The following is a 487,587-nucleotide window of genomic DNA, read 5'->3' as shown; positions in this document are numbered from 1 at the left end:
TCAACATGCTAGGCTCACAATGCATCCCAGGATCTTAAGAAAAGCAAAGGAATAAATAGCCAAAGATCTAATGGTTATTTTCTAGTACCCTTGTGATGGAGGTATAATAAAGACTTGACAATGCTGGAGAGGTTACAGAGGAGATGTACGAAGGTTTTGCTACAGCTGACAATTATAGCTATAAAGGAGGAAGTGGACATGCTGTGCTTTTCCTCTTTGAAATAAGGAGCCTGAGGCAATATTTAAATGACTAATATAAATTCTGTGAATACAATGGTACAATCGTTAAATGACTGGAGCAGCAGACAGAAATTTGGATCTGGAGACATGAGGTGAACCCCACCATGGCAGTATGGGAATTTCAATACCAAATGAAATTAAATACAAGTAATTAAAATAAAATCTGGAACCTAAGAAAGTAGCTTCAGAAAGAGGAGCTGTAAACCCACAAAATTGTGAAATATCTTCAGGTTCCTTTGTGTCCTTTAAGGTCTTCAGGCAGACTGGCCTGCTTATGACTGCACACCCACTGATGTGTCGAGTTTTAATTGTTGCCTCATTTCAGGGATAATTAGAATGCACTATAAATGCCAGCATTACCAACAAAGTGACTTGATTTCTTGAATTTAAGAATGTCAAAGTGGTATTTAAATTAACGTTGTTGGATCAATGATCCAGAGCCCTCGCTACTTGGCTAGTAATTTACTATACAAATGTACCCATCTGTACATTTGGGAGAGAAAATAAATCAACTTTTCAGGTCAATGACCTTCCATCAAAACTAGATGGAAAAAGATTGGTGAGGGCAAAAGAAAACAGAGGAGAATTGATAATGGAGAATAAGGAAATGGCAGAGAAATTAAATAATGAAAATTAGATGCTTGAAATGTGAAATAAAATCAGAAAATGCTGTAAACATTCAGCATCATCCATGGAAAGACAGGCAGAGTTAACATTTGTTGAAGAAGGAACTGTAGATTCTGGAAAAACGAAGGTAGATAAAAATGCTGGAGAAACTCAGCGGGCGAGACAGCATTTATCGAGCGAAGGAAACGTTTCGACCCAAAATGTTGCCTCTTTCCTTTGCTCCATAGATGCTGCTTCACCCGCTGAGTTTCTCCAGAATTTTTGTCTACCAGAGTTTACATTTGTCAGAACTGACTAAATTAAACAAATACTTTGCTTTCATAGAAGACACACAAAACCTCCCATATATACTGTAATAGAGAACCAATGCACCAGTGGTACCAAAGAAATAAAATAAACATTAGATTTAGTAAAAAAAACTAGAGATGCCGATAAACCTTAAAACTGATAAATGCTGAGGACTTAATGTCTATATCCCAGTTTTCAAAGAAGTGGCTATAGAGAAAAAATGCTCTGCTATTAATGTTCTAGATGGCGTACCTGACTGAATGCCAAAGACCTATGTGGCTGGAGTAATCAAGAATATCTTCAACCTCTCGCTTCTGCCATTTGAGATTCCTACCTGCTTCAAAAGGGCATCTTTCATACTAATGCCAAAGAAAAACAAGGTGCCCTGCCTCAATGACTGCCGTCTGGTAGCACATTTCCACTGTAAAGGGCCTGTCCCACTTACGTGTCCTTGGCACGCAAATTACGCGACCTCATGGTCGCGTTGAGGCGCACGACCATCTTATGGCCGCGTGGGGCCAGTCCCACTGAGAATCGCGGAGGGGTATGTAGTTGTGCTCGACGTCGCGAGGGGCTCCGAAATTGTTGTAGTGAACAAAATCTTTGCGCGCCAACAGCCTGTTGCGGAACTGACAGCCAAAGTGGGACAGGCCCAAGACCCTGGCGCAACACAACGTCTCACCTCCAGCAGCAACAGAAGCAGGCAAACGATCGCCAAACTCGGGCTGGGGCTCACGGCCGTTGGGGTCTGGATCCGCCTCCACTTCTACTCCCAGAGCGGTGCCAAGAAAATTGAAGTAGACAAAAAATGCTGGAGTAACTCAGCAGGACCGGCAGCATCTCTGGAGAGAAGCAATGGGTGATGTTTCGGGTCATGACCCTTCTTTTCAGACTGACGAAGAGTCTCGACACGAAATATATTGCTTCTCTCCTGAGATGCTGCCGGTCCCACTGATGTACTCCAGCTTTGTGTCCATCTTCAAATAACGTCACGGGCTCCAGACGGCTGTGCGTACGCATGAAATCGCGAGCGACCTTCGCGGCTCAACACGACCACGAGGTCTCGTAATTTGCCTGCCAAGGACATGTAAGTGGGACAGGCGTTTAAGTGCTTCATTATGGCACAATTCTACTCCTGCCTCTGAAATGACCTGGATCTGCATGAATTTGCCCATCATCACATCAGGCCAACAGCTGATTCAATCTCACTGGCTCTCTGCTCTGCCCTGGACATCTGGATAACAGGAACACATATGTCAGCCTGTTCATCGACTACAGCTCGGAATTGAACACCATCATTCCTTTCAAATTCATTACCAAGCTCCAGGACCTGTACTTCTCATTGCAAATGGATCCTTGACTTCCTCATATGCAGATCAGTAACATATTTTCTTCAGTGACCACACATGCAGCTCAATGCTGCGTGCTTCGCCTCCTGCTTTACTCACTTTACATCCATGACTACGCAGCTAAGCACATCTCCAATGCCATAATTTATAAATTTGTTGACGACACCACAGTTGTTGGCCAACTCAGGAGTGGTGATGAGTCAACGTACAGGATAAAACATCACGTTGATGTGCAGCAACAATAACTTCTCACTAATCGTCAACAAAATCAAAGAGCTAATCATTGACTTCAGAAAGGGGATGTCAAGAGACCATGGGCCAAATTCCAGGGCATTAACATATCGGATGACCTGTTCTAGACCCACTCCTTGATGTAATTGTGAAGGCGGCATGCAAGCACCTCTGCTTCCTTAGAATTTGAAAGAGAATACTGTCACAGAATACTTTAATTAATTCCTACAGATGCACTATAGAAATTAGCCAGACTTGGGGGGCGGGGGGGGGGGGTAGAAGGGGGAGAAGGAGGAGAACTGGTGCAGAGTGCACTATTGCACTGGTTACACTGGTATGACAATTCCAGCACATTAAAATTGAGTGCTGCCTCAAAGTGAGATTTGTCATCGAAGATCCCCAACACATGGGCTGTGCCCTCTTCTCACAGCTATTGTCAAGCAGGAGGTACAGAAGTCTGAAGTCCCACACCACCAAGTTCAGAAACAGCTATTATCCTAAAACTATTCTTGAAATGACTTGCACAACCTAAATCCTGCTATTTATTTGTTTGTCTACGTGATTGTGATGTTGCTGCAAATTATTCATTATTCATATCTTCAACCCTTCACTTGACCTGGAGATTGGAGAGTTGCAAAGCCTGAAGATTGGACAGTCTGAAGAAGGGTTCCGACTTAAAATATCACATATCCATGTTCTCCAGAAATGCTACTTGACCCACTGATATACTTAAGCATTTTGTGGGGGGGTTTGCAAAGCATTAGCAGTCCCCTGTTTCCACATATTTAGTGGCAGATATAAGCCTATTATGCTTATTTGGCTGTGTTATGTTAGTTCATAGAAATAGGCCTGTCCCACCGGCGATTTTTCAGGCGACTGCCGGCAACTGTCAGTGGAACACACACACACACATTGGTTCCTTCACCAGCCTGTTATGCAGGAGGGAGCACTGTCTAAGTGAAATTCACACAGTGCAAAGCCAATGTCATGCAGACACACACCGCAATGAACAGGAAGGTTGGCGCTGTAATTAAGACGGTGAAAGCACAGTGTATGGGAAGGGTCACGTAAGTCCTTTAAAAGATGGGGGGAGAGGGGGAAGAATGGTGGGGGAGAGAGAAGGCGGGAGCTTCAACCAGGGGGGAGAAGGTGGGGGAGAGCGGGGGGGAGAGAGGGGGGGGAGAGACTGGGGGGGGGAGAGAAGGGGGGGAGAAGGGGGGGGAGAGAGACTGCAGACCTAAGACTTTTGGGGAGATGGGGGGGAGAGAGAAGCAATTAACAATACGTGGCCGGTTATGAATGGTTCTGAAAAAAACCAGGGGTGGAAATCCCAGGGTTGTATTATCCCAGGGGGGAACGGGTCCCTCCATGTTTTCAGAGGTGAGGGACAAAACCCCCCCCCCCCCCACCCCCCATGTTTTGTGAAACATGTATTTTGCAATCAGTTCCCATCCGCTGCAGAGTTGCGGCCGCATGCATGATCAGCTAGCTCAGACTCTGAAAAGAATTAAACCACTATGCTGCCCACTTACATTTTCCTTCCTTATAATCTTCGTAGACTCCACTTGTTGAATGGCCTCATTCAGTGTTACAACCATAATATGATTTTACGAGTGTGCAGGAAGGAACTGCAGATGCTGGTATATACCAAAGATAGACTGAAAGTGCTGCAGTAACTCAGATGGTCTGGCAGCTTCTCTGGAGTTCAAGGATGGGTGACGTTTCGGGTCGAGGCCCTTGATCGAACAGGAGGAAACCTACATGGTCAGAGGGAGAATGGGAAAACTCTACACAGATGGCACCCAAAGGCAGGATTGAACCCGGGTCTCTGGCGCTGTGAGGCAGCAGCTCCAGTGGTTGAAGTCTGAAGAAGGGTCCCGACCAGAAAAGTCACCCATGATTTTTCTCCATATGATTCCATGGCACTAACTTTCCAGAAACTGAATGGTATGCATATAATACTGTAGCAATTCACACTTTATAAAAGCTGTTTGCGATTGTTAGTAATCACATTTCAATTTAACAGGTAATTTTTTTCAGCGATCCACAAGACAACAACACACCTGTTCACAACTAAACCAGAGGACAATCAGGTAATGAGTGCTACTGAAAACTATACCAATAATGATGGTTTCTTCATTGGTTTGTTAGCTTTCTTTTATATGTGCCATTTGGAATACTTGCCATTAAGTTTTAACTCTTGAAATAAAATAGCCACTTGGAGTCAATCACGATCAATTCAGTTTGCTATATTTCAGAAGGAAATCCACCTTAGGAAAAAGCTTCAATGCTTTTATCAAAAAGCACCTGCATCTCGACTAGTGGGAGCTGAAGACTCGATAGAAAATTAAGGGGCTGTCCCACTTACACGATTTTTTCGGAGACTGCCGGCACCTGTCACTAATTACCGTCCACAGGGCCCACGGCTGATGAAGCCTCACATGTGTGAGTGTGAGCATTCGTGCGTGGCCGCCAAGAAATTGTGTCCCCCAGTCCCCCCCCCCCCCCCCCCCCCCCCCATGGTTTTGATAGCGATTTCCATGCCTGCTGAAAACTACTGCTTACGTTTTTTTTCACCAATGAATTTCACTGGTCAGCAAAGGCTACAACCTACGAGAACCTTCGACCACCTGGCGCCCGCCTACGGCTCGAGAATTCTCGCTACTCTCCATGGCGGCTTTATTCTGGTCGCCGCTAATTTTTGAACACGTTGAAAAAAAATTTCAACATGTTGAAAAATTTGCGGTGCCCATAATGAGGCCGCGACTTGTTCCCAGAATGAGGCCGCGACTAGTTCCCAGTTCCTCAAGACCATGAAGGCAACTCCCCGGCAATCACCTGCGAACATGTGGCGACCAAGTGGCGACCGCATAGTCTCCTGCCTAAAAAGTCAACTAACTGGGACTAATAAGGCTTTGAGATATGCCCAACAAGCCAGGCCTGTTGGAATGAACGGGAATACCCAGTGGTATGAAGATTGATTTCTCTAATTTCCCTCCCCCATCCTTCCCTCCCCCAAGTCATACCAGCTTCAAAGTATTGTTGAGTCTCATTGTCCGTACTCGTTCTCACCTAACAAAGGCCTGTTTCCTTTATCATCGTTACTTTTTGGCATATCTTTCATTCATTTGTTCTATATATCTGCATCACCGTTTCCCTTTCCCCTGATTCAGTCTGAAGAAGGGCCTCGACCCAAAACGTCACCCATTCCTTCTCTCCAGAGATGCTGCCTGGAGTTACTCCAGCATTGTGTCTACCCATTCTTTTATCACAGAGATCAATACCTACCAGTAAAGTTTTTAATGAAGCACAAGCGACTGCAGATGCTGCAATCTATAGGGGGAACTCAACGGGAGAGGCAGCATCAAGGCCAGAATCATGCTGTCTGACTCGCTATATTCCTCCAGTAGCTCTTGTTTTGATTTTTCAGTAAAATATGTAACGGGAAAATATTGATATTGAAAAGTGATTAGAAACCTGAAACCCACTACAATCTGCCCACCACCACAATAGATCAACGGATGCGATCATGCTGGTTCTCTACTCTACACTGACAATACGTACACATACGTCAGGCCGTTGTAAGCTGCCCAAGCGAAATAAGAGGCCTGGGGAGCCGTTGGTGCGAGGAGGAGTTACCTGGAGCTGTGAGTATAAAAACAGCGCGGGGCTTGCTTCTACAGAGGCCCGGGGAGCCGTTAGTGCGAGGAGGAGTTACCTGGAGCTGTGAGTATAAAAACAGCGCGGGGCTTGCTTCTACAGAGGCCCGGGGAGCCGTTGGTGCGAGGAGGAGTTACCTGGAGCTGTGAGTATAAAAACAGCGCGGGGCTTGCTTCTACAGAGGTCCGGGGAGCCGTAACAATCTCAGGATTACTGTCTGTGCCACGCGACAGTGAGAGTAGGAATGGAGTGAGGTGGAGGATAAATGAGTGGATGAGAGACTGGTGCAGTGGATATGGATTCAAGTTTCTGGATCATTGGGACCTCTTTTGGGGAAGGTGCGACCTGTACAGAAAGGACGGATTGCACTTGAACTCGAGGGGGACCAATATCCTGGCGGGGAGATTTGCAAAGGCTACTGGGGAGACTTTAAACTAGTATGGTTGGGGGGAGGGACTCAAATTGGGAAAGCTAGCAGTCAGTGTGTGAGGCAGGAGGCAGAGAATGGTAGCACTCTGATCCAAAATGTAGGGGAGAGAGAAGAAAAATACAATAAACAGAGAATAAGAGAGGGTGGGTTTCTTAAATGTGTATATTTTAATGCTAGGAGCATTGTAAGAAAGGTGGATGAACTTAGAGCCTGGATTGACACCTGGAAGTATGATGTTGTGGCGATCAGTGAAACATGGTTGCAGGAGGGCTGTGATTGGAAACTAAATATTCCAGGATTTCGTTGCTTCAGGTGTGATAGAATTGGAGGGGCAAGAGGTGGAGGTGTTGCATTGCTTATCAGGGAAGATATTACAACAGTGCTTTGGCAGGATAGATTAGAGGGCTCGTCTAGGGAGGCTATTTGGGTGGAACTGAGAAATGGGAAAGGGGTAGCAACACTTATAGGGGTGTATTATAGACCGCCAAATGGGGAGCGAGAATTGGAAGAGCAAATATGTAAGGAGATTGCAGATATTAGTAGTAAGCACAAGGTAGTGATTGTGGGAGATTTCAATTTTCCACACATAGACTGGGAAACACATTCTGTAAATGGGCTGGATGGGTTGGAGTTTGTAAAATGTGTGCAGGATAGTTTTTTGCAGCAATACATAGAAGTACCTACTAGAGAAGGGGCGGTGCTGGACCTCCTGTTAGGAAATGAGACAGGTCAGGTGGCAGAGGTATGCGTTGGGGAACAGTTCGGGACCAGTGATCACAATACCATTAGTTTCAATATAATTATGGAGAGGGTCAGAACTGGACCTAGGGTTGAGATTTTTGATTGGGGAAAGGCTAACTTTGAGGAGATGCGAAAGGATTTAAAAGGAGTAAATTGGGACCGTTAGTTTTATGGGAAAGATGTGGAAGAGAAATGGAAGACATTTAAAGGTGACATTTTAAGAGTACAGAATCTTTATGTTCCTGTTCGGTTGAAAGGAAATAGTAAAAATTGGAAAGAGCCATGATTTTCAAGGGAAATTGGACACTTGGTTCGGAAAAAGAGAGATATCTACAATAATTATAGGCAGCATGGAGTAAATTAGGTGCTTGAGGAGTATAAAGAATGTAAAAATAATCTTAAGAAAGAAATTAGAAAAGCAAAAAGAAGATATGAGGTTGCTTTGGCAAGTAAGGTGAAAGTAAATCCAAAGGGTTTCTACAGCTATATTAATACCAAAAGGATAACGAGGGATAAAATTGGTCCATTAGAGAGTCAGAGTGGACGGCTATCTGCAGAGCCAAAAGAGATGGGGGAGATTTTGAACAATTTCTTTTCTTCGGTATTCACCAAGGAGAAGGATATTGAATTATGTGAGGTAAGGGAAACAAGTAGAGTAGCTATGGAAACTATGAGATTCAAAGAAGAGGAAGTACTGACACTTTTGAGAAATATAAAAGTGGATAAGTCTCCAGGTCCGGACAGGATATTCCCTAGGACATTGAGGGAAGTTAGTGTAGAAATAGCAGGGGCTATGACAGAAATATTTCAAATGTCATTAAAAACGGGAATAGTACCGGAGGATTGGCGTACTGCGCATGTTGTTCCATTGTTTAAAAAGGGGTCTAAGAGTAAACCTAGCAATTATAGACCTGTTAGTTTGACGTCAGTGGTGGGCAAATTAATGGAAAGGATACTTAGAGATAATATATATAAGCATCTGGATAAACAGGGTCTGAATAGGAACAGTCAACATGGATTTGTGCCTGGAAGGTCATGTTTGACTAATCTTCTTGAATTTTTTGAAGAGGTTACTCGGGAAATTGATGAGGGTAAATTAGTGGATGTTGTATATATGGACTTCAGTAAGGCCTTTGACAAGGTTCCCCACGGATGGTTGGTTAAGAAGGTTCAATGGTTGGGTATTAATGGTGGAGTAGCAAGATGGATTCAACAGTGGCTGAATGGGAGATGCCAGAGAGTAATGGTGGATGGTGTTTGTCAGGTTGGAGGCCAGTGACTAGTGGGGTGCCTCGGGGATCTGTGTTGGGTCCACTGTTGTTTGTCATGTACATCAATGATCTGGATGATGGTGTGGTAAATTGGATTAGTAAGTATGCAGATGATACTAAGATAGGTGGGGTTGTGGATAATGAAGTAGATTTTCAAAGTCTACTGAGAGATTTATGCCAGTTGGAAGAGTGGGCTGAAAGATGGCAGATGGAGTTTAATGCTGATAAGTGTGAGGTGCTACACCTTGGCAGGACAAATCAAAATAGGACGTACATGGTAAATGGTAGGGAATTGAAGAATGCAGGTGAATAGAGGGATCTGGGAATAACTGTGCACAGTTCCCTGAAAGTGGAATCTCATGTAGATAGGGTGGTAAAGAAAGCTTTTGGTGTGCTGGCCTTTATAAATCAGAGCATTGAGTATAGAAGTTGGGATGTAATGTTAAAATTGTACAAGGCATTGGTGAGGCCAACTCTGGAGTATGGTGTACAATTTTGGTCACCTAATTATAGGAAGGATATCAACAAAATAGAGAGAGTACAGAGGAGATTTACTAGAATGTTGCCTGGGTTTCAGCAACTAAGTTACAGAGAAAGGTTGAACAAGTTAGGGCTTTATCCTTTGGAGCGCGGAAGGTTAAGGGGGGACTTGATAGAGGTCTTTAAAATGATGAGAGGGATAGACAGAGTTGACGTGGATAAGCTTTTCCCACTGAGAGCAGGGAAGATTCAAACAAGGGGACATGACTTGAGAATTAAGGGACAGAAGTTTAGGGGTAACATGAGGGGGAACTTCTTTACACAGAGAGTGGTGGCTGTGTGGAATGAGCTTCCAGTGAAGGTGGTGGAGGCAGGTTCGTTTTTATCATTTAAAAATAAATTGGATAGTTATATGGACGGGAAAGGAATGGAGGGTTATGGTCTGAGCGCAGCTATATGGGACTAGCGGAGAATACGTGTTCGGCACGGACTAGAAGGGTCGAGATGGCCTGTTTCCGTGCTGTAATTGTTATATGGTTATATAGTTATATGAGGTGCTGTTCCTCCATTTGCATCTGGCCTCACTCTGACAATGGAGGAGGCTGAGGACAGAAAGATCAGTGTGACAATAGACAACAGGTGCAGGAGTAGGCCATTTGGCCCTTTGAGCCAGCACCGCCATTCAATGTGATCATGGCTGATCATCCACAATTAGTACCCCAGTCCTGCCCTCTCCCCATATCCCTTGACTCCGCTATCTTTAAGAGCTCTATTGAACTCTCTCTTGAAAGCATCCAAGAACTGACCTCCACCACCCTCTGAGGCAGAGAATTCCATAGAATCACAACTCTCTGTGTGAAAAAGTATTTCCTCATCTCTGTTCTAAATGTCTTACCCCTTATTCTTAAACTGAGGCCCCTGGTTCTGGACTCTCCCAACATCAGGAACATGTTTCCTGCCTCTAGCGTGTCCAAACCCTTAATAATCTTACATGTTTCAATAAGTCATAGAAACATAGACATAGAAACATAGAAATTAGGTACAGGAGTAGGCCATTCGGCCCTTCGAGTCTGCACCGCCATTCAATATGATCATGGCTGATCATCCAACTCAGTATCCTGTATCTGCCTTCTCTCCATACCCCCTGATCCCCTTAGCCACAAGGGCCACATCTAACTCCCTCTTAAATATAGCCAATGAACTGGCTTCAACTACCCTCTGTGGCAGAGAGTTCCAGAGATTCACCACTCTCTCTCACCTTTCTAAATTCCAGAGTATACAACAGTCCCACCATCCCGGGAATTAACTTTGTGAACCTACGCTGCACTCCCTCAATAGCAAGAATGCCCTTCCTCAAATATGGAGACCAAAAGTGCACACAATACTCCAGGTGTGGTCTCACTAGGGCCCTGTACAACTGCAGAAGGACCACCTTGCTCCTATACTCAACTCCTCTTGTTATGGCCAACATGCCATTGGCATTTTTCACTGCCTGCTGTACCTGCGCGCTTACTTTCAGTGACTGATGAACAAGGTCCCCCAGATCCCATTGTACTTCCCTGTTTCCCAACTTGACACCATTTGGATAATAATCTGCCTTCCTGTTTCTGCCACCAAAGTGGATAACCTCACATTTATCCACATTAAACTGCATCTGCCCACTCACCCAATCTGTCTAAGTCACCCTGCATCCTCAGAGCATAGAAACATAGAAACATAGCAATTAGGTGCAGGAGAAGGCCATTCGGCCCTTCGAGCCTGCACCGCCATTCAATATGATCATGGCTGATCATCCAACTCAGTATCCCGTACCTGCCTTCTCTCCATACCCCCTGATCCCCTTAGCCACAAGGGCCACATCTAACTCCCTCTTAAATATAGCCAATGAACTGGCCTCAATGAACCCATCCTCCTCACAGTTCACAAAGCCACCCAGCTTTGTGTCATCTGCAAATTTGCTAATGTTATTTTTAATCCCTTCATCTAAATAATTAATATATGTGTCTTTTTACAATACTGCACACAAAAATGTGACAAATGGGGTCAAATTTCAATTCCTTCAAAATAGTTGACATAGGTGGGCCGGCTTAAATCGAGCGATGGAGATGATCTCCTCTCTGCCCCCAACGTCCAAGAGGAAAGTCGCGACGCCGGGACGCAATATCCGGAATGGACCCTCATAGATTCGCTGGAGTGGGGACCCGATACAAATCCCTGTGGATAAACACAAATAGGCAGTTCTTAAGGGCCGGCGGCACATGCACTGGGGCAGTCCCATGCCACGAGGTAGGAACAGGGGCCTGGCCACCCACTCTCTCCCGGAGACTCGCCAAAACCACCGGGGTAGACTCCCCGGGCACCCGCAAAGTCAAGCCATATACCAACTCGGCGGACGATGTATCCAAGTCCACTTTAGGGTCTGTGCAGATGCCTAACAGCACCCAAGGCAACTGGTCGACCCAGTCCAGAGCCGTGAGCCGTGCCTTTAGTGCCGATTTAAGGTGGCGATGGAATCGTTCCACTAACCCGTTGGCCTGTGGGTGATAGGCGGTGGTGTGGTGCAACTGCGCCCCGTATAATTTCGCCAACAAAGCCCACAATGAGGATGTAAACTGAGCCCCCCGGTCGGTGGAAATGTCTGCCGGAACCCCGATCCTAGCAATCCAATGGGCCGCAAGACCCCGGGAACAAGACACGGTGGAGGTGTCCGACAGCGGAATAGCCTCAGGCCACCTCGTAAACCGATCCACGACCATGAGGAGATGGATGTGTTGGAAACAGCCTGAGGGAACCACAAAGTCTTGCACTGGGGCCCGTACGTGACGCTGAACTTTGGATATCTGGCAGGGGATGCAGACTCTATCCCAAGCCGCAACCTGCTTCCAGAGGCACTGCCAGACGCACCAGCGCGGAAGTCGCCCGGATTGATGGGTGGACCAGGCCATGGATGGCATCAAAAATCCGGCTACGCCAATCTGCGGGAACAATGGGGCGTGGGGGCCCAGTGGAAACATCGCACAGTACCAACGCTCCGAACGGAACGTCAGCCAACCGCAACCCTGGAGCGGCCGTCCTGTAGCCATCCATCCCGTCATCCGAACGCTGTGCTGCAGCAAACTCTATGTAATCCACACCATGGTCCATGGCCACCGCAGCCAGGAGGGCCGGGCGGGACAGTGTTGAACTTCCCGGCCACGTGCTGTACGTCCGTCGTGAACTCTGACACGAATGCCAGATGTCGCTGCTGTCGAGCAGACCAGGGGTCTGACACCTTGGCCAAGGCGGACCTCAAGGGCTTGTGGTCAGTAAAGCCCTCCAGGAAGTATCTAAAGTGACAGATGGCCAGGTACAGGGCGAGGAGCTCCCGGTCGAACGCGCAGGAGTTGACTCAGCTGATGGCTGAAACAGGCTAGCAGTTGCTAACGGTTGCCAGAGGCTGTCAATGAGCTGCTCCAACACCCCACACACGGCCGTATTGGAGGTGTCTACCATGAGAGCACTCGAGGCTGTTGCCCGCGGGTGTACCAGCATGGTAGCTTTGGCCAGTGCCTCTTTCGTGCTGTTGAACGCGGCCTCAGCCTCGGTGGACCACACGAGGTCCCATGGCTTACCAGTGAGGCACTGAAATGGGGCACATGACCCTCGCCGCCACCGGCACGAAACGATGATAAAAGTTAACCATGCCGACGAACTCCTGCAACCCTTTTACAGTGAGCGACTGGGGGAACTGCCGGATGGCCTCCACCTTAGAGGGAAATGGGGTGGTGCCCTGCGAGGTAACATGGTGCCCCAGGAATGAAATTGTGCGGAGGCCAAACTGGCATTTGGCGGGGTTTACGTCGAGTCCATGGTCCTGGAGCCGCTGGAACAGTGCCCGCAGGTGCGTGAGGTGTTCCCGTTGGGAGTGACTCGCAACCAGGATGTCATCTAAGTAGATGAAAACAAAGTCCAATCCCCTACCCACCATGTCCATCAGTCTCTGGAATGCCTGCGCGGCGTTTTATAAGTCGAACGGCATACGGACCCACTCGAACAGACCAATGGTGGCGGTCTTTGGGACATTGGCTGGGTGAACAGGGGTCTGATGATAACCGCGGACCAGGTCCACCTTCGAAAAAAAGGTAGCGCCTTCCAAATGAGCAGAGAAGTACTGGATGTGTGGGACAGGGTAGTGGTCCACGGTCGTAACGGCGTTCAAGCGCCTATATTCCCCGCATGGTCCCCACCACCCACACGTTTTAGGGACCAGCTGTAATGGGGATGCCCACAGGCTATCCGAGCGCCGTACGATCCCCATGTCGTCCATCAGTTTGAACTCTTCCATGGCGATGCGTAGCTTGTTGGATGGGAGCCGGCGCGCCCGAGCATGTAATGGCAGTCCCATGGTGGGGATATGGTGCACTACCACGTGCTTGAGGGTTGCTGTGCGGAAACGGGGGGGTGAGTAGCTCTGGGAACTCCACGAGCAGGGAGGCATACGAGCCCTCGACCGCACCACCGTGTTCAGCTACAGGGTTCCGTGGGTCGCAGGGCTGGGGCCCTGCCGGGGGAACGAGGCACCCGCTTCGTACGTCCACCATGAGCAAAAAGGCACGAAGGAAGTCGGCGCCCAAGACCAGTTGCGCCACATCCGCAACGGTAAAGGTCCAGTCGTATGTGCTGGAGTCGAAGTTGAGGGATAGGGTCCGCATGACATAGGTGCGGACAGTACTGCAGTTGACGGCAGTCAGGACAGGGCTTCACTTACCAGCACCAGTCGGGGGAAAGATGCTGATGTTGGCTCCTGAGTCGACCAGGAAACGAAGTCCAGAATGGCAGTCTCGCACATAGAGGCCGTTGTTTTGGCCGATCGCGATAGCTCCTACTGACAATCAGCCAAGGCGTTTCCCGCAAACGTGCAGGGGGGGCGGCACCGGTGGGCCTCAGCACCCCAGCGTAGGTGGTAATAACACCACTGGCATTTACCCCGGTCTCCAGCGTGCGGCTGTGGCGCGGCGATGGCAGCGGAGGGCTGGGCATCTCTACGAGGCTGCTGACATACGGGCGTGGACACTCGGTTGATGGACACGCCGTCCTGCTGTTTCGCGAGCCACAATTCATCGGCCCTCTCGGCAAGCTGCATAGGGTCTGTGAAGTCTGACCCGGCGAGCAGCAGGCGGATGTCGTTGGGCATTTGCTCTAGAAACGCCTGCTCAAAAAGCAGGCAGGGTCGATAACCGTCCATCAACGCGAGGTGGACGGTTTCCGATCGCCTAGGCCGTCCATGTGGAGCAGGCGAAGGAACGGAGCAGTAGGGCCTTGAGGCCCTCTTATTTGCCGATGGCTGGCGGGTCTTGTAGGGAGGGCAGCATCCGCGTGGCTGTCTCTTGGCTGAGCGCCCCGACTGCGTCGAAATATCGGGTGGTGTCAGCAACGATATTTCAAAGATGGAACTGGGCCTCTATGTGGGCGAACCACACTTGAGAAAACGGTCAGTTTCAGGCCCACAGCGTTTTGCTGGGGAAGCTGGAAGCGTCGGGGAGGGCGGCGGCGGATTGCATGTCCAGACCCCAACCGAGTACCGATCGGACTAACGGGTTGCCGAACCACCTTCTTTTGGCGGCTGTCACCCTAGACAACGTACCCAACGTACCTCGGTGTGCCAACAAAGTTCTTTATTTTTTTTTAAATGCTATGTCGCTCTTCAAAGATGCTAATGCATTTCGTTGTCTCTTACCCTGACAATGACAATTAAAATTGTCGAATCTATCTGACAGTTCTTTATTTTTTAAATGAAAATAAAATGATTACCCGAGTCGATATTGACAGTTTAAATAAACGATACTCACTGAAACTGCGTGGAGCTCGAATGAATGGTTTTACAGAAAGCCTACAAAAACGCCCCCCCCCCGGTTCACGTAACTGCGCCAGCCAATATTGAGGGTTTGACATTACCAGGGCCACCACTAGGTGCCGCTACACCTTCATCTAAATCTATATTACTAAAACTCTGTTCTTGACCGGTTTTGGCTTTCTGTGCTGCGGTTTCCCAGAGTACGCCGCCACCTACGGCCATCATTTTTGGCCACCTCGCTCAGAGCCCCCCTTCGCCGCGTGTGTGCCGAGGATTTTACCTGTCGATGAAAATTGACAGAGATATTAATGTTTTTACAACGTTCCCCATTCTCTCTGCTGCCCCCGCTGGAGGGAGAGGGAGGGAATATAAAACCAAGAAGTGGTGTGCCTCAATCAGTCTCTGCAAGTGGTGTGCCTCAATCAGAGCCTCAATGACACTGACAAATGTCTACAGCACTGTGAGTACCCTTAATTTGGTTTGAAAATGAAAATATGGTTAGTAAAAAATCACTGCCTGCAAATGGTTGTTTGGGTTGAAGTAAAAACGCACTCTCTCCCCCCCCCCTTCTCCTCTCTCTCCCTCCCCTCCCCTCTCCGCCTCTCTCCCCCCCTCTCCTCCTCTCTCCCCTCCCTCCCCCCCTCCCCCCCCCCCTCCTCCCCCCCCTCTCCTCTCTCTCCCCCCCTCTCCTCTCCCCCCCCCCCCTCTCCTCCCTCCCCCTCCCCCTCCCTCTCCTCTCTCCTCCCCCTCCCCCTCCCTCCCTCTCCTCCCCCCCCCCTCCCTCTCCTCTCCCTCCTCTCCCTCTCCTCTCTCTCTCTCCTCCCCTCCCTCTCCCCCCTCCCTCCCTTTCCCCCCCCCTCTCCTCGCCCCCCCCCTCTCCTCTACCCCCCTCTCCTCCCCCCTCTCTCATCTACCTCCCCCCCCTCTCCTCCTCCCCCCCCCTCCTCTCCTCCTCCCCCCCTCCTCCTCCTCCCCCCTCCTCTCCCCCCTCCTCTCCTCCCCCCCCTCTTCCCCCCCCTCTCCTCCCCCTCCTCCCCTCCCCCACCATCCCTCCCCTAAACCCCCCTCCCCTCCACACACCCCTCCAACACAACCCACCTCCCCCCCCACCTCTCTCCTAACCTCACCCAACCCCCCCCCAGAACCCCCCCGAAAATCCCCCCCCACCCCCCCTCCCCAAAACACGAAACACCCCTGCCCCTCCCCCCTCCCCCCCTCCCCGCCCCCCCTCTCCCCCCCTCCTCTCCCCCGCCCCTCATCTCACCCCCTCTCTCCCCCCCTCTCTCCCTCCCCCCCCTCTCCTCCCCCTCTCTCACCCCCCCCTTTCCCCCTCTCTCCTTCTCCTCCCCCCTCTCTCCTCCCCCCCCCCCTCTCTCCTCCCCCCCCCCTCTCTCCTCCCCCCCTCTCTCGTCCCCCCCTCTCTCCATCCCCCCTCTCTCCTCCCCCCTCTCTCCTCTCTCCTCCCCCCACCTCTCTCTCTCCCCCCCTATTAGCGGGGGGGAGGGGTAGTTAGTGTGTGTCGCTGCATGCTGCCACCCCCCCCCCCCCCCCCCCCCCCCCCCCACAACCGCACGTTGGGGGAACAGACCCAACGGGTCTGCACTTGGTCTAGTAATTTATATATATACGTGCCTTTTTACAATCGTGCAACACAAAATTGGGACAAATGGATCAAATTTCAAATTCCTTCAAAAAAGTTGACAAGCACTTTATTGGGTTCATGACTAACATAGTATCAACAACAAATATAAGAAAAGATTGCATATTGATGGCAAGTTCCTGAAAATGGCATCAGAATACACAAAAACATTTTGTGTAACGGTTGCCGCGTGGTGTCCACCAGTGACCTGGTTGGCACAGTAAGTACACATGCTTCTTATTCCTTTCTATGTTTATGAATACCACATGGAACAATAAAATTGTAAACACCATTTCCACTTCATTTACCCGATCATCCGAGTGGACACTGCAACGCGTGTTACACATCATATACACAAATGTATGTTGCGGTAGAAAACCAAGTATGTCCCATAGAAAACCAAGCATTTTCACCGATTACCTTATGGATCTGAGCGACATCGATGGCCATTAATTCATCAGATCGTTTGATTTGGGCTGAATTTTTTGTAAGTAAAATGTCTCCGTAACGGTCGTTGCAGAGCTTCCCAAAGTTGACACGAAGGAATGAAGTTAGTGACGTGACCAATTTATGTCAAAAGATTTTTTTTTTTTTTAATTTAAAAAAGTCGGAAAATATATCGTAAATGGACATTGCGTTTTTGACACCACAATGTTTTTGATATATTAAATTGCAAAACAAGAAAAGATAATTAACTCACGCAAAGATTGCAACTACCATAGGATACCTCGTGGGTGTTTGAAATGAATTAGAGGTTTGGAGCCTCCGTGTTTTAACTTACGGAAGCACCGACCCCAATAACGGACGTTGTGACAATGGACACAAAGCACAACGACAATTACAGGATCTTTACTGTACTGTTTTCCTTTATGTTACTGTATTTTTCTCCTAGTATAGATGAAGATATTACCCTAGACCATTATCAAAACATATATGTATGAGGGGCCATGTGAAGTTTATTTATGAATTAAATATTCATGAAAGTACCTGTTCAACTCGTCTGCCATTTCCTTGTTCCCCATAATAAATTCGTCCTTTTCAGTCTTCAAGGGTCAAATTGTGGTCTGAACTAATTTTTTTCCTCTTCACATACCCAAAGAAGCTTTTGCTATCCTCCTTTATATTCTTGGCTAGCTTACCTTTGTACCTCATCTTTTCTCCCTGTATTGCATTTTTAATTATCTTCTGTTGCTGTTTGAAAGTTACCCAATCCTTTGGCTTCCCACTCATCTTTGCTATGTTATACTTGTTCTCTTTTATTTTTTATACTGTCCCTGACTTCCCTTGTCAGCCACGGTCGCCCCTTACTCCCCTTGGAATCTTTCTTCCTCTTTGGAATGAACTGATCTCTGCACCTTCTGTCTTATTCCCAGAAATACCTGCCATTGTTGTTCCACTGTCATCCCTGCTCGGATACCTTTCCAGTCAACTTTGGCCAGCTTCTCCCTCATGGCTCCATTGTCCCCTTTGTTCAACTGTAATACTGACACCTCCGATTTACCCTTCTCCCTCTCAAATTGTAGATTAAAACATCATATTATGATCTCTACCTCCTAATGGCTCCACTACCTCGAGTTCCCTTATCAAATGGGAATAGGAGGGGGCATTAAAGTGTTTAGTAACCGGGAGATCAGGTAGGTCCAGGCGGACTGAGCAAAGGTGTTCAATGAAACGATCTATTGGACATACCTGACCTCCTGGTTGCTTCTCATATGCGGACCTAAGACTTTTGCCTCCATCACAGTGAGGAGATGCTGGGTGGACTCACTGTGGTGGATGTTAATATGTGTTTATTGTTGTTTTATTGTTGTTTTATTGTATGGTATTATATGTATGACTGCAATTTCGTTCAGACTTCGGTCTGAATGACAATAAAAGGCTATCTATCTATCTATATTTTGCTTGGGCAGGTTACAACCCAGAGGTAGGAACATTGGCTTCTCTCACTTCAAGTAACCCCTGCATTCCCTCTCCCTTCATCCCCCTCCCACCCAAGTCACACCAGCTTTCATTCTCACCTAGCCACAGCTAACAATGGCCTGTTTCCTTTATCACTGTTACTTTTTTGCATATCTATCATTCATTTGCTCTATATCGCTCTGCATCTTCGTTTATATCTCTCGTTTTCCTTTCCCATGACTCTGTCTGAAGAAGGGTCTCGACTCAAAACGCCACCCATACCTTCTCTCCAGAGATGCTGACTGTCTCGCTGAGTTACTCTGGTTTTTTGTGTCTGTCTTCATCAACAGGTTGTTGGCTTTATATTTCATACCTCTTCTCTTCTTATCTAATACCCTTACGCCGGCTGGGTGGCTGGATCTGGATCTGGATGTAGTATGCTGAAAAACTCTAAGTAGAGCATCACTCAGGCTATGATGGTGGTGGATGTGTTAGTCGAGATGGAGAGCTTTTGGAGTGCATCTTTGTATGTGTTGATCTTTTGGAGATCTCTGATGCTGGATGGTAGGGTATTCCAATCCCTTGCTGTCTTGAAGAAAAACGAGTTAGAAAGTGCTAATGAAGTGCCGTGCGGAATGAAATTATTTCCAGGTTGGTAGCTTATGGTTGACATGCCTATGGGTGCTTGGGTTAATTGGATGTGGTCCTCCATCTTTAAATCAATAGTGGTATTCTTGATATTGTGGAATGTTGTCAGTCTGATGAACGTGCGACGAGTAGTAGGTGGATGAAGTTTAAAGTCCTTTATCATGCTGGAGACTGAGCTCTGCCACGTAGATGTTAGATATGAACCTTGCTGCTCTGTTTACACTGCCTGGATCTTATTGGTGTTCCCTTGAGTGAAAGGGATCCCACATGAAGCAGCAATATTCAACATGTGGACATACAAGGCTTATATGCTTGGATCTTAACTTCTTTGGGTGCATTTTGCAGATTGGAGATCAGATGATGAGGGGGAGGTGAGGGGGGGAGGTGAGGGAAGTGAGGAGGGAAGTGAGGAGGGAAGTGTGGGGGGGGGGGGGTGGGGGTGTGGGTGGGGGTGAGGGGAGGGGGGGTGAGGGGAGGGGGGGAGAGGGAGGGGAGAGGGGGGGGAGGGAGAGGGGAGGTGAGGGGAGGGAGGGGAGAGGGAGAGAGAGGGAGGTGGGAGAGGGAGAAGGAGGTAGGAGGGGAGAGAGGGGAGGGAGAGGGAGAGGGAGGGAGGGGGTAGGGGGGGGGGGGGGGTAGGGGGGGGGGTGAGGAGATGTGGGTGGCGCTCGCTCTCTAACGACCGCTTGTGCCGCGTTGTATTTATAGGCGTTGCGATGCAAATGAGGCGCCGAGCGACCAATGGGCCGGCAGCTGGCGAGGGGGGCGGGCACTGGCGGAGCTCGGTCGCCTGACAACAGGCCGGAAGGAATGCATGTGTACGGAAGCCAGTGCGGGCCAGGCGACGCATTGAGCTGGGGCTCGAGCATCCGAGTGGAGACCGGCGGCTTCAGATGAACGTTACAGCGAGTCGGGCGGCCCCGAGGTCAGTTGTGTTCCGGATCGAGGGGAGGGGAGGGGTAGACTGAAGCGGGCGTTCCTCTGCCTTGTTTTCCAGTCACTCGAGCTGCTGTTAGCAGTTAGTTTCAGGAAGGAGTTAAACTCCCGACTTGCCGCAACAGATCAGCTGTGAGCTGGGCTGCTGCTCTGTGAAGGTATGCACCGCCGGGCTTTTTGTCTGTCAGCTCCAATGCATCTTGAAGATATTCAAGAGATTGACGGGCATTGCTTTTTGATTTGTGTGCAAGAATGTACTATGCTATGTCTGCGCTAATTTGTGCTGTCTTAAAACTTGCAGTTTTATAGTTTACATATCAGCGATTAAATCCTCTTTCTATATTTATAATTTCCTGGTGATAATCAAAGGAGACGGGATGTCCGAAGATAATTATAACCCTTTTCACGTACAAATATTTGTCCAGAACACGAATGATCTGCGAATGTGAAGGCGGTTCGTATCAGTGTTGGTTTAATCTGTCAACTTGTTTGCCAGTCAGTGCATCAATAAAAAGGAAAAGGAGGGACTGGACGTCTTGTTTTATCAAAAAACTAATTTGACAATTGCAACTACGCGAATTCTTGTGTATGTATATGGCGGTTTTTCATTATAATTGGCAACGAGATTGTGTCCCCATGGTGACCATAGGAAAGTCCTTCAAAGGTTTATAAAAAGTATTGGCATCCTCTAGTTAACCCATTGTGTTCTGGATTTCAGTGTATTGGGCCTACTTTCCCAGGCATACTTTTCCAGGATCAAGTACCACCAGTGAAATTGTGTTTGAAAGGTATTAGTTTTTTTTCAACTAAACTAAACTCTGTATATTTCCCCCCGGTGATTAAGGTAATTTATATCTGGATGCTGGAGTTTAGAAACTAGTTTTCTTTCAGTAAGTTTTCCAACCCTTTTAAGATATTTGCTCTGGTTTTTAAATACCCTATTGAAGTTCTGTGCAAACTACAATAGCAATATTTTCTCCAGGTAGCATCTGATTTCTGGTAGCTATTGAAAAAAGTGCTGGAGTAACACAGCAGTTGAGGCAGCATCTCTGGAGAATATGGGTAGGTGATGTTTTGCAAATAACACACAATGGCAAAGAAACAACAACATTGTAGAAAATAGATTGTTGAATGGTTATGCCAATATAATCATAAAATTACTAAAGGAATTCTTTGTATTGATGATGTAATATGTCATCAAAACAGAACTTTTAAGGAAAATAAAATAATCATGTACCCCTTTTATGCACATTATTTCAAATTCAAGCTTTTTTAGTTGAAGCAGCTAACGCAAGTTAAATTGATTGACGGCATTATTCAATTAGGCCTTTATTCTTTCTGATCTTCAAGATCTTCTTATTTCATTGACCTACTAATCCTGTTAGGAAATGTTCAATGAAAATGTCATTGTTTTCTCTTTCTTCTATTGCACCCACCATCCCCTTCCCCCAACTCCAAATTCTTCCCATCTAGTTTTCATGGTGCTACAAGGGGCAATTCTAGATGGTAGTCTGGGCAAAAGGCGATTCCTGCTTCTGCACTCTTTCACAAACAGTGAGTATTTATGTTAATTATTATGCACAATACAAAATATTTGTAAACTGGAAAGAAGAATTGTGGAATGTGTAAGGGTCTTTCTTCTCTTATAGTGAGGGCTACACACATTTGCCCAATATCAACAGTAATCTGTCATCAAACCAGGTTTGAGAAAAGGAAAAGACTCCTGTAATTTTCTTCTACAATAAATCAGAATGCTAGATATTGAAGATCTAGAGCTTAATCCCCAAAATATGACTTTTTTAAAAAGTGGAAATAAATAGCCACCACCATTAAGTAGTCGCAAAACTATGTCTTTAAAACACAACAGTTTCACAGCTGAATTTTCAGATGTCTTTATTCGGCTGCTCAACATGACTCCATATCAATACATGCACCTTATGTTTTATAAGCGGGTTAAGTTCCTGAAAATAGCGCGTAATTCAGTATAGTTGTTTCTCATCTGGTCATTGAAGCACTTCTACAAACGACTCGGTTGAATAAATAAAGAGCAAGAGTTAAACAGCAGTTGTGACATAGTCATTGAATGAGGATATACTGTAATAAAGCTACACTGTATGGTCAATGTTGCAAAGTCTCTCTACCGCTGGAGATTGTTGCTAAAATTGGAGAAAGCCGAGCAACAGATTAGTCTAAATTTCAAACGTTTTGCATACAAACTTGTGTGTAAACCAATTGCCCTTCATTTCTCTTCATGTCTTATACCAGAAGTACAATTGACTTCATAACAGCTGGGGCAGAGTACAGAATGTACTGACCTTTGGCCTCAGTTCAAACATGCACAATGTATATTGGTTCAATTTATACAATGTAATTTTGAACTCTCCAATTTTAGGTAAACACTCACACTCCCCATCCCCACTTTTTTCCACTTTCTTTCCTGTGCCCCACCTAGTTGTACAGCCATTTCTCCCACTGTCCTGGCACTCCCCTTTTCCCTTACCCCACCACCACCAACCCCTTCAACCTCTATCATTTTGTCTGGTTTCACATTTCATTCCACTTCTTATCTTCCACCCTTTTGTCTCCTTTCAGACTCTAGTTTTTTTTTTACACCCATCTTCCAATCTAAAACCCCACCCACCTGTATTCATCTATTTCTTGGCGAGTTTGTTCTGCCCCCAAAGATAGACACAAAATACCTGAGTAACTCAGCAGGTCAGGCAACATCTCTGGAGAACATGGATAGGTGACATTTCAGGTCAGAACCCTTCTTCATACTGCCCCTACCTCTTTCTTGCTTTTTTACTTTCTCCTCACTCCCCTGCTCCTCCCAATTACACAGTCAGAAGAAGGCTCCCAAACCAAAATGTCACCAATCCAATTCTTACATAACTGCCGCCTTACCCGTTAAGTTACTTCAGCACTCTGCATTTATTATACACGTTTACATCAATTGGATAAATCACTGAGAGCAGGAAAGATAATGGATTTAATGTTCATGGGACCCAACAGCATTCAGGACAGAGGCAAAGAAGAGAGTGAATAAATGGGAATACAAATGACATTAACACATTATCATTTATCCCGGTAAGCAGGAGCATTGGAAAATGTGTGGAGCCGCACGAGATGGGCAAGGTCCTCATTGAGTAGAAACAAGGAACTACAGATGCTGGTTTACTGAAGAACACGCAAAGTGCTGGAGTCACTCAGCAGGTCAGGTAGCAGCTCTGGAGAACATGAATAGGTCACATTTTGGGTCTGTCTGAAGAAGGGTCTTGACCCAAAAAGTCACCTATCCATGTTCTCCGAAGATGCTGCCTGACCCGCTGAGTTATTTCAGCAGATTAATTCTTCAATTAGTATTTCTCCTTTGTTTTTACCGTGGCGTAAAACATGCTTTAAAAGGGCCAGTGCCTTTTGATACCAGTGCCTAAGAAGAGTAGGGTGACTGGTGGCGCAAGCATCCCTGATGAATTGCTCTGAGTGGATGGTTAAAATGCATATCAATTCCTATCTCAACAAGTACCTGAGCCCACTACAAATTGCCTACCGCCAAACGGGTCAACGGAGGATGTGATCTTGCGGGCTTTCTTCTTTGCACCGGATCACTTGGTCAATAAAAACACATACATCAGGCTGTTGTTCATACACTACAGCTCGGTCTTCAAAACCATCATCACCTCCATCCCCACCATCAACAGAACACAATCAATACGAATTGGCAGCAACAATTCCTGCTCGATAGCCATCAGCACAGGAGCACCTCAAGACTGTAAGGTCCGCCCCCTGCTCTACTCATTCTATACCCATGACTGTGTAGCGGACACAGTTCCAACTCCATCTTCAAAGTCGCCAATGACGCTACCGTTGTTGGATGAATTACAGATGATGACGAGTAGGAATATAGGGGGGAGATCGGTCGATTGACTGAATTATGCCAGAACAACAACTGTGCTCGCAATGTCAGTAAAACCAAGGAACTAATTTTTGACTTTGGAAGAGGAAGCCCAAGGATCCACAAACGTGTCTTCATCGACCGGATGGTAATGGAAAGAGTCAAAACCTACAAATATCTGGGCAGTATCAATATCTCTACTTTTTTAGAAGATGGGGGATAGTTGGCATGTCAACGAATACCCTCTTGAACTTCTGCAAGTGCATATTCAAGAGCATTTTGACTGGTGGCATCACAGTCTGGTTCGGCAACTCTAACACCAAGGAACGAAGAAGATTGCAAGAAGCGGTGAATTTTGCCCAGTAATGACCTCCCCACCATCGAAGGTGTCTACAGGAGTCACTGCCTCAAAGGCAGCCAACATTATCAGGGACCCACACCACCCTGGCCATGCTTTCATTTCACTCCTGCCATCAGGAAGAAGGTATAGAAACATAGTAAAATATGAGTAGGCCATTCGGCCCTTCAAGCAAGCACCGCCATTCATAGAAACATAGAAATTAGGTGCAGGAGTAGGCCATTCGGCCCTTCGAGCCTGCACCGCCATTCAATATGATCATGGCTGATCATCCAACTCAGTATCCCGTACCTGCCATCTCTCCATACCCCCTGATCCCCTTAGCCACAAGGGCCACATCTAACTCCCTCTTAAATATAGCCAATGAACTGGCCTCAACTACCCTCTGTGGCAGAGAGTTCCAGAGATTCACCACTCTCTGTGTGAAAAAAGTTCTTCTCATCTCGGTTTTAAAGGATTTCCCCTTTATCCTTAAGATAATGATTCAATATGATCATAACTGATCATCTAAAATCAGTACCCCTTAACTGCTTTTTCCCCATATCCCTTGATTCCTTTAGCCCTAAGAGCTAAATCTAACTCTCTCTTGAAAACATTCAGTGAATTTGCCTCCACTGCCTTCTGTGGCAGATAATTCTGCCTGAAAATTCTAACATCCTGGTTCAGGAGCAGCTTCCCAACAACCACCAGTCTATTAAACACCACAACCTCCAACTAAGTCTGAACTCTATAGATTTGGGGACATTATTTTTGTCTTTGCACTATTATTGTTTGTGTGTACATTTTTATTGTTTATTATGGTGTTTACAGAATGCTATGTTAAGATACGTGTTGTGCTGCTGCAAGTAAGAATTCCATTGTTCTGTTTCGGGACATATGACAATAAAACACTTTTAACTTGACTCTTGAAGGCTAAGGAACTTAGGACAGTTAATGGAGATGTCTTGAGGACAGTTTGTATTATGGTCAAGGGGGTACATGACTTCAATGGGGATATGAAGATGGATAAATATCCTGGGCCTGATCATATATATCCGAGGACACTGTGGGTAGCTAGAGAAGAAATGATGCAAGCCCCATCTAAGATATATGAATCACTAGACTAAGTGGGACCCATTGGGTCCCAGCTTCACACGGGAGTGCTGGTCCCTCAACGCAATATTCCACCTCTCCACCAATTCCAATATTGCTGGTCAGTGGGGTGGGTGGGGGGGGGGGCTTTCTGGAGCGCTAGTATGGGTGTTGTGGACTGAAGGGACTGGTTTCCAGACCACATAAAGGGCACTCGCAGTTCAGTAGACACTCAGTGTGGTGTAGATTCCCAGCTCGGACTGAGAGTCGTGGCCTCTCCCTCACCACCTTGCAGTAACTGAGCCACGTCCAGACATCTGGGTTTTATAGTCCCTCCTCCCCCCCCCAGAAGGGGAGTGGCCTTCATTGCGGTGATTGACAGGAGAGAGAACCTCAAGATTTTTTAAACACTAATAACTCTTTTATTTTTCATAAATGGGAAAAATCCCCAGGGCCTGATCATCGGAGGAGGACTCTGAGTAAGATCGACAAAAAATCACAGCCATATATGGTAGCAATTTTTTTCTAAAATCAAACAACAGCGCAAACAAGGAAGTGGTCAAGATGAGACTTTTAATTATATTGATTGTTAGCCACTGGTGAAGTTTTGCATGACTGGAGAAATGGCTAATGTTCTGCCTCTTTAAGAAGGGCTGCATAGAGAAGCCTGGGAACTATAGACTAATGTGCTTAACATCTATGGTCAACATATAGAGGACGTAGGTTTAAGATGAGAGGGACAGGATTTACATAAACATAGAAAATAGGTGCCGAAGTAGGCCATTCGGATTTATTTCATTCCTTCCATTTACATGCCCAGCTCACTTCTTAAATACCTCTGCTATGTGAGATTCATAACTTAGCACTTACTCTCCAACATAGAGCATCATCCACCAGCAATTCCTTAGGCAAACTGAAAAATCATTCGAGGGTGGAGAATCAGTATTATCCATCGCAAGAGTCAAGATTATTCATGTATTGAATTATTAATCATTATAGAAACATAGAAACATTAGAAATTAGGTGCAGGAGTAGGTCATTCGGTCCTTCGAGCCTGCACCGCCATTCAATATGATCATGGCTGATCATCCAACTCAGTATCCCGTACCTGCCTTCTCTCCATACCCTCTGAACCCCTTGTCCACAGGGCCACATCTAACTCCCTCTTAAATATAGCCAATGAACTGGCCTCGACTACCCTCTGTGGCAGAGAGTTCCAGAGATCCACCACTCTCTGTGTGAAAAAAAGTTCTCCTCATCTCGGTTTTAAAGGATTTCCCCCTTATCCTTAAGCTGTGACCCCTTTTCCTGGACTTCCCCAACATCGGGAACAATCTTCCTGCATCTAGCCTGTCCAACCCCTTAAGAATTTTGTAAGTTTCTATAAGATCCCCCCTCAATCTTCTAAATTCTAAAGAGTACATGCCGAGTCTATCCAGTCTTTCTTCATATGAAAGTCCTGACATCCCAGGAATCAGTCTGGTGAACTTTCTCTCTGTATTCCCTCTATGGCAAGAATGTCTTTCCTCAGATTAGGAAACCAAAACTGTACACAATACTCCAGGTGTGGTCTCACCAAGACCCTGTACAATTGCAGTAGAACCTCCCTGCTCCTATACTCAAATCCTTTTGCTATGAATGCTAACATACCATTCGCTTTCTTCACTGCCTGCTGCACATGCATGCCTACTTTAAATGACTGGTGTACCATGACACCCAGGTCTCGTTTCATCTCCCCTTTTCCTAATCGGCCACCATTTAGATAATAGTCTACTTTCCTGTTGCCACTAAAGTGGATAACCTCACATTTATCCACATTATACTGCATCTGCCATGCATTTGCTCACTCACCCAACCTATCCAAGTCACATTGCAGCCTCCTAGCATCCTCACAGCTAACACTGCCCCCCAGCTTTGTGTCATCCGCAAACTTGGAGATGTTGCATTCAATTCCCTCGTCCAAATCATTAATATATATTGTAAATAGCTGGGGTCCCAGCACCGAGCCTTGCGGTACCCCAGTAGTCACTGCCTGCCATTCTGAAAAGGACCCGTTTACTCCTACTCTTTGCTTCCTGTCTGCCAGCCAGTTCTCTATCCACATCAATACTGAACCCCCAATACCGTGTGCTTTAAGTTTGCATACTAATTTCTTATGTGGGACCTTGTTGAAAGCCTTCTGAAAATCCAGATATAACACATCCACTGGTTCTCCCTTATCCACCCTACTAGTTACATCCTCGAAAAATTCTATAAGATTTGTCAGACATGATTTACCTTTCATAAATCCATGCTGACTGTCCAATGATTTCACCACTTTCCAAATGTGCTGTTATCCCATCTTTAAATACTGACTCTAGCAGTTTCTCCACTACCGATGTTAGACTAACTGGTCTGTAATTCCCCGTTTTCTCTCTCCCTCCCTTTTTAAAAAGTGGGGTTACATTATCTACCCTCCAATCCTCAGGAACTACTCCAGAATCTAAAGAGTTTTGAAAAATTATCACTAATGCATCCACTATTTCTGGGATGCAGCCTATCTGGCTCTGGGGATTTATCGGCCTTTAATCCATTCAATTTACCTAACACCACTTCCCGGCTAACCTGGATTTCACTCAGTTCCACCATCTCATTTGACCCCCGGTCCCCTGCTATTTCCGGCAGATTATTTATATCTTCCTTAGTGAAGACGGAACCAAAGTAGTTATTCAATTGATCTTCCATGTCCTTGTTCCCCATGATCAATTCACCTGTTTCTGACTGCAAGGGACCTACATTTGTTTTAACTGATCTTTTTCTCTTCATATATCTATAAAAGCTTTTGCAGTCAGTTTTGATGTTCCCTGCCAGTTTTCTTTCATAATCTATTTTCCCTTTCCTAATTAAGCCCTTTGTCCTCCTCTGCTGGACTCTGAATTTCTCCCAGTCCTCTGGTAGGCTGCTTTTTCTGGCTAATTTGTATGTTTCGTCTTTTGTTTTGATGCTATCCCTGATTTCCCTTGTTATCCACGGATGCATTACCTTCCCTGATTTATTCTTTTGCCAAACTGGGATGAACAATTGTTGTAGTTCATCCATGCAGTCTTTAAATGCCTTCCATTGCCTATCCACCGTCAACCCTTTAAGAATCAATTGCTAGTCTATCTTGGCCAAATCCCGTCTCATACCCTCAATGTTACCTTTCTTTAAGTTCAGAACCCTTGTTTCTAAATTAATTATGTCACTCTCCATCCTAATGAAGAACTCAACCATATTATGGTCACTCTTGCCCAAGGGGCCACGCACAACAAGACTGCTAACTAACCCTTCCTCATTACTCAATACTCAGTCTAGAATATCCTGCTCTCTCGTTGGTTCCTCTACATGTTGGTTTAGAAAACTATCCCGCATACATCCCAAGAAATCCTCTTCCTCAGCACCCCTGCTAATTTGATTCACCCAATATATATGTAGATTGAACTCGCCCATTATAACTGTTTTACCATTGTTGCATGCATTTCTAATTTCCTGTTTGATGCCATCTCCAACTCCACTACTACTGTTAAGTGGCCTGTACACAACTCCCACAAGCGTTTTCTGCCCCTTAGTGTTTCGCAGCTCTACCCGAGGGATATGAACCTGAGGGATAATTTTTTCATCAAGGGTGGTGGGTATATGGGACCACTTGCCAGTGGAGGCAGTTGAGCCAGGAACTATAACAGCATCTAAAAGACATTTGGATGGTATATTGAGGGCAAATGTTTATAAGGAAGTGCCAAATAGGACTAACTTAGATGGGACATTGAGGTCAGCATGAATGAGTTGGGCCAATGTGCCTGTTTCCATACTTTATGACGCTATAACCCAAATTGGCAGCAACATTGATCAAGTAACATTGAGGTGAATGAGACATTTGAAAATCCAGATCAATTTGTCCCTGACTAATTCTGGGTTTTTGAATGCATATGCATTTTGCTCCTGGGCTGTCAGACTGATTTCATTTTATACCGAGCCATAGATTCATGCAGCACAGGAACAACCTAATTTAGCTTCCCACATCCATGCTGATTGCTGTGTCTCCTTGTAATAACTCATGGGGCCTGAATCGCTCTTATTCATTTCTGATCCAGGTACCTGTCCAATTGCCTTCCATCAGTTTTGGTTCAAATTGTGTTTTAATAATATGGTTACTCAAACAAAATCAGAACTCGCAGAAACAATTCTACCTTGAATCTGGGAACATATCTGAGAAGATAATTCTATAACCAATAGCTGTAATTTGAGGGGTCAGCGGGTCGTCTGTTTGGTCAGCAGGGGCAAGTTGGGCTAAAGGGCCTTTTTCCGTGCTGTATGACTGACAAATACAGCCCTGGGATGGAAAATTGAAATTTAGGCCTATAAAACCTGGAAAATTAATCCTAAATTGCAGAAATGTGATGTATAATACAATTTTTACAATGCAAATATTTTTATTTGGGTTTCTGAGACAGTCAGACATCTTTTGAAATTTAATCTATACATAACTAAACCTCTGATCTTGTGCTCTTCCGGTTTATGCGTTTCTTCTATTTGCGCAAAACGGTACACGATAGCGCTACGATTTTTCGTCAGCTCACTCCTCTTTCTCATGTGCAGCGGATGCACCAAGTTTCGTTCCGATCGGTAGTATGTTGTGAAAGTTTGCAAGGTTTAAAAATCTTAAAAACCGCCCATGCGCAGATCGATCTCTCCTGCCAGTCTGCGCCACGCGGATTGGTCGCTTCTCCTGTCACTCCCCGGGACTTCCGCCCCTTCCTGTGCCATCGCGTCTTTACTGGAGCTGAGGATGGCTGATGGAAGTCTCCAACCTGGAGAGGTGAGGGAGGGTAGGAGGAGATGGAAAAGAAGAGGGAGGAGGTGAGAAGGGAGAGTGGGGGAGGAGAGGGAATAGAGGTAGAGAAGGGGTGAGCAGAGGAGAGGGGTGTGGGGGAGGTAGGAAGTGGGGAATAAAGGGAGAGGTGGGCAGTGGTGAGGTGAGAAGGAACAGGGGAGGTGAGAAGTGGGGGAGGTGGGGGATAGAGAGACAGGAGGGGGGTATGGAGGGGAGAGGATTATGGAGGGGGTGACTGAGGGTGGGGGAAAGGAGAGGGGGAGAGAGAGATGAGGGAGGGGAAAAGAAGGGAGAGAGTGCTAGGGATGAGGTCAAATGAGCTGCGCCTGTGCAGTTGGGGGCTTTGGGTGAGTGGTGGAATATTGCATTAGGGGACCAAGCCTGTGTGACAGGAACCCAATGGGTCCCACAGTCTAGTTCAAATTAAAATTAGCAAAGTTATAAATGTAAATTGTGCAAGAAGTCCTCTTGCTTGTTAAATTTGCCTGTTGTACTCCTGGCAAATGACATCTTACCTTTGGGCTTAAAATCTTTTGCTTGTCGGCTTTCCTATGGTTCTTCCATTTCCTCTTAATTGGGTGCTGCAGGGGGTTTTGAACTTCACCACCGTCCTTTTTATTTCTGGCATTAGTACGCTTAACCCTTTTAGAAGCTTCCCTTGTTAGGCTTGAATTGCCTCCGATACAGACACTTCGATCAATACCTCGTCGTTCTTCTAAAAGGGAATTCTGCCACCAAAATCACTAAGTGGCAGAGGTGTGATTTTTTTTTTTTTTTTTTTTGGGGGGGGGGGGGGGGGGGGGGGGGGGGATGATCGCAGAATAAATTACTATTGAATGTGAAAAATATAGGTTTCAAGACTCACTTTTTATATGCACATCTCCAGAATAGAATTTCAATCTTGAATGACACAGAGTGCAACAATCTGAAAGGAGTGCAGAGAAGATTCATGAGGATTTTGCCAGAACATGAGAGAACAGGTTGGGCAGGCTAGAACTTTAATCCTTGGTGCAGAGGAGGCTGATGATTTTTGCCTGTCATGATTTTTAATTCTTGGTTCATTCATCCAGCCAGCTGGTGACATGACTGCTTTACATTTCAGGTTTGTAGGTCACTAATTATTTTTTTAACAAGGAAGCCATCAACCTATTTAGGATGGAGAAAGTGCAAATGCTGGTTTATGAAAGAAGACATTTAGGACAGGCTGCTGCAAGAATTTCCATGATGTACAAGTTTCTATAGCAAGCACAACAGGTCATAAAGAAAACTAATTGTTTAAATGATGGGGACCATATTTTTCCATTGTCAAATTTAAGACACTAGATAATAGGTGCAGGAGTAGGCCATTCGGTCCTGAGCCAGCACCTCCATTCAATGTGATCAGTATTCAGTATTAATGGACATCTGATCCAAGACAATTAAGAACTTTTCAACTTCTTCATTTGCATATCTCAGTGCCAAGCACAGGATGGCCTAATTCTGCACCTATCCTTTAAGATCTTATGAAGTACCAGGTGATTCAGATGTAATTCTGGGATTAGCTGCTGATCACATTTGCACCATCACTAACATTACCATTGTCAACATTATTAGAACCCACATGTAGTTCTGTTCAACCGATGAGTTCCTCATGCATGTCTTTGTTAACTCCTATACCAGAATATTACTTGATGCATCACCTCTTTCCATTCACGTGTCACTCTGGTGAGCTCCGTAAGCTCCTAGAGAAACATCAGGATTTTGTTGACAATAAAATCTCTTACTTGTTTTCAAATCCATGTTGACAGAGAAAAAAACTTGTTTCCAAATACATATATTGTCGTGTGTGTCAAGTTCTGACCTTCCCCAGCTGTATCTTCCCCAAGGTATCTGACTTCTTAAGTATTCCCAATTTTAATCTTTCTGTTGGCAGCTGTGTTTTGAGCAGCACTCTTTGTTCATATATACCACTTTTGAATAAACATAGAATATTTAACACTTGAACATGCCATTTATCCACAGCATGTCTGGGAGCATCTCTGGCAAACATGGACAGGTGCTTTTGAGTTAGGAGCTTCTTCAAACTGATTATAGTAGGGGGTGGGGGGAGGGGGGGGGGGGGGGGGGGGGAGCTAGAAAAGGGGTAGGGACGGCACAAAGCCTGCCAAGTCATAGGTGGAGGCAGGTGAAGGGTATTTGATTGGCTAATGGGTGGACAAAGGCTGGGGATGGAAAAAGAGACAAGACTGTAAGACAAGGAAAGAAAGGAAGTAAAGGAAGACACAAAATAACGGAGCAACTCGGCGGGTCAGGCAGTATCTCTGGAGAGAATGAATGGGTGACGTTTTGGGTCGAGACCCTTCTTCAGACTGTTGTCAGGAGAGGGGGCGGGACAAAGATAGAATGTTGTCAGAGACAGTAAGACTGGTGGGAGAACTGGGAAGGGGGAGGGGATGGAGAGAAAAAGCAAAGACTATCTGAAGTTAGAGAAGTCAATGTTCATACCGCTGGGGTGTGAACTACCCAAGCAAAATATGAGATGCGGTTCCTCCAATTTGCACTGGGCCTCACTCTGACAATGGAGGAGGCCCAGGATAGAAAGGTCAGATTGGGAATGGGATCACCAAACCTGCACTTGTTCTCACAGATGTGAAAAGAAGTGAAATGTAAAGCTAGAGGGAGAGATATAGGTGGAAGAGGATGGGTGTGGGTGGAAGGAAGAGCAGGTTAGTGGGGGAAAATGGGTGTGCAGCCGGATGGGGCACTGGGATGACAGTTAAGTAAGAGCTGTTACCTAAAATTGGAGAATTTGTTGGAATGTGTTGTAAGCTACCCAAGCGGAATATGACCTGCTGTTCTTTCAGTTAGCATGTGGCCTCACTCTGGGAATAGAGGAGGCCGAGGGCAGAAAGGTTTGTACGGGACATAGTTGGCAACTGGAAGATCTAGCTAGCCTTGGCAGACCGAGTCATAAAGTGATACAATGTGGAAACGGGCCCTTCGGCCCAACTTGCCCACACCGGCCAACATGTCCCAGCTACATTAGTCCCAACTGCCTGCGTTTATAGTCATGGAGTGGAAATATTTGATGAAACAATAGCCAGGTGTATGCTTGATCTTGCCAAAGTAAAGGAGGCACCACTGGGTGCACTGATTGCAACAGGGGTGCATGCGAACAGATGTCTCACCTGGTAAGGCTGCTGGGTTCTCTGGATGGTTGTGAGAGGGAAGGTGTAATGACAGGTGTTGTATGTTGTGCGGTTGCAGGGGAAAGTAGCTGAGGATTGCTGGGACACGCTAGAGGCAGGAAACGTGTTCCCGATGTTGGGGGAGTCCAGAACCAGGGGCCACGCACAGTTTAAGAATAAGGGGTAAGCGATTTAGGATGGAGATGAGGAAACACTTTTTCACACAGAGAGTTGTGAATCTGTGGAATTGTCTGCCTCAGAGGGGGGTGGAGGCCGGTTCTCTGGATATTTTCAAGAGAGAGCTAGATAGGGCTCTTAAAGATAGCAGAGTCAGGGGATATGGGGAGAAGGCAGGAATGGGGTACTGATTGTGAATGATCAGCCATAATCACATTGAATGGTGGTGCTGGCTTGAAGGGCCAAATGGCCTACTCCAGCACCGATTGTCTTTTGATTGAGTGTTTTGGGTGGGAAGAGATGAGTGAACCAAGGAGTTGCGGAGGGAGTGCAACTCCAAGCAAAGTGTTGAAGGATGGGGATGAGAACCTGTGACTGGTGGTAGGATTACTTTGTCCAACCATCGGCCAATGAAACCCCCCCCCCACCCCCCCCTCACCTGTACCACCTACCACTTGCAAGACTTGGTTCCACACCAACATCTTTCCAGCCTTCCCCTTACTACAACCAGTCTGAAGAAAGATGCTGACCAAAACATCGCCTACCCATGTCGTCCGAAATGCTACCTGATCGATGAGTTACTCCTGTACATCATGTTCTGCGCAAAATTCCAGCATCAAGTTCCTTGTGTCTCCTTCACTCACTATATCTGTGCTGACAATTATGGCGTTTTAATCTGCACATCTGCCTGCACATCCCTAAATTTCCTGCCTTGTTATAATATCTGTTTCCATGATTTCCCCTGGCAGTGCATTCCAGGTGTGATTGATTCTGTGTTTTCAAGAAAAAAATGCCCATGAGGGTATGGCAGTGGATACTGACGGCATGGATTTTAAAATGGCATTTGATGAAGTCCCTTGTTTTATGCTAATGTGATGGCAGAGATAGATACAATAGTATAGGAAGGAACTGCAGATGCTGGTTTAAACCGAAGAAAGACACAAAATGCCGGAGTAACTTAGCGGACCAGTCAGCATCTCTGGAGAGAAGAAATGGGTGACATTTCGGGTCAGGATAGTCTGAAGAAAGGTCTTGACTCGAAACGTTGCCTATTCCTTCTCCATAGATATGATAGTGGCATTTAAGTGGCTTTTAGATAGGCACGTGAATAGATTTAAATCACATGCAGGCAGTGGTGATTAGTTTAACTTGGAATCATGTTCAGCCTGTACATTGTGGACCAAAGGGCCTGTTCCTATGCTTTTCAGTTGTATTTCATTCGGTACTCACAGCAGCAAATTACAAAATTTCACATAAATTAATTTATATTGGGTTTAAGGCTGGGATGAGCTCTGGCTCTAGTACAGTTCCTCTGTGCATAAGTTGCAAGCTTCTCTCCTCTATGAATTTGCCTTTGTCAACAGGAATTCAGTGTAAACTCATATCATGCTGTCATTCTCATAATAGGAAACCTCGTGAGGATCATCAGACTGGCATGTTAGAATTGCTATACATGGAAGAGAATACTTGAATGTTTGAGACTTTGCTAAATGTTTAACATGTTCCCAGCTGTTGTTCAATGGAGCTTTCATTGATCTCAATGTTTGATTTTTGCACTTGACTCTATTCCGAGTGCAGGGCAGTTCTTTAATTTGCAACTCCAAGGGGGAGGCTTTACATTGTAAAGTTGAAATATTGAAAATTACCACTTTAACTGAACTGACAGCATGCACTGCAAACTCTGAGATTTAGTGATGCATTTTAATTATTCCCTTAAAGGGGTGGGGGGAGGTTGGAGGTTGGTGGAGAGCAATGTTAAGTTGGGGCAAATAAAAATTAAGAAATTCAGGGGAGCTGAATATTTTGATAAATATTTTTGCTCCTTTGTTCCATTATTAGAGTTGTTCACTTGACCCATAACAATACAATGTCATTGAGTCCATGGTACCTGTGTGTTTTTTTGCTAAGCCACCCCAAAAAAGGTGAATTTAAAAAAAAATGCTCCAGCTGATTTAAATTGCTGACCTGCTGTCAATGTCTAATTTAAATATCTCTTCATAATTGTGGTTTCCTATTTCTGCTATTTTCATTCCCTTTGGGTTTATTATAAATTCTATTATGGGGTGTCACAAGTGTAGGAATAGTCATTGAGCTTGTTCTGTCTATTAATGAGGTTCTGCATATTAATCTTGTATACCTATCTGTGCTCCATTCTCCCTTTTGAAAAACATGATTAAAAAAAAACCCACAGTTATAGGAATGTTACAAAATTTTGAGATTTTAAAAATCAAGCGTGTAATTTATCCCATCAGATAAAGCATAAAAATAACTTTAATTTGATACCTAACTCACTTTCATATCTTCAGTATTAAAAAAGGTTATGGTCATTTTCATACTCGGAAATTAGCATCTTGTTCCCTATTGCTTTTCCATTGACTTAACACAAAAGCTGCAATCGTGGACAATCAAAAGCCCATAACTTTCTGAAAAATTAAGAGAACTGAATGAAATTTTCAGTTATTCTAGATTGAAGCATTCTGAAACAAATATGAAACATCTTACTTGTATGACCTGAAATGAAAGCATATAATTAGTGAGTTACCTAATTATAGCTAATTACTAAATTGACCGTTGTGACGGAAATAGTAATAAACACAGAGACTGCCTTGAAAATTCAAAAATGTGATATTCTCAAGATCAGAGCTTTAATATTATTGTATTATATGCTGTAAGTCTGTAACAGACAGGTAAAGAAATTACAATTTTTAGCAAAAGACCAAGTCTTTATGGGTCAGTTGCTAGCTGGAACATTGGCATATCATAATCAGTAGCATCATCATACTCCTCAGATTATAACCAATAAGCAACTCTGTACACCTTGTTTTTCCTCAACTTTTCAATTTTGGCATTGTAAACTACAAGTTTACAACTACAACAAACCACACATGACATGCCTTTCTGCCTGCTACTTTCCCATTAAGAATGTCCTGTAGGTCATCACATTTGGAGTAATCCAAATTCGGATAATCTCTGCGAATGCTGTCTAAATCAGTCTCTTTTGCTGGGCATTTGGATTGACAATTTTACATTTCTTCTTCGGAGATGTCTGTTTAAAGCGTAAAGACAAAAAAACACTGAACAGCATTAACAGAAACAAGTTATTATTTGCAGTTTTAGAAAAAAAGGTAGAAATAATAAAGTTAAACGTTAAAACAAATAGTAAATACCCAACAAAAAAATCATATTCATCAGTTTCATCAAATCAATTAATTTCACCTAATCAATTAATCTAAATTCAATTACTAGATCTAAACATCTATCTATTTCTTAAGAAAAGGCTAAAATCTTTCAATAGCCTAAGTATCCAAATAACAAATAACAAAGTGATCCCATTCACACAAGAATTCACAATATAACATGATTTTTAAATCTCACTGTCATGAATTTATGTGCCAAATAGAAGGAATTTAATGTTTAATTCCCATAAATTTATCCAGAAACATCCACTCTCAAGATAATAAAAATCATTATTTTTTGCACAATACATCCGACTAAAACGGTGCTGTGGATATTTAGTATGAAAATATTGATCATGGATAGACAATAATACAAAATATAGATCATTTAGATGTTCTTGTGACATGATTGTGCAAAAAAATAATGAATTTGATTATCTTGAGAGTGGCTGCTTCTGGAATGTGATCGATTGGAATGTTGCCATTGCCATAAATTTTAAGGCCATATCGGCAGGCAAGACATGGCGATTCGTAAATTGCCTAAATAACATTTTTCGCATCATAAGATTAAAATGAAGCCACATCAAAAAGCAAGATAATATGTTAAATAAACGACATACCTTTTGTTTTGTCCAGATATTGTGATCCGTGATGTTGAAGGCGTTAGAAGTCGTGTTTAACTTTAATCTAATGACACAATTGTCCAGCATTTTTTTTTTTTTTTTTTAAACCTGGGAACAGAAGCCCGAAATAATTTTCTTCATCAGCTAGCAGCCCGAGGAAATCCCTCTACAACAACCAATACAAACCTGCATTTTAAGCCCCCCCCCCCCCCCCACCATCTATGTGCTTTCTCAATTCCCCAGAGTATCTTAAACGTCATTAAAATTATCTTTTAAAAGTAGCTAACCCGATTTGGTTGTTTTAGTTTGCACATTTTTCTTGGAGTTTGTGTAATCCTGGGTCATAATTTAACCCTTAGAGACCAGGTATTGTTCTGGTAAGCATTTCATCCAAGGCGAATATTTATCACCCAAACGACTGGTACTCGGGACTGAATGTACAGCTACAAATGATTACTATGCTCTGGTGCACTTCCAGATACAAATACCCTGTACCAACATTCATTACCATTTTAATTATATTCTGCATCTTTTCATGATACTTGTCTGTTCATGGATCACAAAGTCTATCTGATCCTTGCCACCACAATTGTTTCACACTGACATTTCTCTGGCTCGCCAATTGGAACATTTCAGAATCGCTTTCTGTCCATGGAGTGAAAACAATGATAAAAGTAACATGGAGTGAAAACAATAATAAAAGTAACCATTTTTTAAATTATTTTTTTATGAACATCATGAAGAAGGTAACCTATTCCTTCGCTCCAAAGATGCTGCCTCACCCGCTGAGTTTCTCCAGCATTTTTGTCTATCATGATAGTGCTGATGACTTGTATCCCTGAAGATGTCCTGTACCTTTATGAACAGGACATAAGAATGTAAGAAATACATTTGGCCCTTCAAGCTGGTTATTGTTCATTGAAGTGGAGGCACGGGGGAAGTCAAGTGTCTGTGTTGCTTACTTGACTGGTGCATCCCCGTCACTTCCGCCAGCAGATGATCAGTAAAGCTTGAGTTGGTCTAACTAACATTTTTGTGAGTTGTCTTTTTTTTATTAAGAAGTGAACCTTATCATAACTTCATTTATCAAGGTTATGGCTGCTCTACCACTTCACTTGCATAATGGTTTTGAATAAACTCAGTGACAGAACCTCTGAGGGTCTCTGGTTTAAAGAATTCTAGAGATGCGCCACACTCTCAGTGTAGAAATTATTTCTCATCTTACTTCAAAATAACCTAATCCTGTGGTAAGTTCTGTTTTCCTCAACCAGGGGAAGTGTGCTTCCCACATCTGCCCAATGAGCACTGTCAGAATTGTGTAAGTTTCAATGAGACTTTCTCTCATTCTGGAGAATACAGGCCTAATCTACTCGACCTCTGCTCATACTCGCAAATCCACCATCCGTGGAGGACACAAAGTGCTGAAGTAACTCGGCAGGTCAGGCAGCATCCCTGGAGAACATTGTAAGGTGACATTTCGGGTCTAGAACTTTCTCCAGTCTGAAATGTTCTCCAGTGATGCTGCCTGACCTGTTGAGTCACTACAGCACTTTGTGTCATTTTGTGTATTAACCAACATTTGCAGGTCTTTGTTTCCACCATCTCTGGAACTAGTCTCTATTCTCTATATCCTCTTTGAGGCCAGGCAGCACAATTGGATACAATAGACCATGCCTGGTCTCTCCTGGGCCCTTTATAAATGCAGCAATTTGAAGTTACTTCTGGTTGATGGCCCTTTTTATTGGAACGGCAAGAGAAAAAAAATGCATTTTTAATCTGTAGTAAAGGTGGATGAGGGAAGAGTTCTCTGATATGGTTAAATCAGGGTGACCAAGGAATAAGCTGTAAACACACTTATCAGGACAACCAGTGAATGAGAAGAGTTAGAAAGTGAGAACAAAGGCAAAAGCAAGTAGAAGTTGCTAAATGCAGAGCATGCTCAGCAGTTCAGGCTTGGGCGTGTCCTCCATGCTCACAGGGTGAAAAATAAACAAGATGAATTCCAGATGGACAATTGATACAGATGAATATCAGATTATCTATATTAAGTCCAGAAAGTTGCAACATACCCATTTGGAAGATGGTGTGCTGCTCCTTAATCTTGTGTTGGCAGGACCTATAAGAGGGATGTGTAGGAAAGAACTGCAGATTCTGGTTTAAATCGAAGGTTGACACAAAATGTTGGAGTAACTCAGCGGGACAGGGAGCATCTCTGGAGAGAAGGAATGGGTGAGGCTTCAGAAGAAGGGTCTCGACACGAAACGTCACCCATTCCTTATCTCCAGAGATGCTGCCTGTCCAGACAAGCTTTTTTTAATTCAGCGAGTAGACGGTGCCTAAAATGCACTGCAGGGCAGATGATACATTTGCAATATATAAGATCAGGCCAGAAATAGATGTATTCAGATCATGTGCAGGCAGATGGGATTAAATAGATTGGCATCATAGGAGTGGGAATGTGGTGCCAGACTGTTCCTGTTCTGTACCGTTTACATATCAAAAATATAATGTATTGTGTTCTGCATATTAAGCATCACTTGAAAGCACTAAGGGAATGGTGCAAAGGTGAGCCGTTGGCCTTATTCCTGCACTGTACTGTCTACTTATCAAAAATATCACGTACTATGTTCTCCATATTAAGCATCACTTGAAAGCATTAAGGCCTTATTTCTGCATTGTACTGTTCTACATATCCAAAATATCATGGCCTGTAGACAGAAGGAACTGCAAATGCAGTTTACAAAGAAAGAGACTAAGTGCTGAAGTAGCGCAGTGGCTTGGTCAGCATCTCAAGTGCACTTGAATAGGTGATGATTTAAGTCGAGACCCTTTGCCAGTCATTGTAATCGTGGGGAGAAAGCGGGAAAGAGGTGGAGGCGGGGCAAAGCCCAGCAAGTGACAGATGGACATACATGAGGGAGTTTTGATTGGTGGACAAAGGCTAGAGATTTGAAGAAGACAGAAGGCTGAGATAAGGAGAGAAGACGTGAAAAAGTGAAGCTAGAGGAAGGGATAGGTGGGGGGGGGGGGGGGGGGGGGGGGGGAGGAAAGGCTGCTGTTAGCTCTTTACCTAAAATTGGGGAATTCAATGTTCATACCATTGGGTTTGTAAGCTGCCCAAGCAGAATGTGAGATATGCCTAGTTTGGCAACTCAAAGGCCCAGGAATGAAGGAGGCTACAGAGAGTGCTCCATCATAGCTACAGACCTCCCTGCCATTGAAGGGATCTATAGGAGGAGATGCCTCAAAAAAGCAGCCAATATCAACATACGCCCACACAGACCATGCACTCATTTTGCAACTACCACTGGAAAGAAGGTACAGGCGCCTGAAAACTATGACCACCGGGTTTGAGAACAGCAACCATCTTGAACAGTACATAACATTAATCTCAGCAGCTTTGATCTTCTATGGTCTGTGTCCATGGTTGCCTCGTATTATTATGTTTTTGATTATTTATTATCTTTGTGTTATTGCATTGAGGGGGACTGCAAAGCTGCAGCAAGTAAGGATTCTGATTCGCTGAACACTTGCTCTCTGTCTGACAAGGCCTGCCAGCTCTCTGGTTGGTAACCATTTTAATTCCCCCTCCCTTTCTCAAACTGACCTTTCTGTCTTTTGCCCCTTCCGCTGCCAAAGTGAGGCCGCATGGAAATTGGAGAAACAGTACTTTGTGTTTCACTTTTACAACTTTAAGTAATACTCCTCCCTTTGCCCCCCCACTCCCACACGCCTTCTCTTTCCACCCATATTCCTCTCTCTGGCTTTACATTTCACTCCTCATCTGACACCATTTCGTCTCCTTTTCATCTCTCGCCTTGTTCCTTACTCCATCCATCTGCCAATCAAAGCCACTTCTCGCCTGTATCCACTCGTTTGGCAGGCTTTGTCACCCCCCCCCCCCCCCTCTCTCTTCTAGCTTACTCTTCCCCTTCCCTCTCCCCTTCCACCCAAAGTCCATTCCTAACCGGAGACATTGCCTAACCACTCCCTCCACAGATGCTGTCTGACCTGCTGAGTTACTCCAGTACTTTGTTTTGAACTAGTAAGATTTTCATTGTTCAATTGTTGGTGCATATGAAACCAAGCACTTGACTCTTGACAAGATTGCCAAACAGAACAAGAACTGGTGTTTAACTTTAGATAACTGGTGTTTAACTTTAGGTAATAATACCATAATTTTCTATTTATATACAATCAGATTTCTTGTTATATATGATTTGCAAGATACCAGTAAAGTTCAATTACATTTTCTTTTTGGGCACATAACATCCTTCAGTACATAGCCACTGGTTTGGTATCTCCAGACATTGCTGTATAACCTAGATCAGCTAGCTTTTCATATCAATGTACTTGAGGAAAACCCTGTGTTTTTCATTAAAAAAAAATGTTGTCTATCTGTAGTGGGCACATAATTTTGAAGTAATTTGATTGATGCCATAGCAGCCATGTTGTTCACACATTGAATATTTCCTTCAATGTGAAATTGTAATCTATCATGATGGTTTTCTTCTCTCTCTTCCTCTGGTTGATCGGGTCATTGTACAGTGGAACATCTTTTAGTATTGCTTTGTTATCTATCCTCCTGCCTTTCCTGCAGTTACTTGTTTCTATCGCCAAAAAGTTAATCTGTAAGTCAAATCGGCAGTATAGAAACTAACTCAATGCTAGCATTTATTTCAAGAGGGCTTGTATGCAAAAACAGGGATGTATTGCTGAGGCTCTGAGGTGCAGGTAAGGCCGCATTTGGAATATTGTGAGCAATTTTGATTCTGGAAAGAGTCCAGAGGAGGTTTACAAGAATGATCCCAGGAATGAGTAGGTTAACCTATGATGAGTGTTTGTCGGCACTGGGCCTGTACTCGTTAGAGGTTAGAAGAATGAGGGGGGACCTCATTGAAACATACAAAATAGTGAAAAACCTGGGTGTAGTGGGTGTAGAGAGGATATTTCCACTGGTGGAAGAGTCCAGGACTAGAGGTCATTGCCTCAGAATTCTTTGCCACAGAAGGCTGTAGAGGCCATCAGTAGATATTTTTAAGGCAGAGATAGATTTTTGATAGATTTTTGATTAGTACAGGTGTCAGAGGTTATAGGGAGAAGGCAGGAGAATGGGGTTAGGAGGGAGAGAAGGATCGGCCGTGATTGAATGACTGAGTAGACTTGATGGGCCGAATGACCTAATTTTACTCCTATCACTTATGGCCTAATGGTACCATGGTCTGTTTCATTCCTCAATTTCTAGCCCACTTGCCATTTCTTTTTTCCAAAAATAAAATGTTATATAACCCAACCATAATTGTATATTCTAAACATACTTGAGGTAAAAGACTGTTGAGGGGTGGCACAGTGGTGCAGCGGTAGAGTTCCAGCACCAGAGACCTGGGTTTGATCCTGACTAAGGCTGTTGTCTGCACAAAGTTTATGTGTTCTCCCTGTGACTGCATGGGTTTTGTTCGGGTGCTCCGGTTTCCTCCCACACTACAATGATGTACAAGTTTGTAGGTTAATTGGCTTTCGGTTTGTTATAAAATTGTCCCTCGTGTGTAGGATAGTGTTAGTGTATGGGGTGATCGCTGGTCGGCATGGACACGGTGGGCCGGAGGGTCTGTTTCCACGTTGTATCTCTAAAATCTAAAGACTGCTAATGTTGGAAATCTGAATTGAAATGTAAAATTTTGGAAATACTCAGCAGGTCAGGAACCATGCGTAGAGAGAGAAACATTGGTCAGTGACCTGAAACATTAACTGTTTTCTCGCTCTCCATAGAAACTGCTAGGTATTTCCAGCATGTAATAAAAATGAACTGCAGATGCTGGTTTATACCAAAGATAAGGGTCCCAACCCAAAACGTTACCTATCCATTTTATTCAGAAATGCTACCTGAGCCACTCGATTACTCCAGCATTTTGTGTCTATCATGGATGTTTTGTTATTATGCAAAATAATATACTGGGAAAAAGCTTAAGGTATTTTGTGTGAAGGAAATTATGATTAAGATGATTATACTTAGGAATGCATCTTTTGTGAATAGTGTGTACTAATTATAGACAATAGGTGCAGGAGTAGGCCATTCGGCCCTTCGAGCCAGCACCGCCATTCAATGTGATCATGGCTGATCATCCACAATCAGTACCCCGTTCCTGCCCTCTCCCCATATCTCCTGACTCTGCTATCTTTAAGAGCCCTATCAGGCGCTCTCTTGAAAGTATCCAGAGAACCGGCCTCCACCGCCCTCTGAGGCAGAGAATTCCACAGACTCACAACTTGCTGTGTGAAAAAGTGTTTCCTCATCTCTGTTCTAAATGCCTTGCCCTTCATTCTTAAACTGTGGCCTCTGGTTCTGGACTCCCCCATCATTGGGAACATGTTTCCTGCTTCTAGCATGTCCAAACCCTTAATAATCTTATGTTTCAATAAGATGCCCTCTCATCCTCCTAAATTCGAGAGTATACAAGCCCAGCCACTCCATTCTCTCAGCATAGGAGTCTCGCCATCCCGGGAATTGACCTTGTGAACCTACACTGCACTCCCTCAATAGCAAGAATGTCCTTCCTCAAATTAGGGGACCAAAACTGCACACAATACTCCACGTGTGGTCTCACTAGGGCCCTATACAACTGCAGAAGGACCTCTTTGCTCCTATACTCAACTCCTCTTGTTATGAAGGCCAACATGCTATTCGCTTTATTTCTTATACTTCGCGCATTCATATACAACACTTTGACTTCGGTATTCACCTCCCCTCTCACAACACTCACAATTGGCCCTGACCTTACTCTCTTATCCCTTCTCGAACTTTCCTTCCCATTAATTCAGGAGTCTTTTGTAACGTTTCCTGTACTCACTTCCCCTTTAACTCCATCTTTATACTCCCAATTTGTCAATCCCTCCCTCCCACTATTTAGTTTAAACTCACATGTGTAGCCCTAGCAAACCTGCCTGCCAGAACGTAGGTCCCCTCCAGTTAAGGCGTAAGTGGTGTAATTGTGCAAGATTGTCTGATTCCATCAAAAATGCGAATCTGTACTAGATGTTGGAAACGATTGTGGTTCCAGCATTAATTGAAATGGTAGAAATACCTTTCCTACGTTTAAAAAGAAAGAAGCTGTGTCACTTTTTTGCTGAGAAAATATATGAAGATGACTTGAATTTCTTTATACTATAGAATATATTTGTAAGTCTGACAAATATATGGCTATTATTTCTGGAACATTTGAACTTCTTTCAAGGGTTAATGTTTTTAAAAAGTGTATGCTGTACTATTATTTCCCCAAGTACATTAGATGATGTGTTTAGGAAAATTATTCTACTCTTGAACCCAGTTTAATTGCATTTGCAGCGCATGATGTGACATTTTAATAATCTAGGCTTTCGATTCATGTCGCAAATGACCTGAATACTAATGGAAAACTGTGAAGAAATTGATCTCTCTCATTTAGAAAGAAAATGTTGTACTAACCAACAGGTTTTGATAAATACTGTATCAGTGAATTTTCTGACATGCAGAATTTAATTTTTCTGGTTGCTATATTTACTGGCCTTATGATTGTCATTCCTAAATAGTTTTTCCACTCCCATTGTCTAGATTTGCTTGAATGTGCATTTAACAACTCTCAGATTATGGTCTTCCAAGTCAATTCAGAGCTCTCTGATCTGATTACCGAATTGGTTAAACATTACAATCCCACCCATTTGGTATGAATTGAATGTGATAAAAATTTCCCTTTGGCCTCAAACTTTATTCATTGATTTGTGCTTTTTTGTTTTCCCCAAGACCTATTTCAATGCAGTCATTTACAATCCAGTTTGTCTGCTATCTCATTCCAGATGACTTTTTAATGGTTACACATTAAATCTTTGGCAGTTTCTATTGCGATGGGTTTGTGATGCATCCTTTACTGACATTTACCAGCACCAGCATGTGTTTTAAATTCAATGTAATATAATAATATATAGAATACAGCTAGCCAGATCTTTTGGCAGAAAAATAAGAATATGTTGTCCACGTTAATCAATAGAACCTAAAACTACATGAAATGGTCAAATTTGCTTTCAGGAGGCATTGATCAAAAGTGGAAAAGATAAGATATGGGAGATATGAAATAAAAATCGTTAAAAAATCAGCATGAATTTTAGGACAAACATTGTTGTCTACATTAATAATCTCAAGAACATATGTGACTTTAAAATGTGTGATTTCTGATAATGATGCTCCACTGAATTGTCGGCTTTATTTGTGCATGGGGGGTAGGGGTTGAAGCGTAAAATTATGTTTCTCTTGCCAGTCTGATTTAATTGGTCTTTTTTGTCTTTAGGGTTAGCAGTCGAGATTTGTTATGGAGCAGAATTAAGATTGCTGCGTTCTGCAATTAGAGACTCGTTTCAAATAATTAATTGGCATTTGAGTTTACAATCTACTTAAACCCATGATTTTAAACTGTGGCTAGTGTTAAATCTTTTGTCACACAGCATAGTTTTTTTCTAAATTTGCTGTGAAACCACAAAAGATAACCAAAACAATAAAGATTATTATAATAACAATTGATAGCATAAATTCAACTGTAAAAATTCTGTGTTCCATCTTTTATATTGTTAGTATTCATGACCACAACAAACCTACATACTATATTGGAAACTCAACTGAAATAAATAAGCAAAAGAAAAATATTGTGAATATTGGAAATCTGAAGAAAATTGCTGGAAATAATCACAGCAGGTCAATTGCTGGAAATTGTCAGCAGGTCAGGCAGCATCTATTGATACAGAAGTAGAGATAGCATTTCAGGGCAATGATCATTCGTGAAAATTGTGAAAGTTAGCAATGAAAGAATTTTTAAAATCCAGAGGAAGTGCAGAAAGAAGAATAAAGAAGATGTTTATTGAATTGAGAGATTAAAGTCGTCAAGTTAACTTTATTTGTCACATACACATGCAAGATATGTAGTGAAATATAAGTGGCAATGCCTGTGGATTGTGCAAAAAACAATAGAACAGAATCAGTATTTACTTATTAGAAATAAAACAGCAATTTTAAACATGACAGCGGAGGCGTTTGCCTGACTGTAGCAGCTGGAACAGTCCGTTACTAGGGTGGTAGGGGCCTCCATCATGTTGCTGGCTCTGGATCTGCACCTTCTGATGTAAAGGTCCTGCAGGGGGGTGAGTGTAGTTCCCATAGTGCGTTCAGCAGAACGCACTACTCTCTGCAGAGCCTTCCTGTTTTGGGCAAAGCTGTTCCCAAACCAGATTGTGATGTTGCCGGACAAGATGCTTTCTACAGCCCCAGAGTAGAAGCACTGAAGGATCCTCGGAGAGACTCTGAATTTCCTCAGCTGCCTGAGACGGTAAAGGCGCTACCTTGCCTTACTCACCAGTGCGGCAGCGTGTGTTGTCCATGTCAGATTCTCTGTGGTGTGGACTCCCAGGTATTTAAAGCAGCTCATCCTATCCACAGTAGCCCCATTTATCTCCAGTGGCGTATACATCCTCGGATGTTGTGCCCTTCTAAAGTCCACGATCAGCTCCTTAGTTTTTATGACATTAAAGAGGAGGCTGTTGTCCTGACACCAGAGTGCCAGATCAGCTACCTCCTCCCGGTAGGCCTTCTCATTGTTATCGGAGATCAGGCCCACCACCACAGCGTCATCAGCAAACCTGATTATGGAGTTGGAGCTGAACCTGGCCACACAGTCATGTGTGTACAGGGAGTACAGTAGGGGTCTGAGGACGCAACCCTGGGGGGGGTCCTTTGTTCAGGGTGAGGGTGTTCGGTGTATGTCTTCCCATCTTGACAAATGAGTTGTGGGAAGAAGGTGCAAGGCAAAATTGCATTGACATGTGCACCCCAAATATTTTGTGATTTGATTCCTCCTATCTTCCATCCCTACTATCATTGAGCTTGCCTTTTCCTTTGCCAGCCTTTTGCCACAATGCTTGCTTAAAATATGTGACCTTTCTATTTTTTTCACTTTATTTTACTCTCTGGGAGCTGTTCTGATCTTTTTTGAGTATTTAAACGTAGAAACATAGAAAATAAGTGAAGGAGTAGACCATTCGGACCTTTGAGCCAGCACCACCATTCAATATGATCATGGCTGATCATCTAAAATCATTACCCTGTCCTGCTTTTACCCCATATCCCTTGATTCCTTTAGCCCCAAGAGCTAAATCTAACTCTCAATTGAAAACATCCAATGAATTAGCCTCCACTGCCTTCTGTGGCAGAGAATTTCACAGATTCACAACTCTCTGGTTGAAAAGGTTTTTCCTCATCTGCTAGTGATTCGAAGATGCTAGGACAATGTTGCTCCCATATGGAGATATTTCTGTTGTTATCAGTACGTAATCATTAGGATATTAAAATAAAATCAGCTGATTGGTGAAAAATTGAGACATTGCAAGCTAATCACAGAAAATGCTGGCAGTCTTCAGTTGGTCTTGTTGAGCAGTGCAAGTGAATAATCTTTTACAGAAACTATTACCGAAAAATTGAGCAGTGATGATAATAGTCTTTGTACTCATTTCTCTCTCATTCAAGTTACTAAGATCAGTGGATATGAACATTCCATGATTAGGAAAAAAAAGGCCTGTTTTGGAATTCCAGAAGTGGAGCTACGTTGTATTTGTTTTTAAGCACATTCCTTACTACTTGTGGTCCATTGCCATGCTTCCCGTTATTTCATTTCAAAACATTTCGCTCTTAAAATATCACCTTTTCAATCTTGGTTGTAGGAAGCAGAAAAGTGATCTATCGTACACTTTTGATCAAACGTTGGTTGTTGGCATGATGATTTATGATGGTGCCTCTTTCAAATTAAGTTACAAGTTGCATAGAGAAAAGATTGTCCAACTTTGAACAGCACATTCCTATCATACATTACGCCAGGTATAGGCTAAGTTTCCATTCAGCTTTCTTGCTTCCATTTCTTCCAGGCAATGGTGATCTGGATTTTCATCATTCCTGATTGTGATTACTTTGCTGGCTAACAAAATCGTTTGTTGTATGATTTATTTTCTGAATTGTTTCCTGATGATATTTACAGTAACTGGCAACACAGAGTCTTTTGTAATTTAGTTATTTCTTGAAGCTGTACTCTGCCACTTGCCCCAACCTTTTTCTTCTGCTTTTAAATCATACCATGACTTTTACCGCATCCACCAGCACTTTCTCATATTTCAATTCAATGTCATTTTTTTTGGGGGGGGAGGGGAAATATGATACACTTAACAATAAAATACTATGGAATTTCATTTTTATGGTGATCACACTGTTAGTATGTATTTTTGTGGGTTTGTAAGACTTGGATAATGTACTGAAGAAATTGTATAATGGTCATTTTCAATGGAAATCAAGACCATAGGTATTTATCAAACAACATTCTTTAAGCAAATACAAGACAATTTGGTGTTTGCAGCCTTTTTTTCCCGATAGTTTTAATTTGCACAAGACCAGTTACAGGGAGAGGTTCTGTTACAGGGACTTTTTTAACAGGGGAATTTTTTCCTTTGGAGCACAGGTGTACAAGGTCATGAGGAGCACAGATAAAGTGAATGCTCATGGGTGAGAGGGGAGAGATTTGGCATTGAGGGCAACTTCGTCGCTCGGAGGGTAGGCTGTATCTAGAATTAGCTGCCAGGCAAAGCTAAAGAAGATTTTTAAAGGACATTTGGACAGATATATGGAAAGGAATGGTTTTGACTACCCCATGTGCCAACTTGGCCGGCATGAACAAGGTGGACCAAAAGACCTGTTTCCATGTTGTATGTGTCTTTGAATCTATGACTCAAAGATTGTTAGAAAATAACTTGGGAAGATGCAGAAAGATTGCAAGGGTTAGGTTAAATCAGTGGTGTAAAGAGATGCCATATGGATGACATTGTGAGATTACCCACTTCATTAGCAAGAGATGAAAGCACTTAAATGATATGAGATTAACATATTGTATCCAGAGAAATCTGTGATTCATTGCATAAATAACAGTGTTAGAATACAGATGTGGCTAGTAATTAGTAAACAAATGGGATGTTGCCAACAGAATACAGTAGTGAAGTCTTGTTGCTATTGTACAATAAGCTTCCCTTCATTGTACTGTGTAGTTTTAGTTTCCTTTTTTAAGATAGGATGTACTTACCTTGAAAGCAGTTCGAAGGAGGCTTATATGAACCGCTTGTTTTATGAGGATAAGCGAAGTGAATTTGCCCCAAATTCACTGGATCTTAGCATAATGAGTGATACAGTGTGGAAACAGGCCCTTCGGCCCAACCTGCCCATGCCGGCCAACATGTCCCAGCTATACTAGTCCCACCTGCCTGCCTTTGGTCCATATCCCTCCAAACCTGTCCTATCTATGTACATGTCTATCTGTTTCTTAAATGGTGGGATAGTCCTTGCCTCAACTACCTCCTCGGGCAGCTTGTTCCACACACCTTTGTTACCCCTCAGATTCCTATTAAATCTTTTCCTCTTCACAAACCTATGTCCTCAGATCCTCGATTCACCTACCCCTGGCAAGAGACTCTATGCATCTACCTGATCTATTCCTCTCATGATTTTATACATCTCAATAAGGTCATCCTCCTGCACTGCAAGGAATAGAGTCCCAGCCCACTCAACCTCTTCCTATAGCTCAGACTGTCTAGCGCTGTCAACATTCCCGTAAATCTTCTCTGTAGCTGTTCCAGCTTGTCAACATCTTCCCTATAACATGGTGCCCAGAACTGAACACAATATTCTAAATGCAGCCTCACCAATTGCACCATACAATTGCAACATGACATCCCAACTTCTATACTTAATACTCTGCCTGATGAAGGCTAATGTGCCAAACGCCTTTTTGACCACTCTATATACCTGCGACTCCACCTTCAAGAAACCATGCACCTGCACTCCTAGATCCCTCTGCTCCACAACACTCCACAGATACCTACCATTCACTGAGTCAGTCCTGCCCATGTAAGACTTCCCAAAATGCAACACCTCCATCACCCCACCTGGCCAATCAGCCAATTTTTCACACCAATCTTCACTATCTGCAAAACCACCCACTTTTGTATCATCTGCAAATTTACTAATCTTGCCGTGTATGTTCTCATCTAATCATTGATGTAATGACAAACAGTAACAGGCACAGTATCGAACCCTGTAGCACACCACTAGTCACAGGGCTCCAGTCCGAGAAGCAACCTTCCACCATCACCCTCTGCTTCCTTCCATGAAGCCAATTTGCTATCCATTCAGCTATCTTTCCTTGGATCCCATGCGATCTAATTTTCCAGAGCAATCTACCATGCGGATCCTTGTCAACATGATCCTCCCTCATCCTGATACAATCATCCAAGATTGTTGTCAGCAGCATGGTGCGCTGACAACAACCTGGCCCTTAACTCCAAGAAGACTAAGGAGCTCATTGTAGACTTCAGGAAGTCCAGAGGCGGCACGCATACCCCCATCCACATTAACGGGACGGAGGTGGAACGTGTTTCTAGCTTCAGGTTCCTGGGAGTCAACATCTCCGATGACCTCTCTTGGACCCACAATACCTCTACTCTGATCAAGAAGGCTCATCAGCGTCTCTTCTTCCTGAGGAGACTGAAGAAGGTCCATCTGTCTCCTCAGATCCTGGTGAACTTCTACCGCTGCACCATCGAGAGCATCCTTACCAACTGCATCACAGTATGGTATGGCAACTGCTCTGTCTCCGACCGGAATGCATTGCAGAGGGTGGTGAAAATTGCCTAACGCATCACCAGTTCCACGCTCCCCTCCATTGAGTCTGTCCAAAGCAAGCGCTGTCTGCGGAGGGCGCTCAGCATCGCCAAGGACTGCTCTCACCCCAACCATGGACTGTTTACCCTCCTACCATCCGGGAGGTGCTACAGGTCTCTCTGTTGCCGAACCAGCAGGTCGAGGAACAGCTTCTTTCCGGCGGCTGTCACTCTACTCAACAACGTACCTCGGTGACTGCCAATCCCCCCCCCCCCCCCCACTTATTATTTATTTTAATTCAAATCGTTTGCTATGTCGCTCTTCAAGGGAGATGCTAAATGAATTTTGTTGTCTCTGTACTGTACACTGACAATGACAATTAAATTGAATCTGAATCTGAATCTGAAGATAGATATCTCGGATTATTTTCTGAGAATCGTGAATTGGTAATTCTCTATTCCAGAGTGTTTGGATGCTGAATCATTAAGTGTATCTCAAGTAGACAGGGTGGTAAAGAAGGCTTATGGAATGCTTGCCTTCATCGCTAGGAGCATTGAATATAAGAGGTAGGAAATCTTGATGCAGCATTGTAGGACTTTGGTTAGTCTGCATGTGGAGTACTGTGTGCAGATCTGGTTGCTCCATTACAGGAAAGATGAGGAAGATTTGGAGAGGGTGCAGTGCAGGTTTACCAGAATGCTGCAGGGGAAGGAACTGCAAATGCTGGTTTAAAGATAGACAGAAAATGCTGGAGTAACTCAGCAGGACAAGCAGCATCTCTGGATAGAGGGAATGGGTGACGTTTCGGGTCATGACCTTCAGCCCAGCAATAAGATATACCATGAAGTTGCAAGTCTAACTCCTCCTAAAATAGCCACAAAATGCTGGAGTAAGTCAGCGGATCAGGCTGCATCTCTGGAGAAAGGGAGTAGGTAAAATTTTGGGTCGGAACCATTCTTTTGACGGAGCTAACTCTTATTTCTTGCAGAAATTAAGTGTATTCCAATGTTTGCTACTCTGGTGAGATCAAGTGCAGACTAGGTGACAGGTTTAGAGACCACCTGCACTCAGTCTGCAATGGCTCTCCTGGGCTTTTGTTTGCATCTCATTTCAATTCCCCTTTCCATTCTCACACCGACCGGCCTGTCTGCCTTTGGTCTTTTTCACTGCCAAGGTGAGGCCAAACTCAAACTAGAAGGACATATCTCATATTGCAACCGAGTCGTCTACAACCAAATCATAAGAACATATGAATTTTCTAATTTTTGGTAACTCTTACTTCGTGTGCTTCCCTTGTGTCTCCTTCCATTTCTTTATTTTGTTCCCAACCCCCTTACACCACTTTCAGTTCCCCATCACCTATTTTAGTGCCCCTCACCCTTCCTGGATTAATTTACCTACTACCCCACGTCTTCCACAATTTCCCCTCCTGCAGGTGTGTCTTTCTATCCTTCATCTCTCCCTCATTTGTCATCTTCCTTGCTTATCAGATTCCAGCATTTGTACCTTTTGTGTCCCTACTTATCACCTGTCAGCAGCTTTAAAACCCCCTCCTATTTATTGTTGTTTGATGATGAATTAAGGGATGGCAATGCACAAGGTATGTGTAGTGGGGAACAATAAATTAGATTTGTCAGTGCTTAGTTAAACCCATCTGTCAGGGCTTTGAAAAGGTAATGATATGACAATAGCACTATTTTCATGCAGAATGAACGAGAGCCTTTTTAAAACTGGCCTAACCATATTAAATAATTGGATTTAAGAATACAATTTTGGGGAAAAACTGGTAAAGCATGCAGACATAAAAAAAACTGGAAAGGAATACAAAAGTTTAGAAACTTAATTGGAGCTATAAATAGTACTTAACTGACTGCATTCTAATGCAAACCTTATTCTCTACAAAATTGAAATATTTACTTGAATAATCTGCAAACATTTCAAATTGCCATATTTGGTTAAGCAATCTTGTTTGTGGGAGGTGAGCAAAGGCAAACTAAAAATGCTACTTAATTCAAACGGTTTCCCAATACAGTGCGTTCCTAAGCGAAGTGCAGTTCCCCTTTTTCCCCCCAGTTGTTTCCAGTCCACCTTTGCAAATGTTTAAAATTGCATTTGATGTATTATCCTCCCCTTTTCAACCAGACTGGTATTCAGCTTTCTGTTCAGTCAGAATAACCTACCGTCATCGTGCTAGGCAACAAGGAGGAGTTCTTCTAAGTTAATTGCCAATCGTAACAGGCAGGAATCTTCCAATCAGCAGTGCGCTATGCTGAAAAGACCGAGCTGACGGAATGAGCTTGTTTAGTCAGCTGATAGGAAATGAAGTGAAGGCTGGAGCCGGCAAGAACAAGGCTGTGAATGTGAGCATTTTTTCATTGTGCCTCGGCAAGGGTACAATCAAAAGGGTCACAAAAGCAGATCATACAACTCAAGGTCTGTTACAAACTACCATATTTCTAAGTAATAATATAAAGCTTTGAGTTTTTTTCTGGCAGGCGCTGTGTCGTTCTAATAGCACTGGAGTAGAAAATTCTGTAGAAAAGTTAACTGGGTAATTGCTGTTGGGTTAAGATAACCAGAAAATGTTCTTTGTCGGTGTAGCCCAGGGTACTTTGCCCTGTACTTGATGAGAAGAATTTTAATGTTGACTTTAAAGTAGTTACTGATACATTGTACTGCTGCTTTATTTACAATATCTTGCTTTTATATGGTTTGCGTGCTAATCTTGGCTCAATTGTTATCTTTATCCAAAATTAGAGCTCTTTTATTGTGTTGTGCATGGGGTTGAAATTGCTGCTTTTATTATTAAATGGGACTTGGTAATATTTTAAGAATTCTACTTAGCACTTGTCACTGTGGCTGATCTAGGTTTGAACGCAAATCACATATTAAAAATAAAGCATTTGTTCAGGACCAAGTAACCTATTCAGCAGAGACCCGTGATACTGGGTAGATTGACCCTTGTCACAAACTGTCTGTGTGCCTGTGTTAAAAGCTTTTTGTGCTCTCATTTTGATTAATCATGGTGACCAACAGAAACAATGATGCATTAGCTTTTCCTTCAAAGATTAGAGGAAATGCTTTGTAATTGCACAATTGTTCATGAATCTTGAGAGGAAATTCTGCAAGAATATGTTTCGGAATGGCAGTGTGTATGTTTTAGTGACCTATTATAGTACTAATGTTTTACCCAAATTTACAATCCCTGCCTCTTTATTAACAGTTTACTGTGAATATTTCTGGGGGGGGAAATCCATACTTGTGTTTTTTTTTTAAACCAATTATTTTGATGCATTTTTCATTATTGATCATATAAATTAAACCAGATTAATACAATAGCCAGAAGAAGGATCCCAACCTGAAACGTCATCTATCCATGTTTTCCTGGACATGCTGCCTGACCCGCTCAGTTACTCCAGCACTTTGTCTATTTTGTAAACCAGCATCTGCAGTTCCTTGTATCCACACTTAACACAATAGTAGATGTATTTGATTGTATTTTTAAAAATGCTTACCTGTGTGATCCATGAAGGATGATTTCATCACAGTATATAGTGATGGGTAAGATTTTTTTTTCTTCTTTGTTAAATTGTTCACTGCTTTTAAGCAGTTATTAAGTTGCTGTTGTGACATTCTTGTCACAAAGGTATTCTAGTATTTAGATGGACCAACAGTGAACAAACAGCAATAAATGTAGAAGTGGGGAGAGCATGAATATGGTATTAGATAGAGGATTGATTGATGAATCGGGCTTTAGAGGCCAAATGCCTTACTCCTGCTCCTGTGTTTTGAATGAAAATGTCTGACCTGGAAGCCATGGGGTTCTTATCTGCTTTCCTTTGTGGTCGCTACAGCTTGCAGGTTTGGGCGATGTTGTCAAAGAGGGCTTGGCAAACAATTGCTGTATATCTTTAGCAGGCGGGTATTGTGTATCAGTGTGATAATGGTGAATGTTTAAAGTGCCTATGAAACTGGCTATTTTTTTATGGCATGTGTTGAACTGCTTGAGTGGTTTGGAGGTGCTTAGTGAGGCTCTGGAGACTCTCCTTCAGTACCCCAGACTTGTACTGAGACAGCAGTAAGGTTTGTGGGAGTCCAGAGAAGAGTCAGTTCCTGCAAAATCTATTGCTGTTGAACTGTTATCACCATGATTTTTTTGTGGAAGGTCATTGGCCTGAAACAGTAACTCTGTTTTTCTTTCCGCAGATGCTGCCTCATCTGTTAAGCACGCAGCATTTTGTGTTTAATTTGTGGTAGGTCCTATCATGTTTCAGGCCTGCGAGGAAGCTTGATTATGTCATTGAACAGGAAGAGTTAATTAGACGTTCTTGATGTAGACTGCTATTTTCTAGCACTTATGCGATGCAATTTTACTTGTTCTTACAACCCAAGCCTGAATGTCTCTCAATCTCACCACGGTATTGGCAGGATTGCCTTTATCAAAGGAGATGGAAATTGAACAAAAGCAGTTAAATCATCAGAGAACATCCCCACCTTAAGCTGTGATGAGGAAGCTGGTTTGATTCACTGTTCTCCGAACTCATGTTGTGTTGTCTGGAGCTGAGATATTGGTCTCCAACAATCGCCACATTCTGGTTGTTGTGTGAAAGATTTTTGTACCAGCAGCAAATACTTCTGCTCCAGCCAAACTACAATGAGGGCATTCACTCAACAAAGTTGAATAATATCACCATGTACCCCATTATCAAATAGCTGGGCATGTTTAATGGAGTCAGTAACTGGTTACCATTCTACTCTCAACTGTTCCCATGGTGACAACTGATGTTGAAAGTGCTAACAAACAACACTTATTCACCAATAACCCTTGCACTGTTCATTTTAGGTTATGTTAGGACTCCTCCACTGTCAGAGTGAAGCCATATGCAAATTGAAGGAATAGCATCTCATATTCGCCTTGGGTTCCTGTGGGCTTAGCCAAAGCACCAAAGAATGATGTGTGGGCGTACCCAATGCATCAAAGAATCATCTTCATTTGGGATTGGAATATTATTTTCACAAGAGTTTTCTATAAATTTGCTTTGCAAAGTTGCCATTTTTAGCTTGGCTACAGCCAGTGAGTGGAGAACAGTCATAATATCCTATGTGTATACTATTTGATTTGTACATGCTTCTACCAGTGAAAGGTGCCTTTTAACCACCCTTCTTTCTTTTTTTCCCCTGAATTAGCACCAGCATTTATACAAGGTAATATTCCAGCATAACCTCATACAAACAGATTGAATCATAAAAGACCTGCTTTAACAAAGGTTTAATTGTCAGGTTTTTTGTGTCAACTGCTGGTCAGTTTCCGAAGCACGTAACTGCTAGACCACAATGAATTGACTACAAAACATCCAAAGGCACATGCCTTTTGAAATCTGCTTTTAGATGGTGGAACCTAGTTAGGAAAGTCACTAAGTTATGAAAGCTAAATAAACATTCCTTGCAAGTTTTAATGTTTTTGGTCAATAATGTCATTTGTATACTTTTATATATTCCAGCTTCTTGTGGGTTCTCCTGGAAAAATAAGCAAAGTTTCTAATCTATTTCACTTTTCATTCTGATGTATTTCAGTCTGGAAATGATCATCGTGCTTCCTCAGCATGAGAGCTGTTCACGGACAGGTTGAAATTGTGTCCTTTAGTGCCCTACTGTGACTATTTCAAAAATAATGTTTCATTTCAGTAACTTGAGTTTCTAGCTGTCATTTTAAAAAAATCCATGTGAATATTCTGAAGTTATTTGTAACAGTGCAAAATTATGACAGTAAGTCCAGAAAATTGTCAGGTAAATTTTAATTACTATTTAAGCAATTAAGGTACCACAAAACCAGCAGTTTTAGAACTGATAATATAATATAAATTAATGATCCTTTTTTGGCTAACATGTATGACCACCTGCTGTCTGCCGCAGCACAAATCATCAACTGGTTCCTTCTCCAGTGCTCCTCCCAGTGACAGAAACAGCTGCTCCTTAAATCACACCATGGACTCTGTCTATCTAGGGGCGCACAGTGTTCACTCTATAACACAATACTAATTAGTGTGCTTCCAACAAAATCAGTCTCCGTAAGGACTGGTGTCAAACAAGGCTGTCATTGCCTCAACAATTTTTCTCAATCCCTCTCGCCACCATGTTGCAGCTTGTATCTAACATACTTCCAATGAGAGTGGAGTTAATCTTCAGAACTAAATGTACAACACTTAACACCGCAACAACCATACTGCAGAAACTCAATCGGCAAGCTGCATTATGAGCCGTGCTTGACTTCATCCACACTCCAAGGCAGAGTTCCAAAACATCACCATTCTCCGACAATTAGGATTTGTGGTGAGGTCCTGGAAAACTTGGATCACCAGCAAATCTCAAAAGACACATTTCAGTGAAAGCAAACATTGAAATTCACCACCTTCTTCATGTGCGGCCTTTGATTTTATATGAGGAGAAGGTGATTGTTGAAAATGAAGAGTGCTGACCTAGCACAGAAATTATCCTGCCCATGCTATTTGAGGCCTGGACTACATAAAGCAGGTGTGTCTAGGCCCAGGAGCAATATTTCCAACACTACCTCTGTAAAATTCCCCAGATTTACTTGAAAGATGAGCACACCACTGTCTGTCCCCTCACAGAGCTATTTCCCCAGCATCAAGCCTCTATTTATTCTGTCAGCTTTGTCGAGAAGGCCACATCGTTTGTTTGCCTGATATCAGACTATATTCTGAGCACTCTTATGGAAATAAGTTACCAAGTGACTGAAGAGAAGAAGAAGTCCAAACCTCCTTGAATTGCACAACCTCACTGGTTTCTGGCCCATGACCATAAAAATGGACAAGAGGCGTTCAAGATAGTATTGAGGCTCTCAATAATGCTCAATACCATCTAAAACTATGCTCAATACCATCTAAAACTATGTGCCCAGCTAACAACCATCAAATCAACTATGGAAGCCTCAGCAGCCATCTCAGAACCCTCAAAACTGAACGAGAAGCAAATTGTTAATGATCCTGAGGTACTGTGTGAGTATAGGAATTCAACTTGTGTTTGTGAAGATATGTGAAGAGGGAAAGATTAGTGAAAACTAATGTAGGTCCCTTGCAATCAGAAAGGTGAATTTATAATGGGGAAACCAGGAAATGGCAGACCACTTAAACAAGTGCTTTGATTCTGTCTTCACTAAGGAAGACACAAACAATCTCCCAGAAATACCAGGGGACCGAGCATCTACTGGGAGGGAGGAACTGAAGGAAATCCGTGTTTGTCAGGAAATGGTGTTGGGTAAACTGTTGGGACTGAAGGTAGATAAATCCCCAGGGCCTGATGGTCTGCATCCCCGAGTACTCAAGGAGGTAGCCCTAGAAATTGTGGATGCATTGGTGATCATTTTCCAATGTTCTATAGATTCAGGATCAGTTCCTGTGGACTGGAGGGTAGCTAATGTAACTCCACTTTTTAAGAAAGGAGGGAGAGAGAAAACAGGGAATTATAGACCAGTTAGCCTGACATCAGCAGTGGGGAAAATGCTCGAGTCAATTAGAAAAGGTGTAATAGCAGCGCATTTGGAAAGCAGTAATGCGATCGGTCAAAGTCAGCATGGATTTATGAAGGGGAAATCATGTTTTACTAATCTTCTGGAATTTTTTGAGGATGTAACAAGTAGAATGGATAAGGGAGAATCAGTGGATGTGGTGTATCTGGACTTTCAAAAAGCCTTTGACAAGGTCCCACACAAGAGATTAGTGTGCAAAATTGGAGCACATGGTATTGAAATGTATAGAGAGCTGGTTGGCAGACAGGCAGCAAAGGCTTGGAATTAACGGGTCCTTTTCAGAATGGCAGGCAATGACTAGTGGGGTGCCGCAAGGCTCGGTGCTGGGACCCCAGTTATTTACAATATATATTAACAATTTAGACAAGGGAATTAAATGTAACATCTCCAAGTTTGCGAATGACACAAAGCTGGGTGGCAGGGTGAGCTGCGAGGAGGATGCTCTAAGGCTGCAGGGTGACTTGGATAGGTTGGGTGAGTGGGCAGATGCTGTATAATGTGGATAATTGTGAGGTTATCCACTTTGGTGGCAAGAACAAGAAGGCAGATTGTTATCGGAATGGTGTCCGATTAGGAAAAGGAAAGGTGTAACGAGACTTGGGTGTCCTTGTACACCAGTCACTGAAAGTAAGCATGCAGGTACAGCAGGCAGTGAAGAAAGCAAATGGCATTATGCCCTTCATTGCGAGAGGATTTGAGTATAGAGCAAGGAGGTCCTACTGTTGTACAGGGCCCTGGTGAGACCGTACCTGGAGTATTGTGTGCAGTTTTGGTCTCCTAATTTGAGGAAGGACACTTGCTATTGAGGGAGTGCAGCGGAGGTTCACCAGGTTAATTCCCGGGATGGCGGGACGGACATATGATGAAAGAATGGATCCATTGGGCTTATGTTCACTGGAATTTAGAAGGATGAGAGGGGATCGTTTAGAAACATAAAATTCTTAAGGAATTGGACAGGCTAGATGCAGGAAAAGTGTTCCCGATGTTGGAGTCTAGAACCAGCAGTCACAATGTAAGAATAAGGGATAGGCCACCTAAGGGATAGGGTGATTTTATGCACCTCTATAAGATGAATGAATGTTTTTTGGCCAAGTATTCACACACAGGGAATTTGCCTTGGTGCTCCGCCCGCAAATGACAACATGATATACAGTGACAGTAAGATCACCCTTCATCCTCCTGCGCTTCAAGGAATAGGGTCCCAGTCTACTCAACCTCTCCCTATGGCTCAGCCCTTCTCGTCCTGGCAGCATCTTCGTAATTTCTTTCTGTACCCTTTCCAGCTTGAGAACATCTTTCCCATAACGTGGTGCCTAGATCTGAACACAATACTCTAAATGCGACCTCTTCTTTACAATTTCACTGGAAACATTATAATCAAAATGAAGAAAACTTGGCTCAATGATGGATTATTATTATCTGCTGCTGAAATTCAAATAAACCTCTTATGATGTAAAATTAAACACCAATCTAATAATGCCCAGCGGAGACAGGAGACTGCAGATGCTGGCATCTGGAGCAACAAACAATCTACTGGAGGAATTCAGTGGGTTGAGCACCATCTGCTTCTTGGAATTGTCAATTTTTTGGGATGAAACCCTGCATCAGGATTATAACCATCGTCCTGAATACTGGAGCCCCCCCCCCAAGGCTGTGTGCTTAGTCCACTACTATTCACACTACTTACCCACGACTGTGCCGTCAAACACAACACCAAGCAAATAATCAAATACGCAGATGACACTGATGGGCCTCATCAGAGACACCAACGAGACTGCCTACAAAGAGGAAGTGGCGCAGCTTGTGAACTGGTGTGATGACAACAATCTGTCCCTAAATATCGCCAAGACCAAACGCTGATCATAGACTTCAGGAGAACGCAGGCTGTCCACTCCCCCCCCCCCCCCCCCCCCCCCCCCCCGCACATCAACGACTCCAGCGTGGAGAGAGTGAGCAACATCAAATTCCTAGGGGTACACCTTGCTGATGACCTTTCCTGGTGTCTCAACACCACGCACCTGGCCGGGAGGGCTCAACAGAGGCTGTACTTCCTCAGGAGGCTGAATTGAGGGAGGCTTCCCCCACCCATCCTCTCTATGTTCAACAGAGGTTCCATAGAGGGCGTCATGACATGCTGCATCACCGTCTGGTACGGGAACTGCACAGCGTCAGGCAGGAAGACCCTGCAGCAATTAGTCAAGACAGCGGAAAACTTTATCGGGGAGCCTCTCCGATCCATTCTGGACATTTTCAACAAAACATGTCTCTGAAAAGCCTCCAACATTATAAAGGACTCCTCCTGCCCCTCCCATGGGCTCTTTGCCCCTCTGCTGTCCGGCACGAGGTACTGGAGCATCAAGGCCAGCAATACCATGATGTGCAACAGTTTCTTCCCCCTGGCTGTTTCAATGACAAACACCCTGATGCCCCCCAACACACACATACACCCAACTAAAACACACATGCACTGCACTGGCACCTTGCATCAATATCAACCACTATGCACCTTGCACCTCAGCCCCGTGAGGAACAACATTTCATTCAAATGTATACTTACATGTTCGAATGACAAATTTATGATTATTATTTTTGGAAGAGCAGGTCCATGACTAAGGCAGAGATAGATTCTTGATTAGTACAGGTGTCGGGGGTTATGGGGAGGAGGCAGGAGAATGCGGGGTTAGGAGGGAGAGATAGATCAGCATGATTGAATGGCGGAGTAGACTTGATGGGCCGAGTGGGCTAATTCTGCTCATCGCTTATGAGCTTATGACTAACAAGTACACAGCTGCTCAGAAGATTAGATCCCTTCACACTTTGCATATCCCTTCACAAGTATATGACCCTGACTAGAATGTGTATGACTGTTCCCTTATAACTGAGTTCTTCTTCTTCGTCTTGCGTATGGCATGCACAGCCTAAAGTTGTAGGACAACTTGTTCTATTTGATCTTATTTGATTGTGCACGCCAGGTTGATTACATTCGTTGAAACGGGGCGGACCACGTGAAGCTTGCAATCTCCCACCCCTTATCACGGAGTCTGACTTCTGGAACTCCACGTAGAAACATAATGGAAGGACCACACAAGCTGCAATGGCTCAAGAGCCAGGCCTTCACCAACTTCAAATGATGGGATTTCCACTATCACGTGCACTGATTTTCCCAATGCCCCCCTTGCCCCCCAAGAAATTGTACTTCCAGAATCTGTTGTACTTCCAGATTACTGTTTCAAATTATGCTTATTTTCTCCCAAAACGCTTGTATCCTTTCTTTCATTTATCTTTTCCTGTTAAAACAGTCATGAACCCAGTATCACCAGAACAAATTTATGAAACCTTATTGCCCATTTTTTTTTCCGGCTTTCTTTCTTAAAATGTTTGCTGATGAATATGAATTATTCTAGAAGAATGACTGCAGTTTTGTCCAGAAAATAGGGAGGAAAACTGGATCTTCTGTTGAAAATGTTGTTGACAATGTTAATAACTCTTCGTATGTTGTGTGAACAACAGTTCTTTTGTAATTTTGTAATTATTCTCTCGTGTCCATTTCCAAATCGATTATGTAAAAAATAATATTTATTGAAATTCTTTGGGAGAAGAATACATTTGTGTACTATTTTCTAAATGGGGAGATGATTCAGAAATCAGAGGGGACTTGGGCATGATTCCCAAAAGATTAATTTGCAGGTTGAGCCGGTAGTAAGGAAGGCAAATGCAATGTTATTTCAAGAACGCTGGAATTAAGAAACACTGGTGTAATGCTGGGGCTTTATAAGATGCTGGTTTGGCCACGTATTCAATATTGTCATGTCATAAGTGATGGAAGTAGAATTGGGCCATTCAGCCCATCAAGTAAACTCTGCCGTTCAATCATGGCTGATTTATCTCTCCCCCTCCTAACCCCATCCTGCCTAACCCCATTCTCCCCCCCCCCCCCCCCCCCCCCCATAACCTCTGACGCCTGTGAGCTGTTTTGTGCCCCTTCTCTGAGGAAGGATGTGCTGGTGTTGGAGAGGATTCAGAGGATGTTTATGTTAATGATCATGGTGTTATTGGGTTAATGTGAAGATCATTTGATGGTTCTGGGCCTGTACTTGCTGGTGTTTAGGAGGATGGGGGAGGGGGGGGGGGGGGGGGGGGATCTCATTTAAACCCACCAAATAATGAAAGGTGTAGATGGAGTGGATAAAGAGAGGATGTTGCCACTCGTGGGGGAGTCTAGGACCAGAGGGCACAGCCTCAAAATAAAAGGGCCTGTTCCTTTAGAATGGAATTCAAGAAGAATTTATTTAGCCAGAGGGTGGTAAATTTATGGCATTCATTGAGACAGTCGGCTGTGGAGACATTGGGTATTTCTGAAATTGAGTTTGATAGGTTCTTGATTAATCAGGGTGTCACAGTTTAAAGGAAGGATGCAAGACAATGGGGTTGAGAGGGTAAAATAGATTGGCAATGATCAAATGGTGGAGCGACTCGTTTGGGCCAAATGGCCTAATTCTACAAAGCAATGAGTTGACAAGAGTATTATAAAATTGATGGAACTACAATAAAAAAAATCTGATTTGCCAGTTAACTTGGAGAAACCTATGTGCAGTTAACATGGTCTAATTAGAAATTAGTTTGCATTAGCCCTTAAAACTTGCACTACAGTAGTTCTGTCTCATAAATATGAATCATCACTTCTGTGTTCTTTAGCGACTCCAGACCCGGCATTATGTCTCGCGGTCAGTTATCCTCTGAAATGACCAATCTGTCCTCGGAAATGGCCAACAAAATCCGTATCCCATGAAAAAAAAATTCTATCAGCAGAAAGTGCTGTGTAACTCTCCAAACGGAGAGTGAAACAGTCATGTTTTAGATCGATTAATTTCTGGTTAGACTATTGGTTATTGATCTATAGGTTTTAAAGCTGTTTCTTTCCCTGCATCCTCCCTGATATGCTGAGTATCCCTGCATATTCTGTTAAACTCTTATCTATTCTTTAGGTCCAGATGTTTTTACAATGTGAGGATGGGTAGAACAACAATAAAACATTGTGGGCTCCAACTTTCTGAGGTCATCGATGCTGGGTCTAATTTTGTGCTTAACCTTTTCATTCCTCTAGTTTCTCTCTGTCTGAAGAAGGGGTTTGGCCAGAAATATCCGTTTATTGAGTTACTCCAGCATTTTATGTCTATCTTCAGTGTAAACCATGACCTGAAGTTCCTTCCTACGCATATCCAATATTCATACGGATAAAGTCCAATATCCACAGTGGGTAGAAGTGAATCGGAGTATCCAAACTTATGGAATGACTATTCGGAAGCTTGATAACAGAGGAAGAAGCTCCTCCCGAGTCTGGTGGTGCATGCTTCTGTACCTTCTGTTAGACGGTGTGGGGAAGGTTGGGAGGAGGGGAGAAAATAAGGAATGACTGGGGTGGGACGAGTCTTTGATTATGTTGGTTGCTTTTCCGAGGCAGTGTAAAGTGCAGATAGAGTCAATGGTGCTAAGACTGGTGTGATGGACTGGGCTACATTGACAACTCTCTGCAATTTCTTGGGCAGTCCCTACCATATAGTTTCTATGGTGCTTCTGTAGAAGTTTATGCAAGCTTTTGGAGATATGTTGAATTTCCTTGGTCTCTCCAGAAATAGATCTGGTGATGTGCCTTATTGGCTGTCACATCAAAGTAGTTGGTCCACTGTCCATCTTTTTAAAGCAGTTGTACAATACATTCACCTAGTTCCTTAAGCCCAATTTCAAGCTTTTTTGCTATCTCTTTTCAATTACAATTAGACTAGAATAAACTAGTTTGTATTCTAGAATTAACTAGAATAAATACATCTAGAATGTGATATTCCATTCATCCTACATTAAATTCCAGTGAATTGCTCAAATTCTGAAAAGAACATGAGTGCATAACTCTCATCTGAGGCAGGGTTCATAACATATATTTGGCCACAGATGAAAATGTTGCTGCTCACATTGTAGTTTAGACACATTGGCCCCAATAGTTTGGGCCTATTGGGGCCAACGCGTCTTTGAGCAGCAACGGTTACACCCTTACTAATTTTCTTGGGCAGTGCCTTTGGGAGTTAAAAATGCAAGATCCCAAATTCCACAGTTATTGGTATATTTACTCTTGCTCCTCATCTGAAAAAGCTGTAATATTAAGAATGCTGCAAAATTGAATGTCTTAATCCTATATGGGTTGATGCCATTTGCAAAGAGAAATGTTTATATTCTTGCCTTGTTCATGTGCTAAAACCAGCAACACCAGTATTTGATTAGGAATGGCTTTCTTTGTCAACAGGTTCTGGTAATATCAGGAAGACAATTTTCTTTCAAAATCTCTGATCTGGTGAACTATTGCGTAAGCTTGGAAGTTGTACAGATTATTGGAATTTGTCTAACATTTGGTAACTTGAAAATGATAAACAAATGATTTCCAATGCCAGGTTAGTTCAATGACTTTTTTTGTAAACCTCCCTAAAAGTAATGTTTATGATTTGAAATAATGCAACCCATTCTTTTGTTACCGTGCATTCAGAAAATATTCAGACCCCTTCACTTTTTCCACGTTTTGTTACGTTACAGCCTTATTCTAAAATGGATTAAATCCATTTTTTTATTCATCAATCTACACACAATACCCCATAATAAAAAAAGTGAAAACGGGTGTTCAGAAATGTTTGCAATGTAATTAAAAGGAAATGACTGAAATATCACATTGCATAAGTATTCAGACCCTTTACTCAGTACTTTGTGGCACCTTTGGCAGCCATTACAGCATCAAGTCTTCTTGGGTATGACGCTACAAGCTTGGAGCACCTGTATTTGGGTAATTTCTCCTCTTCTTCTTTGCAGATCCTCTCAAGCTCTGTCAGGTTGGATGGGGAGCGTCGATGCGCAGCTATTTTCAGGTCCCCCCAGAGACGTCTGATTGGGTTCAAGTCCGGGCTCTGGCTGGGCCACTCGAGGACATTCGCAGACGTGTCATGAAGCCACTCCTGCGTTGTCTTGGCTGTGTGCTTAGGGTTGTCCTGTTGGAAGGTGAACCTCCGCCCCAGTCTGAGGTCCAGAACGCTCTGGAGCAGGTATTCATCAAGGATCTTTCCGTATTTTACTCCGTTCATGTTTCCCTCGATCCTGACTAGTCTCCAAGGTCTTGCCGTTGAAAAACATCCCCACAGCATGATGCTGCCACCACCATGCTTCACCGTAGGTATGGTATTGGCCAGGTGATGAGTGGTGCCTGGTTTCCTCCCTTCAGGCCAAAGAGTTCAATCTTGGTTTCCCTAGACCAGAGAATCTTGTTTCTCATGCCTTTTGGCAAACTCCAAGCGGGCATTTTACTGAGGAGTGACTTCCGTCTGGCCACTCTACCATAAGGGCCTGATTGGTGGAGTGCTACGGATATAGTTGTCCTTCTGGAAGGTTCTCCCGTCTCCACAGAGGAACTCTGGAGCTCTGTCAGAATGACCATCAGGTTCTTGGTCGCCTCCCTGACCAAGGCCCTTCTCCCCCGATTGCTCAGATTGATTGGGCGGCCAGCTCTATGAAGAGTCCTGGTGGTTCCAAATTTCTTCCATTTAAGAATGACGGAGGCCACTATGCTCTTCAGAACCTGCAATGCTGCAGAAAGTGTTTTACACCCTTCCCCAGATCTGTGTCTCAACACAATCCTGTCTCGGAGGTCTACGGCCAATTCCTTCCTCTTCATGGCTTGGTTTTTGCTCTGACATGCACTGTCAACTGTGGGACCTTAGATAGGTGTGTGCCTTTCCAAATCATGCCTTTCCAAATCATGACCAATCAATTTAATTTACCACTGGTGGACACCAATCAAGTTGTAGAAACATCTCAAGGATAATCAATGGAAACAGGATGAACCCAAGCTCATTTTTGAGTGTCATAGCAAAAGGTCTGAATACTTATGTAAATGTGATATTTCAGTTATTTATTTTTAATTACCTGGCAAAAATTTTCTAAACGCCTGTTTTCGCTTCTTCATTCTGGGGTATTGTGTGTAGATTGATGATAAAAAAATGAATTTAATCAATTTTAGATTAAGGCTGTAACGTAACAAAATGTGGAAAAAGTGAAGGGGTCTGAATACTTTCTGAATGAACTGAATACTTCCAGTTTTGATCCACATTGATCAATATTGTTTTATACTCTTTGACATGCTTTCCTTCCTTATTCACTCTCCTGTTCTGGTTAGTTTTTATATTTTTCTTCCTTTTCCATAGCAAAATACTTTACGGCATTTGTCGATGCTTTGGTTTATTAAAATGTTTTGTTGTGAGTAATACATATGATTGAATCCTACAGATTTTTAATTGACTTTGAAAAGAGATTGTAAAGAAGCCTGAAATATAAGATACAGGAACTAGGTAAAGGCCTTGGGGCAGGTGCAAGTTAAACTTGCTGAATGGTTTCTGGAATTAATGATTTGCATAGAAAGGAAGGCTGAAGAGATTTGAATTGTTCATGTTGGAGTTAAGTTGTCGTAAAGAAGCACAAAATAATAAGAAAGCTGTTGACCCGAAACGTCGCCTATTTCCTTCGCTCTGTAGATGCTGCCTCACCCGCTGAGTTTCTCCAGCATTTTTTTCTACCTTCGATTTTCCAGCATCTGCAGTTTCTTCTTAAACAGAAAGCTATTAGGGGTTGATTGATGTTCCCATTGGTGGAGCAATGGAGAACCTGGGGGGAGCGGGGCTCGATTTAAGGTAATTAGGAAAAGTGCTGCAAGGCAAAAACTTTCTAAGAAGTGAATGATTAATGTCTCAGTATATTGGATGACAGATTAGATTGTGATTTTCAAAAGTGGCTGAAAAATAATATTGCATGACTACAAGAAAGTGTGAAGTGGACCTTGCTGCATTGTTCTGACTTGATGCTCCTCTTCTGTGCTGTTGCCATTTCATGATTTGCGAGTACAGCTGAAAATCGAGTTAGAATGTTAGAATTAAGAGCTTTGCTAGTAGATGTGGTAGTGCAGTATTGGTAATCAAGCTCGAACTAAAAATACACAGAATTTGAGAAATTCTACTGCGTTAGTCTAAGAATTAGAATTCGGCTGACGAAATTCCAAAAAGAACTTAAAAGGCAAATGTAATATTTTGATCTCAAGAAAAACCCTGATGGTCTTTTGGCAAGGAAACTTATTATTACCATTATGGCCTACCATAATTACCTCTTAACTGTTCTCCAAAGTAGCCTAGAATGGCATTCAATTGTATAAAGATAGAGCCAGTGGTTGAAGACAAACTCTAATCATCAAGGACATTGAGTATGCGCGATGGGTGTGTTTGAATACGATATCCTCTGAATGTCGTCTTTCCTAGAATAAGCGATTAGAGTTATTCCTGAATTGCTGTCCGTGTAATCATCTTAAAGCAGAAAGCTTTCAAAACTTTGTCTTGCATCGTAGTATCTCCAAGTGGAGGTCTGTATAGCCTATATCCTCCTTTGGAGTAATTGGGATTTCCGTACATGAAAAAAAATCCTAAGCATTATTTACTATATACTGTATACATGGATTACATCCTGATGAAATATATTATCTGAAGAACGTCCCGAAACGTTGCCTTTTTCCTTCACTCCACAGATGCTGCCTCACCAGTATCTCCAGCATTTTTGTCTATCTTTGATTTTCCAGCATCTGCAGTTCCTTCTTAAACAAAAATATATTATCATCATTACTTTTGTATATGGTGTCTTCCTTCTCGGTACTGGAAGGAGGAAAAGAAAAAATAATTTAGTCAGTTTTCTTTAAAATTAATTTTCTCGGCACAAGGAAATAATATATTGAGCACTCGGCACCTTTACGTGAAGCTCTCCAGTACATTGAGGTTTTCTGGAAAACAGATCGGATGCAGATTCAAAACTAAACGTATTTCTGAAAATACTGGGGGACATTTTAACCAAATGGCTAAAGAAGGAATTGGTGCGGGCAAATTTAGAAAATGGACCTTTGCACATGTTGTTAATTTTTGAAGTCAGAACTGCCTTGGAGCAATGTTTAACAAGTGCTTATTTCACTTCCTACTTCAACTTTAAATTGCCTCAAGAATTTATTGTGATGGAGGTGCAGAAGAGGGGGTCAAAAATAGATCCTAGGAGCAGAATTAGGCCATTCGGTCCATCAAGTCTACTCCGCCATTCAATCATTGCTGATCTATCTCTCCCTCCAAACCCCACTCTCCTGCCTCCTCCCCAGAACCCTTGACACCCGTGCTAATCAAGAAACTATCCATCTTTGCCATAAAAATGTCCATTGACGGCCTCCACAGTCTTCTGTTGCCAATAAATGCACAAATTCACCACCCTCTGACTAAAGAATTAGTCACCGCCCTCTGACTAGATAATTGTGAAAATGAGACCGGAGGCAAAGTGAAATCTCAAAATTCTGGACAATGTTCATTTTCTCTTGATTTAATTTTATTACAAAAAAACAGGAGAGCCGAGATGTGTACATTATTTTCCTTCAAATGTTAAGTTGTGCCCACTTCTGGTTAAGTATTCTTCTTTAGCTCTATCTGTAAGGCAACCATGTGGATCAGCCTTGTGACTCATGGAAAGTTTCCAACATATTCAAACCACTCATCTTTTTTCTGGTCAAAAAATAACTTCAATTCCACCCCCTGGCACCAGGCATAAGCTTGACTAACTAACTAAGTCAGTTCTTTCAGTACATCTCCAAATGTTCTTTAAATGTGATCAAGGCTTCAGCTTCCAACACCATTTCATAAACCTGCCACCACTTGGATGAAAATATTGTTGCTGCTTCTCTGTACAATTCTTCCAATTCTAATATAGTTATTTACTAATTGCGCTGATTGAAATGTTATCATAATATTAAGGATATCTTGCTGAATTAACTTAAAGGTGAGTCTAAGCTGTATATATTGAGTAATTTCAGATGAACTAATGGAGGAGGATGTCAACTATTTATTCTGTGACATTTCTCATTTTTGGGATATTAAATAATCTACTTCATATATTAAAAAAAAACGTAGAGATATTCAGCAGGTCAGGCAGTGTCAGTGGAAAGAAAGTTAACATTTCAGATCTGTGGGTAAAGGGGGGAAAAATATGTTTTCAAGTTGTAGGGGTAAGGGTAGACAGGTATTGCATCTTCTGCACCTCCCTGAGCGCCCCCCCCAATCCAAGAACACAAACCATTTTGCCATCTTTCCAGACACATTTAAACTTGTGATTCATGGTTGCGCATTTTGTGTTCACAATGGGAACTACATAGATCACACATTGGGTGAACACTTTGCAGAGCATCTGTGTCCTGTTCACAGGAGTGACCCTGAACTTTTTGTTGCTTGCCACTTTTATTCTCCATTGCAATGTTCGCTTTTATAACAAGTTAGACGTAAGTTTGAGGAACAGTACCTCATCTTGCATCTCGGCATAATGGAGCTTTTGTGGATTATGTTGAATTGCCCAACTTCCAGTAAGTGGCGTTCTCTAACGGATGTCAAATTTGGTCACTTCTGTAAATCATCAGTGTGTGATATTGCCTCTTTTTTCCATTAGTACCATCCTGACTACTAGGCACGTCCTGCAGCTCTGCTGTTTACAACACTTTATACTTGTGTCCGTAATATCATCACCTAACTGCTCCTAATTCTGACTGGATGACATTTAAAACGTATCCCCATGTTATCCCTCACTTCGATCAGTCACAGATATTCTTTTGTCCTATTCATCACTACTCTCCCATTTCCCTCCCCCCGAACCACCAGCTTAAAACAAATTTTGTTTGTTTTCTATTTCCTAGATCTGTCAAAGGGTCTTTTGACCTGAAACATTAATGCTGTTTTTCAATCCATAGATGCTACCTAACTTGCTGGATTTTTTTTTTGTTCTGTTTTCATCTTTGATAATGCTTGTACTTTGGCAAGTACAAAAGTTATCTTTCCAGCGCCGCAGCAGTAGAGTTGCTGCCTTTCACCGACAGGGACCCGGGTTTAATCCTGATGTCTGTTCAGAGTTTGTATGCTCTCCCTGTGATCACATAGGTTTTCTCTGAGTGCTCCGGTTTCCACCCATATTCCAAAGATGTGTAGGCTAATTGGCTTCTGTAAATTGCCCCCAGTGTTTAGGATGCAAAACCAGGATAACATGCGTGTTGGTCATCATGGACTCGGTGGACTGAAGGGTCTGTTTCCATGCTGTATCTCTAAACTAAACTAAATGACGCAGAGATTTGTGTAAGATCATTGCTTAATCTCATATTTGAGGTCAACCCAGAAATGTTAGCATTTTGCTTTCTCTACTATAACCCTACTTCTCACCAGTTTTACTGGTTTGTATTTTTCAAAACTAGTGTCAATGTCTTAAAAATTAAAGAGTGAAAATTTAAAACTGTTTCTAAGATGCATTTTTAAATTATTTGCAAACCTATCTTAGTTTCATGTAGGTAGACAAAAATGCTGGAGGAACTCAGCAGGTGAGGCAGTATCTATGGAGAGAAGGAATAGGCGACGTTTTGGGTCGAGACCCTTCAGACTGATGTCAGGGGGGCGGGAAAAGAAAGGAAGAGGCAGAGACAGTAGGCTTGTGGGAGAGTTGGGAAGGGGGAGGGGAAGGAGGGAGAAAGCAAGGACTATCTGATATTAGAGAAGTCCATGTTCATACCGCTAGGGTGTAAACTACCTAAGCAAAATATGAGGTGTTGTTCCTCCAATTTGTGCTGGGCCTCACTCTGGCAATGGAGAAAGCACAAGACAAAGTTCAGATTTGGAATGGGAGGGGGAGTTGAATGCAAGTTTGATGTAAATGATGCATTATAATGTTAAATGGGTTACAAATAGTTTAATTAGATTTGCACTTAGAGTTAGTTTGGATCTTGGATGATAAAATCGAATCTCGTGTTCCAAGTAATCTGGCAGACAATTATGTTGCTTGGAGTATGCTTGATTAAGACTCAACTCCTATCTGATTAGTAAACATGCAAAATTGTCCAATTGTAAATTTATGACTGATATTCCTTTTCAACATTATCAATGCTTTCTGAAAAGTTAATTTGGAATATGTAATTGTTCTATTAATTAGGAACATGTTTTGAGCAAAATGTTGGGGATGACATTAAAACAGCTTTCACTGTTGCCTGCAGAGTCATTGGAAAAACAGCAGTTTCATTAAAAGGATAGGAGTCCCACTGAGTGACAATTTCTGACTTCTGATGTCACAGTGACTACAACCTGGCGATGGACTGACTGCATTAGCAAATAATGGATGAGCAGGCTGTGTTTTTGTCCTTCAATCAAGCTGCCTGAGCTCATTACAGTATGCTTACACCTTTGAGAACTGTGCCTTTAAAACAGCACATTTCTACCAACTGGCCGCCCATAATATCCATGGTCAAGGATCAAAAATGTTGTAAAATATCATCTGTTCTTGGGACACAACATAAAGCTGAGCTGTCCTAAAGAGAGTGGTAATGGAAACCAAGTCTGATAATCCAGCAACAAGATTACTTTGAAAAGGTAAAGAATGGACTTTTAGTTTCAGCAAAGTAGCTTAGAATTTATTATGCCATCAAAGTTCAATTTGAAGCTTTTTTTGTATTGTTTAGTAGTCCATTTAACTTTGAAACTGCACTTAATTTGTATTGGCTTCTAATCATTGATTAACGTTGTGGTACTGAATCATTCAGATCAAAAATACCAAAATGCTAATCTAGGTTAGGTCATCTTGCTTGAAATGAGGTGAATGGGGCTAGGTAAAATCTGATTGCTTGCAAAATCATCTTGGGTAGGGGGGAAATTCTTAGAAGTAATAAAGAAAGACTCATTCTAAACTCTTCCTCTGTGTATGTGATTCAATTTGGCATTAAGTTGATAATTTTTATTGACAGCCAGGAATGGACAATAGATGTTCCATTGACAGATTTAACTACCTTTGTGCATCAAAAAAAACATCAAGAGGCTTGTGCAACTGTTTTGTGCTCTTTTTAGGGATTAGTGATAGTCAGCACGATTTTGTACATGGGAGATCATGTCTCAGATCATGTCTCTTGAATCTACATCTGTTTTGAAGATGTAATCAAAAAGGTTCTTGGGGGCAGAGCCGTAGACATACAGTATATATGGATTTGACAAAGTTCTGCATGTTAGGCTGCTCTGAAAGGTTAGATTGCGAGGGATTAAGGCGAGATTCCAACTGGAAAGAAAATTGGTTTAAATTAAAGGAAGCTTCTTCTTGCGTATGGCGTGCACAGCCTAAAGTTGTAGGACAACTTGTTCTATTTGATCTTATTTGATTGTGCACACCAGGTTGATTGCATTCGTCAAAACAGGGCGGACCACGTGAAGGTTGCAATCTCACACCCCAAAAGGAAGCTGAGTGTGATGGTAGAGTTGCTTTTCGGAATGGATGCCTGTGACTAATGGTGTGGTTCGGGGTTCGGTACTGGGCCCATCGCTGTTTGTCATCTGTATCAATGATTAGATGAGAACGTACAAGACATGATTAATAAGTTTGCAGATGACATTGAAGTGGGTGGTATTGTAGATAGCGAGGATGGTTGTCAAAAATTTCAGCAGGATAGCAGGAAAATGATTAGTCCAAGTCAGCATGGATTTATGAAAGGAAAATCATGCTCGACTAATCTTCTGGAATTTTTTGAGGATATGACAAGTAAAATGGATGAAGGGAAGCCAGTGGATGTTGTGTATCTAGACTTTCAGAAAGCCTTTGATAAGGTCCCGCACGGGAGACTGGTGACTAAAATTAGAGTACATGGTATTGGGGGAAGGACATCCTTGTGATTGAGGCAGTGCCGTGTAGGTTCACGAGATTGATCCCTGGGATAGCGGGACTGTCATATGAGGAAAGATTGAAAAGACTCGGCTTGTATTCACTGGAGTTTAGAAGGATGAGGGGGAATCTTATAGAAACATATAAAATTATAAAAGGACTGGACAAGCTAGATGCAGGAAAAATTTTCCCAATGTTGGGCGAGTCCAGAACCAGGGGCCACAGTCTTAGAATAAAGAAGAGGCCATTTAAGACTGAGGTGAGAAAAAACGTTTTCACCCAGAGAGTTGTGAATTTGTGGAATTCCCTGTCACAGAGGACAGTGGAGGCCAAATCACTGGATGGATTTAAGGGAGAGTTGGATAGAGCTCTGGGGCTAGTGGAATCAAGGGATATGGAGAGAAGACAGGCACGGGTTATTGATTGGGGACGATCAGCCATGATCACAATGAATGGCGGTGCTGGCTCGAAGGGCCGAATGGGTACCTCCTGCACCTATTTTCTATGTTTCTATCTTGATTGGTTGGGCAGGTGGTCTGAAAAATGGTTGGCGGAGTTTATTGCAGAGAAGTGTAAGGAATTGCATTTTGGGAAGTTAAACCGGGGCGGGACCTACACAGTGAATGGAAGGGCTCTGGTGAGTAGAAACATAGAAACATAGAAATTAGGTGCAGGAGTAGGCCATTCGGCCCTTTGAGCCAGCACCGCCATTCAATATGATCATGGTAGATCATCTAAAATCAGTACTGCGTTCCTGATTTGTCCCTATATCCTTTTATTCCGTTAGCGAGTGGTGTAGAGCAGGGGGCTCTAGGAGTCCAGGTACATTGTTCCTTGAAAGGGCGTCACAGCTTGGTGGGGTAGGGGAGAAGGCTTTCGGCACATTAGTCTTCATTAGAGTATTGAGAAAATGTCAGAGGATTATGTGCTATATGCGACGGCTGATGGGGCGAAATGTGAGCACTAGGGGGACTACAGGGGGAGAGGGGGGGTAAGAGTGGGGTAACTGGATATTGAGGAGACCCTGGTGAGGGCCTCATCTATGATGGAAGAGGGGTTCCCCCCCCCCCCCGTTCCCAAAAGAATGAGGACTTGGATGTCTTGGTCTGGAACACCTCATCTTGGGGGCAGATGCGGTGGAGATGTAGGAATTCGGAATAAGGGATAGAGTCTTCACAGGAGGCAGGGTGGGCAGAAGTATAGTCTAATAAGCTGTGGGAGTCAGTAGGTTTATAATAGATGTCAGTAGGTAGTCTATCTCCTGTGATGGATAAGGTGAGATCAAGAAATGGTAGGAAGATATCAGAGATGGTCCAAGTTGTCATAGATGAGGCCTTCACTCGTGTCTCCTAGGTAATCCACAGCTCCACCCTTGCTCCTTCCCTAGTCGCAACAGAGAGTCCCCGTAGTCCTTGCCGTCGCATACTATACATAATCCTCTGAAATGTCCGCCACCTCCAATGGGATTCCACCACTAGCCACATTTTCCCATCTCCACCCTTTTCCGCCTCCCACCCCCCCTCCCCCCCCCTCCCCCCCCCCCCCCCTCCCCCCCCCCCTCCCCCTCCCGTCACACTAGCTTCTCGTTTTCACCCTAGAAACAGATAACAATGGCCTGTTTCCTTTATCATTGTTACTTTTTTGCATATCTTTTATTCATTGTTCTTTATTTCTCCATATCACTGTCTATATCTCTTGTTTCCCTTATCCCTAACCAGTCTGAAGAAGGGTCTCGACCCGAAACGTCATCCATTCCTTCTCTCCAGAGATGCTGCCTGTCCCGCTGAGTTACTCCAGCTTTTTGTGTCTATCTATGATCCAAGTGAATTTGAATGCAGGATAGAGATTAGTATGCATATCTTTCTATGCTATATTGATGACTGCATCGGAGCAACCTCCTGCAGAACCCATGCAAGATGAGTGGTGATCTGAGAGGTGTATAAGAACATGTGAGAAATATATAAGGTAAATGCATGGTGTCTTTTCCCCAGAGTTGGGGAAATAAAAAAACAGAGGGCATTGGTTTAAGGTGAGGGGGGGTGGAGATATCACGGGAACATGATGAGTAACTTTTTTTACTCAAAAGGTGATGGGTGTATGGAATGATCTGCCAGAGGAGGTAGTTGAGGCACGTACTATCACAGCGTTCAAAATTAAAATTGGAACTAGTACATGGATAGGATGGGTTTAGAGGGATATTGGTGAAATGCAGACCATTTGGATCGAATGTAGTTGGGGCATGTGGTTGGTGTGGACAAGTTGGGCCAAAGGGCCTGTTGTCATGCTGACTGACTGGTGAGGCCAGTGTGGCACCCACAAACTCTTCCCTACATGGGGTGGGAGCTATTTGATCAGTCAGGCAAGTTGGAAGTTAATATGGCGACGCACTACTGCTGCTATATTAGGCTTGACGTAGACTTGAAGTGGTCTGTGCCAAACTGAAGGCTTGTTCTCTATTTTGACCAGGCATCAGCTGGGGATCTCGGAAGTCATTGTGGACATTGCATTTGTTCAAAGAAACTTCGAGCACTTCCTTCATCTGGTTATCTCTTCCCATGTCAGAGTTTTGAGCGTCTAACATTTGGCATACAAACAACATTGCCTGACTAACAGAGCTGATGATATGTAATTGGGGTCTCGATGCTCATGATTTTGATGTTGAGGGTTGACTTATTCCAATGAATTTGGAGGAATTTTGCAGAGATTGCATTTGTGGAATCTTTCTACAGCCGGCCCATGAGCTGTCTCCTGCAGATCGTGCAAGATCTTAAAAGCATTTCGGAAGGGTCGGCCCTTTTGCTGCTTCCCAGGTTGTGATTTTAGTATCAATTTGAGGATTTGATCCTTACATGCCCTTTTCCTCGTGGACCAAAGGTTGTGCTGGTGCATTGAATATATTGGTGGGGTTCAGTACGGATGTCTTCCTTCCCTGAAAGGTGGCTCCTGGGATTTGAGACGTGGTCTATCTTTCCTTTGATCTTATGATTTTTACATTGAAGGGCAGTGTTGTACAGCAGGAGCAGAGAGCTGGAGGACATTTTGTCTTGAGAATGTTGAATACGAAAGTTATTCCTTCGCTCATTCTGTGAATGAATTGATATTGGCCTGAGTCGATGCTTGCTTGAAGCTTGCACAAATCCAAGCATTATGTGAATTCTGCCATTTGACAACTGAATTTAAGTGATTTTGGTTCTAGAACATAGCTGTCAGAAGTTTGATGGGTTCCTAATTTGCCTGGTATCCCGTTGATAGTTTATTATAGGTTAGGTGCAACACTGCCGCGAGAAAGCTTTGAGGTAAGTATTGGAACTTACTTCGCTCCAGCCTTCCCAAGGATTTGCTCTGTCTCTGGTTAGGAACGTAGTTTGCATGGCATCCTCTGGCATACAATCTATTAGCCCATTCACTTATATCCTTTAGGATATAGGCCAGAAAGGAATGTAATATAATAAAAATCCTCTCTACGAGGTGTCCCGTTAACAAGTCTCCTAGCTCCATGCTATCTATGCCCTATGTGATTTCATAGCCTCATTATGATGTCATCTAATATCTAAAACTATGCTTGACTGCAGGAGCCAATCTATTTTTAGTGTTGTGCAGATGTATAAACAAAATATTCTGAAGTGATGAAGCTGGAGTGTACTTGTACATTCAAAATTCTTGACTTTTTAAAATAAATTTGTGGAAGTAAAGGACACTGCCAGGTTGAGAAACTAAGATTGACTTGTAAATGCTTGAATATAATAGTGTGGAAAAGACATTTGAGGTAAAGTAATGAATTTGCGAGTTGTTATTTAAGTTATTTATTACAACAAGTAATTCTCTTGCAGTGATGTTTTATATATGCTGAGATGCATCTGAAGTTTTGTTTCACTATTTGCAATCAGAATTCCAGTTTGTACTAAATGTTCTGTAACCTACAGCATCATCTGTCCACTTCCTTCCATGAAGTCTGTTTGACAGCTGAGTTCCACCAGTTTCCTCCACTTTTTTTTCTTTTTTTTTTTTTTTTTTTGCTTGGAGCCGTTTACGCTTTTATATTCTGATCACTTTTGCTTCAACTTTATTTTCCACATTATTTCACAATCCTTATAAATATTTTAGTAAGTGTTTTAATCTTCAGTCATATTTTGTTTTCTCATAATCCTTAATGTTATTTTCCAATATAGAATTTTACAATTGTTGAACATTGTTCCAATTAACAAATGACAAGTCCTTCCTCGTGTATCTTGTTAATTATTTCAGTTCTAAGTGCCATCAATTGATTGCTCTTTAATCTCTAATTCCCTGGAATAATTTCTCCATCTTGAATATTTTTGATGATAATGATGAAGTGCCATGAACCTTTAAGTATAATCTTGCAATGCAGATTTTTTAACCCTTCCAGTTGCTGTAACATTCTTCCTCTAATGGAAATACCCAGAATTGTCTGCAGTATTCCTGCTGTGGGTTTTTTAAGCCATTCCTTCTCTTTTACTCGCTTTAAGATTCATTGGCCTTGCACGTACATCGTTTAGTTTTAAAATGAGACCGGGAAACCTCCGTAATTACTCCATTTAGTCAAATAACAGTAGTGACAATTTTAGAAATGATAATCTCGAATAATCTTGATTTGTTTTCTTAGTAATGAAATAAGACAATTGGGGTATTGCAATTGATGGGTAAGTGAAAACTCAAAAAGATGTTTGAAATGTTGCCAAAATCTATTCAACATAATTTAAAACCCTAAAAACAGTACACAGAAGCAAAAAAATCCACCTACAAAATAAAATCTGCCTACACATGGTCTGTGTTACTCCATTCTCTGTTTTCATAAGATTGTTTAAATGTGTCTTAGACATTCCTATCATATCTGCTTCCACTACCTCCCTTGTTAACAAGATATGCATGCATGTGGGTTCCTTTGCCCTCTGATGCATCAGACAAACAATCCAACCTCCCCTTTTGGCTGCAGAGACAAACGACATTCCAGGTTGTGATCCTTCTTCCGACTAACTCTAATCAGAGAAGAAAGCTGAAGGAGAGGAGGGGGTGGGATAAAGCTTGAAGTGATAGGTGGATACAGTGGAAGGGGAATGGTGAAGGGGAAAAGATTGTTGTAGGTGAGTTGCGTAAAATTAAATTAATTGTTCTACCATTGGGTTGTAAACTACCCAAGTGCAATATGAGGTGCTGCCCCTCCAGTTTGTACGTGACTTCACTTTGGCAATAGCCAGGACAGAAATTTCAATATAGGAAATGGTTGCCGGGAGATCCAGCAGGCCAGTTGCAACATTTGTCCCAATATCTCCCTTGCATCCATCCAGGTTCACCAGCAGTCCTTCCGAGAGAGGTAAAGGGTCCCTACCACCTCATCTGACCTTATCTAATGAATTTGGTTCTCTTGATGTGCCTGCCTTTATGTCAGCAAGACAAAATGTAGACGAGGTGATCATTTTGCCGCAAACCTGCACTCGATCTGACAAGACCTACCGAATCTTCAAAGTGATGACCAAGAGATGTGCGATAAAAAATGTTTACAATATGATCTGGAAGGGTAGTGAAAGCATTTATGGATGTAACTGTCCAATGGGAAATCCTTCTCTTGGTCTATCATGAGTTCTGTTTTGATGTGTAAGCATTTGGCAACTATTCTTACACAGTCCCCATTACTTTTAGAAATAAAATACAAAATTCTAGCAGAATGTGTTGAAATTATCTCTAATATTTAATCCACATGTCATACTTTTCTCTGTCTCTGCCATTTCTCTCTGGTGACCCAATTGAGTCAGATGTTGCTGTTTCAATTTTTGTTCCAGTGCTGGTGAGAAATGCCTGCATTCAACCGTTGAAACTGTACGTTCCAAACTTATGAACTGTCAAACAGGGAGGTCTGAGACTCCAATGAGTTCAGTAGACCAAATTGGAGCTGGCTCAAGATCTGTGACTCAACCGTGGAATAGGACAAAGGATTAGTTGGGAGATAAAATGAAAGCATCTTTTTGTGAAGTATCATCAGTTTGTTTCTTTATAATGTTTCTAATTATTAATGATTTTTCAAATTTCAATTATTTAATCGTTTTAAGTTTTCAAATGTTTCTGAATTCAAACACATTAAAAACAATTTAAATTGTGGAATTTAAAAAGCCAGTGAGATGGACCCTTTTCACATGCAGGTTTTGGAAGTGGACTAATATGATTTGATCTGTTGTCTTTCGTACTGCAACACTTAGATTTTTCATGTGCAAATGCAAAGTCTTCTGAAGATGCTTTATCCACAAAATGTCATCTGAAAAACAACTTGCATTTACGTAGCACCTACTTTGAGCAAAGCATCCTGAGCCACAATCAGACACAATTTGGCAATCAGCAAAGCGTATATTTGGGTAGGTGATCAATTATGTTGTGATAGATTCTGGTTTCACGCTCAGTTATGATGGAGGAAATATATTTGAAAAGAGTAAACACCTGACCACATGTTTTGGCTTTCGGCTGATTACGAACCACCGATTTCAGATGCAGTTTCACCATAAATGTCTATACAACTACGTCATGGCTTTTTTGGCAGTTATGACTGCGCAGTAGTGTGTTGCTACTCGCTACAGCCACCAGTCAGAGTTGAGAAGGTCGTTACCCAGTTAAAGCAAGGATTAAGACTGTTTCCCCGAAGCCTGGAGAGGAGCTTGGGGTTTGAAGGGAAAGATCCAGTTTTTGCAGAACGTGTGAGAAACACTTTCAGAGATGTGACAAACAAGTTGGATCTCAGCAAGGGAAATGAGCAGCTAGGGGCTAGATTTAAAATGCAAAAGCACTGTTACGGTTATCTCTAGATTACTACTTGAACCATATGTAAATTATTATAGGGTCAAAAGATCCGAAAGAATGTGCAGGGGAAATGTGCCTCTAGTCGTATTGGGACTTCACTAGAATCAGGCTGAAATCAGTGACTCGGTAAATGGAATAACCAGGGCCGTAGATAAAGCTTTGAACTAAATTATGGGGGATGGTGAGAGGGGACAGGTTCTGATAAGAGGAAATTTGGGAAGTTGGAGAGTAAAGACGAGGCAAATAAAATGTAGTCAAATGTATATCGACAACTGTCTGAAAGGAAAAGCATGACAACATAAAACAATACTTCCAGCTAGAATTGGAGCAGGGAAAAAGATATGACAAAATTGAAATAAGTCAACGAGTCGCACAAATAGACTGTGCAATGATCTGCGATAGTGCAGGTCTGCAATGATACTGAACTATCCCAATATTTCTTAATTCCATTACTTTCCAGAAATCCTTTGATCATTGATTTTATTGAAGCCTTCTCATCCCTCCAGGAAAAATAATTTCAAAAACATACATCATAATGAGAATCTCTGGAATTCTCTACCACAGAAGGTAGTTGAGGCCAGTTCATTGGCTGTATTTAAGAGGGTTAGATGTGACCCTTGTGGCTAAGGGGATCATGGGGTATGGAGAGAAGGCAGGTATGGGATACTGAGTTGGATGATCAGCCATGATCATATTGAATGGCGGTGCAGGCTCGATGGGCCGAATGGTCTACTCCCACACCTATTTTCTATGTTTCTATGAATAATAGTAGCATTAGGCCATTCGGCCCATCAAGTCTACTCTGCCATTCAATCATGGCTGATCTATCTCCCTCCTAACTCCATTCTCCTGCCTTCTCCCCATAACCTCTGACACCTGTACTAATCAAGAATCTGTCTATCTCTGCCTTAAAAATATCCACTGACGGTCTCCACAGCCTTCCGTGGCAAAGAATTCCACAGATTCTCCAGCCTCTTGACTAAAGAAATTTCTCCTCATCTCCTTCCTAAAAGAACATCCTTTAATTCTGAGGCTATGACCTCTAGTCCTAGACTCTCCCACGAGTGGAACATTCTCTCCACATCCACTCTATTATTCGAACATAATTGCATGAAGAACATTCTTATCAGTCCTGACTTGTCCCTTATTCTGAAACTTTGACTCCTTGTCCTACTTTCTTATTCAAGGGTAATATCCTTCCTGTGTCTGTTCAAGAATGTCCTGTATGAATTTTGTCAATTTCAGGGAGATTGCCTCTCGTTCTTGGGAACTGCTCAAAATACAGACTTTGAGCACTTTGGCAAACCTGACATTCTAGGAATCAGTTGTTGCAACCCCATTATGCAAAATATATATATGTTTTAAACTGTATATGGATATTCCAGATGCAATCCCACCAATTCATAGTAATTGCTGTACGATTTCAGAATAATGGCAAACATAAAAACAAACACATTTATTCTGTCGCTTTACCTCCGTCCTCGACTCCATCCAAGGACCCAAGCAGTCTTTCCAGGCGAGGCAGAGGTTTACCTGCACCGCCTCCAACTTCATCTATTGCATCCGCTGTTCCAGGTGTCAACTGCTCTACATCGGTGAGACTAAGCGTAGGCTTGGCGATCGCTTCGCCGAACATCGCAGCTCAGTTCGCAATAACCAACCTGATCTCCAGGTGGCTCAACACTTGAACTCTCCCTCCCATTCCGAATCCGACCTTTCTGTCATGGGCCTCCTCCATGGCCAGAGTGAGTCACACCGCAAATTGGAAGAGCAGCACCTCATATTTCGCTTGGGTAGTTTACACCCCAGCAGTAAGAACATTGACTTCTCCAATTTCAGGTAGTCCTTGCTTCCTCCCTCCCTGCCCCCCCCCCCCCCCCCCCGCCCCAATTTTTCCACAGCCCATGATCTCTGCCTATCCCCTTTTTCTATTAGCTGCTTTAGTCTGGTAGGTTGGCCTCTATTGTGCTGAGTAACAATGCTGGGACATTTCTATTTCTCTCCTGCATGATAACTTATCGCCTCCACAATTTAGTCAACCACGGTGGTGTCGTCTAATATATCGATGGAATGAATGAATGAATCTCTTTATTGTCATTGCACATGGTACAACAAAATTTAAAAGTCAATCCCACGGTGCGATTCACAAGAGCAATTTTAAATATATAAGAAAAGGTAAATATATATACACATAAAAAAAAATTACAGATAAATAACAATAGCATCTGAGGTAGAACCATTCAGTTGAATGTGAGTGTTATTTCTTATTTTGCATTAAGTTCACGTATGGCTATGGGGTAGAAGCTGTCTCTGAGTCTGTTTGTGCGAGTTTTGAAAGACCTGTACCGTCTGCCAGAGGGCAGCGGGTGGAACAGGTTGTGTCCAGGGTGGGAAGGGTCCTTCAGGATGTTGGTTGCCTTGCCTAGGTAGCGAGAGCTGAAGATGTCCTTCAGGGAGGGCAGTGGGCAGCCAGTGATTTTTTTGTGCGGTGTTGATGACCCTTTGAAGGGCTCTCCTGTCCGCTGCAGAGCAGCTGGCATACCATGTGGTTATACAGTACGCCAGCACACTCTCGATGGAGCAGTGGTAGAAGGACACCAGCAGCTTCTCCTCCAGGTTGTTTTTCCTGAGGATCCTCAGAAAGTAGAGTCGCTGCTGGGCCTTCTTGACTGCTGTGGTGGTGTTTGTAGTCCAGGAGAGATCCTCTGTAATTTGTGTGCCCAGGAATCTGAAGTCTGAGACCCTTTCCACACAGTCCCCATTGATGAATAGGGGTTTGGGGGCTGCACTGTTCTTACGGAAGTCTATGATAATTTCCTTTGTTTTTGTGGTGTTTAGGATGAGGTTGTTGTCTGAACACCATGCTGCCAGTCTTTGGACTTCCTCCCTGTAGGCTGTCTCATCTCCTCCTGAGATACGTCCAACCACAGTCGTGTCGTCCGCAAACTTGACGATGGTGTTGGTGGAGTGGGCGGGGGCACAATCGTGGGTGTAGAGGGCGTAGAGGAGGGGGCTCAACACACAGCCCTGTGGGGAGCCGTTGCTGAGTGTGATGGGGGTGGAGAGGTGATGGCCCAGTCTGACGGTCTGGGGGCGGTTAGACAGAAAGTCCTTGATCCAGAGGCAGATGGGTTGGGAGAGTCCTAAATCCATGAGTTTGGTGACCAGTCTGCTGGGGATGATGGTATTGAAGGCGGAGCTAAAGTCGATGAAAAGCATCCTCGCATAGCTCCCCTGGTGTTCGAGGTGGGTCAGTGCAGTGTGAAGAGCAGTGGCGATGGCATCCTCAGTGGACCTATTTGCTCTGTAGGCAAACTGATGTGGATCGAAGGTGGGCGGGAGGCTGGCTTTGATGTGCTGCTGGACCAGCCTCTCGAAACACTTCATGTTGAGTTGGAGCCACGCATTCATTGGTGTAAAGAGAGTAGGGCTGGGGGATTAAGCACGCAGCCTTGAGATGTTTTTGCCAAACCGCTCTAATTGAGGTTGTCGATGAAGAATTTGAAGGTCCAGCTGCAAAGGGCGGTAGAGGCCCATTCCTTTGTGATGAGTTTGGATGGGATGATAATGTCGAACACCAAACCTTGGTGGATGTACAGCACCCTGACGTAGGTGTCCCTATTATCCAAATAGTCCAGAGTACAATGAAGTGCCAGTGAGATAGCATTTATTTTGATGATGGGCAAATCAAAGCTGATCTCGGTAATTTCTGAAACAGGAGTTGATTTGTGCCATAGCCAACTTCACAAAGCACATCATTACAGTGGATCTAAGTTCTACCGGATGGCAGTCATTGAGACAGGCATTCCTCTTGGAGATTGTTTTGATAAATATACTTTAGAAGCAAGTGGGAATCTTGGACAAAAGAAGCGAGAGGTTGAAGGTGTTGTTGAAATGAACTGCCATAAGTGGTAGAAGCTGGCTCAATTACACGTTTAAAAGTTATTTAGATCAGAAGCGCTCAGCAGGTGAGGCAGCATTTGTGGAAACAGAAAAGAAAGAGAAAAGAGGGCAGCATTTGTGGAAAGTTATAATATTTCAGGCTGAAGGTCCTTTGTCAGAATTACATAATTCTGTGACTTTCCTTTTTTTGTCTTCCATCACAGTGAGGAATGTGGAGGAGTCACTGTGGTGGATGTTTATGTCAAAATGTATTTTGTGTGCTCCGTTTCTTTTTATTTGTACGACTGACTTGGCAAATAAAATTCTTCGTATGTCGCAAAACATACTTGGCTAATAAAGTATTGTGATTGTATGATAACAAGTCCATAGTAGTGGAAGAGATGGTCCACAGAGCTTCATTGATGTGGTTGGATTAGGATTGTGCAGGTTGGTTCATGAATTGGTCAGGTTGGGCTGAAGGGCCTGTTTCCGTGCTGTATTACTGTCTTTGTAAGATTCATGAGCAAGGCCTTGGAGATTTTAAAGTTGATTTGTCAGGCTCGTCATTATTCTGTACCTCTTCTGGATCACTTTAGCAAGTGTATTGTGAGGGCCAAAATAAAGCAATGCAAATCTAAAATGTAGTCCTAAGAGCCAGCTTAAAAATAAATGCAGGAATTACATTTTAAAGTACATATGAAGTTCAAGGATTTTTAAATTTACCTTAATTGTGTTTGTTATTGTACACTTGGTAAACCAAAGTGTATTAAATGAAACCAGAATGTATCAAATTAAACTTGGCTACAGGAAGAGAATGTGCAAGAAATAAAATTCCAATAACACCAAAAGTAAAAACAGCTGTACTGGAAATTAGATTAAACAGAAAATAATGGAAAAACACCAAGTTTCACAGAATAAAATGATTTAACATATCGGGTACTGATCAAATCCCAAAGTATTTTGGTTGTATTTGAGACGTGAATAAGGGTGGAGGGAGGAGGCAGTTGTGTTTAGAGGTGAGGAGTGTAGTGGAGGAAACCGAACCTGATAAATGTAGCATTAAGTCTGTAGTTCTTTTGATTGTTATTCGAAGATATATTAATATAATAATGCAGCCAAGAAAAATGACTCCTTTAAATGTGTGTGAGAGTTGGACAAAAATTAAATTTTATCACTTTTGCATTTTCTCAGTTTTTCAACTTATTACATTGGGGACAGTAATAAGCATTCCAAAGTGAAATGTATTTTTAATGAATGTATAAGCCAGGTGAGCTCTCTGCACTGCTGCAGGCAACTGCTGCATTATAACATACTATACTTTGGATAATCTACCAGAACTCCTCTTTGTTTTGGTGAATAGTCAAGATGCTCATTATGATCAACTCGGAATTCTCTCTACCCAACTAAAACACATTCTTTTGTTGCAGATATTTGTAATGTTTATTCCATTAATAAAATGACGTGCTCTGTATTGTTAACAAACTGTAAAGTGATCAAATATTTATGATAAATGTACATAATATGAATAGCATTCAAAGCAAGATTTCAGTCATTATAAATTTACAATTTTTAAATTGCAGATCAGTCTTCCGGCACCCAAGTTCACAAGTTACAGTAGAATTAGCCCATTAGGCACATCGAGTCTACTCTGCCATTCAATCATGGCTGATCTCTGCCTCCCAATTTCATTTTCTTGCCTTCTCCCCATAACCCTTGACACCCTTTCTAATCAAGAATTTGTATGTATCTGCCTTCAAAATATCCACTGACTTAACCACCACAGACCTCTGTGGCAGTGAGTTCCACAGATTAACTACCCTCTGACTAAAGAGATTCCTCCTCGCCTCCTTTCTAAAAGAGCGCCCGTTAATTCTGAGGCTATGACCTCTGGTCCTAGACGCTCCCACCAGTGGAAACATCCTTTCCACATCCGCTCTATGCCTTTCATTATTCTCTAAGTTTCAGAGGTCCCCCTTAAACCTTCTAAACTCCAGCAAGTACAGGGCCAGTGTTGTCAAATGCTAACCCACTCATTCCTGGGTGATCAAAAGGGTGACTGACCATGTAGTATCAAATTATACTTGATCCTGTGCATTGCTGAGTACATATGCAAGTTATAAGCCACATGAGATCACCCCATCAAATTCTGATGGACTGGCACAACTGTCAGAACTGCTGCCTCGCAGTGCCAGAGTCCCAGGTTCAAACCTGACCTCTGGTGCTGTCTGTGTGATGTTTGCAGGATCTCTGTGACCAAGCAAGTTTCTTCCAGGTGCTCTGGTTTCCTCCCATAACCCAAAGACGTGTGGTTTGTAGGTTACGTGGCCTCTGTAAATTACCCCGAGATTGTAGGGAATTGATGGGAAAGTGGGAACTAATGCAAACAGTGTTCAGCGTTACCTCATTAGGCCGAAGGACCTGTTTCCAGGCTCTATCACTCAACTAAACCACATGCCGTGATGACACAAAGTAATGGAATAACTTCTCAGGTCAGGCAGCATCTCTGGAGAACATGGATAAGTGATGTTTCTGGCCGAGACCCTTCTTCAGATTGATTGTGGACGTGGGGAGCATGAAGAAACTGGAAAATTGGAGAGGTAATCAGTCTGAAGAAGGGTCTTGATCACAAAAACATCTATCCACGTTCTCTTGGAGTGTTGCCTGACCTGCTGAATTACCCCAGCACTGTGTACTTTGGAATATTATTGAACATTTGCAGTTCGTTGTTTCTGCCATGGTGAGATGCTTTACATCTCGTTTGAATGGCATGATGCTGTACAGGGGTGAAATCATGTTTTAATTAATTCACGTTGTGAAGTCGATCTTTTAGGAAAAATAATGATTCGAAATATTGGTGTAACGTTGTATTCTCAAGTTGATTGAAAATGTTCCAGTATTGTTTGAATTCGCCACAAATTATTGGTTTCCTGCAGAAACCCGTACCTTGTATTGTAATTTGAGGCTTTGAAATTGAGCATAGATGGTTTAATTGCAGTGTTTCAAAATGTCTGGGACACGTTATAATTATTTTAACTTCTTCTGAGATAAATACAGGTAATTCTGCTATATTACATATTTCCATAATGCTAATTCCATAAGCTGACTGATAAGTAAGAGAACTATTCGTGATGAACGGGCCGAATTGGTTATAACACAATTTTGATCAGGACCTAGATAGCAGTTTGAAAATGAACAAGCCTGTCCTGGGAAACAAACAGTGTCTGGAGGAAACATAACTTTCCACATAGCCTCTTAAGGATATAATCTGTCAGTTTCACCAAGGTGGACATTGAAATTGAGCAGGAGTGGCTTCTAATGACACTATGCAATCATGCCTATTAAGCAATGTAACATATATCCTTTGTTATTTTTAGCTTGCAGTAACAAAAATAAACTTATGGCTATTAAAAATACCTTTTTATTTTTGAAAATCCTGCAAGAAAAAATAACATGTTATCGTGAGTCTGAAACGCTCAACCCTTCAACCCCCTTTTCCACACCTTTTTTTTAATTTGAGTTTTCTTAGAAATGCAAATATTATATAGAGCTACCTAAAGTCTCACATTCTTTAATTCCATAAACCTTGCATACAAAACTGAAATAATAAAACTGAAATATAATTAATTTATTTCTTTAGTATTCCAGGGTCCTAAGACTTGAGTGGGGATCAAGTAACACGTAAATATCAAATTGCATGCTCCAGTGATGGTGGAAGTTACTCTGCAACCAGTTGGTATCTGCAGTAGTGAAGATGGATTTGCCAAAATAGCTGACACCAACAGGAAAACTATTTGGAATTTATTGTACCGAGAAAGTTGTGTGACACAGTTTATCCCCAAACAAGGCAATCATCAGAATAGTGGAAAGGTAAGTTTGATGTTCAGGTGGCGCAAAGAGAGAGCGCAATTTGTTTGAATTACCGCAATGTTTGCACCAAGTCTGCTAGATGGATAATGTTGGCTTGAAATTATTAAATGAGATACTAATAAAGCTGAAAATACCAAGATCAAGCAGCAGTAAAAAGTTTGTTGAAAGATCCTGACCCAAAGCATAGTGTCCATTCCCTCCACGGATACTGCCCGACCCGCTGAGCTCCTCTAGCGCTCGGGCAGCATCAGTAGAGAAAGGAATAATTAATGTTAGCTCGGTGAATTTTCATCAGAACTGATGAAAGGATTTTTTAGGTTCAGAGAAAGGGTAGATATCAGAAAGAACAAATGCAGGGTGGTTATCTTTCCATTTTTGGTGAAAGGTCATTAACCTGAAACATTAACACTTAGAATATTAACCTAATCGTTAACTCTGCAAGGATGCTAAATAGTTAAAACATTTCTGTTTTATTTCAGATATCCAACATCTGCACTGTTTTATTTTTTATTTACTTCTCTTCCACCTCTCTTCCACCCATTAATGTAGTGGATATCCCCCCCCCAAGATTTCTATATTACTCTTCCTCGTCCCACCACCCACACATCTCCTGTTTCAGTTCAGTTTATTGTCACGTATACTGGGGTACAGTGAGTGAAAAGCTTTTGTTACTTGCTACCTGTGCCTTTTTCTGAATCTTAAGGCGTTTTGACTCTCGCTTTTCCCATTTCTGAGGAACCATCATTGAACTGCAATGTTCACTTTATTTTAATCTCTATCATGTCATAGAATATAACACTGAAACAGGTCCCTTTGACCACCATATACATGCTGACCACCCAGTACCCATCTATACTAATCTCATTTCCCAGCACTTGGTCTGCAACTTTCTTTGCCTTTGCAAATCAAGTTCTCGTACTGATACCTTTTAAATGTTGTCAGAAAATCAACCTCCACCACCACCACCTCAGGCAGTGCATTCCAGATTACATGTTCCCTCTGGGAGATTTTTTTTAAATTTTTTTTATAGAATCCCCTCTAATCACCTTATTCATCACCTGAATTCAGTGCGCTCTGGATTTGGACATCTGTGATGTGCAAAAGTTTTGCATTATGCACCCTACATATGCTTCTCATAACTTTGTTACCCATTGCTGGGACCCTTCAGCCTCCTCTGCTACAAGGAAAACAAACCCAGCCGATCCAGTCTCTCCTCCATAACCAAAACTTTCTATCCCAAGCAATACCCTGGTAAATCTCATCTAATAGTGTAACAACCAGAAATGCACATAATATACCAAGTATGGTCTGACTAATGAAAGCTAACATCCTAGCCTTTATAACAAGAGGAGTCGAGTATAGGAGCAAAAAAGAGGTCCTTCTGCAGTTGTACCTGGAGTATTGTGTGCAGTTTTGATCCCCTAATTTGAGGAAGGACATTCTTGCTATTGAGGGAGTGGATGGCGGGACTGTCATATTCTGAGAGAATGAAGCGACTGGGCGTGTATACTCTGGAATTTAGAAGGATGAGAGGATATCTCATTGAAACATATAAGATTATTAAGGGTTTGGACACGCAAGACGCAGGAAACGTGTTCCCGATGTTGGGGGAGTCCAGAACCAGGGGCCACAGTTTAAGGATAAGGAGTAAGCCATTTAGAACGGAGACGAGGAAACACTTTTTCTGACAGAGAGTGGTGAGTCTGTGGAATTCTCTGCCTCAGAGGGTAGTGGAGGCGGGTTCTCTGGATGCTTTCAAGAGAGCAAGATAGGCCTCTTAAAAATAGCGGAGTCAGGGGATATGGGGAGAAGGCAGGAACAGGGTACTGATTGGGGATGATCAGCCATGATCACATTGAATGGTGGTGCTGGCTCGAAGGCCGAATTGCCTACTCCTGCACCTATTGTCTATTGTATGCCACCTTCGTCACTTGGAGTCGTCAAGTCATCGAATTATAAAGCACAGAAGCAGGCCCTTTGGTACAACTCGTCCATGCAGATCAAGTTATCTAATTGAACTTTAACTATGCTGCCATCTTTAAGGAACAATGGGTTTGTCGCCCAAATCAGCGGGGTTTACTTATGAATTACCCCTTTGGTCCCGAGTAGGTCTGGTACTTATGCAGGTTGCCTTCTTCCTCATAAAATAGTTAGAAAATGCCTTGGAATGTTTTTTGCACTTATCTGCCAGTGATATTTTATGGCCCTTCTTTGCCCTTCTAATTTACCCCACAGGCATCCTACACTGCTGAAGGGCTCCCTGTGTTCTGTATTTTATGCTTTCATATGCTTCTTTTTGCATTGTTTACGAAATGTTCCTTTGACTTGCCTTCCAAAACTTTCACCCTTGCATGAATACATTGGCCCTAAATTCTCTCAATGCCTCTTGCTGGATGCAGATTTATATGCATTAGAGGTTCCAAGTCAATGTCACCAGTTTCTGTTTTATGATATTGAAAATGACACCTTTTGCACAGATTTCAGTACCTTAATCTCTTGACCACCCTGTTCCCATTTAAACAGCTGTGCAATTGGGGACCATTAAATAATTCCATCTTAAAAACTCGAATGGATGAAAGGCTGCCTTGTATGCCATAAATTCTGTGGAGCATGAAAGTATCTAATTACAAGATGCTTTTTAGCTTTGAAACAAGTTTATTTTGGTAGGAATTAATCGGCTTATGAGAATGATTTATGTGAGATTGATTGAATTGTCAATTTGCATAATATATTGTTTTTTGTATTCTTTATATTTATATATTTGCAGAATATTTAGCTTTTGTTGTTATATTAAAATTGTGGCTTCTGGGCTGAGGTTCAAATTCTATATGTTGTTTTCCAGATAAACGACTTTCACTACTCCACAATCCTATTATGCCTTTATAGTCCACATACTATTATTTCCCACTGCTCACTTTGCCAGCTGGTGGACCACACACACAGCATTTTATGATCCAAGATAGATGCCCATTATTTCTTCTAACTATTGTAGCTTTCTATCTTACATAGCACTAAACCCGAGTTCTTGTTAAGTTCCCCCAAACTTAAAACCTTCCCATGGTGGGGTAGAAAGTGCCCGTTTGCGAGTTGTGTTACCTTGTCAACCATATGATGTGCTCAATGGACCAAACATCTATTACCTAAATATCAGTTTTGTACAATTCAAAAAAAAAAAAATTCTGTAACCTACTCTTGCCCAATAATCAACCCATTCATTTCTTACCCATGACTCTGGTTTTCCCCTAGCTTTGGTACTTGGAGTCATGGAGTCATTCAGCACTGAAACAGCCCTTTGGCCCAGCTGTGCATGCCGTCCAAGGTGCCCCATCTACACTCATCCTACCTGGCCGTGTTTGACCCATATCACTCTAAACCTTTCCTATCCATGTACCTGTCCAAATTTGTTTTAAATATTGTTATTATTTCTGCCTCAACTACCTCCTCTGGCAGCTCATTCTGTATGCCCACCACTCTGTGATAAAGTTGTCCCTCGGATTCCCATTAATCTTTCCCCTCTCACCTTAAACCTGTCCTGGTTCTTGTTTCCCCTACTTTTGGTAAAAGACTGGGCATCTACCCTATATATTCCCCTCATGATTTTACACACCTTTTTTTAGATCACCTCTCATCTTCCTATGCTCGAAGGAATGCAATCCTAGTCTGCCCAACCACTCCCTGCAGCACAGCCTCTTAAGTCCTGGTAACATCCTCGTAAATGTTCTCTGTGCTCTTTCCACCTAACATCTTTCTTATAGCAGGGTGACCAAAAACAGAGCACAATACTCCATCTGTGGCCTCACCAGCGCCTTGTACAGCTGTAACATGACTCCATATCCTGATTGATGAAGGCCAAGGTGTTGAAAGCCTTCTTGACCACCTTATCTACATGTGACGAAGCTTTCAAGGAATTCTGTACCTGCACTCCTAGATCCTTCAGCTCACGAATACTCCACAGAGCCCTGCCATTTACTATGAAGGTCCTGCCCTTTAGACTTTCCAAAATGCATTTTGGAAACCACCTTGCATTTATCAGCATTAAACTCCATTGCATATTCCTCTACCCACTTGCCCAACTGATCGAGATCCTGCTGTAACCTTTGTAACCACCTTCGCTATTTAAAATACCACCCACTTTAGTGTAATCTGCAAATGTACTAATCATGTCTTGTACGTTCTCATCCAAATCGTTGATATAAACAACAAACAACAATGAGACCAGGATTACTCCTTAAGATACATCACGGATCACAGGCGTCCAGTCTGAAAAACAACCTTCCATCATCACCCTCTGATTCCTTCCATCAAGCCAGTTTTCTATCCGAATGCTAGCGCTCCCGGAATCTCATCCGATCTAACCTTCCAGAGCAGCCTACCATGTGGAACCTTGTCAAATGCCTTGCTGAAATCCATATATACAATGTCTGCAGCTCTGCCCTCATCAACCATGTTGGTCACTTCTACAAAAAACTCAATCAGATTCATGAGACATGATCAATCAATCAATCAATCAACCTTTATTGTCATCTTGCAAGCAACAGTTGTACAGTGCAAAAATGAAAAGACGTTTCCCAGGGAATAGCGGAGCATCGCACATGAAATTTAAAACATTTCACACATAATAACACTAAAAACAATCCAGTCCCCGATGGAACAGTATAAATAGTTAAAAGCAGGTAAAACACAATGCTAAAATACAATAAACCAATCATAAAAATGTCCGGGGCAGCTGATTTGAGTGGCCAGTGCCAGTTACTAAAGTGGCCAGTGCCAGTTATTAAAGTGTCCGTGCCAGCTGCAGAATCAAGTGACTGAGTACAGAGTGACTGTTTAGCAGCCTCACAGCCTGTGGTAGGAAGCTGTTTAGCAGTCTTGTAGTCCGGGCTTCGATGCTTCGATCTCTTGCCTGATGGCAGGAGATCCAGGTGTATGTGGAGGGGGTGCAGTTTGTCCTTAGCAATTCTCTGAGCTTTTTTCAGACAGTGGCTGATTCCACAAACAAAACCATACTGGCTATCTCTAATCAGCCCTTGTCCATCTAAATGCATATCTAATTCCTCAGAATACTCTCTAGTAACATTGCAACCACAGATGTTAGTCACTGACTTATAGATCCCAGGCTTCTCTTTGTAGCCCTTATTGAGAGACAACATTTGCTACCCTCCAGTCTTCCAGCACCTCACCTGTATTTAATGATGACTCATTAATCTCAACCAGGGAACCTGCAATTTTCTCTACAGCTACCCACAGTGTCCTCGGATATATCTGGTCAGGCCTGGCAGATTTGTCTACACATAGGGCATTCAGCACCTCCCAATACTGACTGCCCTCATGGCACTTCCATTGACTGCCTTGGTCCTAGGTTCCTTGGTCTTTATGCACGGTTAAAATAGAGGCGAAATACTCATTGAAGGCCTTGCCCATCTCCTGTTGCTCTACACAGAGATAACCACTTTGATTCCTGAGGGATTCCATTCTCTCTCTGGCTATGCTTAATGTATATAAAATATCTTTGGATTATCCTTAATATTATCTGCCAGGACTATCACCTGCCCTGTTTTTGTCCTCCTGATTTCCTCCTTTAGCATGTTCAGTTGCCAAAACTCCAGTGATCCCAGCTGCCTACATCTGTCCCATGCCTCCTTTTTCTTGACCTGAGCTTCAATTTATCTTGTCATCATTCAAGCTTCCTAAACCCACCTGCCTGGTCTTCACACTAACAGAAAAATGCATGCCTTTAACTCCATCCATTACACTTTTTAAAAGCATCCCTCTTTCCTGACATTCCTCTGCCATCAACTTGCGATACTTTGTCTCGTACCATCAAAGTTGGCCATACCCCAATTTAGAACTTGTGAGCCCACTCTGTCTTTATCCATAACTATGTTAAAACCAATAGAACAGTGGATGCTGGTCTAAAAGCCTCATCCATTCACTTGCCACTCCCATTTTCTGAAGACTAGATCAAGCATTGCCCTCTCCACTGTTGGGCCCTTTACCTGTTGCCTGAGGAAACTTACCTGAACAAATTTGACAAATTCTGCCCCATATGAACCTTTTGCTGTAAGACAGTCCCAATCTATATCGGGAAAGTGAATCCCCTATTATGACAACCTTATTAGTCCTGTAGCTGCTTGCAATCTCCTGCCATATTTGCTCTTCTAATTTCCATTGACTATTTGGGGGGCAGTAGTGCACTTCTGACAAGGTGATCATCCTTTTTTAATTTTTCAGCTGCACCCATATGGTTTCACGGAACAAACCATCAATAATGTCATCTCGGACTACTGCAGTAACATTCTCCTTAATCAATAAAGCAACACCCCCTCCTCTGTAACCTGCACCCTATCTCCCCTGTCGCATCTGTGACCTGGAATATTAAGCTGTTAGTCTTGTTGCTCTCTTAACCAGGTTTTTGTAATGGATTCAATGTTCCAGTCGCACGTACCTATCCACTCCCAGAGTTAATCTGCCTTGCCTGTCGGGCCTCTAGCATTAAAATAAGTGCTATTCAAATCAACAGTCCTTCCTTGCTCCCTGCCATGCTCCTGCCTATTCTGGCCATTGAACTTTTTTTTTCCATCACTCTCCATACTGATTTCCAGCCTCGGTCCTGCATACAATCCTCCTCTCCTCCCCCATCATCACCACCACCACCAATATAATTTACACTTGTGGCAAAGTATTAAACTGTACACTTTTTGGAAATTAATTTTTTTGGCATTTCGTCTTTCCAAATTCTTTACCAAATGTTCGGTATGTTCAAAACTTAGTTTTTCTCCTGAAGTGAAATACCTTGTGATATTTTCAAAATTGAAAGTGTGATATGAGTGCAAGCTGTTGAACTGTATTTTTAGAACTTTTAGTAGAATAGGGGATAGTAGGAAACTTTATCTGAAAGTTATTGTAAACTAATTTACCTTAAAAGTTTCAAGGATGTCAGGTCATTGATTAAGATGTGGTGTATTTTATTTTGGTGGTGAGACTTTTATATTTTATTTAACTTCCTTTGCCTGTCTCTTGTCTCCAATGTAGACAACGACCCTTAAAAGGCACTTAATCATAGCCTTTGCCATGAAGCTCCACAAATAGAATTTTTTAGTCAGCTGGAAACAAATTCCATTTCTAATTTAAATCTAAATGTGGCATCGTTGATGAACTGGACACTGTCAAATTGTGTAAAATCCTGCCATTATCTTTTAATCCTGAACCCTTTTGTATTATCAGTTCCACATGAAGAAAATGAAAGCAGGCCAAGCATTCACAGAATTGGTGAGAGGCCAAAAACTAAACTTGTTTTCCACTTGCCTTGTTCTCAAATTACAAGTCGCTGGGTAGGGCTGCTCATAAAAGGAGAATATACTGTCAATATTCTGTTATTAGTTTTTGGAGATGCTTCTCTTTTTGTTGACTGAATAATTTTGTAATCAAGGGATTCTGTTTATTCTATTATTTCATTTATGTAGAAGACCATTACAAAATTCTGAACAATTTAATGCTTTAAAAATTACTAATACATACGAGGGCATTTTCCCCACTTTTGAGCAAGTGAGATTTCCTGTACTTTTTGGGTACAGATCAGAATGACTGTTTTTATGTTCTGTTTCCAATTAATAACTATTTTGGAAAAGGGACTCGACAGTAGCATGGCAGGGTCTAGCTGAGTTGCTGAATGACTAATGTCCAAACTGGTGCTCTTCCTAAATTCGGGTTGTATGATGCGAAGCATTTTTGACATTTTGTTGCTATTTTGGGCCTCTCTAATCTCTCATCTCTCTTTACATGTTATAATGCTCAAGTCAGAGTGTGGTTATTTTACTTTTCTGTAATTTTAAGTTATTTCTGTTTGTTCAACCATTTTTATTGTCTTGTAAATTGCTTCCAACATTAGCTAAATAAATGTCTTACATTTGGTAACATAAATTTCAGAACAAATTAAATGGATATTTATGATGCACCAATGTATTATTCCTTTAAAAAAAATCTTAATTCATCTAATAAGTTGATTAGTTGGGAAATGAGTGATCTAAGTTTTTCTGTATACTGGAATATTGGGGACTATTTTTGAAAGGTTTCTTACTTGAATGACTCCAAGCTTGAGAATGGACAACAGAGTAAAGTCGGGGCCAATTGCGAGTGGTGCGAGGGGGGAAGTGAATACGGAGGTCAAAGTGCTGTATATGAATGCGCAAAGTATAAAGAAGTGGACGAGCTTGAAGCTCAGTTAGAAATTGGCAAGTATGATGTTGTGGTAATTACTGAGACATGGCTGCAAGAGGGCCAGGGCTGGGAACTGAATATTCAAGGGTATACCTCCTATCGAAAAGACAGACAGGTGGGCAGAGGGGGTGGGGTTGCCCTGTTGGTGAGGAATGAAATTCAGTCCCTTGCAAGGGGTGACATTGAAACGGGAGATGTGGAGTCAGTATGGATAGAACTAAGGAATTGTAAGGGTAAAAAGACCCTAATGGGACTAATAGACAGGCCCCCAAACAGTAGCCTGAATATAGGGTGCAAGTTGATTCAGGAGTTAAAATTGGCATGTAGCAAAAGTAATGCTGTGGTTATTATGGGAGATTTCAACATGCAGTTAGACTGGGAAAATCAGGTTGGTACTGGATCCCAAGAAAGGGACTTTGTTGTGTGCCTTTGATGGATTTTTAGAATAGCTTGTATTGGAGTCTACCAGGGAGAAGGCAATTCTTGATTTAGTGTTATGTAATGAACCAGATTTGACCTCGAGGTTAATGAGCCATTAGGAGGCAGTGACCATAACATGGTCAGATTTAATCTACAATTGGAGAGGGAGAAGGGTCGATCGGAGGTGTCAGTGTTGCAGTTGAATAAAGGGAGCTATGGGGCCATGAGGGAGGAGCTGGCCAAAGTTGACTGGAAAGATACACTAGCAGGGATGACAGTGGAATAGAAATGGCAGGTATTTCTAGGAATAATACAGAAGGTGCAGGATCAGTTCATTCCTAGGAGGATGAAAGATTCCAAGGGGAGAAAGGGACGATCATGGCTGACCAGGGACGTCAGGGACAGTATAAAAATTAAAGCGAAGAAGTACAATGTAGCAAAGATGAACAGGAAACAAGAGGAAGATAACCAAAAAGACAATATGGGAGGTACGAAGAATATAAAGCAGGATAGTAAAAGCTTCTTTAGCTAAGTGAAGAGGAAAACATTAGTTAACACCCTTGAAGACCGAAAAACGTGAATTTGTTATGGGGAACAAGGAAATGGCAGATGAGTTGAACAGGTACTTTGGATCTGTCTTCACTGAGGAGGACACAAACAATCTTCCTGACATAGTAGTGGCCAGAGGACTTGGGGTGACGGAGGAACTGAAGGAAATCCACATTAGGCAGGAAATGGTGTTGGATAGATTGATGGGACTGAAGGCTAATAAATACCCATGACCTGATAGTCTGCATCCCAGGGTACTTAAGGAAGTGGCTCTAGAAATCATGGATGCATTGGTGATAATTTTCCAATGTTCTATAGATTCAGGGTCAGTTCCTGTGGATGGAGGGTAGCTAATGTTATCCCACTTTTTAAGAAAGACGGGAGAGAGAAAACGGAATTATAGACCAGTTAGCCTGACATCGGTGATGGGGGAGATGCTGGAGTCAATTATAAAAGATGAGATAGCCGAACATTTGGATAGCAGTAACAGGATCGGTCAGAGTCAGCATGGATTTACGAAGGGGAGATCATGCTTGACTAATCTTCTGGATTATTTTGAAGATATAACTAGGAAAATGGACAAGGGAGAGCCAGTGGATGGAGTGTACCTAGACTTTCAGAAAGCATTTGATAAGGTCCCACATAGGAAATTAGTGGGCAAAATTAGGGCACATGGTATTGGGGGTAGAGTGCTGACATGGATTGAGAAGTGGTTGGCAGACAGGAAACAAAGAGTAGGGATTAACGGGTCCCTTTCAGAATGGCAGGCAGTGACTAGTGGGGTACCGCAAGGCTCGTTGCTGGGACCGCAGCTGTTTACAATATACATCAATGATTTGGATGAAGGGATTCAAAGTAACATTAGCAAATTTGCAGATGACACAAAGCTGGGTGGCAGTGTGAACTGTGAGGAGGATGCTATGAGAATGGACAGGTTGGGTGAGTGGGCAGATGCATGGCAGATGATGTTTAATGCGGATAAATGTGAGGTTATCCACTTTGGTAGCATAAACAGGAAGGCAGATTACTATCTAAATGGCGTCCAGTTGGGAAAAGGGGAAGTACAACATCCCGGGATCTGGGGATCCTTGTACATCAGTCTATGAAAGTAAGCATGCAGGTACAGCAGGCAGTGAAGAAAGCAAATGGCATGCTGGCCTTTATAACAAGAGGAATGGAATATAGGAGCAAAGAGGTCCTTCTGTAGTTGTTCAGACCCCTAGTGAGACCATACCTGGAGTATTGTGTGCATGTTTTGGTCCCCTAATTTGAGGAAGTGCCGTGTAGGTTTACAAGGTTAATTCCCGGGATCGTGGGACTGTCATATGCTGAGAGAATGGAGCAGCTGGGCTTGTACAATCTGGAGTTTAGAAGGATGAGAGGAGATCTCATTGAAACATATAAGATTGTTAAGGGTTTGGACACGCTAGAGGCAGGAAACATGTTCCTGATGTTGGGGGAATCCAGAACCAGGGGCCACAGTTTAAGAATAAGGAGTAAGCCATTTAGAACGGGGACGAGGAAACACTTTTTCTCACAGAGAGTGGTGAGTCTGTGGAATTCTCTGCCTCAGTGGGCGGTGGAGGCCGGTTCTCTGGATGTTTTCAAGAGAGAGCTAGATAGGGCTCTTAAAAAAAATAGCGGCAGTCGGGGGATTATGGGGAGAAGGCTAAACAGGGAACTGATTGGGGATGATCCGCCATGATCACATTGAATGGCGGTGCTGGCTCGAAGGGCCGAATGGCCTACTCCTGCACCTATTGTCTATTGAATGTCAATATATCTTTCCCTCATTTGCTTATTTCCTGAGAACAGTCAACAAAATAGTCGTTCGGCATGAATTGGTTGTTACTGGCAGTTATCTCTTATTGTTAAAAGGATTTTGTCATTGCCACAAGGCTGAGATGGTGATAGAATCAGAATTAGGCCATTTGGCCCATTGCCTACTCTGCCATTCATTCATGGGTGATGTTTTGGGTCAAGATCATTCTTCAGACTTATCTATGGCTTATCTACCTCTCCCTCCTCAACCCATACTCCTGTCTTCTCCCCATAAACCCTGACACCCGTACTAATCAAGAATCTATTTATCTCTGCCTTAGAAAATATCCATTGACGGCCTCCACAGCCTTCTGTGGCAAAGAATTCCACAGATTCAGTTTCATCACAGATTCTCCACCTGCTGACGAAAGAAATTCCTCCATCTCTTTTCTAAAGGAACATCCTTTAATTCTGAGGCTATGACCTCTGGTCCTAGACTCTCCCACTGGTGGAAACATCCTCTCCACATCCACTCTATCCAAGCCTTTCACTATTCGGTAAGTTCCAATAAGGTCCCCCTTCATATTTCTAAATTCCAGCGAGTAGAGTCCCAGGGCCGTCAACCACTCGTATGTTAACCCACTCAGCCTTGGGATCATTTTTGTAAACCACCTCTGGACTCTCTCCTCTGGATCTGAGCACCTCTGAGATGGTGCCCAAAATTGGTTACAATACTCCAAATGCAGCCTGACCAGCGCCTTATAGAACCTCAGCATTATGTCCCTGTTTTTATATTATGTACTCCATGTACACTGATTCTTTGTTTTTAACCTCTTGCATTTTCTTCAACCTCTCCTGTTCTAACGTGCAGGATCAGAGAGCATAAACTACCTTAAATACATTTTTTTAGTTTCGTGTAAACAGGCCTTTGGCCCACTGAGTCCGCAACGACCAACGATCCCTGCACACTAACACTATCCTACACACACTAGGGACAATAGGTGCAAGAGTTGGCCATTCGGCCCTTTGCATTTATACCAAGCCAATTAACCTGTACATCTTTGGTGTGTGGGAGGAAACCGAAGATCTCGGAGAAAGCCCACACAAGTCATGGGGAGAACGTACAAACTCAATATTGACAGCACCAGTAGTCAGGATTGAACCCGGGTCTCTGGCACTGTAAGGCAGCAAGCAGCTCTACCGCGATGCCACCGTGCCACCCAGATTTAGAAATCTGGGAACTTTGTGTATCTTTGTTTGTGATAATGCTAACTATATTATGTGATAATTATGAGCACACCTGCTGATAAATGGCTATACATTTATTCTTCATCTTTTTCAGATGCTATGTCAGAGGGGGATCGAGAAAGGCATGATTGGTTCATCTTCATGAGGAATAACTCGCATCGTTGCAAAATACATACTTTTTTCTGCCCTTGGATTTCAAAATTTCTGTGGTGTAAGATACAACAGTCCATGAGGCACATGCATCTGGAGACTTCTCAGAAAGAGCAGTCTAACAACTTGTCTCGGCAGGCTACAAGCCAGGCAGATGGGAGTTTTCAAGATGCACCAATGAGTGACTATCGCTTGGAGTCAAGTGATGTCATCCCCGAAAGAGGAATTTTGGCAGGGTATAGCGAGAATGAGGTTAGAATTCAAAAAGTGTATCAACTTTCAATATTTTCTCACCTTTCTAATTCTTCAAGTAGTTTGGAACAGAGAAATGGCAAACGGGGTTTTAAAAGAAGTGTAACTGAACTTCATCCAGATCTTGAACTTGAACTCAATGAGGAAAGAATCCACGTGCACTGCAGGAATTCTGCCACGTTGACTGAAAGTCGAAATGCATCTCATTGTGGAACTGATAATGGTAATTTTTCTGAAAAAAGCATAGAAAAGACAAGTGACTATCCAGACCAACAAGGTGTTAGTTTCCAAAATGAAGAACCAATTGTGCATGGTTCCGCACAACACTTTTCCCACAGTGGTTTGCATGTTATTGAACATAAAGACTCCCAGGACAGCAATCTGGCAGAAGATGGTGAGACTGGCTCACATAGAAATAAAGTGGTGCCAACAACACCATCCTCTGAGAAAGACGTTCAACCTATTAACAGCGCTGGACTGCCATCATCTGAGAAAACGCCTTCTTCTTTAGGACACTCAAGTACAATCTCTGTCAGATGTACAGCAAAACGGAAGCTGCTATCACCAACAAATGCAATAGGGAAAGATATGTGCTCAGGGGATGAAATCCCTTCTGTTGCGAAGAAATGTAGGATTCAGTTAACTAATTCCATCCCAGTTTCATGCAGAAGTACTGATGCCAAAGCAGCACCTTTCTGGAATCACTTACTTCCATCTTCAAGGGATGCATTGAAGGTTTGTAATTACTGATATTTTTATTGAGCAAGGATAATACATTTTCTAAATGTGCTTTTTGTTCAAATGCACTCATTAATGCTCAGCAATTGCCTATAAGATATTATTAAATATTGGCCACAAAATAATATCCAAATGGTTCTTCAGCTCCCCTCTCATGCCCCCCTCCCCTAATCTTGCATCTGGTTAGGAATTATTCTATTTTGGCTATATTATGATTTGCAAGTGAGGACTTAACATTTGATTCTCTCTGGTTAATACCTTTACTTGATTTGGGTATCGGTTGTCTGGATTTGCAAAACATTAATTGACACTAATTGATAACTAATTTACACAGGGGATACACCACCAGTAAATTATAGTGCGTAGTGACGTAGAAGTATAAAAATGAAATCCACCTAGTTAGTCCTTGATAGAAAATTTAATTTGTCATTGCTGCACTCTTATTATAGGAAAACTGGAATTAATTCCAGATAATTGATGAAGGATATCTTATCTGATGAAAATAACTAAACAAGTATGACTGCAGCAAAGTTTATATTCCAAGTGTCTTTTTTTTTATGTACTCTGGCAAAATGAATAATGTTCTACTTGTAAATTTACATTTATGCTCCAGTCATTTGCCCAGATTTAATCTGTCAGCCTTCTTCTGTTGCTTTTGCGTTCTAGAAAGCATGCATTCCTACCCAGCTTAATACTGTCTGAAATTTTGCAAACATTACTTTCTGTTCCTCTCCAGGTTGTTCATATCAATTGTTAATAGTCACAAACCAAGGGCTGATTGCATTAGAGGATCTGCTAGATAAAAGTGATCATAGTGATATTGTTAATTAATCCTATCAAGATAATATTTAATGTTGTTCCTTGACAGCTTGCTCGGAATACCTGCTGTGAATGCATTCAATAAGATCTTGAACTATGTGTGCTAATTGGATTTTTTTCAAGTTGTATGAAGCTTGAATCCCTCATCCATGCTACACATAGTTATTCTGTAATCTTTTGTTATAAATTCCTTTTATTTCCAAGGGCATGCAGAACGAGGGGAAAAACAAAGGCTTTTGACCCAGTAATCTTCTAAAAAGAAAATCTGTGCATGTTCACCCTAAAACTTTAAAGAATGTGTGGAAATGCCTCTTAAAAGCTGACAAATTTCAGTATCCAAGCTTATTTATTTTATGGCTATTACCTAGGGGCTGATAATCTACTACCACAACATTTATTTTCCATCATTTGCTATATCTTATCTGTCCATCCTGGTTGGCTGTGTCAAGATCAACGTCACCACTGTCTTCATGTCAGCTGGCATGTTCATGTCCTCCCTCTTTTGGTCTGCATTCAGATAAAGTTATTTTAATTTTAGCTTGTTACTGTTAGTTTTGCATTTGACCTCATTTTCACTGTGCACCATTAAATTCACTGTTCCCTTAACATTCTGCTTGTTGTCCAAGTTGCCACTTTGCTTCATGGTCTTGACATTTTTCTCTTTGAATGCATAATTCCCCTTGTCTGCATTCCACCATTCCAAATCCCACATTTTTTTGGTTTAAAATCCTCATTGCTAGCCTAATTCAGTATTTTTAGTTCATCTGGAAGTCTGTCCATTGGCTGCTCATTTTAAATAATTGCAAAATAACTAGAGGGGAATGAAAAGCAATTCTTGCAGTGCTGTTAAAGACTCTATTTGAAACCTGATGACCAGAATCTGAAGTAAATTTCAAAATAAAACATAGAAGATCAGGGTTATTACAAAAAATTGAGCAGAGTATTAAATTATTCATCTCTTTGAAAGAGAAGACAGTGCAAGCCAAAACTGACAACCAGTGCCCTGCTTGATCAATATCTTTCCCTGTAAGGCACCTGTGAAGCAATGCATTGCCACTTTGCATTACAATTTTTGGTAATGAAGTAGCATGGTTGATTGTAGTGGTATTATCACCTTTAGCATATGCTAGGGTTTTGTCCCTTTGCTGCCTGCTTGTCCTCAGTTCTAATTTGAACCTATGATGCATGTTGTCCTTCGGTAGAAGTAACCTTAGGCATAAGGTGGATTTTTAAATGAATGATGAGGCTCGATTCTATTAAGTCGCCATTTTCCTCACCTCAAGTATCTTGGTGTTGTCATTCTGCTAATCCAGTCTTCAGTTGACTGATACAGAAAAGTCAAAGTCAAATTTATTCGTCACATGCACCAAACTAAGGTACAGTGAAATGAATTTGCCATGCAGCGATAGTTGAAAAAAAGAACACACAATACACAATAGAATTTAACACAAACATCCACCACAGCATTCTTCACTGTGGTGGAAGGCAACAAAGTTTAGTCAGTGGAACAAAGGCAGCAAGGTACTACACTGGAAGCCAGAGTTTTGGATATTTAGTTTGACATGAATTTAAGTCGTTTGGCGGCTCAGGATTTCAGACTCAAGTAATTAAATAAATGTATTTTATTTTAAAAGAGCCTGTTTCGTTAACAGCGATCTTGAAATTAGATTGTTGTAAAAATCCATCTAGTTTACTAGCACTAACTAATGAGCTCTGGCTAATATGGTTCCAGCAGGACTTCACATGTAGATTTTATTTGATAAATACCAAAAACAAATCGAGCATTATTTTTTGTATTACTGACGAACTCCTGATTAAGCTTGGCTTTTTTCAAACAAATTTCAAAGTATGAAACAATACTAAAAGCCCCCCCCCCCCCCCATTCAATCAACTGGAGAATTAATGGTGATATTTCAACCAAAGGATTGAGTGAAACAAATCTGTGACAACGTGGTCTCCCACATGTCCAACAGAGCATGTTTTTTATTGTTGGCCATTTAGGTTTTCTTGGTATTTCTATACTATTTGTAAAACATATATTTAATGTTCTGATGGCGGCATTATATTAAATAGGATATTTTCCAGAATAAAAGCTGGTCATCTAAGATTACAAATATTAACAGTAGCATTGTCAATGGAGCATCCATACTACCAATTCAATTTATTGGCAACAGCTTGGATCTGAATAAAAGTTTTAATTATATAACAATCTTTTGAGTGAAGGAATGAATATCCCTTATGCTGACTTCTTGATGACAATTAAAAAAAAAAAGTATTCCAGTACTATGGCTTCATGTTTACATCCTTGAAAATATTCTGAATGCATCATTGCTACTAGGGAGTTACTTTTTGATGTTTGGTAGACAAGTATAATCTGTGTTAAAACTTCTAAGTCACTTGCATGTGTGTCATTAATTTAATGTGTTAACTAAACCATTTATAATCAGCCAGTTCTATTTCTTATTAACTTTAATATCTAGCACACCATTCTTTGCAAAAATTCCACGTTGAAATTCCTGAGAGACCTAATTGCTGAAGTTTTAAACATAAGGAAAATAAAATGCATGATTCTAAGAGACAACTCCAAATCAATTGCAATCAATATGCCACTCTCCAGCACAAATTGAATTAAATTCCCATTTACCTTTAACATGAATTGATATGGCAAATGCCTTCACCAGCTACTTTAGCACACCTGTTGTGTATTTCTATTGCTGATGACCATGCTCTTTGACTGAAACGATTCCTTCATTATCCTTCTGTAACATTTGTTGGCAAACTGTCATCGAGGGCAAAAAGTGTTTAAGATGTAATAGTTGCATTTGCCTTTTCACTAGAACTCCTCTGATTGCCTCAGTGGTACCAGAAGATTAAAGAATGGATTGCGCTTAAAATCGTGAGTAGCCAACATTTCTGTCGTTTAAATTGTGCATAGTTATAAGAATGAAGATTGTTCTGTAAGTCAGAGCCTTCCTGTTTCTGTATCCAGTTCCATGAAAAGTAGGTTGACAAAATATCCTATTAACATTATTTAGTTACTAAACTTCACCGTTTTTACCCAGAAACTGAAGTGATCTTTGTGTCATGTTAGCATTAGGTGGTTGCTTTTGTTTGATTGTTTAATTTGAATTAATAAATTAATCATCTATAATTTAGTTCCCTGTTACTTGTCTCGTCATTTTGTTGATCAATTTGATTGGGGTTTTTTTGGAAGAGGAAACCAAGAGGATTGATGAGGGAAGAGCAGTGGATGTTATCTATGTGAATTTTAGCAAAGCCTTAAAAGTCCAACATGGTAGGCTATCTGGAAGATTAGATAACATATTCTCAAGTTTCAGATTTTTGAACAATGAGGGTTGTGGAGGTTTTTTTTTGTTTTGTTTTTTTTGTTTGGAGGCCTGTGACCAGTGGAGTGAGTGTCACAGTGGGCGGTGTTGGGCCCACTGCTGTTTGTTGTAACCTTAACGAGTTGGATGACCATGTTGCTAACGTTGTCATTAAATTTGCAAATGACACCAATATTGGCGGTATAGTAGACAGTGAGGTGTTATAAACTACTGTTGTAAACTACTATATAAGTTTACAACAGGATCCAGATCAGTTGGGAAGATGGACCAAGGAGCAGCAAATGGAATTTAATTCTGACAAGTGTGAGGTATTGCACTTTAGTCTGTCAAATCAGGGCAGGAGCCTTGGAGAGTGTTATAGAACAGAGGGTTCTGGAATGACAGGTGAATGGTTCCCTGAATGTGGTGCGTCAGATGGATAAGATGATCAAGAAGGCGTTTGGCACGCTTGCTTTCTTTGGGAAGGACACTGAGTATAGAAGTTGGAACATCATGATGCAGCTGTACAAGTTGTGGATAAAACCACACTTGGAGTATTGTTTGCAGTTCTGGTCACCCAGCTATAGGAAGGATGTCCCTAAGTTGGAGAGGATACAGAAAAAGATTTGCCATGATGTTACCTGGGCTTGAGTTGGAGGAAGAGGTTGGAGAGGCTGGAGCTTTCTTCTTTGGGGTGTAGGAGACTGAGGAGGTGACCCTTTTGAGGTGTACAAGTTCATGAGGAGAAATTATGAAGCAAATGCTCATAGTAATTTCCCCCAGAATAGATTATTTTATGGGGTGCAGGCTTAAAGGGGAGAGATTTAAGAGGTACCTCCAGGGCAATATTTTCACTCGGATTTCATATCTGGAATGAGCTGCCAGAGGAAGCTGTAAAATAAGATACAATTATGAATTTTAAAAGACTTTTGGACAGATATATGGATAGGAAGAGTTTAGATGGATATGGGTCATATGCTGGCATGTGGGACGGGCCTAGTACACCAATTTAGCTAGCATAGACAAGACAGGCTGAGGGACCATACTATGCTGTGGGACCAGATCTATGCTGTGCAGCTATGTGTTTTTGATATTTTCTTCAAAAGAATAACTTCTGAAGTGCATCATTCATTACTATTAATTACAAATCAGAACTTTCATTAACTATTTAGTTTATTATAATCTATGAATTAAAACAAAACATAATATATCAGTTTGATATGTAAATTAAATTATTGGTTTATGGTTTTGCTGATCACTGACAGAATTGGAACATGAGCAAGTCTTTTTAAATTCTCTTGCCTGTCACTCCATTTAAAAAAAAATGTAGTTGTCTTTTCCCCTCTGCCTTATTAACCTTTTGGTAAAGTTAAATCAATTAATATCATATTTAATATTAACATTGATCACCATTAATTGGTGCACAGAAGAAAGCTTCAAACTTCTGAAATAGTTCCATAATTACCCATGCCGGAAACATTTGTCTTTAATCTTCAAGTTTTTATTTGATCTGGGATCCTCGTAATAGGAAATGATAGTCTCTCTCTGTCCTTTAATTCTGTCCTTGCATCTGACTTCACAACTGTAATCTTGCTTCAAATGTGACAACAACAAAAAAACTCCCTGAGAGATGGCCAGAAAGTAATCAGCTGGGCATTTCATATGAATGACCAAAAGGAACATGCAAAGTAGGCGACAGGCATTTGCTTTTATCATTCAGTGCAACTTTTTTTGCTTGCAAACAGAAAGGTAATTTTTTTTTCTTCACTTATTGGCAGGTCACACAGTTAAATTCACAAGTAGCCTTCTGAATTTTCAATCTTCTGAAAGGGTTCCCCTTCAGCTTTGTTTCCAAAAGCATTTGGAAACCAATTTATCATATTCACAGTTTAAAGTCTGCTGGACCCAGCGAGACAACCCAGAGTGATTGTAACCAAAAACTTCAATAGTGAAGAAATGAAAATAAATGTTTTATCATGTTAATTCCATTTTACATTAATGAATATGAATTTAAGACATTGAACATATAAACATTTTAAACAAAACTATTATCTGACTGAAAGTAATCATAGAATGCCAACATATTCTTTTATATTTGCCCTTCAGGAGACGTCTACGGAGTGCATTTGCAGGAGAATCCAACAAGTTTTCATCAAGAAGCAGCACAAGTCCTTCTATTAGTCGTTCCTTGCTAGGAAATTTTGAGGTACAATGAGAGAAGATTACAAATTTAAAGGGATATATTCAGCAACCTATTTTGATTACCACTATTTTCCCTTCCTCCCTTGTGGTTTTTGAGACTTCATTCATCTCCTCCTCTTTACATTTTCTCTGGTTTCCATTTTCAGGGAACTGTAGGCCCTACATGCTCTCTCAACCTACATATTCACACTATCGTGAACTTCACATGGTCACAGACATTCCTTTGTTCCTTATTCAAGACTCTCTTTGTTCTCTGTATCTCAGCCCCACTCTCTCTCTTTGCCACTTAAAATATGTTGTTTTTACCCTTTTCTCATTTTGACACAAGATCACTGATCTGAACTGTTTCTCTATCCGCAGCTGCTGCCTGACTCACTGGGAGTTGGCAGCATTTTCTGTTTATATTTCTGATTTGCAGCATTTGTAATGTTTCGCTTTTTGAGAAATAAATGGGTGTTCTGGAAGCTAATATGGGAAGACTTTAAGTTAGGTGCAGGTAATCAGATAAACTGTTTTATTTCAGTACTAAAACTTGAGATGCATACTAGAATATTTAAGGGACAGTCATAGACATAGTCACACAGCATGGAAACAGGCCCTTTGGCCAAAATTGCCCACACCGGCCAACATGTCCCAGCTACACTAGTACCACCTGCCTGCATTTAGCCCTCCAAACCTGTCCTATCCATGTATATGTCTAACTGTTTCTTAAATGTTGCGATAGCCCCTGCCTCGTCTACCTCCTTGACAGTTTGTTTCATAGACCCACCACCCTTTGTGTGAAAAAGATATCTCTCGGATTCCTATTAAATCTTTCCAACTTCACCTTAAGACTATGTCCTTTGGCCCTCGATTCCCCTAATCTGGGCAAGAGACTGTGCATCTACCCGGTCTTGTCCTCTCATTATTTTATACACCTCTAAAAGATCACCCCTCATCCTCCTGTGCTCCAAGGAATAAAGTCCCACCCTCCAGTCCTCTCCCTATAGCTCAGACCCTCAAATCTTAGCAACATCCTTGTAAATCTTCTGTCTACCCTTTCCAGCTAGACAACATCTTTCCTATAACATGGTGCCCAGAACTGAACACAAGACTCTAAATGCAGCCTCACCAACGTCTTGTGTAACTGCAACATGACCTCCCAACTTCAATACTCTGACTGATAATGGCCAATGTGCCAAAAGCTATTTTGACTACCCTATCTATCTGCGACTCCACTTTCAAGGAACTAATTACCTGTACTCCTAGAGTTCATGGGGAGAACGTACAAACACCCCCATCCCCCCCGAGCCCCACCATTTACTGTGTAGATCCTGCCCATGTTAGACTTCCCAAAATGCTACACCTCACATTTCACTATTAAATCTCATCAACCATTCCTCAGCTCATCTAGCCAACTGATCAAGATCGTGCTACAATTTTTCACAACTATCTGCAACACCACCCACTTTTGTATCATCTGCAAACTTGCTGAACTTGCCATATACGTTCTCATCCAAATCATTGATATAGGTAATAAGCAGTAACGGGCTCAGCACTGAACCCTGAGGCACACCACTAGTCACAGGCCTCCAGTCTGAGAAGCAACCTTCCACCATCACCCACTGCCTCCTTCCATGAAGCCAATTTTCTATCCATTCAGCTATCTCTCCTTGGATCTGATGCGATCTAGCCTTCCAGAGCAGCCTGCCATGTGGAACTTTGTCGAATACTTTCCTGTATTTAATGACAAGGGTGGCGCAGTGGTAGAGTCGCTGCCTTACAGCGCTTGCAGTGCCAGAGACCCAGATTCGATCCCGACTATGGGGACTGTAATGTACAGAGTTTGTACGTTCTCCCCATGACCGCGTGGGTTTTCTCCAAGATCTTTGGTTTCCTCCCACACTCCAAAGACATACAGGTATATAGATTAGTTGGCTTGGTAAATGTGAAAAAAATTGCCCCTATTGTGTGTGGGATAGTGTTAAAATGCAGGGATCGCTGGTTGGCGCAAACTCGATGTGTCGAAGAGCCTGTTTCAGTGCTGTATCAATAAACTAAAACTAAACTAAACTCATAAATTTCAACCAGGGCTCCTGTAATAACCTCTCTAGTTTCCAACAACAGAAACAGAAGAGCCCGTAAGTCGAGCTGGTTTGCCTTTTTATTTCATTTCAGGAATCCTTGTTAAATGGCAGATTTGCACCATCAGGAAGAATTGAAGGTTTTACAGCTGAACTTGGGGCAAGTGGATCATATTGCCCACAGCATGTAACACTACCTGTGGATGTATCTTACTTCAATATTTCTGAACATAGTGCCCCATCACCATTCCTGGTAAGGAAATAGCTTGTGAACATTGTTTATCAAGATTACTGTTGAGTTGGCTTTGACTCGGTTGGTCTCCATTCCAATATTGTGTAATCCCATTCTAGAGACGAGCAAAAAGCTCTCGGCTGATATTCCAGTGCAAAACATTTATGTCAAAAGAGCGTTTGAATTTGTCAGCAGCAGTACAGAGTCTGTAGAACTTTGGAAAATGATCACCAATGCATCCACGATTTCTAGAGCTACCTCCTTGAGAATTCTGGGACCGCAGACCATCAGGCCCTGGGGATTTATCTCCCTTCAGTCCCATGAGTCTGCCCAACAAAATGTCCTAATGTGAATTTCCTTCTGTTGTTCGGTCACCCTAGGTCCTCTGTGTCCTTGTACATCTGGGAGATTGTTTGTGTCTTCCTTAATGAAGTTAGAACCAAAGTACCTGTTCAACCTGTCTGCCATTTCCTTGTTCCCCATAATAAATCCACCTGTTTCTGTCTTCAAGGGACCCACATTTGTCTTAACTATTTATTTCCTCTTCACATACCTAATGAAGTTTTTCCTATACTGCTTTATATTCTTGGCTACCTTACCTTTGTACTTCATCTTTTCTCCCTGTATTACCTTTTTAGTTACCTTTTGTTGATCTTTAAAAGTTTCCCAATCCTCTGGCTTCCTGCTCATCTTTGCTATGTTATTACATCTTCTCATTAATCTTTATTCTGTCCTAGACTTCCCTTGTCAGCCACGTTCGCCTTTTACTCCCCTAAGAATCTTTCTTCCTCTTTGGAATGAAATTATCCTGCATCTTCTGAATTATTCCCAGAAACACCTGCCATTGGTGTTCCACCATCATCCCTATCCACCTATCATAGAAACATATAGATAAATGTGAGGTTATCCACTTTGGTGGCAAAAACAAGGGGGCAGATTATTATCTCAATGGGGTTAGGTAAGCGGGAGGTGCAGCGAGTCCTGGGTCTCCTTGTACACCGGTCACTGAAAGTTGGCGTGCAGGTACAGCAGGCAGTGAAGAAAGCCTATGGAATGTTAAGATTTCAGTATAGGAGTAAAGAGGTTCTTCTGCAGTTGTATAGGGTTCTGGTGAGACTACATCTGGAGTATTGTGTACAGTTTTGGTCTCCTAATTTGAGGAAGGACATCCTTGTGATTGAGGCAGTGCAGCGTAGGTTCACGAGATTGATCCCTGGGATGGCGGGACTGTCATATGAGGAAAGATTGAAAAGACTAGGCTGTATTCACTGGAGTTTAGAAGGGTGAGGGGGATCATATAGAACCATATACAATTATAAAAAGGACTGGACAAGCTAAATGCAGGAAAAATGTTCCCAATGTTGGTAGATTCCAAAACCAGGGGGCACAGCCTTAGAATAAAGGGGAGGCCACTTAAGACTGAGGTGAGAAACTTTTCCACCCAGAGAGTTGTGAATTTGTGGAATTCCCTGCCACAGAGGGCAGTGGAGGCCAAATCACTGGATGGATTTAAGAGAGAGTTAGAGCTCTAGGGGCTAGTGGAATCGAGGGATATGGGGAGAAGGCAGGCACGGATTATTGATTTGGGACGATCAGCCATGATCACAATAATGGCGGTTTTGGCTCGAAGGGCCGAATGGCCTCCTCCTGCACATATTCTCTATGTTTCTATATAAAATTGTACAGGCTAGATGCGGGAAAAATGTCACAGTTTAAGAATAAGGAGTAGGCTATTTGGGACTGAGATGCGGAAAAACCTTTTCACCCAGAGAGTTGTGAATCTGTTGAATTTTCTGCCACAGTGCAGTGTAGTCCAATTCACTGGATGTTTTTCAAGAGAGTTAGATACAGCTCTGAGGGCTAACGGAATCTAGGGATATGGGGAGAAAGCAGAAATGGGGTACTGATCTGGGGTGATGGAGGAACTGAAGGAAATCCACATTAGGCAGGAAATGGTGTTGGATAGACTGATGGGAATGAAAGCTGATAAATCCCCAGTGCCGGATGGTCTGCATCCCAGGGTACTTAAGGAAGTGGCTCTAGAAATTGTGGACGCATTGATGATAATTTTCCAATGTTCTATAGACTCAGGATCAATTCCTGTGAATTGGAGGATAGCTAATGTTATCCCACTTTTTAAGAAAGGCGGGAAAGAGAAAACAGGCTTATAGACCAGTTAGCCTGATATCGGTGGTGGGGAAAATGCTGGAGTCAATCATAAAAGATGAAATAGCGGCACATTTGGATAGCAGTAACGGGATCGGTCCGAGTCAGCATGGATTTACGAAGGGTAAATCATGCTTGACTAATCTTCTGGAATTTTTTGAGGATGTAACTAGGAAAGTGGACAAGGGAGAGCCAGTGGATGTAGTGTACCTGGACTTTCAGAAAGCATTTGATGAGGTCCCACATAGGAGATTAGTGGGCAAAATTAGTGCACATGATATTGGGGGTAGTGTTGACATGGATAGAAAATTGGTTGGCAGACAGGAAACAGAGTAGGGATTAACGGGTCCCTTTCAGAATGGAAGGCAGTGTGACTAGCGCAAAACTCTGTGCTGGGACCGCAGCTATTTACAATATACATCAATGATTTAGATGAAGGGATTCAAAATAACATTAGTAAATTTGCAGATGAGACAAAGCTGGGTGACAGTGTGAACTGTGGGGAGGATGCTATGAGAATGCAGGGTGATTTGGCCATGTTGGGTGAGGGGGCAGTTGCATGGCAGATGCAGTTTAATGTTGATAAATGTGAGGTTATCCACTTTGGTAGCAAAAGCAGGAAGGCAGATTACTATCTAAATGGCGTCAAGTTGGAAAAGGGGAAATACAACGGGATCTGGGGATCCTTGTTCATCAGTCAATGAAAGTAAGCATGCAGGTACAGCAGGCAGTGAAGAAAGTGAATGGCAGTCTGAAGAAGGGTTTTGGCCCGAAACGTTGCCTATTTCCTTCGCTCCATAGATGCTGCTGCACCCGCTGAGTTTCTCCAGCATTTTTGTGTACCAAAGTGAATGGCATGTTGGCCTTTATAACAAGAGGAGTTGAGTATAGGAGCAAAGAAGTCCTTCAGCAGTTGTCTAGGGCCCTAGTGAGACCACACCTGGAGTATTGTGTGCAGTTTTGGTCCCCTAATTTGAGGAAGGACTTTCTTGCTATTGAGGGAGTGTAGTGTAGGTTTACAAGGTTAATTCCTGGGGTGGCGAGACTGTCATATGCTGAGAGAATGGAGCAGCTGGGCTTGTATACTCTGAAGTTTAGAAGTATGAGAGGTGTTCTTATTGAAACATATAAGATTATTAAGGGTTTGGATACGTCAGAGGCAGGAAACATGTTCCCGATGTTGGGGGAGTCCAGAACCAGGGGCCACTGTTCAAGAGTAAGGGGTAAGCCATTTAGAACGGAGATGAAATTCTCTGCCTCTGAAAGTGTCTCTGGATACTTTCAACAGAGCTAGATGGGGCTCTTAAAGATAGCAGAGTCGGGGAAGAAGGCAGGAATGGGGTACTGATTGGGGATGATCAGCCATGATTACATTGAATGGCAGCCTAGGGCCGAATGGCCTACTCCAGCACCTATTGAATGGCGGCGCTGGCTCTAAGGGCCAAATGGCCTACTCAATTTCTATTCCAATGTTTCGAAAGAACATGGAAAATTTGATAACGTATTTGACCAGTGCATAGATTACTGCCCGCGTAACTCGTTCTTGTCTAAAAATAGTGTTTGATTAACTGCTTGATTTGTTGTAACATTTTAAGATGAAAAATAAATTCGAAGGGAATTCTTTATTGGTGCAAAGGGAATGGTGTTTTCTATAATATTTTCACAATTGTTGTCCTATCCTTTAGGGTGTGATAAATCTGGAATCTTTGGGAAAGAAGGGTTACAATGTCCCCAAGGCAGGAACCATCCAAGTGGTAAGTTTGTCAGCACTTTATTTTTTTTAAAGGATATGGCACCAATTAAAATCACCTTTCAGTTTCTATGTCAGTTTCTTTCAGTTTTTTATCCTTGCAAATCATTAGAAAATTGAGTCACCGATACATTTGAGGGTTTTACAATTGTTTGCCAGGATGTAAGTAAGGATCTGATATTTCTAATTGCATTTACTTTCAAATAATTTCTGATGAGTTATGGATATTCAATTGTGAAATTTGTTTTTAAACTCCCAGTATTAAACTAGTTATTAACAGATACTGTTTAAACTCCTACACAAAAGTGTAGCAGCTTACACGGGACGGGAAGACGTCCCATATTTGTTTAAAAAATATCGCTGCTGCATTTTATGCTTTCAGGGAGAATCGATGAAACTGAGGCTATGTTTCAGTTTAACACAACATTTTGAACTTTGAGCTATCGCTTATTTGTATTTTTTGCTGCAGGTTCATAACCACGCTTTCACCTTATTTTTGAAATGCTTTATTTCATTTCATGTTTCTCCTTGCACTATTCCACCTAGTGCTCTTTTCTGCCACATCCAGCTGTTCTCTCTCTGTTAGTCCAGAGTTCTTTGTTTTCTCCATTATCTTACAATCTCTTGCAATTCTACGTTTTCTGTGTTATTGTCGGGTCAAAGTAATAACTTTAAATTGTAATTGCCTTTAAAATCGTGTTTCAAGCTTGGCCAGTCATTAGTGTCACCTGCTCTCTGCAATTGGATAGGAGTGCGGGTCTCTGCTGTGATAGTGTGCATGTTCTAGATAAACAAATCCAGTTTGATTTTCCATGTGAACATTGTCTGGAAAAAAACAAAATCCATGGTCCTCACCAAGAATGATCACTTCTTGTTCTTGTATTAAGTATTCAAAATAATTTTAAGCAAATGTTCAAGCTTCTATTTGACATTTTACAGTACTATCAATATTTTTGTTATAATTTAATTGGTTGACAACACATGAACTTACATTTTATCTTGGGTAATAATGTCCAGCATGTTAAAGTCTGCATGCAGTTGGACACATTGGCTGCAGTCGCGCTTCTGGTGACATTTTCAAGCCCCATTCCAAAATCTCCCGTACAAATATTTTAGTTGGTATTCCAGTGCAGTGCTAATGAGGGGGGAACAAGACACAAAATGCTGGACTAATTGTCCATGTTTTTCAGGAATACTGCCAGACTGCTGAGTTACTCTAGCACTTTGTGCCTTTTTTTGTAAACCAGCATCTGTGGTTCCTTGTTTCTACTTTGCTAATGGTATTCTGCAAAGTCTTGCAGCCCAACCAAGTCTGATTGGGCCTGACCATCTGTTGGGTTCTGGTTGAGTGTATGTTCTTTTGAAACATTCAAGTTTAGATCCATTTGTGCCTTGCTGGCCTAGAGCAGTACTCATCCAGGATAGTTTGCCTCAGCTGATGTGGCCAATTGTTCATCCCTCAACCAAAAAGGAGCAAAAATAATTATCTAAGTGTTGTATGTAGGTGTTGACTCTGCATACATTTTTGGCCCTGTTTCTTTCATTAGGAAAGAGATGACACTTAAGAACTGCTTCACTGAATGTAAAGTGCTGCAGGGTGTCATGACAGGAATTATTTAGCCTCAAGTGTATTTTTTTTCTCTCGCATGGAATAAAGTAGCTGTTAAATTTTGCCTTGTGTTAATCAAGCACTGGAAATAATCTTTTAGCAATTGAAGAATTGTTTATTATGTTGACTCAACTTCAACTCTGGATTAGGTTTTTGTTCTTAAAATGCTGCAAGTGAAATTGTTCCATTCTTTGCACTTATAGTTGGAGCATTGGGAAATAAACTTAAAGATCTTGCTTGCACGACAATTAAGTTGAACTCGCAACATGCTGCAGCTTAGGGGTTGCTGTTCAGTTCACTACTCCATTTAAATGAAAAATTCACATGTCAATAAAGTACTTCTGAAACTAGGTAGGAAGGCTGATAGCCATTTAAGCTTTGGAAAATTGTTGACTCCATGCATTTGAATTTCACATTTTTACTTTTGGAAAGGAGTCCACGATAGGAAGCATGGATTTAGAAGGTTCCCCTTAACAATACAGGGGAACTCAGACCTGGAATGAACCATTCAGTCCCTCAAATGTGTTCCTCCATTCAAAGACATCATAGTTGTCCTTCTTGCTTGTTCCCTGTTATCCTTGGCTGCCTTGTTGTTCAAAAATGTATCAGTCTCAGCTTTGACTACACTTAATATCTCAGCTTTCACAGCTCTTTGGTTAGAGAGTTCAATAGATTATTAAAACTTCTGCGAGAAATGAGCAACTACTTTCAAAGCCATTTGTACGAGAATTCCTGCAACGGGAAATGCCCTTTCAACATCTATCTATCAATTTCCCTGAGAATCTTATGTATCAATAGCATCTCTCATTATACTAAAGTCCAATCTCCTCCATCTTTTCTTCTGAGAATCTCTATTGTCCCAGGAAACAACCTTCTGAAACTTCTCCAAACTGCCAAAGTCTCCCGCCAAAAAACATATAAGCAAGTATGAACAAAATTAAGCGCTGGCACGTTTTGTTTTATTGGGCGGACAGTTTCTTGAAAATTGGCCAACAACTGTACATGTTGCTCCTTGGTTATGTTTTTTCGACGAACACTTGTGCTCGGTCTGATACAGGTGTCGGGGATAATGAGAAGGCAGGAGAATGGGGTTAGGAAGGAGAGAGAGAGATCAGCCATGATTGATTGGCGGAGTAGACTTGATGGGCTAAATGGCCTAATTCTGCTCCTATCACATCACTTTAAGGCCTGCTGGATCTATCAGCTGCTAATCATTTTAACACTCCTTCCCATTGCCATACTGGCCTGGCCTGTCCTGGGCCTCCTCCATTGCCAGAGTGAAACCATACACAAACTGATGGAACTGCACCTCGTATTCCACCTGGGTAGCTTACAACCCAATGGTTTGAACATTGAATTCTCCAATTACGTGTAACATATCACTCACTCTCTCTTTCCTGTCAACCCCACCCTGGTGTGCATCCATTTCTCTCACTTTCTCTCCCCTCTTTCCCCATATTTCCTACCTTCACAATCCCCTTACACCTGTATCCCTCCATCAGACTGTACATTTCACTCCTCACTTTATCTGACGCCCTTTTGTCTTGTTTTCATCTCTGGCCTTTGTCCACCCATCTGCCAATCAACCTTGTCGCCTGTATCTGACTAACCCGTCCCATTCTGGGTTTCTACAATTAGTCTGAAGAAGGGTCCCAATGGAAACATTGCCTATCCATTCGCTGCCCAGATGCTGGCTGCCTGGCTGCCTTGAGTCTGCTCAAGATGATAGCCTCTGCAGTTCATTGCGTCTCTACTTTGTTTTAATCAATGGCAAAATTGTCATAGCTGTATATGAATTACTGAGATGTTTATAATATTGGCGTCATTACACGACATCTACTATTTTTGTGTGAAATGGTTCTGGTTTGATTAATAAACTCAGAACAATGATACAGTCCCATCACTGGTAGAGTTCAAGACCGATGTGAATCGTTTGTCCATTGACTCTTTTAGCTTCAGAATCCTTACTGTCTGTGGCTAGCATCTACTCATCTCATTTAAGATTGTTTGTATCTTTATTTCTACCACTCAAAGAAGAACTGTTTCTCTGTTTCAACAACTGTACTTGTTGCTCCTTGGTTATGTTTTTTCGACGAACACTTGTGCTCTTGGGGAAGTCCAGGACAGGGGTCACAGCTTAAGGATAAGGGGGAAATCCTTTAAAACCGAGATGAGAAGAACTTTTTTCACACAGAGAGTGGTGAATCTCTGGAACTCTCTGCCACAGAGGGTAGTTGAGGCCAGTTCATTGGCTATATTTAAGAGGGAGTTAGATGTGGCCCTTGTGGCTAAAGGGATCAGGGGGTATGGAGAGAAGGCAGGTACGGGATACTGAGTTGGATGATCAGCCATGATCATATTGAATGGTGGTGCAGGCTCGAAGGGCCGAATGGCCCACTCCTGCACCTATTTTCTATGTTTCTATGTTTCCCTCCTGAATGGCCTGGTTCTGATTTTGAGACTGTTCCCCTTTTCAGGCCTTCCTACCACTGGGGGGAAAAAAAATATTTCAAGGAAAACAAGCCTCGTTTGAATCTCACCTCATCTAACCTCAAGCTCTGATTACATTTTAGCGGATGCAAAACGACAATCGGTGGTTTCGAAAAGGATTTATTCACAATCACAATTCTCCAATACTACGAGTCATACAACACAACTGACCACAACAGTGATCCTCGAACAACTGGCAGGCAGAGCCCAGAAATCGCGCGAAAACCCTCCCAGAGTCATGTGCGCGCGGCTTCCGACCGCAGGGTTCAATGCTGATGCGCACCAGTAGGTGCCGCTGCATGGCCCCCACCCCCCCAGAAAACTAGATACGGAAACGCACCAGGAGCCAAACAGCTCGGCCTGAATGCGTAGTCCTCAAACGCAGGATGGGCGTGACAACAGGGACCGGCAGAACAGAATCGGAGGGACGCGTGAAATGCGAACAAGGGGCGTGCGTGACAACGGGGACCAGTGAAACAGGGCCGGGAACCACAGGGGCACGAGACACCCGAACGGCTGGCGGACGGCGGACGACCTCTATGCCGTGGTGTGGCCACAACCACAGGGCTGTCCTCGTGCACGGGCTTGAGGGAGCCGATGGAGACCAACTCCTCCCGGCCACCCACGTCCAACGTGAACGTGGCGACTCCAGTCTACGGCCCCTCATAAACCCGCTGCAGCCGGAGAGCGTCCCTATGAAGGAAAACATACTCACAATTCTCTAATGACACCGGCACATGCACAGAGGCCGACCCATGAAGGTGGGGACAGGGACTAACGCGCGCACCCGCTCGCGAAGGTCGGCTAGCACCGCCGAAGCCGAAACCTCCTGACCACGGGTGGCAGGCAGGAAATCCCTCAGTACCCGTAAGGTACTAGCACAACCAAGGAGGCGTCGAGGTCCTTCTTCGGCGTAGTTCTGATGCCCAGAAGGACCCAGGGCAACTGGTCAACCCAATCAGGGCCGGTGAGCTAAGCCTTCAACGCCGACTTAAGGTGTCTATGGAACTGCTCGACTAACCCATTCGCCTCCGGGTGATAAGCGGTCGTCTGGTGTAGGAGGGCGCCATATTGCTGTGCTAAGCCGGACGACAGAGACGAGTTAAACTGAGCCCCACGGCCTGTGGTGATGTCGGTGACGACCCCGAAATGAGCTATCCAGTTGGACACGATAGCACGGAGGTATCCGACAACGGGATTACCTCCGGCCACCTAGGGAACCTGTCTACTATAGTAAGCAGGTGCGTGGCACCGCGCGAACATGGTAAGGGTCCGACAAGGTCTACATGAATATGTAGGAACCTGCCATCGGGCACCGCAAAATCCTGCACGGGCGGCCGTAAATGTTGCTCAACCTTGGAGGTCTGACACGGGATGCAAGCACGGCCCCATGTGGCCACCTGCTTCAGCAACCCATGCAAAAGAAACTTAGACGCTACCAGGGCGTCTGTATTTGCTCTGTAATTTCTCCTCAGTTTTAAGATGGAGGTCAATTCCTGAATCTAGAGCAGTTTGGAGGATTAAAGTTAAACCCTGAACATCCTAGTTTTAAAAGCATTAAACCTGTGGCTTTATTAATCTTTCATGCAACTAGAATTTTTAATACTTTTATTTGACTGGCCAGTTTTAGTCCCATTAATTTCCCAAGATGCTCATAGGCTATTGCAAAATTGCAAAAAAAATTGCACTATTGCAAACACTGGCTTATTGCACTAAACCAACTATTTTTAACTCTAGACACCCTTCTATGCATGTATGTTAAATGTGACAATATTTTAAAAAGTGTGATCAGCTTCATTAGGTTTAGTACCTCTTTCTAAAAAGGTTTTTGATCCATTTTCCCAGTGCATCATCAATTGCCTTGCCAAACTTTTTGTTGCAAAGTTGTGTTTAATATGCTGCTGCAGTTTGCCTCGTCTCTTTCATCACCCCACCATCTGCAAATGGTTGTGGGCTAACCAGCTTGTCAAATTTATTAATGTATATAATATTCAGGCACATTTGGCTATTAACTTTTCTTTAAATAATTAACATTTGTTACATTTCAAAAAAATTAAAGTAAAATTACAAATCGTAAATATATTTACTACAAAGTGAAGTAGGCAAAAAAATGTTTGCCTTTTTCTCCTAATTCATCACCCATTCCTTCTCTCCAGAGATGCTGCCTATCCCGCTGAGTTACTCCAGATTTTTGTGTCTATCTTTGGTTTAAACCAGCTTCTGCTATTCCTTCTGACACAGTTAGATTATAATAAACTGATGGAGTGGAGTGGATAAAAACAGAAAAAGGAATTAAGTAGGAAAAGTTGGCAGAGGAGATAGTTGAGGCTGGTACTATCCCATTGTTAGTACAATTAGACAGGTACATGGATAATTTTATACTGGACAATTTTTACATTTATCAAGCCAATTAACCTACAAACCTGTACGTCTTTGGAACGTGGGAGGAAACCGAAGATCTTGGATAAAACCCACACAGGTCATGGGGAGAACGTACAAACTCTGTACAGACAGCGCCCGCAGTCGGGATCGAACCTGGGTCTCCGGCAATGCATTTTGCTGTAAGGCAGCAACTCTACCGCTGTGCTACCATGACTGCCACTAATTGGTTACAAGAATAGATTTTTTTAACAGATTTTGTACCATTTGAGAATTAATAATTTCTGACTTCTGGTGAATGCTATTGTAATTTTTTTTAATCGTTCAATAATAGGTTATGTGAAGTGCTCTTAGTTGCTTCTCTTTCCATCCATTCTAGGCTGTGGGCGGCCGAGCATCAAAAATGTATCTAGAAATAGGTTTTCGTGACCCAAGTCACCAAACAACATGAAATTTTCCACAGATTTAGATGAAATATAATTGAGAAGGATGTCATAACTCGTCATTGCCAAAAGTTGCACATTAATTAATTAAGCTAATTAGAAAATGAGATCGGGAAATTAAGTGCCGTGTTGCATCTAGTGGCCAATGCCCGTATTACACCATGGGCAGCCTATTTCCATGTTGCAGTCCATTTAAACTATTATTATACCTATATATATACTCACTCTCACTCACTCTCACTCTCACTCTCACTCTCACTCTCCTGCTCCTGCACCAGACTAATTAATGGGTTAGGGCAGTTCTTGTGGGTTCTTCCCTTTACTGAACCCCACTGACTGCATGGAATTCAATTCATAAAATCTCAATCTCTTCTTAATGTCAATGAGACTTACACTGTAATTTACTGCCATAGATAGGACTTCAAGTTCAAGTGCAGGAGCAGAGGGTGCAGAATAGCTAGAGAAAGAAACATCTCATAGTACCTAGGCCTGCATGGACTTCGATTCATAAAGTGTTAACCTTTATTTAATGTCAATGACACACTGTAATTTACAACAATTGATAAGTTATTTCAAGTTTAAGGAGAGGCTACGGAAAAAAAATCTCATAGTCATTAAGTCTGCATGGACTGCAATTCATAAAATTTCAACTTAATGTTAATAAATTTTGTTAATTAATAATAATTAATAAATTAATTCATAATTGTTAATAAATAATGTTAATTAATCTTAATAAAATTTCACCTCCAGTTTAAATTCCATTTGGAATATTTAGGAGGACCAAGAAACCAAGAAGAATGTTAATGAGAATAACAATAGGTTACTACCATAGAAAAACTGGTTCAAGTTCACATATCACCAATTAATTTATACAGAAACGTCAACCATTTCTGACCATTTCTCACTGCAATGGAAGCCTGTAAAGTGCGATCAATAACCCTCCGTTTTTCTCCTGTGGTCGTGGCCTGGAAACGGCTGCTACAGACGGCACTATGTACAGCCTCCCCCCCACCCGCGGAGATGGTCCGCGTTCGCGAATCGGCCGCTTATTAATAGAGACCGCGGCTTCACTATACCGCAGGTACCAGGCTCCGCGGTCGGAGCACTTATTCCCGGTAATTTATCGCAGGCAACTCCGAGATAAGCTGTTGAAGACTTATTACTCTACAACAAGCTGGCATTAGTGACAATGTTTAATTGACTGTGTTATGATACATATAGTTTAGGCCCTCAACCTCATGAATGAGTGAATGAATGAATGTATTCACATTATAAAAGGGTGCAATTAAATTAATTAAAGTCCATACAGATAGATTTTCATAAATTCAGACTAGATCTTACCTTTCAGTTAGAGTTGATTCCTGGCTGTGTTCTTTGTGTTCCAGCACCTCAGCAGCGACTTTGCTATCAAGGCTTTCTTCCACTTAGCAGCACATTCTTCAGCCTTTTTAATGCTTTTCTCACTAAATTCAATTACCCTGCTGCAAGTTTCCACGACATGTATTCCACAGAACAACAAATCGGAATCTCCAGTAAAACAGGCATCTGTAGAGGCACCCTTAGCCATTTTGTGTGCTAGCCTGAAGCAAAGCGCATGATTGGCCAACTGGCAGACAACTCAATGTTACACGTGCTTTGATTGGACTAAAAATTATCTGAAAATTTTCTGTTTTTTCTCTAATTTAATAAAAAAATGTGCAAGTCTTGTTCATGACGAGTTTCAGGGGTGATTTATATGATTTTTTTTTACACAATATGTGAAAATTTCATGGAGTTTGGTGACTTGGGTCACAAAACTGTAGAATAAAGCTCCTCGGCCCACAGCGTATTCTAACACATACAAATGGTTTGTTTGAGTTGTTACATTTAAATTAATTCCATGACTATTGTGTGCTTACAGACCTTATTCAACCCAAACAAAACTGTGGTGAAAATGTTTCTTGTGACTTATGACTTTAGCGACATGCCACCAAACCACATTACGCTTCTGCGCCACAGGATTTTTCTTGTGCCAGTGGAAGAAAATGCAGGAACATGCGAAAATATGGAAAATTCAGACGTAAAAAGAAAAGTACTATGTTATCTGATTCATTTACGGTATGTATAATCTGAAAATAATGACATATGCTTATGTAATAAGGATTGCAAAAGACTATCAAAGTGCACCAGTTATAAAATGTCTAATGATTGATGGATATGGGAAGATTATGCAAATTTGCTGATGATGAAAAAAAGTTGGTGGTTTTGCAGATATATATATATTTTTTTTTTATTTATTTATATATTAATTTAAAAAAATTAAAAAATAATATTAGAGGGTGAAAGAACAAAATTTCATAGGAGTACATAGAATACAAAGAATACGGAGCACAAAAAATTACAGTAGACCGTTGGTACTTATGCTCCAGTTGAAGCTCCTATCTTTCATCCCACTGTAATTCTTGATAACCATCTTCACTATCTACGACACCACTTATGTTAATGTCATCTGCAAACCTACTAATCTTGCCTTGTACATTCTGAACCAAATTGTTTATATATAGATGACCAACAGCATTGGACACAGCACCGATCCTGGAGGCACAGCGCTAGTCACAGGGCTCTTGTCCAAAAACAACCTTCCACAATCGCCCTCTGCTTACTGTGAATCCAATTATGTATCCAGTTAGCTAGCTCTCCGGATTCGATGCAATTTAACCTCCCAGAGCAGCATACCATGCAGAACCTCATCAAAGGCCTTGCTGATTTCCATGTGGACTACGTGAATGGCCCTGCCTCATCAAACTTCCTGCTTCTTCAAAAAAACACAAAGATTTGTGAAACATAATTTCCAATCATAAAACTATACTGACTATCCCTAACCAACCCTGCTTTTCCAAATGGATGTATATCTTATCCCTCAGAAAACATCCTATTATTTGACATAGCTTTTTAGTGGTGCAGCGAGGCTGTTTCCTTCTCAATCTTTTTTTATTGGTATGTTTTGATAATTTAATTTCAACAGGGTCCTAAATTCAAATGCTTGACTGATTTAGCTAGACTCACCGTCAGAGCAAGTAGTTGGTTTTGAGCATCCCCATGGGAGGGAAGAAATATTATTGTCCGACTTTTAATAATTATTTTGAATAGAACGGTACAGCACAGGAATAGACCGTTCAGCCCACAATGTCCGTGTTGAATGTGATGCCATGTTAAACTAATCTCCTGCACGTGATCCATATCCCTCCACTTCTTGCATATCCATATGCCTATCCAAAATTATTCTAGGCCACAGCTCCTGGCAACGCATTACAGGCACCGACACGTCTCCTTTAAACGTTGTCCCTCTCACCTTAAAGCGATACCCTCCAGTCTTTAACATTTCCACCTCAGGAAAATAAATCTGACTCTCTACCATATCTATTGCCTATAATGTTCTTTTCTTCTAACAGAATATATAAATGTATTATATGTGAAGATTGGAGCCAACTATGATGGCTGCCTGATGAGAAATGATTCTGATATTCGTTGTCTTGGGTTAAATATTATAAATGTTCATTTGTATTATGTGCAGAAAATATCAATGGAATTTTGTCGTAGCAAATGGAGTGGAAGGGGAGGTAAATTTGATCATTTGGCTGATGTGATGAATCATATTCAATTACAAATTGATTGACTTGATACTAGAATAGACTGCATTTGAAATTTACTCTGACATGACTGCATTATTTAAAAAGAAATGATATTTGAAAAAAATATGCAGATATTCACCTAATTCTATATTTTATCTGAATGCGTAGGTTTCAAAGTTCAAAGTCTGGAAAAATCTACTTGCACAGTGATATTAGGCTGCTGTTTTCCCGAAAATCAAGTGAAGTGGATGCTGGAATTCCTTATGAGTTAAAGTCATTTACAGAAATGCCAAGAAATCCAAAATATTCACCACGAGTTTAGCACATTAATTTGAAGACTACCTGTATTGGAGTTCAGTGATTATTTATCTAGCGACTGGTTCTAACTATGGAGAAAACCTTTCAGTTCAGTGTTAAGATGCATGCTTTGTCATAAATATTAAGGATTTGTTTAAAGTGCAGTTTCCAATTGTGACATTCTGTACATTTTGATTTAAAAGAGCACAGGAAACTTGCTTTAATGTAGGCCTGAAATATTTAATATACATTTTTGCTCTAAGTACATGGAAATTTAATTCCTTAACCCAAGTATCAAAATTCCATTTTACTTTGAAACATTGATCTATTTATCTTAAATATCTTTGATTGCCTGTATTAATAATTATTGTAATTGTGGATTTCTTGATTTTTAAACTAATCAGGACCACAAAAGAGACATTTTCAGTTTGAGAATAAATAAATAGTAAATGGTTGATTTAACTCTTTAATTTATAGAGCTTATGCAAAAATCTTTGCAATATCTAATTTATAGAAATGTGAATATTGCTGCTGCTGCTGCTGCTGCTTCCAGATTTGTTCATGGGGGAAAACCTATTCCTTTCTCCAATAACTTAATTTTATTTTTAATAGATTTGAATATCTTGCCCAAAAATTCAGTTTGCTGCAAAAACTGATTTTAATGAGTTCTTGTCTTGCCCCACATTTTGAAAATTATACTAACAAGGTGAGAAAACATGGTTGAATTGCAAGTCTCAACCTTTTTTCTTTCTAGCACTGTAACTCTTTCATTTTCCAATTATGTCCAAGTCTCACATTTGGCATTGGCAAAAGATGTATGGTCTGGTTGGGAGAAGAGGTGGGAATTATCTTCCATTACGTCTGCAACTATTAATTTTCCACCAACAACTAGCAAATCCTTGAGACAATGGAGTGAATATTAATTTGCTGGACTTTTTTTAATTAATAACCCAATCAACTGAGAAAAATCTAGCCGCTGCTTTCCCCTTGATGCTTCAACCATAAATCCATACCCAAATATTGGTACACACAATTTGTGTACAAATGCACTGTGATATTTTGGTAACGGTTAATATGAATAAACTATTTTTGCCAAAGTGTTTGACAAGGGGGAATTCCTTGGACTAATAGATGTCTAGATGACCCTTCATTCTCGAGTAAATGAAACATTTTGTATGGGCAAACTGTAGATTAAAGAGTTAATTAAAATATTTCCTAATGTTAGTTTTATTTTGCATTATGCACTGTGTGGTATATTCGGAGGTACGCTTCAGAAAAATACATTTGTTTTGTTCTTAATATTATCATTGTTGTCCAAACTCCTAAACCTACTAATCATATTGTTGAAACAGTTGTAGAAACAAAAGCTAAGTGAAGTAGATTGTATTTTTGATGGAATAAACTGCTGTAAAAATATTGGTTTTGAATGTTCTTTTAAAATGCATGCCAAATAAAATGTTGCTATGAGTCTCTATCGATTCTATGACATTTTCCCCACAAGCTAATTGTAATGCTATTGTGCTAGACAGCAAGAGATTTGGTCTCCAGCCTGTTAAATGATGTCAACAACTGGGTTTCTATAGATTGTTAAAATCCAAGGATTCCAAATGGATATGTGTGTTAATTTGATGCTATTTGAAGGCAAGTTGTGATCTGGCTACAAATTGTATTGGGTGTGAAATGAAGGATACTAATTTGTTTTACTACATGCTCTAACACTTATTGCTGGTATCAAAAGCTCACAATGCTCCCCTCAATATTTTGGTTTAATTCAATGCAATGGACTGAAAAGCAGCCAATGTATTTAAACTAAAGGCATGCTTGGTGCCATTTGTTTAATAGATCAATGGAACCAAGACCCATTAAGGAGCTAATATTATTGTAGGATGATGGGAGAAAAATTGGTTAGAATTAGACATGCCTTCATATATTTATAATAATGTGATCGGACACATTATCCATTTAAAATAGTTAATGCTTAAAAATCCTCACATTCTCTGAATATTCATGGTGGATAAATCCTCTGGTTCAATTTTCTTCCATCCTTTTGCCTTTTCTGTAATACGGCCTCTTCATGTGACATCTGAAAAGCCTAGCAAAATTGCCAGTATTGCTTCCAATCCTTCCACAGAAAGGGCCTCCCTGCATCTCTATTTTAGACGTGCTTTACTTTCTGCAAAACATAGAGTTCTTGACCCAACTAAATTTCTAATTAGCAAATTAACAAGTTATTACAGATTTATTTTAATTAGTGCAGTTGGTGGATTTAGGTAGGTGAGGTGAGTTCCTCCTACAGCAAAGGTTAATGCGTTATGTTTGTCGAATTGAGGCATGTAAATACTGCATGAAGATTTACATTGCGAACTGTCTAACCGGCTAAGCCTCTATCCTTAACACACAAGGATCAAACTGCATTTCCCTGCCTGCAACCTAGACATCAAACTAGGAAAAATGCGATTTAGTTCAGAGCAGGATACAGCACATTCAGAAAATATTCAGTCCCCTTCATTTTTTCCACATTTTGTTGCGTCACAACTTTATTATAAAATAGATTACATTCATTTTTTTTATCATCAATCTCCACACAATGCCCCATAATAAAAAAGCAAAAACAGGTGTTTAGGAAGTTTTGCAAAGTAATGAAAAAGAAATAACTGAAATATCACATTTATGTAAGTATTCAGACCCTTTACTCAGTACTTTGTTGAGGTACCTTTGTCAATGATTACAGCCTCTTGTCTTCTTGTGTATGATGCTACAAGCTTGGCACACCTGTATTTGGGTAATTTCTCCCATTCTTCTCTGCAGATCCTCTCAAGCTCCGTCAGGTTGGATGGGGTGTGTCGATGGACACCTATTTTCAGGTCCCTCCAGAGATGTTCGATCGGGTTCAAGTCTGAGCAGTGGCTGGGCTACTCAAGGACATTCACAGACTTGTCACAAAGCCAATCCTACATTGTCTTGGCTGTGTGCTTAGGGTTGTCGTCCTGTTGGAAGGTGAATGTCTGCCCCAGTCTGAGGTCCAGAACGCTCTGGAGCAGGTTTTCATCAAGGATCTATCTGTACTTTGCTCTGTTCATCTTTCCCTCGATCCTGACTAGTCTCCCAGTTCCTGCCGCTGAATAATATCCCCACAACATGATGCTGCCACCACCATGCTTCACCGTAGGTATGGTATTGGCCAGGTGATGAGCGGTGCCTGGTTTCCTCCATTCAGGCCAAATAGTTCAATCTTGGTTTCCCTAGACCACAGAATCTTGTTTCTCATGCCTTTTGGCAAACTCCAAGCAGGCTGTCATGTGCATTTTACTGAGGAGTGGCTTCCGTCTGGCCATTCTACCATAAAGGCCTGATTGGTGGAGTGCTGCAGATATAGTTGTCCTTCTGGAAGGTTCTCCCATCTCCAAAGCTCTGTCAGAGTGACCATAGGGTTCTTGATCACGTCCCAGACCAAGGGCCTTCTCCCCCCGATTGCTCAGTTTGGCCGGGCGGCCAGCTCTATGAAGAGTCCTGGTGGTTCCAAAGTTCTCCCATTAAGAATGCCACCGTTCTCTTTGGGATCTGCAGAAATAGTTTTATACCTTTCCCCAGATCTGTGTCTCGACACAATCCTGTCTCTGAGGTCCAGGGACAATTCCTTTGTCTTCATTGCTTGGTTTCTGCTCTGACAAGCACCGTCCACTATGGGACCTTAATATAGACAGGTGTGTGCCTTTGCAAATCATGTCCAATCAATTTAATTTACCACTGGTGGACTCCAATCAAGTTGCAGAAACATCTCAAGGATAATCAATGGAAACGGTGAACCCACGCTCAATTTTGAGTGTCATAGCAAAGGGTCTGAATACTCATGTAAATGTGATATTTCAGTTATTTCTTTCTAATTACTTTGCCAAAAATTTTAAACACCTGTTTTCGCTTCTTCATTCTGGGGTATTGCGTGTAGATCGATGATAAAAAAAAGAATTTAATCGATATAAAAATAAGGCTGTAACGTAACAAAATGTGGAAAAAGTGACGGTCTGAATGCTTTCTGAATGCACTGTACATATGACACCACAGTGCACTAGTGGATATATAATATTTTGTCAAAAGTGACAATGCTTCTGATGAAGGGTCCCAACCTGCAATGCTACGTGTCCATTCCCTCAATGTTTTTCCAGTACTCGTTCTTTCTTTTCCATTGGTTTAAGTTGTGTTCAATAATTTTAGTTTCTAAATATTTCAGTTGTCCCATCTATGGATTTGAAGTAGTGTGCTAATTGGGATATGTTACTTCCTTCAGTTCAATCTGCTGTTGCAATTTAGGTTACTATTTTATCCTTTTAATTGGTGCAGTCTTGGCAAGAGTTACAACTTTTGATATTTCCATTGATATGAGAGAAGATATGTGGATATTAGTGCCACCACATCGTTCTATCAGTCTGAGCACACAGGGCACTGGATCCCACACAGGGCACTGGATCCCACCCAGGGCTCATTATTCAGTAGGCAAGCTAAAGTTATGTTCAAATACAAATCAGATGTCAGTTCATTTGAAAATGAAGTCAATGTTTTCAATTTTCCGTGCGATTGTCCTATCTGTGGTCCTGAGGTAGTATAACCCTGCAGAAACATCCATTACCGTGGTTTTACTGCTGTTTGTGCTCCATGCTGACTACTCACTGTGAAAGGGAGAACAATGATGTACGACCCCCCCAGATCCTCGATAGCACTGTGGTCTTGGTCTCTGAGGCTGATTTCAGAAGATCCTTTGTGAGGATGAACCTTCTGAAAGCACCTGGCCCAAATGGTATTCTCAGCTGCTTTCTTAAAAGCTAAGACCCATGTTTTCATGGACATTTTCAACCATGTCCAAAGTCCCCACCTGCTTTAAATGGACATGAATAATATGTGCCCAAGAAGAGCAAGGTTAAATGCCACAATGAGTATTGACCAGTGGCACTTGGGTCCATTGTGATGAAGTGCTTTAAGAGGTTTGTTATGATGCACATCAACTTATGCCTTCATAAGCATCTGCTTCAATCTGCACAAGAGATTGTCATGAAAGAAATCATGCCGGTGCCCCACTCTCCACTATACCACTTAAACAACATGGCCATGTATGTCGGGCGAGGAAATGTTTTGTGATTTGTTTGGAAACATCAAAAATGGATTATGGTGTAACCTGATGGAGTATTATCATGTTTGGTAAAGACTGTTGCAGAATAAAAGTCACACAGAACAGATTTACATAAACATCCATCACATCGCTGTGATGGAAGGCCTAATAAACTTATCTCTCCACTGCACTCTCCCCCCCCGATGTCAAAGTCAAAGCCCCCGGCTGGCGATGGCGATTGTCCCACGGCCATTAAAGCCACGCCGGGTGGTGGCTAGCGAAATCCACGCCGGGTGGTGCTGTTATTCCAAGCCGTTAGAGCCCCTGGCGCCCCCGCATCCAGGAGCTCTTCAAACCCCGCAACTCCGTGAGGACCATTCATCTCAAAGGCATAATATTTTACCGCTGTGTGGAAGGCCTAATAAAACTTATCTCCTCCACTGCACTCTCCCCCCCCGATGTCAAAGTCAAAGCCCCCGGCTGGCGATGGCGATTTAGTGCGAGGTCGACACACCGGGTCTTGCTGTTAGAGCCCCTGGCGTGCGCTCGAGAAGTCGCCGTTGCGAGAGCCCTGAAAAGCGGTCTCCCTCCATTCATCTCCACAAGGCGGTATAATCTACATACTTCTCTGATTGGCTTTCTTTATACTTTGGCAGACGGAAACCCGACGAGAAAGGTCGGGTTCCCAGGGAGAGATTTTAAAAAGTTTCCCCCCTCCTCCCCTCCACACACACACCCCAACAAAAAATAACAAAAACTACATTTGGATGGACAGACTATGCTTATCCCACTCCCTCAGCTTATCCCACTCCCTGCTTAATTATCTTATGTTGTGAAGACCCCTGCCTCTGGTCACTATTGAGTAGCTCAGCTTTCATTCTGTTTACATCCCACCAGAGGCCACTTGACAAAGCAGTTATTTCAAAACTACATTTCTCTGGCACGTATTCTGTGTTCAACATCTGCAGAGACTATTTGTCTCATTTTGTCATCCCACTGGGTCATTTATCTCGGGAGAGTCCAGTCATTATTAATTATTCAATATTTATACATTATCGCCCCTCTCATAACTCCTCCAAAGGTTGTTACATGTGTATTACAGTAGTCAAAGCATTATTGTGGATCAAATCCTGATGAATTGTTCAAATTTACAACCTTGTAAATGTCTCCTGCCAGGTTATCCCTTCACATTGAATCAGCCAGTTCCTTTCCTGAAGTAGTAAATGCAGTCTTGGCAATCCTCCAAGTTGCTGTCAGGAAGAATTCAAAGCTCCTTTCCAAAAATCTTCTCATGATTATTAAGGATTATGGGAGCCCTTTGGTCCCCCTCAATGTACATTAGTAGATTGGATCTATGACCAATATTTCCATATCACTTATCCTTTATTATTCACACACACACTTTGTTTCACTGGCCTCTTATCTCTAGTGAGATATCTGTATCTCTATTGATCGAAAAACTTTTTGCATTGGAGATTTGGTGATTTGACAATGGGATATAGATACAGATTGAGTGATTGAGTAGATGTCAAGATGTTTTCACTCCAAAGACAGTCCTGAATAAGAGGACACTGTTTCAAGATAACAGGCTGATCATTTAAAACTGACAGGCAGAATTGTTTTTCACAGTGACTGTCGATTCTCTGAAATTCTTTGCTCCAGAGAGCTGTGGTGATTAGATCATCAAAAGTATTCCAAGTGGAGGTAGATAATCATATGGAAGGTTGGGGAATTAAGGAATCTGGTACCAGGGAGGTCTGGGGTAGATCAGCAATGATCATGGACGGGTAAAGGGCTGCTATTTTCTTGCGTCCTTTTGTGCTCTTGTACAGTCCTTCCGCTTGGAGCACGTCTCAATCACCATGTCTTACCATTTTCTTCTTTCATACATGGGGCAATATTGCTTGGGATTTCAAATATCTTTCCAAATCATGTCTTTCAGGGGTTCTACATCTCCTCCCTCCCTCTGTAAATATCCTTTCAGGCAGTCTCATTGATAACTATAATTGATCAGTTAGGTATCCTTACAATTTAGTTTAGGTTAGATACAGCATTGAAACAGGCCCTTTGGCTCACCCTTCCACACCCGTTCACCCTTGTTCTACATTTTCTCATCCACTACCTACCCATTAGTGTCAATTTTACAGAGGTCAATAAACTTACAAATCTGCACGTCTTTGGGATGTGGGAGGAAACTGGAGCACACAAAGGAAACCCATGCATTCACAGAAAGAATGTGAAAAGTCCACACAGACAGCACCTGAGGCTAGGATCGAACCCGGGTTTCTGGCGCTGTGAGGCAGCAGCTGCACCACGGTGACAAGCTTCAAAATCACTGTCCACATGGGATTATGATGAATCAAAGTTATCACCCTTTCGCTCGCACTATCTATATCTCTATACTTATAAAACTCTGATCTTGGATGTGTATTTATTTGTGTGTTTGTGTGTAATCACATCTTCATGAAAAAACAACTCGGTAATGGTAAAATTTTTACATATTCGGTAGAGATCCCCTGGAGTCCAAAATCACCTTATCTGAAAATGTCATGCTTTATTTCTCGAGTTATTAATGAAAATGTTCAAAAATCTGACAAAACCTTAAATTTAAAAACGACTATCTTTCGCTGATGACGTCACAATGGGTCTGCTGCATGCTGTGTTCCACGCGCTGCAAGTGACGTCACCCCCCAACCCCTCTCCCCCTCCCTCCCCCATTTATTCACGCAGAAAGAACGAGCAGGTCGGCCCCTGGACTGGAGCTATCGGCTCAGTCTGGTCTCGGCTCGGTCCGGTCTCGGCTTAGGTCGGGCTCGGGTCTTTCAGGTCGCTCGGATCCATCTCAGGTCGCCCTCTCTCTCTGCCCCTCTCTCTATCTCTCTCTTTGCCCCCACTGGCCTCCGACAGGCCCCGTCTGAAGCCGTCCCCTTCCCCCAGAGGCAGGATGCTCCCCCCTTCCCCACCAGCCCCCGACAGCCACTACCTGAAGAACGCAACAAGAGACGCAACACATACACGCCTCCCCGCCCACCCCACACCACCCCTGCCACACACCCACCTGCCCCCACCCTCTTCTCTTCCTCCCCTACCTCCACAGTTCGGGGCTATAGGTGAGTGGTGGAATATTGCTTTGGGGGAACGGGTTGCGTTGGGGGAACAGGTGAGTGGTGGAATATTGTGTTGGTGAATGGGTTGCGTTGGGGGACCAGGCCTCCCGTATGACTGGGACCCAACGGGTCCCACTTAGTCTAGTAATTCTATGAAATGCTGTTGGGCAGCAGCTGTGTATACCCGAGATCTTCATTGGTAGGTTCATTGGTATCATTTAAAAATAAATTGGATAGGCATATGGATGAGAAGGGAATGGAGGGTTATGGTACGAGTGCAGGCAGGTGGGACTAAGGGGAAAAAAATTTGTTCGGCATGGACTTGTAGGGCCGAGATGGCCTGTTTCCGTGCTGTAATTGTTATATGGTTATATGGTTATCTTTGCTCAATACTACTTCAGCATGTGCCACAACTTGTTTTCTCCTTCACAACCAATCACACCTGCACTCCCATTGCAGCATCCCAGTGTCTCTATTTCCCCAATTAAAGCATCGTTCTCTGGTATGCAGAACAAAGAACTGTCAGTGCAAAGGCCAAATCTCCATCCACTTATTCAGCATTTCAAGCAATGGAGTTTGACAGTACAGTAAATTATTTAACAATGCTTGAGAATCCAAAATGGAATGTAACAGTTAAAACTATAGCTTACAGCTTTAATCAATCACATATTTTATTCTAACGTGCAAAAAAGGGAGAAGTCAATACAAAATACTAGCTCTCATAATCACTCACTGAATGTTGGACTTAAATGATGCTCAAACTGAAACTAAACCTTATCATTAATTTTGATTTAGAGTGGATGGAGCAAAGATAATAGACAATAGGTGCAGGAGTAGGCCATTCGGCCCTTCGAGCCAGCACCGCCATTCAATGTGATCATGGCTATAAATGATTGAAAACACCATTGTAATAGCCTTAACCGACTTTGTACCGGATACCGCAGATACTGCCTGACCTAGTGAGTGCCTAGTGAGTGAGTACTGTGTTTTGCTCAAGATTCTAGCCTCTGCAGTTCCTTGTGTCTCCATAAATGAATTTTAACTGCAGTGGAACACTTTATCTCTGATTCACTGCAGCTGGCAGAATTTCTTCAGATAAAAGAAAATATACCCATGTCTGAAAATTGAGACTTTAACCTTTAGTCTACAGTTCAAAATTCCTTCCGACTCAGTGTAGAAACTGAAAGAAATCAAACAATTCAGGTAAACCACACCTCTTCATACCATTTAAAAATACAAACCCATAACGTTAAAAGTTCAAAGGTTTGCCAACTTTAAGGAACATCGTACATTTTAATACAATCAAAACTAGAACAAAACAATGATCTCAAAGATAAATATACACATGCATAAATGAACAATTCTGATATTTTGCAGGATTACAAAGAACTGACAGCTCCCAGCCCCCAGCATAAGAGTGATTGACATTGCAGACACTTTCAAAACATAGACTCTCGTGCAAGGAATAAAAAACCTTCAGGTGTAATTTCACATAAACTGTATATCACTCTCCACTGAACCTGGCAACCTGACATGAAACATTTCTATCACTTATCCCACCTGTATGACACAAATGCAAGTGCGCACACACTAGCAGCTGTTCCTGACAGCCAAAAACCGTGCCCCATCAGGAGCTGTAATACTAATATAATAATATAGTTCCTGCCTTCTCTCTTTTTTTCCCGCATTTCTTGTCCCGCCAGTTTTTCTGGTCTTCGAAATCATTGCTCAGATAGCACCTAACTATGTTTTCCTATTGACCTTTGGTGATTATCATTCGACACTCTAGTCAACGATCCCTCATTGTGGAGCCCCAGTACTAGTCAGTACAGATCTGATTTACATTCCAACCTGTACATATACGGATCGCCCATTAGGCCATTTACATCAAATTTACTGATTGTGCCATTCAACCCGAGGGTTTCTCACAAAAACGGATGGATCAGCCAAGGTTAAGGATTAAGGAGTCTCTAATTAACTCCGCGTGGTGTTCAGATGTGGCAGTTCTGGCGACTTCCTGATCCCCGGAGCTGGAATATCGCGCAATGAAATGTCGACCATGTCATGGCCCTAGGCCTTGTTTAGAGGCTGGGACGGCAATCAGGTCAACGTAATACCAGAATACTATTGGTACATCTGTCCAACCAAAGGCCCAAAAACCCTCGACCATCAAAAATGCATTCCACTCATCATGCAGCCTCACTTTGCTAAATCTGAAGTGGGAGGAACTGATGGAGAAGGTCATGTCGTGTTGATTCAAGGAAGCAAATGATACCCTTCAAGACTGCTATGACAATAGGTGCAGGAGCAGGCCATTCAGCCCTTCGGGCCAGCACTGGCATTCATTGTGATCATGGCTGATCATCCACAATCAGTAGTTCCTGCCTTCTCCCCATATCCCCTGACTCCACTATCTTTAAGAGCTCTGTAGATTGGCTATTGCATGTTAGCCAATCAGAATGCTTAGTAATTATAACTCCGCCTAAATGTATGATTATAGTGTAAGTACTCGCCTGCTGTCTGCCAGTAGCTGCAGGAGACTGAATGTGTGATGTACTGCTTATATGATGATGAACTAGACAATAAAGATGCTTGTGCTTCAACCTGTGTGGGACTAAGGTATTCACATGGTGTCAGAAAATCGGGTCTAACCTTCGTCTGTTTAACGCGATTTTAATTTTGTTTATCAGTTTTTAATTGTGAGTGATTTTGACGACATGGCTAACTCCTGTCGAAAGTCAAGCCCGCTTGTGTTTGATTCTGATATAGTCGAGCGCTGGCGAATGTTTGAGCGAGATTATGCTCACTATAGCCGCATCGTTCATTGAAACAACCCCGACGATCTGGAAGCAATGATACGTGTGGATGCCTTTGAATTCGCCCCTGCACACCTCAACGCTGATGGTCTGGTATTGGTGCCAGCTGAGACTATCGACAATCCGACAGTTCTACTAAGGAAATTTAGAGAACTGTGCGACCTGCCCTCGAACCATATACTCGAGAGAAAACGATTTTTTGCCCGACAGCAACAGGCTGATGAGCCAGTTGAGCGATTTATCAGCGATCTACGACACATGAGTACACGGTGCTGCTTCGGTGAGTTGACTAATGAGCTCATGCGCGATAAAATTGTGGGAGGAATGAGCGACCGCAAGCTAAGAGTTGAACTGCTTCGGAACGCTGAACTGACTTTAGAGCAAGCCATTCATGCATGTCGAATGACAGAAACTGTGGCCCCACTGGCTGATTTTGACCCCACCAGTCCTCACCAGCAACATAACGTTAATATAGCTAGCTATTCTCCGCAGAAGTTTTTAAATGCATCCGCAAAGATCCAAATATGTCTGTCACGAGATGAACAAACTGCAATTATTTCCACTAGGGGGCGCCAGTTCTGCGTAGCCCATGGGAAAGTTTGTCACAAATGCAAGAAACTCAACTACTTTGCTACATGTTGTCGATCACGTGGGAACACTGATCTGCACCTGATTCAACAAGAGCCGTCTGATTTTGATTCCCAAGAACAAGACGATGTTTCCCACGGGAATGATTCCGATAACACAGACATCGACTCTACCGTACTTTCCCTAAACCTGCGTTCCCCGGGCAAGCTGATGGATCCTGCTGTGACCATGATAATAAACAAAAAGGCTTTGAATGCCAAAGTCGACACTGGTGCCAGAGTAAACCTAATTTCACTCAAAGAGTTCAATAAGATAAGAACCACTGAACTCATGAAAAAAGACTTCCACCCTACATGCTTATGGGGGGGAGATTCTTCGCCCGTTGGGTAAAACTGACTTAAAATGCACTGTCAATGAGCAGACTAACAACCTGGTTTTTTACATTGTCCAACCAAACTCAGAAACCCTGCTTGGCATCAACGCATGCCACGACCTAGGTCTGGCTTATTTCGGGTGTGCTGTCCACGAACTCTGTTTGACAGAGGAACCAACACAGCAGATGCTATCCAACCACAAGGGCTTGTTTGACAACAAACTTGGCAAACTGCCTACGATATACAAGATCACTGTGGATCATGCAGTCACCCCAATAGTTCGCGCACCTCACCGCGTCCCTCATCGCATGCGGGAGAGAATACACATCGAACTTAAGCGCATGATCTCCATCGGAGTCATTGCTGAGGTCAGCGAACCCTCTGACTGGGTTTCCACTATGGTCGTAACCAGCAAAAATGACAAAGGGTTACGGATCTGCATCAATCCTAAAGATTTAAATACAGCAATTAAACGACAGCACTATCCGATGAGAACCACTGAGGACATAGCGGAACAGATTGGCAATGGAACGATGTTCTCAGTCCTTGATGCCGAAAACACTTTCTGGCAAATACCACTGGACCGAGCATCGTCTGCTCTAACAACTTTTGCCACACTATTCGGCCGCTACAGGTTTTTAAGGATACCATTTGGTATCAACTCTGCCAGCGAAGTCTTTCAACGAGCAATGGATCAACTATTTTCAGAATATCCATGTGCCATCATTGTTGACGATATCTTAGTATACGGCCGTGACGTGGCCGAGCATGATGCCAACCTGAAGAAAATACTAAACCGTGCCAGAGAAATTAATCTGAAACTCAACTCTTTGAAATGCAAGTTCAGGGTTCCAGAAGTCACCTACGTCCGTCACATATTCATCAGCAATGGATTAAAACCTGATCCGTTAAAGACCACAGCCATCAATGAACTGCCGGTCCCAACCGACATTACCAGTTTGCAACGATTTCTCGGCATGGCCAACTATCTGGGCAAATTCATTCCAAACCTCAGTGAACTTTCTGCCCCTCTTCCACAACTGACCCACAAGGACCTGGTTCCCACAACACCAAAGAGCCTTTGAGACTTTAAAGCTCCAGCTAGCCAGCGCACCAACACTGGCATACTTCAATCTTAACTTGCCAGTAACCATCACCTGCGATGCATCGCAGTACGGACTAGGCGCAGCCTGCCTACAAACAGCCTTTGAATAAAATCGCAAACCATACATGGGTTTTGAATTACATTTTACTCAGATGCAAACCAAGGAATTGCATAATTGTTAGCTGTTAATTTGACATAATCAACCTCAGCAAATTGACAATATCCTATTGAAAGGGAGTGGGTATTTAAGCTGTCAGGACATTTTATTATTTGCCAAAATATACATCTCAATAGCATAATGATAGAAAACGTACTTTTCCACACACCATTCGTAAGTCTGGAGATTTTTTAAATGATAAATTTAGCTTCAGAAGCGTTTTCTTTTTGGATGTAAAAACCCACTTCAAAACCATGGGCGATTTTAAAATTTTACAGGCAGATTTATCACTTCTGAAACTTTTTAGATATGAAAGGAATCAAGAAAAAACACAAATAATGCCTTACAGTTGATGAAATGCAGTGAGCAAAGGCGATAATTCCCAATATTTTCAATCTCGATATCTGCACGGCCAATGTTCGCCAAGCACTTTAGCTGTTGTTGTCCCTTCAGCTCTTGCTTCTCTTTACCTTCATTTCTCTTCACTTTTGGAATTCTGAAGTAGGATAGATGGCTCTCACGGTTACCCCAACCAACAATTATTCACAGCGCAAAAATTCACTATTTTGGCAGTTTTAACAGCTAGGAATGTATGCGTTTCATGTATTAACGACATATACCGGAAGCTGCGATGTCCTCCAGATGGATTGAGCGGCTGCGTGCGTCAAGCCCTTTGACCCGGTGACCTTACGTGCAACCCCCCTATATACACACTCTCACACACACACTCTCACACACACACAGACTCACAACCAATACTAAAATGCCAAGTAACTTCAGAACATGGTAAACATAGTGTGTAAACCAAATGATTCAAACGTTTAAAGCCTCCTGTAGAGGCTGCTGCTGAAGCAAAAATGTGCTTTAAATAACGTCCAACAAACACACTCACCATAGACAGAGCAGTAAGCTCTCTTAAATTATACAACGACAACTTCACTGTGCTTTGTGGAGTCAGCGCCATCTTGCCACGAACTGGAAATGACGCACTCAGCGCCATCTTTCTGCTAACCGGACATGACGTCATCGGCGCCATCTTGCCATTAAGCGGAAGTCATGGAATAAGCGTCAATTTTACAATTAAACACAGTCCTGATCTAATAAAATGTTTAATCACGCTGTATCCATCCAAAAACAGTTGCAACCATTTTAAAAGCCAAGACAAACAATTTGGCAATCACTTTACAACCAATACATTTTCTGAAAACATTTTTTTTAAAACCAAGACAAACTATTTGGCAAACGTTTTACAACCACATCGAAGGGACTCACTGTCGAGTAGACGTGCGTTCAGTGTTATTCGCAGCTCAGAGAGCCGTGACACTCTTGCTTCCTCTATCTCGCAGAGACTGAGTGAGGCACGACACTTCTGGGCTTTATATTCCTTCCCCCCTGCCGCCAGCGGGGGCAGCAGAGAGAAGGGTGAATATTTTTTAAACATTAATAACTCTCTGATTTTTCATCTATGGGAAAAATCCTCTGGTCCAATCCGGCAGAGGAGGACTCTGAGCGAGGTGGCCAAAAATGACGGCCGTAAGTGGCGGCGTTCTTTCAGAAATCATGAAACAGAAAGTGGTCAAGATCTTAGTTTTAGTAATAGCAATTGCAATGTGTAAAAAGAGTTGAGATACTGTATTATAACTTTTGCTGCATGTCATTGTGGTATATGTCATGTCTTGATTGGTGAATATGTTTAATTTTGTGACTTTATTTGAAGCAGAAATAAAATATGTGAATGCTTCATTGAGCATAATTCCGAATGGTAACTACGCACTTCATCTGAGCACATTATCGCATGCGTCATGCAAGCCGTCTTAAATGACCACCTAAACTGTCATTTGGCAACCTAAAAAGCTGCCAAGGTTACCCGGCTGGCAAAAAGGAAAAAAAGTGAAGTGAGAGCCCTGTTAGCATATGCAATAGTCTTACATACGACCTTCCTGGGTCCAGATGAGCCCTTCACAGACAAATAACGCCATTTGGTTAACTGAACATCAATCAGACAAATCAAGACCAGTCAATTTACACCACTGGTAGACAAAAATGCTGGAGAAACACAGCAGGGGAGGCAGCATCTATGGAGCGAAGGAAATAGGCAAACAGTAATACACCACTGTTGTATTATAACGTCTAATTGTTTTGTAAATTAATCCAGTCAACCAATTTCATTCAACTCAAAAGGTTAACTCCACAAATGAAACATTTCCAATTGTGATTAACTAATGTTGAATCATAATCGTATCACATTTCACCTATAGCTGCGCATCAACAACCATACTTTTTAGCTTTAGTGGTTTAAATTAGTATGCAGGAGATGAATTATCCCATCCTGGAAACTCCAGTACAATCCATTCCCCTTTGGAAGTAGAAACAAGGAAGTGCAGATGTTGGTCGACACAAAGGGACAGCGGGTCAGGCAGCAGGTCTGGAGAAGACAACATGTGTGGGTCACCTGTCCATGTTCTCCAGAGATGCTGCATGACCCGCTGAGCTGCTCCAGCACTTTGTTGCCAACTTTTGTATGGTTCGGTAATCAGCAGGTGGAGAGTTTGAATTTGTAAAGACAAGGGGGAAGGGAAGCTGTTTGCTGACGGAACCCTAGTCACTGGTTCTACGTTGCTTTCCGGAATCAATAGTTTGTTGCACTTTTGTCCGGAGTTCCGTCCCTTGTGCCTTGTGCCCACAGCCAAAGATCCTAGAGCCCACAGCCGCTGCTCGCAGTCGCCGGCCGGGATGTTGCGCTCACTGATGCGGGGTCAGGCCTTGCTACAGGTAACCACGGCAACGCGGCCCGGGCAACGTTCCAGTGGTCGAGCGAACAGAGACCCCGGGCATGGAACCCGCGCGAGCCGCCTCACGTGGCTCCCCCCCTCCTGCAGCCCCATCCCCACCTACTGTCTCTCCCCGCACTCATACCCCACCTGCACGCCCTCCCCCATCCTCCTGCACCCACCCCTCCACCTTCTGCACCCACACTCTCCATCCCCTTCCACCCCTCCCCCCCCCCCAACACTAATGCCCCCTCCCCATTCCGCACCTACACCCATCCACCTTCCCCCTCCCGCCCCACCCTCCTTCCCAACCCCACATCCCCATGCCACCACCCCCCTTCACCCCATCCCCCCTGCTTCTCCACATTAGGAGCAAGAGTTGCCATTCGGCCCTTCGAGCCAGCACCGCCATTCAATTGCCTACTACTACTGCACCTATTGTCTACTGTCTAATGTGATCTTGGCTGATCATCCACAATCAGTAATCCGTTCCTGCCTTCTCCCCATATCCCCCTATCTTTGAGAGCCCAATCTAGCTCTCTTGAAAATATCCAGAGAACCGGCCTCCACCGCCTGAGGCAGAAAATTCCACAAACTCACAACTCTCTGTGTGAAAAAGTGTTTCCTCATCTTTGTTCTAATTAGCTTACCCCTTATTCTTAAACCCCTGGTTCTGGACGCACCCAACATCAGGATCATGTTTCCTGCCTCCGGCGTGTCCAAACCCTTAATAATCATATATGTTTCAATAAGATTTCCTCTCATCCTTCTAATCTCTAGAGTGTACAAGCCCAGCTGCTCCATTCTCTCAGCATATGACAGTCCCACCATCCCAGGAATTAACCTTGTAAACCTAAGCTGCACTCCCTCAATAGCAATAATGTCCTTCCTCAAATTAGGGGACCAAAACTGCACACAATACTCCAGTTGTGGTCTCACTAGGGCCCTATACAACTGCAGAAGGACCTCCTTGCTCCTATACTCAACTCCTCTTGTTATGAAGGCCAACATGCCATTCGTTTTCTTCACTGCCTGCTGTACCTGCATGCTTACTTTCATTGACTGATGAACAAGGATTCCCAGATCCCGTTGTACTTCCCCTTTCCCAATGTGACACCATTTAGATAATAATCAGCCTTCCTGTTTTTGCCACCAGTGGATAACCTCACATTTATCCACATTAAACTGCATCTGCCCACACACCCAACCTGTCCAAGTCACCCTGCATTCTCGTAGCATCCTCCTCACTGTTCACACTGCCACCCAGCTTTGTGTCATCTGCAAATTTGCTAATGTTACTTTGAATCCCTTCATCTAAATCCCCTTCCTTCTCCCCGTACCCCCTCCCTCCCACAACCACCCATCCCACTCCTGCACCCACATCTTCCTGCACCCCTCACCCTATCCTGCTATCCTTGCCATAAACTAAGACGGGTTAATACAGCTCAGCAAAGTGGGTGGATTCTTCTTCCACTTGGGGGATGAAGTTGTATCTTCAGTTTCATTCAATCACGGACCATTGATGAGCAAAAATCAGAGCAAGAATCATGTTTACTTATAGTGCGAATGTTATAATTTTACACGATGGTTTGCATTTTGTCTTGACTTTAAATGTTTTCAGTCTTGCAACTCTTATAATTGTTTTGATCGTCGATTGTCTTTGCTTTGTGTTTACAATAACAATAAACTTCGGTGCCATAAAATTTAGTGAAAATTGAAGACATGCAGAAAAATGGGGAAGTATAATGTGGAATAATGTTTGAAATCTTAGAAATAATAGTGTTGCAGGCTTGCATGCCATCACTTCCTCTAAGGCAAAACCAACAGGCAGCTCAAACAACAACAAGGCATCACTCCCGGATGAGCTCATGCGTTCCAAGCTTACTTCGAAAGGGAGAACACTGATGGCCTGATCAGGCCCCCATAGTATTACCCCGATTGTATTGTAATCTCAGTTACTGAGGCCACAATAAGAAGATCCTTAAAGAGGGTAAACCCTCAGAAAGCATGTGACCTGATGGTGTACCTGGCTGCGTTCTTAAAATCTGCCCAGGCCACCTCTGGCTTGAGTTTTTACAGACATCTTCAATCTTCCATTTCTAAGGTCCAAGATTCCCACTTGCTTTAAAGATGCCCAAGACCACCTCAATGATTACCGACCCGTGGCACTAATATCCATGGTGATTAAGTACTTTGAGAGGCTGTTTATGACTACTGTCATCCTTATGCAACTGAACCCTTGACAGACCACAATCAATACAAATTGGCAACAACTCTTCCTCCTCTAACCGTCAGCACAGGAACATCTCAGTGTGTGTTCAGTCTTTTTGTTCTACTTGCTTTATACCCAGGACGTAGCCAGACAGCTCCAATACCTTCTTTAAATTCGCCAATGATACCATAGTTGCTAAACTTATTACGGGTAATGATGAATATCGGAGGGTAATCAATCGACTGATTGAATGGTGCCAGAGCAACAGTGTTGCTCTCAGCATCAGAAGGTAAGAGGAAAGCCAAGGAACCTGCCTTTATTGGCGTTGAAGAGATTGGTTGCATTATGGCCTAGTTCAGCAACTTGAACACCCAGGACTAAAGGAGATACAATACAATACAATACAATACAATACAATACAATACAATACCGTTTATTTGTCATTTAAACCTCACATGAAGTTCAAGCGAAATTTGGTTTCTGCAGTCATACAAGAAAAGAACCAAGACACACACCAACACAATTTACACAAACATCCATCACAGTGAATCTCCTCCTCACTGTGATGGAAGGCAAAGTCTTGTCTCTCCCCTGCTCTCGATTCCTCTCCCGAAGTAAAAATCAAAGCCCCCGGCGGGTGCTAGCAAGTCCCACGGCCACTTAAAGCCGCGCCGAGCGATGTAAGGCCCTGCTCCATGTCCCGATGTCGGAGCCCCCGGCGGGCGCTAGCAAGTCCGCGGCCATTTAAAGCCGTGCCGGGCGATGTAAGGCCCCGCTCCAGGTAACTCTCAACCCCGCAATTCGAGCGGGAGAAGTCGCCGTTGCCAGTGCCCCGCAAAGCAGTCTCCCACCGTGGACCCGCGAGCTCCCGGTGTCACCATCCACCGGAGTCGGGTCGCAGCCGCGCGCCACCGCAGCTCTCCACACTCTGAAGCCGGCCAGCTCCACGATAGTAGGTCCGCAGCTCCGCAGGCTCCGTAACTTGAGCTGTCGTTCCGGTTGGAGGCTGCTCCAACGGCAATGGAGATCCAACAGGGAAAAGGTCGGGTCCCCGTACAGGGAAGAGATCTAAAAGTTTCCCCCACCCACCCCCCTGCCCCCGCACATACACAGTCAAAAACCCACCACAAACTATACACTCAACAGAACAATAAAATAAAAAAAGACAGACGGACTGCAGAGGCCGCTACGACGTCGGTCGCACCACCAACCCACTCTAAAGGAGCTAAAGGAAGCTCTGCCAAACAAATGTAGCCAGTATCATCAAAGATCCACACCGCCCTGGCCAAGCTTTCCTTCTATCATCGGGAAGAAGATGTAGAAGTCTGAAAACCATGACCATCAGGTTCAAGAATAACTTCTTCCCAGGTTTAATTCATTTATTTGTTATTTATTGTTTATTATCTATCTGTACTGTGCTAACACCCTGCTATGCTGCTGCAAGTAAGAATGGAATTGTTTCATTGTAAGTACATATGGCAATTAAACACTTTGACTTTGGATAAAGATACTGCCCCATGAGAGTGAAGTTTATAATATGAAAAACAAAAACTGCAGATGTTATAAATCTGTGGCAGAAAAAAGTGTTGATGGTTCAGGTCAAAGACCCTTTACTAGAATTCTGATTGTGTGGGGTCTAACCTGTGAACATTTATGTGAACATTGCAGTATTTTGCATATGTTGATGGATCATTGTAGCTTAAGGTTATGTATTTGTTGAAATTGGGTGCTAGTTTCAGCTTGGCATTACTTTGAAGAAGAACCAGTGAATTCTATTCCCTCACTCCCTCAAGTATTTCCTTCTCCCTGGACCAAAGCAGTCTTAGTTGCTAACTCAGCAGGCTTATGCAGTATCTAAATCATAAAGGGAAAGTTCTAGAAATATTCCGCATGTCAAGCAATGTCATTGAGGTGAGAAACAGAATGGACATTTTAGGTCAAGGGCTGCTCATCAGAATGGGATAAGTAAGAAATTAAGCATGTTTTAAGTTGCAGGAAGTGGGTGGAGAACATAGGGAAAGCTTGCTTTTGGTGCAGACCAAAATTACTTCAAAACCTGCCACTATTTGTCCTGAAGGCAGAGATTTGGCACCCTCACCAGCACAAAGGGATGGGGCTGCAAAAGCACACATAATCCTCTCCACCAGGTTGTGGAAGCAAGGGACTGCATCAAACTTAACAATCAACAATCTCTTGAGGATCTGAATGAGGATATGATAGATCAAGGTCATACTAAAATGGATGAAAAGGAGGTTGCCATTCACCCCCCCTCCTGCTTCATGTTCGAAGAAAGTCATGGCTGCTCAGTGGACAACTCAGTGTGTGCTATACCTGGGTCAAACCTGGATATGTACACTACCATCATCTGCATAATATGTAATAAGGCCAAGTGATGCAATAAGAGACAAACCACTTCAACAGAGTTTGCCCAAGCAGTCTTCTGACAACGAGGGATATGGCAGACAGCCATATCTTCAGCTACTCTTCATCTGATGTCAAAGCAAGACCACAAAGTCGGCACCAGCACCAGAAGTGGTAACATGGAAATGAAAGGGCGTTCCAGCCAAGCGTTGCGAGGGGAGGGATGAGCCCAGTCAACCTCGGCTCCAAGGAACCTGGAGTGTGGGAGTCTCCTCCGCACTTGAACATTTGGAATCTGGGAGCAATGTTGCATCTAACGCAGACTAGCTTGAGGAGACTGGAGATAGGACAGTGCCAAGCACAGCCTCCAGGAAGCTAAAAGCAGTCGGAATGGACAAAGTCGGAATGAGGATCAAGCAGATCTCCTTTAAATCTTGTAGCAGAATATACAGTGGCTTGCAAAAGTATTCATACCCCTTGAACTTTTCCACATTTTGTCACGTTACAACCACAAATGTAAATGTATTTTATTGGGATTTTATGTGATAGACCAACACAAAGTGGCGCAGAATTGTGAAGTGGAAGGAAAATGATACATGGTTTTCAAATTTTTTTACAAATAAAAAACTGAAATGTGTGGCGTTCAAAAGTATTCAGCCCCCTTTACTCTTGATACCCCTAAATAAAATCCAGTGCAACCAATTGCCTTCAGAAGTCACCTAATTAGTAAATAGAGTCCACTTGTGTGTAATCTAATCTCAGTATAAATACAGCTGTTCTGTGAAGGCCTCAGAGGTTTGTTAGAGAACATTAGTGAACAAACAGCATCATGAAGCCCAAGGAACACACCAGACAGGTCAGGGATAAAGTTGTGGAGAAGTTTAAAGCAGGGTTAGGTTATTAAAAAAAATCCCAAGCTTTGAACATCTCACGGAGCACTGTTCAATCCATCATCCGAAAATGGAAAGAGTATGGCACAACTGCAAACCTACCAAGACATGGCCGTCCACCTAAACTGACAGGCCGGGCAAGGAGAGCATTGATCAGAGAAGCAGCCAAGAGGCCCATGGTAACTCTGGAGGAGCTGCAGAGATCCACAGCTCAGGTGGGAGAATCTGTCCACAGGACAACTATTAGTCGTGCACTCCACAAATCGGGCCTTTATGGAAGAGTGGCAAGAAGAAAGCCATTGTTGAAAAAAAGCCATAAGAAGTCCCGTTTGCAGTTTGCCACAAGCCATGTGGGGGACGCAGCAAACATGTGGAGGAAGGTGCTCTGGTCAGATGAGACCAAAATTGAAGTTTTTGGCCTAAATGCAAAACGCTATGTGTGGCGGAAAACTAACACTGCACATCACCCTAAACACACCATCCCCACTGTGAAACATGGTGGTGGCAGCATCATGCTGTGGGGATGCTTTTCTTCAGCAGGGACAGGGAAGCTGGTCAGAGTTGATGGGAAGATGGATGGAGCCAAATACAAGGCAATCTTGGAAAAAAACCTGTTACAGTCTGCAAAAGACTTGAGACTGGGGCGGAGGTTCACCTTCCAGCAGGACAATGACCCTAAACATACAGCCAGAGCTACAATGGAATGGTTTAGATCAAAGCATATTCATGTGTTAGAATGGCCCAGTCAAAGTCCAGACCTAAATCCAATTGAGAATCTCTGGCAAGACTTGAAAATTGCTGTTCACGGACGCTCTCCATTCAATCTGACTGAGCTTGAGCTATTTTGCAAAGAAGAATGGGCAAAAATTTCAGTCTCTAGATGTGCAAAGCTGGTAGAGACATACCCTAAAAGACTTGCAGCTGTAATTGCAGCGAAAGGTGGTTCTACAAAGTATTGACTCAGGGGGGCTGAATACTTTTGCACGCCACACTTTTCAGTTTTTTATTTGTAAAAAAATTTGAAAACCATGTATCATTTTCCTTCCACTTCACAATTATGCACCACTTTGTGTTGGTCTATCACATAAAATCCCAATAAAATACATTTACGTTTGTGGTTGTAACGTGACAAAATGTGGAAAAGTTCAAGGGGTATGAATACTTTTGCAAGCCACTGTAGTTCTCTTGAAAGCAGGACCTGTATTTAAACTATGGACAAGTACAGTAGTTTATTCTCATCTGAGATATGCTTAGTAGAACCATTGCGACATGACTTTACAGCTTTACAGTTCATATTTGCAATACAATAGATATGAAACTTGCTTTTGTTAATGTCAGCTCTATGTCTGGAAATATCTTGAAGTTTAAGGTAGAGTCGAGTATTTAATTGTCGTATGTCCCAGATAGAGCAATGAACTTCTTACTTGCAGCAGCACAGTAGAACATATAAACATAATACTTTGTAAACAGAGAAACATAGAAAATAGGTGCAGGAGTAGGCCATTCGGCACTTCGAGCCAGCACCGCCATTCAATATGATCATGGCTGATCATCCATCTCAGTATCCTGTACCTGCCTTCTCTCCATACCCCCTGATCCCTTTGGCCACAAGGGCCACATCTAACTCCCTCTTAAATATAGCCAATTTAACTGGCCTCAACTACCTTCTGTGGCAGAGAATTCCAGAGGAGGAGGATGGAGAATTAAAATGGGCGAAACTTGATGCTCGGGATTGTCCTGCTGACTGCCCAGCAGGGCAGGCTGTCAGCAGTCCTGCATTTCACACAGTCTGTGGGTGCGACCCTGAGCTTCCTATTGCCCGTCTCTTTAAATCTCCTTCTCATTTCCACTATTACCCCTCCGTCTGTATCCGCCTGCTTTGTTAGAATGAGGCCCAACACTACTTTCTGTGGCAGAGAATTTTTTTTTTCTCATCTCGGTCCTAAAAGATTTCCCCCTTATCCTTAAACTGTGACCCGTTGTTCTGGACTTCCCCAACATCGGGAACAATCTTCCTGCATCTAACCTGTCCAACCCCTTAAGAATTGTGTAAGTTTCTCTAAGATCCCCCCTCAATCTTCTAAATTCTAACGAGTACAAGCCGAGTCTATCCAGTCTTTCTTCATATGAAAGTCCTGCCATCCCAGGAATCAGTCTGGCGAACCTGCTCTGTACTCCCTCTATTGCAAGAATGTCTTTCCTCAGATTAGGAGACCAAAACTGTACGCAATGTAAACAATATAATAAACGAGAGAAAATCAGTGTGTATGTATCTATATTACTAAAAGTCTGTTCTTGACCGGTTTTGGCGAACTGTGCTACGATTTCCGAGAGAACGCCGCCACCTACGGCGGTCATTTTTGGCCACCTCGCTCAGAGCCCCCCACCGCCGCATGTGTGCCCGAGGATTTTTCCAGTCGATGAAAAATGACAGAGATATTAATGATTTTACAAAATTCCCCATTCTCTCTGCTGGCCCCGCTGGTGGCAGGGGGGATTGACTATAAAACCAGGAAGTGGTGTGCCTCAATTAGTCTGCAAGCTGGAGGAGGCTCTCTCTGCCCTCACTCTCTAACCCCCACCTCCCCCCCTCTCTAGATGTGACTGCAAGTTGGGGGCTATGCGTCAGTAGATAGGGTGGTTATGGGGTAAAAGGAGCAAATTAATAATATAAATATAATATCAAGGGGGTTAATTAGCGTGAGTGCGGGGGGGGGGGGGGGATAGTTAGTGTGTGTGACGCTGCATGCCGCCTCCCCCCCCCCCCACAACCGCACGTTAGGGGAACAGACCCAACGGGTCTGCACATGGTTTAGTATATTTATAAATACAGACGCACACACAAAAACAAACGATAATATGTGAGTGGTAATAATACAAGTGGTGGCATCTCAGTAATAATTGTTAGTGATTGTAATGGTGGTGGGGAGTATTAAAGATATTTAAGAAATTATATTTTCAAAATAGCTAATTAAAATGTTCGATGGAAAAACACTTATTTCCTAAGAGTGAACTCTTTCCACTATATTAAACTATAGTAGGGCGGCATATTGACGTAGCAGTAGAGCTACTGACTTACAGCGCCAGAGACCCGGGTTCGATCATGGCTACAAGTGCTTGTCTGTATGGTGTTTCTAAGTTCTCCCCGTGACCTGCATGTTTTCTCCGAGATCTTCGGTTTCCTCCCACACTCCAAAGAGTTTGTAGTTTGTAGTTTAATTGGCTTGGTATAAATGTGAATGTAAAATTGTCTCTAGTTTGTGTAAGGTGGTGCTAATATGCAGGAATCACTGGTGGGTACGGACTCGGGCCGAAGGAACTATTTTTGTGCTGTATCTTCAAACTAATCTAATGCTGGAAAATTCATCAGTGGAGTGGACATTCATTGCTGTGGAAGGGCATCCACCAGAAATGTTAACACTTTCTGTTTCCCCTGTTCCCAACCCAAAACAGCATCCATCTATTTCCCGTCATGGATGCTGCCTGACCCACTGAGTTTCTTCAGCAGTTTGTTTTGTAGATAGTTTTTTTTACATCCACAGTATGTGCCACGTTTGAATTCACTTCCTTTAATCTAGCTCTCCACACATCATTGGGTCCTTTAATGATCTTAAGAAAAATAAAATCTAATTCCATTTCTCGGGTTGTTCCTGTTTAAAATGTTCACTTGTCCTTTTACAAATATGGCGGCTGACCTGACAGCTTTTCCTGGATCTGATTTTTGAGATCTGCATCTCATTTTATGTCTGAGATATTTGGTAAAGAAAGCTTGTCTAATCTCTCCTGCTGATAAACTGGGACAAGGGATTTTCTACTACACTGAAGCAGGTAAAGAAATATGAGGAAATAAAATCAAAGTCTAATTCATTGGCATTTTTGTTCATAAAACTTTTTCCATATTCTTTCCAAGAAACAGTTATGCAATACACACTAGTAATAGAGAACAACTTTGTGCTGCTTTGTAGAATGCTGGATATTGGGCCCTGCAATTTATCTCCCTGCAACTCCCTTTTGCCAAATTATTCCAGAATGTGACTTTATTTACCCCTCAATATAGGGGGAATGAACAGTAAATAATTTATTGTGAAATATGCGCTGGTAAATTTTACTGGAAACACCAGCTTTAATGTGTTCAAAATGAACCATGTCTGGAGCATGCTGATTGATTCAGAAGGCTGATTCGTTATTTGGCTGACTGCAAGAGTGGAGAGAGTCCCTCCCAAGTGTTTAATTGTCATATGTACCGAATCGAAACAATGAAATTCTTACTTGCAGCAGCACCACAGGTTTGTAAACACAATACTCAATGGATAACATAATAAACAAAAAATAAGTTTGATAAATAAAAAATCCAATGTAGTGCAAAACAAATCAAAGCCCAAATTTCCCTTTCCCTGTTAGATTCCTGGCATGGCCCAGACACCTCTTTTTGGGATTTAAAACACCATTGATTTATCTGGGAATCTCAGCCTGGTGATTTGAAGCCAGGTGGGAGGTTTCTTTGATTATTTTGCTTCATGAAATATTTTGGTTCTAACTTTATTTTTTAATATTTGAATTATTTACCTCAATTTTAAGGTGATTCAAATCTTAGGCACTTTTCAAAACAATGAAACTCGATGATAACTATGACAAGCCAAAGCAGCGGCTTCGGCTGCACAAAGCTGCCTGCCATCCTATTGCAGCTCGGGTCTCATTGCCTGATTGAAGGGTTGGTGTGTTAGTCCCTCTACATCCTATGAATGAGTGCTGCTCTGCATGGGGCAGGAACAGCAGTTCTGGCTGGTGAGACTGGCCTGACATCTTCCCATGTTCATGCACAAAATAATAAACCACTTGCGTTTTTCTTTTGAAACCTAGACAAAATGGATGAAAGTAATGTACGGAATCCAGCTCCACTTTAACGCTGCCTGGCAGAATTTATTTTTTAGAGAACCAAGTCCTTTGTGTCATTGAGATGTCTGCCTCTGGGACTCAGACTATTCAGTGGCTCTCTCCCCTTCTCGGTTCTCAGACACCATTGTCAATCACATTCACTAGCTGAACGGTGCCTTGTTGTTTGATCTGTGCTGGTGTGACATTGGGTCACCTCTAAAGCAGTACCGAGACAAAACCAGTAAGTTGCTGAGGTCTCATAATTACGAATAGCCAGTGCATCAAGTGCCAAATAAGAATCTAACCTCTGTTGCAAAAAGCTTTGCAGTTGTGTGTATTGTCTGTAAGCCATTAAAAACTAATACCTTAAGCAAGGCATTGTGTGGAAGGCCATAAAAATAACACTGCTCTGGATTTCTGTCTGCCGTCTGTTGGGATGATAGATTTTAATCTTCAGAAATATGTTTTTGCAATCAAGTGTTAACGACTTGAATGATTTTTTTTAGTCGCACTAATTTGAACAATTTATCAGGGACTGGAAGTACTTTTTTGTTACAGCCAAAAATCCTATGGCCAGGTTGCAGATGAGATTTACTGAGAAACTTGGGATTGGAAGTTTCATTTATGAGGAAGGAGTAGAGAAATTTGACAAAATTACTTAAAATTTGGATCCATTTTGATGAGATGTTTGGGGAATAATATTTCCAAGAGTTATTAATTAGATGGTATAATCTCAAGATTGCCAAATAAATTAAATTAGAGGAATTCTGTTGCGGAATGCACGTTTAGAATGTGTAACCTTGACGAAGGCACAAAGCATAACATGATTTAAAATGGAACAGATAAATATTTGAATGTTAACTTCAAAGAAAAGAGCAAGCAAAGTAACTGAACTCTTTCAGTTTGATTATATTGGGCTAATTTGTTTCTTTGTGTATGATGTTTCTTTTGCGTTAACAGTTACTGTGGATCACATTAAAAAAAAAAAGTTTAATATTTGTATGATATCACAAAGTGTGCTCGTATAAACAAATGCTTGGAGCATACAAAAATTGCTGATGCTGAAAATCTGAAATAAATCTTAAATGTCGGATAGGAAGATACGATGGGGAGAGAATCAATATTAACTTTTCAGAAGAAAATCCACTGGGCTTATGGGCTGGAGAAGGGAGATGGAGAAAGGGAAAGGCTGGATAGGCTGCGACTTGTTTCTTTGGAGCGTTGGAGGGTGATTGTGCTTATTGAGTTTATGCTGGGTGCTCCAGTTTCTTCTCCCATCCCAAAAACATACTATAAAAACATCACCCTATCATATGTGCAAAGAACCATGAGTTTGAAAAAGATTAAATAGCAGATCTGCTGGGAAATAAGGAGGGGGAGTATGGGACTGACATGGCTGCTATGCTAGGAGCAGGGCAGACCCAATGGGCTGAATGGCTGGTATTGTAAAGTCATCTTTGCTCATTGTAATTCTCCTAACCAAAAGAAGATTTGCTTCATGATCTGTCAATGTGTCTGTAACAAAATTAAGAAATACTCTTCAACAAATTGCTCATTTATGGCTTTGATTTATATTCTAGCATTCCAGAAGAGGAATACCCCAGGTGTGGATTGTAGCAGCACAACACCGATGGGCTTCAAGCTTACCCATGAACACAGTTGTACTCTTTGTTCCACAGCAAGAAGCTTGGATAGTAGAACGAATGGGTCGTTTTCACAAAATACTTGATCCAGTAAGTAAATGTCACTGTCTGAAGTAGACATGACGATGGTTCACTTTTGCTCTGTTACAATAGTTCTGATTTCTTTGTTTTGTATCTATTTCCATTTCATTTTTGCTAATTATTAACAGAACTTAGTGCCTTGGTGGTCAAAATGTTTTAAATGTGTGTAATAATGGAGAAAAAACTCAGTCATGGCAATTAGCCCAGGCAACTAGACTCGGCAGTCTGTAACAGACATTATCATTCATCAACTGTTCCAACATGCTGGTCAATATTACAGAGATTAAAGGCATTAAAATATGTCATTCTTCGATAGGCAGAGAGCACGGGAGACCCGAGAATGGTTTGCCAAAAAGATTATGTATTTCTAAATAGTTTTAAAATATTTATCAACATTTTGTTTTCTGATGAGGTTGCAGGAATATTTAGTAACGGAAGTTTTTCGTTCATGACTTCCTGAACATAATGAGCCCTTTTTAATAGCATTCATTTTATTGGTGATGAGCCTTTGCTGATTAATTTGCTGAGCTTGACACTTGTATTCAATGTTGACCCGTCTATCGCACGGACTGGACCACCCACCATTTACACTTCATGCTGCCTCAGAAAAGCAGCCAACATAATAAAGCTATCAATTAATAAATGTTAATGGAATAATCTGATTGGTGTTAGTTTTGGTTACTTTTTCAAGATCTCAGATTCAGATTCAGATCTGATTAGTTATAAGACTCCAGCCAAACTGCTTTTTCAAAATTTGGATTAGTCACTATTAAACCTGAAGTAAATTATTTTCTTCACAAAATATGAAACTCTTGAGCAAATTATTGGAAGTATTTTACTTCTGTTTTAAAGATCAGTTAGGTTTCTAACAGGGATATTCTTTTGGTATCTTTTTCATTATCTTTTATTATTGTCACATGTACGAGGTACAGTGAAAAGTATTAGTTTTGCATGCTGTCCATACAGATCAGATTTACTATACAGAGATACAATCAGTTCAAACTCGTATATGATAGATGGAGCAAAAGGGTGCAGAGATAGAGAGTGCAGAATATAGTTCTCAACATTAAAGCACATCAGTTCCTTAAACAAAGTCCAATGTCCTCATTGGGATAGGGGTGAATGAAACAGTACCCTAAACGTATGGAAGGACCGTTAAGTAGCCTGATAACATAGGGGATAAAGCTGCTCCTGAGTCTGGTGTTGTGGTCTTTCAAGCTTCAGTGCCGCCTACCAGACAGGAGTAGGGAAAAGAAAAATGAACAGGGTGGGACAAGTCTTAGGTTATGTTGGCTGCTCTTCTGAGGCAGCGTGAAGTGTAGATGGAGTCAATGGTGGGTAGTCCGGGCCATGTGATGGCCTGGGCGACATCCTACAAGTTTCTGCAATTTCTCGGGATCTTGGGCAGAGCTATTCCCAAACCAAGTTGTGATGCAATCCGACAATATTCTTTATATGATGCATCCAGTTGAAGTTTGTAAGAGTCACTGAAGACATGCCAAATTTCCTTTTGCACTTTGAGGTAGGAGATGCCGCCGGAGTGCCATCAATACTAACCCGGTACCGGAGACGGTCAATTAGGATGGTGTGGTCGACAGTATCAAATGTTGCGCTGATGTCAAGAAGGAGCAGGTTTGCACAGCCGCCGGAGTCAACGGTGAGGAGTAGGTCATTGTGTGTACCTTCAACAAGATAGACTCTGTTGAAGTAGAGGCAGCAGTGTGACTTTGCGGCTGTCACATCAACATGGTTGGTCCACAACAAATCATTGGTGATATATTAATGCTATGTTACTTGAGGTCCCAACGATTTCCACATCTGCACCGTTGGTGCTGACTGGAGCACGTACTCCACCATCCTTCCTGAAGTCAAAAACAAGCTCCGTCTTGCTGATATTAAGGGAGAGGTTATTGTCCTGACATCATGCCACTCAGTTCTCTATCTCCTTCCTGTACTCTGTCTCGACACTGTTCGTGATTTGGCCCACTGCAGATGGAGTTAGAGCTAAATTTGGCTGTACATTCGTGAGTGTAAAGGGAGTACAGTAGGGGACAGAGAACGCACCAGTATTGAGAACTATTCATGAGGAGGTGTTGCAACATACTCTCACTGATTGAGGTCTGTGGTTCAGAAAGTCGAGGATCCAGTGGCAGAGCGAGCTGGAGGTGGGGGAGTCGAGGGGGGTACTGATTCTTAGGTCTTGGGTCCCCGATTTGGAGATGAGTTTGCCAGCTGATCTGACACGGTCCCGAGATCCCTCTGAACCAGTTGCTTTCAACGGATTCACTCTCAGAAATGCCGATGAGTTAATCGTGAAGGAATCCATTGTTGCCAGCAATACTGCCCACCTTCACTTTGCAGCCTTTTATAGCATGCAAGCGTTGTCATAATATACCGGTAACTGAGACATTACCTCAAGACTCCAGCTTTGTCCCGAATTCCCTCATGACACACTTAATGGCTCTGCAAAGGTCGTAGATATTTTTAAAATAATGTCAAGATTCAAGTAAATTCATCATCTGGTATATATTCGACTATGTGTGGTGGAAAATAATGTTGTGATTCCTGTAGATTTTAATTTTACACAATGTTTGTGTAAAATAACTACAGAATTCTATAATTACATTTCTACTCTGATGGTGTGCATTGAACTGTTTAATTATTGATCAACAATTATTGATAGTGTGGCAACACTAATGTGCTGGCCCTATGCAAGTAGGCGATGATGGTCAGCTACAGAACAGAAATAAGAAAATGGAGCTGTGGAGAGCTCATTAAGGTACAGGAGGAGAGAACCATGGGTTAAATTGGGTTTAGCTCATCCAGATAGAGAAATTGTATCGTAAGTAAAAGATAATAGAATTGTAATTAGAAGTCAATAGACAATAGGTGCAGGAGTAGGCCATTTGGCCCTTTGAGCCAGCACCACCATTCAATGTGATCATGGCTGATCATCCCCAATCAGTACCATGTTCCTCCCTTCTCCCCATATCCCCTGACTCCGCTATTTTTAAGAGCCTTATCTAGCTCTCTGTTGAAAGTATCCAGAGAACCTGATGAGGCAGAGAACTCCACAGACTCACCACTCTCTATGAGAAAAAGTTTTTCCTCGACTCCGTTCTAAATGCCTTACTCCTTATTCTTAAACTGTGGCCCCTGGTTCTGGCCTCCCCCAACATCGGGAACATGTTTCCTGCCTCTAGCGGGTCCAAACCCTTAACAATCTTATATGTTTCAATGAGATCCCCTCTCATACTTCTAAACTCCTGAGTGTACAAGCCCAGCAGCTCATTTCTCTCAGCATATGACAGTCCCGCCATTCCGGGAATTAACCTTGTAAACCTACGCTGCACTCCCTCAATAACAAGAATGTCCTTTCTCAAATTAGGGGACCAAAACTGCACACAATACTCCAGGTGTGGTCTCACTAGGGTTCTGTACAACTGCAGAAGGACCTTTTTGCTCCTATATTCGATTCCTCTTGTTATAAAGGCCAACATGCCATTCGCTTTCTTCACTGCCTGCTGTGCCTGCATGCTTACATTCATAGTCTGATGTACAAGGACCCCCAGATCCCGTTATACTTCCCCTTTTCCCAACTTGACTCCATTTAAATAGTAGCTCTGTTGTACTGTTCAACTGTTGTAGTTTTGTCATTAATTCCCTGCAGATTTAATTTAATTAGTTGATCTTGTGCACTGAAATAAGTTATTACTATCACTGGGAGCTATATAACATGAAAAGAAACCTAAAGCATATATTGATCTTAAACTAATTTTTGTTCTCTTTACAAAGGGTTTGAATTTCTTGATTCCAATCGTAGATCGGATAAGATATGTACAGAGCTTAAAAGAGATCGTTATTGATATTCCAGAACAATCTGCTGTCTCATTAGGTGAGTGCTGTGCTAAATTATTGTTACACAATGTTTAGTTGCACAATTTTTAGAATTGTTGCACAATGTTTAGAACTTTCTTGTTTATAAATTTGTCATAGTGTTCTTTTTATAAATGTAAGTTAAAGACGGTAATGTTGAGTACTTGGAGTTTTCTATGCATAATTCAATATGAGTGTGTCCTTTTTCAAATAATGTAGCCATATTGGATGAGATTCCTGTGGTTGAATCTACAGTGCCCTCCATAATGTTTGGGACAAAGACCCATCATTTATTTATTTATTTGCCTCTGTACTCCACAGTTTGAGATTTGTAATTAAAAAAAAATCACATGTGGTTAAAGTGGCACCATCGAGTGTGGCAGCCTCGCCAGCAGCAGTCTGTCCTTTCACCCTTTTTGTTATTTTTAGTGAATGGTTTTAAAGGTTTACTAGTCCAAGTGCAGACCCGTTGTTCTGCTCCCCCAATGGTGTGATTCCCCCAACCCAATATTCCACCATGCACCCGTCTCCTCCAATGGAACTGAAGCCGTTCTCAAAAGTAAGATTCCAGCACTGCCCTGCCTCTTTAAAAAAAAATCCCTGCCTGCTGCAGCAGTGAAAATTTCAGTGTTCCTGTCTTGCAACATTGTTTCGAAGTGTGTTGGAAGCTGAGGAAGGAGCAGCCGTCAACGAATCAAAAGGCAGGAAGGGATCCGTACTGCAGGCGGACTGATTTGAGTTTTATATATATATAGATAGATAGATGTCTTTTTTTTATGTGGGGGATGGGGGAGGGATTAGGCTGAAACCATTTCCCAGTCACTTCCTGGTCGGAGATGCGTCTTTTCTCTGAGTTACATCTTGCCCCCCCCACTTGCGGCCTACCATCTGGATTGGCGCGGCCTTTCCTGCCGGAGACTGGACAGAGTTTCAGCAACGGCGCAGCGCTGAATTACCATCGCGGAGCAGGACGATGCCTTACCAGGGATCGCCGTGTTGGAGCTCCGGAGCATTGGGCCTGCTGATTAACACCTTGGAGCTGTGGTTGCGGAGCTTCTAGCCGCAGGCGGCGTTGACTTTAACATTGTGGAGGCTGGAACCCTTTGCCGGGGGTCGCCAGTGTTGAATCTCCGCCCAGCTCGGCCTGTGGACTTCGGAAGCCGCGGTCTCTGGTAAGAAGTGGCCAATTCGGAAACTACAAGCCGCTGAGTGTGTTCTTCCGTTCCGACACCAGAGTTCCAATCATCCCGGCAAGAGGGCCTGAACATCAGGCCGTCCGTAGCTGCGACTGCGTAGGGCTCGAAGGGTCCGACCACGGGTGAACAAAGAGGAAGATGACTGAACTTTATTGCCTTCCCTCACAGTGGGAAATGTTGAATCCGCTGGGTGGGGATGTTCATGATAAATTCTATTGTGTATTGTGTTCTTTTATTCGTATGGCTGTATGGTAACTCAAATCTCACTGTACCCATTGGTGCTTGTGATAATAAATGCAACTTATGTAACTTGAAAGTGCACATTGTTAGATTTTAATAAAGGTCATTTTTATACATTTTGGTTTCACCATGTACAAATTACACCTGTGTTTATACATAGTCCCCCCCATTTCAGGACACCATAATGTTTGGGACACATGGCTTCACATGTGTTCAAGTAGGAACTGCAGATGCTGGAAGATCGAAGGTACACAAAATTGCTGGAGAAACTCAGCGGGTGCAGCAGCATCTATGGAGCGAAGGAAATAGGCGACGTTTCGGGCCGAAACCCTTCTTCACAAGTGTTTGTAATTGCTCAGGTGTGTTCAAATGCCCCCTAAATGCAAGTATAAGAGCGCTCTCAACACCTAGTCGTTCCTCCAGTCTTTCCATCACCTTTGGAAACTTTTATTGTTATTTATCAACACGAGGACCAAAGTTGTGCCAATGAACGTCAAATAAGCAAGTATGAGACTGGGAAACAAGAATAAAACTGGTAGAGACATCAGCTAAACCTTAGGCTTACCAAAATCAACTATTTGGAACATCATTATGAAGAAAGAGAGCACTGGTGAGCTTTCTAATCGCAAAGAGACTGGCAGGCCAAGGAAGACCTCCACAGCTGATGGCAGAAGAATTCTCTCCATAATAAAGAAAAATCCCCAAACACCTGTCCGACAGAGCAGAAACAGTCTTCAGGTATAGATTTGTCAATGACCACTGTCCACAGAAGACTTGATGAACAGAAGTACAGAGGCTACAGTGCAAGATGCAAACCACTGGTTAGCCGCAAAAATAAGAAGGCCAGGTTACAGTTTGCCAAGAAGTACTTAAAAGAGCAACCACAGTTCTGGAAAAAGGTCTTGTGGACAGATGCGATGAAGATTAACTGGTGAATACCGAATTAAAAGTGTTGTATATATGTATATATATGCGCAAAGTATAAGAAGTAAAGTGGATGAGCTTGGGACTCAGTTAGAAATTGGTAGGTATGATGTTGTGGGAATTAGAGACATGGTTGCAAGAGGATCGGAGCTGGGAACTGAATATTCAGGGTTAAATGTCCTATCAAAAAGACAGATGGGTGGGCAGAGGGGGTGAATTAGCTCTGTTGGTAAGGAATTCAATTCAGTCCTTTGCGAGGGGTGACATAGAATCAGCAGATGTATTGGATAGAATTGAGAAATTGTGAAGGGCAAAAAGACCCCAATGGGAGTTATCTATAGGCCCCCAAACAGTAGCCTGAATATAGGGTGCGAGTTGCATCAGGAGTTAAAATTGGTATGAAACAAAGGTAATGGAAAATGTGGTTATGGAAAATTTCAATATGCAGGTTGACTGGGAAAATCAGGTTGATACTGGACTCCAAGAAAGGGAGATTGTGGAGTGCCTCCGAGATGGATTCTTCGAGCAGCTTGTGAGCAGCCAGGGAGAAGGCAATTCTGGATTTAGTTTTGTGTAATGAAGCGGATTTGATAAGGGAATTCAAGGTAAGGGAACCATTAGGAGGTTGTGACCATAATATGATAAGTTTTCATCCGCAATTTGAGAGGGAGAAGGTAAAATCAGAAGGGTCAGTGTTGCAGTTGAACAAAGGGGACTATGGAGCCATGAGGGAGGAGCTGGCCAAAGTTGATTGGAAAGGGACCTTAGCATGGATGACAGTGGAACAACAATGGCAGGAATTTCTGGGAATAATCCAAAATTCATTCCAAAGAGGAAGAAAGATTCTAAGGGAGTAAGAGGCGACCGTGGCTGACAAGGGAAGCCAAGGACAGTATAAAACTAAAAGAGGAGACGTGTAACATAGCAAAGATGAGCGGGAAGCCAGAGGATTGGAAAACATTAAAGAACTACAGAAGGTAACTAAAAAGGCAATACGGGGAGAAAAGTTGAAGTATGAGGGTAACCAAGCCAATAATATAAAGGAGGATAGGAAAAGCTTCTTTAGGTATGTGAAAAGGAAAAGATTAGTTAAGACAAATGTGGATCCCTTGAAGACAAACAAGTTAATTTATTATGGGGAACAAGGAAATGGCAGACGAATTGAACAGTTACCTTGGTTCTGTCTTCCTTAGTGAAGACAGAACCAATCTCTCAGATGTACTAGGGGAGAAAAGATCTAGGATGACGGAGGAACTGAAGAAAATTCACATTAGTCAGGAAATGGTGTTGGGTAGACTGATGGGACTGAAAGCTGATAAATCCCCAAGGCCTGATGGTCTGCATCCCAGAGTACTCAAGGAGGTAGCTCTCGAAATCGTGGACGCATTGGTGATAATTTTCCAATGATCTATAGATTCTGAACCAGTTCCTGTGGATTGGAAGATAGCTAATGTTATCCCACTTTTTAAGAAAGGAGGGAGATAGAAAGCTGGGAATTGTAGACCAGTTAGCGTGACATCAGTGGTGGGGAAGATGCTGGAGTCAATTACTAAAGATTTAATGGCGGCACATTTGGATAGCAGTAACATGATCGGTCCAAGTCAGCATTGATTTACAAAGGGGAAAACTTGCTTGACTAATCTTCTGGAATATTTTGAGTATGTAACAAGTAAAATGGACGAGGGAGAGCCAGTGGATGTGGTGTATCTGGTCCCACACAGGAGATTATTCAGCAAAATTAGAGCACATGGTATTGGGGGTAGGGTATTGATGGATAGGAAATTGGTTGGCAGACATTAAACAAAGAGTAGGAATTAACTTTCAGAAGGGCAGATAGTGACTAGTGGGGTGCCGTAAGGTTCGGTGCTGTTACTGCAGCTATTTACAATATATATTAATGATTTAGGTGAAGGAATTAAAAGTAACATTAGAAATTTGCAGATGACACAAAGCTGGGTGGCAGTGTGAACTGTGAAGAGGATGCTATGAGGATGCAGGGTGAGTGGTTGGGTGAGTGGGCAGATGCATGGCAGATGCAGTATATTGTGCATAAATGTGAGGTTATCCACTTTGGTGGCCTAAACAAGAAGGCAGATTATTATATGAATGGTGTCAGATTAGGAGAAGATGAAGTACAAAGAGACCTGGGGGTCCTTGTACTTGTACATCAGTCACTGAAAGGTAGGTACAGCAGGCAGTGAAGAAAGCTAATGGCATGCTGGCCTTCATAACGAGAGGATTTGAATGCAGGAGCAAAGAGGTCCTTCTGCAGATGTACAGAATCCTGGTGAAACCACACCTGTAGTATTGTGTGCAGTTTTGGTCTCCTAATTTGAGGAAGGACATTCTTGCTATTGAGGGAGTGGCAGCGTAGGTTCACCAGGTTTATTCCCGGGATGGCGGGACTGTCATATGATGAAAGAATGGAGCAGCTGAGCTTGTATTCACTGGAATTGAGGATGAGAGGGGATCTTATAGAAACATATAAGATTATTAAGGGATTGGACACGCTTGATGCAGATGTTGGGGGAGTCCAGAACCAGGGGCCACAGTTTAAGAATAGGGGTAGGCCATTTAGAACTGAGATGAGGAAAAACTTTTTGACCCAGAGAGTTGTGAATTTGTGGAATTCCCTGCCTCAGAAGGCAGTGGGGGCCGATTCACTGGGTGCATTCAAAAGAGAGAGCTCTTAGGGTTAGCGGAGTCAGGGGATATGGGGAGAAGGCAGGAACGGGGTACTGATTGGGGATGATCAGCCATGATCACATTGAATGGCGGTGCTGGCTCGAAGGGCCGAATGGCCTACTCCTGCACCTATTGTCTATGTATCTATGTAATCCATATCCCTCTATTATGACAAATCAACTTTCTTGTTGTTGGCAAAAACTTTCTGTAAATCCTCAGTTGTTGGCAAACTAAGGACAGGGTAACTTTGCACATTAAAGAAAACATAATGGGTCTTGTCAGCTGACCTGTCACTGGCTGGCTATTGTCTATGTACACACTGCCGCAACCCATAATTTCATCCTCAACTGTCCTTGCTAAATGCCTGATGGAATATGGTGGGCAGCTTGCGTGATAAATACAGTGCAGTACAGTTGTCAACTGCTGTTACTAAAGACCATGATCATTGCAGCACAGAAGGTTTAATTATGCTGAGGCAAAGACTCATTGGCTGGTAGATCAAGAGCAGGAGATCCTACACATCTCTGAAACGCATGACATTTTCCTTTGAACTGCTCTGTGAATTTCTTAAGGAATGATTGAAAAGAACAAGCTAATACAGATTTAGCAACACATACTGGTTTCTTCATTGGGAAAAATACCTTCATTATGCCCAAGTTTAAATTCAGGTTTATTGTCATATACATGAGATACAAAGAACTTCTGATGCTGGTGTACAAAACAAAGACACAAAGTGCTGGAGTAAGACCTATTGTGGTTATGAGGTGAGAGGGGGGGGGGACACAGTCACGTCTTACCACCTATCCACCTATCTTATCCACCTATCTCGTACTTGATAGGTGGATACAGGTATTTTTTTTAATATGTTGGACGGAGGTGACTTTTGTCATGTTCGAGAGTCCAGCAAGACACAGGTCCAATGAAAAATCTCACTTTCACCAGCATCACAGGCACATAGACAAACACAAAAAAAAACAAATTATACATAAATTACACAAAGCATATAAAAATAGTGAGAACTGCAACAAAACAAAACATTAGTGCAAAAAACAAGTTAATAGTATTGGAAGATGTGGGCAGTAGTGTTGTGTTGTCATGGTGGAGTTAGGGTTGGAAGATTTAAATGTTTCAATTTGTTCCCATAATGGAAAACTTTAAGTGCTCTATGGTAGAACTGGATGATCAGGCATGAGTAATTTTGTATGGTAGAATAAGATGCAAACACCCTTATGTTGAAATGAACTGTTAGCTTAATTTTAATTCAGTTTCATTGCATCCAAGGTCATAATGCAACTTTGCTCTTGCGGGTATGGTAGGCTGTTGGAGCTTTTATTTGCTTGTAACTAGATTTATTTCCATCTTGACATGCAAAAAGCAATAGCATTTCCCATTTGAGTTCAGAATTCACAGAAAACATTAGTTTGAAACAATTGACATTGATAATGCGGTAACTTTATTTTGTTGTTGCTTTGCTGGCATGATTGTTAAGAGTGAGAGAACAGAATGTTAATCTTAGATAGTTTCTAGCAACCATAGTCCTTGCATTTGCCCACGCTTTAGAACTGTGTGCACTGATTGTTCCTGGCTTTATCAATGCTTTGATACCATTTTCCAACATTATTGTTGATACTTGTACCATTAACCATGGAGAATTCAATGTTCATGCCGTTAGATAGTAAGCTATTTACAGATGCGCCAGAGAAAGCATTTTATCAGGATGCATCACAGCATGGTTTGGGAACAGCTCCATACAAGACCACAAGAAATTGCTGAGTTGTGCGTGAGGCCCAGACAAACACACAAATCTCACTTCATCTACATTTCATGCTGCCTCAGCACTGCCACCAGCATAATCAAAGACCGGTCTCACCCCGATCACTCCATTCACCCCTCTCCCATCAGGCAAGAGGTACAGAAGTTTGAAAATGCATACCTCCCGATTCAGAGACAGTTTCTTCCCAGTTGCTATCGGGCATCTGAACCATCCTCTCATCGAATGGAGTGCGGTCGTGATCTCCAATCAACCTCATTGGAGACCTTTGAACTATCTTTAATCGATCTTTATCTTGCACTAAATATTGTACTTTTTATTCTTTATCTGTACACTGTGAATGTAATCTTGTCTAGTCTTTTTGAAGATAGACACTAAATGCTGGAGTAACTCAGTGGGACAGACAGCCTCTCTGAATAGAATGAATGGGTGGTGGTTTGGGTCGAGACCCTTCTTCAGGCTAAGAGTCAAGGGAGATATAGAAGGGTAAGGTGTGAAAATGAGAGATCAAAGTGGATGAAGAACTAAGAAAACGTTGAATGAATCATTGTTAGCTGAGAGGAAGGTGACAACAAGGCATGCAATCAGTAAAATTTAATCAGGAGGACAGTGAAACTAGTCGGAGGACTAGGATGGGGAAGGGATGGAGAGAGGGAAACAAGTTGAAGTTAGAGAAGTCAATATTCTTTGACTGGATAGCACACAACGAAAAAACCTTATTGCTGCATCTGTACAAATGCCACCAATAAACTAAACTAGATAATTGTGTATATTTTTATTACTTTATCAAAGTATTCAGTTTTTATAATTTATCTTTAACAAATCCCTGCTAGCTAATTGTATAATATTTTTGCAAATGAGTCTTAATTATGACCTTGACAATAGTCTCATTTTTCCTTGCAGTGGTGTTAGACTAGTTGGCCTGTGCATGCTAAGTTTGTCTCTGCTCTTAGAATGGCCATGTATCATTTGCATTGTGGACTTATTTAGTTCTGAGTAGAATTGGAAAGGGATCAGATTGAGATTCGTAAATTTGTATTTCAGGAAGTAATCGGAACAAAGAAATAGAATGTTCCAAGCCAATTGATTTTAACTATTAAATGATTTTTCATGTTTATTTCATTAACAAACCTGTATCCTCACATATTAATTGTTCTGAAATAACCTGATTTATTTTTGTGTGACAAAGTTGATAGTAAATACTACTAATTTTATGGAGTAATATTTTATCAAACATTGGGTATGTTTAAATATAACAATCTTTCATTTAATGTTACAGATAATGTGACTTTAAATATAGATGGTGTACTATATTTAAGAATAATGGATCCATACAAGGTAATACAAATTATGCTTGTAATCTTTTTACTCATTTTCTTCTTAAATTAAATATCACAACTTCAAGTTTATGTGTATCTATGTAGCATTATAACGCTACCTGTTTTATGATGAGTTAGATATTTGAGCATGTCACAATTTATACGGTCTTTCCTCTGTCGCAAATTACTGTATGCCTCAGATTTTGAATTGATCACAAAACTGCTAATTTTGTAGTGTTATAAGACAGCACAAAGACCTCAAGATGTGATATTTGATGGTGAGGCATAAGCCCTACAATGTAAATTGAGGATAAAACATTCTGGGCAGACATTGGGAATCAAGAACCAGAGGACATAGGTTTAAGGTGAGGGGGGAAAGATTTAATAGGAACCTGAGGGGGCAACTTTTTACACAGAGGGTGGTGGGTATATGTAGTTGAGGCTGGTACGATCACAACATTTAAAATACATTTAGGCAGGTACATTGATGGGATAGATGTAGGATATGGGCCAAATGCAGGCAGGTGGGACTAGTCTATTTGCTGGTGTCTGGTCGGTGTGGGCAAGTTGGGCCGAAGGGCCTATTTCCACACTGTATGACTCTACAGTCCTGTTCTATGGTACTGTTACCATCTGAGTTACCATCTATCATGTAAAACCACTCTATGATCTCGGGTGACTCATAGATCTCTTGGTACTATTGAAGAAGAGCAAAGAAGCTATCCTTGTCCTATTCGGTTTCTAAATTTCAGCCAGTATTACAAAAATTAAAGGTTATCTAGTTGCCATCTCATTACCGCCTTGAGAGCTTGGTTGCCATATTTCCTGTATTAACTATACTTCAGATTTATTGGTGCCACTAATATTACTGGTTTGAGCTGCACTTGCCCTATTTCAAATTAGAGTATTAAGTGCGTTTGGAGTGAATCTCAAAGTACATGCGGTAAGATATGTCTGGGAGGATCGTAATTCAATAAGCAAGGAAATATATTGTTATGGTAGATAAAAATGCTGGAGAAACTTATTGGGTAAGGCAGCATCTATGGAGCGAAGGAAATAAGCAATGTTTCGGGTCGAAACCCTTCTTCAGACTTCAGACTATAATATATTGTTATACAAGTTTTGCTGCTGTCTCCTCAGAAAATGACCAGTTACTATGCAGTTGATCATGCAATCAAGTTAAAATCAAGTGCAATAGAGCAAAGGGGAGGATACAGAGTGCAGAATAGAGTTCTCAGCCTTGTAACACATCAGTTGGATAGATAATCCACAATGGGGTAGAGATGAATCGAACAGTAAACCCGGTTTATGGAAGGATTGTTCAGAAGCTTGAGAACAAAGGGGATGTTTCTCATCACTACACTACTCATTCGAATAACCATTCGCTTCCTCTGTTCCAAATGCATAACAACGGCTAATCCAATCTTTCTTCATTGCTACAATTTCCCAATCCCCAAATATATCCTCAATAATATCCGTTGCAACCTTTTTGGTGTAATCACACCATTCCTGTAATGTGGTGGCCCGAACTGCACACATTACTTAGCAGTCACCTTAGCATTGTATGAAGTTCAAGCATAACCTCCAAGGTCTTGCATTCTGTGACTTGGCCAACAGGCAAGCATCCAATGTGCATTTTTTCCACCTATAATCTTAACCATATAACCATATAACAATTACAGCACGGAAACAGGCCATCTCGACCCTTCTAGTCCGTGCCGAACACATAATCTCCCCTAGTCCCATATTGCGCTCAGACCATAACCCTCCATTTCCTCCCATCCATATAACTTCAATTTATTTTTAAATGATAAAAAGGAACCTGCCTCCACCACCTTCACTGGAAGCTCATTCAGCTACCACTCTCTGAGTAAAGAAGTTCCCCCTCATGTTACCCCTAAACTTCATTGTATCCGTGCATGTCTTGGTGAATTTTGCCAAATGCTTTTCCCGTCAACTCTGTCATAATTCTCAGGATCTATTCCTTCATGTACAAAATATCCTCCCACTTATTGTATCCGTGCTTCGGTGCTTTTGCCAAATGCATGACCCCACATTTCTGTAGATTAAATTTCATTTGCCTTTTTTCTGTCCGAGTGATCAGACCATCTATGTCTCCCAGCACTCTTAAGCTTTCATCTTCATTGTCAACCACATATTACTTTTCCTATTGCCTGTCATAAAATAGAGAGACAGAGTGCTGGAGTAACTCAGGCGGGACAGGCAGCATTCCTGGAGAACATGGATAGGTGACGTTTTGGGTCGGGACCCTTCTTCAGACCAATTGTAGGGGAGGGGGGAAGGAAGATATGGAAAAGGAGGGTCTGGACACTTTTTAATGATTAATTGGATGAATTATAGTGATTTGCAGTGATTAAAATAATATCTTATTTCTTATTCCTCTATTTCAGGCAAGTTACGGAGTTGAAGATCCCGAGTATGCTGTTACACAGTTGGCCCAAACGACCATGAGATCAGAACTTGGGAAGCTCTCGTTGGACAGTGTTTTTAGGGTGAATGGCATAGTTTAATTTCTCCTTTTTTATAGTGGTTTATCTGTTGCTGTTATTAACATATCTGCTGCAAAGAAAGTGGGTGCTGTCCTACCCTTTGGAGTATGGATGGGAAAATTCAGCTCCACTGGTCTTTTCAAGCGAAAACAATGAAGGAATAGTGACAAATGGCCATCAAAATGAAAGGCAGCTTTGAATGAAAGATGGTTGAAGATGTGCCTATGATATTGCAACTTCTAATTAGTGAGATTTGCAAGGATGGTGATGGTGGACATGGTTAGGATGATGCCTGTATTTCGTCATGTGGAACAAATGTGCTGCAATCAAAAAGATACAAGCGAATGATTAGTAATCTAGAAGCTTGGACCAAAGGCCCAGAGACATGCAACGCAGCAGATGATGAATTGTAATGCTTTTCATTAAAGAACTAGAATTAATAATAATGATTGAGAAACTACCAAATTGTTATTAAAATCCCAGATGGTTCACTTGTGCCCTTCAGTTTGAGGACATTGTCTGTCCTCAGCTGATCTGGTCTTTATGAGATTTTAAATCAACAGCAATATGGTGTGCTCTTTATTTCCTCGGAGTAACTAACTCATTTTAACAAAAAGATTGGACAAATTATTCATTACAATTAGCTAGCCCATAACCACAGCTTTAATGTGACTTGTTCAGTGAGGTACCTGGTATTTGTGCAGCAGAGAGGGAACATCCCCAGAGATTTTTGCTTCATGGCTCGAAGCATGTCTTTGCATTTCCCAGGACATTCTGCATGTTTAAGTAAAGCACCAGCCTTAATGACAAAATTCACAATTAAAAGGAGCAAGATTATGTCCAGTCTTAATTACCAAGTCTGACAAACAGCAGGAGTTCTTTGTCTATTTTTCCTGAAATCAAATTTCAAAATACAGAACGGCTTTCTCACATAGTTTGCAGAATTCATAAACAGCCACATTGAACCAGCTCATAACTTTGTCGTTATGATGATTTCATTTAAATTATAGAACCCAAATGACAATGAAAATTGATCTTTTTGAAAGACATTCTTAATGACTGATTAACCAATTTTAATAAATACTAATAACAATGGGAAAACGTCCCAACTGAGCCAAACATAAAAGCTCTCATCATCATAATAACATTTTATCTTGTAATTCTCAAATAAAACAAAGGTATTGTAAATACTGAAATTCCAACCATTTAAGTTGATGTGCAATCTGATGGTTCATTTGCATGTCGTATTGAAGACTAAATATCTCTTTCATTGTTTTGCAGGAAAGGGAGGTATTGAATATGAATATGGTTACTCAAATAAATCAAGCTGCAGATACCTGGGGAATCCGCTGCTTGAGATACGAGATCAAGGATATCCATGTTCCACCTAAAGTGAAGGAAGCCATGCAGATGCAAGTATGTATGAGCTTTGTGGTTTTCTATAAGAAGAAAATAAAACAGATCCATTAAATATTCTTTGGCTGGGAGTTTAATATTCATGGGGAAATATGATGCACAACCAATTTTAGAATAATTACTATGTTTTATTTACTTTAACTTTTCAACAAAGGATTTTAGGAAAGCAATTATTCTGCTTAAATATCATTCGTGTTTATTCCAAGATGTTTTTTCTTCATACTTTGCATTCCTCCCTCTCCATTTTCCATCATTAGTTCTCCCTGGGCCACATACTGACCCACAGTGGAGAAGGAAGCTGGTCACCTGCTTCAAAGCTCCCCAATGATGATCCACATACAGCCCTGCCACAAAGATGTTCATGAAAACAAGAGTTCTGTGTTTACCAAAGTGTTCCCTCCTTCTTGATGAAAGAACATTTGCAATCGTGTTCACACTCTTCCCTGCTTGCTTCACAGTTGATCATTAATGTACATGGCACTCCTGAGGCAACGTCTGTCTAAATTAGTAGGTATCAATGTTCCCGACTACAAATTGTAACAACATATGCGTCACTTATGTAGATTGAATAGATTTGGAACAGGTAATTTTGTGCTGTATTATTTTTGTATTAATATGTAAAGATATCTGTCTGACATCTAATTTGAGGTTGTACAGAGAATATGGATTGTCATTTGATTTAATTTTTTTAGGTTGAAGCTGAAAGGAAAAAACGTGCCACGGTGCTGGAATCTGAAGGGGCCAGAGAAGCTGAAATCAATATTGCTGAAGGGAAAAAACAGTCTCGAATTCTGGCTTCTGAGGCAACAAAAGCAGAAACGATCAACCAAGCAGCAGGTCAGCTCTTAACTGATGATGAGTTTTTATTCATCTTGCTACGTCTCCAACAACAGAGGATTTTTTGTAAATTGAAGATTGTGATTCGATTGCTTCTGAAGTATTTTGAAAAATAATTTTATACACTACTGGACTAAGTGGGACCCGTTGCGTCCCTGTCACACGGGAGGCCTGGTCCCCCAATGCAACCCGTTCCCCAATGTAATATTCCACCACTCACCCGTTCCCCCAATGCAACCCGTCCCCCCAACGCAATATTGCACCACTCATGCATAACCCCAACTGCACAGGCACGGCTCAATTCCCCTCATCCCCAGCACACCCTCCTCCTCCCTCTTCTTTCTCCTCTCCTCCTCCCCTCCCCCAATCCCTCCCTCACCTCTCCCACCCTCTCCTTTCCCCTACCCTCAATCACTCCCTCCAAAGCAGCATCTGCAGTTCCTTCATCCACAGGTCATTCATTGTTAGCTGTGGTTTAGATCCCATTGACGATTGGTCCAGTTTACATCGTGTGTGTGTGCGCGCGAGTTACTCAAACTCCATGCAAACTGCTCGGCCACCCTGTAACCCGATCCTCCCTCCCTCTGCCCACTCCGGCTCAGCCGCCGCTCAGCCCGTCCCCGTCCAGTCCGTTTGCCCGCTGCTGCCACTCGGCTCGTCTCCGCACGCCCGCTGCTGCCGCTTGGCACGTGCCCACCCGCCAACCTGTCTGCCTGCTCGCTGCTGCCACCGAGCCACATGGGAGTGGGGGGATGGAGTTGGTGTTTGTCACGGTGCGCACCACGAGTTTCGAAGAGCTGGTGGAGAAGATCTCCTCCGAGAGGGCCGTGAGGGTGAGTTACCGCAATTGTGGCGGCGGAGGAGACGGACCCGGGGGGGACGGGTAGATGGGACCGCCATTGCCGCAGAGGGCGGGCGGGGGAGAGGGGTGAGTAATGAGGGAGAGAGAGAGGGGACCAGGGCCTCCGCTGAATTTCTCCACCCCGAGGCCGTCGCCAGTGGCGAGGGAGATGTTAGGCAAGTTACTGTGAGGTGGGGAGAGAGTTCAGTAAAGAAGCACAGGCTCTATGGAAACCAACAGCTGGAATGAGCGCGCAGGGGATGGGAGGGGCACGCAGGCGAGCGGGGCTGCACCGGCTGTGAGGAGAAAGTTCAGCGGTAGCGGAATGGAGCTGTAGAGTCTTTGTTCTGCAGAACTTCTCGATCTTTCTGCGCCTTTAATCCACAGTGGCGGGGGGGCGGGGCAGGACGCAAGTGGGCCTGGATTGGTGGGCATGTGGGCATTGTGACGTCAGCAGCTGGTGAGCGGCGTTTATATTTTAAAAATTGAGTTTTGTGAACAATTTTATTCAAAAGCGGGAAGTAATTGACCAAGGATGATACAGAGGGAGAGAGACACACACACACACACACACACACACACACACACACACACACACACACACACACACACACACACACACACACACACACACACACACACACACACACACACACGATATAGACAATAGGTGCAGGAGTAGGCCATTTGGACCTTCGAGCCAGCACCGCCATTTTATGTGATCATGGCTGATCATCCCCAATCAGTACCCCGTTTCTGCCTTCTCCCCATATCCCCTGACTCCGCTATTTTTAAGAGGCCTATCTAGCTCTCTCTTGAAAGCATCCACAGAACCTGCCTCCACTGCCCTCTGAGGCAGCGAATTCCACAGACTCACCACTCTGTGAGAAAGTGTTTCCTCGTCTCCGTTCTAAATGGCTTACTTCTTATTCTTAAACTGTGGCCCCTGGTTCTGGACTCCCTCAACATCGGGAACATGTTTCCTGCCTCTAGCGGGTCCAAACCTCTAACAATCTTATATGTTTCAATGAGATGCCCTCTCATCCTTCTAAACTCCAGAGTGTACAAGCCCAGCTGCTCCATTCTCTCAGCATATGATAGTCCCGCCATCCCGGGAATTAACCTTATAAACCTACGCTGCACTCCCTCAATAACAAAAATGTCCGTCCTCAAATTAGGGGATTAAAACTGCACACAGTAATCTTGTTGTGGTCCCACTAGGGCTCTGTACAACTGCAGAAGTGATACATAATAGTTGTTCTTTTGCATTATTGTTACTGGGTTAGAAAAACACAACTTTTTTTCACTATTTCATAGTGGGATTAATAATGGGAGCAGGGTGGCTTTATTTTTATGGTGCTCCTGTCAAATAATTCTGTTTTTGTCATCCACTTACCAATGCCATCAACTGTTTGTTCCATCTGGCATCACATCTCTCCTAGTTAAAGAGGAAATAAGTTAACAAGTTAGGCATATTTGTTGGTAAAATTGGATTGATGCTTAAAATGGAGCTGCTCATGTAATTCTCCTATCTTGTGCGTAATATTTTATATTCCAATCTTTTGACTTTCACAGGTGAAGCCAATGCAATCATCGTTCAAGCCAAAGCAAAAGCACAATCTATTAATATGCTTTCTGAAGTCCTTAGTCAACAAGTAAGATGAAAGTGAATCAGAGAATAAAATTGTAAAGGATTCAGTCCTGGTTTTGTTGCAGTAGAGTGAAAATAGATTATTAATCAACTTTTTTTTGTCACCTTATGCAATTAACAGTGCGGAAGTCAAGCAGCATCATTGAGTGTGGCAGAGCAGTATGTATCTGCCTTTAGCAACCTGGCCAAGCAGAGCAATACAATTCTACTTCCAGCAAACACAGGTGATGTCACCAGCATGGTGTCACAGGTAAGAAGTCTATTGTCACTTTTAGGTTTTTATAAGGCGATCCATCTTCTAGTAGTTTTTTTAATTGTTCATTTCCTGGATATGGGCATCACTTTCAAGGCCATCATTTTTACCCTGAACAAGGTGGTGCGTGTAAACTTGTATTAGATTTTAATTTGACACCCTCTCATTGGAATAGACTGATGTATGCAATTGAAGTACAGATCATTTTTATCTGACCCCAAGAAAAAGATTAAAGAGCTGATTAACATTTCTTTGGTCAGCTTAAGAATGGTAATTGGCCAAAGAGGAAATATAAATGCTTGATTACAGTTGTGAGAATGACATTGAGATAATGGTTAAGTAATTGCCCTGCCTAGTAAAGCAAGAAATAACACCAAGAAGACTTGGATTGATACAAATACATCTATTGATGCTCCTGAACACATCATCAGTGACCTGGGGTCATTGGGTGTTTCGGGTCTTTCAACATCTGACACCCTCACCCAGGCGACCCAGCCATGGTTGATCAGACCACGACGTGTTCAGGTGGCATTCGCTCCTCCCCATTGACCTTCTCTCCTGATCCAGAGCCATCTCGAGGCCTTCTCCGCTGCCTCTGTGATGTTCTTGATGGCTCTGCTCCTCACCACTCCGTTGTTGCCCAGTGCACAAAGTGGTGGAAGCTGATTAAGGATACGTTTAAAAGAGGTGTAGACTTGGATAGGCTGGGTGAGTGGGCAAATGCATGGCAGATGCAGTATAATGTGGATAAATGTGAGGTTATCCACTTTGGTGGCAAAAACAGAAAAGTAGACTATTATCTGAATGGTGGCCGATCAGGAAAAGGGGAGATGCCTGGGTGTCATGGTACACCAGTCATTGAAAGTAGGCATGCAGGTGCAGCAGGCAGTGAAGAAAGCGAAAGGTAGGTTAGCATTCAAAGCAAAAGGATTTGAGTATAGGAGCAGGGAGGTTCTACTGCAGTTGTACAGGGTCTTGGTGAGACCTCACCTGGAGTATTGCGTACAGTTTTGGTCTCCTAATCTGAGGAAGGACATTCTTGCCATAGAGGGAGTACAGAGAAGGTTCACCAGACTGATTCCTGGGATGTCAGGACTTTCATATGAGGAAAGACTGGATAGACTCGGCTTGTACTCGCTAGAATTTAGAAGATTGAGGGGGGATCCTATAGGAACGTACAAAATTCTTAAGGGGTTGGACAGGCTAGATGCAGGAAGATTGTTCCTGATGTTGGGGAAGTCCAGAACAAGGGGTCACAGTTCAAGGATAATGGGGAAATCTTTTAGGACTGAGATGAAAAAACATGTTTTTACACAGAGAGTGGTGAATCTCTGGAATTCAGACCAGTTAGCCTAACATCGGTAGTGGGGAAACTGCTGGATAGCAGCACATTTGGAAAATTGATTGGACAAAGTCAGCATGGATTTAGAAAGGTAAATCATGTCTGACGAATCTTATAGAATTTTTCGAGGATGTAACTAATCGTGGAACCATGGTGTGTCTGGACTTCCATAAGGATTTCGAGCTAGGTGTGAATGGAATAAAAGAATCCACAATGTAGTTGAGTGGATGAATTAGGCCAGTTCATTGGCTATATTTAAGAGGGAGTTAAATATAGTTAAGTGGCTATAGGGATCAGGGGGTATGGAGAGAAAGCAGGTATAGGATACTGAGTGGAATGATCAGCCGTGAACATATTGAACAGCGGTGCAGGCTCGAAGGGCCGAATGGCCTACTCCTGCACCTATTTTCTATGTTTCTATTATACAGATAACTTTATTTCAGCTGTTTAACTGGAGGCAAACTGCTTAAGCAAATGACATAATGCAAAATCTGTTCCAGTGAGGAATAGAAAAACGGCTAATGGATAAACAGAGGACATGTAGCTTCAGGACATGTAGCCTCATGACGAAAATGGAGAGGAAATACTGAATTATATATATTGTTGAAAGGAAGGAAGAAATTAGTCAGATCACTGTTGAGTAAGAATGCAGGTTACCATGAACATTAAATAAAATATCAAGAGTTTTCATGAACACAGCTGAAAATGGAGAGGAATAATTCTTATATTGTGAACACAGCTGAGAAGATGGGATTGCTCAAATGAATGAAGGAGATGACTCTTCCTACTTGTAAGATGCCTCTTAAAGTCAACCTGTTCAGTTTACTTGAATGACTCAATGTCATATTTTGTTTGATAATCGTCCTGTAAGGTACTTTGTCTCGAGACTGCTTGAAGGGGTCTGGATAAGTTGAGGATCATATCCCAATAGCATTACTGTAATTTTCCAAACTCTTATGTAATAAATAGAAATTGTACCAAGAGAGTGAAAGATGGCAAATGTGAAAAGTTAATTAATGTGGAAATCTAAAGGCAATCAAAGGTGGCCCAGCGGTAGAATTGCTGCCTTACAGCGCTTACAGAACCAGAGACCCGGGTTCAATCCTAGCTACAGGTGCTTGTCTGTATTTGTACATTCTCCTTGTGTCCTGTGATCATGATCAGCCATGATCACAATGAATGGCGGTGCAGGCTCGAAGGGCCAAATGGTCTTCTCCTGTGCCTATTTTCTATGTTTCTATGTTTGTAGGTTAATTGGCTTGGTATAAATGTAAAAATTCTCCCCAGTGTAGGGTGGTGTTAGTGTGCGGGGATCGCTGTTCGATGCGGACTCGTGGCCAAAGGGCCTGTTTCCACGCTGTATCTCTAAACTAAATTCAGCATGAGTTGTGGCTCAAACTAAATGTTCAAAAACTCTTGAATACTACAAACTACATAGCCATTTTCAAAAATAAAAGTTTTGAGGAAACTTTAAATCAGAGGTAAACCAAAGAATCCAGGACTTAGCCTTGATCAGAAACAAGTAATGATAAAATTAATGACCCAGATCATGATGACAGCAGACCGGAACCATCAGCAAGTTCTGGTGTGTCCTGGATTTACACCCTATAGTGTACAAATACGTAAACACAGATTCGATGTAAGGGTATTAGAAATAGGTTAACAAATTATGCTCCCCTATTAGTTTGGGTTTCATTTACTCACAAGTTTCTTTAAGTACTGGTAATTGTTTGAGAACTCAATTGTTATTCTTCATTTGATAACCTGGCGCAGTCTCAACAGACTGCGGACAGGCATGGGAGGAGCAAATCGAACATGCTGAAGCGGGGATATACTGAAGATGCGGCAGATTGCGAGTGCGGATGGGGCCTCCACACTATGGAGCATCTCCTGAGCGGTGACATGCTGCAAGACACATGCACTGTAAAGGACTTTGCAGAGGCCAACGACGTGGCACTAACATTTGCTCACTACTGGCAAACAGTTGTGTGATGACACAAAATAATAATCATTTGTGAGCTCAGATGGGAATGTTAATAAACGCATCCAAACCAAATATAATCCGGCATGTACAATTTCCAGCTGGATACAATGAAAAATAGTCCAAAATGGGAACCCTGACCCACGAATAATTAAGAACTGGGAATATCAACCACAGGTCCAATTGTCCTTGATTTTCCGGTGTGATATTTGCTAAATCACTCCAGAGATCAAATCTGGTAAAATGTCTTGCTCTGTAGAATTTACTGTACTGCAATTATTTGGTGAAATTTCAGTATTAAGGATTTTGTCATCAACCATATTGGTGCCTGAAATTTCTGATTGTTATGCCTTGTACTTCTAGGTATTTTCTGGTTGATCTGTATTTCATATGTTCATATTGTATGATGTTGTTGCTTTGACTAGACTGCTATGTGTGTTTAATGTTCATCTTTCTCCATTGTGCATGTCAAAGGCCATGGGAATTTACAGTGCTCTCACTAAACCGGAAGCAATGAAGGAGAAGCTGACAATGGATGCTGCTTATCCCAACAAATCACAACTGGTCAGTGGGAATCAGATATTCCATTCAGAGACATAACAATCTGAAATGTCTACTGAATGACAACAGAAATGGAAATTTCTAGTGAATGACAACAGAAATTGAAATTTCAGAATTTCACAGATTCTGACCTGAGATGAACATTTTAACAACAATTGTCACAAACAATTTTATACTCATAGAAGAATTGATATTGTTTTCTGCCTGTATACTTATTCCTCCTGTTGAACTTCATCATGGATATAAGAAAAAAAATGGATGAATTGATTGCGATCAGTTTGTAAAATTTCCTGAGAAAGAAATTAAATGCTTAATTATTTCTTCTCCGCCCTCAAAACTAAATGTTTAGTGGTCTCAATATTTATTTTTTGCCATGCAACTATTCATATTGTTTACAACTGGGGATAAAGATGAACAGTTATTCTCTGTGGGAGATTGCAACCTTCACGTGGTCCGCCCTGTTTCGACAAATGCAATCATCCTGGCGTGCACATTCAAGTAAGATCAAATAGCACATTATCCGACAACTTTAGGCTGTGCACGCCATACGCAAGAAGAAGAAGTTATTCTCTGTGGGATGATCGCAATGTGAGATGGTACTCTTGTCAGCAGAAGGTTTTGCCTGTGAAAGAGGAAAAGGTTAGAAAATGAAGAGAGCAGGGAAACTACCATTTATAACAAATGTAACGATAATGAATAATCAATCAGATACAATTGTGAGAAAAGTATGCAGTTAAAATTCCAAGCAAATTTGACATGTAAATGAAAAGCAGACATTTTATAGCTCATTCTTGTGGATAACTTTTGAAACAGGAAGTTAATAATAGTTCAGGAACAATTGAAACGCGTGCTAATTCAAGCATTACTAATTCAAGCATTGCGTATTCGCATACCCAGAGGAAACAAAAAAACGTTGCTCAACCAGTGTCCATAAGTGTCCAAATATTATTTATGCTGCAAATTTGAAATAATTAGTCTATTCTAAATACTACAACTGCTTTGTTTCTATTTGGGGAAAGGCTATGGTGGCCTGGTGGTTGTTACTGGACCATTATCTTGGGTAGTGAATCTGGAGCTGCAGGTTTTGAATTCCATCGCAGCAATTGAGGAATTTAAAATGCAGTAATTAACTAAACGTGAGGGATAAAGCAGTGTCAGTAATGCTATCTACAAAACATAATCAAGTCCAATTGACTTTATTGGCATATGCACAAGTATGGCAAAACATAGGTGCAATGAAGATCTGGCTTGCGGCAGCATCACAGGCACATAGCCTCGGACAAGACACAAAAAAAGATATTATACATAAATTAATTAGAAGGCATTGAAAAGAAAATGGCTGTTTTTAAAAAAAAGATGTGTGCAAAATATACAGACAGTTTTTGCAAAGCCCCAAGGGAATCAATGGAAATGAGGATCGTGTAGGAAATTTCCAGAAATGGGAAAAATATTGAACATTTCCCATTCTGAATTTAAAGGTATCCTGGGGATCATGTGATGATCCCAGGCAAGCATCTGTCAATAGCCCTGCACCTCCAATATTAGTTTGTTTTCCCTCTATGTATGGCACCTTTTATTAAACTTGCATACGATTTGTTACAATTATGGCCTTCAGAGGAAATTGTATCATATTTGCAGGTGAAAGTAGTGAGAGTTGAGCAGATCTTATGTTTTATTTCAAACATATATTACGTTAATCATATGGATGGAATACAATACAATCCAGATTTCTTTAGAATATTTTAATGCAGGCACATTTCTAAACCAAACATATTACATTTTAACTTTCACATTATGTTATAAAGGACATCCATGTTTCACTATTTTCAATACGTCATATCATTCCATTTACATTAAATCATGGCATCAATTTTCCATTACATAAATGGCATGGGTTGCAGCATCTCTGTGTGCAATAGTGGCAGGGCCTGCAACAAAGGTTTTTCTCCACCAAGCCTTTGTAATGACTGCTCCAATCTTCAGTGTTGCCCTGGGCCAATAGCACTGCACTTGTTCGGTCTGCAACATTCAGTTGGGGACATGCGTGGGAAGGAACTGCAGCTACTGGTTTAAACCGAAGATAGACACAAAAAGCTGGAGTTACTCAGCGGGACAGGCAGCATTTCTGGAGAGAAGAACTGGGTGACGTTTCGGGTCGAGACCCTTCTTCAGACTGGTTAAGGATAAAGGAAATGAGAGATATAGACGATGATGTGGAAAGGTAAAGAACAATGAATTGAATTGAACAACATTGAATGCAACATCTCCAAGTTTGCGGATGACACGAAGCTGGGGGGAAGTGTTAGCTGTGAGGAGGATGCTGGGAGGCTGCAAGGTGACTTGGCTAAGCTGGGTGAGTGGGCAAATGCATGGCAGATGCAGTATAATGTGGATAAATGTGAGATTATCCACTTTGGTGGCAAAAACAGGAAAGTAGATTATTATCTAAATGGTGGCCGATTAGGAAAAGGAGAGATGCAACGAGACCTGGGTGTCATGGTGCACCAGTCATTGAAAGTAGGCATGCAGGTGCAGCAGGCAGTGAAGAAAACGAATGGTATGCTAGCATTCATAGCAAAAGGATTTGAGTATAGGTGCAGGGAGGTTCTACTGCAGTTGTACAGGGTCTTGATGAGACCACACCTGGAGTATTGTGTACAGTTTTGGTCTCCAAATCTGAGGAAATACATTCTTGCCATAGAGGGAGTACAGAGAAGGTTTACCAGACTGATTCCTGGGAAGTCAGGACTTTCATATGAAGAAAGACTGGATTGACTCGGCTTGTACTCGCTAGAATTTAGAAGATTGAGGGGGGATCTTATAGAAACTTACAAAATTCTTAAGTTCGACAGGCTAGATGCAGGAAGATTGTTCCCGATGTTGGGGAAATCCAGGACAAGGGGTCACAGTTTAAGGATAAAGGGGAAATCCTTTGGACCGAAATGAGAAAAACATTTTTTTCACACAGAGTGGTGAATCTCTGGAACTCTCTGCCACATAAGGTAGTCGAGGCCAGTTCATTGGCCATATTTAAGAGGGAGTTAAATGTGGCCCTTATGGCTAAAGGGATCAGGGGGTATGGAGAGAAGGCAGGTACAGGATACTGAGTTGGATGATCAACCATGATCATATTGAATGGTGGTGAAGGGCCGAATGGCCTACTCCTGCACCTATTTTCTATGTTTCTACCTGATCTTGGGCACAGATGTGGCGTAGACAGGAATTGTGAGTAGGGGATAGAGTCTTTGCAGGAATCAGGGTGGAGAGAAGTGTAGTCGAGATAGTAGTGGGAGTCAGTGGGTTTGTAATAGACGGTTAAGATCTTATGCACTGGAAGATCAACGAGTTATGAATGAACCAAAGTCCCATCTTTCACCGAGTTATCATCCAGTTACAGTTGATGATTGTCTCCGCATGTGGCACTGAAAACTCCCGATAGAGCGAAGTGTCCTGTGTTGTCCAACAATTGAGAAAAACCTCAACAGTCTAGTTGAGCTAAATAGCAAGTGCAGGGGGAACTTAGTAGGTCAGGCAGCAACTGTGGAAGGGATGGATGGGTGGGCAGTGTTTTAGGTCTGGACCTTTCAGACTGATTGTAGTGGGGGGAGAAAGCTAGAAAAGGTAGGTGTTGGATAAAGCGTGGCAAGTGATAGATAGAAGAAGGGTTCCTTTACTCCAGAGATGCTGCCTGACCCGCTGGAGTTACTCCAGCATTTTATGTCTATACAGTATATATTCAGTTTAACCAGCATTTGCCGTTTATTCGTACATAAGTGATAGATGGATACAGGTGAGAGTTAATTTAATTGGCAGCAAAGGTTCAAAATGAAAAGGAGACAAACGCGTGTTAGATAAAGAAAGTGGAGTAAAATGTAAAGCCAGAGGGAGGGATATAGGAGGAAGGGATACACGAGAGGCAGGACAGTGAGAGAAATGATGCGCATCAAGGTGGGAGAGAGGGAGATGGGCGGTGAGTGTTAATGTTCAGTTGGATTTTTGGCTTCCAAGTGAAATATGAGGTGCTGTTCCTCTAGTTTTTATGTGGGCTCACTCTCACAATGGAGGAGGACCAGGACAGAAAGGTCAGTATGGGAATGGGAAGTAAATGTCTAGCAACCGGGAGATCTAGCAGGCCTTGGCGGACTGAGCACGGGTGTTCAGTGAAAATGTCGCCTAGTCTCAGTCCTGGTCACTTGGTCTCGCCGATGTAAGCTATTTGAACATCTTCCTCAACTCAACTCAACTCAAGCAACCCAGACTTGACCAGACCTTGGGTGTTGTCTGTGAGAGATATTCCTTGAAAACTCTAACTTTCATCCATATTCCAAAGATTGTGAAGTTGGCCACTGTAAATTGCCCCCAGTGTGTAGATGTCTGGGAGAATTGATGGGAATGTGGGATTGGTCTACAATCAGTGTAAATCGGTGCCTGACTATGAGCGGGAATTTGTGGGACAGTCTAGAAGCAGAGGCCGTAGCCTCAGAATAAAAGGACGTAACTTTAGAAAGGAGATGAGGAGGAATTTCTTTAGTCAGAGGGTGGTGAATCTGGAATTCATTGCCACAGAAGGAAGTGGAGGCCAAGTCAATGGATAGTTTTATGGTGGAGATTGATGGATTCTTGATTAGTACAGGTGTCAGGGTTATAGGGAAAAGGCAGAAGGTTGGAGTTAAGAGGGAAAGAAATAGCCATGTTTGAATGGCGGAGTACACTTGATGGGCCGAATGGCCTAATTTTACTCCTATAACTTATGAACATTAAGTTATTTAATTTATTCTTGATTCCAGAAGGCTACAATGAAAGATCGAGTCATTTCTTTACCTTGATTTACCTGGCCTCTTAATAACAGTGCAGGAAGCCACAGGCAGATACAGCTCAGAGTAGAAACATAGAAAATGGGTACAGGAGTAGGCCATTCGAGCCTTCGAGCCTGCACTGCCATTCAATATGATTATGGCTGATCATCCAACTCAGTATCCCATCCCTGCCTTCTCTCCATATCCCCTGATCGCTTTAGCCACAAGGGCCACATCTAACTCCCTCTTAAATATAGCCAATGAACTGGCCTCAACAACCTTCTGTGGCAGAGAATTCCAGAGGAGGAGGATGGAGAATTAAAATGGGCGAAACTTGATGCTCGGGATAGTCCTGCTGACTGCCCAGCAGGTCAGGCTGTCAACAGTCCTGCATTTCACACAGTCTGTGGGTGCGACCCTGAGCTTCCTATTGCCCGTCTCTTTAAATCTCCTTCTCATTTCCACTATTACCCCTCCGTCTTTATCCGCCTGCTTTGTTAGAATGAGGCCCAATGCCTCATCTGGCTGGGCACATTGCAGTCATCTAGATTTAATATTGATCTACAAATTCAGGGAACTGACTTTCTCGGTCTCCATTGGAAGGGCCCAGACAATTAATTTCCCAATATACCTTCTTCATCAATACGCGATAGCTCTGTTTCTCTCTCCACTAACACAGCCTTACTTCATGGGCCTGTCTTGCGACCTTGCATTTCACATCTCTTACATTCCTTTGTCTATGTTCTCATTCACTCTCTCCCTCATTTCATTGCTTTTATGACCAAGGAACAATGCGCTCTCTCACTAGCCTCTCCTCAGTAAGCTGTTGCCTCAGGTGATCTCAACTTATCCCCAGAGCAATTCTGACATCACCCTTACCACGGATATTCCTACCCACCCTTCCTGCAACTTTATATTTGTTTTCTCACTTTACCAGTTTTGACGAAGGGTACTCCACCTGATGTGTTCAATGTTTCCCTTTTCATGGGTGCTGCGTGACGTTGAGTATTAGCAGTATATTTGAAACATTGCAAGTAAACAGGAGACCCAAAAAACCTCTGATTCTGTCATCTGGAGCAAGAAAACAAACTGCTTGAGGATAACAATGGGTCTTGATTTATCTGCGGCGATAAAGGGACGACAGTGTTTCGGGTCGAATCTACACTGAGAGTATAAAAACGAGACAGCCAGCATAAAGAGAATCGGCCAATAAAAGTTTCACTGATGACATGCCGATGGATTTTAATTCATTTCAAAAGAATCTGAAGCAAAGCCACATCCAAGAATGATTTATGAAACCCAAATTAAAGACTTTAACGGCCCTGTATACTCTGTTCAGTTTGACATACTCTGCTTGTAACTTCTGTAATCATCTCATTATCTCATCAGCTCAAATTGATCTCGTGAACATTCCTGTTGTAAACATTGCTGAAAGTTAATACACGGGAGGTTGGAGACACCACATCAGAATCTTATGTTGAAGCTTTTAAAATGATGTGATTTGACTTTATATCCACATAATCCCATATGGTGGGATGCCGGGAGGAGCCTAAGTGCTTCATTGCAGAGTCACACTAAGGTCACTTACTTCATCTTGTAGCAGGAGCCTGCAAGCAACAAAGAACAAAACAAATTTGTCCTGAGAAAATGAGTGAAAATAATGTTTTGGAAATAAAATGAGCTGTTCGACAAAGTGGTGCAGATTCCACAGCCTTGGAAATCCCAACATCAACAGTTCTTTTATGCCTATTTATGGTGGTATAGAGATGATGATTCAATGAATTCACTAATTCCACAGTGAACTGAACCCTATATATACCTGTTCTGGCCTACATACAACTCTGGTAATTACATACCGACACAATGCACTCTTAAGAAAGCCTGGTCCAAAATTGTACAATGAGCCATTCAGTTGTATCATACAGAGCTACTAAAGATGGGAAATAGAAATAGATGCTAGTCTTATCTTCCCCAACAATAACATGGGAATATATTCACTTGAAGGACAGCAATTGTTCAAGGCGGCTGTTCACCACCATCTTTTCAAGGCCCAAGCTTACAATATATCCATACATGCTTCTTAAATACCAGACATTGCCTGATGCAGTTCAAAGTGCTGCACAGGTTATACTACTCAAAAGCCAAACTGAACAAAATGTTCCCCAGTGTTTCCCCTCTTTTTAGATAAGGGTCAGTTCCAAGAAGCCACTTTAACCCACAGTTTTGTATTATGTATAAAATAGAAAGTTTTTGGATGGAAGTTTTCAGCGTCCTCTCCAATACACTGAAAATCCCATTAAAGCCAGACTCAAAACTGATACTACTGGGAATATCAGAGGCATGTAGTAAATTGACTGTTTTTCAGCAATGCGTTGTCGGCTATGGACTAATATCAGCCAAAACCTCATACTTAAATTCTGGAAAAATGCTGAAGTTTCTCCAGTGAAGATGTGGATTACAGAAATGATGGACACACTGCATTTATAGAGAATTAGGTTTATCTTGAATGATAAACAGAAGCAATTTTTAAAAATATGGTCACCTTTTATTGCTTTTCTCAAATAACACAATATTTGAACAAAAATTCGAAACTACTCATAGGGCTGGGCGAACGGGTGTATGGGTGGGTCTTCGGTTATAGAAACATAGAAACATAGAAATTAGGTGCAGGAGTAGGCCATTCGGCCCTTCGAGCCTGCACCGCTATTCAATATGATCATGTCTGATCATCCAACTCAGTATCCCGTACCTGCCTTCTCTCCATACCCTCTGATCCCCTTAGCCACAAGGGCCACATCTAACTCCCTCTTAAATATAGCCAATGAACTGGCCTCGACTACCCTCTGCGGCAGAGAGTTCCAGAGATTCACCACTCTCTGTGTGAAAAAAAGTTCTTCATCTCGGTTTTAAAGGATTTCCCCCTCATCCTTAAGCTGTGACCCCTTGTCCTGGACTTTCCCAACATCGGGAGCAATCTTCCTGCATCTAGCCTGTCCAACCCCTTAAGAATTTTGTAAGTTTCTATAAGATCCCCTCTCAATCTCCTAAATTCTAGAGAGTATAAACCAAGTCTATCCAGTCTTTCTTCATAAGACAGTCCTGACATCCCAGGAATCAGTTTGGTAAACCTTCTCTGCACTCCCTCTATGGCAATAATGTAATTCCTCAGATTTGGAGATCAAAACTGTACGCAATACTCCAGGTGTGGTCTCACCAAGACACTGTACAACTGCAGTAGAACCTCCCTGCTCCTATACTCAAATCCTTTTGCTATGAAAGCTAACATACCATTCGCTTTCTTCACTGCCTGCTGCACCTGCATGCCTACTTTCAATGACTGCTGTACCATGACACCCAGGTCTCGCTGCATCTCCCCTTTTCCTAGTCGGCCACCATTTAGATAATAGTCTGCTTTCCTGTTTTTGCCACCAAAATGTATAACCTCACATTTATCCACATTATACTGCATCTGCCAAACATTTGCCCACTCACCCAGCCTATCCAAATCACCTTGCAGTCTCCTAGCATCCTCCTCACAGCTAACACTGCCCCCCAGCTTAGTGTCATCCGCAAACTTGGAGATATTGCCTTCAATTCCCTCATCCAGATCATTAATATATATTGTAAATAGCTGGAGTCCCAGCACTGAGCCTTGCGGTACCCCACTAGTCACTGCCTGCCATTGTCAAAAGGACCCGTTTACTCCTACTCTTTGCTTCCTGTTTGCCAGCCAGTTCTCTATCCACATCAATACTGAACCCCCAATGTCGTGTACTTTATGTTTGTATACTAATCTCTTATGTGGGACCTTGTCGAAAGCCTTCTGGAAGTCCAGATACACCACATCCACTGGTTCTCCCCTATCCACGCTACTAGTTACATCCTCGAAAAATTCTATAAGATTCGTCAGACATGATTTACCTTTCGTAAATCCATGCTGACTTTGTCCAATGATTTCACCACTTTCCAAATGTGCTGCTATCCCATCTTTAATAACTGACACTAGCAGTTTCCCCACCACCGATGTTAGACTAACTGGTCTGTAATTCCCCGTTTTCTCTCTCCCTCCCTTCTTAAAAAGTGGGGTTATGTTTGCTACCTGCCAATCCTCAGGAACTACTCCAGAATCTAAAGAGTTTTGAAAGATTATTACTAATGCATCCACTATTTCTGGAGCTACTTCCTTAAGTACTCTGGGATGCAGCCTATCTGGCCCTGGGGATTTATCGGCCTTTAATCCATTCAATTTACCCAACACCACTTCCCGGCTAACCTGGATTTCACTCAATTCCTCCAACTCCTTTGACCCGCGGTCCCCTGCTATTTCCGGCAAATTATTTATGTCTTCCTTAGTGAAGACGGAACCAAAGTAGTTATTCAATTGGTCCGCCATATCCTTGTTCCCCATGATCAACTCACCTGTTTCTGACTGCAAGGGACCTACATTTGTTTTAACTAATCTCTTTCTTTTCACATATCTATAAAAACGTTTGCAGTCAGTTTTTATGTTCCCTGCCAGTTTTCTTTCATAATCTATTTTTCCTTTCCTAATTAAGCCCTTTGTCCTCCTCTGCTGGTCTCTGAATTTCCCCCAGTCCTCCAGTATGCTGCTTTTTCTGGCTAATTTGTACGCATCATCCTTCGCTTTGATACTATTCCTGATTTCCCTTGATATCCACGGATGTACTACCTTCCCTGATTTATTCTTTTGCCAAACTGGGATGAACAATTTTTGTAGTTCATCCATGCAGTCTTTAAATGTCTTCCATTGCATATCCACCGTCAACCTTTTTAGAATTAATTGCCAGTCAATCTTGGCCAATTCACGTCTCATACCCTCAAAGTTACCTTTTTTTAAGTTCAGAACCATTGTGTCTGAATTAACAATGTCACTCTCCATCCTAATGAAGAACTCAACCATATTATGGTCACTCTTGCCCAAGGGGGCACGTACAACAAGACTGCTCAATAACCCTTCCTCATTACTCAATACCTAGTCTAGAATAGCCTGCTCTCTCGTTGGTTCCTCTACATGTTGATTTAGATAACTATCCCGCATACATTCCAAGAATTCTTCTTCCTCAGCACCCCTGCCAATTTGATTCACCCAATCTATATGTAGATTGAAGTCACCCATTATAACTGTTTTGCCTTTGTCGCACGCATTTCTAATTTCCTGTTTGATACCATCTCCAACTTCACTACTACTGTTAGGTGGCCTGTACACAACACCCACCAGCGTTTTCTGCCCCTTAGTGTTTCGCAGCTCTACCCATACCGATTCCATAGCCTCCAAACTAACGTCCTTCCTTTCCATTGCGTTAATCTCCTCTCTAATCAGCAACGCTACCCCACCTCCTTTTCCTTTCTCTCTATCCCTCCTGAATATTGAATATCCCTGGATGTTCAGCTCCCTTGGACACCCTGGAGCCATGTCTCCGTGATCCCAACTATATCATAGTCATTAATAGCTATCTGCACATTCAACTCATCCACCTTATTACGAATGCTCCTTGCATTGAGACACAAAGCCTTCAGGCTTGTTTTTACAACACTCTTACCCCTTATACAATTATGTTGAAAAGTGGCCCTTTTTGATTTTTGCCCTGGTTTTGTCTTCCTGCCACTTTTACTTTTCACCTTGCTACCTATTGCTTCTACCCTCATTTTACACCCCTCGGTCTCTACGCTCACACATTTAAGAAACCCTTTCCCTTTAACTCCATCCTCTACTATCGCATTCAACACCCCACCCCCCTTATTCAGTTTAAAGCCACCCGTGTAGCAGTGGCAAACCTGCCTGCCAGAATGCTGGTCCCACGCCTGTTAAGATGCAATCCGTCCCTTTTGTACAGTTCCCCCTTACCCCAAAACAGATCCCAGTGATCTAAGAATCTAAATCCCTGCCCCGTGCACCAGTTCCTCAGCCACACGTTCAGGTCCCGTATCTCCCTGTTCCTGCTCTCACCAGCATGGGGAACTGGAAGCAAACCGGAGATATCTCCCCTCTTTCCTTTTTTGTTTTTTCTCTCTCTTCTCCTTCTTTCTCTCTCTTTTTAATTTAATGTCCTTTTTGGAAAGTGTTAACATTGAAGCTGTTCACAAAGCTGTAAAATTGTCAAGTTTTTGTACAAATGCTTCCAATAAAAACATTAAAACCAATAACTCTGGTAATTACATACCAACACATTGCACTCTTAAGAAAGCATAGTCCAAAATTGTTCAATGAGTCATTCAGTTGTATCATACAGGGCTAATAATGGGAAATAGAAATATATGCTGGTCTTATCTTCCCCAACAACAACATGGGAATATCTTCGCTTGAAGGACACCAATTGTTCAAGGCGGCTGTTCACCGCCAGCTTCTCAGGGCTCATTGGGGATCAATGATAAATGAAAAACAATACAGAATGTATGTGAGCAATAGAATCAAAGTCAGAGCAAATAAACAGGCCCTTTGGCCAAACCCACAGTGCCGACCAAGATGCCCCATCTAAGCAAGTCCCATTTACACAAATTTGGCCAAAATTCCCTCTAATCTTCCTATCCGTGTTCCTGTCCGAAGTATTTTAAAATGTTGTTATTGTACCTTCCTCAACCACTACTTCTGGCAGCTTATTCCATATCACCAGCACCCTCTGTGTAAAACAAAAGTCCTTCAGGTTCCTATTAAATCTAGTTCTTAACCATCTACCTTGGGTATAGACTCTGCACATCCACCCTGTCTATTCACCTCATACTTTTATACATCTCTATAAAATCATCCATCAGTCTCATCTGATCCAAGGAATAAAGCCCCAGCCGGCTCAATCTCTCTAGTCCTAGCCTCCCAAACCTATCCCTATAGCTCATATCATGGACGTTCTCCTAAATCTTCTCTCCACTCTTTCCAGCTTAATGGCATATTTCCTATAGCAGGGTGACCTAAACTGAACACAATACTCCAGGTATGGCTTTATCGAGATCTTGTACAGCTGTAACATAGCATCCCAACTTCCAAGTAGAAAAAAGGAATGTTCACGAAGGAACTGCAGATGCTGGAAAATCGAAGATAGACAAAAGTGCTGGTGAAACTCAGAAACATTGCCTATTTCCTTCGCTCCATAGATGCTGCCGCACCCGCTAAGTTTCTCCAGCACTTTTGTCTACCTTAGAAATAAGGAATTGTAGATGCTGGTTTACAAAGAAGGGCACAAAGTGCTGCAGTAACACAGTGGTTCAGGCAGCATCTCTGGAGAACATTGATAGGTGACGTTTTGGGTCAGGACCCTTCCCGAAGGATCCTGACCCGAAACTCCCCCTATCCACGTTCTCCAGTGATGCTGCCTGACCCATTGTTGCTCCAGCAGTTTGTATTCTTTTTTTATCCCAACTTCCTCATGCAACAGTTTTCAAGAGAAAATTGGATTTAGCTCTTTGGGCTAACGGAATCATGGGATATGGGGAAAAAGTAGGAACGGGGTACTGATTTTGCATGATCAGCCATGATCATATAGAATGACGATGCTGGCTCGAAGGGCCGAATGACCTACTCTTGCATCTTGTTTCTATGTTTCCATACTCAATTCCCTGACTGATGAAAACCAATGAGGCAAAAGTCTTTTTCACCACCTTCTCAACCTGAGGCCACTTTCAAGGAATTATGGACTGCTCTGCCACACTCCCCAGGGCCTAGCTTTCACCTTGGGGAGTGTTGTAGAATTAGGTCTTGTTCTGATTTGATTTCACAAAATGCAACACCTCATACGACCTCGCAACACCTACAGTAAGCTCCATTAACCATATAACAACTACAGCACGGAAACAGGCCATCTCGACCCTTCTAGTCCGTGCCGAACACGTATTCTCCCCTAGTCCCATACACCTGCGTTCAGACCATAACCCTCCATACCTTTCCCATCCATATAACTATCCAATTTATTTTTAAATGATAAAAACGAACCTGCCTCCACCACCTTCACTGGAAGCTCATTCCACACAGCCATCACTCTGAGTAAAGAAGTTCCTCCTCATGTTACCCCTAAACTTCTGTCCCTTAATTCTCAAGATGTCCCCTTGTTTGAATCTTCCCTACTCAGTGGGAAAAGCTTATCTCTCCACTGCACTCTCCCCCCCCCCCCCCCCCCATCATGTCAGAGACAATAGCCAAACATAGACAATAGGTGCAGGAGTAGGCCATTCGGCCCTTCGAGCCTGCACCGCCATTCAATATGATCATGGCTGATCATCCAACTCAGTATCCTGTACCTGCCTTTTCTCCATACCCTCTGATCCCCTTAGCCACAAGGGCCACATCTAACTCCCTCTTAAATATAGCCAATGAACTGGCCTCAACTACCCTCTGTGGCAGAGAGTTCCAGAGATTCACCACTCTCTGTGTGAAAAAAGTTCTTCTCATCTCGGTTTTAAAGGATTTCCCCCTTATCCTTAAGCTGTGACCCCTGGTCCTGGACTTCCCTAACATCGGGAACAATCTTTGGTTTCTATGTTTCTATGTATCTTTGCTGTTGCCTGTACAGCCCGTGTGTCAGGTGGCGCCGCGACGGGAGGGAGGGAGGCTGTTGGGCGGCCGGCGGGAAGCAGCGGCGCTGTTGGAGGCGGGCGGTGGCGGTGTGTGTGTGTGTGGGCGGGTGCCGGTGGGAGGAGGTGGAGCCCGTGGTGGGGGGAGCAGGTTGCCGGGGGAGGAGGAGGTTGCCGTGGGGGGGTGGGGCCCGGCCGCGGGTGGGTGACCATCTTTGACCTTGGTGACGGTTTGCGGGAAGATCCGAATGGCGCCATCTGATTGAAGCGGCCGCCTCGCTGCTTTGCGGAGGGAGAGGGATAGAGACACAGAGAGCCTGTGGGAGCCGCCATCGCCACCATGCCCCGCCTGGCCACGGTGCTGTCCCTCTGCTGGACCTGCCTGCTCTTCAGCGCCGGCCTCGGCCTCTTCCTCAGCGGCTTCCTGCTGGTGCGGCTGGAGCTCCGCAGCCCCAGCTCCTGCCTCCACTCCCCCTCCTCCACTCGGCATTTTAATCCGTGCTGGATGCCGAGGCGCTTTTCCAGAGCTGTCGTGGTCGTCATCGACGCCCTGAGGTTTGACTTTGCCAAGTATGATCCTGGAAACACCAATCCCAAACCGTACGAGAATAAACTCGAGGTGATCCATCAAAACGTCGTTTCTAAACCTCAGCACGCCAGACTGTTCCGTTTCAGAGCCGATCCGCCCACAACCACCATGCAGAGGATTAAAGGGATGACCACCGGTACCTTGCCTACCTTCATAGATGTGGGCAGCAACTTTGCATCAACAGCAATTGAGGAAGATAATTTGATCCAACAATTTGTGCTAAACAGTAAGTTAAAAATGAAAGTGGTTTAATATAGGGTCATGGAAAGTTGGCCACAAATTCTCTGCCACAGAGGGTAGTTGAGGCCAGTTCATTGGCTATATTTTAGGGGTAGTTAGATGTGGCTTTTGTGGTTAATGGGATCAGGGGGTATGGAGAGAAGGCAGGTACAGGATACTGAGTTGGATGATCAGCCATGATCATATTGAATGGCGGTGCAGGCTCGAAGGGTCTACTCCTGCACCTATTTTCTATGTTTTACAACATTGGCCATTAAACCCATCAGTTACAAAGAAAATAGACACAAAATGCTGGATAAACTCAGGTCGGACAGGGCAGCATCTCTGGAGAAAAGGAATATGTGGCGTTTTGGGTCGGACCTATCTTCTGTCTGCAGAAGGGTCTTGACCTGAAACGTCACCTATTCCTTTTCTCCAGAGATGCTGCCGGACCTGCTGAGTTACTCTCAGAATTTTATGACTATCTTCAGTCAACATCTGCAGTTCCTCTCTACATTCTTTGTCAGTTACAAAGCACGAGTCAACAGTTCCCTTCGTAACATTTCACTGAGGGAGTTTTGGATTTGTTTCATACTCGTCCTTGGATCCTACAGGCATGCTCCTTTTTTTTAAACCACTCTGCCACACGCATCCTTGTGGAAAACCTTGCTAAAATCTATGTAGTCCATATCGAACACCTTGGTCGGACCAACCTTTGTTGTTATCTTTAAATTTTAATCTAGTTGCCTCGAGGTTGCTTAAAGAATACAAGCTGATTGTTCATGATTACAATATGAACCCGGATTGTATTGTATATGCATATTTGGAGATTATTTGAAAATGATAGACACAGAGTGCTGGAGAAGCTCAGTGGGTCAGGCAGCATCTCTGAAAGTAGGAGGGGGGGAGGGGGCGAAGAGCTGAAGGTGAGAAAAGACCGGGACCAATTAGAGCCAGCCACAAAGGACCTCAGGCAGGTGGTGCCCTGCTGGGCCCTTGTTGGCGAGGGTAGGTGTGAACTTGAGGGGTACAATTTGAAAAGCTGAGGAATTAAGTGGGGAGGGGAGTGTGCATTGAAGTTACTTAAATTCAGAGAGCTCCATGTTCATATTGCTGGTTTGTAAGCCACCAAGGTGAAATATGAGGTGCTGTTTCCAATTTGCTAGTGGCTTCTAAGGTGAAATATGTATCAGTGTTTACATATTCACATATTCTGTTGTGCTGCCGCAAGTAAGAATTTAATTGTCCCATCTGGGACATATGACAATAAGACACTCTTGATTCCAGGGGAGAAGGAGGAGGAGGAGGAGGAGGAGGGGGGTGGGGGGGGGTGGGGTGGGACAAAGCGATGGCCAACAGAAAGAGGTTGCAGCTGGTGAGAGGGGAGGGAGCCCCACGGTGACAGAGCATGTCAGAGCAGCGGCCTGAGCATCGTCAGGTCTGTCCATTGTAACCAAAATCCATTATAAAGGGTCCATTAAATGAGGGTTTACTGTATTTATAGGACAAAGAAGTAGATGGGTTGGGTAGTAAGATTTCAGATGACATCAAGATTACTTGAGTTGAAAGCTGTCAAGGTACATAGTTATATAGGGTGATTTCACGAAAGGTCACTGGAGCGTAGATCTGCACCCACATGACCGAAAATCTCAACTGGAGTACATGATATACATCCGGTACATGTTAGTGAATGGGAAAACACGCACTTTCCCACCCGTTAACAACATCGAAAACGGCCAGTTTTTGAGCTGCAATTTACTGTGCCAGTCGGGGTGACCGTGAGGCACGGCTACCTACATTTACAGTCCAAAAAAAAGATAGAAACTAAGGTAAATTAAAGAGGGAGCTGAAGGTGCCAATCCAGCAGAAGTGAACAGCGGACATTTGCCGTGGAGATTTAAAGGTCCAAAATATCGGGAATTATCGCGTTTGCTCGCTGAGTTTCATCAAAAGTAAGTCAATAATGCCTTACTTTTGATGAAATTCAGCGAGCAAACGCGATAATTCCCTATATTTTGGATCTTTAAATCTCCACGGCAAATGTCTGCTAAGCAGTTCCGCTTTTTTTCCACGTTCAGTTCCGTCTTGTAATTACCTTAGTTTCTATCTTTTTTTTTGCCTGAAAATTTAGGTCGCTGTGCTTCACGGTCACCCCGACTAGCACAGAAAATTTCAGCTCAAATATCGGCCGTTTTCCATGTTTTTAACGGGTGTGAAAGTGCGTGTTTCCCCATTCACTAACATGTACGGGAAGTGACATATGTCCTCCAGTTAAATTTTTCGGTAACGTGAGGGGGGATCTACGCTCATTTGACCTTTGGTGAAATCACCCTATATGGATTGGCTACAGAAATGGGTGGAGAAATGGTACATGGGGTTTAATGTGGGTTACTGTAAGGCGTTACTGTTTGAGAAATCAAATTTAAGGAGAGAGTATACTATTAGTAGCAGGTCCGTAAACAGCCTTGATGTGTTGAGGGATCATGGGGTCCAAGACCATAACTCCCTGAAAATGAAAACACAAATGGGTAGAATGGTAAATGTTGTATACCTGCCTTCATTGAGGACATTGGGTTTAAAACTCAGGAAGTCACAAAACTCTGGTTTGGCTGCATTTGGAGTATCGTGCGCAGGACTGATAGCCCCATTATAGGAAGTCTGAGGAGACTTTGAAGAAGGTGCAGAACAGGTTAGATGGTATTAGTTGCAAGGAAAGGTTGGCTAGAATTGGATTGTTTTCTCTGGAGCATTATCTTGGGTGTGTGGTGACCTGACAGATGTTTTTAAATTATGGAAGGTAGAGATAAGATGGTATGGTACTTTTTTTGTTACATATACCGAGGCATAATGAAATTCTTTTTTTTTTACAGTTCTGTTCAATTATCACTATACATAAGTACTTAGATACATCTTGAATAAGCATTGCAGATACAGTCCAAGTGTATAGCAGATGTACACTGAGACAGTATACAGAGCCACCAGTTTGGCGGCATTTTCAAATCCCTGTTGTTGTAAATGCAGGGATCCTGATCTGACCATGAAGGCCGGTTGACCTGACGGCATTGTGGGGTTGGCCTGGCCAAGTGTAGCGTTGGTGCCCTCCTCTGTCGCTCTAGCCCACGTCCAGTCCATGTGCTCGGCCTCTTGGATCGGTGCCCAGTCCAGCCGAGGCCTCCAGTGGCCACTGCTGCCCGCAGCTGGTCTATTCACCGGCCTTCCTTCCGACTCCTTCCACTCTGGGCGGGCCAGCAGGGCCTCCAGGTGGGTTCCACAGCACAGGCGAGGCCTCGGACTCCAACGGAGGAGCCGGGCCTACTGGGCGGGTCCTCTTTCCTATGTCCGCGGCAGGCAAGTCCCCATCTGCAGCAGGAGAACTAAACCTGCCGGGCGTGTCCTAGGTCTGCGGGTCGTGGCCCCCCGGGATACAGATGGACAGTCAGAACCTTTCTCCCATGTTGGAAATGTCAAAAACTAGAATGCACGGCTCGAAGACGAGAGGGATAAAGTTTACAATAGAAATGCATGCCAGGTTTTTTAAACAGTGAGGTTATGTACCTGGAATGCGCTGCCAGAGGTGGTGCTGGAAGTAGATATGATCGTGTACATGATTTAAATGTATTTTTGATGGGCTCATAAATATGTATCACGCGTAGGCAGGATGGATTAGTTTAATTTAGCATCATGTTCGGCTCGATCATTGTGGGCCAAAAGGCCTACTCCTGAGCTGCATTATCCTGTCTTCTACATTAGCTTTGTTTCTTTGTTATTGGATGCTGCTGACCTGCTGAGCGTTGCCATCGTTTTCTGTTTTTGTTTCTTATTTTCAGCATCTGTAGTTTCTTATTTTTAAAGTACAGCAAGAAAAAGTGCATTTAAGTTAATTAAATTAAACAACTTCCACGTGTACTTTGCTTCCTTTAGAGAAGAAAGTGGTATTCATGGGAGATGACACGTGGGAAGCGCTGTTTCCAAATAAGTTTGCCCGATCATTCCCCTTTTCTTCTTTTAACGTGAGAGACCTTCATACAGTGGATGATGGTATCCTTCAACATATCTTCACAACAGGTAAGAAATTAATAAGTATCTCAAAAATCTATACTTTATTAAATCCATGCAGATAAGGCATAGAATCCGCTTTGTGTTATCTTTACAGGGACTTGTATTTTAACCTTTAATTGTGAAATAAAACAATACTGCTTTCTGTTTAATCATGATTCCTCAATGGAGAAAGTTATTGCACATTTTGTTGTCAGTTTAATTTTGTGCAGATTATACGAAGATTTGACATTGATGTTAAACAACAATTCAGTTGTCAGTCAATCAATTCCAAAACAAATTTTGGTCAATCTTTCCTAATGTTTCAGCAAGGAGGTGTTAGGTGAAGGTGCTAACATTGGGATTATCAATGTCCTCAAACATTGATTTTGACCGAATGACACTGCTTGGTGTTCGAGGATGAGCTAACTCTATCAAGTATAAATTTATGGAGCTAATAATTATACATTGATTGATCATGTATTTTGGCTGTCAGTGTTATGTTAATTATTAGAATGAAAAATATTGCACTTTATGATACTTAAGTTCTTAATCATCAGTGAGGTATTTTTGTTGTCAAACACAGTGGTCAGTTTATGTATTACCATATATTACAAGGTCCCATGGCAGCAATTTGATATTGATCCTATTCTTTGTGATATTCACTTAATGATAAATATTGGCTGGATCACTGGCTATAAATTTCCCACTCTTTGAAATTGTCAATCTTTTATGTCTACCTGAGAGAACAGTTTAAAATCTCAGCTGAAAGATAACACTGAAAGATGCACAGCATCCTTCTTTGTTGGATTAGGTATTATCGATCATGTGCTTGAGTTTCCAGTGAGACTTGAGCCCAACGCCATAAACTTGAGGTAGCATAACATTAAATATGCCTTGACTGATACAAATACATTGATAGATGCTCCTGAACACATCATCAGCGATGTAACCTGGGGTCATTGGGTGTTTCGGGTCTTTCAACATCAGACACCCTCACCCAGGCGACCCAGCCGTGGTTGATCAGACCACGACTTGTGTTCAGGTGGCATTCGCTCCTCCCCATGGACCTCCTCTCCTGATCCAGAGCCATCTCGAGGCCTTCTCCACTGCCTCTGTGGTGTTCTTGATGGCCTTTCTCCTCGCCACTTCGTTTATGCCCAGTGCACTCAAGGCTTTGTAGAGCGATTGCCCTGCAAAACCTCTGCAGCCAACCTCGATGGGCATACACCTTGCCTTCCAGCCCTGCTTACGGCAGTCTATGACCAGCTCTTCATACTTGGCCATCTTCCTCTCGTGGGCCTCCTCCAGACGGTCCGCCCACGACACTGTTAGTTCCAACAAGACATTGTTTTTGGTCGCCTCTGAGACCAGGAGGATATCTGGCCTCAGGGTGGTCATGGCAATGTGCTGTGGGAACTTCAGCTGTTTCACCAGGTCTAAGGAAAGCTGCCAGTCCTGCGCAGTTGCCAGGATTCCTGACAGATTCCTGGCTGCTGTGGTTCTTGGCAGCTGCACTCCGGCCTTCACGAAGGTGATCATCTGGGTGGTGGGGTGTTCTCGTCTACAGCTGCTGATTCCCAAGCTGATGGCTTCTGCAATGGGTTTAAGAACCTTGTTGTGACGCCATGTGTACCGGCCCTGCCCAAGAGCCTTTGGGCAACAGCTCAGGATGTGTTCCAACGCCCCCTTGCCCGAGCATTGCGGGCAATCTGGAGATTCTGCTGAATGGATGATTCCGATGAATAGAATGAGGAATATCTATTTTTTGTGTAGTGTTATACATATTTTGTGCAATAAAGATAGATGAAAAACCTTTTAATTTTTCCATGACGTGTTCTTCTCTTATGATTCTGTGTGAAAGCTAGTGAGCCAATGGCTGTCTTTCAAAGTTTCCTTTTATAAACATATATGAGAAAAACATCAAGTAGACAATAGGTGCAGGAGGAGGCCATTCGGCCCTTCGAGCCAGCACCGCCATTCAATGTGATCATGGCTGATCATCCCCAATCAGTACCCCGTTCCTGCCTTCTCCCCATATCCCCTGACTCTGCTATTTTTAAGAGCCCTAACTAGCTCTCTCTTGAAAGCATCCAGAGAACCTGCCTCCACCGCCGTATGAGGCAGGGAATTCCACAGACTCACCACTCTCTGTGAGAAAAAGTGTTTCCTCGAATCTGTTCTAAATGGCTTACTCCTTATTCTTAAACTGTGGCACCTGGTTCTGGACTCCCCCAACATCGGGAACATGTTTCCTGCCTCTAGCATGTCCAAGCCCTTAACAATCTTATATGTTTCAATGAGATACCCTCTCATCCTTCTAAACTCCAGCATGTACAAGCCCAGCTGCTTCATTCTCTTAGCATATGACAGTCCCGCTATCCCGGGAATTAACCTTGTAAACCTACGCTGCACTCCCTCAATAGCAAGAATGTCCTTCCTCAAATTAGGGGACCAAAACTGCATACAATAATCCAGGTGTGGTCTCACTAGGGCTCTGTACAACTGCAGAAGGACCTCTTTGCTCCTATATTCGATTCCTCTTGTTATGAAGGCCAACATGCCATTCGCTTTCTTCACTGCCTGCTGTACCTGCATGCTTACTTTCATAGACTGATGTACAAGGAACCCCAGATCCCGTTGTACTTTCCCTTTTCCCATCTTAACATTGATTCTTGTTAAATAATATATGATTTTGAGACTTATTTTGGTATTCTGCTTTGGGAATTCCAAGAATCCAGCTTGGATGGGAAATGCATTTTAAATAACTGGCATGGCGTGGGTAACACAAGCGAGACAGTAATTAATGTGTGTTGTTAGAGAGACAGGCAACCATAAATTAAGATGCAGGTTGCATGTCAGTCACCTCTGCTGATACATTTCCCATTTCCCCGAAGGGGATAAAAACCAGTTGGGCTTTTTTTGTAGTCACAGCTCTCAAATCCCTGGAATGAAATACTTCTGTTTCCCTCTTTCTGGTGGCATTTGAACTTTCCATATTTAGATATCAGTTCAATTATAGCAATAGATGCTCACACAAGCCCTGGATTGGTTAGGGGGTGGAGCACCTAAAATTAACTCTGAGTGAAGAACCATGTAAATTTGGTGCCTGTAATTTATTCATGTGATGATAGATTTTTCAGAAGGATTGTCCTGGTTCTTAATGTTCCTTTGAATTTTGTAGTGGTTTTCCTCAATTATGAATGTCATTTTGGCATTATGGTGACAATATTATTCATTCGCAGGTATTGTTAATAAAAATAGAAAATGTTGGGGATCACCCTACAGGTCAGGTATCATTTAGAAATGAGAAAGACTTAACACTTAAAGTTGAGGACTTCAATCTAAAATGTTAACTTTGTTTATGTTGCCTGACATGCTGACTGTTGCTAACATTTCTGTTTTTATTAAAGAGACTTGCATGGAAATTACCATCCATCAAACACAGAACAGTACCATACAGGATCAGGTTCTTTGGCTCACAAGAACTGTGCTGACATGATGCCAAACTAAATTAATCCCATCTGCACATGAACCATATTCCTCCATTCCCCGCATATTCATGTGCATGTCTAGAGTTAGATAGAGCTCTAGGGGCCAGTGGAGTCAGAGTTAGATAGAGCTCTAGGGGCCAGTGGAGTCAAGGGATATGGGGAGAAGGCAGGCACGGGTTATTGATAGGGGACGATCAGCCATGATCACAATGAATGGTGGTGCTGGCTCGAAGGGCCGAATGGCCTCCTCCAGCACCTATTTTCTATGTCGAAATGCCCCTCAAACGTCATCATCACATGTTTCCATCACACCCCATGACAAGGCATTCCAGGCACCTTACCATTCTGTATAAACTTGCCTCAAACATATCCTTTAACCTTTCCCCCTCCCACCATACATCTACGCCATCTAGTCATTAAGATTTCTAGCTTGTGAGAAAGACTTTCACTACCTACCTTATGCAAGGATCTTCCCTCGGCCTAAGAAGCTCCAGAGAAAACAATCAATATTTGTCAAACCTCTCCTTACAGCTAATACAATTGTGGTGTTTACAAACATTTCTGCTAATCGAAATGTACTAAAGTCTTTTTATCCAGCTTTGCCTTGTGAACTGTAGATTAATTGTTCTTTTGTGTTTGACAGTTCGTAATGTTATGATTTCTACTAATTACGAGTTTGTTCTCTGCTTACAGTGGAAGCTGGTGAATGGGACGTGCTCATTGCACATTTTCTAGGCGTTGACCACTGTGGGCATAGATATGGGCCTCGCCACTCAATGATGGCAGAAAAGCTCAATCAGATGAACCAGATGCTGAGGTATGTTTGAAGTGAGGACTGTAATTAAAGCTGTTTGAAAGCTAATACAGTGGGTTATCTTGAAATGTATATCGGTATCAATGTCAGGTTTGTGCTGTATTGGCTAGTTGCAGGTGTCCATTTGTAAACCTAGTACTATATACCTTCTTTTTAGATTACGTTGCAGAAATGAGCAAATCATTTACTAGATCAATCTAGGCTAAAGCCTGGCAAAACCTTTCTCTTTATCATTAATTCCTCGTATGTTGCAAAACATATTTGGCGAATAAAGTGTGATTCTGATTCTGATAGTTATACAGTGTGGAAACAGGCCCTTCGGCCCCTTGCCCACACTGACCAACATATCCCATCTACACTAATGTAGGAAGGAACTACAGATGCTGGTTTAAATTGAAGATAGACACAAAAAGCTGGAGTAACTCAGCGGGACAGGCAGCATCTCTGGAAAGAAGGAATGGGTGACGTTTCGGGTCGAGGCCCTTCTTCAGACTGGTTAGAGATAAGGAAAACGAGAGATATAGACGATGAGAGATGTAGTGAAATAAAGAACAATTAATGAAAGAAATGCAAAAAAGTAACAATGATAACAGAAACAGGCCATTGTTAGTTGGGTGAAAACGAGAAAACAGTCTCATTTTCACCCAACTAACAGCTAACAATGGCCTGTTTCCATTATCGTTACTTTTTGCTTATACTTCATTCATTATTCTGGGTACATTTGAACAAGAGGAGTTGAGTATAGGAGCAAAGAGGTCCTTCTGCAGTTGTACAGGACCCTAGCGAGACCAAACATGGAGTATTGTGTGCAGTTTTGGTCTCCCAATTTGAGGAAGGACATTCTTGTTATTGAGGGAGTGCAGCGTAGATTCACCAGGTTAATTCCCGGGATGGCGGGACTGTCATATGCTGGTATAATGGAGCGGCTGAGCTTGTATATAACCTTATAACAATTACAGCACGGAAACAGGCCATCTCGGCCCTTCTAGTCCGTGCCGAACACGTATTCTCCCCTAAAGAGGTATACTCTGGAATTTAGAATGATGAGAGGGGATCTTAATGAAACATATAAGATTATTAAAGGTTTGGACACGCTAGAGGCAGGAAACATGTTCCCGATGTTGGGGGAGTCCAGAACCAGGGGCCACAGTTTTAGAATAAGGGGTAAGCCATTTTGGACGGAGATGAGGAAAAACTTTTTCACACAGAGAGTTCTGAGTCTGGAATTCTCTGCCTCAGAGGGCGGTGGATGCTGGTTCTCTGATGCTTTCAAGAGAGAGCTTGATGGGGCACTTAAAGATAGCAGAGTCAAGAGATATGGGGAGAAGGCAGGAAAGGGGTACTGATTGTGGACGATCAGCCATGATCACATTGAATGGCTCGAGGGGCTGAATGGCCTAATCCTGCACATATTGTCGTCTATTGATTAAATATCTTTTGATTGTCCATGGAAATTCAGTTGCATCCAGTTGCAAGATTTTTCTAGGAATTTACTGAATTCATTGTTTTGCTTTAAAGCCCTTACCGTGACCTAGGGCGGTTACGGTGGCACAGCGGTAGAGTTGCTGCCTTACAGCACATGCAGTGCCGGAGACCCGGGTTTGATCCCGACTACGGGTGCTGTCTGCGTGGAGTTTATACGTTCTCCCCGTGACCTAAAAAGTTGATTTGCAAGTCGAATCGGTAGTAAAGAAAGCAAACTCAATGCTAACGTTTATTTCAAGAGGGCTTGTATACAAAAACAGGGATGTAATGCTGAGGCTCTATAAGGCTCTGGTCAGGCCACATTTGGAGTATTGTGAGCAATTTTGGGCACCATACCTGAGGAAGCATGTGCTGTCTCTGGAGAGGGTTCAGAGGAGGTTTACAAGAATGATCCCAGGAATGAGTGGGTTAACATATGATGAGCATTTGGTATCACTGGGCCTGTACTCGCTGGAGTGTAGAAGAATGAGTGGGGACCTCATTGAAACTGACAGAATAGTGATAGGCTTGGATAAAGTGGATGTGGAGAGGATGTTTCCACTAGTGGGAGAGTCTAGGACTAAAGGTTAGAATTAACGGATGTTCCTTTAGGAAGTAGATGAGGAGGAATTTATATCGTCAGATGGTGGTGAATCTGGATTTTTTTGCCACAGAAGGCTGTGGAGGCCAAGTCAGTGGATATATTTAAGGCAGAGATAGATAGATTTTTGATTAGTATGGGTGTCAGGTTATGGGGAGAAGGCAGGAGAATGGGGTTAGGGGGGAGAAATAGATCAGCCATGAATGAATGGTGGTGTATTGATGGGCCAAATAGCCTAATTCTTCTCCTATCCCTTATGACAATTGTACGGGATAGTAATGAAGGAGAAAACACACAATTTAATCTTAAACATTTTAAAGCACAAATCAAAGATTGCAACATGTCCATAAGATAATAATTAAAGCTGAAATGCCATGATTTTTAATAAATGTCAGCTTGATTTTTTAAATATTTAATAGTCTATGCAGCTAAAATTAGATTTTTTTTCTCACTCCTCACTCCTCATAACAAGGGCCCCCCCCCCCCCCCCCACTCATAACAAGGGCAGAGTCCCCCTTGTGCTCACCTTCCAACCTACCAGCCATCACATACAACACAGATAGTTCTCCAACATTTTCGCCACCTCCAACTGATCCCACCACTGGTCACATCTTCCCATCTCTTCCTCTTTCAGCTTTCTGCAGAGATCGCTCCCTCCGTAACTCCTTGGTCAATTCGTCCCTTCCTACCCAAACCACTCCCTCCTCTGGTACTTTCCCTTGCTACGACAGGAAATGCTACACTTGTCGCTTTACCTCTCCCCTTGACTCCATCTAAGGACCCAAGCAGTCTTTCCAGGTGAGGCAGAGGCTTACCTGCACCTCCTTCAACCTCATCTATTGCATCCGCTGCTCTAGGTGTCAGCTGCTCTACACCAGTGAGACCAGGCGCAGGCTTGGCGATCGCTTCGCCCAGCACCTCCGCTCTGTGTGCATTAACCAACCTGATCTCCCGGTGGCTCAGCACTTCAACCCCCTCCCACTCCGAATCCGACCTTTCTTTCCTGGGCCTCCTCCATGGGCTGAGTGGGTCCCATGGCAAATTGGAGGAGCAGCACCTCATATTTCTTGGGTAGTTTACACCCCAGCGGTATGAACAGGTAGTCCTTGCTTTTTCCATCCTTCCCCTCCCCTTCCCAGCTCTCTCACAGCCTACTGTCTCCGCCTCTTCCTTTCTTCTTCCCGCCCCACTTCCACATCAGTCTGAAGAAGGGTCTCGACCCGAAACGTCACCTATTCCTTCGCTCCATAGATGCTGCCTCACCTGCTGAGTTTCTCCAGCATTTTTGTCTACCTTTGGATTTCTTGTTAGATCACTTACCTAAAGATTTTGCTGCAGAAGACTACAAAACAGCATTCCTTGCAGGAAGCAAAGTGTATGGCCTACAACATCTTGTTCGTGTTTAGCTGGACATATGCACTGTGACGATTGGTGTCCCTTTCTCACTGTAGTTGCAAGCTCTAAACCTAATTAATTGCAACATTGAGAGAAATAGTCCTAGGTTTCCGCATTGCCTTCTTTTCACATATGGGCTGAAGTTGTGCAATGCAAGGAGAAACTGAGTCACTTTCCTACATTGTGGGGAAGGTCACTTTCCTACATTGTGGGGAAGGGATAAGAAATTTGTGTTAGGTAAGGGCTCTTAATTGCTCAAACTGTTCAAAATTGTAAAAATAAAGCAGCAGAATAACTTTTCCTGGTTTAAATAAAATCTTTATCTGATAGGTCATTAATTGCAACACTTCAAAATGATACCTTGTTGGTGGTAATGGGAGATCATGGAATGACAGAAACAGGAGATCATGGGGGTGACAGCGAAGGAGAAGTTGATGCAGCTTTGTTTATTTATAGTCCGCTTCCCATGTTTGAGATCAAAACTGAAGTAAGTCCTGATTTGCGGAATGTAATTTTTATCATGTTATTGTGCTACCAGAGATAGTCATAGAGATGAACGCATGGAAACATGCCCTTTGACCCATTTGTCCATGCTGGCCAAGATGCCTCATCTAAGCCAGTCCTATTTGCCTGCATTTGACCCATATCCCTTGCAGCCTTTCCTATCCATGTACCTGTCCAAATGTATTTTAAATGTTGCACTGAACCTGCCTCAACTACGTCCCCTGGCAGCTCTTACTGTATATTCACCACCCTCTGTAAAGATAAAGGTTGCCCTCAGGTAACTATTAAATCGTTCACCTCTGACTACAAGCCTATATCTTCGAGTTCTTGATTTCCCTACATTGGTAAAAGACTTGGCATTTACCCTATCTATACCCCTCATGATTTTAGACATTGTTATAAGATCACCCCTCAGCCTCCTGTGTGCCAACGAATCAAGTTCTAGCCTGCCCAACCTCTCCCTATAACTCACATCTTCATGCTGTAACAACATTCTCATGAATCTTCTCTGCACCCTTTCCAGCTTGATGCCATATTTCCTACAGAAGGGTGACTGAAGCTGAACACAATACTCCAAGTGTGGCCTCACCAATGACTTGTGCAATTATAACATGGCGTCCCAACTTCCATACTCATTTTCTTAACTGATGAAGGCCAATGTACCAAAAGCCGCCTTCACCACCCTATCTACTTGCAATGTCACTGTAGTTGCAGTGACCAATCTAATGAGTATTCAGTGCACTCCTTTAATAGCAAGTTTGACCTTCTTTGGGTGAGGAGATCAGAACCACATTGTTGCCTATTAAAACCTTAAATAATTGTAGTAAGAGATCTTTACTCTTGTACTCAAAACAATGTAAAGTTTCCTTCTTCAGTATTTAACTCCTATGTTTTCTATCATAGTGCTCGAATTACCCCCTAATTTTCTTTGCCACTCAAACATCCTTCCACTATATTTCTCTTTCTTCTGCATTTATTGCTGTCAACCTCTCTGGAAGTCTCTGCCGCTGCAACCTCTTTTCCTGTCATTTTAGTTAAATCGCCCTAACAAGCATTTCCTGTCAAAATTCGAAAACCCCGAGAAATGTAAAATGGTCCACAGTATGTAAATGTTCAATATTTTATGTGCACTATGCAAAAGATCTTTATTAAAAAAAAGCCGAACTACATATTCTCCATTTGTTTTAACCTTTCTAGTTATCGCTAATTATGTGACTTGATAACATCTTAATTATTTATCCTGTATGTCCTGTATCCTGTGCACATTACAGGGAGATATTTTCCACATTTTATTAATTGCTGTATGTTCAAAGAAATTAACCACTGTCTTTTTTTTTTGTGTTAAACCATGATGCCACACTTGGAGTCAGCCAAATGACTTGTTTGTAGTCCGATGTTAGTCAAACATGTAAATTGACAGAAATATTTTCACGTTGACGTTTTGATGAACACAAATTGCTAATAAACTTTTTTTCTTTTAAATTAGATGACATATGTAGAACATAGAATAATACAGCACAGAAATAGGCCCCTCTGCCCATAATATCTGTGATATGCAAAAAAGTAGCAATGATAAAGGCATTGTTAGTTGTTTGTTGGGTGAGAGTCGTTACTTTTTTGCATATCTTTAATTCATTGTTCTTTATCTCTGCATCATCGTCTATATCTCTCGTTTCCTTATCCCTAACAATCTGGTCTCAACCCGAAACGTCACACATTCCTTCTCCAGAAATGTTGCCTGTCCCACTGAGTTACTCCTGCTTTTTATGTCTATCTTCAGTTTAAACCAGCATCTGCAGTTCCTTCCTACACGTGTCGGTGCACGTGATCCATGTCCCTCCATTTCCTGCTATCTAAAGACCACTATTGTATCCACACATTGCGGGCACCCTCATCCCTCCGTAAACAAAATCACAATTTAACCCGCACATCTCTTTAAACTTTGCCTCTTCTCATCTTAAAACTCTCCCTTATAACTTCTAATGTTTGACCTTTTCACGCTGGGAAGAATACTTCTATCAGATCTCCCCTTAACCTCCGGCGCTTAGTGAAAACAATCAAAGTCTGTCCAAAGTCTGAAAGAAGGGTTTCAGCCCGAATCGTTGCCTATATCCTTTGCTCCATAGATGCTGCTGCACCCGCTGAGTTTCTCTAGCATTTTTGTGTACCAAAGTCTGTCCAACCTCTCCGTGTAGCTAATATTCCTAAAGCTAATACTCCCATCCAGACAACATTTTGATAAACATCTTTTGTACCCTCTCCAAAGCCTCCACATGCTTCCTGTAAAGAGGGGCAATACTCTAAATGCGGCCTAACCAGAGTCTTATCCAGCTGCATCATGATTTCCTGACTCTTATAATCAATGCCCCAACCATTTGAAGGCAAGTATACCAAATGCCATCATTACTATTCTATCAAATTATGTTGTCAGTTTCAGGGAGCTATGGACTTCGATCCCATGTCCTCTCTATACATCATTGCTGTTAAGGGGTTTCCATTAACTTTCTACTTTCCCCTTGCATTTGACCTCCCAAAGGCAATCACCTCAGACTTGCTCTCATTAAAATCCGTCTGCCATTTCTCCACCCTATTCTCCAGCTGATCTATATCCCGCTCTATACTTTGTTAGCCGTTTTCAGTGTTCAGAACTCCAGCAATTTTGGTGTCATCTGTAAACTTACTAATTAACCCATCTACATTTATGTCCAAGGTGTCAACTTCTCTACATTGGCGAGGCCAAGTGCAGGCTCGGCGATCGTTTCGCTGAACACCTCCGCTCAGTCCGTCTTAACCTACCTGATCTCCCGGTGGCTCATTAACTCCCCTCATCCATTCCCAATCTGACCTTTTTGGCCTGGGCCTCCTCCATTGTCAGAGTGAGGCCCAGTGCAAATTGGAGGAACAGCACCTCGTATTTCGCTTGGGTAGTTTACACCCCAGCGGTATGAACATTGACTTCTCAACCTTCAGATAGCCCTTGCTTTCTCCATCCCCTTCCTAGTTCTTCCACTAGTCTTAATGTCTCCGCCTACATTCTATCTTTGTCCCTCCCCCTCCCCATACATCAGTCTGAAGAAGGGTCTCGACCCCGAAATGTCGCCCATTCCTTCTCTCCAGAGATGCTGCCTCACCCTCTGATTTACTCCAGCATTTTGTGTCTACATTTATGCCCGTCATTTATATATATCATAAGCAACAGAGGTCCCAGCGCAGATCCCTGTGGAACATCACTGGTCACAGACCACCAGAATAACATCCTTCCACCACAACCTTCTTATTTGAGTAAGTCAGTTCTGAATCCATATGACCATCACCATGAATCCTGTGCAGTGAAGGTCCTGACCCGAAATGTCAGTCCGAAGAACGATCCTGATCTTAAACGTCACCTGTCCATGTTCTATAGTCTAAAGGGTCCGAACCCAAAAAACATGACCTATTCATGCTCTCCCAGTCTGAAGTAGGGTCCTGCCCCAAACGTCACCTGCCCATGCACTCCACAGTCTAAAGAAAGGTCATAATCTGAAATATCACTAACCTATATCCATACACCCCCAATCCATCATGAAGGAGGATCCGTACCCGAAACGTCACCTATACATGTTCTGCAGAAATGCTGCCCGACCCGCTGAATTACTCCGGCACTTTGTGTCTTTTTACGAATCCTGTGCATCTTAATCTTCTGAATCTGGATACAATGAGGGATTTTATAAAATGCCATAACATTCTATGTAGCTAACATCCACTGCCCATCCATCTTAGTCGCCCCTCAAAAAACTCAATCAGAAATAAGACATGTCCTACTGCCTACAAACCCTGTCGACTGTATGTTATTAGCCGATTCTCTTAAAAATGGGAATAAATCCTATCCAGAAGAATCCTCTCCCAATAGTTTCCCTGCCATTGACATGAAGCTTACTGGCCTCTAATTCTCTGGATTATCTCTATAAAAGAACCAATGTGAGTTACTCTACAACCCTCCGGATCTCGCTTGTGTCTAGAGAAGATGCAAAGATCTTTATCAATGCCCCTTCAATCTCCTCTCTTGCCTCTCTTAGTAACCTGGGATATATCCTGGGGGTCTATCCATTTTACTGTTCTTCAAGAGCCCCAACACCACCTTGTTCTATATCTTAAACTGCCCTTGCATATCCATCTACACTGATATCACCTCCATTGCCTTCTGTTTTGTGAATACAAATGCAAAGTACTCATTTATACCTCGCCTACATCCTCTGACTCCCCTGACATTTGATTTAATTTCCAAAATGACTTTTCTTACGTGTGTTATGATCTAATTTTAGCTTCTGTCAGTCTCTATCTTCATTCTCCTCATGAATGGAAGGAAAGAACTTGAACAAGAAAGTTTGTATGTTTTGAGGAAAAGATCTGATAGTAATGTTATGGAATGATGTATATCTTTCCACATACAAAGACAGGTTATTTTTGTTTGAAAAAATTTGTGGTCATCCCATTATTTATTTATTTTAAACTTTCACTCACCCGTATTTTCTGAATTTAGGATCCAGAGGTCGTGTCTCAGATAGATCTTGTACCAACCCTGGCTCTTCTACTTGGAATTCCTATTCCATACAGTAATATTGGCATGGTGATAGCAGACATGTTTACCTCTTTACCAAAGCTGGGTGATGATCAGTATCTTGAACATGCAAAAGCACTTCGCATTAATGCCATTCAGGTACAAGACTAAAAGTTTTGTTGTGTTTTGATTTCTGTCACATTGTCGCTTCCACCTTAAGTTGCACACATTATAATTCTAAACCCTATTTTATTTATAACAAGAAGCACGTATGTTATTAAATAACTCATGGCAAACTATGGTTGCTAAAGTGCAAAGAAACTTGAATATTAACAATGCTGTGTCACTACTTTTAGTAATGTTGTGTAATATGTTTATTTTAAAGGTGAATCGATTTTTGGAATCTTATTTTCAAGTAGCTAAGGATCTTCCCTTGGAAAAGCTAAGTTACCTGAAGCAATTGTTTTCCACTGCAATGGCAGAATACAATGACCTGATTACAGACCAACATGTTTTTGAAAAATTTGTTCCAAACCAAAACCACCTTGCCAGGATGCAAAATCTGATCATCACAATGCGGCGTTACTTGAGGGAGACCAAGGAAATGTGTCAAGAATCATGGGCCCGATTCAACCCTGTGCATATGCTGTGTGGTATTATACTTCTAACAGCAGCCTGCGTACATTGTTTTCTGGTATCTGAAAATGTGTCAACTTTTGAATCCTTACACAGAGTTCTACTTTTCTATCCAATTATCTGGGGCCTGGCTGCAGCGTTAATAGTCAGTATCTGGATGCTGATATCTGGCATTATGGTAAAGTCTCTGACATTATGTTGTTGGGTGGCTGTTGGTTCACATTTGGGCTTCCATTGGCATTTTTGGAGATCTAAATACATTAAGAATCAAGTTGCAAACAAATTATCCCAAACCTCTATTGCTGCTATTCAAGAGAAGTGGCAAAGTTGGTGGAAGATCTTAATTCCTTTGGGACTTACCTTATTACGGTGTGGAGCCATGTTTTCCAATAGTTTTGTAGTAAATGAAGGGCAAGTAGTATCTTTCCTTTTGAAGTCTATTGTGACTTTCACAGTCCTAGAACTAAAATGGAATGGAAAACTTAATCATGGTTTAAATGTGATAGACATGCATAGGAACCCTAGTTTTGTAACATATAAAAGAGAATCTCTTTACATAATTGGATTACTGGTTACCTTTCTGCTGTGTGTGCTTTGCTCCAATAACTTTTATAACTGTCGTGAAGAACTTGCAAATTGTGAACCCTCTTCCTTCCTCAGGCCTTTGTCAAGTTTAAGTAATAGGCAAGAAAGGAACGTCCATTACATTTTGTCAGTGTTGTCACTTGGATTCTTGGTCTACCTCATACGAAAATGGTTCCTTCATTACGGAAACCTCAACAGCTCTCATTTGATTGTGTTATTTGTACGTTTGGGTTTCCCTTTTATCGCTTTTTGCTCATGCTGCTATTGGGCTGTAAATGCTGCCCCTGAAGAAACTTCTGTTAAACTTCATGATATGAAAGAGAAGATTGTGGTCGTTCTCCCAGGCATTGTCTTTGGCCTTGTAACAACCGGCTTCTTTATCGTGCTGTGGAATCCAATTACTGTCTTTGTGAAGGAAAATAGACAGTCTGATGAAACTCTTATCCCTTCCTGTAAAAGCTCTGCTGAAATGAAAGCTGATTCTCTACACGTCATCCCACTGATATACCGTAAAATACAACAATCAATGAAAATACATTTTAATGGTGATCGGGATGAATCTCGGACGGTGGCTGCTTATGGACTGGGGACTGTATACTCTGCTGCACTCCTTATTGTTATTGTTCTTTTAGCATTTTTACTTATTCTGCTTCATAATGAGAGAATGTCACTGGCTTTCCTGCTACTGTTCTTGGAGGGATTTTCTCTCCTGGAAATACATGGTATGGCAAGGAATCTTTCATTACAGACTGATAACACAGGTATGTACTTTGTCCAAGAGATTTCATTTATTGTGTAGTAGCAATTTGCTGCTTTTTAAATAACAATTGATTGGTCCTTTATAATTTTGCTTTCAAACATTTTGTGGATTGAACAGTAGCTGATCAAAAGTGAGCAAACTATGTATTTTACATCTATTGTATTCAAGTATGTCAAACATCAAAGATTCAATCGGGCTCAAGAAGGTCATAGTCCTAATGTGCAATATAAAGATTGTCAATATGATTTATTTTGAGGAGGATCACTAACCCTTGAAGATGCGTCGAAGAGATTAATTAAGAAAACAGCAAGGACAGGAGACCTAATATGATCTTAATATCAAAGGTGTTTATTTGGTTGGGAAAATGCTTTCAGCAATTTGTAGATTGGTCTAAAAGCTTACCTTCAAGAATCAAATGGGTGAGAAAATTATTATTTTGTGCAAATGCATGGTATTGGAAGCACTAGTTTAAGAACTGATTTTAAAAAGGGGCCTTTGACATGAAATCGTAACTCGGTTTCTCCACAGATGCAGACTGAACTGTTGAGTATTTATAGGAGTTTATATTTCTTCAGATAACTTCTATCGACAGAATTTTGCTGTTGTATTCAACTTTTGGTTACGGTATAGTCAACAATGATAGTTTTCATTGTTGATTGGACCTTAGTTTTTCTCTGATAGGCCATTGAAGTATAGGTATATTTGTGCTTGGATAAGAATATTTAAGACCATAAAACAATGAAAACAGGTTAAAGCCATTTGGACCTCGAGCCTGTTATGCCATTCAAGAAGATCCGACTATCCTCAAATCCACTTTCCTGCCCTCTCCCCATAACACTTGCATCTGTTGCTGATTAATACTTATCTATCTTGGTTTTGAATATATTCAAGAATTCCACTTCTACAGCTCTCCAGACAAAGTCATGCCAAAGGTTACACAAAAAAGCTGGAGAAACTCAGCGGGTGCAGCAGCATCTATGCAGCGAAGGAAATAGGCAACGTATCGGGCCAAAACCCTTCTTCAGACCCGTTTTCGGCCCGAAACGTTGCCTATTTTCTTCGCTCCATAGATGCTGCTGCACCCGCTGAGTTTCTCCAGCTTTTTCGTGTAACCTTCGATTCTCCAGCATCTGCAGTTCCTTCTTAAACAAAGTCATGCCAAACACTGTCAACCATTTGAGAGAATAAATTCTTCCTCTTCTTGGCCTTAAATGGGCACCTGCTTATTCTGAAACAATGCCCTTTGTTTTTTTTTTCATTTTGTGAAGAGAAACATCATCCCAGCATTTACCCTATCAAGCCCCCCTGAGAACTTTTATGTTTCAATAAGATCACATCTCGTTCTGAACGTCAGTGAGTACAGACCCTACCTTTCCTTATAAGGCAATGCTTTTGCACCAGTCATCATCCAAGTGAATCTTTACTGGAACTGTCACTTTCATTGAAATAATTAACAATAAATGCAAGTTTTGTTGTTGCTCTGTTGGTAGGATACAACTCTGACTGCACTATTTCTTTGGTTCCTCATAAGTAGCTGTCTTTCAATTATGGAGTAGTCTCCTAAATCTTTAACTAATGATAGGAAATGCTGGAAGTGAATTGTATAATTATGTTAGAGAATGGTAAAGCACGGAAACTAGCCCTTTGGCCCAGCATCAAGTGAATCTTTACTGGAACTGCCTCGATTTCATTGAAATAATTAACTCTAAATCAAGTACTCTTTTGCACTTATTCAACACATTTCACTTTAATTTCATTGAAATGATTTCATCAAAATAATTAACTCTAAATCAAGTACTATTTTGCACTCATTCGACACATTTCACTTTAATCTCATCATATCGTAGTCAATTTTTTCCAGATGCTATGACTCATCTATACAGCAGGGGCAATGTTCAGAGGCCAATTAATCTATCAAGCAAAATATTTTGGGGATTTGGGGAGAAATTACAGCACCCAGTGGAAACGCACACAGTCACAGGTAGAATGTGCAGACTGAACACAGTCAGTCAATGACGAAGGTCAGGATTGAACCTATGTTGGTGGAACATTGAGGCTGCATCCCTGTGGTACTCCATTGATGTTTGAACAAGGAACATAAAACAAGATGTAGATATCCTGTTTCTTGAATGTTCTCAGCCTGAATAATTTTGGCAATCTCTTAACGTGTCTTTTGGTGTAGATGATTGTTAAATGCGTAATTACTACAATAACTGTGACCATGTGGCTATTTGGAACAACTATAATTAAATATCATTTATATATTGTGCTTAATGAATCAAATCGGTCTGGTCATTTGTGGGTAAACATTGAAAAGCAAAGTGACCATTCAGGGTGCCAGATTCTTCATAAAATAGTAACTAATTAACGTTTTGGAAGAAATATGTTGCTTTTATCAATTGTGTTAGATTTTACTTAAAATTCCATGCCTTAGGGTCCAAATGCCCTCAAAACAACAAAAGGTAATAAATGAAAATTGGGGGAAAGTTCCATGTAAAAGTTAGGTATTTCCTGAGATTGGGAGTTATTAAATAAACCTGTCTTAAGTGCTGAGAGCGATGGACTGGTGAATTTTTTTACTATAGAATTATCTTGAATTGTTTCTGCCATAGATCCTAACAATAGATGTGACAATATGTATAATGATGTGATAATGGAAAGGTTTCGTGCATGATACTATTAAATATAGTGAAAATTCACCTTTTATTTGTATACTTCAGACTTCTGTAAAAGTTTTAAAGTGGATAATTAATTTTTTTTTGGCAGGTGTTAGTGGTGATTACAAATTAACTGTTGACTGATTTTCAGAGAAAACGTCACATTTTACACTGATTTTTTTTCCTATTTGAAGGCTATTTTACAGTCCCATGGTATGCCGTTACAGCCTGGGTCTTTGCAGCGACACAGTTCTTTTATGCCACTGGGCATCAGCCAACATTCCCAACTATCCAGTGGAATGCAGCCTTTGTTGGGTTCTCTGAAGGGCATAGCACCAATATACTGCCAGCAATATTGGTTGGAATGAATACCTTTGCTTCTCATATTCCCGGCAGTTACTCAATCGTGAGTTTGAGTCTTGCAGGTAGGGAGGGTTAGGCTGGGATCATTCTTATCTTAGTGCGGGAGACAAGTATAGGAGAGGGGTACTGACTGTGTGGGCAGAACTTTGGAAGTGATTTCATTCTCAGGTTCTCCCTGTCCCCCCAATGGAGGAATCCGCTCCCCGATGGGCCGTGTTCGCCTACAGCCCGAGCTGCGCCACCCCAAGAACAAGACGTACCTTGCACACCATCACAGCTTCTGCCCCTACGGGGAGCGTGTTCCTCTGGAGTTGGAGCGGGGCTGGGCTGGAGTTATTGATCTGGGATCTCCGTGCTTGCAGTGGGCCTGGGGGTGCGTTCCTCCCGTCAGGGGGCGCAGCTCGGGCTGTGGGCGAACTTTGTCGCAGAGTTCTGCTTCTAATCTTCTCCCACCCCCCTGTACAGGAGCTGAGAAGGAACTGTGCCCCAGTACATGTTTAGAATCACAAAGTCAGTTACAGCAGGGGAAAGCCCTACAGCCCACTCATTCAGCTCCTGACCAAGATGGTCACCTACCTTCCATTGTCTGCATTTGGCCCATATCCCTCTAAGTTGTTCAGACCCATGAACTTGTCCAAATGTCTTAAATGTTTAAATGTACCCCCCACTGCTACTTCCTCTGACAGCTTGTTTGATATCCCCACCACATTCTGTGTTCACTTTGCCCCTCTGGTCCCCTTTAAATCTTTTTCCCTTCTACCTCAAACCTATGCCTTCTAGATTTAGACTTCCCTACCATGGGGAAAAAAGACTGTGATCATCTGCATTATATATGGCCTTCACAGTTTTATGAACCTCTCGAAGATAACTCTTCAGGCTCCTACATTTCTCAGAAACAAAGTCCCAATCTATCTACTCTCTCCTTGCAACTCGAGTGCTCCAGTCTATTTTGCCTGGGAAAGGTAAAGAAAAATCATATACCTATTATCTAAACGATGGATTTCAGTTTGAGATGCAGTATGTCCTGGTGTATGATTCACAGAAGGTTTATGTGCAGGTACAACAAGTAATTAAGAAATAAAAGGTTATCGTTAATCAGGGGACTTGAATACAGAACTAATGAATTATGCTTGAATATATAGGATACTGGTGAGGCCATATATGGGGTTAAGTGTACAGTTTAGTCTCTTTTTCAAGAAGAATCCTAATGTGTTAGAAGCAGCTCAGACTAGGCGCACTGTATAGGCTAATGTAGAAACAAGAAATTGCAGATGCTGGTTAATTTACAAAAGGACACCAATGCTGGAGTAACGCAGCAGGTCATGTAGCATCTCCAGAGACCATGGATAGGTGACGTTACGGGTCAGGAAGAAGGGGCCAAATGCAAAGTGTTACTAATTGAAGTTCTCTGGAGATGCTGCCAGACCAGCTGAGTTGCTTCATCACTTTGTGTCAAGAGTGTTATATAGTCACATGTCCCAGACAGAACAATGAGATTCTTACATGCAGCAGCACAACAGAATATGTAAACATAGTACTCTGTAAACGAATATAATACCTGTAATTAATTGATCGGAAAAGTGAGACAGGGTCGGCGAGTTAATTGATTTATATATTGACAGATCTTGACTGTGTAGATGTGGAGATTATGTTCCTTCTTGTGGAGAATCTAGAACAATGGGTCACCATTTGAGACAGATGAGACCATTATTTACTCTATCTCTCTCTCTCTCTCTCTCTCTCTCTCTCTCTCCAAGGGCTTGTCTTTAGGAATTTCTCAAAAGATGGTGGTAACAATGTCTTTGAATGTTTTTAAGGCAGCGATAGATTTTTATTTGATAAACAACGAGGTGAAAAGTGTCATCCACTGATGAACCATAATCTTATTAAATGGCAGGTTAGACTTAAGGGGGCAGGTGGCTTACTACTAATTCATATGTATTGTTTAGAAAAAAAATAAGATCTTCTGTAATCATTATACAAGTAAATGAGGCTATATGCTTATAATAGTTCATCTTCAGTGATGAGAGAAATTAGATGACAGTAATTATTACATTCACATTCTGAAACGAGTCCTTATTTGAAGTGATGATGCGACTGAGGCAAAATTAATCTGTCTATTTTGCAAATAAACTAACTTAATTTTTATGTGCCAGTATGTGTGGAAAAGATGTGGCCTCATAGTGAACCTTAGCGTAATGATATTGTTTATCTACTAATTCAAAATGTAACAATTCACCAGCAATCTTTTTTAGTCCAAAATCCAATCTTTTTATCCATGCTGCTGCTGCCCATCTTGCTGTAAGCATAGCATTTTTGCTAACAAGCTTGTATCATATGCCTTAGGAACTTAAATGTAAAATTCGACAATGCTGCCTTCTACCAAGTTTGTTACCTCTCAAAATCTGTCATGTTGGCCAAATGTGATTTGCCCACAATAGGTCTGTGCAGCATTTATTTTAATCATCTAAGTTTGTCAAAATGGCTATTATTTAGTCATTTAACTGAATGGCCTGTAATTGCCAAATTAGTTATTTTCCTCATTGATTTTTTTATTTGCTTATTTGAACAGGTAAAACATTTGTATGTGGTAATGCAGCACCGATCTCCAATTAGCCTTGTCTCCTTTTGGTGAGGGATTGGAAAAAATGACAACAGTAACTTGTTTTCTTCCTCTTTGTTAATCCCTTCTGGACTGTGAGCCTTAAAGTATTGCGTGAAGAAACAGTTTTTTCACACAGTTAGATAATCTGCAAATGCTTCAGTCTACAATTGTATGAATAACAAGAGCACCATACATCATCTGGCATCTACGCAAAGATATTCAACTCTGTTAACATCTGTGGGAATGGAAGATGAATTTGGTTGTGGGTGGAAGGAATGGGTCACTGGTTGATGCCATAAGAAGTGTCCAGTAGTACACTGATTGTTGAATTTGACTAATCACAGTTCCTCGGATTAAATAGATTATGGAGCATTTTTATGAGAAAGAAAACTAGTACTAAATGTTTATTAATAAGAAATTATCAACCTTGCAATAAAATGCATTGAAACTATTAACTGACTTTTCAGTTATATTCTTGAGGTAGTTGGATGTCCTTTGTTGCTGTTTTGGCCATTTGTCCGTGAAGTGAAAAACACAAAAAACAAGAGCACCAGAAAGGAGCCTGGAGATGAGGGGCTGATGATGGAGATGAGGTTGCAAGAAAATCCTGAGATGTTTTCCACAGCCTTGCTACAACTGGGAATGCGATACTTATTCGTCTATGGCGTGCAGGTATTTTATATTTTATATTCTGCCCAAAAGTCACTTTATTGTAATTCTGCAACGCTGCTTTGTGGAAAAACTAAATTAGCCATCATGTCATTGCATTGGATAAAACTTCATATTGTATCAGACTGCAGACATGACACACTCTAAATAGTGAATAATGTAGCAATAGAGTGTAGTTAAAGTAGTTAACCATTCCTGGATTGGTTTAGAGCTAGAAAATACTTGACTTGATCATTTCACAAAATTAATGCCTAGCCCCATGTAATAATTGCAGCATCTTGGATGTACTCTTAAGTGTGGTCTCACTATTGACTTGTACAGCTGCATCATGATGCGCCAAGTTTTTTACTTATACCCTTCCCAATTAAGGCAATTGTGCCAAACGTCGCTTTCACTACACTGTCCATCTGACTCGCCACTGTTAAGGGACCACACACATGTGGTCCCAGATCTCTGTTCTGCACTACTCTTCATGGCTCTACTATGGGTCTCTGTGGGTAATCCCTTCCCTGGTTTGACATACCAACGTGCAAAACACCACACTTTTCAGAGTTAAATTCCATTTGTCATTTCTTGGCCCACCTTCTCAACTGTTCTAGAACTTGTTTTAAACTTAAATATCCTTCTTCACTCTTGACTATACCATTAATGTTGGTATCATTTGTGAATTTACTGACATCCAAATGGTTTATTGTCATCCAAATGGCTAATGTATAGAACAAACAGCAGTGGCATAGCACTGGTCACAGGGCTCCAATCAGTAAAGCAAACCTCCACCAGTACCCTTTGATTCCAACCTCCAGGCCAAATTAGTAACACCTTTTTTGCAAGCAATGTAACCTTCTGGACATACCTACCATGTGGAACCTTGTCAGAGGCTTTGCTGAAGTCCATATAGGCAACACCCATTATCCTGCCTGCATCAATCCTCTTGGTGACCTCCTCAAAAAAATAAATAAAATCCTTGCCATTCCAAGAGATCTTAAATGGTCTCCAATAGTTTCCCTACAATTTACGTAAGATTCACTGACCTATTCCTACTGTACCTTTTGAACATGGGAACAACATTTGCTATCTTCCAGTCTTTTGATACCTCACCTGGGGCTAATGATGGTACAAAGTTATCCATCAGAGCTCCCAGCAAACTTATCCTTTGCTTCCAATAACTACCTGGGATGTATTTCATCGGGGCCCTGGCATTGCCTGCCTTAATGTGAATCAATATATTTTACTCCTCCACTTTCTTGACACACATGTGTTATAAACTATCAGTGCACACTTCCATAACTCTCCATCCTTCTCCCTGGTGAATTTTGATGTAAAATATTCATTCGGGACAACACCTGGCTTCTGCTCAAAAAGACTTCCCATTTGGTTCCTATGGGCCCGTAGTCTTTCCCTAGCCAGCATTTTGCTTCTAATGTATGTATAACTGATTTTGGAATTATCTTTAATTCTCTTTGCCATTTCATTACCCCTATTTACCCTCTTAACTGCTTTTTAAAGATTTATCAATAGACAATAGGTGCAGGAGTAGGCCATTTGGACCGAGCCTACACCACCATTCAATGTGATCATGGCTGATCATCCACAATCAGAACCCCCCGTTCCTGCCTTCTCCCCATATCCCTTGACTCCGCTATCTTTAAGAGCTCCATCTAACTCTCTCTTGAAAGCCTCCAGAGAATTGGCCTCCACCGCGCTCTGAGGTAGCAAATTCCACAGACTCGCATCTCTGTGTGAAAAAGTATTTCCTCAACTCCGTTCTAAATTGCTTACCCCTTATTCTTAAACTGTGGCCCCTGGTTCTGGACTCCCCCAAAATCGGGAACAATGTTTCCTGCCTCTAGCGTGTCCAAACCCTTAATAATCTTATATGTTTCAATAAGATTCCCTCTCATCCTTCTAAATTCCAGCGTATACAAACCCAGCCGCTCCACCTATCAACGTATGACAGTCTCTATAATAATTCTTTAAAATTTGCTGAACTAATGTAAATTCATGTAAAAAAAAAAAACTAAACCAGCTTTTGTTTTGAAGTTGAACCTAATTACAATTAAATGTTTTGTATTGTCAATTATTTTCTCAATTTAATAAAGTTATCTTCTACTCCACAGCTTCTGGCTTCTGTGTGTGCAGCTGCCATATTAAGAAGACATTTAATGGTCTGGAAGATATTTGCGCCAAAGTATGTAGTGCTTCATTAGTTAGTAACTAACTAGCAGATGGGAAGCATTTATTTAAAGGAAGCATTGATTTTATCGTGTTTGGATTTACTGATTTATTGGGAACTTGACACAATGATGTCCTTTATAATGTGGTGCAAAGCAGTAAAGAAATTTAAATAGAGTAAAATAGCAAGAATACGCCATCCAATTATTGAGAAGTTGTGATGATTCGGCATTTGGCTCATCGAGTGACGATTTCAGTGCTCCCTTTAATTCATCCATTTACTCTGCCCTCTAACCATGCGGGGAACCAGTTTTCCATTGTCCCTTTAACCTCACCAGAGTCTTGTTTCTTATGGTCCTTTTAATCTCACCGGGACAGCATGTCCCATGCTCCCATTAACATCAGATTTATTGAAAATTTTATACTAAAAAAATTAAAGACTGATGGATTATTAATCAGAATACCAACCGATAGTCTGCAAAATTTACCGGCCTGGCACCACCATAGTTCCTGGCATGCTAGATTAAATGGAATTTTGTTGTGCCTCCATTGGTAGAAGTTTCACATTACAGTAAACTAATGACAATTTTGAATTGTTGAATGAAAAGTGAATGAACACATGCTTAGTATTTTATGCAAGTATGGACAAAAAAAATCACAGCTTGATCAACTCGTTTTGTCATCTATTTTAGAGTAAATTGTGAAATCACATTTCAGATCACGTAAATTTCGGAATTTGGGTCAACTGAGTTTGTGACTGGTCTTGAGAATTTGCTGAACGTGGCCTTTTAGCATATATACACTAGGCATTGCTCGCAAGGTCACGTTTATTACTCATCTCTAATTGCTATTGAGAATTTAATGAGTCAACTTCAGAACTATTGCTGACTGAATGTTAAATGGATTCCTAAGAAGCATTCGGCAGATATTTCTAGAGAGTTTTAATCAAGCTATGATGAAAACTGGGAATATATTTCCAAATTATGTTTTGTATGAATTGGTGGAGAATTTGCAGTGGTGTTCTTGTATCCTGGAAATAATTGTTGCATGGATAGCATCCAGAATGTCCCTGGATTCTGGAGTATTGACTGCAAGGAGAGGTTGAACAAACTCTGTTTTTGTTTTCTGTAACGCTGAGGGGAGATGTATGTAATATTATGAGAGGCATTGATAGGGTGCACAGTCAGAACCTTTTTCCCAGATGGAAATGTCAGACATTTGACATAGCTTTAAGGTAAGAGGACCAAAGTTTAAAGCAGATGTGCTTGGCAAGTTAATTTTACATGAAGAATGGTGGGTGCCTGAAAGGCGCTGCCAGAGTGGTGGTGGAGATACGCATCTTAGATTAATTTATGAGGCTTTTAAATGGGTACATGGATATGGATCATGTGTTTTTCTTGGCATGGGCACTGTGGGCCAACTGTACCACAATGTCGGTACTGCACTGTTCTATGTTCTAAGTGTGTGCAAGCAATCCTCGACATTTATTAACAAAACCCAAATTTAAGTCCTGGTATGGACTGGCATAGATGATTGATTCTGAGAGGGATTGCAAACGAAACTCTACTATAATCACAAATGAGCCAATACGAATAAAGATGATCAGTGAGCCGGTTGAAGACATTTGAACCCAGAGGAACTAATGTAACAGTAACAATGTTTTGGTATTGAGATGTTGATCTCCATCTTGTTAAATGGTGATGCTCAATGGAGTAAGAAACATTGTTAACTTTCTACTTTAATTGTTGGTTCGAAGCATTTCTCCCATTTCCTGTTGAAATCTCTTGTTTCTAGTATTTGCAGTGTTTTTTTGCCTTTCAACAAAAAAATTCTCACTTGTGCCTTTTAGGAATGCCATATTGTTCCTCAATTTAATATTTATCGTTTTCTCTTTGCTTCCTAGGTTTCTTTTTGAGGCTTTGGGGTTTATTGTGATGAACATCTACCTTGTTATCACTTTTTGTTTTGTGATGCGTGTGGATGTTGGTGTCAATACATGGTTTAAAGGACTCCAGAAGCAGTCAAGGTAGTTGCTGACACCATTACAAATGAACTCCAGTGAAGATTGCTATAGATATTTACAATGGGACAGATTGCCAATCACATTGAATACCAAAGGAAAACCAACCTTAACTTAATTTAATTATCTCTAGATATAGGTTGCCATTGTAAAAGAAGCACAAATGACCACCTTGCCTTCTATAGCCATCAAACAAATGCTGAAGTTCCTTTGTACGCACAAGTGAAGAAGAATTTTGAGCCACTGAATAAAAGGTAGCTGTCTGCTGTTTCTTGAGGTTGACTATTACTCGAAAGAAGTTATTTGTAAATAAGTGCCATTTTTAACTTTTGTCTACATGGCATGTAGATGTGACAGCATAACTTAAATCACATTTGTTTTAGTGAAAGACTTCAAGCATAAAGATAAACTGCCTCCGGTTTAATGTTTTGTAATATGACAAATTCCTGTTGTCATGCAAATTTAATTACAAAACCAAACCAGTTGTATTATAATTTTTCATGTGAATACTAAATTTAAATCTTTAATGAAGGTTCTTAATGTTGACATTTTGCAGAGATTATTCCATTATAATGCTGTCAGATGTAAAATAAGTGCAAATATTGTGCAAATCCTTAAAAGATATGTTACATAGTAATTTCATTAATTCAGATAAAGTGTTTAAAATGCCAATGCGAATACATCTTTGTATTTGCCTTTGTATGAGCAGAGTATTTGTCCAAGAAAGCAAAACTCATTTACATTAAGTGTGTTCATAATGTCATAAGGAATAGTAGTAGAATTAGGCCTTTCGGCCCATCAAGTCTACTCTGCCATTCAATCACGGCTGATCTTTCACTCCCTCCTAACTTCATTCTTCTGCCTTTTCCCCATAACTAACACCTGTACTAATCAAGAATCTATCTGTCTCTGCTTTAAATATATCCACTGACTCGGCCTCCACAGCCTTCTGTGGCAAATATTTCCACAGATTCACCACCCTCTGACTAAAGTGTTGGATTTTTCATCACTCCAATTTAAAAAATAAATAAATATCCACTCCAGATTCTTCATGTTTCAGCAGCATAAACATTCCCAATTCTGAGGAAAGGTCACAGACCTGAAACCTTGTTTGGTTTTCTTTCTATTGATGCTGCTTGATTAGCCGAGTTCTTAAAGAATGTTTTTATTTTCAGATTCCAGCAGTTTTGTTTTCAGTCCTTTGAGTTTGAATTATTTTGGTACGTTTTTAAATGCAGCATAAATTAATACATTTTTAATTACAATGGCTTATGTGGGAAGGGCTGCTTTGTATTATTGATATATTGCAGAAGTGGTGATCAAATGTTTTTTTTCTTCCAATAGTCAATTAAACTGTGTGACTGTAGATAAGTGATTAGCTGTTTTAATGCTGTTGCAATGGTTGTTTGTCTTGTAAATTCAATGTTGATTACTTGTTTATGAAATGTCATACTTTGTTAATTAAATTAAAAAATAATGAAAATTAAAATACATTTTCTGCTTGTATGTATTTATTTATGGTGAACTAATTGCTTTGATTCATTCTTCTTGCATTACCTCTCTGCATCACATACACTTTATTTTGCTATTGAACTGAGGTCGGCAAGCTTGGTGAGAGCTTTCCCTGTATTGTTCTATCTCTTTCTATACAGGGATGTGTTAACTCCATGCAAGCACCTATATCTCTTATCCGTTCCCAAATGCATACTGTACCACATTAAACTAAATTGTTTCCTGTTGTTACTATTTGTAAAGATTTTTTAACATTTCATCCCACAAATGAATTAATTTATCACCTTTATATTAAAACAATTATGTTCCTAATTTGGTTTGGAAATAGTGATTTTATGCATTATTTTCAGTTACATTATTAACTTTTTCACATAAATTCATCCCACCATGATGCTACCCATATCTTCCTTTGCCTACAGTTAATTTGTTGTGCCATTTTCTGATCAGTTTATTTTCTGTTTCATTCCATCATAATTTAAAATATTCAATCGGCTATAATATTTGTCCTACTGAAAGCAATTATTGAGCATTTGTATAGAAAGACTGCAAATACATTGGCAAGTTGAAGTAAAATGCTGACGCTGCATAAAGGTTTGCATGCTCGTGAGAAACAAAAGGAAAAATAAATAATGCAGGGTCTCTGCAAACACAACTGGCTTCCATGTCAAGATAATTTTTATTTCTGCAAAAAAATTGAAAATGAAATTAGAACAAGAAATTGGGGGTCTAGATCAACGGGAATGATTGTTTTTGATTAGCAGAGAGGTCAGAAGCAACGAGCAATATTTTTGAAGCAATTAGAGGATGAGAGATCTTTTCATTGAGACGGTAGGGATTGGGAACTCACTGCCCAAAAAGTAGAAACAATTACATTTAAAAAGTAAATGAATGTGTACTTGAACCACACAATGGTAGACTAGTGATTAAATTACTGGACCTGTAATTCTTCCCTGTGGCTATCAAACTGTACAACTCCCCCTTCTGTCGTGGGGTAGATTGAGACTGACTCCCCTTCCCAATCTTTGCACATCCCCCAATCCTTTCCACTCGTCACTTTAATTTCATCTTTCATATATTTTGTATATGTATGACTGTTGGGAGATCAATTTCTTTTCTGGGATAAATAAAGTTCTATGGTATTGTATCGGGTAATCCTTGTGGCTGGATGAGTATTTCAGATTTATAACTAATTAACTGGAAATACTGTGTCGGAAGGAACTGTAGATGCTAGTTTAAACCAAATCCCAACGCAAAAAATGCTGGAGTAGCTCAGCGGGACAGGCAGTATCTCTGGAGAAGAGGAATGGGAGACGTTTCGGGTTGAGACCCTTCTGGTTACGTACTGATCAAGTAGCACTGATAGAAGGAAATGAATGAATCTATCTGGTCAATGATCTTTTATCAGACTTTTAAGTCATTTAAAAAGGGGATTAAGCAACTAGATCTCAACGTGGTCAAAAAGGCAAACTTTAATCACTACTCTACTCACTCCAACCTGCGCGAGATAACCACTGATGAGGTGTTTGCACAGTAATCAACCAGAAACAGAACCTGGGACCCCTCGCTGGGGATCGCCAGAGAAGAGCTCTGACCGCCGGCCTGCGGCCTATAACATCCTGAAGTCGCGGTCTGCAGAGCTTCTAGCCGTGGGCATGGCGTGGACTTACCATCTGGAGCCTGGGATCCCTCGCCGGAGAAAAGCTCCGACCTGCGGCCTATAACATCCTGAAGCCTAGGTCTCCGGTAGGAAAGTGCCGAGTCATGACTCCCAAGCCGTGGAGTGTGTTTGTCTGTCCCGACGTCGGTGTTTGGATCATCCCGACGAGAGGGCCTGTACGTCGGACCGTCCGTAGCAGCGACTGCGGAAGGGTATGGCCCCGACCACAGGTGGACAAAGGAGGACTGGCTGAAATTTGTTGCCTTCCACCACAGTGAAGAATGCTGTGGTGGATGTTTGTCAGAAAGATTTGGTATCCATTTAGCATAATATGCAAACATACCAAGAACCCTTCGTAGAGAGTTTAATGTAACTGGAACAGATATCTCTGAGTGTCCGGAGTCTTTTTGGATCAGGCTTGATTATATCATTTCCAACCCAATAACCAAGAATATTAATCGATGACTCTGATGTTATTTACAGCCTCATTTAATGTTAGATTTTTAGAATCTACAACATCTAAAAACCGTTGTACATTTTCATCATGTTCAGCTTGTTTTTTTTCCTGCAATAGTTATATTATCAAGATAAGGGAAAGTATCTTTAAGGTTTTCCTGTTCAACAAGATTGTCCATGTCTGAAAAACAGCCACGCCATGAGTAACACCAAAAGGAACTCTGCAGTAGTGGTATAATTTCCCATTTGCTTCAAATGCATTGTATTTCTTCTCTGATTATTTCCAAGGAATTTGGTAGTAAGCACCTTTTAGGTCAAAAGTAGAGAATATCTTATACTTAGCTAATGTATTGATAATCTCTTCTATACGAGTTAATGGATATGCATCAAGCTCCGTGAACTGGTTTATACTTTGAGAGTAATCAATGCAGAGTCTCTTTCTATCTCTCCAAGGGGTCCTTAACCACAACAACTTGTGCCCTCTAAGGGGAAGAGCTGGGTTTTATAATACCTTCTTGTAAAAGATTAGTTACTTCTGTGTTGATAAAGTCATCGTTACTAAAATGTCTTGATTTTGTAGCAATTGGCTTGCACTTGGAGGATAAATTAGTGAATAATGAAGGACATTCAACAGATCAGCAGAAAAAACCACACAATACTGGTGGCTTTGACAATACAAGATCAGGCATAGTTCCTTCATACATTATTTGAAGTGATCTGTGCTGTTTCTGAAAATCCTGACCTAGAATTATATCGCTACACAAATTTTTCAAAATACCAATACATACAGATTTATAGCTAGTTTTTTCAGAATAAAGTCCACAATACAAGATCCAATAATTTGAGAGTTGTCAGAGCCATTGAGATTTCTCTATTTGAAGGAATTATAGTTAGATTTAGTCGAGACACAACTTGTTCACTTATAAAACTTTCTGAACTACCAGAATCAAGTAGTGCATTAAGTGTAAGGCCATTGATGGATACCGTTGTAGCTGCATGAGACAAGCTCTGAGGAAATCCAGCTGTAATTGCACATAAAGAAGGCGTACACATGGCAGCAGTCACACTTTTAGTTGTTGCTTTGGACTTGCATATTCTAGAATATTGTCCCTTCTTGCCACAACTATTACAAGTTGACTCTCGAGCAGCGTATCTCTCTCTTATGAATATTAGCAAAAGTAACACTTCCTTTTTGAATAATTATATACTGCAGCAAGGGCACATTTATCAGTAGAAATTGTTTCAGCTTGCTCCATATTAGTACTTGGGAGATTCTTTTGTAGTAGTTGCAGCAGAATACACATTAGATGAGCCATAAGCATCTGAATTTTTCTGAGCTAAGTCTAAAGAGTAAGCTTGATTGTAAGCTGACTAAATCCAAGGTTTTGTGTTCTAATAGTCTCTGTTGTATTAAAGGCGATACCAAACCATTGATAAAAGAGTCTCGAATAACTTCCTGTCGATATTGATCAGCCGTAACTGCTTTGAAGGCAGTCTTTATGAAGTCTTTGAAGTTCTTGTAAAAATTCATCAAATGACACCAGGTTTTTGTTTCCGAGTAGCAAGGAGGTGTTGAGTGAATATCACGTTGGGTGTCTTAACGAATAGTTCGCTTAGTACATCAATTGCAGAATCATAAGTTGTACATTCCTCTATGTAATCATATACATCAGGAGACGGAGCTTATTAATGTCCTAAATCTGCCTGGTGCTTCATTGCCTACCGTTAGATTTTAAAAAGATCTCAGATTGGTGAACAATTTTGCTAAGAACCTCGGGAAATAATAAATTATTGCTAGTATGGGTGTTGTGGGCAGAAGGGACTGGTTTCCAGGGCTAGTATGGACATTATGGGCCGAATGGATTCTTGGGCTGGCAGCTCAGTCACTCAGGCCTGTTGTGCTGGCAGCTCACTCACTCAGGCTGGTGGGCTGGCAGTTGATTCACGGCTATTCCCTGAAATTCCATTTCAAGCAGGGTGCAAGGCCACCAAATTCAAGTGCAGTTTCTTACCACATCAAGCAGGGTGCAAAGCCACCAAATTCAAGTGTAGTTTCATACCATTTCAAGCAGGGTGCAAGGCCACTAAAGACAGCGAGTCATGACCTCTCCCTCTTCCATCTTGCAGAGATGGAGCCACGCCCACACTTCTGGGTTTTATAGTCCTTCCCCCTCCCACCAGAAGGGACATGGTCTTCATGGCATGTTTGACAGGAGAGAGAATCTCAACATTTTTTAAACACTAATAACTCTTTAATTTTTCATCATTGGGAAAAATATTAGGCACCTGATGAGCGGAGGGGGACTCTGAGTAACATGGCCAAAATCACAGCCGTACGTGGTAGCGACTTTTCTAAAATCAATATAAAGCGCAAACAGGAAGTAGTCAAGATTAGACATTTAATTATATAGAAGGCAAGGCAACTTTATAGAAGGCAAGGCAACTTTAGCATTTCCAAACCACAGCTTTAGCATTTCCAAACCACAGCTTTAGTATTTGGAATGGAATAGAATAGAATGCCTTTTATTGTCATTCAAACAACTTGGTTTGAACGAAATTTCATTTTCTAGTTTCTTACATTACAAAAAAACCCAAGACCCACACTTAACACAGTTTACATAAACATCCATCACAGTGAGTCTCCAACACCTCCTCACTGTGATGGAAGGCAAAGTCTTATCTCTTCCCTTTGTTCTTCTCCCGCGATCCAGCAGTCCAACTGCAGCGTCGAGGCGAACTGGGGCTCCGATGTTAAGCCCCCGGCAGACGATGGTAAGTCCTGTGGCCGTTTAAGCCGCGCCGGGCAATGTTGGGCCCCGCTCCGAGTCCTTTCAACCCCGCGATTCCAGCGGGAGAAGTTGCCGTTGCGGAGCTCGGAAAAGTGGTCTCCCGATGTTACTGTCCACCGGGCTTGCGGCCGGAGCCTCCGAAGCTACAAAGTTGGGTCTCAGCCGTGCGCCACCACAGCTCTACCTGCTCTGAAGATTGTCAGTTCCGCAGGCTCCGTAACTGGAGCCCTCAGGTTAGTCCCCGGCCAGAGGCCATCGCCGGCTCCTCAATGTTAGGCCCAACGAAATCGGAGACCCTACAGGGAGAAAGTCGGGTCCACGTACAGGGATGAGATTAAACGGTTTCCCCCACAGTCCCTCCCCCCACCCCCCACATATACACAGCTAAAAAAATTAATAAAAACTAGCTCAAGACATACATTTAACAAGACAAAAATTTAAAAAAGAGACAACTGTAGTTGAGTCGCTGCCGTTAGGTGCTGCCAAACCACAGTTTTAGCATTTCCAAACCAAAGGCAACACAGCTTTAGCATTTCCAAACCAAAGGCCACACAGCTTTAGCATTTCCAAACTATATTTTCAAACCACATAAAGGGCACTGGCAGGTCAGTAAAAGCACTCACAGTTTAGTAGACATGTGTTCAGTGTTATTCACAGCTCAGACTGAGAGACATGACCTTCTCGCTCCCCCATCTTGCAGAGACTGACTGAGGCACTCAACACTTCCGTGTTTTATAGTCCCTCTGGAAGAGGCGTGACCTTCAGGAGAGAGAATCTTGACATTTTTAAACACCAATAACTCTTTATTTTTCATCGATAGGAAAAACCTCTTGTCCTGCACAGTGGAGGGGGACTCTGGGTAAGATGGCCAAAAATCACAGCCGTAAGTGGCAGCGTTTTTTCTAAAATCAATAAACAGAACAACAGGAAGTGGTCAAAATCAGACTTTTAGTAATATAGATAGATAGATTTTGTGTTCTTTTTAAATGTATTGCTGCTGGCAAATTCATTTCACTGCACCTTTGGGTGTATGTGACGAATAAAATTGACTTTGACTTTAAAATGTTAGTAGACATTGCTAAAACGTTACTTTTGATGGAAATCATCAACCTGTAAATTTTACTCGGGTTTTCCTCGGGCCACAGATATGCCTGACATGCTGAGCTTTCTTATTTCAGATTTTCTCTCTATATCTCCTTCGGACAGGTTAGTTGTAAATAAATCTCAGAACCCTCCCTCAGACATTCCCTCACGAAACCCATTTGCCTCCTCCACCCCTCTTTGCAACGTATACATTGATTCCAATATAGATATTTCACTTACAACATAAACAGGCAATTGGCCCATTGAGTCTGCCCTGTCCATTTAACCCATAACCTCCTATCCTCTCATATGCTGATCTATACCCTGATTATCGTACCATCTATCTACGGTAGGACAAATAACCTACCAACCAGCATGTATTTAAACTGTGGCAGGAAAACAGAACATTTGAAGTAAATCTATATATGAAATAGACAAGAGGGACACTGGAGATGCTGGAACCCGGAGCAAAACACAAAGGGTTGAGGAACTCGTGGGGTCAGTCAGGCCACCCATTCCTTCCCCCCAGAGATGCCACTGTCCCGCTGAGTTACTCTAGCATTTTGTGTGTATCTGGGGAGGGAAAAGGATACGCGATCTTTCTTCAGACCCGACACATCTCTGTCCGTTCCCTCCCCAGATGCTGCCGGCCTGACCCGGTGAAGTTGCAACATTTCCATGGCTCACGGTGATAGCTGAGGAAGGGCCCGCTGCAATTTTTATTTAACCAAGAAGCCTAAGATTTAAACGGAATAATTCTCCACTCTGAGTCCGAGAAAGATTTTCGAGTTGCTCCGGCGCTTGGTTCCATGTCCCAGTGTCTCTAGTCTCAGCCAAAGATCCTAGAGGAGCTCCTCTATAATCTTTGGTCTCAGATGCAAAGGCGCCTTTGACAGGTTGAGAGGCGGGACGTCCTGCTGCCCCTGTCCCGCCTTCATGCTTCCGTTTCTGCTGTAGTTTTGGCGGCGAGAGACCAGTATCTTTGGCGAGAGGTGCATTAGGGACGATGGAGAGCGTCGGCAGTAAAGGCTGTTTGGAAATGTGGACAGAGGAAAACGCCAAGTTGGTGGCAGAGCTGAAGGTAGGCGCAGTCTGTCTGTCTGTCTGTCTGTCTGTCTGTGTGTGGGAGTCAGGATTCGCACTTGTTCCATCGTTTAGCTGTCGTCCTGGCATGCCCTGACCCAGTCTGACTCATTCTAAGTTTTAACTGTTAATTTGGAAGGAAAGTAAATGAAACTTTCCAATTTGCTGTTGATGTGAAGTATGGAAGAAGGGAACATGTGTAAATTAGTGAACGACATGCAGCGGTAGTAAACTCGGGCTTCTCTCAAGAATTGCCACTGTCCTTTCACCCACTTGAGCAATGTCAACACCCAATGTCCCATGTCGATTCTAGATTCATGGGCTGAGGCTGTTCTCCCTCCCACTCGGCGCAGCTTTCTCTGCTACAACATGGCTTCTTCAAATGAGCCAACTGAATGTAACCCAGGCCTCGGTGGTGAGGTGTTGGAACAGAAGATGCCACCGATATTGATTCATTTAACCCACTGGTGATTTGCAACATTTTGAGGAGACTGCATTGGTGGTATCTCTCCAGTGTTTTGGCGTGTCTGTTTTACGTGGTTAATTATAGAAGCAAGAAGCTGCTGCTTGGTAAAACATGAATTTTGTGCCAGATTTAAGATCTTGATCTTCCTAAGTATACCACTGCAGTGGATGGCACAGTGGTTCAGCTAGTAATGCCACTTAACGTCTGATACCCAGGTTCTATCTGGACACACTGATCCGTTCTGTATTCGTGCCTACTATGTTCTGTTGTGCTGAAGCAAAGCAAAAATGTCATTGTCCTATCAGGGACACATGACAGTAAACTCTCTTGACTTGATTCTATCTGACTTCGGATACTGTCTGGGAGGAATTTGCCCTCTCTGCAACCACATATAGTTTGTCTCTGGGTGCACTGGTTTCCTCCAATTCTTGCTATTGAGGGAGTGCAGCGTAGGTTTACATGGTTAATTCCCGGGATGGCGGGACTGTCAGACTGTCATATGCTGAGAGAATGGAGCGGCTGGGCTTGTATACTCTGGAGTTTAGAAGGATGAGAGGATATCTTATTGAAACATTAAAGGTTTGGACACGCTAGGGGTAGGAAACATGTTCCCGATGTTGGGGGAGTCCAGAACTAGGGGCCACAATTTAAGAATAAGGGGTAGGCCATTTAGAACGGAGATGAGGAAACACTTTTTCACACAGAGAAAGCCCTGTCCCATGGTACGAGTTCATTCCAAGAGTTCTCCCGAGTTTGCCCTGATTCGACTGGCAGCGACTCAAATTAGATCCCCCCGATAGAAGGGAGGTCAGAGCCGATGATGGACTGGGCAGTGTTTACTACTTTTTGTAGTCTTTTCCTCTCCAGGGCGCTCAAGTTGCCGAACCAAGCCACGATGCAACAGGTCAGCATGCTCTCTACTGTGCTCCTGTAGAAGTTAAAGACAGTCCTCCTTGACAAACCGACTCTCCGTAATCTTCTCAGGAAGTAGAGGTGCTGATGTGCTTTCTTGATAATTGCATCAGTGTTCTCGGACCAGGAAAGATCTTCAGAGATGTGGACTCCCAGAAATTTGAAGCTCTTGACCCTTTCAACCATCGACCCGTTGATATAAACGGGACTGTGGGTCCCCCATCCTATTCCTTCCAAAGTCCACAATCAGTTCCTTGGTTTTGCTGGTGTTGAGGGCCAGGTTATTGTGCTGGCACCATGTGGACAGTTGCTCGATCTCTCTTCTATACTCTGACTCATCCCCATCAGTGATACGTCCCACAATAGTGGTGTCGTCAGCGAACTTGATGATGGAGTTCGCATTATGACTGGCTACGCAGTCGTGAGTATAGAATGAGTACAGCAGGAGGCTGAGCACGCAGCTTTGAGGTGCTCCCATGCTGATTGTAATCGAGGCTGACACATTTCCACCAATACAAACAGACTGTGGTCTATGAGTTGTGAGTCTGTGGAATTCTCTGCCTCAGAGGGTGGTGGAGGCTGGTTCTCGGATACTTTCAAGGGAGAGCTAGATAGGGCTCTTAAAGATAGCGGAGTCAGGAGATATGGGGAGAAGGCAGGAACGGGGTACTGATCAGCCATGATCACATTGGATCGCATCAAATATATAACATAATATGGAATGTTATAGTGGAAAAATACAAATTAAAAAGAGGGGTTCACGCATTGAAGTGGTTCGCATATGACTCAAAGTTTAAGCCAGGGGTGTATGATTCAAAATTCAAAGAATGGGCACAAAAAGGCATAACGGCAATGTATACAGTTTCTGAAAATGGCGAGTTTATGAACTTCCAAGATTTAAAGTCAAAGTATGGTCTCGAAAACAAAGATTTTTTTAGATACTTGCAATTAAGAGACTACTTTATAAAATAGATAAGGCCAGAACTAGATGAAACTTCAAATAATGTGATCAAGGTGATTGTGGATGCATACAAACAGAAGGGGTCTCGGGTCATCTCTGCTTTCTACCAAGCTCTGGTGGGAAGCGGGGGAGAATCAACGCTCTACATAAAAACAAAATGGGAAGCAGAATTAAAGATTCAAATAACAGAAGAAGAATGGTATCAAATGTGTGAAACACAATGTTCATCCACAAGCTCACTAATATGGAGAAAATTTGCTGGAAGAATCTAACTCGCTTTTTTATAACACGCAAAATAAAAAGCAGACAACTTGCTGTCCAACAACACTGTTGGAGGCTGTGCGGGAGTACGGAGGCAGACCACTCGCATATTTTCTGGAACTGTAAAGATAAGCCCATATTGGGAAAATGTTAACGCAGTTGTTAAAAATATCTTGGGTTATAAAATCCCAAATACCTGCCCTGTGATGTATCTGGGGCGTATTAAAGATATTGTAAAGATAGAAGATACATATTTGATTAAAGTTTTGCTTGCAGCAAGTAAGAAGGCCATTACCAGGCAGTGGCTTAATGAAAAAAGTCCTAAACAGGAACAGTGGTTAGAAATTGTGCGAGACATCTTTAATATGGAGAAACTGACATATTCCTTGAGAGTCAAGGAGAATTCATTTGAGAAGATCTGGGAAAAATGGACTGTTTATTTGAGCCATGACACCAACTAGACAAATGCTGAGCTAGATATGGGAAGATTGTGTTATATTGAAATAGATGGTATGTTTGTGTGAATATTGAAATACCTCCAGATAACAAATCAATGTAATGTTTTTTTTTTTAATTTGGTAAGTGAACCACACGATCTTATTCCATTTAAAAATGTATTTACTTTTTTTTCCCCCTATCTATTTACTTTTTTATTTTGATTGTTGTTTTTCATTTATTTATGGTGATGGTGTTGCACTGTTTTGTATATATCTCTGTGAAAAATTAATAAAAATGTAAGTGAAAAAAAAGAATGGCGGTGCTGCCTACTCCTACACCTATTGTCTATTGTCCACATCCCAAAGGCATGCAAGTTGGTAAGTTAATTGGTCACTGAATTGTCCTGAACATGTAGGTGAGTGGTAGAATCTGTGGAAGTAGATGAGAATATGGGGAGGCTAAAAATGGGATTAAAATTGAATTAAAGAAAATGGGTGGTTGATAGTCAATGCAGTCTTGATGGACTATAGAGCCTGTTTCTGTACTGTATGTCTTATGATTGTGTATTTTATTATCAATGTATGCCTTTGCTGAGAGGTTACTCCCAAGATACCAAAAATGGACCCCATTTTCCAGGGTCTCATCATGGCCTTTACTGTAAGAGGACTGTTTGTTACTGTGGGCTTCGTCTTCTGGATGGTGAGTGTCAGGTTTATCCCGCAGAGGTGTCCCATTGCATGGTGTCAGAATGGTGGCCATGTGAGGTGAGGGAATGTCCGTTCGTGGGTCACCATGTGTGGATCGATGTGTCGGTGGAGTGGGCCGCTGGAGGCCCTTCATCAGCCTAGCTGGGGCGCATGAATAGTGATTGGTGCTCTTCCTTGCATTTTCTTGGAGATGTCATTTGATAAAGATTATGTTCACAATGCCTCAAAATGAACAGATTCAACATTGATATTTGGTGAGCGGTTCTCCCTACTGAAAGGAGGGTGCTGAGGCGGGTCCTTGGCAATGATTTTCATAGCGTAGAGAGACTCCTCTGTAGTTACTGCAGTTGGATTTGTTTCATTACGTAAATGTTGATTACAGAATCTCTGAGGTGCCCTGTTATTGCAGCAGCATAAATATTTCTTTACCGCTTCTCATGCACAGAGAGATACAGTACTTTGGTGCCACCTAACTCGATGAAAGGGATGACTTTGACTTTTTTTATAGGTTGAAGATTATTTAAAAGATTTATCAGAATTTAGAGCAGGAGTAGTTGAAGATTCTTCCATGAACGGTGAGGTGAAGGGAGAGAGGATGCCAAATAGATGAGATGAAAGATCAAAGTAACCGTGAGGAAGCAATTAAACTGGGTTGTTTGGAAGACTAATAAATGGCTAACTTTCCCTCGCACAGCCAACTACGAAATTCAAGTAACTAGGAAATTGATGTTGAAAATGTACACCTTTTCAGTTGTAGCATAATGCTTTGTAAGAATGCATCAACCTTGCCAGTCATACATGGAAATGGTATATTAAAATGATCAGTATTATAAAATATCCGAAAGGCCTTCAAACTTGAGCATTTTGGCAATTGACAAGTCTGTTCCAAAATTTTGCACATTAATACAAATATTAATATAGATGCAATGTCAGAATAGTGTTTTGCCAAGGGCTGCTTCAAAAATTCTAGGAAAATAATCAGTTAAAATATTTTGTGAGTGACCAATTGTTGTGTACTCACCAGGCAAATCCATTCCAGAACACCATAAGTGCATAAGAAAGATGTGGGGAAATAGGCCATTCGGACCTTCGTGTCTGCTCCACCACTCAAAATAATCACAGTTGATCATTTTCCTCAAGCTGCTTTCCTGCATTAAGCATTATGTCCATATTCCTTGATTTATTCCCCCCCCCCCCATGTATTTAAAAATGTATTGATCTGTCTTGAACACCTCAACCATTTGAACCTCCATCACCCAATTGGGCTGGGAATTCCAAAGGTTAACTGTACTTTGGGTGAAGACATTTCTCCTTGTCTCTGTTCTCAGCAGTCCAAGTCAAGTCAAGTCAAGTCAAGTCAAGTCAAGTTTATCAAGTCAAGTCAGTCCACCCAACTTCGTAAAATTTTGAGAGCGTTGCCCCATTTTAGAGAATCTCTCCTCATGCAAATAACCCTCCTCCATCTCTTCGTTCACAGGTTTTAGCTTTTTTACTTTCCAGTGCACATTGCTTTATGTACAATATCTAATATATATTATCTCATCCAGAATATTTCTACCAATACTGCAAAGTGGACAGACATCTTGCGCCAGAACTTTGTTTATTTCATCAAACTGCTGGAGAAGATTCAAGGTACTGATGCTCGTATTTGGTTTAATTATATTGGTATCATAATTCGGATCAGGCCATTCAACTTGTCTGTGTTGTCACCTCGTTCACCACAAGTGCAGATTATATACACATGCACTGAATTTATTTGTTTATTGTGTGTACAGAATACACTGTTGTGCTGCTGCAAGTAAGAATTTAATTGTTCTGTTTTAGGACATATGTCAATGAAACATTCTTCACTTCGTACACACTAGGGGCAACTTACAGAACCCAATTAACCTACAAAGCCACACATATTTGGAATGAGGTACAAAACCAGAGCAGCTGGAGTAAACGCATATGGTCACAGGCAGAATGTACAAATTCCCCTAGTCCTGGGCCTCTGTATCTCCCTTTGCAACTGGATCTTCCTCAGCAGCAGACCTCAATCTGTGCAAATTGTAAAACAAGATCATCTCCTCTTTGACCATTAACACAGGAGCACCACAAGGCTGTGTGCTCAGCCCCCTGCTCTACTTGCTTTACACCCATGGCTGTGTGACTAAGCATTTTACCTGTTGGCCCCCTACAGAATATGCAGCATGGTAATTTCTCAAGATCTTGGCTGTCTTTCACGTAAATGTGCAGCCAAATACAGGAACATTTTAAGTTCAAATCCAACTCGCTATTTTCCAACATTTAAAATTCACCTTGTCAGAAAGTATTGTACTGTAGTGGAGCTACAGAGATTAAAAATCCTTGATTAGGTAAATAGTGAGGATAAGTGTAACAGTGCAGGAGGTAATAGTATTAGAAAAGTCAAACAGACGGCAGATGTAATTTAGTACCAAAGAGAAATACCATTGATCAAATGGCATTATTCTTAAGGGTGTGTAAGATCAGAGAGACCTGATTGTGCATAAATCTTCAAGAGTGGTAGAACATATTGGAAGAGTGGTTTGTAAAACACATGACATGACAAGTCTGAAGAACCGAACCGAAGCGTCACCTATTCCTTCGTTCCATAGATGCTGCTTCGCGATAAAAGTTTCTAGAGCATTTTTATCTGACATCCTGGAGTCGAGTGTCACAGAATTTTTTTTAGGCAATACACTTTGCAGCCTGCTTTATTGTTAGCATTGTTCATTCGCTGGGAAACCTTGCCTTGCAATAGAGTGCATTCTAATCCTTGCTGTCTTTCTGCAGGATTGCCCCCAACTATCCCCAGTATTCCCCTGGAATTGACAGTTCTGTACAATGCCATTGTCTTAAACATCAGTTTATCTGATGTTGTTTGTAACGATGACTCATTATTGCTGAAGGGTTTTACCCGAGGTAAGTTACAAACCTCCAGGACTTCTTGTGTGTCCGTTAAACTGCCATTTTTATAGTTTGCTGCCTCCCTAACCTGTAAAGTGAGCTGGTTGCAGAATATTTCTTCATTTTTACTTCAGGTTACCTTATTTCTAGATGAGATGGAAGGTTTTCTTTGATGTATTCTGATGGAGATTATTTGAATAGCAGATGCACACTGTTGAAATAAATAAGTCTAATGGCACTTAACCCTCACAAAATACTAATACTTCAATATTCAAATAAATTCTTTAGTGCCATACAAATTCCCACCTTTTCTTTGCATCTAAAGCCACATTTTATGCATTTTGTGCGAAGCCTTTACTTCCTAAATAAGCTTAGGAAGTTTGGAATGTCCCCAACAACCCTCACCAACTTCTACAGGTGCATTTTATTGGGATGCCTGACAACTTGATTTGGGAACAGCTCCATCCAAGATCGCAAGAAAATGCAGTGAATTATGGACGCAGCCCAGACCATCGCACAAACCAACCTCCCTTCCATTGACTCCTTTTACACCTCAAGTTGCCTCAGCAAAGGCCAGCAGCATAATCAAGGACGAATCTCACCCAGGCCGCTCCCTTTTCTCCCATCTCGCATATGGGGCAAAAGGTATAGAAGTGTGAAAACGCATACCTCCAGGTTCAGGAACTTGCAGATTTCCTCCCAACAGTTGTCAGGCAACTGAACCATCCTACCGCAACGTGAGGGTGGTCCTGAACAACTATCGGACAGACTATCCTTGATCGGTCTTTACTGGCTTTACCTTGCACTAAATGTTATTCCCTTATCATGTGTCTGCACACTGTGATTGGCTCAATTGTAATCATGTATTGTCTTTCCGCTGGTTGGTCAGTAAGCAACAAAAGCTTTTCACTGTACCTCGGTACACGTGACATTGAACTGTATTGAACTGAACTTGTGGCTGAGAAGAATGCATTCACAACCTCGGGATATTCAAAAAAGGTTCATGTGCATGCAGGTGGTCGGGAAATCGTAAGTTCATAAGTGACAGGAGCAGAAGTAGGTCATTCAGCCCATCAAAACTACTCCGCCATTCAATCATGGCTGATCTATCTCTCCCTCTCAACCCCATTCTCCTGCCTTCTCCCCATAACCTCTGACACCTGCACTAATCAAGAATCTATCTATCTCTGCTGTAAAAAATATCCATTGACTGCCGCCACAACCTTCTGTGGCTTCTGCTACTGCACTATAGTGAAGTGTGGCAGTCATTTTACAAATAGAACCTGCATAAAATATGAAATTTATGTACAAGAGAACATAAAATGTACCTTTTGGGTCTTTTTCATGTCATAAAAAAACAAAAGCTGTTAAGACTAGTCCTTTTATTTCATCCAAGCTGCTTCTTTTCATTAGAGCAGCTTGTGTTCACCCAAGTAAACGAAGGATGTCTCTTGGTGAGCATGCATTCTTTACAGTGACTTAACAAAATTCACTGTTATTCTTTATAATTGCTGCTCATGTTAAATTTTTTTTTAATTTTATGATAACCAATGTTAATAAAAACCAATTGTCTGCCTGGCCGTAGTGCGTTTTGGCCTTTGAGCTTTACATTTAAGACCTGTAAAATTACTGTTTTCATGTATCTTTACTTTTTTTTTTTGAAACAGGATTAGAAGCGTATGGTAAACATTTTGATGAACGAGGCATCTTGAAATTATGGGAAATGACATTTCGGAGCATCAGTGACCCAACTTTTATTCAGACAGTTGATCAGCTGATATACCTGCAATGCCTGCTATGGCTGTCGAGAAATCAGCTGGAGGATGTTGAGGTTGTGCTGCATATGTTAAGAGAGAGAGTAAGTATGGCAAGGCAGAGAGAGATTTATTACTTTGTCATTGCATAATTCATTGCCTATTATGGTGGTTCAGGTTTCTTTGTTCATTCTAGTGTCATAGAGTCGTACAGTGTGGAAACAGGCTCTTCAGCCCAACTTACCTACACCGGCCAACATATCCCATCTGGACTAGTGCCACCTGCCTGCGTTTGGCCCGTATCTTTGTAAACCTGTCATATCCATGTAGCTGTCTAAATGTTTCTTAAATGTTGCAAGAATACTTGCCTCAACTACTTTCTCTGGCAGCAGGTGCATACACCTACCACCCTTTGTGTGGAAAAACATACCCCTCAGATTGGTATTGAATCTTTTCCTCTTCACCTTAAATTTATGTCCTCTGGTTTTCAATTCCCCTATTCTGGGCAAGAGATTCTGACTACCTGATCTATTCCTCTCATGATTTTCTATACCTCTCTAAGATCACCCATCATATCCCCGTGCTCCAAGGAATAGTCCTAGCTTGCTCAACCTCTCGCTTTAGCTCAGACCCTCTAGTCCTGGAAACATCCTTGTAACTTTTCTCTGCACCCTTTCCTGCTTGGCAACATCTTTCCAATAACATGATGCCCAAAACTGAACACTATACTCTAAATGCAGCCTCATCATCATCATCTCATACAACTGCAATGTAACCTCCCAACTTCTATACTCATTATATCAAGGAAGATAATTGGATCCATGGCATAAAATAATATACTGGACACATCGGTCAGGCAGCATTATTGAAGACACCAAGTTAAAATTTCAGATGGAGAACCCGACATCAAAACAAGGAAAGTGAGTTACTCAGTGTGCATGTTTGCTTACCTTTCTAGCTTTAACAAAGAATCCTTGACCTGAAATTTAATTTTGTCTCTCCACGATAGTCTAACCTTCTGAGTGTTTCCAGCTTTTTATTTTTATCACACACACAATTATTTTTCCCTTTTCACAGTTGCTTCCTTACCCGCTCAGTATTTTCAGTTTAGTTCAGTTTAGGGATACAGCATTGAAACAGACCCTTCGTCCCACCGAGTCCACATCGACCAGTGATCCCCGCACACTAACGCTTTCCTACACACAAGGGACAATTGTTTATACTTATACCAAGCCAATAAACCTACAAATCTGCGTCTATGGAGTGTGCGAGGCAACCGAAGATCTCGGAGAAAACCCACGCAGGTCTCGGGGAGAACGTACAAACTCTGTACAGTACAGCACCCGTAGTCAGGATCGTACCCAGGTCTCTGGCGCTGTAAGGCAGCAACTCTACCGCTCCGCCACTGTGCCTTCTTATTTCAAATTTCTCAAATCCACACTATTTTGTTTTCAATTAGATGTGAGATGTGTAATATGTTTTTATTTAAAAAATTGAAAAAGAGCCAGCTAATCAAGGAAATACCATACTGAATTGTGGGTTTGCTTGAAAGGTGAATGTTGATTGGAGCAGACGGTGTTTTCCTCAGACCCAAACTGTGAGACATGTCTGAAGAAGGGTCTCGACCCGAAACGTCACCCATTCCTTCTCTCCAGAGGTGCTACCTGACCCGCTGAGTTACTCCAGCATTTTGTGTCTACCACCAGACATTTCATTAATCTGTCTACATATCTGTTCCTCGATCTTCCACTGTTTTTTTGCGAAAGGGGGAGGGGGGAGGCAGTAGTACACTTCCATGAGAGTGATTGCATCTTTCTTAGGTCATCCTGGGGTAACTTGGATCACAGGCCTTTGGGTAGGAAAGACATTGTGGGTCTTTGGGAAGGGTTATTTTTGTGTAAGTCTGGTTTTCCATGAAGGACCTAAATTTCATGGTGTATTTATAACCGCAGACGAGAACTAAAGAACATATTGCCAAACTGGCAGGGAACATAAAAACTGACTGCAAAAGCTTTTATAGATATGTGAAGAGAAAAAGATTAGTTAAAACAAATGTGGGTCCCTTGCAGTCAGAAACGGGTGAATTGATCATGGGAAACAAGGACATGGCAGACCAATTGAATAACTACTTTGGTTCTGTTTTCACTAAGGAAGACATAAATAATTTGCCGGAAATAGCAGGGGACCGGGGGTCAAATGAGATAGAGAGGCTGAGTGAAATCCAGGTTAGTCGGGAAGTAGTGTTAGGTAAATTGAATGGATTAAAGGCCGATAAATCCACTGGGCCAGATAGGCTGCATCCCAGAGTGCTTAAGGAAGTAGCCCCAGTAATAGTGGATGCATTAGTGATAATTTTTCAAAACTCTTTAGATTCTGGAGTAGTTCCTGAGGATTGGAGGGTAACTAATGTAACCCCACTTTTTTGAAAGGGAGGGAGAGAGAAAATGGGGAATTACAAACCAGTTAGTCTAACATCGGTAGTGGGGAAAATGCTAGAGTCAGTTATTAAAGATGGGATAACAGCACATTTGGAAAGTGGTAAAATCATTGGACAAAGTCAGCATGGATTTATGAAAGGTAAATCATATCTGACGAATCTTATAGAATTTTTCGTGGATGTAACTAGTACAGTGGATAAGGGAGAACCAGTGGATGTGTTATATCTGGACTTTCAGAAGGCTTTCAACAAGGTCCCACATAAGAGATTAGTATGCAAACTTAAAGCACACGGTATTGGGGTTCAGTATTGATGTGGATAGAGAACTGGCTGGCAGAGAAGAAGCAAAGAGTAGGAATAAACGGGTCCTTTTCAGAATGGCAGGCAGTGACTAGTGGGGTACCGCAAGGCTCAGTGCTGGAACCCCAGCTATTTACAATATATATTAATGATTTGGATGAGGGAATTGAATGCAACATCTCCAAGTTTGCGGATGACATGAAGCTGGGGGGCAGTGTTAGCTGTGAGGAGGATGCTAGGAGGCTGCAAGGTGACTTGGATAGGTTGGTTGAGTGGGCACCAGACTGATTCCTGGGATGGCAAGGCTTTCATATGAAGAAAGACTGGATAGACTCGGCTTATACTCACTAGAATTTAGAAGATTGAGGGGGGATCCTATAGAAACATACAAAATTCTTAAGGGGTTGGACAGGCTAGATGCAGGAAGATTGTTCTAGATGTTGGGGAAGTCTAGAACAAGGGGCCACAGTTTAAGGATAAGGGGATAGTCTTTTAAGACCAAGATGAGATTTTTTTTTTTCACACAGAGGGTGGTGAATCTGTGCAATTCTCTGCCACAGAATGTAGTCGAGGCCAGTTCATTGGCTATATTTAAGAGGGAGTTAGATGTGGCCCTTGTGGCTAAAGGGATCAGGGGAGAGAAGGCAGGTACAGGATACTGAGTTGGATGATCAGCCATGATCATATTGAATGGTGGTGCAGGCTCGAAGGACCGAATGGCCTACTCCTGCACCTCTTTTCTATGTTTCTATATGTTAGGTTTGCCTATCCCCTTGATTCAGGTAGGTACATTATGGAATCGATAGCTGTTTATGGGGAGAGAAGCTGATGAAATATTTAAGTCAATGAAATGCAAAGATTTGGGAGTAGTCTTTAAGTGCCTAATGTCTGAGCACATGATGCTGTTCCCCATAATAAGGGGGTTAATTTTCAATAGAAAATAAAGATTTTACACTGAATTGTGATTTCTAAATGGTGGTTCTATTGGTTAATATTTGAAATAGATGTTTTTGCTCATTCTGTCAATAGATGCAGGAGTAGGCCATTCGGCCCTTCGAGCCAGCACCGCCATTCAATGTGATCATGGCTGATCATCCCCAATCAGTACCCCGTTACTGCCTTCTCCCCATATCCCCTGACTCCGCTATTTTTAAGAGCCCTATCTAGCTCTCTCTTGAAAGCATTGTCCTTCAATGGTTGGCTGAAAATTGACACATGCCACACTGAAGGATGAACTTGATTCAAATATCATGCAGATTTCAAACAATTATTTCTCTTTGATTCAGCCAAATTCATCATTCTATTACTGGAGCTGACTTTGCTCAGTTAATCACATGGCAGAATATTTTACAAAGCTGTTACATAGGTATGTCTGAAAACTGTGATTCAGGATCTTCCCATCTTCTTCCCAACAACCATCAGGCTATTGAACACCACGAACTCCAACTAAACTTCAAATTATGAACTGTCTTGGTTGTACTAGGGACTCCAGACTTTGTTTTGCACAATATTGGTTGATTTTGTTCACTGAATTTTATTTTGTTTGATTATGTTATCTATTGAGTACTGTGTTTACAAATCTGCTGCACTGTTACATTGTTCTGTTTCAGTACATATGACAATCTTGATTCCTAAATAAAATATATATGAAACCTGATGAAACATACTTATCCAAATATTTTTCAAACAAAACTAGTCCATGAACTGTAGATTTAATGATAGTATAGTTTCTGAAATAGTTCCGTAATACCATAGAGATTTCTTTTTAACGAATGCTATTTCTTTTCTTTGTGTTTGTGTTTTCAGAGCTCCTCGGTCTCTGGTGTGAATATACAGCATGATGATTTGTGGCAGTGCATTAAAACCGGTAACCTATTGAAAGATAGCAGTGGAAGTCATCTTCTGTTGGTGCAGAGTCTCAGCACTCTAGGAAAGTTGATGTACACCTGTGCTACATTTTTGCGAGGTACAAGACTATCCAAAGGATCCAATTTGAAAACCTGGTTAATCGATTGTGTCTGTGAAAATCTGTTGCTTCATGTAGTGTTTAACCATTTGATGAGTGGTGCTGTTTCGGACATTACATTTTATATAACGTTTATTACCGAGATGAGAAAAACATTTTTCACACAGAGTGGTGAATCTCTGGAATTCTCTGCCACAGAAGGTAGTTGAGGCCAGTTCATTGGCTATATTTAAGAGGGAGTTAGATGTAGCCCTTGTGGCTAAAGGTATCAGGGGGTATGGAGAGAAGGCAGGTACAGGATATTGAGTTGGATGATCAGCCATGATCATATTGAATGGCAGTGCAGGCTCGAAGGGCCGAATGGCCTACTCGTGCACCTATTCTCCATGTTTCTATGTTACAGTACAGAATCAGCAATCAATAGAGCGGCAATGTGCTGCAGTAACTCGGGTCAGGCAGTAATTCTGGAGAACATGGCTAAGTGATACTTTGGGTCGAGACCCTTCTTCGGACTGCCATTGAGAGACGGTCTCACAGACTGGTATTCTCCAGTCTGAAGAAGGGCCTTGACTCGAAACACTGCCAATTCATGTCGTCCAGAGATGCTGGGTTCCTGCTGAGTTACTCCAGCACTTTGTGTCCGTTTGTCTATGATGATTGGCCCTAATTTGGAGATTGTTTCACCTGATAATTTTGAGGTAATAATACTGTGGACTAAGAACCTGTTCATGTTCTTTAACATAAGCATTTAGAATGTTTTTATCTTGAAAAGTACTATGTTTTATAATATAAATGAATTTTTAGAACTGTTTTCCATAAAATTCCACATGATTTTGTTTATCTGTATTTTACTATGAGTACTACTAATGAGATATTAATTCAGTCAGAACTTCTGTTCAGTGAAGTCTGGCCAGTGTCATTCTTTCAAATGAATAGTTAATACAAATGTGTTCAGCAAGCTGCTTAATACATTTTTTACTTTTGCGATTTGCCTTTGAGAATTTCCCCATAAAGTAACTTGCGGTACCTCTTAATTCAAACTGTTGACATTACAGTGAGCTCCTGTGGAAAAATAACACCTAGACTAATGCAATAGAAATACTGCATTACATGAACATGTAGTCAACAATCTGGGCACAAGGTGGCAGTGGTCACAAAAGATTGGACCCATTCTGCTGAAATGTAGAAACAGGGAGCTACAGAAGCTGGATTACAAAAGAGGAAACAAAATGCTGGAGTAACTCAGTCAGGCAGCATCTCTGGAGACATGGATGGGTGACCTTTTGGTTCAGGACCCTTCTGCAGACTGATTGTAGAGGAGGGTCGGGAGGAATGGGGGCTGTTTCTGTTCCAATTCAAATTCAATTCTATCAATTTCTGCTATTTGATTGCCAAATTATCCAGATCAGGGAATGCCGAAGGAAATCCATTCTGGAATACTATCTGGTCTTGAAGATAAATTGACTTTTTTGTTATAATTCATTAATGAGATATGGGAATTACTGACAAGGCCAGCATTTATTAACCATCCATAATTTATCATTAGAACAGATGATGAATAACCTTCAAGGATAACTACAATGCATGATGAGAAAGCATTCCCATGGTGCTTTTAGGTGGCGAGAACACGATTTTGACCCAGGAATGACAAAGTGTTGCAAAGTTAATGTGTTGTATATCTTGGTATAGAGTGATAGATGCGTGCGAGGGTTTTAAACAGGAAAGACAATAATCAAAGTAATATCAGCAGGCCAGGCAGCATCAGTGAAGAGAGAAATAAACCATTATCCTGAGATTAACTCTTTCATCAGAACCAGTATTATTTCCCCAGAGGGTGGAAAGGGTTTGGAACCCACGCCCTGAAAGGGTGGTTGAGACACAAACTCTTGTTAAATTTTAAAAGTACTATTCAAGGGCTGTGAACCAAGTGCTAGGAGGTGGAATTCAGTGTGGTAAATGCATTAAAATGCCTTGGGCTTGAAGACCAAAGGATCACCTGTGTCCTAAAGTTTCAGTAATGAGGATGTAAGATTTCCCAAGGAAGTTTTGGGAGCAGCCGTATATTGTTTTCTTTGCCCTCCTGGGATTCTCTTGGATCATAAGGCATAAGAGCAGAATTAGGCTATTCAAGGCCCATCGAGTCTTTCTCTGACCGAGCTTGGTACAGAGTGCCTGATTTGGGACGTGGTATGTGGATTATGTAGCCAGCCCTTCAGAGCTCAGTGAGCCTGGTCAGGGTCTCGATGCTTGGGACATTGACAGAGCAGGATGTTGATGGTGAGTTTGTGGTCTAATCTTTGAGAGATGGCCCTCAAGACAGGGAAAGTCATTCATTTTTGTCAGGATCTCGTGTTTATTGCAGAAAATGGAGCAGAATTGAGCAACGGGTAGATGGTTGGTTTGTTTTATGGATATTTGGTGCCAGGTTTGTTAATTCTCTCTATGCTTCGATGAATGAATTTCATTACTTCTTGCACCACAGAAAGACATATCAGGACCAAGCTAGCTCCAGGGATCAGTCGTGTTAGTCCCATTATTCCTCCTCAACCTTATTTTCATGCCGATAAATTAATCTTTAAAAAAAAAACTAAAAACAAGGTAATTTGCAATAGTCACATTAGCTACTAGTCTAGTAGCATGTCATTGGGATGTGAGGAAACTGGAGCACTCAGAGGAAACTCATGCAGAGAATGTGCTAACTCGTGTTAACGGCACCTGAGATTAAGATCAAATCCCGGTCCCTACAACTGTGAAGCAACAGCACAAAGCACTGCCTCAGATATTGGGCACCAGAGAGAGTTCCTGTCTCACAGCCTCAGTGGCCCAGGTTCCATCCTGATCTTGGTGCTATCCCTGTGGTCTTTGTACATTCTTCCCAAGTTTGTCAAAGCGTATTGGCTTCCTCCCATGTCCCAAAAGTCTGCTGTTTGGTGGGTTAAATGATCTTATAAATAATGCCTAATGTAGGTGGGCAGTAGGAGAATCAAGGTGGAAGTGAATAATTTACAGGAAAATATGTGTGGAAATATGTTTGACGGAATTGCACCTGGGCAATATGGCCTGCTACCTCTTAAGGAAATATTATTAATGAAGACTTGGAACTTGGCTCAGAGTGTGTACATGTGCAAATACATTTTGCATTGGAAAGTGGGATGGTTTCAAAAGTCCATTAGTGAGAGTTCAAGATATGCAGGTTCCTGTTAGAGTGAAGGGCAATGCAGTTTGGAGTGACAAACCCTGGATGATGAGAGTATTTGAGCTCTGATCAAGAAAAAGGAGGCCTGTATCAGCTGGGATCAAATGTATCTTTGGAGAAGTCGAGGTATTGATGAGCATATTTAAGGGGGTAGTCAAGAGAACACAAAGGTACATGAGTTAGCTCTGGCAGAGAAGATTAAGGAGAATCCAAAGAGATTTTGTAAGGGGAAAAGAGTAATTAGAGAGGGAATAGGACCTCTCAGAAATAATAAAAGAGGTTGGGCAATGTTCTCAATGAATATTTCTCTGCTGTTTTTATTGTGGCAAAAGATTTGAAGACTAGGGAACTTGGGAAAGTTAATGGTGATATCACGAGGACAGTCTATCACAGTTGAGGAGCTGCTGGGCATCCTAAGGCACATGAAGATCGATAGATCTCCCAGGCCTAATCAGATATATCCAAGGACACTGTGAGAAGCTAGTGAAGAAATTACAGGAATCCCGACTGAGATATAGGGTCATAGAATCATATAGCACGGAAATAGGCCCTTTGGCCCAAATTGCCCACACTGACCAACTTGCCTACACTTGTCCCACCAGCCTGCGTTTAGCCCATTCCCTGTAAACCTTTTCCTGTACATGTACCTGTCCAAGTATACAGCAAGACGAAGTAGCTGTTTATTGTCTTCAGGAGCATGCCCCAATCTGCCCCAATGGTGTGGAAGTGGAAATGGTTGAGAGCTACAAGTTCCCTGGCGTTAAAATTACCGATAGTCTTTTTTGGCCAAGCACCTTGAAGTGACAGCCAAGAAGGCACACCATTGCCGCTACTTCCTGAGGAAAGTGAGAAAATTCGGCATGTCTCAAGAAACTCTTACAAACATCTACAAATGCACCATCGAAAGCATGCTGTCGGGTTGCATAACAGTTTGGTTTGGGACAGGTCTGCCCAAGACTGCAAGAAATGCAACGTTGTAGATATAGCCCAGTCCATCACACAGACCAGCTTCCCATCATTGATTCCATCTATACCTCACGCTGCCTCAGAAAAGCAGGCAACAAAATCATTGATACGTTCCATTCCTGTCGTTCCTTACTTTCCCTGCTCCCGTCAGGCAGAAGGTACAGGAGCTTGAAAGTACACACCACCAAACTCAGGTACAGGTTCTTCACCTCTGTTTTCAGGCTTCTGAAGGGTCATTCCATAAGTGAGGATACTGTCCAATTCACCTCTCCCCTATTGCAGACATTGCACATTGTCTATGGAACTGATGCACTGCAATGCTGGGAACCATATTCTACACTCTGTATCTTCCCCTTTGATCCATCTATTTTTGACGATTATATTTATGTGTGGTACATCTGATCTGTTTGTTTACATGCAAAACAAAACTTTTTGCTGTACCTCAGTAAACGTGACAATAACAAACCTAAATCTAAACAAATTCTCTTAATTAATAATATCCTTGGCCTGAGAAAATGTGATACTGATATTTGCAAAAGTGGTTAAGTGACTTCAATCAATGTAGATAAGTCAATTGAAGTCAATTTGAAGCATTCATATTTACTGTTGATATGAATCTTGAGTGAGCTAGTTTTATGAATTGCTTGATGTTTGTAAGGTAAATAAGTAAAGATTGTCTTTCGTGTCTTTAATAGGGTTTCATAAAGTAGAACAAGGTCATTATCTGGAAGCCATTGATATCCTGCAGCCGGCAGCTGAGGGACTTTGCTCCAAGAGAATTCTGGCAGAGATCTATACACTGATTGGCTACAGTTCAGTACAAATGGTAGACAAAATCAAAATTAAGTAGCATTGTATTTAACCAGAATTTTTTTTAAATTGTGAATGAAAGAAAACTTTGATAATTTAAATGAAAACTGCAAATTAATTTTGATAAATGACAATTGTTTACATTTAAACATTGTTTAAACATTGGTATAAATGTTGTTTATATATGAAAGTTCCATTTTGGTGCATTCGCAAAATTAAGCAAAATCGTTCAAATTATAGATCAAAGGATATATCATAGTACAAGGAGCAGTAAAGCACAAGAACAGGCCCTTCAGCCTATAATGTGTGTGCTGAACATGCTGCCAAGTTATAATTTATCTACCTGCACATAACCCATATCCCTCCATTACCTGAGATCAATATGCCTATCCAAAAGTCTTTTAAATGGCACCAACCTTTCATCTTCTACCACCAGTGGGAAACATTGATTCCGCTGTGTGGGGATGTTCATATTGAATTCTATTGTGTATTGTGTTCTTTTTATTCGTGGCTGTATGGTAACTCAATTCTCACTGTACCAATTGGTGCATGTGACAATAAATGTAACTTGAACTTGAACCCCTGGCAACACGTTCCAGGCCCACACCATCCTCTGTAAGAAAAAAACTTGTCTGGCACATTTCCTTTAAATTTTGCCCCCTCACCTTAAAGTGATGCCCTCTAATATTTGATTTTTCCATCCTGGTAAAAAATATTCTGACTGTCTACCCAATCTATGCTTATCATAATTTTCTATACAGTAAACTCTCGTTAGAACAGACCATGGGTGGGGGGGTACTGTCTGCTATTACCAATTGTCCACAATAACCGATTAAGGGATCACCTAGTAATAGAGTATCATTGTTTAGCCTCTCAGTCTGGAACTGGGCCTGGAATTCCAGGTGAGTTGACTGCCCCGGCCTGCGAGTGGCTGAGGGAGAGGCAAGGAACGGAGGAATCAATGGTCACGGTTCGCGGGCTTCCGGGGTGGAGGTAAGAGTCTGTGGTGGCGATGGTGGTAGGGACGGCCTAGAAGCTGCTGAGGAGGGTGTGTGGGCCGGTGGTGGTGGCATGATGTCTGGCCTCGAAGCAGCTAGGGAGGTGGTGCAGGCCAGCATAGGCAGTCGGGCCTGGCAGTAATGGTCAGTTGTCCGGCCTGGAAGTGGCCAGGGAAACGTTGTGGGCTGGGGACGGCGTCAGCCTCCTGGCCTGGAAGTGGGTGTTGAAGGCGGTGCAGGCTGGGGTTGGTGCCTTCAGCTGTTATAACCAATATCCCTTATAAAGAAGTCTGTAATAACGAGAGTTTACTGTATTTCTATCAGGTCTCCCCGCAAACTCTAGCATTCCAGAGAAATCAATTAGTCAAACAAAAGGTCTCTCTGAACTAATGCCCTAATCCAGGCATCAATCTGGTAAACCTCCTCAGCACCCTTTCTAAAGCATTGACATCCGTCTGTAATGGGCCGAACAGAACTGTACGTAATATTTCAAATGTGGCCTAACCAAAATCCTATAACAGTTTATAAATATAGTTTGCTAGTGGATCAAAAAGATTATTTTGCTAAATAAATGTGGATTTCAAAATGGCCTGAGGTATTCTTTGCTTTGCTTTGCTTTGGTGGTGGCTTGCTATTGGTCATGTCAGTCTGCCATGTTTGAATGCTAATTATGGCTACACAGGATATGAAATTAGAGTTGTGGACCAGTTAATTTGCATGATGCATATTTGGATTCGACTTTTAGTAATTTCTTCACTCCTGGCATCGCTGTTATGAAATTAGATTGAATCTCTATTCTTTATTTTTAGATTCCAGCTGTCTTATCTTTTTCAAAAGTGTCAGTAGCATTTATAATTTACTTAGAAAGATTGTATTGAACATAATATCAGCCAGAGTATTTGTACAGTAAAATGTAAATTAAACTTGTTTGGGATGTGGTCGGCATTATTTTAAATATAATGATAGGATTTTCTAAGAATATTACATTTATGCCAAAGATGTGTGTGTGTGTGTTTTTGAATTTGTTTCAGGGCAGACCACAAACTGGATTGCAGTATTTTCGGTGGGCACTCCAGGCAGACATCCAGTGTTTCCCTGCATTGTATCATGCTGCAATGGTCTATCGGCAGCTGGAGATCGTGGAAGCTGAACTAGAGGCCTTAAACCATCTCTCTGTGGTGAGTCCTAATTTTGTTCATTTACATTCTTTGCCCATCTTTCAGTTTTAATATGTAATTGCAGCTGAAATCAATAAAATGTGTGCATTCTGCTGGACATGATTTGTTGCAGATGTTGATGACTTTTGGAGGATCTTTGCAAGATTATGGGCTAAATTTGATTTGTCTGTGAAGAGAGAGTGATGTTGATGGAAACTATTTGAATCAATATTTCCAAAGAGCACTGAAATATTTATCAGCATATCAGAGATGTATAAATCCGCATGGGCCCCAGCTATGCCTGCCTCTTTGTAGGGTAGGTTGAACAATCCCTGTTCCAGATGTACACTGGCCCTATTCCCGAATATCTCCGTTACATTGACGACTGCATGGGTGCTACCTCCTGCACCCATGCAGAACTCATGGACTTCATCAACTTCACCACCAATTTCCATCCTGCACTCAAATTTACTTGGACCATCTCCGACACCTCCCTCCCCTTTCTTAACCTCACAGTCTCCATCACAAGAAAAAGACTCACGACTGACATCTATTACAAACCCAGTGACTCCCACAACTATCTGGACTACACTTCTTCCCACATCGCTTCCTGCAAAGACTCTATCCCCTGCTCCCAATTCCTCCATCTACGCCGTAACTGCGCCCAAGATGAGGTGTTCCATATTAGGACATCCGAGATGTCCTCATTCTTTAGGGAATGGAGGTTCCCTTCTCCCATGATAGATGAGGCCCCCACTCATGTCTCCTCGTTACCCAGCAGCTCTGCCCTTGTTTCCCCCTCCCCCTAGTCGCAGTAAGAGACAGAGTCCCCCTAGTCGCAGTAAGAGACAGAGTCCCCCTAGTCCTTACCTTTCACCCCTTCAGCCATTGCATATAACGCATAATCCTCTGAAATTTCTGCCACTTCCAATGGAATCCCACCACCAGGCACATTTTCCCATCTCCACCTCTTTCCGCCTTCCGCAGAGACCGTTCCCTCCGCAACTCTCTGGTTACAAACAGCTAAAAATGGCCTGTTTCTTTTATCATCATTACTTTTTTGCATATCTTCCATTCGTTGTTCTTTATCTCTTTACATCATCATCTATATCTCTTGTTTCCCTTATCCCTAACTAGTCTGAAGAAGTGTCTCGACCAATTCCTACATGTACATTGAAGGAGACATATGGGTGGATTGTAAATTGCATTACATTTAACCATATGACACACACGCGCACACACACACACACACACACACACACACACACACACACACACACACACACACACACACACACACACACACACACACACACACACACACACACACACGTGTGTGGCCACCGCATAGTCTCCTGCAGTCTGCTAAAAAGGCCCTTAGTGGGACAGGAACATTACGCTTTACCTCTCCAAGGCACTTTGCCTCAACAAGGCCGCTCCACTACGCCTGCACTTAATTTTATCTAATCAAGCCAACTATCCACTCTAATTAGGATGTCTCTGCCAATCCACTCCCTTGCTAGTCTGGCTTCTGCTCCTCTGCGACCTTCAAGGAAATTGCCCTGGGCTGTCTCTTGGCGCTCTTTTTCAAACTTGCTAATCTTGCCCTGTATGTTCTCATCCAAATCGTTGATGTAGATGACAAACAGTAACAAGCTCAGCACCAAACCCTGAGGCACACCACTAGTCACAGGCCTCCAGTTTGAGAAGCAACATTCCACCATCACCCTCCTCTTTCTTCCATGGAGCCAATTTGCTATCCATTCAGTTATCTGTCCTTGGATCCCATGCGATCTAACCTTCCAGAGCAGCCTACCATGCGGAACCTTGTCGAATGCTTTACTGAAATCCATGTACACAACATCTACAGCTCTGCCCTCATTGACCTTTTTGGTCACGTCTGCAAAAAAACTCAATCAGATTTCTGAGACACAGCCTCCCACGTACAAAACTATGCTGACTATCCCTAATCAGCTCTTGCCCAGCCAAATACCTGTATAACCTATTCCTCAGAATACTCTAGTAACTTTCCAACTACAGATGTTAAGCTCACTGGCCTATAGTTCCCAGCATTTCCCCTGTAGCCAAAGAGGCACAACATTTGCCACCTTCCAGTCTTCCGGCACCTCCTGTATTTAAGGACCACTGATAAATTTCAACCAGGGCTCCCACAATATCCGATCTAGTTTCCCGCAATGTCCTCGGATATTTCTGATCAGGCCCTGGAGGTTTGTCTACCTTCATACACGATGGTACCTTCAGTACTTCCTCGACCGTCACACTGACTGCTCTCAAGACACTTCCATTGACTGCCCCAAGTTCCTCTGTCCTACTGTCTTTCTCCTCGGTAAATACACCACTAACCAGACAACCACTCAGAGAATGATCTTTGAGAACTACATTTCTGCAAATTTGTGATGTGTCTTTATTACTGACCATGAAATCTGGCATCTAAGCAAGACCAAAATCTAATTCCATTGGAATGAAATAGGAAAGGGGATTATCCCAGGACTTTTGCTTGTGTTTTATATTCTTTCAGTTTAGATCTAAAGTTAGCTTTTATTCTGTTTGTTTCACGTTAATAAAAGCATTTCATTGAGTAGCCCATGAACATGTTTTGTGAATGGCACATTGACTAGTTTGGAAATAGGACACCCTATTTCCTGGCGTCGAAGACGCACCCCCATTTTGAGTTGCTAAATTTTGAAAAAAAAGGCTGGCGGGACAGGATCAAGCGTTTGGTTTAGCCAGTAGAAAGGAAAATGTGAAACTCCTTCAAGGAGGCGATGAGAACCAGGGAGACTTCATCTTCGCCTGTCCCACAATGCGCTGTGCGGTTCAGGTCTGAGGGACGGGGACTTCCTGGCTCAGGGAGATCACATAACGGGGGTGAGAGAGAGAGAGAGAGAGAGAGAGAGAGAGAGCCCGGGACAGCAGCCAGCCTTCTGCCTAGTAGCTACCCGCCAACCACCACCTCCACCGGTTGCGCCTGTGCCGAAGGACACCGTGGCTGGCTGGCGGGCATGCCAGCAAAAGCAGTTCGCAGCCACCCGAGCTACTTCTCTCCCCAGCCACAATGCGGTGACTCCGCGCCCGGAGCGCCGTGGCAGCGGTGAGTGCGTGAATGAGTTGCTAGCATGATCCCGACCCCCTCGTTCTCAACGCTCCTGCCCTCCCCACAACTTTATCCCAGCCAGGTTTGCTACTTTGTGCAGCACAGGCCATGCTGACCTGGGCCTGACTCCCCACACGCTGTGGAAAGGAACTCTCCCTTCCCTCTCCCCCCTCCTGCGGCGCTGGCCTTTTACAGCCGCTTCCCACTTCACACAATTCCAGGGTCGAAGGCGTGGCAGGTTCTGCGGGGCAGTCACTACGAGAGTAGCATTGCTCGGCCTAACCTTCGGCCTCCAAGACGCCGGTAAATTTTCGGGCCTTATTTTAGAGTAAAACAGCGTCTTCATTGCCGGGAAATACAGCACCAGTACTGCCATGTTCAAGATTTCTGCACAAGTTTAAAATGTTGCCCTTGCTAATCGCTCTTGACACAAACCTCCTCAGAGAATTGTACCAGAATGACACAATGGCACATCTGGTAAAGCTTCTGTGACCCAGGTTTAATTCTAACCTTTGAGTGCCGCCTGGGTGGAGTTTGCATGTTCTCCCTGTGTCCATGTGCATTTCCTCTGAGTGCCCTGCTTTCATACCACATCCCAAAGACATGCAGATTGATAGGTTAATCGGTTGCTCTAAATTGCCCCGAGTGTGTAGATGAGTGTTGGAATCAGGAGGGTGGGAAGTGGGAGGGGGGTTGATGGGAAAGTCGGGAGAATAAAATGAGGTTAGTGTAGGATAACTGTAATTAGGTGCTGGATGGGGGTGGCATGGGGCAGTTTATAACTATAAAGAAAGCAATCTAGTTTTGCTTTTACAAGGACTTTTGAAAAATTCACTGGGCACATTACTGAGACAGTTTCATTTAGATGCTTCACTTTACAAACTGCACTTTTTTTTTGCATTGATTTGTAATTGCACTTTATTCAGAAACGGCCATCTGGTCAAGTCACAAATTGTGGCTCTGCCATCTGCCAGTTGCTTGTTTCTAATCCCTTCGTGTAATTAATTGCTGGGATGGGGGTGGGGTGTGGCTGTGGCTGATCATTTTGAATGTTTTTCTCTCGCAACGACATAGCATCCCCAGTTCATAAGTGATAAGAGCGGAATTCGGCCATTTGGCCCATCAAGTCTACTCCGCCAATCAATCATGGCTGACATATCTTCCCCTCTTAACCCCCTTTTCCTGCTTTCTCCCCATAACCCCTGACATCCGTATTAATCAAGAATCTATCTATCTCTGCCTTAAAAATATTCATTGACGTCCTCCACAGCGTTCTGTGGCAATTAATTTGCTTGGGGATGCAAGGCAATAATGACAGTCACCAAAGGCAGGTGCAGATTTACTGTGTGTCGATAATAAACCGAGGTGCTCACCACTAGTGCCAATTACTGGCTTGTAAATTGTCCTTCCCTTCTATTCAGAATCTATTTTGTATGCTTAAATAATGTATATCGCCATGTTCTAACTTCAAAATATTGTAGTTGACATTTGATTTGACCCTATTGAACTGAAATGCTAAACGTGCTATGGTTCTTTTCCTAGCTTTTAGAAAGTTGGGATCAATCTAAGGATGCCAATCATGTTGAACCTCAAACATTGATACAACCTGAACAACTAGTTCGGATTCCTTCAACAAGTCATTTGCTGACCAGTGTAAACCAAGTGTATGTAAAACATTCCCTGGCCAGAAGGTGTCTTCAAATGGGAAGGTATGCAAAATTTCCATTTCATGGACTGCTCATGGTAAGACGATGAGTGTACTGGTTCAGGAAGGTAATCCGTCAGGTCTGGGGACTGGTATTTAAATGCCTGCTGAGGCAATATTGCTCCCATTCCAAGAGTTCATGGAATACAGGTCCACCAGAGATTTTTCAGCAAATGGCGGTCCAGCACTTCCTTTAATCCAGACAAAATTACGAAAGCACACTTCAAATCCCCCCCCCCCCCCCTTCCCCGGAGGTCCCCCCCGAAAACGTGGTGCCCAGGTCAAGGGAGGTGATCTCAACCTCATCCGGTTTTCCGTGCCAGTCGATGGGTTGAATTTGCCCCCTGTGGCCAAGGCTCTGGAACTCCGGCCTGGCCTGAGCCGGCAGATCCGTTCTCATAGCTGACCTCCGTAGCCGATCTGTGGGTCAAATTTGTCCCCTGCAGCCAGCGCTCTGGAACTTCGACCCAGCCGGCGCCGGCAGATTTGTTCCCATAGCTGGCTTCCGAAGTGGACGTTGCGACTCCTTGGATGCCTAGGCAGACTGTTCCGGTCCAATTGGACTCCTTTTGTAGGCCGTGACCTCTGTTGGTCACGGCAAATCAGATTATCCAGAAAGGCTCTGGAACCAAGGATGCTGGAAAATCGGTGGTGGACCTGTACGAGTTCCACACATCTTTCTGTGAACATAAACCCCAAGACTGGTTAAGCTGCGTTTGTTCATTGCAGATAAGAGGCCACTGAAAAGTTACACAGAATTATGAGACAAAGATATAGTAAATTGGAAGCGACTTTCCCCCATATCAAGGTGTGTCTAAACGAGAGAGCATGAGAAATTCATTTTCTGATTAATTAGAGGACGTTACAATTTGAAATGATCTAGATTCCTGGCATAAATTGTAATTACACATATATAGATATACCCGAGCCTGGATGTATCATTTGTTAAATAATGAATCTGTCTAAGCGCATACTAGCTCATAAAGGTTCACAAAGCACAGGAAAAGTCACGACATGGTCTTAAGCTACATCCCTAACTGATTTGAAATTTAAATAAGATATTTCCTCCTCCATTTAAATCAGCAGCCCGTAACCCTAAATCATCCGGCCTTCAGGCGTATTTTTTGTCCCGTAATTATCCGGCCCGCAGACTTCCATCATCTCCGGGTACCTCCCGGGTCCGAGGCCGCGGTGCCCAGGCACGGTGACCCAAGGACGCAAGGTGGTCTGCGCTGGTGGCCGCAATGGCAGAGCTGTCGAGCAGCGGCGAGCACTGAGCGGCGAATGCCGCCAAGCGCGGCCGAGCGCTGAGATCTGGCTGTATCGCATCCTGCGCAAAGCCGCCGGCACGGCCGCGCACCTTCTGTGTCTGGGCTTCACTGTTGGGATTCAGGGTTGTCAATAGGCTGGGGACGAGTGAGTACGAGTGGCATCCTCGCAGGGGCGGGATCAAGTGTACACGTGATAGATGAGGCCCGCCATCCGCTCACAGACATGCGACCTGGCCCCTATACAGAACAAGGTTGCCGACACCTGATTTAAATCATCCCCTGCATTCATTAAGATCGGCTACCAAGCCTGGTAAGGAATGTCTTGGGGAATCTTAAGACAACTTTATTTCAACATTCTGGATTCTTCTTAATTTCCGCAATTTAACTTTTTTGTTTAGAACTGAAGAAGCAGCGGAATATTACCTTGATCTTCTGGCTTCGTTTTTTGAAGGATCGCAAAAGGAAGTGAGTGCTTATTTAAAAAAAATATTGGTATTGCACAAGTTTTATACTGTGGAGGTGGCGACATAGGTGTCATGGGATAGAAGGGTGAATGTAACGAAATGGGCGGTTAGGGTCAGGTTAAACCGAAACATGGATTAATCACTTTAGAAGAGGGGGAAATCACAACATCACCAATAATAACAAAACAACTGCAGAGAAGGTGTTGACAGCCAAATGAATCAAATCAGGATCTGGGGACTGGAGAGGGATGTCATTGAGATGACTGCATCAGAGCCAGGATTGTCATAGTCGTATAGCATGGAATCAGACCCTTTGGCCCAACTACCCCATGCTGACCAACATGCCAAATCTACACTCGCCCCACCTGCCTGCGTTGGACCCATATCCCTCTAAACCGATCATATCCATGTACCTGTCCAAATGTTTTTTTTTTAATGTTGTGACAGTATCTGCCTCAACTACCTCCTCCAGCAGCTCATTCCATATACCTACCATCCTTTGTGTAAAAAAAAAGTTGCCCTATTACATCTTTCCCCCCGGGCCCCCCCTCACCTTAAACCCATGCGTTCTGGTTCTTAATTCCCCTACTCTGGGTAAAAGACTCTGTGCATTTAACCTATATATTCTTATGATCTCAATAAGATCATCCCTCATCTTCCTGCACTCCAATGAATAGAGTCCTAGCCTGCTCACCATCTCCCTATATCTCAGGCTCTCGAATCCTGGCAGCATCCTTGTAAATCTTCTCTGCACCCTTTTCACCTTAATAACATCTTTTCTATAACAGGGTGACAGAACTGAACACAATGGTCTAAATATGGCCTCACCAATGTCTTGTACGTCTGCAACATGACCTCCCAAATTCTATGGTCAATACTCTGACTGGTGAAGGCCAATGTGCTGAAAGCCTTTTTGACCACTTCTGACGCCACTTTCAAGGATCCTGCACACTTAGATCCCTCTGGGCTACATCGTTCCCCAGAGCCCTGCCATTCACTCTGTAGGTCCTGTCCTGGTTCGACTTCCCAAAATGCAACACCTTGGACTTCCCTGTATTAAATTCCATCAGTCCACCTGCCCAACCGATCACGTTCCTGCTATAATATTTAGTTGAACGCACCACCTTCAGGGTAACAAATAACCCTTGAGAGCATCTGGCTATTCATTTGTAATATTGTTCTTCGGATGTATTTCTGGTTGTTTCTTTTTCATCCGTGGCTATCTTTCCAAAACTGTTTTCCTACTTCCCCCTAATCTCCATCTCTTCACTTTTATTTTTCCTTTCTGGTGAGAAATGGTGAGTGGTGCAGCAGGAGAATGGGTACTGTTGGCTTTTATCATGCATTGTCCTGTCGGGTTGTATGTTCACTGTTGTTTTCAATCTGTCCTAGATATTTCTTGTAGCGGACAGCACAGTTCCTCGAATTCCTGAAATTTATTTGGAAGCAGCAGTGGCTCTTTTGCAGTGCCAGAGATATAATGATGTCATCACCATTTGTGAGGAAATCTCCTGCAAAATGTCAACTTTACTTTCAGAAAAGTTAACGTTTGAGATTATTGTTAATGAATGGCTGCCTAAAGATTGTTTAGAAAGGACTGAAATTGACATGGTTTGCCAAAGTTCCCATTCAGAACATCTCAATCAGTCACAAACACATTGTGCCACAAAGAAAGAAACACTCAATTATATCCTGTGGATGGCGACTGCATTCTTATATCAAGCTCAAGCTTTTGCTCTCTTGGGAAATAATAAGGAATCACTAACTAACTTTAGCCGGTAAGTTACTGCTGCAGATGCTCCCAGCCTTTGGAAAGTTTCATGTTTTCTTGAGCAAAATTTTGGACTCGGGGTTGACTTGTTTTCACTGGGGTTCTGAGGACTGCAAGACATCTACACACAGATTCACTTCATGTGCTTACACATTTGCACTCCGTCCTGGGGTTTTTAAGGTGGCTAATGAAGCCAATGTGGTGGCTACAGACTCTGCCAAAGATTGGCTTGGAACTGCTTGACATTGAACAATTTGGAAGTTGTGTGCTTTGTGTGTGCACCAGATGAGCGGGCTCAGTTCTGAATGGCATCCCAAATTTCAGTGGCCATGGGTCAGGGGTTGCCACAAATTGGTTAACGTTTAATCTTTTTTTTAAAAGGTCATAAGGAATAGGAGTAGAATTCGGCCATTCGGCCCAATCAAATCTACTCCGCCATTCAATCATAGTTGATCTATCTCTCCCTCCTGATCCCATTCTCCTCATAACCTCTGACACCCGAGGCTAAAGAGGCTTTGTGAAAATCCTTGAATCTTTGCTCTGCCCCGTCTCAGTGATTTAGTGCCCTGTTGGATCTCAGAAGAGAGTCTGTTTCAGGAGTTTGATGATGGTCAGGCAATTGACTGAGTGTCTGAGCCTCAATACTGGCGGTGTTGACCTTGGACAATATGCTGACATTGGTTTGCAGAAGATGGACACAAAATGTTATATGAAGTCAGCGGCTCAGGCAGCATCTCTGGAGAAAAGGAATAGGTGACGTTCCGGGTCGAGACCCTTCATCAAACACATGAAGGATCTCAACCCGAAATGTCACCTATTTCTTTTCTCCAGAGATGTTGCCTGACCCGCTGAGTTAGTCCAATATTTTGTGTCCATCTTCGTTGTAAACCAGCATCTGCAGTTCCTTCTTATACATTTGGTTTGCAGACGGATATTCTTCAGATAGCTGATATCAGGCCCCTGAACAATGGTATTAAAGGCACTCCAAGTAGAGCACTTTGCGGAAGTGGCAATGTTAGTAGCTCTCTAGTGCTTTAAGATGGCTGGGTCAGATGTCAGAACGCACACTGTGTGGGGGAGAAAAAAAATCTAACCATCAGATTAGAGCCTGGATTGACACCTGAAAGTATGATGTTGTGGCGATCAGTGGTTGCAGGAGGGCTGTGAATGGAAACTAAATATTCCAGGATTTCGTTGCTTCAGGTGTGATAGAATTGGAGGGGCAAGAGGTGGAAGTGTTGCACTGCTTGTCAGAGAAGATATTACAGCAGTGCTTTGGCAGGATAGATTAGAGGGCTCGTCTAGGGAGGCTATTTTTAGTGGAACTGAGAAGTGGGAAAGGTGTAGCAACACTTATAGGGGTGTGTTATAGACCGCCAAATGGGGAGTGAGAATTGGAAGAGCAAATATGTAAGGAGATTGCAGATATTAGTAGTAAGCACAAGGTAGTGATTGTGGGAGATTTCAATTTTCCACACATAGACTGGGAAATACATTCTGTAAATGGGCTGGATGGTTTGGAGTTTGTAAAATGTGTGCAGGATAGTTTTTTGCAGCAATACATAGAAGTACCTACTAGAGAAGGGGCAGTGCTGGACCTCCTGTTAGGAAATGAGACGGGTCAGGTGGCGGAGGTATGCGTTGGGGAGCACTTCGGGTCCAGTGATCACAATACCATTAGTTTCAATATAATTATGGAGAAGGTCAGAACTGGACCTAGGGTTGAGATTTTTGATTGGAGAAAGGCTAACTTTGATGAGATGCAAAAGGATTTAAAAGGAGTGAATTGGGACATTTTGTTTTGTGGGAAGGATGTAGAAGAGAACTGGAGGACATTTAAAGGGGAAATTTTAAGAGTACAGAATCTTTATGTCCCTGTTTGGTTGAAAGGAAATAGTAAAAATTGGAAATATGATATGTGAAAAGAAAGAGATTAGTTAAAACAAATGTAGGTCCCTTGCAGTCAGAAACAGGTGAGTTGATCATGGGGAACAAGGATATGGCGGACCAATTGAATAACTACTTTGGTTCCGTCTTCACTAAGGAAGACATAAATAATCTGCCGGAAATAGCAGGGGACCGCGGGTCAAAGGAGTTGGAGGAATTGAGTGAAATCCAGGTTAGCCGGGAAGTGGTGTTTGGTAAATTGAATGGATTAAAGGCTGATAAATCCCCAGGGCCAGATAGGCTGCATCCCAGAGTACTTAAGGAAGTAGCTCCAGAAATAGTGGATGCATTAGTAATAATCTTTCAAAACTTTAGATTCTGTAGTAGTTCCTGAGGATTGGCAGGTAGCAAACGTAACCCCACTATTTAAGAAGGGAGGGAGAGAGAAAACAGGGCATTATAGACCAGTTAGTCTAACATCTGTAGTGGGGGAACTGCTAGAGTCAGTTATTAAAGATGGGATAGCAGCACATTTGGAAAGTGGTGAAATCATTGGACAAAGTCAGCATGGATTTACAAAAGGTAAATCATGTCTGACGAATCTTATAGAATTTTTCGAGGATGTAACTAGTAGCGTGGATAGGGGAGAACCAGTGGATGTGGTGTATCTGGACTTCCAGAAGGCTTTCAACAAGGTCCCACATAAGAGATTAGTATACAAACTTAAAGCACACGGCATTGGGGGTTCAGTATTGATGTGGATAGAGAACTGGCTAGCAAACAGGAATTCGGAAGGCTTTCGACAAGGTCCCACTTAAGAGATTAGTATACAAACTTAAAGCACACGGCATTGGGGGTTCAGTATTGATGTGGATAGAGAACTGGCTAGCAAACAGGAAGCAAAGAGTAGGAGTAAACGGGTCCTTTTCACAATGGCAAGCAGTGACTAGTGGGGTACCGCAAGGCTCAGTGCTGGGAACCCAGCTATTTACAATATATATTAATGATCTGGATGAGGGAATTGAAGGCAATATCTCCAAGTTTGCAGATGACACTAAGCTGGGGGGCAGTGTTAGCTGTGAGGAGGATGCTAGGAGATGGCAAGGTGACTTGGATAGGCTGGGTGAGTGGGCAAATGTTTGGCAGATGCAGTATAATGTGGATAAATGTGAGGTTATCCATTTTGGTGGCAAAAACAGGAAAGCAGACTATTATCTAAATGGTGGCCGACTAGGAAAAGGGGAGATGCAGCGAGACCTGGGTGTCATGGTACACCAGTCATTGAAAGTAGGCATGCAGGTGCAGCAGGCAGTGAAGAAAGCGAATGTTAGCTTTCATAGCAAAATGATTTGAGTATAGGAGCAGGGAGGTTCTACTGCAGTTATACAGGGTCTTGATAAGACCACACCTGGAGTATTGAGTACAGTTTTGGTCTCCAAATCTGAGGAAGGACATTCTTGCCATAGAGGGAGTGCAGAGAAGGTTCACCAGACTGATTCCTGGGATGTCAGGACTGTCTTATGAAGAAAGACTGGATAGACTTGGTTTATACTCTCTAGAATTTAGGAGATTGAGAGGGGATCTTATAGAAACTTACAAAATTCTTAAGGGGTTGGACATGCTAGATGCAGGAAGATTGTTCCTGATGTTGGGGAAGTCCAGGACAAGGGGTTACAGCTTAAGGATAAGGGGGAAATCCTTTAAAACCGAGATGAGAAGAACTTTTTTCACACAGAGAGTGGTGAATCTCTGGAACTCTCTGCCACAGAGGGTAGTCGAGGCCATTTCATTGGCTATATTTAAGAGGGAGTTAGATGTGGCCCTTGTGGCTAAGGGGATCAGAGGGTATGGAGAGAAGGCAGGTACGGGATACTGAGTTCGATGATCTGCCATGATCATATTGAATGGCGGTGCAGGCTCGAAGGGCCGAATGGCCTACTCCTGCACCTAATTTCTATGTTTCTATGAAAGAGCCATGGTTTTCAAGGGAAATTGGACTCTTGGTTCGGAAAAAGAGAGAGATCTACAATTATTATAGGCAGCATGGAGTAACTGAGGTGCTTGAGTATAAAGAATGTAAAAAGAATCTTACGAAATTAGAAAAATTCAAAGAAGATATGAGGTTGCTTTGGTGAAAGTAAATCCAAAGGGTTTCTACAGCTATATTAATAGCAAAAGGATAACGAGGGATAAAATTGGTCCATTAGAGAGACAGAGTGGACAGCTATCGGCAGAGCCAAAAGAGATGGGGGAGATATTAAACAATTTCCTTTCTTCGGTATTCACCAAGGAGAAGGATATTGAATTATGTGAGGTAAGGGAAACAAGTAGAGTAGCTATGGAAACTATGAGATTCAAAGAAAAAGAAGTACTGACACTTTTGAAAAATATAAAAGTGGATAAGTCTCCAGGTCCTGACAGGATATTCCCTAGGACATTGAGGGAAGTTAGTGTAGAAATAGCAGGGGCTATGACAGAAATATTTCAAATGTCATTAGAAACGTGAATAGTACCGGAGGATTGGCGTACTGCGCATGTTGTTCCATTGTTTAAAAAGGGTTCTAAGAGTAAGCATAGCAATTATAGACCTGTTAGTTTGACTTCAGTGGGGGGCAAATTAATGGAAAGGATACTTAGAGATAATATATATAAGCATCTGGATAAACAGGGTCTGATTAGGAACAGTCAACATGGATTTGTGCCTGGAAGGTCATGTTTGACTAATCTTCTTGAATTTTTTGAAGGGGATACCAGGGAAATTGATGAGGGTAAAGCAGTGGATATTGTTTATATGGACTTCAGTAAGGCCTTTGACAAGGTTCCTCATGGAAGGTTGGTTAAGAAAGTTCAATTGTTGGGTATTAATGGTGGAGTAGCAAGATGGATTCAACAGTGGCTGAATGGGAGATGCCAGAGAGTAATGGTGGATGGCTGTTTGTCAGGTTGGAGGCCGGTGACTAGTGGGGTGCCTCGGGGATCTGTGTTGGGTCCACTGTTGTTTGTCATGTACATCAATGATCTGGATGATGGTGTGGTAAATTGGATTAGTAAGTATGCAGATTATACTAAGATAGGTGGTGTTGTGGATAATGATGTAGATTTCCAAAGATTACAACGAGATTTAGGCCATTTGAAAGAATGGGCTGAAAGATGGCAGATGGAGTTTAATGCTGATAAGTGTGAGGTGCTACATCTTGGCAGGACAAATCAAAATAGGACGTACATGATAAATGGTAGCAAATTGAACAGAGGGATCCAGGGATAACTGTGCATAGTTCCCTGAAGGTGGAATCGCATGTAGATAGGGTGGTAAAGAAAGCTTTTGGTGTGCTAGCCTTTATAAATCAGCATTGAGTATCGAAGTTGGGATGTAATGTTAAAATTGTACAAGGCATTGGTGAGACCAATTCTGGAGTATGGTGTACAATTTTGGTCGCCCAATTATAGGAAGGATGTCAACAAAATAGAGAGAGTACAGAGGAGATTTACTAGAATGTTGCCTGGGTTTCAGCAACTAAGTTACAGAGAAAGGTTGAATAAGTTAGGTCTTTATTCTCTGGAGCGCAGAAGGTTAAGGGGGGACTTGATAGAGGTCTTTCAAATGATGAGAGGGATAGACAGAGTTGACGTGGATAAGTTTTTCCCTTTGACAGTAGGGAAGATTCAAACAAGAGGACATGACTTCAGAATTAAGGGACAGATGTTTAGGGGTAACATGAGGGGGATCTTCTTTACTCAGAGAGTGGTAGCTGCGTGGAATGAGCTTCCAGTGGAAGTGGTGGAGGCAGGTTTGATTTTATCATTTAAAAATAAATTGGATAGGTATATGGACTGGAAAGCAATGGAGGGTTATGGTCTGAGTGCAGGTAGATGGGACTAGTGGAGAATAAGTGTTCGGCACGGACTTGTAGGGCCGAGATGGCCTGTTTCCGTGCTGTAATTGTTATATGGTTATTAGTTTCACAACTCTTTCTCTACACCTTAAATCAATACCTCCACCACGGGAAAAAGATTGTGTCTACTTCATCAGTGCCTGTCATGATTTTACATTCCTCCATCTGGTCACCACTCAGCCGTCTTCATGCCATGGAAAACAACGACAGCCTATCCAATCTCTCCCCATAATTAAAGTCCTCTCTCCAGAGTAAGCACATCCTTCCTACACTGTGGAAACCAGAACTGAATGCAATATTCCAAATGTTTTGTAAAGTTGCGAACATAATGTTGCAACTTTTATATTCTGTGCCCTGACCTATGAAGGCAAGCATGCCACACACCTTCATCACTCTATCTGTCTTACCACACCAAGGGAATTATGGACTTGAATCGCATGGTCTCTCCGTTCATCAACGTTTCGTACCCATTTTCCTACCCAAAATGCATCACCTTGAACTTGTTGGGATTAAATTCCTTCAGCCAATGCTCTGCCCAACTTCCCATCTGATTTATTTTCTGCTGTAGCCGTAGACAAACTTTCTCATTATCCTAAATAAATCCTAAATTCTCTTGTCATCCACAGACTAATTACTCATACTTCCTACATTCACATCCAAGCCTTTAATGTATGTGACAAATAACAGTGTAATTCCCTGTGGTACACCATTTTTCTCCTCATGAGGTCAGATGTAGATATGCTAGCTGATAATTGCACACTATTCAGTTACAAACTGCAACACATCAAGCAGCATGCACCTGTACACAAAAAGGTACAGGTAACATTACAACATGGACAAAATGGCAAGTAATATTCATACCACAAAATTGCCAGGCAATACATAGATACAGTGCATTCAGAAAGTATTCAGACCCCTTCACTTTTTACACATTTTGTTACGTTACAGGCTTATTCTAAAATGGATTAAATTCATTTTTTTATCTTCAATCTACATACAATACCCCATAATAAAAAAGTGAAAACAGGTGTTCAGGAGATTTTGCAAAGTGCTTAAAAACTTGAGATAGCAAGGCTATTGTGATGGAGTTCAAGCAGTGAAGCTATCTGGATAGTTGTTTTCCCCAAAGGACTGGCACTGGCACAAAGCTACCCCCTTGCTGAAGATATTGATTGGTGCTAGTTGGATGTTATCTATTCATTTATATATTTGTAATAATAGGTAACATGGACAACACACACTGCCACACTGGTGAGTAAGGCATCGTAGCGCCTTTACCACCTTAGGCAGCTGAGAAAATTCAGAGTCTCTCTGAGGATCCTTCAGTGCTTCTACTCTGGGGCTGTAGAAAGCATCTTGTCTGGCAATATCTCAATCTGGTTTGGGAACAGCTCTGCCCAGGACAGGAAGGCTCTGCAGAGAGTAGTACGTTTGGCCGAACACATTATGGGAACTACACTCAACCCCCTGCAGGACCTATACACCAGGAGGTGCAGATCCAGAGCCAGCATCATTATGGGGGACCCCTACCACCCCAGCAACGGACTGTTTCAGCTGCTACGGTCAGGCAAGCGCCTCCACTGTCACGCTGCAAAAACAGAGGATGAGACAGAGTTTCTTCCCACAGGTCATAGAAACATAGAAAATAGATGCAGGAGTAGGCCATTCGGTCCTTCGAGCCTGCACCGCCATTCGATATGATCACGGCTGATCATCCAACTCAGTATCCCGTACCTGCCTTCTCTCCATACCCCCTGATCCCTTTAGCCACAAGGGCCATATCTAACTCCCTCTTAAATATAGCCAATGAACTGTGGCCTCAACTACCTTCTGTGGCAGAGAATTCCACAGATTCACCACTCTCTGTGTAAAAAATGATTTTCTCATCTCGGTCCTAAAAGACTTCCCTCTTATCCTTAAACTGTGACCCCTAGTTCTGGACTTCCCCAACATCATGAATAATCTTCCTGCATCTAGCCTGTCCAACCCCTTAAGAATTTTGTAAGATTCTATAAGATCCCCCATCAATCTTCTAAATTCTAACGTGTACAAGCCGAGTCTATCCAGGCTTTCTTCATATGAAAGTCCTGCCATTTCAGGAATCAGTCTGGTGAACCTTCTCTGTACTCTCTCTATGGCAAGAATGTCTTTCCTCAGATTAGGAGACCAAAACTGTACGCAATACTCCAGGTGTGGTCTCACCAAGACCCTGTACAACTGCAGTAGAACCTCCCTGCTCTTATACTCAAATCCTTTTGCTATGAATGCTAACATACCATTCGCTTTCTTCACTGCCTGCTGCACCTGCATTCCTACTTTCAATGACTGGTGTACCATGACACCCAGGTCTCGTTGCATCTCCCCTTTTCCTAATCGGCCACCATTCAGATAATAGTCTACTTTCCTGTTTTTGCCACCAAAGTGGATAACCTCACATTTATCCACATTATACTGCATCTGCCATGCATCACACGGACATTGATTCCTACACATCCTCTGTTCTGGACTTTATAAACTCCACCATCAATAGTGTCACCTCCCTCAAACAGGTGACCATATACCCGAATCAGAAGCCATGGATGAACAGCGAGGTCAGGCTACTGCTGAAAGCACGGGACACCGCTTTCAGGTCAGGCGATGCTCGAGCCTACAGTTCATCCAGGGCTAACCTGAAGAGGGGCATCAGGAAGGCCAAGCACTGCCATAAGCTCAGGATTGAGGAGCACTTCAACAACAACTCCAACCCCCGACGCATGTGGCAAGGCATCCAGGCCATCACGGACTACAGACCCTCCAACATCACCCCCACATCCAGCGACGCCTCCTTCCTTGAGGAGCTTAATCACTTCTATGGCCGCTTCGACAGGGACAATCTAGAGACAGCCATCAAGGCTGTGCTACCTGCCAATCACCAACCCCTCACACTCACCCCCTACGACGTGTACGTGGCACTGAGCGGGATCAATGCACGTAAGGCTGCTGGCCCTGACGTCAACCCGGGCGCGTGCTCAGGGCCTGTGCTGCGCAGCTAACAGACGTCTGGACTGACATCTTCAACCTGTCACTTGCCCAAGCAGTTGTCCCCACTTGCCTTAAAGCCACCTCCATCGTGCCAGTGCCAAAACACCCCACTGTGGCAAGCCTCAACGACTTCCGCCCAGTTGCACTTACCCCCATCATCACCAAGTGCTTCGAGAGGCTGGTCCTGGCACACCTCAAAAGCTGCCTACCCCCCACACTGGATCCCTATCAGTTTGCATTCAATTCCCTCATCCAGATCATTAATATATATTGTAAGTAGCTGGGGTCCCAGCACTGAGCCTTGCGGTACCCCACTAGTCACTGCCTGCCATTCTGAAAAGGACCCGTTTACTCCTACTCTTTGCTTCCTGTCTGTCAGCCAGTTCTCTATCCACATCAATACTGAACCCCCAATACCGTATAGGTCATCAGGACTGTAAACCCTTATCTCATCAGGGACTAATTTACTATTGTGTTGTGTCTTTTTTCTAAAATGTAAATACTGGTTCTGTTCTGTTCTGTAGTTTTTGCACAATCCGCAGCCATTACCACTTTCATTTCACTGCACATCTTGTATGTGTATGTGCACAAGTTGACTTGACTTGACCTGATCATATTAGTAATTGTATAACTTTCCTCTGCAGATGTGTTAATTTGCTCCTTAAAGTTCAAGTTGTTGGTCCTTCTGATTCAGGTAAGCTCTATTTTATATTAGAGATGAATACTTCTTTCAAAGTTACTCCGTTAACCTATTTAAAGTTATAGAAATTTATCGAAAACTAACAATCATTAACTTGAATTTAGATTTAGATTGTGATTTTTTAATTATGTGGACCAATGTGCGCAGGGATGCTTTTGTATGCATGTAGTTTAAATGAACCTTTCTACCAACCCATAATTTATTGACAGTTGAATGAGGAATGTTTTTGTTTCCCTGGCCTGCAACCATTGTATCAAAATAGAAAGTCAATTTAATGGGTATTGTTAAATCAAAATTCACAAAGACATGTTTTTATTTCTTGTTCTTATATTGTTTGTTTATTCAAACAAAGAATAATAGCTGAATTTTTAAAAAGTAAACATTTTGATCCATTTGTTCTGAACCCTTGACCGTAACCTATAAGATAATGATTTTATGTAGAAGAACAATCCAAAATTATGTACGTTTTCCAGGCATGGAATGCCATAGTAAACGAACCAGAGGATGTGGTCAAATCTTGGGTTGCTGCGCCTTCTTCCCAACTTGGGGAGCTTCAGCCTTTGCTATCAAAGCCCACAGTCGCCCTGAGGTAGTGTTAAATTCCATTCCAGTAATAGTGAATGCCAGGCATCGAATAATAGGCCAACAAACTTGGGTAAAATTTTACTATTAAGAATATACCACAAAGCATAAATCAGTGGCTAGATTTTCTGGGGGGGGTTTAGAGATACAGTGTGTAAACAAGCCTTTCGGCACATCGAGTCCACGTCGACCAACAATCACCTCGTACACTAAGATCGACACAAAAAGCTGGAGTAACTCAGTGGGCGGGACAGGCAGAATCTCTGGAGAGAAGGAATGGGTGACATTTCGAGTCGAGACCCTTCTTCAGACTAGTTAGGGATATGGGAAACGAGAGATATAGACAATGATGTAGAGAGATAAAGAACAATGAATGAAATAAAGATATGTAAAAAAGTAACAATGATAAAGGAAACAGGCTGTTTGTAGGGTGAAAACGAGAAGCTAGTGTGACTTGGGTGGGGGAGGGCATAGAGAGAGTGAATGCCGGGGCTACCTGAAGTTGGAGAAATCAATATTCATACCACTGGGCTGTAAGCTGCCCAAGCGAAATATGTGATGCTGTTCCTCCAATTTGCGTTAAACCTCACTCTGACAATGGAGGAGACTGAGGACAGAAAGCTCTGTGTGGGAATGAGAAGGAGAAATAAAGTGTTCAGAAACAGGGAGGTCAGGTTGGTTTAGGCGGGCTGAGCAAAGGTGTTCCGCGAAATGATCACCCAGTCTCCGTTTGGTCTCGCCGATGTATAAGAGTCCACATCTTGTACAACGGATACAGTAGATGAGGTTGAAGGAGGTGCAAGTGAGCCTCTGCTGACCTGAAAGGACTGTCGGGGTCCTTGGACAGAGTCGAGGGAGGAGGTATAGGGTGAAGTGTTGCATCTTCTGTGGTTGCAGGGGAAGGTACCTGGGGAGGGGGTGGTTTGGGTGGGAAGGGATGAGTTACCCAGGGAGTTGCATAGGGAACGGTCTTTGTGGAAGGCGGAAATGGGTGGAGATGGGAAAATGTGGCTGGTGGTGGGATTCCGTTGGAGGTGCAGACATTTTGGAGGATTATTCGTTATATGCGACGGCTGATGGGTTGAAAGGGAGGGACTAGGGTGACTCTGTCTCTTACTGCGACTAGGGGGAGGGGGAGCAAGGGCGGAGCTGCGGAATACCGAGGAGACACGTGTGAGGGCCTATAATGGGAGAAGGGAACCTCCATTCCATAAATAATGAGGACATTTTGGATGTCCTGTTATGGAACACCTCATCTTGGGCGCAGTTACGGCGTAGATGGAGGAATTGGGAGTAGGGGATAGAGTCTTAGCAGGAAGCAGAGTGGGAAGAAGTGTAGTCGAGATAGTTGTGGGTGTCAGTGGGTTTGCAATAGACGTCAGTCAATAGTCTATTTCTTGTGATGGAGACTGTGAGATCAAGAAAGGGGAAGGAGGTGTCGGAGATTGGTGGCGAAGTCCATGAGTTCTGCATGGGTGCAGGAGTTAGCACCGATACAGTCATCAATGTAACGGAGATAGAGTTCTGGGATAGGGCCAGTGTACGCCTGGAACAGGGATTGTTCAACGTACCCTAGAGAGGCAGGCATAGCTGGGCCCATAGTTACGTCTTAGACTTGGAGGAAGTGGAAGGAGTCGAAGGAGAAGTTGTTAAGGGGCTGTCCCACTTGGCGATTTTTTTTTCGGCGACTGCCTGCGTTACATCAGTGTCGCCAAAAGATTTTGAACATTTCAAAATCCAGCTGCAACATAAAAAATGCTGGGACACTTGAAAAAACACCACGCGTCACACGTCATCACGCCCCAAATTTTTCGGTGACCTGATACGTGAGTCAATGATGCCGGCAGTCGCCTCTCCCATCTGGACCGCCAAGGGGGCTACAGGCCCTTGAAGGGTCAGTTCAGCCTTCACACGATAGTCCCCACCAGACTTAGTAGAGGGAAGCTACTGGATGGCAACACTATCATATCCCTGTGTAACTGGGTACTGCACGGAAACAGGCCATCTCGGCCCTACAAGTCCAGATGGGAGGGAATACATCGAAGTCCCTCACCCCACAGGTCCCCCTGGTTGCGTCCTCAGCCCCCTATAACCCTGTACACATTGACTGTCTGGCTCCATCAGCTCCTATTCAATAATTAGTTTTTAAATGATACCAATGAACCTGATCTCCACCACTTCCAGAGGGAGCTCCGGGAGGACACCGCTGACCACTCTCTGCGTAAAGAAGAACAGCCTCCTCTTGATATCAAAAAAACCCCTGATCTTCTGTCCATTGAGTATAATTCTGAAGTCATGTCCTCTTGTTTGAGACTATCCTACACACTAGGGACAATCTTACCAGAGCCAATTAACCCACATACCTGTTCATCTTTGGAGTGTGGGAGGAACCGAAGTACTCAGAGAAAACCCATGCAGTGACAGGGAGAACGTACAAATTTCTCCAGATAGCGCCTGAAGTCCGGATCGAACCCTGATCTCTGGAGCTGTAAGGCAGCAACTGTAGAAACTGTGGAATTGTAACAAAATGCTTCTATGCAAGGCACTGAGTAATTCTAAAGTGTTATTTTGCAGGACAGCCAAATAATCAGATTGATACTTTGAAAGAGAACATAATGGAAATTAAATACTTGCAAAAGCTGAAATCGTTGGCTTTTGTGGGAAAGGGAATGCAGCTGACAGAAAGAGGTCAAGATCGAGAAGCTCTGCAGAATTTTCATCTGAGCTTACAAGCTTGTTCTGGTATGTTATGTTTGAAACTTTGGTCCTTGTTTCCAGTGAGTAAACGTTAAATAATCGGCACACATATGCCAACAATTGTCTTGGTGGGGGGGGGGGGGGGGGGGTTACTAAAGGGGGGAGGTCCACCACTTAGCAGCATGGTGCGCTGCGGTGAAAACAACCTGGCCCTTAACTCCAAGAATGCTGGGACCAAGGAGCCCATTGTAGACTTCAGGAAGCCCCAGAGGCGGATGACGCACACCCCCATCCATGATGCCGGCAGGTCGGAGAAAAAAAAAAAAACCGCCAAGTAGCTTCAGGCCCCTGGGAGTCAGGACATCTCCGATGACCTCTCTTGGACCCACAATACCTTAGTCTGGGAAAGAATGGCTCATCACTATCTTCTTCCTAGGGAGAATCTTAGAAGAGCCATCTGTAACCTCAGATCCTGTTCAACTTTCTACCGCTGCACCATCCGAGCATACTTACCAAAACCCATCACAGTATGGTAGGGAGAACTGCAAATTTCTCCAGACCGGAAGGCATTGCAGAGGGTGGTGAAAATTGCCCCACGCATCACCGGTTCCTTGCTCCCCTCCATTGAGTCTGTCCAAAGCTAAGCGCTGTCTTTGGAGGGCGCTCAGCATCAGATTGATACTGCTCTCATAATGGAAATTAAATACTTGCAACCATGGACTGTTTACCCTCCTACCATCCGGGAGGCGCTACAGGGTCTCTCCGAAAGAGGTCAAGAACCAGCAGGTCGAGAATTTTCAGCTTCTTTCAAGCTTGGCTGGTATGTTACTCTTTGAAACTTTGGTCCTTACCTCAGTGACTGCCAATCACGTTAAATAATCGGCACTTATTATTATTTATTCAAATCGTTTGCTATGGGGGGGGGGGGGGAGATGCTAAATGCATTTCGTTGTCTCTGTACTGTACACTGACATCCGGATTTTAAAAATTGAAATCTCCAATTTGAATCTGAATCTGGGTCGGATTGCTGATCGAGGGCGCCGATTGGACGAGAGAGACGTCGGTCAGCAGGCAATGGGGGCGGGACAGGATGATTCAGCACGATCATTGGAGGAGGGAGGTGTCAGTCAGAGGCGGAAGTGGTTGGGACTGAGAATAGAGCGCAATGATTGGAGACGTGCCAAAACACTCTCGGCAGCCCTGGACACAGACCAAAAGATCCCATAACTATAGGATCTTTGCACAGACCTGCACCTCATCCGCTCCGGTGCTGCAAACGCTGCCAAACCACCACTGGACCATCCCCATCCCCACCCAAGTCCCCCGCCCACCACTCCCCCACGCCCGAAGGTGGCCAGAGACGTCGGGAGTCAGACAGGAGTGGTACCCCCAGGCCCACAGCTAGCGCAGAGAAGCAGTGCTAAACCCAGCTCAACTCTGGCTGTCCCGCCAGGTTAACCTACAGCCCTGCCTGGACTTACAGGAATGACAGCCCAGGTTTACAGCCAGCGCGGAGAAGCTGCGCTAGCTCCACAACTCCAGGCTGGTGTCCAGGCAGGGCTGTAGGTTAACCTGGCGAGACAGGCAGAGTTAAGCTGCATTTAGCGCTGGATTGAGCTGTAATTACCGTTCACAGGGCCCACGGCTGAAGCCTCCGAAGCCTCGCGTGTGAGTGTGCGCATGCGCGTGCGGCCGCCAAGAAATTGTGTCCCACCTGTCTCCTGGTCCCCCCCATATTTTGATAGCGATTTCCGTTCCTGCTTGCAAGCAATAATTTGTAAGTCCAGGACCTAGTGCACATGATTTTCAAAACGAAGACTGGCGTTAACTCAGCCCGCCTGTAATTTGCCTTGTGTGTACCTCAGTAGTGCAACACAAAGATGATATTTGGGTCATTACCCACAGCATCAGCTTGGATGTGAGTGGAGTACAATACAGTATCAACCTCTTATTAGGTAGGTGGAAGACAAGAGCAACAAGACTGAATTGAGGGAAGGAAAGCACGGTGCCAATGTGAATGGGGAGAGTTAGAGAAGGAGCAACTGGTGAAAGTATAAACAGCAAATAAATGTGTGTACTGCTCTGATCTTGTTTTAGAGGAGTAGATTGATGAGTTGGATAACCTTTGGCAGGAGATGATAAACAATTTTATTTTTCTTAAGATTAAAAATCCCCATTGTTTGAATGAATAAACATGTTAACTTTCACCAGAATACATTAATTTATATTTTTTGGTTAAGACCACGATAGCATACCAGCTTCCTTAGAAGGCTTAGGATGTTTGGCATTTTCCCTACAACACTCATCAACTTCTATAGATGCACCATAGAATGCATTTTATCAGGATGCATCGCAGCTTGGTTTGCGAACACCTCTAGCCAAGACTGCAAGAAATTGCAGCAAATTGTGGATGTGGCCCTGACCATCACACAAACCAACCTCCCTTCTATTGACTCAATTTATACCTCACGCTACCTTGGCAAGGCCAACAGCATAATCAAGGACGAGTTACACCCTGGCCACTCCCTCTTCTCCCCTCTCCCATCAGGCAAAAGGTACAGAAGTGTGAAAATGCACACCTCCAGATTCAGGGACAGTTTCTTCCCAGCTGTTATCAGTCCTGGTATGGAACACCTCAACCTACCACAACCAGAGAGCAGTGCTGAACTACTAGCTACCTCATTGGTGACCCTTGGACAATCATTGATCGGACTTTGCTGTAAAGGTAAACACTATATCCCATCTGCCACTCCTCTACCCACTCTCCCAACCTATCCAACCAGAGAGCAGTTTTGAACTATTATCTACCTCTTTTATGACTATCCTTGATCGTACCTTGCAACATAAAGGTAAACGTTACATAACATAAACGTTATTCCCTTATCATGTATCCATATGCTGTAAATGGATCAGTTGTAATCATTTATCGTCTTCCTACTGACTGGTTAGCACGCAACAAAAGCTTTTCACTGTAGCTCGGTACACTTGATATTAAAGCATACTGAACTGAACTGGAAGTGTATCAGAGATGCTTTTTCTATCATCTCTCCTACCCTGCAGGTACACTCACCAATATTGAATTTTCAGCATGTTTCTCAGGCATCGAACAGTACAGCACAGTACGGCGGTCTCTTTACAGTCCAATAACAAATATCGATTAACACAGTACATGATAGACATTTCCCAAACCCAATAACATAGCGACTAATACATTGTATTCGAAAGGAGCTTCTGGAAGGAAGCAAACATAGTAACATTTGCCTAGATATTCAAGAAACCCAGACAAGGCTCAACACTTAACCCAATCAACCTAGCAAAGTAAAGCTTTACAACATGATATACAATTGGTATGTCAGGTTTCCAATCCAATCCAATCCAACTTTATTTGTTAAGCACTTTAAAACAGCCAATGTTGACCAAAGTGCTGTACAGAAGAATAAACAAGACATCATAAACAAACACCATAACAGTTCACATGAGGCGCAAAAATTACATATGAAGTACAACAATAAATTAAAAGACATAAAACATGAGTAAAAATAATAGCCACAGAATAAAAGCAATCAAAAAAAAGAAGAAATTAAATCAAGTAAATAAATAAAGTCGACATCTTACTGGGTATCAAAAGCCACGGAGAAGAGAAGGTGCTTTAGAAGTGATTTAAAAACAGACCGAGAAGAGGCCTGTTTAATGTGGAGAGGCCGATCGTTCCATAATCCAGAGGAAGTTTCCCCTGGGATAGCAGGTGCCGACAAACAGCAAAAGCCCGGTTCCCTCTGAGCTTCAGCTTAGTTTTAGGCGCACTCAGGAGCAGCTGATTATCTAACTGAGAGAAGTGGCGGGTGTATAAGCCCGAGAAGAAGCTCAGATTGCGTACCAGCGGGCAAAGACCCCCTCTGGATTTAAAAGCAAATGGACTGGAGGTTTGCATCTGGGAATCCGTTTCATGCAATTTACTGGGGGTTGTAAGAATCTGCAGATGCACATTCTTTCCCTGTGGGCAACTCTTATCTGGGCACCAGCCCAAGGGGAGCACCATTCTGGTGGTCCCGTGTCCCATTTCTGCAGAAGGCACATTTCAATTGACCAAATGGCCTAGCAGCACCAAAGCCTTTACTCAATTTTTATGTCCTGGCATCTCCAATTAGTCCAGAATTAACCGAAGGTGATGAGGAGACACGAGGCTGGAGATGATGGAATCTGGTAAGGAAGGTAATAAATGAAAATGGATAAGGGATGGATGATGTGCAAATGGGACTGATTGGGGAAGGGGAAAGGGGGCCCTGTTGGTCTAGTGGGTGGAAGACAGGTGCAACCAGCTGGGGGAAGGGAGCAGCTGAGTGGATCAGAAGGAGAGAGGAATGTAGCAAATACAGGCTCTTATAGGACTGGCAATGTGGTTAGGTCAGCTCTGTTGTTAGCTGCAGCATTTGTCAGTAATAGGGAACTGGCTGGCAGTAACAGCAAAATTATACGATCTGCCTGGAACATGAGATAAATTCCTGCCCAACTCTACATGTCTGTTTCTGTTTGGAGTCTTAACATCTTATAAAACCTTTATCCTTAAAAAAAAAATGATTTTCCTTTATAGATAGCATGGAAGCAGCATATAATCTCGTACAAGTTCTGTGGAAGCTTAAAAGGAAGGATGAAGCTGTCTCTTTCTGGAAAAAATACTACAGCTCAACGAAAGCAGCAGCTGAAAAGGTGCAGCAAGCAAGTGGTTCCCAGTGAGTGAAACTGATTTCCTACTTTGCATTAATTAAGGCATCCAAAGCACCCGGGAAAGTTTTTAAAGGAATCCTTACACATGTCAATTTACCAGAAACCTTTCAGATTGAGCTCTTAATGCTTAATGGTTATTAAAATAAGCATGATGTTAGCATGGAACACTGGGGGAAAAAAACCTCTTGCCATGAGTAGGTGTTTGAAGTAAGGTGCTTTGTAAGGGTAAATGAAACATGCCTGAATATATTAAGCTTGGAGGTTTGGGTTCTGTTATTTGCTATATTTTTAAAAATCTGGGTGTTTGAAAATGTTAACCATATAACCATATAACAATTACAGCACGGAAACAGGCCATCTCGACCCTTCTAGTCCGTGCTGAACACATAATCTCCCCTAGTCCCATATACCTGCGCTCAGACCATAACCCTCCATTCCCTTCCCATCCATATAACTATCCAATTTATTTTTAAATGATAAAAACGAACCTGCCTCCACCACCTTCACTGGAAGCTCATTCCACCCAGCTACCACTCTCTGAGTAAAGAAGTTCCCCCTCATGTTACCCCTAAACTTCAGTCCCTTAATTCTCATGTCATGTCCCCTTGTTTGAATCTTCCCTACTCTCAGTGGGAAAAGCTTTTCCACGTCAACTCTGTCTATCCCTCTCATCATTTTAAAAACCTCTATCAAGTCCCCCCTTAACCTTCTGCGCTCCAAAGAATAAAGCCCTAACTTGTTCAACCTTTCTCTGTAACTTAGCTGCTGAAACCCAGGCAACATTCTAGTAAATCTCCTCTGTACTCTCTCTATTTTGTTGACATCCTTCCTATAATTAGGCGACCAAAATTGTACACCATACTCCAGAATTGGCCTCACCAATGCCTTGTACAATTTTAACATTACATCCCAACTTCTATACTGCTGTTGAACTGCAGTTGACTGTAATTTGCAAATTCAGTTGTTTAGGACAATGTGCAACTAGTGGAGTTGCTGCCTTACAGCTCTAGCAACAAACCCAGTCCAACTCTGACCGCTAGTAATGCGTGTGGAGTTTGCAGTTTCTCCCTTTTTGTCGGTTTCCTCTGGCTGCTCCAGTTTCCTCCTGCATCCCAAAGACGTGTGGGTTGGTAGCTTAATTGTTCTCTGTAAATTGCTCCTAGTGTGCAGGTGAGTGTTAGAATCTGAAAAGTTGCCGTTGAGAACGTGGGGAGAATGAAATAGGATTAATAAGATTAAAATAGGAGCTTGATGGTCAGCACAGACATTATGGACTGAAAGGTCTGTTTCTGTGCTGTACCACCCTATGACTTAAGCCACCACCACCATGTCCACACAGCACCAAGTTCTCTGTTGGTGACCAAAGCAAACCATTTACAGTAGTTTCTCAGGTTCAATTGGTGATACAGAGGCAAATTGCATCCAAAATTGCAATCATTTTGAGAAACCTTCCTCATTTCTCTATAGACACAAAAAGCTGGAGTAACTCAGCGGGATAGGCAGCATCTCTGGAGAGAAGGAATGGGTGACGTTTCGGGTCGTGACTCTTCATCACCAATTTCATAAATGTATTTGCATGACACCATGATGTAGAACATTTTTTTCCTCAGAAGATTACCCTTTTTAAGTTTAAGAAGGAAGTGCAGATGCTGGAAAATCGAAGGTAGACAAAAATGCTGGAGAAACTCAGCGGATGAGGCAGCATCCATGGAGCGAAGGAAATAGGCAACATTTCGTCTGAAGAAGGGTTTCGACCTGAAACGTTGCCTATTTTATTCGCTCCATAGATGCTGCCTCACCCACTGAGTTTCTCCAGCATTTTTGTCCACACTTTTTAAGTTGTTTGACCACCGAATGAACATGTTAACATAATTAAAGCCCAAAATATTAAAGAGCTATATCAAGGACAAAAACAGAAAACATGCAAAGGTTTGGCATAAAATATTGATGAGACCTAGGTTGGAGTATTGTGCTCGGGGGCATAACACTTCTGGAAGATAAGTGCAATGAGAATGGAAGTTAAAAGTTGGATTGTTTTCCCTTGAACATTGTCTGGAAGCAGAATTATTTGTACTTTCATAAAAAATAATTGGATTAAAAAGGAAGTTAATGATGTTGGGCAATGGGGAAAGAGCAATCACTTGGAAAAATTGGATAGCTTTGCCCATTATTATAATCATCAGCAATTTGCTTAATAGTTTCATTGCTTTCGATGGAAACAATATATACATATTAGGTTTTATAGACTGATTCTTCATGTGAAAATGTTGGCTGCAAGGTATTAGAAAAGTATTTTATACCTTACACTTTATATTTAAATCATGATGATAATTAAGTGTTTTCACCAAAATGAGTTTGGATAATTTCAGAAAGGGATACTGAGAGCTGGGAGAGTCAGGACATTGCAGGTAATGGGTGAACACGGGGAAGGGGAGGAGGTTTGATAGGCAGAGAGTTGGAACAAAAGCAAGAGATTGAAACAGAAAAGGATTGAAAAGGACCCCATTGAAACATACAGAATAGTGAAAGGCTTGGATAGAGTGAATGTGGAGAGGATGTTTTCACTAGTGGGAGAGTCTAGGACTAGAGGTCATAACCTCAGAATTAAAGGACTTTCTTTTAGGAAGGAGATGAGGGAAATTTTCTCTAGTCAGAGGGTGGTGAATCTGTGGAATTCTTTGCCACGGAAGGCTGTGGAGGCCAAGTGAGTGGATATTTTTAAGGCAGAGATAGATAGATTCTTGATTAGCACGAGTGTCAGAGGTTATGGGGAGAAGGTAGGAGAATGGGGTTAGGAGGGAGAGATAGATCAGCCATGTTTGAATGACGGAGTAGACTTGATGGGCCAAATGGCCTAATTCTATTTATGACCTATTCCTTATGACCTTATTGAAAAGTTACAAATTGTGAAGCCAGAGGAAGGAATGGGGGTGGGGGGGAAAGGGGGAGAAATCGGTGGGGGGGGGGGGGGGGGGGGGTGAGAAATTGGCGTGTGCGGAAGAGAGGGAGAGGTTGTTAGAGCTTACCTAAAATTAAAGAATTCAATATTCATACCGTTGGATTGTAAGCTACCCAAGCGGAATATGAGGTGCTGTTCCTCCAGTTTGTGTGTGGCCTCGTTCTGGCAATGGAGGAGGCCCATGCGAGAAAGGTCAGTGTGGGAATTGGAATGGGAGTTCAAATGGTTAGCGACTGTGAGATCCAGTAGGCCTCACTGAATTTAGCACAAGTGTTCACCGAAACGATCGCTGAGTCCACACTTGATCTCAAGGACATACAGCACACGAGAAAATGTATTCTGATCAGTAAAGGATACTTTGCTAAGGTTAAAGGGCCTGTCCCACTTGGGCGACTTTTTAGGCGAGTGCAGGAGACTCTGCGCTTGCCACATGATCTCCACATGGTCACCACATGTTCGCTGGTGGTCTCTGGTGAGTCTCCTTCATGGTCGCGAGGAGTTCCCGCATTCTGGGAAATAGTCGCAGCCTCTGTATGGTCGCCGCAGATTTTTCAACATGTTGAAAATTTTTCTGCGACCAAAAACTGGTCGCCATGGAGAAAATTGAACTGGACATTTTCATTGGCTCATTGGGGGAAAAAAAAGCACGAGTTTTCAGAACCAAGGATAACCGACCGGTAATGTTAAATGCCCGCTAAACTTCACAGCTGTGTATCTCTGGCTTATTCAAAGTTGGCTGGCTTCTTAAAAGTGTCTCCACTCCTTCTTCCCCCCCCTCCCTTCTCCACCCCGCATTCTCCCCTCCCCCCTCTTACTGTACACTGTGCTAGCTGTCTTAACCTTCCTGTGTGTGTCTGTATCACCTTGGCTTTGCACCATGTGAATTTCAGACAGCGCTCCCCCCCACTTTCCCTGGCCCCCGCCTTTGTGATGTGTGTGTGTGTTCCACTCTGACAGTCGCCGTTCCAGTTCCCGGTTTTTCAGGCGAGTGCCGCGAACTTGACAGTCGCCGGCAGTCCGCTGAAAAATCGCCTAAGTGGGACAGGCCCTTAAGACATTGTAAAGGTGATATTCAGGACTGGTTAATTTACATTTGTCCTGAAGCTTATACATGAAGATTGGTTTCAATCTAAAGTATTTAATTCTGTAGCACTGTCATTTCAGAATTATAAAAAACATTTGTATGTTTCTTTTTCAGAAAATTCCCCTTATTCTTGATTTCTCATCTCAAGGAAGTAAGTACTTCAGAGGAAGAAGCAGTTTCTAAAATGGTACATACACATTACATCCATCATTCTAAAGAGAAATCAACGGCAGAGTTTCTGAGACCCATGTCTTATTTATGATCTTCATACATTATCCAGGTCCATCTGAAAGAAAACGGTATGGAACATTACTAGATAAACAACCATATTAAATTATTTTGAAACAAAGACATCTACTGTCTGATGCATGATTTGACCATGGCAAATATATTTGTGACAGAAGAAGGTTGTACTTCATATACCAATGTGTAATGAATAATATAGGATTGGATTACACTAATTTCTGTGGTATGCTATGAAGCAGCTCTCCCAGAAAATAATGAAACTTTGGAATTCCCTATCCCAGAAACCTGTGAAGTCAGAAGTATTGACTAGATTTCAAGGCTGAGACCAGCAGAACTTTGATCCATGTGGGAGCGGAGAGTTAGCGGGACCCTCCCTCAGACATTCCCCTCTCCTGAGCGTAATCCGTCAGTCAACTATTTCCTTTTGAGATAGCATTGACCCTCATATCATTCCTAATTTTACCCCCCATAAATAATTTTATCTATGGTCCATGGTACCTGTACCAATTCAGTAACTATATAAACACTAGACCTGGGACCCGTTGGATTCCTGTCCCACGGATTCCCCACTCCCTACCAACCCCCTCCTTTCCCCAATTCAATACTACACCTCACCGTTCCCCCAATGCCCCTCTCCCTCCAACCCAATATTCACCACTCACGCATCCCCCCAACTGTGCCTCTCCGGCTCATTCCCCTCATCCTCCAGCACCCCCTCCCTCTCCTCCTCACCCTCTCCTCACCCCTCTACCCTCAGTCACTCCCTACCTCCCTCCCTCCTTTCACTCCCGCTAGTATCCTATTCGGGCTGAAGGGACTCCTTTCCCCCTATCCCCTAGTATGTACATTATGCCTTCGAATGGATTCTTGGGCTGGCGGCTCAGTCACTCAAGCCTGTTGTGCTGGCCAGCTCACCACTCACGGCTGGTGGGCTGGCAGTTGACTCACGGCCCTTCCTTGAAATTCCATTTCATGTAGGCTCAAGGCCACCAAATTCAAGTGCCAGTTTCATACCATTTCAAGCAGGGTGCAAGGCCACTCCTCAGCAAGTCCCCTCCCCTAATCCCTCCCTCACCTCTCCCTCCCTCCCGCCCACACCCTCAGGTTTCCCTACCTCCCTCCCTCCATCCATAAAAAGTGTGGCCTGCGGTTCCTTCCTCCACAGGTCATTCATTGTTAGCTGTTTTTTAAACCCGTTGAATGAAGATTTTATTTTTGCATTGTGGGTGTGTGTGCACAAGTTGAACGGAGTTTTAGTTATAAGATGGACTAAATGGGACCTGTTGGGTCCCATGTTCACACGGGAGGGCTGGTCCCCCAACGCTAAATAAAATAAATCCACTGATTCTGAACCTGGCGTGGCGATGGGGTGAAAACAAAATTAACAGAAACAACACACATTACAGTGAGCAATCATGTGCAAAGTGGTAAGTTCAAATTGTCCAGTGTCCATGGTGCAGGTTTTCCAAGCTGTGACTGGGGCCGAGAGGTTTCTTGGGCTGGCGGCTCACCTCACTCAAGGCCGCTGTGCTGCAGCTCACTGATCAGGTGGTGGGCTGCAGTTGACTCACAGCCGAAATTCATTTCATGTAGGGTGCAAGGCCACCAAATTCAAGTGCAGTTTCGTACCACTTCAAGCAGGGTGCAAGGCCATCAAATTCAAGCGCAGTTTCATACCATTTCAAGTAGGGTGCAAGGCCACTAATGACAGCAAGTCGTGACCTCGCCCTCCTCCATCTTGCAGAGACTGAGCCACGCCCACACTTCTGGTTTTATAGTACAACCTCCCATCACAAAGGTGGTGGGCTGCATGGCGTGATTGACAGGAGAGAGGCGCTCGTCACACAAGGCACTAATAACTCTTTTGAATGCATGGGCCTGGTCCGTTGGCCGGGAGCAGGAGAGTGGCGGCAGCCGCGGCTTCTCGGGCTCCGATGAGCAGCAGCCGGTGGGGTAGCGGCGGCATCTAAAATCAATATAAAGCGCAAACAGGAAGTGGTCAAGATTAGACTTTTAATTATATAGTAGGCAAGGCAACTTTAATTAGGCGAGGCAACTTTAATTAGGCGAGGCAACTTTAATTAGGCAAGGTAACTTTAATTGAGAAAATGCGGGAAAAAAACCCTAAATAAAATAAATAAACTGATTGCTGAACCTGGCGTGGTGATGCAGTGAAAACAAAATTAACAGAAACAACACACATTACAGTGAGCAATCACGTGCAAGTGGCATATTCAAATTGTCCAGTGATCCATGGTGCAGGTTAGGTAAAGCTCCCCTGCACTGGAAAACCCCCCGATGTCAGTGTCAAAGTCAGAGCCCAAAGTGGAGAGCCCCCGGCAGGTGATAACAATTGTGCCCGCGGCTATTTACGCCGCGCCGATGCAGGTGCCGTGCTCCGGGTCTTGTTGTGCAGGGCCTGGAGGGGTAAGGCTCGTCCCAGTGCCGGGCCTGCCACGCCGGGTCCGCTGTGAGGCCCCGGCTCCAGGTCCCTCGTCGGGAGCAGGAAAGTGGCGGAAGCCGCCGTTTCTCAGCCCCGGTGAGCAGCAGCTGGTGGGGAAGCGGCTGCATCCCAAATGTAGCGGCATACCTTATTGCAGGGCTGGGTTGGCGGCAGTGTAGTTCAGCAGGGCTGGTCAGTCGACTGCAGACATCCGATCTCCCGAGGCTGCGTGCGGCAGGAGAAATCCAAATTTCATTTTGGGCAGTTGGGGGTCACCAATGCAGTGGCACCAAACGTGGTGAATAAGGCCAGACGTCAGGCAGGTTCAAACAGTCGTGTATTCAGGTTCTACACGTTAGGTTGGTCCGCTAACTATATTATCATTGCTGCTGTAGCTGAGCGAGGTTGTTCTCTCGGGCTCAGCTACCTGTTGACTGCTAAGGTCTCGAGGTGAGATAACCTTAAGTAGCAGGACACTCCCTCTAGCCCATGACATCACGTGCCAGCCCTCGTGCCTACTGACGAGGGTTCGACCATAAGTGGTCTGTGTATAGGCTGACGCCACACAAGGCAACTTTAATTAGGCAAGATCTTTAATTAGGCAACACAGTTTTAGCATTTCCAAACCAAAGGCAACACAGCTTTAGTATTTAGCATTTAGCATTTGCAAACTATATTCAAACCACATTAAGGGCACTGACAGGTCAGTAAAACCTCTCACAGTTTAGTAGAAGTATGTGTTCAGTGTTATTCACAGCTCAGACTGGGAGACGTGACCCTCTCGCTCCCCCATCTTGCAGAGACTGACTGAGGCACTCAACACTTCCGGGTTTTATAGTCCCTTCGGAAGGGGCGTGGCCTTCAGGAGAGAGAATCTCAACATTTGTGTTGACTCTTAATTTTTCATCGGTGGGAAAAATCCTCTTGTCCTGCGCAGCGGAGGGGGACTGAGTAAGATAGCCAAAAGTCACAGCCGTAAGTGGCAGCATTTTTTCTAAAATCAATATACAGAACAACAGGGTCAAGGTCCGACTTTTAGTAATATAGATATTCATGTATATAATTCTGTAAAATCTTACTTTTTTTCATCGGGTGACTGCCTCACCCACAGTCTGTCAGTCCCCTCTCTGTTTTTATTATTTAAAGTATGTTTTAAAGGTATGATTTAGTGTTTCTTGATGTGTTTTATGTGCGGGGTGGTGGGGGGGAATCGGGGGAAACCTTTTTCAGTCACTTACCTCGACGGAGATGCGATTTTTCTCCATGTCACATCTCCGTCCGTCCCCTGTGGCCTACAACGTGGAGTGGTGCAGCCTTTCCTCGAGACCGGCCCGGAGCTTCAAACCGATGGTGTGGCAGGGTCTTTTAGAACATAGAAACATAGAAATTAGGTGCAGGAGTAGGCCATTCGGCCCTTCGAGCCTGCACCGCCATTCAATATGATCATGGCTGATCATCCAACTCAGTATCCCGTACCTGCCTTCTCTCCATACCCCCTGATCCCCTTAGCCACAAGGGCCACATCTAACTCCCTCTTAAATATAGCCAATGAACTGGCCTCAACTACCCTCTGTGGCAGAGAGTTCCAGAGATTCACCACTCTCTGCGTGAAAAAAAAAAATTCTTCTCATCTCGGTTTTTAAAGGATTTCCCCCTTATCCTTAAGCTGTGACCCCTTGTCCTGGACTTCCCTAACATCGGGAACAATCTTCCTGCATCTAGCCTGTCCAACCCCTTAAGAATTTTTGTAAGTTTCTATAAGATCCCCTCTCAATCTTCTAAATTCTAGAGAGTATAAACCAAGTCTATCCAGTCTTTCTTCATAAGACAGTCCTGACATCCCAGGAATCAGTCTGGTGAACCGTCTCTGCACTCCCTCTATGGCAATAATGTCCTTCCTCAGATTTGGAGACCAAAACTGTACGCAATACTCCAGGTGTGGTCTCACCAAGACCCTGTACAACTGCAGTAGAACCACTCTGCTCCTATACTCAAATCCTTTTGCAATGAAAGCTAACATACCTTTTACATCGGGAGCTGAGATCCTTTGCCGAGGATCACCAGCGGAGCTCCGACCGTGGGGCCTATGGACTTTAACACCATGAAGCCGCAGTCTCCGGTAAGAAGAAGCAGACTCGGGAGTTCCATGCCACGGAGTGTTCCGATCCATCCCAATGCCGGAGTTTCGATCATCCCGACGAGAGGGCTTGAACATCGGACGTTCGGCAGCGGCAAGTGTGGACAGTTCAAAGGCCCTGACCATGGGTGAACAGAGGAAGATGACTAAACTTTATTGCCTTCCATCACAGTGAGGAATGTGGATCCCGCTGTGGTGAATGTTTATGTTAAATGTTATTTTATGTGATTGCGTGTATTGTTGCTTTTCACTTAGTATGGCTGTATGGTAACTCAAATTTCACTGTACCTTAGTTGGTTAAGTGACAATAAACACAAACTTGAACTTGAACAATCCTACCTAAGTACATGAGTGTAATAGTCGATTATACCATGGCAGTGCACGAGTTGCCACGTTTCTGATGCCATTTTGTATCCTTAAAGTTCAATGTTCTTAAAAATGTAGAGTCTGAACTTGGCCTTAAAAGTCCAATGTTCTGGCAGTGGCAGGGGTCGACCTGCCCTGGTGATGATGTCAGTGTCCAGTCTAGTCTTTTAGAATGAAAATATTTTTTTTTGCATCAGAATTTTATTTTGATATTAATGAAGATTGCATCACACCTTGACAAAAGCATACTTAGATAAAAACCTAGCGTTGCACAATGACATAGCGGTAGAGTTGATGCCTTACAGCGCCAGTGTCCCAGGTTCGATCCTGACTGCGGGCGCTGTCGTTACGGAGTTTGTACGCGCTCCCTGTGACCGCGTGGGCTTTCTCCGGGTGCTTCAGTTTCCTCCCACAGTCCAAAAATGTACAGGTTTGTAGGTTAATTAGCTTCTGTAAATTGTAAATTATCCCCAGTGTGTAGCATAATGTAAGTGCACGGGGTGATCGCTGGTGGGCGTGAACTGAGTGGCCGAAGAGCCTGTCTCCATGCTGTATCTAAAGTAAAGTTATATATCTAATTATTCACAAGTAGTAAACAAGTTTTTTGGGAAAAAATAGATGGCATAATAGATGGCATAAAGAAAACGTAGACGGCGTAATACGATAAAGGATTGTGGGGCAACGGGGAAGGTTAGAAATACAAACACAAGAAACTGCAGATGTTGGAATCTTGTGCAAAATACAGTACTGGAGGAACTCAGTGGGTCAAGCGGCATCTGTGGTAGGGATGGATAGAAGGCCATCAGTCTGCTTGGAGTGAGGGGAAGAAAGTTGGAAAAAAGAGGTAGGGGCTGGACAAAGCCTGGCAAGTGATAGGTGGCTTCAGGTGAGAGGGAGGGGAGTGGTTCATTGGCGTGTGGTGTGAGTAAGTGCCAAAGGCGAAGGTGGATGGAGATAAAAAGGGTATCCGATTAGGAGAGAAATGGAGGAGTGAAATGTAAAGCCGGAGGCCGGGATATGGTTGGAAAGGGGCAAGAGGGAGGATGAAAGGGCAACGGGGATGGATAATTAGTGTATGAAGATGGGGAAAGGAGCAGAGTGGCAAGGGTGTTGGGAGATGGGAGAAATTTGTGTAAGTTGGTGGGGGGGGGGGGGGGGTGAAAGGAAAGAGGAGCTGTAGGGATGTATTTCAAATCGAGAATTTTCACTTTTATCCCCTCTGTCCCCTTACACCTTTATCCCTCCCTCGTGCTTCACATTTCACTCTTCTCTCCTTATCATTGCACCCTTTTGACTCTTCACCTTTAGCCTTTGTCACTTACTCCACCCATTTGGCAATCAAACCCCCCTCTGGCCTGTACCCACCTATCGCCACCCAGGCTTTGTGCCACCCCCACCTTTAACAGCTTCCTCCACAACTCGCATCAATCTCAAATCCTTCCTGACATTTTTCTTCCCATTTAAATAGAATTTCTGAAACAAGTTATCAACATTCAAAAATAAATTTTACAAACAAAGGCCTCAGATAAATGGAAGGCGTCAACGGAAGGAAAGATCCATGGCCTAGATATTTCGAGCTTGAGGATAATTACGTCAATGGCATTCAATTTGTTATTTACAGGTCTTAATATTGTGCTGGGTGATTGAAGAAATAGGGACACAAGGGTTGTTTATGAAAAGAAACATTTTTTTCATCAATAGAGGAGGCTGAATAAATGAATTTGATTCAGATTTAATTTGATTTATTGTCATGTTCACCAGTGCAATAAGATTCTTTGTTCACAGAGTAAATATTACAGGCACTACCTGACAACGCGAGGGTTACTTTTCATGAACCTTTATGCAAGTCAGATTTTTCGTAAGTAGGAATCGTCATCCCCATCGCGTGCCCTGAAAAAACTCACCCAGAGTATTAATTGTCACAGCAGTATCTGGCCACATCCCTTGACTGCACTGGGGGCTGAGTACAAGTTTACACGTTGTATATTACGTCAGTCGGCGATTGTCTGTATAAATAGAGTAATGATAAATACAATGAGTGCAAATAAGCAGAACAATACAAGATTGTAGTGCAATCTGGGGTAGTGCAAAAAAAAGTACAATAACGTAATAATAGAATAAGGTAAAATTAAAAGTTAAGAGCACCTCCAGGAATAGGGTGTAAAAGGATTGGTTCAGGTGTCTGATAGTAGTGGGGAGGAAGTTGTTCTTACATCTGAATGGCCGGGCTTTCAAGCTCTTGCATCTTTCTTCAGAAGTTGGAAGAGAGAAAAGGGATTGACCAGATCGGGAGGCATCCTTCACTCTGGAAGTGATGATTGTGTGATGGATTCAATTTTGGCAATGAATCAGTCCTATAGTCGCCCTAATGCTGCTTTTGAATGTGGCAGCATGATCCAAGTCTTTGATTGCAAGGTTAATAGAAATGCATTGTTGAGTTCCCCTGTATAACACAGTGCTGAAACTTAGGTTGTAGGAGAAATTCTTGCAGCTGTCGGCATTAAGCCAAGTAGGTGTGAATGTTTTTATGACTGTAATTGTGAAGATAGCTCTGAAATGTTTATACCACAATATATGTCGGAAATAGACACAAAATGCTGGAGTAACTCTGTGGGACAGGCAGCATCTCTGAATAGAAGGAATAGGCGACGTTTCGGGATGAGTTCCTTCTTCAGACTAAACGTGCGGGGAGTGGGAGTTACAGAAATAAGGAATATTAAGAGATCAGGAAATGCAGATTTGCACTGGGCCTCACTCTGACAACGGAGGAGGCCCAGGACAGAAAGATCAGTCTGGGAATGGGAGGGGGAGTTAAAGTATTTAGCAACTGGGTGGTCAGGTAGGTTTAGGAGAACTGAGCGGCGGTGTTCAGCGAAAGGATCGTCAAGCCTGCGCTTGGTCTCGCCGATATATAGGAGTTCACACCTGGAACAGCAGATACAGTAGATGAGGTTGGAGGAGGTGCAAGTGAACCTCTGCCTCACCTGAAAAGACTTGGGGTCCTTGGATGGAGTCAAGGGAGGAGGTATAGGGAGAGGTGTTGCATCTCCTGTGGTTGCGGGGGAAGGTACCTGGGGCGGCGGTGGTTTGGGTGCGAAGGGACGTTAACCAGGAAGATGTGGAGGGAACAGTCTCTGCGGAAAGGGGTGGAGATTATCAGATGTGGTTAGTGGTGGGATCCTTCCTGTCCTGGGCCCCCTCCATTGTCAGAGTGTGGCCCAGCGCAAATTGGAGGAACATCACCTCATATTTTGCTTGGGTAGCTTACACCCCAGAGGTATGAACATTGACTTCTCTAACCAAGTAATCCTTGCTTTCCCTCTCTCTCCATCCCTCCCTTCCCAGTTCTTCCACCAGTCTGACTGTCCCTCTGATTACACTGTCTCTACTCTCTGCTTTGTTGTCACCTCCTAGCTAACAATGGTCTATTCTACATTTGTCTCCATCTATTCTACAGATCTACATCTGTTTTGATCTCTTACACTTCCTTATCTCTGTAACTTCCTTTCCACTCACGCTCAGTCTGAAGAAGGGTCTCGACCCGAAACGTCACCCGTTCCTTCTATCGAGAGATGCTGCCTGTCCTGCTGAGTTACTGCAGCATTTTGTGTCTATCTTTGGTGTAAACCAGCATCTGCAGTTCCTTCCTACACAACATACAAGTCGGATTCTTCCAGACATAGGAGAGAATTGCAATTGAAAGAATGGGTGCTGCAAGATGAGAGTGAAGTGAGAGTGTTCCTTGAGAAGGACCTGACAGGCTGGTGAAGAGCAATGCGCTCAGGAATCATATACATTTTACAAGAGCGCACAGAAACCCTCAAGTGCAGTTTATTGTCAATGCACAAGTACGCTGAGGTTCAGGTACATTGGAAAATCTTGCTGCAGCATCACAGGCACATGGACTCGGAGAAACACATAAACAATTTATACATACATTTCATTAACTTTCTGCAAAAAAAATCAAGATATCAATTCATAAGGTAATTAGAAAAAAAACAAGTATTTAGTGGTGTAAGAGGTGGGCTGTTGTGTTCTCGTTATTGAGGTTGTCATGCACCAGGACTCATCCAGCTGCTCCTGACCAAAGGTTACCAGGGAGATCTCTGAATGATCATGAATACAATCAAAGTATCTCCTCTGGGAAGTGAAAGTCCATGTCAGTACCGCTTGTCCCCATGGTCTGAAGGAAACACGGATGAAGTCCCTTCTTGATTGTGTAGTTTGAGTGACCACCCTTGTGCAGTAGTGAGCTACAAATGTAGGATGATGGCGAAACCAACTTCCATGGCCCGTGTTGATGAAAATATTCACTGACACCTGAGTGAGAGAAAAGCAGCAACATTTTTGTTAACAGAGCCATGAGACAAAAGTCAAGACTCTGCGGCCTGTCAGCACCTTCTCCCTGAGTGATCCTTACAGCTGGTTTATATATATTTTATCAAACAATTGACTGGGTGAGGACCAGTCAATCCCACAGCAACTCCCTAGCCAATCAATCCCTGAGCAACTTCTCAGTGAATTAACCCTTAGCAGCCCCATAGCAACTTAATCACGTTGTTTTAGTCATTGCGGCTCAACCCTATCTATATTTTGGCTATTGCAGGTACTCAGCATCTGGCCTTGTGACTTGGCTATGCACAATTCACCGCTTGGAATTTAGCCAACAAAGTTAATGTTTCAGTAAGAATGTTGCAGTGTCCACATAGTCAAGTATCTCTACATCATCTCAAGTTCCGAAATTTACTCCAACACCCAGAATAGTTAGGTAAGAATTGAACATAGATACACAAAAACATGTATGTTAGCGGGAAACGGGTTTCAATTAAGGCCAAAAAAAAGGCAGTGCAAATATTGTCCTCTCTAATTGTACAGTTTCTAAAGACTTGGCTTAGAAAAAGGCTTCTTAGAAATTGGCTTTGTCTATTTTCAGTATGAATCAGTATCTGCAGTTCCTTCCTACAAATCTTGGCTGATCTATCACCGTGTCATTTTCCTGCACTATCACCCTATCTCATCTTAAAGATCCAGAGATCTATTGATTTCTATCTGAAATGCACTCGGTGACTGTCTCCACAGCTGCCTGGGGCAGAGAATTACAAAGATTCATCACACTGAAGGACAAAATGTCTCCCCTCTCAATCCGAAACAGCTCATTCCTTATTCTGAAACCGTGACAGCTGGTTCTGGTGCCAGACTCCTCAGCCAGGAGAAACATGCGCTCTGCAACCAGCCTGCCAAGCCCTGTATGAATTAGAGAGTACATTGCTAATTTATTCTACCTCGTATTTAAAACCTGCCATCCCTGGAACCAATCTGATGAATTTTAGTTGCATTTTCTCTGTGTCAGCTACACCCCATCTTACATTAATAGACACAAACATTACACAGTACTCCAGGTGAGGTCACTCCGAGGAGCTATACCATTGCATTCTTTTCTGCTGTTAATTCTAAATTCTCTTGTAATATCGGCAGACATATTTTGTCTTTGTATAGGTTGGCACAGTGAGGCAGCTAGTGGAGCTACTGTCTCCCAACACTAGAGACCCATGTTCGATCCTAACCTTGGGTATTGTCTGAGTGGAGTTTGCACGTTCTCGCTGTGACCATAAAGGTTCCTCCAGGTACTCCAGTTTCCTCCCACACCCAAAAACGTGTGGGTTTGTAGGTTAATTGGGTTCTGTAAATTATGCCGAGCATGTAGGGAGTGGATGTGAAATGGGGTAACATGGAACTAGTGGGGATGAGTGATCGATGGTGGCATGGACTTGTGGGCCGAAGGGCTTGGTTCCATGCCATTCTAAATATCCTCTGACATCCCTCTTCATCCTGAATATGGCTTGCATTTCCACGTAGTTGTGTGTCACTGGTCAACTTGTACATTTTATTTCATCCCCTCAACCAGATTACCAATACAGATTATGAATAGTTGGGACCCTGGCACCACTTCCTGTAGCACTCCATGAGTCGCAGACTCGTATCTACAACTTGAGACCTTGTATATTTTTACAATTATAATGATGCTTGTATAATATCCCTTATTTTATGTTCACAATCTCTTGTGCAGAACCTTGTTGAGTCTTCTAAAAATCAAATTCATTGCACCATTAGCTCCCCTTCATTGACTTTATTATCTACGTCTTAAAGTACTCCAAAAGATAGAGTGGCACAGTAGCGCAGTGGTAGAGTTGCTGCCTTACAGCGTCAGAGACCCGGGTTAGATCCTCACTACGGATGCTTGTCTGTACGGAGTTTGTTTATTCTCCCCATGACATGCGTGGGTTTTCTCCGGGATCTCCGGTTTCCTCCCACGCTGCAAAGATGTGCAGGTTTGTAGGTTAATTGGCTTGGTATAATTGTAAATTGTCCCTAGTGTGTCAGATTCAGATTCAGATTCAACTTTAATTGTCATTGTCAGTATACAGTACAGAGACAACGAAATGCAGTTAGCATCTCCCTGGAAGAGTGACATAGAATATGATTTCAATAAATAAATCTATTTACATGCATACAGTCATAGTGTGTAGGATAGCGTTCATGTGCAGGTCTGGTTGGACTCGATGGGCCAAAGGGTCTGTTTCTGCTCTATATCTTCAACTAAACTAAACTAAATTTATCAAACATGATCTCCCTTTCATAAATTCATGATGACTGTTCAATCACATTATCCTAGAATCACTGGTTTAATCTGTTAATCCTTTTACCATCCTTCCCCACAAACTGGTGGACAAACTGGGGGACTTGGGACTTCCACACTCCACCTGTACGTGGATAAATAGCTTCCTGTCGGGTCGCAGCCAGAATGTCAGAGTGGGCCATCATACATCCACGGCCCTCAGCCTCAGTACCGGCTCTCCACAGGGCTGCGTACTGAGCCCCCTGCTCTACACCATCTACACACATGACTGCACCCCCGCCCACCACAGCAACACCTTGTCAAATTGGCGGATTACACTACGGTGGTGGGACTCATCTCCGGGGGGGACGAGTACGCCTACCGGGATGAGGCGGAGCAGCTGACAGTGTGGTGTGAAGAAAATAACCTGCTCCTCAACACCTTAAAGACAAAGGAATTAATAATAGACTTTAGGAAGAATAAAACGGACATGGTACCATTGATTATCAGAGGGGACTGTGTGGAGAGGGTGGCGGATTTCCGCTTCCTGGGAATCCATATTGAGGAGGACCTGACGTGGAGCGTGAACACCACTGCACTGCTGAAAAAGGTCCAGCAGAGACTGCACTTCCTGAGGGTGCTCAGGAAGAACAACATCACTCAGAGACTGCTGCTGTCCTTTTATCGGTGCTCCATTGAGAGCATACTAACATACTGTGTATGCGTGTGGTACACCAGCTGCACAGCAGCTCAGAGGAAAGCGCTCCAGAGGGCCATTGACAACGCCCAGAGGATTGTCGGCTGCCCTCTCCTTACCTTGGAGGACTTACACAGTTCCCGCTGCATCAAAAAATCCCAGAGTATCATAAAGGACATTTCCCACCCCGGACACTCCCTGTTTGAACTGTTGCCGTCAGGCAGACGGTGCAGATCTACAAGGACAAGGACGAACAGACTAAAAAACAGTTTTTACCCCACTGCTATAAAAGCACTAAATGTAGCCGCCAAGGAACGCAGGGGCGAGACATACTAAGGGACTGTGGTACACTGTGAAATCGACAGAAGGATGGAGGGTTGGGTGTTTATGCGTGCTATTTTCGTGATATTTATTTTAGTTGTTTATCTTTTAATATTTTATCTTGTATGTATCGTTAGCTTTTAGAAATGTTTGAATGGTGCACTGACTGGCTGACATTTTTAAATTTCGTTGTACATGGTTCATGTTACAATGACAATAAAGACACTATTACTATTACTATTACTTTTCAGAGACATACAGCATTAAAACGGATCTTTTGGCCCAACTCTTCTATGCCAACCTACATTCCTATCTATGCTAGTCCCATTTGCCTGTATTTACTCCATTTCCCACTAAATCTTCCCTATCCATGTACCTGTCCAAATGTCCTTTAAATGTAGTTATTGTACCTATAAAACTACACTATGAATTCAGTGAGACACAGCTAAAGACACAAAGAGTTATATAGCCACACAGCATGGAAACAAGCCCTTCAGCCCAACTTGCTCGTGTGGACCAAGCAGCCCCATCTAAACCAGTTCCACCTGCCTGTGTCTGGCCCCTATCCTTCTAAGCCTTTCTTATCCATATACCTGTCCAAATGTCTTTTAAATGTTGCTATGGTACCTGCCTCAACTACGTCCTCTGGTAGCTCTTTCCAAATACCTACCACTGTGTGAAAAAGTTGCCCTTTACAGCGTGGAAACAGGCCCTTCAGCCCAACTAGCCCACACCGGCCAATATGTCCCACCTACACTCGTCTCACCTGACTCCATTTGGCTCATATCCTTCCAAACCTGTCCTATCCACGTACTTGTCTAAATGCTTCTTAAATGTTGGGATAGTCCCAGCCTCAACTACCTCTTCTGGCAGTTTGTTCCATACACCCACCACACAATCTATTCCTCTGATGATTTTATACACCTCTATTTATCACCCCCTCATTCTGCGCTCCAAGGAGTCCCAACCTCCATCTTTTTATAGCTGAGACCCTAAACCTGGTCCCCTTGGTAACATAGTAAACAGAGTGATATTGTGTGGAAAAAGGAACTGAATACCTTCGCCTCGCCCCAACTTGACACAAACTTCTATACACCTGATGCCAACCCCAATGCCAATGGCCTTTTTGATCGTCCTATCTACAGTGTAAATTGTCCCTAAAGTGTTAATTCCGGGTATCTGGCGGTGCGGACGGGGCCGAAGGGCCTGTTTCTTGCTGTATCTCCAACATTTTTTTTTTTAAATCCCTCTTGAGAATCAAACCTGTCCTATCCATGTACCTGCCTGACTGTTTCTTAAATGTTGGGATAGTCCCAGCCTCAACGACCTCTTTTGGCAGTTCCATTGTTTCCATACTCCCCGTCCCACCAATTTATTTTTGTGATAAAAAAGATTACACCACCCCTGGAAGAGATTCCTTTTAAATCTTTTCCCCCCTGTCACCTAAACTTCTGTCCCTATATCCTCTGGTCCCCTTGTTTGTTCTTCCTACTCTCTGGGCTTATCCAGTCAAACTGTGTATCCCTACATTTTAAATACCTCTATCTACCTTTGCCTCCCATGACCTTTTCTTTATATGCTGAAACCCAGGCAACATTCTAGTATCATATCCGTCTAAATCTTCTCTGTACACCCTTTCCAGCTTGACATGCTCTGACATAAAGGCCAGCACACCAAAAGCTTTCTTTCCTATATGAGATTCCACTTATGGTACCCACAATTGAATACAATACGTCCGATTTGTCCTGCCCTCGCCATCTTTGTCTTTATAAATCTCTCTGTAGACTTTATCTAACTTGACCATCACTTAACATCTCATATACTAATCCAATACCCCCATCATGATGTACTCAATAGATCCCTGTGGCCCCAATGGCCTCCCACCTGCCAATGGCCATTTTTGAATCCATCATCCTATCTATTGAACCTCCTTAACCAACCTGTGAGGACTCAAAGGCCTTTAATGGATCCATGCTTTACCCTCATCAATTTCCCAAGTAACCTCTTACTGTTAGATGACCTTCCACTGATCTACACCACTCCCCAGAGCCCGACCTTTCACTGTGTAGGTCCTGCCCATGTTAGACATCCCAAAATGCAACACATTTCTCTGTATAAAAATTCCATTGGCTATTCCCGGTATACAGAAATATTTCTGTAAATTTTGTCCAATATCCTAGGGTCCTGTCCGACCTGGAGACTTAAGTTAATATTTCTCAAAATGTCAGTACTTCCTCTTCTTTGCGGGTTTCCCTTACCTCACATAATTCAATATCCTTCTCCGGAATGAGAAAATACATTGATCTCTTTTGGTGCAGATAGCTGCTCGAATGGGTTATCCTTTTGCTGTAATTCTAGAAATGATTTACTGTCATACTCAAAGCAAATCTTTTAGCTTTTTTTTTTTATTCTTTTTACATTCTTTATACTCCTCAGCAATGTATTGTAGATCTCTCTCTTTTTCCAAACCAAGTGTCCAATTTCCCTGAGGATCAAGATCCTCAACCGAACAGGGACTGATTCAATTTTTGACTACTCCATCTTCCACATCTTTATCTGTCCCAAAAATCCTTTCGCATCTCCAGTTAGCCTTTTGTCAAAAATCTCAATCAGTTCTGTCCCTCTCCAGAGAGTCTAATGGAGATCACTTTAATTGTCATTTCGGACCCCATTGAGGTCCAACTGCCCCGAAATGTACTTCTATGTTTCTGCAAAAAAACTATCCTGCACAATTTTGTACCATGCCCATTTACAGAATGTGTTTCCCTCATCCACAATCACTATCTTGATCTGTAGATTTTCTTCCAATTCTCGCTCCCCAGTACACCCCTATAAGTGTTTCTACCCCTTTCCCATTTCTCAGTTCCACCCAAATAGCCTCCCTAGCCTCAAATCATTGATGTAGATTACAAACAGTAACGGGCCTCGCACCAAATCCTGAGGCACACCACTAGTCACAGCCCTCCAGTCTGAGAAGTAACCTTCCACCATCACCCTTCCATGGAGCCAATTTTCAATCCATTCAGCAAACTCTCCTTGGATCCCATACGATCTAACCTTCCAGAGCAGCCTACCATGTGGAACCTTGTCGAATGCTTTGCTGAAGTCTACAGCTCTGCCCTTGTCAACCTTTTTGGTCGCATCTGCAAAAAACTCAAATCAGATTTGTGAGACATGACCTCCCACGTACAAAACCATGCTGACTATCCCTAATCAGCCTTGTCCATCTATGCCTGTATATCCTACCCCTCAGAATACTGTCTCGTAACTTTCAAACTGCAGATGTTAAACTCACTGGCCTACATTTCCCAGCATTTCCCCTGCAGCTCTTCCTGAATAGAGGCATAGCATTTTGCCACTCTCCAGTCTTCTGGCACCCCTGTATTTCGTGTATTTAACGACCACTGGTAAATTTGGTTTTAGATTTGATTAAATTAAAACCATTTTGATGAGCTACAGTTAGTTGGACTTGCCAAATATGAATATTTTAACGGTCTTCGGGGAACATGCATGGTTGCATGAGTCTGCACAAAAGACAACATTTGGTTCTTTCCGGACTAACTGGGACCCGTCGCGCGGACGCAGCCAGGCGAGGACGGGGACGGAGTGACGCAGGGACGTACGCAGCCAGGCGAGGAGGGCGGGGACGGAGTGACGCAGGGACGTAGCCGTGTGAACCAAAGATCCTATAGCAGTGACGCAGCCTCGTGTGCCGGGCGGGTACGGAGTGACGCAGCCGGGCGAGGCCGTGAACGCAGGGACGCAGCCGCGTGAGCCGGCGGGAAGGGATGGGGTGACGCAGGGACGCAGCCGGGCGAGGGCGGGGCCTCGACGTGGATGACGCGAGCGGCCGGAGGAAGGTTCTGGATTGGGCAGGCCGGCTGTGTGACGCGCCGGGTGCCGGGCGCTGTGGGTGGGGGAGGGGCGCGCAGGTTCAGTGTGAGCAGCGAGTGACGGGGCAGCAGCAGCAGCAGAGCAGCCGGAACACGGGGCCGAATCACGTCCGCCGCACGGTCACTAAACCCAGCGCGCACGTCGAGGAGGAAGGCTGATCGGCCATGGCATCGGCAGTAGAGTGAGTGTGCACCGGGGTCGGGTGGATGTGTCGGGGAGGCGATGTTTGTTCCCCACCCCCCTCCTCCTGTCGTTCAAGGCCGGTAGGCCTCAGGCTCGTACACTGCAGTGTTGAGAGAGAGGCCGGGCCGTCCAATTTCACTGTGTCATTCGGGCCTAGGTGCCAGCGCCGCCCACTCTGCGCTCCGCTGGGCCCGGCCACCCGCCCGCCCGTTTCCCCGTGCCCGGAGCGCCGGCACTGAGGGAGGCAGGGGGGAGGCGGTCACGTCGGGCCGCATCCACCGGGATGACGAGGGTTTTTTTGTCAGGGCCTAGTTCCCGGGGCCTCGAGGTGTTTCCTCGATCGCTGCTCGACATATCGCAGGGATCGTGATCAGTGGACTCTAAATGATTTAAAAAAAACACACACACATTTTTCAAATCCCATGCCGGTGTTTGCCCGGTCATATATCTAATATTTCGCTGCTCTTGACGCCTGACATTTAAAAATGTCACATGCACTGGTGGACGGAAATAATTAGAACGGAAAGATTGGAAAATAACAATTTATTTCAGTTTCGGTTTTATTGGGAATCTACTCCCGTACTTCCTCTTAATTATCCACGACACCGTGACTTTTATACGTACGAAATTATATAAAGGAAATAGGTGTGACAAATTGTATATTTACACATCATGTATGTAAATTATTTTTGGTCGTACCAGTATTTAAAAAGGAAGGCTGTAGATGTTTCATATGTTCTGTTGTCCATTCAGCAATTGTATGTTTCTCTATACATAGAAGGAAATTGAGGACACCAGACAGACAATTGTGGCAGTGGAGTAATGAAACTGTCTCCGGAGAGAGGAGGACTCGCTGAGTTTCTCCAGCAATTTTGTGTACCTGTGGCACCCAATATTTATCGAGGAAATCTCCACCAACTTTTCTAATGTTGCATGTTTAAGCTCGTGTTGAGATTGTCTACTATGTGGGTATACATATCTTACACCCAGTTGTCTTCCCAAATAGTGGAGATGATCATATTATGGTAATCTTAGTTCTTTTGCAAAGTTTATTTATTCACGGTCATTTCAGTGAATAATTCCACCCAAATGTTCTATACCTAGATTTAAAAACTCTTGCAATGCTAATCATATAATGGTGTGCCTGTATAGCAGTTTGCAAAGCTTTCCAAAAAATAGAATTTACCATAGTCTCCTTAAACAAACAAATTAAAGATATCGCACTACTTTTTCTGGACGACTTGTCCGTCACATTATTTCCTTCTATATGTTGAAACGACACCTTAGCATAAATTAATCATATTGATTATTTTCTTCAAACTTTCCTGATTAACATTGAGTTGAATTCTAAAATTATCATTTGAATTAGATAAACCTCTTTCAAAATCATTGAATTGGCCAATAACTATTGCAATTAAAACCAGAAATGCTGAGCAAGTCATTCTGGGTGTTTCCAGCATTTTCAGTATTTATTTCAGGTTTCTAGTGTGGGCAATTTTTGGTTTTAATTACTTGAGGTTTGGCTGCAACAAATGGAAATAGCTTTCATGTTTCTCCCTTTGTTCAATTTTATGCTATTCATTTATTTTAAATAAGTAATAATGAAAGGTTGTCAAATCATTTTCATGCAGTCATTATTCGATCAGTTGGTATGAATCGAGGGTGAATGACTGCAAGATTAAAACAGCATCTTAGTTTTGAGTGTCAAATATTTGTAGCATTTTTAATTTTGCAGAACTGGAACAATTTTTTACCATTATCCTCAAGTTGTCTCTTTTGATAGAGTATGGCTCACGAAGGTGCTGTGCCTCAAATCTAAAGCCTGCATTACCCTGGAATAGTATTTGGTTCAATTTATGGTATAATATACATTTCTCCAATATAGAATTGCTTAATTATTTTATTCAAGATCATGTTTGGCACCTTGCAACCAACTTAAAAACAGCCAAATATCCACTCTTCATAATTCAGTTTCTGATTCCCCACCATGAGTAAAAAATAAATTCATGGCGCTGGGATGGGCAATATGAATGCAAGGTGATGGAAAGTAGTGAGAAAGGTATATGCACAGTGGGGGGAGAGAAGGGATGAGGGTTTATTACTTGAAAGCACAATATGAAGTACTTTTCTTCCAGTTTGTGTGTGACCTCACTCGGGCAATGCAGACCAAAGAGAGGAAGGAGAATGAAAATGTATAATAACCATCAGTCCTTGGTGGGCAGAGCGCTAGTATTCAGCGAATCGGTCACCTTGTCTGTTATAAAGGTAGTCTCTCCCATTCTTGTCATTAGTGACTTCTGTCAAAACAATGCCTGAATTTTGAAAGTTCCTGTCATTGTTATCAGCAGCAGGAAAAATTGAAAAAGTGCGGCGGCTCCCAAGGGCCGGGCTATTCCTCTATCGAAGCCCTCGGCACGGGGAATGAACTAGTCTGGGGGCGGCCCTTAGTTACAGGGATAAAGGGCAGGGGTTTAGGTGCGAATGTTCTCTTGCAAACCCGACTGGACAAGAGAACAACAGCGAATAAAATAACACCCGAAACACCTGGCTCCTTGCCTTCATTTCGGGCTTATCGCCGCACCACAAAAAACCCCGACGCTCCATTGGTGTCATGAAGGAGTCAAAAGACCCTGTCCCTCGACGCGGTCTCCGTCAAATTACCTACGTTCTGGACTGCCTGGCCTCGCGTCTGGTTTCAGCAGGCGGAGGCCCAATTTCAGCTGCGGGGCATTACGGTGGATGACACCCGCTATTTCTTCCTGGTAGGGGCCCGCGACCAGGACACGGCCGGAGAAATCACTGAGTTTCTCGCAGACCCCCTGGCCACCGAGAAATACCACGGCATTAAACATAGAAACATAGAAAATAGGTGCAGGAGTAGGCCATTTGGCCCCTCGAGCCTGCACCGCCATTCAAAATGATCATGGCTGATCATCCAACTCAGTATCCTGTTACCAACTAAGGAGCTCCTGCTCCAGATTTATGGGCTGCCAGGTTCCTTCATATGGAGGGCCTAGGCGACCGGAGGCCATCAAGCCTCCTTAACGAGATGGTCGAGCTCCTGGATGGGCACACGCAGTGCCTAATTTTTTAATACACTTACCTGCATCTGCTGCCGGCTGACATCCGCCTGCAGCTCACCGACGCCTCATTGGTTGACACCAGGGCCCTCAGCAGGCACGCTGACCAGCTGTGGATGGCGCGCCGGGATGACGTCAGCGCGCTGGCCGTCACTCCGGGAGCGCCCAATTTCCTCTGGTTGGACGGTGGAACTGTGGAGGGAGTGACAGTTGCGCCCCGGAGACCTGTACGATCGCCCCCCCCCCCCCCCCCCCGCAGCCGTGGCGGGTACCGCACCTGCAGTCCCGCATCAACAGGCTCCAAGCGCCACCAGCGCTGGGGTGCTGCAGCACGACAATGCCACCAGCCATGCAGGTTCCCCAGGAATTGCCGGGACCGGTTGCCAATAGTCCCCGCGGCAGCCGGCCAGATTCACCGCCTCTACGCCTGGGATCGGCACTCCAGGGGTCGCTTCCTCGTGGATACCGGGGTGGAGCTGAACGTCTTGCCCCCTTCGCTGGAGGACATTCGTTCTGCTAAGCGGGGGCCCGTCCTCACCGCGGCTAATGGCAGCCCCTTCCATACGTATGGGGTTTGCACGGTCCAGATCGTTTTTGGCTCCTGTCATTTCTCGTGGAGGTTTACCATCGCCAATGTCTCCCAGCCGTTGCTCGGTGCCGACTTCCTCCGGGATCACTCCCTCCTCGTGGACGTCAGACGGCAGCGCTTGATCCACACCGCCACGATGGAGCCAATTGCGCTGCGTCTGGATGACCCGATTGCACGCCCCCTGTCGTCCTTGGATTCCTATTTTGCTCGGTTCATGTGGCATGGTCTGCGCAAGCAGGTTGGCCACTGGGCCCGCACCTGCATTCCGTGCCAGATGGCAAAAATCCAGCGCCACGTCCGGGCGCCCCTCCAGGAATTCGGTCTACTTCGCCGGCGGTTCGACCACATCCACGTGGACATTGTGGGGCCTCTCCCGCCGTCCCGGTGCATCACCCTCCTCCTCACGGTGGTGAGCTGCTTCACGCGGTGGCTGGAGGACATATCACTGGCCGATACCTCGACAGCTACATGCGCTCCGGCGAGGTCCGCGCACTGGATCGCTCGCTTTGGGGTGCCGGTGGACATTTCCTCGGACCAGGGGCCACAGTTCACTTCCGAGCTGTGGTCGGCCATGGCTCACCTGTTGGGTGTGCGGCTGCACCACACCATGGCCTATCACCCGCAGGCAAATGGCCTGGTGGAGAGGTTCCACCGGCAGCTCAAAGCAGCGCTGAAGGCGCGACTCTCTGGCCCGGACTACATGCTCGTGCCGACGTCCCACCCTGGGACATTCCGCCCGCATGTGCCATCCGCCCTCCGGCACTGCCCCAATGTTTTCCTGCGCCACAATGCCCACCGGACGCCACTCCAGAGGCCGAATGTTGGCCCATTCCGAGTGCTGGAGAACGGACAGACAACCTTTGTGTTGGACATGGGGGGCCGGCCAGAGGCCATGTCGATTGACTGGTTAAAGCCGGCACATTTGGACATTGACCAGCCGGTGCTGGTGGCTCAGCCTCGGCCGCGAGGTTGCTCCTCCTTCGCGGCTCTCCTGCGCCTCTGTCGGACGACTTCCGTACGTGGTCCGGTCTGGTTGTATGCCCGCCGGTGCGTTTCGTGCCTCCTGTTCTGGGGGGGGGGGTCCTGTGGCGGCTCCCAAGGGTCGGGCTATTCCTCTATCGAACCCATTGGCACGGGAATGAACTGTGGGCAGCCCTTAGCTACAGGTATAAAGGGCAGGGGTATAGGCGCGATTGTTCTCTTGCAGACCTGACTGGACAAGAGAACAACAGCGAATAAAATACCTCCCGAAACACCTGGCTCCTCGCCTTCATTTCGGGCTTATCGTCGTGCCACAAAAGCATATTTTCTAATCAGTGAGTAATTGCAGAAGGATCCGATTTCCTCGCGTATGTATCACAAAACGCTAGAGTGCTGTTACAAGATGGAGAATAAGGTTTTTTGTAACGGGGATTGAATACAGAGGTAGGGAGATTATGTTTCGGCAACGTAGGGCATCACAAGAGATTAACTAGAATGATACCTGGATTGGGAAGAATGTTTTATGAAATAAGATGGGACGGCTAAGAGGTCTTAATGTGGTGTATATGATTCCTCTTGTTGGAAATTCTCGACTATATTTAAAAACAAGTGGTTGTCTATCTGAGAGAAATTGTGTTTCTGAACGTTTTGATTCTTTGGAACCAAATGTGGTGGAAGAAGTGTCTTAATACTTTTGAACATAAGGAAGTGAAAATTGTCACGGGGTAAACAGGAATGCATAATGAGGATATAATTTGTTCATCCACGATGTTGATCATTTAAAAGAGCAGTCTTCAGGGTCCTACTGCTGATTTCATTGTATGTCTTCCAGTGATCCCTTTTTGATTATGTTTAGGTTTATTGTCACGCGCATTGAGGAACAGTGGAAAGCTTTGTTTTGCATGCTATCCAAATAAATTAGATACTATACATAGATACAATCAAGCCAAACTCAAGTACAACACATAAAGCAAAAGGAAAAGCGTATGTACCAAATTCAACCCCTATAATGCACAAACACTCTTTCTGTTACCAACACCCAGTTTTAATCACTTCACTTCACTATTAATTACTTTCCCGTCTGTGATCAGTTGTAAGGCATTTATAGAATTTGCTTTCTTGATCTCTTTCCTCTTTAAGACCCACCTCTGACCAGCCAACCTTTCGGTAATCTCTTCTAATATCTAATTATGTAATGTGGAGTCAAATTATATTAAAGTTGTTAAAGTGAAGATCCAGAGTGGAAAAACAAGTTGCTGGGGAATTGAGATTTGAACAGCCGGGAGAGTGGGCGGAGAGGAACCGGGTGGGGGAGGTGGAGCAAATGGAGGAATGAATAATCAATATTTCAGTTTGAGACACTCCCTCTGGACTAATCCTGATGCAAGGTCTTGACCTGAAATTTAAACAAATCCATTACTCCACCCTGACTGAGTTCTTTTTTGCTTCAGATTCCAGTCTTGAGTTCAAATTAGACATTACTTGGAGTATTGGAGAAAGGATTAGGGACTCTATTTTTCAGGAGAATCCAGGGGCACGGAGAACTTTATTTTTTGGATTATCTTTGGTTTTAGTTTAGTTTAGAGATACAGCGTGGAGACAGGCACTTCGGCCCACTGAGTCCACACCTTCCAGCCATCCCTGCACATGACCACTATCCAACACAGACTAGAGACAATTTACCCAACATCAAGCCAATTAACCTACATACCTGTACGTCTTTGGGGTGTGGGAGGAAATCAAAGATCTCGGTGAAAACCCACGCGGTCACGGGGAGAAGGTACCAACTCTGTACTGACAGCACCCATAGTTGGGATCGAACCCGGGTCTCCGGCGCTGTAAGGTAGCAACTACCACTGCGCCACCAGGTTCGGGTTTTTTTGTGTCAGGGGGGGGAGAAGGATAGGGACAAAATGTGTATGAAAGAACTGCAGATGCTGGTTTAATCGAAGATAGGCACAAAATGCTGGAGTAACTCGGCGGGACAGGCAGCATCTCTGGAGAGATGGAATGGGTGACGTTTCTGGTGGAGACCCTTCTTGGGGACAAATTTGATTGCTGAACTGGGATGGGCCAAATACTGCCTGCATTATAAGTATAAATTGATGAAAGATATAGGAACATTGTAATTATAATGGATGAAAATTAAGTTGATATATATAATTTGACACAGCTATACATTTAAATTCTAAATATGGCCTGGAGATATGCTGAATCTTGTACATTTCAATGCGACTAGCTTGGACACATCAGTGGTAAAGGCAGTTCAGTTCATTAATGTATTTGTGAACTTCTGAAGCAATTCTCACAAATACCATTTGATTGTATAGGTAATGCAGTTGATTCTGTTTATTAGCATGGCTGTTTTGCTCAGGTAAAATGTGCAATTATTTGGGATGTGCAGCAAAACTGTCATCACTGAGCTGACATGTTAAAGCATAATGGGGGGTGGAGGTGGGCAGGGGGAAGGGGTCAGGAACTGATTTGGCCACAAAAGAGTAACAAATTTCATTAAAACACCAGTTATACATTTTTGTCCTGGATCCCCCGCTGCTTAAATATCTGTCGTCTGTTACGAAGAAACTGTTATTGAACCTGATGGTCTGGCTTCTGCACTTTTTGATGATGGTTGTGAAATGAGAATGTTGCCTCGCTAGTATGGGTCTTTGATGACATTGTTTTGAGCCAGCACATCGTATGGATCCCTTTGGTAGAGAGGTCAGTTCCTGTGGTAGTGTCTACCACTCTCTGTAATCTCCTTCCTTGGTGTGTAAGTTGCTGAACCAAGTCAATACGTCCTCCATCGTACACCTGTAGAAGTTCAAGAGAGTATTTGTCGACGTACTGAATAGCCTATCAATCTTCTAAGGCTGACCAGGCATTACTGAGCTTTCTTTCTGATTGTATCAATGTGCTTGGCCCAGGATAGATCTTTAGAGAGATGCATGCCCAGGAACCTGAAGCTGTTGACTCTCTGCAGTGCTGTCCCGTCGATGAAGATGGGCTTGGGGATCCTTGGCTAACCCTTCTGAAGATCACCTCTGTGGTCTTGTTGCTGTTGTTCTGTCACCTATCCACAGATTTTCATTCTCCCTCCTTTACTATGACTTGTTATTATATGTTATTCATCCTACCCGTTCTTACATAGGAGTTTAAGAACCTTAGCTTTATCAGACAGACAGGTTATTTTGATTTTGTGACATCTTTATTAACGTTGCATATGGAAATTATTTACACAGGTTTATTTTAAAGTGGAGATTGATAGGGGTTTGTTATTAGAAACAAAAATCATTCTTCATGCTTGGTTCAATCAACATTTTTCTGAGCAATTTTTCATCCATAGCTTGAAAGGAAATGAGACAAAATAGAAAGTGAAACATGGGAAGAGAGAAAATGTTGTAAATAGCAGGATATGCCATGCTTGTGAAGAGAAATGGACAGTATTTCACATTTATCTGGTGAGAAATTAAACATAACTGGAAATGTAAAATTACTTGCATTGTTGAATTTGGGCTGGAATGTACTTAGCTAAAAATCGAGGTACTATTTCTCATACTTTTATTGCATTTCTATTTGATAGTGGCATGGGGAATTAAAATGACAGCAGCTGAAACTCAGGGTTGAAAGGGGTTTGTTTCATACCCCTTATTAAAGACATTGGTGCAAAGGCTTCATGTGAAACTTCCACCATTTACCTTTTCTAACGCAAATGTTTTTGAGGACTTCCTTACACAAATGTGTGAATGCACAAGTCTTAAACTGCCACACAGCATTGTGGTTCTGACTACTTAAAATTTGGATACTTCCTGGAGCCTGAGCAACTATTAGAATTAGTGGCATTTCTGATTAGAAAGCTAATTGTGGGCCGAGCATCGAAAATGTGTCTAGAATTTATCTTTCGTGACCCATGTCTAGTAACCACTTAAAATTTGGCACAGATTTAGATAAAATATAATTGAGAAGGAATTCATAACTCGTCAGTGCCAAAAGTTGCATGCTAATTAATTAAGCTAATTAGAAAATTAGATCAAAAAGTAAGCGCCATCTAGTGATCAATGCTCGTATTACTCTATTGTAGATGTAAGGCTTGTGATGTGAGGCAAAAACTCCGTGCTGTGGTCTAATTAAACCATATTATTATACCATATATATATGTATGTGTATATATATGTGTGTGGGTGTGTGTGTATATATTTGTATACACGCACACTTGTTAATATGACTTTAGTTATATATAATCTATCTATCTATCTATCTATTAATATATAAAACTCAAATCCGTCCACCTGCAGTACGGATCCCTTCCTGCCTTTTGATTCGTTGACGGCTGCTCCTTCCTATCAGCTTCCAACACACTTTGAAACAAAGTTGCAAGACAGGAACACTGAACTTTTCACTGCTGCAGCAGGCAGGGGAGGTGCAATTGAGGGAGGCAGGGGAGTGCTGGAAACTTACATTTGGCAACGGCTTCAGTTCCATTGGAGGAGACGGGTGCATGGTGGAATATTGGGTTGGGGGAATCACACCATTGGGGGAGCAGACCCAACGGGTCTGCACTTGGTCTAGTTAATATATAAAACTCAAACCCATCCGTCCGCCTGCAGTACGGATCCCTTCCTGCCTTTTGATTCGTTGACGGCTGCTCCTTCCTATCAGCTTCCAACACACTTCGAAACAAAGTTGCAAGACAGGAACACTGAACTTTTCACTGCTGCAGCAGGCAGGGGAGGTGCAATTGAGGGAGGCAGGGGAGTGCTGGAAACTTACATTTGGCAACGGCTTCAGTTCCATTGGAGGAGACGGGTGCATGGTGGAATATTGGGTTGGGGGAATCGCACCATTGGGGGAGCAGACCCAACGGGTCTGCACTTGGTCTAGTATACATTTAAAACTCTGGGGCCATCCGACCGACTGCCGACCGGCGCCCTTCCTGCCTTTCGATTCGTGCCCGATACTCGCAGATGTCCAATCGGGGTGTCTCTCCCCCACCCCCTTCCCTCTCTACCACCACCCCCTTCCCTCTCTACCACCACCCCCTTCCCCCTACCCATCTGTCCCTCTTTCACCACTCCCCTTACCCATCCCTCCCCACTCTTCCACTTCTATCCCCTTATCTCACGCCTCTCCCACCCCCCACCATCTCTCTTCCCCTCTCTCTCCCCCACCCCCTCCCCTACCCCTCTGTCCCTCTTCCACCACTCCCCGTCCCTCTCTACCACCACTCCCGCTACCCCTCTACCCCGCCCTCCCTCCCCACTCTTCCACTTCTCTCCCACTCTCTCCTCACCCCTCTCCCATCCCTCTCCCCCCCACCCCCTTCCCCCTATCCCTCTGTCCCTCTTCCATCACTCCCGCTACCCCTCTCCACCTCCCTCCCCCACTCTTCCACTTCTCTCTCCCCCTTCCCCTCCACTCTCCCTCCGGACTCTTTCCCCCCACACCTCTCCCCATCCCTCCCTCCTCCCCATCCCCCCTCCCCCACATCTCTCTCCCCATCTCTCATCTCTCACCCCCTACCGCGCTCTCCTTTCCCTCCCAAATCTATCCCGTTTCCTCCTCCTCCCTCTCCTCTTCACACCTCACGCCCCCCTCCCCCCACCCCCCCCCCCCCCGCAAACGCTGTTGGGGAAACACCCAACGGGTCTGCCCTTGGTCTAGTATATATTTAAAACTCTGGCCCCATCCGACCGACTGCCGACCGGCGCCCTTCCTGCCTTTCGATTCGTGCCCGATACTCGCAGATGTCCAATCGGAATGGCCGATGCTCGCAGATGTCCAATCGGAATGGATTCATTTGCATGTACGGCTGCCGGCTGCATTTCTTCCTTTGATTCATTGCCACGCCCAATCCAGACGCTCAATCTCCGAGATATTTTCCATTTCGGTAGAGATTTCGCTTTGGGGGAGCAGACCCAACGGGTCTGCACTTGGTCTAGTATACTTTTAAAACTCTGGCCCCATCCGACCGCCTGCAGTACGGATCCCTTCCTGCCTTTCGATTCGTTCCCGCCGTGCGATGTCACAATGCCCGATGCTCGCGGACGTCCAATCGCGACGCCCGACGCTCGCGGACGTCCAATCGGAATGGATCCATTTGCATGTACGGCTTCCGGCCGCGTTTCTTCCTTTGATTCTCCACAACTCCGAAACCTGACGCAGAATCGCCGACGTCTTTTCCATTTCGGTAGAGATTTCGCTTTTCTTTCTAAGTATCCGCTCCTCATTACATTTTGTCGTGTTTAAGTACACTTTTTTAATCAAATCCTTCCCCCCCCCCCCCCCCCCCCCCCCACCACCTCAATATTTCAAAAATAAACTGGCTTCTAACCCATAGAAGCAGCCCCAGCCCCCTGGTGAATGTTCCATCGTGTGATGTCACAATGCCCAATGCTCAGAGATGGCCAATCGAAATGGATTCATTTACATATGCCTTTGCAGGAGCCACAGCCCCGGTGAACGTTCCATTGTGTGATGTCACAATGCCCAATGTTCAAATACATTGTTGCCATAGAGAACGCTCAGCGATTATGCAAATTCTTCACTAACTCATTCCGAGATGAGGAAAACATTTTTCACACAGATAGTGGTGAGTCTCTGGAACTCTCTGCCACAGAGGGTAGTTGAGGCCAGTTCATTGGCTATATTTAAGAGGGAGTTAGATGTGGCCCTTGTGGCTAAAGGGATCAGGGGGTATGGAGAGAAGGCAGGTACAGGATACTGAGCTGGATGATCAGCCATGATCATATTGAATGGTGTTGCATGCTAGATGGGCCGAATGGCCTACTCCTGCTCTTAATTTCTATGTTTCTCTGTTTCCCTCTCCTCTCCTCACCCCTCTCCCTCTCCCACCCATCCCTCTCTCCCCCACCCCCCTTCCCTCTCTACCCCACCCCCTTCCCTCTCTCCTCCAGTTCATTGGCTATATTTAAGAGGGAGTTAGATGTGGCCCGTGTGGCTAAAGGGATCAGGGGGTATGGAGAGAAGGCAGGTACAGGATACTGAGCTGGATGATCAGCCATGATCATATTGAATGGTGGTGCAGGCTCAAAGGTCCGAATGGCCTACTCCTGCACTTAATTTCTATGTTTCCCTCTCCCCACCCCTCTCCCTCTCCCACCCATCTCTCTCTCCCCCCCCCCCCCCCCCTTCCCTCCGCTACCGCCACCCCCCTTCCCCCTACCCCTCTGTCCCTCTTTCACCACTCCCCCTACCCCTCCCTCCCCACTCTTCCACTTCTATCCCCTTACCCCACGCCTCTCCCCCACCCCCACCCCTCTCTCTTCCCCTCTCTCCCCCCCCCATCCCCTACCCCCTCTGTCCCTCTTCCACCACTCCCCCGTCCCTCTTCTACCACTCCCGCTACCCCTCTACCCCCTCCCCCCCTCCCTCCCACACTTTCACTTCTCTCCCACTCTTTCACCTCTCCCACTCTCTCCCCCCCTCTCCTCACCCCTCTCCTCTCCCATCCCTCTCTCCCCCACCCCCCCCTTCCCTGTCTACCCCCCACCCCCTTCCCTCTCTCCCCCCCCCCCCCTTCCCCCTATCCCTCTGTCCCTCTCATCCATCACTCCCGCTACCCCTCTCCACCTCCCTCCCCACTCTTCCACTTCTCTCTCCCCCTTCCCCTCCACTCTCCCTCCCGACTCTTCCCCCTCTTTCCCCCCACACCTCTCACCATCCCTCCCTCCTCTCCCATCCCCCCCCTCCCCCACATATCTCTCCCCATCTCTCACCCCCCCCCTCCCGCGCTCTCCTTTCCCTCCCAAATCTATCCCCTTTTCCTCCTCCTCCCTCCTCCCCTCTTCCCCCCCCCCCCCCCCCCCCCCCCCCCCCCCCCCCCCCCCCCCCCCCCCCCCCCCCCCCCGCAAACGCTGTTGGGGAAACAGACCCAACGGGTCTGCACTTGGTCTAGTTATTATATAAAACTCTGTGGCTCCTGCCTGCCGTGCGGCTGCCTTTCTGCCTTTTGATTTGTTCCACCGTGTGATGTCACAATGCCCAATGCTCGCAGATGTCCAATCACAATGCCCAATGCTCGCAGATGTCCAATCGGAATGGATCCATTTACATGTACGGCTACCGGCTGCATTTCTTCCTTTGATTCCTTGCCACGCCTAATCCAGACGCACAATCGCCGAGATCTTTTCCATTTCGGTAGAGATTTCACTTTTCTTTCTAAGTATCCGCTCCTCATTACATTTCGTCGTGTTTAAGTACACGTTTTTAATCAAATCCTTCTCCCCCACCCCCCAATATTTCAAAAATAAACTGGCTTCTCACCCATAGAAGCAGCCATTTCGGTAGACATTTCACTTTTCATTCCAACTATCCACTCCTCATTAGATTTCGTTATGTTTATGTCCGCATTTTTCATTAAATCCTTTTCCCCCCCCCCCCCACTCACTCATTTTGTCGCCTCCTGCTGGCCAGCGAGCATAATGGCTGCTGGTGCCCGCATCTCGCCTCAAAGATGCCATTTAAAACCAGCCGCACTGCTCATTCCTGAGCAGCTTGAGTTGGAGGACCATGTCTCTGTTGTGGGGGCTACGGGTAGGGAACGGCTGCGGTGGGGGAGCAGACCCACGGTCTGCCCTTGGTCAAGTTATTATATAAAACTCTGTGCCTGCCGCCGTCCGTCCGTCCGGCTGCCTTTCCGCATTTTGATTTGTTCCATCGTGTGATGTCACAATGCCCAATGCTCGCAGATGAGCAATCGGAATGGATCAATTTACATATGCTTTTGCACCAGCCCCAGCCCCTGGTGAACGTTCCATCGTATGGTGTCACAATGCCCAATGCCCAAAAACATTCTTGCCATAGAGGGAGTACAGAGAAGGTTCCTGGGATGTCAGAACTTTCATATGAAGAAAGACTGGATAGACTCGGTTTGTATTCGCTAGAATTTAGAAGATTGAGGGGTGATCTTATCGAATCTTATGTTTCCCTCTCCTCACCTCTCTCCCTCTCCCACCCATCCCTCTCTCCACCACCTCCTTCACTCTCTACCCCGCCCCCTTTCCTCTCCCCCCGCCCCCCTTCCTCTACCCCTCTGTCCCTCTTCCACCACTCCCCCTACCCCTCACTCCCCACTCTTCCATTTCACTCCCCCCTTCCCCCTCTCTCACTCTCCCTCCCCACTCTTTCCCCTCTCTCCCCCCACTCTCTCCCACCCCCCTCTCTCCCTCTATCCCCCCCCTCCCACACATCTCTCTCTCCCCATCCCCCTCTCTCACCCCCTACCCCGCTCTCCTTTCCCTCCCAAATCTCTCCCGTTTTCCTCCTCCTCTCCCCTCCCTCCCCTCTTCTCACCACCCCTCCCCCCACCTGTGTGTTTGGAGGGTGGTTAATGTGAGTGTGATGGCGCAGCCCCCCCACCGTAAACGCCCCCTAACCCGCTCGCCTTTCCCTCCCAAATCTGTCCCGTTTTCCTCCTCCTCCTCTCCCTCCCCACTCTTTCCCCTCTTCCTCCACCCCGTCTGCACTTGGTCTAGTATTATATAAAAATAATATAATGAATATAATTGTGAGTTTGTATGTTGAGCGAGACTGCCGCAGAGGTCCCGGGTTTCACCGGCTCCTGAACCTGCCTAATTAATGGGTGAGGGCAAATCCTGTGAACTCCCCTGTTTACTGAACACTGCTGACTACCAGTGTGCAGAGTGGGAGTCACGGCCATAGTGGGATTGGGGCAGTGCCAGGCTGGGGGAAGGCTAGGGCATCTTCCACTGAGAGGAAAATGCCTAACCCTAACTCACCACCCCCTTCAAGAGCTGCCCACGGCTGGAGTTAGAGCCGCTTTGGGACCAGCTGTGGGCTCAGCGCGCCCATCTAGGCCACCATGCCCTTCCGGATCATCATGGTGATGATGGTGGGGAGCAGCACTGCCTTGCACGCCGCCCGAAACGCCTTTAGCACCCCTATAGCGCCGACTCAGTCAGTCCGCCCGCTCGCCTACCGACAGCCCGACCGACCCCTCGCAGCACCCACTGGCGGGTCGACAGCCCGACCGACCCCTCACAGCACCCGCCGGCGGGCCGACAGTCCGACCGACGTCTCGCAGTACTTACAGGCGGGCCGACAGCACGACCGATCCCTCACAGCACCCACCGGCTGACCAACGTCTCGCAGTACTTACCGGCGGACCGACAGCCTGACACCTCGCAGTACCCGGTGGGCCGACAGTCCGACCGACTGACTTGACCCTAACCCTAATCCTAACTCTACATTTTTATTTAACAGTTCACATCACAACTTTACAAAGATAAATCAGTTATAAAATAAAATTATCAGCAAGGTTGGCATTACCTTTATTCCTTCAAAACTGTGCTATTGCTTTGATGTTATTAGGAGGCAGCCATGCTCGCTGCCTCGTTAGCATGAAACAAAGTGCGTGATTGGTCAATTAGCGTCCGACTCAATGTCAAACATGCTTTGATTGGACAATTACTACTCGGACAATTGGAGGTTTTTCTCATTTTTAAAACATTTGCAGGTTTTTTTCTTGACGAGTTTCAGGTGTGATTTCTATAATATTTTAACACAGTTATAAATTCAGGTAGATATGTGATTTGGGTCACAAAATGAACCGAATAAGCACCTCGGCCCACGGTCTATTTTGGATTTAAAGTTTGATCTGACTTCTGGGTCTAAGCTGCCGCTATTGTAACTCGGTTGTAATTATGAATTGTCTTTCTGCTGAATGATAAGCATGTAACAAAAGCTTTTCACTGTACCATGGTGACAAGACAATAAACTAAATTAACTAATCTAGAAAATGAGGTGATTCTGGGATTTTTTTTCCATATTCTATTCTATTCCCGTGTATGGCTGAATAAGTTTTATTTCTTTAATGCTGTTCTGAAATTGGTGTGGAAATTTATTGAATACTAGACTAAGTGGGACCCGTTGGGTCCCATGTTCACATGGGAGGGCTGGTCCCCCAACGCAATATTCCCCCTCTCCACCAATTCCAATATTGGTGGCCAGTGGGGGGCTTTCTGGAGTGCTGGTATGGGTTCTTGGGGTGGCAGCTCAGTCCCTCAAGCTTGATCTGCTGGCAGCTCACTCATGGCTGGTGGGCTGGCAATTGACATAACTATTCCTTGAAATTCCATTTCAGGCAGGGTGCAAGGCCACCAAATTCAAGTGCAGTTTCCTACCACTTCAAGCAGGATGCAAGGCCGCCAAATTCAAGTGCAGTTTCATACCATTTCATGCAGGGTGAAACCACCATAAAACCACACAAAACACCAAACTCACAGTTCAATAGACACTTAGTGTGTTCAGTTGATTCACAGCTCAGACAGAGTCATGACCTCTCCCTCCCCCATCATGCAGAGACTGAGCCACACCCACACTTCCGGGTTTTATACCGTCTCCCACTGGAAAAGGTGTGGCTTTCATGTCGTGATTGACAGGAGAGAGATTCTCGACATTTTTTAAACACTAATAACACTTTTATTTTTCATTGATGGGAAGAATTCTCTGCACCTGCTCAGCGGAGGGGAGTGGGGGGGGGGGGGGGGGGGGGGGGGGGGACTGAGTAAGATGGCCAAAAATCACAGCCGTAAGTGGTAGCGTTTTATCTAAAATCAATATACAGTGCAAACAGGAAGTAAGTGTACTTGCAGTAGTTGCTTTTAACTTCAAGCCAGAGCACCCAAGCCGCCATTTGCAGTAAGTGGTGCCTTTCAACTTCAAGCCAAAGCACTCAAGCCACCATTTGCAGTAAGTAGTGCCTTTCAACATCAAGCCAAATCACCCAAGCCACCATTTGCAGTAAGTAGTGCCTTTCAACTTCGTGCCACCATTTGCAGTAATTAGTGCCTTTCAACTTCAAGCCAAAGCACCCAAGCCACCATTTGCAGTAAGTAGTGCCTTTCAACATCAAGCCAAATCACTCAAGCCACCATTTGCAGTAAGTAGTGCCTTTCAACTTCGTGCCACCATTTGCAGTAAGTAGTGCCTTGCAACTTCAAGCCAAAGCAAAGCACCTTCAAGCCACCATTTGCAGTAAGTAGTGCCGTTCAACTTCAAGCAAAAGCACCCAAGCCACCATTTGCAGTAAGTAGTGCCTTTCAATTTCAAGGCAGCTGCACTTGAATTAGGTGGCCTTGCACCCTGCTTGAAGTGGTAGAAAACTGCACTTGAATTTGTGGAGGGCATTTAAAGACTGCATGGATGAACTACAACAATTGTTCATCCCAGTTTGGCAAAAAAAAAAATCAGGGAAGGTCGTGCATCAGTGGATAACAAGGGAAATCAAGGATAGTATCAAAACAAAAGATGAAGCGTACAAATTAGCTAGAAAAAACAGGATTGGGGGAAATTCAGAGTCCAGCAGAGAAGGACAAAGGGCAGGGAAGGGAATTAGGAAAGGGAAAATAGATGAAAGAAAACTGGCAGGGAACATAAAAACTGACTGCAAAAGCTTTTATAGATATGTGAAGAGAAAAAGATTAGTTAAAACAAATGTAGGTCCCTTGCAGTCAGAAACAGGTGAATTGATCATGGGGAATAAGGACATGGCAGACCAATTGAATAACTACTTTGGTTCTGTCTTCACTAAGGAAGACATAAATAATCTGCCGGAAATAACAGGGGACCGGGGGTCAAATGAGATGGAGGAACTGAGTGAAATCCAGGTTAGCTGGGAATTGATGTTAGGTAAATTGAATGCATTAAAGGCCGATAAATCCCCAGGGCCAGATAGGCTGTATCCCAGAGTACTTAAGGAAGTAGCCCCAGAAATAGTGGATGAATTAGTGATAATTTTTCAAAACTCTTTAGATTCTGGTGTAGTTCCTGAGGATTGGAGGGTAGCTAATGTAACCCCACTTTTTAAAAAGGGAGAAAGAGAGAAAATGGGAAATTACAGACCAGTTAGTCTAACGTCGGTAGTGGGGAAACTGCTAGAATCAGTTATTAAGGATGGGATAGCAGCACATTTGGAAAGTGGTGAAATCATTGGACAAAGTCAGCATGGATTTATGAAAGGTAAATCGTGTCTGACGAATCTTATAGAAGTTTTCGAGGATGTAACTAGTAGAGTGGATAAGGGCGAACTAGTGGATGTGTTATATCTCGACTTTCAGAAGGCTTTCAACAAGGCCCCACATAAGAGATTAGTATACAAACTTAAAGCACACGGTATTTCAGTATTGATGTGGATAGAGAACTGGCTGTCAGACAGGAAGCAAAGAGTAGGAGTAAAGGGGTCCTTTTCACAATGGCAGGCAGTGACTAGTGGGGTACCGCAAGGCTCAGTGCTGGGACCCCAGCTATTTACGATATATATTAATGATTTGGACGAGGGAATTGAATGCAACATCTCCAAGAGTGCGGATATCACGAAGCTGGGGGACAGTGTTAGCTGTATGGAGGATGCTAGGAGGTTGCAAGGTGACTTAGATAGGCTGGGTGAGTGGGCAGATGCATAGCAGATGCATAGCAGATGCAGTATAATGTGGATAAATGTGAGGTTATCCACTTCGGTGGCAAAAACAGGAAAGTAGACTATTATCTGAATGGTGGCCGATTAGGAAAGGGGGAGATGCAACGAGACCTAGGTGTCATGGTACACCAGTCATTAAAAGTAGGCATGCATGTGCAGCAGGCAGTGAAGAAGGCGAATGGTATGTTAGCATTCATAGCAAAAGGATTTGAGTACAGGAGCAGGGAGGTTCTACTGCAGTTGTACAGGGTCTTGGTGAGACCACACCTGGAGTATTGCGTACAGTTTTGGTCTCCTAATCTGAGGAAAGACATTCTTGCCATAGAGGGAGTACAGAGAAGGTTCACCAGACTGATTCCTGGGATGTCAGGACTTTCATATGAAGAAAGACTGGATAGACTCGGTTTTTGAATTCGCTAGAATTTAGAAGATTGAGGGGGGATCTTAGAGAATCTTATAAAATTCTTAAGGGTTGGACTGGCTAGATGCAGGAAGATTGTTCCTGATGTTGGGGAAGACCAGAACAAGGGGTCACAGTTTAAGGATAAGGGGGAAATCTTTTAGGACCGAGATGTGGAAAACATTTTTCACACAGAGAGTGGTGAATCTCTGGAATTCACTGCCACAGAGAGTAGTTGAGGCCAGTTCATTGGCTATATTTAAGAGGGAGTTGGATGTGGCCCTTGTGGCTAAAGGGATCAGGGGGTATGGAGAGAAGGCAGGTACGGGATACTGAGTTGGATGATCAGCCATGATCACACCGAATGGCGGTGCAGGCTCGAAGGGCCGAATGGCCTACTCCTGCACCTATTTTCTATGTTTCTAAGCAAAGCACCCAAGCTACCATTTGCAGTAAGTAGTGCCTTTCAACCTCAAGCCAAGGCACCCAAAGCACCCAAGCCACCATTTGCAGTAAGTAGTGCTTCAACTTCTAGCCAAAGCTCCCAAACCACCATTTGCAGTAAGTAGTGCCTTTCAACTTCAAACCAAAACAGCCAAGCCACCATTTGCAGTTAGTAGTGCCTTTCAACTTCAAGCCAAAGCTCCCAAGCCACCATTTGCAGTAAGTAGTGCCTTTCAACTTTAAACCAAAGCTCCCAAGCCACCATTTGCAGTAAGTAATGCCTTTCAACTTCAAGCCAAAGCTCCCAAGCCACCATTTGCAGTAAGAAATGCCTTTCAACTTCAAGCCAAAGCACCCAAACAACCATTTGTAGGCAGCGCCTTTTTACTTCAAACAAACCATATTTTCATTTTCAAACCACATTAAGGGGACTCACAGTTGTGTAGACATTTGTTCAGTGTTATTCAGAGCTCAGAGAGACGTTACCCTTGGCTTCATCTATCTTGCAGAGACTGAGTGAGGCACACCACTTCCTGATTTTATAGTCCCTCCCCCTCCCTCCAGCAGGGGCAGCAGAGAGAATGGCAGATTTTTAAAAAACATTAATATCTCTCCGATTTGTCATCCGGTATGTATTTAGTTGGAAGCCTTTGAATTGTTGATCAAATGCTAATATAATTGAATGTATCGTGAAATTTAAGCAGTGGAATCCAGCATGAAATACTTCATGGTGTCGGGACAATAACCTCTCCCTCAATATCAGCAAGGTGAATGAGCTGACGACTTCAGGAAGTATGGTGCAGTACATATTCTCGCCAACATCAATGGTGTGGAAGTGGAAATGGTTGAGAGCTTCAAGTACTTGGCATTACTACTAACATTGATCTGTCGCAGACTAACCACATTGGAATGCTATGTGCTCTGTTTCACAGAGATATGGCCCACCCTCAGCTCCCCAAACTCAGTTCTCTCTTCCAAAGCCAGTGATTGAAGAGTGCAGTCTTAGTGGTGAGGACTGCACAGAGCTGGTCAGAGCAGGCAGAGAAATGACTGCAGGGTTTCAGTCAGTCAGAGTGAGCGATGTTCAATGACTCGGCAATGGAACTGAACGAGTGCATGGCGTTTGTTAGCGACTTCAGATGGAAATGTGCAGTGGAGTGCGTTTCCACCAGACCCATCTGAGTGTTTCAGCAAATTTGATGTGCCACCAGTGACTCTTACAACTTCTACAGGTGCACCATTGAAAGCATGTTGTTGGGATGCATCACAGCTTGGTTTGAGAACAGTTCTGTTGAAGATCGTAAAGAATTACAGAGTTGTAGGTGTAGCCCAGTCTGTCACACAGACCAGACTTTCTACCATTGACTCCACTTCATGCTTCATTGGAAAGGGAGACAACATAATCAAAGACTTGTCCCACTTGTCATTTCTCCTTCTCCTTGTTCCGATCCAGCAGAAAGTACAGAAGCTTGAAAGCGTGCACCACCAGACAGAGAATCGCTTCTTCCCCTCCATATTCAGGCTTCTGAGCGGTTCTTCCATGAGCTGGGGTACTGTCCATGTCACCTCTACCCCACTGAGGACACTGGACTTTGTGTATGGATCTACAATGCGCCACAATACTGCAAACTCGTCTAACTGACTCCATGTTCCCCTTTACTCTATCCATTAAGCTTGTGTTTGATTTGATTGTATTTATGTATGATATATCTGATCTGGTTGGATTGCATATAAAATGAGCTTTTCACTGTACCTTGGCATACATGACAATAATAAATAATAAATCTAAACTTTTCTATTTTGTAGGGTTAAATCTGATGATTTATCAACTGCTATTCTGAAGCAGAAGCATAGACCTAATCGATTAATTGTTGATGAAGCAATTAATGAAGACAACAGTGTGGTTTCGCTGTCTCAGGTATGCTAGTAATTATGCAGTAGGCTAAGATGCAAAACTAACACCTCACTTTTCCCCCCCCCCCCATGTTCCCCATATTTGCTGAGTGCTGAAATGGTGTTTCAAAGGAACTTCATAATATTTAATGTAAAGGGTTGTTCATTATTCGTGACCTCAACTGTTTTACTAGCTAATATCATTTTGGAAATTTGAATTTCTAGCGCTCTGCTTTTTATTTGGATTTCAACATCTGCATTTTTCATTTACTGTCAATTTAATGTGCAGCAGTGGCAAACTTGGCCATTTCAATTTGTTCAGGTCCACCTTCTCTTCAGTGTATTAGATCACACTGCTATTATGGAGCAAATAAAATATATTTTTTGCATGAAATAAAAAGATTACAGTAGCTTGAGCTTTTGTGCTACTGTTTTGCATAGCAAACCAAATTAAATCGTGCATTGAGGTGGGTGGACGAGTGGGTCTTTTTAACGGTCAATTTTGTCCAGAAATTTAAATGTCGAATAAGGTTCATATTTTGATAGGTGGCTATTGTATAATGCGGAAGTGAACTTTGTTTGTGGAATTTTATTAGCAGCGCTCACTTGCATGACAACATTATATTTTGCCCAGTATCACAGATTATGGTAATAGAGGAGAAATGGTCTTGGACTGATTTTAAAAGTGCCCAATAACTGTAACACAACTAAATATTTTAAACCCTTCAAATTTTTGTTTGATATTTTGACTCCAAGCAGAGAACTTCATATTGGTGTCTGCTGCTATCACTGCTCCTGCTATGAAGTTTTGGTTCCCAGAGATGCTTGTAATCTACTTTAAATTGTTGTTGAGATACATAGATTTGTCACAAAATCAGCAGGTTTTCTTAAAGAATTATTGCCACAGTTCCCTTTGATTAAATAGCATTTGATGCATCCTTTTTTGGCCACGAGAAGGCTGTTGGCAATTGTATGCAGGCTATCCAAGATAACAAATGGTTCCTGTTTTTACAGATGTCCATAAGTCAATTTCTTTAATTTGGAAAATACTAACAAATCACTATAGTGACCAAACTGCCACAATGTTGTAACAAATGGTAAAAGCATGAGATTGATAAGAAAAATTAAGTGGACAGAGAAAGGAAATGAACTAACAAACACATCCCCTTTTCCCCCTGTTTCCTGTTGCTCGCTTAGATACACGCCTATTTCTCCCACATTCCTGCCACTTATTCTCCTTCATCATATACCCCTTCCTCTGGCTTCAGATTTCAAGCCATCCACGGAAAGCAACTGGTCCAGATAGTGTCCCTGACCGCATCCTCAGGATCAATGTGGATCAGCTGGCAGAGATATTTGCAGAAATCTTTAACTTCTCACTCCTCCATTCTGAAGTCCCAACCTTCTTCAAGAAGACCAGTGCCAAAGAAAAGTAAGGTGGGGTGTCTAATGAGTACCATCATGTGGCTCTTGACATCCACCATCATGAAGAACTTGGAGAGACTGGTGAAGGCGCACATTAACTCCAGCATCCCAGCAAGCCATGATCCACTGCAACATGGTTATCATTGCAACGTGTCCACTGCAGATGGCGTCTGTCGAGCCCTAAACTAATCTCTGGAATACCTAGACAAGGACCTCCTACATTAGACTTCTATTTATACACTACAGTTCTGCCTTCAACACCTTAATCCTATCCAAGCTCATTCCAAACTCGTGGATCTGGGAATCTGCACCCCTTCCTCTGCCATTGTATCTTCGACTTTCTGACCCACAGATCGCAATCGGTGAGGATACCCGATGACAACCCCTCGCAATAATTCTTAACATCGTAGCCAAGCAAATATGAATTCTCAGTCCCCTACTATACTCAACTCCCTATACACTCATGGCTGCATTGCCAAAATTTGGTTATAGCTCCATCTGCAAGTTTGCAGAATACATCATTGTAGTTGGCTGAATCACAAACCGTGATTAGACTGGGAGCAGGAAGGAGGTAGAGAAGTTAGTAACGAGATGTTGGGGCAATAACCTTTCCCTCAATGTCAGCAAGACAAAGGCACTAGTTTATTTGTTTTGGGAAGAATGGTGGAGTACATGGCCCAATCAGCAAGTGGAAATAGTTGAGATCTTCAAGCTCCTTACCGTTAATATTACCAATGCTCTATTGTGAATCAAGCACATTGAAGCGACAGCCATGAAGGCCCGCTGACCTCCTTGGGTGACTAAGGAAATTGGGTATGTCCCCAATGACTCTTACAAACTTCTACAAATGCACCATTGAAAGCATATTGTCCGGTTGCATCACAGCTCAGTTTGGGAATAAATCTGCCCAAGACTGCAATAAATTGCAGAGTATTATAGGTGTCCATGCTGCATCGGAAAAGTATCTAACATAATTAAAGACTTGTCCCTCCCATCTGGCAAAAGGCACAGGTACTTGAAAGCACATACCACCAGACTTGGGAACAACTTCTTACCCTCTGTTATCAAGGTTATGAACGGCTCCACCATAATCTAGGCACTGTCCAAGTCATCTCTACCCTATTGCAGACATTGAACTTTGTCAATGGAACTGTTGCACTACAATGCTGAGAACTAGATTCCGCACTCTGTATCTTCCCCTTTGCTCAACCTATGGTACTTGAGTTTGAATTGATTACATGTATGTTTGGTATTATCTGATCAGATAACTTGGAAAACAAAACTTTTCACTACCTCAGTACACGTGACGAGAATAAACCTAATCTGTTTACCTCACCGCATTTTGTCCTTTTATTTCCTGCTTTTGTCCACCCATCTTCCAATCAAACCACCCGTGCCTATATCCACCTATCACTTACCAGGCTTTATCCCACCCCTATCTCTCTTCCCGCTCTCACCCCCAATCAATCAACACCCATCCACGTTCTCCAGAGACATTGCCTGACCTGCCAATGTTCTCCAGCACTGTCTCTAAGGAAACTCATTCTGCCATTTGTGGAAACATACACGTTCAGGGGACAGCCTGTATTATCTGTCATGTGGCTATGCTGCAATTGTGCAAAATGATCTTTCAGTGCCTTTTGGGATGTTTGAGACAAACAATTCAAACTTTGATGTCCTAACAGCTAATCGCAGACGGTGATATTCCAGAATGCTAACATGGACATAGGACTGAAGATCAATGCCACAACATCTTTTGGCAACAATTTCTTCTCCTGGTTTTGTTTGCATCTAAGAGAATATTCCACAAACTAACCTATTCATGTGTTTTTGTATTTGCATAACATACACCACAAAGCCAATATTTACAAATTACCCGTTCCAAGGTCTGCATACTGAAAGTGATCCATTGTTCCTATTTTTATGAAACTAGTGCGGATGAAATGAGCAAACTGCCCATGGAAAATACCTATCTAAGATTGCTAATGAGATATTGTACCCATCCTGATGAGATTATTTGTGTTTGTGTTCAGAAATCGTTCTTCAGTTTCTTCACTTTAGTGAAGACTTATTGATTGTAAGTAATCTTATCATGCATCTTGCCTGGAAAGCGATTATGTGTGAAACATGATATGTCTAGTTTGTCTGCGCACATTTATGCCTTTCTTTCATGTAAATGGCTCAAATGTCATAGTTATGAAGACAATAAACTTGAGTGAGTAAGATGAAACCAAGTAAAAGCATAGGATGACGTTTGGTTAGCAGGAATAAAAATCCCCATTGGGAAGTGAAACAGCGAATCAAGAACGTCAAGTCAAACACCGTTTAGAGTTATAGTCATACAGCACATAAACAGCCCCTTTGGCCCAAACTTGCCAAATGCCTCACCAACCCTTTCTCTCTGTCATCACTTTAAGTGAATTATGTATTATATATCTCTATTCTACAACATTATCCAGGACCTACCATTTACTGCGCAAGTCCTGTCCCAGTTTAACTTGCTGAAATGCAGCACTTTACACTTGCCCACGTTGAATTCCAGGTGCCATTCCTTGGTTCCCTTTCCTCAGTGGATTTAGATCCTGTTGTATGTCCACCATACCACCAACACCAACTTTGGTGTCATCAGCAAGTTTGCTTGCCATGAAAACAACACTGCTATCCAAATTGTTAATACAGATAACAAACAACAGTGGACTCAGCAGGAGTCCCTGGCACAAAAAAAAATCCTAGACGCACATGTATTGCCCCATCCATGCCCTTGGCACTATGGTATTCCCTGTCAATAGTAGGGAAGTTGAAATTACCTTCTATTACAATGTTATTATACTTGCAACTGCCTGTGATCTAACTACATTTGCTGCTCTACTTCCTGCAAACTATTGTGGAGCCTGTAATGCAGTTCCATTAAAGTGATACCCCTTATTTCAAAGTGCCACCCATGAAGCCTAAGTGGACTATCCTCTCAAAGTACTGCCATGATGCTCTCCCTAATGAAAAATGAACTTCCACTTCTATCATCCCTGTAGTATCTATAACCTGCAAAGTTAAGCTGCCAGTCTCTTGATTTTTTTTTTTATGCAGACTAACGCCATGCATTTTGAAAATTATTTTGACCCGTTTTGGTTTGTCGTTTATGTGTGTAAGAAAAGCACAAAAAACTTGACTTGATTTTGCACCTTTATTTTCCTTTTCCGTTTAACTTGAATCGCTTCAATTAAAAATTGCATCAGAATGCATTGAATAACAGCATGAGACATTTCACTGTCAATTGTCCATTAAAGTACTTTTCATTTATCTGACATACCGCTGACATTTGTTAAAATAGCTTTCCAAAACTCTTGTATAACATTAGGCAGTTGTCAATGTGCTGGAGATTTTGTGCATAAATCTTTCAGAGGAAAAAGAAATAGGAAAGGTGATTCAATACACATTCAGTGGTCTAACTGAAAAACAAGCAAGAAGATCATAAAATATTTAAAGCAGGACATGCTTTAGAATGAAGATAGACACAAAAAGCTAGAGTAACTCAGCGGGACAGGCAGCATCTCTGGTGAGAAGGAATGGGTGACGTTTCGGGTCGAGACCCTTCTTCAGTCCTAGTTATAAAAGCCGCATATTGCAAATTTCTTGACATCAAGGAAAATGGAATGAATACATAATCCTAAAAATGACCTGGAATTTCTCCAAAAAGTGAGTACTTTGTTCAGTTTTTTGATGCTAGTAGGATCAGAAGACTTGCTTGATTTAACAACCTTCTTGTCTACCGCAGGTATGTTCCATCTCCCTCTGAACCTTGGCTGATGGTATATAGTAACTAGTCAGTTTTGCTCCGTCACTTTAAGTGGATGTCGTTTGGTTGCTGTTTGACTCCTGCTCCTTGGCATGAAAACATTTTTGCTCATATAAGCGGTTTAACTTTCCAAGCTACTGCACTGCTCTGTCAACATTATGCCCGTTCATTGTCCAGCCTGAAAGTCTTGACCCTAGGTATGCCAGAGGTTGCCATTTGAGAATTAAAACAACCTACAATTTCATACCCCTGAGGATATAGCAAAACAGTAACGTCAATTTTATTTTGTTTTGATATTTCCAGGGAATTGTATGCGGCATGTTGTATGAGAAATGCTACATTTATTGGGAATTTGTTTTGTAACTCATTGCAGAAATATTTTTTAAATATGTATTAAGAGTCCAACTATTGTGCCTGTGTCAACTACAGAAAAAATCCTCTTGCAGCAACATAACCTCCAACTTGCTCATGCAATTTTGTGTTGTCAGCTAAATGGTTTAACATTTTATTTTGCATTGGATGCTATCATTACTTAATGAGTGAAAATCTATAAATTTAACAGGCGAAGATGGATGAGCTTCAGCTCTTCAGAGGGGATACAGTGTTGCTAAAAGGAAAAAAGAGAAGAGAGACGGTTTGTATTGTTCTATCCGATGATACGTGCTCGGATGAAAAGGTTCGCATGAACAGGGTTGTGCGCAACAACTTGAGAGTTAGACTGGGTGACATTGTGAGGTGAGTGTGTATTGGAGATAGGTGAAGCGCAACTTAGTGTGATAAGTCTGCTGACAAGGGAGGTGCCTTTGTAGTCGGCCGTGCTGACCTCCACTGTGCTGAGGCCAGATGCCAGCTCTTGCCACACCACATCACACCTACCCCTTGACCATGACCCCACAGACGACCACCAGGCTATCATCTCCTAGACTGTCTCTGATTTCATCACCTCTTGCAATCTGCCTTCCCTAGCCCTGCACTGCCCACTTCTACCTCCTCCGAAAAATCCACATAGAACTGCCCTGGCAGACCCAAGGTCTCTGCCTGCTCTTGCCCCACAGAAATCCCTATTCTCCACCAGGAAGCTACAAAGGCCCACCATTTCTCCCTTGAACAGAGACCCAATCAATTTCCCTCTACTAACACTCTCCAGTACCTGATGGAACTTGCCCTCACCCTCAATAACTTCTCTTTCGACTTTTCACTTTCTCCATGCTAAAGGTACAGCCCTGGGCACTCGCATTGGCCCCAGCTAAGCCTATTTCTTTGTTGGTCATGTCGAACAGTCCTTGTTCCAGGTGTACACGGGCCCTATTCCCCAACTCTCTTTTCCGCTACATCAACTACTGCAATGGGGCTGCCTCTTGCACCTGTGCAGAACTCATGGACCATTAACTTCACCACTAATTTCCACCCTGCCCTCAAATTCACCTGAACTATCTGACACCTCTCTGCCCTTTTTTGATCTCTCTGTCTCTATCACGGGATACACTATGGACTGACATCTACTAGAAACCTACCAACTTCCACAGTTATCTTGACTACACTTCCTCCCACCCTGTTTCTTGCAAAAATACTATCCCTTGTAATTCTTCTGTCTCCGCTGCATCTGCTCCCAAGATGAGGCATTCCATACGAGGACATCTGAGATGTCCTCGCTCTCTAGTGCATGTGGTCCCCCGCCCCGACTGTCATCGATGGAACTCTCAGACACAACAAGTTCCACTTTGCCGAACACTTACGCTAGGTCTGCCATGGCCTACTGGATCTCCTGGTTGCTCACTACATTAACTCCTCTTCCCATTCCCACACTGACCTTTCTGTCCTGGGCCTCATCTATTGCCAGAGTGAAGCTACACGCAATTTGGAGGAACTGCACCTCATCTTTTGCTTGGGTAGCTCACAACCCAACAGTTAATTCTCTAATTTTAAGTAACTTCTACGAACACTCCCTCTCTGCAGTGCATTTTTATTACAACTTAGAGTGACTTTTGAAAGGATATTTTTTGAAAAATGTTCACTCTTATTCTTCAGCATTCAACCATGCCCGGATGTAAAGTATGGCAAACGAATCCACGTACTTCCCATTGATGACACGGTTGAGGGGATTACTGGAAACTTATTTGAGGTCTATCTCAAACCATATTTCCTGGAAGCTTACAGACCAATAAGGAAAGGTAAACATTTGGTCTGCTTGAAAATATTTTCTGAAACATTTAATTTCCCCACATAATTTGTTCTATCTTACTGACTTCTTGCCATTTTGATAACAAGGTGAAAAGTTACAAACAATTTTGAAATGTTCTATAAATATATTCCACAGAACATGACGATGACAACTAATTTGCCTGTATTTATTTTAAAGGTGATATTTTCTTGGTTCGTGGTGGAATGCGTGCTGTGGAATTCAAAGTTGTGGAAACTGATCCAAGCCCATACTGTATAGTTGCTCCAGACACTGTCATTCACTGTGAGGGTGAACCCATCAAGAGAGAGGTACACGCAAGATCTGATTCGGATTGGCCATTGTAACATTCTGTACACTTGTGGGAAGTTTTCCTGTGTAGAAGATTGTGGTGCCTTGGACTGATCAGCAAACCTTCTCAGCTGATGGGTAAATTACTGCAGCTGTGTAGTAATTGTCAGTTTTGAATGCTGATGTTTCAGGACATGCAAATTGACTTTTATTTTAACTTATTTATAGTTTTATTTGAGTAAACAAAGAACAGAGGTTACTCTAAAGACTGGAATTAAGTCATTTAAAAAATAAGAAAACACAATTTGCAATTATTTTTAACTATATGATTGTTGAATGTCATTTTTAGTTTAGTTTGGAGATACAGCGCGGAAACAGGCCCTTCGGCTCACCGGCGATCCCCGCACATTAACACTATCCTACACACACTAGGGGCAATGTACACATACACCAAGCCAATTAACCTACACACCTGTACGTCTTTGGAGTGTGGGAGGAAACCAAAGGTCTCGGCGAAAACCCACACGGTCACGGGGAGACGTACAAACTCCATACAAACAGCACCCGTAGTCGGGATCGAACCCGGGTCACTGGCTCTGGAAATGCTGTAAGGCAGCAACTCTACCGCTGCGCCATCGTGTCGGCCATTGTGTTGTGTAATGGTGCATAATTTAAATGTTCAGAAATGTTCAAAGAATGTTATGTTATTTTAACTTCGCAAATCGCAAGATTCCATGCAGAAACCTTGTGACAGTTCACATCAATGAAATTTTCTTTGACGAGGTTTAACTAAAAATGCAATTGTTCTTGGTTCCATTTCAAGGATGAGGAAGAATCTTTGAATGAAGTTGGATATGATGATATCGGTGGTTGTAGAAAGCAGCTTGCTCAGATCAAAGAGATGGTGGAACTGCCTCTTCGGCATCCTGCTCTGTTCAAAGCTATTGGTGTCAAGGTAAGATAGATATTATTTGTGTTTACTTATTTATTATTTTTTGGACATTTGAAATGTGCTTCAGAAGTTTGTTTAATTTGCTTTGAATTCAGTTCCATCCCCATTAGAGTATAAAGTATTAGCCAAAGATTTAAAAAATCTTCATTTGCAAATACATAATTCAATGTTCAAAAGAACCTACATTTAAGTTATGAGACCTTTTTGTCTTTTTTTGTTCATATCAGATGGGGAGTTGAAACTAACAGTTTTCTATTCTCGATTAGACATGGAATGCTTTTTACTTGTTTGGATTTTTGCATTTGTACCAATACTGAAGCTGGCCAATCCCCAGGGCAAAGCAGTCTGCTTGATCAGCAGCTAGTTTGCCAACTTAAAAATATGCACTTTCGCCATCAGTGCATTTTGTTTGTTTTGGGGTACATTGCAGGAATTCTCCCACATTACCTTAGCAGTGCCTTCTAAGATTAAAGGCAAAATGTATATAGAAACATAGAAATTAGGTGCAGGAGTAGGCCTTACGGCCCTTCGAGCCTGCACCGCCATTTAATATGATCATGGCTGATCATCCAACTCAGTATCCCGTACCTGCCTTCTCTCCATACCCTCTGATCCCCTTGGCCACAAGGGCCACATCTAACTCCCTCTTAAATATAGCCAATGAACTGGCCTCAACTACCCTCTGTGGCAGAGAGTTCCAGAGATTCACCACTCTCTGTGTGAAAAAAGTTCTCCTCATCTCGGTTTTAAAGGATTTCCCCCTTATCCTTAAGCTGTGACCCCTTGTCCTGGACTTCCCCAACATCGGGAACAATCTTCCTGCATCTAGCCTGTCCAACCCCTTAAGTATGTCACTTCATTATTTTCATGTCTCTCACCATCCTGACATGGATGTACTGTCCAAATGTCAAAATCGTGGAACTCCATACTTCCCTTCGTAGCACTTTCACAATATGCTTGACAATGGTTCACAATGACCTTTTATATCCTTCCTTGATAGATGGGCAAATAATGCTTGGCTTGCCTTTGGCTCCATATGAGAACATAGAAAGTCTGTTCTGTTTGGCTAATCCATTCTTACCCTCACATTTTTCCATTTCTCCTCATAATATCACCAGTTGATACCTTAAATGTCTAACTTTTTGACATGAATATATTCAATCTCCTTGACTCCCTGAAAATGGTGGCACAGATGATTAGAGTAATCAATAAATAATTTGATATGCTTGTCTTCATAAGCCAAGGCATTGCGTTTAAATGTTGAGACATGTTGCAGTCATATAAAATGTTGGTTTAATTGCATTTGGGTTTTATACGGTTCTGGTCTGCACTGCAGGAAGGATCTTGTATCAATAGAGATTCACTAGAATAGTGCTTTTAGCGGAATCTCAAATTATAAGGAGAGATTATTGGCTAGGCTGTGTTTAATCTCACTGGAACATTGGGGACTGAGGGGATGATGTTGCAGAGGCATAGAAAATTATGAGGAACACCAGGTGGATATCACCATTTTTTGCAGGGAAATCGAGAACTGCAGGGTGTAGTTACAAGGTGATAGAGAATTTTGCGGGGCAAGTTTAGGTGGTGGTCATCGACGCCCTCGACTAGAGGAAAACATTCTCTTGACAGTGGCATGGTGGCGCGGCTGGTAGAGCTGCCGTCTCGCAGCGTGCTAGAAACCTGGATTCGGTCCTGACCTTGGGTGCTGACCATGCACATTCTCCCTGTGGCCGTAATGATTTCCTTCAGATTTCCTCTCGCATCCCAAAGACTTTGGCTTCTGTAATTTGCCCATTATGTGTAGGGAGTGGATCCAACCTGTTAATCCCCCACCAAATTTTGTGCTTCATTTAGGTTGTTCTCCCTTTATGTATTTGGTGAGTACAGCTCAACTGTACTTTGTAAATCTTGGGAATGCACTTGCTGCGCTCCCTCCAATGCAAGTACCTCCTTTATTAAACATGGAGACCAAAATTCTATTCGGTAGAGCAGGCATGACCTCACTTGCACCCTGAAATACTACAATAATTACACAAGAAAAAAGGCAGGATGTTTGCATTGTTTACTTCCTGTTACATAGCAACAAATAGGTGCAGGAGTAGGCCATTCGGCCCTTCGAGCCAGCAACACCGTTCAATATGATCATGGCTGATCATCCAAAATCAGTACCCCGTTCCTGCTTTCTCCCCATTTCCCTTGATTCCGTTAGCCCTAAGAGCTTTATCTAACTCTCTTGAAAACATCCAGTGAATTGGCCTCTACTGCCTTCTGTGGCAGAGAATTCCACAGATTCACAACTCTGGGTGTAAACCACATTGGGATGTTCTGTTAGTAATTAGTAAGGATATGATTAGTGACCTGATTAGTGCACAGAACTGAAATATTATTTATATTCTCAACTTATTCTCTTTTCTCAATGTAGCCTCCACGAGGTATTCTCTTGTATGGCCCCCCAGGAACTGGCAAGACCCTTATTGCTCGTGCAGTTGCAAATGAAACTGGTGCATTTTTCTTCCTCATTAATGGTAGGTTACTGCTGTATTATCAAATGATTGCTAAATGTCTGTGGCTTGAAAGGCACAGAGAGTATGCATTTAATGAAACTTGATGCTTTTTGGTGTCTAAGAGTTGGGTACTAAAGTATTTAAATTTAAATTAATGTGGTTTGTTTGACGTCACTGATTTGGACAATGAAAATGTGCACAAGGAAGCATATCACTTTATACTAGATATATGAAAATCATAAATAAACCTGTCTTTTGGTTAAGATTGTGTGGACGTTTCATACACTTCAGGAAATGAGGGTCAGAGGAATAATGGCAAGAAACAACGATTGTTCTCTTTCCTGAATTGAAATATCGCTTGTGGTTTTAAATAACTTCAAATTTGCAGATCATTTTCTTTATTTTTATATATATATATATATATATGTCTGTAATATTTATATATATATATATATGTTCAGCAATAGTTAGATTAAAGTGCATTGCAAATTTTTCAGTTTAATGCATTGGCTTTAGATTTGAGAATTTTCTTAATGGCCTTAATGGTTTCTTTTTTGTCACATGTACTGGATACAGTGAAATACACTTTTTGCATACAACTCAGCAAAACTATCCCCGTACATAAGCACATCACTCCGGTCAGTAGAGAATATTCAGAACACCGTACTGAGTCTGTATGCAAGAGGCGCTATTTCACAGTTCCTGTTGTAGCTGGCTGCAAAGGCCTGCTGCAGCCAACACCTCCATTTCCGTCATCCCGCGAACCGATGTCCCTCTCCTCACCTGGCCCTCTTCAGCCCTTGTTTCCCGGGGGGGCACCTCCTGCTGCTGACCTCAAGGGTATGGAATGTAAGATTTTTCTTTTTTCCCCCCCCCCCCCCCCCCGTTCTTTTTACCGGGACCTATGTCCAATGTCCACCTCCTTCTTCCACCACCTCTACGATTTCCGATCCACGGGGTGAACAGGCCGAGCCCCAGGCTGCTGCAGGGCCTCCAGTGGCCTCCTCCACCGTCGAGGCCCTACACTGTCACCTGCTGCCGATCCGCTTACCGGCCAGGCTCAGCAGCAACCTCTCCTTTCTGATTCTCATTGCCATGGCAGCAAGCAAGCCTGTTATTGGGCATGACCGTGGTCCATCAGGAGCAACGTTCTACCACGCGGCCCGTGGAGTGACCATCTAGTAATTTGTATTAAATATTATAAACTATCTGAGTGAGAATTTTCGAGCCAAAGCTGAATTGTGATGTATTGATTAGCTTGCTGAATTAGAATTCATAATATCTGCTGGGTCGTAATTAACGGGGAATGAAGTATATCATGTAATGAAATCTATTCTGCTATCCTTGTTTCGAAAGAACCAAGTTGTTGCCCATTTGCTCAACTTTCCTCTTACTCTTTATTTTACACTATATAAGCATCCTGGCATGTGCCTTGCACCATATCAATGGTGCATATCCAGTTTGGGGAGTTCAGCTAATTACAATATACCTATCTAGAAAAGCATTCTCAAGGGTTGATAATGGCCTGTCTGAAAAACTGGAGAAAGGTCTTTTTTTTAACATCTATCATGCCACAACTCATCCAGATGAGGTGTGGCATGATACTGTTGTTCCAAATTTATATGTTACTCAACAGCATTAATTCTGAGCAACATTTTGTGGTGACGATGTGTTTTTCAGATAACAATATCTAATATAAATGCAGATGGCGGTGGGGGGTGTGGGTGTTGGGTGATGTGCTTTACCAGATAATTAATATCCCATTATTGTACAATGCTGGACTCTATTTGGTTTCACAGCAGCTCCCTATTGCCGTGACAACTGTCATAAATTTCCTCAACTTTTGGATGACAGGATTTTTATCAAGAGGACCTTCCTCTGGATGTTTTAGGCAATATCATCCCAGTTACCGACCTTATAGTCAGCAGGTCAGTTTGTTGAACCTATGTGGAGTCTTATTGGAGATGCAACATTTTGGTTAATGTCCAAATTAAGCAAGTTTGTAAATGCATTCAAATTGTGACTTGCATAGAAATTGAGTATTACATCGTGCTCCTGAAGTAAATTGGAGGTAAATCATGTAGATTCCTACTTTGATATTAGAGGGTGTGTGTTTATTGTGCGATCTGGCTTTGAAACAGTCCTTGCATAGCCTGCTAATAGTCTGGAGTCATGCACAGACACTTTAAGCAAAGTGTTTAATTTTTGCTGGTACTCATTGATTTATAGCACTGTATAAATTATTACTATTGAAAGATGGGTCAAGAGGAAAAAACCTAGTACAGGTCAAGAAGAACCTCCTTTTTTGGACTTGGTAACAGAGTGACCTTTAGTAACCGAGTGTTTTGTATTGGATAACAAAAGATGATACTGAAAATAGTTGTTTTATCCATGGGATGTTAATTATAGGGTCAGCAAATTTAATTTTGACTTAATATGGGTGTACTCTGCTCTTCTGTATGAATTTTTTTTTTTTTGTTATACAAAAATGAGTTTGATTTTGAAGTATAATCAGGCTTTTTAAGCGGATCGCATGGTATTCGTCGTAAGATTTATTTTTAGAAACAATCATAAACATTAAAATAATGTTCTAATTTTCATCTACTTCCGAGCAAAAAGTTGAAAGAAGTATTCATGATTTTGAATTGAATTCTGTCTTTACTTTGTGTACTAGTCATGTCTCTACTATTTATTTCATTCCCCTTGCATGTTTTTCCTCTACCTGCTAAATTTTTGTACGGTGTCCTTGAGACTCTTGAAAGGCGCCCATAAATAAAATGTATTATTATTATGATTTATAGGTACAGTGCAATAGAATATAGCACAATTTCGGCCCAACCTGCCCATGCCAACCAAAATACCCTATTTATATTAGTCCTACATTTGGCCCATATCCCTCAATCTTTCCTATCCGTACCTGTCCAAATGTCTTTAATGGTGTTGTAGGACCCTTTTCAACCACCTACTCAGGCAGCTTGTCCTGTATACACACCGCCCTCTGTGTGGAAAAAATTACCCTTCGGGTTCCAATTAAACCGTTACCCTCTCACCCTTAAACCAATGACTCCTGGTTCTTGATTCCCCAACTCTAGGTAAAATGCTCTGTGCATTTACCCTATCTATTCTGCTTATGATCTAATGCACCTCCATAGCGTTACCCCTCAACCTCCTGTGCTCCAGGGAATAAAGTCCGAGCCTGCTTAACCTCTTCCTATAGCTCAGGCCTTCAATTCATCTCCGCACTGTTTCTAGCTTAACAACATCCTTCCTATAGCAGGGTGACAAACTGAAAACACATTCCAAAATCGACTCACCTGCACCTTGTACATCTGTAACATAACATGACCCTTCAGTGCTTAGGGATAAGGAAAACGAGAGATCTAGATGGTGATATAGATGGAGAGATACAGAACAATGAATGAAAGGTATGCAAAAAATTAATGATGATATTGAAAACAGGCCATTGTTAGCTGTTTGTGGGGTGAAAATTAGAAACTAGTGCGACTTGGATGCAGGAGGGATACAGAGAGGGAATGCCAAAGCTACCTGACGTGAGAGGAATCAAGATATTAATATCACTGGGCTGTAAACTGCCCCAAGTGAAATATAAGATGCTGTTCCTCTGATTTGCATTTAGCCTCACTCTGACAATGGAGGAGACCTAGGACAGAAAGGTCTGTGTAGGAATGGGAAGGAGAATTAAAGTGTTCTGCAACAGGGAGATCAGGTAGTTTCAGGGAGGCTGAGCGAAGGTGTTCCGTGAAACGATCACTCAGTCTGCGTTTGGTCTCGCCGATGTATAAGAGTCCACAACTTTATCATTATGGTTTACCATACATTTAGCTTATTTGCATTAACCAATCAACTAAATCATTTCCAGTGATTGACAACATGTATAGTCACATGATTTTCCCTTTTTCTGGCCCCTTTGCAACATTTTTTCCCCCTCTGGGTTTTCTTTAACCTCTTTGCTCAAAATCAGTTTATTTCAATGAAGTAAAACCACAGAAATATAAAACTAATTCTCAGAGACTACCTCTCAGAATATAAAATACACATCATACAGCAATCACACAATACATACACACAAAACATATTTTCACTTTTGGAAAAGAAAGTTATTTCTAAAACTAGATTTAAACAAAGTCTAATACTTACAATCCTAATTAAAACACAATACATTTCATAAATAATTTCCCTACATAGTTAAAATAAGTTACTTATGGATTAAATATGAGTTTTGCACCATTCTTACAAAGTGGTAAGGACTTAATTTATTTCTACAACCCCCAACCACACAAAGGCCACTAATTGTCACACTTGATTGCTTCTTCCCAAGCTCGGGTCTCGTTTAATTACAACCTCCCCCTTCTATCTCTGGACAAAAGGAATGTAAGGCCACCTCACTAATAGCATTCCACACAACAAATGGAAGAATATCAAAACAGAGTTATTTTCTCAGTTTTCTATAAACGTAAGAAACCAAAGGTCACACAACCATCACCTATGCCATACCTCAACATAAATAAATTTAAATAGCACAAACCAGATCACAGACTATTATCTGGCCTTGGTGCCCAAGACCCAATATAGACAATCATAAATCCCCTTTATTGCACACCTGAGCTCAAAGATGTGCCATAAAGAAAGGACACACGATGCTCATGTCTTGAGAAGAAACACATCAATAACCTATACTCTAAACACCAAACTCAACCAAATACAACTTCTGACTGAGTTATAGCTGCTTCAAAGCAAACAAAGCTATGCCTATTTACATCAACATCTCCATGTTGCCATCTGTTCTCCTATGTGTGTGTTCTTTATTTCTTTGTGGGATAGCCTCAGCTCCAAGTCCTTCTCTTGCAACTTAACATAAGTTCCTCACACAGAAGTTATCATTTGAGCAATTCTATTGTATAATATTTATTCAGCTGTGATGATAAGCTGTTGATAGTGTGTGCGAGTAAGTTGATGAATAAAAGGTTGTGAGACTGAACAGCAGATTAAGCAGTGCCTGGAGAAACATTTTTCCTGTGAGAAGATTTGTGTTATTACAATAGAGAATGTAGTTGGTATACACTTTTCTAATTGGTGATTCCTTTTTTAAATTGTGTAATAATGTTAAATTCATCTAATGTAAGCTTTGGCATTATTTGTAGATATATATACATATTTAACTGTTAAGTGGTGCCTCAGATGATCAGTGAAATTAGGACATAAGTGAACCACTTTTAATTATACATAGAACACCCTTAGTATTGTTACATAATCTCATCGTCCACAGAAAAAATGGCAACCAAGTTGGTAATTAATTTTAAATGCTGCATCGTTAGAAATTAAGTTTACTGAATGTTTTCTTCCAGGACCTGAGATTATGAGCAAACTTGCAGGAGAATCTGAGAGCAATTTGAGAAAAGCATTTGAAGAAGCTGAGAAAAATGCTCCTGCTATAATTTTTATTGATGAACTAGATGCTATTGCTCCAAAGAGAGAGAAGGTATGATCTGAATGTACTTCAGATTATGTACTTCAGTATTATTAGCTGTGACTCTAAAATTTGAGGATAGTCTTAAGTCTTCAGTAACAAATACATTTATAATTCTATAATTCATGTTGCCTTCAGTTGTTGGATCATTTGCAGATTTGAAATATTGGCTTTGATATTCAGCATTTATTTTAAGCTTCCTGTTGAACTTTTTTGTAGCAGTCTACTCTGAATACTAGCAAAATGCAGTACAATAGTTAATATTGAAACTTTGTCAGATGTTTTTCGCAAATGTAAGTTTAAAGTTTTAATTACATTTGTTTTATCCTTATTTATTGATAAACAAATCTGTAAGCATGTTTCCAATAATTCTACATATTCTGCTGTCGGGTTAACCAGAAGATCATGTAACTGTATTTATACAACAGATAAAATAAAAACAATGTTCAGAATTGATAATTGTCCTGCACATTGCAAAATAGATGATTAGATCTGATATTGATGTAGGTTGAGGTATAGATATTGTTTGGAATGCAAAAAGCCCTACCCTACAGTTGCAGTTACAGTTTTATATTTGCATAAGGGGCAGGTGATAACTTTATATCATGTCAGCTGAAAGATAAAACTTCAGAACTTTTGGCTCACTGGTGAGTACCTACGCCAAGTTAAGGATGTGAATATATTTAAATATTTGATTTCTTTCCTGGGGGAGCGGAGACTTGGTATAAGTACATGTGTCATTTTAATTGCCACTATTCTCCTCTTCAAAGTCTCTCCAGTCAAAACCTAGACACAAGTCCTCAACACAATCTCTCCCAAAGCAGCACTCCCAAATGGCTTCTATGTTCGTGCCTGCTTTCCGTTTATACATCACTAGGAGTAATGATTATGGGACATGGCAGCACATCCAGGAATGGGATATGAAAGAAGTGATTGGTTCAAACATCTGACAACCGTGAGGAAATAGCCGTTCTTAGGTTTGGGCACCAATCTTTCAAGCTACTGTATCCTGGGCTCCTAGCTCCTGGACTGTTCACTATGCTCTGTGAGCTCAGGTGGCCAAGAGCAGAGCAATTGCCTTATTAGTCTGGGATGCATCCCATCAGATTAGAAAATCGGTAGAAGTTCGCCGGAATCCATGTGGACATGCCAAATCTTCTTGGATGATCTTCATGATCATTGCATCAATGTAAAGAGACCTGGTTAGGTTGCTGGTAGTATAGATGCCTAGGAACTTGAAGCTGTTGACCATCTTTACTGCAGTTCTGTGAGGGAACCTACATCCATTCCTCATCTGGCTTTTTTTTGCCTTGCTGATAAGGGTGAGGATGTTGTTCTAACACCATGACATGAGGTTCTCAAACCCATTACTGGACTTGGTCTTGTTGTTGGTGTGGCTTACAAGTGTAGTCATGGGCAAACTTAAAGGTAGTGTTGGTGTTGTACTTACCCACGCATTCATGGGTGTACAGGGCCTAGAGTAACTATTCATAATTCTGACTTGCCCATGTTCCATTTCTCTGCCCAGTATTGGTTGTCGCTGTCAAAATGCTTGTCTGCATTTGCACATCTTCATCACTAATGTTTCGTAAGTCATTTGCCTCTTTCTCTAAATTGGTAGACTCATGGCGAAGTGGAACGTCGTATTGTGTCACAACTGCTCACTTTGATGGATGGTTTGAAGCAACGTGCTCATGTGATTGTTATGGCAGCGACAAATCGCCCAAACAGCATTGATCCTGCTCTTAGAAGGTTTGGTAAGTTGAAATTCTTTGTCAATGTGAATTGGAGACCTGTTCCATATGTAGAGTAGAGTCATTTACTTAACTGTTTAACTTGCAGGGCGATTTGATAGAGAGGTGGATATTGGTATTCCTGATGCCACGGGTCGATTGGAAATCCTGCAAATTCACACAAAGAATATGAAGTTGGCAGATGATGTCGATCTTGAGCAGGTTTGTAAATATTTAAAATAGGATATGTCATGAGGTGGGCATATGGGACAATGGCCAGAGGTGGCAGGTACTATCATAGCTTTTAAGGCACTTGAGCAAAGAGGTGGTTGCTGTGCTGTATTCATTGTCCCACACTTAAATATTGTAACTAGTGTGCCAAATAGTGCTGAGATTTGTTAATATCTTGACTAGTCATAATGTGATACAGTGTGGAAACAGGCCCATCGGCCCAACTTGCCCACACTGGCCAACATGTACCAGCTACACTTAGTCCCACCTGCCTGCGTTTGGTCCATATCCCTCCAAACCCGTCCTATCCATGTACCTGTCTTAACTGTTTCTTAAATGGTGGTATAGTCCCAGCCTCAACTACCTCCTCTGGCAGCTTGTTCCATACACCCACCACCCTTTGTGTGAAAAAGTTACCCCACAGTTTCCTATTAAATCTTTTCCCCTTCACCATAAACCTGTGTACTCTGGTCCTCAATTCGCCTACTCTGGGCAAGAGACTCTGTGCATCTACCCGATCTATTCCTCTCATGATTTTATACACCTCTATAAGGTCACCCCCCATCCTCCTGCGCTGCAAGGCTATTCAACCTCTCCTTATAGCTCAGACCCTCTAGTTTTGGCAACATTCTTGTAAATCTTCTCTGTACCCTTTCCAGCTTGAAAACATCTTTCCTAATACATGGTGCCCTGAACGGAACACAATAGTCTAAATGTGGCCTCACCAACGTCTTATACAACTGCAACATGCCCTCCCAGCATCTATACTCAATACTCTGACTGATGAGAGCCAATAAAAGCCTTTATGACCACCTTATCTACCTGTGATTCGACCTTCAAGGAACCATGCACCTGAACTCCGAGCTCTCACTGCTCTACAACACTTCCCAGAGCATTACCATTCACTATGTAGGTCCTGCCCTTGTTAGACGTCCCAAAATGCAACACCTCACGTTTCTCTGTATTAAATACTACTAACCATTCCTCAGCCCACCTGGCCAATCGATCAAGATCCTGCTGCAATTTTTCACAACCATCTTCACTCTGCAAAGCCACCCACCTTTGTATCATCAACAAACTTGCTAATCTTGCCATGTATGTTCTCATCCAAATCATTGACTATTTGAAATAATTTTGTTGAATTACCGAACTCCAGTTTGTTGATGATCCCAAAGTTAGTCCAAAAATTGTGACACATATGTTGCATTTTTGCGAAATATTGCCAATGTTTAAAACATATTTTTACGTAGAACAACTGAATATGAGCAGGCCACTAAATCCTACATCTGTTTAGCCATAAACACTAATCACTCCTTGTTTGCCTCTCCATATAAGATTCTAAAAAAATGATTTTTGTTTTGTACACTTGGTCAGTGAGTTGACAGTGAAAATGATTGGTGGGTCAGTCTTCCTTAACTTGTTTCGAACTTGATCAGAATGTTGCACATTTCCATTGGATATCCTCTTAACCCAATGAAAGTAATCCAGTTAAAAGCCAACCATCAACGATGATGAACCATGATATCTTGTTCTATCAAACCATGAGCTTATTTCTTTTGGAACTAATATGTTATTATTCAGTCAAAATTATTAAAATATTACTTTAGACAACAGTTCTCATGATTTTGCTTTTAGGTTGCCAATGAAACTCATGGCCATGTTGGTGCTGATTTGGCTGCCTTATGTTCTGAAGCTGCTCTTCAGGCTATTAGAAAGAAGATGGATGTTATAGATCTGGAAGATGAAACCATTGATGCTGAAGTTATGAATTCACTTGCAGTTACCATGGATGACTTCAGGGTAGGACTTTTTAATAAAACATTTAACATTTTGAAGTTTCTTGTATTTTAAATTAATTTAACATTTCTGCAATTAAAATCGCCTCATTTGCAGTGGGCTTTGAGCCAGAGCAATCCTTCAGCATTGCGTGAGACTGTGGTGGAAGTGCCTCAAGTTACGTGGGAAGACATTGGTGGATTGGATGACGTGAAGAGAGAACTTCAAGAACTTGTACAAGTAAGATACTAGGATTTTAGATTTGCAAGTTGTATAGAAGTGCATTAATTTAAATCAGAAATTGGACAATTTATATAATTCTGAAATCAAATGGAGCCAGTTAAGTTATTTCTAATTTTATAAAACTCATAGTATCTTGCTTTAACAGTGATATTTAGTGAGTTTTTTTCATTTTTCTCCTTCGTGATGATGTCTTGCTTGACTGATATCAGTGGGAAACAATTAGCATGCCTGGTATCAGTAGGAAGAATGCATGTTTTTTTAAAGAATGTGGTTGTTATGTGTTTCCCTGCATCTTCAAGCAGACACTGAAAAATAACTGATCCTGGCCTTCAATTGATATATAATATAAACTTTCCAAGTTTGCCATTCCAAAGTGAGATTCTTTGTGATTCCTTAATGAGATACAGATGGATTGGGTGAAAACCTGGCAAATGGTGTTTAATGTGGAGTTGTGTACATTAAATATTATTTAAATGAAATTGCTCAGAGGTATCTGTGTTATAGTACATGAAAATGGCACACAAGGAATACAGATGGTATAAAAGAGGAGGAGTTGTATTATTAATTAGGGGGAACCACACTAGTACGGAATATTCCCGGAGTATCATCCAGTGAGGCTATACAAGGAAAGGATAACGTTTGGATTGTACTGGAGTCACCCCGCCCCCCCCCCCCCCCCCCCCCCCCCCCCCCCCCCCCCCCCCCCCCCCCCTAAAATAGTTAGGAAAAATTAGAGAAACAAGTAAGAAGGGAATGGAATGAAACCTTAATAATGGGGTTTAAAAAAAAAGAACTTTCCAAATGTCAACTGGGAAAATGCTTAAAAATTTGTACGGCAGGATATAATAACAGAACATCTTGAAAAGAATAAGATCCACAGTCAGTTTGGATCTATGAAAATAAATTGATTGACTAATTTCCTGGAGTCTTTTAAGGAACATGTAAGAGGAAACCAGAGGAGAAGTATATTTGGATTTTCAGAAGGCTCTCAATAAGGTTGCACATTACATCCAGGTCAATCAAATTTGAGAGCACAGAGATGAAGGTAACATGGTGATATAGATTGTTTGTTGGTTACTGGATACAAAAATATTCATCCGGTTGACAGGCTGCCTCTAGTGCAAAAGGGATTGGTACTTGTCCCCAGCTATTCGTAATCTGAATAAATCGGTTGAGACAAACCAAATACCGTGTTTTCAAGTATGCTGAAGGTACAAAACCAAGTGGGAAAGTAACTAGAGGGAAGGTTGTAAAGTTACTTTAGACAAGCTAAGTTAGTGGATAAGCACATAGCAGATGCAATACAATTTGGAAATAAAGAAGCAGGGTATTTATTTCAATGGTAGGCGGTTGGATAATGTTGATGTTCAAAAGTTTCCTTGTACTCAAGGAACACGCAAAGCCATATGCAGGTGCAGCAAGTGCCTAGGAGAGCATTTGGTTTGTAAAGTGCAAAGTTCTTAGGAATTATTGTGTTGTAACAGAATTACCTGTATTTGAAATATTTTCTTGTGTGCGGTCTTCAAGCTATTTATTATAGCTTTGGTTATTGTTCACTGTGATTATGGTATTACTCTTGTTACATGCAGCTATGACTAAACATGCAGTTAGTTAATAGGGTTACTAATTATAGACACAATGCTGGAGTAACCCAGCAGGACAGGCAGCATCTCTGGAACAAAGGAATAGGTGACGTTTCGGGTCGTCACCCTTCCGAGAAGGTCCAAAGAAGGGTCTGGAAAGTCACCCATTCCTTCTTTCCAAAGATGCTGCCTGTTCAGCAGAATTACTCCAGCATTTGGTAGTATCACTCCTGCAGTGATACTATATTTTGTTTTTTTATGTTAAGATACTTTCTTCCTTTTGAGTTAATATTCTATATTTTGACCACACTCAGTTGCTATAAGCTTAATTTATGGTAAGTATTAATCAAATTTATTTCTGCATTCTCCGCTGCTTTTTGTCTTAGATTCATAGAGAGATACAGCACAGAAACAGGCCCATAGCCCAACTCATTCATGCTGTCCATGTGGCCTAACTGAGCTTGTTCCACTTGCCTCTATCTGACCCTCCAAATCTCTCCTATAAATGTACATGTCCAGGTTTTTAAATATATTAATTAATCGTACTATCCTCTACCACTTCCCCTGGCAGTTAGTTCTGTATAAGCACCACCCTTCCATCTGGAAAATGTTGCCCGTTAGGCACTCTTCAAATCTTCCCTCTCTGCTAAAAGTCCATGCCCTGTAGTTTTTGACTTCTTTACCCTGAAATATAAACTAGCTATTCACTTCATGCCCCTCAAGATTTTATATACCGATATAAGATTGCTCTCAACATCTTCAGGGGAAAAAAAGTCCTGGACTGTCCAGTATTTTCCTGTGTCTCTAACTAAGCCTTCAGTCCGTTTTCAAGGTTTCAAGGTCAGTTTATTATCACATGTACCAAGTAAGGTATAGTGAAATTCAAATTACCATACAGCCATACTTTAAAAAAAAAAAAAAAAAAGCAACAAGACACACATCTACAAAAAAGTTAACATAAACATCCACCACAGCGGATTCCCCACATTCCTCACTCTGATGGAAGGCAATAAAGTCCAATCTTCTTCCTCTTTATTCTTCCGCGGTCGGGGCAGTTGAACCATCCGTGCTCGGGGCGATCGTAGCTCCCGCGTCTGGGCGATCGAAGCTACCGTGGCTTGGAGTTCCCGAAATCGTTCTATGACCAGAGACCGCAAGCTCCACGATGTTAAAGTCTGCAGGCTCTCGCGGTAGAGCTCAGAGGTCGATCCCTGGCAAAGGGATCGCGAGCTCCGTGATGTTAAGTCCGCAGTCTCCCGCAGTGACAGGCAGCATCTCAAAGTCGGACTTCAGCAAAGGCTGCCATCTCCTCGATTTTAGGCTGCAGTGCGGACAGAGATACGATTCGAAAAAAAATCCCGCCTCCATTGACGTAAGAGATTCGAAAAAAATCCCCAAACCCCCCTCCACACACACATAAAACAAGCTAAAGAACACAAAAAAGAAACATTTAACGCATACAAACGGACAACAAAAAAGGAAGGGACACAGACTGTTGTCGAGGCAGCTATTGCAGGCGCCACCTGGTGGTTCCTTTTTGCATCCTTTCCAATTTAATGACATCCTTCGTGTAGAAGGGGAACCAGTATTGTGGAAGCAGGCCCTTGGGTCCAACGAGTCAGCACACACAAGCGATCAGCTGTACACTAGTTCTATTCTATGCATGAGGGACAATTTACAAATGTCAATTAACCTACAAACCTGCACGTCTTTGGAGTGCGGGAGGAAACCAGAGCACCTGGAGAAAACCCACGAGGTTACAGGGAGAACATACAAACTCTGTAGAGACAACACCTGTAGTCAAGATTGAACCTGGGTCTCTGGCGCTGTAAGCTCTGGCGTAACTCTACCGCTGCGCCACTGTGCCACCCTGTAGCTACAAAATGATTTTGTTCCAATTCCTGTGCTCAATACCTTAATTAATAATGGCGGACATGCCAAATGTCAACTTGTACTCTAATTATCGCCAATTTCAAGAAATTATGTACCTGTACTCCTTGGCCTCTCTGTTCAATAACTCTCCCAATTTCACTGTGTTTTTCCTATCAAAATGCAACAATTTATGTTTACCTGGATTACACACCATCTATCACTCATTGGCCAGTGGCTTAAGATCCTGTTACAACCTTAACTGACTTCATTATCCACTAAATAAACAATTTCAGTGTCATCACAACCATGTTTCCTACATTCTCATCTAAATTGTTAATTAAAATAACAAACAGCAGGGAACTCGGCACCAATTTCTGTGACACGCCACTTGCTGCAGGCCTCCAGTCTGAAAAACAACCCCCTGTGTTCGCCACCTTCTCTCCTGCTTTCAAGCTAATTGTGTTTCCAGTTGGCTAGCTCGCCCTAGATCCTATGTGATCTAACCACTTAGTCATTAATGACCGAATATGTTGATGAACTGGAGCCGTCAATTTGCTGTGCATCTTTTGACATTGCTCTTTTAAATTTGTCCTGTTCTGAATTTCTTTAGACTTTTCAGACCATATAACCATTAACAATTACAGCACGGAAACAGGCCAACCCTTTGTCCTGCCGTTCCCCTAGGATTGCGCTCAGACCTAACCCTCCATTCCCTTCCCATCATAGAACTGCCAATTTATTTTTTAAATGATAAAAAACGAACCTGCCTCCACCACCTTCACTGGAAGCTCATTCCACACACAGCTACCACTCTTGCTACCACAGACCTGCCATCTTCATTTGTTTAAAGACCAATCTACTGTCCAGTTATTGAATTTACCATTTACTTTGATCTGTGTTCTGTTTCAACGTAACCCATACCAATGTATAGCTGTTACCTGCATTGCCATAAGTGTTCCATATTATTTGAGTTCATTACTGAGTGATAAATTGGTGATTTAACTGTACTTGCATATTAAACATTGTCTTTGGCAGCACTGTCAGCTTCCTATTTTTCCCAGGTTACACTACTTTATGATTTGTGTAAGCATCCATGTTGATTTTGTTTTAACAGTATCCTGTGGAACATCCAGACAAATTTCTGAAGTTTGGCATGACCCCTTCAAAAGGTGTACTATTCTATGGACCACCTGGTTGTGGTAAAACTTTGCTGGCAAAAGCCATTGCAAATGAATGCCAGGCCAACTTTATCTCAATCAAAGGACCAGAGCTGCTTACCATGTGGTTCGGTGAATCAGAGGCTAATGTCCGAGAAATCTTTGATAAGGTATAATTGCAGCTTACCTTTATGTGGATTTACTTTATCCTGTCTTGATTAGATGTTTTAAATGTTTTCATGGTTTTTCAGTGTTTCAGCTTTGTGCAAGATCATTGCTGATTAGAGTGTTTGAGCAGTTGCCAAAGGCATTTGCACTTGCTTGTGATACAGTAAACTCTTGTTTAGCTGGTATTAATGAATCTTAAGTTCTCAAGTAACTGGCAAAAATTTCTCAGAATATTAAACCATTTCAATAAATCATTTTTTTAAAAGATGTTTGACTTGGATCACAAATGTTCATTTACAACTGATAAAATCATTAGAATATCCAGAACACAATGAACAAATGCCCTTTTAAAATTTAGAATTAAGTTTTGATAGTAAAATATGGGCTAGGCTATGGGGAAGAGTCTGTTCTTAGAGCTACATAAGATTGTTTTTATGAAAATAAGATCAATTAAATTATCACATCAAATTTAGGTTAAGGTTAATTATTATCACATACACCAAGACATAATGAAAAGTTTTGCTTTTACCATACATAGAAGGGATCAGTTTAAACTCAAGTACAATAGCTAGAGCAAAGGGGGAGACACAGGGTGCAGAATATAGTTCATAGCCTTGTAGCGCATGTCCCAGCAACACAGTACAACATCTGCAATGGGGTAGAGGTAAATCGGACAGTACCCTAGGTCATGGAAGGACTGTTCTAAAGCTTGATCATGGATGAAGAAGCTGTTCCTGAGTCTGGTGGTGTGCTTTCAAGCTTCTGTACCTTATGACTTCCGAGAATATGGGACAGAGCACCGAGGTGGAGCTTTGTTTTTATTTTATTTCCAATGTTATGCAAAATAAGTGTGAAAAGAAATTTTGGTTTAATACTTTCGATAGAATGGCACTGTCCTTTGAAAATTTCACACTTTGTGATGGTGAGAACATATTTTCATTTGCTTTGATTTTATTTTGCATTTTGCCGTTTACCCTTCTAAAAAAAAAGAATAGAATTTCAGCCTAAACAATGTTATTTTAGAGAGTAAAGAGATTGCAAATAATTCAGCAATTTGTCAGGTTAACGTGTGATGTGCGTTCATTTTTTCAACATTTCTCATGCAACCAGCATATTCATGCACGGGTGCCAAGTGGCTGATAGTGTTACTGCAGTTGCATTTTGGACTGATTCTGCTGGTTTAGACTTTGCTATAGTAATACTATTTGAAAGGGACAAGATCTAAAGGAACGCCAATAACAGTATCTTGAATATGCATGTTAATAAATCTGCCAATTGTCTTTTTCTTTGGTCATTCTGGTTTCCTGCTAAATAATAGGTTGCAAAAGCAGGTCTTAACTAATTAGTAGGTAATGCTAAGGAAAAAAGAGTTATGGAAGCAGTTGTCATGGAAAATACATTTCTGCAGAGTAATTTGGCAAAAAGGGAAATCATTATATTGATTCAGTTTTGGTGGGATTTCTCTTGGGATGTTGCACCACAGATGTAGGTGGAGCAGGAAATGCTCAAGCACTGGTGCACTAGGTGGGGTTACTTTGAAGGTAACTTTGTTCTAGTTATTTTGACTTTTTTTAAACAGTGAGTTTCTGTGGCTTCTCCCTTCAACATTCTTTCTGCACGTGTCAGATCTCTATGGTTGGTTAGTGTCAGTCCAGTACTTCATTTTCAAGACATTTTGGCCTGAAAATGAAGATTCATTTTCAAGAAGTGGAGTTTGTCAGAATGTCCATTTGTATGTTCATTCAGACCCTAGAATTAGAACATGAAGGATATTTGTATTAATCATGGACAAAGTGCATCCCATGTCAATGAAATAATCTGAGCGCTTGTTTATCAATATTTTTCTGAATTTATTGAAACATCATAAATTGTAGGGCACAAAGGGGTATTTTACTTCGAAAACATTCTTTGTGTCCACTTCTGAAATTAATTTTAATTTTTAAATATTAAATATATTTTTCTTTTTAACTTTAATGCTTTTTATGAATTACCTTATTCCCCCAAAACATGCCTTGTACAAATGAGCACATATTAACAATGTTTTGTATCACTTTTCAGGCTCGTCAGGCTGCTCCTTGTGTGTTGTTCTTTGATGAGCTTGATTCCATTGCTAAAGCTCGAGGTGGGAATATAGGTGATGGTGGTGGTGCTGCTGACCGTGTCATCAACCAGATCCTGACAGAAATGGATGGTATGTCCACCAAAAAGAATGTCTTTATCATTGGTGCTACCAACCGCCCTGATATCATTGATCCAGCAATCTTGCGTCCTGGGCGGCTTGATCAACTGATTTACATCCCACTTCCTGATGAAAAATCTCGTGGGGCTATTCTGAAAGCTAACTTGAGGAAGTCTCCTATTGCTAAGGCAAGTATGATTAAGTGTTAGCATTTGAAATGTTATTTAAATGCTCAGGATCACATCGAACTGTAATAAAGACAAAAATATATGGAGATGGTCAGGCGACATCTGGCAAGCGAAACAGGTTTGCTGTTTTGTGTCAAAGGCCCTTCATCAAAGCAGGAAAAGGGAAAATTTGTTTTCTTTTATTGCAGAGAGGGTGGGGGCAAGGATGAAAAAGGCAAGAGAATATTTTTGATACTGTGTGCTCAAGGTTGGTGTGGGAATACCTTGCTTACAATCTGGTTGATAGATTCATGAATGACACCAAGAAGATGTGATGAAAATGCAAAACCTGAGCATTTCTACCATTCTCTTAATTTTAATTTTGGTTTCATTTCTCTGTAATACCCATACTTAAGTTTCACAGCATTTACTTATTGTTTTCTCTCTCTTGCTCCACTTCAATCTATCACCTGATCACTGCAACACTTGTCTTTCTACTCTTAGAGATACCCTTTTGTTCTGTGCATTCACACCCATCACCCCCAAAAGTCGCTGCAAATTAAATCTAATGTTTTCTCACTTTTCCACTTTGAATGAAGGAGGTTCAACTTGAAACATTACCTCTAGCATCTGAGATTTTATTTCAAAGTTGTCAAATATTTTCTTTTGATTTGGGTGAAATTGTAGGTTAACTTTTAAAGAACAAAAATGGTTTGTCTTTTGCTTGAAGTAGTGCAGCGTTGAGCAGCTATTGCTGGGAACGTGATGAAGATGTCATTTGAATTATGTCCTTTGAATTATGTTTTGCTATAACAACTGATTTGAAGCTTAAAGTTGTAATCTGGTATATAAATGGCTTTTTATGTTGCAGTATATTTTAACTTTATGCTCCCTTTAATCCCCCAATTATTATTACTTTAAACCCTTACTTCCATTTCCCTTGCTCGCTGCTTGAGCATCTTCCGAAATGCATTGGCACTATTCATTGTCTATAGTAGCGATTCCCTTGTTTCAACTCTGCAGAAAAACTTTTCTTCAGTATTACCCATTGCCTTTTTTATTGGTGACTGTCTTGAGTAAATATCCTATCATTTTGCTCCTCAAATCAAGTGGAAACATTGAGATCATTTAGATTTTTCCTTTCTGAGCATCATATGACCTCCTTATTACTAAAAAGGTGACACCACATATTTTAATTTCCGATACTTTTTTGGAGGAATAATATTTTGAATTATTTTTTAATGTATTTTGTTATACATCAATAGTCCTACTTATTTTGCATAATTTGTCAGAATTCATCTGCATTTTGCCATTTTTTTTTAGTTGTGCAACGTGGAAACGTGCTCACCAGCTCAACTTGTCTATGCCAACCAAGATGCCTGGCTGAGCTAGTTGGATTTGCCTGTTTTTGACCCATATCTCTCAATCTTTCTTATCCAAGTGTATCTGTCCAAATGTCCGTTAAATTTAGATATAAAGGAATTGCCTATTCCTTATTAGCACACCTTGTTTCGGTTTTTATGAGGAATTTGTAGAAGTAGGTTTGGTGAGTAACTGAAATGCCTTTTTATTTTGTGCAGAGGTATCATTGAATCATAGTAAGATACAGCACGAAAATAGCCCTGACACGATTTTCCCCACATTGTTGAATACGCCCCCTCGATTCTACCATTTACTGATAAACTGGGACGATTTCCAGTAGCCAATTTCCTGCCAAATCCCACGGCTTTGGGTAGTGGGAGAAATCTGGAGCCATGTAGATTTCACACAGCACTGATGTCGGAATTAAAACTTGGGTCATTGGAATTGTAGGTCTGCAGTTATGCTAGCTGTGCCGTCAAGTGGGGATGGGACAAATAATGTTTAGGATGAATGTGTGTGATTCAGAAAATGTAGAACAGTTTAGCATATGAAAAGATGCCAAGTGAATCTCCTTTTTAGCATGTGATAAGGCAATATTTGCTTGACATAATGCCCTGTTTCTCGAGTGTTGCTGGAGTTGGATTCATCCCGGCATGTAGAGAATATTCCAAAGCACTCCTGTCTTGCACTTCGCTGAATTTGGAAAGATTTACTTATTTCATCGCACAATTAGTCCATAACATCCATTCTAGCTCTCAGCAGTTCTCTATTTCATTCCTGTACTCCGTCTTGTCATTGTTTGTGATCCGGTTCCCAGCAGTGATATCATCTGCAAACCTATAGATGGAGTTTGAGCAGAATTTGGCCACACAGTTGTGAGTTTTTGAGAATATAGGGGTCAGAAAACTCATCGTTGCAAGGCACAGGTGTTGAGAATTATTGTGAAGTTGAATAGAATTGAACATTACACAAACTTTATGCTCTGATGGCAGTCAGTGAGGGATGATTAGACATAAGGCACAATGCTGAACTCCGAAAGCAATATTCTGTGACAAAGATAATCTCCCCAATTAATAATCTTACTCAATGGAAGGATGAGCAGCCAGTGCTCTCCATTGACTTCTACTTTACCAGGGCTTTTGAATGCTTACACTTAGTTAAGAGAATTATTTCAAAGGGGTGTGGACCCAAGTGCTCTCGAAAGAACCCAAGCTGTGCATCACTGAGCAAGTTAATTTTAAGATCTGCATGTTAGCACCATTGATAGAAGTGCCTCCCAATACTTTTCCGATTGAAAATAGAAGGATGAGGTGGTTAAGCTAAAGCAAATATCTTTTTGATTCTGGATTATCCTTTTATTATCCTTGTTATTTTAATGCTCTTGAATTATTAATGGCTAGTTTGCATTCAATTAACATCAACATCAAAGTTGGTCTAACCTGAAATTTTATGGGATCCACTTAACATTGTATGCGTACTTCATTACAATTTTGTTCAAACTATTTTCTTTTTGTAGGAAGTTGACGTAGAATATTTGGCTAAGACCACCAATGGATTTTCAGGAGCGGATCTGACTGAAATTTGTCAACGAGCTTGTAAGCTTGCAATCAGAGAATGTATTGAAAGTGAGATCAGACGTGAACGTGAAAGGCAGGGTAACCCTTCAGCAATGGTGGGTTTATTTGTAAACTACTAATTAAATACTTCATTACATTTATTTTAATTGTAAACAAGCTATTTGAGTTTCGAAAATAACCTGTGCTGCTATTGGAATTGTTCTAAATTAAGGAGGTTGAAGAAGATGATCCAGTTCCTGAAATACGCAAGGATCATTTTGAGGAAGCAATGCGTTATGCACGTCGATCTGTCAGTGACAATGACATTCGCAAATATGAGATGTTTGCACAAACACTGCAGCAGAGTCGTGGTTTTGGCAGCTTCAGGCAAGTTTTTTTTAATTTTTTTTTTTTTTAATCTTCATATGTCTTACTGACTTTTCCAGATTTCTAGCATGTTTACATTCAGCAGTTCACTGCTTTTTGTGTTTTTTGTAAATTGTTCGTATGTGGTAGCTGTTTGATATTGGCTGAGTGCGTGGATTTCAATGTCTTAGCAACAGTGGGAGATTTCAAAAGGTAGCTGTTGGACTGGCTGAAAGAGTGGTCAATAAATTGGATAATTGAGCAGCCAATAAAAAGTAGGAAAGATGTAGCGAGTACACAAAAATGCTGGAAAAACTCAGCGGGTGCAGCAGCATCTATGGAGCGAAGGAAATAGGTAACGTTACGAGCCAAAACCCTTCTTCAGACCTAAAGATGTAGCGGCGTGGTTTATTGGGAGTGGCAGTGTTTGTAGAGTTGCTGTGTGGAGGTGAAATGCTATGTGGCGGGTCAGTGTCAGGCTTCGGCGACAAAGCTGAGCAGAGGGTGACAGGAGGTCAAGGTCTGGTGTGCTATTTCTTGTGTGTGATTGTTGTGCTTTATTCCCCTCTTGGAATTAGTGCAGGGAAAATGGCAGGTACAATGGCCTCCCAATAATCAACAAGAATTAGAAGAACAAAGAATAAATATGGCAGGAGATTGCAGGTAGCTGCAAGACTAATAGGGCTATCAAAGTAACCAAGGGAACCAATATGGACTGGGATTGCCATAGTGCCAAGGGCTTAGATGGGGTTGAATTTGTCAAATGTGTTCAGGAAAGTTTCCTCAGGCAATATGTAGAGGGCCCTCTCAGGGAGAGGACAAAGCTTGATCTGCTATTAGAAAATTGGGAAGGACAAGTACTGAAGTATCAGTGGTTAAGACTTTTGGGACTGCAGTTAGAGGGACATGGGCTAAGCACAAGCAGGTGGGACTAGCGTTGATGGTGCATCTTGGTTGGGCCAAAGGGCCTGTTTTTAGCATTTATTTTTGAACAAGAACTTGTAATATCCCAATTTTGATTGTTGTAGTTTTTTCTTGTATTCAAAGGTTTCAAACAAACTTGTTTTGATCAGTTTGCAACTGAGATATGTAATTTTCTTTGCTTATGAACATCTTTATACTCTTGATCTGTGATTTCAGACTTGAATTATGAGATTTGTTTTACTATACAGTTAAAATTACCATTATCTCCTTCTACTTGCAGATTCCCATCAAGTAGCCAACCTGGAGCAGGACCAAGTCAAGGAACCGGAGGTGGAAGTGGTGGAAACATGTTTAGTGAAGACAATGATGATGATCTGTATGGTTAAACATACATTGTGGACCAAATTTGATCAGGCCAAGGTGTACAATTTCCATTTCTTGGACTGTTGCTTTTTTTTTTCTTCCTACTATCCCTTCCCCCCTCTCTTCAGTCCAGTCGGAGGAGCGTGTGCATCTTGTCAGTAATCTGGTTCACAGGGCTTCTAAATGAACCTATTGATATTGGATGTGAAGTTAACTGTTAAATCACTGCAGAGTAGTATATGACTGCCTTCTGGGAAACCTCTGTTCTAATTGATACGGCAGATTGAGCAGCTTTTGCAGTGGGTATAACTGTAGCCTGAAAAATTACAAAATGCTTATGAAACTTCATTTTTTTTTATTTCAGTTGGTGACATATGATAAATGTATGCATTTGAAAAATGAGACTTGAAATGTTAAGGAACTTAATATGAACTGATAATAAAATCTGAATTGTTGCACCTCCAATAATGAATTGTCTTTTGCCTGAGTTTAAAGCTGAAGTTACAGGTCAAGCCACATAATTGGTTTACAAAAGCCATTTATATAGACTGTTATGTGGAGAGGCCCAGCGACCAATAAAAGCAAGGGAAGGTACAGAACTGTGGGAGACGCTTTGTATCTTGAACTATGAAATGTCGATGAGAGAGTTGCTGATCAGCCATTTTAAGAACAAAGCAAGCTTTTTTGACATTTTGCCGGGAGAATTGAGAAAATAACTAAATGCAAGTCAAAGAAGGCTTTTGTCAAGTGAGTAGTGGGACATTTAAAAAGCAGATGTTTGGCTTAAAGAGAGGCCCAGTCGCCAATAAAAGGAAGGTAAATATTCTATGATTTCCCCCATCTCTCAAGCACTGGATGCCTTGACTGACTTGAGTCGACCTGACGGGCGAGGCCAACTCTGAGCGACGAAGCCTGCCGCTTCCATACATCTCCTGAAATGTTGACCTTGTGTAGCCGCAGACATGACCAGGTGACCAGGCTCTGGTGTGGAAAAACCACTGGACCATTCCATCTGAGTGCGGGCACCGCCGCCTGGGAGAAGTTGACCCAACTGGAGTTGACATTGAGGAGGTAACGACAAGATTCGACCTCCAGGCCTGACCAAGTGTGGACTTCGACCTGAATGAGCAGCGGATGTTGTGGCCCGACCTGCTGGAAATCCAAACTACTGGGACGCCCAATGTTGCTACTCAAATCCCAGCCCACATGAGTGTAACCACTTACCTGATGCAGAGGCCAACTCTACACTACAACTCCTGGGCCATCGGTTCTCTAATGTAATAAGACTTCAGAGAAAACGTGGGAAACAAGCCTGACTGCATAGAGACCTAAACAACTAGGTTTCAAGTCCCCCTTTCCCACCATACTGTTGGCAAATGTACAAGCTATTGAGAACAAGTTGGATAAATGTAAAGTTTGACTTGCCTATCTTAGCGAACTGAAGGACTGCAGCATTGTCTGTTTTACAGAGATATGGCTCAGCCCTACTTCACCTGACTGCCTTTCAACCTGAGTGCTTCTCAATACCAGATGGAACTATGCGGCATCCTTAGGTAAAGCTAAGGATAGAGGGGTCTGCTTTCTAATTAACTAGATAAGGAGTAGGCTTTACACTTACAACACTCCGTAGTTTGTGATCTACTTAATCTCATCTCACGTTATTCCCTTTATCGTGTATCCATTTGTGCACTGTGGGTGGCTCAATTGTAATCATGTATTGTCGTTCCACTGACTGGTGAGCATGCAACAAGGGCGGCAGGCTTCGTCGCTCAGAGTTAGCCTCGCCCGTCAGGTTGACTCAAGTCAGCCAGTGGAGGTGCTGCTTTACGCCAGAGACCTGGGTTCGATCCTGGCTACGGGTGCTTGCCTGTACGGAGTTTGTACATTCTCCGCGTGACCTGCATGGGTTTTATCCGAGAACTTTGGTTTCCTACCACGCTTCAAAGACGTACAGGTTTGTACGTTAATCAACAGCATAAAGTGTCCCAAGTGTAGGATGGTGTTAATGTGCGGGGATTGCTGGTCGGTGCGCTGAAGGGCCTGTTTCTGTGCTATATCTCTAAACTAATCTAAAAGCTCTTCACTGTACCTCAGTACATGTGACAATAAACTAAACTCATGAACTCCACTCTATGGAGCTGTACATGATGGTCCTGGTGAGCTTCTGCACTCCAGAGCTGGAATATCTTGGTGAAATGTCGAGCACACTACCCGCTGCGGGAATTCACTTCCACTACCTTGACAGCAACTGACATCCCACCCCAGGGTGATACTAAGCTTGCACTTGAGAAGCACGTTGTCACCAATAGCTTTGAACTAATGTACCCTGCGGCTTTGTTTTCAAATAGGGACTTCAATTGGGTCAATCTCAAGGGCATGCTACCAAAATGCGATCAGCATGCCCCCTGCCCAACCAGAGGCCCAATAACCATTATGCTACTTTACAACCATCACATACCACTCCCAACACCCTGCTTGTCAGCAGAACTGAAGAGGGAGGATCTGATGCAGAAAGTCATGCTGTGGTGGTCTGAGAAGACAGATGACTTCTCTGAAGAAGGGTCCTGACCTGAAACCTCACCCATTCCTTCTCTCCAGAGATGCTGCCTGTCCAGCTGAGTTACCCCAGCATTTTGTGTCTACCCCTCTTCATGACTGTTTTGAAGTGATGGACTGGTCCATTTTGAAGAATCAGTGGCTAACCTAGATGAATAGGCCTCTGCTGTCACAGACTGTATCAGCAAGTGTGTAGCAATGAAGATGATGCATGTGTTCCCCAACCAGATACTATGGATGCACTGTAAGATCCAGTCCCTTGTGAAGACCAAGTTGGAAGTGAAAGAAACATTCAATTCTTAAGGGATTGGACAGGGTAGATGCAGGAAAAATGTTCCTGATGTTGGGGGAGTCCAGAACCAGGGGTCACAGTTTAAGAATAAGGTGTAGGCCATTTAGGATTGAGACGAGGAAAAATAAGTTAATCCAGTTGTGGATCTGTGGAATTCTCTGTCACAGAAGGCAGTGGAGGCCAATTCACTGGATGTTTTTAAGTTAGATATAGCTCTTGGGGCTAACGGAATCAAGGGAAATAGGGAGAAAGCAGGAATGGGATTTTGATTTTGGATGATCAGCCATGATCATATTGAATGGTGTTGCTGGCTCGAAGGGCCGAATGGCCTACTGCACCTATTTGTTGCTATGTAACAGGAAGTAACCAATGCAAACATCCTGCCTTTTTTCTTGTGTAATTACAGTAGTATTTCAGGGTGCAAGTGAGGTCATGCCCGCTCTACCAAGTAGAATTTTGGTCTCCATGTTTAATAAAGGAGGTACTTGCATTGGAGGGTGCGCAGAAAGTTCATTCCCAAGACAGTTTACAAAGTTTACAATTACAAAGTACAGTTGAGCTGTACTCACCAAATACATAAAGGGAGTACAACCTAAATGAAGCACAAAATTCGGTGGGGGATTAACAGGTTGGATCCACTCCCTACACATAATGGGCAAATTACAGAAGCCAAAGTCTTTGGGATGCGAGAGGAAATCTGAAGGAAATCATCACGGTCACAGGGAGAATGTGCAAACTCTGCATGGTCAGCACCCAAGGTCAGGACCGAAGCCAGGTTTCTAGCGCGCTGTGAGACGGCAGCTCTACCAGCCGCGCCACCATGCCACTGTCAAGAGAATGTTTTCCTCTAGTCGAGGGCGTCGATGATCACCACCTAGTGGATCAACTTGCCCCGCTAATTTCTCTCTATCACCTTAAAACTACGCCCTGCAGTTCTTGATTTCCCTGTGAAACATTGTGATATCCACCTGGTGTTCCTCACAATTTTCTATGCCTCTGCAACATCATCCCCTCAGTCCCCAATGTCAAGTTAGATATAGCTCTTGGGGCTGACGCAATCAAGGGATATGGTGGAGAAAGCAGGAACGGGGTACTGATTTTGGATGATCGGCCATGATCATATTGAATGGTGCTGGCTCGAAGGGCCGAATGGCCTACTCTTGCACCTGTTTTCTACGTTTCTAAGTCACATGGTCCTGAGCGGTACAGGGAATCTGATTTACGACCTTCACAGTGCCATTAAATGTGCCAGTAGGGTATTCCGGACTAAGCTGGAGCTGCAAGGCACTGACTGACATGAACACCTGTAGTTTGTGACATGACGCACACAATAACCGGCTACAAATTGATGATGGGCAGTATCGCTGGCAACATTTGGTTCCTCCCTGATAATCACAAAACGTTCTACATCTGCTTTGAACAGAAGATCAGTGGTGGAATGCCACCTGCTCTGCCAGTTTGCACATTTGTACCAACAGTTAGTATGGCAGGAATAAGATTGGCCTTCATAAGAGTGCATCAGTGGGAAGCAACTGGTCTGGATGGGGTCCCTGACTGCATGCTCAAGACCGGTGTAGACACCTTTAACCTGTCACTACTCCATTCTGAGTTCCACTTGCATCTCAGTCCCTTATACTCCCAATCCACTTGTGACTGTACAGCTAAATTCGAGACTAATTCTATCAACAAGTTTGCAGATACCATTGTGGTGAGCCAAACTACTAACAATGACAGGACAGAATACAGGAAGGAGATGGAGAACTTAGTGATATGGTGTCAGAGCAATAGCCTCTCCCACAATGTCAGCAAGATGATGGAGCTAGTTATTGACCTCAGGAAGCATAGTGGAGTACATGCCCCAATCAGCTTCAGTGGTGCAAGAATGGAAATTATTGAGATCTTCACCCCTGCCTCACCATTCCACCCCAGGTCTTCTCGCAAAAACCCAATAGACCGTATAAATTCCTTGGTGAAGTATCTCCTGTACTACCTTGCGTGGGTCTTTACTGTGGCTGACCAGGCAGCAGTCTATATTCTGCTTCAGGCCAATGCTAAGCTTACACTTGAGGAATTAGAAGTTCCTTGGTGTTAATATTAGCAATGGTATTTGCTCATATAATGCAACAGCCAAGATGGCACGCTGATGCCTCTGCTTCCTGAGGACACTGAAATTTCGGCTTGTCTCCAGTGACTAATGAAAATCTAAAGATGCACTTAGAAAGCATACTTTTAGTTTACATCACAGCTTAGTTTGGGAACAGCTCTGGCCAAAAGCGCAAGAAAATGCAGAATTGTAGATGTTGCTCAGCCCATCACACAGATCACTTTCCACCATTGATTCGATTTACATGCTGACTTGGAAAAGCAGTCAACATAATTGAGGAAGAGCAGAAGCTGGAAAGCGTGCATCACTAGACTCTGGAACAGCTTCTTCGCCTATGTGAGAAAAGAACTGTTTGCAAATCAAATGCAAAATTGAACCATGCATTCTGGACTTGTTCCATGTTAGTGCGCCTGATACTTTCCACCTTTCTGGCATGCAGGAAGTGATGGAAATTATTATTCTAAGCAAATTTCAGCCAGCAGTTATGTAAATTTGATCCTGGCTCCAAATGACGACTTCCAAAACAGTCCAGGGCAAACTAGAACACAGTGCTGCATTCCTGTTTAATTTGATATTTTAACCGCTTGTTGGCATGGGAGGCTGAACAAGGCATCTCAGCCTCACTGGAAACTAGTCGCATGCAATCCAAAGTACTGTGCTCAACTAACCAGTGCTTTGATCAGAAGTAAAATTCAATGACAAAATAATTTGTTTTGATTTATCACCTCCCTGCACGTTTAGGTGAAAGTCAACTCTGGGAGGTTTGCTAGCTCTGGTAAAAGAGGCACAGAAATACATATACTTTATTTTATTCCCATTGTTGTGATTTATTTAGGGGAAACTAATTTTGACGTTGAGATTTAGTGCACCAGAAAATATTTTCTTGTTAATTACTGCTTGCTTGATCACAGAACATGCAATTCAATGTTAGGCCACTTTTGTTTGGTCTCCTGGTTACAGTTACACCTGTTGTGTTTCAGTACCTACTTAAAGCCTGAATTTGGTTGGTTCAATAAGACTTAAGCACTTCACAATAAAATGACAAAATTACAATAAGAGTAGTACTTCAGACTTATCGACTTTTGCCATTATGGGGTTCCTAAAGAAACCAGGAACTGCAGATGCTGGTTTGCAAAAAAATAAAGACAGCGCTGGAGTAAGTCAGCATGTCAGGCAACATCTCTGGCAAACTTGGATTGGTGACGTTTCAGGTTGAAACACATTTTCAGTCTGATTGTGGTGGTGGGGGGAAGAAAGGAGGGGCAGGATAGAGTCTGCCAATCAATAAATGGATACAGGTCAGGGTTTTTTTATGGGCAGATGGTTGGACAAGATAAAAACAAGATGTGAGGTAGAATGATTCTTCTTGCGTATGGCGTGCACAGCCTAAAGTTGTAGGACAACTTGTTCTAATTGATCTTATTTGATTGTGCACGCCGGGTTGATTGCATTCGTCAAAACAGGGCGGACCACGTGAAGAGTTATGAATTTTGAAGCAACGGGAAGGAACGTACGAGATGGGAGGGGGAGGGGGAGGGTGTTGGTAGTTACCTAAAATTTGAGAATGCTATTGGGTTGAAGGCTACCCAAGCAGAATATCAGGTGCTGTTCCTTCAGTTTGCGTGTGGCCTCGCTCTGGCAGTGAATATGATTTAGGACGGAAAGTTCAGTATGGGTATAGGAAGTTAAAATGATTAGTAACCAGGAGATCAGGTAGGCCTTAGTGGATTGAGCACAAATATCAGTAGTAAAGCACAACTTAATCAGTAGTAAAGAAAGCAAACTCAATGCTAGCATTTATTTCAAGAAGGCTTGTATACAAAAACAGGTATGTAATACTGAGGATCTATAAGGCGTTGGTAAGGCCACATTTAGAATATTGCAAGCAATTTTGGGCACCATATCTGAGGAAGGATGTGCTGGCTGAAGAGGGTCCAGAGGAGGTTTACAGGAATTATCCCAGGAATGTGTAGGTTAACCTATGCTGAGTGTTTGTTGGCACTGAGTGTACTCCCTGGAGTTTAGAAGAACGAGAGGGGACCTCATTAAAACAAACAGTGAAAGGTTTGGATAGAGTGGATGTGGAGAGGATGTTTCCACCAGTGGGATAGTCTAGGACCAGAGGTCATAACCTCAGAATTAAAGAATGTTATTTTAGGAAGGAGATGAGATATTTCATTAGTCAGAGGATGGCAAATCTGTGGAATTCTTTGCCACAGAAAGCTGTGGAGGCCAAGTCAGTGGATATTTTTAAATGTAGAGTACCTTTATTTGTCATTTGATACATGAGTTCAAACAGTAGTGTGCAGAAATAACTAAGGGGACACTAGACATAAAGATCCATGGGGTCACTGTGAGGAGGCAAAGTTCTTGTCTCTCCCCTGAGATCCATTTCCCTGTAGATCAAAGCCATGATTGAATGGTGGTCGGTTTCATGATGCCCACATCAATGAGGCTCTCCACATCACGTAGGTAAGTCTGCAGCAGAACACAGCAGATCCACAGCAGCTCCCCAGCTCCACAGGCTCCATGACTTGAGCCTCCAGGTCGTTCCAGTTGTTGAGGTTAGAGGACGGAGCTCCGACAGGGAAAAGGTCGGGTCTGAACCTTGAGATTGTCTTACCTGGAATGACTATTGGAATCCCTGGATGGTGGCCGCCCACCACCAATAACTTGGTATATGGGGGAGGTCTTGGGACACGTGCACCTGTAGATCAGCCATGATTGAATGGTGGTCTTTCTGATGTAAATGAGGCCACATCGAGAACACCAGATGCAGTTGTTGAGGTTAGAGGATGTGCACGTGAACCTTGAGTGTCTTACCTGGAATGACTGAGCGAACCAAGGAGCTGCGGAGGGAGTGGTCTCTGCAGAAGCCGGAAAGAGGTGGGTTGGGGAGATGGGACTGATGGTGGGATTATGTTGGAGGTGACGGAAATGTTGGAGAATAATGTGTTTGATGTGGAGGCTGGTGGGATGAAAGGTGAGGACCAGGGAACTCTATCCTTGTTTCATCCGGGGGAGGGCGTGCGAGAGCAGGGCTGCGACACCGAGGAGATGCGGTGAGGAATTAATCTATTACAGCAGGAGGGAAATCACATTTACCACAGAAAGAGGACATTTTGGATGTCCTAGAATGGAAAGCCTCATCTTGGGGGTAGAGACGGAGAACTTGAAAGTGGGAATAGTGACATTGCAAGAGGCAGGGTGGGAGGGGTCCTAGTCCAGATAATGGAGTCAGTTTGTAGTGGGTGTCAATTAAGTCTGTCCACTGAGATGGAGATGCAGTGGCTTGCAAAAGTTTTCATACCCCTTGCACTTTTCCACATTTTGTCATGTTACAACCACAAACGTAAATGTATTTTATTGGGATTTTATGTGATAGATCAACACAAAGTGGTGCATAATTGTGAAGTGGAAGGAAAATGATACATGGTTTTCAAATTTTTTTGCAAATAAAAAACTGAAAAGTGTGGCATGCAAAAGTATTCAGCCCCCCTGAGTCAATACTTTGTAGAACCACCTTTTGCTGCAATTACAGCTGCAAGTCTTTTGGGGTATGTCTCTACCAGCTTTGTACATCTAGAGACTGAAATTTTTGCCCATTCTTCTTTGCAAAATAGCTCAAGCTCAGTCAGATTGGATGGAGAGCGTCTGTGAACAGCAATTTTCAAATCTTGCCAGAGATTCTCAATTGGATTTAGGTCTGGCCTTTGACTGGGCCATTTTAACACAAGAATATGCTTTGATCTAAACCATTCCATTGTAGCTCTGGCTGTATATTTAGGGTCGTTGTCCTGCTGGAAGGTGAACCTCCGCCCCAGTCTCAAGTCTTTTGCAGACTCTAACAGGTTTTCTTCCAAGATTGCCCTGTATTTGGCTCCATCCATCTTCCCATCAACTCTGACCAGCTTCCCTGTCCCTGCTGAAGAAAAGCATCCCCACAGCACGATGCTGCCACCACCATGTTTCACAGTGGGGATGGTGTGTTCAAGGTGATGTACAGTGTTAGTTTTCCGCCACACGTAGCGTTTTGCATTTAGGCCAAAAACTTCAATTTTGGTCTAATCTGACCAGAGCACCTTCCTCCACATGTTTGCTGTGTCCCCCACATGGCTTGTGGCAAACTGCAAACGGGACTTCGTATGGCTTTTTTTCAACAATGGCTTTCTTCTTGCCACTCTTCCATAAAGGCCCGATTTGTGGAGTGCACGACTAATAGTTGTCCTGTGGACAGATTCTCCCACCTGAGCTGTGGATCTCTGCAGCTCCTCCAGAGTTACCATGGGCCTCTTGACTGCTTATCTGATCAATGCTCTCCTTGCCCGGCCTGTCAGTTTAGGTGGACAGCCATGACTTGGTAGGTTTGCAGTTGTGCCATACTCTTTCCATTTTCGGATGATGGATTGAACAGTGCTCGGTGAGATGTTCAAAGCTTGGGATATTTTTTTATAACCTAACTCTGCTTTAAACTTCTCCGCAACTTTATCCCTGACCTGTCTGGTGTGTTCCTTGGGCTTCATGATGCTGTTTGTTCACTAATGTTCTCTAACAAACCTCCGAGGCCTTCACAGAACAGCTGTATTTATACTGAGATTAGATTACACACAAGTGGACTCTATTTGTGCACGTTTCACAGTGGGGATGGTGTGTTCAGGGTGATGTGCAGTGTTAGTTTTCCGCCACACGTAGCGTTTTGCATTTAGGCCAAAAACTTCAATTTTGGTCTAATCTGACCAGAACACCTTCCTCCACATGTGCAAAGGCACAAAAGTCCGCGACCATTGCCACTTTCATTTCACTGCACATCTCGTATGTGTATGTGACAAATAAACTTGACTTGACTTGACTATTTACTAATTAGGTGACTTCTGAAGGCAATTGGTTGCACTGGATTATATTTAGGGGTATCGGAGTAAAGGGGGCTGAATTCTTTTGCACGCCACAATTTTCAGTTTTTTATTTGTAAAAAAATTTGAAAACCATGTATCATTTTCCTTCCACTTCACAATTATGCGCCACTTTGTGTTGGTCTATCACATAAAATCCCAATAAAATACATTTACGTTTGTGGTTGTAATGTGACAAAATGTGGAAAAGTTCAAGGGGTATGAATAGTTTGTAAATTTGCAAGCCACTGTAGCAATACATAGAAGTACCTACTAGAGAAGGGGCGGTGCTGGACTTCCTGTTAGGAAATGAGACGGGTCAGGTGGCAGAGGTATGCGTTGGGGAACAGTTCGGGACCAGTGATACTTTTGATTTTTGATTGGAGAAAGGCTAACTTGAGGAGATGCGAAAGGATTTAAAAATAAATGGGAAAGATGTGGAAGAGAAAATGGAGGAAATCTTTAGGAAGAAATATAGGTTGAATAAGTTAGATCTTTATTCTCTGGAGTGCAGAAGGTTAAGGGGGGACTTGATAGAGGTCTTTAAAATGATGAGAGGGATAGACAGAGTTGATGTGGACAAGCTTTTCCATTTGAGAATAGGGAAGATTCAAACAAGAGGACATGACTTCAGAATTAAGGGACAGAAGTTTAGGGGTAACATGAGGGGGAACTTCTTTACTCAGAGAGTGGTAGCGGTGTGGAATGAGCTTCCAGTGGAAGTGGTGGAGGCAGGTTCGTTGGTATCATTTAAAAAGGCATATGGATTAGAAGGGAATGGAGGGCTATGGTATGAGTGCAGGCAGGTGGGACTAAGGGATAAAACGTTGTTCGGCACGGACTTGTAGGGCCGAGATGGCCTGTTTCCGTGCTGTAATTGTTATATGGTTATATGGTTATAAGAGTTTAAAAAAAAGTTTAAGGAAATTTGAGAGCAGGGTGGAAGTTAGTTGTAAAGTTAATGAAATCAATGACTTCTGGGTTAAGAGGTAGTCATTAATGTAGTGGAGAATTAGGGGATGGTGCCAGTGTACGTCTGGGAAAAAGATCGTTTGATGTAATCAGCAAAACGATAGGTATAGATGGGGCACATGCAAGTACCCATGATTACATTTAATGTTGTCCAACTATCTCCCTATAAACCTCCCCCTCACCCGTATCTACCTATTACTTACTCGGCTTTACTCTCCCTTCTCTTTTCCTCTCTTCCCCTTCCCCATCTCCCCACCACCACCACCACCACCACAATCAAGTCTGTAGAAGGGTTCCGACAAGAAATGTCACCTATCCACGTTCTTCCGAGATTCTGCCTGACCCATTGGTTACAACAGCACTTTGTGCCTATTAAGAAAAATGTGCTTTTACAAGAAAAATGCATATAGCATTATTTTAGTCATGTCTCTAATTGTCTGAATGCCCTAAACAATGTGTTTGATGTAACCAACAACAAGGCAGGTAAAGCTGGGGCAGGAGCTGGTGACAACGATGGCTCAACGCCGCTACTTCCTTAGAAGATTGTGGAGATTCAGTATGTCGACAAATACTCTTTTGAATTTTCGCATGTGCACGGAAGAGAGCAAACTGACTTTTTACTGCAGCAATGATCCAGTGAAACACTAATTGCAACTAAACAGTTCCGCTTTCGTCCTATTTCGTCATAAGGATTCCATTCCACTCCAGTTTTCTGGCTCACATCTGTTCTCCAGTCATTTTGTGGCTCCATTAGTTGAAGTCACTTCACAGACACTCTTTTGTCTTCTCATCTATTCCACTATCCAGGGATCCAACACCACTTCCTGGTGAAACAACATATTGCTTGTACTTCTATTGTGTTGCACTTTATTTGGTGCTCACAATATATCTTTGTCTGCTTGGCAAAAAACTAAACGGCATCACCTCTTTCAGCTAGGCATGTTACAGCTCTCACAACTCAACATTGAATTGAACCTTTTTAGATAACCAGCCTAAGATAACCTGCAGTATAATGTGGATAAATGTGAGGTTATCCACTTTGGTGGCAAAAACAGGAAAGCAGACTATTATCTAAATGGTGGCCGATTAGGAAAGGGGGAGATGCAACGAGACCTGGGTGTCATGGTACACCAGTCATTAAAAGTAGGCATGCAGGTGCAGCAGGCAGTGAAGAAAGCGAATGGTATGTTAGCATTCATAGCAAAAGGATTTGAGTATAGGAGCAGGGAGGTTCTACTGCAGTTGTACAGGGTCTTGGTGAGACCACACCTGGAGTATTGCATACAGTTTTGGTCTCCAAATCTGAGGAAGGACATTATTGCCATAGAGGGAGTACAGAGAAGGTTCACCAGACTGATTCCTGGGATGTCAGGACTTTCATATGAAGAAAGACTGAATAGACTCGGCTTGTACTCGCTAGAATTTAGGAGATTGAGGGGGGATCTTATAGAAACTTACAAAATTCTTAAGGGGTTGGACAGGCTAGATGTAGGAAGATTGTTCCCGATGTTGGGGAAGTCCAGGACAAGGGGTCACAGCTGAAGGATAAGGGGGAAATTCTTTAAGACCGAGATGAGAAAAACATTTTTCACACAGAGTGGTGAATCTCTGGAACTCTCTGCCACAGAGGGTAGTTGAGGCCAGTTCATTTTCTATATTTAAGAGGGAGTTAGATGTGGCCCTTGTGGCTAAAGGGATCAGGGGGTATGGAGAGAAGGCAGGTACGGGCTACTGAGTTGGATGATCAGCCATGATTATATTGAATGGCGGTGCAGGCTCGAAGGGCCAAATGGCCTACTCCTGCACCTATTTTCTATGTATCTAATGGTCATCATTGTGCAACATTAACTTGGATTTTCTTTCCCCTTGGATGTTGCTTGATCCATTGATTACTTGCAGATTCCTTTATTTCAGATTTCCAACAACTGCATTTTGTTTTGTATATTACAGAAGAACATTTTATTAATCGGTATTGTATGATATTGTCACATTAAAAATCATATTTGTGCATTTCTATTTTCATTACCCCACCTGTGAATATACTGATTATGTAAATTGTACTGAAATACTGAAATTATTTTCTCATGTTTAGTATTAATTTAATCAATTTCAGGAGAAATGAAAGGTGACTTTAGATGTGAAAATATGCCCGGAATGCTTTCATGGCTCCAATTGATTTTCAATAAGAATCGTTGAATGGGAAATATGGATGACTTGAATCTCTCCAAACTCTCACCCCATCTCTCTGGGAAAATAAAGTAAAATTAGTTTAGTGATGCAGCACGGAAACAGTGTGAAAGATTATAAAACACAGGGCAAAAACCATGTTGAGTGATCCCTCTGCCTGCTCCACCTATCTCATGGTTCATCTTCTGAATCATTCAATTTTTCTAAATGATCCTTATACTCAAGTGTTCATGCTCTGGGGTAGAGAAAAACAAATCCCGAAAGCTGAATGAACCGATTTCCCCCCTCATTTAGCTCTAGCCAAGTCAAGTCAATTTTATTTCTATAGCACATTTAAAAACAACTCTCGTTGACCAAAGTGCTTTACATTAGTGCAGATACTAACTTGCTACAAACAGTGGTACACAGATCAACAATACATACATACATACATACAGCGCTCCCTCAGAGGACCTCAAGAAAGGCTTGAGAGTAGAAATAAGTTTTGAGTCTAGACTTAAAAGAGTTGATGGAGGGGGCAGTTCTGATGGGAAGAAGGATGCTGTTCCACAGTCTAGGAGCTGCAACCGCAAAGGCGCAGTCGCCCGAGCTTATGCCTAGACCGCGGGATGTTCAGTAACCCCAAGTCGGCCGATCTGCGGGACCTGGGGGTGGTGTGGTGTGTAAGCAGTCTTTTGATGTAGGTGGGGGCAAGCCTGTTAAGGGCTTTGTAAACAAAAAGGAGGATCTTGAAATTTATTCGGAACCACACTGGGAGCCAGTGGAGAGAGGCCAGAATCGGGGTGATGTGGTCCCTTTTTCGGGTGCCTATCAGGAGACTCGCTGCGCCGTTTTGGACCAATTGCAGGCGGGACAGGGATGATTGGCTGATGCCAGTGAAAAGGGAATTGCAGTAATCAAGACGGGAGGAGATAAATGAGTGGATGATCTTTTTGAGGTCGTCAAATCGGAGGAAAGGTTTTATTTTTGCTATCGTTCGAAGCTGGAAGAAGCTAGCTTTTGCCACGACATTGACGTGTTTGTCAAATTTCAATGCAGAGTCAAATATCACGCCAAGGTTTTTGACGTGAGGTTTGAGTAATGGGGTAAGGTCACCAAGGCTGCCTGCTATCATTTTGATGGATTCCGGGGGTAAGAATAGGATGACCTCAGACTTACTCTTGTTTAGTTGGAGGAAGTTATGGGCCATCCAACACTTTATATCCTCGAGGCAGTGGATAGATTGTTTGTTGGGTTTGAGGGGGAGATAGAGTTGTGTATCGTCTGCATAGCAGTGGAAGAAAATGCCCTGTCTTTGGATGACTTGGTCTAAGGGGAGCATGTACATGGAGAAGAGAATGGGGCGTAGGATGGAACCTTGTGGAACCCTGCAGCAGAGGCTAGCTGGGGAGGAGAAAGAGTTACCTATGTTTGTACAGGAACTCCTATCTTTGAGATAGGAGACAAACCAGCTCAGGGCCGTGCCATCAATACCAACCCCGTACCGGAGATGGTCAATTAGGATGGTATGGGCGACCGTATCGAATGCAGCACTGAGGTTGAGAAGGAGCAGGATTGCACAGTCGCCGGAGTCAATGGTGAGAAGCAGGTCGTTATGTACCTTCAACAAGGCAGACTCTGCTGTGGTGGGCCCTGAAACTTGATTGGAAAGTTTCCAAGATGAAATTTTGGTGAAGATAAGGCATGTTAACTTAAAATTACCGTTTCAAGGACTTTAGCCATTAGGCTTAGGCTTTTTCATTTTAAGAGGAGCAACAGAATCCAGGATGGACGAGCAAGTGGTGTTGAATAAAGAAATTAGGTCGTCAGTGCTGAGATGGAGGGGAGACGTCTCGATGGTGCAGATGTCGGGGGCGGCTATGAGAGCCTCAGAGAAATTACTGGCAGTCGAAGAGATGATGAGAGGTATAGATAGGGTAGTCAACACCTTTCTCTCCATGGTACAAATGTGAAAAACGAGAGGACATAGCTTTAAGGTTAAAGGGGCAATGTTTAAAGGAGATGTGCGGGACATGTTATACAGAGGGTGGTAAGGCCTGGAATTGAATGCCAGAGGTGATGGTGGCAGATATGATAGTGACGTTTGAGAGGCTTTTAGATAGGCACATGTAGTGGCGGACTGGGTCTAAAAATATTGGTTGCCAGGAGACAAAGAGGGCCCACATCATCAGGGGCCCACTTGATATAGGGGGCCCACTTGCCATCGGGCAAGCTGACACCCTGGCCAGTCCGCCACTGGGCACATGGATATGCAGGTAATGGAGAAGTATGGATCGTGTACAGGCAGATTAAATTAATTTATCTCGGCATCATGTTTGGCACAGACATTGTGGGCCAAAGGGCCTGTTCCTGTGCTAAACATGATGCCAAGGTACATTAATCTCAATGCCAAAATGGGTAGAGAAATGGCAGATGGAGTTTAATCCGAGCAAATGTGAAGTGTTGCACATTGGGATCCAAGTTCATAGTTCCCTGATAGTGGCAACACAAGTAGACATACGGTATCCTTGCCTTTATTCGTTAGCGGCTTGGAGTCAGGAAGTTGTGATGCAGCTCCATAATATTTGGTTAGACTGCATTTGGATGCTTTTGTGCAGTTCTGCTTGTCCCATTACAGGAAGGATGTGTTGGAAAGGGTGTAGAGGCGATTTACCAGATTGCTACCTGGATTTGAGGGTATTGTTTTCTCTGGAACACTGGAGGTTTAGGGGGACCTGATAACAGTATCTAAAATGATGAGAGGCATAGATAGGGTAGACAGTCAGAACCTTTTCCCCTGTATGTAAATGTTAAAGAGTAGAGGGGATTTGCTGTAATGTTAAAGGAGCAAAGTTTAAATTAGTTTTTTAGTTTAGAGATACAGCACGGAAACAGGCCATTCGGCCCACCGAGTCCGTGCCGACTATTGAGCTCCACACATTAACACTATCCTACACATACTCGGGACAATTTTACAATTATTCCAAGTCAATTTACCTACACACCTGTACGTCTTTGGAATGTGGGAGGAAAGCAAAGATCTCGGGAGAAAACCCACGCAGTCACAGGGAGAACGTACAAACTCCGTACAGACAGTACCGTAGTCGGGATCGAACCACGGTCTCCAGTGCTGCAAGCGCTGTAAAGTAGCAACTGCACTGCTGCGTCGCTGTGATGCACATGTGTGGGACAAATTTTTTTTAGACAGAGGATGGTGGGTGCCTGGAACGCTCTGCCAGGGCGTGAGTTGGAGGAAGATACAGGAGTGGCATTGAAGATGCTTTTAGATGGGCCCATGGATGTGCCGGGAATGGAAGCATATGGTTATGTGCAGAGAGATGATCTTGGCATCATTTACAAGTGCTTGCTCCCGTGCTGTACTGTGCTTTAAAACTCTACTCTTATCAAATGCATTTTGTTCTCCTGGATTTGGATGTGACTTATTAATCCAGAATGAGTTAAGATTAAATAACTTGTGCCCCAACAGCATTGATGGGTGTGTTGTTTCCTGTATGAGGGCCCGCAATTCAAATCGTGTCAATGGAGTTGATTGTTTTTAAACTTACTACAATCGTTGGGACTATCAATCTTCCATTGCAGTCAAATGAATCAATTTGTTGCATATCCTCTTCAGACAAGATGAAATCAAACACCTGTTTTATAAAGCACATGTGTTTATGTTCCTATTAAACAAATCTCTTGCTCTGCATTACTTCCATTCATGTAGCTTTCCTACCGTCAGACCCATAATAAAATAAGCAGTTTTCTTCAGGTTTGTGATACACTCTTTGCTGTGAAACTAAATCTCAGTTAGCAATGTTTCAATAAGTAGTGTATTGATAATCAGTGTCTATTTTGAAAAATAAAACGACACCAATGAGAGATGTGGTAGATTCGATTCCAAGCTGAATCTTGGTGCACAGGAACACCATGACCTCCACCCCCACCCCTCTGTCCACTAGCTAATCTTTACTCCAATCTGAAGAAGGGTCTGACCGACCATGTTGTCTGTCCATCATCCGATGAAGTGTGGGTTACTCCAGCAGGTTAATAACTCCATGCCTTATTGATGGTGCATTAAAACCCTGGCCCAGTTTAGCTAAAACCCATACATTTTCACGTTGCTTGCATTTATAACATGTCTTGGTTAATTTTACAACATGCATTACGTTGTTTATCTATAAAGTGGTATTTGAAAGAATATATATAACAGTGGCAAGGTGACAACTTGTATTTATGTATCCCTCAACTGGAGCAAACCAATTGTTACCTCAATATTTTCTTTAATCCTGGAAGGTGTGGTACTTTTGGGAATGCACACTACTTCTCTTTGCAACTGCCACCTAGGGATTAAAAAATGATTAGTCTTTTGAATAACACTTGTTGTGGTTAGTCCCAGTTTACAATTACATGACTTGAGTTCAACCTCTGCATATGAATGACAAACTGTTTGAGAAACCAACAGAATGGATTTTCTAGATGCTTCGGGACCGCGGGTGACAACATCTGGAATTTTGCCACATCAAACAGAGGAGGAATACCTTCTATTTTGCAAGTTTATCGTCATTTCGAGAATCCTATCTTGAGACACGACATCTGAGCCAACAGCAGTGCCATTTCTAAAGCCTTGTCAGCAATAACATCTTTTTAAAAGTACATAATAATTACCCTGGTTTGTTCATTACCCTGGTTTGTTCATTTAATTAAAAAATGGCAAAAACAAGATTTAAACTGCTTTTCCAATGGGACAACCCATCTCTGACGACATTTTCTGCCATGTGGGAACGTGGTTTCTGTCTTGTGAAATATTAGGGATATGAACAGATCTCAGAAATGGATCCCCAACATGTACTGTACATGTAATTATTTTATATCTGGGCCCAACCTGTGTGACGTAATGATTTTACATCTTTAATTTTTTTAAACTTGAAATTATAATACAGTTTAGAAAATGTCAAAATTCAACTAGTTGTACCAGATTTAAATAATTCTTGCTCTGAGGGACATATTTTCCTTCCTTCAACTTTGGGGCGACATAGTGGCACGGTGGTAGAGTTGCTGCCTCACCGTGCCAGAGACCCGGGTTCAATCCTGACCACGGGCGCTGTCTTTACAGAGTTTGTAGATTCTCCCTGTGACCGCAGTTTCCTCCCATACTACAAAGAGTGCAGGTTTGTATGGCAATTGGCTTCCATAAAAAAACATTTTAATTGTCCCTGGTGTGTCGGGCCTGTTCTCTAAAGTCGAAACTGAATGAATGGTGGAAACAAAACTATTCAAACAATATGTATGTGCTGTTATATGATGACTAAAAGTCATTGGTTAGTGAAAGGTTACCTAAAATTGGAGAATTCAATATTCCTACCATTGTGTTGTAAGGTACACAGCAGAATATAACATGCTGTTCCTCCAGTTTGCATGTGGCCTCACTCTTGTAGTGGAGGTGGCCCAGAACAGAAATATCATGTGGGAGTGAGAAGGAGAGTTAAAATAGTTAGTAACTGTGGGGTCCAGCAGGCTTTGGTGGACCAAGTATCCTTGCATACGTAACAAATTGTGAAGACAGTCCTTTCTCCTGTAACAAATTGTTGGACTAGAGACTAGAGAATAGTAATTACTGAGAGGACTCTCACCATCTGCTGCTTGACACTTGATCCTACTTTTAAATCTTAAACTGGATTATGACAATTCAAAGTCCTGGCCTATTGTAAGAATGGATTTCCACTAAATAAAAAAAAATGTGACCATAATCAAAGCACTAATTTGCCCAGTAAAATAGTGGATGTAAAGAGTCGAAAGAGTAAAAGTAATAGATGTAAAGTGTAATTTCCACATCAAGAATGTTTCTTGGTGTAGAAGTTAAAATAATTTCTGGAGACTTTGTAATTGAGTTTCAGAGCCCAGGATACTCGCTAGTTTGGACAAAACATCCTTAATTACTGCTTGTTGAAGCCAAGGAATTAGGGAAAGGAGGTGGAAACTGTTACACTTACTGATCATTTCCTCATCTTTGGCATTACAGATTTTAAAATGTTGTTAATTATCAGTTCATAGAAACATAGAAATTAGGTGCAGGAGTAGGCCATTCGGTCCTTCGAGCCTGCACCGCCATTCAATATGATCATGGCTGATCATCCAACTCAGTATCCTGTACCTGCCTTCTCTCCATACCCTCTGATCCCCTTAGCCACAAGGGCCACATCTAACTCCCTCTTAAATATAGCCAATGAACTGGCCTCAACTACCCTCTGTGGCAGAGAGTTCCAGAGATTCACCACTCTCTGTGTGAAAAAAGTTCTTCTCATCTCGGTTTTTAAAGGATTTCCCCCTTATCCTTAAGCTGTGACCCTTTGTCCTGGACTTCCACAACATTGGGAACAATCTTCCTGCATCTAGCCTGTCCAACCCCTTAAGAATTTTGTAAGTTCATTGGAGAAACTAGATACTTGGCTTCTCCTTGCCTTCTACTGAGGGTGAATTTCATCAGACTGGGATAGATTTTCACACATTGTTATCACAAAATCATGAAGCATTAAAAAAAGAAATCATACAACCCACTGTCACATTGTCCATTCATTCAGTTTTACAGATGTGATCTTTCAGTTTTACTGATATTATACCTGTACAGATTTTACAGTGGTCCACGACTATGAATTTACGTAATTGAGCTCAGGATTGAAAAGAATCACACAGCAGATGGTGCGTATCCCCTTGACTTGTGGACGGTGTATCTAATTGGTCCCAAACTCCTGCACTTTCCTTACAGCTCTGCTTTTTCTTCAAGCGTATATGATATACACTTGAAGAAACAGCAGGACTGTAAGGAAAGTTACCAATGGATTCCTTTACATTTAGAATGGTTCATTCCAAATCGCAACGCATGAACAATATTTTCAATCTGCTTTTCACAGATTACAATTCAATATGATAACAGATTCATTTTATTTTGGTGTAAGATTGCCAGAAAAGAAAACTTAGGAAGTGAAAACAAATTTCAGTCCAGGTCTATAAGTTTAGAATTTAGAGATACAGCGTGGTAACAGGCTCTTCAGCCCAAAGAGTCCACATCAACCATCAATCCATGTGGAGAAGGCAGGCCCGGGTTATTGATAGGGGACGATCAGCCATGATCACAATGAATGGCAGTGCTGGCTCGAAGGGCCGAATGGCCTGCTCCTGCACCTATTTTCTATGTTTCTAATCCCTGAACACTAGCACTATCCTACATACTAGGGACAATTTACAATTTTTACTGAGGCCATTAAACCAAAAAAACCTGTGCATCTTTGGAGTGTGTGGGGGAAAACCGAGCACCCGAGGAAAATCCATGCGGTCACAGAGAGAACGTACAAACTCCCTAAAGTCCCTAACTCCGCTATAGTCAGGACCGAACTCGGATCTCTGGCATTGTAAAGCGGCAACTCTACTGCTGCGCCACTGTGCAGCCCATTATTTTGCCAACCCTCATTTTTAGACTTTTCCCTGTTCTTGGACAGTAAAGGAAGTGATCTTTAAATATTACCATACAGGTCCTCCCTGGCTTTAGTTTAGTTTAGTTTAGTTTAGAGATACAGCGCGGAAACATCAAGTCCAAGCCAACCATGATCACCTATACATTAGTTCTATCCTGCATACTAGGGACAATTTACTGAAGCCAATTAACATCCAAACTTGCAGGAAACCTGCTATTCATTGGAGTTTAGAAGGATGAGGGGGTATCTGATAGAAACATATAAAATTATAAAAGGACTGGACAAGCTAGATGCAGGAAAAATGTTCCCAATGTTGGGCGAGTCCAGAACCAGGGGCCACAGTCTTAGAATAAAGGGGAGGTCCTTCAAGACTGAGGTGAGAAAAAAAAATTTCACCCGGAGAGTTGTGAATTTATGGAATTCCCTGCCACAGAGGGCAGTGGAGGCCAAATCACTGGATGGATTTAAGAGAGAGTTAGATAGAGCTCTAGGGGCTAGTGGAGTCAAGGGATATGGGGAGAAGGCAGGCACGGGTTATTGATAGGGGACAATCAGCCATGATCACAATGAATGGCGGTGCTGGCTTGAAGGACCGAATGGCCTCCTGCACCTATTTTCTATGTTTCTATAAAACCGGAGACTAACCGTTCTCACAGAGAGAAGATACAAACTCTGTACAGACAGCAGCCATAGTCAGGATTGAACCCAGGTCTCTGGCACTGTAAGGGAGCAACTCTACCCTTGTGCTGCTCAAGTTATAAAGGCCTGACTTACAGATATCCCGTGCATTTGGGAGACCAGGGAAATCAATGGGGATGGATTTACCGGCTCTGCTGAGGCTGCAGACATCTTCTGCTTGGTGAGAAAGAGGCTGTTCAACATGCCTTCTCCGCCTTCCTCATTTTCCACACCCCAAGCTGCACCGAGGTCTGGGTCAAGGTGAGCAGAGATAGGAGTATGAGCAGACTCACTCACACACTGCCTGGATCAGTGAGGTTGTCTGGGAACTACTCTCCCCACGCCTGCTCGCTCTCCTCTCAAAGCTGTTTTTGTGACGCACTCCAACACGTTTTTGTTCAATTTCAACTTATGAATGTTTGATTTACAAACAGTTCTCAGAAACCTGGGGATTGTATGTACATCCATTTATTGAATTCATCATCTGGCTTTTTTGTTATGGAATAATAATCAGTTATAATAATATCCCTGAATTGTATAGAAGCCATGGAGTATTAAATAAATGCAGTTTAATCACAGAGTGATACAGTGTGGAAACAGGCCCTTCGGCCCAACTTTCCCTCACTGGCCAACATGTCCCAGCTATAGTAGTCCCACCTGCCTGCGCTTGGTCCATATCCCTCCAAACCTGTCCTATCCATGTACCTGTCAAACTGTTTCTTAAATAATGGGATAGTCTCAGCATCAACTACCTCCTCTGGCAGCTTGTTCCATACACCCACCACCCCTTGTGTGAAAAAACTACCCCTCAGATTCCTATTAAATCTTTTCTCCTTCACCTTTAAGCTATGTCCTCTGGTCCTCGATTCTCCTACTCTGGGCAAGAGATTCTGTGCATCTACCCGATTTATTCCAATCATGATTTTATACAGCTCTATCAGATCACCCCTCATCCTCCTGCGCTCCATGGAATAGAGACCCAGCCTACTCAACCTCTTCCTATAGCTCAGTCCCTCTCGTCCTGGCAACCTCATAAATCTTCTCTGAACCCTTTCAAGTTTGACAATATTCCTATAACATGGTGCCCAGAACTGAACACAATATTCTAGATGCAGTCTCACCAACGTCTTATACAACTGCAACATGACCCCCCCCCAACTTCTATACTCAATAATCTGACTGATGAAGGACAAAGTGCCAAAAGCCTTTTTGTCCACCTTATCTACCTGAGACTCGATCTTCAAGGAACCATGCACCTGTACTCCTAGATCCCTCTACTCTGAAACACTCCCCAGAGGCCTACCATTCCTGCCCTTGTTAGACATCACAAAATGCATCACCTCACACTTCTCTGTATTAAATTCCATCAACCATTCCTCTGCCCACCTGGCCAATCGATCCAGATCCTGCTACAATCTTTCACAACCACCTTCACTATCTGCAAAACCACCCACTTTTGTATCATCAGCAAACTTGCTAATCTTGCACTGTATGTTCTTATCCAAATCAATGATGTAGATGACAAACAGTAACGGGCCCAGCACCGAACCCTGAGGCACACCACTAGGTACAGGCCTCCAGTCCAAGAAGCAACCTTCCACCCACTGCTTCCTTCCATGGAGCAAATTTGCTATCATTCAGCTACCTCTCCTTGGATCCCATGCGATCTAACCTTCCAGAGCAGCCTACCATGCGGAACCTTGTCAAATGCCTTACTGAAATCCATATATACAACATCTATAGCTCTGCCCTCATCGACCATTTTAGTCACGTCTTAAAAAAAATCAATATGATTTGTGAGATATGACCTTCCACATATGAAACCATGCTGACTATCCCGAATCAGCCCTTGCCTGTCCAAATGCCTGTATAACCTATCCTTCAGAATCCTTTCCAACTACAGATGTTAAGCTCACTGGCCTATAGTTCCCAGCATTTTCCCTGGTCCTTCTTGAGAAGAGGCACAACGTTTGCCACCCTCCAGTCTTCTGGCACCTCTCCTGTATTTAAGGACGACTCATAAATTTCAACCAGGACTCCCGCAATTTCCTCTCTGGTTTCCAACAATGTCCTTGGATATATCTGATCAGGCCCTGGAGATTTGTCTGCCTTCATACATCTTTGGACGGTAACACTGACTGCACTCAAAACACTTCCATTAACTGCCCCAAGTTCCTTCGTCCAACTGTTTAACTCCTCGGTAAATACAGAGGGGAAATACTCATTGAGGACCTTGCCCATCTCCTGTAGCTCCACACAGAGGTGACCGCTTTAATTCCTGAGAGGTCCCACTCTCTAATTACACTTTTCCCCCTTAGATATAGATAGATATGCCATTTATTGTCACTATACATGTACAGTGAAACTGAAAGCTGCTCGTACTCAGTGCATACATACAATTTAGCACAAAAAACAAGAAACAGAAAAAACAAAAAACAGAAGGGAGATGGGGGGGGATAGGTGCACAAATTCTGCGGCGCTACATACATATATACATATATACAGATGGAAGTCCGTGTTGGGCGGTGTAGTCAGTGCATGTGTGAATTTGAATTTATAGTAGTTATAATTCTCGGAAAGCAACTATTCCTGAGTGTTTGTCCTGGATTTGATGCACCTATAGCGCCTTCCAGAGGGCAGCAGGTCGAACAGTCCAAACGCAGGATGGGAGCTGTCTTTGATGATCTTCTTTGCCCTGCTAAGGCAGCGGGAGGTGTAGATGTCCATCAGGGAAGCGAGAGGGCAGCCAATGATCCTCTGCGCTGTCCTGGTTACCCTCTGAAGCCTCTCCCTGTCTGCCATGGTGCAGCTGCCATACCATGCTGTAATGCAGTATGTCAGCAGGCTCTCGATGGACGAGCGGTAGAAGGTCAGCAGCAGGTTAGAGTCCAGGTTGTGCTTCCTGAGGACCCTCAGGAAGTGCAGCCGCTGCTGAGCCTTCTTGATGACCGCTGTCGTGTTGTCCGTCCAGGAGATGTCAGCAGCGATATGGGACGCCGAGAAACCGGAAGGTGTTGACCCTCTCCACACACTCGCCGTTGATGTGTAGGGGGGCTAAGTCGGCGCTGTGCCTCCTGAAGTCGACAATGAGCTCTTTTGTTTTCCTGGTGTTCAGAGCCAGATTGTTTTCTGAGCACCAGGTTGTCAACTTCAGGACTTCCTCTCTGTAGGCTGCCTCGTCTCCCTTTGAAATAAGTCCGACCACAGTAGTGTCGTCAGCAAATTTGACGATGCGGTTGTTGTTGTGGGCCGGACTACAGTCGTAGGTGTAGAGACAGTATAAGAGGGGGCTTAGCACACAGCCCTGTGGGGAACCGGTACTCAACCTACGAGTGGAGGAGAGGTGGGGGCCGAGTCTCACAGTCTGGGGCCGGTTAGTGAGGAAATCCTTTATCCAGGCACATGTGACAGTGGGGAGGCCGAGAGTGACCAGTTTACCAATGAGAATGTCCGGAATGATTGTATTAAAGGCTGAACTAAAATCCACAAAGAGCATCCGGACGTAGCTCTGCCCCTGCTCCAGATGGCTCAGCACAGAGTGGAGAGCTACGGTGATGGCGTCTTCTGTGGATCTGTTTTGGCGATAGGCGAATTGGTGGGGGTCGAAGTCTGGTGGTAGGTAGTCCTTGATGTGCTGGAGGACCAACCTCTCGAAGCACTTCGTGATTACCGGAGTGAGGGCCACAGGACGGTAGTCATTAAGGCTGGTGATGGTAGACTTCTTCGGCACAGGGACGATTGTGGCTGATTTTAGGCAGGACGGAATAACTGCCTGGGCCAGGAAAGGTTGAAAATTCTGGTGAAGATGGCAGTGAGCTGGTGGGCGCACGCTTTGAGCACCTTACCAGGGACTCCATCTGGGCCGGTAGCCTTCTTGGGGTTCACTGCCAGGAGCACCCGTCTGACATCATGTTCCCTGACAGTGAGTGGAGTAGTACAGGAGCTAGGTGAGGGTGGAAACAGGGCTGTAGCAGGTGAGTGCTGCTGTTGTGATGTTTCAAAGCGGGAGAAGAAGCAATTTAGCTTTTCTGCCAGCGGCGCACTCAGGTCTTCTGACTTTGTGGCACAGCCTCTGTAGTTGGTAATGTCTTGTATGCCCCGCCATACCTCCCGTGTATTATTGCTGGACAAGTGGGACTCTATGCTCCTCTTATGGTCCGCCTTGGCTTTTTTAATACCACTTTTCAGATCGGCTCGAGCAGCCCTGTACAGAGCTCTGTCACCTGACCTGAAGGCAGCATCGCGAGCTCTGAGGAGTGTGCGGACCTGGCTGGACATCCAGGGTTTCTGGTTTGGGAAAACCCGAATGTTTTTGTCTACAGTCACATTTCCGATGCAGAACTTGATATAGTCCAGCACCGATTCTGTGAGAGTTTCCAGATCCTGGTGTTCGAATATGTCCCAGTTTGTCTGTGTAAAGCAGTCCTGTAGATTGGAGAGTGCATTTTCAGGCCAGGTTGTAACAGATCTTATGGTGGGCCTGGCACTGCGTCTGAGGGGGGTGTAGGCTGGAGAGAGCAGGAGGGAGAGATGATCTGACTGGCCGAGTTGGGGGAGGGGGATGGCTCTATACGCGTGCTTGATATTGGTGTAGACATGATCCAGCGTGTTCACCCCTCTAGTAGAACACTTGACATGTTGGTAGAATTTCGGCAGTACAGTCTTCAAGTTGGCCTTATTAAAGTCCCCTGCGATTATGTGAACACCTTCGGGGTGATCCCGCTGCTGTTCGTTAATGGTGTTCAGCAGGAGAGAGAGCGCCTTGTTTACATTGGCTTCAGGTGGAATATACACAGCCGTGACAATCACGACTGTTAGTTCTCTCGGTAGAAAAAAAGGCCGGCATCTTACAGACATGTACTCGAGGTCAGGGGAACAATGATTGGCTATGATTGTCCCGTTGTTGCACCAATTCTCATGCACGTATATACAGAGACCCCCTCCCCTGCTCTTACCGGAGTCCATAGTCCTGTCCCCGCGGAGCAGAAAGCGACCTGCTAGCTGCATGCTAGCATCAGGTATCCCCGGGTGAAGCCAGGTTTCGGTGATGCTCATAACACAGCAGTCGCGGACATATCGATTTCCGGCGAGTTGTACTTCCAGGTCATCCATTTTGTGAACCAGGGATCTGGCGTTGGAGAGATACAGGCTCGGTAGAGGTGGCTTGTGTGGTCGATTCCTTAGCCTTAGCAAAGCACCGGACCTGCGGCCTCGCTTCTGCTTCCTCTCCCTCCTCCGTCTGCGCCGCCTCCTAGACCTCGACCACGGGGACCCCGGTGGTCTTGCTATGTCGCCCGGGATGTTATACTTGCGATGGAAGACACCCGAAACCACAGACTGACGTTGGTCACCGATATCCCCGATATCCACGAGGTTCCTTATGTATTTATAAAATATTTTGGGATTGTCCTTAATTCTACCCGCCAGAGCTGGCCCCTTTTTGCCCTTTGATCTCCTTTTTCAATTTACTCCTTAGTTCGCAAAACTCCTCCAGGGATGCACTTGATCCCAGCTGCCTATAGCTGTCCCATGCATCCTTCTTGTTTTTGACCAATGCCTCAATTTCCCTCGTTAACCAAGCTTCCTTACGTTTGCCTGCTCTGCCCTTCACTCTAACGGGGACATACATATCCTGAGCTTTCGTCAGCAAAATTGAATTATTTTCCATGCTACTTCACCTTATGATAACTTGAGCTGGAGATTTTCCATATTTTTTTGCTATTTCCAGTATTCTTGGATCTTCTAACAGTTTTGGGTCATCAGGTCTGGCCCACGGACGGTCAGATGATCCCAGAGGACTGTACGCTGTAACCACAATCCTACGTTTTGTGCAGTGGTCCACAAGCTTACTTTGGTTCAGGTAAGGATGGCATTCAATCTGCAGAGGAAAGCCGACAAATGTTTAGTTCATAATGAGGAGACCAGCACTACATTATCATTCAAGGCCACCCTGATATATTCTGAAGCTGCAAGCTCATGACATTTACAGACAAATCAAAATTTCAATCTGATCTTGAACTTTACTTAACAAATGAAATGTCCAGTGAATGAGTTACAGACACAGCTTAGATATATCAAACCTAGAATATTGGGCATTCATTTGCACCTGAGGTTTCTCCACTACTGGCTGCTCCATTATGGTCATTGTTGGGAGGCACTGGAATTCACACACAATTATTCTTCACAATGAAAAGGAAAAGGCAATTAGATAGAATTACACTCTACTTAACTCTACTCAATCACTGGCACATTAAAGGACCTGTCCCACTTGGATGTAATTTACATGATATCATTTACGCATCACGATGTGCACGTGATGGTGCTCATTACGCCCGCATGGTGCGTGGTGATGTAAGCAGTGACGCGCGGTCGCGTGCGGCGCCCCAGGATTTTGGGATGTACAAAATCTTTGTGCGCCATCTACTTGACGCACAAATGACGCCCAAGTGGGACTGGCCCTTAACACAAAATGAGATGTTTCTCCACTGCATCTCAATCTGAAGAAGGGTCTCGACCCGAAACGTCACCCATTGCTTCTCTCCAGAGATGCTGCCAGTCCCGCTGAGTTACTTCAGCATTTTGTGTCTATCTCCAAACGTCTTGGCCCCGCTCTGGGAGTAGGAGTGGGGGCGGATCCGGATCCGCAATGGCCGTGAGCCCCAGGCCGAGCTCGGTGATCGTTTGCCCGCTTCTGCTGCTGTTGGAGGTGAGACGTTGCGCCGCGCCAGGGTCTTGGGCCTGTCCCACTTTGGCCGTCAGTTATGCGACAGGTCGGTGGCGCGTGAAGATTTTGTGCATGACGAAGTCCATACTACTCCACGCCACTCCACACTCCTCCACACCACACAATGCCATGCGCCCGTCCCACACTACCCACGTGCTACCCACACACTAGCACGCCACGTAAATGGCGTGCGAATGACGGCCAAGTGGGACAGGCCCTTAACTTTATTGTCTGCTCACTATGATTCCTGTGTGCAGTCAGCACCAGTCCCATTGGTCATTGGCGCCGTTGGCAATGGCCCCAGTGATGCTAATAATGGGGCCTGCACCTCAGTTTAATTTATTGTCACATGTACAGTGACAAGGTGCAGTGAAAAGCTTTTGTTGCATGCTATCCACATGTGTCTGCGGTTATCATTTAGAATTGTACTTTGTGACAAATTCTGATTGTGGGAGAGATCATGATTAACGTTTCTCCAGTTCTGATGACACAAAGGGAAAAGTATGTCTAGCACTTGTAAAGATAGGGGTGAGGGGAAGGTCGGCAGAGGCTGGATGCCGGATGATGGAAGGTCACTTTGAAAAGGTAGCCCAAAATATCTGCATGCAAAGCCATTAGAAGGTCAGAGACTTGGCACGGGCTGTCAATATCAGAGAATAGACCTTCAAATAGTACAGCAAACCAGGTGCCCCAAATCTCAATTCACCACCTCATCTATCTGGGCTCATACCAAAAACGTGCATGTCTTTGTACATTGTACAAACGTACCTTTGTACATTGCAGACTGCATTTCAGTTTATACAGGTAGCTACCTGTTCAACCATAAACGCCACATCACCCAAAAAGACTGTGAACCGCATTCAGAAGAAGGAAACCCACAAATAAACGTGGCATGACTAATCAGATTGAAAGTGATGGCATTGCATGTTCTAGTTATGGGAAGAACCATTGCTAAATCACTGGCCACAAACAGGCAGGCCCACTGTGTATGATGGGCCCCACCTGTCACCTTTCATCCTTATCCCATGATATCTCCTGAGTTACAGGCAGCAGATGCCATCAGCACACATTTCCTTTCACTCTCCCTTCACAACAATCTTACCCGTTACCATTTTGCAATGAAGTGGGCAGCTTTGCCTAGGATTTGGTTTGAGTGTGCAGACCATGATCTTGTAGCTGGTGGATAAAGCTCTGGGGCGTCGGGAAATGAATCATAATGTGGAACTGTACAATTTATAACGTTATTGGGGATTATATATGTTGTGTTGCCTTTTAGTTTTATTTGAGGGAATATTGAGAGAATATTGGATTCCTGAAGACGGAGAGAAGATAAGGGTTGTGTTACTGTTGGTTAATGGATATAGGGATTGGGGCCAATGATACTGCACTTGAAGAGCCAGAAAAAAGTGGTCTGGGTTGCTGCCTTCTTTTTTCCTCACGTTTCCTCTTCAATGTTGTCCTCAGTCCTTTTTGCGTAGCTCGACCTGGTATGTATTGTCTCTGCTAATCTTCCCTGATATGCACAGTTTATAGAGCAAGACAGGCCACCACACCCATGCAATTGGTTTGTGGAGTATATTAGCAGTCACCACATTTCCAGCATATTTTTGCAAACACATCATAAAAAGATAACACAGCAGAACAAATAAAAAACAAAAACGCCTGTAAATATGATCGCTTGATGCATGAGTAACTCAGCGGGTGAGGCAGCATCTCTGGAGAGAAGTAATGGGCGATGTTTTGGGTCGAGGTCAATGTGAAGAAGGGTCTCGACCCGAAACGCCGTTCATTCCTTCTCTCCAGAGATGCTGCCTTACCCGCTGAGTTACTCCAGCATTTTGTGGCTACCGATTTAAACCAGCATCTGCAGATCTTTCTTACATCGCTTGATGCATGCTTTGTAAAGAAAGTAGTTTGGTTCCTCTGTGGAATTCTAAAGCAACATTGCTGACTTGATATCGGTTGTTGATATTGACAGATGACCTGATCCAGCTGCTCTGCATAATTCTTACCTTTGTTAAATGCATCCATTATCTATAATTAAGGGCTTGGTGTTCTTCCTGGTTTGGATGTCTGGAGCCACTCTCAAAATAAGGGGTTGGCTATTCAGGGCGGAAATGAGATGAGATTTCTTCATCCAGAAATTAGTGTATATTTGCAGTGTACAAGAAGCTAAATGACTTACTTATACTGCTATTTCTTAAGCATCCGGTTTGCATTGCTAATTTTTTTTTTCCTTTTTATTTTATTATTTATTTCGAACAGAATAAAAGAATAAAAAGCAAGTGTGAAACAGCATACAAAAACCACAACAAGAATATTTATAAAGTGTCATAAACAATATCTATAAATAAATGAAATTGTATGTGTCCGAAAAGGAGCAGGTATATACATCTATATACCATAGATGGCAAAGATGAAAAGGCTATTGTGTTAAGCAGGCTTCTGGTATATGCGAAAATGCAAAGTAGGTATCTATAAATCTTATATTTTTGATAGTGCAATTGTTTTTCCCATTCCTTGTTATCCTTTTATTCATATCGTGCTGTATGGCAATTTATGAAAGTTAGTTTCACTATAATAAAGGTTTCTAAACGAGAAGAAATTTTTTCAAATATTATGATGTTGACACTAACCTGATTAACAACTGGCCTGTGGGTTACAGTTGATAATAGATCATCTATTTGCCTTGCATTGAAGTTGGATAAGCCAAGTGCCTTGACCCAACCTTTTTCCACTAATTTTTCCATGGCCTTCCAAGTATCCTTGTAATCAGTATCAGCATAACGCACTGATCCATCATCATTAATTGGCATCATAATGTTGCCCCGTCTGCAGGGGACAGAATCAGATCATTATCTGCTGCAAGGTAGATGTTCCTTCCACACTGACACTCAAGAGCACCTGAGTCTCAATTCTTACTTACATTTCAGTTTATCTTCTGAATTAATTGGATCAGAGCAGGAAGGGAAAGTTCAAAAGACACAAGGAATTGCAGATGCTGGAATCACGAGCAAAACACAAAGTGCTGGAAGCATTTCGCTGGTCAAGTAGCATCTGTGGAGGGAATGGACAGGCGACGTTTCGGGTCGAACCCCTTTTTCAAAAGAGTCAGTTGCCCAGCTCCTGCTTATGCTGCAAATAAAAGTGTCAAGGAGCAAGGGCATCTGGACCTGAGACCACTTGCACACGCAATTAGAGCATTTAGAGTATAGTGTTAAGCTCTGGGAACCATTATTATAGGAAAGATGTAAAGCTGAAAAGGGTACAGAGAAGATTTACGAGGATGTTGCCAGGACTAGAGGGTCTGAGCCATAGGGAGAGTTGAGTAGGCTGGGCTCCATTCCCTGGAGCGTAGGAGGATGAGGGATGATCTTAAAATGTATAAAATCATGAGAGGAATAGATTGGATAGATGCACAGAGTCTCTTGCCCAGAGTTGGTGAATCGAGGACCAGTCGACATAGGTTTAAGGTGAAGGGGAAAAGATGTAATAGGAATCTGAGGGGTAACTTTGTCATACAAAGGGTGGTGGGTGTATGGAACAAGCTGCCAGAGGAGGCAGTTGAGGCTGGGACTATCCCAACACTTAAGAAGCAGTTAGACAGGTACATGGATAGGCCAGGTTTGGAGGGATATGGACCAAATGCAGGCAGATGGGATTATTGTAGCTGGGACATGTCGGCTGGTCCACTGGATTAGGACGTTGTTCTTTGTGCTATGTGGGAGTCGGCATGCAATGCTGTTATATGAATAAGACATTGGCAAATTTCACTTCTCATTGCGAGTCTTGTGTCTCAACAGTGACTGCCCAGAATATTACTCCACTATCATATCTTAGGAAGCAAGCCACTTTAGTTTTCATGTAGATGATCTGAATGACGCAAGAAACAAGGGCTTGATACGCCTTTTGAAAGGGAAAATGGAAGTGGAATACAGTCTTTGTTCTGTGAGTTTCATCATTTCGAATGAGCTGGTTTGTTGTCTCAGTGTCTCCTCCTGTGGGCTCAGTGAATGTTTTACAATCTTCTAGCTTACCCTAATGTGGGCCAATACAGTATATGGTCATCAGTATATGGTCAACACAGTATATGTTCAACTGCAGAGCCAACTTTATGCAAAGCTTCTAGGGTTTTTAGCTGTTTTCCAAATGGAAGAGAAATGATAAAGCAAGTATTAAATGTTTGCCATCCTACTTCCAGAAAGCAGTTTTTGATATCCATCTCAGTTATTTTGAAATATTGATGTCAAAAAAAAAAAAAAAATCCTTTGTAGAATGTTGATGGGACTGGCCCATCTTTATTGACATTCTTTGTTGCTATTTCAGAGAACAGTTAATGTTGACTTCTAGGGACACCTTTAGAGAAAGAGACAGCATGGAAAGAGGCCATTTAGTTCACCGAATCCGCTCTGACCAGCGATCACCCCATGCACTAACAGTATCCTACACACTCGGGACAATTTACAATTTATTGAAGGCAATTAACCTACCAAACCTGCATGTCTCTGGAGTGCGGGAGTAAACCGGACCACCCGGAGAAAACCCATGCGGTCAGAGAGAGAACATACAAACTCCATGTACACAGTACCCATAGTCAGGATCAAACCCAGGTCTCTGGTTTTCTAAGGCAGCAAGTCTACTGTGCTGCACATTATTTTGCCAATCCTCATTTTTAGAGTTTTCCCTGTTCCTGGACAATAAAGAAAGTGTCCCGGCACAAATCGGACAAAGTGAAGATGACAGATTTTGTTCCAGGAATGACATTATATTTTGTTCCATGGTCACTATTAATGATTCCATCTTACTGAGTTTTAAATTGCCCATTTGTCAATGTGGTAGTCAGATCAATAATTAATTTCTCCGTGGTTATATTTGTAGACTAGAATCCAATGTTCCTGCGACCAATGTGCATTCAAACTGGAGATACTTAAGCCCCTGTCCCACTTACGTGTACTTGGCACGCTAATTACGCAACCTCGTGGTCGCGTTGAGCCTCGACGGTCCCGCGAAGGTCGTGCGCGACTTCATTCGACCACACAGCCGTCTGGAGCGCGTGACGTCATTTGAAGATGGACGCAAAATGCCGGAGTAACTCAGCAGGACCAGCAGCATCTCTGGAGAGAAGGAATGGGTGATGTTTCGTGTCGAGACTCTTCTTCAGTCTGAAAGAAGGGTCTTGACCCGAAACGTCACCCATTGCTTCTCTCCAGAGATGCTGCCGGTCCCGCTGAGTTACTCCAGCATTTTGTGTCTATCTTCAATTTTCTTGGCCCCCGCTCTGGGAGTAGAAGTGGGGATGGATCCGGACCGCAACGGCCGTGAGCCCCAGGCCGAGCTCGGCGATCGTTTGCCTGCTTCTGCTGCTGTTGGAGGTGAGACGTTGCATTGCGCCAGGGTCTTGGGCCTGTCGCACTTTGGCTGTCAGTTCCGCGACAGACGCGCGATGATTTCATTCGCTACAAATATTTCGGAGACCCGCACGATATCTTGCACAACTACATACCCCTCCGCGCTTCTAAATGGGACTGGCCCCGCGTGGCCATACGATGCCCATGCGCCTCAACGCGATTACGAGGTCGCATAATTTGCGTGCCAAGGACACGTAAGTGGGACAGGCCCTTTAGCATTTGGTTTGATTTAATTAGGTTATTAGCTGAGGTAAAAAAAAATCTGAATTACATTTGAGATTTGGAAATACAACCTTAATCTTGGAAATAAGTTTAAATAACCATACAGTTACTTACTCAAATGCCATTGGCCAGTGCATCAAATACAAATCTAAGTAGTCCACCTGCAAGTCTGCTAATGTTTTACGGCATGCTGGTTCTACGTCATCTGGGTGATGCTTGGTGTTCCAAAGTTTGGACGTAATGAAAATATCTTCCCGCTTGATACACTATAGAAGAATGCCAAGATTTAAAAAAACATTGACCAAGCTGAAAAAGTTTTTTGCTCTCCAACTAAAACTATAATGTTTCTTAGTGTCGGAAGGAACTGCAGATGCTGGTTTACACTGAAGATAAATGCAAAATGCTGCAGTTACAGTGGGTCAGGCAGCATCTGTGAAGGAAAGGAATAGGTGACGATTCGGGTCGAGACCCTTCTTCAGGCTCAGAGTCACGGGAGAGGGAAACTAAAGATATGAAGAGGTTCAAAGAACAAATGACTGAAATGTATGCAAAATGACAAATCAAAGCCAGCAACGATGATCAAGAAGAGGTGGAGCCCACAATGGTCCTTTGTTGGCTGTGAAGAAGGTGAAAACAAGTGAAACTAATGAGTGAAACAGTGAAACTAAGCAGGATGACAGTAAGAGGGTTACTTGCATTCCCTCTCTCTCCATCCCTCCCCTGCTCTAGTCGTCCTACTGGTTCCATGTCATTACTCCAGTATTTTGTGTCTATCTCTAATGTTTCTTTGCTCTCCAACTACAATCTCCAACTTGAATATCCTTAATGAACACCAGAAAATGTAGACTTCTCTCATTGCCTCATGCATATATTGGTCTGTTTATAACCAAATGGACCCCACTCTTCCCTAATTATACTCTTGCTCCTTATACACATTAACTACCTTTGGATTTTCCTTCAAGTTGCCTGTCAGTGATATTTCATCGCCCCTCTTTGCTCTCCTAATTTATTTTTTACTCCTGCATTCCCTATAACCTTTAAGGTTCTCCTCCATTTTCATTGCTCTTATCATACCATGTGCTTTCTTTATCAAAGCTTCCATACCTCATGGTGTCCAGTGTTCCCTGGATTTCCCTTTATTGTTACAGGGACACTTTGATCCTAAACTCACCATTTCACTTTGAAATGAAATCAGGCTCAGTCTGAAGAAGAGTCTCGACACGAAACGTCACCCATCCCTTCTCTCCAGTCGCGACACGAAACATTACCCATCTATTCTGTCCCGCTGAGTTACTCCAGGATTTTGTATCTATCTTTGGTGTAAACCAGCATCTGCAGTTCCTTCCTACACATTTCATTTTAAAAGTTGTGTATACTCAAAGGACATCAAAGTATAAGAACAAAAAAGAAATGAATAATTTCAATAAAACCATTTTGAATTGCTCTTTAATACACAGAGAAGGATAAATGAGTCCCACTGAGAATATGAACATATTCAATATTCAATAACAATAACTCCAGTGAGAATTCAGCACTTTTAAATTACATCATAATATTGAATTCCACAAGAGTCGACACTGTCCGACATCACTACAAAATAATCATTGATACATTGCCTCTCACGGGGTTTTTCCTGAAGGTGAATCCCTAGATCAGGCTCATGCTATCAATCATGCCGTCCAAGAGTATTTATCAAACATATTGGAGTATAGCAGGAACTATACACCAGGAGGTGCAACTCCAGAGCAAACAAAATCATGAGAGACCCCTTCCACCCCTGCAACGGACTGTTCCAGCTGCTACGGTCAGGTAAACGCCTCCGTTGCCATGCGGTGAGAATGGAGAGGTTGAGAAGGAGTTTCTTCCCAGAGGCAATTCGGACTGTAAACGCCTATCTCACCAGGGACTAACTCTACAGAACGTTTTTCCTTCCATTATTTATTATGTAAAATAATATGTGTGTTATGATTGTGTGTATAATTTGTTTGGTTGTTTTGTTGTTTGTCTTTTGCACAAAAGTCCCCGCGAGCATTGCCACTTTAATTTCACTGCACATCTCGTATGTGTATGTGACAAATAAACTTGACTTGATTTGACTTGAGTAACATTTACTCACAATTTCACTGTGAATTATATGGTAATGAAGTAAAATATAATGTCGAAATCTTTACTGAATGCTTAAAGATGAATAAAGAATTGTACTTAAAAATAAAAGTGTAAACAAGCTTGAAGTTGGAAAAAATCAACACTAACTATTTTCAGCAGCAAATCAAAAGCTAAAACAGAATCTTTAATCTTGATGTCTAATTCGCTTCACTGTCCAACGATCACTAAGAAACCCAGCCTCACACCAATATTCACACATGGTGGCTATTAATTACAATTTATGTTGGATGTGATAAACTAATATGAGTAAAGGTTAAATATTTGGCTTCCCTTAAACAATTTCCTGTTCTGGCTGCTTGAAAATAGATATAAGCTATGAGCCAAATCTAAGCTGCATCCATTGCTATTTTATCACAGCTATCATTGTAACCAAGGACTGTCCTCAGCTGAACCTCCTCTGGAACAGAGGAATTGAAGTGAAAGCCTTGGCTGAATTATCCATTCCTAAATCCACCGTGTGTAAATTTTAAATACTGTTGTCACTAAATCAACAAAGATTTTTTATCCAGCCAGATTCAGGCATCTTTGGTGATTTGATCAGACATATAAACCCAGGTGAATAAATGTAATCGTCAAAGTCCACATTCAGACTTTAAAATACTTAATTCTTAATTAATGACATTTGGTCTAAATTACTCACACGTTGATATTGCTTCCATTAAAACTACAAACACTGCAATATCCTTACTTTATTGGTTTGTATTTTTTCGTGGAGAGCTTCTCCAATTTCATGCTCATTGCTGTAGCCAGAAGCGCAGTCTATGTGCCGGTATCCTATTTCAAGAGCATAGCTAACTGCTGTTTTCACCTACAGAGAGCAAAGACACACTGTTAAAAAACACTGTTAGATTCAGACTGTATGGACTGAGTATTATAGCATCAAAGGAAGCCATTTTGGGCCACTGAGTATGTTTGATCAGAGCAATCCCATTCCCTAATTTATTTCATTGTAAATTATTCTATCTCACATGCTTATCAACTGGTTCCCTCTGATTCTCCCTGTTGTGCTTCGGCCCATTGCTATTTGTCATCTATAACTATGATTCAGATGAGAATGTACATGGCATGACTAGCAAGTTTGCAGATGACACTAAAGTGGGTGGTATTGTAGATAGTGAAGATGGTTTTCAAAGATTACAGCAGGATCTTGATCAGTTGGGCAGGTGGGCTGAGGAATGGTTAATGGAATGTAATGGAGAGAAATGTGAGGTAGTGTATTTTGGGAAGTCTAACATGGGCAGGACCTGCACAGTGAATGGTAGGGCTCCGGGGAGTGTTGTGGAGCAGAGGGATCTAGGAGTGCAGGTGTAATGTATATAATGTAATTAGCATATGTTATGTCTTGTGCGCGGGGACGCATGCGCTGGAGGAGACTCGTGGTGGCGTCCTGCAATAAAGAAGCTTGTTAGTTTACTCCTGTATCTGAGAGTTCTTTTGAGTCAGTTCCAAGTACCCAAAATACACTACAATTGGCGACGAGGATGGGATAGAGTTTGTGAACTCACCCACAGGACTGTTTTGCAACACACATGTTTGTTTAACAGTTTAAACTGTAGATACGGAGTTGTGTCGCAGTTGTTTGCGAGCTGGACAAGAGAGGCCTGCAGATCCCTCTATGCCGGGGACTGCATTTAAAACATCAGCTGTACAAGTCGGCGAGTTTTGTCAGGCTATCTCTATGTTGTGTCTACGTGGCAAGATGTCGTCCTTCGGATTGTTACTCATTTTAGACTGAGTTTTGTTTTTGTCAAATTCCTCAAGCTGAACAGTCTTTGTATAAGTTTTAGGTGAATTGTTACACCAAAACACAGAACAACAGCACGAAGAGGATAAAAGAACAGAAAAGGAAAGAAGAAAGACTGTCAAAAAAAAAAGGTTGTGTTTGGAAACAAAGTGGAACGGCACCAAGCCAAAAGATTTGGCGCCAAATGGTTTTGAATTGGCGCCAAAGAAAAGAAAGGTCGGAACAGGAAGCAAGGAAAACAAGTGGGGCAGTAAGTAAGTGTCACCGAAGAAAGCAGCCGAAAGCTGGAAGCCTAACCAGCAGGACAGCGATGGTGCCAACTTACCTGGAACATTTTCCAGGTCTGTGTAGCCAAGGCAAAGGGGCAGAAGAGGCCCAGTAGCCGCCACCGACTTTGGACGTTTTCCAGGGCTGTGTAGTCCACAGCCAGGCCCAGGAGCCGCCAACGACGTCGAGTGAAGGCCTAGTACCGGGTAGGTCACGGGCAGGTCCAGTGAAGCCACCGACGAAACAGAGTCAGCCCGGCTGGGAGAAGAGTCAACCCGGTCGAGGGAGAAAGTCGGCCGCGTGAGAAGCGGACCAGCAGCGAGAAAAAAAAGCTCGGCCACGCGTGAGAAGCGGACCGGTCGTGAGAGAAAGCCCGGTCGCAAGAGACGGCCATGAGCAGAGAAAGCCTGGTCGGGAGCAGAGTCAGCCCGACCGTGAGCAGAAGAGAGGGTCCGGCCGCGCAAGAGAAGCGGACTGGCCGAGGGGGAAAGCCCGGACGTGAGAGGAAGTCCAGCCCCGAGCAAAGAGTGGGTCCGCACGAGAGATGCAGGACAGCACTCAAGCACTTCAGCCCGGTCGGGAGTAGAGTCAGCCCAGTCGTGAGGGCTGTGGAGACAGCGGGCAGGCAAATCAGCAGAGCAGCAGTAGTCGACTTGGCAGCGAGCCAGCGGCAGCAAAAGTAACGGTGAAGCCCGGAGGAGCCAGCAAAAGCAGCAAAAGTGGAGGTCTGACGAGACCGGCAGCAAAAGTACCGGTGGGGACAGCTCGAGAGGTCGAGAAGGCACTGGAGTCCATAGGCCGACAAGCTGGACCGGTCAAATTCTTCAAAGTAAAAGCAGGACTGTTGAATGTAATGCGTTAGACGGTAGGCGGCGCGACTCTCGTCAGCAGCGGCCTCTGCAGCCCGTCCGCGTTTTATTATTTTTCTGTCTATGTTTTTATGTAGTTTTTGTTATTTTTTGTTGGGGTGTGTGTGTGGGGGGTGGGAGGGAGGGAGGGGGAAACTTTTAAATCTCTCCCTGCACGGGAGACCCGACCTTTTCTCGTCGGGTCTCCGTTATCGTTGGGAGCGGCCTCCAACAGGAAGAGGCCGGGGACTCTGGTGCCGACGACTCACCGTCACCGTCGCGGAGCTGGCCGAGTCCGGAGCGGGTGGAGGAGCGCTGCTGCTGCTGCTGCTGTGGCCCGACCGGAGAGTCGGAGGCTGCTACTGCGGGTCTGCGGACGGCGGCACCGGGAGCCCGCGGGTCCCTGGAGGGAGACCGCTTTTCAGGGCTCTCGCAACGGCGACTTCTCCCGCCCGAGTTGCGGGGTCGAAGAGCTCCTGGAGCGGGGCCTTACAGCACCGCCCCGCGCGGCTTAGAATGGCCGCGGGACTCTGCGAGCGCACGCCGGGGGCTCTAACACCAAGACCCGGTGTGCGACCTCGCACCACCCGGCGTGGCTTTAATGGCCGCGGGACAATCGCCATCGCCAGCCGGGGGCTTTGACTTTGACTCTGACATCGGGGGGGGGGGGAAGAGTGCAGTGGAGAGATAAGTTTATTTGGCCTTCCATCACAGCAATGTGATGGATGTTTATGTAAATTATGTTGTGTCTTGGGTCTATTTGTTTGTAATGTATGGCTGCAGAAACGGCATTTCGTTTGGACCTCAAGGGGTCCAAATGACAATTAAGTATATCTTGTATCTTGTATCTTGTTGTTCACTATTCCTTCACAGTAAAAGCGGGACTGTTTGGATGTAATGCATTGGTCACTGTTATTAATAGTAAATCTGTGTTAAAATGTTCTAAATGTCTATTAACATGAAATGTTGGTTAATAGTATAAATCTATTATTATAAGAATTAGTAATAGTCAGTGGGCTGGATCACTTCTTAGTGTGTAGAAGGATTAAGTCTAGTGCAGAATACACAGTGCGAGAAAAGAAGATAGTGCAGCTGAATAGCAACAGGTAGCATGGCTTTTCAAATTGTAGGAAACGTGCCCCAGTTAGATTCTGGGTGTAATTTTGAGAAATGGACCAAAGTCTTGGAGGCTTGTTTAATATCCAATGATATTGTTGCAGAGAAGAAGAAGAGGGCATGGTTCATATTAGGCTTAGGAAGAGAGAGTTATCAAACCTTACGTATGTTACTGCTGCCATTTAAGCCCACAGATAAAAATGTATGAGCAGTGTAAGGAGGCTTTAATGGCGCATTTCTCGCCAAAACCTCCAAGGGTATCCAGAGGCAAGGAGCCTGAACTAAAGAGGGCAGAGAGTCTCTCACAGGACCAAGGTCAAGTGCAAAGGGACAAAGGTCAAGTGCAAAAGGACAAAGGTCAAGTGCAAAAGGACAAAGGTCAAGTGCAAAAGGACAAAGGTCAAGTGCAAAAGGACAAAGGTCAAGTGCAAAGGGACACAAGTCAAGTGCAAAGGGACACAAGTCAAGTGCTAAGGGACAAAGGGCAAATGCAAAGTGGCAGAAGTCAAAGGCAAAGAGAAATTGTCATCCAAAGGGCAACCCTAGCTATTCATAGAAACATAGAAATTAGGTGCAGGAGTAGGCCATTCGGCCCTTCGAGCCTGCACCGCCATTCAATATGATCATGGCTAATCATCCAACTCAGTATCCCGTACCTGCCTTCTCTCCATACCCCCTGATCCCCTTAGCCACAAGGGCCACATCTAACTCCCTCTTAAATATAGCCAATGACCTGGCCTCAACTACCCTCTGTGGCAGAGAGTTCCAGAGATTCACCACTCTCTGTGTGAAAAAAGTTCTTCTCATCTCGGTTTTAAAGGATTTCCCCCTTATCCTTAAGCTGTGACCCCTTGTCCTGGACTTCCCCAACATCGGGAACAATCTTCCTGCATCTAGCCTGTCCAACCCCTTAAGAATTTTGTAAGTTTCTATAAGATTCCCTCTCAATCTCCTAAATTCTAGAGAGTATAAACCAAGTCTATCCAGTCTTTCTTCATAAGACAGTCCTGACATCCCAGGAATCAGTCTGGTGAACCGTCTCTGCACTCCCTCTATGGCAATAATGTCCTTCCTCAGATTTGGAGACCAAAACTGTACGCAATACTCCAGGTGTGGTCTCACCAAGACCCTATTCAAGCTGCATTCAGGGGTATGAAGGTACGGAGAGAAATCTGGAACAAACAGAAGGCAGCAACGGTAATACAAGCTGCATTTAACCATATAACAATTACAGCACGGAAACAGGCCATCTCGACCCTTCTAGTCCGTGCCGAACACATAATCTCCCCTAGTCCCATATACCTGCGCTCAGACCATAACCCTCTATTCCCTTCCCATCCATATAACTATCCAATTTTTTTTTTTTTTTTTAGAGGCACAGAGTATACCGTCAATACAAGGCAATGAGATTGGCAGCTATAATAGTACAAACCCATTATAGGGCACACCTTCAAATGGAAAGTGATCGCAAAACTTACATGAAGGTACGCAGAAGCGTTGTACTGCTTCAGGCAGCCTACCGTGGAATGCTTGTTCGAAGGCAACTGCGGGGCATGCATAAATCTGTCAAGGTCATACAGACTTATTATCAGATGTATAAACAGCGTCAGTATTTTAAGAAACTACGCTGGTCTGCCATTGTGGTACAGCAACGATACAGAGCATGCCAGATAAGAGATGTCCAAGTGAGACAGTATAAGAGTTTGAGGGAAGCAGTGGTGTGTATTCAGGCCTTATACCGCGGGATCAAAGCCAGAGTATTGGTAGAGAAAACCAAGGCAGCACGCTGTATTAAGTCATTCATAAGAATGTGCATTACTAGAAAGCATTTCTTGATGCAAAAGGCGGCTGTAGTCACTCTGCAAGCTGCAGACCGTGGTTACCGATTAAGGGTACGGTACAGAGCTATGCGACAAGCAGTCATTTCGATCCAGACATGGAACAAAGCATGCAAAATAGGGCATTCCCAGTTTGTGCAATATCAGTCAATGAGGGATGCAACTATTACCATTCAAACTGCCTGCAAAAGTATGGTGGTTAAGCAAAAGAGAGCTACTGTAAAAGTGCAGTCAGTACTCCGTATGAGTTGGTATAGGAAAGACCTAAGGAGACAAATAGACGCACAACAGAAAAGGCTGAAATGATACAAAAGACTTAAACGACATAGGAAAGACTTCCTCAAACCGTTTATACAGCAGTTGTAGTGCAGTATCACTACCGTGCTTATGTAGTAAGAGAAATATACAGAGCGCAAATCAAAGCCACTGCTGTATTGCAAGGACAGTATAGATCCTACTTCTTGATGAATAACCAGAAAGGTGATTTAAGAAGACAAATAGACGAACAGCAAAAAAGGCTTAAACGTTGCAAAGAACGGTTAAATAAATGTGTGACGATGAGCAAAAAGCTGTTAACAGAAAAGTCTAAAGACGAGAGGCTTGTCGGTCGAGACAAAAGTATGCAGGACCGATTGCGATTAGGACACTTCAGTATAGTCCAGCATGGAGCTTCCTTCACTGAGCAATGGACAAATGTTTATGCATTGCAGAATGTCATTATACAACAAAGAGCAGATAAATATGCAGCGCCAGGAAATTGAGCGACTGAAAAATGAAAACCTGCAGTCATGTGTCAGATCCCACCTACAAATAATGAACAGAAACAGAGGAAATGTTAACTTTAGCGGAATATCAAGAACAGGAAGAAATCTGCAAATTAGATTAGGATATTTAAAAAGGGAAGAGGCAGAGATACAGGTAGAGCTAGAGTGATTAGAAAGATGAGTGGAATGAACCATTATAAGTGCTAAGTTTAGACACAGTTTACAGTTATGAGGATGTAATGTCAGATGACTGTAATAATATAGTTTTGCAACTGTGTGTTAATCAATTATATTTAATGTAGTAGAAATGGTGTTATTCGCTTCCAAGCTAAAGGGGGAGCAGTGTAATGTATATAATGTATATGGTGTTACCTGCCTCCAAGTAAAAGGGGGAGCAGTGTAATGTATATAATGTAATTAGCATATGTTATGTCTTGTGCGCGGGGACGCATGCGCTGGAGGAGACTCGTGGTGGCGTCCTGCAATAAAGAAGCTTGTTAGTTTACTCCTGTATCTGAGAGTTCTTTTGAGTCAGTTCCAAGTACCCAAAATACACTACAAGGTGCATAGTTGCTTGAAAGTGACATCACAGGTGGGTAGGTTGGTGAAGAAGGCTTTTGGCACATTGGCCTTCATCAGTCAGAGTATTGAGTATAGCCGGTAGACAAAAGTGCTGGAGAAACTCAGCGGGTGCAGCAGCATCTATGGAGCGAAGGAAGTAGGCAACGTTTCGGGCCAAAACCCTTCTTCAGACTGATGTATGGTGGGGGGACAGGGAGAAGAAAGGAGAAAGGAAGAGGAGGAGCCCGAGGGCTGAGGGAGAGCTGAGAAGGGGAGGAGACAGCAAAGGCTACCGGAAATTGGAGAAGTCAATGTTTATGCCACTAGGGTGCAAACTGCCCAAGTGGAATATGAGGTGCTGCTCCTCCAATTTCCGGTGGTGCTCACTCTGGCCATGGAGGAGGCCCAGGACAGAAAGGTCGGATTCAGAATGGAAGGGGGAGTTGAAGTGCTGAGCCACCGGGAGATCAGGTTGATTAATGCGGACCGAGCGGAGGTGTTCGGCGAAATGATCGCCAAGCCTACGCTTGGTCTCCCTCCCCTTCTCAGCTCTCCCTCAGCCCTCGGGCTCCTCCTCTTCCTTTTTCCTTTCTTCTCCCTGCCCCCCCCCCCCCCCACCCTAAATCAGTCTGAAGAAGGGTTTTGGCCCAAAAATTTGCTTATTTCCTTCACTCCATAGATGCTGCTGCACCTGCTGAGTTTCTCCAGCACTTTTGTCTACCTTCGATTTTCCGGCATCTGCAGTTCCTTCTTAAACATATTGAGTATAGACGTTAGGAGATCATGTTACAGTTGCATAAAACATTGGTGAGACCACATTTAGAGTTTTGTGTTCAATTGTGGTCACCGTGTTATAGGATAGATGTTGTCAAGCTTGAAAGGGTTCAGAGAAGATTAACTATCATGTTGTCGGGACTCGAGGGAGAGGTTGAGGTTGGACTTTATTCCTTGGAGCACAGGAGGATGAGGAGTGATCTTATAGAGGTGTACAAAATCATGAGAAGACTAGATCAGATAAATGCACAGTGTCTTGTGCACAGAGTAGGGGAATTGTTAAGCAGAGGACAAAAGTTTAGGATGAGGGGAGAAGAGTTAATGAGAGCCTGTGGGGTAACATTTTTACACAAAGGCTGGTGGGTGTATGGAACAAGCTGCCGGAGGAGGAAGTTAAGACAGGTACTGTCCCAACATTTAAGAAATGTTTAGACAGGTACATGGATAGGATAGGGGTATGGACCAAAAGCAGGCAGGTGGGACTAGTGTAGATGAGGCATGTTGGCCAGCGTGGGCAAGTTGGGCCTGTTTTCACACTGTATGACTGTGCCTCCTATCAATCCCCTATAATAGGGGTAATTTATAGTAATCAAATAACTTACCAACCAACATGTCTGAGATGTGGGATAAAATGAAGTACATTGGAAGAGCAAATATGTAAGGAGATTGCAGGTATTAGTAGTAAGCACAAGGTAGTGATTGTGGGAGATTTCAATTTTCCACACACAGACTGGGAAACACATTCTGTAAATGGGCTGGATGGGTTGGAGTTTGTAAAATGTGTGCAGGATAGTTTTTTGCAGCAAAACATAGAAGTACCTACTAGAGAAGGGGCGGTGCTGGACCTCCTGTTAGGGAATGAGACAGGTCAGGTGGCAGAGGTATGCGTTAGGGAACAGTTCGGGACCAGTGATCACAATACCATTAGTTTCAATATAATTATGGAGAGGGTCAGAACTGGACCTAGGGTTGAGATTTTTGATTGGAGAAAGGCTAATTTTGAGGAGATGCAAAAGGATTTAAAAGGAGTAAATTGGGACAGCTTGTTTTATGGGAAAGATGTGAAAGAGAAATGGAGGACATTTAAAGGTGAAATTTTAAGAGTGCAGAATCTTTATGTCCCTGTTCAGTTGAAAGGAAATAGTAAAAATTGGAAAGAGCCATGGTTTTCAAGGGAAATTGGACACTTGGTTCGGAAACAGAGAGATCTACAATAATTATAGGCAGCATGGAGTAAATAAGGTGCTTGAGGAGTATAAAGAATGTAAAAAGAACCTTAAGAAAGAAATTAGAAAAGCTAAAAGAAGATATGAGGTTGCTTTGGCAAGTAAGGTGAAAGTAAATCCAAAGGGTTTCTACAGCTATATTAATAGCAAAAGGATAATGAGGGATAAAATTGGTCCATTAGAGAGTCAGAATGGACAGCTATCTGCAGAGCCAAAAGAGATGGGGGAGATATTGAACAATTTCTTTTCTTCGGTATTCACCAAGGAGAAGGATATTGAATTATGTGAAGTAAGGGAAACAAGTATAGTAGCTATGGAAACTATGAGATTCAAAGAAGAGGAAGTACTGACACTTTTGAGAAATATAAAAGTGGATAAGTCTCCAGGTCCGGACAGGATATTCCCTAAGACATTGAGGGAAGTTAGTGTAGAAATAGCAGGGGCTATGACAGAAATATTTCAAATGTCATTAGAAACGGGAATAGTGCCGGAGGATTGGCGTACTGCGCATGTTGTTTCATTGTTTAAAAAGGGGTCTAAGAGTAAACCTAGCAATTATAGACCTGTTAGTTTGACGTCAGTGGTGGGCAAATTAATGGAAAGGTTACTTAGAGATAATATATAGAAGCATCTGGATAAACAGGGTCTGATTAGGAACAGTCAACATGGATTTGTGCCTGGAAGGTCATGTTTGACTAATCTTCTTGAATTTTTTGAAGAGGTTACTCGGGAAATTGATGAGGGTAAAGCAGTGGATGTTGTATATATGGACTTCAGTAAGGCCTTTGACAAGGTTCCTCACGGAAGGTTGGTTAAGAAAGTTCAATTGTTGGGTATTAATGGTGGAGTAGCAAGATGGATTCAACAGTGGCTGAATGGGAGATGCCAGAGAGTAATGGTGGATGGTTGTTTGTCATGTTGGAGGCCAGTGACTAGTGGGGTGCCACAGGGATCTGTGTTGGGTCCACTGTTGTTTGTCATGTACATCAATGATCTGGATGATGGTGTGGTAAATTGGATTGGTAAGTATGCAGATGATACTAAGATAGGTGGGGTTGTGGATAATGAAGTAGATTTTCAAAGTCTACGAAATGAAATGAAATGATTCAATTTATTGTCATTGTCAGTGTACAGTACAGAGAGATTTATGCCAGTTGGAAGAGTGGGCTGAAAGATGGCAGATGGAGGTTAATGCTGATAAGTGTGAGGTGCTACATCTTGGCAGGACAAATCAAAATAGGACGTACATGGTAAATGGTAGGGAATTGAAGAATGCAGGTGAACAGAGGGATCTGGGAATAACTGTGCACAGTTCCCTGAAAGTGGAATCTCATGTAGATAGGGTGGTAAAGAAAGCTTTTGGTGTGCTGGCCTTTATAAATCAGAGCATTGAGTATAGAAGTTGGGATGTAATGTTAAAATTGTACAAGGCATTGGTGAGGCCAATTCTGGAGTATGGTGTACAATTTTGGTCGCCTAATTATAGGAAGGATGTGAAACTATCTCCAAATAGAGAGAGTACAGAGGAGATTTACTAGAATGTTGCCTGGGTTTCAGCAACTAAGTTACAGAGAAAGGTTGAACAAGTTAGGGCTTTATTCTTTGGAGCGCAGAAGGTTAAGGGGGGACTTGATAGAGGTCTTTAAAATGATGAGAGGGATAGACAGAGTTGACGTGGATAAGCTTTTCCCACTGAGAGTAGGGAAGATTCAAACAAGGGGACATGACTTGAGAATTAAGGGACAGAAGTTTAGGGGTAACATGAGGGGGAACTTCTTTACTCAGAGAGTGGTGGCTGTGTGGAATGAGCTTCCAGTGAAGGTGGTGGAGGCAGGTTCGTTTTTATCATTTAAAAATAAATTGGATAGTTATATGGACGGGAAAGGAATGGAAGGTTATGGTCTGTGCGCAGGTATATGGGACTAGGGGAGAATACGTGTTCCGCACGGACTAGAAGGGTCGAGATGGCCTGTTTCCGTGCTGTATATTGTTATATATGGTTATACATGCAGGAAACCACGTGGCCACACAAGGAACGTGCAAAATCTACGCAGACCAGCAGTGCAGGCTAGGATCAGACTGGTGGCTGGAGATGTGAGCTAGCAGCATTACTTCCTGTGCCACCATGCACAGTTTTAAAGACAGGTCTGAAATCAGTAAAACATTCAAAATACAAAGTATCCAGATATCTCTAGAGATGTATTTTGAATCCAAATCAGATTGATTGGACAGAAAATGCTGGAATAACTCAACTCGACATGTTGTGTCTATCTTCAGTTTAAACCAGCATCTGCAGTTCCTTCCTACTCAGATGGATTGGAAGAAGTTCTTCTCATTAAACCCCTTATGGTCTCCAAATTAAATCAGTTTGGACAATCTCATCTGTAATAATTGGGGGTCAAAAGTTAACAAAGTGCAGAAATTAGAATTAATCCTTCAGGAGAGCTGATGTAAACTGAAGGAAATGACTGCAAACATTATTCAGAATCTATTTTGGGGAGCTCAATGTTATATAACACGTAACTGCTGCACTGGCATCTTTTTACAACAAATATCAATGAGTGTGAACAACTAATCAATAAATACAGGTGCACAACCTTTTATCCGGAGTTCCGGAAACCAAAAAGCTCCGAAAACTGGACATTTTTTCCAGGATGTCGTCTGCACACTAAAGCTCGCGTTTGGCGCCAAACTTGACCCAAAACGACCCACAGTCAACCCAGGTCTGTACTACTGTAGCGGCTGCCTCCTCCCCGGAGACCGGGGAGACACTTAAACATCTGTAAATCATTGCTTAAATGTTAGTCAGTTAGTTTGGAGGGCTTTTATGTGAAGGGGGGGGGGGGGGGGGGGTGAAGGGGGAAACTTTAATTCTTAGTCCCCTACCTGGTCGGAGAGGCGGGGAGCGGTCAATGCCTTACCGGGTCACCGTGTAGTAAGCTCCGGAGCACTGTGGCCGCCGACTCCCAACATCGTGGATCTGGGGCTGCGGGCGTACGGCCGCGGGCGGCGCGCAGCCAGGGGTAGAGTTGCCGGGGTCGGAGCTCCAACCGGCGCCGCCCGCAGCCGGACGCCCGCAGCCCCAGCTTCGCGATGTTGGGAGTCGGCGGCTACAGCGCTCCGGAGCTTACTACACGGTGACCCGGTAAGGCATTGCCCGCTCCCCACCTCACCGACCAGGTAGGGGACTAAGAATTAAAGTTTCCCCTTTCACCCCCCCACCACATAAAATCCCTCCAAACTAACTGACTAACATTTAAGCAATGATTTACAATGATTCCCCGGTCTCCGGGGAGGAGGCAGCCGCTCCAGACTTTTCAAGCCGCCCGCGCTACCTACCTAATCTACGCTAAAAATCTTCCATTCCGAAATCCGAAAAATTCCGAAATCCGAGAAGTGTCTGGTCCCAAGGCTTTCGGATAAAAAGGTTGTGCACCTGTACAATCATTCAAAGCATTAAAAGAACAAGCAGTTGACCATTCAGAGTACCACAATATTAGGAATCTTACCTGGCCGGGGGAACTCTTCCACGTTCCCAACCCAACTAATGGCATCTTCTTGTTTGTTGCCAATGTTATATAGGTGAGACTCATATTCAATGCACCTTGTAAAATAATGAATTAATAGAATTACATATATACAATTATATACATATACATATATATAGAGAGAGAATTACAAACACATACACATTAATAATACAATTACAACCCATGTACAGTCACAGATATACAAAATATATGTGTAATTACTGAATGACATGAAACAATTGACTAGCTGTTATTTCTAATTGACTGAAAATCTGAATAAATGTTATCAATAGCAATCTGCGCTCTTCCACCAAAGGCAAATATTTGTTTTTTGACAGTTACTTTGTAATGGCAGCAATATTAAAATATATCTTTTCATTGACAGTCACAAATTACAATCCCATTGATCAGCAACATTAACTCTGACTTGCTGCATATTTCCAGCATGTTTTTAAAAAATTCATATTTCAGTTTTCTCTTTAGCGAATGTTATTATACTAAATTAAATTCCTTTTTCAGATGTCCTCCATAATGAAGGTTAAATTCAATGCCTTATGTTCTCAGCAAACTGGCTGCTTAGGTTGGAGAAATGCTGCAGCCTGCAGTTCTGCTTCTTTGTCAAGGGCACCGGTCGCAGAGGCCGGCGGTTGTTGAGGGGGCCAGCGGTTGTTGAGAGGGCCGGCAGCTGAGGTTGAGGATGGCGCTGGCTGTTGAGGGCAGGCCATGTGGGAGCCGGAGGACACGCCACCAAGATCTAAGGAGGACCTGCTTGGGGGGATCGCCCTGAAGGGGGGGGGGGGGGGGGGGGGGGGGGGGGGGGGGAGAGAGAACAGGGAAGACCCAGCTTGGAGGTGGGGGGTGCGGGAGAACAATGGAGCACATGGCGCGGGATACTTTGTAACTTTGGTGGCACCCTTAATGGTATACAAAATAAAGAATTTCACTGTGACTTGTCACACGTGACTATAAAGCATTCATACATTCATTTATTCATACATTCATTCTTGACTACTTTCTCGAGGGAGCAATGAATATGTGACTGCTTTGAGTCCAATGTTTGTGTCTTATAGTCATAGAGTTATAAAGTCATAGAGCACAGAAACACAACTCGTCTATGCTGACCAAATTTCCCAATCTAAAGTAGTTCCATTTGCCCATGTTTGGCCCACATCCCTTCAAACCTTTTCCGTTCACGCACCTGTCCAAGGATGTTTTAAATGCCGTGATAATACCTGCCTCAACTATTTCCTCTGGCAGCTCATTCCATGTACCCTTCACTCACTGAGTGAAAAGTTGCCTCTCAGGTTCATATTAAATCTTGCCCCTTTCACCTTAAACATACCTGTGTTCCAAGGAACAGAGTCCTAGCCTGTCCAACCTCTCACTAAAGAGTAGACCCTTGTCCTGGTAACAACCTCGTAAAACCCCCCCTGCACCTTCAACTTAATGACACCTTTTCTTTTAACAATACTCCACGAGTGGTCTCACCATCTGTAACATAACGTATTTTACAACTATAAAACAATATCGCAACTTCTGTATGCTGATGACGGATGAAGATCAATGTACCAAAGGCATTTTTCACCACCATATCTACCTGTAATGCCAATTCAAGGAGTTATGTACATGTACGTATGTACATAGAAACATAGAAAATAGGTGCAGGAGGAGGCCATTCGGCCCTTCGAGCCAGCACCGCCATTCATTGTGATCATGGCTGATCGTCCCCAATCAATAACCCGTGCCTGCCTTCTCCACATATCCCTTGATTCCACTAGCCCCTAGAGCTCTATCTAACTCTTAAATCCATGGGTGTCATGGTACACCAGTCATTGAAGGTAGGCATGCAGGTGCAGCAGGCAGTAAAGAAAGCGAATGGTATGTTAGCTTTCATTGCAAAAGGATTTGAGTATAGGAGACTGGATAGATTTGGTTTATACTCTCTACAACAACCTGGCCCTTTAGAAGATTGAGAGGGGATCTTATAGAAACTTACAAAATTCTTAAGGGGTTGGACAGGCTAGATGCAGGAAGATTGTTCCCGATGTTACTGGGAAGTCCAGGACAAGGGGTCACAGCTTAAGGATAAAGGGGAAATCCTTTCCGAAAACCGAGATGAGAAGAACTTTTTTCCACGCTCCCCTCCACAGAGAGTGGTGAATCTCTGGAACTCTCTGCCACAGAGGGTAGTTGAGGCCAGTTCATTGGCTATATTTAAGAGGGAGTTAGATGTGGCCCTTGTGGCTAAGGGGATCAGGGGGTATGGAGAGAAGGCAGGTACGGGATACTGAGTTGGATGATCAGCCATGATCATATTGAATGGCGGTGCAGGCTCGAAGGGCCGAATGGCCTACTCCTGCACCTAATTTCTGCTGTTTCTATACATGTACTTCTATATCTCTCTGTTCGACAATAGGGCCCACAATTATAACACGTTGAGGCCCCCACTAGCACTGAATACTTGGTCAATTTGAGTGGTGCAGGCCACATCATTTGCATGCCCAATATCATTCTCCTGAACAGTATAGTTGATGTGGTCTCATCAATCCCCCACATAAATGAAGCATCAGCAACACTTTAGCTTTCCTACTAACTTGATGTTCCTATACACTAGTCCTTTGCAAATCATGCACTTAGATACTCAGGTCTTTCCGAAACCTTTCAATATCCAGATAATATACTTTGCTTATTATTTTGCTTTCAAAAAGGATAATTTTGCATTATTCTGCCCACTCACTCAGCCTACTCACTTACCTCTTTGCAGCCTCTATGTCCCTTTTACTTTCCCATCCATCTCTGTATCATCAACAAATTTTGCAACCACATATTCAGTGCCTAAATGCAAGTTATTTCTATAAATGATAACATATTGAGGCCCCCACATCATTTCATATCACACACCAATCAATGACATCTTGTCAACCAAAAGAGACCAAATCACACCTCCTGCTGTTTTCTGTTAATCATGTTAACTGGTATCCATGAGCTAGTTCATTCAAAGGACCTGCTGTGTTAATTGATGCCTTTGCAGTACCATTCATAAATATAATGAAAGGTCATCATCTACCTGACTTTTATGGTGAGGATTGTTTCTTGACAAGCCTGGATGAGGGCGTGGATGGGAGCAATGAAAAATTAAACAGGCATAAAAAAATGGGGGAAACAAAATGCATTATAAATGCATAAGAAGATGACGATGTTTGGCCCATTCTTGAACAAATGCAATGGAGTAGTTTGTTTGGGAGGTCAAGGCAGAATTAGGTAGCAGGTTCCTTCCCCCGAAGTTGCACTATAACGTGACATTAGGTCTAATGGTTGATCTATGGACTAAACCTCATGATGAGCAGACAATTCTCATTCAATATTACAAATATGTGACCAATATAGCTGTCTGAAGCTTATTGGGTACTGCTGAGTTGCATTTTCTGAGAAAAGATTTCCACAGTGATCTTTAAGAAAGAACCACAGATGCTGGAAAAATCGAAGGCAGACAAAAATGCTTGAGAAACTCAGCGGGTGAGGGAGCATCTATGGAGCGAAGGAATAGGTGACTTTATAGGTATCTTTGCTATTATATGTAAATTAACCACAGTGATTTTAGGAGATTAACCAACTGCACTTCAGAACTATTATGATATGCTTGGTAAATAATAAGTTATGCTAATCAATAAGATTTATTTGTGCATGGTTAAAATAATGGCCAAAAGTCATAAATTTACAAAAAAGTATGAAGCTATATTTTTTTCTTTTTTTGTACTGAAAAGATGCAGCTCTCTTCTATTTACCCTGTCCAAACCACTCATGCTCTTGTACCTTTTAAACAATTCTCTGCTCAACCTTCATGATAGCAGGGAAAATAGCCACGTACTAACAGCAGAACAGGTCTCAGCATCTGGCTGCTCAACTGCCCTGGTATTCAAAATTTGTGTTGTTTGCAAACTGCCTACACAGAGCAGAATTCTGCTTTGAAGACTGATTGACAGAGAAAATAGGTGCAGGAGTAGGCCATTCGGCCCCTTGAGCCAGCACTACCATTCAATATGCTGAATTATCTGAAAAGACTATGACCTAGAAATTATAATGTGCAGCACTATGCTCTTATGCCCAATACAAGTAAGCTTATGTAAACATAGAAACATAGAAATTAGGTGCAGGAGTAGGCCATTCGGCCCTTCGAGCTTGCACCGCCATTCAATATGATCATGGCTGATCATCCAACTCAGTATCCCGTACCTGCCTTCTCTCCATACCCCCTGATCCCCTTAGTCACAAGGGCCACATTTAACTCCCTCTTAAATATAGCCAACGAACTGGCCTCAACTACCCTCTGTGGCAGAGAGTTCCAGAGATTCACCACTCTCTGTGTGAAAACAGAGTGTTCATAGTCAGCTAGAATGTGCAATGATGTATTCAAGAGAGAGTTAGATATAGCTCTTAGGGCTGACAAAATTAAAAGATATGGGGAGAAAGCAGGAACGGGGTACTGATTTTGGATGATCAACCATGATCATATTGGGTGACTTCAATCTACATATAGATTGGGTGAATCAAATTGGCAAGGGTGCTGAGGAAGAGGATTTCTTGGAATGTATGCGGGATAGTTTTCTAAACCAACATGTAGTAACCAAAGAGAGAGCAGGCTATTCTAGACTGGGTATTGAGTAATGAGGAAGGGTTAGTTAGCAGTCCTGTTGTGCGTGGTTGAGTTCTTCATTAGGATGGAGAGTGGCATTGTTAATTCAGAAACAAGGGTCCTGAACTTAAAGAAAGGTAACTTTGAGGGTATGAGACGTGAATTGGCCAAGATAGACTGGCAATTGATTCTTAAAGGGTTGGCGATGGATATGCAATGGAAGGCATTTAAAGACTGCATGGATGAACTACAACAATTGTTAATCCCAGTTTGGAAAAAGAATAAATCAGGGAAGGTAGTACATCCGTGGATTACAAGGGAAATCAGGGATAGTATCAAAACAAAAGATGAAGCATACAAATTAGTCAGAAAAAGCAGCCTACCAGAGGACTCAGAGAAATTCAGAGTCCAGCAGAGGAGGACAAAGGGCTTAATTAGGAAAGGGAAAATAGATTAGGAAAGAAAACTGGCAGGGAACATAAAAACTGACTGCAAACGTTTTTATAGATATGTGAAGAGGAAAAGATTAGTTAAAACAAATGTAGGTCCCTTGCCGTCAGAAACAGGTGAATTGATCATGGGGAACAAGGACATGGTAGACCAATTGAATAACTACTTGGTTCTGTCTTCACTAAGGAAGATATAAATAATCTGCCGGAAATAGCAGGGGACCGGGGGTCAAATGAGATGGAGGAACTGAGTGCAATCCAGGTTAGCCGGGAAGTGGTGTTAGGTAAATTGGATTGATTAAAGGCCGATAAATCCCCAGGGCCAGATACTCTGCATCCCAGAGTACTTAAGGAAGTATCCCCAAAAATAGTGGATGCATTAGTGATAATTTTTCAAAACTCTTTAGATTCTGGTGTAGTTCCTGAGGATTGGAGGATATCTAATGTAACTCCACTTTTTAAAAAGGGGGGGGAGAGAGAAAACGGGGAATTACAGACCAGTTAGTCTAACATCGGTAGTGGGGAAACTGCTAGAATCAGTTATTAAAGATGGGATAGCAGCATATTTGGAAAATGGTGAAATCATTGGACAGTCAGCATGGATTTATGAAAGGTAAATCATGTCTGACGAATCTTATAGAATTTTTCAAGGATGTAAATAGTAGAGTGGATAAGGGAGAAGCAGGTGGATGTGTTATATCTGGACTTTCAGAAGGCTTTCGACAAGGTCCCACATAAGAGATTAGTATAAAACTTAAAGCACACAGTATTGGGGGTTCAGTATTGATGTGGATAGAGAACTGGCTGGCAGACAGGAAGCAAAGAGTAGGAGTAAACGGGTCCTTTTCACAATGGCAGGCAGTGACTAGTGGGGTACCGCAAGGCTCAGTGCTGGGACCCCAGCTATTTACAATATATATTAATGATTTGGATGAGGGAATTGAATGCAACATCTCCAAGTTTGCAGATGACACGAAGCTGGGGGGGCAGTGTTAGCTGTGAGGAGGATGCTAGGAGGCTGCAAGGTGACTTGGATAGGCTGGGTGAGTGGGCAAACGCATGGCAGATGCAGTATAATGTGGATAAATGTGAGGTTATCCACTTTGGTGGCAAAAACAGGAAAGTAGACTATTATCTAAATGGTGGCCGATTAGGAAAGGGGGAGATGCAACGAGACCTGGGTGTCATGGTACACCAGTCATTAAAAGTAGGCATGCAGGTGCAGCAGGCAGTGAAGAAAGCGAATGTTATGTTAGCATTCATAGCAAAAGGATTTGAGTATAGGAGCAGGGAGGTTCTACTGCAGTTGTACAGGGTCTTGCTGAGACCACACCTGGAGTATTACATACAGTTTTGGTCTCCTAATCTGAGGAAATACATTCTTGCCATAGAGGGAGTGCAGAGAAGGTTCACCAGACTGATTCCTGGAATGTCAGGGCTTTCATATGAAGAAAGACTGGATAGACTCGGCTTGTACTCGCTATAATTTAGAGGATTGAGGGGGGATCTTATATAAACTTACAAAATTCTTAAGGGGTTGGACAGGCTAGATACAGGAAGATTGTTCCCGATGTTGGGGAAGTCCAGAACAAGGGGTCACAGTTTAAGAATAAGGGGGAAATCTTTTAGGACCGAGATGAGGAAAACATTTTTCACACAGAGAGTGGTGAATCTCTGGAATTCTCTGCCACAGAAGGTAGTTGAGGCCAGTTCATTGGCTATATTTAAGAGGGAGTTAGATGTGGCCCTTGTGGCTGGGATCAGGGGATATGGAGAGAAGGCAGGTACAGGATACTGAGTTGGATGATCAGCCATGATCATATTGAATGGCGGAGCAGGCTCGAAGGGCCGAATGCCCTACTCCTGCACCTATTTTCTATGTTTCTACTGGTCTTAATGACTACAGGCCTGTCGCACTGACCTCTGTAGCCATGAAGACCCTTGAAAGACGTGATGGCCAAGCTGAAAAATAACATGAACCTCCTGCTGGACCCTCTGCAGTTTGCATTTCGGGCCAATAGATCTATGGATGATGCAGTCAGCCTGGGCCTGCACTTCATCCTCCTGGACCTAGACCGCCAGATGACCTATGCGAGGATTTTGTTTGTTGATTTTAGCTCTGCATTCAACACCATTGTGCCAGAACTACTACACTCCAACCTTTCCGAGTTGACTGTGCCTGAACCCTTCTGTCGGTGGATCACCAGCTTCCTGACAGACAGGAAGCAGCATGTGAGGCTGGGAAAGCACATCTGGGATCCGCAGTCCCTCAGCATAGGAGCACCGCAAGGCTGCATACTCTTTTCCCTCTCCTCTACTCTCTCTACACCAATGACTGCACCTCCACTGACTCCTCTGTCAAGCTTCTCAAGTTTACGGACAACACAACCCTGATTGGACAGATCCAGGATGGGGAGGAAACTGCCTAAAGACAGGAACTGACACAGCTGGCGTCCTGGTGCCATCGCAACAATCTGGAGCTCAATGCTCTTAAGACAGTGGAATTGAATGTAGACTTTAGGAGAGCTCCCCCTCCCCTCACCATCAACAACACCAAAGTCACATCCGTGGAGTTTTTTAAGTTCCTGGCAACCATCGTCTCCAAGGACCTTAAGTGGGGGGCTACCATCGACTCCACATTCAAAAAGGCACAACAGAGGATGTACTTCCTGCGGCAGCTGAGGAAGCACAATCTGCCACAGGCAATGATGGTCCAATTCTACCTGGCCATCGTAGAGTCTATCTTCACCTTCTCCATCATGGTCTGGTTTGGGTCAGCCACCAAGCACGACATCCGGAGGCTGCAGCGAATTGTCCGATCAGCTGAGAAGGTTATTGGCTACAACCTTCCCTACATTGACGAACTGTACACTGCAAGGGCCAGGAAGCGAGTGGGTAAGATAATCTCTGACCCATCTCACCCTGGCCACAAACCCTTTGAATCACTTCCCTCTGGTAGGCGACTCCGGACAGTCAAAGCTGCCACAGCCGGACATAAAATCAATTTTTTTCCACGAGCTCTACTCAATAGCCAAAAATCTGTTGCCTCCTTTTGCTCTGGTATTTTATTTAATGCATGTTTAATCAATAATGTTTTATTATTAATGTTTAATGTTTTATGCATCATTCCTAACTGTCACTGTATGTCATGTTGTCACTGCGGGCGGAGCACCAAGGCAAATTCCTTGTATTGGAATACTTGGCCAATAAACTTATTATTCATTCATGGAGCTCTTAAAGATAGCGGAGTCATGGGATATGGGAAGAAGGCAAGAACGGGGTAATGATTGTGGATGATCAACCACGATTACATTGAATGGCGGTGCTGGCTCGAAGGACCAAATGGCCTACTCCTGCACCTTTGTCCATCTACACTAGTCCCACCTGCCTGCATTTGGCCCATATCCCTCTAAACCTATTCGATCCATGTACCTATCTAAATGATTCTTAAATGTAATGATGGTGTCTACTTTTTTCTTTTTGTTTTATAAACTGCCAAAGAGGTAGTTAAGGCAGGTACTAAGAGGTAGTTAAGGCAGGTTGCAAAGAAAACAACCACAAAGTTTTTCTAGTGGCCATGAAGTTTAAATCACCCATCCCTGGAATGTTTATACGAGATCCCATAGCGTAAGATATCCCAAGGTACTTCACAGGATTGATAATCAAATGTAATTTGACAGCCAAGCACACAAAGCCACATTATGTCAGACCATCAAAAGCACTGTAAAAGCAAGGTTTATATCAAGGACTTTGGACAGGAAAGTGGGAAAGTTTCACAAGGTCCATGCGACTATAGGCATGGAAATCAGAATGGCCCTAAAGATCAGAACTGGAATGGTGCAGACTACTCAGAGAGTTGCTATAGAGATGATAAAGGACACGGCTTTGAATGGATTTGAAAACAAGCGTGGGAATTTTAAGTAGGCTAAACTGAGTCATTTTCCACTAAACAAAATTCCATTAAAAAAACAGGGAGATGACTGAACAGTAAAAATATCTTTACTGTCATGTCTGAGCAAAGGAAGTTGGCTAACACCCAGATCATTCTGCTCTTCTTCAAATAGTGCCACAACTGTTCTCATATCCACCTGTGTTAATGGATGGATGTGAGTCTGTGGATGAACAGTGACATCCTAAATAATGTACAGTATCTCCAGCTACACACTTGGTAGAGTGCATTCAAGTGTCAACCTTTATGTGATAAGCTTTGAAAACACTGCCATATATACCAGGAGTTTCACCTTTCACAGGAATTAGCTGACAAAAGATAAAGGATGGGGAACTTAAACATGGCTTTGTTCTGTTGTTTGTCACGCTAGCTTTAAAAATGGCTGAGTGCCGGCTTAGATTCTCGGAAAATGACTGCAGAAATTTCCTGGTTAGTTTGATTAATCTTGCTGCTGATGTTGATCGTTCCCCAGATCGATGGCTGAGGGTGAGGTTACTTTTAGCCCGAAAAGCTTATTTCTTAACTTTGCCAGGAGACTGGGCTAATTGGGGAAAAAGAGTTGTAAGGATAGCAAGGAGATACTGATATGGGCAGAGGTAATGAACAGGAAACAAGAGTTAAATTCATGAACCAAAAGTTAACCATTTCACTTTTTCCCCATTGTAGATTTTATTTTGTTTCCTCAGTTATATTTTTGGTTTGTTTTTTAGTGACTTTCACATACCTTGGATAGAGAAGGTTGGAATAGGAAGAATTCTATTGTTGGAAATGTTTCTGATGACGTAAAGATACTTGGAAAATGCAGTGGCATATGTAATGAAACAGCTGTTCACTGGTGAAAAGTCACCGAGGTTTAAAGTTTCCTATATATGTTTCAGCTGCTGAAAATGTTTTTATGATGCTGTTGGCCAAAAGCCAGTTAAGATCATTAGCTGGTGCAGGGACCAAATTAAATAAGTGTAGGTTGGTTTATACACAAGTCTGCAATATACATAGTTTGGTGTAGGCTGTTGCTCACAGTATATTCACAAAACCCTGCTCAACCCACTGAACCATACCTCGTGCAATCTTTTCAAGCTACAATCATTCTGTTGTTCACGAAATGATAACTAAGAGATAAAGAAATAGTGGCCAAAGAGTCAGAGTACAACACTACTCCAGGGAGCAGATTCCAAAGATTTCAATGGCAAAGATAGCTCCATAGAAGTTTGAGGTTATTCATGAAAACGATCATTGAAAACCATGAAATGCTAATTGGTGATTTTGGAACGAAAACAGAAAGTGCTGAAACAACTCAGCAGATCAGACATCGTCTGTTGCTAAGAGAAATAGTCGATGTTTCGGATCTGCACCACTTTGTCAGAACTCATCTAGAAATCACAGCCTGAAGCAGTAAATATTTGCAAAACAGCCATGATCATATTGAATGGCGGTGCAGGCTCGATGGGCCGAATGGCCTACTCCTGCACCTATTTTATATGTTTCTATGTTTCTAAATGTTCCTCCTTCCACAGATGCTGCCTGGTCTGCTGAGATTATCCAGAATTTCTATTTTTGGTTTAGATTTCCAGCAGCCACAGTTTTTTTAAATCAATTTTAAATTACTGCTGACTTTGAAATCTCTACAGATACTCTAACTGCAGGAATTGTGATCGTTTCTCTGTCCATTTTCATTTTATGCTATGATCTCCAGTCAGTCAATGGAGATCACGTGAAGATAAGCTAAATGTTATACAGCTGTATATCACACATTAACTACAGTTCCGTGCGCAGAAAATATCAGAAAAGTCCAAGCTGCAGCCAGTCAGATGGATCGTTCGATATAGGTTAGAACTATGAACCAGGAGTCATCAGCGTCCTAAATCTGAATAAATTAATTCAAATAATAACAATTTCAGATGATTTGTGATACAGTACAAAATTCTTAGATATGGAAATATTCATTCTTAGCCAGAATTTCCTTGCTATATTTAAACAATAAGCTTATATTGAAACATTTATGATTGCAGAACAAAATAAAACACTGCCCTGTGCTTGGCACATGATAAAACCAGGCAAACAATTGCCTCTTCACTATCTGAGAAAGAACTTGTGGTCTATTAAAAACACACAGAGCTCTTGATATCAACAGTCTGTAACAAAGCCCTTAACATGCAAGATTATAGCTATATGGTGCATGTCATGATCCTCTTGTGCGGCCTCAATTACAGTTTATTGCAATGGAAAGCTGAATATGGATTCAATATTTCAATCCTTCAGATTGCTTATGAGACCCCAACCATTAGCTTAACTAATTTACTAGTTACAAAGGTACATTTTAACAATCAGGTCTATGCACTCTAGTACCAGAAACAATGCATTTCTCACATCTGACACTATTGGCAATTGTTATACTTAATCTACTCTTTGTATTTACCGCACAAGTACTTACTTATTGTTGAGAAAAAGCTGCGTGTCTATTAAATGAGCCTTCTGGAATTTGCAATTGTCAGCTGCTTTGTGATTACCTGCCTCTGCTCAAAGGTTTTATCCTTTGGTAAATAATAGTTAACCATTAAACCTGTTGGTTGGGAACATAACAAAATTAGTAAAAGAAACTAAAGTTTAAACCTAATCATCCTAGTCCCTATTTGCATTAGCCTACCAGCTGGTTTATGGCAGAGCAGACAGCTTCTATCATTAAGTATGAAGTTTTCTGTATAAGGGAAAAATGAAAAGTTCTGATCTATTGCAAACACTGCTACATTTTAACATCCAGGCACATGATTTTGGTAGTAAATTTAACTTACTCATCTCCAAGGACCTTAAGTGGGGGGCTTCCATCGACTCCACAGTCAAAAAGGCACAACAGAGGATGTACTTCCTGCGGCAGCTGAGGAAGCATAATCTGCTACGGGCAATGATGGTCCAATTCTATATGGCTACCGTACAGTCTGTCCTCAGCTTCTCCATCATGGTCTGGTTTGGCTCAGCCACCAAGCACGACATCCAGAGGCTGCAGCGAATCGTCTGATCAGCTGAGAAGGTTATTAGCTGCAACCTTCCCTCCATTGACGAACTGTACACTGCAAGGGCCAGGAAGTGAGCGGGTAAGATCATCTCTGATCCCTCTCATCCTGGCCACAAACTCTTTGAATCACTTCCCTCTGGAAGGCGAATCCGGACTGTCAAAGCTGCCACAGCCAGACATCAAAACACCTTTTTTCCACTAGTAGCTCTACTCAATAACCAAACATTTGTAGCCTCCGTTTGCTCTGGTATTATATTTAATGCACCTGTTTAATCAATAATGTTTTATTATTAATGTTTAATGTTTTATGTATCATTCCTAACTGTCACTTGCGTGCGGAACACCAAGGCAAATTCCATGTATGTGAAAACTTCCAACCTTACATATTATAGGTATGTTACAATACTTATCTTCAGCGGCGCTGCAATTCTGCCACTGGCCATGCGCGCTACTTTGGCGCCTTTGAGGGGAGGGGGGTGGGATTAAAATGCGATTTTCTCCTGCCTGTCCGAGATATATTTTCTCGGGTTGCTTGCTGATGCTGAAAAATCGGTCTGACTTCCGTTGCGGGTCAATTTAATCGCTGGTGTAAAATAAAAAAGCAACTTCTAACGCCGACAACGGGACGATTCTCACGTAGGGGACAAAACGTAGGGTAAATCGTTTATTTTACATATAAACTTGCTTTACGGGAATTAAACATTAAATTCCTTCCATTTGGCCTATAAATTCATGACAATGAGATTTAAAAATCATGTTATATTGTGAATTCTTGTGTGAATATTATTTGTACACTTAGGCTATTTAAAAATCTTTTCTTAAGAAATGGATAGATGTTTAGATCTAGTAATTGAATTTTGTAATTAGCTACAATTAGGTAACTAACTGATTATATGCATTAATTTCAGGTCATCCAAGTAAGATTGTTTCATAATTGTTTCAGAATGCTTCAATCTATAATAACTGAACATTTATTTCAGTTCTCTTAATTTTTAAGAAAATTGTGGGCTTTTGACTGTCCTCGATCACAGCTTTTGTGTTCAGTCAATGGAGAAGCAATAGGGAACAAGATGCTAACTTCCGATTATGAAAATGGCCAAACATTTTTAATACTGAAGATATGTAAGTGAATTAGGTTTCAAATTAAACTTATTTTTATGCTTTATCTGATGGGATAAATTGCAGACGATTTTTTTAAATGTTGCAACATTGCTACATATTAAAGCATCAGAGAAACTGGGAAGAGCATGTCCAGGAATCTCTGATAATAATTGATAATTAATTGGTGATATCAGGATGGTTAAGGTGGAAAAATATACTGTCTTTTATTGGCCAACGTACAGAACAAGAGCAGGATGTTATAGTAGAATTCTATTCATTGCTACTTGGACATAGACCGAGTACTATTTACACTGCTGATCATCACATTACAGAAAAGATGCAATTACACCACAAGGGTTAAATAGGTTACTGGGATGTTGCCAGTTACAAGGAAACATTGAAGATGTTTAGTTACACGGAAACATTGGCTGGGCTCTGGATAGATGTAACATGACCTTCAACAGGAGCTTTGCCTTTTATGTCCATCGCAGTCGTGGCTCCAGTTCACCCAATGTGATAGTTGCTGCCCACAGTTTTGAGGACCCAAGAGCTGCTTCTGTTGTACCTGTGAGGACAGAAACAAGAAATATGTTAGTATCTTGTCCTCAGCATTAAATGTCAGTCTTTGACATCTGTTCTAAATGACTGGATACCAACATGCTGGTTAAACACAAAAGGACACAAAGTGCTGGAGTAACTCAGCGGGTCAGACAGCATTCCTGGGATACATGGACAGATGACTTTTTCAGTCTCGACCTGGAACGTCATCAATCCATGTTTTCCAGGGATGCAGCCTGACCCGCTAAGTTACTCCAGCACTGTGTGCCCTTTTACCGAACAGAATTGTGTGAATGAATAAGTCTTGCACAAACCCTCAGCTGGAACCGGCCTGCTTTCTCAACCACGTAACTGTAAGCCCTTCCATTTACAAACAATCAAAGGCAGTAATGTGGCCAGTTCAATTCAATTCAATTCAATTTATTTTGTGATTTGGACCCCTTGAGGTCCAAACGAAATGACGTTTCTGCAGCCATACATTACAAACAAATAGACCCAAGACACAACATAATTTACATAAACATCCATAACATCGCTGTGATGGAAGGCCAAAAAAAAACTTATCTCTCCACACTGCACTCCCCCCCCCCCCCCCCCCCCCCCCGATGTCAGAGTCAAAGTCAAAGCCCCCGGCTGGCGATGGCGATGGCGATTGTCCCGCGGCCATTAAAGCCACGCCGGGTGGTGCAAGGTCGCGCACTTGATCTTGATGTTGGAGCCCCCGGCGTGCGCTCGCAGAATCCCGCGGCCATTCCAAGCCGCGCGGGGCGGTGCTGTAAGGCCCCACTCCAGGAGCTCTTCGACCCCGCAACTCGGGCGGGAGAATTCGCGTTGCGGGAGCCCTGAAAAGCGGTCTTCCTCCAGTGACCCGCGGGCTCCCGGTGCCGACGTCCGCCAGACCCGCAGTTGCAGCCTCCGAATCTCCGGAGGTCGGGCCGCAGCAGCAGCAGCGCTCCACCACCGCTCCACCCGCTCCGGACTCGGCCAGCTCCGCGACGGTGAGGTGAGTCGTCGGCACCAGAGCCCCCGGTCTTCTCCTGTTGGAGGCCGCTCCTCGTTGCAGCCCCAATGACAACGGAGACCCGACAAAGAAAAGGTCGGGTCTCCCGTGCAGGGAGAGATTAAAAGTTACCCCCTCCCTCCCACCCCTCACACACACACCCCAACAAAAAACAACAAAAACTACATAAAAACATAGACAAAAAATAATAAAAACGCAGACGGGCTGCAGAGGCCCCTGCTGACGAGAGTCGCGCCGCCTACCGTGTGGCTGTCCTCTCTTATTGCTGTGCTTTCTACAAAAGAAGAAATGTGCATTGATTAACCAAGACTGGCAGCATGGTATCAACTAAGATCTCAGACCCTAAGAAATTATACTATTTACCAAATATTATTTACAATGTAACTAATCCACACAAGATCAACTTCTCACGTTCTACAACCATGTTGCCTTACGAGTTTTATTCACAATATGATCATAGGAATAAGGAATATGGCATAAATCACACATTCTGTGACTTCAGCCAAAACCAACTAGTCAATTAAACTGTACCCTGAAATATAAAAGAACCCTGAGAATCGACGTTAACCATTGTTTTTAGGAACAATAGGAATTATTAAAGGGCCTGTCCCACTTTCACGACCTAATTCACGACCTTTTTTACTTGTGGACATTTTTCATCATGCTAGAAAAAACGCCGCGACCTACTAGATGCCACGAGTACCTACGACTATCATCACGGCCTGCTACGACCTACCTACGACTTTGTGACGACCATGCTGCGAGTATGTCAAGGGCAAACTCAGCAGAGGTCGTGCATTAGGACGTGAAAGTGGGGCAGGCCCTTAACTATTAATATGAAATCAATCACAAAATTAGAAGATAGAGCTGGCTTGATATGGTGCGAGGCCCTGGCATTTGCCAGGATTGTAAGTGAACTGCTTTAAAGGGCCTATCCCACTGCCGGCGTCATATCAATGTCGCCAAAAGATTTTGAACATTTCAAAATCCAGCAGCGACAAAAAAATGTCGCAACACTTGAACAAAGACAGTGCGTCATACGTCGTCACGCCGCATCACACGTCATCATGCCGCGTATTTTTCGGTGACCTGATAGGTCAATCAATGATGCCGGCAGTCGCTGAAAAAAACTCACCAAGTGGGACAGACTCTTCTTTCCAGCCTTGAACCTAACTTAGTACTTTAACATTTATCAGTTTTCAACACACTAATTGATTGCACATGCTCAGTCTAGAGGTACAGAATTGCAAATGGTCACAAGACTCTGTATGAAGTAATTTCTTCTGTCCTAATTCACCAACCTCATCCTAAAACTATGCCTTCTAGATATAGACCACTAACTATAACAACAGCCAGGATATCTTTCAGTTCTTCTTATGGTTGAATCACTGCTTCATGCCCATTCATCTTCTTTGTCTTCGAATGTTTCACTGCATTTAGACAATATGAGAATGCAATTGTACACTTAAAATTCATATAAAATTTGCAATGTGCAAAATGAATGTCATGTCTGCCTAACAGCAGTTTATGCACATCAAATATAATTCCTTGCATTATAATGTTTGGAGATGTTATATAACTACATACATTCCAAGATAATCATTATCTTTCCTTCTATCTTTAATACAATGGGGATAAAAAACGTCTGGTTTCATTAATACCATGAAAATTCACACAAAGTAAATTTGGTGAATGTACATGTGGATAAATTGTGATTGATTGTGACTCCCAGTGTGCATTTTGTGTGAAGCAAAGAGTATGCAAAGTTACACAAAAATAATACATTTTAATTTTCTACCAAATGAAGGGAAAGATCCATGCAGAAAATTGAAATATAACAGTCTGAGAAAGCATACTTTTCTGTTTCTTCTACATCCCTATAAAGTAAGTGCACTATAGTGTAGCTGCTGAATGCAGGTGCCTGGTCACCCTTGTAAGATTATAAATTGTAAAACCTGATAAAAGGGAAAAGTTCTCTCTACTTATAATTTCAGAGTAATTTGGTAATGTCAAGAAAGGTGACAAATTTTGCAGAGAAGAAAAAATGGAATAAAATCAACAGGCAAGTTAATGTTCTGCTCACCCAGCAGCAACATTGTTCAATCTGAGACCTTTCGTCAGAACTGATAAATCAAGTTAATCTTTGGGCAAAACAGGTGGGGAAAAGGCAAAGGGTGGACAAAGGAACACACAGACAAAGGTGCTTAACTGCCTTTTCATGGCTACATTATTTCATCCCTTTCAGAGAAATTTGTGCTGTTCCACACACTGCCCTGTCCCACCTAGCTAACATGTTTTTTCTCCCACCCCCAGTTCTGATGAAGAGTTGCAGCCTTGAAACATTAACTGTTTCTCTTTCCTTAAAATGCAGTTTTTTTAATTTTTTTTATTTCAAGTGACCCATCCATTAAATTGGATGAAAATGCCCACCTTTGCTAACAGCTTGATTCTCATATAAAAATGGTTTTACAAACTGTTATTCTGTTGCGGACACAGTCTGATGAAGGTTCCCAACCCAAAATGTCACATAACCATGTTCTCCAGAGATGTTGCCAAACCCGCTGAGTTGTTCCAGCACTTGTGTCCTTTTGTCATACTGTTGTACTTTATCGATTTGTGGAGATGGTTGCTTCATTTTCAATAAATAAATCTGTGTTGTATGTTGAGCATATCTGTTATGGCAAAACTGTTTTTTTGAAATAATGCAAATGCAGATCAGGTAAACTAATAAGTAATCCATTTAACTCAATTTATTAAGGATCCTTTTATTGGGGGAAAATAATGGAAGAACATTTGATGTTATCAAAAATACATTAGCTCATTAATACTTTTGTTTGGCGTATTTGACACCAAATGTAAAATAATGAAATCTCCACTTCATGATAAAAAAGACCCTGGTTAGAAATACTCATGGTTTTATCTAAATATGTTCGGATTCCTTAAAATCGTGGTCCATGTTACATATGACAGTTTGAAACATTTATATGTGCTAAAGAAACATACATCTGCTTTGTTCAATCAGCAAGAGCAGTTACTAAATCACTTATATTGGTCTGTTGGTATTATAGTAAAAAATCAGCACAAAATCAAACCATGTACTTTGACAAAGCTGAAGATTTGACTTCTTAAGAACCAAAGGAATACATCGAACTGTTATAATCAAAATTGGTAATTGCAAACGTTTATATTTATCAGCCAGAAATAAACATTAAAGTTTTTACATATTTCATTTTTGATTTATATGGTAAGAAATTACATTTATTTATATTATATTGTCCCGACCGTTAACCTGAACGGATATATATTCCTCTCTACATAGATAAATGCTGCCTGACCCAAGCTTATAATTTTTCTTTTATTTCAGATTTGCAGCTTTCAATAAAATAGAACTAAGGAAATCCTTAATTCATAATCATTACAATTGCAAATGTTAACCAATTCCAAATTAAAATTAAATTTAGTATCAAAGGTTAAAAAATGCCCTTTCTCCATTTTATAAATCCTCATGAATCTAGATAAATTGTGTTCATCAAATGGAATCTAAATGATTATTTAAGCACAACTCAGAGGCAAGTATGACACCAAGGTTGTAAACAGCCTAGATCAATTTCATAGTTCCCAGGGAAAGACAGAGTTGGTAGTTGAGGATTGGAGCAGTAACTGGTTCTGGTTTTACCATCATTTACTTCAGTAACATTTCTGTTCAATTAGCTTGGACATTGGACTACCTTGAACATTGAACAGTTTGTATTTGAATACAGCTGAAGGGTCAGATAAAACCGAGTGCTGTCGGCATGTGTATGAAAGCCATGTATGATGTACATAAATGAGAAATAGGAAGGGGCAAAAATGGATCCTTGGCTTGAAGGCTAACATGCAGCCTCAGGTAAAGAAACTGCTGCTGGCAATTCTTTAGTTATAAATGAGTAAGTATGGAAACAGAGAAATGCAATCCCACCGTGCAGGCTGAAGTTATAGGATGCATGGTTAACCACAGCAAAAGGCTAGACAGGTCAAGGCGGAAAGATTACTTGTTGTCATATCGAGGATATTAATAAACTTCACGTGTTATTTTGGTCATGCTGCAGTCCATAAGCCCTATTTGAGGGCTAAAGCAATGAATTCCAAGTAAGATGTTCCAATTACTACATTACTCCTCCTTATTTGACATTCTGAACAAGGTCATGTCATCTCTCTTGCTCGTGGCAGTGGATCCATTTGAAGAATGTTTTGATATGCAGCAGAGCAACATTCATTCTACAGCAACAAACTGCTGGAGGAACTCAGCAGGTCAGGCAGCATCTGTGGAGGAAAGTGGACAGATGACGTTTCAGGTGGTGAATCTTCTTCAGACTAATGGAGTTGAGGGAGGATAGCTGGTGGAAAGAGGCAAAGGGAGGGGGTGCGGCAAGAAAGTGAGAGGTGGATCCAGATGAGCAGAGGTTAATTGACAGATGAGTCAGGGAATAGGAATATAAATGATTAGAAACTGGGAGCTTCAACTGGTCCAGGCGAAGAGAGCGTAAGTATGTGACAAAGTCACTATGTTTAGTCTGGCCGACACAGAAGGGACATACCAGGAGCACCAAATGCATAGATCAGTTGAAGAAGGTGCATGTAAACCCGTCTCAGTACTTGTTAACCATTTTAATTTCCTTTCCCATTCCCTTACCAAACTGCCTATTATTTGCCTCTTCCACTGCCAGAATGAGGCCACACGCAAACGGGAATAACGTCATCTCAAATACTGCTGGGTAGCCTACAACCCAATGTCATGAACATTGAACAATTTCAGTAACCTCCATCTCCTTTCTTTCCGCTGCCATCTAGTTGCTCCTCCACCCGTTCACTTCCCACTCCGCTCCCCCCAGGGTCCCCTATTTTACAACCATCTCTCCCTCAGGTTCTACATTTCACTTCCCACTTCCCTTCCTTATAAGATTCAAAGATTTGTAGCTTCATAATTACCTCCAGACCTGTTGACTAACTCCACTCTTTTCTCTCCTATTTGACATCTGCCAATCAACCCCTCTTCACCTGCTACTTGCCAGCCTTTTTAACTAGCTATCTCTCTTTTACATCAACTTGACAACGTCGTGTCATTCCACAAATGCGGCCTCACCTGCTGATTTCCTCCAACAGTTTGTGTTTACTCAAGATTACAGCATCTGCAGTCTCTTGTGGTCTCCATTCACTCTATACAATCAGCTTTTTGCAACAATAGGTTGAATTGAACATTATAAGAATTGAAAGAGATATTTCAGAGTGAGCAAACAGGAGCTGACATCTTATTATTTAAACTAGCTGTCATTGATTTACACTGTTGTCATTACAGGCCATTTTGATTTGTTTTCCAAGCATGCAGGTACAGCAAGCAGTGAAGAAAGCGAATGGCATGTTGGCCTTCATAACAAGAGGAGTTGAGTACAGGAACAAAGAGGACATTCTGCAGTTGTATAGGGCCCTAGTGAGACCACACCTGGAGTATTGTGTGCAGTTTTGGTCCCTTAATTTGAGGAAGGACATTCTTGCTATTGAGGGAGTTCAGCGTAGGTTTACAAGGTTAATTCCCGGGATGGCGGGACTGTCATATGCTGATAGAATGGAGCAGCTGGGCTTGTATACTCTGGAGTTTAGAAGGGTGAGAGGGGATCTTATTGAAGCAAATAAGATTATTAAGGGTTTGGACACGCTAGAGGCAGGAAACATGTTCCCGATGTTGGGGGAGTCCAGAACCGGGGGCCACAGTTTAAGAATATAGAGTAAGCCATTTACAACGGAGATGAGGGAACACTTTTTCACACAGACAGTTGTGAGTCTGAGGAATTCTCTGCCTCGGAGGGCGGTTCTCTGGATCCTTTTAAGAGAGAGCTAGATAGGACTTAAAGATAGCGGAGTCGGGGGATATGGGGAGAAGGCAGGAACGGGGTACTGATTAGGGATGATCAGCCATGATCACATTGAATGGTGGTGCTGGCTCGAAGGGCCGAATGGCCTACTCCTGCACCTATTGACTAACCAACAAAGCTTGGATATCCAAAACAATATAGTTGTGATTTTCTAAGGCAAATTCAATCAGGTTGCAACCATTATTTGAATATTTTCCTCTTCAGCCAAAATATGCTGGATGTTAACTAATTTGATCTAAATTACCATGAACTAGTTCATCTCAGGAATCCCCAATTATCTCCCAAGGGCCATTAAAAAAAAAGACTTTGCTTGAACAGGATCCTTGCAGTGACATTCTAAGGAACAATAATTTCATTTATGTGTTGATTTTCACTGAACAAAGGCTTTTTACTGTACCTCTGTACACATAACATAACAATAATAAACTAAACTAAACCAACATAAGTATGCTTTCTGTCTCTGTTCCCATAAACAGTCATTAAGGAGGGAAAACATGAATGGAGACGCAAGTGACTAGAGATGCTGGAGCAAAAAATAAACTGCTGTACGAATTCAGTGGTATGAGCGGCATCTGTGGAGGATAAGAAATAGTCACATCACATTTTGGGTTAAAACATAGAAAAATAGGTGTAGGAGTAGGCCATTCAGCCCTTCGAGCCAGCACCACCATTCAATATGATCATGTCTAATTTAAAATCAGTACCCCGTTTCTCTTTTTCCCCCATATCCCTTGATTCCTTTAGTCCTAAGAGATAAATCTAAAGGGCCTGTCCCACTTATGCGACTTTTCAGCAACTGTCTTCGACCTTCAAGCTCGAGGGCACTCGCCTGAAAAACCGCGAGCTAGATCGACCATCAGCGATGAAACCGTGAGCTGGATCAACCATCAGCACACACACACACACACACACATCGCAAAGGCGGGGGCCAGGGAAAGCGGGGGAGCGTTGTCTGAAATTCACACCTGCAATGAACAGGAAGGCAAAAGACGGCTGGCACAGTGTACGTAAGTCCTTTTAAACCCTGTATCACGACAGAGATGTAGGAAGAAGAAAATAAAGGACACATGGAAAACAGCAAGGTGGCTACAGTACTGCAATAACAAATCCATTGTATTGTTATTATTTCATGACTGAAAATAATATTCAATCAACTGCCCTTCTGTATTTAGTGACAGTGACACCAAATGACACAATTCAGGTTAAAACTGAAGAGGTGAGCTTTGCCCTCTACCGTGTAGGCATTTTTACACAAATCAAAGTGATAATTCAGGTATTAGGACAACTAGGATTCATGAGAAACTATTTCTGTTACTGTTTTTCTAAAGATCAATTCTTAAAATTATAAAGATGATCAACTTATATTCTTTGTATAAATAATGAACACATTCTATTATAAAAACATAAAGTAATTGAATTAAACGGTTGGTACAAAAATAACTGCCAAAATAAGCAAGAGATCATTTCAGTCAAAATGCAGTTTATTTTAAGAATTAAAGTACAGATGAATGTATTAAAACAATGAATTTATAGGATTGAAAAATGACCTATGTGGATTGCTCCTCTTTTGAAAGTTTATTTAAAAATTAATAAAAAAATATTCAAGAGTAAGATTCAACATTCTTTCTCAAGCAGCATCTGTTCTACTTTTATTCCCTTCCTATTAGAGCAATACAAAGTTTTCAGTTACAAAATACCAGTGTTTCGGGACACTGCTTCTTATTGAGAATTGTAAAAGCCAGATTTTAAAATGATCTAGTGGTGGTAGATGCATGGTGTCATTTATTGATAGTGAAGAACCATGAACTCACAGGTTTAAGAGATTTTCACAGTTATTTCAATGGTTCATAGGCCATATTATGCAGTTCCGTGTACACAATGAAGGAACAGTTTCAATACATCTAGTCAGTACAAAGATTGACAATTTAATTTGACTGAGCGTCAGGGAAAGAAATCTTCAACCAGAAGTATTACCACTTTGGTAAAATACTGAAATAATATGGGCAATCCCCCTAGAGACAAATTTACCAGATGATAACATTGTATTCAAGAACATGAAGCCTTGTAGATATTGTACTAAGCAGAACTTCCCCAAGTTACATTGCAAAGTGGAAAATCTTTGTTTCCATTATAGCTATTGTTGTGCAGCTAAATTTTATTGCGTATTCTTTTTGATTGTACTGCTGCTGGCAAGTTCATTTCACTGCACTTTATTGTGTATATGGTGAATAAATCTGATTGATTGTCCAAAGAAAAATTAAATCCTCCAGAATAAACTTCACCCTTGTTTACATCATCTCCGTCCTGAGAGGTTTTGAATGTAGCCATGGCCCTAGTATGAATGACTGAAATTCATAACTAAATCTCTAAACAAAATGAAGAGTACTGGACAGGAGGCAATGATTTGGAGACAAAGCCAGAGGAGAATAATGGTGTGACTATTGCAAACAAGTTTATCAAATGGTATTATTGTAAATAACTGAAAAGGCAAACATCGAGCCTATTTTTATAATTTGCGTGGTAATGAAGGGAAAGCTGAATGAATAAAAAGTGGCACAAGTCATAATATTACACAAAACAAGATAAACCAAAAACAAGTCTTGTTTTTGTCAAGACATATCAGGAAAAGGATTACAGTGATTATTGGCAGAAAACTGGAAACAAAAACATTACAGCATATTTTGGAATTCACACAAAACTGGGCAAAGTACAAAGTAAGACACTTGACAAGTGATAAACATCTAAGAAAAAATATTTTTCTGAGTTTTACTAAGTTTTCCAAATGTGCAAGTTCCAGCTTTGATTTAAAAAGTTAGAGTACTTCAGTTTACAAAGTTATTTGCTCTGTGACTCAGAAACAACTTCAAGATGGTGCTTACTTTTTATATGTGACATAATGCATTTAGTTTGTACATTACCACTAATAGTAACTATATACAGTGCCCTCCATAATGTTTGGGACAAACATAGAAAATAGGTGCAGGAGTAGACAAAGACCCATTGTTTATTTATTTGCCTCTGTACTCCACAATTTCAGATTTGTAATAGAAAAAAATTACATGTGGTTAAAGTGCACATCGTCAGATTTTATTAAAGGGTATTTTTATACATTTTCTGACACCTGTCCGACCGATCAGAAACACTCTCCAGGAGTCAGGTGTGGATTTGTTAATGACCACTGTCCGCAGAAGACTTCATGAATAGAAATACAGAGGCTACACTGCAAGATGCAAACTACTGGTTAGCCGTAAAAATAGGATGGCCGGGTTACAGTTTGCCAAGAAATACTTAAAAGAGCAACCACAGTTCTGGAAAAAGGTCTTGTGGACAGATGAGACGAAGATTAACTTGTATCAGAGTAATGGCAAGAGCAAAGTATGGAGGAGAGAAGAATCTGCCCAAGATCCAAAGCATACCACCTCATCTGTGAAACACGGTAGTGGGGGTGTTATGGCTGAAGAAGGTACTGGCTCACTTATCTTCATTGACGATACAACTGCTGATGGTAGTAGCATTCTGAAGTGTCTAGACACATCCTATTTGCCCAAGTTCAAACAAATGCCTCAAAACTCATTGGCCGCCGGTTCATTCTACAGCAAGACAACAGATCGAGTGATTGACTTGGCCACTCAAGAATTAACAATTTTTTAGCTTTGAAAAACTCTTTTGTTGCTTTAGCAGTATGAAGCAACAAAGGAGTTTTTCAAAGCTAAAACATGGTCAATTCTTGAGTGGCCAAGTCAATCACTCGATCTGAACCCAATTGAGCATGCCTTTTTTATGCTGAAGAGAAAACTGAAGAGGACTAGCCCCTAAAACAAGCATACACTAAAGATGGTTGCAATACAAGCCTGGCAGAGCATCACCGGAGAAGACATCCAGCAACTGGTGATGTATATGAATCGCAGACTTGAAGCAGTCATTGCATATATTTGCACATGCTATATTTAAGAGGGAGTTAGATGCGGCCCTTATGGCTAAGGGGATCAGGGGGTATGGAGAGAAGGCAGGTACGGGGTACTGAGTTGGATGATCAGCCATGATCATATTGAATGGCCTACTCCTGCACCTAATTTCTATGTTTCTATGTTTCTATGATATGCAACAAAATACTAAACATGACTACTTTAATTTACATGACATTGCTGTGTCCCAACATTATGGTGCCCTGAAATGGGGGGACCATGTATAAACACTGCTGTAATTTCTACATGGTGAAACCCAAATGTATAAAAATGGCATTTATTAAAATCTGACAATGTGCACTTTAACCACATGTGATTTTGTTTCTATTACAAATCTCAAATTGTGAAATACAGAGGCAAATAAATAAATGATGGGTCTTTGTCCCAAACATTATGGAGGGGACTGTATATATATATATATTTTTTAACTGTTAACCTTTGTATTATTAAAGTATTTAAGGTAGATGTGGCTTCTCAAATCAAACTTGCTTGAAATGAGAGCTATAAAATGCAGATTGCTTCTATTGCTTTCAGAAAATTGGATTAAATGCAAATTTGATTGTGCAACTTAAAAAAAAACTACAACCAATATTGCTACATTTATATATTCTACAGCTTTACAAAACTTGAAAGTTTCTTGGTAGTGATTTTTTGTAAACTCACATGTGTTATTCCATGGTTCAAATAAAATCCCACCTTTCTATGGCACTGTGTTGACCTGTGCATAAATACTACTGCTATTTTGTTTACAATTATTTCGCTTTTCTTTTGAAGAATAATACACTTAAAACTTCATCTGTCAAATTAAATTTCTGGTTTACCATGCAGATTGTTTAACTGCTACAATAATTGCTCTGCACTGGTCAAACCCAACTTTGGAGATATAGCTCCACACCATAACTTTTCAAATACATACACATTTAATTATATTTAAATATAGTTCTGCTTCACATCCTCAAAATACTGCTGAAAAATATTTCAGAATGCATTAAGATTTTTTTGTTAACTACAACAGATTCAGTAGTTATTTTGCATTTACCCTTGTTAAGCTCATAAGGCTTAACATATTAAAGAACTGAAAGCTTTTATAGAATTTATAATTTTCTTTGAAAGATGTTGCATTATATTAGAAAATGTAATACCCTTGCTTGTTTCTTCAAACTTCTGGCACAATATATTGCTTTGATTTGAGTTTTAAGAGACAGGTAGATGTTGTTTCAGGATTTCTTTTGTTGTTGGAGGCATTTTGTCAGGAAATTTTATATGGAACTCTACTATATAGTCACCACGTTGATTTGGAGTCTTAGGAAATGGTAAACCCTCTCCTCTCAGCCTCTTCACAGTCCCGGGCTTGATAACATCATTGCAAGGTAGGGGAATCACTCTGCCATCAATTGTAGGGATATTAACTGTACAACCACATAAGGCCTATGAAAGTAAACAAATATTTTATTGTACTAAGATATTTAGAAGCACTTTCATTTGACAAAAACTTAGCATAAACAAAATATATACACAAAATAGAAAAGGAGAAATTCCTTTATTTTATCCGTTTAATAATTTTGAGGGGAAAGTTGTAGTTCAACACTCAGGAAACAATGAATTAGCATTGTTGATCAGGGAGCATTTAGACGCTGCCCAAATCTCCTCGACTAAATTCTGCTTAAAAAGGTTATATGGAGTCTGTGATGGGGCTGGGCAAATGTGCGCTATTAAAAGAACTACCTGCTGATTAGAATTATCTTTTCATAGAACATAGATGCAGGAATAGGGCATTCGGCCATTTGAGCCAGCACTGCCATGGCTGATCATCCATAATCAGTACCCCGTTCCTGCTTTCTCCCCATATCCCTTGATTCCATTAGCCCCAAGAGCTATATCCAACTGTGTCTTGAGTGTCCACAGTGAATTGGCCTCCACTGCCTTCTGTGGCAGGGAATTACACAGATTCTACATTTGCAGCACTTCACACTTATGTGTGTTAAACTCCATTAACCTTCCTTTGCCCACGATCAATATTCCTGCTATTATGTTTGATAACCATGTTCGCTATCTATGATACCAACCATATTTGTATGTCATCTGCAAACTTACTAATCATGTAAATTCTCTTCCAAATCGTTGATATTAAATATAAACAATAATGGGCCTAGCACCGATCTTTGAGGCACCCCACTGGTCACAGGCCTACAGTTCAAGTAACAGCCTACCACTATCATCCTCTGCTTCCCTCCATAACTCCAAATTCAGTTTTGTGTGAATTCCTAAATATGCTGTTAAGTTTATGTTTCCAGTTTTCTGCCAACAATCACTGTAATACTATTACCTGATTGATCTTTGAACAAGACTTGCTTTTGGTTTATCTTGTTTTGTCTGATATTGTGCTAGAGAAACTCAGGAAGTCAGGCAGCAGCTCTTGAAAAGAAGGATAGGTGACATTTTGGGTAAGTTCCATGTTCTCCAGAGATGCTACCTGACCTGCTGAGTTACTCCAGTATTTGTGTCTGCTTTTGTAATAGGCTTCCAGCAATCCACAGCTGGTATAACAATTTATGGTTAAACATTAGAGCCAATACCTAATCCAGAATGAAAAGTATCCATTGATCACAGGATTCTAGATAACTCATCAAAGGACTTCTTGCTATTGAGGGAGTGCAGCGTAGGTTCACAAGGTTAATTCTGGGGATGGCGGGACTGTCATATGTTGAGAGAATGGAGCAGCTGGGCTTGTATACTCTGGAATTTAGAAGGATGAGAGGGAAATTTTGTTGAAACATATCAGATTATTAAGGGTTTGGACACGCCAGAGGCAGGAAACATGTTCCCGATGTTGGCGGTGTCCAGAACCAGGGGCCACAGTTTAAGAATAAGGGGTAAGCCATTTAGAACGGAGATGAAGAAACACTTTTTCACACAGAGAGTTGTGAGTCTGTGGAATTCTGTGCCTCAGAGGGTAGTGGAGGCCAGTTCTCCTGAAACTTTCAAGAGATTGCCAGATAGGGCTCTTGAAGATAGCAGGGGATATGGGGAGAAGGCAGGAACAGGGTACTGATTGTGGATGATCAGCCATGATCACATTGAATGGCGGTGCTGGCTTGAAGGCCCGTATGGCCTTCTCCTGCACCTATTGTCTATTGGCAAAGGATTTCTGAAAGTCAAATCAGAATCGTGAAGCTTTCCCTCAACCATACACTTTGGATGTCTTTTAGAGCATAATCCATTTGTCCAAAAGTAGCACTGTGCATTTCTGATAGCCTCTTATTCTTTGACAGTAATCGTAACAAGATTTTAAAAATATTCCTTCAAAATCGTTGATGACATCTGGCCTATAAAGTGGTCCAGATATGATGACTTTGAAAAGATGAACAAGTTACAGTCCGAAGGAAGGATCCCGAAAGACAAAGGGTCAGAAAAGCATTTGTCTTGCATCTAATCTTCTCTGAATGAATAACATCCAATCATGGAGACTCACACTTATAACATAGAACAGCCCATAACATAATATGGAACACGATGTCAACACCAACTCTTAGCTGGTTGCCCATACTTCATATCCATATGCCAATCCAAAAGTCTGTCAAATGCTACTATAGTATCTACCTGAACCACCACCCCTGGCAGTGCCTTTACCCAAACTTGCCCACCCTGCATATCTCCTTTAAACTTTGCCTTCTCACCTTAAAGTTATGCCCTCTAGTGTTTGATGTTTCCATGCTGGGAAAAAGGTTTTGACTGTCTAACCTTTCTATGCCTTTCTTCGCGGGGCTTGTTTCAACAGAGGCCCAGGAGCCGTTACAGAGGGAGGAGCGGCCAAAATCTGCAACGCTCCATTCGCAGATCACACTTCAAATTAAGGGGGCTGGTGGAAGCCTCTGATTGGTCGAACGGACTAGAGGAAGCAGCTGATTGGCTTGTATCCCGGGTAAGGCTTTATTGTATTGGGATAAGGGGGAGAATGAGGGCCAGGGCAGTTTACTGTTCTGGATGTCAGATGTGGGAGGTCATGGAGTCTGAGTGCCCTCCAGACGTCCACATCTGCGCCAGGTGCGTCGAGATGGGGCTCCTAAGGGACCGTGTTAGGAACCTGGAGCAGCAACTCGATGACCTCTTTCTGCTCAAGGAGAGCGAGGAGGTCATAGAAAGGAGTTACAGGGAGGTGGTCACTCCAAGACCAAAGGAGACAGAAAACTGGGTCACAGTTAGGAAGGGCAATGGGCAGAGGCAGGGACTGGCGAGTACCCCGGTGGCTGTACACCTTGAAAATAAGTACTCATGTTTGAGTAAGGGTGGGGGAGACAGACTACCTGGGGGCAGCGACAGCGTCCGGGCCTCTGGCACAAAGACCGGTCCTGTTGCTCAGAAGGGTAAGGAAAAGAAGAGGAGGGCAATTGTAATAGGGGACTCTATAGTCAGGGGGTCGGATAGGCGATTCTGTGGACGTGGACAGGAGACCCAGATGGTAGTTTGCCTCCCTGGCGCCAGGGTCAGGGATGTGTCTGAACCTGTCTAAGAAATCCTGAAATGGGAGCGAGAAGAGCCTGAGGTTGTGGTACATATAGGTACCAACGAAATAGGTAAAAAAAGAGAAGAGGTCCTGAAAGAAGAATTTAGGGAGTTAGGTAGAGAGTTGAGGAGAAGGACTGCAAAGGTAACAATCTCAGGATTACTGCCTGTGCCACGCGACAGTGAGAGTAGGAATGGAGCGAGGTGGAGGATAAATGAGTGGATGAGGGACTGGTGCAGTGGGCATGGATTCAAGTTTCTGGATCATTGGGACCTCTTTTGGGGAAGGTGCGACCTGTACAGAAAGGACGGGTTGCACTTGAACTCGAGGGGGACCAATATCCTGGCGGGGAGATTTGCAAAGGCTACTGGGGAGACTTTAAACTAGTATGGTTGGGGGGAGGGACTCAAATTGGGAAAGCTAGCAGTCAGTGTGTGAGGCAGGAGGCAGAGAATGGTAGCACTCTGACCCAAAATGTAGGGGAGAGAGAAGAAAAAGACAATAAACAGAGAATAAGAGAGGGTGGATTTCTTAAATGTGTATATTTTAATGCTAGGAGCATTGTAAGAAAAGTGGATGAACTTAGATCCTGGATTGACACCTGGAAGTATGATGTTGTGGCGATCAGTGAAACATGGTTGCAGGAGGGCTGTGATTGGAAACTAAATATTCCAAGATTTCGTTGCTTCAGGTGTGATAGAATTGGAGGGGCAAGAGGTGGAGGTGTTGCATTGCTTATCAGGGAAGATATTACAGCAGTGCTTTGGCAGGATAGATTAGAGGGCTCGTCTAGGGAGGCTATTTGGGTGGAACTGAAAAATGGGAAAGGGGTAGCAACACTTATAGGGGTGTATTATAGACCGCCAAATGGGGAGCGAGAATTGGAAGAGCAAATATGTAAGGAGATTGCAGATATTAGTAGTAAGCACAAGGTAGTGATTGTGGGAGATTTCAATTTTCCACACATAGACTGGGAAACACATTCTGTAAATGGGCTGGATGGGTTGGAGTTTGTAAAACGTGTGCAGGATAGTTTTTTGCAGCAATACATAGAAGTACCTACTAGAGAAGGGGCGGTACTGGACCTCCTGTTAGGAAATGAGACGGGTCAGGTGGCAGAGGTATGCGTTGGGGAACAGTTCGGGACCAGTGATCACAATACCATTAGTTTCAATATAATTATGGAGAGGGTCAGAACTGGACCTAGGGTTGAGATTTTTGATTGGAGAAAGGCTAACTTTGAGGAGATGCAAAAGGATTTAAAAGGAGTAAATTGGGACAGTTTGTTTTATGGGAAAGATGTGGAAGAGAAATGGAGGACATTTAAAGGTGACATTTTAAGAGTACAGAATCTTTATAGCCTTTATAAATCAGAGCATTGAGTATAGAAGTTGGGATGTAATGTTAAAATTGTACAAGGCATTGGTGAGGCCAATTTTGGTCGCCTGATTATAGGAAGGATGTGTCAACAAAATAGAGAGAGTACAGAGGAGATTTACTAGAATGTTGCCTGGGTTTCAGCAACTAAGTTACAGAGAAAGGTTGAACAAGTTAGGGCTTTATTCTTTGGAGCGCAGAAGGTTAAGGGGGGACTTGATAGAGGTCTTTAAAATGATGAGAGGGATAGACAGAGTTGACGTGGAAAAGCTTTTCCCACTGAGAGTAGGGAAGATTCAAACAAGGGGACATGACTTGAGAATTATGGGACAGAAGTTTAGGGGTAACATGAGGGTGAACTTCTTTACTCAGAGAGTGGTGGCTGTGTGGAATGAGCTTCCAGTGAGGGTGGTGGAGGCAGGTTCGTTTTTATCATTTAAAAATAAATTGGATAGTTATATGGACGGGAAAGGAATGGAGGGTTATGGTCTGAGCGCAGGTATATAGGACATGGGGAGAATACGTGTTCGGCACGGATTAGAAGGGTCGAGATGGCCTGATTCCGTGCTGTAAATTGTTATATGGTTATATATACTTTCATCACGTCTTCCCACAACCTCCAGCATTCCAGCGAATACAATCCAAATCTGTCCAACCTCCACCTGTAGCTAATACCCCCTAATCCAGGTATTATTCTGGTAAATCTCCTCTGCACACTTTTCAAAGCTTACATATCCATCCTGTTATGGGACAACCAGAACCGGACGCAATACTCCAAATTTATACTTTCAGAATCTAGGCTGATGTTATTTCTTGCTCTGGATATATAATGAGGTAAGAAAGTCACTTGGGAGCTCTACCTTAATGCCACACCTTTTGAGTTTAGGTAATTAAGGAAGACTTGCACATTCCCTTGGAAATTTTCTAATTTAACAACCATGCCACATAACACAGCCAATATGGTATTATAATAACAACATAATTTTGTTTGCATTGATGGAGAAATACACTAGCCAGGCCAATAGAATTATTTCTTATGCGCTTTAACTATGGTCATACTGACATAGGATGTCTTTAAGATGGGAAGAGTGCAGAAGATTTATGAGGGCGTTGCCAGGACTTGAGAGCCTAAGCTATTTGGAGAGGTTGGGCATGTTGGGATTTTATTCCTTGACATTTAGGAGGCTGATGGGTGATTTTATAAAGGTTTATAAAATCATTAGATAAGGTTAACGCACAGAGTATTTTACTCTGAGTAAGGGAAATCAAGGACTGGAGGTTCTAAGTTTAACGTGAGAGGGGAAAGATTTAGTAAGTTCTCGGAGCAGAAGTAAGCCATTCGGCCCATCATGTCTACTCCGCCATTCAATCATTCCCTCTCAACCACATTCTCCTGCCTTCTCCCCATAACCTGACACTTTTACTAATCAAGATTATGTCAATCTCTGGCTTAAAAATATCCATTGACTTGGCCTCCACAGCCGTCTGTGGCAATGAATTTCACAGATTCACCGCCCTCAGACTAAAGAGGTACCTCCTCATTTCTTTTCTTAAGGTACATCCTTTTATTCTGAAGCTATGGCCTCTGGTCCTAGACTCTACCACTAGTGGAAACATCCTCTCCACATTCACTTTATCCAGGCCTTTCACTATTTGGTAAGTTTCAATGAGGTGCCCCCTCATCCTTCTAAATTCCAGCAAGTTAAGGCCCAGTGGCTTCCAACACTCATCATATGCTAACCCAATCATTCCTGGGATCATTCTCTTAAACCGCCTTTGTACCCTCTCCATGCCACCACATCCAAAACTGCTCACAATACTCCAAATGCAGTCGGATCAGTGCCTAAGCATTACATCCCTTTTTTTTTGTATTCTAGCCCTCTCAAAATAAATGCTAGCATTGCATTTGCCTTCCTTAGTAATGATTCGACTTCTAAAATAAACTTTATTTATTTTGCTTAAATGAAGTCCCTTTGCACCTCCGATTTCTGAATTCTCTCCCCATTTTGAAAATATCCAACCCCTTTATTCCTACTACCAAAATGCATTACATCTCAGCCCACTCTCCCAACCTGTCCAAGTCCTTCCAAAGAATTCCTGCTCTCTACACGAGCTGCCCCTCCACGTATCTTTGTAGCGTCTGGCAAATGATACAAAGATCATTGCTGGCAGCAATGTCCTTTTCAAAAACATCAATAACATAAAAAACCTCTTCTGCAGTAAAATATTTTAAAAGTATACCATTATTAGCCAGAGATATGCAAAGGTTACATTTGTTCATTGCAGTTTTATTATGAAGAAAGGCAAAACAGGATTTAAAAATGCTTCTCCAGACTATCTATTTATTTGGACAAGCTGTTTTTGCAGCCATCTTCTGCCAGATAACAAACAATTCTCTGGAATATAACCCTGCTCTAACCTGAAGATCTGTAAGTGTACTGCACAATTATTTTCCAAAAATGTATTACACTCAATTAGACAAAATGGAGAAAATAAGACTGCTTTTACATACCTTAGTATATTTAACTAAAAGTTTAATTAAAAAAAAAGCTGAAACATTGCTGCAGCACATCCCATCACTGGAAACCATTAAACATACCGACCTTCTAAACATCCCGAGTTCCGCTTCCAACCTACTTCCAAGCTTCATGATTTAAACCCCGAGTCGTTACATGGCTGCCAGGTAATAAAAATCCCCATGTTTGACTCATAAATTGCACAAGATATATTCCTGAATGAGATATCAAATTCCAGAAACTTTTTTTTATATGATGCTCCAACACTAGCAAAGATAAAGAAACTTAATCCATCGAGCAAGAATTTTCAGAGTTGTGCATGTAGTGCCATCCATTACACAGACCAGACTCCCGAGTCAGAGCAGAAGACTACATTTACATTTCACTACACCTAACCTCAATTCAAGAATACCAGCATTATGGTTGCTCAGTTAAGACATGAACGTATCTGACCATTCTCCAGGCTCAGGTAACAAACAACACCCTTTTTAACTACTTCCTCCTCTCTTCCCTGTACCCCTTCTTGACTCACACCCATTTCCCAGAAGCAGTTAATGTGCTCTCCAAGTTTACCAAGGAGCTGCTTGGGAAGTGTGCATATTTACCAATACCAACAAGTGGCATCAGTAATTCTTTGGTAAAGACAAGTGCTCTTTCAATGACTAGCAAGTATTCTGATCAACACTAAACCTGGAGCCATTATTACACAAGCTTTGGAGATTAACCCAGAAAGACAGGAAAACCTGATCAAGCAGCCAGCAAAGTAGTACATTTTCTGGAAATGAGAGGAACAAAATTGGCTCAACTGTTTGCTACCCAATGCCAATGTTTACAGTATGAGAAGCTACCTTTCATGTTTCTTTGATGGGAAAGTCAAAATACCCCATAAATATTTGAAAAAAATGTGACAATCAAAAGCTGTGAAACATATCTTACCTGCTAATCAATCTATAAATTGTGAAAGGAAATTAAAGAAATATGCAAAATGAAACAGAAAATTATCAACTCTCCAGAAGCCTTCCCAAATGAAATGTAAGTTTAGTGCTACAACATATCCATGCCATTCACAACCCAGTTTGAAATCATTTCAGTTATTTCCACAAAATCTTGATTTGTTCATCAATTCGATGCATCGTTTCCATGCTGACATTAGATCAGGAGATGCATGACAAAGATCAACATCCAAATCTTCTCCACATCAACTTTGAGTATTACTTGCCCAAAAGCAACTCGTCACACACAAAGTCAAAACACAGCTACTATAGCAGTGATTACAATTTAAACGTTTAAAGTGTGCAACCAGTGATATCCACTTGCATTTTGGGGTAGACTAGACCAAGCGCGGACCCGATGGGCCCCGTTCCCCCAACGCAATATTCTACCAAACTGCACATGCGTGGCTGACAGGCTCGCAATGCGCAGGCGTAAAACTTGCTAATGCACAGGACAATGGTGGGTAAGGTGGGCCTACAATTGTAGCACTATCTTGTCCCGTTTTTGCGGTTTGAAGCACAAAGAAACAAGATGAGTTTTAGTAGTATACTAGACCAAGGAGGACTCGTTGGGTCCCGTCCCCTCAACGCGCGGTTGCAGGGGGTGAGGTGGCCTGTGGTGTCACACACACACTAACCACCCCGCCACACACACTAACCACCCCCACACACACTAACCATCCACCTTGATATTATATTAATATTATTAATTGGCTCCTATTAACCCATCTCCGCCCTATCCACTGACGCATAGCCCCCACCTCGCAGGCGTGTCTAGAGAGAGAGGGGGGTAGAGAGGGCAGAGAGAGAGGGGGCAGAGACAGAAGGGCAGAGAGAGTGGGGCAGAGAAAGAGAGGGAGGGAGAGGGGAGGAGAGAGAAGGTGGAAAGGGGGGGGGTGGGGCGGGAGAGGGGTAGGGGGGGAAGGAGGAGAGAGGGGGATGGGGAAGGGAGAGAGAGAGGGTGTGGGGAGGGGGGGGAGGAGAGAGGAGAGAGAGGGTGTGGGGGGGGGGGGGGATGGGAAAGGGAGAGGGGGAGAGGAAAGGGGGGAGGAGAGGGGTCACACACATACTAACCAACCCCCCCACACATACACACACTAACCCCCCCCCCCCCCCCCCCCACACACACACTAACCACCCCCTTGATATTGTACTAATATTATTCATTGGCTCTCTTTACCCCATCGCCGCCCTATCCACCGACTTATAGCCCCCACCTCACAGGCGTGTCTAGAGAGGGAGGGGTGGGGGTAGAGAGAGAGGGGGCAGAGACAGAGAGAGGGGCAGAGGGAAGGGGGGGGGAGAGAGAGAGAGAGGGGGGGGGGGAGAGGGTGAGGAGGGAGAAAAGGTAGAGTAGATGGGGAGAGAGGGGGGGGAGAGAAGGGGAGGAGGGGGGAGAAGGGGAGAGAAGGAAAGAGGGAGAGGGGGTTTGAGAGGGGCAGCGGGAGAGGGGGGGAAGGGGGGTAGTGGGGGAGAGAGAGGGAGGAGGGAGGGGAGGGGGAGGCGGGAGAGGAGGGAAAAGAGGGGGAGGAGGGGGCAGAGGAGGAGAGAGAGGGAGAGGGCGAGGGCGAACTTGAACTCGGCGAGTGGTCGGCGCGGGCATTGAGCGGGCAGGGCCGACTGCGAGCGGGCGACGGGCCTTGGCAGCTCTCGGGACCTCGGAAGCCCAACCAAATTACTGCATGTTTAGCGGCTTCAATCCAGAGCACTGGGGGGGTGAGAGCAGTGCGGACGGCCAAGTTCGAGTCGACTGCGAGCCCGGGGGGGGGGGAGGGGTTAGGGGTGCTGTAACTTGCAGTTCCTGGAAAATGGCCAGCAGGCTGCGCGTTGAAAACTGCGCAGCGGGCCACGAGGAGCAGAGCCATTGTGATGTCATCAGTTCGTTAACTTCAAAAAATATTTCAGATTTATGAACAATTTTAATAAAAAACTCAAGAAATACTGAATCAAATTTTCAGATAAGGCGTTTTTTGAAATCATGATGTAAATCTCTATCGGAATATGTTAAAATTTCACCATTAGCTCGTCGTGTTTTCGAGGAGATGTGAATCACAGACAAACAAATAAATAAACACACAAATCCACACACAAATACATCCACATCCAAGATCAGAGTTTTATAAGTATACTAGACCAAGTGCAGACCCGTTGGGGTGGGGGGGGCGGGTGCATGCAGCGTCACAAGCACTACCCACCCCCACACACATGCTAACTACCCCCCTTGATATTATATTAAAATTATTCTTGCTCCTTTTACACCATAACCGCCCTATCCACTGACGCATAGCCCCCAACATCGCAGGAGGGGGGGGGGGGGGGTAGAGAGTGAGGCTTGGCTTCAAAGTGGGCGATCAAAAGCTGCTATGGCCAGATGGGGCTATGAAACTGGCCAAACCACCTGTGAATGTGGAGAAGAGGACCATACAATGCAGCACTGCCTTGTCTGCCCCCTACTACCCAACCAGTGCAGCCCAAAGGATCTTGCAGTGTTCAATAAAAATGCAAAGGACTGTGTAAAGGAATGGGAAACTGTCATATAACCAACCAGCTTCAAAGACACGAAAAGAAGAAGATGAAGAGAGTGAGGGCAGGGAGAGGATTTGGAGGGGTGGCAAGTGGGTGCCGATTGGTGGACATGGGGGGGAGAGAGAGATGGGGGGAGAGAGATGGGGGGGAGAGAGAGAGATGGGGGGGAGAGAGAGATGGGGGGGGAGAGAGAGATGGGGGAGAGAGAGAAGGGGGATAGAGAGAGGGGGAGAAAGGGAGAGAGAGATGGGGTGGAGAGAGAGAGATGGGGGGGAGAGAGAGATGGGGGAGAGAGAGAGATGGGGGAGAGAGAGGGGGGGGGGAGAGAGAGGGGGGGGGAGAGAGAGAGATGGGGGGGAGAGAGAGATGGGGGAGAGAGAGATGGGAGAGAGGGGGGGGGAGAGAGACAGAGAGGGAGAGAGAGAGAGAGATGGGGGGAGAGAGAGAGATGGGGGAGAGAGAGATGGGGGGAGAGAGAGAGGGGGGGGGGAGAGAGAGATGGGGGGGAGAGAGATGGGGGGAGAGAGAGGGGGGGGAGAGAGAGATGGGGGGAGAGAGAGATGGGGGGGAGAGAGATGGGGGGGAGAGAGAGATGGGGGGGGGGGGGGGGAGGAGATGGGGGAGAGAGAGATGGGGGGAGAGATAGAGGAGACCCAGGACAGAAAACTCTCCCTCTCTCTCTTGTACGCCCCCCTCCACTCCCTTATCCTGAGACCCCTCCTCTCCATCCCGCAATGATCCCCATTCCTGCCTCTATTCAGTCCTTACTGACACCCCCTGTGCTCCCCTCCTCATCTACCCCCCCCCCGGGCTCGAAATTAGCGGTTGCCCGGGTGCCACTGACCACTCAAAGCGCCGCCGGGCAACCTAAACACAGAGTCATTTACGACCTGAACAACCTAAAACCCTCCCGCACGCCGAGGCCGGGAGGAGGGAGGGAGGGGGAGGCCTCGGCTTGCGGGAGGGTTTGTTTTGAAACCCTAGCGGTTAGCAGCTTGGCAAGCAGCGGCCGCTATCAGGGAGGGGGTGGAGATGGAGCCGCTGTCGCAGCCGCTGCTGCCGCTGTCTTTCGTCTTACACTTCTGAAGCAGCTGCACCATAGTTCCTATCTTTGAGCTGCACCGCTCGGCCCCGCACCTTGCTGTTGGCTGGCGGAGGAGGGGAGGCGGTGGCGAGGAAATCCCAACGGCCAAGGCAGCGGTGCAATGTTGTCCGAGGAGCGCTGACCTACCTTCTTCCCCACCTCGCCCCCCCCTTTCTCTCTCTCTTGTACGCCACCTCCAACCCCCTCCCCACCAATCCTGGGACCCCTCCCTCCTCTACATCCCGCACTGACCCCCATTCCCGCCTCTATTCAGTCCTCAATGACATCCCCTGTGCTCCCCTCCCCATCTCCCCCCCCCCAATCTATTCATCCTGCGCTGATCACCCATCACCCTATCCACCTCGCATTGATTCTCTTGCCACCCACCCCCCCCCCCCCCCATTCAAGAAGAATGGGGGGAACAGTCTGAAGAAGGGTCTCGACCCGAAATGTTGCCTATTTCCTTCGCTCCATAGATGCTGCCTCACCGACTGAGTTTCTCCAGCACTTTGTCTACCCCCATTCAACACCACTGACATCCCCCGTGCTCTCCCCTTACAATTTTACCGACTCCTACCAACACGTACTAATTCACCTGCCTCAATCCATCCATTCTGCACCGACTGCCCCCCCCTCCGCCATCTATCCACCCCGCACTCGTTCACACACACCCCCCTCCCTGACCCTATTGTGCTGGAAATGTCTTCAGAGCGAACATTGACTATGATAACGGAATGCAATCAAATGTGTTTTAATTCCCAATGTTATTATTTGTTTTAATCCATAAAGATGGATTAATTAAATTGTGAACACGTGAAACATTAAAACCGCAGTGTTCGATTGTCACTGCTACCGTTGACACGTTATTACAGAATTCATATTAACGGCAAATCAATGCTCTTAATATGGAGTATCAGTATTGTAGTTATTTAATGAGCAACATTCACAACTATATGTACGCATATATGTTACCATGGTCCAGGATTTATTGACACAGGTTGATCATACGCTGAATAATCCAACCACATTTTTGTTTGGAAGTGGAAAGAACTAATAGAAACTGCATTAATTGCAATGTGTAAAAAAGAGTTGAGATACTGTCTTATAATTTTGCTGCATGTCATTGTGGGATATATCATGTCTTGATTGGTGAATGTTTAGTTTGTGACTTTATTTGAAGCAGAAATAATATGTGAATGCTTCATTGAGTATAATTCCGACTGGTAACTACGCACTTCGTCCGAGCACATTATCGCATGAGTCATGCAAGCCATCTTAAATGACCACCTAAACTGTCATTTGGCAACCTAAAAAGCTGCCAAGGTTGCCCGGCTGGCAACAGGGGAAAAAAGTTAAGCGAGAGCCCTGCCCTGCATCTATTCATCCTGCACTGATCTCCCTATCCACCTCACATTGATTCTCCTGCCACTCCCCATCAATCCTAAACTTGTCCCCCAATTCATCCTGTACTGACTCCCCTTCCCATCCATCCTGCACTGCTCCACCATCCATCCAGCACAGATACCCTTCATTCAACCCCCCTTTCATCCCCCGCCTCTCCCCTCACAATTTTACCTACTCCAACCAACACGCACTAATTCCCCTGCCTCAATCCATCCATTACGCACTAACTGCCATCTCACCCCCCCCCCCACCGCCATCTATCCATCCTGCACTGATTCACACCCGACCCTATTGTGCTGGAAATGTCTTCAGAGCGAACATTGACTATGTTTGATAACGGAATGCAATCAAATATGTTTTAATTCCCAATGTTATTATTTGTTTTAATCCATAAAGATGGATTAATTAAATTGTGAACACGTGAAACATTAAAACCGCAGTGTTCGATTGTCACTGCTACCATTGACACGTTATTACATAATTCATTTTAACGGCAAATCAAAGCTCTTAATATGGAGTATCAGTACTGTAGTTATTTAATGAGAAACATTCACAGCTATATGTTGGATTTATCCAGGTTTTACTTCTACAGTCAGTCATATACATCACAAATTTGGTCAGGAGATATTTCAGTTGAAATTTTAACGTTAATTCTGAAGTGGGAATGATGGAAAAAGCGTCTATCAACAATTCTTTAAACATTTGGTGCTTACAAACTGAGTATCTTCATTGCTGTTCACACCACATACATCTAATCTGAATGCCCGGTAATGTGGCGTCTTGACACCTTTAAATATATTACCAAAACAACATTTATGTCCTTTGGCCATCTCATGTTAGTTAGTGTAATGTTTAACCTGGCAGATGGGTATAGTCAGTTTTAACAGCTATTGTCATAAAATGCCTTTAGAAAATTCCTTGCAACCTGTATATTTTGTTGTGGATAAATTATGTGGGAGGCGAGAGTGTTTCTGTACCAATAGCAATAACGACCCATGCTATGGCCATGGCATGATAATTTTCGGTCCTTCACAAAAAACATATTTGCATCAATCTGTAGTGTGCATGGTTAAGCATATATGTTATCATGGTCCACGATTTATTGACACAAGTTGATCATACGCTGAATAATCCAACCACATTTGTGATAGGAAGTGGAAAAAAAATAAAATTTGCATTAATTGCAATGTGTAAAAAGAGTTAAGATACTGTATTATAATTTTGCTGCATGTCATTGTGGTCTATATCATGTTTTGATTGGAGAATATGTTTAGTTTGTGACTTTATTTGAAGCAGAAATAATATGTGAATGCTTCATTGAGCATAATTCCGACTGGTAACTATGCACTTCGTCCGAGCACATTATCGCACACGTCATGCAAACCATCTTAAATGACCACCTAAACTGTCATTTGGCAACCTAAAATGCTGCCATGGTTGCCTGGCTGGCAACAGGGCAAAAAAGTTAAGCAAGAGCCCTGTTTAACTCTATGACTCCATAGGTATGCAAGCAGAACTGCACACAATAAACCTAGTGTGGTCTCACCGACTTTTTAAATTGTTCCAATTTCTGTACTCAATGTCCTGACCGATGAAGACCAGCATCCAAATGCCTCTTCACCATCCTACCTACCTGTGTCGCCACTTTCTGGGAACAATATACCTGTACCCCAAGGTCTCCCTGCTCTCCAATGCTTTCCAAAGTCTACCATTTATTGTGCAAGTCATGCAACGGTTTAACTTACTGGCTGTCGCCTCTGTTCATGGTTAGTCCTGTTGCAGGGTTTTGACCCTAAACATGGGCAATCAACCCCCTCCCCAAAATGCTGCTCCTCCAGCAAATTGTTTGGTTGCTTGCAAGGTGAGGGGAACAACTTGCTTCTAAAGGCCACAAAACGTGGATCTTCTGGGGGTTCATCAGCAGTTTGGCTGAGCAGGCACTCATGAAGTGGACAACAAAACTCATATGATTACAGCTCGGCAGAACTGGGTCTGTCTCTGCAATTGGATCCTCAACTTCCTCATTCACAGACCACAGACGGTTCGAATTGGTGGAAAGGTGTCAGCCTGGATAACAATCAGCACGGGTGTTAGGAGCTTCCCCCTCCTGGTGAATGCTATGTACTTACCTTTCTCTGTTTCTCTCCTGAGTACAGGCCTCGTGGCTGTGAGTCTGGAATCAAGGGGTTAAAGGCTCCTGTACCCGATTGGCCAAGCTGCGTCAGGTGACGGGTGACTCATCTGAAGCTTAAATACCAGAGCTTCCCTTCTTCGTCGACCCTGACTGATGAGCAGACTGCTGGTGTGAGCCGAGGGAGGCCTGGCCACATGGCATAGAACTTTGTGTACTTTCACCATTCCTTGGTAACAAATATTGAATTGGGACGGATAAGGGCTGACCTTAGTGTTTTCGTGTATTTTGTTTCAGGGTTATATCTCTTTAGGCAGGTTTTAGAGTCTCCGGTTCGACGGTCCATCACGTGGCTGGCTGGAGCACTGTTAAATTGTTTGTCAATTCATCCATATCCCTGACTGGGTTGTTTAAATCAGGTTTGGGTTTTGTGTTCCATTGAATAATTAAAACTATTTTTGAACTTGAACCTGGTTTTTGCCTTGTGTTACGCGGCTCTTAAGTACCTGCATTCGGGAGTCGTAACAACGGGAGCATCTCAAAGTGCGTGCTCATCCTCCTGCTGTACTCACTCTATACTCATGACTGTGTAGCTGGTCATAGTGCGAACTCCATCATCAAGTTCGCTGACGACACCACTGTTGTGGGACGTATCCCTGATGGGGATGAGAAAGAGTATAGAAGAGAGACTGACCAAATGGAGCCAGCATATTAACCTGGCCCTCAACACCAGCAAAACCAAGGAACTGATTGTGGACTTTGGAAGGAATAGGATGTGGACCCACAGTTCCGTTTATATCAATGGGTCGATGGTTGAAAGGGAAAAGAGCTTCAAATTCCTGGGCATGCACATCTCTGAAGATCTCTCCTGGTCCGAGAACACAGATGCAATTATAAAGAAAGCACAGCAGTGCCTCTACTTCCTGAGAAGATTACAGAGAGTCGGTAAGTCAAGGAGGACTCTCTCTAACTTCTACCGGTGCACAGTAGAGAGCAGAGAGCATGCTGACCGGTTGCATCGTGGCTTGGTGCGGCAACTTGAGCGCCCAGGAACGGAAAAGACTACAAAAAGTAGTAAACACTGCCCAGTCCATCATCAGCTCTGACCTCCCTACCATCGAGGGGATCGATCGCTGTCGCTGCCTCAAAAAGGCTGGCAGCATCATCAAGGACTCACACCATCCTGGCCCCACACACTCATCTCCCCGCTACCTTCAGGTAGAAGGTACAGGAGCCTGAAGACGGCAATGTCCAGGTTCAGAAACAGCTTCTTCCCCACAGCCATCAGGCTATTGAACTCAACTCAAGCAAAATTCTGAACATTAAATAGCCCATTATCTGTTTATTTGCATTTTATCTGTTTTATTTATTCATGTGGGTATATATTTATACAATGGTATATGGACGCACTGATCTGTTCTGTATTCATGCTTTCTGTATTCATGCCTTCTATATTCTATATCTGGGACACATGACAATAAGCTCTCTTGAATCTTGAAGTAAATTGCTGGCAGGTCAATAGACAATAGGCAATAGGTGCATGAGTAGGTCATTCGGCCCTTTGAGCCAGCATCGCCATTCAATGTGATCATGGCTGATCATCCCCAATCAGTACCCCGTTCCTGCCTTCTCCCCATATCCCCTGACTCTGCTATTTTTAAGAGCCCTATCTAGCTCTCTCTTGAAAGCATCCAGAGAACCTGCCTCCACCGCCCTCTGAGGCAGAGAATTCCACAGACTCGCCACTCTCTGTGAGAAAACGTGTTTCCTCATCTCCATTCTAAATGGCTTACTCCTTATTCTTAAACTGTGGCCCCTGGTTCTGGACTCCCCCAACATCGGGAATATGTTTCCTGCCTCTAGCGTGACCAAGCACTTTTATATGTTTCAATGAGATATCCTCTCATCTTTCTACACTCCAGAGTGTACAAGCCCAGCTTCTCCATTCTCACAGCATACGCCATCTCGGGAATTAACCTTGTAAACCTACGCTGCACTCCCTCAATAGCAAGAATGTCGTTCCTCAAATTAGGGGACCAAAACTGCACACAATACTCCAGGCGTGGTCTCACTAAGGCTCTGTACATTTGCATAAAGACCTCTTTGCTCCTATATTCGATTCCTCTTGTTATAACAAGAATGTTTTCACACAGAGAGTGGTGAATTTCTGGAATTCTCTGCCACAGAGGGTAGTTGAGGCCAGTTCATTGGCTATATTTAAGAGGGAGTTAGATGTGGCCCTTGTGGCTAAGGGGATCAGGGGGTATGGAGAGAAGGCAGGTACGGGATACTGTTGGATGATCAGCCATGATCATATTGAATGGCGGTGCAGGCTCGAAGGGCCGAATGGCCTACTCCTGCACCTAATTTCTATGTTTCTATGTTTCTATAAAGGCCAACATGCCATTCACTTTCTTCACTGCCTGCTGTACCTGCATGCTTACTTTCATAGACTGATGTACAAGGACCCCCAGATCCCGTTGTACTTCCCCTTTTCCCAACTTGACACCATTTAGATAGGTCATCAAAAGTAACGTCCCATTTAGATCAACTCCAAGATACCAAACATTTTTTGTTTGAAAACTCCAATCTGATACGGTATTGGAAATATATTTAGTGAACTGTCAAAATCAAGCTGCTACAAGATTACTATCAGAGGATTTCAACCCACCAAAGCTGAAATAGCCAAATTTCCTGTGTATGGGAAAAAACAATGATATGCTTTTCATAAAGTTATCTTCTAAAAATAAATTTAACTTTCATAAATATGCAAGTAGCAATATATAATATTAAGGACGTGTAAGTAGCACATAGATTAGTTTACTGCAGTAGGACAGTTAAGAATCTATCATTTTAGTACATCCGTAAGCAGACTGGAGTGCGCAAGGTTACAACATTTCATACCCCTAAAGGCTAGCAGTATTTCATATCCAGTATTTCCTTAAGACAACATAGGAAGTAGGTATTCAGCCCATTAGGTCTATGCAGGCTCCAAATGAAGAATCTGGTAATCTCATTTGCAGTCTCCACTTTCCCTGTACAGATTTTCCTGAATTTATGTACAGCCCATACATACTAAGGAACTTTTGGGAGATTGGTGGGATGGATTTGCCAGCATCTATTGCCCTGTGAAAAATCAATTCACCGTTGCAGTTGCAATTTGTGATCTATTCGGGTTACAAACAGTTCTTCAGGAATGGAACACTACTGTCATCTTGGAAGAACCTACAGTACATTCAGAAAGTATTCAGACCCCTTCCCGTTTTCCACATTTTGTTACGTTACAGCCTTTTTTTAAACATGGAATAAATTCTTTTTTTTTAAATCATCAATCTACACACAATACCCCAGGCCCCGAAGAGCACAGTGGCCTCCATCATTCTTAAATGGAAGAAATTTGGAACCACCAGGACTCTTCAGAGCTGGCTGCCCAGCCAAACTGCCCAGCAATCGGGGGAGAAGGGCTTTTGTCAGGGAGGTGACCGAGAACCCGATGGTCACTCTGACAGAGCTCCAGAGTTCCTCTGTGGAGATGTAAGAACCTTCCAGAAGGACAACTATATCTGCTACACTCCACCAATCAGGCCTTTATGGTAGAGTGACCAGACGGAAGCCACTCCTCAGTAAAAGGCATATGACAGTTTGCCAAAAGGCATGAGAAACAAGATTCTCTGGTCTGATGAAACCAAGATTGAACTCTTTGGCCTGAATGCCAAGCGTCATGTCTGGAAGAAACCAGGCACCACTCATCACCTGGCCAATACAATACCTACGGTGAAGCATGGTGGTGGCAGGATCATGCTGTGGGGATGTTTTTCAGCAGCAGGAACTGGGGGACTAGTCAGGATCGAGGGAAAAATGAACGGAGCAAAGTACAGAGATCCTTGATGAAAACATGCTCCAGAGTGTTCTGGACCTCAGACTGGGGCAGAGGTTCACCTTCCAACAGCAGAACGACCCTAATCACACAGCCAAAACAATGCAGGAGTAGCTTTGTGACAAGTCTGTGAATGTCCTTGAGTGGCCCAGCCAGAGCCCGGACTTGAAACCAATTGAACATCTCTGGACGGACCTGAAAATAGCTGTGCATCGCCGCTCCCCATCCAACCTGACAGAGCTTGAGAGAATCTGCAGAGAAGAATGGGAGAAGTTACCCAAATACAGGTGTGCCAAGCTTGTAGCGTCACACCCAAGAAGACTTGAGGCTGTAATTGCTGCCAAAGGTGCGTCAACAAAGTACTGAACAAAGGGTCTGAATACCTATGTAAATGTGATTTTTCAGTTATTGCTTATTAATTAATTGCAAAAATTTCTAAACGCCTGTTTTCGCTTTTTTATTCTGCAGTATTGTGTGTAGATTGATGATTAAAAAAAATAATTTAATCCATTTTAGAATAAGGCTGTAACGTAACAAAATGTGGAAAAAGTGAAGGGGGCTGAACACTTCCTGAATGCACTGTATACTCCTGGTATACACATGCACATATATAGAGCCCTTTTGATTCTTTGTGCCATTGATTTACACGGGGAGGATAACCCCTTTGTGTAAATCAGAGAGAGCACAGATAGCATCCAATGTCATGAACTGAAACCGAGGAAACTGCACTCACTAACTACTGCACTGTGTGTTCACTCTGATGTGAAGTTCCACAAAGATCAGATTGTTATTCCAGAATCACCTACTAGAATTTAAATTCTCCAATTTCCTTGATGACATTTCAAAACGCTCTTGGCCACTGAATACTATCTTTATAATTCAACCGTGATATTTTATGGGTCGAGGAAATGGAGATGTTGGGGAAGTGGTTAGGATGTAGCTAGCTAGACATAAGATTGTAGAGCATGAAACATGTGTTGTTAGCATCAGATTATTTGTGCATAAAAATGGTAAATAAAAATCATTTCAATTTCAGATAGGCTAAGCCGGGGTGAAAACACAAAATAGCTGTGAATATTTTTATGACGTGAAAGATTTGATATCGCGGTTAGCCTAGTATTACTAGAAGATCAAATCTGTAAACATTCTGGTGTCAATGTGAATTTTTTTGAGAAGGGAAATAAATGGAAATCTTAATAAAGTTACAGAAATTGAAGCCAGGGTTATAATTGATGGTTTGGTTTTGATCCAAATCCATTGTTTAAATCGATGAACAGTGATTCAAAGGACTGAATGTCAGACATGCGATTTAAAAAATAAAAATATATTGAGATAGGTGACGGAGAAGCCGACCACCATGGAAATGAGGGAAGAAGAGGGGAATCTAGTATAGAATATAAGATAGACATAGAAACATAGAAAATAGGTGCAGGAGTAGGCCATTCGGCCCTTCGAGCCTGCACCGCCATTCAATATGATCATGGCTGATCATCCAACTCAGTATCCTGTTCCTGCCTTCTCTCCATACCCCCGATCCCTTTAGCCACAAGGGCCATATCCCATATCTAACTCCCTCTTAAATATAGCCAATGAACTGGCCTCAACTACCTTCTGCGGCAGAGAATTCCAGAGATTCACCACTCTCTGTGTGAAAAATGTTTTCCTCATCTCGGTCCTAAAAGATTTCCCCTTTATCCTTAAACTGTGACCCCTTGTTCTGGACTTCCTCAACATCGGGAACAATCTTCCTGCATCTAGCCTGTCCAACCCCTTAAGAATTGTGTACGTTTCTATAAGATAACAGTGCAGTTACAGATCTATTGGTTGAGATTCTTTGACTAGAAATGGATAAGACTGGCACAACACTGAGAAAATTGGTGAGAGAAAATAGTGATGAATATGGGAGGCAGTTAGGTGGTTAACTTCATCACAGTAAATGCCATTATCATATTGGTTCATAAATATGTATGAAAATAGAAAAAGCATGTTGCAGAAACCAATGTTCAACGACTGGAAGGAAGGAATGTACAAAAGAAAACTTGAATTGCACCTGCCATAGCTATCACAAAAGGAACTCTATTGACAACTGTAGGTTATTGGTATTGCTTTTTAGGAGCTAAGATTAGTCATATCTGGTACAAGATTTGTGTGATCATTTTTTAACATTACAATGAGCAGAATCAAGATGGTTTTGGATGGTGGCTCCAAGGAAACTGCTGACATTCAGTTACCCCTGGATAAGTCAGACCCATTCTCATGCAAGCCTACTGCAAGTCCAGTATGTGCTGAATCTTCTTGGTTCTTGGTTTCTTGGTCCTCCAAAATAACTATAGTTGGGTGGAGATTATTCCATGCTTTAATTGTGCGGGGAAAGAACGAATCGCTGTATACATCTGTCTTTGTAGCTGGGATCACAAATTGGATCGAATGCCCTCGTCTGCTCCTAATTGGTTTGGGTTTGGTGTAGGTCTTGTAGTCTATGTCGAGCTGACCATTTAACATTTTGTAAAAACAGGTCAAACGGTGAGCTTCACGTCTGTCTTGGAGAGGGTTCCACCCCAGAGAATTCAGAAGTTTGGTGACACTCGCTTCTCTCTCATAGGTTAGTAACAAATCGAGCTGCCTGTCTTATCTTATGATATATCTTAGTGCATCTGTCACTTTGCTCCATGCAGGGATTCCTTAGCATTTTGCCAGCCAAATCTTGCATTGAAATGCAACCTTATTGATTTGAATGAGGATTCTCTGTTGTATGGATTTGAGGGGAAAAAACCGAAAGATTACGTTAAAAATAAATCCTATTTAAATGTATTTTAATACATTCAATTGTGTTTAAAATTAATTTAAATTTGAAATATAATTTAAGTAACATGAATGCATTTAAAATTTCTCCAATATCAAGTAAACTTATAGATTTTAGACTCTGGCAGAAGGTAAACCATACTTCCCATCATAGGATCTCAGGGTGGTCTGGGGCAATGTCTCAAGACGTTTCTGCCCGAGGTTTTTCTCATGGCATTAGGCTTCACTTTGTAAGATACCACCTGATTCAGGGAGTACAAAATTGAACCATTTAGCTCGGTCCTGGATATATGGATGGGCAAATTAAATCCAGCTTGGTTTAGCCCTTTAATCATATTCGTAGAAAGGGCATTTGCAAAAGCAAACCAACCCATAATTCCCTGGACATGGCTAATTTAGCAGTAAATTCTTTCAAAGTACCCATATTTCATTACTTTGTTTCTCGACATCAAATCATTTGCCAGTACAAATTCTATGTTATAACTAGACTAAGTGGGACGTGTTGGGTCCCAGTCACACGGGAGGCCTGGTCCTCCAACGCAACCCATTCCCCAACGCAACATTCCACCACTCACCCATAGCCCCTAACTGTGCTGACACTGTTCATTTCCCCTCATACCCGAGCACTCCCTCCCCCTCCTCTTCATGTGCAGGAGGGGAGAGGGGGGGTGGGGGGGGGGGGGGATGGGAGGGGAGGAGGGGTGAGTGCGGATGGGCAGGTGTAGAGGGTGGTGTGGGGAGGGGGGGTGTGTGGCAGGGAGGTGTGTATATGGGCGGGAGGGAGGAGGGATGTGGGAGGGGGGGGTGTGTGTGGGGGAGGGCGTGTGTATGTGGGAGGCGGGTGGGTGTTGGCGGGGGTTTGTGTGTCTGGGCAGGGGTGTGCGGGCGGAGGGGTTGTGGAGGGAGGGGTGTGGGAGAGGGGGATTGTGTGGACGGGGGGGTTGTGGGGTTGGAGCGGGTTGTGGTTGCGGGGAGGTTGTGGGGGAGGGGTGTGTGGGCAGGGGGTGGGTTAGAAACATAGAAAATAGGTGTAGGAGTAGGCCATTCGGCCCTTCGAGCCTGCACCGCCATTCAATATGATCATGGCTGATCATCCAACTCTGTATCCTGTAACTGCCTTCTCTCCATACCGCCTGATCCCTTTAGCCACGTCTAACTCCCTCTTAAATATAGCCAATGAACTGGCCTCAACTACCTTCTGTGGCAGAGAATTCCAGAGATTCACCACTCTCTGTGTGAAAAATGTTTTTCTCATCTTGGTCCTAAAAGATTTCCCCCTTATCCTTAAACTGTGACCCCTTGTTCTGGATTTCCCCAACATCGGGAACAATCTTCCTGCATCTAGCCTGTCCAACCCCTTAAGAATTTTGTAAGTTTCTATAAGATCCCCCCTCAATCTTCTAAATTCTAGCGAGTACAAGCCTAGTCTATCCAGTCTTTCTTCATATGAAAGTCCTGTCATCCCAGGAATCAGTCTGGTGAACCTTCACTGTACTCCCTCTACAACTGCAGTAGAACCTCCCTGCTCCTATACTCAAATCCTTTTGCTATGAATGCTAACATACCATTCGCTTTCTTCACTGCCTGCTGCACCTGCATGCCTACTTTCAATGACTGGTGTACCATGACACCCAGGTCTCGTTGCATCTCCCTTTTCCTAATCGGCCACCATTCAGATAATAGTCTACTTTCCTGTTTTTGCCACCAAAGTGGATAACCTCACATTTATCCACATCATACTGCATCTGCCATGCATTTGCCCACTCACCCAGCCTATCCAAGTCACCTTGCAGCCTCCTAGCATCCTCCTCACAGCTAACACTGCCCCCCCAACTTCGTGCCATCCACAAACTTGGAGATGTTGCATTCAATTCCCTCATCCAAATCATTAATATATATTGTAAATAGCTGGGGTCCCAGCACTGAGCCTTGCGGTTCCCTACTAGTCACTGTCTGCCATTCTGAAAAGGACCCGTTTACTCCTACTGTTTGCTTCCTGTCTGCCAGCCAGTTCTCTATCCACATCAATGCTGAACCCCCAATACCGTGTGCTTTAATTTTCCTTAAGTACTCTGGGATGCAGCATATCCAACCCTGGGGATTTATCGGCCTTTAATCCATTCAATTTACCCAACACCACTTCCCGGCTAACCTGGATTTCACTCAGTTCCTCCATCTCATTTGACTCCCGGTCCCCTGCTATTTCCGGCAGGTTATTTATGTCTTCCTTAGTGAAGACAGAACCAAAGCAGTTATTCAATTGGTCTGCCATGTCCTTGTTCCCCATGGCAGACCAATTCACCTGTTTTTGACTGCAAGGGACCTACATTTGTTTTACCTTCCCAGATTTATTATTTTGCCAAACTGGGATGAACAATTGTTGTAGTTCATCCATGCAGTCTTTAAATGCCTTCCATTGCATATCCACCGCCAACCCTTTAAGAATCAATTGCCAGTCTATCTTGGCCAATTCACATCTCATACCCTCAGTTACCTTTCTTTAAGTTCAGAACCCTTGTTTCTGAATTAATTATGTCACACTCCATCCTAATGAAGAACTCAACCATATTATGTTCACTCTTGCCCAAGGCGCCACGCACAACAAGACTGCTAACTAACCCTTCCTCATTACTCAATACCCAGTCTAGAATAGCCTGCTCTCTCGTTGGTTCCTCTACATGTTGGTTTAGAAAACTATCCCGCATACATTCCAAGAAATCCTCTTCCTCAGCACCCCTGCCAATTAGATTCACCCAATCTATATGTAGATTGAAGTCACCCATTATAACTGTTTTACCTTTGTTGCACGCATTTCTAATTTCCTGTTTGATGCCATCCCCAACTCCACTACTACTGTTAGGTGGCCTGTACACAACTCCCACTAGCGTTTTCTGCCCCTTAGTGTTTCCTCTCTAACCAGCAACGCTACCCCATCTCCTTTTCCTTTTTGTCTATCCCTCCTGAATATTGAATATCCCTGGATGTTCAGCTCCCAGCCTTGGTCAACCTGGAGCCATGTCTCCGTGATCCCAATTATATCATAGTCATTAATAGCTATCTGCACATTCAACTCATCCACCTTATTATGAATGCTCCTTGTATTGAGACACAAAGCCTTCAGGCTTGTTTTTACAACACCCTTACCCCTTATACAATTATGTTGAAAAGTGGTCCTTTTTGATTTTTGCCCTGGATCTGTCTGCCTGCCACATTTCACCTTGCTACCTATTGCTTCTACCCTCATTTTACACCCCTCTGTCTCTCCGCTCACTCATTTAAGAAACCCTTTCCCTTTAACTCCATCCTCAACTATCCCATTGGACATCCCCTTGTGTGTGTGAGGGGTGTGTGTGTGGGGGGTGGGGGGGAGGGGGGAATGTGAGAGCGGGGGGGGATGTGTGAGGGCGGGTGTGTACGTGGGCATGGGGTTGGGTGTGTGTGGGCAGGGGGTTGGGTATGTGTGGGCAGGGGGTTGGGTATGTGTGGGCGGGGGGGTGTGTGAGTGAACTGGAGAAAAATCGTAGCGCTATCACAAACTGTTTTTGCGCAAATAGAAAGGCCGCCAAACCGGAAGATAACAAGATTAGTTTTAGTTATATATAAATATCATAAAACAGTATTGCACAAGAACTGGTCCTTTGGCTTCCAATACCTGTGCCAAACATGATGCCAAGACCACTCTTATCTGCCCTCGTTCTTATTGGCCTCATTCTAATTTTATTATATTTCCCAGGGATGTGTGGGCAGATAGGTCATTGATTCAAAACGTTTTTATTTACAGCTAATACTGCCCTGTCTAAATATTTCCTGCACTTATGTTTTTCCACATATACGGCGTCATCTGTTATTACATTTACGTTTTAAGTATGCACTGTGTGTAGAACTAAATCTTATTTGTTGAGAAAAATGAAATTACACAGACGCCAAGAATTTTTACCAACCAGGAGCAAAATTGAACCCAGTATGGTTCAATAGGTTTCATAGGTGTGAGAAGCTTATCAGTTTGTATTTTACATTTTTCTTTAAATTAAAACACTAACTCATTTACATGGCACACAAAGATGCATTATATTACCCTGAAGCAATCTTCTATACCAAGGTCAAAATATGCTGTTGAAAGTAGTCTCAAAATTTTAAACTGTTTTAAAAAGCAAGTTCTGTTTACCTACCTCTCTAAGAGTAATCTTGGCGACATAAACTACATTGGATCCATCTCTCTTGAAATGAAGATGAGGTTTATCTTTCAGAATAAAAACTATATCAGCTGGGATGTTGGTTGCTGTTTCATCACCCTCCCGAGGGAATGTGATTTTTGTGCCCTCTTTCCAACCTCTTTTAATAACAACATTCAGAATCTTGTCCTCAGTCCTTGTGGTTTGGCCATCTGGGTTCAATCGTCTACGTGTGATCTTCATTCTTTTGGTACAACCATGATAGATTTCTTCAAGAGATACTCTAAGTTCATGAATTACTGGAGGATCCTGCACTTTCCGTCGAGTATGGAGAGTGTCTGGATGCCGTCGATTAAATCCATTCATTCCATTAAATCCAAAATGGTTAAATTCATTGAAAGGATCATGATCATCATCGTCATCAATGTCCATGTCTTCATGTACAAAGCCATTTGCCATTCTATTGGAACGTCCATGAGTACCAAAGAAAATATCAAAAGGACTTGATCCACCAAAGAAGGAAGCAAAGGTAGCATGTGGATCACCGTGGAACGTGTAATGGAACGTGCTACCAGGGCCACCGGCCGAAGCTCCTCCAGCTTTCAGACCTATAAAATTAATAAGATGAACAAATTATGATTATTCATAGAATGTGTTCATATTCCATATTAATTAAAAACATTACAATATAGAATATGAAAGCGGCAACAGTCTATTTGAAATTTTACTAATATGACAATCATAAAATGCATCTTTCTATTGGTTCATCCTAACTATATAATATATGTTGTGGGAAGAAACCGCAGATGGTGGTTTAAACCGAAGATAGATATAAATTGCTGGAGTAACTCAGCGGGACATGCAGCATCAGGATAGAAAGAATGGGAGAAGTTTCAGGTCGAGACCCTTCAGACTGAGTCAGGGTAGAGGGAGATACAGAGATCAGGAAGTGTAAGGTGTGGAAACGAGACAAAGGGGATGGAGATCAAGGAAAATGTAGACTAGATCATTGTTAGCTAGGAGAAAGTAACAACAAAGCAAACAGGTAAAATGTAAACACGGACAGTCAGACCAGTCGGAGAACTGGGAACGGGGAAGGATGGAGAGAGAGGGTAGGCAAGGGTTACTTGAAGTTAGAGAAGTCAATATTCATACCACTGGGATGTCCGCTGACCAAGTGAAATATGCATTTGGAAAGCAGTGACAGGATTGGTCAAAGTCAGCATGGATTTATGGAGGGGAAATCATGGTTGACTAATTTTCTGGGATTTTTAAAGGATGTAACAAGTAAAATGGATAAGGGAGACCCAGTAGATGTGGTGTATCTGGACTTTCAAAAAGCCTTTGACAAAGTCCCATACAAGAGATTGGTGTGCAAAATTAGAGCACATGGTATTGGGGGTAGGGAATATAGACAGAGAACTGGTTGGCAGACAGGAAGTAAAGAGTAGGAATTAACGGGACCTTTTCAGAATGGCAGGCAGTGACTAGTGGGGCGCCACAAGGCTCAGTGCTGCGACCCCGGTTATTTACAATATATATTAACGATTTAGATGAGGGCATTAAATGTAACATCTCCAAGTTTGCAGGTGACATAAAGCTGGGTGGCAGTGTGAGTTGCGAGGAGGATGCCATGAGGCTGCAGAATGACTTGGATAGGTTGGGTGAGTGGGCAGAGGCATAGCAAATGCAGTATAATGTGGAAAAATGTGAGGTGGCAAGAATAGGAAGACAGATTATTATCTGAATGGTGTCAGATTAAGAAAAGGTGAGGTGCAATGAGACCTGGGTGTCTTTGTACACCAGTCACGGAAAGTAAGCATTACTGCAGGCAGTGAAGAAAGCTAATGGCATGTTGGTCTTCATTGCAAGAGGATTTGAGTTTAGGAGCAAGGAGGTCCTACTGCAGTTGTACAGAGCCCTGATGAGACCACACTTGGAGTATTGTGTGCAGTTTTGGTCTCCTGATTTGAGGAAGGACATTATTGCAATTGAGGGAGTGCAGCATAGGTTCACGAGGTTAATTCCTGGGGTGGCAGGACTGACATATGATGAAAGAATGGGTCGACTGGGCTTGTATTCCCTGGCATTTAGAAAGATGAGGGGGAATCTTATAGAAACATATAAAATTCTAAGGGATTGGACAGGCTGGATGCAAGACAAATGTTCCTGATGCTGGATGAGGCCAGAACGAGGGGTCAGTTTAAGAATAAGAGGTAGGCCATTTAGGACGGAGATGAGGAACAACTTTTTCACCCCAGAATTGTGAATCTGTGGAATTATCTGCCACAGATGGCAGCAGAGGCCAATTCACTGGATGTTTTCAAGAGTGAGATTTAGCTCTTAGGTCTAAAGGAATCAAGGGATATGTGGAAAAAGTAGGAACGGGGTATTGATTTTGGATGATCAGCCATTGTCATATTGAATGGCTGGCTCAAAGGGCAGAATGGCCTACTCCTGCATCTATTTTCTGTTTCTACGAGGTGTTGTTCCTCTAATTTGCGCTGGGCTAGGATAGAATGGTCAGTGTGGGAGGGGGAGTTAAAGTGTTTAGCAACCGGGAGTTCAGATAGGTTTAGGCGGACTAGTCTGAAGAAGGGTCTCTACCTGAAACATTACCCATTCCTTCTCTGCAGAGACGCTGCCTGCCCCGCTGAGTTACTCCAGCTTTTTGTGTCTACTAAATTTTTACCTATTTCCTTAAACCATCATATGTTTCTTTGTAGTCTCTGCGCTTTTTTTTTTTAATAACTTAGTTTCCTTACTTTCTTTACATCATCAGCAAATCTAGCTGCCATTTCCGATGTCCAGTTATTTGCATAAACAGTTTAATCACTGGGGCCCCAGCACTGATCTCTCTGACGCATCGCTCTTTACATTTTGCCCAAGAAAGATCATTTATTGGGTTCAGCAACTAAGTTACAGAGAAAGGTTGAACAAGTTAGGTCTTTATTCTTTGGAGCGCAGAAGGTTAAGGGGGGACTTGATAGAGGTCTTTAAAATGATGAGAGGGAGACAGAGTTGACGTGGATAAGCTTTTCCCACTGAGAGTAGGGAAGATTCAAACAAGAGGACATGATTTGAGAATTAAGGGACAGAAGTTTAGGGGTAACATTAGGGGGAACTTCTTTACTCAGAGAGTGGTAGCTGTGTGGAATGAGCTTCCAGTGAAGGTGGTGGAGGCAGGTTCGATTTTATCATTTAAAAATAAATTGGATAGTTATATGGACGGGAAAGGAATGGAGGGTTATGGTCTGAGTGCAGGTAGATGGGACTAGGGGAGAATACGTGTTCGGCACAGACTAGAAGGGCCGAGATGGCCTGTTTCCGTGCTGTAATTGTTATATGGTTAATCGGTTTCTTATCGGCTAGCCATTCTTCATATGTTACCTCCCTCCAACCATTTTCATTTTCTTACACTAGCCTTTGATACGAAACCTTGTCAAGTGTGTTCACAATCTAAGTATAATACATCGACTGGTTCCCCAATAGCCACTGTAAATGTTACCTTCTTCAAATAACTCTATAAATTGGTTAAACATGATTTCTGCAAGGTCAAACTGCTCTTACATTTCATGAGGAAAATGAAAAAAATTGCCAGTTTGAAAACCACTTCTGCAGCCGACGGGTGTTGCTATTATATAGCAGACTTTTTATGAACTGGTTTATGGGTCGCCGGGTTTCGTCAAATCAAATGAGTTCCAGTGAGAGTACATGTATCTGTCTAATTAATATCCCCTGTGAATTATTTAGGCTCACCAAATTAAGCATAACAATACATATCAGGAAGCTATAGCCATCTCCATTGAACATAAAGATAAACTTCAAAGCAAATACGATTTTTAGTCATGGCCATTTGGATAACTTCTACATCACATCTACTTTTACTTCACTGCCTTTCATTCTTTGTCAATCACGTAGAGAAGAAGCTGTGTAGGCAGAGTTCTGGCTAACCGCTAAAGTGGAGGGAACTTCATAGGAAACAATACTATTTGTATTGCACCTACTTGACATGATATTTGAATAATTTGCATATTTTAACTGCATTCACGAAAGCACCAGAAAGTAGGAATAGGAGAAGGTTATCAGACGCCTTCAAGCCAAGCCCATCATTTTATATGATCATGGCTTATCTACACTGGCCTCAATCCTACTATGGCTCAATCCATTAAATATTTACCCTAAATACCTCTCACGAACCAGCTTCCACCACCTACTGCGACAGAGAATTCCAGAGATTCACTAGGCATTGCAGAAAAAAATGTATCTGTACCCTAAATGACCGACCCCCTATCTTATGTATGCTCAGAAGGTCAAACTCTAAGACATCATCGACTCATTCACTGGAGTCTTCCCCTCAATATCCATGAGGCTGAAATCTTCTACCGAACATGCACCTTGCACTAAAGATTATTCCCTTATCATGTATCTGTACACTGTGAATGACTCGATTGTAATCATGCATTGTCTTTCTGCTGACTGGTTAGCATGCAAGAAAAGCTTTGCACTGTGCCTCAGTACACATGACATTAAACTAAACTAAACTGATACCACCAACTGAGAATTAATAACATCTGCTGCACCATACTGCCCTAGACCGTTTTCCATAGGTCGGGTGTCACCTATCGGTGAAGGCAGATTAAATTCACTAAGGCCTTCAATGTGGCAGACAAACATTTAGTCAAATGAGGAAATGAATATGAATATTTGAAGGTATAAATCTCACGGTCTATTGTGCAGATTGCCGCCCTTCTAGGTTTTCTGAGGTTTGGAGTACCTACAACATGCATCTAAAAGCACTGCAAATTCATCCAAATTATCTGGAAGGATAATTGAGTCATCATCATCCTCTTCCAGCCAACATCTGCAGCAATGTAGCCTGGTTACAGTATTCGCATGCCTAATACCAGACTCCCAAAACAGACACACTACTCTGAGCAGTCGTGAGAGGATATTACTAGATGGGACTATGAAATGGATTGAAAAAGTTGCTCAAAGTTTTCTTGAACAAATATAACATTGCAACCGTTGGTCCACGACCGCTCAAAGTGGAGAATAAGCATTCAAGATGGTATTGAGAAGGCCATGCATCAGTACATTACGAAACATGTAAGTGATGGAAGGCGAGCGCTACCTCGTAAACTATTTGTCTCACATTTATGGAAACTTAAACTCTGATAAACTGGTTCTTTAAGGGTTTTGATCTGGTTATGATTGTTGGATGTACTCATGTTACCTAAATATACTTTAATTTGAATTATTTTTACACTGTCAAACAAGATGAGACCTAAACATTTTGGTCCCTGACTCACACTCTGGAGCCCTGGTTCCCATAACTTTAGCCACATAGCCGATCCACGGCTAATGAGGATTTAGCATCCAAATCGATGAGTTAAATTGTCATGATTTACAAACAATCAGATAACATATTATTGCAGGGTTGTTGCACTCGTAACAAAGTATTGGGAACTTCCGGAAATCATGTTCCAATTGAAAGAGAGAAACTGCTGGAAACACACAGTAAGCCAGGCAACAACTCAGACCACAAATGTTAACTGTTGCCAGCAATTTTTACATCAGATTTCTTGCATCTGCAGTTTTTTTCATCTTCATCACCTCTGATTTGTTGGTTGTAATCTAGGTATTACACAAACTAAAATGGAAAATTGTAAATAATGCCAGATGTAAGAGTGAAAAACAGCCTCTTTTCAAAAGGGAAACGAGGAAAATACTTCCAGTGATTCTCTGGAGGGTTTCAAGTGGACCATAACTAACAAAACCCGCACAATGAAGAGAATATTGTTGGTAAATGATTTAATTCCCTTTTTCTAAATTGATTTTTTCCTACCTAATTTTCTTGACATTTATGACAAATGCAATGAATATTAACAACATTTTTTTAAAATGTAATCCAAATGTCAGCATTTGCCTCATTTTTGTAATGAAGAATCAAAGCTCTTCAAGCTGATGGGTAGCAGAAGTTTAAATTCCTTCTGCAAATGACAACCCATGGAATCCAACTGGTAACAGGAAATGTATTCCTGTTTCAATTTACTCTATCAGTTTTCTTTAACATCTTGAAAACTCCAAGTTAACATTCTAAAATTCCAACAAATACAGCTATAGTTCATGGACCTATTGATATTTTAATCCTTAAGAGCCCAGATATTGCGCTGGAAAATTTATGCTGTACTCCAAGTCCAATATATCCTTCCTAATGTTTGGTTGCAAAGCTATTCACAATATTTGTATTGGTTTATTATTATTACTACATGTACCATTTATGTGCTATCCAGTCATTATATATGGTTACAATCAAGCCACACACATACAACATGTAATGAAAAGAGAAAAATACAAGAGTGCAGAAGATAGTGTTACAACATTACTGTTATAGAGAAACTGTGTCACAGTGAGAGATTGGAACTACACCATCAGAGGACCCTTCAGTAGTCTGATAGTAATGGGGAAGGAGCTGTTCTTGAAGGCTAGCACATGCATTCAAGCTTTTGTATCTACAGTCCAGTGGGAGAGGGAGAAGAGGGAATCTACTCATTATTTTCTTCCAAAGGTTAGTCAACACCCTATATTCCTATTAATATATGCTTTCTGATGGAAAGTAATGGAGCATTAAATGATTGTATAGTAACAGTCGAAGGAAAAACTGGAGAGCATGCCAACACTGATTGATATATAGGAGGCTGCTAATAGAATAACCTCAACACATCACTGCCAAACACTTCCCTCAAACTTGTCAAATAGCTTATCTTGCTCTTTTCAAGTTAATTGGCAGCAACCCAGTACTGTACCTTCATCTTCGTTATTTGGAGTCATTACTACATATCAATTACATTGAAACGCCTCTCGTCAATATTAAAGTGAATAACCATTAATATTAATATTGAATAACACACAAAAAAACAAAGTAAAATAAGTCAGATTAACAACTGCACTGGGCACTGTTTGTATTCAGTATTCTAAACTACTGTCACTGAAAACATTTGAGGTGGTCTTTGAATGCATACTTGAATTGATTTTAACATAGTGGGCTCATGACACAGTGTTGGACGATGGATTCAATACGGTGCCCAACTGGCCGGTGTGGATGAGTTGAGCCGAACGGTTCGTTACCATGCTGTACGATGACACGAATACATTCCACTTGCAAGCGATTGTAACACTTGCCTGTCACACACACACACACACACAGCGGCCGCTACCCCGGGAGCAAGGGCAAGAGACCAGCTCACTCCAAGGACACTCACCTTCTTCTCCACATTGATCGTAAATAGATCTCTTCTTGGGGTCGCTCAGCACCTCATAAGCTTCAGCTATCTCTTTGAATTTGTCCTCGGCGTTAGGATCCTTGTTTTTATCCGGATGAAACTTCAAGGCCATTTTTCTATAAGCTTTTTTAATTTCATCGTCACTGGCTTCAGTGTTGATGCCAAGAATGTTATAATAATTTTTACCCATGATTTTTCGGCAGCGTTAATCTGAAAGCCCAGCAGAGAGAAGCGATTTTGCTGAAACGATTAAAAAAAAACATAATTGCACACATTTCCACTTAATTATAGCAAAGATGCATCATCGTCTCTGAAAGGAAACAAGCCAGTTTTATGTGAAAATAAACATTCATCAACCTCAGTCGCGATACATGCAAAATGCGCATAAAAATGTCATCTTGATTTAAAATATTTCAGGTGCAAACCATGACAATTATTACCGTTAATGTATTTTTATCTTGTCCACTTTAAGCCACACGTCAACTGAAACTACACTGTGGTGCTGACTAACTTGCTAGCTGCTGCGGCGCCGGTTGGAGCGTAATGAAGGCCCCGCCCAGCCCACACGATGATTGGCCAATTTGTACTATCGCTGCCCTGTTATTGGTTGTATTTGTAAATCCTGCCGGACAACACGCTGGTCCGCGGTGCTGATTGGTGAGCGCTGATGCCGATCGTCAGGTATTTTAAAAGGATCCCAGCCAACAAGTTGGGGTGGTCTGGCGGCCGCGAGCGGTGACTCATGCGATGGAATTAGAGAGGGGGCGTGGGGACCGGCGGAGAAGCTTCGAGAACCGTTCGGCAACGGAAGTTAACAATGCATCCGGTGGAGTCGACTCGCCTGGGAAATGGGAATGGACGTGACAGGTGGGAGACGATTTATGTTGAGGTGATTTATGGTCGATGGACACAAAGTGCTGGAGTAACTCAGCGGGGCAGGAAGCATCTCTGGAGAGAAGGTGTGGGTGACATTTCGCGTCGAGACCCTTCGTCGACCCGGTTGGATTGAACGGAGTATCCCTCTGTGTCTCACGGTTTACATTGATTAGCAATCCAATGTTACAACATTTTGACATTTAAAAAATCAAGTCTGCAATTTATCCCATCAGATAAAGCATAAAAATAAGTTTAATTTGACACCTAATTCACTTTCATATCTTCAGCATCAAAATAGGTTATGGCCATAGAAACATAGAAACATAGAAAAACGAGAGTAGAAAATCGAGCCCGCACCGCCATCGCTCATGGCACACTAAGACACACTTCACAAGACACTATATACCGCTATCCCCTCTCCACCCCAAAATCGTGCTCCTGGGGGGGCAAAAACCGGATTTCCATACGGGAAAAAAATCCGGGGAAATTCTTCTTCATTTTCCATTCCTCTCCATTTTCATACTCTGAAATTAGCATCTTGTTCCTTATTGCTTTTCCATTGACTTAACTCAAAAGCTGTGATCGAGGACAGTCAAAAGCCCATAACTTTCTTAAAAATTAAGAGAACTGAATGAAATTTTCAGTTATTATAGATTGAAACATTCTGAAACAAATATGACACAATTTTACTTGGATGACCTGAAATTAAAGCATATAATTAGTTAGTTACCTAATTGTAGCTAATTACAAAATTAAATTACTAGATCTAAACATCTATCCATTTTTTAAGAAAAGGTAGGTATGTTACAAAACTTACCTTCAGCAGCGCTGCAGTTCTGTCACTGGCCGTGTGCACGACTTTGGCGCCTTTGAGAGGGGGGCGTGTTTAAAATGCCGTTTTTCTCCAGCCTGTTCAAATTGACCTTTGTCAGGCTGTTTAGCTGCTGAAGAATAATCGATCCGACTGCCGTTTTATTAAGTTTATTAAAATTAGCGCTGGATAATTTAATAGCAGGAGTAAACTTAAAATCGTCTTCTAAAGCCATCAACGCCGATAACGGGACGGATCTCACGTAGGGGACAAAGCATGGTGCACCGTTTATTTTTACATATAAACGTGCTTCTTAGGATGCCTTTAATGAAATTTTCAGGTTGCAAAAATGTGATTATGTAAATATACGAACCGGCAGTATTTTTCCTGCCGATATGGGGTTCAAATTCACTGCAACCGCAACGTTCCAAACGATCGTGTTCCACAAAATCCCATTCGCAAGATGATTTAAATGGCCATTAATTTACAGGAATTAAACACTAAATTCCTTCCATTTGACCTATAAATTCATGACAATGAGATTTAAAAATCATGTTATATTGTGAATTCTTGTGTGAATGTTATTTGGACACTTGGGCTATTTAAAAATGTTAACCTTTTCTAGTAAAGGTGAATTTAAACCCCATTTCGGCAGGAAAAACACTGCTGGTATGGAGCCGGCCTAAAGCACCTTTTTGCAATGTAAAATTTGGATTAAAGTAATCCTAAGAAGCTAGTTTATATGTAAAATAAACGGCTTACCTTTATTTGTCCCGTACGGGAGATCTGTCCCGTTGACAGCGTTAGAAGTCTACTTTTATTTTACTCTTGCTATTAAATTGTCCAGCGATGTTTATAAAAAAACTTCAGAGAACGCAAGTCGGATCGATTGTTCTCCAGGCAGGAGAAAACGGCAATTTAATCCCGCCCCCCCCTCTCAAAGGCGCCAAAGTCGCGCACACGGCCAGTGGCAGAACTGCAGCGCCGCTGAAGGTAAGTTTTGTAACATACCTACATTGATGCAGTTGGGTTTTTTTTCAATCAATAAAATAAACAAGATGAAGAAACAAAGCTTGGCATCTCGTTCCCGGATATAGACTCGCTTAGCGAGTGGGTCGGAATGTGGCAGATGTGGAAAACAATAATATGTGTAGGAAGGATCTAGAGGTGCTGGTTTAAACCCAAGGATAGACACAAAGTGCTGGAGTAACTCAGCGGGACAGGCAGCATCACTGGATAGAAGGAATGGTGAGCTTAACATCTGCAGTTGGAAAGTTACTGGAGAGTATTCTGAGGGATAGGATATACAGGCATTTGGATGGGCTAGGGCTGATTAGGGATCATCAGCATGGTTTTGTACGTGAGTCGTCGCGTCTCACACATCTGATTGATTTTTCTGAAAAGTGACCAAAAGGGTCATTAAAAGGGTCATGAGGGCAGAGCTGTAGATATTGTGTACATGGACTTCAGTAAGGTGTTCGACAAGGTTCCGTATGGTAGGCTGCTCTGGAAGGTTAGGTTGCATGGATCCAAGGAGAGATAGCTGAATGGATAGCAAATTGGCTCCATGGAAGGAAGCGGAGGGTAATGGTGGACGGTTGCTTCTCAGACTGGATGCCTGTGACTAATGGTGTGCCTCAGGGTTCAGTGCTGAGCCCATTATTGTTTGTCATCGACATCAATGATTAGGATGAGAACATCCAGGACAAGATTAGCAAGTTTACTGATGATACAAAAGTTAGTGGTTTTGCAGATAACGAAGATGGTTGTGAATCATTGCAGCAGGATCTAGGTCGATTGGCCAGGTGGGCAGAGGAATGGTTGATGGAATTTAATGCAGAGAAGTGTGAGGTGTTGCATTTTGGGATGTCGAACAAGGGCAGGACCTATACAGTAAATGGTAGGCCTCTGGGTAGTGTTGTAGAGCAGAGGGATTTGGAGTACAGGTGCTTGAAGGTCAAGTCGCAGGTAGATAAGGTGGTCAAAAAGGCTTTTCGCAATTTGGCCTTCATCATTCAGAGTATTGAGTATAGAAGTTGGGAGGTCATGTTGCAGTTGTATAAGACGTCGGTGAGACCGCATTTAGAATATTGTGTTCAGTTCTGGGCACCATGGTATAGGAAAGATATTGACGAGCTTGAAAGTGTTCAGAAAAGATCTGAGGACTAGAGGGTGTGAGATATATGGAGAGGTTGAGTAATCTAGGGCACTATTCCATGGAGTGCTGGAGGATGAGGGGAGATATTGTAGTGGTATACAAAATCATGAGAGGAATAGATCGGGTAGATGCACGGAGTCTTTTGCCCAGAGTAGGGCAATTGAAGACCAGAGGACCGAGATTCAAGGTGAAGGAGAAAAGATTTAATAGGAATCCAAGGGGTAACTTTTTCACACAAAGAGTGCAGGCCACAAAAATCAAATGCAATTTCAAACCATTTCAAGCAGAGTGCACCCACCAAATTCAAATGCAATTTCAAACCATTTCAAGCAGAGTGCACCCACCAAATTCAAATGCAATATCATACCATTTCAAGCAGAGTGCAGGTCACCAAATTCAAATGCAATTTCAAACAATTTCTAGCAGAGTGCAGGCCACCAAATTCAAATGTTATCTCAAACCATTTCAAGAACACTGCAGGCCACCAAATTCAAATGCAATTCCATGCCATTTGCAGGCCACCAAATTCAAATGCAATTCCATGCCATTTCAAGCAGCGTGCAGGCCACCAAATTCAAATGCAATTTCATACCATTTCAAGCAGAGTGTAGGCCACCAAATTCAAATGCAATTTCATACCATTTCAAGCGGAGTGCAGGCCACCAAATTTGTAGATTGGCTATTTCATACTAGCCAATTCTAATGTTTGCTAGTGGTGACTCCGCCTACTATGTACTTCATATTATCAAAAGCCTGCTTACGCTCGTTGGAATGAATAGCAGCTCGGAGATATGATGACTGCAGATCCCTGCTGTATGTAGATTTAATAAATATATGTTGTATCGTGATGTTTGTTCGAGTCGACTCATTACATGGTGTCAGACTATTAATATTGCCCACTGCGTTCATGTTTATCGGTTTTATTTTATTTTTTTCGGATTATTTTGTTTGTTTTTTATCTCAATCATGGCAAACTTGTGTCACCGTCCAAGTCCTCTGATCTTTGATTCTGACATTGCTGAACGCTGGCGTCTTTTCGAGCGTGACTACACTCATTATGCTCGCTTCGTTCATCGAAATGACCCCCCCCCCCCCCCCGAGATGTGTGCCTCTACTGCTTAATTTGGCGGGACCTGAAGCAATGACCCGTGCTGACAACTTCACTTTTGCTCCTGCTGTTTTGGAAGATGACGGTCATAGAAACATAGAAAATAGGTGCAGGAGGAGGCCATTCGGCCCTTTGAGCCAGCACCGCGATTCATTGTGATCATAGCTGATCGCCCCAATCAATAACCTGTGCCTGCCTTCTCCCCATATCCCTTGATTTTACTAGCCCCTAGAGCTCTATCTAACTCTATCTTAAATCCATCCAGTGATTTGGCCCCCACTGCCCTCTGTGGCAGGGAATTCCACAAATTCACAACTCTGGGTGAAAACGTTTTTCCTCACTTCAGTCTTAAATGGCCTCCCCTTTATGCTAAGATTGTGGCCCCTGGTTCTGGACTCGCCAAACATTGGGAAAAATGTTCCTGCATCTAGCTTGTCCAGTCCTTTTATAATTTTATATGTTTCTATAAGATCTCCCCCTCATCTTTCTAAACTCCAGTGAATACAAGCCCAGTCTTTTCCATCTTTTCTCATATGACAGTCCCGCCATCCCAGGGATCAATCTCGTGAACCTACGTTGCACTGCCTCAATCACAAGGATGTCCTTCCTCAAATTAGGAGACCAAAACTGTACGCAATACTCCAGTTGTGGTCAAGACAGAGTAGAGTTCCTGCTGAAACAATCGACGACTCTGCGGTTTTGATCAGAAAGTTCAGAGAGCTGTGTGACCTGCCCTCTAACTACATTATTGAAAGGACCAAGTTCTATGCCCGTTTACAGCAGGTCGACGAACCAATTGAACGATTTATCAGCAGCTTGAAGCACATGGCTGCACGCTGTCGTTTTCGTGATTTACTGGATGAACTCACCTGGGATAAGCTTGTGGGAGGAATGCTTGACAGCAAGCTACGAGGTGAGCTCCTTCGCAACACTGATTTAACCCTAGAACAAGCAGAACATGCCTCGTATTTCTCCCCATACTGACACTGCCCTTCAGTCAACGTTCGCAGCATAGTGTTAATCTTACAGACCTCTCCCCTCACAACCCCCGAGCTGAGTCTGCAGTTTCAAGGATGAGCATGCACCTGCTTCAACATGAGTTTACTGATAATGACTTCCAAGAGCCTGACTCGCAATCCCCCGCACTGCCCTCAGAGAGTACAGATACCAGTTCTGCCATCCACTCTCTCCTCCCTTCGTCTAACAAGCAACTTGACCCTGAGGTAACCATGTTTGTGAGTAACAGGCCATTGATCACAAAGATAGATATTGGCACCAAATGCAACGTCATCTCATTAAAAATGTATTAAAAAAATCCATAATGTTGAACATGTTGATAAGGCCTCTGCAACGCTTCGGGCTTACGGGGAAGAAGTACTACACCCACTTGGACAAGCTAATTTAAAGTGCACCATCGACAAACAGACCCATACCGTACCATTTTATATTGCTAAGGGAGATTCGGAGACTTTGCTCGATATCAATGCATGCCACAATCTAGGCCTGGTTTACTTTGGCCGTGCGGCCCATAAACTCTGTCTCGTTGACGGGCCTACACAACAGCTACTCTCTCAATATAAAGAACTGTTTAACGATAAGCTTGGCAAGTTGCCAATCAAATACCACATTGCTGTTGATCCCAAAATTACTCCTGTGGCCAAAGTGCCACATGGTGTTCCGTATGCCATGCATGACCGAATACACACTGAACTCAAGCGCATGGTCTCCACGGGTGTTATTGTTGAAGTTATTGACCCATCTGACTGGGTTTCCACCATGGTCATTGCAATAAAGAAAAACAAGGAGGAGATCCGTATCTGCATAAACCCCAGAGATCTTAACACACTGCCCGCATTACTCAATGCGAACGACAGAAGAAATTGCTGCTCAGATGGGCAACGCAGCAGTATTAGTTCTCGATGCCAAAAGCTCGCTTTGGCAGATTCCACTGGACCCCAACTCGTCCAATCTCACTACGTTCGGCACCCCCTTTGGCCGATACAAATTTTTGAGAGTACCCTTTGGCATCAACTCTGCCAGCGTGGTTTTCCAGCGCACTATGGAACAAATGTTTGCAGAGTACCCATGCGCTATCATTGTTGATGATATTCTCGTCTACGGACGCGATCTGGCTGAACAAAACTGCTTTTGACACTTTCGCCTGCTTTGCTTTGGAATTACCAGTAACGCTCACCTGCAATGCGTCCCAGTACGGGCTAGGCGCAGCGTGCCTACAGACCACTAACGATGGCAATTTCAAGCCCGTTTGGTACGCCTCCCGTACGCTGATTGACACTGAACAGCATTACGCCCAGATCGAAAAGGAACTGCACGCAGTGGTTTTCGCCTGCACTAAATTCAAGGACATTATCTTTGGATTGTCTGTGACTATCGAGACTGACCACCAGCTGCTGGTCACCATTTTGAACAAACCCATCCACGCTGCTCCAGCACGACTACAGCGAATGATGATGCAACCACAGCGATTTGATTTCAACATTGTCTACAAGAAAGGCAGAGACATGCACATAGCAGACACACTATCTAGAGCCCTGCGTAAAACCAATGAACAACAACTCTCCGAACAGGACCAATTCTCAGTAATGAAAGTTTTGTTTGTACCAACTGACTGAGCAGCCTAACAGAACAAACGGCTGCTGATGAGACCTTACATTTGCTGTCTGCTGTCATCCTGCGCGGCTGGCCGGATAAGCAACACAACACCCTGCTCGAGATACGCCCATACTTCCTGGTTCGCGATGAACTAGTATTACAGGACGGAATTATTGTCAAGGGCCACAAGGCAGTGGTCCCAGCAGCCCTCCGGGATAAATATTTTGATGACATCCACAGGGGCCACCCTGGCATGGAGGCAACCCTCCAAAGGGTGCAAAGCATGTTTAACTGGCCCGGAATGACCAAATACATACGAGAAAAAAACTAAGATTGCGCCTGACGTATGCAAAAGCCTGACGCCACATCAGCAAAAGCAGCCTCTACTGCCGCACCCAGTACCCCCTCTCCCGTGGTCCACATTAGCCACCGACATCTTCGAATGGAATGGGAAACACTATCTGGTCCTTGTGGACTCTTACTCTGGTGGGTTTGAAATCGACTTACTTCAAACCACTACTTCTGAAGCAGTAATCGAAAAATTGCAGCGCCACCTCTCTGTGCATGGTTCCCCTGCACATATCCAGTCCAACAATGGCAGACAGTTCACCAGTCAAGCTTTTTAAAAACTTTGCACAACGATAGGACTTTCAACATATTACCAGCAGCCCCAAATTCCCACAGTCCGCGCGGTCCGGAGTGCAAAAACAACGCATGGAATGGTCATACCTTGCCAAATCAGATGTGTACCTGGACTTGCTCAACCTCAAGACTATTGCGTGGGATCCCATACTGAGTTCTCCAGCCCAACGACTGATGTCTCACCAAATCCGTGCTCCTCTGCCTGTGTCCCAACAGCTTTTGCAGCCACAAGTTCATTCCACGACTGCAGTTCAGAAGCAACTACAATCCAAACGTGACACGCAGAAACTCTTCGACAAGTCCAGCAAGCCACTTAAAACTCTCGCTTATGATCCGTCTCCAGTCAAACAAGGGATATGCACGTCTGGGACACATCTACAGCCCTGCCAAAGAGCTGCGCTCTTATCTGGTCGAAGCGGACGGAGCCATCTACAGACGCAACCGTCCACATATCCTTCCAGTGAAGGAACAGCGCCCTGCGACTCTGCATCCTGATGTCTCGCGTTTCGTATACCCTCCCACGGTCAGTCCCACGTCCCCGCTGCTGCCTATTGTTCCCACTGCTGGCTCCCCGCGACGTTTGCTGTCTAGCTCGCATATCTCGTCACCCTCCCTGCCTGTCGGGGTGCCAGTCGTTTCCCCATTTCCCTCCCCGGTTTCTTCTCCAATGAAAGGAGGTGAGGTGGACTCGTACTGCACACAGGCCGGAAGGGTTTGCAGGCCACCCGTTAAATATGGTGATTTTGTGTAATTCTGCAAATGTATTATTAACATCCCTCCTATATTGCTTAGCCACCAATGCTTCTTTTGTTTCTACATGGAAGGATGTAGATTGGCTATTTCATACTAGCCAATCTAGCCAATTATAGTGTTTGTTAGTAGTGACTTTGCCTACAATGTACTTCATATTATCAAAAGCCTGCTTACGCTAGTTAAAATGAATAGCAGCTCGGAGATGTGATGACTGCAAATCCTTGCTGTATTTAGATTTAATAAATATGTGTTGTATCGTGATGTGTGTTTGGGTCGACTCATTACAAAATTCAAATGCAATTTCATACCATTTCAAGCAGAGTGCAGCCCACCAAATTTAAATGCAATTTCATACCATTTCAAGCAGAGTGCAGGCTACCAATTCATTTCATTTCGAGCAGAGTTCAGTTCACTCACGGCGTAGACTCACAGTTCTGGACTCACTCACAGTCTTCCAGGGTGACTTGACTCGCGTCCGGCCTCCGGGGCTTTATACTCCTGCCCCCCCGGAAGGGGCGTTACCTTCATTATGGTGATTGACATGCGAGCGGACCAATCAGCTGATCTCAAGATTTATTAAACATTCGTAACTTTTTTATTTTTCGTCGATCGGAAATATCCTCGGGGCTGTCTCAGCGGAAGAGGACTGAGTAAGATGGCCAAAAATCATAGCTATATATAGTACCGTTTTTTCTAAAATTAATATACAGCGCAGACAGGAAGTGGTCAAGATGAGACTTTTAGTTACATTGATATCATTGAGAAGGAATTCATAACTCGTCAGTGCAAAATGTTGCACACTAATTAATTAATCTAATTAGACAAAGTAACAGCGCTCAATAATAGGTAGGTGTATATTATTGTGCTCAATAATAGGTAACTGTACATTACTCTGGGGAGCTGTGGGAACATTGAATACTATTACGCCAATTACACGGGACCACTAACTATTTAGGAGGGCAAATCGTCCAAGGACGTACACACCATTGAAGATAAATGGGGCTACTGTGGATAGGGTGTGCTGCTTTAAATACCTGGGAGTCCACATCTCAGAGAATCTGACATGGACATCGTACACTGCAACACTGGTGAGTAAGGCAAGGCAGCGCCTTTACCACCTCAGGCAATTGAGGAAATTCAGAGTGTCTCTGAGGATCCTCCAGTGCTTCTGCTCAGCGGCTGTGGAAAGCATCTTGTCCGGAAACATCACAATTTGGTTTGGGAACTGCTCTGCCCAGGACAAGAAGGCTATGCAGAGAGTAGTGCGTTCGGCCGAACGCACTATGGGAACTACACTCACCCTCCTGAAGGAACTATACATCAGGAGGTGCAACTCCAGAGCCAACAAGATCATGGGAGACCCCTTCCACCCCAGCAATGGACTTTTCCAGCTGCTACAGTCAGGCAAACGCCTCCGTTGCCATGCTATGAAAACGGAGAGAATGAGAAGGGGTTTCTTCCCAGAAGCCATTAGGACTGTGAACTCCTATCTCACCAGGGACTAACTTTACTGTACCAATTTACTATTGTGTGATGTCTTTTTAAAATTGCTGTTTTTTTCTTTTTTTTCCTCCCACAAATATGTAATATGTGAATATGTGATTCTGTTCCATTCAGTTTTGTATTTTTTTGCACAAATTCGCAAGCATTGCCACTTTTCATTTCACTGCACATCTCATATGTGTATGTGACGAATAAACCTGACTACTCCGTGGAAATTTCAGTCTTTTAATTCGTAATCTATGGGGAGAGGACATTGGTGAATATGTGGACTTTTGGAACAAGTTCAGGAGGTGAAACTCTGGCAAGGGTCCGACTGGAGGTGTACAGTGAGTGAGTTTGCCACAGAGGTCCCGGCTCCTGAACCCACATAATTAATGGGCGAGGGCAGATCCTTCTCCAGTTTGCTGAACCCCACTGACTGCTAATTACTTTCCTCTGGTAGACACATTTGCTGGAGTAACTCAGCAGGTCAAGCAGCATCTCTGGAGAAAATGGATAGGTGAGGTTTCGAGTCTAGACACTTCAGTTTGATAGTGAGGGGAGAGAGAAACAAAAGATATCGATGTCTCAGTCTGAAGAAGGGTCTCAACCTCAAACGTCACCTATTCCTTTTCTCCAGAGATGCTGCCTGTCCCGTTGAGTTAGTCCAGCATTGTGTGTCTATCAGAGGAAAGTAACTTTATTTTAGGTACTTTGCACGAACCAGTGTCCAGGATCGCTGGACTTGATCTGGATGAGTAAGTACACTGTTCAGTAAGTCTTTGCAGCCTCATTCACTGCCTGACCTCGGGCTGTCTCCCAACCCATCTCAGAGAATGAAGCACGACCCGTGGCACATTTTAGAGTCACGGTGAGGTGTATCCCCTCTCTGTACGGCGAGATCATTCCTCACTGCATTGCAGAGAACCAGTTGATTAAAATCAATCTGACCACCGCGCTCACTGTAACTGAAATGAACAGGCGGACATTTCTCCTACGGTAATCGATGAGATGTGTTGTATTCCTCACTCCTGGGTTTATATCAATTCAAACTTGGACACACTAAACAGCAAAAGTAGACTGTTTAATCATTTATTTTCCCAATCTTTTGGTTTAGATTTCAAAGGTGGGTGTGTCATGAATGGCTAGTTTACAAACAGAAACATTGCATTTTTATTTGTTTATATCAGTACAAGTGATGTACGAAAGAAAACACTACAATCTCACAATAATAGTCATGTCTTGGATCGGTCTCCTTTTTGGAGAACATTGTTACTTTAATAGTCGGGTATTCAAAGTATTCTTATCCAGAGTCTTCCTCAAAGTTGGACTCTTTAAAACGGATGCATGCACAGTAATCTGCAGTGCACTCTCTTGCAAAAACTAGATGACAACTTGCTGAAAGTTCACAGTAATTATCAATCACACTGTCATGGTTTATTATGGTGTACGATAATCATGTGAGGTTATTTGTATTATTGTTTTGACAGTTAAAACCTCTTGCACTAATCTTCCTCTCTGCCTTAATCCCAGTGTGCTCCCAGCCTAACTAGCCTGACACAAAGTGCGTGATTGGTCAATTGGCGTGCGACTCAATGTCAAACGTGCTTTGATTGGACAATTACTACTCGGGAAAACTGGAGGTTTTTTCCATATTTTAAAAATATGTGCAGGTTTTTTTCTTAATGAGTTTCAGATTTCTATAATATTTTTACACAATATGTTATAAATACAGGTAGATGTGGGATGTGGGTCACGAAATGAAATGAAAAAGCACTTCGGCCCACGGTATAAAAGGTTACTTGAAGTTGGAGAAGTCAATATTCATTATTCATTACGCTGGGTTGTAAGCTGCCCAAGAAAAATGAGGTGACGTTCCATCAATTTGTGTTCTGACAGTGGAGGAGGCACAGTTGACATTAACCAACCTGATCTCCCGGTGGCCCAGCACTTCAAGTCCCACTCCCATTCCGAATCCGACCTTTCTGTCCTGAGCCTCCTCCATGGCTAGAGTGAGTCCCACCACAAATTGGAGGAGCAGCACCTCATATTTCGCTTGTGCAGTTTACACCCCAGCAGTATGAACATTTACTTCTCCAATTTAAGGTAGTCCTTGCTTTCTCCCTCCTTCCCCCCTTCCCAGCTCTCCCACAGCCTACTGTCCCCACCTCTTCCTTCCTTCTTCCCGCCCTCCACATCAGTCTGAAGAAGGGTCTCGACCAGAAACGTCACCTTTTCTTTTGCTCCATAGATGTTGCCTCACCTGCTGAATTTCTCCAGCATTTTTGTCTGCCGAGGATAGAATGTTTCAATTAGCAGGAGAGACTGAAGATACAACTGCAAACAAGACAACAGTGCTGGAGTAAATCTGTAGATCAGGCAGCATCGGGGAGATGGTGGATAAGCAACGTTTCAGGTTGGAACCCTTCATCAGACTGATTTTAGTGGGGGGAAGACATGAGCATTCTCCCCCCTGTTACATTCAGTCTGAAGAAGGGTCCTGACCTGAAACATCGCTTATCTATGTTCTTCAGAAATGCTGCCTGATCCATTGAGTTATCCCACCACTTTGTCTTTTTTTTAATTAGTAGAGACTGAATAGACTGGAGTTTTTAAAAGGGGAAGACTGAGGGAGATTGAAGTTTGCAAAACTGAGGGGCATGATAGCTAGAAATGTTTTACCTTGGCAAAGCTGTCCATGACCAGATAGCATAGGTTCCGTGGATTTTGAAGAAACAGCAGGAAAGAGAAGCAGGAAAAAGCAGTGATTGGCTCTAACCAGAATGGGAGGAGAGTTAGAAGTGAGTCAGAGGGGGGGAAAACAGTTTAAAATTGAGGAGTTTGGATTGTAAATTGGAAAACTGGCGGCGCGGCTCTGGCCAGCAGCGGCCTCTGCAGCCTGTCCGCGTTTTTATTATTTTTTGTCTGTGTTTTTATGTAGTTTTTGTTATTTTATGTTGGGGTGTGTGTGTGGGATGGGGGTGGGGTGGGGGGGGGGGGGGGAACTTTTGAATCTCTCCCTGCACTGGAGACCCGACCTTTTCTCGTCGGGTCTCAGGTGTCGTTGAGGCCGCAACGAGGAGCGGCCTCCAACGGGAAGAAGCCGGGGACTCTGGTGCCGACTCACCGTTGCCGTCGCGGAGCTGGCCGAGACCGGAGCGGGTGGAGCGGTGGAGGAGCTGCTGCTGCTGCTGCTGCCGATGCCGCTGCTGCTGCTGAGTCGGAGGCTGCTGCTGCGGGTCTGCGGACGGCGGGAACCGGGAGCCCGCGGCTCCCTGGAGGGAGACCGCTTTTCGGGGCTCCTGCAACGGCGACTTCCCCCGCCCGAGTTGCGGGGTCGAAGAGCTCCTGGAGCGGGGCCTAACACCATTGCCCCGCGCGGCTGGAACGGCCGCGGGACTTTGCGAGCGCACACCGGGGGTTCCAACACCAAGACCCGGTGTGCGACCTCGCACCACCCGGCGTGGCTTCAATGGCCGCGGGACAATCGCCATCGCCAGCCGGGGGGGCTTTGACTTTGACTCTGACATCGGGGGGGGGGAGAGTGCAGTGGAGAGATAAGTTTTTTTTGGCCTTCCATCACAGTTATGTGATGGATGTTTATGTTAAATGTAATTATGTTGTGTCTGGGGTCTATTTGTGTGTAATGTATGGCTGCAGAAACGGCATTTCGTTTGGACCTCCAGGGGTCCAAATGACAATTAAATTGACTCTTGACTCTTGAACTGGCAAATTAGGCAATTTATCAGTCAATATAAGCAAGACAGCTCTTAGGGAGCTGCAGTGAGGGAGCGGTCGTGTGAGTAAAGTATGAGTCTTTGGTGACTTGTGAGTAAAGTGTGAGTCTTTGGCTCGAGAGTCTTCGGCGAGGAGGCTTAGGAGAGAAGGCTACGAATAAAGCTCGAGAGGACGGAACGTGGTGAACACATGTCGGGGCAGATGAGACCGTGTGAGGCTTGCAGAATGTGGGAGCCCAGGGACACAGATGGAGCCTCTGGCTGCTACAACTGTGGCAAGTGCGTCCAGCTTCAGCTCCTAAAGGACTATGTTGGGGCACTGGAGAAGCAGCTGGATGACCTCGGGGCCATCCGGGAAAACGATAGTTTCCTGGACAGGACTCCCAGTGAGGTTGTCAAGCCGAGGATACGGGAAAAACCAAGGTGTGTGACGGAGAGAAAGAGTGGAAATCGAGTGCAGAAGACCCAGGTGGCTGTGCCTACTGAAAATAGGTATGCCCTCTTGGGAACTGTCTGGGGAGACGATGTTTCCAGTCCGAGCGGCGGACACGTCGGTGGCTCCAATCCTAGAGATGGGACTCGACAGGCGAGACCGACGTTGGGCAGAGCCCTAGTGGTGGGTGACTCCATTGTCCGAGGAGCGGACAGGAGATTCTGTGGCAGCAGACGAGATGCGAGGATGGTCTGTTGCCTCCCTGGTGCCAGGGTTCAGGATGTCACGAGCCAAATTCAGAACATCCTCGAGAGAGAGAGAGAAGGTGAACAGCCGGCAGTAGTTGTGCACGTAGGCACAAACGACATCGGGGAAAAAGAGGAAGGAGGTTCTCCATCATGAGTTCAGAGAGTTGGGAAGTAGACTGAAATGCCGGACTTCTACGGTGGTTATCTCTGGATTGCTTCCGGTTCCTTGTGCTAGTGAGGACAGGAACAGGGAGATAGGGGATCCGAATGTGTGGGTGAGGGGCTGGAGCAGGGAGCAAGGATTTAGATTTATAGACCACTGGGATATCTTCTGGGGTAGGGGTGACCTGTGCAAAAGGGACGGGTTACACCTTAACTGGAGGGGGACTGACATTCTGGCAGGCAGGTTTGCTAGGGCTACATGTGCGGGTTTAAACTAAATATTGGGGGGGAGGGATTGACAAATTGGGAGTATAAAGATGGAGTTGAAGGGGAAGTGGTTACAGGAAAAATTACAAAAGATTCTCGAATTAATGGGAAGGAAAGCTCGAGAATGGACAACAGAGTAAGGTTAGGGCCAATTGCGAGCGGTGCGAGGGGGGAAGTGAATACGGAGGTCAAAGTGCTGTATATGAATGTGCGAAGTGCAAGGAATAAAGTGGACGAGCTTGAGGCTCAATTAGAAACTGGCAAGTATGATGTTGTGGGAATTACTGAGAAATGGCTGTAAGAGGGGCCAGGGCTGGGAACTGAATATTCCTATCGAAAAGACAGACAGGTGGGCAGAGGGGGTGGGGTTGCCCTGTTGGTGAGGAATGATATTCAGTCCCTTGCAAGGGGTGACATTGAAACAGGAGATGTGGAGTCAGTATGGATAGAACTAAGGAGACCCTAATAGGACTAATCTACAGGCCCCAAACAGTAGCCTGGACATAGGGCGCAAGTTGAATCGGGAGTTAAAATTGGCATGTAGTAAAAGTAATGCTGTGGTTGTTATGGGAGATTTCAACATGCATGTAGACTGGAAAAATCGGGTTGGTACTGGACCCCAAGAAAGGGACTTTGTAGAGTGCCTTTGTGATGGATTCTTAGAATAGCTTGTATTGGAGCCTACCAGGGAGAAGGCAATTCTGGATTTAGTGTTATGTAATGAACCGGATTTGATAAAGGACCTCGAGGTTAATGAGCCATTAGGAGGCAATGACCATAACATGGTCAGCTTTAATCTACAATTGTAGAGGGAGAAGGGTAGATCGGAGGTGTCAGTGTTGCAGTTGAATAAAGGGGACTATGGGGCCATGAGGGAGGAGCTGGCCAACGTTGACTGGAAAGATACACTAGCAGGGATGAAAAGATGAGGTACGAAGGTAATCTAGCCAAGAATATAAAGCAGGATAGTAAAAGCTTCTTTCGGTATGTGAAGAGGAAAAAATTAGTTCAGACCAAAGTTGGACCCTAGAAGACCGAAAAAGGTGAATTTATTATGGGGAACAAGGAAATGGCAGAGGAGTTGAACAGGTACTTTGGATCTGTCTTCACTAAGGAGGACACAAACAATCTTCCTGATATAGTAGTGGCCAGAGGATCTAGGATGACGGAGGAACTGAAGGAAATCCACATTAGGCAAGAAATGGTGTTGGATAGACTGAAGGCTGATAAATCCCCAGGGCCTGATGGTCTGCATCCCAGGGTACTTAAGGAACCTGCCTCCACCACTTCCACTGGAAGCTCATTCCACACAGCTACCACTCTCTGAGTAAAGAAATTCCCCCTCATGTTACCCCTAAATTTTTGTCCCTTAATTTTCAAACCATGTCCTCTTGTTTGAATCTTCCCTACTCTCAATGGAAAAATCTTATCCATGTCAACTCTGTCTATCCCTCTCACAATTTTAAAGACCTCTATCAAGTCCCCCCTTAGCCTTCTGCGCTCCAAAGAATAAAGACCTATCTTGTTCAACCTTTCTCTGTAACTTAGGTGCTGAAACCCAAGCAACATTCCAGTAAATCTCCTCTGTACTCTCTCTATTTTGTTGACATCTTTCCTATAATTTGGCGACCAAAATTGTACACCATACTCCAGAATTGGCCTCACCAATGCCTTGCACAATTTTAACATTACATCCCAACTTCTATACTCAATGCTCTGATTTATAAAGGCCAGCACACCAAAAGCTTTCTTTACCACCCTATCTACATGAGATTCCACCTTCAGGGAACTATGCACAGTTATTCCTAGATCCCTCTGTTCAACTGCATTCCTCAATTCGCCACCATTTACCATGTATGTCCTATTTTGATTTGTCCTGCCAAGATGTAGCACCTCACACTTATCAGCATTAAACTCCATCTGCCTTCTTTTAGCCCATTCTTCCAAATGGCCTAAATCTCTCTGTAGACTTTGAAAATCTACTACATTATCCACAACACCACCTATCTTAGTATCATCTGCATACTTACTAATCCAATTTACCACACCATCATCCGGATCATTGATGTATATGACAAACAATGGTGGACCCAACACAGATCCCTGAGGCACCCCACTAGTCACTGGCCTCCAACCTGACAAACAGTTATCCACCATTACTCTCTGGTATCTCCCATTCAGCCACTGTTGAATCCATCTTGCTACTCCACTATTAACACCCAACAATTGAACCTTCTTAACCAACCTTCCATGTGGAACCTTGTCAAAGGCCTTACTGAAGTCCATATAGACAACATCCACTGCTTTACCCTCATCAATTTCCCTAGTAACCTCTTCAAAAAATTCAAGAAGATTAGTCAAGAACATGACCTTCCAGGCACAAATCCATGTTGACTGTTCCTAATCAGACCCTGTTTATCCAGATGATTATATATATTATCTCTAAGTATCCTTTCCATTAATTTGACCACCGCTGACGTCAAACTAACAGGTCTATAATTGCTAGATTTACTCTTAGAACCCTTTTTAAACAATGGAACAACATGCGCAGTACGCCAATCCACCGGCACCATTCCCGTTTCTAATGACATTTGAAATATTTCTGTCATAGCCCCTGCTATTTCTACACTAAGTTCCCTCAATGTCCTAGGGAATATCCTGTCCGGTCCTGGAGACTTATCCACTTTTATATTTTTCAAAAGTGTCAGTACTTCCTCTTCTTTGATCCTCATAGTTTCCATAGCTACCCTACTTGTTTCCCTTACCTCACATAATTCAATATCATAGCACCATTGTGTTAGAGGCACTACACTCGAAACTCTCCAAGTTGACTGTGCCTGAACCCCTCTGTCAGTGGATCACCAACTTCCTGACAGACAGGAAGCAGCAAGTGAGGCTGGGAAAGCACATCTCGGACCTGCACACGCTCAGCATAGGAGCACCACAAGGCTGTGTACTCACCCCTCTCCTTTACTCTCTCTACACCAATGACTGCACCTCCAGACTCCTCTGTCAAGCTTCTCAAGTTTGCAGACGACACAACCCTGATTGGACTGATCCAGGATGGGGAGGAATCTGCCCACAGACAGGAAGCGACACAGCTGCCGTCCTGGTGCCTTCGTAAGAACCTGGAGCTCAATTCTCTTAAGTCGGCGGAATTGAGTGTAGACTTTAGGAGAGCTCCCCCTTCCCTCACCCCACTCACCATCAACAACACCACGGTCACATCTGTGGAGTCCTTTATGGTTCTTGGAACCATTATCTCCAAGGACCTTAAATGGGGGACCACCATCTACTCCACAGTCAAAAAGTCCAACAGAGGATGTACTTCCTGCGGCAGCTGAGGAAACACAATCTGCCACAGGCAAAAATGGTCCAATTCTATACTGCCATCGTAGAGTCTGTCCTCACCTTCCCCAACATGGTCTGGTTTGGCTCAGCCACCAAGCACGACATATGGAGGCTGCAGCGAATCGTTCGATCAGTTGAAAAGGTTGTTAGCTGCATTGATGAACTACACTGCAAGAGCCAGGAAGCTAGCGGGTAAGATCATCCCTGACCCCTCTCACCCTGGCCACAAACTCTTTGAAGCACTTCCCTCTGGAAGGCAACTCCAGACCGTCTAAGCCGCCCACAGCCAGATATAAAAACAGCTATTTTCCACGAGCAGTAGCTCAACTCTATAACCAAAAGTCTATAGCCTCCTTTTGCTCAAGTATTGCATTTAATTCATGTTTAAACTATAATGTTAATTCATTCTTAAACTATAATGTTTTATTCTTAATATTTTTATGTTTTATTCTTATTGGTTTACTGTATGTCGTGTTGTAAGTTGCGTGCGGAGCACCAAGGCAAATTCCTTGTATGTGTACATACTTGGCCAATAAACGTACTTATTCATTATTACTATTATTATTATTATTATTATAGCATTTATTTCAAAAGGGCTTGTATACAAAAATAGGGATTTAATGTTGAGGCTCTAAGGTGCATTTGGAGTATTATGATAAAGTTTGGGCACCATATCTCAGGAAGCATGTGGTGGCTCTGGAGAGGGTCCATAGGAGGTTTACAAGAATAATTCCAGGAATGAGTAGATTAACGACACTGGGACTGTCCTTGCTGGAGTTTAGAAGAATCAGGGGCACCCTCATTGAAACATACCGAATAGTGAAAGGTTTGGATGTAGTGGATGTGGAGAGGATGTTTCCACTAGTGGGAGAGTCTCGGACTAGAGATCATAGCTGCAGAATTAAAGAACGTTCCTTTAGGAAGGAGATGAGAAGGAATTTCATTAGTCAGAGGGTGGTGAATCTGTGAAATCTTTGCTACAGAAGGCTGTAGAAGCAAAGTCAATGGATATTTCTAAGGTAGAGAGATAGATTCTTGATTAGTACGAGTGTCAGGGGTAATGGGCAGATGGCCTAATTCTGCTCCTATTACTTATAGTTATGACCCTGGGTTGAGGTGAGGGAGGAGGTACAGGTATAGGTGTTTCGTCTCCTGTGGTTGCAGGGGAAAGTACCTGGGAAGGGGGTGATTAGGGTGAAAAAGATTTAGTGAACCAAAGAGTTAGAGGGAACGGTTTCTATGGAAGACTGGGGATGGGAAGATGCATCTGGTGGTGGGATCATGTTGAACAGGCTCGTGCCATGAATAATTACTCAGGGTAGGCAGTCAGTCGACTTTTAAAAAATCTGCTGTCCGGTTCCGGCGGCCGCTCGCAGCCGTCCGAGCTACTTCCCTCCCCAGCCACAGTGTGGTGACTCCGCACCTGAAGCATCGCGGCAGCGGTGAGTGAGTTTCTGGCATGATCCCCAACCCCCTCCTTCTCAACGCTCCTGCCCTCCCTGCAACATTATGCCTGGCCAGACTCCCCACATGCTGCAAAAAGAACACTCCCACCCCCAGCGGTGATGTCCTTTTACAGCCGCTTCCCACTTTACAGCCACTTCCCATCAACTGCCATCAATGAAGGATAGACTTGGCTAACCTCAGCACAGCAACATCGTTCTTGACTAAAAACCTAACCTTCGGCCACCAAGACTCCTTATTTTTGGGTTAAAAATAGCATCCTCATTGCTGGGAAATACGGTATTTAAAAACATATAGCTCAAAGAAATTTACTTACCACATTATTCATACATGAACATTCTTCTGTTTCTTAAGATACTCTTAAGATAATGGCAATCCATGTTTGAAAAACCCGCCAAGAAACAGTAGGATGCTGCACATGCACAGTCCTAGGTTCATAAGGTCCATAAGGTTCATTTATTGTCACATACACCAATTGGTGTAGTGAAATTTCACTGGCCAGGTCAGTCATACAATTTAAAAAAGCAACAGACTCAAAAAACACATTTTAACATAAACATCCATCACAGTGACTCCGACACATTCCTCATTGTGATTGAAGGCGAAATAAAGTTCAAGTCCTTCCCGTTTTGTTCTTCCTCGGATGGGGCCTCGAGCCCCCGTTGACGGGACGGTCTTGACTCCCGTAGCCGGCAGGGTTCGGGCCCTCCACGTCGAGGCGTTTAGGTAGGGGCATGGGGGGATGACTGCTGCCCCGCGCTGGGCGATCGAACCTCGCATCGGGGCTGGACGAACCTTCTGCGGCGTTGGAGCTCCCGACTAGCCTCTCCCGAGACTGCGAATCCTTGATGGTAAGTCCGCAGGCCGCGGTGGGAGCGATCCCAGGCAAGGGATCCACTCCGATGGTAAGTCCGCACCCCGCGGTGGGGCTCACGAAAGTCCGAGGCGGATTTTCAACACCATCGATGGTAAGCCGCAGAGCCCGGAGAATGTGATCCGAAACTTGATCACCTCTCCGGGAAGGTAAGAACCTGAAAAAAAAAGTTTCCCCCAGTCAGAAGGCAAGGAGCAGCCCCTTTAGATATTCAAACAGTGGCTGCAGCCTCACGCACTCCATGTACACGTGGTACACAGACTCATCCAGCCAGCAAAAGTGGCAGGCGGCTGGCGAGTCTGTGAACCGCGAGAGAAACAGGTTGCAGGGAACACCTCGGTGCAATACCCTCCACCCCAGGTCCCCAATGTAGAGGGGGAGAATCCCTGTGTAGAGGGACCCCCACCGGGGGCCCCCCTCGCGACCGGAAGGCAACACTGACCGCCACTTGGTGTCCGGATGGTGGACCAGGGCGAGGAAGTGCAGGGTGTGGAGGAGGAGCCTGTACAGGACACGCCTCCCTGCGTCTTGGAGGGAGACGAAGGGTGTCGAGGAAAGGCGGCTCAAGTTGTGTGGGACCGGCTCCCGGGATGGATTACGGCGCCTGGGTCCGATTAGTACTTCCGGCTGAGCGGGGGCTTGCTCAACCACAAGTACTCCACACGTTTGAGCCCCCCGGTCACCTGATGGGCTGGGACAAGGACCGGCTGCTCTCATGCCCGGGCCGTCACCCTCGGCCGACGGAGGTGGGGCCCGGTCAACGGCAACCAGGTTCCAGACTCTCAACAAGTCCCTGTAGAAGCCAGGCACCCCCATCAGGACTGCACGGCTGACCCTCACCATCGGGATCCGCGTACCTCGTTGAAGGCAGCGGCTCCGTTGGAAAAAGTGCGTTGCCAGCCCGTGCCACCTGGGAGGATGCCCCGAGTACAGGTATCTCTGCAAGGTCCTGAGGCGGAGAGCCGCCACTGCCTTCAGCTCCCTTTGTCATGAATGTTTGAAGCGGCGTCGACGGCCCGTGATCTGCACATATTTTCGCATGTTACATGTACTGCGGGTGAAAGGCACGGGAGAATTATGCCCACCCCAAGGGATCGATCTCTTGGTAGGCATAATTCTCCCATGCCTTTACTATTTATATTTAATAATTACCATTTTATAATTTTAGTCATGGTAGGCAGGGCCTGCCTTGCCTATCCTGACGGCACGTGCCTGATGTTGAAGGTAATGTAAATGTCAGAGAATGCGGTGGGGTGAAGGCGAGCTGTCCTTGTTCTCGGGGGGGGGGGGGGGGGGGGGGGGGGGGAGAGAGAGAGAGGGAGCGAGAGCATAATTATGGGATAGAGGAGATGTAGGTGAGGGGTCCATCTGTGACAGCTGGAGTGAAACCACATTTATTAAAAGAGAACATCTCTGATATCCTGGAATGGAATGCCTAATTTTCAGAGCCGATATGGTGGAGACAGAAATTAAGTGTAGGGGATAGCATCTTTGCAAGAAGATGGGAGGTGGTATATTCCAGATAACTTTGGCAGTCATTGGGTTTGTAGTAAAGATCAATTAATAGTCTGTCCCCTGCGATGGAGTCAGGAAGGAGAGAGAGGTGTCCGAGACAGTCTATGTGAATGAGGGCTACATGGAAGTTAGTGGTAAAATTAAAATTGAGTTCTGCATGGGTGTAGGAGACAGCCCCGATGCAGTTGTCAATATAATGGAGATAGATCCAAGGATGGTTCCAGTATACGTTTGGAACAAGGACTGTTTAACGTAACCAACAAGGTGGCAGTCATAGCTGGCGCCCATGTACACCTTTAATCAGCCATGATCATATTGAATGGCGGTGCAGGCTCGAATGGCCGAATAGTCTACTCCTGCTCCTATTTTCTATGTTTCTATGTTAACTTGAGGGCGAGGAAAAGTTCTGCAAGGCAGAGGAGAGTGCTAGTAGAGGGATATTAATTGAGTCTCTGCTCAAAGAAAAACCAGAGGGCCTTGAGACCTTCCTGGTGGGGGATGGAAGTGTAGATTGATGCTGTTCAGCCACTAACCACATGTTGCTAGCTTTACTAACTCCACCCCAACACCAGAGCTATAACAGCACTCCCCTCCTCCTACAGCCAGCAGATGCTGCACGAGGTCCCGACGGCTGACATCTTCCAATGCTGTGCTTGTACAACAGTGATTAAAGTTGTGTTTGATCTAATGATCTATTGTCATCAGTCTCACATCATTTACATGGTGTAGAAGTGGGATACAAACTGTTTACGGGTTTTTATTTGTTTACTGAGTTTTTATTTCTCACCATCATGTCCTCGTGCAGAAAGCCCGACCCTCTAATCTTTGATGCTGATATCAGCGAACGCTGGGCCACCTTTGAAATAGACTACCGGCACTTCATCAATGTTGCACACCAGACTGACTCCGATGCTGTAAAGGTCTCCCTCCTACTCCTACTTGCTGGGCCAGAAGCACTACGCCGCTCCACAACCTTCAGATATGCCCCTGCGGTTCTTGATGACAATGACCAGATAATAACTCCAGCGGAGTCTCCCGACGATTATAATTTGTTACTGCGTAAATATAGCCAGATATGCGATCTCCCATCCAACCATATCCTGGACCGGGCCAAGTTTTTCTCTCAACGACAGCTCCCTGGAGAGCGAGCTGACACGTTTATAGCAGATTTATTGCACCTTGCTCAGCGGTGTAGATTTCAGCAGCTACCTGCTGAGGAGCTGACGGATCAATTAACTCGAGACATTTTGGTAAATGGAATAAGTGATCTCAAGCTCAGATCTGAGCTTTTAAGGAAGGTTGACTTCACGTTGGCCGAAGCGGTGCACGCGTGTCGCACGGCAGAATTTGTCGTTCCCTCTGACCCCCGGGAGAACAAAACTATAGATCAGGCAGGTCTCGTTAGTCAGAGGGATTACTCGGATAACAGACGTCCCATGGCCCGGGTCTCCTCCGACAGGAGACACCCCACGACCCCTGCCAGCCAAGCGTCCCGCAACGACCCTCATAAGAGGTGTCCGAATTGCAGCTACCTACATGGAAGACAGGCTTCTTGCCCTGCTATGGGAAAAGCCTGCAACTATTGCCGAAAAATTAACCATTTTGCCCCATGTGTGTCGTAAAGCCGCTCGGTCCCGTGGGAACAGGCCTGCTCTCAACTTTCTACTGCAGGGTGATAACAGTTCACGGCCATTTTCCGACCTCTCCCCCAGGCACAGCCCAATTAATTCGCAAGAGGACTTTCAACTATCAAGTCCAACTATCGTCCTGTTTATACTATCAACCATGCAGCTGTGCAGCGCTCAGACCCTGCTGTCACTATCGCTGTGAATGGATTTCAATTTATTGCCCGTCTCGATACAGGCGCGAAAGTAAATACAATGTCTGTTTACCTTTTCGAGATGATTAGAGCTAACGAGAAGCTCATCAAGGACAGCTCCATTCTCCATGCATTTGGCGGTGAAGTACTCACTCCCCTGGGGAAAACTACTTTGAAATGTGACCTAGCCAAATCCAGCAAAGCTGTAACGTTCTATGTACTAAATTTTAATTCTGTGACCCTCCTTGGAAACCAGGCCTGCCAAGATCTCAGCCTGATTGCTTTCGACAAAACGGTTCACAGGCTGCGCACCTCCTGGGATCCACTCACAGACTTCCCTGATCTCTTCCACGCCATCCCAGGCAGGCTACCTGTCACCTATAAGATTGTCACAGACCCCAATGCAACTGCCGTTGTTCGACCACCGCACTGCCTGTCCGTCGCGCTGACAGACAAGGTACACTCCAAGCTCAAGGACATGGTCTCTGCTGGCATAATAGCAGCAGTCAGCGATCCAACCGACTGGGTCTCCATCATGATCAACAACAGCTGATCCCCCGAGTGCTCTGTGGTATTATGCAATAATAGTGTAAGGCTGAGCAGAGGGGCACTAGGACCCTGTGTGCCAGAAGCCAGGCTCCAGTAACCGGATGTGACTGGAACCCAGGGTGTGGGCAGTTAGGGAGTTGCCTGGGCTTGCACACGAGGAGGCTGCTGTTGCTATTGCTGCTGTTGTACAGAGAGGCTAAATAAAGGTATACTCTGTTTACGTCGTCGTACGAGCCTTATTACAAGCATAACCCGACATGGTGTCAGAAGTGAGATACTTGTAAGCAAGAAAATAAATAAAGAAGAAGAGGACGGTGTATCGTTTTGGCGGGAAATAGGAGACGAGCTGGCAGATATGGCGCAACCCACACCAACTGCTACGTTCACAATACAACCTCCAGAGCCATTCGATTTTACCAAGCCTCAAGAATGGGAGCGTTGGATCAGGAGATTCGACCGCTTTCGGCTTGCAAGCAATTTAAACGCGACGTCGGCAGAAAACCAGGTGAACACGTTAGTGTATTGCATGGGCGATGAAGCTGAAGATGTGCTAAAGGGGCTAACGCTACCTGCAGATGAGAGGAGGGTGTACACGGATGTCAAGGCAGGCTTTGATGCATTTTTTACACCTAAAAAGAATGTAATCTACGAAAGAGGCAAGTTCAATCAGCGTGTGCAACTGCCAGGAGAAACGGTGGATTCCTTCATCACTGCTCTATACGGATTAGCTGAACACTGCAACTATGGACAGTTACAGAACGAGCTGATCCGCGACAGGTTAGTGGTCGGGCTGAGAAACGTCTCATTGTCAGAAAAGCTACAGCTAGACAGAGACCTAACCCTTGAAACTGCTATAACAAAGACAAGGTAGTCTGAAGAAGTTAGACGACAGCGGTCTGACTTAAGAGGAGAAAATAGCGGTGCTAGCAAGTGCTCAAATGTTGATGCTGTGCATGCTAAAAGCTACAGAAAACCCAAATTTCCCTCAAAGCCTCAGCCACAAGCACAAACACCAGGCAAAAATAAATTTAATACACAGCCACAGCCAGGTTCAAAGGCCTGCTATAGATGTGGAAAAATGCCCTCGCATGGAAAATTGGAATGCCCTGCTAAAGATGCTGTGTGTCACAACTGTGGCAAAAAGGGACATTATGGCACAGTGTGCAGAAACAGTGCAAAATCTCTCAATGCTGTCACTACAGAGGAAGAAGAGAGCTTTTTCCTGGGATCCATGGATGCTGGAAAAGACCCGTGGACGGTGCAGCTACAAGTGAGACAAAAAAAAGTGTGCTTTAAAATAGACATGGTGCTGGTGTCACCGCCATGCCAGCGGAGGTGTACCATGACATTGCAGGGGGGCATGATGTGAAGTGCCTGGCAGTGTCGACGCGCCCATTGTTTGGGCCAGGGGGCAATGCACTCTCTGTCCTGGGCGTAGCCAGAGAAACACTGCGCAGAGGCAACAAGACAGCCATAGAGGACATTTATGTAGTAAAAGACCTCCACACTGCACTGTTGGGAAGACCTGCCATAGAAAGGCTTCAGCTTGTGTGCAGGGTTGACGGCATCACCTTGGGATCAGAGGACACCAACATCTATGTAGACTCTGTCATCAGCAACATTCCTGTCAGTGGAGATTATCTGAGCAGCCTACGTGAGCACCTGCAGGCAGACAGCACATGCTCTGCACTGATGGAGTACTGCACAGACGGCTGGCCCGACAAAAGCCAACTGCAGGGAGTGCTGAGACATTACTGGGCTGATAGAGCAGTGCTGACTGTGCACGATGGGCTGCTGCTGCGGGGCACGAGGCTCGTCATCCCATCAGCCTTACAAGGTGATGTGCTGCAGAGACTACACGAAGGACACCTGGGGGTGACAAAGTGCAGGGGCCGGGCCAAACAGACGGTATGGTGGCCAGGACTCAGCAGCCAGCTGAATGACATGGTGCTGAAATGTAGAACCTGCATCCAAGAGCGAAGGAACGTCAAAGAGCCGCTGATGCCAACGGAGATGCCAGACAGGCCTTGGCAAACCTTGGGAGCTGACCTATTCACGCTGAAAAACAAGACTTATCTGCTAGTCGTAGATTATTTCTCAAGATATGTGGAAGTTGCGCTACTGTCACCCACAAGGTCCACAGATGTGGTGGTGCACCTGAAATCCATATTTGCTCGTCATGGAATTTGTGAATTTCTTAAAAGTGACAATGGGCCCCAGTTCTCAGGTAGCCACTTTAATCCTTTGCAGCAGAGTATGGCTTTATGCACATCACGAGCAGCCCCAGGTTTCCTCAGAGCAATGGGGAGGCGGAACGCGCTGTACAAACCGTGAAAAACTTGCTAACAAAGGCGTCAGACCCATATCTTGCATTGCTGGCCTACAGAGCAACCCCTCTACAGAACGGCTATAGCCCGGCCGAGCTGTTGATGGGGCGCCGCCTCCGCACTACAGTTCCTGCCCTTCCAACCCTGCTGAATCCAGTTTTGCCTGACTACAACGCGCTGGGGGCCAAAGAAAGGGAGAAGAGGTGGAACGACGCAAGATCCTTTGACAAGAGGCACGGAGCGAGAAATCTGGAGCCACTAATACCTGGGGAGGATGTGTGGATCACCGATGCACGAGTCCAGGGCAAAGTGCTATCTACACACAATACCCCTCGCTCTTATATCGTCCAGGTGCCTCGGGGCACACTGAGGAGGAACCGGCAGCACTTGGTGCCGCTGCAGACCAACAGTGAGGGAGTCGACGCGGATGAGCCACCGGTGGGAGAAGAGCCAGCTTCACCAGACCCAGCTCCACCAGTGACAGCATCACCCAGCGGAGAGGGCCCCACCACAGAGACTGTGTGGACTAGGTGTGGGAGAGAGGTTAGAAAGCCGAAGAGACTTGATTTGTGATTTATTGATCTGTTTTCTACAATAAAGAAAAAGAGAGAGTGAAATGTGATGTGAAATTGTTCTGTAAACCTGTTACATTTACCTGAAACCTGAAAGAATAGTTCACAGGATGGTAACGTGTAAGTTATTTTATTTCTATTTTGCATGCTTAGATCAGGGACAGGTCTTCCAGCAAAAGGGCAGAATAAACCCCTTAAGATCTGCAGAGACAAAGGTAGTCCACCCTTTGTTCTCAAAGAAAGGGAGATGTGGTATTATGCAATAATAGTGTAAGGCTGAGCAGAGGGGCACTAGGACCCTGTGTGCCAGAAGCCAGGCTCCAGTAACCGGATGTGACTGGAACCCAGGGTGTGGGCAGTTGGGGAGTTGCCTGGGCTTGCACACGAGGAGGCTGCTGTTGCTATTGCTGCTGTTGTACAGAGAGGCTAAATAAAGGTATACTCTGTTTACGTCGTCGTACGAGCCTTATTACAAGCATAACCCGACATGCTCAAACCCGCTAATGTCCAGAGACGCCTCCAGGAGAAGAAAGACATACAGAAGCGGTCCCATGACCATTCTAGCAAACCGCTCCAGCCTCTACTGCCTGGGCAGGTCGTCCGCCTTCACACCACGACTGGTCACTCCCGCTTGGCCACTGTGATAAACTCGGCTGACGAGCCACGGTCGTACATTATTGTGATAAACTGTTTACCGCAGAAGCAGACATCTTCTTGCTGTGAGAGAGCCGCGACCGTCACCCACTGGTCCATATGCTCCTCCGCTCCAGTTCCAGTCGCCATCTCCTGCATCCTCCCCTTGCTCCCGCATGCCTCCCACCCCACCGCCGTTCACGTTTACTACTAACAACGGGGCCTTGCCCGTAAAATCTTCTCCCTTTCGATCTCCACAGACGGATTCGGTGACGTCCTGGCCTCCTGGTCTTCGCTCTCCTTTTCTCGATGGGGGGGGGGGGAGAGTTTGGTTCGCACACGCTCAGGCCGTGTGAGTCGACCCCCGGACAGATATGGGGAATATGTTTAACATGTGCATGCCACCCCATGTTTGGCAAGTGTGTTTCATTTTAAAAGGGGAAGGATGTAGATTGATGCTGTTCAGCCACTAACCACATGTTGCTAACTTTACTAACTCCACCCCATCACCAGAGCTATAACAGCACTCCCCTCCTCCTGCAGTCAGCCAATGCTGCACGAGGTCCCGACGGCTGACAGCTTCCAATGCTGTGCTTGTACAACAGTGATTAAAGTTGTGTTTGATCTAATGATCTATTGTCATCAGTCTCACATCATTTACAGGAAGTGTATTGGGATTGGCCTCCATTGCTCCATCCATGGTAAGGATGGTGCAATGGATGCCTAGAAATGCAAAGTTATTGAAGAGTTGAAGGGCGGAGGTTGGAAGGGACTGGACAAGAGGGATAGGATGTACTCAAGGTATTTAGAGAGATATTCAGTGGGACAGGAGCAGACAAACAATAGGTCTGCCAGGGCAATCCTGTGTGTGGATTTTGGGAAGCATAATTATAATTCTCTTTTCCATTTGGGTTATTGTTAGTACATAGAAATGCATATCCTAAAATTGAATCAATTGTCATACTAGAGTTTCAGCCTTATCTAAATACAGGGCTTTCACTTAACTTTTTTCCCCTGTTGTCAGCCGGGAAACCTAGGCAGCTTTTTAGGTTGCCATATGACATTTTAGGTGGTCATTTAAGGCAGCTTGCATGAAGCGTGCAATAATGTGCTTGGATGAAGTGCGTAGTTACCGGTCGGAATTATACTCAATGAAGCATTCAAATATTATTTCTGCTTCAAATAAAGTCACAAACTAAACATATTCACCAATCAAGACATGATATAGACCACAATGACATGCAACTAAATTATACTACAGTATCTCAATTCTTTTTACACATTGCAATTAATGCAATTTCTATTATTTCTTTCCATTTCCAAACAAAAATGTGGTTGGATTATTCAGCGTATGATCAACATGTGTCAATAAATCCTGGACCATGATAACATATATGCTTAACCATGCACACTACAGATCTGAAGAAGGGTTTCGGCCCGAAAATTTGCCTATTTCCTTCGCTCCATAGATGCTGCTGCACCCGCTGAGTTTCTCCAGCATTTTTGTGTACCTTCGATTTTCCAGCATCTGCAGTTCCTTCTTAAACACTACAGATTGATGCAAGCATGTTTTCTGTGATGGACTGAAAATGATTATGACATAGCATGGGCCGTTATTGCTATTGGTACAGAAACACTCTCGCTTCCCACATAATTTATCCACACCAAAATATGCAGGTTGCAGGGAAATTTCTAAATCTGACCAATCTGACAGGTTAAACATTACAGTAACTGACAAGAGATGGCCAAAGGACAAAACTGCAGCAAATGTTCTTTTGGTAATATGTTTAAAGGTGTCAAAACTACAGTATTGATACTCCATATTAAGAGCATTGATTTGCCGTTAAAATGAATTCTGTAATAATGTGTCAACGATAGCAGTAACAATCGAACACTTGGTTTTAACGTTTCACGTGATCAGTTTAATGAATCCATCTTTATGGATTAAAACAAATAATAACATTGGGAATTAAAACACATTTGTTTGCAGTCCGTTATCAAACATAGTAAATGTTCGCTCTGAAGACATTTCCAGCACAATAGGGTCGGGGGGGGGGGGGGGGGGGGGTAGGATTGGGGGGGGGTGGGGGGGTTGGGGGGGGGGGAGTTGGGGGGGGTGGGGGGGGGGGGGGGGGGTGGGGGGGGGGGGTGGGGGGGTGGGGGGGGTGGGGTGGGGGGGGGGGGGGGGGGGGGGGGGGGGGGGGGGGGGGGGGGGGGGGGGGGGGGGGGGGGGGGGGGGGGGGGGGGGGGGGGGGGGGGGGGGGGGGGATATGTGCAGGATGGATGGGGGGGATCAGTACAGGATGAATGGGGGTAGACAAAAATGCTGGAGAATCTCAACAGGTGAGGCAGCATCTATGGAGTGAAGGAAATAGGCAACGTTTTGGGTCGAGACCCTTCTTCAGACTGATCCCCCGATTCTTCTTGAATGTGGGGATCAGTACAGGATGGATGGGGGGGGTGGGGGATCCGCGCAGGATGAATGGAGGTCAGTACAGTGTGGATTGGAGGGTCTGTGCAGGATGAATGGTGGGGTTCACTACAGGATGGATGGGGAAGCAGTACAGGATAAATGGGGAGATCAGTACAGGGTGGATGAGGGGATCACTACAGGATGAAGGGGTGGAGCACTACAGGATGAATGGGAGAGCAGTACAGGATGAATGGGGGATCAGTACAGAATGAATGGGTGGATCACTACAGGATGAATGGGGGGGTTCAGTAAAAGATGAACGGGGGATCACAACAGGATGGATGAAGGGATCGGTGCAGGGTAAATGGAGGTCAGTAGGGTCAGTACGGGATGAATGGGAGTTCAGTACAGGATGAATGAGGGGATCAGTGCAGGATGAATGGGGGACCAGTGTAGGATGGATGGGGGGGGGGGGGGGGGGGGGGTAGATGGGGAGGGGAGCACAAGGGATGTCAGTGAGGACTGAATAGAGGTGGGAATGGGGATCAGTGTGGGATGGAGAGGAGGGGTCCCAGGATTAGGGGGTGGAGGGGAGCGTACAAGAGAGAGAGAGGAGGGGGTGGGGAAGAAGGAAGGTCAGCGCTCCTCGG

The 487,587-nt window shown here is 43.1% G+C and overlaps 7 protein-coding genes across 22 annotated transcripts; 5 read left to right on the top strand and 2 right to left on the bottom strand.

The window, feature by feature from the left end:
* The first annotated feature begins 20,128 nt into the window (after positions 1 to 20,128).
* On the top strand, positions 20,129 to 126,347 carry LOC129696036 (atos homolog protein B). 14 transcript variants are annotated; one of them, XM_055633519.1, is made up of 13 exons: positions 20,153 to 20,258; positions 20,988 to 21,057; positions 21,743 to 21,823; positions 65,135 to 65,279; positions 87,929 to 88,158; positions 99,447 to 99,662; positions 100,448 to 101,490; positions 105,150 to 105,208; positions 107,745 to 107,844; positions 109,998 to 110,156; positions 113,987 to 114,055; positions 122,873 to 123,069; positions 124,752 to 126,347. In XM_055633519.1, the coding sequence occupies exons 7-13, from the start codon at positions 100,453 to 100,455 to the stop codon at positions 124,903 to 124,905; spliced, it is 1,776 nt and encodes a 591-aa protein (XP_055489494.1). In that variant the 5' UTR covers positions 20,153 to 20,258; positions 20,988 to 21,057; positions 21,743 to 21,823; positions 65,135 to 65,279; positions 87,929 to 88,158; positions 99,447 to 99,662; positions 100,448 to 100,452; the 3' UTR covers positions 124,906 to 126,347. The 14 variants fall into 14 exon arrangements, with proteins under 14 accessions (XP_055489441.1, XP_055489484.1, XP_055489439.1 ...); XM_055633541.1 differs by lacking the exon at positions 99,447 to 99,662 and adding an exon at positions 95,383 to 95,427; XM_055633483.1 differs by lacking the exon at positions 99,447 to 99,662 and adding an exon at positions 71,960 to 72,332 and having other exon boundaries at positions 20,154 to 20,258.
* A 14,401-nt stretch (positions 126,348 to 140,748) lies between these two features.
* On the top strand, positions 140,749 to 176,706 carry stoml2 (stomatin (EPB72)-like 2). The gene is made up of 10 exons (XM_055633429.1): positions 140,749 to 140,900; positions 152,818 to 152,970; positions 156,757 to 156,856; positions 164,933 to 164,991; positions 167,384 to 167,485; positions 168,764 to 168,898; positions 169,591 to 169,735; positions 172,152 to 172,231; positions 172,349 to 172,477; positions 176,278 to 176,706. Exons 1-10 carry the CDS (start codon positions 140,862 to 140,864, stop codon positions 176,401 to 176,403), a joined length of 1,068 nt encoding a protein of 355 aa, XP_055489404.1. The 5' UTR covers positions 140,749 to 140,861; the 3' UTR covers positions 176,404 to 176,706.
* A 13,178-nt stretch (positions 176,707 to 189,884) lies between these two features.
* On the top strand, positions 189,885 to 221,301 carry pigo (phosphatidylinositol glycan anchor biosynthesis, class O). Its single transcript, XM_055633434.1, has 10 exons — positions 189,885 to 190,495; positions 194,410 to 194,553; positions 198,711 to 198,834; positions 202,622 to 202,778; positions 207,315 to 207,491; positions 207,718 to 209,314; positions 212,165 to 212,365; positions 215,423 to 215,610; positions 217,725 to 217,795; positions 219,683 to 221,301. Exons 1-10 carry the CDS (start codon positions 190,021 to 190,023, stop codon positions 219,807 to 219,809), a joined length of 3,261 nt encoding a protein of 1,086 aa, XP_055489409.1. The 5' UTR covers positions 189,885 to 190,020; the 3' UTR covers positions 219,810 to 221,301.
* vcp (valosin containing protein) lies at positions 192,855 to 349,015 on the top strand. Its single transcript, XM_055633438.1, has 18 exons — positions 192,855 to 192,865; positions 295,255 to 295,393; positions 316,149 to 316,260; positions 322,016 to 322,188; positions 323,482 to 323,624; positions 323,813 to 323,943; positions 324,747 to 324,878; positions 327,298 to 327,400; positions 332,746 to 332,879; positions 334,489 to 334,624; positions 334,710 to 334,822; positions 336,467 to 336,631; positions 336,725 to 336,847; positions 341,420 to 341,632; positions 343,689 to 343,997; positions 346,855 to 347,010; positions 347,127 to 347,281; positions 348,465 to 349,015. Exons 2-18 carry the CDS (start codon positions 295,377 to 295,379, stop codon positions 348,568 to 348,570), a joined length of 2,421 nt encoding a protein of 806 aa, XP_055489413.1. The 5' UTR covers positions 192,855 to 192,865; positions 295,255 to 295,376; the 3' UTR covers positions 348,571 to 349,015.
* fancg (FA complementation group G) lies at positions 228,228 to 278,841 on the top strand. Its single transcript, XM_055633423.1, has 14 exons — positions 228,228 to 228,377; positions 233,672 to 233,756; positions 234,921 to 235,049; positions 236,702 to 236,892; positions 241,332 to 241,491; positions 246,349 to 246,479; positions 248,493 to 248,639; positions 253,276 to 253,442; positions 255,108 to 255,174; positions 256,566 to 256,951; positions 266,390 to 266,439; positions 269,602 to 269,769; positions 274,316 to 274,454; positions 278,607 to 278,841. The coding sequence occupies exons 1-14, from the start codon at positions 228,303 to 228,305 to the stop codon at positions 278,752 to 278,754; spliced, it is 2,043 nt and encodes a 680-aa protein (XP_055489398.1). The 5' UTR covers positions 228,228 to 228,302; the 3' UTR covers positions 278,755 to 278,841.
* Positions 349,016 to 361,438: 12,423 nt separating the features above from the next.
* On the bottom strand, positions 361,439 to 410,463 carry akr1a1a (aldo-keto reductase family 1, member A1a (aldehyde reductase)). Of its 2 annotated transcripts, XM_055633412.1 has the most exons (10): positions 408,685 to 410,463; positions 408,327 to 408,455; positions 396,844 to 396,938; positions 384,885 to 385,004; positions 382,145 to 382,296; positions 379,037 to 379,232; positions 375,355 to 375,554; positions 365,797 to 365,869; positions 365,093 to 365,179; positions 361,439 to 361,605 (listed from the first exon to the last, which is right to left on the bottom strand). In XM_055633412.1, exons 3-10 carry the CDS (start codon positions 396,925 to 396,927, stop codon positions 361,540 to 361,542), a joined length of 978 nt encoding a protein of 325 aa, XP_055489387.1. In that variant the 5' UTR covers positions 396,928 to 396,938; positions 408,327 to 408,455; positions 408,685 to 410,463; the 3' UTR covers positions 361,439 to 361,539. The 2 variants fall into 2 exon arrangements, with proteins under 2 accessions (XP_055489387.1, XP_055489388.1); XM_055633413.1 differs by lacking the exon at positions 384,885 to 385,004 and having other exon boundaries at positions 408,327 to 410,463.
* A 3,589-nt stretch (positions 410,464 to 414,052) lies between these two features.
* dnajb5 (DnaJ heat shock protein family (Hsp40) member B5) lies at positions 414,053 to 456,669 on the bottom strand. 2 transcript variants are annotated; one of them, XM_055633411.1, is made up of 4 exons: positions 456,571 to 456,669; positions 456,110 to 456,370; positions 448,842 to 449,452; positions 414,053 to 415,887 (listed from the first exon to the last, which is right to left on the bottom strand). In XM_055633411.1, the coding sequence occupies exons 2-4, from the start codon at positions 456,318 to 456,320 to the stop codon at positions 415,843 to 415,845; spliced, it is 867 nt and encodes a 288-aa protein (XP_055489386.1). In that variant the 5' UTR covers positions 456,321 to 456,370; positions 456,571 to 456,669; the 3' UTR covers positions 414,053 to 415,842. The 2 variants fall into 2 exon arrangements, with proteins under 2 accessions (XP_055489386.1, XP_055489385.1); XM_055633410.1 differs by lacking the exon at positions 414,053 to 415,887 and adding an exon at positions 420,112 to 422,887.
* Positions 456,670 to 487,587: the final 30,918 nt, after the last annotated feature.

The sequence above is a fragment of the Leucoraja erinacea genome, chromosome 1 (genome assembly GCF_028641065.1).
Source record: "Leucoraja erinacea ecotype New England chromosome 1, Leri_hhj_1, whole genome shotgun sequence".
NCBI lineage: Eukaryota > Metazoa > Chordata > Chondrichthyes > Rajiformes > Rajidae > Leucoraja > Leucoraja erinaceus.
This window is presented reverse-complemented; position numbering and strand designations above follow the sequence as displayed.

What these genes read in the sequence shown, in the direction of transcription:
- stoml2 (XM_055633429.1), top strand. Translation starts at nt 140,862, where the DNA reads ATGTTGCGCTCACTGATGCGGGGTCAGGCCTTGCTACAG. An exon ending in TTCACAAAATACTTGATCCA is followed by an intron (nt 152,971 to 156,756) that starts GTAAGTAAATGT and finishes CTCTTTACAAAG; the next exon opens with GGTTTGAATTTCTTGATTCC. An exon ending in ACAATCTGCTGTCTCATTAG is followed by an intron (nt 156,857 to 164,932) that starts GTGAGTGCTGTG and finishes TTAATGTTACAG; the next exon opens with ATAATGTGACTTTAAATATA.
- fancg (XM_055633423.1), top strand. Translation starts at nt 228,303, where the DNA reads ATGGAGAGCGTCGGCAGTAAAGGCTGTTTGGAAATGTGGACAGAGGAA. An exon ending in AGTTGGTGGCAGAGCTGAAG is followed by an intron (nt 228,378 to 233,671) that starts GTAGGCGCAGTC and finishes TATCTCATCCAG; the next exon opens with AATATTTCTACCAATACTGC. An exon ending in CCTTAAACCATCTCTCTGTG is followed by an intron (nt 248,640 to 253,275) that starts GTGAGTCCTAAT and finishes TTCTTTTCCTAG; the next exon opens with CTTTTAGAAAGTTGGGATCA.
- LOC129696036 (XM_055633446.1), top strand. Translation starts at nt 53,585, where the DNA reads ATGAGCTTGTTTAGTCAGCTGATAGGAAATGAAGTGAAGGCTGGAGCC. An exon ending in CTTCAAGGGATGCATTGAAG is followed by an intron (nt 101,491 to 105,149) that starts GTTTGTAATTAC and finishes CCTTTTCACTAG; the next exon opens with AACTCCTCTGATTGCCTCAG. An exon ending in TGTTATCTGATTCATTTACG is followed by an intron (nt 123,070 to 124,751) that starts GTATGTATAATC and finishes CTGAATGCGTAG; the next exon opens with GTTTCAAAGTTCAAAGTCTG.
- pigo (XM_055633434.1), top strand. Translation starts at nt 190,021, where the DNA reads ATGCCCCGCCTGGCCACGGTGCTGTCCCTCTGCTGGACCTGCCTGCTC. An exon ending in TGTTTGAGATCAAAACTGAA is followed by an intron (nt 202,779 to 207,314) that starts GTAAGTCCTGAT and finishes TTCTGAATTTAG; the next exon opens with GATCCAGAGGTCGTGTCTCA. An exon ending in ATTACAGACTGATAACACAG is followed by an intron (nt 209,315 to 212,164) that starts GTATGTACTTTG and finishes TCCTATTTGAAG; the next exon opens with GCTATTTTACAGTCCCATGG.
- akr1a1a (XM_055633412.1), bottom strand. Translation starts at nt 396,927, where the DNA reads ATGAGTCTCACCTATATAACATTGGCAACAAACAAGAAGATGCCATTA. An exon ending in GGAAGAGTTCCCCCGGCCAG is followed by an intron (nt 385,005 to 396,843) that starts GTAAGATTCCTA and finishes TGCTCTCTGTAG; the next exon opens with GTGAAAACAGCAGTTAGCTA. An exon ending in GGATTAAAGAAAATATTGAG is followed by an intron (nt 365,180 to 365,796) that starts GTAACAATTGGT and finishes TTTATAAAACAG; the next exon opens with GTGTTTGATTTCATCTTGTC.
- vcp (XM_055633438.1), top strand. An exon ending in GTGAACCCATCAAGAGAGAG is followed by an intron (nt 323,944 to 324,746) that starts GTACACGCAAGA and finishes TTCCATTTCAAG; the next exon opens with GATGAGGAAGAATCTTTGAA. An exon ending in TTACCATGGATGACTTCAGG is followed by an intron (nt 336,632 to 336,724) that starts GTAGGACTTTTT and finishes CCTCATTTGCAG; the next exon opens with TGGGCTTTGAGCCAGAGCAA.
- dnajb5 (XM_055633410.1), bottom strand. Translation starts at nt 456,320, where the DNA reads ATGGGTAAAAATTATTATAACATTCTTGGCATCAACACTGAAGCCAGT. An exon ending in CGATCAATGTGGAGAAGAAG is followed by an intron (nt 449,453 to 456,109) that starts GTGAGTGTCCTT and finishes TTAATTTTATAG; the next exon opens with GTCTGAAAGCTGGAGGAGCT. An exon ending in CCAAGATTACTCTTAGAGAG is followed by an intron (nt 422,888 to 448,841) that starts GTAGGTAAACAG and finishes TTACTTTCATAG; the next exon opens with GCCTTATGTGGTTGTACAGT.